The sequence below is a fragment of the Lynx canadensis genome, chromosome A2 (genome assembly GCF_007474595.2).
Source record: "Lynx canadensis isolate LIC74 chromosome A2, mLynCan4.pri.v2, whole genome shotgun sequence".
NCBI lineage: Eukaryota > Metazoa > Chordata > Mammalia > Carnivora > Felidae > Lynx > Lynx canadensis.
This window is the reverse complement of record NC_044304.2, coordinates 34,454,035-34,995,719: the sequence shown is the minus strand read 5'-3', so window position 1 is coordinate 34,995,719 and position 541,685 is coordinate 34,454,035. Positions and strand designations below refer to the sequence as shown.

General features: G+C 40.3%; 1 protein-coding gene and 1 non-coding gene across 4 annotated transcripts; both read left to right on the top strand.

The window, feature by feature from the left end:
- The first annotated feature begins 86,352 nt into the window (after positions 1-86,352).
- On the top strand, positions 86,353-86,458 carry LOC115509453. The gene has a single exon (XR_003967355.1). It is a non-coding gene; the product is annotated as a U6 spliceosomal RNA (small nuclear RNA).
- A 79,346-nt stretch (positions 86,459-165,804) lies between these two features.
- Positions 165,805-438,999, top strand: SUCLG2 (succinate-CoA ligase GDP-forming subunit beta). Of its 3 annotated transcripts, none has more exons than XM_030307196.1 (11): positions 165,805-165,948; positions 218,022-218,163; positions 297,555-297,654; positions 298,700-298,790; positions 303,107-303,259; positions 305,020-305,109; positions 313,338-313,434; positions 326,991-327,152; positions 329,386-329,528; positions 412,493-412,613; positions 437,943-438,999. In XM_030307196.1, exons 1-11 carry the CDS (start codon positions 165,865-165,867, stop codon positions 438,056-438,058), a joined length of 1,299 nt encoding a protein of 432 aa, XP_030163056.1. In that variant the 5' UTR covers positions 165,805-165,864; the 3' UTR covers positions 438,059-438,999. The 3 variants fall into 3 exon arrangements, with proteins under 3 accessions (XP_030163056.1, XP_030163057.1, XP_030163058.1); XM_030307197.1 differs by lacking the exon at positions 165,805-165,948 and adding an exon at positions 173,328-173,405; XM_030307198.1 differs by lacking the exon at positions 165,805-165,948 and adding an exon at positions 214,387-214,477.
- Positions 439,000-541,685: the final 102,686 nt, after the last annotated feature.

The window sequence follows — 541,685 nt, the reverse complement described above, 5'->3', positions numbered from 1 at the left end:
TATCGAGGAGATAAGATTCATTCATTATAATCCAAGTTTAAGTTGTAGCCACCCTCTGGGGCGCGAGATAGAGAAGATGCAACAATCCTACAAGCAAAGAACACACTTAGTGTCAGAGATGGTCTCCTTAGAAGGGCAATGGTGTTAATAATAACACTTTTTTTTTCTAATGTTTATTTATTTTTGACAGAGACAGAATGCGAGTGGGTTAGGGGGAGAGAGAGAGGGAGACAAAGAATCTGAAACAGGCTCCAGGCTCTGAGCTGTCAGCACAGGGCCCGACGCGGGGCTCGAACTCATGAGCTGTGAGATCATGACCTGAGCCGAAGTCGGACACTCAACCAACTGAGCCACCCAGGTGCCCCTAAAACTTTTAAGTAGTATTAATTTGAAACTATCTTCTAAGGGTGGTGGAGTCACCAACCTGGAAAGGTCAGATCCCACCTCCCCAAACACAATCCTTAGAATGAAGAGAAGGAGAAACAAACTTTGATTGTGTCCAAACACTGAGATCTGGGTAGTTATTGCAGCTAGTGTGAGTTACCCTGAGAGAAACCGAGGCCCAGAAATGTGACAGCATGCCTGAAGTTCCACGTGAATTAAGGGTATAGCAGGCTTGTACTCCTTCTACCGGAAGATACTGCTTTAGATGTTGGAGACTTCATTTTTCCGTGTCTTTTATTTTTTAAAACCAATTTCTAAAAGGTCCTTGTTTGCAAGTAATCATTGGTTTCCTTTCATTTACTTCAGGTAAATGTAAAAACTTCAATGACCATGACATTAAACCAAGTCTTTATAAAATTACAGAGGCATCTACTCGAAAACATTTAAAGCCGCTCTATAATGCAGCACATTCAGATAAATGAAGTCACATTGCTTAAAGCTTTCTGCTTTTATCCAGTAATAGAAGAGGGCAGCTTGACATGACACAAAGGGTCCCACAGTCTCACAGTAAAAACCGTATGTACTTTAGACAACTCTCCTCCCCCACACCAATAGTTTTGCTCTAAATTTAATTATATGGGGATTTCTTACTTTAACAATCCCACCATGTAGGGCATGGTGTCTTTAAACACAGTCCTAAATAGAAACCCTAATAAATCACTGTGTTTTGGACGAAAGCCATGTCTGCAGTATAAATTGGAAGGGAAGATAAATGATTCTGCAGGGGGACATTCACCTAAATAGGTTTATCCTCGGTAACAATGACAATCCCCTCTCTGGGTTGTCGGAATAGAATAGAATCGCCAAGGATGTTGGAAAGGTGAGATTTGAATAAGGTGAGGGCAGGTCCTTCCTGCCTTGAACAGATATGCCCATGCCAATCCTGACCAAGAGTCAAGGATCTCAAAAGCAAAAGATTAAACAATGGAGACACTTGGAGCCTTTTTTTTTTTTTTTTTTAAATGTAAAGCTGAGGCATGGACTATTGTTCCTGCATTCTGTGTGCCTCTCACAATGCATGTTAAACTGTAAGCCTCAGGAAGTCAAGAACCTATCTTTCTGGTTCATCACTGTTATTTCCAGTATCTTCAATAATACCTGATATGTAGGAGGCCATAACATTTGTGGGAGGAAGGGAAGGAAGGAGAAAGTAAGGAAGAGAAAAAGGAAGAAATGAGCATCTTGCTGTACTGAGTGTCTCTACTTTTTGATATAACATGGCCCCAGTGAGAAGCCATCTACTTTTACCAAGTGTGAATGGAAGGAATAGCAACAAATTCTAATGGGGGGAGGGGGAACTAGCTGTGTCGGACTTTTTGAAAGAATTCTCTGGGGTAATTTTGACTATACACAATGCTCTGCTTACGTACTTAAAAACCCAACTGCCCAGTGAGACGCAACCCTATTGTAACAGTAATTGTATACAATTGTATAAAAGTAATTGTAACAATACTTGTATAACCTAACTCATGAGGCTCATACAACAACTCACTAAGATTAAAACATAGAATAGTATTCTGCATAGTAAACAAGGTAGTATGCAAATGCCAGGCTTAAGTGGGTTGTATCACTATCTGACTTCACCTACTAGTTTATCCTCTTATAACTGTTACATACCACAACTATTGTATACAGTTTCTATAGTGACCTGACAAAAGGAATTTCTACCGTTCAACTACTGGAAGTGATGATAACCGAAGAACATGAAAAGTAGCCAAGGAAGGAAATATCTGCTACTCATTCCATCAGCCAACTTAGCCTTGTAGCGCTATTGACATTCCCATCTTGATTCCGTGAAGCTTGTCAATAGAGATGCTCACAAACAATTAAATCTCTTGCTACCATTGTTAAGCTTATAAGCATGTATTCATTACTATTTGTCAGGTGTTTTACAATCTAGTGACAGTCAACTCATTTGTTCAGTTGCTGGTATAATAGTGTAGGCTACTAGCTAAGGGAGACGCCTGTATCTTCAGACAGACCTGGGGTCAAGTTTAGGTTCTCCATTGATTTGTCATAGGACTTTGGACAGGTCATTCATGCCCTTTGTGTCCTCTTTCTCAGCTGTGCAATATGTCAACCATGCATCTCAAACGTGAAGGGTCCTAAATAGCTCTTGGTTCTCATCCTAATGCTCATGCTGTAGTCCTGTCCACCTACATAGCATCCCTCCACCCCCAGATGATAAGGACAAACACCTAATTGATGCCTTCCTTTCCCTTATCCACGCCCAATATCTAAGTATCATCAAGTTCTGGAGGTTCTTCTTGCAAAGTACATTTCATTTCAAGCCACTTCTCTCCTTCACTACCATTAGCCTACCACAAACCACTACAAGTTTTCCTGAACTTCAGTAGCCCCCAAACAGGTTGATTTTCCTCTCTTAGCCCTTCTCATAATGATTCTTTTTAAATCTCAGGTCAGAGAATGCCACTACCCTGTTCAAAGCCTTTTCATCGTTTTCCTTCTATTTCTATTGGTATAAAATCCAAATTCCTATACTGTGCCCTACAAAAAAACCTTCTTTTTTTAAATTTTTTTCTTTAAATTTTTTTAACCATTTTATTTTTTTTAAATATGAAATTTATTGTCAAATTGGTTTCCATACAGCACCCAGTGCTCATCCCAGCAGATGCCCTCCTCAATACCCATCACCCACCCTCCCCTCCCTCTCACCCTCCATCAACCCTCAGTTTGTTCTCATTTTTTTTTTCAGTATATGAAGTTTATTGTCAAATTGGTTTCCATACAACACCCAGTGCTCATCCCAAAAGGTGCCCTCCTCAATACCCATCACCCACCCTTCCCCTCCCTCCCACCCCCCCGTCAACCCTTAGTTTGTTCTCAGTTTTTACGAGTCTCTTATGCTTTGGCTCCCTCCCTCTCTAACCTCCTTTTTTTTCTTCCCCTCCCCCATAGTTCTTCTGTTAAGTTTCTCAGGATCCACATAAGAGTGAAAACATATGGTATCTGTCTGTCTCTGTATGACTTATTTCACTTAGCAAAAAAAACTTCTTAATGCCCTATTGATTGCCTACTTCTGTGAATTCATCTTCTACCCATTATTTATCACTCACTACTGTCTAGGTAAACTGTTCTGTTTCTCAAAACATCAAACATCTTCCCAGTTGAGGTCTCTGCCATGATTACTCTTCCTTGTACATAGAATGCTCCCTTGACTACTTACAAACAAATTAGCTCAGTTTCATTCTTCAGGGCTCAATCGGCTCCTCAGAAAACCCTTTTCTGACTACCTTCATGCTCCTTTTTAACCTCTATAATCTCAATTTTCTAGAAACTACCTCAGTCTATAATTATTAATGTATTTAAATATCGTTTCATCCACCAGAAAGTAACTTTCATGACATCAGAGACCTTCTCATCACGCTGTGCCCAGGATGTGGCACAGTGAAGGCACTCAATAAATAATTTCGAGCGATGGAATGAATGCTGGGACAGAAAGGGGTGGATGGATAGCTGGGTTGTACTTATTGAAGGATGGGTTTCCCAAAGATAATTTTGACTATACACAATTTTCTCCCTGCATGTTTAGAACCCATCTCCTTAGTAAGGTATAACTCTATTGCAATCATATCTGTGTAAACTAACTTATTAGGCTTATAGAAACTCAGTGAGATTGGGGTGCCTTGGGTGGCTCAGTCAGTTAAGCGGTTGACTTTGGCTCAGGACATGATCTCGCACTCTGTGAGTTCGAGCCCCGCATCAGGCTCTGTGCTGACAGCTTGGAGCCTGGATCCTGTTTCAGATTCTGTGTCTCCTTCTCTCTGACCCTCCCTCATTCATGCTCTGCCCCTCTCTGTGTCAAAAATAAATAAATGTTAAAAATTTTTTTTTAAAAAAGAAACTCAGTGAGATTAAAACGCATCATAGACACTCTTAAATGTTAAGTAGTCTGCAAATGTCCTATTTTTCTTATTATCAGAGTTTAACTCTTGATGCGTCCTCTTACATTAATATTTGTACGTAACAGACCAATGTTCATGTTAGAGTTAGGATGGATTGGGAGATAAGGAACAGAAAACCCATTTCAACCAAGCTTAAATGACACAGGGAATTTATAGGCTCACATATCTGAAAAGTTCTACAGATACAGCAGACTACTCAGGACCCAGGCTAGTTCTTCCTTGAATTTTCTTATCTCTCCCTCTTTCTGTTGGCTTCATGCTTAAGCTGGTAATGAGAAGGCTGCCACCACCAAGCCAATGTACTCAGCAAGGGGAGGCCATCTTTGTCAATGGCTTTCTCTTTTCCAAATTCCCCCCGCAAGTATCTGATCTGATCCCCTCTACTTGCACTGAGTCATAGGCCACTTTCTGAAACGATTCTTGTGTGCAGGAATGGCTGGGCATTTTGGGCTTGAGCTCCTCCACCAATTATCACCAGAGGGATGCAAGACAAGTCAGACTCCACCTGGGAGCCGGAGACAGGCCCTGTTTCCCTGAAGCACTGGTGTTGTGCTGCAAGCAGGAAATGAAAATACCTAAGGGTAAACCAGGCAGGGAGAGGTGATACATTCACCACATTTATGAAGATTAAATGGCTTATGGCCCGTAAAACACCTAGACATCCCTGGGATGTGGGGGGGGGGGGGTAGGGGGAAGCTCCATATCATAAACTGCTCTTTTGTTGGGACTATAACTATTTTTCTAAATAAAATTTTAAAAGTGTGGGCAACAAAGAATTTGTGTCACACCAAGAAAAATCATGGCCTCATACAAAATATTTTGAGGATGTTCAAATTGACATGCGATCAGGTATTATTGTATGTTTTCCAGTTGGGTTTTGACATCGACATGAATATGTTTTAGTGTCTACACCATGAAAGACACGATGTACAATGCTGCAGAAGACGTTAAGTCTAAAACGCAGCTTCCTCTAGGAGCTTGGGAGCTAACACAGGACATATGTTCTGAATCAACATACAATAACAATGTACGTTAAGTATTTGATGAGTGGAGCTCTATCGACATGCAATAATAACATAAGTCAAATCTAATATTTGTATGTAACCTAAATATGTATACATACTATATTCACCTAATGCTAGAAATACTAGCTAAGTGGTTTACCTTGGCAGCCTGCAAGAACCTCGGCATTAGAGCCACGCAAAATAGGGGTTGATCCTGGCTCTCGGATTGATATCTGGGTGATACTGACTAATGTATTACTCTTCTCCTAGCTTGAGTCTCACCTGTAAAATGTACCTAACTCACTGGGCCATTGTGAGGTTTACTTTAAAGGAGTTGATGCCAATAACCACTGTCACTGTGTCCAGCATATCGGAAACGCTGCATAAAGATTAGCTACTCTTAGGATCACCATCCTTGTTATGATTCAGCTTTACAGAATTCCAGGAAAAGAAGTCAAGGAAACAGATGCGATTTGGTTCTCAATACAAAAGGAAGCGTAGGATTCGAACAGGAAAGGAGACCACTGACCAAGTCATCACATCCCATGTGGGGACTCAGTAAGTAGCCCAAACTGTATGGGTGGGGGGAATCCATCTAATAAGAGATCACATTTGTACAGCATTGCCTGACAATCTTTCTAGTGATAATCAAGGTAGCTATTATGTCCCCTCATCCCCATTCCCAGCCCAAAGCACCTAAGTCTTCTGTTTACAAACAGGGAAACTGAGACTCTGCAGGGATGGAAATGGACAAGAACCTGGTTTTTTAAATAAAAAAAAAAAGTTTCCTACATTACTCAACGCATTCCACGTAAAGAAATTACAAGAGAAGATTGTCAAGGAGCATCTCTGGAGAGTGTAACGGTCAGAAACTCAGGTGAACACACCATGAACTAATCCATTATATTCCAAGTGTCAACACAGTATAACGGGCAAGCGTACAGGTCTGGTTACAACTTTAGTTCCTCCTCTTACGTGGCTCCGCGTCCTTAGGTTCTCTTTTCCTTCATCCATGCAAAGGGGATAAAATAATGGTATTCATTTCATGCAGTAGTAATCATTAAAGGAAACGGTGCATGTGGATCATGCAAACCTGTGCTTAGAATATAGAAAGCACTCGGTAAATGTTAGCAATGAGTATTTAGAAAAATGAAAGGACTGACTTTTTAGAGCATTGCTGGTTTTTATTTGTACCCACCAACTCTTGTGTCTGAGCGTATGCAATTCAGAGTTCTGCTGCTCCCTTGTCAGAGCTGTAGATGTGGCTCTGTCAGCTCTAGGAACAACATCCTCAAAGAAGAGAGGACTGTGGTCTCTGTTTTGCTGAAATTACTCCAGGGAAGATATCATCCACCTCATCACACACATGATTCAAAACTAGGGAAAATGTCTACTCCTCTACTTCCATGAGTCTGATACTCCGGGCAGGCTACCTAATTTGTAGGAACCAGTGCAAAATGAAGGCAGGGGGCTTCTTGTTCAAAACTAAGAATTTCAAGGGGCGCCTGGGTGGCTCAGTTGGTTAAGCATCCCACTTTGGCTCAGGTCATGAACTCACGGTCCGTGAGTTAGAGCCCCGCGTCGTGCTCTGTGCTGACAGCTCAGAGCCTGGAGCCTGCTTCAGATTCTTTGTCTCCCCCTCTCTCTGACCTTCTGCTGTTCATGCTCTGTCTCTCTCTGTCTCAAAAATAAATAAACATTAAAAAAAAACAAACCTAAGAATTTCAAGACAGCAACAGCAGAGGATTAAACCAAGTGTGGGACCCTTGTGAGCACATATACACATTGCAGACCCTGCTCATGCTTTAAACATCTCCCTCCCTCCCTCCCTCCTTCTTGTCTTCTTTGCAGTCATCTTTCTGCTACTTTCGTCCCAAACAGCTAGCAGGAAGTGTTCCTTGCTTCCTTGATCTTTGCAGTAACTTGCTTTGCATTCTGGAATGCACATACCGGGATTCACATTTGGATTCCACTCCTCACTAGCCCATATAAGCATAGGCAGAATGCTTAACTTCCCTTTACCTCTATGTTCTCATCTGAAAATTGAGGATAATGATAATAGCAACCTTATAGACCTATTAGGTTTGAATAAAAAGCTTTTAAGTAGAATCTAACACAGTGGTTCTCGACCCCAGCTTCACATTAAAATCACCCGGGATTTATAAACAAATGCCCGTGCCTGGACCCCACTCATGACCAAATAAATCAGGGTCCTGGGGGTGAGGTCAGCACAGCAGTAGTTTTAAAAGCTCCCCAGGAGATTCACATAAACAGGAGGGTTGAAGGCCACTGATTTTGTGCCTGGCGAGTACTCAATGATAAATAATAAATGTTATAATAAATAATATAATACAAATGTAAAGAATATAATAATAAATGTTGGCCAGTTATTATCACACAGTTTAGCTAAACAAAGTAAAAAGTTCTATTTTCCTTTCTTCCCTTGGATCTACTCTGCATCTGGCTTATTTCTCCCACTCTCCTCTGCTTTGATCCAGCATGTACCTGCGACCAATATAAATCAATACCAAAGATGTCTTACGGTACTCCCGCTGAGACGAAGGTGCCTTTGAATACAGGTCTTTCCATTAACCCAGAGATAAGAGGGGAAATGTCAAGTCCTCCAACAGGGGTCCTTCCTTTGATATCAGAATGGTGTATATTCTGAAAGCTCTGCACACTGTGGGTTTTGGGGGGCAGGGAGGACTTCAGTCAAGTCACCAGCGATCCCTAAATAATGCAAAGCAAAGAGAGACAAGGCATTGGTGAGAATGTTAATTTCTTGAGCTTGCATTTCTCTCCCGTCAATGTGGATAATCATCTTCTTGAAAATGTCCTTTTGTCATATTTATGATGGTGACACATCCATTATGAATACAGTAGCTCATTTGCAACATGACCTGACAAATATTGAACGTTCTAGGCTACATTTAATTCCAAGGTAACTAAAAATCATTTGTGTTTCTTAGTAACCAGAAAGAGTTCTGATCAAAGTTGAAAACAGTAGGGCTTTTTATGACTTGTTCTTCATAATGAATCTACCAATCAGGACCTAGACTGAGGTTGGGGTAGGAGCTGGAAGACTAGTCAGTTGAGTTAATTTGGCCTCAAGATCGGGAGGATCTCAATTTCGGGGTAAAGTTCATGGACACATTGTTGGAGGACAATTGGGTGAGCCAGGTTTCTTTATGGAAACCCACTGACCATTTCCTCCAGCTAAATCAGGGAACAGGGTTTCAGACCCAAGGCCACTGGAACTCGGAATATAAAACCTGACCTGTGGAGACTCAACAGAGGTCCCAGCCCCAAACATCTCTGTTGTTGAATACCCGCTATGTTTATGGCATTGTGGATTTGAGAAAAAAAAAATATCCCGCCCAGAACTATTTATTAATCTATCTGGCTGTCTAAATCTTAAACACCTGAGAAGGCAACTCTTAAGAGACATTACAAAATTACATAGGTTTAGCTGGGAAAAGGATCGTCATAGTTAGGACAGCGTTTTTATTTTTATTTATTTATTTTTTTTTTTAATTTTTTTTTGTTCAACGTTTATTTATTTTTGGGACAGAGAGAGACAGAGCATGAACAGGGGAGGGGCAGAGAGAGAGGGAGACACAAAATCGGAAACAGGCTCCAGGCTCTGAGCCATCAGCCCAGAGCCCGACGCGGGGCTCGAACTCACGGACCGCGAGATCGTGACCTGGCTGAAGTCGGACGCTTAACCGACTGCACCACCCAGGCGCCCCAGGACAGCGTTTTTAATAAGGTTTGAAAGCATTGGTAAGTCCTAACCGCTAATTTAGTAATTCAAGACAAACATTTTTAGAATAGGATAGATGGAACTAGACTAGATCAGAGTGCTTTCCTTTCAGTGAAGTAGATTTAGGGATTAAGTATTGTTTTCTAAGAGTTTTGCTTCATGCATATATGTTCATGTGTGTTCATATCAGGCTGCAATGTGAAATGGAACTTGCTGCTATGGTTCAAGGTCTGAAAAGAAGAGAGTTCACCAAATCAGGGTGAACTTGTAGTCTCTTCAGGCAGAGTTTACAAACTGGTGAGTCACAGAACAGATATGGCCCAGTAAGTGGATTGGGACTTATATTATTATCGTTTTTATTTTGTTTTTGTGGTTCACAGAAAGAGATTTTGAAAAAAAAAATCTGAGTCGATGGCTAGCAGTTAAAGTCAGGAAGTTTCATATTTTCAAAAGATTTTTCAGCTTCTCTTCAAATGCCAGAACATCTGGAAAAAGTCAACTTGCATTCCCACAGGATAAGATAAACTTTTTTCTCAAAAAGGAAAAATTCTGATGGGTAAGTCAAATGGATCCATTCTATATTATTTTCTATCCCTGTGTGCTTTGTCAAATGACTTTATTTTTTATTTGCTATGTCTTCCTTCCTCAACCTACTTAATTGTCTGGCCTTATCACTCGTCTCTCTGAATAGGCCATGAGCTCCCTGAATGCAAGAGCCATGTCATATTTGTCTCTGCTTTTCCATGCGATTGTCCAGACCAGTGAATTGCATATAGCAGATAGTCAATCATCGTTTGACGAATTGGATTCCAAAAAAGACTTCAGTATAAGGCTATTCATTACAGCAGTGCTTGAAATAGCAAAAAATTGAAAACAATCCAACTGTCCATCAGTTGAGTTTGAATAAATCACTCATGGCACCTCCACAAAATGGAATTCTCTTAAAAATTACTAAAAACTATTTTGATCTACAGTTGGTGATGTAGAAAGACATTCAGGGCATATTATTAAGTTAAGAAAGCAATTGACAGAAACACAGAGAGAGCATTATCCAAATAATTTTTAAGTAGACATTCTATATGTAGAAAAGACCTGAGAGGACATATATTCCTTCACCTCACAAATATTGACTGAACACCTACTATGAGCCACATATGATTCTAATAGCTGCATACAGATAATAAAACAAAGCAAAATCTCCGTGTACATGGAGTTAACATTCTAGCAAGGGAGAGAATAGAGAGAAAAACTTTAAGACAACAATAAGTGCAACGAAGAGATATAAAACAGAAAACTTGAATAAACAGTGATAGGGGTGGTGTGGTTAACAGTTAATTGTAAAAGGTGGTTAGGAAACACCTGTCTGATGAGGGATTATTCCTCCAAACCTAAAGCAAGACAATAAGCCATGTAGTTATCTGAGGAAAGTGGATTCTAGGCAAAGGGAAAAGTAAGTGTAAAGGTCCTGAGGTGCAACTATACTTGGTGTGGCAGGATACAATAAGTAAAAGGAGAAGCTGTAGGATATGAAATAAGCAAATTAGTGGGAAAACACATTATGTAATGCCCTACTGGAAATTTTGATTGTGATTCCGAGTATATCAGAAAGACTAGCAGATTTAAAAAAAAAATCAAGAGTTTTGGTAATGGACATGTTAAGTTTAGGATGTCCATCAGAGCTCCAAATGGGAGGCAGACAGCTGGATACATGATCGGGGGTTCAGGAGTGAAGCCTCGGCTGGTATTATAGGTTTGGGATGACGCATAAATGGTATTCAAATCCATTTTCTCTGTAGGTGAGACTGCCTTGAAAATAAATAGAGAAGGCAAAGAGGACTGAGCCATATGGCATTCCATCATTAGGGTTCCAGAAGATTAGGAGAGTCCAGTAAAGCTTGCTTGGGGAAAAAAACAAAACAAAACAAAACAAAACATCATTGAGGAAGGAGATGAAGGAAATAGCTCTGTGAAGAAAACCTAGTGAAGAAAGCACGATGCGCTCAAAAAGGAGGAGGAGATGAATTCTAAAAAAATTCTGCTGAGTGGTTGGATGGGAGAACTGAGAATTGACCATTGAATTTTGTGCCATGGGGGTCACCGATGACCTGAAAAAAGCAATCTTGGAGGAATGATAGGGACAAAAGTCAGAGTAAATTAGGATCTCAAGAGAGAATGGGAAGGCAGGAACAGTGAGTTTATACAACTCTTTCAAAGCCCTTTGAAAATTAGGAAATATCAGACAAATTTGAGATGTAGTCCAGAAATCAACTGGCCTCTTCTCCACAAAAACGTCAATGTCATGAAAGATAAAAAAAAAAGGCTAAGAAAATGTTTCAAGTTTAAAAAGACCGAAAAAACATGACCACTAAATTGTATATATGATTCTTGATATAATCCTGGGTTAGGGGGAAATTGTTATAAGAGGCATTATTGAAAACAAATGACAAAATTTGAAATGGACTGCATTTCAATTGAGGATATTATATCAATGTTAAATTTTCCGAATTTTGTCATTGAATTGTAGTTATTTAATGGAATGTTCTTTTTCTTAGGAAATAAATCCTTAAACACTCAGAGGTAAAAATGTAGGATAGATGCAACTTCCACTCAAATGATTTGGAAAAATAATACTAAATATATACACATATGAGAATATATGTATACAGATATATTATATAATATATACATAAAGAATATAGAAATATATAATATAAATAATAATTAATATAATCTCTATATAATATGGATTATTATAGATAATCTATTTATTATTACATATATAGAATTGAGATGAAGAGTACACGGGAGTTTTCTGTGTTATTCTTACAGCCTTTCTGTAAATTTGAAACTATTTTACAACAAAACACTTTTGAAAGTACTATAGTGGTTATCTCTGAGTAATAAAATAATGGATTTTTTCCTGTCTCTTTATTTCTACTTTCTTTTTTTAACAGCAAACAGGGATCAGTTATGCGAAAATGTATTTTTTAATGCCAAGGAAGTATATCAATTGACTGTATCAATCACTCAGAAGGGAAGTGTTTTAATTATCTGCGCAGATACTAATCTCAGGAGAAATATGTATCAGATATTTTTGAAATCATAGGACAAGATTTGTAACAGATCTCTAATGATGAGATTGTATACCTACGTATGATACCTGTGGGCCAATGTTCATTTGTCAAGAAGGAGGGAGTTAATAAATTGGGATATTGCTTTAAGCATTTTCAATTAATTATGGTGATAAAGCACCATATATTCATCATTTTGAATCTTCCTTAACTCAATTGCCAGAGCTTTCTTAAGGGCTTAAATTATTATCTCTATGTTTTGTGTGTTGGCCTGACCATCCACAGAGGAGAAATCTCAAGCAATTAACTAGACCCTTTAATCTCCCTCCCTGAGAAATGTTTATAGGGAACTTGTGAAAAAAATAAGAGCTGGGGCGCCTGGGTGGCGCAGTCGGTTAAGCGTCCGACTTCAGCCAGGTCACGATCTCGCGGTCCGTGAGTTCGAGCCCCGCGTCAGGCTCTGGGCTGATGGCTCGGAGCCTGGAGCCTGTTTCCGATTCTGTGTCTCCCTCTCTCTCTGCCCCTCCCCCGTTCATGCTCTGTCTCTCTCTGTCCCAAAAATAAATAAACGTTGCAAAAAAAAAAAAAAATAAGAGCAGAAATAGGGTAATCACAAGGAATCTGTTTAGTCAGATTCTCAGCCTGGGGAAAATCTGCTTGAAGATCCAGTGGCTATCAGAACAAGCTTGCCATTACCACATAACAGACTTGTGGGAGAAACTCAATAGCTATGTGTTGATGAAGTGGCAGGAAAGGCAGGGGAGTTTATACCAGAGACAACTTGACTTTGCAAGATCTGTCAAGGTTAGCATCAACTCTGTCTCAGAATGTACAGGATAAACACCACAATATTTGAGGCTGAGTGAAATTTTTTAAAATGTCAGTCCATTTAACAAAAAGGATAACTTTGTTGACTGCAAGCCTTAGGGTACTTTATTGACTCAACAGACAAATAAGAAAGAAAAATGGTGGAAGCAGGGAGTAATCAGTTAAAGAAGTCTGAATAGCAATAATTGTGCTATGGAGATGTGTAATTCAACAGAATTAAGTCATTTAAATTAAGCCTTTAAAACAATTATATGGATATCTTTTCAGATTCATTACAAATATTGTGTTTTAAAGGTGTTTAAAATGTATGTATGTACGTATGCTTTAGTACATCTCTCAATTTCGGTTTCTGGCAGTATGGCAGATTAAATAAACTAACTTACCCTCTTGACTAAAATTAAAAATAAATTAAAATATGAATATTCATTTCATTACGTTGACAAATCAACAAGAAGATAAGGATTCTCGAGAGACCTAAAGTTTAGGGAAGATGTAAGTTCAACATGGTAAGCAGAAGACAGCTCACTTTTACCCTGAGGGCATCTTCTAAGCCCAGATAACTTTGGGCATCACTTTTGAAGGCCTCACAGGACGTGAAGATCTAAGAAAAATCTTTCTGGGGGAGGGGGGGTGGTGCGGGGAGGCCTAATAGGAGAGTCTACCCATATACCTGAGCTTAAAAATCACACACTCGGCGAACAAACCAGAAATAAAACCGTACCTTTTAGGAATAGAAAATAAAATTAGCTATCTAAACCTTGTTTCTGGATGGAAGCCAGGAGGAAATATTTAAAAATAGAAAGGAGTACACATATACAAAAGAAATTAAATTTCCTTATTTGAAAAGCACTTGAAACATGTAATTTTTTAAAAAGATAGCATTTGCGATAACACCAACAAATCAATCTCACCAAAGATGTACAAGACATTACCAACATCAAAAAAACTGAAAATTTATTGAAACATATTAAATAAGAGCTAAATAGATAGATGTAGAGATGTACCATGGTTTGTAGATAGGAAGACTCAATATTGTGAAGATATCACTTTTTCCCAAATTGATCTATTTGTTCACTCCCAATAGGTTTTACTTTGAAACTTGACAAGAAGATTGTGAAATTTAAATAGCAGAGCAAAGACTAAGAATAGTCAAAAGAGCCCATCACAGGAATACATAGTGGACCTATCTGCCTTACCAGGTGTCAAGTGTTATAAAAATATAGTATTTACCATAACGTGGTATTGGTCTGAGATAGAAGAAAGCCAAAAGAACAGTATCATGAACCCAGAAATAGATCCCCACACCTATGGAAGTTTGATTGATAGATGAGTGACAATAGGCATTTTTCTATAAATAGCGCTAAAACAATAAAATCGACACCTAACTAAAACAAGACGACTCTGTATGAATGAAAGATCTAAATGTGTACAGCAGAGGTATAATAATTTTAGAAGGCAATGTAACAAAATGTCTTCACCATGGTATTCAAGAAAGTCTCCACTGTGTCTAGACTTGGTCTTGGAGTAGGGAAGTATTTCTTAAACACTAAAGAAGTAGAAACCATGAAGCAAGAAACTTAAGTTCCATTACCTTAAAATTAAGATCATCTGTTCATTTAAAACATCGTGTGGCAGAAGCTATGAACATTCCCGACTGTCAGTGGGTTGCTCTACACTTCCCAGACTCATTCGCATTACATGGGGCCTAATGATACAGTTGTGACATAAGCCACTTTCAGGCCTGGCACTTACAAATAATCTGTGCAGTCCTCCAACTGTCCTTCCCTTACTATAACAGCTTTGAAGACCAGGTATTTTCTAAGGTACAGCTTCAAGACAGAGGATCTCCCTACTAACCCCAGACTTTTTTACTCCATTGAAGTTCAAGGTTTATTTGTTACCCCAATTAACCCTATCTTATACTAACTAATAAACGTCATAGAGAAAATGACAGCTGCGAAGTGGAGAAGACATTTTTGGTCCCTCTACGTGACAAGAGATTAAGGTCCAGTTTTTTTGTTTTTTTTTTTTTAACCTCCCATACATTAATAAGAAAACGAGAACATCCCAACAGGAAAAAATGGGCAAAAGATATGAGCAGTTTGGTTCATGAGGATCAACAACCACATAAAAAGACATCCATCCTCTTCAGTAAATGTGAAAATGGTACCTCATCATTTCCACTCCCACCAATATGGCAAAATGTTTGAAGTCTGACAAGTGGTCACCCAGTACCCAGTGTTAACACAAATGTGGAACAATGGGAATTCTTATCCACAGCTAAGGGAAGGATAAATCAATGAAATACTTTGGAAACCATCTTTAGCATTACCTAATAAATGCTTAGGAGCTCACGCCGTCCCACTCAGCATCTCTACTCTGACATATATACTCTGGTCCAGGGCTGCCCAGCAGAACTTGGATGTTAATGGAAATATCCCATAATGTAGTTGTCCAATATAGTAGCTGCTTACCACGTGTGGCTACTGAGCCCTTGGAATGTGGCTACCGTGACTAAAGAAGTGAGTATCTTATTTTATTTTAATTCATTTAATTTTAATTGAAATATCCACATGTAGCTGTGGCTAATATACTGAACAGGATAAGCCTAGGGGTTTAAAAAAAAAGAACTGGGTCACTTGTGCTTCTGGGAAGAAAGAGTAGATATAGTTTTTCCTATTTCTCTCATTAAGTATAACTAAAAGCCTGGTGGGAGAGGGAGAGATCTTTATAACCATGCACAGTGGAGAGAAGTCAAACTGGGACCTCAGGACCCTATTAAGCAGATAAAAAAGACAAACTTGAGATTGAGAACAAATATTTACAAACCACGTATCTAACACAGGTCAGGTAACCAGAATCCTTAAAGAAGTCTTAAAACTCAACATTTAAAAAGCAAGCAATTCAAACAGAACATGAACAAAAGACCTGAAAAGACACTGCACCAAAGAAGACACAAAGACGGTGAATGAGCGCGTGAAAAGATGTTCAACGTCATTAGCCATACTGGAGATGCAGATCAAGGCCATGACGTGATTCCACTGCACACCTGTCAGAATGCCTAAAATAAAGCAGAATGGCGACATCGATAACTGGTGAGGATGAGGAGAGAGAGCGAATGACTCAAGCATTGCTGGTTGGAATGTAAAAAAAGGCACAGGCACTGTGGAAAACCTGTTTTGCAGTTTCTTAGACCACAAAAATGTAATTGTTATAGGACCTAGTAATTGCTCTCCTGGGTACCTATCATGAAGAAACTAAGGCTTATAGTCCCATCCAAACCTGGACCCTAATGTTCATAGCAACTTTATCTATAACGGCCCCAAACTAGAAATACCTGAGGTTGGGGATCAGGTCAATGGTTAAAGATCCCAGAGTACACACATACCATGCACTAGGACTTGGCAGTAAAAAGAAATTGAAGTATTGTTCCATGCAACTGGCTGGATGAATTTCCAGAAAATTATGCTGAGTGGAAAAAGTCAATCCTAAAAGGTCATATACTGCATGATTCCATTTAGAAAATATTGTTGAAAAGAGAAAACGATAGAAATGAAGAACAGAGTATTGGTGGCCTCAGGTTAAGGAGAGGGGGAGGGCTTGAGAAATGAGTATGGCCATCCTTGGGCTGGTGGAAATGCTCTGTATGTTCACTACATCAATGTCAATATCCTGGTCATGAGATTATACTAGAGCTTTACAAGATGTCCCATTTGGGGAAAACTGGGTATAGGTTATATGGGAGCTCTCTATATTATTTCATGGAACCACGTGTGAGACTTTAATTATCTCAAAGCAAAAAGTCTAATTTAAATTTTTTTTTCAACGTTTATTTACTTTTTTGGGACAGAGAGAGACAGAGCATGAACGGGGGAGGGGCAGAGAGAGAGGGAGACACAGAATCGGAAACAGGCTCCAGGCTCTGAGCCATCAGCCCAGAGCCCGACGCGGGGCTCGAACTCACAGACTGCGAGATCGTGAGATCGTGACCTGGCTGAAGTCGGACGCTTAACCGACTGCGCCACCCAGGCGCCCCACAAAAAGTCTAATTTAGAAAAATACTGGAAAGAACTCAATATCCATCAACAGCAAAATGCAGGAATACATTGTAATATATTCATTTAATCATTGGAGCAAAATAAATTCAGTAAAGAGTATTACCTCTGAAGCGACGTTTTCAAGGGTAGGCATCTAAGGGCGCTTCAAATAAAATGTAATATTTTTCTCCATAAACTGAGTAGTGGGTACACAGGCATTCACTGTATATCCATTTTTTATAACTTACACATATTTTATAAAGTTAAAAATATGTAAATGTTACAGTTCTTTTCAAAGTTAAAACCCTTGTATTTTAATCTGCTTTTAAAGGATATTTTAAGTTCACCAATAAACTAGAAATTAAGAAGAAAAAGTCCACACTCCTCAGTAATATGTGCTGAATAATTTCCATAAAAAACATGCAGTGCATTTAGCAATTAAGATTAGGATTCATATTCTGCTTCTGCACAAACTGTGTTAGACAACGTAGCCCCATGATCAGCATGGGGCTCCTGGGTGGCTCGGTTGGCTGAGCGTCCAACTTCAACTCAGGTCATGATCTCACAGCTTATGAGTTCAAGTCCCGTGTCAGGCTCAGTGCTGACAGCTCAGAGCCTGGATCCTGCGTCTCCCTGTCTCTCTCTCTGCCCCTCCCCCGCTCACACTTGGTCTCTCTCTCTCTCTCTCTCTCTCTCTCTCTCAAAAATGTATAGATGTTAAAAAAAAAAGAAAAGAAAAATAATCTGCATGTAGTTAGAGACAAGGCAGCCGGGACACATGAGATGAAGGAGGATAGGAGAACCCAGAATCTAAGGTTAAAATGAAACGATCCCCTTTTTTTTTTTTAACATTTATTTATTTTTGATAGCGAGAGACAGAGCATGAGTGGGAGAGGGGCAGAGAGCAAGAGAGACACAGAATCCAAAAAGGCTCCAGGCTCTGAGCTGTCAGCACAGAGCCTGATGAAGGGCTCAAACTCACGAACCGTGAGATCATGACCTGAGCCAAAATCAGATGCTCAACTGACTGAGCCACCCAGATGCCCCAGAAGTGATCACTTTCTAAACGCATGTAACATAATGATGTTGGGCTGGGTCGTAGAACAACAGCCAGAAGAGGTATAACCTGCTACCTCTCAAAAGCAGATGGAGACTTTACTCTTTTGGATGGAGAGGACCCGGGAGACTCTGGCCATTTCTCAGACATGCCAGCACTTCTGTGTATGAGTGGCTTTAAGGAAAAGGAGCAGCGTTTTAGAATACACCACTCATTAAAGGAAGGGCCTAGAGAATTCTGTGCAGGAGACAAAACCAAAATATTAAGGCATATTGTATTATAAATTCACTGCAAATGTCTATCAAATTTTGAACAAAGTCCATAGTGGGACGAAAGGATAAGTCCGTAGGCGGTGGCTTGTTTTGGGAGCTAAAGGGAAATTTGTAATAAGAGGTGACCCTTATTGAACACTTACTGCATTTCAGGCATGGCGCTAAATGCTTTACATGCACTGCTTCATTCCATAGTCACAGAATTCTTCTCCAGTAGGACTATTATTTTCCTGATTTTACAGGTGGGGAATCGAAGACTCAGTGAGGTTAAGGTTGCCACTAACAAAAGCCAGAACTAAGACACAGACCCAGATTTTTGAGTCTCTAGAGCATGTGCTCTTAACCGCTGTGCAGACTGCTTCAGCATCAGAAAAGGGAGGGGCAGAGAAGAGTTGCAATGACAGGTGACTTTCTGCTTGGGAAAGGGGAAAGGAATGGAAGGCATGAAGACCAGCCACGTAAGTAACATTATACTGGTCTAGCTTAGTTAACTACCAGAGAAGTCTGCAAGCTTTCCATTTAGGAAGTGAATGCATGGCTAAGATCCACATCCTCTGTTCTTGGTCTGTCTTTTGCATTTGTTCCCCTCTGTACCTTGGAGTGGGGGGGGGGGGCGAACAAACTACATAGTCCAGCAAGTGTTAAGAGGAGAAGAAGGCTGTCAGAAACTACAAAGTTTCAAATTGTAACATTTTTGCTGACTACACGAGAGAGGTCTTAACATGAGGAAGGAAATCCTAGTTCTGATGTGGTCAAAGGCAAAACACTGGGGTTTCTAAATATTGAACTTACCAATCTGTCTGGAAAAAAAAGTTGCACATCACCTTTTGAAGAAGGGCTAGAACCCAATTTTTTTCTGGTTCTTTGGAAAGTGAAAGCCATTTTCCCAAGCTAGGACAGCATCCAGAAAAGAGTAGTTCTGCTTCCCAAAAGGCAAAATGCTTTCTGAGAGCAAAAAACTAGCTTGCCCTTGGTGTAATTTAGCTACGCTTCTATCCACTGGCAGAAATAGCAACACACTTCTGCAGATCAAATTTGCAATTTCTTCGGAAAATATCTTGGGTTTTGTAAATGCATATTCATAAAATGAAAATAACTCGATTTGCTGGCACTCTGGTCCTGGAAGCAGAGGGGCTTGGGGGAGAATTATCCCTAGGGGTTCAAGAGAAAGAGCAGGGCCAGAGAACACAAGACAGTGGAGGGAAAACCTAGGTCAGGTTTCTGGAAAGAGGAGGAATGTACAGATGTTAACAGTGCAGATGTGCTGGGGAAAGAATAGAGCTTTTCTACTCAAGGTACTATAGTGTGAACTTGAACGCCCCGCTTGCCTGACCCAGATGGTGGAGACTCTCACGTCTGCCAGTGCAGAGCTGAAGGTGTGTCTGGATACAAGCTGGCTGGGACTCCAGCCAGGGAAACAGAAGTGAAGCTGGGAATGAGAGGGAGGCATTCTGATCTTTTTCAACAGAGGTGCCCTTCAGAAACAGGTTCCTATCTACCGCATTGGCAGCGTCTTGTAGAAAAGGAGGGGGAATGAGCTGGATATTCTTTGTTTGCCCCTCCAGTTCCACTCTCTGCATTTCTGTGTATTTTACTGATGGCTGGCTGGATGGTTGGATGGGTGGAAGCAAGTGATTTCACTGCATTTATTCTGTAGCCCCTTCCCTGCTAGGCTATGGGTTCTTCCAAGTCCACAGCTGCTGGGTGGCAGTGACCGTGCCCTGCTGCTCTCCGTGGGGTGCCTCACCATCTCCTCTTGTGTCTCTTAACACTGCCCTTGCCTATGTAATGATCTCCTCAGGATATCCTACCCAGTGGGGGTAATTCCCCCCCCTCCAGTGTTTGTCTGTCTCCTGCCAGGACCCTAACTCAGGCACTGAATTTCTTCCGGCGAGTAAATGAGTTCCAGAAAGGCAATTTAAAGAGGGGGAAAGAGACTAGTAGCAATGACGGGAGAGAGGCCTCCAGGACAACATGCTGTTTGTGGTCCTTGGCTGTCCTCTAGAAAAGCAGCACTACCACCGAAGCCATCTGGCTTAGGTTACGGTGTTGCAGAAATTAAGCAAATGACATTGGGTGTCATTGGGAGCTCGGAGGTGGGAGGCAGTGTGAGGTTATGAAATAAACACAGGTTTGAAGGTCATAGAGACCTGGATCTGTTACTTGGTAGTTTTGCAGCCCGGAGGAAGTACTTAGATCCTGGAATCTCTTTGTTATCATCGGTGCGAAATGATAATGGTACTCACGTCTTGGGAATTTTGTGAGATCTTTAATTATTAAGGTAAAAAATAGAATGCATGTAGGACAGGGTCCAGAGTGTTGCAGGTTCTCAGTCAGTGTTAGTTCCTTTCTTCATCCTCTGCTTCCAAGCAACAAGACCCACGATAGGAGGCCATGGCCCGGGAGAGTAGATGCTTCTAGGTGAGAGAGGTGATGATGGTGCTGGACTATTGCTTTGCTAATAAAAGGCTGTGGTACCCAGTGGAAGGTGCAATACACTAACATCAGGTTCTGGATTCAAGGTTTAGACCGTCCACAGTGTTAGTTGATATGTACAGGACATTTCTCCTCTCCGAACCCGAGGGTGCTACCAGGAAAGGGAATCATTTGGGTCATAATCTAGGATTATGTAGGACTATAATCTAGACTTTGGAGGAAGACTAGGGCATAAGACGCAGAGCGTGTAGGGCGCCTGGGTGGCTTAGTCAGTTAAGCGTCCGACTTCGGCTCAGGTCATGATCTCGCGGTTTGTGAGTTCGAGTCCTGCGTCGGGCTCTGTGCTGACAGCTCAGGGCCTGGAGCCTGCTTCCAGTTCTGTGTCTCCCCCCCTCTTCCCCTCCCCTGTTCATGCTGTATCTTAACAAATAAACATTTAAAAAGTAAAAAAAAAAAAAAAAGGAGAGTGTGTGTCCCCTCAACTTCCAAAAGGAAAATAGAAACGGCAATAGAGATGAAAAGAGTGCATTAAATTACCTAGAGCAAAAATAATGGGTTGATGGGCCATATGCTAACAACATTTGCATGTGTGGCGTCTTTGACCTTGTGTGGCAGTGTTTTTAATTTTTCCATTATTTCACAACCTTTTGAAGTCAGGAGACATCACGTGAAGATTCAGATCATCAGCTTCTTTTGAAGGTCCAGCCACACTACGCCCTCTACCACAGAACTTCCTACAGAGTATATTGGTAGTCAGGGCTGTGGAACAGCTCCCACCCTCAGAGCCTGCATTTGGCCACAACCTTCACCTGAACACCTTCACTCATATATATATATATATGCTGCACACCAGGCTCCTGGAGACATTTAGGTGCCTGACATGTAAAACATGAAGAAATTGAAGTCCCAACACTAATGCGCCCGCAAGAGCTAAAAATTTGCCTTTTATTTTCATTAAAATAGAATATAATCATAGAAAGAAAATCTGAGAGTACAGTGGCATAATACAACTGGTCATTGACTCAAGGGACAATTCAGTGACACAATTTGCCAGGAAGACATTGATTGCGTCACCTCCTCCATTGTTGGCCACAGCCAGAGAAACACATTAATTGGGAAGTTAATCACTGAGGAGAAAACAATCAAAGATGTGTTCTGTCTTTCTTGTATGAACTCTATTTCCAGGTGACCAGGAGTTGGTGAGGGAAAAGCTCCTTTTATAGACGTATTTCCACTAATAATTGCAGAAGGAATGATTGAATTAAAATATCATCATTTTATAACACTCTTTGAAATGATGATTTTGATAAGCATCAATGGTATCTAAGGCCACATCCGGATGGATGCACACAATACCATCTAAGATATTCTTTCCCCCAAATCAAAACTGAATCTCATCAAATCTGTAATGCTAACAATATTGTCACCAACTCAGAAATACAAGGGAACAGAGACACTGGACCAATGATACCAATGGGGAGACAACCCACATTATCCAGACCTAGGAAAACGACACTAATTCAACAAATATTAAAGAAAAAGTAATAGAGGGAGGGGATAGCCCGTAAAGTAAAAGAGCTAATACAAATCAACTAATGCCAATGTATGCACCTTATTTAGAACTCGATTCAAGCAAACTGTAAAAATAAAAAATTCATAGGGCAATCCGGGACATTGTTTGGATGTTTCATGGCATTTGACAAGTGCTGCGTTTACTTGTTGTAAGAATTACATTAGCACTTTTTGTTATTAATAAAATTTACTTTTCACAGCAGTTTCAGACTCACAGCAAAATTGAGCAGAAAGTAGAGTTCTCAAATACAGCCACCTCTCACCCCCAAACACAAACAACTTCCTCTGCTATCCACATCCGCCACCAGAGCGGTACATTTGTTATAACTGATGAACCTATAGTGACGTGTAATTTACATTAGAGTTCACTCTTGGTGTTGTACATTCTCTGAGTTTTGAGAAATGTGAAATGTATGCATCCACCATTGTACAATCATAAAGAACTGTTTCACTGCCCTAAAGAATCCCTTGTCCTCTCCATCTCTCTCTCTTACCTATCCCCTGGTCATCTTGTTACTATTCTAAATAATTTCGCCTTTCCCAAAATGTCCTCTAGTAGGAATCATACAATATGCATCTTTTTTAGATTGGCTTTTTTCACAGAGAATATGAATTTAAGTTTCCTTCCTGTCTTTTCGTGACTTGATAGCTCATTTTTTAAGTACTGAATAACATTCTGTTGTCAGAATTTACCAGTGTATCCATCCACTTACTGAAGGACATCTTGGCTGCGTCTCAATGGTGACAATTAGGAATATAGCTGCTATAAATATCCACATGCAGGTTTTGGTATGGACATAAGTTTTCAGGTTATTTGGGTAAATACCAATGAGTGTGTTGACTGGATCATATGGTAAGAGTATGTCTAGCTTTGTAAGAAACTGCCACACCGTCTTTCAAAGTGGCTGTCCCATTTTGCATTCCCACCAGCCACGGATGAGGGTTCCTGATGCCTTCCATCCTTACCAGTGGTTGTGGTCGTTAGTGTTTGCAGCGTGACCATTCTAATCCTGGTGCAGGAGTATCTCATTGCTGTCTTAATTTGCCTTTTCCCAACGCCCTGTGATATGGAGCACTTTTTCATTTGTTTATTTGCCATCTGTGTATCTTCTTTGCTGTGACCCATTTTTTAATCAGATTGTTTTCTTATCCTTGAGCGTTAAGGGTTCTTTGTCTATTTTAGACACCAGTCGCTTATTAGATGCATCTTTTGCAAATATTTTCTCTCAGTCTGTGGCTTGTCTTCTCATTCCTTTGGCACTATTTCACAGGGAAGAAGTTTTTAATTTTAATGAAGTTCAGCTTATTAATTATTTCTTTCATGGATTATTCCTTGGGTGGTGGTGGTGTATCTCAAAAGTCATCACCATGCCTGAGGTCACCTAGACTTTCTTTTATGTTATCTTCTATGAGTTTGGTACTCTATTTTTACATTTAGGTCTCTTATCCACTTTGATTTAGTTCTGTGAAGGGTGTAAGGTTTGTGCTTAAATTGTAATTTATTTATTTATTTATTTGCACATGCAGTCAAGTTGTTCTAGCACCGTTTGTTGAAAAGGGTATCTTCACTCCCTGTATTGGCTTTGCTCCTTTGCCAAAGATCAGTTGGCCACATGTACGTGGGTCTGTTTCTGGTCTCAGTATTGGGTTCCATGGATCTATTTGTCCATCCTTTCACCAAGACCACACTGTCTTGAGTACTATACCTTTATAGTAAGTCCTGAAGTTAGGTAGTGCCAGTCCTCCAACTTTGTTCTTCCCCTTCAGTGTTCAGTTTGCAATTCTGGATCAGTCTGTTAAAATCCACAAAATTATTTGCTAGGATTTTGGTTGGTATGACATTGCATTTACAGATTAAATTGGGGAAAACTAACATCTTGACAGTATTGAATCTTTCTATTCATGAGTATTAAGTATCTCTCCATTAAATTAGCTCATCTTTGGTATCTTTCATCAAAGTTTTGTAGTTTTCTTCATATAGATTATATACATATTTCGTTAGTTTTAAGTAAGTATTTTATTTGAGGAGGGAGTTACTATAAATGCTGGTGTGTTTTTAATTTCAAATTCCATTTATTCATTGCTAGTATATAGGAAAGTGATTGATTTCTATATATTGACCTTTACTATAATTATTTACCAGTTTCAGGAGCTTTTTACTGATTCCTTCAGATTTTCTAAATATTGTCATCTGAAAACAAAGACAGTTTTACTCCTTCCTTCCTAATCCATGTTCCTTTTATTTCCTTTATGTGTATGTGTTACTCCATTAGCTAAGACTTTCAATATAATGCTCCATTGCTAGCTTATTAACAGTTTTTATCATGAATAAGTGCTGGATTTCATTACTTTTCCTGCATCTATTGATATGATTATGTGATTTTTCTTCTTAGCCTGAAGCAATAGATTACATTAATTGATTTTTGAATATTGAACCAGCCTTGCATACCTGGGATAAATCTCACTTGGTCATGGTAAGTCACTGTTTTTATACACTGTTAGAATCAATCTGTTAATATCTTGTTAAAGACTTCTTAACTGTTCCTAAGAGAAATTTGTCTGTAGTTTTCTTGTAACATCTTTGTTTAGTTTGGTGTTAGTGCTGACCTCATAGAATGAATTACGAAGTATTCACTCTGCTTCTACCTTCCGGAAAAGATTGTAGACAATTCATATAATTTCTCTATTAAATGGTAGACTTCAGCAATGAACCCAGTTCTTCTCTATTTCGGAAGTCTATTAGTTACTTAATTTCTTTAACAGATGTAGACCTACTTCAGATTGTCTATTTTTTCTTGTGTGAGTTTTAGCAGACGGTAGTCTTTCAAGAAATTGGTCCATTTCATCTAGGCTATCAACTCTGTAGGCATAGAGTCATCCATAATACTCTTTTAATTTTCCTTTTAATGTCAATAGATTCTGTGGTGATGTCTCCCCCTTCATTTCTCCTATTAGTAATTTGTGTCTTCTCTATTTCTTTCTTAGTTAGCCTAACTAGAAGCCTACCAATTTTATGGATCTTTTCAAAGGATCAGCTTTTGGTTTTTTGATTTTCTTCTGTTGATTTCCTATTTTTAATTTTATTGATTTCTGTTCTACTTTTTATTTCTATTATTTATTTCTCTTAATTTATTATTTATTTTTTTCTTCTTACTCTAACGTTGTAAGGTGGAAGGTTCGATTATTGATTTTAGATCTTTCTTCTTTTCTAATGTATGTGTTCAATACTGAAAATTTCCCTCTCTAAGCCCTGCTTTCATGGCATCTCACAAAATTTGATAAAATTTTGAAAAGAAATATTTTTCATTTAATTCAAATATTTTAAAATTTCTCTTGACTTTACCTCTATTACCCATGTGTTATTTAGAAGTATGTTATTTAATATCCAAGTCAAATGGGACTTATAGCTATCTTTCTGCTACTGATTTCTACTTTAATCCCATTGTGCAGACATTATATGGTTCCTATTTTCAAAATGTGTTAAGGCATATTTTCTGACCCAGAATGTGGTCTATCTTGCTGAATATTTCATATGAGTAAGAAGAATGTGTAATTTGCTGTTGTTACATGAAGTTGTCTATAGATATCCACTATATCCAATTGTGTTGTCCTGTTGAGTTCAACTATGTCCTTACTGATTCTGTGCCTGCTAGATATGTCCATCAATGACAGAAGGATGCTAAACTCTTTACCACTGTAAGTGGATTTTTCAGTTTTTCTTTGCAGTTTTATGAGTTCTGCTTCATGTATTTTGATGCTCTGTTTTTAGGTGCATACACATTAAGGATTCTTATATTCTGTTACAGTATTGACCCCTTTATCATTACAGATTATCCCACTTTATCCCTCATTATTTTCTTTGCTCTGAAGTTTGTTCTATCTGAAATTGGTAGAGCTACTCTGATTTATTTTACTTGGTGTTAGCCTGGTATATCTTTCTCCACCCTTCAGGTTTATAGGTGTCTTTAAGTTGGGTCCAGTTTTTTTGACCCATTCTGGTATTATCTGTCTTTTAATCAATGTATTGAAATTTAAAGCAAACACTGAGATAGTTGAATTAATAGCTACCACATTTGTTACTGATTTCTATGTGTTGCCCTTGTTCTTTGTTACCTATATTTTTTATCAACTTTTTTCCTTGTAGCTTTGAGTATTTTATAGGATTACATTTTCTTTCTTGTCTTAGCATATCAATAATAATTTTTCTGTTAAACATTTTTAGGTGTTGCCTAGAGTTGTCTGCAATATACATTTACTGCTATGTATATAGCTCACTTATAGAGTTCAAATATATGTATATATATATATTTATATAAATATTTCTATTTATTTATATATATTTATGTATATTTCTTTATATATATTTATATATATTAATACATTTTGCTATCATTATTTTGAACAAACTCTTATCTGTTAGATTAAAGGAGAATAATAAAAATAGTTGTATTTATTTTACATTCACTTATTTTTTGATGTTCTTCCTTTTAATATACAGACCCAAGTGTCTGTGTACATCATTTTCTTTCTTTCTAAATAACTTCTTTTAACATTTCTTGCCAGACAGGTCTCCTGGCAACAAGCTCCCTCAATTTTTATTTATTTGACAAAGTCATTATTTCACTTTTGAAGGACAATTTTACAAGGTACAGAATTCTAGGTTGATGGGTTTTTTTTTTCTCTTAGCACTTCAAATATTTCACCCCACTCCCTTTTTGCTTTCACAGTTTTTGACAAGTAGGATGTAATTCTTTTTTTGCTTGTTTTTACCAACAAAAATGCATTGCTTCAGGAATAGCAGAGAATTGCAATCAAGGACGAACAAACAATGGCAAAACCATAAGCAAGTCCCAGCATATAATTCTTATCTTTTCTCCTCTCTAGGCAAGATGTTTTTTCTGGCTTTTCCAAGATATTTTTGTTTCATTTTACGAAGGTTGAATATGATATACCTTAATATATGTTTCTTTAGCATTTATCACCTGGTGTTCTCTGAATTTCCTGGTTTGTGGTTTGATGTCTGACATAATTTAGGGGAAATTCTCCCTCATCATTGATTCAAATATTGCTTCTTTTCTTTTTCCTCTTCACTCTCTTTCCGGTAATTCCCATTATGTGTATGTTACACCTTTTGTCATTTTTCCACAGTTCTTGGATATTCGGTTTTCTGTCTGTTGGTCTCTCTTCTCTTTGCTTTTCAATTTTGGAAGTAGCCATTGTCATTTCCTCCAATTCAGATATTCTTTCCTCAGCTGTGTCCAGATTCCTAATGAAGCCATCAACAGTATCCTTCATCTCTGTTATAGTGTTTTTGATCTAGTATTTCTTTTGGATTCTTTCTTAGAATTTCTTAGAAATCGCCATTTCTCTGCTTACATTAGCCACCTATTCTCTCATGCTGTCTACTTTTCCCCCTAAAGCCCTTAGCATATTAACAGTAGTTCTAAAATTCCTGGGATGTTAATTTCAACATTCCTGTCATGTGACTGTGGTTCTAATGCTCATTCTGTCTCCTCAAACTGTTTCTCCTGTTAGTAGGCCTTATCTTTTATTCAAGAATGTACATGATGTACTGGGTAAAAGAGGCTGCAGTAAGTAGGCCGTTAGTGATGGAGTAATAAAGAAAGGGGAAGAAGCTTCCTACGGTCCTATGAGTAGGTCTCAGTCTTTCGTTGAGTGTTTGCTTCTGGAAGGTGAACTTCACAAGTACTTCCTAGAGACTTCCCCCGACTCAGGTGGGGCAGGATGGCTAGAGGGGGCTGGGTATTTCCCTTTCCCTGCACAGAAGATTAGAGCCAGCTGAGGTTGGTTAGATTAGTTGTGTTCTGGTGAAATAGTTCCTCCTTGTTAAGAACACAATGCTCCGGTGTATTTAAAAATGGTTCCTTTCCTTTTCTCAAATATTTACTGTGAGAACTTGATAGAGCTACTGGAGCTAAAATTCACAAAAATGTGGGGATTTGACCAAGTCTCCTTGGAGTTTTCTAATTCTCAGAGTTGTCCACACTGAGTCTCTAGTAATTCATCAATAACAATTCAGGTTTTCCTTCTTGACACTGGTTCCCGAGGCTGGGTCTCCTTGTGGGTTTCTGCTCCAGTAATTATGATCCTCTGTTTTGGCTTGTCTGTCTCCAATACGGGGGCAGTGGTTTGCTTGTGACCTCACGTCTCTGACAGATACAAGAACGATTGTTGATTTTTTTTTTTTTTTCAGTTTATTTGGCTTTTTACTTGTTAGGACAGAGGGGCAACTTGTTAAGTTCCAGACCAGAGACTGGAAGTCTTTTTAAAAAGAGTTCCTATCTCTTCAAGATACATGGAAACTATTTATAGGTGGAATGATATGAAATAGGCGATGCTTCAAAAGGATCTGAGAGGCTGGGGATACAGATGAGCCAAGATCGGCCATGAGTTGATCATGGTTGACTTGGGAATTAGCTGCAGTGCACTGGTGTCTGGTTCTCTATACTTTTGTATTTGTGTCCAATTTTTCAAAACATAGTTTGTCATGTGGCTTCTTTTCTACTCCCTGATGAAATTCCAGTAGCTACACCTCTCCCGGTCCATTTGTCCCCTCCCTCCCCCTCTCTCTCTCTCCTCTCTTTTCTCCAAATACCTTCTAAACATTGAATACAACTCACGGATGTCCAAAGAGAAAGAAAAGGAATTATGCCTTGGGAGTATTTCCCACACCTCTGGCCTTTACGTTTCTTCACCCTGATCTTGAATACACCATTCTATTATTCTCTTGAAAATTTTCTTTCATTTTCTTTTCCATCAACTTTTTCGTAATTTTGCCCTAAGAATATTGTCTATGAAATCAAAATAAAAGCGGTTGCGGCAAATTTAAATACACATACAAAGAAATCTTTAACCAGCTGTAGGTTCACAACCCTCTGGGGAGATTTTCTGGGGTAACCTGGAATCTGTACCCATACACAAAGGGCAGAGAGAGACCGCAGAGAGAGGCAGGCCACTCGAGGTCGGTAGGTGATGGCCTTAATAAGAGCGATAGGCACTTACACGCGAGGCCGGTCTTGGGCAGCAGCAAGACGAAGAGATCCCTGCACCCGCCCTCCAAATCTTGAGAATTTATAAAGAGCCCCTAATCGGGCTCAGTCGTGTATACTGTGCAGGTGTTTTCAATACCGCATCACCATCTCAAGGCTGTGTCCTTGGAGCAGCTCCTGGGAACGGGGGAAGGCAAGCCGAACCCACATTCCAAGCACAGGAAAAAGGATGAGGAGCCTGTGAGTGCCTGAGTCCAGGCACTTTTTTTTTTAATCACGGTTTTCAACACCAGTAAAATAAAATGCATTGGTTCATGCATCTCTTTTAAAAAATGTTTAATGTTTATTTATTGTTGAGAGCGTGAGAGACAGAATTGGGGGGTGGGGGAAGAGGCAGAGAGAGAGGGAGACACAGAATCCAAAGCAGGCTCCAGGCTCCTAGCTGTCGGCCCAGAGCCCCACACAGGGCTCGAACTCAAAAACCGTGAGATTATGACCTGCGCCAAAGTCCGACGCTCAACTGACTGAGCCACCCAGGCATCCCTGGTTCATGTATCTCTTTCAATCAACATACATTTTACCAGAAGATATATGTGTGCTCTGCTCTGGGAAATACTGCACTAGCTCAAGTGATGGTCACAGCCATGGAGAGAGGTACGTGGCTACCCAACGCCACCCCCCCCACCCCCACCCCTTCAAACACTTTAAGTCATATTTATACCTCCCTGTTCCTGCACTAACATTTGGAAAGTGATTAATTGGCAGAATTGGAATCTCTCACTTCTCCCGTGTGGTGGTTTTTCTTAAACCTGAATGTCTATGAGAAACTGCACCTGCTCTATTATGCAAATTCTCAATAGTTGCAGAGAATTCAACTGTTGTCCTGTCTCTCATATGAGAGAGGTATAAAAACATGTTTGCTTCTTGAGAGATGCTTCAGAACTCCAGCTAAAAGAGAGAGCTGCTGTTTTAGATTCACTTTGTTTTTAATTTATCTGCGAAGGGAACTCTGAATGAATTGATCACAGAAGATGGGATTTCGTTTCTGAATGCAGCCATGTAAAAATCAATGTACATATAAATGTGGCAAACCATTTCAACTGTGCCTAGAGTCTTGGTTTCTCTTTCACCCCTTAGATTGAGTTTTCTTTCATTGGATCAGTGCTGTGGAGACCCTGAGGGGGGGAACAAAATAGAAGAAAGTACAAGTTTGGGCTTTGATTAAATCTTATAGAACTTGAAAAATGACAATTCTTTGGCTTTTGGTTATTGCAATGCAACAGGACCAGCAGCCGAGTGATTATAAGAAAATAAATGTTCCAATAAATTGGTCAGGTACTACCACCACCATTAAAATCTGAGCATTCCTGGCTGGGAACCCAACAAAACCCGTGAAATCCATGTGCGGAAATGCTTCTGAAAATGGAATGACTGTTGAATGCTGGAACTTTATAAAAAAACAACCAGGACAATTTCAATAAGCGTGCCAGGCTTTTAAATTAGCCTTGAAATAATGAACGTCAATTTTCAACCTTTTTAGGGTATTTTATATCAAAGAACGTGATGAATGTTGCAATATCACTTTTTACTCTGGTGCAAAAAAATATTATTCTCTGTAGACATTGCAACATAAAACAAAAATGCTTTTATTACCAGTAGCAGTGATGTGACAAGCCTGATAAATGTAAGTTTAAGATTCCTTTGGGTTTTGGCATCCCTTCACACTTATTTTCAAGTTACTAATAGATTCTGTAGGTTTGACTAGCCATCATTTAAGAATGTCATTTAGTCTGAAATGACAGAAAAGTAAAATGTTCGTAAATGCCCAATTTTTCTCTTTTCCCTGACTGAGTTGCTAATGACTTAAAGTAATATCTTTTATTCATGTTGTCTGAGTGATGAAATGGTCATTGCAAAATGATGAATATCAAGCAGAGATGTTTTCATTTAACACTCTTAAAAAAAAAAACTCTAATGGGAACATGGCTGCCCATTTTGGTTGTTTTTGTTTTTGTTTTTGTTTTAAAGAGACTTGGATTGACAGATAAATTCTTCCAACTGAATGGGCCTTAAATATCTCTCATGCAAAACCGAGATGTGTTAGATGAAGCCTGCTTCAAATGGGTTGGCTTAGAGGCTAATTGGCGCATTGGAGAGCAAACAGGGTTTTACTGTTTTCTCCTACACTATGGAGGTTTCTCAGACCGTGACAGTTGGCTACCTACACGTAAATAGTTAATGACAAAATGATCCATTACTTTCCAAGCAGCATTTTCTTTGAAAGTTATGTGATCATATTCGAAATGCCACATAATAGCCACATTAGGGATCTCTGGGCTCCTAAACATGTATTTTGAAATGTAAATAACCAGCTCAGGTCCCTCGGGGTGTCTTGGAGGTTGACATTTAACTAGCTTTTAATATTTTCATTTGCCATTTGGAAAAATATAACTTTTTTTCTTTACAAACAATTCCAAAGACACATGAGACATCCCTGAACTTGTGTAAAACAATATTTATCGTTGCAGGAACTTTTCGTTCATTCACTCATTTCTTCATTTATTAATTTATCCCAAGAAAACACTTTTTTGGTTTCAAACACTGTGTTGTACACAGGAAGAATGACGGCGAACAAGGCAGATGGATCTCCTCTCCTACAATGACTATACCAATGTGAATTTAAACAGTGACCAATAAATGAGGCCGATTCATATAGTGACAGAGTGGCAGAAACACATAGAAAGATGGGGTGCTTTTGTTAGAGGGAAGTGTCAGCAAGGGAATCAATGCCCATGAACAGTGATACTCAGAATATGTTCCCCGGACCGGCAGCCCCTGCAGCATCTGAGATCAAGATGAAAATGCAAGTTCTTGGGCCCCACTGTTGACCAGAGGTCATCCCAGCTGTCTTGTTTTCACCATCCTGCCCCTTGAGAGATCCTGATGCATTCTTGAAATTTGGGTGGGGCCGGTGATCTCATTTGAAGAAACCTCCAGGAGATTCTGATGCAAAGTTGGATCTTGACGTTCTGATAACGCTGAAGTAATAGTCTACCCTTCTCTTCACCGCACAACTGCCCCCCACCTCCACGTTATTTCCCATATCTTTGCTCTTCAAAGAGAGTTTAATTCCTTCCCTCACAATCTTTCTTGAGTCTACTTCAGTCAGCTCTTTGTTGATATCACTACACCAAAACTTCTCAGGCCAAAATCACCAGGGACCTAGCTGCACTGAATCCAAGGATTTTCAGTCTTTGCCTTACCTGAGTTATTGACAACATTTGCCACAATTGACCAACTTCCTTCTTGAAGCAGTTCCTTCCCTAGACCGTTTCCTACCTTACTAGAGAGGCTTCCTGTTGGCTTCCCTCTATCTCCTCCACTTGTGAATTGCAGTGCCCCAGCCCTTAGACCTCGGACCTCTTCCTCACTGGTCTCAGTTTCACAGGTTTAAATATCACCTACATACTTCCAACTCCCAAACTCAGATCTTTGTCTTTGACTTTTCCCTAAACCTCAGACTTCCACTTTCGTGTAGGTGTCTAATTAGCTTCTTAAACTTAACGAGACTTTAACGGAGCTTTTGATGCTCACCATGAAACTTGCTTCTCCATCTCAGTAAATGACACCCCCATCTCCGGAACTGCTCTGGGCTCACATCTTGGAGACAAGCTTGACTCTTCCTGTTTTGTTTTGTTTTTTTTTTTTCAACGTTTATTTATTTTTGGGACAGAGAGAGAGCATGAACGGGGAAGGGGCAGAGAGAGAGGGAGACACAGAATCGGAAACAGGCTCCAGGCTCTGAGCCATCAGCCCAGAGCCTGACGCGGGGCTGGAACTCACGGACCGCGAGATCGTGACCTGGCTGAAGTCGGACGCTTAACCGACTGCGCCACCCAGGCACCCCACTTCCTGTTTTTTTTAATCCAGTATCCAATCGTTCAGTATTTGCCTCCTGTTAGCCTTACCCTCAAAATATATCTCGCATCCCGCTAGTTATCACCACCATCACTACTACTGGCCAAGCCACCATCCTGTCTCACTTGGATAATTGCCCTGGCTTCCTAATGGATGTTTCTGCTCTCACACTTGCTCCACATAGTCTGTTTTCCACAGGAAGACTCACCCATCTCACTCAAGGAACAGGGCAATGTTTTTACAATAAGCTAAAGTCACATGTGGTCTGAACCCCTCGGAGCTTCTAGCACCCTCTCCCTTGTTCCCTGTACTCCCTTGTACTTAGCTTCCTAGCTTTCCTCGAAGAAACAGGCATGCTCCTGCCTCACGACCTTTGCATTTGCTTTTCCAACTGTCTGCAGTGCTCTTCCTCCAGATATTCTTGTGACTCATCTGTGACTTCTTCAGGGTCTGCTCAAATGTCTTCTTAGCAGTGACATGTGCCATACTTTACTTATCTCTTTATGTGTCCGATAGAATGTATCACCCCCTGAGACATTATATCACTGCTTCAGTGATTTGTCTATTGTCTACTTCTCCTCACTAGAACTGAGGACAGAGACTCTCAGTCTCTGTTCATTTCTTTCTCTCCAGTGCCTGGCACAGTGCCTGGCCCATGGCAGGGCTTCCAGTAAATATTAGAACAAAGAATGTATTTAATGCTTCAGGTCTGAGATCAAATACCCACCTCCTCAGGTGCCCTTCTACACCCATCTAAAATGCCCTTCCACACCCCTAATCTATAGCTTCTCACCCTGTTTGTTTCTTTATGGGATTGTGAAGATCTGTGCTACCTTATTAATATGTGATTTATTTGTGCATAATATCTTCTTCCCAAACACACTAGATTGTATACCCCATGGGAGTTGGGACCTCATCTAACCTCATGATGTTTAGCCCCTAACACAGTGGTGAACCTCAAATATTTTTCAAACAAGTGTGGAAAGAAAAGAAAGAGCTTTCTCTATGCTCTCTTGACGCCACCCTATTTATTTAATTTTCATATCACACCGCTGAGACGTAGGATGTCACCTCCATTCTATGTCTGAGAATACCAGAGCTCAGGGAGTCTACTAGCTTGCTCAATGCCACTTAGAAACAAATCACGAAAGTCAGGTCAAGATCTGAAGTCCACTCTCTTTCCATTTCATTCCTTGGTAGGGAAACCAGCCATAGGGTCAGTAGGATCTCTTTGACATAATACCCTAGCTTGAGGAAGAAACTATTTCGTCTAAGGTGTAAATAATCGATAATGTCTTTATGGCTACCCCTCTCTACTGCTTTCTTATTACTTTAAAAGAGGAATTCTCATTTTAACCCAAGGGAGTAATAAAGATATCGAGATCTATGCAAGAAAGTAATTTCAGAAAATAAGGTTTTCATTTTATTTAATGATTCCAAAATGGTAGATAATTTTTGGGTCTACATCTAGGAGTTGGTACAGTGGAAGAAGTATTGAATTTAGAGTCCGGTCTGCTACAAATTAGACTCTGAGAAGCATCCCATCACCACCCCCCCCCACACACACACACACAGTGGCAATTTTCTCACATAAAAAGGGAAGATGACACCTACTCCAAAGAGCCGCAGAGATGAGAGCACTAACAAAGTCAGTCAAGTTGTTGTCACTTTGACGTCATTGTCATCCCTTCTGAGGTGTCCTCTGCATTGTCCAGAAGCCAGAACCATTCCCCAAACCCCCTTCACAGAACACCTTCCGGTTGGCTTCTGCCAGGAAGAACCAATTGTAGAAGACGTGGGGGACAGAAGGGAAGAGCAGTGGATTACCAGAAAAAGGCATTGTGGCAGATGTGATGTCCCCAGCAGCTTCTGAGTGAACTCCTGCACATCACTATATTCAGGGCTGCAGGCTTGCGAGGTTTTCTCCTTTTTCCCCTCCATAGAGAGTCACAGCAGCATGCGGTGAGGCCCCCGACCCGCCGGTTCAGGGCTGCAGGCTGAGGTGATTAGAAATCCTGACCTTTCCCCCCTCACACCTTCCAATAATTGCACAAATCTCTAATCCCTGGAATTCAGACTCTTTATGCTGGAATACATGGAGTGATATCTGTTTGCTCCATAAAACCCCTAGGAGCTCCATAAATCCTAGGAGTGCCTGGGTGGCTCAGCCAGTTGAAGATCCAACTCTTGATTTTGGCTCAAGTCATGATCTCATAGCTTGTGAGTTTGGGCCCCACCTCAGGCTCTGGACTGATGGCGCAGAGCTGGCTGGGGATTCTCTCTCTCTCTCCCACTCTCTCCGCCCCTCTCTTGCTCCCTCACGTACACACACGTGCACACCATCTCTCTCAAAATAAATACATGAACGTTTAAAAAACAAGCAAACAGGGGCTCAGTCAGTTAAGCATCAGATTCTTGGTTTGGGCTCAGGTCATGATCTCACAGTTTGTGAGTTCAAGCCCTGCATGGGGCTTTGCACCGACAGTGCAGAGCCTGCTTGAGATTCTCTCTCTCTCTCTCTCTCTCTCTCTCTCTCTCTCTCTCTCTTTCTCTCTCTGTCTTTGCCCCTCCCATGCTCACTGTCTCTCTCTTGAAATAAATAAATAAACTTAAAATCTTTTTAAAGAAACAAATACAAACAAAAAACCCTGAATCCTAAACAATAATAACAATGTATGCACAAGGAGCATGTCCTGCCCCAGCACAGAGCTGTTTTTTCAGCTCTGAATTCCTACAGTAGCCCTGCGAGACTGATGCTGTTACTAGGTCCATTTGACCTATGAGGAAACCGAGGTTTCAAGAGGTAACTTGCACACAATTTATCAGCACCAAAGTGGGGATACGCTAAGTGTTCTGTCAGGGAGGCTGCTGTAATGAAGAGCCAGAGACCTGGTGGCTGGGGTGTCCTCTCCATTGCCCAGAAGCCAGAACAATTCCTGGAGAATGATTCCCAGCATTCCTGGCCTCCACCCACGAGACGCCAGAAGCATCCCCAAAGATACGGTCACCCAAAATACCTCCAGGCACTGTCAAATGTGCCCTGAGGGGCAAAATGCACCCTCTACGTGCCCCCTTTCTGAGCCACTGTGTTCTGGGGCTGCGATGGCATAGATTTAGCCTCCAGTATGGCACCCTCAATGGTTTCTGTGCTAACGTCACACAGGCTCTTCAGGCTAATGCATGCTTTTACAAAACCTGAAAAAAAGATGCGGAGTGTTGTGTAGAGTATCCCATTTGGTTTACAAATGTTGAAACCTACCTAGAGCAAAAGATACGAAAAGTGTCAACCTGCTCACATTTATTATATCAGAGATGTGAGCTGGAATAAGAGCCGAAGAGCTGGTGAGCTCGTCTCAATGTGTTCCTGCTGGGACTTGCCTTATTAGAACGAGTTAAACTAGGGGCGCCTGGGTGGCGCAGTCGGTTAAGCGTCCAACTTCAGCCAGGTCACGATCTCGAGGTCTGTGAGTTCGAGCCCCGCGTCGGGCTCTGGGCTGATGGCTCAGAGCCTGGAGCCTGTTTCCGATTCTGTGTCTCCCTCTCTCTCTGCCCCTCCCCCGTTCATGCTCTGTCTCTCTCTGTCCCAAAAATAAATAAACGTTGAAAAAAAAAATTAAACTTTTCCAAATCGTGTTTCCAATCATTTTATTGATTACAGTTAAACAGTAGAAATCAGAGCACGCTGTCCGTGCAGACCCCAAGGGAGACACAGTGAAAGAGGCCAAGAGGAAACACGTAAAGTCCCTGCCCAAAGCCACCAATCCTTTCTGGAAAGATCAGGAGGTTTGAAAAGCTGAGAGAGTGTTCCTGAAATGTTCTTGAGCATTCTAGGATGGGAAGTCAACATCGTGGGCCCTAAAACAGAACAGCAAGAGAGAAACAACTCTGAAGGCATCATCGCCCCACACCCCAGCAGCCCCCAAACAACATCTTTGCTTGATTATCTGTGATGAAGGAAACCACCTGCAAGTTCCTGGGGCCGCGCTCGTAGGCAACAGGACTTTATTCTCCACACGCAAAGAACTGACGACCCCCTGTCCCGACTCAGTCCCTACTAATTAAGCTATCTACCCTCTCCTGCAGGACAAGGTAAGCTATGCCTCAGTGGAAAGCAGAGAGGATCACTGATTGTTGGCGCTCCCTCATTCACTTAACATCGGCCACTAGGGCTCCATGTTCTTTGAATTAAGGACGGTGTTATTCACTCTCGAAACCAGTGAACACCCAGTATGTTTCTGAAACTAACTAACTGAATGAAAGGTACTGGGATGGACACTGATCATACTGCATCTGAATATGAGGGCAGGGGACAGTGTGGTGCAGAAATCTGACCGTTAACAACTCCTCAGGGAGACATTTTTGCACAGAACGTATATCATTTTTGTACAGGATGCACTTAATACATATTTTTTAGTCATTTCAAATCAATTCGGATGAAACCAAGTGAATCCTTCATTGGATGCTAAAGTATAGAGAGTTGTTGAGCCGAAAAGGGACGAGTTTCTCAAGCCTGGCATTTCCCTTCCATAAAACCTCTGTGACTTGAGTAAAAGCAGAGTGACTTCCGAATTAGACAGCAGTCTGAAAGGCCTTTAGAAATGGATATGAAACATAACACGAAATGGCCCCAAATTCCAGTAGACTTCACAATTTAAGTCTGATGTCTGGGCAAGCTATTAGTCAGCTGTATTCGTCTGAGAGGTGTTGGAGAGCAAATAATTATGAAAACTATCACTTTCCTAATTTCATTTTAGAGGATCCAAATTTCCTGCTACCTGGACGTCTGCCTGGAGCAATCAAATCATCTCCGTGCCAGCCAGGTGAGGGGGACTCCTATGTGGTGCAGTTCTAAGAGCATCAGCACCTCTAAGTTTAAAGTCTTAGTTGAAAGTTTCCAGGTATGTCCGAACTCAAAAGGGACGCACTGCAAATTATGATATGGACGGAGAAAAATAGCAGTGTTTCTTTAAACCAACCCTAAGAGGGAACACCTGAGTGGCTCCGTCGGTTAAGCCTCTGACTCTGGCTCAGGTCATGATCTCATGGCTCATGAGCTCAAGCCCTGTGTCGGGCTCTGTGCTGACAGTTTAGGGTCTGGAGCCTGCTTCGGATTCTGTGTCTCCCCCTCTCTCTGCACCTCCCCCTGCACGTGCTCTGTCTCTCTTTCTCTCTGTCTCTCAAAAATAAAAATAAACATTAAAAATAATGAAATAAATAAATCCAACCCTAAGAGGAAGATGGCCAAAACAAAGGAAAAGATTTTCGGCACACAACAAACAGAAGGAAATAGATTTAAAACCAGTAAATAAACATTGATTAGTCTTTATAGGTAGGTTGTTAAATTAAATTTATACTGAAAGGATGAAATTTTCGGAAAATGGCACACTGAAGGCTTCATTTTAAATTATAAATTCTCATCTAAAGAGAAAATTGTCTTAAAGGCCCCATTTTATTACTCAGCACTGTTTTCACTTTATGGAATATTTTGCATTATATTTTAATTAAAGTTATAATTACAGAACTAAATATAATTAGCTTCTTTCTTCAAAAGAAATTGGAAGTGAACTTACTTTATTAAATTTTCAATTTGTTTCCTGCAGTGTTACATGGTTTATTCTAATTAATTGAAGGAGAGCTCATAAATATTTTATCAACATGGGAATATGATTAAAAACTCAGGAATTTTACCCTTGATTTTTTAAATTTTATACCCCTAATTTTTGGCTTGTGCTCAGATGTAAGCAGATGAAGTAGGATAAAGTCCCTTGATATATTCCCTCTTGACCTGATGCTTAGCATCTGGGTTAGTGGAGGCATTTATTCCTCCATATTTCTTTTTCCTCTGGGGTCAGCATTTTGAAGTCATTCTGAAGGCTTCCCAAAGGAGAAAGGAAATGGTCAGGCTTTATTTATCCTTACTGGACGGACACATTAGTGGATACAAGATGTCAGTGCCAGATGTGGTATTTCTGTCTGCCTCCTGCCCCCCGTAGCCCTCCTGAGAAATACATTACTCAAGTACGGGTACTTCATTTGTTTTGTTGGCTGTCCATCCACAGAACCAAAAACAGCACCCAGTACAGAGGGAGTGCTCAGTAAATGCTTACTGAATGAATGAATGGACCCAAACTTCCCAAAATGTGTTCCTTGAAGACTAGTTCTGAATGATAAGCAAGGGTACAGCATGATGATTTGGTATACACAAGCAATGTGAAAGATCCCCCCCCCATCTAGTTAATTAACACATCCATTACCTGACATATTTATTTCATGTGAGACTATTACAGTTCTATTTTCTTAGCAAATTTCAATGATGTAGTACGGTGTTACCAACTATAGTCAGAATGTTTTCCTAAAAATTTCTGAAAATTTTCACATTTATCAAACTCTCCTTATTGCCCCATCCCTCAGATCCTATAGCAACCACTTTTCTACTCTCTGTTTCGGTGAGCCGAACACCAACAAAAAAAGTCAAACTCATAGAAACATATTTAGTTTCTTGACCGAACGACTTCCAAGGGAATCAAATGTGTAACTTTACCCATTGTGATTTAACCAGGAACATTTATCCCCTGGTGGATGTCTCCTGCGACTAGTATTCTGCAGAACATACATTGGGCAATGCCGCTTGTATGATGCAAGGAGAAAGAGACTAACACTGAAAGTATACTGAACCATATAAATTCAATTGTATTTCAAATGAACATCATAACTACCCTTAAGTGACGCAGAAAGAAAGGACAAGACGGAGAGAAGAAGGAAAGAGGGAAGGAAAGAAGGATGAACTAATGCAAGCAACTGACTATACACTTTCAGTTTGTGGCAGAATGGAGTAGGGTGGAGTGGGGTGAGGGCAAGAATTGCAAGCAAATCCTCAGCGGTTTTTAATAAGGGCTGTTCTTTGTAATGGTATGGGCAAAGCAATTGTGAAACTATTTTAACTGGATTATAAAATTGAGCAATTGAATAAATTTGGGAGCAAAGTGTTCCAGTGAGGAAGAAGATACATAAAGACATGAAATGGGAAAAGACAAGAAAGAAACCTGGAGTGGCGATTTGGAAATTAGGGCTATTGATGTGAATTTCAAAGATATGTATATGAATGAGCATACGTGTGTATAAGTGTACATGGTTAAGCATATATGTAAGCATAGGTACATAAATGTATGTGTGTCTGTTGCATTTCTATACAATATAATAATTAACGATCAGAAAGAGAAATAAAAAAAAATCCCATGTAATGATTACATCAAAAAGAATAAAATATGTAGGAATAACTTTAACCCAGAAGGTGAAAGTCCTTTATACTGAAAATTATAGGACTGTAGGCGTTTTTAATTGTCAACCTTGTAAAGAAACGAAGAAAGACTGTGGAAATGTTCCACATTTTAAAGGAGGCAAATAGACATGACAACTAAATGCAATACTTGACTTTAGACTGTGCCCTATATGAAGAAGAAAAATGCTATAGAAGACATCTCTGGGCCAACTGCTATGCTTGGAATATAATAAAATTGCATCAAAATAAATTTGTGAAATTGATAACTTATGTAAGACGTTATATAAGGTCATGTAAGATGATATTTCTATTCTTAGGAAATACACAGTGAAATATTTTTTAGGTAAATGTCCATGACTGGTAAAAATTATTCTCAAAGGATTGAGAAAAAGAAAAAGAAAATATTAGAGAAAAGGAAAGAAAGAACAAGAGAAACTACATGTGCCAATGATAAAGGAAAATAAAAAAAATATTAATAGGTGAATCTGGATAAAGGGTCTCTGGGTATTCTTTACATTATTCTTATTCTTTTTTAAGTTTATTTATTTATTGAGAGAGAGAGAGAGAGAGAGGCAAGGAGGGGCAGAGACAGAGGGGGAGAGAGAGAATCCCAAGCCTCCTCCACACTGTCAGTGCAGAGCCCAATGCAGGCTCAAACTCACGAACCATGACCTTGCGACCTGAGCTGAAAGCAAGAATCGGTTACTTAACCAACTGAACCAACCAGGCACCCCACATCATTCTTATTCTTAGTTGAAAATATTCTATTTAGATGACACTCTTCTATATTAGTCTATCTTATTTGAAATCATTACTGTCATTACTATTACTTATTCTGTTCTTATTTGAAATCATTTCTACGTAAAATTCTTAAAAAGAATGTATTTCTTAAAGGAATACTCTTTTGAGAATGGTGATAATATTGAAGCTGGGTGATGGGTATAGAACAGGTCCAATATTCTGTTGTGTTTATTTTGTTTATGTATGAAAATTTTCCACAATAAAGAGACTTTTCATTTTTTAGAAATGGGTTGACTTCTTACTGGATTTTGTATAAATGGCGATTTCTTGTTTTGACCATGGGCAACACTTGTGAGATGTCATAAAAGGGACATCTCTGTACTGGATAAGTAAGTGTCCATACCACACATAACATGCTTGCAAAACTGAAGCTTGCACAATCCCCCATGATCATCTAGTCCAGCACTAGGGCTCTTATCTTTGCTTTTGTCCTATTGAGCCCATTCAATCTTTCTCTCCCTCTCTCCCTCCCTGCCCTCCTCTCTCTTTCTGAAATTTAAAGACATTTGTTCTTCTGCATGATGATGTTATAAATTAAGACACCTTTTCCAAGTTGATCTCTCACTTCCTTCTAGGCTCTTCCATCTTTTTTTCACTTGTTTACTATTACCTTATATGTCTACAGCATCACTACACTTTTCAAAACACTTCACATACAGAATCTGACATCATCTGCAACCATCTGTAACCACCTGACAGGTCTCAAGGGAAAGCTATAAATGTATACAACCATATTACACATTAATATAACCATATTATAATATATATACATATACATATACCTATACATATACGGCTATATATACATAAAACCATGCCAACTTGCCAACAAAGAACCTGGAGAGGTGGATGGCAAGTCCAATGTCTCCAGAAGAAGGGATTAGAAACCAGTCCATTTTCCTCCACAGCATGCATTGGCCCAAGCAAGCTACATCATGAAGTCTGACACAAAATAGTCCCTGACTATTAATAGTTTCTGGTAAGCTTTTAAATAACAACACAAGGCTTGTTTTTAGCTTATGATCCACTCTGACAACCATGTCTTTTTCTGCTGTGATTGTGCAGAGCCCAGCTTTCCCAGTTTTGGAGCTATGTCTTCGCATGTGTCCGTATTGATTTCAATCCCATATGAAATATTTACATATGTTTATCACTTTGTCAGCATTTAGCATGGCATCTGTTTGCTGAAAATGAGTCAGGTCTCAGCCACAGCAGCTTGTCAGAGTGGCATATATAAAGGAAAGGGGAAATTGCCTTTTGGTAATTAAAAGTAGTTTGGTTTAGGGGCATCCGGGTGGCTCAGTCGGTTAAGCCTGTGACTCTTGATTTTGGTTCAGGTCATGATCTCATGATCATGAAAGTGAGCCCCCCATCAGCCCCCACCTTGATAGCTCAGAGCCTGCTTGGGATCCTCTCTCTCTTAGCCTCCCTCACTCACACTCTCTCCCTCTCTTGAAATAAACAAATAAACTTTTAAAAAGTAGGTTGTTTTATTCATTATTACCTGACATTTCATTATTTTACAGTTTCAAATATGTTTTTGCATGTTTCTCTTCATTTCAGACTTAGGACAACCCTGTTAGATATGTAAAGCATCTTATTATTGTGGTTGTGAGTTCAAAATCTTGAAAGGTTAAATGGTTTGGAAAAGGTCACACACAGGGCTGAGAGCACAATGACCCAGGTCTCCGATTCTTAGAGTCATGGTCCTACCATCAAACATGCTCAGTCAAGGCATTAAAATAAACACTAGGATATGATGGCTTTTCAAAGATGCCACAAACCGATTTTACAATTAAAATAACAGATACCATTTAGTGAGTATTTAAGTATTCATTTAAATATATAAAAGAATATTACACAGAACGCTTTCTGTGGTTCTGGAAATCAACTAAGACTCAAAGTCCCACGAGTCAGGAGGTAACCCCTTATTCAAAAAAAGGTGACTGAACTGGGCTTCTGACACTCACCCCCATCACCCATCCCACCTATACAAGCAGAACACAAGTGTTAACAGAGATTGGTTAAATCAGAATGATTGTTGGCCTAGAAGGCATCCCACAAGCCAAGTGAGAGTGTTTCTAAGGAGAGAGTGAAAGCTGATTATAAGGTGAGAAGAGCCTCATTCACTGGAAGACCCCTTTCAGGGCTACAGAAAATCCTAACTTCCCACCTCTCCCCTCCTCTACCTTGTAGTACAGAGCTCAGTGACAAGATTCTTGAAGGAGCTTTACATATGTCCCCTAAATTTGGGAGCATATGTGAAACAAGAAGCTGATATTCAATTCCTGTTTGAAGTTTCCCCAAGACGGAAAGGGAGGCTGGCTGGACCCAACCACACAACAGGGAGAGGAGAGAGCAGCAGCGAGAACAGCCTGCTCACTCAGCATGGCGAGATTTCCATGCACCAGGTAACTTATTCACCTGACTCAAACGATCCTGACGGTGCCACGCCCAGGATTTCTCCATGAAAGGAGCAGCGAACCCAATAGAAACAGGTCCTATGTGGGCCACAGAAGACAGAAGCTCGTCAGTGTCACCAAATCTTCAACCAATGGGAAGCGAGCATTTTGAATAACTGGCCCCAATATCCCTGTCTTAGACCAAGTTTCCTGGAAGCAGATATTGAGACAAAGATTCAGACATAGGGATGGAGAGGTCTCAAGAGAAATCTATAAAGGAGGAAATAGAAGAGAATCGGGATGGGGAAAGAGTCAATCTAGTCAAGACAGGTAGGTGTAATCATGGTGTAAGCCATGGGTGGAGGAGGACTCTGTAGCATAAACTACACAGCTGAATTGTTCTCTCATGAGGCAGAGGGCTGGTCTTCTCTATCCCTACATCAATTAGTCAGTGGCTGTTGGCACCTGGAATGAGAAGGTGGGCTTAACCAAGGACAGTTCTGAGGAGAAGCAGCGACAGGGTGGGGAGGCAGCTCTGAGCTATCCAATGCTCAGCTTAACTAGGGAACGTGTGCACTGGACCAGTAAAGGGATCCAGGTATGGAGGCAGCAGCATCTGCTACACTCCCCTTCCTCTAAAGAGAATGTTCTCAGTATGTTCCAGGAGGTATCTCAGAGACTTTGAGCCCCAGTTACTCATTGTAGCCACCTGCTCATAACAAAGCTTTTTGCGGGGGTGGAGGGTGTCTTTCTTTTCTTCCTCTTTCCCCCTCTCTTCACTTGTACCACCTGCAACCACCTCCCAGACAAACTCATTGCACCCAAATTCTTGTGTCAAGGTCATTTTGTGAGGGAAACCCAAACGCAGACAATTACCAAAATGAAATTATTCTTATATCACTGAGTGTTACCTAAGACATGAGCTCCAACTCAATAGCCTTAAGCAGCGAGGAATTGAGAAATGTGGTTGCAGGGGCGGGGGGTGGGGGGTGGGGTGGGGAGAATAAAGCTCTTTCCTGCTTGTGCCTCCATGGAATTTAAGTTGGTTGATAAATCAACACCCATTAATTATCTCATGTAATCCTCACAGTGACTTTCTGAGGTGGGTGTAATTACCTCCGCTTTACAGATAGGAAAACAGAGGTTCACAGAAGGTAAATATGTGGCCCAAAGTCTCTCAGCTGAGATTCAAATTCAAGTAATCTGATTCTAAAGCCAACGTTCTTGTCTGCCACACCACATCGCCTTTCTTGAGGTTTTAGAAACATGACACTGATGTTCATTTGCTCATTTCTAAAATTATATATAGTGCAAAAATAAGTAAATAAAATTGAATACAGTTCTCCTGAAACAACTCTTAAGACAAGGGTGGTGAGAAGTTCACTTTTTTGTCCGATGAAGGGGCACATTTTTTTCCTTTTCTAATGTAGCCAAGAAGATGAAAAGGCCAGATAGCATGCTCTGTTTTTAAACTGACAACATTATTGATATTTTTCAAATTATTACAAGAAAGACCCAGAATTCACATGTTTTATTTAAGGCACTCCCTGCATTGTTTGGACATGACATTATTTATGCCAAAAATGGTATATTGGATGAACATTTATTCACCCAATAACATTTATTAGTTACAACCAAGCAGTTTTAAGACCAGAATAAACACTGGGAAAAAACAGGGAAGTAAAACAGTGTCTTATTTCCCTGGTATTCTCTCCGACATGCAGAGATTTTGTTCAAGTTATAAACTACGTTCTTGACATTTTCTCTATAGGGTCAACAAAACTCCCTAGGTGGCTGGCTACTAGGAGTAACTATTAAATCAGCCAGGTATCAAGCACAGTTTCCATATAGGAGATTCATGCTGTATGGTAACTAGGGTCCATTCGTTGGTATCAGACCGTCTTTTATTAAATGAGGACTTGACTTTTATTAGCTTTGCAATCATAAACTATTTATGTTCCTTATGACTCAGTTTCCCCTAAATGAAAACTGGAAACAATAACAGCTGCTCCATGATAGGGTTTGGGAAGCATTACGTCTGTCACGAAGACAAAGGCGTTACATGTATCTGACCACAAAGCAAGTACTCACTAAATGTTTTTATAAGCAGAATAGAGTAGAAGGGGGTACTTAGATGAAAACAAATAAGCGTTCATTTTGCAAAGTTTTGGCCTATCCAGTTCCGGTCTTAGGCATGCCATACTTTCCTGGAGGCCAACAGCTAAATGGCATGCACAAATTCACTGCACAAAGCACATTGGGACGACTGCATTACTGACAATGTTTATCTGGAATGATGTCACTTACAACATTCCCCTCTATGGTGCCTTTTGGGGATTAACCCTCTCCCCTGGGAAAGCAGCAGAGGTAGAAAGGGATTATAAACAGTAGAGAGAATATATGTCGATGTGGAGCTCTGTAAACTTCCATTACTGTGGTTCTGGGATGACAACATAAGTCACAGGAAGGGAAGCTTCAAATGAATTACACAGGCCTTCCCCAAGAAGTGGTAATAAAACCGTGGAGTACCATTTGCCATCTCATATTTCATGTGTGCCCAATAAATTCAACTCAAGAATTTTATCTTCATTTTTTCCCCATTTTAAGTCTCTTTCTTATTGCCCCTGCCATGTGACTCTGGGATTTATTTTTTTCATTTAACATATAATTATTGAGTGCCTTTGCTGTTCTGTAGAAAGGCATCGTCGAGCTGTAAGTGCAAACTATGGTGATTATTTCCACGGATACCTCGCAAAATTACATTGTTTTCCTGTTATAAAGGATGGATAACAGAAAAACAGGAAAAAAATAATGTTTATTAAGCACCATATGCCATCTGTCTCTAGCTGACACCATTATTTGATGTAAATTAAGAGTAAATGTTAACTGATTTCATGGTTGCTTTTGTGAAATGTTAATACTATAACAAGGAAGGACAAGCAGAAGCTCAATAAAGGAGAGCATAATAATAATAATAATGTTATTATTATTATGGTTATTATTTCTGTGTACCTTAAGCCATTCTACCTCTACTACCCATTTCCCAACTCTTCTCCTGTCCCCCACGGTCTGTAATGAGGCACTATGGGTGGAAAGGTCATTAAGAATAGATGAAAATGGCAACTGAGGGTCCCTTAGAGCAATGGCAACATGGAAATTAATATCTCTTGGATCGATTTCCCGAAGTACTCTAACAAATGTATGTGATTAATTCCTGATGACCCAAGATCTCTCATTTTCAAATTAGAAATGAATTAGCTCCTTTGCAGGCTTATTTTGAACATTGCATATAATGTATGTAATTTATCTCGCATAACTCCTGGCACACAGTAGACACCCAAAAATAGTGGCTGTAACTATAAGTATTATAATTAATAATGTGTGTTCACTGTTCTTAGGATGAAAACAATGATTAAAATCTATTTTTAATCCCCTAATTCCAGCTGATGGGATGTGATGGAGGTGTGATAGTTTCTTTCCCAACATCCTCACTTCCATTTGCACACTAGATGTTCTAGGACATCGAGGTCGGTCTGGGAAAGCTAACAACCTCAAGGGGAGCTTCCAGCAACTCTAAGTGGAGTATGCTATAAACTGTTGTAATACACAAGAATCCAGGCATAAAGTGGGCTGTTCAACTCACAGTCAATTAGAAGTCTGATTCTTTATATTTCCCCCTTAATCCCCATGGCTTTAGTTTTAAGCAGAGCTGGGTCATGTGGAATATTAACAAAGGCTTCTCTGAAAATCCAAAAGAGATATTCTCTCTGTGTTATTATGAAGCCTCTTTTATGACCTTATTATATAAGGGGTTTCGTTAAACAGGATTTTTTTTCTCCAAATTAGCACAGAACATACTTTACTTTTTTTATGTCTCAGCAAGGTTTCTAAAATCCTTCCCACATTGTGGTCCATTTAGCCCAATTAGAATTCCATGAACAAAAGATAAACTACAATTTAAAAGAAAGAGAGAGAGAGAGAGAGAGAGAGAGAGAAATACTAGGAACGTAAAACAGTGCAGCCACTCTGGAAAACAGCTCGGCAGTTTCTTTAAAAAACTGTACATGCATCTACCATGGACCCAGCAGCTGTACTCCTGTAGAAGTTTCCTAGGGAAATCAAAATTCATATTTACCCAAAAAGCCCTGTACATGAATATTGACAGCAGTTTTCTTTGTAATAGCTAAGAACTGAAATCAGCCCCCATACCCCTCAGCAGGGGGATGGTTAACCAAAATGGGGCACATCCGGGCCATGGAATATGACCCAGCAATAAAAGAGCCAAACTACTGATACAAACAACAATCTAAATGATTCTCAGGAAATTAAATTGAGTAAAAGAAGCTAATCTCAAAAGGGTATATACTGGTGACTCCATTTTTATAACATTCTTGAAATGACAGAATTTTTAAATGGAAGAGAGATTCATGGTGTCCAGGGTCAGGAGCAGCAAGATAGCAAGAGTGAGCAGAGCAGGTGTGGTTAGAAAAGAGCAAAATAAGGGGCGCCTGGGTGGCGCAGTCGGTTAAGCGTCTGACTTCAGCCAGGTCATGATCTCGCGGTCCGTGAGTTCGAGCCCCGCGTCGGGCTCTGGGCTGATGGCTCAGAGCCTGGAGCCTGTTTCCGATTCTGTGTCTCCCTCTCTCTCTGCCCCTCCCCCGTTCATGCTCTGTCTCTCTCTGTCCCAAAAATAAATAAACGTTGAAAAAAAATTTTTTTTAAAAAAAAGAAAAGAGCAAAATAAGAGATCCTCGTGGTGTTGGAACCTTCAGGATGGTGACGGTGAGAGTGGACACAAGAACCTAAACCCATGACAAAACTGCATAGAACACAAAAATGAGCATAAATAAAACGGGGGAAATCCGAATAATGTTGCTCAATTGTACCAGTGCCAATATCCTAGTTATTATCATACTATAATTTGGTAAAATGTTAACTATTGGTGATAATGTGCTCTACTACTTCTTACAACTGCATCTTAGTCTGAAATATCACAAAATTTTTTCAGTTAGAAAATAAACTAAACGAAAAAAAGAAAATAAATTAAATGGAGCCACGAAGAAAAAGAAAAAGAAAATATTTTTTCTCATGTATCATGCTCCTGTGGTTCTTCCCATTCTAAACAGGTTTTCTCTAAGCACATTCCTGTATCACCGGGGTTTTCTTGCAGTGATCGTAGTATTCTAAGTGTGATATAAACAGCACAGTAGAGAGGCTATGACTGCTAAGGTTGAGAACAGGGAGAAGGGGAACAGAAGTTGGTGTAGTTTTAAAAGGGCACCAAAACTAGGGATTGTCGTGGTGCTAGAACTGGCTTGTAGCTTGACTGCCTCCAGGTTAATATCTTAGTGGCGATTCTGTATAGTTTTGCAAGACTTTATTTATTCGGAAAAACTGAGTAAGAAGTATAAAGGATCTCGCTGTATTGTTTCTTAAAACCATATGTAAATCTAAAGTTATCTAAAACCAAAAACTTTAGGGGCACCTGAGTGGCTCAGTCAGTCGGGTGTCTGACTTCGCCTCAGGTCATGATCTCACGGTTCGTGGGTTTGAGCCCCGCGTTGGGCTCTGTGCTGACAGCTCAGAGACTGGAGCCCTCTTTGGATTCTGTGTCTCCCTCTTTCTCTGCCCATTCCCCACTCATGCTCTGTGTCTCTCTGTCTCTCAACAATGAATAAATGTTTAAAAAAAAGGTTTTAATTAAAAATTTTAACTAAAACAAGACGCTGGGTGGGGAAGACCTGCCTCAACTTCTAAGCTGTTATAAAATGCTGAGTGCTCATAAAAATGAAATTTAGCAAACCAAAAATACCCAGATTCCAACCAATTCTGTGCAGGTCACAACAAGATGTTAATACCTGTGAGTAAATATGCTTAAAGTGGTTTACGTTTGGCTCCGAGCTGTGCATCAGCAAACAATTAGTATACGACCTCTGGCATCTGAATATTTGGAAAAGTACACATATTTATAGTATGCATTTAGATAAGTATTGCATAGTCTTCATACTTTGGATTTTTAAAATTTATCCATACATGACAACAATCCTTGAGTTCTCCTTGATTGTTCTCTTTCTTTCCCATCACATGCCCAATCTGTCAGTAAGTTCTCTTGTCTTTGCCTTCAAAAATATATCCACAACATGACCATTTTGTTCATCAATTCTACTGCTACTCCCATCTTTCACCTGGAATATATTAACAGCCTCATAAATGGCTTCTACAATCTCCCTGTTACTTTACAGTCTATTTTCTTTTCATTTTTTATTTGAGAGACAGAGAGTGGGGGAGAGGTGAAGAGGGAGAGAAAGAGAGAGAATATTAAGCAGGCTCTACACTCAGCATGAAGCCTGATGCTGGGCTTGAACCTATAACCCTGGGATCATGACCTGAGCCGAAATCAAGACTCAGATGCTCAACCAACTGAGCTACCCAAGAGCCCATACAGTCTATTTCCAACACAGCAGCTAGAGTGGTTCTTTAAGACATAAGTCAGATAATGATATCCCTCTCTTCAAAACCTCTCGACAGCTTCTAAACACAAAGAAACAATCACGGAAGATGTCAAATTTCTTTCCAGTGCTTTGATGTCCGGCATGGTCTGACTCCCAGTGTCCTTGTCCTCTCTAACCTTGTGTCTTCTACTCCCCCCTTCCCCCATCCATCAGCTCCAGTCTTACAGGTCTCTTTGCTGATGATCGCAAATATGGCAGACAAACCCATATCTCAGGGCTTCTGCACTGGCTATGCACCCTATCATGGATGTTCTTCTCTAAAATATCCACATGGCTAACTCTCCCCCACCACGTAGAGGTTTGCTTAAATGTCATCTTACCACAAATTCCTTGTTCCTTTCTCTGCTTGTTTTTACTAGAACTTAAAGCTGTCTGCAAATTATTTATTTTATTTATCAGTCTCCTCCTTTAAGTGTGCATTTTTTGTTCACAGCACGACAGGAGTGTTGCCTATGATATCGAAGGCAGTTTATTGAATAAACTAACTAAATAACTGAAATGAATGAATGTAGCATTTCCATAACAGAAAAAATTGGTTAAAATTTTGAGAAAATTCTCTTCCTTCAGGCCTAAACCACAGCCCCCTCCATACTGCCTATTCCTTTCCACGCAGTACAACTCCTTCACCAAATTCATAAACTCCTTCACAACACCCACTGCTTCGTTTTTGTTCTAATTGCTCCATATATGGTTTGTGTTCTCAAGTAAATTCAAGCTCAAGAGTAAGAGCTATGTTCTCATTTTTCCATCCTCCCCCATTACTGGCAGAGAACAAGGCACACTGCAGGTATTCTAGACATAAATACTTCTCCACTTGTTTCCATCCCTGGATTTCATGATCCCTCCTGTACTGTTCTCACCTTGATATCTATTTTATAATGTATTTTAATCTTAGGATGATTATGTCTTTCTTTTTTTCTTTTTTTTTTTTTTTTCCCAAATGTAACTGAGGCCCAATAGCCCTCTGGCTACTCAAGGTTTTCCACGGATGTGACTGACCACATAAACTCGTAAACTCACCCCACTCACATTCCCCAACAGAAATCTCTGTCACCTCATTCTTGCCATTAGTTGACTTGGAAAGTAAAGGCTGTCGCCAAGAATATTTAAGTCACAGATGAAAGAGATTTCATGGGAAGTTCATCATCAGAGAAGGGGAAAACATTTTGTAGCTCACAAAAACAAGGAAAGGATTCTATGAAATCCTTCTGGATGTGGGGATATACCTCGCCATGCATAATGACTGAAGCAACCATTTCCATTAGACTTTAGAAATGCAGATTCAGAGACTTCATTTTAGAGCGTATCAGAAACTTAGCTTTTCATCTGACTGTTTCTATCCTTAAATGTCACTCCGAGTTTAAAGCTCTTGAATATTGTTTTATGTAGAGTCCTTAGAGATAACTCTGTATATTGCAGATTGGGTTTGTATAGCATTGGGTTTGAAGAAAAAGATGAGGGCAGTAAGAAAAACTATAGGGAATGATAATTCTTTGAGGAGACTGTGCTGATGGAAAAAGGGGCCGGAAGAGGCAACACAAACCACCTTTTTGTAAAAGATAATAAAATGCAATGAATTTCAGGGGTGAGGGAGCCCTAACAATCATTTATTTCACTCTCTTTAAGTAATGCAGGCAAGTAGGTTGGCCTAAAATGGTGAAATAAGTTGCCCACGGTTGCACAGTGGTTAAAGACAGAAATGCGATTAGAGCAGATTTCTCAAGCTTAGCACTACTAATATTGGGACCAGATTATTCTTTGTCATATGCGGCCGCCATGTATATTGCAGGATATGTAGTAGCATCTGCTCAGTCTCATTCCATTCATGTTTCCCTCCCCAGATGTAACAACCAAAAATGCCCTCGGACTTGCCAGTGTTACATGTAGGCAAAATCCCCTCCCCTTTAACGAACAGTGGTGTCAAACCACTACTGGACATGATCAGTGAGTGAGAACCACTGAGAGGTTTCCACTTCCAGTGCAACGATCTAAGATTCTACGACCAGTAAGTACTCATGCTGGTCAGAATTCTGGCTGAAGTGACGGAACTCCAAGTGAAACTAATTTAAACAATGTGGTCACGCGTGAGCAAAGCACAAAAGGCAGGTATCGAGCCGGCTGGCATTGGACGGCAGCTAGGATCTCCCCACTGCTCCTTTTCTTCTTTCTCTCTTGCCGGCCTTATATTCTCAAGCCATTCGTCTGGGAGTGAACACAACCCTACAGATCTGGAGACACTTCCTTATAATTCAATCAACACCCAGGGGAAATAAAGAGTAATCCTGTTATCTCCAGTCAAGAAAGTCCTAGAAGGACCACGATTGGTCCAGAGTGAGCCATGTATTCAACCCTATGGTTAGGGTATCGGCAGCCCTGTTTTCACCAGAATGGGAGGTGTGGGGAGAGAGGTGAAGGATATTGATCAGCAGCGTAAGAGCAGCAATGATAATAAAATGCACTCTCCAGTGCCGTGAAAATCACTAGAAATAACTATCCTAACTTACGTTACCATTTCCTTTAAATCCGCTATACCTTACTAGTTAGGTTGGAGGTTTGTTCAAACCGGATGGAAAGTTCATGCCTCGAGAGCCCAATTTTTTTAATTTTTTAAACTTTATTTATTTATTTGGAGAGAAATTGAGAAAGCGAGTGGGGGAAAGGCAGAGAGAAAGAGAAAGAGAGAAGGAGAGAGAGAATCCCAAGTAGGGTCTGCACTGTCAGCACATTGCACTGTGGGGCTCGAACTCACGAACCCTGAGAACATGACCTGAGCCAAAACCAAGAGTCAGATGCTTAACCAACTGATCCATCCAGGCATTGGGTGCCCAATTTCTTAGCATGGGTATTTTTGCTGTTGACAAGGCCCACCCCTGCACAGGGTCCAGAGTAAGATTACAACTGGAGGCCCACAGATCGTATAGCTAAATATTTATATCTCACTAAATGTTAAAGAAATATATTCTTTCTTCCTACCTTGACAAATATATCCTCATAAAGATCTAGAAGGTCAGGTTTGAGCTTAGAATTCTCAAAGTCCTTGGTGTTCTGCAGCAGAAAGTGGTAGCATGGGAGGGCCATCTTCCAGCCCCCAAGCACTGGTCTCCTCACTCTCCTCTCACCGTGAGGGCCTGTGCATGCACGCCTCATCTGCGTTCTCTGCAAATAATTGCCCTCAAATACCCTGCATGCGTAGGGTTCCCATACTGGCCGCATGGTCTATCCCAGATAAGATAGCTTCAGTTAAGAGGTCATGCAGGCTCTGTAAAGAGAATCTGGACCATCTGGGCAGGGAATTCTAGATCTAGATGCCAACAGCTTGTGCCAGACGAAGCTGGCTGTGCCAGATGAAGCATGAGCTCCCTGGAGACACATCCCCTTAGCCACAGGAACTCTCATCCTGTGGAGAGCCAGTGGTGGGCCTCTAAAGCCTGGGGCCCAGGGTTACCTCTTGCTAAGACCTAAGGGTTCTACTAGGTGGAGCATGATATATATATATTCTGAACAAAACTTATGTCGTCTATGAAATAGAAATTAAAAATAATCCACCCGTGGGGGGGGAAAATAAAGTCAAGGGTGCTCCAAACCTCTCCAGCTTCATAACCGAGTCAATAACAAAACAACAATTGGTACCTTGGAAGATGCTTCGAACAACTGAAGAAGGCAGCTCAGTGAGACTGCCATCAAGGCATGACTAATGAGCAAGAAACGACACGATACCAGTGCTGGCTTGTGGGCAGAGTCCGTGCACGCTGAAAGGAAGTTCTGAGCCAGCAGGGCTGTTGTTAAGGTGGGCCTAGAAGGAAGTGCACCTGTTAGAAGACAGGAGCTCGGCAAGGTTGATGGGGCGGGAGTTGGATGCAGACATTTATTTTTAATTTTCTTTAAAATGGAAACGACAGAAACAAGAAAATAAATAATAAAATAAAATTAAAATTAAAAATAAAATAAAATAAAGTAAAATAAAATAAAGTAAAATAAAATGGAATTGAAAAGTCTCCTGCATGCAGAGCGGAGAACTAAAGGCCTTTCCTTTTCCCACTGAAGGCTCTAGCTCTTCCCATTGTTGTAGCCCTCCTTGCCTACGAAAAAGCACATATGACTCCAATATCACTTTCGTGTTTCAACTGACCTCACTCCCTATTTACAATTGCATGCGAACTCATTAACGTTGTGAGAACACATGTAGTAGCAGGACAAACTCCACAGCTCATTTATCTTTATTATTAAAATAATGATTTCTTGGCTAATTATTGAAAGAATGAAACACAGGCTGTCACCCAATTGAAATCACAATTTCATGCCACACTAATTCTATTCCTTGTTCAAGGCCCCATTCGAATGCCACCTATTCAGCATGTTTTTTACCTTTGTAACTTTTTTACATTCTCTCGCTACATGTCCTTTAAGCAGTTTATTACAGTTGTGTTATCTCATTAACTGCAAAATTTATGTTGTATTCATCTTTCCATAGGTCACTGCACCTCATCCAGAGCTTGGCCATGGAAGGTGTTCAGTAAATGCTAAAGCAAATAAGTAAAATCTAAGATCTAGAAGCCACAATTGTCCGCTCAAGTTCAGTTTTGAGTGATGAAAATTAGATGGTGATCCTGTCTTTTATTTTTCTTTTTTGAGATGTAGAGTAGGGGCAGAGGGAGAGGGAGAGGGAGAATCTTAAGCAGACTACATGCCCAGTGCAGAAGGCGATACAGGACTTGATCTCACGGCAGTGAGATCAGGACATGAGTGGAACTCAAGAGTCAAGAGTCGGACATTTAACCAACTGAGCCACCCAGGTGCTCCAGTAGTCCTATCTTTATTACCCAGCCACTCTTGCCTGCCTTTGAGAGCCTGAATGTGGTTGTAGAAAACAGAAAACAAAAATTGAACAGAATAATTATATATATAATTATAAATATAATTATTTCACTATATATAATATATACTTATAATATAATAAATGTAATAACATAATATAACAAATATTATAATACAATAAATATTGTTACTATATCATATAATATTTATATAATATTATTGTTATATTGTATGTGTTTTATAATAATATGTAAATATTATATATTTATAATAATATAATTGTAGTATATAATTATTATATCATTATATATAATACATGTTATTACATATGATAGTTTTGTTATTATGGTTATAGCAATTTGAGAAAATAAGGCATGAAGCTAAGTACATAATGTGCATTATCTCACTCAAAAACCATCCCAAAGGTAAATGGCAATACTCTTATTTCATAACAGAAGAAGCTGATGCTCAGAGAGGTTAAGGAATTGTCCAACATATCAGAGTCTAGGTGATGGAACTTACTGGCAAATTATGTGAATGTCAATGTCTCATCTATAAAATCAAGACAAATGTTTCCTCTGCAGACCTTACAGAACCATTGTGAATTGATGTGAGCTGCAACAAGCCTAAGAAAACATTAATTTCTTACATTTGCAAAGGCCATTAAAGGTTTTTGAAGCGTTTTCTCATGCATCAAGCACTTAAAAAGCCCAAGGGGTCTCTGCCAATGTAAATTATTATAAATCTCCTATGCTGTTTTAATCCCTTACATGTTTTAGATAATAATAGTATCAACAGCTTGTATCAAAAACTGCTAAGCTCAGTGCTAAGAGCTTTACACTGATTGTCTTAATTTATACAGAAAAGAAAGAAGAGGTTAGTTTTCTTAATAACCCACTTTATAGGTAAGAAAATATATGGAAATTAAGCAATTTGTATAATTCATTTTTAGTACATTAGCATGTCAGGATTTAAACTTATAACACTACTTAAAAATTACTTATAAGAGAATTCATCCAAGATGTCTTGATTATAACAATGTAGAATTCAATGTACGTGTACTCATCACTGATTATGATAACCTATAAATACAGAATTTGGGGAGGAGATGCTTAAATTTTGAATAAATTGTGCCCTCTATAGCATCATACCCAAAAATACTTAGCTGGATTCTCTTGAAAAATTCTGTGTACGTCAATCATTTCCACTCAGGAATAACTCAATTTGCCCAACAGCTATAATACTGTAGAATTATATTTTTGCAAGTAAAATATTTGTAAATAAAATCACATTGTGAATGTACTCGATAAAGCAGTTCATCTTTAAAGCAGAGTAAATTAAGAATTTTATATGGGGTGCCTTAGTGTCTCAGTTGATCGAGTTCTGACTCTTGATTTTGTCTCAGGTCGTGATCTCACAGTTTGTGAGTTTGGTTCATGAGCTCAAGCCCCCCCTTACTTGGGGTTCTCTCTCTCTTCCTCTTTCTCTGTCCCTACCCCATTCATGCATGTGCATGCCCGTGTGCTTCTCCCTCTCTCAAAATAAATAAAACTTTAAAAAAAATTTATAAAATAACAACCAAAATGGAAATTACTTTTCTAAGCTATACCATAAGTTAATATTATCTTGTATCCAATTTTCTCAGTGATAATAAATGCTTTTTTACTAATCAATTTTTAACCACCTTTATATCTACACAAACACTGAGCAAATTGTGCATAAAATTCCCACGTACTCTCCCTACCCAGCCTGGAACACAGTTACCCTTACTATTTATATCTTACATTAGTATGGTATATTTGTCATAATTAATAAACTAGTATTGATGTGTTATTATTAACTAAATACCATGCTTCATTCAGATTTCCTTACTTTTACCTAATGTCCTTTTCTGTTTGAGTATCCCATCCAGGATACCACATTACATTTAGTTGTCTGATCTTCTTGGGCTCCTCTTGGCTGGGACAGCCTCTCAGAGTTCTTTGTTTTGATGACCTTGATAGTTTTGAGGAGTATTCGTGAGGTATATTTCAGAATGTTCCTCTGTTGGGCTTTGTCGGATAGTTTTCTCACAGTTATACCGAGGTTACGAGTTTGGGGGAGGAAAGCGATAGAAATGAAGTGCTGCTTCCATTACGTTATATTAAATGTACATATGATCCAAGTGATTTGTGGCTGTTGATATTGACCTTGATAACCTGGCTGAAGGACTGTTTGTTGGGTTTCTACACGGTAAATTGACTCCTTTCCCCCCCACCTTTCCATACGGTATTTTTTGGAAGGAAATCACTATGCACAGCTCACACTTCAGGAATAGGGAGTTTTGGTTCCCTTTCTTTAAGGTGTAATACCTACAGAGTTTCTATGAAATCCTTCTGCATAGGAGATTTACCTACCGTCTCCCCACCTATTAATTTATCTAGCCATTAATTACATTATGTATATTCTCACAGATATTTATTTTATACTTTGAGTTGAAGTCCAGGGCTATCTTATTTATTTTCTTGCTCCAATTTTTCCAGCATTGGTCATTGAGAGCTCTTGCAGTAAGCTCCTGTGTTCCCTTGACATACCGCCATCAATGTCGTATATATTTTTCTGAGCACTTGCTTACTTTCTGGGGTACAAGATGCTTCAGCCTCATCTTGTGTATTTTCCCCTTCTGGCTAATAATCAGCCATATCACCAAGGAACTCTTGCTACTTTTATTATAAAACGACATTAGAAGCCAAGATCTGCCTCCTAAGGGTGCTCATCACTACTGAGATGTCATTTCTTTTAGTCATTCTCAGCTTATAGAGCAAAGAAATTTATGTATGTACACCAACCCACTTATATACAGATACCTACAAAGATTTCCAGATGTAACAGTTTGTACCGACATTAAGTTAAACATAGTTTCCCTCTGATGTCTCCGACTTTAATCCATTATCACACTGATCATGCTAGCCTCCTCCCCTAGTTTATCTGTGAATCCCAACTCCAAGTGTGAGAAATTCAGCTCCCATTATTTGCCATCTCGGACTTAATTGTTCAATTCCAGTAGACTTGTATAGCAGTATCAGATTTATTAAACAGATAAATAACTGTATCAACTGGACTACAGTGCTTTTGTGCACTTCCCTTTGCATGATTCCTTTTGCCTTTAATCATCCAGACTCTATTCATCTCCAAATTTACTTTTACATTCTCCACCTCAGTAAGTTTACTTCACGCTTTGTAATACATTTAGATTTTCTTGTCAAGTCTGCATTATTCCTGGAATCCCCTGACCTCCTAAATTATTTTTAAAATTTTTATATATTATGGCTACTCCCTATGTCGTAAAGTTCCATGGCTTTTGACGGATACATGATGCAATGTACATAATGCAAACTACAATATCTTACATTATAATCTCATAGGCCCCCAAATCTCTCATTCTTGACCTCTTCTTCCCTTTCCCCCAAACCCTGCCAAACATTGATCTTTTTATCGTCTCTATAGTTTAACTGTATCTCCGAATATCATAATTGGAATCATACAGTATATAGCCTTTTCAGAAATTTTTTTCATGTATCAAAAATGCATTTAAGTTTCCTCCATATCTTTACATGACTCATTTCCTTTTTTGTTGCCAAATAATATTCCATTGTATGAATGTACATTTTTATGCTTTATTCATGCACCTGTTGAAGCACATTTGGTGGCTTTCAGTTTTTGTTACTATGAATAAACCTGCTATAAAAACTCATATGCAGGTTTCGTGTCTACATGTATTTTCAACTTAACCTGGTTTCAATTAATTAGGAGAAAAATTGCAGATTATTTAGTGAGGCTATTTTTAGCTTTGTAAGAAACTGATAAACTATCCCACAAAGTTGCCATACCATTTTACCTTCTTACCAGTAACGAGAGTTCCTATTAGTCTGAATTCTTAATGGCATTGGGTATTATCGGTCTTTGGGAATTTAACCATTATAATTGGTATATAGGAGGGTTATCTCATTGCTCTTTTAGTTGACTGTTCCCTGATGACATATGATGTTGAGCATTTTTTCATATTCTTATTTGCCATTTGTGTATCTTATTTGGTGAGTTGCCAGTTCAGATCTTTAGCCTATTATACACAGTTCTTTCTACATATTGGATCCATGTTTTAACAAGTATATGTTTTGAAAATATTTTATCCCAATCTGTGGCTTGTCTTTCCATTAACTTAAAAAAAAGCCTTTTATAAACTATTTTTTTTACATTTAATAAAATTCAAGTTAACAATGTTTTCTTTCATAGATCACGACTGTGATATTATATCTAAGATCTCATCACCAAAACCATGATCAACTAGATTTTCGTTTATCATCTTATAAACATTTTAGAGTTTTTGTTTTACATTTAGATTTATGATCCATTTTGAGTTAATTTTTGTGAAAAGTATAAGGTCTGTATCTAAATTCATTTTTTGCTGGGATGAGCACTGGGTGTTAATGTATCCCGTATATTAACTAACTTTAATTTTTAAAAAATAATATAAATAAATACATAAATAATAATTAATTTTTTTTACATATACTTATCCAATTTTTAATGAGCATTTAAAAAGACTATCTCTTCTCTCTTGAATCTTGATATTGTACAGAATCAGCTAACTATATTTGTTTGGGTCTGGCTGGGCTCTTCTGTTCCACTGACTTGTCTATTCTTTTGCCAATATGACTATACCTTTATAGTATTACTTGAAGTCAGATAGTGTCAGTCGCCCAACTATGCTCATTCTTGTTTCAGTATTGTGTTGGCTACCCTGGGTCTTGTACATTTCCATATAAACTATAGAATCAGTTTGCCAATATCCACAAAATGGCTTGCTGGGAAATGAATGGGATTACCTTGAATCCATAAAGGACTTTGGAATAATTGATTTCTCAACAATATTGAGTCTTCCTATCCAGGAACATATCCATTTATTTAGATATTTTTTGATTTCTTGTATCAGAGTTTTATAGTTTTCCATATATAGCATAGAACTCATACATATTTCGTTAGGTCTCTATCCAGTATTTTTTTTCTTTTGATACAAATATAAATTATATAACAACAACTTTTCGGTTTTGATAATTTTTAATTTAATGATATTTTCAATTTCAATTTTCAGTATGTTATGTATTCTGTATATACAACAGTAACTGACTTCTGTATATTAACCTTGTATCCTACACCATTCCTATAATCACTTAATTAGTTCCAGGAGGGTTTTGTTGTTGTTGTTCATTCTTGGGTATTTTCTAAATAGACATATTCACATGTTATCTGCAAACAAAGACAAACTTATTTTTTCTTCCCAATCATTATACCTTTTATTTTCTTTTCTGGAATTATTGTGCCAGCTAGGACTTCCAGTAGACTGTTGAATAAGAGTGGTAGGAGAGAAGATTTTTGTCTTGCTCCTGCTCATAGAAGAAAAGCATCCAGTTTCTCACAATTATGTGATGATAGTTATTTGTTTTATATGTTCTACATCAAGTGAAGGATATTTCTCTCTATTCCTAGTTTTCTAAGAGTTTTTATCATAAACGGATGTTGAATTTTGTCAAATGCTTTTTCTGCGTTAATGGATATAATCATGATTTTTCATTAGCTGGCCAATGTGATAAATCACATTGAATGATTCTAAATTTTGAATGGTGAACCAGTCTGGCATACCTGAAATAAATGCCACTTATTGTGATGTATAATTATTTTTATACATTGTTGGATTTAACGTGCTAACATGTTGATATTTTTGCATCTATATTCATAATATATAATAGGCTATAGTTTTCATTCCTTGTAACATCTTTCTCTGGTCTTGGTATTAGGATGCTAAGGCTATGCTTGCCTCGAGATGCCTGGATGGCTCAGTCAGTTAAGTGTCCAACTTTGGCTCAGGTTATGATCTCACGGCTCCTGAGTTCGAGCCTTGCATCAGGCTCTGTGCAGACAGCTCAGAGCCTGGAGTCTGCTTCAGATTCTGTGTCCCTCTCTCACTCTGCCCCTCCCCTGCTCATCCTCTGTCTGTCTCTCTCTCTCTCTCTCTCTCAAGAATAAACACTAAAAAAAATTTTTTTAAGAATACGTTTGCCTCATAAAAGGAGTTAGAAAGGGTGCTCTATGCTTCAGTTTTCTGGAAGAGATTATTGGGAATTGGTATCATTTCTTAACTGTTTGGCAGAATTCACCAGGAAGCCATTTGAGCCTGGTGCTTTCTTTTTTGAAAGGTTACTAATTATTTATAAATGTCTTTAATAAATACAGATTTAGTTAGATAATTTATTATTCTTTCCAGGAGTTTTGATGGCTTGTATCTTCCAAGGAATTAGTTTCTTTTGTCTAAATTGTCAAATTTTGCCAGCAGAGATTTTTTTGCAATACTCCTTTAATACCCTTTTACTGCCCATGGTCTCAATAGTGATGACCCATATTTCCTTTCTGATAGTAATTTGTGTCTTCCCTCTTTTTTTTCTTGGTTAGCTTGGCTTTGGGTTTATCAATTTTGTTGATCTTTTCAAAGACTAACTTTTTGTTTCATTTATTTTCTCCTCTTATTTCCTGTTTTTAACTTTATTGACTTCTTATGTTTTGTTTTTTTTTTAATTTTTTTTTTAACTTTTATTTATTTTTGAGACAGAGAGAGACAGAGCATGAACGGGGGAGGGGCAGAGAGAGAGGGAGACACAGAATGGGAAGCAGGCTCCAGGCTCTGGGCCATCAGCCCAGAGCCCGACGCGGGGCTCGAACTCACGGACCGTGAGATCGTGACCTGAGCTGAAGTTGGACGCTTAACCGACTGAGCCACCCAGGCGCCCCTTCTTACGGTTTTTTATCTGCTTATTTTAAGCTTAATTGCACTTCTTACTCTACCTTCCTAAGGTATAAGTTTAGATGATTGATTTCTTCCTTTTTAATATATGCATTCGATGCTATAAGTTTTGCTCAAAGCACTGCTTTCACACTATCCCACAAATTGGGTGAGTGGTATATTCCATTTGATTTAGTTCAAAATATCTATAAATTTTTCTTGAAACTTCTCTGACCTATTTGTTATACAAAAGTACGTGGTTTAGTTCTAAATATTTTGGGATTTTCCCGCATTCTTTTACTGATTTCCAGTTTATATCTTTGTGGTCCAATCCCACTTCCTCCAGGTCAAATAAGGCTCTTATAAAGCTGTTTCTCTTGAAAATTAAAACTTTGTTATGAAGAATGCCCTAGGAGTATTTCAAAAGAGTGATTTTCCCCTTCCACCTGAGCAAAACATGAGGGCTTTTTCCTAGGATCCCACTATCAAAATCTGGTGAGCTTCCTCAAGGTAAAACCCACCTTGAGGAAGCGGGAGGGAATGTGAGCATTCCCTTAAAATTGGGCCCCCAGAAGTTTCAATTTAGTCCACACTCAGAAATTCATTCCTACCACTTTATGGCTCCAATGTCTTCTTTATCTTCCCTGTATCCTTTGCCTGTCCAGCCATTGAGACAATGATTTGCCTTCAACTCAATTCTCTGATGGGTCAAAGAAAAGTTATTGAGGGGTGTCTGGGAGGCTCAGTCGGGTAAGCATCCAACGTTGGCTCATGTCATGATCTCACATTTTGTGAGTTCGAGCCCCGCATCGGGCACTGTGCTGACATTGCAGAGCCTGCTTAGGAATCCTGCTTAGGATTCTCTTCTCTGTTCCTCCCCTTCCTGTGCATTTGCTGGTTCTCTCTCTCTCTCTCTCTCTCTCTCTCAAAATAAACAAATACTTTTTAAAGAGCTATTGATTTTCAGTTGGTTCATCTTTTTGTTGTTGTAAGTGTGGGAGTAGTTGACAAGTGACTGTCAAACATTTGGCATATCAGAGCTGAAACTAGAACTTCATACATTACCTTCTTAAATCACCCATTTTTTAAATTCTTTTTGGAATCTTTTTTGTATATTTCTGATCTCAAGTCACAAAGCTCTTGACATTCAGTAAGGCTTAGTGAGAATGCCCGGGAATTATGCTCAGGTTTCTTACAACTCCATTATTCTAAAATTCAATCATTCACAAGTCTAAGAAAAGCTTGTTACAAATGCGAATGCTGAAGTGGAGGAAGCTGAGTAACTTACCTTCAGTCACACAGCTAGTTAACCCCAGAGAAAAAGCTAGTATCTCTAGGGTCTTCTTCACCCACCGTTTCTGCATATTTCCAATGTGTAATTTCATTCTATAATATCCTTCCAAAATAATATAAGACGGTGAGGCTGTAAACATAGTGTAGTTTCTGTTAATACTTTATCTGGTTGCAAAAAAAATTGTTATAAATCTACATGATTCAATATTAGACACATTTATTTGGTTCCCTTCCTTGTAGATGTTATTGACATAATTAATGGGAAAATCATTTCAAGGTATTAAAAAGTAAAACTTTGTTACAGTAAAAATGAATATGATTAATGACATAAAGTCCCAATTTTCCATTAAATAATTTTCTCTTTAAATACTGAGGGATTCTGACTGTACTTCACTGGTTTTTAAAAAATAGGTACTTCCTAAAATGCAACTATTTGTTTAGTCTGTCGCTAAAGAAAAGAGTTAAATGATACAAGTTCATGACATAAGTGTCCATGTTGAATATGTGTGTAGTGTTTAGACAAAACAAAACACAAACAAACAAACAAAAATTGTTATGGAAAAGAATGTGAATTTAGCTAGCAGCGTGTCTTTGAAAAGGAACATGTTAATTTGTAGCCTCTCATCTGCGTACTACCCCATTTTCTACCTGCCGAAAAGATGTTCATTTTAAGGCACCTACAAGTCTGAACTGTTAAGAAGCTGTACTCCAGAATCAATGTTGGTTTTGTCTCCCACCCCTTCATAGACAGCCCTTCTTTGAAATCAATTTCTCTTTGGGGCTAATTGTTTAAAAGCCATGACTTCATTTCCAGGTTAAATACATGTCTGTACCTCTCTGAGAACTAAAAGAAAATACTAAACAGAAAGAAAAGAAAATCAGTATTCGAGTACTATTGTCAATTTATTGAAAAATGTCTAGAATACTAAGGTATTTCCAAAGGCAAATCTTTGGTGTGACAGACGCATAACAACATCCACAGCTGAAGGGTCTTTCTTAGAAAAGCATCCTGTAGCTACTTTAAAAAGAGTACTGGGTATCATCTATAATTCATGCAAGTATATTGAAGCTTTCTGCTGCCATCCAAGAAAGATGGGTTTCAAAGCTACAGAGTGCAATAATCCAATATTCCTTGTAGAGACTTCCATACATCTCATACAGATTTTACACTAGAGATCATTTCCATGCTGAAGTCCTCAAGAACACAATGTGATATTTTCACAAAACACAGATTTATGCCACATGGGTTTTTTGCAGGCTTGGGGAACAGCCATTAGATCATCAAGTGGAGGATGTATTTCTAGCTTTCCTTCATCAACATTACAGGGGTCACTACAAAATGAGTAGGTGTCTAAATGCTTTAAGAACTTCATTTTTCTGTTCAATATAGTTTTCAGCGACAAAATGAGTTTGATGATCAGAGTATATGCTTGGCGGCAAGCAAAGTGACCGTAAGTATAATTCGATCTTTTCTTTTAAAGTATGGAACTTAGGAAACAAGATCAACTTCCATTGAATTATTTTGCAAGCCAAAAGAGGTGAGCTTCCTAGAGTGGTTTAATTATTTGCCATTACCAGAAAGTGATAATGCCATAGGCTACCATTAACATGTCGTCATTGTAAACTCTGAGAAATACTACAGTGCATTGGAAGAATATGTAGTCAAAAAATAATAGTCATAATTAAAGCCATTTTTCAATGGATCAGTCTATGCAACATCATATTTAATCAGAATTCAATTATAGGAAATTTTCTAAGCCCAGTAATCTTCAAGTAGCCACTTACCTCCAATACTTCTCTCCTTTCTTTATGAATTCTACCAAATGGCATCAGTCTTGCACAGTTACTACTAAACATGGCATAAAATCTCTTGTCAGAGTTGTGCCAGTAACTGGAGAGAGAAGTCACCCATGGTAGAACTGAGGAGTCTTTACAACCTAGGGCTATACTGCCACAAAGTATGTATGAAAGAATATTTGTTGAAAGATATCAATAAATGAACAAACCAATTGACACACTAATTAACTTAATGAATAACTGAATTTTGCTCTGACTGGTTTGCTTTTCATTTTTTTTAATTCCAAGGCTACAGGCTTTTGAAGTAAATTTTTATTATTACAGAATAGGTTTAGATATAAAGAAAAGTTACAAAGATAGTACCGCCATTCCCATATATTTCATATCCTTCCCCTATTGTTAATATCTTACAAAAGTATGGTATGTTCATCACAATTACTGAACCAATACTTATGTGTTATTATTAACTAAATCCCCTACTTCGTTCAGATTTCCTAAGTTTTTACCTAGCATCCTTTTTCTGTTCTAGGATTTCATCTCAGATGTCACATTATATGAAATCGTCATGGCTCTTTGGTTTGGGACAATTTCTTAGCCAAATTTGAAATGACCTTGAGTATTTCAAGGAATGCTGGTCAGGTGTTTTGTAGATTGTCCATTGGGTTTTGTCTGGTGTTCTTCTGGTAATTAGACTGGGGCTATGAATTTTTGGAAGACAGACGACAGGTAAAAAATCATTCTCATCACATTAGATCAAGGGTATGTGCCAGCAAATATGACTTATTACTGATGATATCAAGTTTGATCACTTGGCTGAGGTAGTGCTTGTCAGACTTCTCTGCTGCAGAGTTATTTTCCCTCTTCCCACACTTTCTTCCTTGGAAAAAAGTCATTGTGCACAGCCCACACTTAAGGAATGAGGGGATTATGATCTACCTCCCTGAGAGTGAACCGTGTAAATAAAATATTTGGAATCTTATGCACAGGAGATTTGTCTATTCTCTTCAATTTATTACTTTTTTTATTTTTCTAATGTTTATTTATTTTCGAGACAGGCAGAGTGTGAGTGGGGGAGGGCAGAGAGAGAGAGACACACAGAATCCAAAGGAGGCTGTCCGCACAGAGGCCAACGCAGGGCTCGAACCCACGAACCGTGAGATCGCGACATAAGCTGAAGTCAGACGCTCAACCGAATGAACCACGCAGGCGCCCCTATTCTCTCCAATTTATTTATTCTATCATTAATTTATATCAGTATAGACTCGCGGACATTTATTTTATACTTTAGGTTATAATCTGACATTACTTTATTTTGTTACTCAACTTGTTCAGTGTTGGCCATTGAAAGCTCTTTTTTTTTTAATCTTTTTTCACATTTATTTATTTTTGAGAGAAGAGAGAGAGAGAGACAGAGCATGAGTCGGGGAGGCACAGAAGGAAAGGGAGACACAGAATCTGAAGCAGGCTCCAGGCTCTGAGCTGTCAGCACAGAGCCTGATGGGAGGCTCAAACCCATGAGCTGTGCGATCATGACCTGAGTGGAAGTCTGGCTCTTAACCGACTGAGCCACCCGGACACCCCGAGAGCTCTTTTAATTGATTTCTGTTGCCCTTTTACATACCTCTATCATTGTGGATTTTTTTTTCCTTTTTCAGGACAATTTTTTTACTACCTGAATGTAAAAATACTCTGGTTTTCTTGTTTATTTCCTACCTTAGTCCTAGAATCAGCCGTTTTCCAAAAACTGCTTGTCCTTTTTTGGGGAGAATGGTATTAGAAACCAAGATCTTAGGTAGCAGTAGATTCTACAGGAGTTGTTGTTGTGGTGGTGGTGGGGGTGGTTGTTGTTATTTTAGGTATATATTCATAGGATATTGATAATCCTTCCTCTGGTGGTCACCATACGTAACTTTTGCTAAATTATCTGGAAGGTGGGAATAATTCCTCCTTCATAATCATTAGCATAGGACATAGTATAAAAACAAAACAAACTGTAGCTGTAAATGATACTACTACCGACGACTAGAAATGAAGCAAATAATAATAATTTTGTTTCTCAAAGTTTATTTTAATTTTCTAGAGGTTTTGTTTTTGTTTTGATGTCCTTTCCTTGCCTTTTCAAGAAAGGAAAGAAGTTAGAGACTACAATTCTAGGCCGAGTTCTGTTATTTAAAATAATTTAGTCCAATCACCTATTGTCCCTTTTTCTCTAATGGGTACAACGCTGTTTGCTCAGTCTAAGACCACAGGGTTAGTCTGTAGATAAAAGTGAGATTAACCAAAGTTTATACAAATGTATGGATGGCAGTATTAGTAAGTATTATTAACCTCTGACTCTTTCGTTGCTCTTCTGTCACTTCACTTTTTTCCCATTTCTCCAAAAAGTACTCATGATGCCATCTTGAATCTTTCCCTTAACACGAAAGTGAATGATACCAGGTTTTTAAAATCTAGTATCTAAATTTATTTTTTTTAATTTTTTTTTTAACGTTTATTTATTTTTGAGACAGAGAGAGACAGAGCATGAACGGGGGAGGGGCAGAGAGAGAGGGAGACAGAATCGGAAGCAGGCTCCAGGCTCTGAGCCATCAGCACAGAGCCCGACGCGGGGCTCAAACTCACGGACCGCGAGATCGTGACCCGGGCTGAAGTCAGACGCTTAACCGACTGAGCCACCCAGGCGCCCCACTAGTATCTAAATTTAGATGTAACTATTGCTTTCAAATTTTATTACAGGGGATCCAAATTCAGCAACTATTTTAGATGCTTAAAATTCAGTTCACATTTTTCTAATTTATCCACAGATAGTATTTTAAGCTGCTTAGCCTTCTTAGTTCCTTCTTGAGAAACTTCAATTAAACCAAGTATCACTAAGCCCACTGAGTTACCAGGTCATAATGAATACGGGAAGATAGATGTTTGACACAGGAAGAGATGACAGGAAAGTGTAGCGTCTCAAAAATGCCCACTTATCAAATTATTGATGCGAAGCCATTGACTATGATCCTAAGAGGCAAGGCCATCAACTGTCTAGACATGATCAGAGAGGAAAGTCGACGGGTTTTGCAATCTGATCATCTTGTTTTCCTTTACCAAGGTAAAGGAAAGGAGCTTCACCATGCCTCACAGACTACAAGCAATATCAGTATAACTACATGAGTGAAGTGCATCTCCTTAGAGTGCATCAACCCTAGGAGATTAATGTAATTTTTTACTGGTCTGTCTGCCGAGGAGTATGGGTAAGGGAGAGTAAATATTTCTCTCTAAATCCTTTGTACCTCACTTCCTTTAAGATACCAGTCATATCCCATGGAAAAACCCACTCTAATTTATCTTAAGACTTAAGGGCCACATGTTGAGAAGTAAATTGAACTAGGTTCCCATGCTTAATGTGTTAAAAGTCATTGCTATCTCATGATTTACACTTACAAATAGCAAATTCAAGTTTAACTACTTGTAGGCACTATTTCCTGTGCGTCATCTAATCTCTTAGACCTTCAGTATATCTGAATTCTAAAAAAACCAAATATATTAATAATCCTGTGACAGATATGGTATTATTTATTGATGAATGCTTTATTTTAGATTTGCCACTTTAACTGATTTGTCAATTTCTATTTCTTCACAGTCTCCTAGCTACCCTTTTTTTTTTATAATGGACTCCTCTACCAGCATGAACTTCATAGCAAATTCATAACAAGGCTATGCAGAGAGAGAAAGCTTCAAAAATCCACATATACATGTATTACCTGGAGATTTTAGAAGACAGTGGAAAAGACATTCTTCCCCACTGAGTATAGATGTTGTGCTTGATTTACATCTTACTGTAACAGGTAAAAGAAAGGAAGAATTTGAGAGTTTCTGACATTAGGCACCTCTGAAGAATCTTAAATCCTAGAAGTTCCATTGCCTGCTCAGTCAGAAATACATTGGTTTTTTCACGTGGGCTTCCAAAGGACCATTAAGAACCAACCTGAGGGGCATCAGAGATTCTGGTGGACATGGGAGCAAGGAGTGACAATGGAGTGCATTCTAGTGCAAACTATTTTATTTTTTATTTTTTTATTTTTTTATTTTTTTTGGGACAGAGAGAGACAGAGCATGAATGGGGGAGGGGCAGAGAGAGAGGGAGACACAGAATCGGAAACAGGCTCCAGGCTCTGAGCCATCAGCCCAGAACCCGACGCGGGGCTCGAACCCACGGACTGCGAGATCGTGACCTGGCTGAAGTCGGACGCTTAACGACTGCGCCACCCAGGCGCCCCAAGTGCAAACTATTTTAAAAGACAAATAGAGAAGATAGAAAATGAAGGAAATACATCCACCCAGGGCCTATTAAATATCCCTTCCTCTCTAACTCTCCCATTTTAGCACAAAAGGGGAGATGGGCTGCCACTCTCTGCTCATGCCTCATGAAGTTGTAGTTAATAACAAAAATCTATTCGGGGAAGTCAGAAGAATTCTTAGCTATCATTCAATTAAGCCATCATGTCTGGTTTTTTCCCTTCACGGAACAGCAAAGGGACTATTGCTCTGGTGTCCAGTGTTTCAGCCAAGCCACATACTATAATAAGCCAGTTTTAAGTGATGAAGTCCCAATTCAAACATACATTTAAAAATGTATTAGCATATCTATATTTCCTCAAAAAGAACACATATTTGGAATAAATAAAGAGCTCTCATAAATCAATAAGGAGAGAAAAATGGGTAAAAGACTTGAATCCTTCATCAGAGAAGGTATCAAAATGGTCAATAAACATAAATTAAAGGTGCCCAACCTCATGAAGCATCTGGGAAATGTAAGTAAAAACCACAATACAATTTCATCCCCCAAACAGAATAATAAAATAAGTGAGATGGAAAATGCTCAGTGCTGACAAGAAAGTGGAGTAATCAGAACTCTCATACATTCCTGGAAGAATATCCACTTAGGACAACTATTTGGTGGTTTCTAACAAAGCCTAACGTATGCATTCCCTGTAAGCCCGTAGTTTCATCGCAAGGTACATTCCTGGTGGAATTGCGTGCAAATGTTCACTGAAGGTCATGTTCAAGGATATTCACGGCATCACTATTCCTGATAAACAAAAAACTGGAAACGTCCACCAACCACAGACTGGATAAACTGTGTTAATATTCACACAACTGAAAATTATACAGAAATGCGAATGAAAAATCTAAATCTAATCTTGTCCACACACATGGACAAGTCTCATGAGCAGAATGTTGGATCAAAGAGGTCAGATGAAGAGGACTATATGTTATCTGATTACATTTGTACAGAGCTCTTAGAAAAAAAAAACACTAATATATGCTGTCAAATTCAAGACAGCAATTTCCTCTGGGAACTAGTTGAAAGTAGACAATAGTCAGGGTGTTGAGAAAGCTATAAACTTTGGTGTCCTGATCTTGCTCCTGGTTACATGGTTGTGTCCAGTTTTTTAAAATTCATCAATCTCTACACTTAAGATTTATGAATATATGTAATACAACAACTGTCTCTTTTTTATTGAGGTGTAATTGACATGTACCATTATATTATTTTCAGGAATACAACATAATGATTTGAGATGTTTATATATTGTGAAATAATCACCCCATCTGTTACTCTACAGACTTACAAGACTTTTTCTTGTGATGCGAGCTGCTTCTTCTTTTTTTTTTTTTTAGAGAAAGTGTATGTGCAAGTGGGGGAGGGGCAGAAGGAGAGGGAGAGAGAGAATCTTAAGCAGATTCCAAGCCCAGTGTGGAGCCTGATGCAGGCCTTCATCTCATGACTGTGAGATCATGACCAAAATCAAGAGCCAGATGCTTAACTTACTGAGCCATCCAGGCACCCCAATATGAGAGTTTTGAAGATCTACTCTTATAGCAACTTCTAAATATGCGATATATTGTTAACTGTAGTTGCCATACTGTATATTACATTCCCACAAATTATTTATTTTATAACTGGATGCTTGTACTTTTTGACCCGCTTCACCCATTTCACCCATCTCCCACCACCTGGTCTCTGGCAACCACCCCCTGAAATTGCCTCTTGTAACTGAAATACCCAGCGTTAACCCTCAGGAAGAGTTCTGTACAGGTACCCGAATCATGCCATTAGTGATCTCTCTTTCTCTCTCTCTCTCCCTATCTTCCCTGCTGTCTTCTTCATTGGCTATTGTTTTTGTTTTTAATTTTTTTAATGTTTATTTATTTTAGAGACAGACAGACAGAGCCCAAGTGGGGGGGGGGGGGCAGAGAACAAGAGGGAGACACAGAATCTGAAACAGGCTCCAGGCTCTGAGCTGTCAGCACAGAGCTTGACGCAGGGCTCAAACTCACGGAACGTGAGATCATGACCTGAGCCGAAGTCAAATGCTCAACCCACTGAGCCAGCCAGGCACCCCCCTTCATTGGCTATTGTATTCGACAGGCTCTTCCTGTATGGCATGACGATGCACACTAGGAGCCCCAGGCTTACATGGTATTCAGTTAGAAACAAAGCAAAAAGAGAGATCTTCTACTCTTTCTCACAGTGCAGATCAAGAAATTGAGTCCGAATGGATCAAACTGAGATATACATCCAACCCTGTACAAAATGATATGAGCAGGGTGTTGAACTATAGTGAAAGAAAGAACTAGGTCATAGGTCCATCTCATGAGCTCTCAATACTCGCGGTTGACTGCACTCCCCTATGTAGTTCTCACAGGAGGGTCTTACAATATGGTTGCAGTAAGATAGATTTTTGGCTCGGCTGGACTCGTCTTGAAGACTTCCTTCTCATACATCTGTCCGAAAAGGCTTAAACAACTAGGGCTCCTTAGCATCTCCTTCAATCTCTATATCGTCTTTCTTCAGAGCGTTTCCTGAATGGTGGCTTCAGGACGGCTAAAAATGGTGGCTTGAAGAGTGAGATGCCAAAAAAAGATATATAGGTCACAAATAAGTATATGAAATGTATATGTGTTGCTCCGCTTCATATGCTTTCAGGGAAATGCAAATTCAAACAACAATGAGATGTACTACTGATGTATTAGAATGGCCCAAATCCAGAACACTGACACCACCACATTCTGGCAATGATGTGAAGCAACAGGAACTCTCATTTACTGCTGCTGGGAATGAGAAATGGCACAGCCGCTTTGAAACACTGTTTAGTAGTTTTCTCTCAAAACTAAACATACGTGTATCTTATGATCCATCCATCACGCTCCTTGGTATTTACCCAAATGAAAGCTTTGTCTACATAGATACCTGCACATAAATGTTTATAGCAGCTTTGTTCATAATTGCCAAAACTTATCTTTCAGGAGGTGAATCGATAAGTAAACTCTGGTACATCTATACAATGGAATGTATACAGTACTAAAACGAAATGAGCTGTCAAGCTCATGAAAGAAGTTCATGAAGTGAGCTATCAAGCTAAATGAAAGAAGCCAATATGAAAAGGCTACATACTGTATAATTCTAACTATATGATACTCTGGGAGAAAAATACAAACAGACGAACTGTGGAAATGGTAAAAAGATCAATGGTTGCCAGAGCTGGGGAGGAGGGAGGGAGACAAAGGTAAAGCACAGAGAAACTATTTTGTATGATATACGGTGGCACATACATGTCATTATATTTCTAAAGCCGCAGAATGTACAACACCAAAAGTGAACTCCAAAATAAACTAAGGACTTCGAGCGATAATGACATGTCAACAGAGGTTCATCGATGATAATAAATGTCCCACTCTGGTGGGGGATATTGACAATGTGGGAGGCTATGGTTCTGTGGGGGGAACCATAAATACACGGGAAACCTCTGTACCTTCTGTTCAATTTTGCTGTGAACCTAAAAATTCTTTTTTTTTTAACTTTATTTATTTTAAGAGAGAGAGAAAGAGAGCACAAGCTAGGGAGGGGCAGAAAGGGAGAGAGAGAGAATCCCAAGGAGGCTCCACGCTGTCTGCACAAAGCCTGACGCAGGGCTCAGAAACAGGAATCACGAGATCATGACCTGAGCTGAAACTGAGTCTGACACTTAACCAAGTGAGCCACGCAGGTGCCCCTAAAACTTCTTTAAAAGAAAAGAAAAGTCTACTTGAAGAGAGAGAGAGCTAAGCAGAAGCCACATCATCTTTTACAGCCTAACCCATGGATTGGCCAACTATAGCCTGTGGCTCAAATCTGACCATACACCTAATTTTATACAGTTTCATCAGAACACAGCCGACCTCGCTTGCGCTCCATGCTACAGTGGGTGAGCTGTGTAGTTATGACAGAGACAATATGGGTATGGCCTGAAAAGCCGAAAATATTTATTCTCTGGCCCTTTACAGAAAAAGTTTGCTGACCTCCGACCTGGACTCAAATGTCACACAGTGTCATTTCTGCTGCCTTCTATGCACTAGAAGTCAACCTCTAAGGCCTGCCCATGCTCAGAGGAGATGACTTTATGGGTATCTCACCCCAGTGTGGAGCCACCTAATACACATGCATTGAGAAGACAATGAGGGTGTTGTTGGCTACAGAAGGCATGGGGGTGCTAAGCTGACCCAAGCAGAGAACCCATTCTAGGTGAGATAGTGTGTTTCTTATTTTTTTTTTTAATGTTTATTTATTCTTGACAGAGAGAGAGAGAGACAGAGCATGAATGGGGGAGGGGCAGAGAGAGAGAGGGAGACACAGAATCGGAAGCAGGCTCCAAGCTCCGAGCTGTCAGCACAGAGCCCGACGCGGGGCTCGAACTCACAGACCGCGAGATCATGACCTGAGCCGAAGTCAGACGCTCAACCAACTGAGCCATACAGGCACCCCGTGATAGTGTGTTTCTATGTCTCTGGGCAGGTTAACTAAGTTGAGAAGCTACCAATGGTGCATTCTTTTTCCAACTTAATTAACGCTAGTGCCCACACCAGGGTGGTAAGAGAAGAACTTACTCCTCTCCACAATTATACCTATTGCTCAGGGGCACTTATGCTGAAGTCATTATGACAGCTTTTTACAATGCTCTAATTGAACTGCCTGGACACAGAAGAATTGCTTCGTGCTACAGGAAAATAGTGGGGAGAATTACAAAAACGGCCTATCAGAAAAAATGCAACATATTCTCAGGCTTTTGAAATGTCAGACTTCTGGGCACCAATTTATCTGACTTACATTACAGGGCTACAAATAGTTGGCAACTCTTATTTGGCCATTTTTCATAATGAAAATACATTTCTAAGTGCTATTTTAGCTCAATAATGATTGCACAGATCTATTTATTTTGCGTTTATGTGTGTGTACATGTTGGGGGGAGGGAGTGGTTCTCTAAGTAATACCTTGCCTTTGGCAATGGTGGGCAACAGAGGAGAATGTATTATACTAATCAGATTGGATCATTTGCTTAGTGAGGAGAATTTAACCTGAATTTTAACAAAATACAAAGCATTCAACATTCACACGTAAAATTAAGCAGTCACTGAATTCCTTCTACAGAAATATGACAGTATCATCTCTTCAGCTCTAGGGTAATGGAGAAGCCTGAGGGCCATTATCATAATCTTGAAGAGATTTTTTTTGATTGTATTATGCCCAAAGAGGCAGCTTACAAGGTGGGTTGGAAATGGAGGAGACTCTTCCACTGCAGGAAGATAGCAGACTTCTTTTGACTGACCACACTTCTCATAACAATAGGTGTGTATTTATTTATTTATTTTTATTTATTTATTTTTTAACGTTTATTTATTTTTGAGACAGAGAGAGACAGAGCATGAACAGGGGAGGGGCAGAGAGAGAGGGAGACACAGAATCGGAAACAGGCTCCAGGCTCTGAGCTCTCAGCACAGAGCCCAACACGGGGCTCGAACCCACGGGCCGTGAGATCATGACCTGAGCCGAAGTCGGACGCTTAACCGACCAAGCCACCCAGGCGCCCCTAATAGGTGCGTATTTAGTATCTCATGAGAGAAATACTGGCCAGCAGAACTTTATGAAACATGGGCAGAAATTGACAGACACGGTATTTTTACCACCTGTGTTTCAAGCGTTGGTGTGAATGGGGAGATATTTTTAATTACCTTTTTAAGCAAGCTCTTTAATGAAACATTTGGGCACATGCACCACTCTTTAGAAGGCGGGCACAATGTGCAGAGGACCTGTCACAGAGTAGATGCTTAAGAAATACAAGCTGGATGAGAGCTAACACTCATGTAGGGCTTATATATAGCAAGTAACAAGGTAAATGCTGTACACACGTTCCATCTTCACAATGATTTTATCAATTACAATGTGATTATATTTATTTTAGAGGCAAGGAAATCAAGCCTTCATAAAGCCAAGTAAATTGTTCAAGATTACACGAATTTGATTTTTGAACTAAGGAAACCTGATTCCAGAGTTTCTAATCTTAATTACTAGGTGTTACAACCACCTAATGGATGGATGAATGGGTGGAAGGATAGAATGATAGATAAGTGGTTGGGTGGAAGGACAGATGGGTGGATGGATGGATGGATGGATGGCTGATAAACTGAATAACCAAAATACTGTGATAAGGTAGAGGAAGAAGTAAGATCATCTAACTAGCTATTGAAGAAGGATAAATAGAGTCCTGAAGAAGACAGATGTTTCCAGGTGGAGGAGATAGTAATGGACTTCCCCAGGCAGGCATGCTCCCCAGGGGAGCATGAGCAAAGGCAGACCTCCAAATCCCCAAGAATCTAGAGGATGACAGCTAGATCTGCCTGAATAGGGCACAGATCCTAGAAGATCCAGGGTAGCAGCCCAGAAAACAGGCTGCTGAGTGGGAGTACATGGTGAGGGGTCTGAAATGTCTTGTTGAGAAGTTTGGGCTTTTTTCTGCAGGCAGGAAAAAAAAAAAAACCTTCAAAGGTTTCTTTCTTAATGATGAATAAAATTTACTGAGGACCTACCTCGTGCCATCCAGGAAGTGCTAATATCCTCACAAGAACCCTATCAAAGTTAGGAATAGCTATTATCCCTTTATTTTATAGGTAATGGAGTTGAGATTCAGAGAGGTTCAATCTCGCTGAAGTCAGACAATCTAAAACTGCTTGAATCTACATTTGGACATGGGCAGTTCTCCAGAGTTCCAGAGCTAAACAGAGCAAGAGCATGGCATGATTACATCTGTGTTTAAAGAGATAACCATGGAAGCAGGGTGGATGAGACTGAAACATAAGAAAGAGAAACTAATTAGGAGGCTGTTTATGTTTAGACAAGAAAGGCTGTGGAAATGAACCAAGGCAGAGCTTCTCAACCTTGGTACTATTAACATTTGGGGCTGAATAATTCTTTGCTTTGGGAGCCTGGGTATTGTAGGATATTTAGCGAAATCGCTGGCCTCTACTTAGTAGATGCCAGTAGTATCCCCTTCAAGCAACCACCACCACCACAACAACAATAAAGTCCCCACACGTTGCCAGATGTCTCCCTGGAGGGCAAACTGTCCCTGGTTGAGAACCATTGAGCTAAGAGATTGATGAGAAAATGGAAAATAGGATATTTCACAAATATGATCAACAAGGCCGAGTGATCAAAAGGTAGAGGGTCTCAAAGATATGTCCGTATATGTGTGTAACACAGTCATGGTAATAGTCAAGTCAGTACTAACTTCAAAGGTTCAAAGCTCAGCATCTAGATTTCACAGTCTTGGGTTTGAAACCCAGCTGTGCCACCTACTAGTGGGAAAACTTGGGCAAATTACTTATACTCTGTAGGTTTTAAAAAGAACATCCTAAGAAGAGGGGCGCCTGGGTGGCTCAATTGGTTGAGCGTCCGACTTCGGCTCAGGTCATGATCTCATGGTTTGTGGGTTCAAGCCCCACATGGGGCTCTGTGCTGACAGCTCAGAGCCTGGAGCCTGCTTCAGATTCTGTGTCTTACCCTCGGTCTGTCCCTCCCCCACTCATTCACTGTCTCGGTCTGTCCCTCCCCCACTCATTCACTGTCTCGGTCTGTCCCTCCGCCACTCATTCACTGTCTCGGTCTGTCCCTCCCCCACTCATTCACTGTCTCGGTCTGTCCCTCCCCCACTCATTCACTGTCTCTGTCTGTCCCTCAAAAATAAATAAACATTTTTTAAAATTTTTAAAAAAGAAGCTCCAAAGAAAATATTCGCAAATTACATAACCAACAAGGGGTTAATACTCAAAATATACAAACAACTCATATAACTTAACAACAACAACAAAACAACCCAACAACCCAATTAAACAATGGGCAGAGGATCTGAATAAACATGTTTCCAAAGCAGACACATACTGATGGCCAACAAGCACATCAAAAGATGTTCAACATCACGAATTATTAGGAAAATGCAAATCAAAACCACAGTGAGATATCAATCACTTCACACTAGCTAGATCAGTTATCGTTAAAATGACCAGAAATAACAAGTTTTGGTAAGAACATGAGAAAAGAGAACCCCGGTATGTTGTTGGTAAGAATGTAAACTGGCGCAAGGGCACAGGGGTGGCTCAGTGTCCAACTCCTGGTTTTGGCTTAGGTCATGATCTCATGGTTTCATGAGTTCAAACCCTGCATTGGGCTCTGCACTGGCAGCATGGAACCTGCTTAGGACTCTCTCTCCCTCTATCTCTGCCCTTCCCCCATTCACGCTGTTTTGGTCTCTCTCAAAGGAATAAATAAAAAAAAAAACTTAAAAAAAGAATGTAAATTGGTGCAGACAGAATGGAAAACAATATGGAGAGTCATCAAAAAGTTAAGAATAGAACTAACATATGATCCAGCCATTCTATATCTGGGTATTTATCAGAAGAACATGAAAACACTAATTTGAAAAGATACATGTACTCCTACGTTCATAGCAGTATTATTTACCTTAACCAAGATGTGGAAAGAACCTAAATGCCCATCTATGGATGAATGGATAAAGAAGAAATGGTACAGGAATACAATGAAATACTCCTCAGCCATAAAAAGAATGAAATCTTGTCATCTGTGACAACATGGTTGGATCCTGAGGCTATTATGTTAAGTGAAATAAATTAGAGGAAGAAAAACACAAACAGTATTATTTCACTCATATATAGAATCTAAACAAAACAAGTGAACGAGCGAAACAGCAAAAGCAAATTTATAGACATAAAGAACAGGTTGGTGGATACCAGAAGGGAAGGGGTTTGGGAATGGTGAAATGGGTGAAAGATGGTAACTAGACTTTTGAGATGATCACTTTGTAATGAATAAAGATGTTGAATTATCATGGTATACCCCTGAAACTAATATAATGTTATATACCAATTTTATAAATATACGAATACAAATACAAATAAATATATAAATATATAATTTATATAAACACAACATAAATTTATATTTATATTTTAAAATAATGTAAATATATGTATATACATATATATATACACACACATATATGTGATAGATATAGAGATAGAGATAGAGATAGAGATAGAGATGATAGAACATCCTAATAGCATTTATTTCAAAAAGTTGTTGTAAGGATCAAAACAGGATACTATGAATCAAGGGCTTAGCAGACTTTATGCTTTCAGTAAATGCTCAATAAATGTTAGTACTAGCCAGTAAGAGAAACACAGGGAAGCTTCTTGAGCCCCAGTTTGTAAAGTTCATGGTTTGAGAGTTTAGTGAGTGGTCCCTGAGAACTCTATACATAATTTTACATCAGATTAAATATTCTCCAACTCATGAAAATTAAATTTAAAAAGAATATGTAAGTGAATACTTATTTTGATACCAATTTGGGTGCCTGGTATATGTATGTATATATGTGTGTGACTCTGTGTTTCTAGGTATATTTATGAGTGTATGTGTATACTAATCAGGTATTTGGAATCACACCAAAATATTAATACCAATTCATCCAAATTAGATAGTAAGGTTATGGGTGAATTTAATTTTTTTTTGTTTTTCTATTTTCCTTTAATTTGTTCCATAATGAATAAGTATAACTTTTGTAAATAGGAAACAAAAGTAAATGGTCTAAAATGTCTTCCCTTAAGATATATTAAGAGGCTACTATGTACCAGACGCTGGGCTAGAAACTGAGGGTATAATAATAAAAACTACCCTCCCCTCCCCCCAACACACACAGACATATGCATATATGCACACAGGAACAACAAAAACCTCAATAAATCAAATGTGTATGCCAGAAAGCTGGAACTTGAAAAACCAAGTTCAAATATAACAATGATACTCCGAAAGCAATGAAAATGGTGGGTTTTAGCAACATCATCCTGATCATGTTCTTAAGTCTGATAGAAGATCCAAAAGAATTTTCTAATTTTCCTATTCTGCAAGTGGTTCAGCACAAAACACCATCATCCTCTTGTTTTTAAGATTTTGCATCCCCTATTCAGTTAATTCCTATCCTCAAGGAATATAATGCAATTTTACAATGTCCAAACCAGCCTTGAGTCTGATGAGTAGGGAAGCTCCCCTGAAAATTATAATTTTCCACAGAGAGACTTATTTCAGTAACAAAGGATTTCTTCAGACAGTGTATAAGGGGGTTTGTATTTAAAAATAAAAATCCCCGCCTCCCTGAACATTTAGGGAAATTTAAAACACTATGCATTTTCTCAGCTCCCACAGGCTTCTGAAAACAACAATTTGGGCCTCAGGAAAATTCTTCAACATTCTGACTGCTTAAGATGGAAGTGCCTGCATTTGACTGACTGTAACAAGGTTCTGGCTCAAAGTTGTCACTCTCAGTTTCAACTGGTATTAGTGTGGAGAGTAATGGAAACGATCAATTAAAGATGCTCACCCTACCCTGTGCATCCCTTTTAATTACGTACATAGTCAAAGGATGGGCTTTTTAGAGATGACAGTATAGCCACTCTGTGTCTGCCCCTTGTCATTCTTTCCCACTGCTGTGTTTCTGGAATTAGGCTTCGTGTTCTGCCATCTCAAATATTTTAATACTTTACCGATCTTGAACGTGTTTAGCCATAGGAGGACAGCCGTAAAATAAAATTTTATAGCCAACAAAGTCCTTTATAACTAAAGTTTATTGCACATTTTATATTTTGTTTAACAACACATGGCTCCTTGAGACTCTGAAATAAACATAACTTCCTCCAGTTGCAGTTTGTGTGTGTTCTTTTCTTCCTGGAGAACTGATTCTGTTAGTGGGATAGAAAGAATTTCTGATAATTGGCCAGAATGGCTGAAAAGTTAAGGGGTAAGTGCTTCTTTCTCCAAAAGTATTGAGACAAACTTAATGCTGAGAAAAATGGCCCAATTTCATATCTGCTCCAAAAATATATGCATTTTCCATGCAGAGTGACCATGGACTTGCAGTTTTTATCACTATGGTGAGGATTTCAATCCATTTCAAACAACAAGTCAAGAAACAGACAACTGATCAAATTAAAGGACCCCATTTACTCATCGAGTCATTGATACGTATTTCCAGCAACAACTTTTCTTGTCTAGCTACCATCTGTGGAAATGTTACTTTATAAAAGCGACAAAATTATTTCCTGTAGTGAAAAAAAATTTTTATGTTTATTTATTTTGAGAGAAAGCGCAAGAGACCACGTGCAAGCCGGGGAGGGGCAGAGAGAAAGAGAGCGAGAGAGAATTCCAAGCAAGCTCCGCACTGTTAGCACAGAGCCCTATCCCCTGTCCGGGGCTCAAAATCACAAACTGTGAGATCATGATCTGAGCTGAAATCAAGAATCAGATGCTCAATGGACTGAGCCACCCAGGCATCCCTGTAGTGAAAATATTTTTAAGTAATTAACTTAATCTTAATTACTTCATTGCCAAGTTGGCACGGGTGGCCCCAGAATTAATGGAAGAATTTTAATATAATGTCAGACATTCAAGTAGTTTCTATTTTTCCCAGATTGAGCTAAATAACTGGCTTAAGGTTTTGGCTGTTTTTGTTGAGAGTGCATAGGAATCAAAAACAAACAAAAAAAACCTCTAGATTTTTCCATAAGACAAGCTGCAGAGAGAACTAGCATCCCCAAAGAGTATAATGTATGGAAACACATTCATACTGGCTTTATTGCCCAGTTCTGATACTATTATTCAGATGACCGAAAAAGCATGTTATTCAGTTGCCCCGTTACTTTTTAAAAAATGGATTAAATTTCATTTCTGAGGTCCTTCTTTACTCCGATTTTCTATAGTTCTCAATAAAATACATTAACCCGATTTGATCCCAACTACACTATTATCACAATTTCATATTTCATTCCCTCATCCATATCTCCCACCAAGATTTATTAAACAACCAATGCTCATTTAGACCTCGATATCCTGACTTTCTTGTCACCACTAATATTTCCTCACAGGATATATTTCAGGATATTCTTGGGAGAAAGGGTTAAGGAGAATGCTAACCGCCATACAAAAATAAACCACTGATCTCCTTGGTCTTACTGAGCTCTTGACCTATTTTTTTGCCTGAATAGGGAGGAAAGCGATTCAAAAGCCTTTAACCCTCATACTCAGAAACAGAATCTAAAAATATACACATCTGATAGAAGTTCCTCACCACCTCTTCTTATCTCCAAGGATGAGCTCACTGAGTCTTAGAACAGGAGCAGTGTTAGAGGGGTCACCATTTCTAGATGCTGACTTCGGATTTGCAAGACTCGGGCCATTGCGGTGAGATGCTGTATCTTCTATAAGGCCATCTTAAGAACTCAAATATATCACAAAGAGTAGTTTAGTTCTTGGATTTTTTAATGACTTGTTTCCCCAGATATCCTTATGGTTAGGAAGTTCATTCCATTGTCTACCTTTCCTGGCTTCAATTTAAATGTTTTTTTTTTTTCCAGTCTGTCTTCTACTGAGATGGAAATCTCATATACCCCTCAGAACAGTCTTTTTTACCCTTGAATATAGTTGCTAAGGTGCCCTTCAACCATCATTATTGTAAGCCATGTATCCTCCGTGATAAACATAATTAAAAACTGCTCCAGGGCCTTCTTAAAGTAATGTGATATTTTTACATTTTTATGCCTGGTGTGGGTGATGTTAAAGCAAGTAGCACTGGGATGGAAAGGTAGGAGGGATGTCAAAAGATACCCTCTATCCTTAGCACTCCCGTGATGGAAATGACAGCCTTATTTGTTTTGTTAACCAGTGTATAATTAAAAGTCAATATTCAAGATCATAATAAAAATCTGTATAACTACTCATGTTATGAGACTGAGGCTTGGAAGGAAAATCCATTAAAACACAGCCATGTGTAATTTACAAGAAATCAGTAATAAAATGTTTGCTCTCGACATTATCTGCAAAATGGTCTGTATATTACCAGAATAAATCCATATTACTTGGAGGCTGTAGATAAACATCCATAGGCAAAGTTCACATTGAGGTTATCTGCCTCATGCTCTGAAATGGGGAGTGCTATTTAGAGGAGATAAATTGTGGTTTACTTCTCCAAGTCTCAAGTACCTCGTGCAGAAATGAGTTTAGTTCCTGAGAGGGTATCTGTCATATCCAAACAGGAGGGAATACCATTACAGGGTTGTGCCCACTGCCGAAAAGGATACAGCTTTTGTCCTTAGTGGAAAACAAAAGGAAGATTGTTAACAGTTAAAAGCCTTGAAAAACACTGATGCATTCAGCAGTAGAGTGATATCTTAATTTAAAGTCGCTAGTGAATTCACCACTGCCCATGCATGTGAAACTGTTCGTGAGGCTGTACCTTGGAATTCTGAAGTTAGAATATTTTTACACAAAGAAAAAAATTTAATAGCAACAGGATGGAACCCTGAAACATCCTAGCAGAGTTTTTATGAGAGGTCTGACACCTCTCAAGGCAAGAAAATGGACAACATCTTTAGATAATAGTCAATTTCCTCACATTAACTAATGACTGTTATTTTATGCTATTTAAATTAAACTCTAAGTGCTGGGGAAAGAGGGTGAAAACATTCTGTCTCTTTATTGTCATTTTGTCTTCTTTCCCCTCCCTTGGTCACTTTTCTCCATCAGCAGAGGGGACTTCTCATCCCATCTGGTAATGCCTACTAATATCGATCTGTGATAAAAAAAAAAAAAAAAAAAAAAAAAAAAAAAACCTCCAGGTTTAGAACTCTATGCTTTGCTTTTGATATGGAAATGAAAGCTCTGAAATTCACAAATCCCACATCTTTCTCAGTACATTTGACTTTCAAGAACTACTGTGATTCTCAAAGTGTGGTCTGAAAATCAGCAGCGACAATATCTCCTGGGAACTGATTAGAAATGTAAATTCTAGGAGCCTGCCCAACATCTACTAAACCAGAAACTTTGAACGGGTTTCAGTAATAGGGCCCAGTAATTCGTCTCGTAGCGAACCCTACAACTGCTTCTGATGCTTACTAAAACTGGATAACCACTGCTATCTGGACTCCAGAGTATTCTTCCTGAGGTTCAGAGCCCAGCCATGATGTCTTTGTTCTGGATGGTACCTGTCTTCCCCTCAGCCAACAAATGCTATGGACCTCATGGGTGGGGAAACATAAGGCAAGATTTACTTAAGTGAGAAAAAGAACTACATTATATTTCAGAAACATTAATCCCTTGATATGCATCCCATTCAGAAAAAAAATTTTTAGCAAATCTATTGGGTCCTTATTTTCATGAGCATTTCTTATTCCCACAAACCTATGTCTCATTCTCTTTCACTGCTGCCAGAAAGTATAGTTAGTCCAAAGTTTTCTATAGCTCTAGACCCATTTGACACTACTGGTATTAGAGAAATTATATATTGCATAGTACAGCTAGTATAAAACTGGCATTCTGATAACATAAATCTATAAGCTGGGCACCACTGAACTCACTAGAACCATGTTCATGAATAATCACGGTGAGGACCTCAAGACTTGGAAGTTCTTCTGAGTCATGAAAAATACAAATACATCAAGCTACACTGACTCTAAATTTAAGTAATAAGTGTATTCTGTTATCCTCTCCAGATTTGATAGTTCATCTCCACGGTTTTAGCTCAATTCAACATAACTGATGTTGATCCAGTTTACTGGCAACTCTCTGAGCCTATATTTTTGACTAAGCAGAATGCCCCTTGTCCTAACACGAATACAGGATTTGGGGATTAATGCATGGATATCACCACGATAAACAGAGAAAAAATAGCTAAGGTTTGAGTTCCCGGACTGTGCACAGAGCCCTTAAGCAAACACAACAGCACAACAGGGTGTTTCAAATGTGTAAAAGAAACAGAGATACTCAAGATCTGTAGACACTGCATGAATTAGTATCTATGATAGTTCACAACTTTGACATTAGCTCCACTCCGTCTGAGAGCGCCCTACCTTTGTAAAGATGAGTTTTCAGCACGTACTCTGATAAAAAGCCAAGGCCACGTAAAAATCACGATGGAATGCAAATAAAGGATGGTGGGTGTTCTCTCTGGCACCAAGATTTGAAAAGCGGTGTAGTACCTGACCGGCACACCCATCTGTCAGTCAATAATTATGGTTGTTTAAAATTGAAGTAAACATTTTTTGTTGTCCAGTGCACGTGTGTTTTTTTCTAACAGCTACTAAATTGTTAGGACATAAATATGTTATACATTTTAAATTGTTTAGACCTGGGGCACATGGATGGCTCAGGTGGCTAAACGGCTGACTTCAGCTGAGGTCATGATCTCATGGTTCATGAGTTCAAGCCCTGCATTGGGCTCTGTGCTGAGAGCAAGGAGCTTGCTTGGGATTCTCTCTCTCCCTCTTTTTTTTGCCCCTCCCCCACTTGCTCTCTTTCTCTCTCTCAGAATAAATAAACATAAACTTAAAAAAATAACATAAATACATTATTTGGGCCTAACTACTTAATAAAACTCTTGGCGATATACATATATATAGATATGGATATATATAGATATACATAGTTGTTGTTTGTTTGTTTTTTGTCCTAAAGTTACCATTAACCATTAACCAGTTTGTGGGTCTCAGGGCTAAGGGAATTCCCCTCGTTTGGAATCACACAGAATAAGATATTCACCACAGAGGTAGTAGGAGCCAAAGTCTGTCAAGGTTACAGTCGATGTCAAGAATTCAGGTCATTGCCGTCATGAATCCTTCATTAGCCCAAAGCCTTTACTTCCAGCATAGCAACTGTTTCTCTCTGCCTGATATTATAATGAATCTTCACACATCAATCTCCCCCATAAAACTATATATTCCTAAGACTTGTCCTCATTTCCACACTCTCCCATCAAACCATCTATGCCACATTCTGAGATCCTCCCTTGGAATCAAGCAACTTTTAGATTCAGATTGAGGCTACTCTCTCAATTTCCTGTTTAACCATTCTGGGATCCCTCAGATTTCAGTTGGGGTCAACCTTTGTGATGAGGCCTCATGCTATTCCCATGAACTTGTTTAGCTGATCAGATGTCAAAAGTCAAGTTTCCTTTAAACCTGAGGGTTGGGGCCCAATGGCCTGGCTGGCCCCCTCTTTCAGAATCTTGTACCTGTGTTATACTTAGTGAAGGAATCGATAGATGGATGCATGGATGGATGGATGGATTCTCTCCAAAACATTGAACTGCAGTTTAACATTACTGCCATCAGTCTTCTATGTTAGCAAACCAAAGGTAGCACACAAGAGTGGCCAACACAAACACTGCTCTTCTTAACACCTGGGAAGACCTCTTCTGAGAAAGGCATTCTTTAAAGGGCTACACCAAAACCATCAGCTTAAAGATTGTGCCTATCTTAAGAGTCATGAAAATCTTTTCATCTGTTTGGAAACAAGATTTTCTGATCAATTCACTGTACATGAGAATACCTTCCTAACCTCCCGCATACTCACCAGGAAGGGAACTGAGCTCTGTTTAAGGCATAGTTATATCTAGGTCATCTATCCAAATAAACACGATTGTCCCAACTTGTACATCTGATCATATCTGCGAAAACTTTGCTCAGGAAGACACCTGGTTATTGGAGTAGAGGAGGAAGACTAAGTTAATCAAATGATTCCATGTAATTAAAGTTCATTGATGCATCCCCTAGATTTCTTAGCAGTGTGTGCTTGCAAATGAATTGTATTCCACTGGTTCATTTGTTAATTAGTTGTGTGGAACATGAAATTCATTTTTCCATTAAAAAAATACTTATAAAAAGTAGTTACATTTCCAGTCTAGCCTCCCAAACTTACCTACGCAGTAACTTTGCTAGAATAAAGTAAGTATATTCACAATGGGTTCATATTGCCTTGATGTACATGGTTAAACAAAGTAGAAAAGATAAAATTGAATAATAATTTCATTTTTAAAAAAATGTAACTTGAAGACTCATGCTTTGAAAAGAGATAGTTTTAATAACAAAAGTGATGTATGTGCTCATTCAGCAGCACATATACTAAAATTGGAATGATACAGAGAAGATTAGCATGGGCCCTGCACGAGGATGACACACAAATTCTTAACACAAAAGGCATGTGATAGGAGAAAATTTTCAGGAAAATTCTGAAACAGATTTTGGGAGAAATCTGAACCTTTAGGATCCTATCTCCAATTCAGAAGAGATAGTTAAATCAGAGATAGCAAAGAAAATCTTGGTGTTTATGGGATTAATTTTCCCCTGACCTCATTCTCTACTCAGATTATAACTTCCTCTGTGGACAATAGATACATGTTGATCTATCTTCCCAGCATTCCTTCCTTCTTTTGCTGATAGTGTATCAATATTCCTCTATGGGAAATATTCCTACCCTTCCCTCAACTTACGTAGTTCAATAGAACTGACTCCATCTCTGGGGTTAAGAAATGTATTAGGAATTTAGGCTAATCTGAGCATTCCAATATTCAGCAGATTGGTCCAGAGATGAGCATGTGACCTTAGTAGTTCCAGTCAGAAAATGTGCATCACTCTTACTATTGTGAAAAAAGACCTTCATTCCCCTAGACTGTCTAAGATTTTAAGACACAAACCTGATGCTGCTTATATAAATAAATTAATAAGATTTTAAAAGTCAATCCTATTTGGAAATTAAGCCAACACAGGAAGGCAGAGCCAAGAATTGTACAAAGATAAATTCCTGACCACAACTTTTAAATCCTTATGCCTCAAACCTATTTATTAAATATACGAGCCGTTGATTTTTCCTTTGTTTCAGGCATTTTTTCAGTTGGCTTTCTCTTACTTTCAAGCAAAAAACTTTATTTATTTCACAAGAAATGTCAACTACTAGTATATATTTTAGACTACTTCTATAACAGTAGAAGGAAGCCCCATCCAACCTCTCTCCAGATTCTGACACCAGGTGAATTGACTTCTAGATAATGTGAAGGGAATTTGAATTACAGGATACAATAGTTATTTTGTAATTTTTTATTCATCTATGTATGGCTTTCCTTTTCTCGATTTGGGTCAATTCTTATCATTAATCAGTGCTAGTGATATTTTATTCCCCTCTACCTTGCCCCCAAGGTGATTATAGAAATATAACAAAAAGAGAAAAAGGGAATTATAAAAATGCAACAAAGAGAGAAATATTTTGTGTTAGAGGACTGGAATTCTGATCTTCTGTTTCACTATTAATATGCCTGTCCTAACAAAACCACTTTAATCTCTCCAGGTCTTTGTTCCCACATTTGTGTAGAAGCAATGGTGATTCTGTGACTTCTGAAGTAATTGGAGTTGGAAGGGGTAAGGTTGGTGGACCAGGGCTAAAGAAAGATATAGGAACAGGTAAGAAAGGGATTTCCTGAGGTGTGATGGACTGAGGTGAGATCAGAGGAAGACAAGAAATCTAGGCATGCCTTGGACACAGTCCCAGTCAAAGGAAAGACAGTGGTTGAGAAAAGGCAGAGCCAAACACTTCCCTGGGGGAGGCCTCTGGCAATGGCCCCAGACAGGGGCTCATAGAGTAAGCATTGCAGACCCATAAGCGGTTGTCTACTGACTGAACACTGTAAACTTTCCCGAATGCTCTCAAGAAGTCTATGTTTAATAAATCTGGTCATTTATGCGACTCCTATAGTAAAACCCAGATGAGGAAACACTTAACTTTTTATAACAAGGAGGTGAGAGAGAAAGAGAGAGATTTTATGACGCGGAATTTTTTTCTCTGAAAATGAACATAAGTCTGGCTAATATAAGCAAGAATTTTCAACTTATTGGAGTAATTAGTTGACATTTAGTTATAAAATAAACCAATTTTAAAGTGCTGATTTCTGCTTTTTCTGTAGCTACTTAAGGTCCACAGAAAGGTTTTAATTCCAAATAAAATGGACTGCTGGTAGTAAGCTAACAAGCTATTTAAGATATAAAAACTACACAATATGTACAGATTTAAATGCAACAGCATAAGGCCAGCCTTGAATTGTATATATTATATATTCGTCCACATATTTCTTTTTGGAGACTGTGATGCTAACTTTATTGCCACAGGTTACTTGATACGTATTCTATGGTGCCTTCCTAACTAGGTGATGAACACACGAAAAGAAAATTTGTGTTTGTCTTATGTCTACTCTAAAAAAACTAAAATGCACATTACAGTAAATTAAAAATCATTAGCCATTAAAATGACAGGGTTCAAGTTACTTCCATGACAGGAAAGATGGAGTAGTCATACTTTTTCTTATTCCTTTTACTAAGTACCACTAAAAACCTGTGCATTACATATGGAAGAAACATAAAGAAATTCTTAACGATAGAGAGAAGACAGATGAGCTGTGGATCTTGGGACCTGAAAAACAACACAATGATCAGGTTCCCGGGTTTGTTTAATTTGTGTTTTTTCTAGTTTGATTTTGGGGGGGGGGGCAGGAGCTGTTTTGCTTCATGCATTCTAGACAGAAGAAACCAGCAATCCAGAAATTCTAACAGGAACATACATAAGAAATTCCAACTAAATCCTGCTTTCTCCCAGGCACCTGGGTGGCTCAGTCGGTTAAGTGTCTGACTTCAGCTCAGGTCATGATCTCACAGCTCACGGGTTGGAGCCCGGCATCGGGCTCGGTGCTGACAGCTTGGAGCCTGGAGCCTGCTTTGGATCCTGTGTCTCCCTCTGTCTCTGCTCTTCTCTCACTCATGCCCTGTCTTTCTCTCTCTCTCTCTCTCTCTCTCTCTCTCTCTCTCAAAAATAAATCAACATTAAACAAACAAACAAATGAACTCCTGTTTCTCCAACCAAAAACCAGCGAAAGGACAGCCTAGCAAGAAAGAAAACTGTCAGAAAATAACTACTCCAGCCACACACCACAAAAAAAAACACCATGGCCGCTTCCCAGCCTGCAACAGCAAAGGCTGATGGGGGAACCTAGAAGTCACCTCTGCCAGGCTGAACAAAGCGCTCCAAACGCTGCTAAAGCAGTAACAAAAGGCAGGGAAGGTAGCCGAGATTTCGTCCCCACAAGGGCAGTAACGTCTCCCTGTCGCACCCTCAAAGAAGAGTGGGGAGCTGGAACTCCCACCTTGTCTGGTAGTATCAGGGAAAGCCAGCTAAAACAGAAGGCTTAAATAAGATTCAGAAATACCCAAATATTTATAAAACCCCAAATTTTCAGGTTTTAACAAAAAAAAGTCACACATCATACTAAGAACTAAGAATATCCTGAATTTAGGGGCACCTGGGTGGCTCAATCAGTTGAGCATCTGACTCTTGGTTTGGGTTCAGGTCCTGATCTTAGGTCTTAGGATCAAGCCCCATGTCAGGCTGAGTGTAGAGCCTGCTTATGCTTCTCTCTCTCTCCCTCTGCCCCTCTTCCTCCACTCTCTCTAAAATATTAAATAATTGAACAATTAACCCCATAACAGCCTCATACACTTTAACAAACACAGAGAATAGTATTGATTTTGATAGAGACCTAATTCTTTCAATACCTATATTTTAGTGAACTTAAGTAAATCTTACTCTCTAGGGGATAAATATGCCTCCAAAAGAGGGATAAACTTACTTTTTAGTCTGATAGAAAATATTAAACTGCTTCATATCACAAAATAACATAGGAACAGGAATCTGAAAATGAGTCAAAATAAAGACATATTGCAACAAAACAGACGGACCTATCAAAGAAAAATAGATGGATAGAAGATATGTCAGCTACTCTTGCAACATAAGAGAAATCTTAGTGTTAGAGAAAGGTAAGAAAATGCCGAAGGGAGCCAGGACGAAGGAAGCATATGTCAAGTTTCAAAGTAAGGGGAGTATTTCAGCAAAGCCCAGCTTCTCTTGTGCTTTACGGTCACGTGCCCTGTTATTAGTGGGTGGGCAGCAGGAAGGGAAGGAAAAAAAAAAAAATAATAAATAAATAAATAAATAAAATATTAAATAATTAATTTTAAAAAGAATATCTTGAATTTAATAAAGAACATCAATAAATGCCAACACCATGCTGACATAGATGTCAGAATCACATGACAAAATGTTTAAAGCAGCCACCATAAAAATGCTTTGATGAACAAGTAAGAATACCTTTGAAACAAATGGGAAAAAAAAAAAATAAGTCTCAGCAAAGGAATAGAAAGTTTTTCTGGAGAAATAGAAGATACAAGGAAAACAAATTGGAATGTTAAACCTGAAAAATACAATAACCAAAACTTAAAACCTCAGTGGATGGGCTGAAAATCAGAATGGAGAGGATAAACAAAAGAATACTGACCTTGAAAATAAAGCAATATAAATTACCCAACCTTACCAGGAAGAAAACAGATTTAAAAATAAATAAACAGAGCCTCAGGAATCCATGGGACCACACAGCAAAAGATCTAGCCACTGGATCATGTCATTGGAGTCCCAAAAGGATAGGAAAAAGATGCAGTACTAAAAAAATATTTGAGAAAATAATGGCTGAAATCTTCCTGATTTTGAAAAAGACATAAACCTACATTCAAGAACCTAAGTGAATCCCAAACAGGATAAACTAAAAAAAATCCACACTAAGTGTATTAGTCTACTGAGGCTGCCATAACAGAAGAGAATGTAGCACACTGGGTGGCTTAAATGACAGAAATTAATTTTCTCACAGTTCTGGAAGCTGGAAGTCTAAGATCAAAATACCAGCCAAGTGAGTTTCTGGTGAGGACTTTCTTCTCAACTTATAGATGACTGTCTTCTCACCCTGACCTCACATGGCCTTTCCTCTGTGCATCTGTGCATGCATGGAGAGAAAGAGAGAGAGAGATTAATCTGATATCTCTTTCCTTTCTTATAAGAACACCAGTCCCGTCCAATTAGGAATTCACCATTATGACCTCATTTAACCTTACTTACCTCCCTAAAGGAATTCTCCAAATGCTATCATACTGAGCATTAGGGAGAGCTTCAACATATGAATTTGGGGGAGGCACAATTCATCCATCACACCAGGACACATCATGGTCAAACTTCTTAAAAGTAAAGGCAAAGAGGGGGCGCCTGGGTGGCTCAGTCGGTTGAGCGTCCGGCTTCAGCTCAGGTCACGATCTCATGGTTTGTGGGTTCGAGCCCCGCATCAGGCTCTGGGCTGATGGCTCTGGGCTGATGGCTCGGAGCCTGGAGCCTGCTTCCGATTCTGTGTCTCCCTCTCTCTCTGCCCCTCCCCCATTCATGCTCTGTCTCTCTCTGCTCTGTCTCTCTCTGTCTCAAAAATAAATAAACATTAAAAAAAAAGTAAAGGCAAAGAAAATATCTTGAATGCAGTGACAGAAGTGACGTCTAAGTTGAAAAAAATTTGGATGATAATGAATTTCTCATCAACAACAATTGAGACCAGAATGAATTCTCACATTTTCAAGTGAGAAAGAAAGAAAGAAAGAAAGAAGAGAGAGAGAGAGAGAGAGAGAGAGAGAGAGAAGCCAGAGAAATCATCCCTCATAAATTAAGGAGAAAGTAAGACATTCTCTGATAAAATAAAATTAAGCACATCTGTCTCCAGCAGTCCTACCCTAAAATAATGGCTAAAGGAAACTTTCTAAGCATAAAGGAAATAATAAAAGAAAGAAGTTTGAAATATCAGGAAGGAAGATAGAACATGGTAAGCAAAAATATGGGTAAATACAATAGACTTTCCTTTTCCTCCTCAGTTCTCTAATTTACATTTGGTCATTGAAGCCAAAATTTTAACACCATTGGATGTGGTATGAACAAGAAATATTTAAGACAATTATGTTACACATGAGGGAAAGTAAAGGAACATAAAGGAAGGCAAATTTTCTATACTTCACTGAACCAGAAAAATGACACCTTCAATAGACTGTGACAAGTCATGTATATGCAATGTACTACTTAGAGTAACTGCTTAAAAAGCTATACAAAGAGATACACTCAAAAGCACTATAGATAAAAGAAAATTGAATTCTAGAATATGTGAAAATAGAAAAGCAGAAAAAAGAAAAAGAAAAAACAAAAACAGAAAACAAACATAAAACATAAACAAAATTACAGGTTTAAGTACTAACATATTAATAATTCCATTAAATGTAAACAGTGTAAATACACCAACTAAAGGATAGAAATTATGCCATCTACAAGAAACTCTAAATATAACACTTCAGACTGATGGAAATGAAAAGTATGGAAAAATACATTTTCTGGAAACGTTAATCAAAATAATGGGATTCACACATAAAAAATGAAATTGAACATTCTAACTCACACCACACACACACACAAAACTACTCAAATGGATCAAGTTATAAATGTAAGACCTAAAACTGTAAGTCTTAGGAAAAAGACGTAAGTGTAAATCTTCATGGCTTTAGAGTAAGCAGTGGTTTCTTAGTACAACACTTAAAGACAAGCAATCAAAGAAAAAAAATAGGTAAGTTGCAATTCATCAAAATTGAAAACTTTCGAGGGGCGCCTGGGTGACGCAGTCGGTTAAGCGTCCGACTTCAGCCAGGTCAGGATCTCGCGGTCCGTGAGTTCGAGCCCCGCGTCGGGCTCTGGGCTGATGGCTCAGAGCCTGGAGCCTGTTTCCGATTCTGTGTCTCCCTCTCTCTCTGCCCCTCCCCCGTTCATGCTCTGTCTCTCTCTGTCCCAAAAATAAATAAAAAACGTTGAAAAAAAAATAAATAAATAAAAAATTGAAAACTTTCGAGCTTCAAAGGACACGATCAAGAAAGTGAAAAGACAACCCACAGAATGGAAAAAAATATCTGAAAATCACAGATCTGATAAGACTAACAAAGAATAAGAGAGGAGGCTGGGGCACCTGGGTGGCTCAGTCAGTTGAACGCCCTACCCGACTTCAGCTCAGGTCAGGATCTCATGGCTCATGAGTTTGAGCCCCGCAATGGGCTCTGGGCCGACAGCTCAGAGCCTGGAGCCTGCTTTGGATTCTGTGTCTCCCTCTCTCTCTCTCTGCCCCTCCCCTGCTCACGCTCTGTCTCTCTCTCTCTCTCTCAAAAATGAATAAACTTTAAAAAATTTTTTTTTAAAAAAAGAAGAGAGGAAGCAAAATTTCCAGTAGCAGGAACAAAATAGCATTACAGACCCTACAGACAACAAAATCAGGGAATGCTGTGAACAACTCTGCACACATAAATTTGACAATTCATATGAAATGGACTAATTCCTGAAAAAAGCACGAGCCACACCTCACCCCATATGAAGTAGATCATTTGAATAGCCATATAGCCATTGAAGAAATTGAATTTGTAATTTTAAAACTCCCCAAAATTAAATCTCCAGGCCCAGATTGTGTCGCTGGAGGATTCTATCAAATGTTAAAAGAAGAATTAATACTGACTCCATATAGCGTCTTCCAGAAAATAGAAGGAAAGGGAACATTTCCAACACATTTTATGAAACTAGTATTACCAGGATACCCAGCTGTGCTGGGTGAAAAAGTCAATTCCAAAAGTTTACATGCTATGTAATACCATTTGTATAACATCCTGGAAATGACAAAATTATAGAAGTGGAGAGCAGGTAGTGCTTGCCAGGCATGAGGCAGGAAGTAGGGGCAGGAGGGAGGTCGGTATGTCTATAAAAGGGCAACATGAAGAAACTCGTGGTCTTGGAAATGTTTTGGTTTTGATTATACCAACATCAATATCCTGGCTGTGATATTGTACTATATGTCTGCAATATTTGCCATTGGGAAAAAGTGGGTAAAAGGTTGATATGTCTTACAATTGCCTGTGAATCTACAGTTTGAGATAATCACAATTATCTCAAAATAAAATGTTTAATTTTATTTTATTTTTTTAATTTTTTTTCAACGTTTTTTATTTATTTTTGGGACAGAGAGAGACAGAGCATGAACGGGGGAGGGGCAGAGAGAGAGGGAGACACAGAATCGGAAACAGGCTCCAGGCTCCGAGCCATCAGCCCAGAGCCTGACGCGGGGCTCGAACTCACGGACCGCGAGATCATGACCTGGCTGAAGTCGGGCGCTTTACCGACTGCACCACCCAGGCGCCCCTAAAATGTTTAATTTTAAAAAGACACTTCATTAGTGTGAATGCAGCCAACGGTTAACAATGATAGGGGTGTCTATAAAATGCTTAGCGCCAGGTAAAAATGAAATAAAGAACAACGCAAATCTAATGTATATATACATATATATATACATATACCTGAAATTTAAATCCTGATGGTTCTGGGTCTATTTGCAGCTGTTTTCAGCAGAGATTTGAAGTATCTGGAACCATAAGTTTCTGGTCGAACATGCGCTCAAAATCATTTAATTACGACTGAGACCACCCCTCTTTTCCTTTTTTAAATTATTAGAAACTAAGCCTGTTTTCTAAATGACCTGCCACAAAAATGTACGCATAATATGTATTACCCGATTTTCACATAATTAGAACAACCATAACAAACCTGTTCCCTTGACACAACCTCAAAATCGCACATGCTTACAATAAGTCAAATGGGTTCATTGATGAGTTCCTGTGAGTCAGAATTGCTGGAGAATAAGAGACAGCAGCTCTCTCAAATATTCCCACTGCCTGATTCTTGGAAGTAGGGATAGGGAGAAGCCAGGTTAGCAGGGAAGCCCCATTTCCCTACATCCCCTGCTATCTTGGTTCTTAAATACACCTCCCCTCTGACCACCATCAAGCCTCCTTCTGAAATTGAAATTCTAGCAGTGGGAATACTAGCTAATATCTTCTGAGTATTTATTATGTGCTGGTCACTATGCTAAGCATATGTTTATGGTGCATATGGACCAATGGCATATGGTCCAGGTGTTATTTTTATCTCCACTTTACAAAAGAAAAAGGAAGAAAGGAAAAAAGAAAACCAAAGTTAAGAGAGGTCAAATAACTTTCCCAAAGTCACAGAGTCTAGTAACAAAATGGAAATTTGAACTAAGATTTGTCTGAATTCAAAGCTTAAGCCTAGCTAACGCCGTTACTCTGGTGGTTCTCAAATTTTTCTATACATTAGAATTGATAGTGCGGGTACCTGGGTGGCTCAGTCAGTTCAGCATCCAACTCTTGACTTCGACTCAGGTCATGATTTCACGCTTTGTGACTTCGAGCCCCGTGTCAGACTCTGTGCTGAGAGCGCTGAGCCTGCTGGGGATTCTCTCTCTCCCTCTCTCTCTCTGCCCCTCTCCTGCTGGTGCCCTCTCCCCTGCTCCCTCTCTAAAAATAAATAAAAATAAACTTTTAAAAAAATGGATTTTTTAAAATCCTGATGCCAGGTTACACTCCACACAACAAAGTCAGAGTGAAGTAGAAGCCAGCCTCAGCCTTTTTAATTTTTTTGTTCTTTTTTTTAAAGTTTATTTATTTTAAGAGAATGTAAGTGGGGGAGGGGCAGAGAGAAAGAGAAAATCCTAAGCAGGCTCTGCACGGTCAGCGCACAGAGCTGACACGGGGCTCGAATTCACGAAACGGTGAGATCAGGACCTGAGCCAAAATCAAGAGTCAGACGCTTGACCGACTGAGCCACTCAGGCACCCCAGCTTCGTTCTTTTTAAAAAGACCTTCAGGTGTTTCCAACATGCAACTGATTTGGGAACCCCGGCACTATGATCTCGCCTTTTCATTGAAACTCTAGGTGCCCAGATGTCTAGCATTACCAACCTTCATCCACAAAGCTCTGCCTATTTCATATCCAAGTCTCTAAATGCACTCTGTCCCAGAGAATACCTTCATCCTGAATCTGGCCCCTGAAAAACTGGTTAGAATTTCTGGATTACTCAGGACACTGTTCCACACTAGAGTTTAAGTTCATGAAGGCTGAATACCTTTCCCCTCTGATGTAATGATTCACACTGAGGCTTGGATGCCTCAGCCCCAGAGCAGTATGGGCATACAGGTATTTGGGACCCTAAAGATTCTCTGAAGCCAGTTTTATTGCAGACTTAGCAACAGCACACGTGAGTATTTGTGAGGCCCATTCCTGAAAAAAAGAATGTAATGAATTAGAAATCACGAACAGGGTCCCTATGATATGAACCAATGGCTTTCATAAATAAAGACTTTAGCAATGATTTGCAAAGGCTCTCAGTGCCAATCGTATACCAGTTGAACTCCCCATGTTGGCAGAAGACATTGAAGATAAGGAAAACAAGGCCCAGAAAGTAGAAAAAGCAAGGCGACCCAGCTAGTAAGGAATGACAGTGAGATTATAATGTCCGGTGGCTCTTATGTGGATGAATGTATTCATGCATGGCCAAGTTATTTGCATGGTACCTGTTCCATACCTCCTTACCCATGGACAGACACCCACTGTCTCTTGGGCTATTACTTCCTCTGTCCTTGTTCACCATGTTCACAGACATTGCAAAATCAGGGGAACAGAAGGGTAACTGATAGGAACAAATGTCGGTAGACAGAATAAAGAAAAATAAAGATGGAAAGAGCTTATAAAGTCCACAAACCCAAAAGCGAACACTCAAAGTCAGTGTGTATGGTTCAAAATAAGTTGAATGTTTGGAAGAATTGGAATTAAGCTATGCTCTATTTAAATCCAAATTTAAGACCAAAGTCAACTGAGAAATATGCAGAACCCAAATGCATTCTGACCCCTCTTGTTTGCCTGTCACCCCTACCAAGAACAGTTGAAATCACTAGCTAGTTAAGAGCAGTTAGGAGAAACCTGGTATCTCGAAATTTTTCAGGACAATATTGGCAACCGTCCCTTCACAAATTACCCTAGAAGCCATATCTTGTCTGGGACTGTACTTCAGTTTTCCTTGTCCCAGGTAGTGATCATATGCCCCTTTGTAAATTCCTCAGAATAACACTGTTGACACGTTTTTCCTTTAAATTTAAAAAGTGATGAAGTTCTGAAAAGATGTCTGCCTACCAAGGCCTGGACTTCCCTGGGCAGAGAAGAAAACTGTTTGCTGCAAGCAGCTAGTATATGAATGGTATTCAGGCATTCACAGACAGTGGGAGGGGTCAGACCTCACTGCAATGCTGCATTGAGGCCAAGGCTGACAAAGTCCACATCTGAAGCAGGTCCCGGGCACACACCTGCTTTTCTCAAATACGCTTGAGGTCTACCATGTGCCAGAGACAAAGCTGAAGTAGAAACTCTTTTCAGAGCGTTAACCCAGTGTGCTCAAGGAAGCATTAATCCCCTCAGCTGACCCTCCATAGGGTAGTTCCTATACTCCAAATATGGCCAATTTCTATAGAACACAATGAAGAAAAGCTTGTAATGAACATAATATATGATGCATCTCTCTCAAATCTCAAAATCGCTTCAGAATATAATGAGTAAATGTAACTGACTCATTTGAGCTAGTAAAGGTGCTTATTTATTTCACTTATTTCAAAGTGGAAATTTCAGGCAAAAGTATACTCCTTCATCCTGAAAAGTGAAACCAACATGTATTAGTTATGTACTGCTGCATAACAAATTTCCCCCGAACACAGTAAACTAGAATAGCAAATATTCATTATCTTGTGGCTTCTGAAGGTCAGGAATCTGGGCAAAGGGCAGATAGACACCTTTGTCTGAGAGTGTCACAGGCTGCAGTCAGGTTACCCCTCAACTGGGGAAGGATCTATGGTAAAGCTCATGCACATCTGATGGCAGGACTCCTGTCCTTTATGTCTGTTGGCTGGAGTCATCACTTCCTGGCCATAAGGACCTCTCCTTGGGGTTACTCACAACAGATCATTTTGTTTCCCCCAGAGCAAGGGCCGCAAAAGGGAATAACAGAGTGAGGAGCAATATGGAGGCCACAGGGTTTTGTAACCTAATCTCAGAGGTGACAACCCATCATTTTTCTTCTATTCTCTTCTTTGGATGCTATGAAGTCCAGTCCACAGTCAAAGGGAGAGAGTTTACACATGGGCATGAACGGTATCAAGGTTGCCTATCACACCACATATTCCTTGTCCCCAGGTTATACAATACTGACACTATATTCTTTCCTGACCCCAAGTTAAACAATTCTGGGATGGGCAGAATTTCCCCACGTTAAAAAATACCAACAACAAATATTACTTAGAGGCTGGCTCCAGAAAACACCTACTCCTGGAAGATGAGGTGTAAAAACTAAGACATTTTACTTAGCAAAACTAATCTCTTGCCCACTACATCTGCTTCAAGCCCCTCACCTCACTGTGCCCATGAAGCCAAAGCTATGATGTCATAGATTCTGCCCCATCACAATGAAGATTCACCTTAAAGTTCTCTGGCCCACCTGCTAGAACTCTCTATGTGTCCTACTGCCACTTCACATTTTCAGACAGTACAAAGCCTTTGCAAAGGGGCTATTCTTCCTTACTGCAATAGTTTTAATAATAGCTTTGCAGGACCAACAGATTTTTCTGTGGGTTTTTTTCAGAGGTCAAGAGCTGATGATCTCAAGTATGAGAATAATTATTTCCATTTTCCATTACCAATGAAATCTTGACCCTTTGTCACTATAGAATGACAAATTATTTCAGTCAAACGCCCCCTGAAATATAAAGGAAATAAAATTATAATGAACCTCAAGAAAAGGTACTGTGCATGGTTACACATTCAACAACATGTCTACACTATAAAGTTATATTATATTATATTATATTATATTATATTATATGTTATATTATCTTATACTAAATAATCTTAAAAGTATCCACTGAATTCGATTTATAGCAAAAGATCCAAATTAATGTCCACATTCTCTTTACATCATGCTGCTATTTCTTAATTCTTTATTGGTGGGCGGAGGCTTTTGATGCCTTTCCCTACTATCCTATGAACAGAAGCTGGAGAATTGCTAAATTCTCTCTTTTCTACACAGGCAAAAATTTCACCAGATGCATCACTCACAAGATAAAATTCTCTCCCATCTGAAAATGCTAACTTGGCATTTCAATGTTTTTAAGCTATTCTTTAATATATTTTGAAATTTCTGGGAAATTTTTTTAGGAAAATTAAAGAATCAACCTCTTTTCTGTTGTCCATCGTCGAAAGCAAACACCACTGTGATTCATAGCACTCGTCGCTACTGTGCTTAATTAAAATGCAAGTGTTTGGGGGGAGGATGTTTTGTTACCTCGTGAAAATTAATGACACTACTTTTGTAAAAAAATATAGTTAATACTTAGAATGTTAACATAACTGTCGTATCCCAAACAAAATAAGCTGGCTTCCTTTGGATTGCATCTTATTTTTTAAATGTGTTTCAGAACATTTACCTTTATTTAGAAGTTTTCCTCTACCTAATATCTACCCTTTCAGTCTGAGCTGCCGTGTTCAATTGTAATGATGGAGACAATATTTTTAATGTGAAAGGAAGTCATTCCTACATGCGCTGTTTGTCTGCTAATGATGATTAATGCTGTTCATTTGATGCCCAATTGAATTTATGAATTTTCGAGTTTGGTTTTTGTTTGAATAGCCAGATAGGCCATCACTGTATAATAGCACCCATTCAATGAAGGTGAATGGGGAATGAAGGAACATTTATCTGTAGATGATCAAGCATTCGATAGGTTAAAAAATATATACATTCCCAAGTTTTAACTTTTAAAATACATGTAAGCAAATGGGAACTTGTTATTTATCTCAAATAATATGGAGACACACATCTCAAGTAAACATACACAAAAGAAGGATTTCATTATGTTAGTGTCAATTTAGACCTTCCTAAGATAATTTTTCTTTCATTTTAGATCAAAACCATGTCCTTATAGCTCAGAATAGGAGCCCATTGAGACTTTGAGACCTAGCCAACACTTTTAATGAAAATCACTATATTTTTTCAAGTCCTAGGATATTTGAGTCCTAGCATTCTAATGAGTAATTAGTACCACTACCAACCCATTAATCACACATATGGCTGCTTTAATAAGTAATTTTTCTGTGAATATGGCCTAAAGATTATGATGGAAATGAAAATGCCCCAGCTCTATCAGCTTATTGATATTCTTGATGAATTGACTCAAGCCCCATGTTTTCATGTATTTGGAATTGGTTTCACAAAATAAATTATGTCATTTTTCAGAAATGTTCATACTCTTGCTAATGTTCAATATTCAATCTGATCAAGCATTACAATGTGAAATATTAAGATCCAGTGAAAAGTCTGGATGTCAACATGTAACAAGATAAATCATTTTAAAAGGATTCATCTTTACATTCACGGGAATCATTTGTTTCTTTACAAATGTGCCTCTAGACAGAGTGTTATATAGATATTAAATGTCTGTATGTATGCAATTCCCTCAACTACAGAAATTCTGGCCCACCAGCCTTCACTCACCCTGGCTTCCAGCTGAGAAATCTGACAGTCAAAAGAACAGAGTTAAGGGGCGCCTGGGTAGCTCAGTCAGTTCAGTGCCCGACTTCAGCACAGGTCTTGATCTCATGGTCCATGAGTTCAAGCCCTGTGTGGGGTTCTGTGCTGCCAGCTCAGAGCCTGGATCCTGCTTCAGATTCTGTGTCTCCCTCTCTCTCTCTCTGACCCTCCCCTGCTCATGCTCTGTCTCTGTCTCTCTCTCAAAAATAAATATTTAAAAACATTTTAAAAAATGGAATTAAGTTTTAAGCCTTATTTCTTTCCAAAACTGAGGATCTCAAGGATAAAAACTCCTTTTTTAATCCATGTGCTAATATGTACCTGCCTAACCACCACCCCCAGGAGGAGGAGCTTGTTTGGAAATACGCGATTTCCCATTACAGCTTCTTTCCAGGGCCAGCTTCCCAAAGGATGTGTCTGTCCAAGTCATGATGCTGAGTCTAAATCACCATTTTTAATCTGATGAGGCTTAAATTCAACTTAAAATTCAAAGTAGTAAAACAGAAAAGAATGAGGCAATCAGAAAAGGGCCTGAAAATGATCAGGAAAGCCCTCCCTGGCACACCGCTTGGTACCCCCTCTCCATGGCAGTGGCCCTTGTTTGTGTTCAAGCTTCCAGACGTTCTTAAAACCATTTTGAAATTTTAGAAATACATAAATATATAAAAATATGTGATACTATACAGTATTTCATTATTATGTATAATTTTATATGTTACATGTAATATACAAACATATGTACACACACATAGGGTATATATATATATATATATATAGCATTTTTAGTGCTAGCAAAAAACTAGGAAAAAACTTAGTATCTATTATTAGGAGACTAGTAAATTATCCATCCATACAATAGAAATCTCTGAGGCCAAGACAGGGACTCTTTACATCTAAATATTGCAAGGTCTCTGGGCCACTGGGTGGCTTAGTGAGTTAAGCATCCAACTCTTGATTCGGGCTCAGGTCAAGATCTCACAGTTTGTGGGTTCAAGCCCCACATAGGCCTCTACACGGACAGCACAGAGCCTGCTTGTGGATTCTCTCTCTCCCTCTCACTCTGCCCCTCCTCCATCTCAAAATAAATAAAGTTTTAAATAAATAGATGGATAGTGAAAAGTCTCAAATACACCATCACAGGTAGAAAGCAAGGTACAGGACATTGTGTATTGTGTGTATTTATTTTTATTTTTTTAATGCAGGAAAATATATCTAAAAGGATTATAAAGGAAAACAAACTTGACAACCTCCAGGGAAGGGAATCAAGGAGCTCAGACAGAGGGAGAAGAGAGTCTCAACACCGATCATCTTTCGCACATTTTTAATTTAAATAAGTAAATATAATGTATAATAAAATTAATTTTTAATCATTAAATAAACAAATTTTAGTTATTAGGAAACCTAAATTCTGCCTTATTACTTTTTTACATTAATGGAATTTTATTATATGGATTATTCTGCAACATGCTTTTTATCACTTAACAATGTCTCATAAATTTTTTTCTGTTCAGTACATAGGAGACAACTGAATTCTTTTCAAAGTTGCACATTATTCCAACAAAGAGAACCTAAAGTTTATTTTAAAATTCCTCTATTAACATACTAAAGGTTGGGGGCCAGTCAGTAAGTGCTTCATGTCCTAAGTTAATTAAACTCTCTACTCTTAGAAACAGGAACCCTCTTGCACTGTTGGTGGGAATCAAATTGGTGCAACTGCTCTGGAAAGCAGTGTGGAGGTTCCTCAGAAAATTAAAAATAGACCTACCCTATGACCCAGCAATAGCACTGCTAGGAATTTACCCAAGGGATACAGGAGTACTGATGCATAGGGGCACCTGTACCCCAATGTTTATAGCAGCACTCTCAACAAGAGCCAAATTATGGAAAGAGCCTAAATGTCCATCAACTGATGAATGGATAAAGAAATTGTGGTTTATATACACAATGGAATACTACGTGGCAATGAGAAAGAATGAAATATGGCCTTTTGTAGCAACGTGGATGGAACTGGAGAGTGTGATGCTAAGTGAAATAAGCCATACAGAGAAAGACAGATACCATATGGTTTCACTCTTATGTGGATCCTGAGAAACTTAACAGAAACCCATGGGGGAGGGGAAGGAAAAAAATAAAATAAAATAAAGAGGTTAGAGTGGGAGAGAGCCAAAGCATAAGAGACTGTTAAAAACTGAGAACAAACTGAGGGTTGATGGGGGGTGGGAGGGAGGGGAGGGTGGGTGATGGGTATTGAGGAGGGCACCTTTTGGGATGAGAACTGGGTGTTGTATGGAAACCAATTTGACAATAAATTTCATATATTGAAAAAAAATAAAAAAATAAAAAATAAATAAACTCTCTACTCTTAATTTACTATTAACTCTTCCTTTGGTCTATTAGTAGACAATACATATAAAATAGCAAATATCTTCAGTTTTACTATTGATAAAAGAAATGAACATTAAAATAAAAATGGGAAAAATCCATTACTTGCAAAAAAAACCCCATTACTTATGGATAATAGGGCATCATCATACGTGTCAAAAAAGGAATAAAATTGGACACTTGGAATGGCAATTTGGTAATTTGATAGAAAATATTGAAACGCATATATTTTTCTTCCATGAATTCTATGTCTATGAATTCCTTTATTCTATGTCTATAAATTCTTTTTAATTTAGCAATTAGGCAAGTTAGCCAAAATAAATGTGCAAATGTCCATTATAGCATTTTGTGAAAGGAAAAAAATGAAGATAGTAAGAATATCTAAGAATAATAGGTCACTAGTTAATTTATTAGGGCATGTCCATATAATAAAATACTATAAAACTATCTAAAATAAATATGTAGAGAATTATTTTTTTCAAATTGTTAAAAGATAAATTCAGATTACAAACAGTATATTAATCGTTATATTGCTTTGGAAAAACAATATATTTGCATTAAAAAAATCTGTAATATATATCAAAACATTAAATAGCAATCTTTGCCAAAAATCGCAAGTATTGGTAATCTTTATCCCTTTCCTAGTAAGGATTTAAATTTTTTCTGACATTAGCATGCATCACTTGTATCATAAAGAAGTTAACACAAGGTTTAGTAACTGTTTAGTAATCTCTTAAACTCTAACAGAGGTTGGAGCAGATCAAGGGCCATAGTCATAGTGATAACGAACGTAAAGACCTTTTATGTTTAAATTTTAACTTCTAAAACTTGCAACTATTTGTGTATATAGTGCCTATTGTTGAAAAACATTGTTTAAAAATAAAGCCATTTAAAAAAAAAGGGAGCACATGGGTGGCTCAGCTGATCAGGCTTCCAACTCTTGATTTTGGCTCAGGTCATGATCTCAGGGTTGTGGGATCGAGCCCCATGCCGGACTCTGCACTGAGCATGGAGTCTGCTTGGGATTCTCTCTCTCTCCCCACCTCCCACTCTGCCCCTTTCCCCTACTCATGTGCTCTCTGTCTCTTTAAAATATAAATAAATAAATAAATAAATAAATAAATAACACCATTAAAGGATACAAACTTTCAGAAATAAGACAAGTAAGTTCTGGGCATCTAATGTATAGCACATCTATTGTAGTTAATAACTCTGTATCATATACTTGGAAGTTGCTGAGAGAGTAGCTCTTAACATGTTCACACCACAAAAAGGAAATGGTAATTATGTGGCATGCGGTGTTAGCTAGCTAACGCTACGTTGGTCACTATTTCACAACATATAAATCTATATATCGTACACATTGTTCACATTAAGCATATACATTAAACATGTTATATATCAATTATATCTCAATTAAGCTAGATGAAATAAAGTGAAAGCCACAGTTGGGGAGATGATAATGAATCTAATTCTATGGATTAGACTCAATAATTAGTCATTGCTATCCATCTTGATGTAGATAAATGACATCGCCTATTCTCCTGAACGATTTGTAACTGATCTTTAAAAAGTAAAAAGCAACTCTTAGAACTTCAGAATATCAGATTTGCACAACAAGTACCATTCAAGACACACTCATCAACAAAGCTTGACAAGCCAAAGAATGTTTGAATGAGTAAACTAAACCTAAAAAGAACATGGGCGATATTGAATGGCAACCCGATGTATGAAGGTTACCCCTAAGTAGGTGATATGACATAAAAAAAAAAAAAAAAAAATCTGTGCTGCCCTGTGAAGTCTTCATAGGAACTCCCTGAACCCAGACTTTACCCTGACAGTGCTCAGAACAGAATATTTATGACACCATGGTTTTTACTGACATACACACTTTCCCTCCACAGCTTGCATGTGAAGTTTGTTAAAGACACAATGTGACACGGTTTTGTGGTAAATATTTTCTAAGAGCTTTGGTTTTGCTGCCTAAATGCTCTGTTTTTATGTGGGAACTTGGAATGACAAATTATGCTCCCAACTGGAATCTTCCTTTCCAATATATTCTTCAATGAACAAAGTAACTAACAAGCAATACAGACCATGGGATCAGTGGGGTACCAATTTCTTTGAAGAGCATAGATTTCAGTGATTAGTAGTAGTATGCCTACTATCCAAATCTGTTCCCAGTTAGTGGGAGTTTACACAGCAAAGTCAAATAACAAGGGATTCTGCATTATCCAAATCTATTTGGTGGCAACAGGTTGGACAGTGAAGGAATTGTCAGAATATGTATCCAAAACTACATCTTTCCAGAATCCAAAAAAGGAAAGTTCAAAATTGAATTAAATATTGGATATTATCTCTTAAACAGTCAAGATGAGATTTCAGGAGATCAGGTGACTTTTTACTTTCTTCTCTATTTCCTTTTGTATTATAGAAATTTTCTTAAATCAAGCTTGAATGTTTTGTTTTGTTTTGTTTTAAGAAAAGAACCTGAGCAGTGACTCACATTTCAACAGCTCTTTCAGAAAAGAAAGATCTAAGTCAGGGTTGAGAGGTGAATTATGTGGCCACTGGACTGTTTGCTCAGTCAACATAAAAATCATCACATAATGCAACACACTTTCTTGAACAAAATAAGCTTTGCAATCATCTGAAGAAAGAAATATTCTCAGAAATGTGTTTTTTTAACTGCCTCCAAGCCATTCTGCACAATGCTAAATAAAATTCACCATCTTCGTTACTTACTAGATTAAGCCAATAAATTTTTGAAGGAAAAAACAATCTGTAGTGAAATAGGAAGCAAAATTATTTCCCTCATAACAACTGTCTTTTAATCAGGTCACTATGAATTCAATAAAACTAATCTACTTTTGCTCTATCTGCATTGTTGAGATCAATTCCTCAATTGCAAAAGCAATTAAAAAATATTTAATGTCCGAATTAAAATCAATATAATTTATTCTAGAATCCACTCTCATTTACTTGAATTGATGTACCTAAGGCCTGGAGAATCCCTGTATGCCCACTAACGTGAACGTAAAAAGTGAAGCTTACCCTACATGTGGCAATGTAAATACAGCAGTGGCAGTAAAAACAGGGAGGCATTTATTGAGCGTCTGTGGTTTGTGGGGTATCCCAAGAGGTTGTCAAAATGCCAAAGTCTGAGATAGGAATGCATAAGACATGGGACCCCTGGGTGGCTTAGTTGATCAAGCTTCCAACTCTTGATTTTGGCTCAGGTCATGATCTCACTGTTCATGGGATCAAGCCCCCCATCGGGCTCTACTCAGACAGCACAGAATCTGCTTGGGATTCTCTCTCTCCCTCTCTCTCTGCCCTCCCCCACTCATGCTCACACGCTGTCTCTCTCTCAAAATAAACAAATGAACATTTAAAAAAAATGTTCCAAAAATGTATGCCCATATATAGGTCAGATGGAGCACTTGCACAAAAATATGTGCTTTGTCATTTAATTTAACTTACTTTAATTTGCAATCATTGTCATAAGGATCCCACAATGAATGATGTTCCCTGTGCACGTGCTCCATTGTCGCTTCTCCTCTCAAGAGGCCAAGTCTATTTCTCCACTCACTTGAATATTGGCTAGCCTTGTGACTTTCTTTAACCAACAGAATCTGGCAAATTGTGTGTGTTCTACAGCCTAGGCCTTAAGAGGTTTTGAAGCTCCTGCTTTCATCCTTTTAAACCTTGCCACTGCTGTGCCTGAAGAAATGAAAGAACCTGAGATAAAAGAATCCACAGAGAGAAGCCCATCTCAGAGGAGCCCAACAAACCCACCCAAACCAGAAAGCAGAGTGCCTGACCTCCCAGGGGATCTGGACAAAGAATACACAGGTTTTGGTTTCAGCTACTTAGTTTGGGGTGGCTTGTTACACAGCAACAAATAAAATATGGCTTCAGCTCTTTACTCTTCGAGAACCATTTACTGAGTGCAAACTGTGTGCCAGTCACTGGCACCGGAGAAGCAGAGATGAACACCAAATGGTCCCCTCTTCCACGGTGCTTACATTCTAGTGTTTGAAGGCAGAGAAGGGAAAGTCCGATGATTGCAAAACAGTGAAATAAATAATAATTTCACATACAAGGAGGTGAGTGCTATGATTAAAACAAAGCAAGATAAAGGGATGAAGTGGGGCAGAGGTGGGAGAAGATGGTCAGAGAAGGCTTCTCTGATTGGTGACATTTAATCAGAAACCTGAATGTTAAGAAAAAAGGAACCAGGCCAAAAAAAAAAAAAAAAAATGTAAGGGAATGACATCCTGTCAATAAATTTAAAGGCTCTGTTGAGGGATCAGGCTGCCTGGGTCGCAGACAGCAAGCTCAGGGGCAGGAAGGCAATGAACTAGGGGTGGGTGCCCCAAGTGGTGGTCCAGGAGGCAGGTGCGGGAAAGAGCTTGTAGGACCTCGGACACCACAGTAAGAAGGCCGGTTTTATTTTCAATTAGTGAGGATTTACTTCACTGTTAACTCTTGCTATCCAGAAACAGAAAAACACATTACTGTGAATAATTCAAACGGTGTGGCAATAAAGTCTTCCCTCTCCCCACCCTGTAAAGCCAGGATGCTGTCACCGCCATTTTGCCCCTTGCTTTAAAATTAGCATCTGCCTCATTATGAGCTTAGAAAGCTGCCTGTTGCATGGGTCCACATTAGATGAGCAAAAAGTCTCTGCTGGGAGTAGTATCTTCAAAGTAGCTTGTTCTTACCCCAGGAATCCCTGACACGGGAGGAAAAGATAATTCAAATTTGTGTCCAGTGATTAGGAACTTAGAAAGCAGGTATTAACAGGACAACTCTGCGACTGAAGATGCCGTTATGGTCAGAAACTCAGAAGGGGACTTAGCCGGGCAACAGAGGCCTTTCCACTGCTCCTTATTCCGTGCAGTTGAAACAGTGGTTGATTTTACAGCTAATAAGGCATTAAACTGAATCTCTTAAGCTTTTCATATTGAAAGTAATTGCAAATTGAATTTGCTAAAACAATAACTTAAAGAGGCAAGACTTGAATGTTGTCGGAGCAAATCAAATGATGATGCGGAATTTAAAGGGCCGCTGAAACAAGTGTCTTCGAGTACTTTATCGATCTGCCAGAAGCAGCTACTGAAGCCAGAGCTCTGCTTGGCAAGTGGAATTATTGCACATTGATTATTCATCATGGAGTGAGGCTGTAAGGCTCCGGCTGGTGGGGGGGGGGGGGGCGGTCATTTACATTTCAACACTTTGATTCTTAATAAAGATAACCTACTGCAGAAAGAGAAGAGCCAACACAAGAATCCCACCTGCGTGCAAAGGCAGGCGCTGGCCCATTTTCAGGAGGGAAGGGGAAGGAAAGGCGGAAAATTTTTAACCCTGAAAAAACACTGCAGCTATCAAGACCATGATTGTGGTTGTTTGTGAGGGCTGCCTTAACAATGTACCCCAGACTGGGGGGCTTAAACAATAGAAATGTATTATCTCACAGTTCTGGAGGCCAGAAGTTCAAGTCAGCCTGTCAGGGCTGGTTCCCGCCAAGGCTGGGAGGGAGAATCTGTTCTGTCCCTCTCTCCTGGCTTCTGGTGGGGTTCTGGCCTTCCTTAGCATTCTCTGACTTACAAAAGCCTCACCCCCATCGCTGCCTTCCCCTTCACTTGGTGCCCCCCTATGTGGCTATCTATCTCTGAATATCTCCTTTTAATAAGGACACTGGCCCTGGTGAATTAGAGCCCAACCAAATGACCTCATTTTAAATTGATTACATCATCGAAGACCTTCTCTCCAAGTAGGATCACATTCTGAAGTACTAGGGGTTAGGACTCAAAACACATGAATTTGGGGGGAGAAGGGACACAATCTTACCCATAACAGCGATGGCCCAGGAGGGTAGGGAATCACTTAAGTATTCTCAATTTTGGCTCTGTGAAAGATCTCCTGGGAAGCTTTGAAGAGGAGCTATGCCTGGCTCTCACCCTCACTAATTTCGATTTAATTGGTCTGGGTTAGGGCCCAGGCATGAGTATTTTAAAGGAGTATCTCAGGTGGTTCTAAAGTGCAGCAAGGATTGAAGGCTACTCATGAAATGCCTCCTTCGCTAGCATGTTTAAGAACAGGGTCAACTATCATTCAGAGGGGAACCTATAAAATAGGTCAATTATTTTAAGCACCGTGAGGGCAATGACTGTCTGCATTGATCACCAATACATCCCTAGGACTGCACAGTGTCTGGCCTGAGGTGACTATCCCATAAATATTAATGCGAGAATGAATACATGAATAAATTCAGTTTAAGTCATATTCACCAAACATGTACTGTACCTTAAGCATTACAGTAAGCATTGAACAAACATAAATATTTGTTGAGTAAATGAATGAGTGAATGAAGAGATGAGCTCATATCCAACATGTCCAACATTCCCTTCCGGTCTACTTATAATATGTAATGTGTATTACAATATAGAGTTAGCAGTGTACTGAAACAAATTGACTCTAACTAAAATACTTATTTTAAGTCAACTAAACAGCCTGCATTTTTGCCTAGGAATTTTTTTTTTTCCGTTTTTTTTTTTTTTTTTTGCGGGTGGGGGGATTGGCTCTTATATAACTAGACCTCAGGGCCATTCTCTTTTACTGAGAGTATAGATGCTTATACAAGAGCCAATGGACTCCTTGTTGACATGTTTTAACATCCCTGCAGAATGTCCAAGAGTTGCTGCCAATGTGTAGGAGAGAAAGAGAAGTACACACAAATCATCATAAAAAATACTTGTGTTCACAATAATACCATTCGGTGGCCATTGCCAGTGGAGTAATACAACCTAAGATGCAGACATCAGGACTCATCCTTCACGGAAGTAGTCAAAGATTGACTAGAATAAAGAGATAAGCGATCAGAGACTGACTAGAATAAAGAGATAAGCGATCACCCGTTAAATCTGATCAGTTTTCATAAGCTGACTAGATAGTTTTAGCCCAGTGAACAAGCTTATTTGGCTTCTCCTTCTCCTCCCTCTCCTTCTTCTTCCGTAGCTCTAGAGGATTATGGGAAATTTCATTCACTTGTTTCTTTATCCATCCATCCAACCAGGTCTGCTATTAACATGTACTATGCCACTATGGATGTTGCAAAACTGGGACCTCTTCGGTAAATAAATCCCAAAATATCTTATTTTTCCTTCCCTTCCCCTATGTTCATCTGTTTTGTTTCTTAAATTCCACACATGAGTGAAATCATATGATATTTGTCTTTCTCGGACTGACTTATTTCACTTAGCATAATACACTCTAGTTTTAGCCATGTTGTAGCAAATGGCAAGATTTCATTCTTTTTCAATGTCAAGTGGTAGTCCATTGTATATATATACCACAACTTCTTTATCCATTTATTCAGCAGTCAATGGACATTTGGGCTCTTTCCACACTTTGGCTATTGTTGATAGTGCTGCTATAAAGATTGGGGTGCCTGTGCCCCTTCAAAACAGCACTCAAGTATCCTTTGGATAAATACCTATTAGTGCAATTGCTGGGTTGTAAGAATAGTTCTATTTTTAATTTTTTGAGGAAACTCCATACTGTTTTCCAGAGTGGCTGCACCAGTTTGCATTCCCACCAGAAGTGTAAAAGTGTTCCCTTTCTCTGCATTCTCTCCAACATCTGTGGTTGCTTCAGTTGTTAACGTTAGCCATTCTGACAGGTGTGAGGGGGTATCTCATTGTGGTTTTGATTTGTATTTCCCTGATGATGAGTGATGTTGAGCATCTTTTCATGTGTCTTTTTGCCAACTGGATGTCTTCTTTGGAAAAGTGTCTATTCTTGTCTTCTGCCCATTTCTTCACTGGATTATTTGTTTTTTGGGTGTTGAGTTTGACAAGTTCTTTATAGATGTTGGATACTAACCCTTTATCTGATACGACATTTGCAAATATATTCTCCCATTCTATCAGTTGCCTTTTAGTTTTGTTGTTTCCTTCATTGTGCAGAAGCTTTTAATCTTGATGTGAAAAATAGAGAGGGAGGCAAACCCTAAGAGACTTAAATACAGGGGACAAACTGAAGGTTGCTGGAGGGGGAGGGGAGTGGAGGATGGGCTAAATGGGTGATGGACATTAAGGAGGGTACTTGTTGGGATGAGCACTGGGTGTGGTATGCACATGATGAATCACTGAGTTCTACTCCAGAAACCAATACTACTCTGTAGGTTAACCAACTTGAATTTAAATAAATAAATTATATGCTCTTTAAAAAATAAATAAATTACAACCAAAATAGACGTCCCTCCTTGGGGCCGTGACAGCTTATGCCATTTCAAGCTGGATTTTAGTGCACTGCTTCTTAGCGTTACATCTTTCTGCAGGGTGCTAATCACCATATAAAGAAGGCTTTCATCCAACAAACATCTATGAGGTATCTACTATGTGTCAAGACTGTGCTGGTCTCTGGAGATACAAAAATGAATGAGATACGAACCTGACCCTCCCAGAGTCCACAGTCCGCCTGGGCAGACCCAAACCAAATGAACAACTATAGGATGATATAAATAGGAAAGGTAATTGTGAAAATACAGCCAAGGGCTCAGAGAGGAAAGAATATTAGAAATGGGTCTTCGAGGATGAGTAGGACTTTAATCACATAGCAAAAACAAACAAACAACAAACAAAAAGAGAGAGTGAACAGAGAATGCCAAAGGGTGATGACAGCAACCTATGCTTGGCGGGGGGGGGGGGGGGGGGGGGGGGGAACACACAGTTCTAGAGAGCAAGAAAGAAAAACTGAGTAAATGGAAATAGTTGCAAAATTAGTCTGGAAATGTATGCTGGCACTAAACTACTTATGTCAATCAGCTAGATAATAGATAAAGATGGGTCAATTTATTGAAGCTAAGGGGAAAGATTTGAGTAACCCAGATAAGGTTGGGAAGGAAGAAGGCTTAAGCAAACCAGCACTCAGGAAAGATGTACTTACTTTCTGTCCCTGAAAACAGGAAATTTCCAGCATCATACAGTTTCTGTTTTTTTAAGCCACATCTTCACGGGTCAGTTCTATGAATTACTTGGGTTATCACACGAATGGATTTCCAAATGTCTCATGTAGTATTTCATTTAAATTTATGCGTTCACTAAAAATGAAACTGAGGCATCAACCCAGGTTGCTCAAGCCATTTTGATGTGATGTTTAAATACAAGGTATAAGATAATTTTCCAATATTCTCTCATGTGCAAATAAAGAAACTAAAGCCATGTGGCTTTTTCTAACAGCATTGCTGATGAGGTAAAGATGCTGTTAATCCTGGGGTATGTGCTGCTTTGCCCTGAAGCCAGCAAATATTTTTTAGTAAAGTTGGCATACACCCCTCCGAGTGTTTGGTTTATGACCATCTTCTTTTTCTTCCCCGTTTGATCTCTGCACAGCAGTGAGAGATTGTAGTAATTAACAAACCCAGTTTATGGTCAGTATCGATTTGAAATTATGTGGTATCATAACACTTTGTGACTGCCCAGTTTCCGTGAAATTTCAAATTAGATCACTTTTTGGTAAGGCTGTCAGTCTACGTTCTTTTTCTTTTTTCAGTTGCTTACATTTTCCTAGCGCCTTGGGGCTCTGTAAGTTCCTACTCAGCTAAAATAACATGGAATCTAATTTGAAAAATCCAGTGGAGTTTAACCATAAATTATTCTGTGTTATATTCAAAGGCTAGAGGTTTTGAAATTGATCACATCAGCAACGATTGGCTCTAATTGCATTAGGTTATTTGATAATGCTTTAACATACAATTTGCACAGAGCGTTGCTTGAAAGATAATCCTTCAGGATGAATAGAAGCATCAGATGTTGAATATAAAAGGAAACTGTCAGATTTGAAACCAGTTACGGTTCCACAGAAGACCAAATTAAATGCCTTGTCAAACCATACAATTGACATGTATCACTGCAACTGCGTGGATGGGGAGATTTTGAGCCATAATCATTTTTTACCGTAATTCTGCCTTGCTATCTAAAAATATTTTTATAATCTTTTGTGAACTCCTTGAGGGTAAATTAAACAGAACTTGCCTTTGCATCTCCACTGGGACTCTGTCCAGTACATGCTAGGTATTCAAAACACATTTACCAAATAAAGGAATAATAATAACTTTTCCGATATACCAAACTCTCTGCAAAATATTTTATGGGAATTTTCTCATTAGTTCTTCACAGTCACCCCCATGAAGTCATTACCATTGTTAATTTTACAGATGAGAAACACAGGCTTCGAAAGGTCACACAGCTAGTAAAGGATAAAGAATGGGTCTTGGTAGCTCTAAGCTCCCCATTCTTAACTGCTGTGTTATATTAGATGAATGCATAAAATGTTTAAGCAAATAGTGACTCGTGTGCTTGAATCTTTATTTGTGCAGTGACCACAGCGTGCATGTGGCCATGGGAGCCTGTGCATGAAAAACAGTCTAGGAGCCTCTCTTCTGCTCACACTCACTACCCTTCTGACAGCAGACGTGTGGAGGTTTTCCTCACAGCAAGCAATTCTTTGCGACACCAGCTGGTTGTGTCCTACAGTTCAATTTGATTCACCTGGAACACTAACCAGAGTGCAGACCCCACAGGGTAAGGGCTCAGTTCCGCAAGACCGCCCTTGTCCCCCACCTCAGATGCCAGTCATAAATCCCACGTTGTCGCCTGTATTTCTGACCAGCCAGCTATAAATCAGAGGCTCCCATGACCCCCTTCTTCGGTTTGATTATTTGCTAGAACAGCTCATAGATTTCAAGGAAATACTTACTTTTATCAGTACATTACGTAATAAAAGATGTGATAAAGGATACAGATGGAAAGATACATAAGGTACGGCCTAGAAGGGTCCCGAGCACAGGAGCTTCTGTCCCCATGGAGTTGGAGTGTGTCCCCCTCCTGGCACATGGTGATGTTCACCAACCCGGACACTGTCCAAACCCAGTACTATTGGGACCTTTATGGAGGATTTATCATGTTGACCTGATCAATTGTTAACTCAATCTCCAGCCACTTTTCCTCTTCCTGAAAGATGGGAGGTGGGTTAAAAGTTCCAAGTTTCCAATCATGGCCTAGTCTCTCTGGTGACCTGCCCCCATCCTGAAGCTATCCAGGAACCTGCCAAAAGCTGCCTCATTACAATGAAAGATGCTCCTATAACCCACGGAATTCCAAGGTTTTTAAGAGCTCTATGCCAGGAACTGAGGCAGAGACTAATATTTTCTTCTATTGTTTCGCAGACCCATATACCATATACCCCCACAAGCCATAAATTATGATGAGATGCTGCAGGTGGAAATACCTGTTATTAAGCAAAAAGAGATTTGGGCCAGAATCATGCTAAAGAGTTGCCATTATTCATGAAATCATCAGGACATTCTGCAATTCTGAATTGTCTCATTCACTATTCCTGTCAAAGGCATGAAGAATTCATCCATCCACTCAGGCAAGTAGAAATCATGTGAAGTTATGGATTTTTTCCAGCATATCTTTGTATTAAATAATCAAGGTCTTGGAGAAATATTATTTTGAGTCAGACTTTCCAAAAAAGGGGCATAGAGCTAAGAGAACTGTTAAATTATATTCAATTATCAAAGCATAACTGACAGGAATCAGACTTCTGAAGGGCAAAAACATGACCTATGTTGTAAATTAGGGAATTTATTTTTAGCTAGACACATATAGATATGACAATACACAATTACCAAGAATTCTGAGATTATTTTCCAAAGAAACCCTGATTGATAGTTTGGTCTAACACATTAAACAAAGTAATGAAGAAGGCTCTTACCCTGTGATCAAGTTAATTTGTATATGGGAACCTACAAAATAGAGGCCTCCCCAGTGGCCCAGCCCACATCACAAATCTAAACCGAGGTCAGCCTGCTTTGCGGAGAAATATTTCCCTGTCAGGGAAACCGAACACAAACCAGTCACAACCCTCCAACTCAGCTTTAGCTAGCTTACCTTACCCAAGAAAACAGGACCTGCTAGGCTTATAAGGAGATGCCAACCTCTGAGCCAACCATACCCTATTTCCACGTTGCCTTGGCTAATGCCCTGTAACACTCACTTTTGTCCTAAACCCCTCCAGAAAAATGTGCCACTGTTTGTGAGGCACTGTGCTCTCCCACTCCATGGATTGTTTCCCCTTGAATAAAGGACATCAAACTCATTACTAAATTTAGTTTTGTCATATGACACTTAAAAATGATGAGGTCTAAATTTAAACCCTGGCTTTGCCATTTACTAGCTACATGTTTCAGCTTTCTCAATAGCTCCATTATGAACACCATGGATGTGGCAATCGCATTGGTCATAGTCACTGCTGAATTTATTTATTTATTTTTTTTTTTATGAAGTTTATTGACAAATTGGTTTCCATACAACACCCAGTGCTCATCCCAAAAGGTGCCCTCCTCAATACCCATCACCCACCCGCCCCTCCCTCCCACCCCCCATCAACCCTCAGTTTGTTCTCAGTTTTTAACAGTCTCTTATGCTTTGGCTCTCTCCCACTCTAACGTCCTTTTTTTTTTTTTTTTTTTTTTTTTTCCTTCCCCTCCCCCATGGGTTCCTGTTAAGTTTCTCAGGATCCACATAAGAGTGAAACCATATGGTATCTGTCTTTCTCTGTATGGCTTATTTCACTTAGCATCACACTCTCCAGTTCCATCCACGTTGCTACAAAAGGCCATATTTCATTTTTTCTCATTGCCACGTAGTATTCCATCACTGCTGAATTTAAAGAGAGTAATAAGTAACCGTGATAACAATAATAAAAAAACAGTTTCAACTACTTTCCATCTGCCAGAGACTTATCTCATTGCTAAAGTGCACTGTAACTTACCTGGGGTCACACAGGACGTGATTGAACTGGGATTTGTACTCAAGCCATCAAATTTGTAAGAACCTACAAAAAAAAAAAAATGTTACAATTAGGAAAGGTAGGAAGAGGGGGAAAATGTGAAGGGAAGAGGGAAAGAAGATCAATAAAGGTAAACCTCACTGAAATAAAGTTGGAAAGCCGGCAGGGGGTGTCCTCAGGCCCTACCACTCCCTGCCAATCACAAATCAAACAGGAAGAGATGAACCTTGCTCAGGATACTACTTTAGGTACTACTTAACTACCCCAACAGGAGAAAGAAAGGCTTTCCTCCTTCCCTGGCAACAGCCCAGCCAATGAAAGGCAGTCACAGCTCAGCCAATAAGAAGCCACTATCCTTCGAACTCACAGCTGACTACAGTGAACTTCTTGTTTATAACAGCCTCCCAGAACCCTAGCCTTTCCTCCATACAAGAGCGTTCCTCTCCTTTGTGGGGTGGACTTGCTTATGGTTTTTGCTGTAGCTCCCTTGTCCTGGATTGCAACTCTCTGCTCTTCCTGAGTAAACCCATTTTTGCTGCTAAAATAACTGGCAGTTTTATTTTTAAAGTTAACAGGATAAAAGCAAAGAAAGGAGAGGGGAGAAAAGGCAGTCAGGAGGAAGGATGGGAGGGACGGAAGAAAGAGGGAAAAAAAATGAAAGGGGAAAGGAAAAGAAACATCACAGGGTTGTGGTGAGGTCTAATTGAGATACATAAAGCAAGTTTCATGTGCAAGGTGCTATGACGTCATAGCATTGGTACATATCAGCACTCTTTGGGAATTAAATGTCAATATCAATGGAGGAAACTATCGTAAATAGAGCAAAGCAAATTACAAAGTATGATTTGGCCCGTTATTTACTGAAATTATAGGCAAAGTGCAGTCTCCTTACTCAGTGAAACACACTGAAATGCACTGAAATCGTCCTTTGTCTGTTGAGCAGAGAGGATGGATGGGCTCTAACGGGGGAAATGTTTCTCCCCACACCTTCATTCACAGCACAAAATGACAGCACAGGGGACCTGGCTTGATGCATGGACATCAAATAGATCTAAGCATTTCAATGACAAAAATAGCCAAGGAAGGCAGTCTTTCAGCCAAGTTTACCAGGCACTTCATTCAACATTGGACCACCCTAAAATAGCCCTCCTATTTCCTCTCTACCATTCACAACAAAGAAAAGACACAACCGTGCCTCAGAGTCACTTACAGATGCCGTAGGGGGCCACAGGTGAGTGAATATATTTCACACAAAGTGATTTACCACCTACAGCAGAGATTCAACACAGGGGAAATGGGCCATTTGGAAGCACTAAGTGCTAAAGAGGAAGGCAGCCCTAAAAGGACATGGGTGGCAGGCTTTGTATCGAATGTGCTAAGCAAGATGTCCTAAGTGACCCTGGACCTGTGGGAAGATACACCCATGTACCTTAAGTGCCTTGAGAGAAAGGGTCTGAAAAATCCGTTTTGTCCTTTAAGCCACAGCTGAAATCCACTTCATCAGAAAAGTCTTTTCTGATCCTTTGCCTAGGCCAAGTTCTCTGCTTACACTGTCAGAATGCTCCCATCCCCTGCCTCACGGCCCTGGCCAATATTTTAACTTTTGTAACTTTTTGTTCTAACAAATTTTAAAATACACAAGAATATTCTCCTATAGACCTGACGCTCACCTTCAACAATCTAATAATTGCAGCACGTTTGCTTCATCTATCCCTTTTCCTGCTCTTTCTGCTTTTAGGTTTGTCGAAATAAAACCTGGGCGTAATGACATTTCATGTCTACATACTTCAGTATGCATGTCTTTTAAAATAACCAATTTCTGGGGTGCCTGGGTGGCGCAGTCGGTTAAGCGTCCGACTTCAGCCAGGTCACGATCTCGCGGTCCGTGAGTTCGAGCCCCGCGTCGGGCTCTGGGCTGATGGCTCAGAGCCTGGAGCCTGTTTCCGATTCTGTGTGTCCTTCTCTCTCTGCCCCTCCCCCGTTCATGCTCTGTCTCTTTCTGTCCCAAAAATAAATAAACATTGAAAAAAAATTAAAAAATAAAATAAAATAAAATAACCAATTTCTGTTACAACCACAGTCCCGGCCTAGGTTTCCCCCAGAGGAGACCTGAAACAAGAGCTTGCATGCCAGCTGGTATTTGGGGAAGTGATCCCAAGGAAGGATGTGGAGCTTAGAAGGGTGGAACCGGCAGAAGGGAGAGTCGATCCAAGGATGCACCTGTGGGCACCTGGGTTTGATGTTGCTGAGACGCCTCTGAGGAGCCGTAGAATGTCGCTCAAGCTGTGTATTAAGTGACTGAAACAGGGAGTGTATACTCACTGGCTCCCATGGCTCCCATGCTGTAGTCAGGGATGCCCCACGGAGTGGGTGTTAACACTCCCAAATTTGCAGTGGAATGCTTCAGAACAAAACAGAATAGATGGAAAGGTTCCCACAGGCGCCCTACAGGAGGCAAGAGAACAGCTCAGAGCAGAAAGCGAGCGATCGGTGATGCAGTTTAGGGGCGGTGCCGTCAGATTTCATCTGCACAGCTCTACCTACAACAGCTAACGTGAACACGGAGCTGGGGAGGCCAGTTCCAGGACCGAAGACATACATGACACGACTCTAACGCCATTGCCACAGCTAATCAAATTCATTCTAATGCTCTAAGATCATCTAATACTCAGCCCAAAACGAAATGCTCGCGATTGACCCAAAGATGGCTTTTAAAAAATGTTTTCAATGTTTCATTCGTCTTTTTGAGAGAGAAAGAGGGACAGAGAGCAAGTCAGGGAGGGCCAGAGAGAGAGGGAGACACAGAACTCAAAGCAGGCTCCAGGCTCTGAGCTGTCAGCCCAGAGTCTGACGTGGGGCTCTAACTCACCAACAGTGAGATCATGCCTGAGCCGAAGTTGGCGGCTAACCCACTGAGCCACCCAGACTCAGTGAGAAACCACTGTACTTCCAACCCCCAGCTGGGTACCATGGACTTCTTGTTTATAACAGCCTCCTAGCCCCCTTTCCTCTATACAAGAGTTTGCCTCCCTTTTGCGGGGTGGACTGGCTTACGGCTCTCGCTATAGTTCCCTTGTCCTGGATTGCAACCCTCTGCTATTCCTGAGTAAACCCATGCTATTCCTGATTCCCCGGAGATGGCTTTTTAGAGTTGCCTTGGTCTAATTAGGACCCAAGCAAGGATCACACATTATGTCCTTAATTAGTTAAGGTTATGCCCTTAAATCTCTTTTACTCTTCAGCGGTCCTCCTTCACCTTTTCAAATGCCATTGATTTACAGACACACACAAAAATGTGTCTCTTGTCCTAAGACTGTTCCACATTTTGGTTTGGCCTCATTAGACACTCATTTCACGTATTTCTCTATCCCCAGCCTTCCTGCAAGTGATCACAAACTCTTCCGTCTTTATTAAACTCAAATAGCTTTTACGGCAAAAGAAACACCGTTAAGTGATGTGAGTGCACCCCACCTGAGGACACATGTAATGGAACGAATGGTGGCCCCCTCCCAAAAGTTATGTCCACGTCCAAATCCCAGAACCTGTGAATATTACTTTCTATGGCAAAAGATGTAATTAATGTAAGGGTCTGAAGAAGAGCTTACCCTACATTACCTGGGTGGACTCTAAATGCGGGCATAAGTATACTTCGGCAGAGAAAGTTTGGGGACAGCCCCACAAAATCTAGTGAAGACAGAGCAGAGATTGGAGCGATGTGGTCCCTAGCCCAGGAACCCCAGGGCAGCGCCCAGAAGCTGGAAGAGGCATGAAATGGATTCTGCCCTAGAGTCCCTGGAAGGAGCGCGACAATGCTGGATGTCTGATTTTTGAACTCCAGAATTCTGGGATAGTACATTTTAGGGGTGGAGGGACATAAAAGCCTGATCCCCTCATTGCCAAGTTCCCCACAAACTTTCCTTTAAATGGTTCCACTCACTGATGCATGTGTCCGTCATTTGTTATTATTCAAGGGTAATAGGATGACTTCTGGATTCTATCATTCCTTCCCACATTATTAAGAGTTGCTTAGGGGTGCCTGGGTGGCTCAGTCGGTTGAGCGGCCGACTTCGGCTCAGGTCATGATCTCGCGGTTTGTGAGTTCGAGCCCTGCGTCGGGCTCTGTGTTGACAGCTCGGAGCCTGGAGCCTGTTTCAGATTCCGTGTCTCCTTCTCTCTGACCCTACCCCATTCATGCTCTGTCTCTCTCTGTCTCAAAAATAAATAAACCTTAAAAAAAAAAAAGAGTTCCTTATAAAGATGGACTTTTCATTATCACCTTGGGCTCTTTGCTTATTCTAAAATGCAGCTCGTGCAGGAAACACTAGGATAAATATTTCATCCCTCCCTTTTAATTGCTATACTCCCAAGTAAGGAATTGGCCATGATAGTATTTTTTTTTATTTTTAAGACATTTTTTTAAAGAACAGATTTAGGTTCACAGCAGACTTGAGAAAGTACAGAAATTTTCCTTATTACCCCCCGCCAAATGCCTAGCCTCCCTACCTATCAATCTCCTCCATTATAATGGTATATTTGTTACAATCAACACATTTGGACGTTGTATATTGTATTTGTACGTTGACACATCATGATCTTTGAAAGTCCATAGTTTATATTAAGGTGCATTTTGAGTGTTATATATTCTACAGGTTTGGGCAAATGTGTAGTAACATGTATTCACCATTATAGTATCATAAAAATTCTAAAACCTGTCCTAAAAGTCCTCCGTGTTCTGCCTATTCATGATAGTAATTTATTTTTGTTTAATGTTTTTATTTATTTTTGAGAGAAAGAGAGCTCACGGGGGAGCAGCAGAGAGAAAGGGGGGGGGGGGGGCAGAGGATCCAAAGCAGGCTCTGCGCTGACAGCAGAGAGCCCTATAAGGGGCTCGAACTAGGAACCGCGAAATCATGACCTGAGCCGAAGTCCAAGGATGTTTAACTGACTGAGCAACCCAGGCGCCCCCATGATAGTAATTTAAATCCTTCTTTGCATCATTGTTTAATATCTCTCTCCCTCACTAGATTCTAAGCTCTGCAAGAGCAGAAAAATCTGTCCAGCTTATTCACTGCCTAATCTGTAGTGCCTGCCACAGGGAAGGCGCACACCTAAGGTGTTTTAATAAATTCTTCCTATCCCTAAGAAATCCCAGAGCCCCAAGAGGAATGTAGAGCCACCCCACCACCTTCCACCTGCTTTTCTCTTTGATCACAAAGCAGTAAAATAACCTAGGATATTTTTTTCCCCAGCTCTAAAGCAATGAAACAAAATCCCTTCAGACAGTATCAGCAACTTCTTGGGAAAAGAACCAGACTTTGATGGGAAGGGATCTCAGATGGAATCTCAGCATTATTTTTCTCACTAGAACCATCTTCTAGGATGTAGGGGTGGGGGGATGCATGGAGGGAGGGTACTTTAGCAATTACCCAGTCAGGTGCTTGTAAACAATGCAATTCAAGGGCACCTGGGTGGCTCAGTCGGTTAAGGGGTTAGGCAGTTGACTCTTGATTTCAGCTCAGGTCATGGTGTCATGGTTCATGAATTCCAGCCCCACGTAGGACTCTATGCTGACAGCACAAAGCCTGCTTGGGATTCTGTCTCCCTCTTTCTCTGCCCCTCACCCTTTTGCTCCCTATCTCTCTCTCAAAATAAATAAAAATTTAAAAAATAAAATAAACAATGCAATTCAAAACAGCCACCATTATAATAATAACAATAACAAGAATAATGGTAATACAACTAAATACATCATATAAATGCCTCAGGTAACTAAATCAACATCTTCAGGATCAAGCTTTGGAAGACGCAGAGGTTCAGGGGCAAGGACCTCGCTGGAGCACAATTTAGTCCGTTGTTTGCAAACTGAATCTATTACCTCAAGAGCCTTTTCAATTACCAAATCCTAGAATTTTTTCCTGCATATTCTCATTCAGGATGAACGTGAAGCCTGGGAATAAATATTTTCAATGAATCTCTTCTGGTGCAAGAAACAAAAACGAAGTCTAGCTTTTGGCTTATTGAATCAAAGGAAAGGCAGAACATACAGGCCCTGATAAGGACTGGGACAGCTCCAAGGGCCTGGATAGCAACAACTCAAGCGTGATTTCTCCACAGGTTATAGTCAGAAAGAACTGGGCCCTATTGTCATCCATGCATAGGTCACTCTAATCTAGATGAAATTTCAGTGGGAAAGAGTACGACTAACCTAACCTCAGTCACATTCATACTTCTTGGAAGGACAGACCATTCAATTGTCAATACCATCAAAACTGCACAATAGTAGAGAGATAATTTATCAAAGACAAAAACCAAGGTACTATTAGCAGAGAAGAGGGCAAGGATGCAGGCAGGGAATGGATATCCACTTCTACTTCCCCAAGGTTCGACAGCCAGGTTCAAAAACCAATGGTTTGGTTCAATCCCCAGTCAGGTATTTGAACCCTCCCGGCATCAGACATATCAACATACTTGAACATAACCTTGCCAAGTTGACTTTCTTCCTGGAGTATACATATCCATAGCTTTTCCAAAGGACTGTGGCCTCCCTCATGGTCCTATTGCACAAACAGGGTATCTCACCTCACCCAACAGAATCAGCTCTTTTTTCCCCCCAGCTCAGTCTCCAAGGTTACCCTGGCATCTTGTTATTCCTTAAGCTTTCCAAACACACACTTCCCTAAGTTCTTCTGTACTGATCCCCTGAGTGGAGCACGGTTCCCTTGGGAACCACATGCTTTGCTCTCCCTCTCCCTTCATTTAGCAGTTGCCTTTAATGTCACCTATTCAAAAACCAGCTTCATCTCCCTCCCTGGCACTCCCTTCTTGCTTTTTATTTTCTCTGTTTCACTACCTGATATACTACAAGTTTTCCTAATGTACTTATTCATAGTCTATCTTTCCTCTCTAGAATATAAGCCCCTTGCGGACAGGGAGCTGGTATGTTTTATTCACTGTTGTAACCCCATACTTATTATTGTGCCTGGTGTATTGTGGATGTTCAATGGCTACTGATGATAGCTCAACCCTCAAGACCCTCTAGAAATTATTCTCTGACCACTCCTACTTCTTTCACTACCCAACAGGTATTGATCCCGAGAGCAGCACCCAACAAACTTCCTGCACACTGATCTCTGTCGCAGAGTCTGCTCACCCAGGAAACCAACCAGCCATGATGTCAATCATAACAACAAAGTCGAAGTAATAGAGTCTTTCAGAGCCACAAGGGGTCCCAAGCGGGAGTTTCTGTTTTGCGATAATCTTTGCAGAAACTGGCACAACCAGAAGTCAAGCCTTGGAGCCGAGCTTCTCACCCATTAGACACGACTGGCAGTGACTGACAGCCACCTGTGTTTTTGCCGGACCGTACAATGTATTTCCAGAACACTGAAGGGGCGTGAGTGGTAGAAGGGCTAAGACTGCTGTGTGAACAGTAGTGAGTGCACACGCCAGGCACAGGCAGGCTCCGAGGTGGGATGATGCACAGGGGGTGGTGGATTCTGGGGTTGCACCAGGCAACTTTCTCAGCAATGGCAGGCTGCAAACAGATGCAAATGACCAGCTAGATCTATGATTATGAAGTCGAGAGTGCAGTTTCTTCACACTCACTCTGATGCAAAGCTGTTTGCCGTATCGGATTACTTAGACCAGTACTGAGATAATGATCTGAGTTCAACTCGAAAGTGGCTATGTAATGTGATGTTTATTGCAGCACTAAAAAACCAGATGCCAGTGTCCTAAGCAGGCCCCAGGAGAATAAAATGGGTTCCCAGTTAGGTTTTGCCTTCCTACCTTTTGCTCCTACCCTACAGACCTTTTCTCTACCCCAGTCTCCCTTCTATCTTTTTTTTATATCTGACTCAGGGGCGGACAAAGTACAGCCACCAGGGCCACATCCAGCTAGCTGCCCATCTGTCAATGGTCCCCAAACTAGGGAGAGTTTTAAAAGATTGCACTTGAAATGGTTATATAAGTATCTTTGTAATGGTCTCAATTTTGCCTCTTTGCCTGCAAATCCTGAAATACTTTTGATCTGGTCCTTCAAGAAAAAGTTTGTTGAGCTCTGGTCTAGCTCACAAAGCAGCATTTGTGGAGAGGAAAATGACAAGCCAATGCCCGTTTTTTTATGACCAGTAGATTTTGTCGTTTAACTGTCAGGGACTTGGGGACGCACACCAGGTGAGCTTCCAGACGTCGTCCAGGTGGAATCTTGTCTTATGATGCTGCCTCAACAAGGCTCTCTCTGAGCAGGTTTGTGCTGGACGTCTTTTCTCAGGATTCGTCAGTCATTAAAGGTTCTAGAGCAGGTAGTAGCTTTTTTATCCCTCCATTTGGCAAAATATGAGCGCTGAGTAAAGAGGGGCCAGGCCCTGTGACAGAGGATGGATATATTTCCATGAATAAAATCCGTATATCCAGGGCCTCGCAGAAATTGCAATCCAAACACTCTGTGCACAATCCACATGTTATGTTGTCCTCAGATGGTGGTTTGCAAACCCGCAGCATTGGCATCACCTGGAGGCTTGGTGGAAATGCAGATTCTCAGGCCCCTCAACTAGATCTACTGAATCAGAAGTCTGGGGCTGGTGGGGCCCAGCCGTCCCAAGTTTGAGAACTACTGAGCTATGCCAGTAAAATTTGTGCTGGGATAGAGGTTTCACAAATCAGGTTTTAAGAATGTAATTAGTTTTGGGGCACCCCGGTGGTTCAGTTGCTTGAGCGATCGACTACAGCTCGGGTCATGCTCTCATGGCTCGTGGGTTTGAGCCCCGCTTCGGGCTCTAGGCTGACAGCTCAGAGCCTGGAGCCTGCTTCGAGCTCTGTGTCTCCATCTCTCTCTGCGCACCACCCCCACCCCGCCCCCGTTCACACTCTGTCTTTCTCAAAAATAAATAAAAATAATTTTTTTTTAATTTTTTTGTTTATTTTTGACACAGAGAGAGACAGAGCATGAGCAAGGGAGGGTCAGAGAGAGAGGGAGACACAGAATCCGAAGCAGGCTCCAGGCGCTGAGCTGTCAGCACAGGGCCCGACACGGGGCTGGAACTCACAGACTGTGAGATCATGACCTGGGCCAAAGCCGGACGCTCAACCGACTGAGCCGCCCAGGGGCCCCTAAAAAAAATTTTTTTTTAAAGAATGTAATTAGCTCTTGACAAAACCCATGTTACAGGGTGCTTGGGCACCTCACTCTTCTCTGTGCTTATTTTTACTGGAGTTAAAAGAAATTGATAGTAAAAGCACACTACAGAATCGATAGATTGCTTCATATGTGCAGGACATTGAGCTGGGCGCTTCAGCGAATGCTAAGGAAATAAAAGCTGCTTATCGCCCTGCTTCTTTCCCGGTGAAAAAGAAGGTGAACCTGCAGCAGCAGCATCATTATATACTCAGGGACCAGCAACCAGTTTCTGTAAATGCCCAATTAGTAACCGTTTTAGGTTTTGTGGGCCAATGGTCTCTGTCATGACCATTCAGCTCTGTGTTTACAGCACAAAAGCAGCATAACTATAAATTATATGTACATAAATGGGCTTGGCTATGTTCCAATAAAACTTTATTTACAAAAACAGGCAGCAGATATTGCATACGATGCCTTAATCCATCCTGTATGGTTCCACTGTATACTTTATCCTGTTCTCACTTTTTACACAATTCTCCCCGATCACCTAATTTTGACCGTGTAAAGTTCTGTTGGTATCTTGTTTGTGCAAAAATTGGTCACAGCAGTAGCCTTCTAGATATAACTTATTCCATTGAGTGTTCACATTCTACTTGTGTATTATGACAGTATTAACTGTGGTGACAAAAATCCTTGAAGTTAATATTATTATTTTGGAGATGAGAAACTAAGGCTTAAAGACATAAAACAAATTGTTGAAATTCATGCAAATGACACGTTTTGGAGCCAAGGCTCAGACCCTGTTTTTTCTGGCACCAAAGTTCAGACCTTTAGCCATTACCGGATGCTTCCTCCACTATGCACGGAATAGCCAATACATGTTCAATGTTGAACCAGAAACTGGACTCAGGGTACAAATGCAACATTTATGTTTGATTGGCTATTTCTCTTCTTGACTGTGTTCCATGACTGTGGTCCCAGTCTCATGTCATTCAATACCCTTAAGTCCCAGTACAATCAGACTCATACTGTAGATGGACCATAACCCAAAACTGTAAGTGCAATACTACTTAGATCATTCTAGAATAATAATAATATTCTTTAATGGCTCAGTCATGAACATAATATCTTTTGCAACATGGTTTTGAGTCATTTTTCCAAGGTCTAACTCTCTATGTGACCAGTCGCAGATCTTTCCCCTCTTTGGATGTTAATTTTCCTGATACAAAGGGTCTTCATCTATATATTATCAAGAAGTCTATCTCTTTTAGTACAAAAGTCTAATTCTATGACAATGTGACATTCTTCCTCCAACTATGCCACTATGAAGGAGACAACCCATGTGTTTTTCCATGGTTACAGAATGCACACTTCTTCTGTTGATACATATGTTAAACTAATTGTGCAACTTTGTAGCATTTACAACGTAAAAAATTAAGGAAAAAAAATCATTGCAAAGCATGGAGGAGAAATTAATACGTGTGGCCACCATCATTTCTAAAGAAATAATAAACAAAGCCAAAGATGATAACACTTCCAGGGAGTTCATGTGCAGTATTCTGAAACTTGGAAGAGAAAATAAAGGTTGATAAAATAAAGCGTGTTAAATCTGAGAATATGAGCAGATCTGTACAGATGGGAACATCAGTGAACAAGCAACCATATGCGTGTTTTCAGGTCAGATGCAAAGCCACACGAAAATAGATCAGAAAGCACCAAAGCCTGACAGGCACGCATTTGAAAGAGGGGAATTTAAACTCAACCTCTGTAGAGGAAGAAAAAGCCTCGCCGTCATTATATTCCCCTAATAAGATTGACATGTTGATCATTCAGAAAAGAATAGGAGCTAGATGCAGGAGAGAAATGGCTTACAACAATCAACACAGAAAGGAGGTCCAGGCTTTCCTGAAGATTCATCAGTTTATTCAGTGCCTGCTTCATATGAATTTTTTACCCTTCAAAGTGAGATGAAAAAAATGAGGACTTTTTCATGAAGCTGAATTCATCCAAGTGAAAGGAGAGCGTTGTTTCTTAGGTTACATCCTTCCATTTTTATTGTTGTTGCAACACTTATTCACTCTAAATGAAATGACGAGAGTGACTGATAGTTGGCTTGGTGTTCTTCCTCATTGTCTTTACTTAACAAGACAAAAGTTTGTGCACTTTCTATCAGCTCCATCAAAACAAAAATGGAAATTTTTTTAGTTCATGAAAGCCAAACGACCACAAAACCTGACTGGTCTGACGCTTGGATGCTGTGATTTTGCAGTTGTTCACAATAGCTTCATTGTTGAGGGCCTGTTCCATTCAAATGCTTTACATTTGTTATTTATGGTTGCCCCCCAAATCCGTCAAGACATGTATTGTCATTTGTAATTCACAAACAAGGACGCTGAAGTTCATGAAAGCACAAGGTCAAAGGACGGTTGAAATGGCTGTCTCACTTCCTAGATCATCAGGGAAATGCAAATTAAAACGACAATGAGATACTACTACACATCTATTAGAATGGCCAAAATCCAGAACACTGGAAACACCAAATGCTGAGGGGGATGTGGATCCACAAGAACTCTTCTTTTTTTTTCTAACGTTTGTTTACTTTTGAGAGAGACAGAGATAGAGTGCGAGCTAGGAAAGGGCAGAGAGAGAGAGGAGACCCAGAATCTGAAGTAGGCTCCAGGCTCTAAGCTGTCAGCACAGGGCCCGACATGGGACTCAAACTCACGAACTGCGAGATCATGACCTGAGCTCAAGATGGCCGTTTAACCAACTGAGCCACCCAGACACACATAAACTGTTAATATTTTTAAATGGTCATGCACAGCACCTCTATCCTCTCTCATAGGCAATGCAGCCTCTCCGTGGTGTACTATTGAAAATTGGCAAAACTCATACTTACCTATAAAGAAACACAAACAGCAGTCAGCAGAAAGACACCCATCGTCCCCCACAACCTCCATGACTCAATGTTAAAGTTTCGCCCAAGTACCAAAGAAGATGTAAGTGATGTTACATGTTTATGTATCTTAATGTGGTGGAATCTATCAGAAAGCTCCATAGCATTTTGGACATACTCCATTTTGGAAGAGTTGGAAAAACAGTTGGCAGCATTATATGCATTTCATTTTAATTTAGAGGAGGGACATTTGAGATCTGCAATCAAGAAAAGGTTTGGCTGTGATGAACTGATGTAATTCACAATTTAAACTCATTTGAGGAAAATAACAGCAGTCACATTTGCCAGGGGGACAAAGGGAATATACAGCAATGTGGCAGGGGTGTGGGGGGAGAGTGGACCCAGCTTGTTGATAGTACTGTGCATTAGGAATTAAAAGGGCAGGAATAGCATCCATGGACAATCACTTGACATTTTATGAAACACAATAGAGACTTTTCTTTTCAAAAGGATTCATTCAAGAAGCTGTAATAATGAGTGCCTGTGTGCGGCTACAACCTTATGATGACTGGAGTATTGAAAGAAGGAAATATTTCATATTGAATCGTGTTTATTTGTTTTTCTTTTTTAAAACATTTTAAGATATATTTGTACCCTCTTTATGCATTTCTCCCCCTATCCACACCCTGCCTCTGGCAACTACCAATCTGTTCTCAGCTATCTATGAGCTTGGTTTCTGTTTCTGTTTTGTTTTGTTTGTTTTCAGATTCCACATATAAGAGAGATGATATATTTCTGTCTGGCTTATTTTATTCAGTAAAATGTCTTCAAGTTCCATTCATGTTGTTGCAAATGGTCTGATTTCATTCATTTTTACGGCTGAACGATATCCCATTGTTTATATATACAACATTTTCTTTATCCATTCAACCATTGAGGGATACTTCGCTTTTTCCATATCTTGGCTATTGTAAATAATGCTGCAATAAACACAGAGATGCATATATCTTTTTGAGTTATGTTTTCATTTTCTTCAGATAAATACCCAGAAGCTGGAAGAGCTGGATCACATGGTAGTTCTATCTTTAACTTCTTGAAGCAACTCCATGCTGTTTTCCATAGTGGCTGCACCAATTTACATTCCCACTAACAGCGCACAGGGGTTCCCTTTTCTCCACATCCTTGCCAACACTTGTTACTATCTTTTTGATACTAGCCATTCTGAGTAGTGTGAGGTGATTTCTCATCATGGTTGTGATTTGCATTTCTCTGATGAATGATGATGTTGAGATCTTTTCGTGTAGCTGTTGGCCATCTGAACGTCTTCTTTGGGCAAATATCTGTACAGATCTTCTGTCCATTTTTTTTTTTTAACATTTATTTATTTTTGACACAGAGAGAGACACAGCATGAATGGGGGAGGGGCAGAGAGAGAGGGAGACACAGAATCAGAAGCAGGCTCCAGGCTCTGAGCCATCAGCCCAGAGCCCGACGCGGGGCTCGAACCCACAGACCGCGAGATCGTGACCTGAGCTGAAGTCGGACGCTTAACCGACTGAGCCACCCAGGCGCCCCCCTTCTGTCCATTTTTTAGTCATATTGGTTTTTGCTATTGTGTTGTATAAGTTCTTTATACTTTTTGGATATTAGTCCCTTACAGTATATATGATTTGCAAATATTATCTTCCATTCAGTAGGTTGCCTTTTCATTTTGTTGACGGTTTCCTTCCCTGTGCAGAAGCTTTTTAGTATGATGGGGTCTAACTTATTTTTACTTGGTTGCTTTTCTCTTTGGTGTCAGATTCAAAAAAATTGCCAAGACCTAAGTCAAAGAGATTACCACCTATGTTTTCTTCTGGGAGTTTTATAATTGCAGGTCTTACACTTAAATTCTTAATGTATTTTGCTGTTATTTGTGTGTAATGTGAGGTAGCTGTCTAGGTTCTTTCTTTTGCATGTGGCTGTGTAGTTTTCCCATCAACATTCATTGAACAGACTGTCCTTTTGCCATTGTATATTTTTAACTGAAATATATGCATGGGTTTTGGGGGGCTCTCTTATTCTGCTCCCCTTGTCTATTTACCTGTTTTTATGCCAATAACAATAATGTTTTAGTTAATATTGTTTTGTATATTTGAAGTCAGAGGGCCTGAAGCCTCCATTTTTGTCTTTATTTCTCAAGATTACTTTGGCTATTTGGGGTGTGTGTGTGTGTGTGTGTGTGTGTGTGTAGTTCCACACAAATTTTAAGATTATTTGTTCTATTTCTTTGGAAAATGCCATTGGAATTTTGATAGGGATTTCACTGAATCTGTAGATTGTATTGGGTAGCATGGACATTTTAACATTATTGGTTCTTCCAATCCATGAACATAAAATATCTATTTATTTGTGCCTTGAATTCTTTCATTAATGTCATGTTGTTTTCAATATACAGGTCTTTTCTTTCCTTGGTTAAATTTATTCCTTGGTATCTTACTCTTTCAAATGCAACTGTAAGTGGGACTTTCTTTATGTTTTTTTTCTGATAGTTCACTATTAGTGCATGAAAACACAACAGATTTTTGTGTACTGATTTTGTATCCTGAAAATTTGCTGAATTCATTTATTGCTCTTAATAGTTTTTTCATGGATTCTTTAGGGTTTTGTACATATAATGTCGCGTCATCTGCAAATAGGTACAGTTTTACTTCTTCTTTTCAATATAGAAGCCTTTTATTTCTTTTGTTTGCCAAATTGGCCTGGCTGGGACTTCTAATACTATGTTGAATAGAAGCGGCAACAGTGGGCATCCTTGTTTGATTCCTGATCTTAGAGAAAAGGCTTTCAGTTTTTCACCATCAACTATGATGTTAGCTTGTTATACATGGCCTTTATTATTCTGAGATATGTTTCCTCTGTACCCACTTTGTTGAAAGTGTTTACCATAAATTGATATTAGGTTTTGTCAAACGTTTTTTCTGCTTCTGTTCAGATGATCATTATTCCTATCCTTTATTTTGTTAATGTGGAGGATCACATTGACTGATTTGCAGGTGTTGAACCACACTTTCATCTCTAGAATAAAGTTCACTTCATCATAGGGTATGATCTTTTTTTTGTATTGTTGAATTTTGTTTACTAATATTTTATTGGAGAGTTTTGCATCTGTGTTCATCAGAAATGTTGGCCTATAACTTTCTTTTCTTTTTTTCATCTTTGTCTGATTTTATTAGCAGGGTAATGCTGGCCTCAGAAAATAACTTCAGAGAGTTCCCTCCTCTTTCATTTTTTGGAAGAGTTTGAGAAAGACTGGCATTAATTCTTCTTCGAATGTTTGGTATAATTCACCAATGAAGCTGTTTGGTCCTGAACTTTTGTTTGTTGGTAGATTTTTGAATACTGATTCAGTCTCCTTAGTACTAACCTTTTCTATTTCATAATGATTCAATCTTGGTAGATTGTATGTTTCTAGGAAATTATCTGCTTTTTCTCAGTTGTCCCATTTGTTGGTGTATAATTGTTCATTGTAGTTTCTTATGATCCTTTGTATTCTTTGGTATTGTAACATCTCCTCTATTGTTTCTGAATTTGTTTAGTGAATCCTCTTTCTTTCTTTTCAATTTTGTTCACCTTTTCTAAGAATCAGTTTTTAGTTTTGTTGATCTTCTATTGTTTTTTTAGTCTCTGTTTTATTTGTTTGTCCGTCCCCTAATCTTTATTATTTCTTTCCTTCTACTAATTTTGGGCTTTGTTCCTCTTTTTCTAGTTCCCTGAGGTACAGAGTTAGATTGTTTATTTGAAAATTTTCTGGTTTTTTGATGTATGCCTGTATTGCTATGAACTTCCCTCCTAGAGCTATTTTTGCTGTATCCCATAAATTTTAGTAAGTTGTGTTTCCATTTTTGTTTGTCTTGAAGTATTCTTTTATTTCTCCTATGATTTTTTTCATTGACCCTTTGGTCATTCAATAGTATGTTGCTTAATATCCATGGATTTGTGATTTTTTTCAGTTTTTTTTCTTATAATTGACTTACTATTTCATACCATTGTGGTCAGAAAAGATGCTTGATGTGACTGAAATCTTCCTAAGTTTATTAATTGTTTTGTGGCCTAACATTTGATCTATCCCGAAAAATGTTCCATGTGCACTTGAGAAGAATGCATATTCTGTTACTGTGAGATAGAACATTCTATATACATCTGTTAATTCCTTCTGATCAAATGTGTTGTTTAAGGCTGATGTTTCCTTATTGATTTCCTATCTGAATGATGTAAGTTGGGTATTAAAATATCCTGTAAATATTCTATTGCTGTCTATTTTTTCCTTTAAGTCTGCTAGTATTTGCTTTATGTACTTTGGTGCTCCTATTTGGGTGCATCATTATTTACAAATGTTACCCCTCTTGGATTGATCTCTTTATTGTTATGTAATGCCCATCTTTTTTTCTTTTTACAGTATTTGTTTTAAATTTTATTTTGCCTGATGTAAGTATAGCTACTCCAGCTTTCTTTTGGTTTCCATTTGCATAGACTATCTTTTCCCATCCCTTCCTTCAATTTCAGTCTGTATCCTTACTTCTGAGGTGAGTCTCTTATGGTTGACATATAGATGGGTCTTTAAAATAACAACAACAACAACAACAACAACAACAACAAACCTATTCAGGTACTCTATGCCTTTTGATTGGAGAATTTAGAAAATTTACATTTAATGTAATTATTGGTAGTTATGTACTTATTGCCATTTTTTAATTGTTTACTGTCTGTTTTTGTACTTCTTCTATGCTCTTTTCTTCTCTTGATCTCTTACTTTGTGGTTTGATGACTTTCTTTAGTAGTATAATGATATTCCTTTTTCTTTACCATTTTTGTATTTACTATAGGTTTTTGTTTTGTGGTTACCATGAAGCTTACCTATAACAATTATATCTATAACAGTTTATTTTAAGTTGGTAATTTACATTTGACCCTACTGTAAAGCTCAACACTTTTAGTCTCCATCCCATGCTTTGTGTTTTTTTTTTTAAGTTTATTTATTTTTGAGACAGAGAGACAGAGCATGAACAGGGGAGGGGCAGAGAGAGAGGGAGACACAGAATCGGAAGCAGGCTCCAGACTCTGAGCAATCAGCCCAGAGCCCGACACGGGGCTAGAACTCACGGACTGCGAGATCGTGACCTGAGCTGAAGTCGGACGCTTAACCGACTGAGCCACCCAGGCGCCCCCCATGCTTTGTATTTTTTATGTCACATTTTACTTGTGGATCCAGTAGCTAATTATTGTAATCATAAGTATTTTTACTACTTTTGCTTTTTAACCTTCATTCTAGCTTTATAAGTAATAATCCACTACCTTTTTACTATATATTTACCTTTCCAGTAAAATTTGTTGTTTCGTATGTTTTCTTGTTACCAATTACTTCTCTTTCTCTTCAGCTTAAGGATATCCCTTTAACATTACTTAGAGGCTGATTTAGTGGTGATGAACTCCGTTAGCTTCTTTCTGCTTGTCTAGAAAGCTATTTATCTCTCCTTCAATTCTGAATGATAACTTTGCTAGGTTTTCTTGGTTGGGAGTTTTTCTTTAAGCACTTTGAATATATCGTGTCTTTGCCTTCTGGCTTGTAAAGTTTCTGCTGGAAAATATGCTTATAATCTATTGGGGGTTCCCCTGAACATAGTTGTTTTCTCTAGTTGCTCTTAGTTTTCTCTCCTTGCCTTTAACTTTTGACATTTTAATTATGTGACATATATATGTGTGGGTTGGGGAGAATAGGTTCTTCTTACGTAAAGGGGTTAGGGAAAAGCTTACAGCAGAAAGCCGCCACCACAGGGTGAAAGCGCCCAAGGTTAGTGAGATACTGTAATGGGATCATGAGTAACTTGTTATATCACCTGCAGAAAATTACCATCCGACGCCAATATACTATCGTACTTGGATCACAAACTCCACTTGCCCCCCCCCGGCCCGTTGCTTCTTACACACACAAGTTAATGATTACTATCTGATTGTTTTCTCCATGTTCACATGTGTAAGATCTTGTTTTATTCACGCTCACCACATGGGTAATATCTTGTGAGCTCAATAAATACAGAGAGGAAACCCCTGTTCGGGGCTCTTATCTCCTCCAGAACTTTAGGCTCTCTTGTATTCAATTCTGTGTCTGCTCTCTTGTTGGACAAGTGAGAACTCCAGACTTGTAGTCTGCAATATATATATATATGTATATACATACATATAATATATTTTTACATATATTATATATATATTTTATATATATATATAGAGAGAGAGAGAGAGAGGAGAGAGTGTGAATTAATTATAGACACTGTGTTCTGAATTACATCCCCAGGACTTATTTATTTTATAAACCAAAGTTTGAACCTTTTGACCACCCATTTCACTATTAGAATAAAGCAGGAAGTCTATTCTTTTTGTTTATTTTGTTGTAATTTGTAATGTAATGTGGTATATATATGTATGTATGTGTCTTCATTTTTTATTCTCCAACTCTTTATCATGCTCTAAAATTTAGAGTCAACATTAATAAAAATTTGGCAGTTACCTTCTCCAGAAAACTCCCTTGTGTCTTGGTACAGATATCTTTAGTTTCATCTTATTTGGAACTCTCTGGGATTCCTGGAGCTGGAGGTCTGTTTCCCTCTCCAGATCAGAGAAGTTTTCATCCATTATTTCTTCAAACAAGATTTCTTCCCCTTTCCCCTTCTCCGTCTGGGATCCCTATAATGTGACCAAATTTATTTTTTTCTTTTTGATACTCTGATTTGTTATTCTGAGTCCCTCTCCCTTGTCTTCAAGACAGCAGATTCCTTCTTCTGCTGATGTTGAAACTTTCTAGTGTATTTTTAAAGTGAGTCATTGAGTTTGTTAGTTCTGTGACTTCTACTTGGTACTTTCTTATATTTTCCATCTCTTTGTTGAAGTTCTTACCGTGTTCACCTATTCTCCCCACTTCAGGGAGAGCATCTTTATGGCTATTATTTTGAACTCTTTATCCAGTAAATTACTTATTTCCATTTCACTGAGGTTTTCCACGAATTTTGTCTTGTTCTTTCATTTGGAACATAATTCTCCATTTCTTCATTTTGCTTGGCTCTCTACTGGTCTCTATACAGTTGATGAAACAACCATCTCTCCCAGTCATGAAGGAGTAGACTCACATAGGAGGCGACCCTTGTCATTTAACCCTGCCCCAATTTGCTGTCATCTCTCAAATCTTTGTGTTTGTCTAAGTGGCCTAATATATAGCTTCCCATAGTTGAGGATATGCCAAGATCTGTTAGTGTCCCTCAGGAAAGGCTCTCAGACCCTGGATTCAGACTGTTTGGAAGCCAGACCCTCTAGCAGCAACTTTTTTTTTTCAGCAACTTTTAAAAGTATACAAATATTTACATTCCTGTGGGACCACAAGCATAAGTACCATTGGCCAGGTGATCTGGGAGTCTCCCTTAGGCAGTAGTTCAAAAACTGGGACTCCAGACAAGTGTATACTTTCCTTTTCGGGAGATACTAGAGAGTTGGACCAAAGCAGAAAGAGAGTGCCAAGATGACCAACGCCAGTCTCCTTCCCTGGAGAGTGTCACATCGGGCTCTTAGATGTGCGTGTTAAATTAGATCCCTGCCCTTCCTGCTGGCACTTTAATATAAGCAAGTGAGCTTCCTTTAAGTCTGGGTGCAATTTCCTACCTCTGAGCTGGGTCCTTGAGAGGGTAAATCCAAGAGCACAGACCCCCTTGGGAGCTCTCGCCAAGATCACTACAGTCCTCTAGGTCTCAGGACACAAAGTCCATTCATTTTCAAAGTTAGATGTTTTACGGATGCCTGGGTGGCTCAGTCAGTTGGGCTCAGGTCATGATCTCATGGTTTGTGAGTTCAAGCCCCACGTTAGGTTCTGTGCTGACAGCTCAGAGCCTGGGGCGTGCTTCAGATTCAGTGTCTCCCTCTCTCTCTGCCCCTACCCCACTCACACTCTGTCTCTCGGTGTTTCAAAAATAAATAAAACGTTTAAAAAAACACAAAGTTAGATGTTTTAGGGGTCATCTCTCAGAAGCAGGTCCTAAAAGCTAAGGTTCCCCCCCATGTGGAGTTCACACCCTTTGCTCTTTGGGGAAGAGCTCCAGGTTTGACTTTTCTCCTTGTACTGGATTGCTGTACCCAGAAAATTCATAATAGTGAAATTGTGTCCCAGTCTCTCCTCCCCACTTCAATGTGTTTTTCTTCTCATTGGCCCAATATATAGTCATCACTCAGCCAGGCTTCAGTTTTTGTAAGAGGAAATTGTTCCATATGTACGTGTAGACTCAGTGTATTTGTAGGAAGAGGTAAGTTCAGGATCTTCCTTTGTCTTGAGTTGGAACCTCCACATTGAATTATTAAATTAAGAATGTGAGCTGGAGCCCTGAGTGACAGGAAATATGTGCAACCAGGAATCGTACAGGAAATTCCCTCATTCTGTCCTCTCATAGGAGAAAAGTCAAAATTCTAATGACTTGAGATTTTAAATCCTGGGGAAATTATGAACTTGAGCATACCGGGTCAGTGACTCTCTGTCCACGAAACTAATATTTATCCATTTAGTGGTTTTCAAGGAAGCCTGTGTCCTTGTGAGGTTTACTGCAACATTCCATCTCTGAAAAATCCTCCAGCATTGCAAATGAAAGAGACAGTGACAAAACACGGTTTCCTTCCATGTTTTTTGGCCCGTGAGAAGAAGAATAAAGTCAAGTTTCATTTCCCATTATGTGAACTCTATTAAGGCTCAGTGTTCTCACTGTTTCATTTGGTCAATTAAATATGCAGGAAATGATTGTTTCAAATATCAAACTGTATTTTGCTTCCTGGGAGAAAGCGGGTTTCCCCCAGCGGCCAGCCTTCGGCCATTAAGGTTAGGCAAACAAGCTGAAGCAGACGACCCCAGGGCAAGAGACAGATACCATGTAAGACCAGATATTTGCAAGAGCAAAACTGGGAAGCCCTTGCAGAGCTGACGGGAAGTGTCTTGGGGAAAACAAGAAAACAGAGGCAAGGATCCATCCCCTTGCGTTTTCCCAGATGTGCCTAGTAGATACCACCTTAGGACACCAAGGTACCAAGCAAAACAAGCTGGATACCAAAAAAAAAAAAAAAAAAAAAAAAAAAAAAAAAAAAAAAATCCAGCATTAAAGACGTTCCCCCCAAATACCAGAATCATATGGGAGCTCCCCAAAAGGAATTTCTCTGGGAAGAAAGTCCAGAAAACTGGGAGGGCGAGAGTCTAGAACACTATGTCTGGTAGAAACATATAGCTGTAGAAGTATATTGCAAGCCCCACCTGCAATCGACAATTTTCTAATAACCACATTTTAAGAAGTAAAAAAAAAAAAGGTAAAATGAGTTTTCATCATATAGTTTATTTAATCCAATACGATTAAAATATTATCTCTTTGGTCTGTAATAAATACAAAAGTCTTTCATTGACAGCACATCTCCACTCAGACTAGCATTCTTCAGGTGTTCAACAGCTATATGTATTGGATAGCACAGATCCAGCATAAAATACGTTTACATCCCGGGGTGGTTAAAGTCAGAAGAAACCAAGTGATCCTGTAGGGACAATTCTGCTTCCTTATTTTTCTAGCACAAATCTGAAACAATGATCAGAGAGAAGGGAGAGGTTGGTTTTAGGAAATTGTTTAAAGCCATAGGATTCTTTTAGCTGTTCACTGGGTTTTTCTGAGGTGTCCTGTAGAAACTCTGACTCTACCACACGCAAGTTGATTGCGTGTCTCATGCGTGAGAGGTACTGGTTGTGACCGTGGAAATGAAAGGAGGAATAAGACGTTGAATTGCCCATGATGCTCAGGCGCGTGTCTATAATAAAAAATAAAGACATAATAGAATACACATAGAGACAAAAAAGCAACAGTGTGGGACTCCGAGGAAGGCAGTAATTAATTTTTTCTGGATTCACCGGTAAGCTCTATGAGGGCTCGAACCATCTCTGGGCTATTTGCCACTTTCTCCACGGTACTGACACAGGGCTCAGTAGAACTTTGTTGAATGAATGAGTGGATGGATGAATGAATGAATGAATGACGACTGGTCAGAGAAAATCAGGTGAGGAGAAGCCTCACATGTGACATGACATCTGAGTTCAGTTTTGAAGAACTAACTGGTCTTCCCTTAGGAGAGTAGATACTAAAGACTAACAAATCTGAACTACCTACAAGGTAACTAGTTAGGGCACATTCAGTCAATGATATTTGAGGTAGGCCTGTAGGTGGGGACAAAAGATAAGATGGGAAAGGTAGATGGGGGCCAGATGGTGGAAAATGGGGAAGGGTTTTTATGAATTATTTGCAGGATTAGTCTATTCTAGCCACCTGCTGATAGCACTAGAGGGTGATAAAAGTTCCTGCAATGCAAAAACAGACTTTTGCAGCATATTGATCTCCTGTTCTTAGAGCTTTCAGAAAGCAATCAACCATCAGACAGCCAAATGGTGGTAAGCGACAATATACATTCTTTAGAGCCTCCTGTACATTGCTATTGAATTTTCCCCATCTCGGTTGACTTTTTTTTCCCTCCTGAAAAAAAAAAAGTTACCAAGAGAACAATATAAGCAGGGAATGAAATGAAAATGTGCTGGTTTACATTTCACCCCCAAATGATAGAATGGATTTTTTTTTTTAATGGTGAGAGGAGTGGCAATCTTTGCTCACTGTTATCATCAAGCCTCCCTTTAAGGATTTCTTATATCGTGAAATAATATGAAACACACCATCCAACTGGTGATATTAATGCATAAATCCCAGAAATGCATCTGGAAATGTTTGTGCTATAAAATATAGAATGTTCCTGACTAATGTGGTAGTTTATAAATTCAATGTGCATACGGCAATAGCAAGTTTAGAGAGAGGCAATAAACAAAACAAAACAAAAAAGTGGGGGAGGGTAGTTTATGAAGCTTATAAAGGCATTTATTCCAGCATTTGGATAATTGGAAATTTGATGATGGCCTACACGATTTGCGCCCATGTTGAAAGAGATATGGTACCATGTGGATGGTTAATAAAACAAAAATTAGAGTCAAATATGCAAGGGTACCAATCCTGGCTCCTTTTCTTGCTAGAAATTGACTTTCTTCTCTGATCTTCATATTTTAATCTGTAAAATGAAGTGATAAAAATACTGTTGAGGAGCACCTGGGTGGCTGAGTAGGTTGAGCTTCTGACTCTTGATTTTGGTTCAGGTCGTGATCCCAGGGTTATGGGATTGAGCCCCACACTGGGCGCTGCCCTGAGCAGGGAGCCTGCTTGGGATTATCTGTCTCCCTCTGCCCCTCCGTCTTGTTCATGCTGTCTCTCTATATATAATAAGAAAATTACTACTTAACTGTGAGGGTTGGTATGAAGTCAAATATTAAAGAAGTGTCTGATACATGGTAAGAGCTCAGTAAATGCTACCTATAGTTTTATTTTTGTTCATTGAGTAATTGTTGAGCATGTATGATGTGCTGAGTTCTAGAAATTCAGAGATAGAAAACAGTTGACTTGAAAAAGTTCACTGTTGAATCTAACAAATATTTTGTAGAAAACTAGGCATTGTTACACAGACTCAGGCTATATGTTCTATACAGTAAGGGGAATGGTTTTACTCACACTGTTACCCAAAGCCCAGAGTTTCTCAACTTCAGCACAGCTAACACAGGCTGGATAATTTTTTTTTGTGGTGGAAGGCTATCTGAGCATGTAGAATGTGTAGCCACATCTTTGGCCTCTTTGCACAAGATGCCACTAATATCCCCCAGCTGTGACTACCAAACGTTGCCAAATGTCCCTTGGGAGACGAAATAACCCCTGGTTGAAACCACTGGCATAGCCCGATGGCAACTGTTCCCAAGTCTTCCTAAATTAGTAGGTGGAAACAGACAGTACTCAAAATAAATTATTTTATCATCTAAGTTAAGGTTTTAAATTCTCATTTGATAAGGCACCATCGCCCAAATCAGCCAGCACGGTTAAGATTACATTTAGTCCACAAAACCTAACTCTGTATCTATGTCCCAGTTTGGTGGTGTGGCCAAAGTGTCATCTAAATCGTGCCCCTCCTCTGTATTTCAAAGGCTTCTTTCCAACTCAAGCTCACTGCATCTCGCCCTCATCAGAGCCACTGAACCACTGAAGCGGTCTCAGAGCCTCTTTTCTCTTCCCACCCAACCTGCACACGGTCAGTAGACTCATATCCCCAAAACACAGCACTGATTGTATACTCTCCTCTTCAAAAACCTGTGGTGGTTCTGGGCAGTAATTTGTAACTACTTCATTGGCAGTGCTAGAGTGGTCATTTCATCCTGTTTTGCTCAGAACTTCCCCAGTTTTATTATTTTAGCATTGAAAGACTAGAGGGACACCTGGATGGCTCAGTCGGCTAAGCGTTTGACTTCAGCTCAGGTCATGATCTCACAGTTCTTATGAGTTCGAGCCCCGCATTGGGCTCTGTGCTGACAGTTCAGAGCCTGGACCCTGCTTCAGATTCTGTGTCTCCCTCTCTCTCTGCCCCTCCGCTGCTCGTCTTCTCTCTCTCTCTCTCTCTCTCTCTTTCAAAAATAAACATTTTTAAAAACTGAAATAAGAAAGAAAGAAAGAAAGAAAGAAAGAAAGAAAGAAAGAAAGAGAGAAAGGGAGAAAGGGAGAAAGGGAGAAAGGAAGAAAGACTGGAAAACCTTCTGCCCTGGGCAGACTAGGTTAGCGGGAGCAATGAGCCCAGTTTATTGCTAGGCAATTCTTCTGTGAAACTCCAGGATGCACCAGGCAGATATGAATCTTGGGCTCTGACTCAGGTGGGTGAAATTTGTCATCACTATTCTTATTATTTTAAAAATAATCTAGCTTCATTTCTGACTGTTCCTCATTTTTCTAGGAGCGAAAAAATCTACTTCAGCCTAAACTGTGACCTCCCTCATACTTCCAAGGTTGAGCCGCAGTGCTGGGATCCTAGGCAGAGCCAACAGGTTGCGGATAGAGGGGGTTCCCTGGTCTGCAGTCACGTGTGGGTCCCAGGGAGTTGCTGCTGAGCACCCTACGGTCCCTGTCCACCTGGCCTCTTCCAGTCCAAAGGCTCACTCTGCTGTATCCACGTCATGTCTGCCAACATATAGCCGTTGCTATGAGGTCTCATAACCTCCTTAGCAGCCCAAATAGGAGGAATTCAGGAACATTCCTCCCCACCGAGGAACCCCCATCTTAGGGGGTGGGAAGTGGCAACAGCAATACATCCTTTGCTTCTCCTACCTATAAATTTGGTGCCTTTTAATTTGTTGCCACCTTCTTCACCCATTTCTTCCAAAGTTTAGTCCAGAGGTCATAAGCAGGTAGTACTTGGGCTGACTACAGCCCCAGATAAGCTTTGTGTGGCTTGCACAGTATTTCTGTTTGTTTGTTAAAGCTTAAATCTGAATCCCTTAAAGGAGAAAAGTGCTCTCTGGTTTACTGCAGACCTTGTCGTTTCTCCCCGCCACCCCCCCCCCCCACACACACACCAAATCCCCTTCGCCTGTTTATATCACCTGCCTCATGCTTCTTGGCAAGTGAAGTTTCCAACCTCTGGCCCCCACTAATGGAAAACACAAAACAGACAATGAGCACAGATCAATTCTCTGTTTGAATGGAGTGAAATACAGAGAGGGAAAATAACACAGGTTTATATCTGAAAATACTGTCTTAGCCACATATGAGGAATTAAAAAAAAAAAAAAGCCAAGACACTACAGTTGAGGTGTAGACAGTTTGTCCAGAGCCCTGGCACTCAGCCTTCCAAGTTTAAAAACCACAAGCCTGCTGAATGAGTACAAACCTTAACAGTGACATTTGAGACTGCTCATCGTATGACAACCATCTCCTTTGTCATCCTATCTCCCTCTCAGGCTCAACAATCACACTGTGTAACTTACTCTTACATATATCTGCCCTGCTCACATTGTCCTGAGTGATTCAGCTCATTATGTCCCCTCCATCCCTGAATCTTCATCCTACTATTTCAAGTCAGAAGCTTAATTAGCCTTCGAGTAGGAGCTTGAACTTGATGGTCCTATGCTTTCACAAAAGATTCTTGTCGCCTTTACAGGTTTATTCATTCCCACCAGCCCATTAGCTATGGGAATTGTCAGGAATCTTAGGGTTTCTTTTTTAATCTCCTCCCTGGACAATCTCCTCCAGGGTCACAGCTCCAGGGATGACTTTTAGGAAGGTGTCCCACCTATATATATTTCTAGCCCAGTAGTGAACACATATCTAATTGCCCTCTTGACATCCTCTTTTTGGATATCTCAAAGACATTTGAAGATCAGTATGACTTAACCAATGATCTTTCTCTCCTAAACCTTTGTCCCTTTTTCAGTGATGCCCGCCACCAACTCACCATCCGGTTTGCAATCAGAAACCTGGGAATCATCTGGGATATGCCCTTCTGTATTACATTTCATCTGTAAACCATCACAAATGTAATTTTTTACAAGAGGGGGATGTCCTGATCAAAATGGTTTGACTCTGATGCTTCTCGTTGCACGTTATTGACATTTTTATTTCCTCCACTGTTTTTGCAACGTATCCCTCATCAACTCTGGGGAATTGACGGTTTAATTTCAGAATTGGTCAGGCTAAGAAGGGGAGTGACTCAAAGTGAAATGATTTCCCAGGATAAGCGTCACCATATGAAGGACTGTCCGAGTAGCCCACTCATTATTCTAGGTCCTCACCACTCTGTCACTATGAACCCAGCCACATCAGTCTAGATTCTCCTGAGAAACAGTTATATACATAGCTATATAACTATAACTCTAACTAACTATAACTATAACTGTGTGTGTGTGTGTGTGTGTGTGTGTGTGTGTGTGTATTATGAAGAATTGGTTTAAATGATTACGGAGGCTGAGAAGTCCAAGATCGGCAGTCATCCAGTTGGACACCCAGGAGAACTGATGGGATAATTCCAGTCCAAGTCCAAGGACCTGAGACCAAGGAAAGCCAATAGTACAAGTTCTAGTGTGAGTTCAAGTCCAAAGGCAGGGGAAGACCGATGCCCCAGCTTGAAGACAGCCGAGCAGAGACAGACAATTCTTTCTTACTCAGCCTTTTGTTCTATTCAGCTCTTTAGTGGATTGAAGGAGGCCCACCCATGCTGGGAAGGACAATCTGCTCTACTCAGTCCATGGACTCAAATGTTAAGCTCATAGAGAAAGAACCCTGTAGATACACTAAGAAATGTTTAACTAAATTCCAATCCCAGGGGCTCAGTCAAGTTGACACATAAAATTAACCATCACAGAAGTTAAACTTTGCTATTTGCCTTTGTATCTGGTTTGGCCTTATTATTTCATTAGCTCTCAACACTCAGCTTGCACAGAGGCCGGTCCACTAAAGGCGGACCCAGGCCTTCTCATAATGGGAACAAAGTCTGCCTGTTCCTGGAAGCAAATGTTGTATTCTGACCAATACTCTTTCTCCAAGGGAGAGACAAATGGCATTTAAAATGCAGCATTTCCAGGCACCTGGGTGACTCGGTCAGTTAAGTGTCTGACTTCTGCTGGAGTCATGATCTGGCAATTCTTGGGCCCAGGCCCTTACATTGGGCTCTGTGCTGACAGCGCTGGGCCTGCTTCAGATCCTCTATCTACCTCTCTCTCCCTCTGAGCATGTGCATGCTCTCTCTCCCAAAAATAGATTGTTAAAAAATTAAGAAAAATTTAAAAATGCAGCATTTCCACAAAATTAATTTCACAAAATACCCTTCTTATGAGATACACTGGAAAAAGAAGAAAGAAAAAATTTCCTGACAATTAAGTGCTGCATGCCTGCCTTAGTTTTCTAAGCTACATAATACATTACCACAAACTTAGCAGCATAAAACAACATCCATAGTTTCTGTGGATCAGAAATCCAAGCTTGGGTTAGCTGGGCTCTTTGCTCAGATTCTCACAGGAGTTAAATCACAGCCTTGGTTGAGCTGTGTTCTTTTCTGGAACTCAGGTCCTCTTCCAAGCTCATGTGATAATTGCCAAAATTCAGTTCCTTGTGGAGTTTGGAATTGAGGCCCTCAGCAACTAGAGACAGCTCCCTCTATAGGGAATCACATGTGGCTGCTTGTTTTTCAGTCAGCAGGATGACCCTTGTCTCTCTCTTTTAAGGGTTTTTACCTGATTAAGTCAGGCTCACCCAGGAACATCTCCTTTTGATTAACTCTGAGTCAACTGATTTGGGACCTTTCATATTTGCCATATAACATAGCCTAATTACAGGAGTAATGGCCCATCAATTTCACAAATCCCATCCACATTTAGGGGGAAGAGATTATATAGGACCAAGGGGTTGTAATCTTGGAGGCTATCTTAGAATTTTACCTGCCACAATCTGAGTTTGTGAATTAGCATGTTACAGGCTCTGAAAAATCCTGGAGCTAAGAACTCTGGTTAACTTTATTGCCCTTATTGTTCTCCAAATTAATTTGGCCTTCTTTTCTTTTCTTTTTTTTTTTTTCAACGTTTATTTATTTTTGGGACAGAGAGAGACAGAGCATGAACGGGGGAGGGGCAGAGAGAGAGGGAGACACAGAATCGCAAACAGGCTCCAGGCTCTGAGCCATCAGCCCAGAGCCCGACGCGGGGCTTGAACTGGCCTTATTTTCACATGACACCTCTCATCATTCTGGAAATTCGTATTCTGTACCATCCATGTTGTGGGATACACTGGAATGGAAAAACCCTGGGCCATGAAGTTAATTCAGGATTCCAATACCTAACCCGCCTCTTCCCTATGGCTTCAGCTTGGCCTATTTCCCTGACTTTGCAAAGTCTTGGTAAAATGGGTGTGGAATATTAGGACTGTTTCTCATGGCTGTTACAACAGTACATTGAAAGTTAGTAATACCTTGGAAATGGCTGGCACAGGTTAGAGATCTGGCAAGATAATAAAGCATGTTGGCTTCCCTCCCTCTCCTTTTTCATGCGAAATTTTAGAAATAGTTACAAAAAGGATGAATATGCTATTGATGTTAGAGTCATATGAAGGTTTTGGATATCAGACATGAAGTTTCTTTCATAACATCCTTAGGCTAAAAAAATCTAAAATTAAAATTTAAGAGGAAAAATAGTTCTTTATTCTGTCTGCGATAATTAATTTATGTTTTAAACAGGCTTTCATCAACACCATCAGACCACAGTAAAGACAGAAGTGAATCATTAGCATATGTAGGAGATTCTGTGCTCATCTTAACCACCCAGACAGCAAAAACATGGAAAAATTGACGTAATCACTTGTTTAATAGGTTAAAATTGATTGAGATGTCTCAAAAATGTTAATTACCACTCCCTTTATCCAGCAAAGTAATGTGATAAGACTTCAGCCACATAATGTAAAGAATAAACTACTTAATGCCTTTAGAACAAGGGACAAGTTTTATTTTATTTTATTTTTAATTTTTTTTTCAACGTTTTTATTTATTTTTGGGACAGAGAGAGACAGAGCATGAACGGGGGAGGGGCAGAGAGAGAGGGAGACACAGAATCGGAAACAGGCTCCAGGCTCTGAGCCATCAGCCCAGAGCCCGACGCGGGGTCGAACCCACGGACCTCGAGATCGTGACCTGGCTGAAGTCGGACGCTTAACCGACTGCGCCACCCAGGCGCCCCAAGGGACAAGTTTTAGAGATAAAATATTTGTTTAGACTAACCTGCAGGGCAGTGTCTATTATAAAGGTACAGAATGACAAAATTTGTGGGTAACGTTGAAACATGGTGATAATTGTGTGATCTTCAATAAAGTATTTACCCTTTCTAAACCTCACTTCTACCCTAAGAAATGGGTATAAAAATTGTACTTGTACCATAGGCGTATAGTAAAGGTACAACAGGTAGAAACTAAATGTGATGGTGTTACTTAAATATAAAGTTAATTATTGTACAAGTTTAAGCTCTCACTTGATCTCAATTGCTGTCGCATTGTGCTTTTTAAATTCTTGAATGAAAAATACGTGCTGAATTCTGAACAATTCAGAAACTTTAGAGTGAAGTTCATGCGGGACGTCTCATTAAAAGGAAAAGAAAAACAGCGCGCTTGTATTATTCAATGTCGTTAGCCGTTAACAGAGGCGAGACAAGTGCAGAGAATATATTACTCATAAAATTCTTCCTAAATGAAATCCTTTGCAATATATCCCATGAGGCATCTGTAGGTCTTTAGGGACACAGAACAATTTATTGAAACTTCTGTGCAAATTGAAACTCCTATTTGGTGCAATGCATTAAGAATCTATAGATCATTTATTCCTGCTCTTGCTGAAGGAATTGCAGAGATCACTTTTATTATACAAATGCTCCTTCAGTGATTAAAATTCCTTCTCTCTGGCATATACATGAGAAATAAGAATAAGAATGAATAAGAAATGTAACCTACTCTGATAGATAAATTGCATATATTCAAGAACAAGGAAAATAGTGTGTGTGTGTTATCGTATTAAAAAAAATAAAACATATTGGGAACTCCTTGAGTTTCTTTCCTCAATAATGAGAAGCGCAGAATGAGAATGTTCACTTAGAGTAATTTCATCAGTGCACCAGTGAGGCCAGAATGAATGGTAGACAGCAATGTGAAAAGGGTATCATTTTTGATATTACTTCTGCAAACACAGCTAGGCAAGCTAATGCTCATTTTAAACTGCATGTCAAGGCTTCAAAAGAGTCACAACCAGTAAAGAAAAAAACTCTTTTTCTGTTTCACTACCTTTTGCTGGGAGCTGTAACATACCCAGTCCTTTCCTGGGTAGGATCAACCATATAAGGAAAAGATGTTAACATTTCCTAGGGCCACAAGGTAAGCTTGTATTCACTATGTACTCCATGATTCCAAAGAGACTGGCCTTAGAGTTTTGATAGTACTTAGAACAGAGTTGGGAACCCTCTTGCACTGTTGGTGAGAATGCAAACTGGTGCAGCCACTCTGGAAAACAGTGTGGACATTCCTTAAAAAATTAAAAATAGATCTACCCTATGATCCAGCAATATCCCAAGGGATACGGGAGTGCTGATGCATAGGGGCTCTTGTACCCCAATGTTTATAGCAGCACTTTCAACAAGAGCCAAATGATGGAAAGAGCCTAAATGTCCATCAACTGACGAATGGATAAAGAAGATGTGGTTTATATATACAATGGACTACTACTTGGCAATGAGAAAGAATGAAATATGGCCTTTTGTAGCAACATGGATGGAACTGGAGGGTTATTATGCTAAATGAAATAAGTCATACGGAGAAAGACAGATACCATATATTTTCAATCATTTGTGGATCCTGAGAAACTTACCAGAAGACCATGGGGGAAGAGGAGGGGGAAAAAAATTACAGACAGAGAGGGAGGGAGGCAAACCATAAGAGACTCTTAAATACAGAGAACAAACTGAGGGTTGATGGGTGGTGGAGGAGAGGGGAAAGTGGGTGATGGGCATTGAGGAGGACACTTGCTGTGATGAGCACTGGGTGTTGTGTGGAAACCAATTTGACAATAAATTATATTTAAAAAAAATAAAACAGAGTTGGGAGTCACTCAGACCCGGGGGAACCTGATTCTGCTACTTAATGCATGAACTTGAGTTTCTTAACTTTTCAAAGGCTTGATTTCCTCATTAGTCAAATGGGAATAAAAATACCTACCCTTGTACGTTCTCTACGGGTACTGAGTGGATTAATGTATACGAAGTACTGAATCCAATACGCTATTAACATGTTATGGTGGTTGCTGTTACTGCTCTAGTCAATGTCTGCCTTTGTTTGGCTTTCCTTAATAGCAGCCTCTTAGACAAGGATTTTGGTACAAGAAGTTTATTTGGGAAGTGACTGCAGGAAGCACAGATAGAGGTGTTGGGAAGTGAGACAGAGAAGGGAAGGAAGACAATCATGGGTGATTTCTCAAGCAGGTGACTGTTGCAGGTAACTTGGCTCAATCCCACTGAGAAACTCTAAGGGACAAAGTAGAATAGTTTCAGAATTATCCCACCCAAGAGGCGAGGGAGCTGAGGTATTTATCCACCAAAATTTGTTATCGGTTGAAGATTGCTTCCAGGGGAATTAACCTTTCTGCACGTTTGGCTTATCCTGCATGCTGGCCAAGCTTGTTCCCAAAGGTAGACAAACGACCTCAGCCAGAGAGAACTGAAGGGATTTCAGTAAGTGGCCTTTTGAGTATACAGGTGAGGACACAGGGGATATGGACAGAACTCCAACAAAATGTGCTGCATTCTTAATAACCCAGACTTTTCTTTTTTTGTTTGTTTGTTTTTTTAATTTTTTTAAGATTTAAAAAAATTGTTTTAATATGAAATTTATTGTCAAATTGGTTTCCATACAACACCCAGGGCTCATCCCAACAGGTGGCTTCCTCAATGCCCATCACCCACTTTCCCCTCCCTCTCACGCCCCATCAACCCTCAATTTATTCTCAGTTTTTAAGACTCTCTTATGGTTTGCCTCCCTCCCTCTCTAACTTTTTTTTCCCCTTTCCCTCCCCCATGGTCTTCTGTTAAGTTTCTCAGGATCCACATATGAGTAAAAATATATGGCATCTGTCTTTCTCTGCATGACTTATTTCACTTAGCATAACACTCTACAGTTCCATCCACGTTGCTACAAAAGGCCATATTTCATTGTTTCTCATTGCCAAGTAGTATTCCATTGTGTATATAAACCACATCTTCTTTGTGCATTTGTCAGTTGATGGACCTTTAGGCTCTTTGCCTATTTTGGCTATTGTTGAAAGTGCTGCTATAAACTTTGGGGTACAAGTGCCCCTATGCATCAGCAGTCCTGTAGCCCTTGTAACCTAGAATTTTCTCATCTTTCTTCTGGTTCTGTGGCTGCCAAGCTCTTCAGCTCCCACTACTTTACGAGCTTCTTATAACATAGGTAAAATCTCTCAAACTGTATCCTTTTTTTTTTTTTTTTTTTTTAACGTTTATTTATTTTTGGGACAGAGAGAGACAGAGCATGAACGGGGGAGGGGCAGAGAGAGAGGGAGACACAGAATCGGAAACAGGCTCCAGGCTCCGAGCCATCAGCCCAGAGCCTGACGCGGGGCTCGAACTCACAGACCGCGAGATCGTGACCTGGCTGAAGTCGGACGCTTAACCGACTGCGCCACCCAGGCGCCCCTCAAACTGTATTCTTAAGTATCTCCTCATCTAAAGACTTTAGTCACGTAAGTTAGAGTGTGTACCTTCTGGGTTGAGTGAATTTAAAACTTTGGGCTCGGACATCCAGACCTTATACAGGGCTGGTTTGGTAGATGCTCGCAAAGAGTTTACAACTGAATTGGGAAGGCTGGACATGCACAAGTCCAAAGTTTAAATTTATAAATTTAAGGTGCCAATTTAGGTGCAGTGGTGTTTTCTAAGAAGGGAGATGTGAGGTTTTGCCATCGAAGAATCTGCTGAAATTCCCACTGCTTTTATTTCCATTTACTCTGAAACCTCAAGGCATCTGCATAGGACACACACTCAGTGCTGACTTCTCAAACCATCAGCCATTTAGCTCAATAGTGAAATGACCAAATGACTTGCTAGAGTAGAGTCAAAATGACCAATCATTGGGCAATTGCTAGGAAACATCCTGCTGAATTACTTTGTTTTACTAATTTTAAGAGAAAAGAGAGAAGAGAAATAGTTATGCTATTTGTGGCATAAAGAAAGCATCAAAGCTAAAGGTAAGGCTTTTAAGTAAGAGTATAAAATTGGAAAATGTCTGAATATATAGATTTTTGCCAATTAAAGTGGATAACAAGCAGTCAGGGTCTATTTATGTTCTTAGAAGGGTAGGGAGAGTAGAAAAAAACATAGGCTTTGCTGAGTGAAAAGAAAACAAAACCCTGAGCTCTAAGCTCCACTGTTTATGAGCTGAGTTATCAGGGAACTTAGTTCATCTCTCTGAGCATAGATGCCTCTTTTGTAAAATGTGCATTAAACCTACTTTACAGCATTGTTGAACGAATATGACATACAAATGTGATATATGTAGCATACTAGATTTTATCAATAGGTGAGCAAATTAACAAATTGTATCTTTACAATGGAATGGCACTTGGCAATAGAAAGAATGAACTACTCATGCACCAAACAACATGACTGATCTGATAATAATTATGCTGGACCAAGAACAAAGAGTAAATACTATAGGGTTCCACTTATGTAAAATTCTAGAAAATTCAAAATAATCTGTAGTGACACAAGGCACATGTGTGACTGGCTAAGATTGGAGGAGTCGGGAGGGTGGCATTGATGGACAAGAAAGGGAAACTTCTGGGGAGATGGAGACACTCATTATTTGTTGGCTGTGATGGTTTCATGGGCGTATGCACAAGTCAAATTTTATCAAATTTACACTTGAAGTATGTGCCGTTTATTGTATCCTAATTACACCTCAATAAAGCTGTTGACAAAAATAGTGTTGGTGATGAAGTAGATTCTCAGTAAATGTAATAATTCCTTCTCCAAATGTGTGTTTATATGACCTTGCCTCAACTTGCTTGGGGTTAAATTTGGTGAGCCCAAATCTGATGAGGCTATACAGAATTGACATTCATTACTCTGTCTGCCTATCACTTCCTCATGTCACAGGATCTTCCCTCTTTCAGTAAGCTGTTTTTCCCATGGCTCAAAAACATGGTTCTCGTTGGGGTTGCCGATCACAAAGAACCAACACTTTGGCCACTCAGGGATGGGCATATACAGCAGATACCAAGTGCTACGTGCCCAGTCCCCAACTTCCCTGGGTTATGATGCAAATGGCTGGTCCTTGTAACCTTCTTCAGAGGTTTACCCTTGGCCAAGAGAGCTACTTCACCTTTAGAGACCCAGAGCTAAAAATAGCCAGGAGGTTGTATTCCCTCAGGGCTACCTGTGCTCAGTGACTAGTGCACCCTTGCAAAAATCCAGCTCCCTTCCTCTGAGATGGGAACAAAGTCTGATACGCGAATGTGCTCCAGAGCTCCCCGTGGGATCAGGCAGAGGCCAGCACTTTATCTGGAATGACAGTCTTCATTGGCTGTTTTCCTCTTCTTCTTTCCCCCATTCCCTTAACATCTCCCACTGAGAGAACTTCCTTAATAAAACCATTTATACTTGAACGCAACCTAAAACAGCATGGCAAATCTCTTTGGCCCCAGAGATCCGTCCAGAAATGGAACTGGGACTCCAATGGCCTGGCTCATCAGAACCTTAGATATTTTTAGAACCTGAGCTAGAGATGAGGGCTCTCATTTATCTAATCAAGTTAAGGGTGTGACAGTAGAGCTCCGAGTCCCCAAGTTCCTCATCTTGTAAAAGAAAAAGTGTTTTGAAAGAAGCCAAGCTGAGACAAAGTCAGACACCTCTAGAGGTTTGGAACCATGATGCCAGTTACCTTTAAGAATGGCCCCTCTTTCAGGGTGCCTGGGTGGCTCAGCTGGTTAGGCATCTGACAACTTGATTTTGGCTCAGGTCATGCATGACCTCACGATTCTTGAGTTCAAGCCCCAAGTCAGGCTCTGCACTGACAGCACGGAGCCTGCTTGGGATTCTCTCTCTCCCCCTTTCTCTCTGCCCCCCCCCCCCCAGTTTGCTGTCTCAAAAATAAGTAAACTTTAAGAAAAAAAGAATGGGCATTCTTTTTTTCTGGGGTGTTTTATGTCAGCCAGTGAAAAACCTGGTTTTGGCTTCAGTTTCTGTCTCTTACAACAAAAGGAGTCCTGATGGAAACCCCCGTAAATAGCCGAATTAGGCCTCTCTGCCCTTGCCATGTGAAATTGGCCAGATGGACAAGTTAGAACAAATTGGATCACACAAGTGAATTACTTTCATCCAATTAAGCCACAGAAATACCCCATGTTGAACTTTCAAAGTTTTACCTTTCAGAATTGGAGCTCAAAGAGATTTCACTTTTTCTTTCCTAGCTTAGAATTACAACTGGTGGGGCACCCGGGTGGCTCAGTTGGTTGAGTGTGAGACTTTTGATTTCAGCTTAGGTCATGATCCCAGGGCCGTGGGATTGAGCCCTGCATAGGACTTCACGCTGAGCATGAAGCCTGCTTCAGATTCTCCCTCTCCCTCTGCCCCTTCCCTGCTCAAGCATGTATGTGCACTTGGCTCTCTCTGTGTATAATAAAAGAAAAGAAATATAACTTGTAATTTGAGTTATAATCAAGTTCTTGAATAGTATTTTCCATATTTCCGTGTCAGTTGTTTTTAATCATTTGAACTGATTTTCTTTAGAAGACCAAACTCTCCCTTTGCACAAACTGATGATATGAACAGGGACATAGGAAGATTTTGGAGGCTAATCTTAAGTTCCTTCCATTAAAAATTACACTTTTCCCTAAGACACAGAACAATAACATAGAGCATCATTTTATCAAGAAAAAATGATCTTAATGGCACAGACTAACGCTAATAGTGTAAAGATGATTCCCTGAGAGACTTTAGCTCACAAATGCTCTGAACCCTTACTAAATCAGATGGATAGCAGGACCATTAACTGGTTGGAGAATTTTCAAATTGAAATTTCCTATTTTGCACAGACTATTAGAACAGCACTTCCTCAGCTTGGCTAAAATCAGACTAATGACATGAGAATTACTATTTTAATTCCTTTAATGATTCCATGATGACTTACAACTTTTTACTTCCTTCTTGTCACAGTTTTTTAAGAGTTTAACCTACTAAAGGGTGAGATATATAAAATGTACATTTTATGCAATAACCCCTGTTGTAATCAGTTAGAATTTGGGCGAGGGAGGGGACATAGCTGCAATTTTGAAAGTCTACAAACAGGGAAATGACAATATTAAGTGTAAGATTTCTGCTCTAAGGACAAATATTTACACCGGTGGTGTAAATATTTATGACAGAGGATTTTGCTCCTTCCCCCTGCCCTCCAGTCTCAGGGACATTTGGTAACATATGCAAACATTTTGATCGGCACAACTGAGTGGAAGGGAACATTTGCTCCTGGCGCCTAGTGAGAAGAGGCCAGGCCTGCTGATAAACATCCTACAATGCACAGGACAGTCCCTACAACAAAGAATTATCCAGCCCAAAATGTCAGTAGTATGGAGGCTTACAAGGCCTAGTTTATACCTTTGTTACCAAGTGCTCCCCACCCCTTCTGACTTGTACATTGCTTCGGTCAAGCAGTTAACGTTTGCAGAAGACCTGTCCTCCTTGTATAACCTCTGGATTGGACTCCAGATTCAGAAACCAGTTCTGCCACCTCCTAGCCATGTGACCAAGCTTCCAAGCCTCTTTCTTTTGATCTACAATGCAACAATCACACTTGCCACCTAGGGCTATTTTGACAATTGATTCAGATGGACACTCTTAGAAATTGTGTTTAACACAGTGCCTGCACGTAGTATAGACCCAGATCAACGTAGCTGTTCCCGTTTTTACCATGAGAACTTTGGTGCAGGTGCGTGGGAGGTCGTTTATTTGGTCTGTTTTTTTTTTTGTTTTTGTTTTTGTTTTTTTTTAATTTTTTTTTCAACGTTTATTTATTTTTGGGACAGAGAGAGACAGAGCATGAACGAGGGAGGGGCAGAGAGAGAGGGAGACACAGAATCGGAAACAGGCTCCAGGCTCTGAGCCATCAGCCCAGAGCCCGACGCGGGGCTCGAACCCACGGACCGCGAGATCATGACCTGGCTGAAGTCGGACGCTTAACCGACTGCGCCACCCAGGCGCCCCTATTTGGTCTGTTTTGATGAAATACACACACTAGGAATATTTTGATGCAGCCTAAGAAAACAAAACGTTAGAATTTTATTTTAAAAATTACTGCGTAACTTCTGCAAACATTCTTTTTTTTTAAGATTATTTATTTATTTTGAGCAAGGGAAGGGAGGGGCAGAGAGAGAAGGAGAAGGAGAATCCCAAGCAGGCTCTGAGCTGTCAGCACAGAGCCCAACGTGGGACTCGAACTCACGAACTGTGAGATCATGACCTGAGTGGAAACCAAGAGTTGGACACTTAACCAACTGAGCCACCCAGGTGCCTTTTGTTTAATGTTTTTTATTTTTATTTTTGAGAGAGAGAGAGAGTGCTCACACAAGCAAGCGGGGAAGGGGCAGAGAGAGAGGGAGATAGGATCCCAGGCTCTGCACTGACAGCAGCAAGCCAGATGAGGGGCTTGAATTCAGGAACCATGAGATCATGACCTGAAGTCAGAGGCTCAACCCACAGAGCCACCCAGGTGCCCCCATGTTCTCATTCCCTTCTTAAATCCTACCTTCTTTCTTCTCTTTAACCCCAAATCTCTTGTCCATTTCTCATTCCAGCCTACCCCTATACTATTCTTGAACCTCAGTTAACTGTCACCTTTCTCCCAGCTTTCTGTGTCCATGAACCCAAAGGCTTTTTAAGGAAAAGTTCCAAGCAATTTATGTGACCAGACAGTATAAACTATAGGACAAATTTTGTCAGCCGTCTTGCCTTTGTTTGCTTTGCCTTTAAATACAAATTTATTATTATTATTTTTTTTTTCCATTTGACTGCCTTTAGATGCAACATGTACTTGTTGCCATGGTCCCCACGACTCCTCATTCTCTTGTAGAGCAGCTTACTTCACACAGGCTTTCTTGCTTTGTCTTCTAAAGGCAACCGGGTCGGCTGCAGGAGGGTGTGGCTGCGGAAGAGATTTTGGAAGGCTACTAGGAAGAACCTCAGTGGTGGGCTCAGGAAGGGGGTGAAAACGACAGCATTCCTGACAGGACAGATGTTATGACTGAGTGCGCCAAGGTGGAATTTCTAAGGACTTTTTTGAGGACAAAGAGGAATATCCCAGTCTAGCTGAGCAAACCTTCCACCCAGGACAGCCGTTGAGGAGACAGTTAGAAACATGTATTTAAACCAGTGGCTCAAAAGCCTTAAGTGCCAGGTGAAAGAATTTTGATTTGACATATAGTGATGTAAAGCATTAAATGTTTTTAAATTAGACATAAGGGACAAGATGAAAAGGAGCTTATGGTTTATTTCAAAAATAAATTTTATGTTTAGCTTACTCTCAATGTGTGTTAATTTTAAGAACTTTAGAAACAATAAAGAAAATTAACATTTACCCCAATTCCACTCTGAGCCTGCAAATTATTTATAGTCACACACACACACACACACACACACACGCACACACGCACACTTTTAAAAACAAAATGCAAAATGTAGGGGTGCCTGGGTGGCTCAGTTAGCTGGGCATCTGACTTCAGCTCAGGTCACGATCTCGCAGTCTGTGAGTTTGAGCCCTGAGTCAGGCTCTGTGCTGACAGCTGGGAGCTGGGAGCCTGCTTCGAATTCTGTCTCCCTCTCTCTCTACCCCTCCCCCACTCGTGCCCTGTCTCTCTCTGCCTCTGAAAAATGAATAAACCTTAAAAAATAAAAAAAAAACCCACCCCAAAATGTAGAGTAACAAAATGTTAACCTATTTTTAAAAATGTTTATATATCCATAGTTTGTCATTAAATACTTCTCAAAATGTTATTTCTGATACATTTGCAGAAGTGAGCCAAGATCTATGCTCTTTGCAGCATTATTTGTAATACTCAAAATCTCACCAAATGTGGAAATCACATTAGTGTACATTAACAGAAGCAACTAATCCCACTCATTCACCCCACAAATATTGACTGAGCACCTACCATGTTCCAGGCACTGTTGCAGGCATTGGGAAGGCAATAGCAAACAAACCAGAGAAAAATATTTGCACTCACTTAGCTTATGTTCTAATGAGTTTGTATTCTGGTGGAGAGGTCGATGAACTTTTATGCAAAGGGCCAGATATTATACATTTTTACTGGTATGGTCTTTGTCACAACTATTCAACTCTGCCATTGTAACTGGAAAGCAGCAGTAGACAATACACACACATATGGGTGTGAGTGATTTCCAACAAAACTGTTTACAAAGACAAGCTGTGGGCCAGATAAATAGATACATAGATATAGATATATAGACGTTGATGTAGATAGATAGAGAAATAGACACAAATACATATAAATAGAAAATGCATAGATAGAACATTTCTTGAAGAAATAAAAGAAAGTATTAAGCAGCTATTACCTTCAGAGAGTTTAAAAATCTTACAGTGTGCGTACATGGCTTCTTTAAGTAAATTTAAATTTTATAAAATTTGTTGGGGTTGCTCAGTATTGTAGTAGACTTTTTATCAACTATTTGCCACTTATGTGGTTTCCAAATTTTCATCATTAAATATATTGGCGCAGTTAACAAATTTGAACAGAAATCTTTGATTGCAAATGTAAGTATTTGTTTAAGATAATCCCTAGAAATAAAATTTAGACTAGAGGATTTAAACTTGTTTAGGCTCTGTATATATTTGCTAACCTGTCCCTTAGAAGAATATAACAATTTACACTTCCACCAACAGGTTAGAAGAGTACTCATTTTCCCCACACAGTTGTAGCCACATTGGGCACTTGTATTTATTTTAAATATGTATAAATTTAACAGGTAATATTATCTTTGTTTTATTTTGCAGTTCTTTAATACAATTAATGAAGCCAACCCTTTCTTTTTCTTATTTATTGCTCCTATCTACCTCTTTTTTCCTGAAGTTTATATTCATGTCATTTGTTCATCATGGTGCTTTTTATTTTCATAGGAGCTTCTAGTTACTTGAAATATTTCCATGTAAAAATTTTTAATCTAATCTCCCTCTATTGTTTCCCTGTGGCATTATGGGTTTCACTCTTGTAGGAACTCTTGCCCTAACTTTGATCTAAGACTTTCTTCCTTCCTTTCTTTCTTCCTTCCTTTCTTTCTTTCTTTCTTTCTTTCCTTCTTTCTTTCTAAACTGACATAACTTGGAAATATCAAAGATTCAGTTCCAGTTCCAGTTCCAAACCACTGCAATGAAGGGAATATCGCAATATGAATCTAATGAAATTTTTTGTTCCAGTGCACATAAAAGTTATGTTTATACTATACTGTAGTCTATTGCTTCTCAACCTTTTGGCTAAGATCAAGTGTACTATACTGAAGTCTATTAAATGCACAGTGGCATTCTATCAAAAAAACAGCACACACCCCTTCATTAAAAAATACATGATTGCTAAAAAAATGCTAACCACCTTTTGATCTTTCAGCGAGTCAGAATCATTTTGCTGCTGGAGGGTCTTGTCTCAGTGTTCAACGCTGATGCCTGCTGACTGATCAAGGTGGTGTTTGCTGAATGTTGGGGTGGCTATGACAATTACTTAAAATAACACTACGATGAAGTCTCCCACCTTGATTGACTTCCTTTCACAAATGATTTCTTGGTAGCATAAGATGCTGTTTGATAGCATTTTTCCCAATGTAGAACTTGCTTCAGAATTGGAGTGAATTCCACCACTTTTTTATCACCTAAGTTGGTGTAATATTCTAAATCATTTGCGTGATGTCAACAATCTTCATAGCATTTCACCAAGAGTAGATTGCATCTCAAGAAACCACTTTGCTCATCCATAAGAAGCAACTTCTCATCCATTCAAGTTTATCATGAGATTCCAGCAATTTGGCCCCATCTTCAGGCTCCACTTCTAATTCTAGTTCTCTTGTGAGGTCCCAGGCAAGGCAGAGAGATGGGATTGGCCTACTGGTGGGACCAGTCAGAGAACACGAAACATTAAGTCTGCAATCTTACGTGGGCGTGGTGTGTGGCACCCCAAAGCAATTACAAGCATAACATCCAAGCTCACTGATCGAGGTCACCATAACAACATAATAATCATGAAAAAGTTTGAAATCTTGCAGGAATTACCAAAATATAACACAGACACACAAACTGAGGGAATGTTCTTGGAAAAAAGTAGCGCCAATTTGTGGCTTGAAACAGGGTGGCCGCAAAAGTTCAATGCGCAAAAAACAAAAAAAAAAAAAACACACGCACACACAAAAATTTTTTAAAAACCCAAAACACACAGTATCTGGGAAGTGCAATAAAGTGGAATGCAATAAAGCCAAGTGCGATAAAATCAGGTATGCTTGTACAATTTTTAAAAGGAAATTTATAGAGATTTGTTATGTGAAGAAATCTCTCCAGGCAGGTTCTTCTTTGAGGTAGCTAAGCCCTCCTCAGCTTCCATGACAGGTCACTGACTCTGAAAGAAGTTTGATCACATTATTTTTGCCCACAATATCGAGTTCTCAACATTCTCTCCGCCCAGGGTGGTTGGGACGGACCAGCAGCCCCTCGGCTCTGGAAGCTAGGACTCTTACCCTGCTCTCTGTGCAGAAGCGAGCACACCTCCTTTAGAGGTTGATCTGCCTTTTTGACTTGGCTTTTATTCAATTTACATCAATCATAATTACATGTTGGCTCTTCTGGGAGCTAAACAAAGCTTGATATCAGAAGAGGAGAAACCATTATTTACACCACTTCTATCTACTTCTGCCGTAAACTCTATTTTTTATTATTATTTTTAAAACCATGTGTATGTTCTCCCTCATTCTCTTCTCTTGCTGCCTCTAATCTTTTTATATATTATCAAATAAAAAGCAAACAAACACTTTCTGGAATGCTTGAGTCTCTTCACATCTGCACTGAGAAAGTCCAGGGTCAGCTGCTTTACAGTTACATTGTGATGGCCCAGACTGCGGGGGTGTTTAGAGCATCCACGCTGAGCTAGAAATGATACAGAATAGGATAAAATTCAGTAATTGAGGTGGTCAGGAAGCCGGGCAAGAGCACAGCTTAGAACTGTTGTTGGAAAACTTTTTTCATTCTTGTTGGAAAAAGAATTGTGTTTCTTATGAACACAGTCTCAAGTGCCCTTCCTCCTACCTCAGATAAAATAGTAATATGAGCTAATCTCATCATTTTCAAGGGAGAGGTAATGTAGTCTTACCTGACCCCACATCCCCTTGATCTCCCTGGAACTTGCCTGCAGCTTTGCAGGACAGCCCCTGCTGCAGACACCTGGGTCCCTCTGCCCTAAGGATTTATCTAGCCAGCCACAGGGACATGACCGTCCCACGGGTGAGGCAGGCTGGAAGTATGGGTGTGCAGGGTGGCGGGTGGGTGCCCCCAGAAGCAGCCCTCAATAATGAGGCACGGGAATTGGTGGACAAACATAACCATTTCCTTGCCCCGTTGCCGGGACGATTATGGGATGTGTTCTGTAACAGTCTATCAGTGTTCCCTGAAAACATTACCCCGAAGGTCTACAGCCAATTAACACAGCCTTTATTAGTTTCCCACCTGCCTGGTCTCACTTCCCCATTCCCTCACCTGCTACCTAGGATTGTCCCTTAAATAAGCTATTTGTACCCAAATCCTTGTCTTAGGAACTACCATGGGAGGAAACCCAGTTAAGGAAATAGTGTAGGAGCTCCTGGGTGGCTCCGTTGGTTAAGCGTCTAACTCTTGATTTCAGCTCAGGTCATGATCTCAATGGTCGCGAGATTGAACCCTGCATAGGGCTCTGCATCTCTCTTCTTCTCATTCCTCCCTTGCTCTCTCTCTCTCTCTCTCTCTCAAAAGAAAGAAAGAAAGAAAGAAAGAAAGAAAGAAAAAAAGAAAAAGAAAAAAATAGTGCAATGGTGCAAAGTTTATACATCAGTTAGATGCGTGCTGGACGATATGGTAGCCACTAGCTATGTGGGGTTATTCAAAATTAAATATAGATTAATATTAAATACAATTTAAAAATTATTTTCTCAGTTCCACTAAGCCACACTTCCAGCGCTCAACAGCCATATGGCTAATGATTATGGTGCTTAACAGCATACGTACAGAAACTTTCCATCACTGCAAGAAGTTCTGTGAGGTAACGCGGCCTAGAATCAATCCTAGATTGATTGAGATTGGGCTCCTCTTGCTTATCACCTCAGGCAACTTACTCTCTGCTATAAGCGCCCACCTGTACATCTGTGAAAGACGGCTGTGCTGAAAATCAAGTAAGAGGATTTCTGTAAGGCTTTGAGAAAGCACATAATAAGTGTTCAGTAAATGTAGGGGAGAGAGAAAGAGCAATAATAAGAACAAGAGTGATAGCGGTAAAGAGGGAGGGATGGTGAGGGAGGGGGGAGAGAAAGAAAGGAGACGTGGAGCCCGAAGGCATCTGAGAACCCTGAGGAACAGTGTGTAGAAACCACTAGTGTAATGTGTGATGACGGGCAGGTTATTTCTCATCATGGGCCTCAACTTCCTTTCCTGTTGAGGGGTACTGACATATCTCTAGACACCACTAAATCTGTGATTTTTCTTGGGGTGATTTTTGCCCTGGCTTCTCTTATATACCCATTCAGCTCCAGGCACCGTGCTGTGATCAGGATAAGACCTTTGAAGAAAACAGAACCTGCCATGCAGATTTTAGAATCTTGCAGGAAGAAGCCGATAAGGAGCCAGTGTAGTGATCGCCCTTTGGGAACCACTGAGGTGACCCCCAGCCATGCCTTCAGGGAGGCTTCCTGAAGGAGTGACAGAAACTCAAGGGATGAGAGGACCTGAGCCAGGTGAGCAACGAGGAAGGGTGTTTCAGGCAGAGGGAACAGTGTGTAGTCTTTTGGAGGCTCATTCCGTACCCCTTCTCTCATGTAGCAAATCAGATTTCGGAAGGAAGGATTAAGGAGGATAGTGGATAATTAAGTGGAAGTGGAGTAAGAAACAGAAAGAAAGGGGGGGGGCGGGAATTGAGTGATTGTTATCCTTCCCCTTTGGGCTTCTCAAAATCCACCTTCTGGGTCAGTGCTTCTTCAACCAGGGACCAGGGACCACCTACAATGAAGGAAGTGGGGAGGGGTGCCTGGGTGGCTCATTGAGTTGAGCATCTGACTTCAGCTCAGGTCAGGACCTCATGGTTTGTGGGCTTGAGCTCCACGCTGGGGGCTCTGTGCTGACAGTGTGGAACCTTGCTGGGAATCTCACTCTCTCCCTCTGCCCGTATCCCTCGCTTGTGCTCGCTCTCTCTCGCTCTCTAAATAAATAAACACTAAAGAAATTAAAAAAAAAAAAGTGGGGTGGGAGAATTACTTACAAAAATGCAGATCCCTGGGCTCTAAGACACCCCTACTACATTAGAAACTGTGGAGAATATGACCCCAAAGACATTAAAAAGAAAGAGCTCTTCAAAGGCTTCTATTAAGAATCACTGCTGTGATTCCTTACTTCCTAATAAAGCAGGGCATTTGAACTAGATGTTCCTTTAATTTTTATTTTAGTATTTAAAAGAAGGATATCTTAATCATATTGGAAGGGCTAAATTCCATGGCTTCCCATTGTGATGGGAATTATTTTCCACAAGCTGGTGCCACTTTTCTTGTTCAGTCCATGCCCTTCCATGGTCTCTTCTGTCAATGTACTCTACTCCAGTTTCTATCATCCTCCATTCATCGCCAGACTCCCTGCCAATACAACGTCATCACCCCTGTTCCCGCCATTACATCCTGTTCTCCTTTTGTAGTTTTTGTTTAGCTGACTTTTTCTCTACCTGCTCCTTCTCTGGGTTTATGATGTCCCTTACTCTTCCTTCTTTTTCATCTTGACATTGACCTGGTGCCACCACTCTAAGCTGGTCCCCCCTTCATTCTCCTGAGGTTACGGTAAGAATTCCTCTAGAGTTCACTGCAGTTCTGTTAGACACTTTTAGTTTTAGATCCCTTTTCTCCTGGGCACCTTGTAATTTAAATAAGCTTCTGAGAAATGCCATCAGAATTAATCATTTTAATGTATTATTGAAGAGAGGAAAATAACTTTAGCACAATGGAAGTTCTCTCTGTGTCATTGGCAAATAACACAATTGAACCATTGGTTCAAATGGCTGTCACAAACAGCAAGAGAGATATTACCTATGTACATAATGAAAGGCCAAAGTTTCTTTGCCTATAAATTCAAGAAATCTGCTATCCATCAAAAAAATAATAACCAAACACAATCCACAAATACCCTTTATCTCATCATCATAATAGTGATTTTCATTTCTGGCATGCAGCAGCATGAAGTCAAATATGTTATTCGTGAAAATTAGGGTTGTTTATTTAAAAATTCTATTCAGTTCTGCTGGTTATAATGAGTTTGTCTTTGTCAAATGGTTTTTATGTTTAAATGAAAAGGTAGTGGTAAACTACCAATGGAACTGCTAGGTGTACTACCCCTGTGCTAAGTTTCATGACATCCCTCCTTGGCAAATCAGCATCCCTTGAGTAATCCCCGTGGCTATGAAAATGAGCATATTATTTCACTGTTAACATGCACTGCTAAGAAGAAAGAGAAGGTGTGTGGGCTTATTGATGTTTTTATTTTCCTTCCTGGATGGATTCACTGAGTAAGAAGCAATGTAGGCAGGGTGTTCTAAATTCAAAGTTTGATCATGGAGTTTTAGAACTTAATGCTTCCAACGTATGCAAAGTTTATGAGAAGTAACACGTTGTGAACTCTCAGTTCAAATCAGACGCTGTCACACCTGGCCTTCATTTTACTAATAGGCAAACAGGCTCACAGACACGAAGAGTAAAAAAGCAAACATGAGAAAGGATTTCTGAGTCAAGTAAAGAAGGCAAGGTGAGTAACAGCCCCTGGATCTCAAGCACTTGTCAACACATCTCTGGCAAAATAGGCGCTATTATAATCCCCTTTACACAGATCAAATAACTGAGGCTGTGATGTAACTTGCTCAAGATCATGGAGTTTTAAACCACAGAGTTAGTACTTGAACTCGGTTCGTCTCCTGTCTGCCTCTGTGCTTCAATCTGATACCAGACAGCACAGAAGGCTTTCAATCATGCTATTGCCTGTGGCCATATAGGATATTCAAGCAGTCCACGTGGGCAATTTTGATAAAGAAAAAGCATAGAATAGCTATTCATTCTTCCTTAACCAATGCTTCCATATGTTGAAGCTGACCTAGACCCCTGGGAGAAGGCAGATTTTGTGTGCATGTGTCAGGCGAAGGTCTGTGGATGCAGCATTTAGTCAATATGCACATTTACGATTTATCACTCTACATTTAGGAACCCCATGGAGGGAAGCAGAATAACTTATTGATTCACCAGAAAATTTCAAGAGAGTTTGGCATACGGTTTGGTTTGTTTGCTTTCCTCCTTTTCAGAGTAAAGAACCCCTGGAGAAGATTATTTAAAATGCAGATCCCAGACTCATCCTAAGTGATTCTGATTCACTAGGTCTAAAGTGGTGTCTAAGCATTGGTATTTTGGAAGCTCTAAAAATGTAATGGTTCCCTGACCACTACCCACAACCCTCTTCCTGGAAGCAACCACTTTAGGACATTTTAACACTTTTGACTGGCATTTATGCATCTCCATAGTTCTCCAGTGCTATCAAGTTAAGTTCCAAAGCATCTGGGCCTTCTAATCCATGTGTCAGATTGGCTTTAGTGTTTCACATTAGCTATCAAGCAAACATTTATTAATAACATTCTAGAGGAAGAAAAATAACGCTTATGAAGCCCCTACCATATAAAAGGTCTTTATACACAACATCTTGTTGAATACCTACTACAACTCTAGGAAGTAGGTACATACTTCAGGTCACAGGTTTGCAAGGGGTAGAGGGGGCTTTTGAATCCAGTTTCGCTAAAATGTCAGTGCTCGTCCCCGTGAAGCACAGTACAGAACCCTGTGGCGGAATCCCTGACCTCAAAGAGCTTTCTATTTGGGATATAAGAGTAGAAAATAAAGAGAAGTCTTAGGAGGAACTCAGTAAGTTTGATTCATGATGTGTTTGTTTATTGTGCCCTTCTTCTAGTCCTGGTCCAGTGCTAAGCACGGGAGATAACCATATGGATGCCCGTCGTTCTGTTGCATCTTCCCAATGCCTTGGCCACAGAGAAGGTAGAATGACAGAAAGCAGGTAAAGACATTGAGAAATTGCTGACCCAAGACTTGGGCCCCCCTTGAGAACCTGGCAGTTTTCCAAATGAGACAGGAAAAACTTAGATGACACTGGATGAACTGGAAAGTCCCCAGTTATATACTAGTGATGGTGAACCAAAGACTGCCAAATGTACTTGAACGGCCATCAGAAAGCCCCTCCCACTCCACTTCCCCAAATCCTGCCCTAATAGAAAAACCTCATCCTGACAGAACACTCATCAATCAAAGAGCGTCTTAAGAGTTTCTCCTTTCTCTTCATAAAATGCACTCTCCTTTCAAACACCTTCTAGCCTCTGCTGGAAGGAAAGTGATGGTAGCAGACGCCTTTACCATAGTAATGTGTGAATAAAAAGCCTTTGATTAATTCTACAGGTAGTCTGTTTCCTTCTGACAACCAAGTTTAAAGGTATGACCAAGTTTAAACACTGTTGACTGTTTGTAGTGTTTGTACTCCAACCTGGCTGGCTAAATGGCAGACCCAGTAGGAGTAATGATGGATGAGATGGGAAATCAGATCCACTCACTCAAGGGGAGGGTGTGGAGTAGAATGGTTAGATTCCAGCTTTAGGGTCTGATCCCAAGCTGTGTCACCCTGGGCAAGTTACATAGTGTTTCTGGGAACCTGTTCTCTTTTTTGGCAAATGGGAGTAACAGCAGAACCTCCTCGGAAGGTTCATGTGAAGATTAAATGACCTGTATCCAGAGGCAGCAGAGTGAGTGTAATAGGAAAGAGCATAGATTTGGCACCAAAAAAGGAATCCACAAGTCCATACTGATACAAGTAAATACAAGAGTTAATAAAGAAATGTGGGCAAAAGTAAAGCTCACTTCAGGGTAGAATGTAAACAAAAATGTAGAAAAGAATGGAATTACATAATAACTATTTTGCAATCATCGTAGTCATAACTGATGCAAGCAATAATCATCAATAGATGCTAAATCTAGCAGGTAAACTTGTGACAAGTAATGGTCTACAAATCCATTTATATATACTACCTATCAAGAATGTGAAATAGGGCAAAATATAGGTGGGGAATCCGGGTTAAGGATACCTGGGCATTTGGGGGTCATATTCTTGTAACTTGTCTGTATATTTGATTTGTCAAAATATATATTAAGAAAAAAATAAACGGAGGGAGGGAAGGAAGGAAACTAGCAGCAATAGTTGCCTAGTTCTGTTACACTGCAAGTTTTCTCATGATCATAGGCTCAAGAGTAACTAAGGTTAAAAAAGAATCTATAACAGCTCTTAATGGGGCACGGAGAGAAAGCATGGGTTTGAACACCATTTCCATTCCTATCAGAGCGGTGACCTCTCTGTGCCTCGTTTTCCTCTTCTGCAAAATGGGGATTTTAGTCTGGTACCTACCGGAAAGGTTGCTATGGAGACTAAGAGTTCCTATTTGTAAAGCGCTTGTCACACATCAAGTATATTTGCTACAGCATTTTTATTACCTGCACAGTGCTTAGTGTCAGGAGACTCCAAATAAATGTCTGCTCTTATTATGCTGATTACCAGGCTCAAAACCCTTCAATGGTTTTGCATTGATCTTCCGTTAAGGATAAAAAACGTCTTAACTGAGTTCTAGAAGGCTTTCACCGCCTTCGCCAGAACCCTCGCCTCCCCTTTATTCCTTCAAGTCCCAGCTCAGACACCGCGTGCCCAGGCTCCTCTGGGAGATCTGAGCTCCGAAGGCCCCCGGTTCCAGTTCCACCGCTCGCGGCAGTGACTACTGTTCGCTTGCCCTTTGGTCCTCGGTAGAGTTTAAACCCCACGACCGCAGGGCTGGGGATCTGCTGATGCCCACAGTGGGTGGCGCGGTGACAAGGCCACAAGACCCCCGCAGGCTAAAGGCGAAGACGGGGCGGGGTCGGGGACCGGGGGCGGTGCTGGCCCCGCCGAGTGTGGGGCGTGGGGCGCCGGGGCGGGGCCGCGCGCAGAGGGGCCGCGCGCCGGGGCGCGGGGGTGGCCGGGGGGCCGGCCGGGCCCGCCCCTCTCCTCCTCCTCCCTCCTCCTCCTCCGACCTCGGCCGCCCGCGCGCAGTCGGCTCCCCCGCGCCGAGTTTCCTGTTTAAGATGGCGTCCCCCGTGGCAGCGCAGGCCCGGAAACTTCTGCGAGACCTGGCGCTCCGGCCCCCGCTGCTGGCGGCCAGGTCCCAGGTGAGCGCGCCCGGTGGCTGGAGCCGCGCGGAGGGCGCTGGCGGGGCGGCCGCCTGCCCGGGTCCTCCCGGCCCTCCTCGTCCTCGCCGCCGCCTGTTCCTCCCGGCAGCGGGTGCCCGGCGGCGCGGGCGCTGCACCCCCGGAGGCGACGCGCGGAGCTGCTCCCGGGCGCGTGGGAGACCCCCCTCCGCCCCCAGCCCTTGCTCGGGTGTGGGCCCGGGGCCGAGGAGGGCGACACCCAGCACTCAGCAGTCGCTGGCGTCGGTTCCCTGGGCCCACGCGGAGGGCGCCGGCACCGCACCTGGCTCCGCCTGGCAAGTCGAGAAGTTCTCGGGCCGGGTTTAGGAGACCTGAGGTTTTACCATCCACGTTGCCAGCTCTCCTTTAGAAACGTCTCGACCTCTGAGCGCGTGTGTTAGGCCACGTGAAGAACATGCCCAGAAACCCATCCCAGCCTGGCTGGTATTAATGATTCACCTCCCTGAGGAACTTTCTCCGGGGGGACTGTTTTTGCAGATTTCAGGGGCGCCTGAGTTGGCAAAATGCGGGGGTCGAGGAGGAAAGTGGGAAACGCTCTCCCTTCCCTGCAACGAGGAATGAGCCTCGTCACAAACACACGTCAGAGCATTCCCCCTGTCCACTTTCTCCTCGTTTATAGAGAATAGAAAGCTAAGGGGCCGCGGGTGGATGCCGAGTAGCTGTTCAAACTTGGCGTCCTGTAGATTGTAGTTTCTGCAGAATGGCACGAACCGAAGTATTCAGAAGCCTTTTGGGGGGTTAAAAGTTGGTGATGACTCTTGGAGAAATCACTCAACTGCTCAACCTCTGATTGTCCACAGATTAAGTTCTTCCCCCCCTTTAAAGAAAGGGCAGCGTGGGGCTCAGCCCCAGCTGAGCAACGTCCTTGTTCATTTTCCTCATTTTTAATTTATGAGAGTCAAATTATCACATGCAATTTTAACCAGGATATGCATAACATAGTTTTTAGGAAAATTATAAGATAGCTACCAATGATTCTTTGAGTTACTCTAAGCGTTGGCTAATTATATGCAAGGTTTTGTTTTTTTTTTTCTTTTTTCCCCTCTCATTTCCTGACTTCTCATTTCTCTGTTTTTGTTAACGTAAATTTAAAAGGTGCTAATACTTATTACTGTAATATCCTTAATAGGCACTTGACAGTATGGTGGGATAGTGGAAAGGAATGGCAGTTTTGTCTAATTAAAATCACTAATAACTATTGTAATGCAGTGAGGAGAATACCTCCAGGTGATCAAGTCCTATTCATTATTTAAGTGTTACAAAAAACAACTGTAGTGCTAACTATGAGTGCAGACTTGAATTGATGAGACACATAGGGCCCTGGGCAGTGAAAACTCAAGCAAAGCTTTAATTGTACAAGGAGCCCAAGTGTTTAGCCGAGGTGTGATAGGGCTTCCTGCCTAACCAAGAAGTGAGATCTGAACGCAACACTCCAGAGAATCTGGGGACAGATAGCCTTGGTTTGGCAAGACTGGGCAAAAGGTTCTGTTACCTCGCTCCATCCAGCAGCTTTGATTTACATCACTCTTGGATGATGTGTTACCCTGTAAGCACAAGGTTTCAAAGATGAGAATTTTTTAGAAGTTCGGGTTAGTACTTAGTGCCCAAGAACCAGAAATGGACATTAGCCAGTATCTAGTGCAACCAGCTTATTTCACAGGTGGAAAATTGAGGCCTAAAGAAATGCAATGACTTGTTCAAAGTTATAAAGAGAGTTTGTGACAGAGCCCCATTCCAGAATAGTTTACTTTTAAGTTTCTGTTACACCGGGCTGTTGCTTGGTGAGCGTAGACTTCATGAAAATGCGTCATGTCAGCATTGAGGTTAGTCTGCTTATCAAGTAGCCACTATATAACATCCAAGTCCTAGAACTACTGACATTTAAATTAAAAAAAAATTTTTTTTTAAACTTTATTCATTTTTGAGAGACAGAGGCAGAGCGTGAGCGGGGAAGGGGCAGAGAGAGAGGAGACACAGAATCTGAGGCAGGCTCCAGGCTCTGAGCTGTCCGCACAGAGCCTGATGTGGGGCTCGAACTCACGAACTGCGAGATCACGACCTGAGCCAAAGCCGGATGCTCAAGCGACTGAGTCACCCAGGCGCCCCTAAATTTTTTTTTTTTATAAATCTCTTAGAATTGACAGTATTAGGAGAGTATTGCTCATGACTTTTAAGGTACTTTTCAAATTCTTGGGTACTTCTTAGTATCTCTTCCAACTGAGTCTCCTTTGGTGTTGTGCGTACCTACTCCCTTGGCCATGGCAAACATTACAGTTGAACATGACCCCCTTTTCCCACGAACCTTAAAACTCCTAAGTATTTTCAGAAATTTGTTGACACTCTTGCCTCACACCTAGTTTTTACTAGGGCCTCGTGCAGAGCTGTTGAGTATGCAGAGATAAAAGGCCCAGTTTCTGCTTTGAGAAATAACTGTAACCACTCAAAAAGATGTCCCTAGAATGACACTTTAGCTCCCTCCCCTCTCCCACCCTGTAGTTAAATTTAACATTTGACACATATTCCCGAGGTTTAATGTCATTGAAATTTCTTATTTCCTCTGCTCTTGGCTTCAGTATTTGACTTATGATTGATGTTATAGTCTTAGAAAGCCTGCTTTAGCCATTTCTTATTTTACATACATTTTTTATTCAGTCTATACCTAGGACAGGACTGTTATAGGTGCTGATATTTGGGGGTAGAGAACAAAGCCGGCAGAGCACGTGGCCACATCATACTTGATTTTAATGGGGGTGGGGAAGGGCTAGACTGTACATACATACATAAATAATGATGATGATTTCAGCCAGGGACAAATGCTACACAAAGGTAAAATAGAATCCTGGGATGGAGAATGAATAGCTTAGCCAAGAAGGTGTACGTAGATTAGGTGGTCAAGGTAAACCAATTTGATAAGGTGGGGTTTTTGTTTTGTTTTGTTTTGGCTTGATTTTTTTGTTGCAATGTAACACATGTACTGAAAATGTACATATTATAAATGAACAACTTGAAGGGTTCTCACAAACGGAACATGCCCAGGTCACCAGATTCAGATAAAAAAACTAATCATTTAGTGGCAACCCCGAGGGTCCCCTGGTGTTTCTACCTGTTGCTGCCTCCACCCTGGAAAGGGTCACCAAGTCCCTACCCTTACACCACCAAACCATGGTCTTATTCCTTTCTGTACTTATGTAAATGGAATTGTACAATATGTAGTCGCACGTTCAATATTAGGTTTATGAGATCCTGGAGGTGACTTTTTGACATTTGAGCTGAGACCTGAGTAACCAAAAGTGGCCAGCCAGGTGAAACTTTGGGGAAGAGTGTATTAGGCATAGAAGACAGCAAGTGCAAAGGCCCTGAGGTGGGAGTGAGCTCAACATGTCCAAATAGTTAAAGAGGGGAAAGTGGTAGTACCAGTAGTAGCTTGAGGTAGGCAGGGGCCAGATCATGTGGGGATTTGCAGCATCTGATAAGGAGCTTTTAAGAGTCTAGAGTGGATAAGTGACTTTCTCAAAGTTATTTAGCTAGTAAAAAAATAGCTGGGTCTGAAACCCAGTCCTGGCTGCTAAAGACTAGGCATGTAATTACTGTACTGTATAATTCCTACTGCAGACATAGGCTGGCTTTGGAAACTTTTAGGGGGAATGTTCTGTGAACTCAGTACTCTAGTAAAGATCTCATCATTGTTAGGGGATTTTTCACATGTAAGGGCTATGTTGCTGTGTCCAAATAGTCCTCCAGGAGAACAGGATGCTGTACTAACTACATGGCAATGTCATGCAGCATGACACGGCTGCGGTGGGCACAGAGATGAGCCCACTCTGTAGGTCATGTCACATGGGAATTTTGGTTGAGGGCACAGTTTCAGTGGTTAATGATCATTCCAAACGTGGTATTGTTGCCCTTCTGCACACGTTCCCTCTCATAATGGCAGGGTGGGGTTTGCGGAGCTGCTGTGTGGTGAAGGGTAGACCTTGTGGGAAACACTGCCTGTCAGGTCCCCAGCTGTGGAGTTGTGTGGTTCTCTGCAAAGCCCGGAGCTTCTGTCCAGGAACTCCTAGAGGAACACATGGTTTTGAAGGAAACTGTTTAAACCCATGCCCCTGCTGTTGTATTCTTCTAAATGGGTGGCTCCAGCTTATTTTTCTGCTCCTTCAGGATGTAGGAGGAGAAAGAGGGATGCGTGGCTTTTAGAAGTGAAGGACTAAAGGTCCCGTGTAAGTCCTTATCAGCTAAATGAGCCTGTGGAGGCTGGGCCGGAAGTTGTGACTCACATATTTGTGCCTTTTGCCTAAAAGAATAAATATCTGACTTTTTTTTTTTTTTTTTTTTTTTTTTTACAGCTGCAATTTCTTCTGTTAGAGGAAGAAATCTATCTCAGATAATTTAGAAGCTAAACTGTTGACCTTCTGTGTGGGGAAGACCTTTAAGTGTCCCAAATTGGTTTTGTTTACTGTAAATGAAACTGATCTTTTATGGGCCAGGGATGGAGTGCGCAGACCCATGGTTGTGAGAACGTTGCTGCCTGTGTATCGCAGCCCTGTTCTGCAGGCACAATGCCCAGAAAGTCGCTGAAATAATACCTCATATTTTGGGAAGGAAGAGAAATTATCTGCTTAACCTCAGATCATTTGTCCTTCAGTTCTCTTTACTACTCAGTGTGGGATTGTCACTTGATTTATCACTTTCTGTTACTCCATGGAAATGTTTTGCCTCAAGAACTTGAGAGATTTGCCCACGTTTGAGCAAATTGTAAAATCAATATCCTAATGAAACTTTGGGAGATAATACTCCAGTTAGTCTGGTGAAGAGGGAAGTGGGGAGGGCACTGCAGGTGGGGTGGGCAGTGTGCAAAAAAGCAGAGGGGAGAGAGAACGTGGGGGAGAGTGCAGGAGTCAGTTCTTGCCATCCCTTTTGTATGGAGAAGGGAGAGGCAGGTATGTAACTGAAGGTGATCTTCTAGACAAATGAGGAAGGGGGACGGGCTGCAGAAAGCCTAGAACTCAGCATGCATAGAATTCCATCCTAACTAAAAACCAAGCAAATATTGTTCATTTTTTAAAAGAGTTTATTTATTGCGGTACCTGGGTGGCTCAGTCAGTTAAGCGTCCAACTTAGGCTCAGGTCATGATCTTGCAGTTCGTGGGTTCAAGCCCTGTGTCAGGTTCTGGGCTGACAGCTCAGAACCTGGAGCCTGTTTCAGATTCTGTGTCTCCCTCTCTGCCCCTCCCCAGCTTGGGCTCTGTCTCTCTTTCTCTTAAAAGTAAACATTAAACAAAAAAAAGTTTATTTAGTGAGTTTTTTTTTTTAAGTTTATTTATTTGAGAGAGAGTGAGAGAGCACATGGGTTTCGGGGGGGGGGGGGGTGCGGGGAGTAGCAGAGAGAGAGAATCCCAGGCAGGCTCTGAACTGTTAGAGCAGAGCCCAACTCGGGGCATGAACTCACGAACCATGAGACCTGAGCCAAAGTCGGACACTTAACGGACCGAGTCACCCAGGCGCCCTGCAAGTATTGTTCGTGTAGTTGGTTTTCTGAACACTTGGTCTGTGCCTGGTGGTATTGGGTATAAGCTCCCTGAAGGCGACAACTATGTCAGTTTAGTTCTTCCCTGTAAACCCAATGTTGACGAGAATGCTGGGCATGTCGAGGTTGCTACATGACTGAGTGAATGCAGATGGGAGACACACGGCCCCTACCCTCAGGGGGCTCAGAGTTTGGTGGCAAAATTGGCGGGCAAACCAAGCATTGTACTAGAGCACGTGAATGCTGCATTTGGGCTGTGTTTTTGGTCCTCTCAGCGGCTGTGCTTGTTCCTGCACTGGGGGGCTTGCTGTGCTCTCCTTCTGAAACATTGTTTCCTCTGCTCCCAGGCCTGTTCTCTTCCTTCATTAGCTGTCTGACTCCATGTTAAATCTTCAGACAGGGCTTTCCCTGAATATTTTATCTGATTCTGCCTCTCCCCAGAGATGTCTCTCTACCCCTTACTTGCTTTATTATGCTAACGTTTTAAAGTGTGGTGATTTATTGTGTTTCTTCTTTGTATATTTATTTATTGTCTGTCTCCTTTCCTCTCTAACAAATAGAAGATTGTAAGCTCATTGAGGCCGAAGATTTTCTTATGCACCACCAGTTTCCCCAGCTCGCCTGGCAAGGTATTCAGTAAGCTTTTGTGGTCTCAGTGACTGAGTGTGGTTCATAGAGAAGAGGGAAGGGCAGGTAAGTAACGGAAGTTGAGCAACGATGCAGACAATCGAGGCAAGCGAGGAAGGAAGGGGCTGTAGCGAGTCTAGTTGTGAAAGGACTTTCATAATAAGACTGTTCATTTCGCATGTGCGCAGAGACCCTATGCAGGTGATCTCTGCATACCATTTCTTTAGCCCTTGCAACATTACTGCTAAGGAGGTTGTATTGTCTTCATGACACGTGTAAGGGAACAGTCACAGAGAGGTTAAGAGCAACTTGCTTAATTACAATTAGAGTGCGAGCAAGTCACCTGCCTCATGCTGACAAGCCACTTAGGCTGTTAAAACATTAAACTGTTGCTAAAGGATCCTATTTGGGCGGAAACATCCGGTTACACTGATTGCTTGCATTTCCCAGTCTCTCTGCCCCGAGTGGCTTGTGCTGACTCAGGTGTACTGATCTGTGTACCAGGTTGTCTTCTCCAGGCTCTTATCTGACTCCTTCCCTGGCTTCAGGCTCTGGGAAACAGGGTAATAGAGAAGAGGGTGTGAGTTCTGCATTCAAATCGAACAATATTCAAATTCTGGGTCTGCCAGGCTCTTGCTTTACAAACTGTTGAACTTGGTTGAACCTCAATTTATTGTTCTCTGAAAAGGGATAAATCTCATATGTGGTTTCAGAGAGGACGTTTGACATAATGATATGGTTGGCTCACAACGGTTATTTTTCTTATGGCAAATTTGAAGCTAACTTTACTTGCATTTTTTTATGCTTTACTAAGCTAGAAGCATTTTCCCTTCTCAGATCTGATACACATGTATTGTTTGCTGCCATCTCAGGGTTAGGCACTAGCTTGGTGTTTTCCATATGTTTTGTTCCCTTGAATCTTTGCACCAACCACGTGGGACCGAGATGATGATTTGCCATTTACATCTGGAGCCCTTGAGGCTCAGACAGTCCACGGCCTGCCTCCTGTACCCCAGTTCTACATTATTCTGCAGGGCGTGAAGAGGGCGTGAAGAAGAGGGCGTGAAGTGAAGGTCTGTAGAAGCCCAAGGTAGCAGTGGGGAAGGTCACGTGGTGAGCTCCGTTGCACCATCCTGGATGTGGCTCATTCCAGAAATGTTTGCACATCTTCGTGTTTACTTAGTAGTGATGGCTTCTGGACCTCATGTGCGTCAAAGGTCTGAGGTGGCGGGCACACCTAAAGAACTGTAGTCACAGCCAGTCCCAGGTGCCTTTTGCTGTCTGCCCAAGTGTGGAGCACTGACTGTAGTGTTTTGGGGATTCTGAAGTTGTGAAATTGCATTGCTTTTGAAGGGTGGGCTCCGGGGGGTGCTCCTGGAGGACAGAGCTTCCTGGCATTCTAACTGCAGACTTGGATCAGTGTGCAGTTGACACGGCTAGCTTTTGCGTCTTTCAAAAATGGTTCCAAAAGGATAGCACTTTAGCACCAGTCACGAAGGCATAGATTTCTTAGGCTTAACTCTGTAAAGTTTATTTTTGTTTTAAGATTGGAGGGATTTGGTATAATGTATAAATTGATGTTGGAGACATGGCCAAACATTAGGGGTAGTTGTGTGCAAATTTGGGACCTGTGGGGGGGGGTGGCATGTGGGTCTGGTGTCTCTTTTCCTACCACTTCCCGTTTCTCCCTGTGCCTGGCCCGCTTCCATTTCTGGGCTGTCCGGGTACCAAGGTTGTGACTTGTGGGCACCGAGGAATTCAGGAGGGCTGCCTTGTGGAGTTGCGGGTGGTGGGGCAGTCAGAGATGAGGCCGGAGACCAAAGCAGGGGCACCATTCTGCTGATCCTGGCGTCTGGTATTGGAGTTAAGGTTTATTCTTGAGGGCAGTGGAGAATCATTGAAGAGTTTAGATAGTGAGGCAAAGGGGGAAGTTTGAAGCTTTAGAGGACCCTTTCTGCATATAGGATGGAGATGTGTGGGGGAATGTTGCAAGCATGGGGCTCCTTTGGGGGACTGTGCACTGATTCAGTGCCCTTAGTAATTGTATCAGGAGAATGTGCGTAAGGCAGGACTGGGGTCAGACTGTCTGGGTCTAAATCTTGCCTTAAACACTGATAATTCTTTTTTTTTTTTTTTTTTTTTCCAACGTTTATTTATTTTTGGGACAGAGAGAGACAGAGCATGAATGGGGGAGGGGCAGAGAGAGAGAGGGAGACACAGAATCGGAAACAGGCTCCAGGCTCCGAGTCAGCCCGGAGCCTGACGCGGGGCTCGAACTCACGGACCGCGAGATCGTGACCTGGCTGAAGTCGGACGCTTAACCGACTGCGCCACCCAGGCGCCCCACTGATAATTCTTTTGATCTGTAAGAATTACGTATTTTATTACAAGACTATTTCACATTTCAGCATCTCTGAAAACTAAACTTTTTTTATTTGAGAAGGAGAGAGAGAGAGGGAGAGAGAATCCCAACCAGGCTCTACGCTCAGCATGGACCTCGAGATGGGCCCCCATCTCATGACGCTGGGATCATGACCTGAGCCAAAATCAAGAGTCAGATGCTCAACTGGCTGAGCCACCCAGGAGCCCCTGAAAACTAAACTTGTTTGCATACTTGTGATTGATCTACAGGTTTTCTTTTTTCTTCTTCCTCCAGTTGTACATAACATGGGAGAAGATGGGGGCTTGCACCAAAATTAGGTTGGCTGCATAATTTGTTGCCAGGTTGGGATACTTTGAAAGTGACCGTGAGCACTGTGAATTGTTACCACACCAGGGCAGCAGGTGTAAGAAACCAAGACTGTTTCTGGAAAACCCTAACTGAAGTGGATGAAATGTTGGTAATGGAGGTAGGAGAGAAAGATTGGCGTTATTAAGGCAATATACTGGTCAGGAGCCATGATTTCTTCTGATCACAAGGTGCTGCCCCCTCCTATCCTGTGCTGAAAGCAAAAAGGTGATAAAAGGCTCTGTACCATCCCTGAGCCAAGAGGGTGGGAGCAGCCACTCTGGTTATAAAATGTCCCTGCTTATCTTTACTTCTAGAACCAAGTACTTTGACCCGATGGCTGGGTGTTCTCTGGACACTTTGTTAGGGCCTCAGAAAAGGAACGTGCAAATAAAGGAAGAGAAATAGAAAGCCCCATACATCTGCCAGCCTTCCCAAGCACAGATGTCTAAACCTGAGCACAGTGACATGCTTTCCCAAGCCTGAAGCCTTTTCTGGTGTTAATGACATCCTGGGCCCTGTTGAAATGGTGCATTCTGGCTTTGTTATTTCCTTCTGTGCTCTCAGTCTTGTGTGGGTGGTGCTGATGCTTCTTAAATCTTCTTTGGTTGAAAGAGACCTGCTTGGACTTATCGCAAGAAAAATAAAAGGTTTATTGAAAGGGACATGTACTAGAACTCAACACTAATCTTCCTTGGTGTTGGCTCTTCTGTGCCCTTTCTGTACTGTAACCAGTCACTTACTCATGGTTACATCTCTTTGTAACTTCTGCCTGCACATGACTTTGACTGTCCAGTCCCATGCCCACTTTAGCCTCCCATCCCCAAAACATCATCTAGCTTCCATCTCCCAGAATAGTATACTTTTTAGGAGAAAACCTTGTTTGTCTAGCTCACCATTTTGTATTCACATTTGGGTCACTGGCCAGCTGATAGATGGACTGTTTGGCATAAGGTATCTACCCCCACCCTGCAGCCCATGGCTAAGATGGGGGCGGGTCTTAGGAACAGCACCATGGTATCCCCACGTAGCAGAGCTCTGCATGCAGTGTTGGGGGGTGGCGTGGCCTGGTCCATTAAGAACATCATTATATTTTCCATCCTTTGTGAACTTCTTGTCTCTAAGATCACATTTTCATGATTGATTTGTTTCCTTTTTCACGTTTCCAACTTTCTGAAGATGTCCTTACGATTCACCTTTTTTGTCTGTGTTGGACTCATTTACCAGAGTTGAAGATAATGGCAGTGGGCCTTGTTTTAGACTGTTTTCTTATGATTACAATGAAAAATACCTCTCAGGAAGGAATTATTAAGTGGGAAGATGGGTTGTCATGAGCAGTCAGCTCTTTTGTCCAAATACCCAAATGAGTATTTCGAAGACACGTGTAGACAGTGGGCTTCTATGAGCCCAGGGCGCTTCCTCAGCTTTACTTGGAAGAGTGTTCTGCGTTGAAGTAACCCAGCTTCTCTTGTGGGTTGAAGTGTTCCACCTCCACTTCGCACTTCCCAAAGAGGATTTGTTTGGGTCTTTTTGCCACCACTCAGTAATGAGCTGCTTTCTTGGGCACATCCTTCAAGCTACGTGCAGAGGCCGCTGGTTCCCACACCAGTCCCTGGTGCAGTCTGCTGGGACTGAGGGGGCAGGGTTCATTTCATTCAAACGCATGGTTTTGTGAAACTTACTTATGTATTTTATTTGTAAGACACACGCTTTCCCCCCACACTTCAATGTCTCTGAATTCCAGGTGTGTTTTACGCTTGTGCCATAGATTGATTGGGAGGTTTTTTCCCCAATGGTTACATAAAGATGGTACGAAAACGCTGTTGTTTGTTAGGTTTGATGAAATTACGCCGTGCCTGAGCTTTCTCGACTGCAAAATGGGGAGAGGTAGAGTAGTCACCCCCCAGAGTTGCACTGAGCATTAACTGAGCTCATGCACACCATCTTAGCACTGCGCCCTAAATGGTTAATAAATATTAGTCATTGGTTTTGGTATTTTTATCACTAACTATAATCATAAAGGCTTTATTTTCATAAAAGACCCTCTTTGATCTTTCCCCCACCTTCCCTCTAAATCCGCTCAGTGCCTTGGCTTGTAAGAAAGGTGGGTAATGGAACCACAGGATAGAGACTCAGAAGAGTCAAGGTATGGAATGACATGAGGGGCGAGGACGAGGCTGCTTGTGGTCCCTTGTGTGTGCTCGGGAGTAGAGGAAGAAAATGAAAATCTCTTGGGAAAAGGACTTTCTTGCCTCAGCACTGATTGGGAGTGGAGATCAGATATTTAGCCTTACCAGAAAATATTAGTTTTCCCCCGATCGATGGACCTGTCTTCACATTTTTATAAGGAAACTACGGTATCGTTTGCTTGATGTCCCCCCATCTTCTTATCCTGCTCTCCTAGTTGCTGTCAAGATGCTGTGGTTACAGTTGCCTGGACTTTGAAGGACTTATTTGGGTTAACTTACCTTTGAAAAGAAGGGGAGGAAAACCACATTTAATATGTACTCTTATTCCAGCCTTAGGGCTTACATAGGCCTTTAATAAGTAATATAAAGAATGCTGAAAGTTATTAATTATTTTTGATTAAGGGAATAAACTATTAATGGTGAGTGTTTCTTTGTTAAGACTCAGAACTCTTTTTTAAAGTGACATATCATTAAACTTGAAAACCAACAATATAGGGAAAAGAAGAATGAATTTTTCAGTTGATAGCTTTTTTATAATTGGCATGAAAAAATAAATGTGCTATTTGGCCAGTTAGAAAAACGAGATACATTTTGAGATAGTGGAGTTGTAAACCGATTATCCTCACTAATTTAAAACGATGAAGAAGGGTTGAATGACCAAGTGTTGAGGAGGCTCCTTTGAAATGGAGGCAGAACTGTTGTGATTGGTCCTTGGGGAGACTGAGCCTATGGGGTAGGTTCTGACATCGATTCAGATGTATGGGTTTTCCAACACCACCAGGTGGTTCTCAGACACCACTTGAGTGTCCTGTAATTCAACTCCATTCTGACACTGCTTGCTGGAGATGTCACATCCCACAGGTCAAGGGCTCAGTCCTAAAACTTCTGGCTACCCCCTCCCTCACACCAGTCTCAAGTCCACATTGTCACCCATGCTTCTGACTGACCATAGATTTGCTGTTTCCGTGATCCCCCCGCCCCCCTCAGGTTCATTCAGTCTGCTAGAGCAGCTCCTGGGACTTAGAGAAACATTTTACTTACTAGATTACTACTGGTCTCTTACAATAAAGGCTGTAAGTCAAGCACACCCAGGTCAAGGTGTGCTATTAGAGTTGTACAGCTCCCATGCTCTCTGAGCACACGACTCTGCCCGGGTCTCGGTGGGTTCACCAGCTCCAGAGCTCCCAGAATCCTGTAGGTCAGGGATTTTTATGGAGGCCTCATCACCTAGGCATGGCTGATTGAATCTTTGGTCATCGGTGATTGAACTCAGTCTCTAGCCCCTCAATCATCCGACCCTCTGATTACTAGCTTGGTTCCCCTGGCAACTAGCCCCCATCCTTAGGTGGGGTCCAGGTCACCTTGTGCACATAACAGACCTGTATCACTCTCATCACTTAGGAATTTCCAGGGGTTTTAGGAACTCCATACTAGGACCATGGATAAAGACCAAATACGCATTTCTTATTAAAATCACAACATGGGGGCGCCTGGGTGGCTCAGTCAGTTGAGCATCCGGCTTCGGCTCAGGTCACGATCTCGCGGTCCATGAGTTCGAGCCCCGCGTCAGGCTCTGGGCTGATGGTTCAGAGCCTGGAGCCTGGAGCCTGCTTCCGATTCTGTGTCTCCCTCTCTCTCTGCCCCTCCCCCGTTCATGCTCTGTCTCTCTCTGTCTCAAAAATAAATAAACATTAAAATTAAAAAAAAATAAATAAAATCACAACATCACAGGTGCTTTTAGGATTGGAGTACCAAATCTAAAACTCGTAGCAGGACATATTGGGAGCGTAATGGATACTTTCTTTTTTGTCTGATAAAGGTTTACGGTGAGGCTTTTATGAGTGGTATAAAATTGATTTTATAACTGTATTTTATATAAAATATAATTTAACATGGGGAAACTTATAGAGTTAAACTTCAGATAGAGATGAGAGAAAATTATTAAGTTCCATTTCCATTAAAAGGCTGCAAGGGAGTATGACATTTCATTTATCTTAGTATTGGCAGTATATCAATAATGTTATGTCTACAGTAATCCATGAGTTACAGTATTCCTTTCTTGAAGATATTTTGTTCTGTGCTACAGGATGAGTCTATTTTGCCCCAACATACTTCAAAGTATTTTTTTAATAGGCCAGAAAAGAATCCTTTTCTTGGAACTTTGAAGTTTTAAATAAACAATATTGTCGTAATTTAAGTAAAATTAATTATGAATGCAAAGCAGTGTTTTTGTGATTGAATTTTGGGATGTTGAGGGAAGTAGCAAAGGGATTGCTTTTTTGATTCAGAATTTGAAGCTGAAAATGCCTTTTATGTCTCTGAAAACCTTGTTTTTCACTTCTCATGTTTCTCAAGGTACTAAAAATATGTGTATCTATTTTTTATTTAAAAATTTTTTTAATGTTTATTTTATATTTGAGAGAGAGAGAGAGAGAGACAGAGTGTGAGTGGGGTAGGGCAGAGAGAGAGGGAGACACAGAATCTGAAGCAGGCTCCAGGCTCTGAGCTGTCCGCACAGAGCCCGACATGGGGCTCGAACTCATGAACCGCGAGATCGTGACCTGAGCTGAATTTGGATACTTAGCTGACTGAGCAGCCAGGCACCCCTGTATTTTTTTATTTAAAATTTTTTATTAATTTACTTTTTAATTTTTATTTTAATTTTGTAAAATATACGTAATGTAAAATTGTCATTTTAACATGTACATTTTTGTGGCAGTAAGTACATTCACACTGTTATTCAGCCATCACCACCAGCCATCTTCCCTTACTGAACTTTGTACAAATTACATACTAGCTCCCCATTTTCTGTTCTGCCAGCCCCACAAGCTGCCATTCTACTTTCATTTTCTATGAATTTCACTCTGGGGACATCACGTAAGAGAAATCTTACAATGTTTGTTCTTTGTGTCCTTTATTGCATTTAGCATAATGCCCTTAAACCTCACCCATACAAGTGCCAGAACTTACTTCCTTTTTAAGGCTGGATTATATTCAGTTGTGCGTGTATACATTGTATGTTTATACGTGTGCGTAACATTTTGTTGATCCATTCATTCATCAGTGGACACTTAGCTTGCTTTCGCCTTCTGTCTTGTGAATAATGCCTCTGTGAGCATGAGCGTACATGGATATGTATTTTCTATTAACGTTATCCTGAGTAGAAATGTTGTCCGATGTATAGTTTGAACTATATTTCCCGTTTCCCATGTCGGGTTAGAATGTTTAAGAAACACCTTTGCTGTTAATATTTTCTTAAATATTCATATTTTATTCTTCCAGTGAGTATTTGTTAATGCATCACTTGTTAAATGCACTTATTAGGCTGAGAAGATGGTAGGTCGGTAGGACACTAGGGCACACGGGACAGATGCTGCCTTTAAGGAATGTACAGTCCGGTCAGGGGGAGACCACAGAGAAATGGTCAGTTATAGGGAGAGGCGTTTGGTGTTGTAGAGGGCTCCCCAGGGCTTTCTGGAATGCAACAGCACCAGTACCGTTTCTACGGGACTGGCCTACACAGTGGCTGGTCATAGTGTCTGTTTAGAAACCTCAAGTTGCGCACATGCAGGAATGGACTCCTGACGCTTCCCGCCCGCATTTCATGGGCCGAGCCTGGTGCTGTGCAGTGGAAGAGGACTGCCTCATGGCATCCTTACAGTGATTCTAGGAGGCAGGCATTCTTATTGCCATCGCCAAGCCCATTTTTTAAAATGTTTATTTATTTACTTTGTAGAGAGAGATTGGGAGAGTGAGCCGGGGAGGGGCAGAGAGAGAAGGGGACCGAGGATCCAAAGCAGGCTCTGCCCATGCAGGGCTGGAACTCAGGAACTGTGCGATGGTGACCTGACCGAAGTCAGATGCTCAACCGACTGAAGCCACCCAGGCGCCCCCAGCAGGCCCAGTTTTAAAAGGGGCAGACTGTGGTTCAGAGACTGCACAGAGCTGCTGTCACAGCTGTTGTCCCACATGGCTCCTTGCGTTGCCACTCACATCCTTCTGTTTGGTTGTGCCTGTCGTGAGTTGAGTGGTGTCTCCTCCCAAAACAAATTTATACTTCAAGGCTAACCACTTGTACCTCAGAAGGTGATCTCATGTTGAGATAGCATCATACAGAGATTATCAAGTTAAAGGAGATTACTAAGGTGGGGCCTAATCCAATAAGACTGGTGTCCTTATAAAAAGGGCAAATTTAGACTCAGAAATGTTAGGGAGAACACCCATCTGAACATGACGAAGGAGCACGGTGATGCTTCTCTCAGCTGTGGGACAACAAAAAAGGCTGGCAAGCCAGCAGAAGTGACGGGAGAGGCACCGCCTCAGAGGAACCAGCCCTGAGGACACCTTGTTTGCAGACCTGTGACCCAGTATGTTACCCCTAAGCCCCCGGGTCTGTGTTACTTTGTTCTGGCAGCCATAGGAAATGAACATGGTGCCTTTTGTGGTTGCGTCACATGCAAGTTTCTTGACTCATCTTGAGCTTTTCCATCCCGGCCCTTTTGGCCTCTCTGAGTTTATCCTAGAGATGTGTATCTTCCATAGCTGCTTGGAAAGCCAGCGTATGGACCATGAATACAAGTTGTCTTGGTTTATGCTTTATATATTTGTTTTTGAACCAAACATTGTTTCCCACTATATTATTCACCAGTGTGGGTTTGGGAAGCTCTGACCACTTCTGAAAGTGAGGTCATTTTATTTTATTACATATTTTTACTTTTGAGACAGGGAGTGTGAGTCGGGGAGGGGCAGAGAGAGAGGGGCAGAGGATCCCAAGCAGGCTCTGCGCTGACAGCAGAGAGCCCAATGCAGGGTTTGAACTCATGAACCGTGAGATTGTGTCCTGAGCCAAAGTCAGACACTCAACTGACTGAGCCACCAGGCTCCCCAAAAGTGAGATCATTTTAAAGCAGGAACAATTGCAATTAAGAAGAATATTCTAAAGAAATAGGGTGTGAGGTTTGATATCACTTCCTAAATAGGAATTGGGAAATGTGTTGACTGCAGCAAGAAATTGAAATAAATACAGAACCTTACTTATTCAGATGTGTCATTTCTGGTATTGTCCATTTGGCTTACGTAAAAAACAAAGTTCATAGTTTTTTGATCTCACCCAGTTCTTAACCATTCTCTGTATTCAGACAGCTCATCCAAAGTTAAACAGAGAACTACGTTTTAAAACTTATGTACAGGCCTTTTAAAAAAACAGTTACATAACTTATTCCAGTTGATTTTGTAATCAGAAGCTTAACACTAAGCACTGTTTTTCCTCAGTAGTATAAAGTTGAAATTTAAGAATAATCAGCATGCAATCAAAAGCTGATTATAAACGAACAATAATGAACATAAAAGTGAAATCAATTCTGAGGGTTATAATGAAAGAAAAAAGGAGTAATAGCAGTAGTTGAAAAAGAGTAATAAAAAGAGGTTATGCTAATAGGCAAATAGTGGATGAAAATCAGCAGTGATGTTCTATGGAATTCTCAAAGAGTTTGGGGGAGAATGGGAGAAAGAAAGATCGTAAGAGTGATCATAAGAGCCAAAATGTGTATAGTTGTATGGATTTACTGCCATAGATGCAGTCATCTAGGAAAAGTCGTAGAGTTTTAGGAACGAATCACATCTGGTTCTGGATGCTGGCAGGTGGCATGGAGAGAAACGGTTCAATTGTATCTGACGATGTAGGACATTCAGCTTCTCTGAGCCTCAGTTTCCTTATTAAATGGTTTAATGCTTATTGTACATTGGTTATGCCCCAGGAATTGTGCCACGTGCAAGGGACAGGCACAGCTTGGCAGGATGGCTGCGAAAGTAACACGTCCCAGAGTGCAGGGCGCATATCATTGACACTACACAGAAGTAGGTGGTATCACATACCAGTGAGTCACACAGTGAGGAAGTTGCTCTCTTAAATATCTTTAATACCTTAAGATTTTGTCCAGGAGAATTTTAGGTTTTGTGCCAGTGTGCTTTTTAAGATCTTCAGCTCAAGACTTTTTATCTGAACTAGCCAGAGCAATCCCTTTTGTTTTTAGATTGTGTTGATAATTATCTTCTACTTAGGCAAACAGATGGGTCGTTGTTGAAAGTAAAGTCATCTTATAAGTTAAAACCAGTCATGTAAAGAAATTGGTAACAGTATTAGTGTTCTGTGGATATAGCAAGCATTGTGTGTGAGCAGTTGTCATTTGGAAAACTTTGAACCAGAGTAACCTTGGAATTGCTCTCAGTTTGCATTCCCTGGTAGCAGATAGGGAGAAAAGTATTCACACAGAAGTAATTTTTGGGGGGGGGAGGTATTTCCAGGAAAATTTGGAATGGTATCAGGGAAGTTGAACCAGGAGGAAAAGGAGGATAAGGAGGGTGTGTTATTCAGCTGAGACTCAGGGAGGGTACCTTTGCTTTAATTCCACAGGGCAGCTTGGGAGACGGTGCACAGGTGCAGCATTACACACTGCAGTTGTCCCCATTAGAGGCAGTGGGAGTTGAGTTACTTACACATCCTCATCCCTCCCCTGAGGATATGAATTCCCGCGCACTTCCGGTTGTTCATGCTCGAGGGCAAGTGAGCATCAGCACCCCATGACAAAGGGCCACAGGGGCTGGCTGCTGGGAGTGGGAGCACACAGGGACTGTGTAGAGGGATCCGAGGCCATGTGGGTGGAGCCCTGATAGCAACTGCTGCAAGTCTGTTCCATACTTAAGTGACATGTAAGCCGCTCAGCTTTGTGCATTGGACATTTAGTTTAGTCCTTCGTGTCTTGGTTTCCTCATCTAGGTTAGAATAACGCCAGTAGGAAAACTTTTAATTCTTCTGATGAAATTCTAGAATGTTAGAATGGTTAGACATCTTTGACATTTTCTCTTACACGATAAAGCAACTGAATTGCAGAGAAGTTAGATGTGGGAGACCATTTGTACTGCCTTGGTCATAGCAGGAACTTTGAACCCTTGTCTTTTGATTCCTGTTTCAGGGTGTTTACACTTTTTTACTGATTTACAGCTTCTGAATCAGGTGAGGAAAATGTATTTGGGCCTTGGGATATATTTTGTTTTTGATGTAAATTCTGTGGTTTATGTCTCTGCATGGCATTGCCTGTTTTTAAGCTTTTCCGAATTAAGAACCATTTGAGTTTCTGCGAAGAGTTATTGGATATTTGGGTTAATATTCCCATGAACCTTTGCCCTAATAAATCCTAGCTTTTTTTTTTTTTTTTTTTTTTCAACGTTTATTTATTTTTGGGACAGAGAGAGACAGAGCATCAGAGCATGAACGGGGGAGGGGCAGAGAGAGAGGGAGACACAGAATCGGAAGCAGGCTCCAGGCTCTGAGCCATCAGCCCAGAGCCTGACGCGGGGCTCGAACTCACGGACCGCGAGATCGTGACCTGGCTGAAGTCGGACGCTTAACCGACTGCGCCACCCAGGCGCCCCTAAATCCTAGCTTTTTAATCTGCATTAAAAAGATATTTCTCTCAAAACTTGACATTTTGGTGAAATGAGTTTCTGTATTTGTTTTGAGGCTTTCTTCTTACACGTTTGAAGTGTAATGGACCACAGGAACCTGGAGAGTGTACCAATTTGTATTGGTCTCCTTTCTGTGGTTCTCTTAGGGAGAAAATAGATGCTCAAGTTTTCTTGGAGATTTTAAAGAATCCCACATATGGATTGTACTTCTACATTAACAATGGTTAATAGAATTTGAAGACAATAAGGAACTTTGAAAAGGATTCAGTCCTAATGCAAACGGCAGGGCCATTTTATATGGGCAGTGAAAACTTGTTTATGGTCCCTGAGACAGAAATCTACCCCAGATTTTGGCTGTTACGTGAACTCAGATTGGTGCTTTAAAGACTTTGTTTGCATTCACCTTTAGTAACAAATACCATTTGACTAAGGCTGTGAAGCAGGATATATAGTTTAGCGGGTTAAAAACATAGGTGAGGGATTATGGGATGGGAAATAGGGGTTGATAAAAGTTATCAAGGGGTTGATTAAAGTTTATACTTTAAGTTTTAAACATGAGTAATGTCTAAGGGTCTAATTATAACATGGTGACCATTGGTGACGATATATTGCATAATCAAAATTTGCTAAGAGCGTAGAATTTAAATATTATCACCAAAAAAAAAAAAAAAGGTACGTATGAGAGGAGATAGAGGTGGATGTGGTAATTCACTTGTTGGGGTGAATCCTTCCACAGTGTATATAGATCCATCAAATCATTACATTGTGCACTCTAAATACCTTACAGTTTTGTCAGTTATATCTCAATAAAGCTAGGGAAAAATTAAAATTAAGCAATATGAAGGCAAACAAACTAAGACAGAATTAAAAATACAGGCTTAGGCGCCTGGCTTCTAATCCTGACCCTGACCTTACTAACTGCGTGTTCTCGGGTGGGGAACTTAAACTCTCAAAACTTTTCCACCTGTGTCAGTTGAGGAACTACAACAAAGGGGGTGAGGACTTGCAGAGGTAAAGACTGCTGGGCGTGTAGTAAGTGCTCAATAAATGGTGGTGATGGTGATGTTATTAGGAGTACTAGTTGCTTTGTTAGGAAGGATAATAATTTTGTCTGGTTGTTTAATACATTGAACATTTTCTTAATAGATCATCTTACATATGGGTATGCCGTGAAGTCGGATTGTGTGGTATGCTTTTTCAAATAGCGAGCTAAATAATTTAAGATAAACACACAACCTACACGTTTGGAAAGGAAGAATCATTCTGATGGTATTCTCTCTGGATCATCAGAAGCGTGTCTTAGATAGTGAACTTGGTACCATGTTGTCTGTGGACACGCTTCCTGTTTGCTCTTCAGCCGACTCTGGGCCTCATTCTCTTTTCTCCTCCTGCACGTGAACTCAGCATGAAAACACACGCTGATGTTTGTACTGCCCTGAACTATGAGGTCCCCTCAAACACTGGACTTGGCTATCCATGTGCTTCTGTACATCATTTCCTCTGCTGGAAATGTCTTTTCTTGACATGTCTCTTTGTTGTCTTCAAGATTTAGCCCAAATGGTACTTCTTACAATGCCTTCTGTGTTTTCTGCTGGCATCCCTCCCCTGCTCCCTCTTGTTTGCGAGTCGGAGCCCCACATCAGGCTCACTGTTGTCAGCAGCACAGAGCCTGCTTCAGATCCTCTGCCTCCCCCCCCCCCCGCCCCTCCTCCACTTGCACGTTGTCTCTCAAGAATAAATAAGTCAGCGAAAAGAATGAGTATGTCCAGTTGCTGGCTCACAGAGGTTGGCAGTTAATCGAAGGCAAGGAGTTAGCTGCTTTTGATGGATGATTAGTAACTTTAAATTATCCAGGAGGAAGTACCTGGATGGCATCATTAGAACTTGAAAAGTTGAGAGAACAGTTCTCTTTCTCATTTAATAATAAAAAAAAAGGCCCATGAATAACTGATCAAAATTTAATTGAGGACAAAAAATCAGATACTGCTTCCAGACATTTTCATCACCACCCCCTATGTGAAAAACCAATTACTTCATCCTTTTACCCGAGGAGCCCTTTAATGAGTGTGATTGGGAATAGATTGTAAGGGAAAAGTTAAGTGTTGATGGTTTAATATCTGTTCTTAGCTTTCAGAACAGGCTGGGGAGCTTGGTGCTATACCTCTAGTTGGCTCTCATTTTCTATATTATTTACAGCCGTTAGCCTGCTTTTCAGTAAGAATTTAGTATACTGCACGGCAACCTGACAGATAAACACGGGAGTAAGTTGGAAAAGCTTTTTGGTTCTAATGTGAAATCTGCTTCATAAAGAACAGAGTATTTGAATCCTTCATTGGTTAATGTTGTTATCCTAATCCTCACTTATATTTAGTTTTCAGAGTTTACTTGGTGGCTCCTCATGTTTCCATTTATTTCATGGTATGAAATGCAAGAACGAATGACTCAGTGAGATAAACTATTTGAGGGGGTGTCAGAGCCCAAATCTAGTCTTTTTAAAAATATTTCATTTGTTTGGGTGTGAAAACTATTTCAGGAAGAAACCCTTTTGATTAAAAAAAAAAAGGTTCTGTTTTGTCATTATCTGGATATTTTATGCCTCTTTCCCACCAACTCTGGCTTTTTCTGTTACTAATCTAAGTATTATTAGCCATCTCAAAATAGGATGTCTTCTAGCTTCACAGGTAGCCTTTGGCTTTGTACTGAAACTTTAGTTCTGATAGGAGTTTTATAAGATGTTTGAAACACTTTTTGACGATCAAAGTAATATTTTCAAGGTATGAAGTTGCTGATGTACAGTGACCGATATAAAAAGCAAAGTCTTGGATTAAAACCTACGCATGTTAAATATTTTATTTCTTTTTTTTTTTTTTTTTAACGTTTATTTATTTTTGAGACAGAGAAAGACAGAGCATGAACAGGGGAGGGGCAGAGAGAGAGGGAGACACAGAATCTGAAACAGGCTCCAGGCTCTGAGCTGTCAGCACAGAGCCCAACGCGGGGCTTGAACTCACGGACCGTGAGATCATGACCTGAGCCGAAGTCGGACGCTTAACCGACCAAGCCACCCAGGCGCCCTAAATATTTTAGATGTCTTGTTTAAACAGGTAATATTATGTCATTTCTAGTTTTATATATGAATAAGAAAATTTATCTTGCACTTACCATAAAAAACTTAGAAGCTACAGAATGTATTAAAAGGCCATAAAGATCTCCCGCAGTCACCTGTTCCCTAGATAACACACTGTCAGGAACAGTGTGGACGTTTTCATTATTTTGCACACATGTGCATTAGATACATGTATGCGTTTTCTCTTAAAATTAGGATCACACTGATTAGATAATTTTGTATTTCCCTCCCACCTGACGTCAAATCGAGAGTACTAACCTGTGCATTAACATTTTTTGCACATACTATTTCTTATACCAAAAATTTGGAGGAAAGGAGGCTGCCCTCATGTAGATGTCCTAATTTATTTTGTCATTTGTTTATTAGCGGGCATTTGTGTTATTTCTGATATTCCACTGTTTTAATGTTGTGGTGGATATTCTTGAACGTAAGTTTTTGTTTACTAATCAGATACATTTTGAGGTGTTTTTTCAGATTGCCCTCCAGAAAGGCTGTACAGATTTATACTCCCTGTGATTAATAATAGCAATAATAATAGTGGCTCCTACTTATTGAAATTTATTACAAATTATATGCCACATGCTATTCTAAGCACTTTGTGTGGATTAAGTGTTTTATTCCTCAAAAAACCTAGCCTCCTTTCAGAGATAAAGGAAGTCAGGATGTAGCATATGACAACGTATGTTGTGTAGTATCCTCACTTTCATCAAATATGTTTTAAAAAAGTTTTCCTGCTTATTAGACGGGACATAACTTCTCACTGATTTCAGATTACATTGCTGTGATGCTGCAAAGATTGTACATTTTTTTTCATCTGTCATAAATAAAAAATTATTTCTCTCTTAGGAAGAAATTTGTTCCTGAAAATCTCCTAAGACAAATTCTAGTTCTTATTAGCCAAATACATAGTTACTGATGGGGGAGGTGGGCAAGGGGATGGGTTTTTAAATAAGTGATGGATATTAAGGAGGGCACTTGTGATGAGCCCTGAGTGTTGTTTGTAAGCGATGAATCACTAAATTCTTCATCTAAAAGTAATATTACACTGTATGTTAACTAAACATATTACACTGTATGTTAAATAAAAATTTGGAGAAAGATGAAAAAATACAGTTACTGTTAGTGCACAGCTGAACTCCAAAATTAACACCAGTTTATGTTAAACAACACTGTTGACTCCTGTTAAAGTGGACACAGTTTCTTCAAGAGTTAAAATCAGCAGTCAGTATGTGAGATACGTAACAAAACAGTATCCTTTCATTATTTACTCTGTGACGTGTTTGTCACTCATGTTCCTTTAGCTTTGTTTTAGTTTTACATATAGCACACTTAATATTGGACTTCCCAGGCATTCATTGATATTCACTGTTTATGTAATGGGAACTTTAATGCAAGCCCTGGGCCCTGCTTAAGAAAACCATAAAGTATACAGAAAAAAAAAAAAATCAATGCAAACCATATAGGAGACAGTCACTATTAGGAACTGGTAGCTCATGAGCACACCTAATAGCAAATGTCCACATAGAAGGCTGCTTGCACGCTCACTCTTGTTTCTCAGTTTTCAGCTGCGCCGAAGTCGTGAGGTAGCCCAAAGGAGCCTTGTGTATACAAATGCAAATGTATGTCAAAGTAGGTTTATTAAATGAAACTCCTCATTAAGTTGAATTCTTGTAACCTGGTGGATCTATCTCAGGGTCTTAGTGTATTATAAATAATTGGGTTAGGGGCCGTTGACTGAAGCTTATTTCATGCTGTGTCACTCAGTTAAGCCTTGTTAAAATTTTTTTTTAACTTTTTTAAAATTTATTTTTGAGAGAGAGCGAGAGCAGGGGGAGGGGCAGAGAGAGAGGGAGACCCAGAATCCGAAGCAGGCTCCAGGCTCTGAGCTTTCGGTACAGAGCCCATCTTGGGGCTTGAACCCATGAACCATGAGATCACGACCTGAGCCAAAGTTGGACCCTTAAGCAACTGAGCCACCCAGGTGCCTCTACTCACTTAAGCCTTTTAACTGTTCACCAGTGGAGGGTTTGGAGCAAGGAGGCTATGTGATTAAATTTTAGTTTTCACAAGACCGCTTTGGTTATTGGACAAAGTAGACCATAGGCACAAAAGTGAGGCAGGGAGGCTGGAGTTAGGAAGCTGTTTGGAGGGTCAAATGGAACGATCCAAGATGATTCTTAGGCTACCTCCATCAGGATCACCTGGGATATTTGTTAAATGCAGATTCATGGGTCCCCTTGGATATAACTTGTGTCTAAAACCCAGGGATCTGCATTTTAACAAAATTTCCCACATTAATTTTGAGAATCATGCATGGATCTAGTGATCTTTAGGATCCATTTTAGCTCTAGCATAGGGGAAAGGCACAGTTGGGTCCGTTTATGATTTTTGAAGAAAGGAAAAGAAATATTTTAGTGCCTTCTTATGAGAATTCATTTGAGAGTGTGTTTTAGAAAAATAGGGAACATTTATTGGGTACTTAATATGTACCAGGCATTGTACTAATAGCTTTCAATATTTTTTTTTCTTAAACCTTCCACAACTGAGTAAGCTCAGCATTAATAACCTAATTTCTAGATGAGGCAACAGAAATCCTTAGAATCTTAAATTATTTTCAGTTAGGATGTGTTTGGCTATTAGTAAAAACTGTCTCAAACTGGCCTAAGTAATGAAGTCTTTATCATTGCATATGTCAGGGACTCCAGCAGTATGGTGTGACCCAGGTTGGGTGATTCAGTGGCTCACATATATATATGATTGAGATTCCAGGATTTTTGCTTCTCTCTGCCATAAAGTGTTTGGTATTGATCTTGACCTCACTCTGGAAGCAAGATGCCTTGTATTTCTGGGAGAGAAGTTTCAGAGGAAGAACAGAGATGATCTTTTTGTTATTCTCCTAGGGAGAAGAAGTTCTTCCCATAACCCTCCTATCAGGCTTCCTGTCATTTGGTGCCGGGGGAAGATTAGGTCTTTTGCTTGCTGCTGTAACAAACAGCCCTTGTCAAAGGGTGGGATTCTCGTCTTTGGCTGAGACTGCTGCTGAATGGTTTAGAAAACGCGGAATCACTTAGTGTCGACTCCAGCCACGTTGCTGGTGAGTGGCAGACCTAAGATTTGAACTCTCTCTCTCGTCAGACCCCAAAGTCTTCATGATTTCTCCCATGCCATATGCGTCCCTAAATATCTTTCTGCTTGCTATAAAGGCTACCACTTGCACCTTTTCTTATTGGTTTCTTGATGGCCAATAGTCCCAGATTATGTTTATGTGTCTCCTTGCTGGCTTTCTTTACAGACCAAGCCTGAGCTCCTAGCCACGGTTAAAGGACTACATTTGCATTCAGCAGTGTCCTGCCCCAGTGGCTACTGGGTCAGTTAGGAGGTGCAATGTCAAGTGTAACTACAACCTGGAAATGTGTTGGTGAGCGTCAGCTTGTAAATGATGCAGGAGCCAGTTTCTGAGCCTTTGCAGGGACAGCACAGCCCAAAGGGGGCCCACTAAGTACACGTTTTCTCCTTGATACCTACAACAGTACTCTGAGGTCTGTACCAAATTATCATCATCTGCCATCATCCTCAGTTTGCAAAAGAAGAAACTGAAGCTTAGAGAGGTTAAGTTGTTGGCCTAAATTCACCCCGTTTGTAAGTGAGAGTCTAGATTTGAATTTAGGACCATGAGACTTCGAAGCAAGCATTTTCATTTCAAGCTTCTTAAAATTGTGAAATAGCATAAAGTACTGAGTAAAATCCCTACCACCTATGTGTAGTTTCATATGTAATCATAAAGTGAACATTATTCCCCAGAACCCAGATGGAAAGTTGCCAGGACCCCAGAAAATCCCATCCTCACTTGCTCTACCGATCAGTTAATGTTTGTGGTACTTATTGAGTCATAAAACTTATACTCTTAATTACCCTGCTTGATTGATTGTCTTCCTTAGCAAATCATAATATGGTGTAGGGGAAAGCTGTATGAACCAGAAATCGGAGGCATAGATGCTCCCCATCTGTAATTGTATTTATCTTAGGCAAGTCCCATTTCTTTGAAAAAGACTGGCATAAGGCCAAGTAACTTATAAAAACCTCAGTTGCATTATCCAGATAAGGAATTTGCTAACTGGAATGTGAAAATCAGGTTGGAGGCCAGGTTTGGCTTGCTTTTTTTTGTTGTTGTTGTTGTTAATTTGGTAGTGTGGATACTTTTAACAACCCAGTGACAGACTTCACTCTTTTTTAACAGCAAGTATTTTGTTCATTTATGTAAGTCAGTAAATTGCCCTTACACCTTATTGATTAAAATGTCCTAGCTCTTGAAGGACTCACAAGTATAATTTCTCTGAGACAGACTGTGCTTTCGTTTTTTAAAATCCACTGTTGAGGTCTGTGCATGATAAAGTGGAACCAAGTGGTTATTAATTTTTCATTGAAATCTTCTGAATAAGTGTTTTCTCTTGGTTGGTTTCAAAAGGAGTCATATTCCTGAATCTAATTAGAGGCAGTTTATGTACTGTGGGCTTATTAAGATTCAAGGCACTTTTTTATTTTAGTCTGTCTGATATCCCTTTTTAATTTCACTTAAATTTAAATTACTCTAAACATCATCTGGGCATACTGAAGATACTCAGTGTTATTAATAATGATGATGTTGACGAATCCGTCCTGTCTTACTCTTCTCAAATTCCATAACCTTATTCTGGTTCTGGCTTGGTTCTGGCTTGTGAGTGTGTGGGACTGTGCAGCCCCTCCCCTCTCTCTTCTTGTGGCAGACATCAATAATCAATCATGACACCATTTTGGTGAGCCCAGACAAGGCCTCTGGGACTTTCTTCATGTAGCCGCCAAGGCGCCTTTCCCAGTTGGTCAGAGTTAGCAGGCTCTGTGCCACCCGTCATCCTGATGTTGGCTGTCCTAGGTCTAGACTTGCATATTTTTTCCTTTTGACCTCTCGAGTAAGTTACAATATCAGCTGATCGATTTTCTTCTAAATCTCTGCCATAGACTCCCGTTTTCCTACCAATTTGGATGACAGTCTTTCTCTTTATGGGGCCTCTCTCTAGCACCTCACTTCCCAAGGGATCTCAAATCTCTCAAGCTGCCTACAAAGTGTGTGTATCTCACAACAAGCTACTAGACTTAATCCTTGACCGGTCTTCGTTCATTCCTCTGGAATTTGTTCTTGGAAGTGACTTGTGTCTTAAGGTGAGAACTCTTCCTCTCATTTAACGATATGAATGCTCCCAGTATTGTGTCTGCCAATGAGTATTTCCTGGCTATTTGGAATAGAAAAGACATGTCTGCTTGAATCCCTCCTGAGTTTGTATCAGGCTGCATTTTCGGTATGACCATGTAAGCTCTTAACAGATTTAACCTTCCATAGTTAGTGATCATATACTAGGGACAAAAATACAAAACCCAACTACTGGAAGACTTTGGAGAGTGAAGAAAAGCAGGGAGATCTTGGAATAAAGTCAGAATTGGAAGGGACATACTCACACATACTGAGTTTCCAGTTTTGGTTTTTCCTGTTTTGTTTGTGTTCTTTGTTTTTTGTGTTTTGTTTTTTTTTCTTTGTTTTGTTTTTGTTTGAGAGCAGACCATGATGGTGTGTAGAACTCCAACAGAAAACTGAGTCTTTCTGCTCTGAAGAACCAGAGGACAGAGTTCTGGGTAAGCATGGTAGCTGGAATATGAGGTGGGGGAGGGGGTACTCTGGAAAGGAGAGACAGAGAGGAGTGAGTCCTGGATTCGGTGTGTAAAGTCTACCCAAATCAGGAGATATCCTTGGAAGGGTATGTGTAAGAGGCTGACTGCAGACGGCCCAGCCAAAGTAAAAAAGATTGGAACTAAGATTGGAGGTGCTGCCCATGAGACAGAGTTCGCAGTTTGAGTCTGAATATGTGTCACCCATGAATCACGCTTGACTGAGAGCTCAGCTATTTTCACTTATGTCTGATACATGCAATGTAAATACACACTTCCCCAGTGTTCAGTTGCCTGTCTGGATTTCATATGCTTTGTTCACAGTTGTTGCGTTTAGAAGGCAGGCAAGAGGTCTAAAATATTTAGAACTAACACAAAGCCTCTTCCAAGGCAAGAGTTTGACACGAGATTTTAAGGATACTGGTTCTGCCACAGGTCCCACTTGTTCTGAGCAGTCACTGGCGTGCTGTGAAGATTGCCCTTATGCATTCTGATGTCATGCTTACCTCATGTGCTTTGTTTACTTTTCAGAATGGTGTTGGAAGCAGTGTTGAATGTTGTAATAATCACAGTTCTCATAAATGATGATCGCTAATATTTTCTGAGCCTTCATTACACGACAGGCACCATTCTAAGCATTTTACATGCAGTAACTCACTTTATTCTCATGGTAACTCTTTGATTATTCCTGGTTTATGGTTGAGGAAATAAAGGCTCAAAGAGGTTGAATGCGTACCTATAAAGTGGTAAAGCCAGGAGCCAAGAGGAAGAGGAAGATAGGTTAATATGGTATATACTCATGTACACATTCTCAATAGCTGTTGTCTGTACTGAGTTCGAGTAGATTCCTGAGCACGATAAATGTGAAAAATACCATTTTCTTGCTGCTGTGTCCTATCAAGTTTACTGGCATAAGCCTGGTAGGGAAAAGGTTAAGAAATAGTAGTGTAGGCTGAAAGATTGAATCCTAATTTAGTTAAAGGGGTAAAATATGAGTGAGCAGTTAGTTTATCTCAGATGAAGAAGATTCTGCCTAGGCAATTGTTTATTGACTCTTGTGGCTAAAATGCCACTGAAATTTTTATTCATGTTGAGGAGCAAGTTATTGAGTTTAGTCAATTAGAATGAAAGGCAAAAATAAACTTCGCTGATAACTAATAGTTTACTTTGTTCGGACTGGAATTCTTACGTCTGCTCAGAGGCCTACAGGCTCTTGACCAGAACCTTGACGATGGTGGTGGTCCTGTCCTTGTCAAGAATGGGCAGAAGAAAGAAAAATCACTTCCTATTGTTGCAACGAAGAACTTTTAATGATATGCTGAGCACCGCAGTGTACTGGTTAGATGACATAGGGTCTCTGTGGGTACAAAAGGAAGCTGTTACAGTATTAGGCTTAGGTAACATATATTGAGGCTGTCCAGGAGGGCGATGTGATCTTTCTGCTCTGTTCCCTTTGCTTCAGACCGCCTGTGGGTATTTGTCCTCTCCTGAACACCGTGTTATAGAATGGACACTTTATCCCATCAGTGGAGTAACTTAAATTGTATTAATACACAACACAGAGCACAATGATAACCTCTGGACAAAATGCGCAAAATATGACAACATTTCGAAAATACTTGAAAGTGTTGGAGAGTAACCAGAACTAGGTAAAAACTGGAGAGGAGCCTGTCCTTAAAGGAAGGGAACTGCACTGAATGAGGCCCACGTTGCTGCAGCATTTCTTCTGTGAGCCCTTCCTGGTCTGCCCACGCAGTGCATTGAATAACTCTCCATTCAAATATTATTTTTCCTTATTTGCCTAATGAAGTTTAAGCCGTACTTTGCCCAGAACACTTATTGACATTGATAGGAGGCGCTGTTCTTTCATTGTTATTTACCAAAAGTAGCTATTTTCTTGGCGTTTTATTATGGGATATTTGTTTAATTTCACAAAGTCTTGGGGACTTAACATTATTTTATAGGATATAAGACATGAGAAAAGTAACAGAACGAAGGAATCAGAGTGTGTTAACCATTAGGGTTTTGACTTAGAACCTTTTTTTTTGAAAAGGTGCAAAACTCATTTGCTTTTTCTGTGTTTTAAAGGTGTGACCTCTGTGTAAATGACTTTACTACTGAAACTGATTGCATTGTATTATAATGTTTTTGAATATTGATATAATAAATATTTAATAGATACATTTTGCTCGTAAGTACTTCATCTGGGATAGAATTAGAGAAGTTTTACTTGAATCAGCTAACAACATTACCTGTGAAATAGAAAACATCATCATGTTCTTTTGAATAACCTTAAAAACATCTTACTCTTCATTATTAGTTTGTTCTTGCTTTTGGTTTCTGGCTTAAGCAACATTAATTAAAAAAGGCAGTCCTTGTACATCCATCCTTCTACACTTGTGGGTTCTAGTGAGGAGGGCAGTAGAAAGACAAAAATCATAAAGCACAGATTTGTATTTCAATATGAAGGACTCTGAAACATTTTTGTACACATTTGTTAAATCTGAGAAAAACCAATTGGGTTCTTTGCTTGACTGTCTAGATGATTATGGTGATGTGATAGTTATGATGAAAGCATTTAGTGAGTATGTGTTTTGTGTTAGTTCCTGTGATACATGCTTCAGAGGGTGCATCTCACTGATGACATATGATAACCTGATCTTATAGTGATTAAGGCCACAAGGTCCACACGTCTGGTGTGAATCCTTGAGATCTCGGAAGAATGTCTCTGTCTCAAGGTTGCCGTCTATAATCAGGGATAATTCTTTTCCTACCTTGCTGTTTCCAAGTGAATGCACTGGGATGGAGCTGCCTTCCCTGGTCACCTCTTATTAATGATCAAGGTCATTATCATAGTGGGGCCAGGGCTCAGAAGCAGGTCTCTGTCTCCACAGTCCATGAGTGTAACCACCTTACAGTATGCTGCCTGACATACAGTAAGTGCTTAGTATATATACTCTGAGGTACGTCTCCGTAGAGCTAGCTTGTTTTTAAACTTGTTTGGCCGTTTGTAGATAATATGTGGCAGAATGCAGAGAGAAGCTTCTCGGCTTTGGAGTCTTAGAAATAAATGATGGGCAGATGGGCTGATAGCTGTATAATTCTAGAAACATACCTACTGGACTGTTAGCCTGGCGAAGTGCCTGGCCTTGTCTAATGTATTTTACTGTCATGAGGACCACTGTTATTTGTCTGCCATGAAGGCAAGTCAAGGGCCTCAGTTTTAGATTGAGGGTCATTTTATCAGTGGTTCTTATATCTAATTAATTAACATTTAGCAAATACTTAGGAAGCACGTCTTACATGCCGGGATTGTACGGGCAAGGGGATGCATTTGTGAATGCATAGTCTCATGGGATGTGCTAGACATTGACAGATTACATAATTGCACTTTGAGAGATGCTATGAGGGGATATGACGGACTAGAGTGAGAAAGCTTAGCTTGGGAGGGGAGTGCTAATATGGGTTTTGTGGGAGTCGGCAAACTTTCTGTTAAGTGCCATATAGTAAATATTTTAGATTTCCAGGCCTTACATTCTTTGTTGTAACCACTCCGTCCCTGCATTGTGAAAGCAGCCCCGGACAATGCGTAAATGAATAGATGTGCCTGTGTTTCAGTAAAACCTTCCTTACAGAAACAGGCAGGTGGGCAGATAAGTCCCATTGATTAATTTGCTGACTCCTGATTTAGGGAATCAGGAAAGATTTTTCAGAGAAAACTGTTTATTTGAAAAGGTAACTTATGCCCTCGGTACAGAATTCTAAAAGGTACGTAGGGTATTATAATAAAAATGAAATCTCTCCCACCCTCATGCCCTTCCTCACAAGAAAACACTCTTGCCAGTTTTGGGTGGAGTGTTGCGTGTGTATAGTGTGTTTTGTAAGTCACACCTATGACTGTTACTAGACTTTTTTAAAGTCCTTAATCTGGGAAGCTGAGTTAGGCAAGTTTTATATTCCCATTCAGACTGGTGCTGCTGCTCCTGGACCTGTTGCTGTTCCGTGATGGGATGGGGCTAGGGAAGTCCACTCGTATGTAGTCTTTTTTCTCCATCAGTAAATGGGACACAGCCTTTCAGTCCTTGAAATAGATGAGGATTTGTGAAAACTAGTGTCTACTCCTGAGACATTCTGATAATAAAAATGATATTACTGTGAGGAGAAGGAGCACTTCTGGAATTGCCACGGAGTGGCAAGAAAAATGAAAGTAACAGTCTGGAGCTTCGTATGCTGCTTTCCCTTTTGTAACTTAGGGAACTCTTCTCAAGTGAGCCAAGTGTGTGTGGCAATCTGCCGAGCACATGCTGAAGGCTTGGATTTGATAGTCCCTGGATGGAATTTCCCATCTTTATTTCGTGTCGTGGAATCACATTGTGATGTAATCCTCTGGCTGTTTTGCATACTCTCATTTGGGAAATAAAATAGCATGAGCAGAATCTCCCCCTCCCTTCCCTTTTGCCCTGTGCCTCTTGAGGTAGACCAAGACTATCATCGCCTTCTCCCATGATCTGGATTGATGAGAAAGGACATTCGGGCTGGCAGGCTGTTTCTGATGACAGTCAGAGAAGCTCATCAAAATCCATAGGTGGTTTTTACTTAAAGCAATGTCTTAATATATCTACGCTGGGAAGCCGCTTGGATGCGTTCACTTAGCTACTGTGGTAGATATCTCTCCTGTGGGACTCTTGGTGCTGATGTAGGAAGGCAGAAGGATGCAGGTTCGTCCTCTGAACTCCAAGGAGTTTTTCCCCCATCTCTCAAATATAGGACAGGGGTCAGCAAGCTTTTTCTTAAGAGACCAGATAGTGTATATTTTAGGTTTTGCAGCCATATATGGTCTCTGTTGTGACTCCGCTGTAGTTGTAGTGCCAAAGCAGCTACAGACAATGCACAAATGGGGAGATGGAATACTAAAGCCTTTGTATTGTGTTTTCAGAACGGTTAAGACTTAGTGTTCTAGGTGCTGTGGACTGAGTGTTTGTGTTCCCCCCAGATTCTTACACTGAAGCCTCATCTGCAATGTGGTGGTGTTTGGAGGTGGGGCCTTTGGGAGGAAATGAAGTCATGAGGCTAAAGCCCTCATGAATGGGATTAGTGCCCTTATAAGAAGAGAGATGATTCCTTTCTCAGCAGGATGGCTGTTATCTACAAGCTGGGAAGAGAGTTCTTGCCAGAAACCGGCCATGCTGGCAGCCTGATCTCAGACTTCCCAGCCTCCAGAACTGTGAGAAATAAATGTTTCTTGTCTAAGCTGTCCAATCTGTGGTGGTTTGTTAAAACCTCAGGAGTTGATAGAGACACCAGGCAAGTAGGTTTTACCTGGTATCTCAGTTCTTATTGATGGTATCCAGTGGAGCGCTGTGTGATGAGGATTTTGAGGCCAAGATCATTCTTTGGGGACGTTAAAGGTGGCCAGGTACATTTGCAGATCTAATTGGCTTCAGTAAAGGATTCATGAATTGCACAGCATCTCATCTAGCAAATAGAGGGGTGATCTGAAGAGACCTCCAAAGTGCAAGGTTTATATGGGAGGGTGGGGCAAGAAATATATAAGCAAAAGAAAAAAATCTTGTTTCAGGCAAGATCAGGACTTCCCTTAGTGGGGAAAGATAGGAGTTCTTTTTATGCAAAATACCTCTTCTTTGGCGGATGGACAAGATCCTTGTGGTAGATTACATAACTGGTAAATGATGCTTCTCAGAAAATGCCTCATTGACGGATTAAGACTTATTCTGGGGTGGGTTGAAACTGTAATTAGATTAGGTATTAAGCCCTGGTTTCGGGACTTGGCCTAGCCCAAGTAATGCCATTTGGGACCCGTGGTTTTGTTTTTGACAACATGCTTTTCTCTAGTTCTGTTTTTATTGCATTTGTAACTAAGGCTTTCATGTTTCTTACAAATAATACAAACAATACAGTGCAGTTAGAATTTGTATGAATATTTCTTTTCAAATATGTAGAATGGGTAGTGATTTTTCATGTGTGCTTCATAAAATTGGTTTCACGTCTTTATAGTAAGTAGAGCTGGGTGCCTTATACACTTACAGTACTCTGAATGCTTTTTTAACAAGCATAATACACATTTCATGGCTGTATCACACTTTTCTTTTGTGTCTTTAGAGTTGTAGGATGAGAAGGGAGCTGAGAGCAGGATAAGAGAATGCAATAATCCCCATCAAGTGGGCTTTTCTATCACGTGATGCATGGCATAATAGAAAAAAATGCATTTTTTTGTCTTTGGCACCAAACTCCTAAAGCCTTTGGAATTTCCTGAGTGGTAGGAGTGTCTTTTGTTATCAGTAACAAGCCCCTTCAGGCAAACCTGAGTTTATGCTAATGAGGTGACTCCTGGTGGCCCTTAGCTTCTGGGGATTGGCTGGGGGATCTTCCTCTGTTGGAACTTTCAGTCCCCTCCCTCATCCTACCTATGAGTAGGGGAGGGGGCCTGGAGATGGTAGAGTTCAGTCCACAGTGGACAGTCATTTAGTCAGCCATTCCTGTGTAATGAAACCTTGAGGTAAACTCTGAAACAATAGCTTAGGGGAGCTTCCAGATTGTTCCACAAATCTAACTGCTGCCTGGGAGGGTGGTATATCCCGAGAAGGCAGAGGAGCTCTGTGCCACACCCTTGCATTTGTAGCTGGCTGGGCAGAACTGTGGGTCCCTGGGAACCCCATTTGCAGCTGGTGTCTGAACTGGGAGTCATATTGTGGGGCTATAGCCTGTGGGGTCTGTGCTAACTCTGGGAGTTAGTGACAGAGTTGAATTGTGGGACATGTAGTTGGTGTTACGAGAATTGGAGAACTGGTATGGGAGAACCGCATGTATTTTGGTGCTAGGAAACGTCACGATAATGTCCTTTCTTGCCAACTCTTCATTCACCGTAGGGCTCAGTATCTCTTTACATTTGGCACAAAGAACGTTCTTACACCAAAGCATCAGTGAGCCAGATTTTGCTGAGGGGAAATGTTAAGGCTTGGCAAACCTTGGCAAATGACAGCCTACCTGAGACTTTTTTGTCAGGTGTGTCTCTTGTCCCTCCTTTTCTCTTTTTCTTTCAGCCTTCTCCCCTCACACCGAGAAGCTTCCCCTGTGTCAGTTAACTGTGTCCCCAGACTTGCATTTCCACACATCAAAAAGCCCTGTAGTCAGCTGTACCCCTTCTCTTAGATAGGAATTTAGTGACCCTCTCTAACTACTTAAATATGCCTTTCTGGGTGTCTCATCCACTCACTCCAAACAGCTTACCAAAATACTCCTTCCAAAGCTGGATTTGGCTTGACAGCCATAGACACGCTGAGAGGATTTGAGCGCAGGTCCACCTTCATCCGTCTTGTACGTTCATACATACATCCATTCAATAGAAAACTGAATTGAGTACCGACTGTATATCTTCCAGTGCTGTAGGTGCTGGGCGTTCATCCTGAACAAGACAAGAGTTTGCTCAGTGGAGGTGGTGTCTTAGCTGTGCAAGTATAGAATATTAGTTACAGGTAAGAAAGTGTGAAACAGGGAGAAGCACTGACTACATTGCTCTGTATTCAGACTTTCCTTTCGATTCCCACTTTTATAATTTGGGGTCCAGTCAGAAATGACCCTCGTTATTTTAACAGGGATCATTTAACCTCAAGAACTGATTAAGGAAGTATTGGAAGGGCAAAAAGAACTCGGACTCCAGCAGAGATTGTAACTGCAGGAAGCAGCTACCATGCCTGGAATAAAAAGAAGCGACTGGGGCTCTGGAAGAGCTTGGAGACATGGAGGGAGCCCTCCTGCAGAGCAGGGACCCAGAGCATTAAGGAAGAGGCACTGCCTGGCTGGTCCCCCCCCCCCCCCCCCCCCCCCCCCCCCCCGCTCTGAGGCTGGTGTGGGGTTGCTGGCGGAACCCATAAGCTGCACCTAACTGCTCTTGGAGGCAGTTGCTACAGCTAGGGTGAAGAGCTGGGGCTGGGGCTCTGATGGTAGGACATCAGGCACCTGAGAGGAGCAGATACATACTTTCTCTGTCCTTCAGCCTGTTAGTCTCCCAGCGGTGCCGCATTTTGGCGGGACGTAGTGGGAAGCCAGCTGGCAAAGGAGAAGGCCATTTGGAGAGTTTCAGCCCGCCAAGTGGTGAGCCGCCTAGAAGGGAGGTTTTGGAGCTGATAAAAAAATAGCTCAATAACTGGCACATCACTAATATGGCCCAAGTGTGGGAAGACCATATAAAATACAGTTATTGATTTTTTTTAATGGTTGGACTTCTCAGAACCTTTAATAAGACGTGTATTGAGAATTTCTAAGTAAGGAAAGCAAAATGACATATTTCCCAAATATTTGACCATGAGCCTTCCTTCTTCAATTTCTAGCTCACTACCTTGTTTTCTGATTTTATCCTCTCTGCTTTCAACCTTGCCCTCCCCCCTCCCCCACTTTCTTTGAGTGATCAGTTTTAAATTTTCAAGATTTCTAGTTAATGTTTTGGTGGGTATAATGTCCTCTCCCATCACTCTGATTTCTGGTACGTCTTCAGGGGGTTTTGTGCTGTATGCTCCATGATCTTTTTTCCTCAGCTGTTTGTTCTTCTGTTTGTTTCTCTTTGCTGATGCTAGTGGGCCTCCATTGTTTAATTATTCTTGATAATGTGCTTACAGTATCCTGACATCAGTAACGGGGGGGGGGGGGGGGGGAGGTACAGAGGGTGTGGCCACGCCATAGGTGCCAGGAACTGGGCTTTTCTTCATGTGTCGGAGATGCCCCACCATTACTGATTTTGTCTGGGAGCATATCCTAGCACAGTGTCTTCCTAATGGTTGCCTTGGCACCTCCTCTGTTCCCTGTGTCCCTGAGAGCTTTCGACTTTAAAATATAACCAGAGCTATTCCCACTTTTGGTACAGTCTCGTCCTGCACTCTGTCAGCTGTGGGATTTTACTTCAATCTATTTCTTATTGACCTGCCATTCTTCAGGGATTCCTCTCAATTTCTTCTTTGCCAGGCGCCCACTGCCTTCTTTATTATTTTCCCCAGTGCTGCTATGAATATTTTGTTTAGGCATATTGTTCCAATCTCGTATTCTTCCTTTCTGTATCTGTTCCTGCCTTTGCTTAGCGCAACATCTGGCCCTGTAGAGTAGGGGATTCTTTCTCTCCAGTGGATTGCTTTTGGGGTTTGGTCACAAGGTCTTAGGTTACTTTTGTAGCCATCAGTGTGGCAGCACTTCCTTGGCGTGTTTCCTTTATCTTGGGAAGGTCTGGTGCCTCAAAGATAGCAGGATCTTGAGAGGTCAATTTTTAGATGACCGTGCCCTCTCATACAAACAAGGAAGTCCTCAAGAGAAGAGATATTTAGGCTACTTATCCTTAAGTTGCCGTTTGGATGCTGGCTGGATCTGGCCAGAGGGAAAGTAATGGAACACTGTGTTTCCATTGTGGTAGAATTTCTTGGCTCTGAAGTTGCTTCTGGATCCCAGACCCCATTGAAAAAGGATTTCACAAAAATCTTTTAGTTTACTTTCCAACAACCTTTTAAGGTTGTTGTGGTTGATATTCTTACTTAGCCTAAGTAAACAGGTTAAAGTTATCTGCCCTAAGTGCCCAGGGAAAGGTGGCTTACCGAGTCTCCATCTCACCCTGTTAGGCCCGTTTTTCACCATCAGCTCCTGAACCTGTCATCAGGACATTGCTGAGCAAATGTCATATTTTGCTCTTTTATGTCTCATTTTCTCTGTTAACTTCCAGTTTGGACCGTTTGTTAAATTGTGGTAATATCGTACAGCATTTCACTGTATAAGATTTTAAAAGAAAAATCATGGGGATTAAACATACTTGAGATTTCTTTGATTTTATTGAATCTCCCAATTTTAAGAAGGTATGCTATGGTTAGAATATTATTTTCTTTGCTGCTTGGGTATTAAGTGTCAGATTAAATGTTTTGCAAGGGTCCTCTTTTCTATGTGGGCTTTTTGGATTTTTCCATCATTATAGTAGACTTTTCAAATGAATGACCGTATTCTTTCAAAAGTTTTCTGAAGTAAAATGAATGTCATGTATGCTACACTACTGTATAAATTCTCTTTTCGGGGATTATTTTGAAGTTTCATTTTTATGTTATCAAGTTTTCTCAAAGCTTGCCTTGAATTTAACTTCTGTGGTTTATTTGCACAGGTATAGGTAAGGTTTTGTGATTCTCCCCCTCCCCCCCCAACTCTGGGTAAAGAAACTCAAATTATTGCCAGAGAAAAGATAACTAATGTGAACTGAAAGATTTGGCATGTACTTTTTGTTTATAACTAGGACATGACATGTAGAGTATTGGGAAGGGCAGTGGATTTAATTTTTTCTGTAAGTGAGGATTCTAACAATGCAAATGTGAAAAAAGGGATAATCCCTATCTTGTTGTCACCTCTCTTAATAGAAAATTCTAAGGTCTAGTTTTCCATAGTAGCAGTATTTTACTCATCAACAAGAATGAAATCAGTTAAAAAAAAATTTTTTTTAATGTTTATTTATTTTTGAGACAGAGACAGAGCATGAACGGGGGAGGGGCAGAGAGAGAGGGAGACACAGAATCTGGAGCAGGCTTCAGGCTTTGAGCTGTCAGCACAGAGCCCGACGCGGGGCTCGAACTCACAGACCGTGAGATCATGACCTGAGCCGAAGTCGGATGCTCGACCAACTGAGCCACCCAGGCGCTCCAAGAATGAAATCAGTTTCTAAACACAAACAGTGGACTTAGAACCTTGCAGACACCAATTATCATTCTGTACAACAAACCTTCAAAATGTCAAAGAGACAGTCTCAGGAATTTCTCCAGCAAAGGTCGCTCATTTACTACTCTTGGTCATTTCTTCAGCATGCCAGGGCGACAGGCAAACCTAGGAGAGTGAGTTAGCTTGGTCGCTCAAAACTGGCGCTACAAAGAAGTAATGAGAAGTCTCTTTCTATCAGGTAAATCCCATCAAACTCAATGTATCCTGAACTACTAAACACTGTTAGACTGTTAGAAAGAACATGAGTGGGTTGATTAAAATGAAGTCTGCCCCTTGCATGCTTTCCCTGAATTTATTGGACAGGACTTTTGGGACTAGTGTAAGAAGGGCTAAAATTGGGAACGGAAGAGGGTGGAGGAAGGAAGGGGACAGGGGTTTATGACGGAGCTGTATCAGATGCACTGACTTTGACCACATTTGACCCATTGTCATGGCTCTGTTGAACACACATATGACAAAGCCCCTTCACAAACCTTGCGTGTATGTTTCCTCCCAGCACCCCTGGAGGGTGGGGTGTTGTGTCTTAATAATATCTCTTTACTTGCTCCGTATCACAAGCTCATTCTGAGTGGAGAACTTGAAAAACACCCCGTAGGGTCTTTTCGTCCTGATGATCTTTTTGTTTAATGTGGTTGAAAAAAATATGTAGTGTTTTTCCCTTCTGACTCTCTTAACTTGTGAGAGTAATAGTTTGCTCTGATGGCATGTGTAAATGTGTAAAAAGGTTGGCTGGGGTTGGCTGAGCAATTAATGGCCTCAGATTGATCAAGGTTGAGCACATGGCTATACCATTATTGTACTCTTTTGAATTTGATTTGAAGTTAGCACTTTACTTGAGACTATTCTTAGAATCTTTAAAACCCCTTTTTGCTGCCAGAGGTAGCAAGACTCACTTGAGTGAGTTAAAGAAATCACACACACATACACACCCATTTTTATGAGATGAAGCAGTGACCTAATGTTCAGTAAAGAACTTCCGAGTTATTCACTTAAGTCATAAGTGAGCAAAATCCTGATTTTTATGAACATAAAGCTGACATGAGACCAAGGCACTTGGCATAAACCTTCGAGAGTCCAGAGATGAAAACCGGTGTCTTGCCCTCCTTCCCTGAGCTTGCCTGTTCCTCAGAGGTGTAGTGTTGGTGTGCTGCGAGGGCAGTGCCAGGGCACGTGGCTGGACGCTTTGCACTGGCTTGTTGAGGCAGTGCCCGCTTGGGGGCAGGCGTAGTAATGCCTCCAGGCCTCAGCCCCTCCTCTATAGCATGGGCCGTTGGCTCAGCATGGTCTCAGGTTTCTTCCAGAACTTATTTTTTATTTTTTTCTGATTACAATTATGTTTTATAGCCTACTTTCTTTCATTTTATTGATTAATAACTTCATTGTCATGGAATTGTGTGGTTATTAACTTTATTACACTAAGTATGTAATCATTTTTATTTAGAAAAAAAATGCAGGATATTGAGGTTTATGTCACAGTCATCTGTGTGTCCAGTATGAACAATTTTAAATATTGCTATTTTCTCACATTTTCTCAGATCATTTATAAATAAAAGACATAAAGCATAACTGATAAACTTGAAGTCTCTTGGTGCCCCTTCCCCAAACCTGTGGCATTCTCTCCTTCTCTCTAACAGAGTCACTATCCTAAACTTGACATGACACCTTCCAGACTTTTTTTTAATTTATTTTTTATTTTTAAACATTTTTAAAAATAATATTTTTTAATGTTTTTTTCACTTCTTGAGAGACAGAGACAGAATGTGAGCAGGGCAGGGGCAGAGAGAGAGGGAGACACAGAATCTGAAGGAGGCTCCAGGCTCTGAGCTGTCAGCACAGAGCCCAATGCAGGGCTTGAACTCACGAACCATGAGATCATGACCTGAGCCGAAGTCGGATGCTTAACCGACTGAGCTGCCCAGGTGCCCCAGACACCTTCTAGACTTTTGGTATGGCAATTTATGTATGGAGGTGAGGAGAACACTTTTTTCCTTTACCCTTGTTAAGTTCCTTGGCTGAGGTCCTGCAAGTTAGTCTGCCAAAGGACAGATTCACTAGAGAAAAATAAGTTTATCAACAGGTGCACACAGCCCTGAGAATACTCATATGTGACTCAAAGCGGTGGTCAGAACTTGGGCTTATGTTGCATCTTAACAAAAGAAGAGTAAATTTGCAGAGAAGTACCAAGACAAAGGAAAAGGACTTGGAGCTTCTAGGGGCAGCAAACTATGGGGAGGAAAGTTTCTGGGGACACCAGTAGAAGATAAGGATTACTGACGTTTGTTATGGTGACCCTCATGCTGCTGTCTCTGGACTAAGAGTGTAGATTTATGTCCCATGATTAAGATTCATCCTGCCCTCTTTGATGGAGGGAAAAGGGGAACAGAATTTTTCTTGTTATCTTCAGCTCAAAATAATGCTTATGGCATATTTTAGGGTGTCATACTCTGAACCCCTTCATTTGTCTCTATAAGATGGCTTAATTTTTTTCCTGTTTTAAATATGCATAGTCTTATGTGTCCCTCTTATCTGTCACTTTTTTTTTTCCGTGTTTTACTTTGGAAGTACATCTGCGCTGATACATTTCAAGAACTGCCTTATTTATTTGAATTGTTTTATAGTGTTCATCGAATAGATCACAGCTTCCTCATTCTTAGGTTTTTCTTTGTTGGTTTTTTTTCCTTTCCTTTTTTTTTGTTATTCCTACGTGGTGTCTCTTTAATCAAGGGAGGCCTTGTTTTCTCCTTGGTAAGAAGTTGCAGATGGCCAGCATAGCAGAATGGGGCTGTAGCAGGGTGGTTTGCGTGTCACACACTGGGATTAATATTAAATAATGGAAGATGGTTATACAATCAAAGAACCAGAAGCTCTGATGTGGTGGAATGGTGGATGGGACTCTCAATAATTAAGTGTGATACGAAGACCAGTTTGGGCAAAAAATCCAAAGTTAAGATTCTTTTATAGAAATGCTTCTAAAGAAATGCTTCTTTTATAGATAGCAGGTACATAAAATTCACTAGATTCACATGAACTAAGTATGTCGTGTGTGTGTGTGTGTGTGTGTCTAATACTAGCTTCCCTTTCACCTTAAAGCCCGCATCTAATTCATAGTAAGCTTTATTTCATCACCAGACTTATCTGGAATCCCTTCATTCCTCTCTGTTTCTACCTTCACTGCTCTTCTCTGTTATTTAGTTGAGGGTCTGCAAACTGCGGCCTCTCTGCTAAAACTGTTCTTGCAAATAAAGCTTTTCTGGAACATAGCCATGCCCATTCTTTTATATATATTATCTATGCCTGCTTTGACAAAAGTGGAGTTGCCACAGAGAGTGTCTGGCCTCAGAGCCAGATTTACTATTTGGCTATTTACTATTTACTATTTGGATGTTTATAGAAAATGTTGCTGAGTCTGGTCTGGTTTAATGCAGCTTTCATAAGTGGTTTCCTTCTCTAAACAGAAAACAATGACTTTTCCAAAATGTGAACTTGATCTCACTTCCCCGCTTAAAACACTAAGTAAATAAAATCTAAACTAAACTCTGGACCACAGCCTCCAAGCACCTGCGTGGTCTGGTCCCTGCTCCCCTTTCCACTCTCATCTCTGACTTAGTCCCCCTAGCTTCTGTCACTAACTAACCTTATCGTGCCTCAGGGCCTTGGACCATGCCTGCTAGGTTTGTCCTCAGCTTCTTTACATGCTTGTTTCCTTTCTGTCTTCTGGTCTTTGGACAAATGTCATTTCTTCAGAGGTTACCGCACAGTGTGCTCTTTGTATCCATAATTCATCATGTATATGTTAGCACGTCCCATTCTGTAGTTACATTCTCCATTTATGTGTTCATGTCCGTCTTCCCTGCATCCCTTCCTAGGACACGAGCTCTGTGGCAACAGAGAACTTGTGTGTGCTGTGGACCAGCGGATCTCAGATGCCAGCCACAGTGGCCGCCACGTTATAAATGCCCAGTAGAAGACTGTTAAATGAATGAACAAAGTACAGATTCTGCAGTTTCCTTAGTAGAGTTAAATGCGAGTCTATATTTACCTTTGCTTAATTTGTTTTCTTTCTTCATGTAAATAAACCTTGCCCACTTCTGTTCACAGTATAAAATTAAGGTGATATTCCTGTGCAACACAATCGAGCTGGCACTCTGTCCTCTAGGGGATGGGCAGGCATTTTGAAATGATGCACTTCAGTCTTTTCAGTGCCTTTTATACGTTTGTTTCTGCTGTTGTGTTAATAACGCTAATGTTTATCAGTGTTGTATTTTCCCCCCTCTCCTTCTTTTTTGCTGCTGGTAGAGCAGTGGAGTTAGGGAACGAAACTTCCTTTGGGCATTTGTCCTGACTACAAAGAGTTTTACATTTCTTTGCTCCTTGAAAAAAAAAAATGCTGCTTTTCCGCTGAACCTGGGATAAAAAGGAGGCAGTATCTTTGAGAATCTTAATTCTTTTGACTTAGTGCAACTCATCTCATCCACAAATCTTTCTCTCATTCAGAGCTTCCCATTCTTTCCAACCTCATTTTCAGGACAGCTTTGTACCTTCCTGCAGTGAAATCTATACAGGGCCTCCTGTTTCTCCTCCTGCCCCAGTCACTGCTTAGGACCCACTTTTGTGGACTGGGTTGGGGGGGGGGGCGAAATTCCCTGTTACTGTTTCACTGAAGAGTGGATGTGGAGTCAGGCACACCTGCATTTGAAGTATGGCCCAGCCCCTCACCATCGCTGTTAGTCTTAGCAACACTTGGCTACTCTCAGCCTTCATTTGTTCATCTGTAAAATGGGCTTCTGTCAGTTTCTCCCTTGTAGGGTTGTTGCGAATTTTACATGAGGCAATGCTCTCCAAGTGTATAGTATAGCTTCTATAACTTCATGGCACTGTTCCGTGTTAGCTAGTATTTGGTTTGGTTAAAAATACGAGCTTTTGTTGGGGTACCCCGGGAAGAATTAATTCTAAAATAGAAACCTGCTGTGATCCAACTTCTGGATAATCTGAAAGGTGAACTTTAATTTCTTTTCTGGTAGGACAGATTCTTTAATTTTTTTGAACAGATGCTGACCCCCACCCCCCACCCCTTCTGTGGGATCCTTAGACTGAGTGGTGTGTGGTATTGTCAGAGAGACAGTGCCAGAGGAACGCAATTGGCCTGGGGCTCCTCCTCTGACCCTAGTCTGATCTCTTGTAAAGAAGGGCCCAGCTGTTTTCCTTTTCATCAGTAAACTTTACTTTCCTTCTCTAGCCCTTTGCTCTGGTGAAGCTGCACATCCCGTGAGCACATTCTTCCAGGTACCGCACAACCTTCGTTAGTGTTCTCAGTTTGTCAGCTGCTTTAGTTGCCCTCCTTTCAAAGGGGAAACTGTGTATTTAAGTCACAAATGGCAGTATGGTTTTTGTCTGTGGTCTTTCCAAGACCTTTTTATTGACGTAGGATTCAGAAACTGACCAAAACAAACAAAAAAACAGAAAACACGTTGGAATAATAAAAAGCTCTTGGGGTTTTTAGACTTGGATTCAAATCTCGACTCATTCACCCAGCTGAGTAGCCTTAGATAGGTTACTTAATCTCTCTGACCCTCACATTTGCTCCTCTGTGAGGTGGGGGTACCCTGGCTCAAATGAGGTAGAAAGTCAATGTACTTAGCATGGCACATTTTAATTTGCTCACTGAATGTGAAATTGGTCCTTCTTACTGTAAATTACTGTCCTTTCTCTTTCTGTGACTGTTGAGTAATTTAAGTGTAGAGATTCCACTATCACAATTTATTTTTTTGTTTTTTTATTTTTTTTTAATGTTTATTTGTTTTTGAGAGAGAGAGAGAGAGCAAGCAGGGGAGGGGCAGAGAGAGAGAGGGAGACACAGAATCTGAAGCAGGTTCTAGGCTCTGAGCTGCCAGCTCAGAGTCCGACGCGGGGGCTCAAGCCCCCACACTGTGAGATCATGATGCGAGCAGAAGTCTGGTGCTTAACCAACTGATCCACCCAGGTGCCCTTCCACTATCACAATTTAAAAATACTTCCCCATATGCACTTAAAACAAAGAGCAGGACATTGTGGGCACCTCTTTATCACTGACGGGATCACCTACTGTTTTTAGTTTGGGGATTGTTCAGTATTTCCTTGTTATACTTTCCCCCTTTGTAGTTCTGCGTTCGTAATAAGAGCAGAACATTCTTTTGAGTACTTATGATATGCTGCACACTATCCCAGTTGATTTGCACATTTTAACCCACATAATCCTCAAAGCGACCTGTGAGGATGGATTAGTTTCCTCCATTTTGTAAGTGATCATGGTCTCCCTGTACCCCTACTAGAGCAAAGAGCTCAGCCGCAGAGTATTAATTAATTGGTTAATTCATTTCTTTGTGCAAAGAGGAGAAGGGTCAGGAACATGCCAGTTCTAGATAAAAGGAATGGTGTATTTCCAAAGGTGACTCCAAATGAATGCCCCACACTTTAGCCTGAACATATAATGAAATGTAGCAGAGTGTTGGTATGCATATTCTTACGCTTTCTTCCTCGTCTGACATTAGTTTTTCTTTTCTATAGGCTCTGGTTTTTTTTTTTTTTGTTTGTTTGTTTTTTGTTTTTTAGCATGTTGTCTTTATGGCGGAGGAGTTGACATCATCACATTAGGGGTTAAAGGAAGAGTACTTTTATTTTTATTGTTATTATTGCTGCTGTTACAATTTTCCTCTTAGAAACAGGATTCCACTCAGTCCCTTATACAGAGTGATAGTGAAGTGACTTCTTCATCAGAGCCTGTTTTAAGCAAGCGGGTCTTTTATTTTGTGATACCCATATTGAGACACACTGAGTTATATCTGTCTTTTCGTGTGCATCAACACGTTTATTTGAAGCCTCGTATTTCCTAGGTAACGTGACTAAGGTGGATTTATGGGTCCTGATTTGCATACAGAATAACACTGACAGAAACTAAAATATAACCAGCACACTCCGACTCTTGGCCTGCCACAGCCCACTGAGCATCTGCCTGCCTTGCCGTGCGTGTAGTGAGAGGGGAATGTATTTTCCTCCGAGTGTACAGCTAATTCCTTGTTTGTATTCTGCCGTCGTCATTGCTGTTGAAAGCTTGAAATGAGGTTTAAGAGCCTCTTCCTATCTCACAGTGGGAGTTTATATTAGGGTTGGTAGTTCTGCGTAACAGAGGATGCGAGCCTTTGGCCCCCTCTCCTTGATTTCACACCGCATTTGGAGAACTCTGGGTAGCTAAAGTAAAGGTGCAAGCCCTCATTTCCCAGACGAGTTAATAGATACTTAAGGCTATGCCTTTGGGTTAAAGCCTGGGTTTGATTACTTCCCCTCAGTGTTGTCTCTAAGGAGATTGATTTTCATTGCACGAATAATAAATGAATGTTTTTCTATAAAAATGTTTTAAAAATTATAGACTAGGGTAGATCTTCCTTTGATTACCATCTTTCTGGTCTGCCCTCCCAAGTTTACTGGCATTGAGTTAGTGAACTTAATCTGGAGCTTTCCGTATGCATGTATGTATGTATAGCTTTATCCATTCTTATTTATTTGTGAGAGAGAGAGAGACGGAGTGTGAGTGGGGGAGGGACAGAGAGAGGGAGAGAGACACAGAATCTGAAGCAGGCTCCGGGCTCTGAGCTGTCAGCACAGAGCTGGACATGGGGCTTGAGCTCACAGACTGTGAGATCATGACCTGAGCTGAAGTTGGACGCTTAACCGACTGAGCCACCCAGGCGCCCCATAGCTACATCCATTCTTAAAAGATAGAGAATGTGGTGTTGTGTGTGGACACACGTGTCGGAAATATAAATGTTATTCTACTTTAAATATTGAAAGAAACTGGCTATTTTCTTTCAGTAATGTGCCTTGGAGAGCAATCAATGTTAAGACGTTCATACTTACCAGTCTAGACTAGTTCGATGAGGCGATTAAAAGTTATTCCCAAGATCTCAGTGGTAAACACATCAAAGGTTTATTTCTCATTCATGCATCTGTGGGTCAGGTGACTGCAAGGCCAAGGCAGTGGTCTGTACAATAAGTCAGTAATCCAGGCTGCTTCAACCCTGTGACCCCACCCTCTCCACCTGGGGCCTCCAGGACCTTGCAGCCAAGGAAAAGGGTCCCAGAGGATTGTGCCTGGTTGCTTAAAAGTTGTGGCACCCTAGCTGCAAAAGAACTGAAAAGTAGGGGACCACGTGGATACTGGGTGCTAATTGTGTTGCCACCGATATTTTGAATGGCTCATATATTGCGGTTTATTCAGCCCATTTCCTGTTTGGTATGCATTTAGATACCTTCCAACTTTACCCTTTACTATGCACAGCAGTACACAGAAGATTCCACTGTATGTCCCCAGTTCATGTTTCACTGAATTAAGCACCCAAGGAGGAGACTTTCCAGTTTAGAGGGTGTAGTTGTTCTAGTTTTCATAAATGCCGTCACATTGGTCTTGAAGGTGCTTGCACTGGTGTTCTCTTTGCGTGGGTGTGTCGTGTACTGGGAGGCGGGTTTTAGCCTACCTTCACCAGTGTCATCACCAAACCTTCGTTTTTGTTGTAATTTCTACTTCCCTGGTTGCTAGTGGATTTTCAGCTCCTCTCCGGACTCTGCTCCTCTGCCTTCTGAGTGAGGCAGTGCCGTGGATTGTCAGGCTGCAGAAAGACCGAGGGAGTGCAGAGAGCCAGTGGGCAGGTGTGGCTCACCAAGCCTCCCTTTGGGGGGCGCCCCACTCAATGACATTTTCTTTACTCCCTTTATTGATTTTTCTCCTCCTGTGCTGCTATTTCAGTAGTCTTGGCACCTCTAATTTTAAAACCGTGGGGCGAAGGATGATTTCTTGGTCGTGTCATTTTTTTCTGTGTAGCTGTCTAATTTTGTGCTTTGAGTTTTCTTGTGAATTTTTGCCTGCTTAGTCATTGTCTTTTTATCTCTTGGTTCTCTCTGTCTTTTCCCCTCATTTTTCATTCTTTTTTGTCTACCTCTGCTCCCTTGTTCCCACAGGCCCTTAAATCTTTATGCCGTGCTTTTCTTTTAAGTTGTATTTCCTACTTTCCCTAAGCTTGGAAATGCTTGCTCTGGCCAAGAAACACGGTAGGGAAGGTAGCCATGGAAAGGTCAGCATGCAAGCCCAGACAGAACTAACCCCGGGTGCCCACCCACCCTAGCTGTTTTGAGAATGTGGTGCTATTCCTCATATGGTCAGTTTGCCAAAATCTGAATGAAAGAAGGACAGAACATTGGAATTAGTCTAGTTGTCCACCTGCTTCTGTCCCCCTACAGGATCCCTAGGCATGTTACCTCCCCTGTAGAGGCCTCAAGGTCCCTGATTGTAAAATGAGGAGGTTGGACCCCACTAGTCCTTCCATCCTTTGGAAGCCCAGTCTGTGAAACATGATTTCCTGAGAAATCGCTGCAGAGGAGGGCCCCAAAGTCCCCTTCCTAAGAGGGCCCCTGCCATTGTCCTTCTACTCCTGTGCCTTGAAGCGGCACCTTCAGGCTCTGTGGAGGGCCACGTTGTTTCATAGGTTTAATGGGGCCACCCAAGTACCGACAAAGGCGTTAGGACTTTTGGAAGGCAAAGCAGGGCTGGGAAGGCCACCCGGGGATTGGCAACAGCAGGAATCTTGTAGGAGCTTGAGGGGTAGAAGGAGGTGGTGTTAGCAGAGTCCAGGGCCAGCCCTTCAGTGCTGGAGTCCTGGTGGGGCAGACAGTGTGAGCTGGAATTAGGAAGCAAGGGCTTTCTGGGGTGGGATCGGGGGCTGAAACGTCAGAAGAACGGCAGTCACTGCTGGAGTCGCCACCTGACTCAGAGGAAGACAAAGCCTGAAGTCTTCTCACTTTTCAGTCTCTGAGCACAGTCTCAGATTTAGGCAGAAGCCAGTTGGCAAAGAGCCTGGGGACTGACCTGATGGCAAACAGGTAAATAACTGGCAGAAACAGTTGAAACCTGCTGGGCCACATGGTCTTCAGACTGCTCTCCACCGTTCACATTCTGGAGTTCAAGGCTTCCCCGTGAAGAGATTAGTCTGAGGTTTTAACAGGTAGTCTTCCTACGAGCTAAAATAAACTGCTTCTGCCAGTGCCTTAGGTGAGCCTCTGCTCTCATCTCCACCTCCTTCCCTTCCAAAGCCTGACGCATTTGTCCTCACACGCATCATGCATGTGTCCGTTCCTAATAGACCTCTGGCCTTCTGAAGACAAGGACACAATGTCACTGATCGTGGTCTCAGTCTTTATCATCAAGGGGCCTCTGGGAATGCGAGACCAGAATATAAACACGGGAGACCAACAGTGTTACACAGCAGATTGATGCTGTTGATCAGAGAAGTTTTGTTGCTTCACAGCTGCCTGTCATCTTCGGCCAGTGACTTAACCCTCAGCCTGGGTTTCCTGATTTTGTAAGATGTTTTTTGTTTGTTTGTTTGGTTGGTTTTGTTTGTTAACTTGAGAGAGAGAGAGAGAGAGAGAGAGTGAGAGAGTGTGTGTGTGTGAGCAGGGGAGGGCCGGGGGAAGGCGTACAGACGATCAGAAGCAGGATTTACGCTGATAGCAGTGAGCCCAATAGGGGGCTTGAGCTCACGAATCGTGAAATCATGACCTGAGCTGAAGTTGGCCACTCAATTGACTGAGCCACCCAGGTGCCTCAAGATGGTTTTTAGTCAGGATGGTAGAGATAAGCTAGGTTCCGTAACAGTAACAAGTAATCTCCAGAATCTCAGTGGCTAAAAATCCACAAAGGTTTATTTTTCATGACACATTCTATGTTAGTGACCTGGGAATGTGTCTGTTTTCCTTGAGGCCCCTGGCTGATAGATTAGCTGCCGCATGAATATTCCCATTCCCCATGTCAAGACAGAGAGAACTTAGGGGGAGAGGGGTTGGCAATCAGATGTTGGTCCAGGTGAGTTACACACCATACGTATCTATGAACGATCTTACACGGCCGTACGTAACTTCGTCTGAGGCAAGGAAGTATTGGAAGAAGGAAGGTTGCATCAGTGACAACTGCAGAGAGAAATAATACTACTTCATTTTTCACGATTGCCTTGACTATAAGATAACACACGTGCTTAGTATACTGCCTACACATGGCCAATGCTCCGTAATAGAAGATGAAACTATTCTTATTATTGTTTTTATGATTCAGCAGTTGATTATATTTCTAGCATACTTTACACCATCCACTTACTTAGTAAATTTCTCTTCTCCTTTTTTCTTCCTCCTGAAAATGCAGAGGTGGATTTAACCTTTTCCTCTCTAGACGTACCACAAATTCTTAGTCAGTGCAGCTGAGTTCATGCAGTTTTAGACCCAGTCAGGGACCCTGCTCTTCTGAGCTTAGGTTTGACAAAGATAGCCGATTATTCTATAAGATGATTGCTTTGTGGAGTGATAGCTTGGGTGTCTGCAGTGGCTCAGAACTGTGTTCACTGTGTTGGTTTTCAATTTAAGAGCAACAGACTTCAAGCAGGCTTTTTCATCTGAGTCAATGTAGAAACAGTCAATATGTATTATATGTCTATGAAGCTGGACTCTCGATCAATTGCAATTAGTTTGCAGCAGATTGCATTAACATATCTAAAATTAATACCGTGAGTGTTCTAATGAAAAGGAATTGACCACACCATACTTGTGGCAGTTTTAGTCTCTCTCAAATGTTCTTCACAAATTGTATTTCTTTTTTTCTTTTTCTGTTAATGGCTTTAAGTTGGTATGTCAACATATACTTAATCTATTGATCCTTCCCCATCTGCCTTTTAAAAGTGGTCCCAGAATATAGTATACATCTAATGTTTAATCTTTTCTTTCATTAGGGGACTTTCACTAAATGTCTTAAACTTGAATTTTTTTGGTACGTTATGTGATGTGTTAATAAGACTGTTAGGTCAATGTGTATGTTCATGTGTGAAATTTTGTGTTTTTCAAATTACTGATGTTTCATCAAGACTTAAAATTCAGAAGTAAGATTAACAAATCATATACAGCTAATAAATCATACAGTAAATGATGTGACCATAACTTCTCTGGCAATCTATTTGAAAACTCTGGTATTATGTATTTCTAAAGAAGTGCAGACAACTTTAGCATTGAAAACATCATTACCAATATTCAGAAGAGTGGAACAGAAAGATATCTTTAAACTAGATCATGTCAAAATTTGAATTTTTTATGAGTGTGTACAAATTAGGTTGTTTCAGGTCTGAAGGACTTCTGCTTTTCTATTTTTAGAGAAAGTCACTTTGTGGAAATGAAAAATTACCTGTAGCTGGGAACAATTGAACAAAAGGCAGGACTTATTCATTTGGCCATTGTACGGATATTCTTGACTATCTTCCATATGCCAGGCACCATCATATTCTTCTTAAAGATACAAACAATTTGAACATATACTCTGCCCTTGGGTAAAACTCAGCTTAGTTGAAAGGTTCTAGAGCCTTTTGGAATGTCCCTTATCCAGAAGAGCTCCATGAGTGCATTGTAGCTTGGAGATTCCAGAAGAAAATGCCATTTTAAGGACACATTTGAGGTCCTGAAAGCTAATGGTTCCATGTTGTAAAGCCCTGTAGACCTTAGTTTATGGTCTTTGTAATGCTGCTTTGGCCGTCCACCAAGGCCATTGACAAAAGACGCTAGGCAGTATGACAGGTGATTTTCCTTCACTCTTGTGATCCTGTTGTATGATTGACTTTTTCGGTTTGTGCATTAATGGTAGTCTTACCTACTCTGGGACAGTGGTTTTTTGTTTTTTTGTTTGTTTGTTTTGTTTTTTTGCATCAGGACTCATGGATGGAAATGAGCTTAAACTAGGTATATTCATTTTTTTTCTTTTAAAAATAGGGAATGATGTTGATCTTACTGAAAAAAATGAGAATTTATTTGTTCCTGTTATTCTGCTCCTTAATTACTTTTTTTCAGCACAGATTAAAAAGTAATTGATAGCGCACATTGGAAAAAACTTCTGCATGATACGTAGGCAAAGTTACTTTAATACACGAGTTGCAGTTTTTAGGAAGTAGTTTATTTATGATAATTGTTTCAGGTTACCGTATTCAAATTTGGTTTGTGAAAGAGGTAATCTTATTCATCACATAATGATTGTACCTAGAGTCCATTAAAAACTATGGCAAAGAAGTGGATTAGTCTGTGGTCCATTGAACCTCAAAGTGTTAAGAAAATTTTCTGAGATACCTTAGTGATTAACAATGTGCACACAGTTATTAAAATAATGCTATGAACTTTATTTGGGGTGGGAATGTGGGGGAGGCATTTCTTAACATTTTAAAAAGTAACTCTTAAGGGGTGCCCACCTGGGTGGCTTAGGCGGTTAAGTCTCCAATTCCTGGTTTTGGCTCGTGTCATGATCTCATGGTTCCTGGGTTCCAGCACCGAGTCGGGCTCTTCACTGACAGTGCAGTGCCTAATTTGGATTTTCTCCTCCCGCCCCCTCTCTGCCCCTTCCAGCTTCTTCTTGCATGCTCTCTCTTCCTCTCTCAAATAAATAAACTTAAAATAATTTTTATTCTTTTTTTTTAAATGGTCTCATTTATTCTTAAATATTTACAGACTCAGGGAGCTGCAAAAAAAGTGCAGCAGTCCCACATACCCTTCCCCCTCTTCTCCTCACGTTGATATCTTAGGTCTTTTTAGTTCAATATCAAAATTAGGAAATTGATATCGGTACATTCTTGTTAACTAGATGATAGACCCTATTCACTTCTCACCATTTCTTTAAACCTGGATTCATTTGTGTGTGTGGTTGTCTTAAACATTTTTTATTAGAAAAACAAGCATGAAGAATTTATATAGGAGTTTTTTTTTTCCTTTTAAAAAAAGGTGTTGCTGATTGTTGTTTGTGGGTACCTATAAGACTGGCTACATACGTTGACTGTTACTTTTCTTATTTGTAAGTGTTCTTACCTCTGTCTCTCTCAATCTCTCTAGGCAGTGCAGTTAACCCCCCGAAGATGGCTGAACCTGCAGGAATACCAGAGCAAGAAACTGATGTCTGACAATGGAGTGAAAGTTCAAAGATTCTTTGTAGCAGACAGTGCGAAAGAAGCTCTGGAGGCTGCTAAGAGACTAAGTAAGCTAATTCACAACAGGTGAAATGCACTTGCCCAAATTAGTGACCTCACAGGTAGCGGTGTCCCAGTAGGTAAATTTCTATGTAGCGGGTTATATGAACGGTGCCGATACAGTGGAAAGCTTTTGAATCGCAAAGGCAAAAGAGCCCAATTAGGAGACCTTGATTCTTTTCTTCACGAGATAGCAGCATATGGGATGTCACTCTGGTAATTTTTCCAAAATATTCAGCCATATTGTCACATAGTTCTCTTTTCTTTGGGTTAGTGGCTGGGAGAAATAAGGGTGTAGAGTATCAAAGAGAAACCCACAGCAGGGTAAGGCAGGAAAGATGGTTGGCATCCTTTTTAAGCCTCTAGTAGGGAAAGTTCTCTGAGTGGAGGAGAGGAAGGGGAAGGACATGCATTTGGACATGCTGAGTTTGGGTCAGGGTTTTGCCCTCCCATTTATCAGCTCTGTAACTTTGTATAAGTGCCTTCTTTTTGTGCCTCAGTTTCCTCATTATCTATTAAGGCTAATGTGTTATCTCCTAATGCTGGTGTGCGCCTTCAAGGGAGACTATACATTGGTTTGTGGTAGAAAATCTAATCTCCCTAATTATAGATTGTGAAATTAGGAACCAGATCCTGCTGTTTTTCCACGCATATTCCTTCTGGTAGCATACAGACTCTTTACTGTCAGTCTGGATTAGCACTGTCCAATAGAAATATAATGTGAGCCACGTAAATATTCCAAAATTTTCTGTATTAAGAAAAGTAACAAGAAATTGGTGAAATTAGTTTTATTAATATATTTTGTTTACCCCAATATGTCCAGACTGCTATCATTTCAACATGTAATTAACGTAAAACAATTATCAATGGGACAGTGTACGTCCAGTTTTTGTCCTCATCTTTAGAAATCTGGTTTGTATCTGACCTTCCAGCCCATTTCGTTTCACACAAGCCACATTTCAGATACTTGATAAACATGTGGGGCTGGTGGCTGTGGTGTCAGTCAGCCTAGATCTGGACACTAGAAGGATGTACATGTGTATTCTTTGTCTTCAGGCTTGGAGAGCAATTGTTTCCCACCAGAAAGAATAGAGCATCTGCTAACTGCCCTTGCCAGGCAGCCGTAGCAAACAAGTTTCAGAGTGCAAGACAGAAGCAGGCTCCACATTTCAATTTCCCAATTTTCTATGCTCTTTTAAGAGTAAGTGGCGAGGTACTTCAGGTAGTAATTGTTCTTTTATCTCCCTTACAGAGTTCCCCCAGATGCTTATTTGCCAGATCCTTTCTATGTTATGTCAGTTGAAATGTATGTTTATTCTTTCCTTCAACAAGTATTTATTGATTGTCAGCCACATGTATTAGGCACCGTGGATACAGCTGTGGAAGATAAGCAACCCCTCTTTCTTTTTAAAACTTACATTCTAGGGGCGCCTGGGTGGCGCAGTCGGTTAAGCGTCCGACTTCAGCCAGGTCACGATCTCGCGGTCTGTGAGTTCGAGCCCCGCGTCAGGCTCTGGGCTGATGGCTCGGAGCCTGGAGCCTGTTTCCGATTCTGTGTCTCCCTCTCTCTCTGCCCCTCCCCCGTTCATGCTCTGTCTTTCTCTGTCCCCAAAAAAATAAATAAAACACGTTGAAAAAAAAAATTAAAACTTACATTCCAGAAGGAAATTAATTTGTAATTTTCAGATGCTAAATGTAGAAATTGAGAGTGACTTATAGTTTAAGAAATGGAAATTGGTTTCATTTTCAAAAGCTATCAAAATTGGTTTTCATGGTGAAAAAAAGGTAAAATTCGACCTACACGAGGATGAGAGCTCCACTGTGCAGTGTGGGAATAGACTCAGTAAAGGTTAGTATTCCAACCTTTTTACATGAAAGGATCATTTTTGTTTTATACTCCTGTGGTTTGGGGAATGGATAATGAGAACAAAGAAATGTAAAGTTCAAGTCGGTCTTTGGTCTTCATTTTCCCCATTATTTCTGCAAATGTGCTGACATGCTAGTATTCCAGGTCCAAGGATTCTTCTTAAGGGAATTCTGGAAGCCAGCTGATTACTACTCCCTCCCCACTTAGGTATAGCATAGCAGGGAGGGCTTACCTTTCAGATTTTCAGTGGAGATTTTGGCTTACTGAACTAAGCGGCTTCTTAGTCACAGATTAGTTTTATAAACATTTATATAGCTGCCACTTTATGGTTGGGCATTCTCTACCGTGTTTGTAAGACAGAATTTTTGCTCTTCAGGAATTAACGAGGTGCCCTTCATATGCTGGGCCCAGGGTGAAAGCAGGGAAAGAGACAATAAAGCAAGTTTAAGTGAAAGTAAAATTAAGAAAATTAAAATAAACTTTTCAAAAAGCCATTTTGTTTCTTGAGGAGTGGTTTTGGGAAAATCATACTGGATTAAAGGATTGAGAAATGACCCAGCTGTGTCTGTACCTGGGCCTGTGCAAACCCGTGATAATTCATTTAAGTGATGTGGCCATGGGAGTGCTTCTCTGATCCTATTTAGAGCTAAAAGGGAATTTAGAGAACAAGTCCAAGCCTCTCATTTGCTGAATGAATGAGTAATCCTTCTCTTACTCAGGGAGGAGTTTTGGAGGAAGGAGGTTCTCCTCTGGCTTTTGTTGTATAATAGACAGTTTTGATCAGAGGGAATATTTATAGTATTGGAAGAAGAGATGGTACCAACTCTAGTTAGTTAAAAGTGTAACAAATTGATTGTAAATATAAAAGTCACTGAGGTTGGCTGGAGAGAGCAAAACAAGAAGAATCTGGCAAAACTTCACCGCGTTTACCTGATTGTTGCTACAAGGTAGACAAGAATCAAAGCACAAGTTTTACTAAGTAGATTTGAGGTTAAGGTTAAAAAGCTGGACTACACATGCATTTTTCTGCCTGCCCCGACAATTAGGATATTTTAATGGAGAAAAATTACAGAAAAGGGTAATATGCTTAACATAGTAAGTGCTATATAAGAGTTTGTTACTATCATCAGCAGCAGCAGCAGCATATGATTCCAAGGAATTCACCGCTGTCGTGATTCACATTCATAGACAGATAAGAGACGTGTGATCAGTAGTTTCTTGATCCTGTGTTAAGACTTCATATTTTAATTTGAAAAATTTGTAAATGACTGAAATGCATTTGCTTACTACCTTTCTATTTTATTCATATTTGGATGTATTTGAAATACAATGACACATATAAAATACTTTGCAAATAAGTGTCGGTGTTAGTCATGCCTTTGATTTCCAGGAATCTCCCTATGGATTGTAAAGCTCTTTCTTTGTGTCTGAACCCACATTCCTGGCTCCTGTTGGCCATCTCGTTGTGGGTGCCTCCATCTTTCTTGACCCAAATGGAATTTGTCACCTCTGGAGGTTGTTCCAAACCTTCTCTTTTTCTTACCTCCTCCTACTTACCCATCTGAGATTCCTCCAGATCATCTTTCTTTTTTCTTTAAGTTTCTATTTCAATTGAATCTAACGTTTCGAGGAACCTCCACACCATTTTCCACAGTAGCCTCACTAGTTTGTATTCCCACCAATGGTGCATGAGTGTTCTTTTTTCTCCACATCCTTGCCAACACCTTTTGTTTCTTGTGTGTTGAGTTTAGCCATTCTGACAGTTGTGAGGTGATATCTCATTAGAGTTTTGATTTATATTTCCCTGATACTGAATGATGATGAACATCTTTTTATGTGTCTTTTGGCTGTCTGTATGTCTTTGGAAGAATGTCTACTCATGTCTTTTGCCCATTTTTTAATTGGATTTTTTGTGCAGTTTTTTTAGTGTTGAATAAGTTCTTTGTATATTTTGGCTACTAACCCTTTATAAGATATGTCATTTGCAGATATCTTCTCCCATTTCATTGGTTGCCTTTTAGTGTTGTTGATTGTTTCCTTCACTTTGCAGAAGTTTTTTTATTTTGATGAGGTCCCAATAGTTCATTTTTGCTTTTGTTTCCCTTGCCTCAGAAGACATATATAGAAAGAAGTTGCTACAGCTGATGTCACGAAGTTCCTGCCTGTGTTCTCGTCTTGGATTGTTGTCTCAAATTTAGGTTTTTAATCCATTTTGAATCTATTTTTGTGTGGTGTAAGAAAGTCATCTAGTTTCATTCTTTTGCATGTTACTATCCAGTTTTTGCAACACCATTTGTTAAAGAGACTGCTCTTTTCCCATTGAATATTCTTTCCTGCTTTGTCAAAGATTAATTGACCATGTGGTTATGAGTTTATTTCTGGGTTTTCTATTCTGTTTTATTGCTGTATGTATCTGTTTTTGTGCCAGTACCATACTGTTTGGATTACTGTAGCCGTATAATATAACTTGAAGTCTGGAATTGTGATGCCTCCAGCTTGGCTTTGCTTTTTTAAGATTGTTTTGGCTATTTGGATTGCTTTTGGCACCACTTTTGTGGTGCCATACAAATTTTAGGACTTTGTTCTGGTTCTGTGAAAAATGCTGATGGTATTTTGATAGGGTTAGTTTTATTCCTAGGTATCTCATTATTTTTGGTGCTGTTATAAATGGTATTGTTTTCTTAATTTCTCCTTCTGCATGGATCTCACAAACCATTAGATCATGACCTGAGCCAAGAGTCAGATGCTCAACCGACTTAGCCACCTAGGTGCCCCAAAATGCAACATATTTATTTACATTGATTTTGTGTCCTGCAAATTTATTGAATTCATGGATCAGTTCTGGCAGTTTTTTTGGTGGAGTTGTTCAGATTTTCTTTCTATATATAGTATCACATCATCTGTAAATCGTGAAAGTTTTTACTTCTTCCTTACTGATATGGATGCCTTTGATTGCTGTGGCTGGGACTTCTAGTACTGTGTTCAATAGAAGTGGTGACAGTGGATGTCCTTGTCTTGTTCCTGACCTTAGGGGAAAAGTTCTCAGTTTTCTCCCATTGATGATGATAGCTGTGGGTTTTTCACATACGGCTTTTATTATGTTCCCTCTAAACCTACTTTGTTGAGGGTTTATATCATGAATGAATGTTGTACTTTGTCAAATGCTTTTTTGCGTCTGTTGAAATGATCATACGGTTTGTCTCCTTTCTCTTGTTGATAGGGTGTATCGCATTGATTGATTTGCAAATGTTGAAACCCCCTTGCAACCTAGGAATAAATACCACTTGATTGTTGTGATTTTGTTAGGGTATTGTTGAATTCAGTTTGTTAGTATGTTATTGAGGATTTTTGCATCTATGTTGATCAGGGCTTTTGGCCTGTAGTTCTCTTTTGTGGTGGTGTCTTTATGTGGTTTGGTGTCAGGACAGTGCTGGCCTATTAGAATGAATTTGGAAGTTTTCTGTTTTTAAGAAAAGTTTGAGAAGAATAGGTATTAACTCTTCTTTAACTCTTAGATAGAATTTGTCTGTGAAGCCATCTAGTCCTGGACTTTCGCTTGTTGCATTTTTATTTTGATTTCTGATTCTATTTCTGTGCTGGTTATTGGTCTGTTCAAATTCTCTATTTCTTCCTGTTTCAATTTTGGTAGGTTATATGTTACTCGAAATTTATCCTTCTCTCCTAGGTTGTCCAATGTTGGCCTGTTCCCTTATAATACTTTGTGTTTCTGTGGTGTTGGTTGTTATTTCTCCTCTTTCATTTGTGACTTTGTTTGAGTTCTTTCTCTTTTTTTGTTTTTGATGAATTTGGCTGGTGGTTTATCAATTTTGTTGATCTTTTCAAAGAACTAGTTCCTGGTTTCATTGATCTGTTCTATTGTTTTTTTTAGTTTCTATATCATTTATCTCTGCTCTAATCATTATTATTTCCTTCCTTGTGGTTTTGGGATTTGTTTGTTGTTCTTTTATTGGCTCCTTTAAGGTGTAAGGTTAGTTTGCTTATTTAATGTTTTTCTTGCTTTTGAGTAGGCCTGGATTGGTATAAACTTCTTTTTTAGAACCACTTTTGCTGTATCCCAAAGGTTTTGGACTGTTACGTTTTCATTTTCATTTGTTTCCATGTACTTTTTTTATGAACTTTGATTTCCTTTTGACCCATTCATTGTTTAGTAGTGTGTTATTTAACCTCCATGTATTTGTGGTCTTTCTAGATTTTTTCTTGTGATTTACTTCTAATGTTATAACGTTGTAGTCAGAAAAGATGCATACTATGACTTTGATCTTGAATTTGTTGAGGCTTGTTTTCTGGGCTAACATGAGATCTGTTCTAGAGAATGTTACATATGCACTTGAAAAGAATGTGCATTATGCTGTTTTAGAATGGAATGTTCTGAATATATCTATTAAATCCATCTGTTCCAGGGTGTCATTCAAAACCATTGTTTCCTTGTTGATAGGATGTCTGTCTTGATGATCTGTCCATTGATGTAAGTGGGGCGTTAAAGTCCCCTACTATTATTGTATTATTATGAATTAGTTATTAACTGTCTTATGTCTTTGGGTGCTACTCTGTTGGGTGCATAAAAATTTATAATTGTTATATTTTCTTGTTGGATTGTCTCCTTTATTATTATATAGTGTCCTTCTTTATCTTTTGTTATAGCCTTTGTTTTAAAGTCTATTTTGTCTGATATAGGTATCGCTATTCTGACTTTCTTTTGACTTCCATTTGCATGATAGATGTTTCTCTGTCTCCTCACTTTGAATCTGCACTTGTCTTTAGGTCTAAAATGAATCTCGTGGGCAGCAGATCCACGGGTCTTATTATTATTTTTTTTTTTTATCTATTCTGTCACCCTGTGTCTTTTGATTGACATGTTTAGTCCATTTACACTCAAAGTAATTACTGGTAGGTATGTTTTTATTGTCATTTTATTACTTGTTTTGATGTCTGTTTCTGAAGATTTTCTCTGATCCTTTCTTGTTTTTCTCTGTTTCATGTTTTACTGATTTTCTTTAGTGATATATTTTGATTTTTTGTCTTTATTCTTTGCATATTTATTAGTGGTTTTTGATATATGGTTGCCATTAGGTTTTTATATAACCTCTTCTGCATATAGCATTCTCGATTAAGTTGATGGTCCTTTACGTTTGAACCCATTCTTTACTCCTCTCCTCTCTACATTTTAAGTATATGGTGTCGTATTTTATATCCCTTTATTTTGTTAAATTTTTGACTGATGTTTTTACAGAAATACTCATTTTTACTGCTTTTGTGTTTCCTACCTTTATACTATCATTTCTGTCTCTCCTTTCCACTCAGTCCCCTTTTTTTTTTTATTTTTTTTTATTTTTTTAAATTTTTTTTTTCAACTTTTATTTATTTTTGGGACAGAGAGAGACAGAGCATGAACGGGGGAGGGGCAGAGAGAGAGGGAGACACAGAATCGGAAACAAGCTCCAGGCTCCGAGCCATCAGCCCAGAGCCCGACGCGGGGCTCGAACTCGCGGACCGCGAGATCGTGACCTGGCTGAAGTCAGACGCTTAACCGACTGCGCCACCCAGGCGCCCCTCCACTCAGTCCCCTTTAATATTTCTTGTAGGGATGGTTTAGTGGTTATGAACTCCTTTAAGTTTTATCTGAGAAATTCTTTATCTCTCTTCCTATTCTGAATGATAGCCTTGCCGGATAGAATAATCTTGGCTGCACATTTTTGCCTTTCAGCACTTTGAATGTATCATGCCACTGCCTTCTAGCTTAGAAAGTTTTTGCTTGAAAAATCTCCTACTATCCTTATGGGTTTTCCCTTGAAAGTTAATGCCTTCTTTGGTCTTGTTGCTTTTAAAATCTTTTCTTTTTCATCATATGTTTTCCAGTTATTATGTGTCCTGGTGTGGATCTGCTTTTGTTGATTTTGATGGAAGTTCTTTGTGCCTCCTGGATCTGGATATCTGTTTCCTCCCCCAGATTAGGGAAGTTTTCAGCTATTATTTCTTCATATAAATTTTCTGCCCCCTTTTCTCTTTCTTCTTTTGGGACTCCTGTAATATGAATATTACTATGTTTAATGGTGTCACTGGGTTCCCTAAGTCTATTCTTGTTTTGCATAATTCTTTTTTCTCTCTTTTATTCAGCTTGGTTACATTTCATAAATCTGTCTCCTAGGTCACTAATTCATTCCTCTGATTCTTCTATCCTACTGTTCATTCCTTCAGGTGTGTTTCTCACTGCATTTACTTTTCACCCTTTATCTCTGTTGTTTTTCCTTCTCTATGTGTTAAGACCCTCATTTATGTCTTCTACAGTTTTCTCAAGTCTAATGAGTGTACATATGATCACTCTTATTTCTATATGTTTTGCTTAAATCTCCGGCCATGGCCTTATCCCAGTCTTTCTTTTGGGATAAATTTCTCTGTCTTCTCATTTCCTCTAAGTCTGTATGCCTCTTTCTGTGTGTGGTAGAAAGTCAGCTACATCTCCTGTTCTTGAGGGTAATGGCCTTATGAAGACGAGAACCTGTAATGCCCTGCCATGTCATGTCTCTTGTTCCCAAAGGTTGATGCTTCTGGGAGTGTCTCCAGTGTGTGCTGTGCATGCTGCGCTATTTTGTTCCAGCCACTTTATCCTCTAGTCCAGTTGTTTACAAAGGGCCTGTTTGCCTGATGTGGACAGTGTTGGATCCTTGGCTTGAATGTGGCATGTTTTAACTAGGAGTGCTCTGATCTGCTTGTGAAATGAGACCTCTTGCTGCTGCCACTGGAACCAAGGCTCCACAAACCTCTTTGGTTGGGAGATGTGTTGTGGACAGGAGTTTGGACTACTCTTATTAGGAAGGAGGACTGGGAAGGGTCGTTCCACCAGGATGTGGTGGGGTAGGGCTTGGTGTAAGCAAGCTAGGTAGTAAGTGTCTGAGCTGTGCTGGTTCCCACAGGTGGCCCTGTGCTTATACTGAGGGATGGTGGAAGGAGATGGTTTCCCCCAGTTCCTCTGTTCCTGGAGGGGTTTCTTCACAGGTTCTGCCCCTCTGGGACATACTCCAAGATGTGGAAGCCCCAGGTGCTCTTCAGGTGGCTGTTTCCATGCTGTATGTCTATGGGGTATTTGCCCTGCCTTTTCTCCATGAGCAACTCCAATGTCCTCTGAGCTCCCCCAGAACCGAGCATGCTGACCTTCAAAATTCCAGACTCCAAGCCCCGCTGGCTGCAAGTACCCATGGCCCTCTAAGCCAGTTGCTGCCGGCATTCACCCTCCCTGTGGATTCTCCAATGTGCTAGTCTGTCTCTTGGCGCTTTCTGTTACTGTGGCTTTCCCTCCACTGTAATAATGGCCACAATCTGTTTCTCTCCCAAGCTGTTTCCACTCTTCCCATCCTCCTTGATGTAGTCTCCCCTGTACCCTCAGTTGTGGAGTTCGTTTTGCTATTCCTTAGAGTTGGGGAGTATTTAGGATGATATGATAGTTATCTAGTTGTAATCATAGGAGGAGGTGAACCTGGAAACTTCCTACTCCACCACCATCTTCCCTTCCTTCCCCAAATGTTGCCGTTTTTAGTGCTGTGTTGTTACTTTGCTAAGCAAAGAAACAGGTAGAGTAAGGTTAAAAACTTGCCAAAGTTGTATAGCTAATAAATGACAAAGATAGGATTTCTACCAGCCAGATTAGATTTAATCTCCTCCCCAAACGTTTTTCCTCTTTGCTAACCTAATGATGATATTCTTGGGAGATTTTTGTGTGTGAGTCAGCATGTTTAAGATGGAAAATGCATATTAATAAAATTAGAAGATTGAATTAAAACGATGTGGCAGGTTCTAAGGCACAATTTATAGAAACTGTAATCTGCAGACATTTTCTTAATGATTCATTTTGTTGTATCTCTTTGGGCAAAAGAACATTTGCCATATAGTTATGGAAAGCTTGTTCATTTGAACATTTGTTTGAAATGGGTAATGCAAACCTTTTTTTTTGTGAAACACAATTCATAATGATAACATATTGAGTGAGAGCCTCATTTTCTTGTGTAGAAAGTAGACTTATGTCTGATTGAGAGAGTAAATTTGGTTTGGTGAATTAAGTTTTTAATATGTGGATAATATTCATTTTTGAAGCAGTATGTATGAACCACCTTTTGTAATCATACTTTAAGGAGGGCATTGTGTCTTGCATACAATTTTCTCAGAAGGTTTAGTAGTTATGCTTTCCTCTGTTGTTAAATTTAATGTATACAATCAATAGTTAATTACAGAATACCTACTGTATGCATAGCTAATCTTTATGTTGCCTTTCAATTCTCTTTAAAGATGAATGAAAGAATATGTCTCTCATGTAAATCAAAACCCTGTCTTAAAGGAGTATTTGCATGTAACTATAGGTGAAACTACCTTTTAGTTTTAGGAATCTCCATAATCTATTAATTTTTCCAGTCATGTTGATGTGAGACTCTCAACATTTGATTAAGCAAGAAGAGTATAATTCAGAAACTCACAGTTTTATTTTTTGCCAGGAAAGAAATTGAAATATGAATGGAAAAATTAATCTTCTCTGAGCTAATGACATGCATCCTAAAATGGAGATAAGGAGCTTTTATTGAACTTGAATAGCTTTGGATTGCTTTCAGCTACAACATGTTTCCATTTGTCAATATGATAACTTATTCTCTGAGTTTTATATAATCACATCCTATAAAGCCTGGTGAATTACAGCATTAAGGAATTGTCTTTTATGTAAAAAGGAAACTGCTGCCCATTGACTACTGATTGACGTATACTATTAACACTGTAGGCAGTTAAATTCATGGCAAACCTCCTCGATTTTGTGGCTTTGTCCTATCACCTTATGTGGTTAGGATCTTGCAAAAGATTTTACATCCTGTGTGTTGAGATGATGGTCATGATCGTCTTATAAAGACAGTTTGAGGGTAGCCTTGATTTCTGTGTATTAAATCTTCATTTTACTTTTGTATCAGCCTTTCATTATTTTGAATCTGGAATCAGGGCAAAGAAGGAAGAGTCCTGGCAAGTGTGGTCCATCAGAGTTGGAGCAGTGTTTGCTTTCTAGGAGTAATGGTGGTGCCTTCACGAGATAGATGGTTTCTGTGATGAGATGTGTTCCTGGCTGTTTTGATGTCTTTTGATGCCTTTCTATTTTTTGAGCCTGATTTTCTCACCTCCTTTGTGCACCTTCCTAATATCTCTTCTGTAATTTACTTTATGCTTATTTCAACTAGAGTTAATTTTTATTGGTTTCCGCTGAGAACTCTGACTCATCCAGACAACAAAAAGTGCTTAGCATAGGTCCTGAGACATAGTAAATGCTCAATAAATATTTTTACTTAGAAAATTTTCACTTGTTCATGTTTACTTCCAAATGATCCTTAAAGAAACACCTTGATTGACTTTAAAGGCTTTCCTTAACTGTCTTTATGAGTGGATCCCCTTCAACAAGTTGTGTCTTTTAATATTTTATATGGTACATATTTTCCAAAGAGATCCCCCATTTTATAAAATGTTCCTTTCTATTCTTCCTGAATCTGCAGATATGCATGGGCTTCTCTGGTCATCTGCTTAGAATTTCTCTCTCTCCTTAGAATTCTGTCTAGAATTTTCGCTTCTTTTTCCTAATTGTCCTCTGGTGTTCACTGATAGAAACGGCAGGGGACCTATAGAGTCAGGACAAGATCAAGGCAGGTTGTAGGCAGGCAGGCTTTAGGGAAGTGCACATGTAACTTCCTCTCAGTTTCCTTAGAAACTAATGAGAACAGCACTTTGAAAGTAAATGTCTTAACTTGAATTTCAGTGGTATACTAAAGCAAGGATTAATTATTTTTCTCACATTTTAACCAATAAAAATTGTAGTGGTGACATTAACCTTTGGCCTCTTGCTATGTGCCTGGCATCATGCTGAGCATTCAGTAAGCATTCATGTAATCTTCATTTAAACCAGAGGGAGACGTTTTCCTTTAGGGACTGGTTCTGAATATCACCAGATCTCCACATGCCCGTGATTGTGTATCCACGGTAACTGACATAATTTCACTTTCTGTTTTCTCAGTGTGTCATTAATGCAGTTTATTTATCAACTTGTGTCTTAGAGCTACCTCATTGTGAGTAAACAAAGAAGTTATGTTGCCACATGGTCTCATTTTCCAGGACTTTCCTGTGAACTGTTGCTCCCTGGGGTCTCTTAAGTCACCAGAGGGTAGCTTATGGGGTTGTAAATGTAGAACAACTTTGCCTGGGCTAGGTGGGCATAGGGAGTAGCTCTGTATTAACTGTCCGGGTAGAGTGGCCTTTTTAATGAACTCTTAAATGTAAACAGACAAGTCTCTTCTGATTATGAAAGTAACATGCTTTATTATTTCGATTTAAAAAAACACAGAAAAGTACAACCAAGTGGAAACCTCCTCAAATCTCATTATCCAGAGGGAACCTTCCTTAATATTAACATATTTCCCTCCATTTTTCTTATGCATTCATTCATCCAGTCAGTCAGCAACATTAATTCCTGTGCACATATGTACATAAACACAATTGAGAGGCAATCTTTGTTTGTAAATTTGGGGAAAATATAATGCATATAGGCTTGTAATTCTGCTTTACAAATTTTGCATCATAACTTAAGCATTACCCAAATATTAATTTTTTTTCAAAAACACTGTTTTAATGGTTGTATGGTAATTCCAGTTTGACTATGTTATTTCTTTTTTTTAAACGTTTTTAATATTTATTTATTTTTTGAGAGAGAGAGACAGAGACAGAGTGTGAGTGGGGGAGGGGCAGGAAGAGAGAGAGGGAGACATAGAATCCGAAGCAGGCTCCAGGCTCCAAATTCCTAGTAGCTTAATATAATAAAGAAGTATTTCAGTTGTTTTAAGTTTATTTAGTTTTGAGAGAGAGAGAGAGAACGAGTGGGGAGGGGCAGAGAGGGAATCCCAGACAGCCTCTGCACCATCAGTGTGGAGCCCGACGTGGGGGTCGATCTCATGAACCACACTGCGAGATCGTGACCTGAGCTAAAATCAGGAGTTGGATGCTTAGCCGCCTGAGCCACCAGGAGCTCCTAAAGAGGTATTTCTTAGTCACTTAGAAGTCTGGTGTGGTGTTCTGAGTCTGCCTCCAAGTGCCGACTCACAGATCGAGCTTCCTGTCGTTCCACTCTGCCCCCTTCAACACATGGCTCCCAAACGTGACCTGGCAGTTGTGTTCATCCCAACTGCTTAACAGGTGAAGAGAGCACGGAGGATTACCTGTGGACATTTTGCACGGGGCCACATCGCTTCGGCTCACACTCTAATGGCCGAAGCTCCTCAGCTGATCACAGTGAACAAGAGAGACTGGGCGGTTGTCTCAAGGCACACTCAGGAAGAGGAGCAAGTGGGTTCGGTGATAATGTAGTATTCTCTGTAGCATTTAGAATTTGGAGGAAATGGGTCTCTCTGCGTCCTGGCTTAGGCTGAACGTGGACTGTACAATGAGAACAGACCTCTCCCTCCAGCTGTGTTTTGATTACTTCAGCCACAACTGACTTGACTAGAACATTGAGGATGATAATGCGTACTTCATGGAACGATTCTGATAAAAACACGCAAATACCTTCTACAAGTGAGGCACTCACCCAATTCCCTTCCTTCTTCTTTTCCTTCTTTTTTGACCCAATCTGAGTGCATGTTCTGAAGTGTAATAAAAGGAATATAATAATAGTTATTAAAAACATCAACAGCAGATGAAAAAAAGGCTCATTGCTTTTGAAATAACACCCGAGTGTTAAACTATATTTAGTGTGCGGCTCGTCAGATGATTTGATAATGAGTATATTACTCATATACTGTTGGTTGATATTTTCTAGGGAGATGGTGGTATATGAAATCAAAAGTTGAATAATTTTGAAAGAAAATGAAAACCGTTCTTTTTTACACTCTAACAGAATAAATATTACCTAAGGAATTATGCTTTTAAGATGCTACGCTATTCCCCAAGGTGGTTGTTACAGGAGTTGGCAGTGTTTAACAGATGTTCACAAGTCGTACTAAGGCTCCACTTGAGTTTTCTAGGTTACTTACAAAAACGTCAGGAAATGAATTGAGAAAGTTAAAAAAAAAAACAACGTTGCTTGATTTACCTTAGGAGGAAAACCAGATGAGTAAACAAGCTACCTCAATTATGTATTTTTTTTGTTTGTTTTTACTTTCATTCAACATGGAACACGCTAAGGGATGTGTGAGTCTGTTGTTCTCTCAAATTAAATGTGGGCCAAGTATTAGAATATTTTTTGTCTTCAAGGCTTTTATTTGAGCAAAGATACTAGTCACTTCAGTATGGGGAGAAAGAAGCAGATGGGGTGTGGATAACAGGGGAGAAATCACAGTGCTGGAAGTATTTGATATGCAAAACTCCAACTGTTCCCAGTCTTCAGATGCTAGATGTAGCACTGAAGAACAACTTCACATAAATATATATTTTCTTTATAAATAAACTACACGTGAGCATCGTAAACATGAGAACATCTAGATCCCTTCATGACTTTCCTCTTGCTTGGAATTCCTTACTGCTCTAACGTCCTCAGTGGATTCAGGTTAAACTCACATGGCCCCTTGTGCATGACGTACTCATGATCTGTCTTCCCCCACTGTCTCCCTCTGTGTGCTTATTTTCTGTTGTGTGGTCACGTCGCTTTCTTTCTTGCCTTTGTTCATGTTCCTTCCTCCCCAGAGTACCTTCTAACCCAGTGGAGATCACTGTGGAGTTGGTCTTAAATTCATATCCTGAGCCTGCCCCATGCTAGCTGTGTGACCCTAGGTGAGTGACCTAACTTTTAGAATTCTCAGTTTCCCCATCTGTAAAATGGGTTTAGTAATAATACTTGCTTCCTGGGTTTAGCAATAATACTTGCTTCCTAGGATAGCTATGAAAGTGAAATGAAGTCGTGTGTATAAGGTATACCAGAGTCTCAGTAGCAGGTAGCTGGAATCATTGTCATTATTATTATCTCCCATTCATCTTGGTCCAGCTTAACTGTCACCTCTCATGGATACCTTCTGGGAGGTGTGTGGTGGTGTTTAAGTTGGTGGACTCTGGAGTCCACAGCCTTGGTTTCAGGCCTTGCTGTACCCCCTTACTAGCTGCATTTTAACTCCTGTAGGACTCCACTTCCTCATCTGTAAAATATGGGGCATCAGTACTATGGGATTGGTTGGGGAAATGTCCTAGGTCTTATTACAGTGTCTGGCTCAGAAGAAACATGGGTAGATGTTGTCGTAATATATATATATATATTTGAATTGAGATATAATTGATATGACATATTAGTTTCACGTAATGATTCAATATGTGTATATATTGGGAATGATCACTACATTCAATCTAGTTAGCATCTATCACCAATCTAGTTAGCATCTATCACCACATATAATTAGAAGATTTTTTTTGTTTTCTTGTGAAGAGAACTTTGAAGATGTCGTTTCTTACCAACTTCCAAATATACAGTACAGTATTTTTGACTATAGTCACTGTGCTGTGCATTATGTTCGCGTGGCTTATTTAGTTATTATTTATGTATTTATATTTTATTTTAGAGAGAGAGAGAGAGAGAGAGAGAGAGAGAGTGCACGCAGGGGAGAGGGGCAGAGGGAGGAGAGAAAGAATCTTAAGCAGGCTTCATACTCAACACCGAGCCTGTCACGGGGCTCTGTCTCACAACTGTGAGATCATGACCTGAGCTGAAATTAGGAGTCAGATGCTTAACTGAGTGAGCCACCCAGGTGCCCCTTATTTATTTTATAACTGGCAGTTTGTACCCTTTGACCCCCTTTACCTATTTCACCCACCCGGCGCCCCTTGCCTCTGGAAAGCACCAATCTGTTCTCTGTTTCTGTAAGTTCTTTGTTTTGTTTTGTTGTTTTTTTAGATCCCACACATAAGTGAGGTCATACGGAATTTGTCTTTCTCTGTTTTGACTTATTTCATGTAGCCTAATCCCTTCAGAGCCCATCCATTTTGTTGCAAATGGCAGGACTTCCTTCTGTTTTATGGCTAAATAGTATTCCAGAGAAAGAGAGAGAGAGAGAGAGAGAGAGAGAGAGAGAGAGAGAGAATGTGTATGGTTATACATCTTTATTCATCCATTGACAGACACTCAGGTTGTTTTCATGTCTTGGCTATTGTAAATAATGCTGCAATAAATGTCAGGGTGCAGATACCTTTTCAAGTTAGTGTTTTCGTTTCCTTCGTACAATTATACACAAGTGGGATTCCTGGATCCTAGGATAGTTCTATTTTTAATTTTTTGAGGAGCCTCTATACTGTTTTCCATCGTGGCTACACCAGTTTATGTTCTCACCAACAGGGCAGTTGTTGGCATATTGCCGTGGTTTTTGCTGTTACAGTAAGTGTTGTGCTCCACGTGTGTGCACACAGTGGGGGTAGCAGCTGCAGTTTAACCCGAGGGGTCTATATTCCAGAAGAAGCACACTCTTCATGAGATAGTTGTGATCTGACCTCCCACACAATGCTTTGTATTTGAAAAATAGATTATATGTGTTCCCATAAACCAAGACGAGGTTTCAAGAATTATCTTCCTAAAATTTTCATACATGTCTCTAAGCATAGATGACTATCTCTATTAACTTTTCCTGGGACCGACGTGGATACATCTGTTATTCCAGAACTGTTATTAATAGCAATTCCATTCACTCTCAAAACTGTCTCCCATTTAAACAATGAAGTAAGTGCTCACCTTACTCGAAGAGTAACATTAAGGATGACTTTTTGATTACAACTGTCTTCAATATGAAGCCTGTTCAGTAGGACAGAATAGGACAGCTTTGAGTATTACCCCATTAGTTCACTCAGCTTTTAAGTGAAAGACAAACAGGCAATGAATAGGCCTTCCTGACACTATTAGGGATGAATGCAGGGGCAGGGGTATAAAACACTTGGGTCGGACAAAGCTTGTGCCTCTGTTCCAGGGCTAAGGCTGTTTCCCATTCATTTTTGCATGCCTGGTACTTCAAATGTAGTATGCATTCCATAAATGGTTATGGATTGGAAAAATCAATGAGAATAGATAGCCTAAAGAACCTTCCATCTAGGTTAACACTTGCCAAGAGGGACTTTTCTGATGCGCACACCCAGCAGGTTTTCTTTACTGCCATTGGGCCATGTCCTTAAGCTCGGTAGGAAGAAGGCAAAACTTAGGGAGTAGCAGCCCCATGGGCTGTGGCAGGAAGGTGGAAGCCATTAACAGAGACATCAGGTAGGTAATTACTGACGGGAAAGAGAAGCCTGCTGCCTGAAAGAAGTGTACGTGGCCACCTTCCGTGATAGGATTCTGTGGACAACCCCTCAAAGAGATACTACTTTGAGTATACCCCAGATTGTTTTTTTTCCTTTGTAGCTTGGTAAACTTTTGGGTACCCAGTCAGAATTCAACAGACTAAGGAGTTTAGATACTCACCAGCCAAACTCATGAGAGTGATGTGTAAGCCAGAATGCCATTGGGGCCCTTTTACAAAATGCCGTGTTTTCCTTCTGACTGGGATATTCATATCCACCATCCTAATTGATGTCTTAGAAGGCAGATTTATCTTGTTTTACCTATACCTGGGATTTTTTTTTTTCCCTTCCCCAGCAGAAGAGCACACTTCAGCAGAAGCTGAGGCTTTCAGAATACTCACGCACTCAGCAAATATTTATTGGACGCATGTGTTAGGTGGTTGGACATATATTGGCTAACATTGTCTTGAGAACTTGATGTATGTTTAATAAATGCGGTTAAGTGCTTTGCTTGTTTTGTCTCAAAATCCTCATAAGATATTTCGGAGGTAAGCCATCATCTCGTTTGTAGAAGAATCCTAAGAGGTCCAGGCAGACTGGACTCTGAGGCTGCCCTTTTAATAGGTATAATAATATGCTGTACAAATTCCAGAAAAAAATAGAGCTCTTCTAAGTGACAGAAAAGCAAAGACAAAGGCTTTTACTTCGGCATCCAAAGCCAAGGGACCAAGGCCTCTAGTGTCCATAGCCCTGCCGAGGAAGCTGCCTGCCTTCACCCAGGGACTCTGATGCACGTCTGCACACCCTCTTGCTTCCCACAGTTTAGTCCAAAACACTTTCGACTGGACAGGCACCCACCAGAGCCCTCCCTTGCTGCTTGAGGCCTGTCTGACATCCTGTCTCTTGGATCTCTTGATGTTGTTAATCGAAACTGTCAAGAGTCCTGGTGTCTCCCCTTCCCCTGCCGTGAATACTGCAAGCAGCACCCATTAGCTGAACAAGGATTTCGGTCTGTTGTGTTTCACATCACAAAGATATTCTCAATATAGAAACATCCGCTGTCATGATTCATTGCCTTTGAACTTCACAGTGGGTTACAGTTTAAAGGGGTCTTTTGTGAACGTTGAAGTCCCTGAAGAAGGTGGATTGCTAAGATTTTCCACTTGGCCAATAGTATGGAACTCCAACTAATGATAGAGAATGATACTTTCATTGTTTCATTTTTAACATCTGTGGCTGAAAGGCTTGTGCGTCCATAACAGGCCAAGCAACTTTTTATTTGTTCAGCTTCCTTTGATTTAACCAGAGTAGTTTTGGTGATGGTTGTGGCCCAGGTGTGTGTGTGTGTGTGTGTGTGTGTGTGTGTGTGTGTGTGGAGGGTACTGTTATAGAACTTTGATGTTCAGTACTGTTCATTTGGAAAGAGTGATACAATTAAAAGTGTGATTCTCTCTGGTTTTTATAAACTTCAGTTCAGCTAACTTTTTTTTCCGTCTTAAATCCCTTATGAACTTTTAATTTAAAACTGTATCAATGATTGATAAACATCATCTGTAGCTCTACTATCTTATTGATTTTCACTTTCTGTTTTCAATAATAAAAATCTTTTACGCTTAAGACCAGGAGGGTATCAGATTAACAGACTTCCTGGACCATTGGGCAACATTCAACTGATATTCAGTAACTTACTGAGAAAATAGTTTGTATAAGTGAAGTTAGTGGGGATACAGAGAATAAACAAACAAATTAGCAAACAATTTACAGATTGTGAGGAGTTCTGTGACAGAAACAAACAAGTGGTCAAGTCATGGAAGACTGAGGATGGTCAGGGAAGTCTTTGAGGAGATGATTTTAAGTCCATAAGTAAGGATGGAAGCAACCAGTCGTGAGAAGAATGGGGAGTAAGGTGTTCCATGCAGAATTGACGGATAAGGCCGAGATCCTGAGTCGAACAGCTTTGTTAGTTTGAACACAGACCAGTGAGATTGATGTTTAGAGAAGGGCAGTGGGTGAGATCTGAGAGGTAGGTTTTTGTTAAGTGTTGGTAAGTAGTTTGGATTTTATTCTAAGTGAAATGGGGAGCTGTGGAGAGAATTTTATAGAATCCTTATCAGTTGGGCATCTCAACAATGCTATATACCAAGCCACCACAAGACTCACTGAGCCATTTGTTCTGCTCACAGGTCTTCATATTGGTTTATCAGTGATTCCCACTCCAGGTGTTTCTCAGCTCCCTTGGAACAGCAGGCTAACAGACAGATCTCCACAGGGGAGTGGCCAATGTCACGAGAGCAAGCCTGACCACAAACATGTTTCAAGCCTCTGCTTGCATCACATCTGCTAACATCCCACTAGTTGAGCCCAAAGTCAAAGGACCAGGGCCTGTGGTAGAAGGAGCTCTAAAGGGCCCACGGTAATGGGTGTGGATCCAGGGAAGGGGAAAGAGTGGGGGTCATGATTCATTCATGCACAACAATGACTTGATGTTACCTATTGTATAAAATGTTCACCATAGACTGGAGTGACCAACTGTCCTGGATTGCCTGGTAATGAGAGGGTTCCTGTGATAGGGGACTTCCATTGATAAAACCGAGAAAATCCGAGGCAGACTGTCCTGAGCTGTTTCCTATTCTGGATTGTCCTGTGAGGAATGGATTAACAGGGCTGTAGGAAGAGGTAGACTGTTCTGCTGGTCATTCAAGTGAGAGAAGATGGCATTTTGGAGGATGAGCATGACAGAGGAGGTAGAGAGAAGAGGATGTCTTTGCGATATATTTTGGAGGTAGAGCTCATGGGACTTGTTGTATGGGATGTGGTAGACAAAGGAGTTGAGGATGTGTGAGACCAGCTGAATATGCTGTTGGCTGGAGCATGATGATCTGAATATCCTATAGAAGAGAATAACAAATCTTAATAATCATTGCAAGAATATTACAATAAACAGGTACTTGCAAATACATTCTGTATTGTCATCACACAAGATGTTATTTCTCTTTCAAACCACGCCAAAGAAATCAGTGGAATAAATGTGGAGTTTGCTGTGCAGTGACCCAATCCTATAATAATGTCAACAGGTTGTATCAGAGAAATTATCAAAAAACCCCAAAACCAACCAACCAACCAACAAACAAAAAAAGCAAATCTTCCTAATAGCCAGCATCAGCCACCTCAGCTCACCATAGCACTTTGTTTATACAGTGAAAACCGTTGAGGGGCACCTGGGTGGCTCATTCAGTTAAGCATCCTGATTTTGGCTCAGGTCATGATCTCACAGTTCATGCGTTCGAGCCTTATATCAGGCTCTGTGCTTTCTCACCTCTCTTCTGCCTCTCCCCCACTCGTTCTTTCTCTTGCTCTTTGAAAATAAAACTCGGGGCGCCTGCGTGGCTCAGTCGGTTAAGCATCCGACTTTGGCTCAGGTCATGATCTTGCAGTTTGTGAGCTCGAGCTCCGTGTTGGGCTCTGTGCTGACAGCTCAGAGCCTGGAGCCTGCCTGCTTCAGATTCTGTGTTTCCCTCTCTCTCTGCTCCTCCCCTGCTCATGCTGTGTCTCTCTCTGTCTCAAAAATAAATAAAAATATTATTAAAAAAAGAAAATAAAAACAAAAAACAGTTGATATTGGAAAATGGCTCCTGTTGTTTTCGTTTTGATTTGCCGAGGGCTGTACCCATCATGATTTACACTTACATTTATATCATGTTTCCTAAATCGTATCTTGGGTGACTGTACATGGAAAGAATATTTGAATAAGATTCAGAAAGTCTGAATTTGAGTAGTGGCTTTCGTATTCAGTCATCCCCTCCCCTCGTTTTTAAGGGGGAGAGCAATATGTATGCTTGTGATTGTATATTGCCAACTCCTTTTCCTCACCTGTTTAGTTTAATATCTTGAATGACAAGGAGGACCTGCTCCCCCGGACCATTTGGGGAATGCTGGGTGAAATTAACATTGAATTAACACCAGTTTACATGTGGACAATGCCACTGAATCCTTTTGTGACTCTGAATAACTTGTTTGGCATATTCGGGTTCAGTTTCTTCCTCTGTGGACACAGAATAACTGGGAAGTTGTGAGGATAATATGAGAGAATGTATATGATGGTACTCTGTGAGGTCCTGTCAGTAAGGTCCTTTTCCTCCTCCCCTGGGACAGTGAGTTTCCAGATGTGGACTCAGGTCATCCACCATGCCTTGCACTCTTGTATGTGGTAGTGATAAACACATGTGTGTGGAGGGCATGGCAGATAAAGTGTCCATTTTCTAATAATTATTCTTGATTCTGTCACTTAACTCTGTAGACTGTTGACTTTCTTATGAAGCCATACCTCCTGGGTTTTTCTTCTAATTTGTTGGCATGAGATCGAGGGCAGGTTACTTAACCCCTCCTGACTTAGTCTCCCCATCTAAAAAGGCACTAATACTATTTCGAGCATCAGAGATTTGCTGTGCGTCTCTTTATTATGTTAATTGTAATAACTCGTTGTCTTAACACAGCCGAATCAGTGCATGAAAATTAAAACCACTCAATGAATTTAAGCCTTCTTAATTATTATTGATGTTATTATTTATAGTAGGTTTTCTGCTAAATTTACCTGATTTTTAGTCTTGAACAGTGAGCTAAAAATACCTAGTTATTTAGAAAATTGAAATGCTTGTGTTGTGATAATCTTCTAACGGGTACTTTGATGTAGATTTTCATTATTTATTTTTTGGCAGTTTGTGATTTTTCTAATAGCAGTTAGTGTACTCCATTTGATGAGTTTAATGCATTTTATAAAATGGTTTTGATCATCTAAAATGCAGCCCTTTTGAACCTCAGTCCACTGAAATCTTTTTCCATTTTTCCTTGTCCTGTATTTGCCAGAGTTTGTTTTAACTTTTACTGCATTCTGGCCAGCTTACTTTTGTGCTTTAAGTTTTTGAGTTAATCTTTATTTATCCTAGCTTCTTTATATGTTCTGTTTGTGCTCTTGACTTTCTAAATCTCTGAGATCATCCTTTCTCTGGGGTGGGAGGAGAGGCTTCTGGACAGATAGCCTGGTAGATATAAAACATTCCAAAGGGTGTATTTCACTTTCAGTTCATTCTAACAACTGATTAGAGATCAATAAATGCACAGCACTTGTGTATATTATGTGCTTTTCCTGGAAAACAGGTCTGTGTTCAGTGGGCTAAATAGTAGGAGAGGCATTTTTCAGCTGGCATGCCTGTATTATACCTATAAATAACTATAAATGATTCTAGACATTAAAAATTTTTTTAATGTTTACTTTTATTTTTGAGAGAGAGACAGAGCATGAGTGGGGAAGGGGCAGAGAGAGAGGGAGACACGGAATCTGAAGCAGGCCCCAGGCTCTGAGCTGTCAGCACAGAGCCCGATGCTGGGCTCAAACCACAAACTGAAAGATCATGACCTGAGCGGAAGTTGGACACCTAACCAACTGAGCCACCCCAGCCGCCCCCAGACTTTTTTTTTTTTTTTCTTTCTTTTTCTTTTTTTAAGACAGTTCTCTCTCTCTTTTGATGTCTAAACTCTTAGGCAATCTGATATCTTTTTCCTTCTGGAAGGATGTGAAACTTTGCAGTTTAGAGACATAATTTTATGAGTATCTAATACTCTGAACAAAAAAATGAAATCAAAAGCAAAATTCCATCTACTTTGAAAGTTTCTCAAAAGCCAAGGTAGCTCTGAGATCAGCAGTGGAAATTGTCATTGTCCTCACTTGCCAGAATATATAGGGAGTCATGTGGGAAAGAACACAATACAAATATTTTTAAATTATGCTTTCTATAGACTTTTATGTATGATCTCATTTGTTCTTTACATAATATGAGGTGTTGGCAGAATAGGAATTACTTCTCTTTCTCTAGTGAGGAAACAGGCTCAGAGAACTCAAGGGACAGGATCAAGAACCAACAAGCCCACCCCCAACATTTGTAGGACTCAGGCAAGAGTACAAATAGAGGCTTGTCTCCCATTTGTTCCAAATACAGTGTTATAAACCAAGCTAACATTCGATCAAATGGACTAAAATGTGTCCACAATAGAATAAAATATCTTACTTTGGCAAACACACCTTCCTAATGACTTGGAAGGCCTGATCTAAAATTCCCATTACTGGACTTCATGGAGTTCCCTGTGAGAATGTGCAGCATATGGATTACCTGCCTGGCCTGTGCTTCTTCCTGTCACCCCAGGGCCATCCAGTATTGTGAGATGCCTCATGTACATTCATGTGTAGATTCATCCACATCTCCTGTAGATAGCCACCCCTTGGCCAGACCTTCAGCCTGGGAGTATCCATAGGGGGTGCCATGTTCTTCCTCTGGAAGACCAGATCCTGAGATGAGGCCCACCTTGGGAGACCATTTGGGCAGAAACTTCAACAGAATAGGCTCTGGGTATGTTCTGTTGGCTTCATGACTCCTCACCCCTTCTTAAGTCTGATTCTGAGGCCAGTAGAGGGGTATCCAAGAAACAGGTTGAATTCAAATGGATTGTTTGGCCATTTCGAGTCAGTGTGGTGAAACACAGCGTTAGTTTCTTCCTGATGTATTCGTTAGGTGCAGCTACTTGGTGCTGCAGAGATAGCTATGAATAAGACATCTCTCTGGACGACCTTTAAATTCTGGTGGGAGGAGATAGAAAATAAGTGTGTAAATAATTAGAAAATATGTCCCGAGGGTATCAGTGCTGTGAAGAAAATAAAAGAGGGTAGCAGGCTAGAGATTGAAGGGTAGGAGCAAGGTTGATGGTCAAGGAAGGCTTTTCTGTGGAAGTGATGCTTGTGATATGAGTGCTGAACGGCTACAAAGAAGACCTTAGGGAGGGGTGCCACAAGCAGCTGGGTAACATAGGTGATGGCCATGAGCTTGGTGGCTTTTTCGAAGGACAGAGAGATGACCATGGAGGCTTGAGTAAAGCTGGTTGGGAGTGGAAGGAGTTGAGGTTGGAGAAAAAGAAGCCTCTAGGAGGCCAGTGGGACGTTGTTGGCCCTGTAAGGGGTTTGAATTTGTTCCCATAGGATCCTTTAGAAGCAGGGGAGTGATAGTAAAACTTCCTGATGCAGTTCACTACCTCACAGTTAACTCGAAGTGGCCTGTCAACATTTTAATTATTTTGCCAATCTTAAATGGATCCCCCTGCCATACAAATCCTCCTCCTCTAACAATAGTTGAATGTCACAGATATATTTTGTGGACATTTCGAAGACTTAAGCATTGGTGCTCCTACAAGTATTGTGAAAAAAGTGGCCATATATTTAGCTATCAAATTTCATGTCTTTTGCTAAAAATATAGAACCAAGAGAGCTCTGAGCATAAATACAGGCATGCTCGTGGTGTTGGTTATTTCATAACTGTTCTTAGGTGCCAAATGTCTTCATCTTCATGCGATTTATAGTAATGTAAGTAATGTGTTGGGGACTAACAAATCAAAATCTCATTTCAGATGTGTGACATTAATGTTGTGTTGACTTATTGTTTCATGTGTTAGATTTCTGATAAAATTTCTAAAACACCTTCTTGAAAGGAGTAACAGGTAGAAACCATTGTGATGATCAGATATTCATCTGTGTATACTTTGTCATTGATAAGAGATGACTAATAGGTTCTTAATTGGGTGGTATAGCATGTCACAGTGCCCTGGTTTAGGAATACCCAGCAATTTAAAGTCTTTTGATAGCAAAGCATTGAGAAATAGCTTGATGTTTGTTAAGAGAAAACAAACAGACCAGTTTTAGTTTTTATTTATCATAATGGTGTTATTTTACTCTTGAAGTTGTTTCCTCAGCCATAACCAGATGTGTAACATAGAAGCAGCTGCGTGAAATTTTCATTTTTATGTATAATATTGGAAATCTCAGACAAGCTTTCTTCTGTGTTCTAGAAAATGAAATGATCTTTTCCTAGTCTGAGCAGCTGTGTAAAACAGAGTAACATCTTCTCCTGTCTCCAAGTGACCATCTGTTTTTATGGGATTTGACAGGTAATTTATTAATTTTAAGAGGTTTGTTTTAGTGAAATGTTGGCAAATATGCTTGTAGCAGACTTTCGGTAAATACTATAAAGCTCTAGAACTTTTTAGGGCCTTCCTAAATAAAAGTCTGGTGGAATCTGTAAGAATCCTTTTTTCTTACATGTTTTGAATAGTTCGCTAAAGGTATTTGCCAAAGAACTGTAGAACAGGGACTCCTGGCATCAGTGGTATGTTTGACTGTCATTCATTTTGGTTATGGCCAGATTTAGAAATATTAACTGTTCAGTTAAGAAAGGGTTTATTGATATGTTTCTTTCATTGCCATCTCATGTTGTTTCTTTTGTCTTTCTCGTACAAAAATTAAACCTAAAAAAATAAGTGGTTAGTTGCTTTTCAAGCTCTGTCATCCTCCATTGCAGCTGTCATTGTACTTTGCTAGGGTCCTCCTGGCATCTCCTCGCATCTTGCAAGAGATGTCAGCTTTTTTTCATGTTCATCTGTCACTTTTAAGGTGTCACCGAATTACCCAGGCTGAATGCAAAACGATAAGAAACGCCACAGTTATTATGCTGACTGCAGACAGTGTGGGAATTCTTTATGATAGGCCCTTACTCATGTCTTAATATTTTATTTATTCCAATGTGCTTAGCAAGCCAGCCTGGCCTTGTTTTTCTCCAGGTAGATCGGATGGCTGGAAACAGTCCTCCCTATTTTCATTTGGAAAGCTTAAATATTTTTAAGATGAGTGATAATACTAGGTGAATAGAGTCGAGCTTCATTAGTCTCCCCCTGCCTCTCAGTCATCAGCTGATGCTAGAAGACTTAATCATTTTTAGCTCAGTTCCCCAGTCGGCAAAATGAGGTTTATGACATTTTCTTCACTACTTCACTGGAATGGCACTAGAAAAATGAATGCATGTGGTGACTCTTTATTGGATGGCATTTGCTGAGTGTGGCTTTTCAGAGTTTGACTTGATTAATTTAAAAATGGTATTAATTACCGTGTATAATGTGGCTCTCTGATAGTGATGATGAGGATGATGATGGTGGTGCTGGTGAATGAGCAGTAATAATGGTAGTAAATGGGAGGCAGCTTAGAGTAGTGATTAAGCCAGTAGACTTTGTACCCAGACTGTGTTGCTTCAAACCCCTCTCCTGTCATTTACTAGTTGTGTGTGGCCTTGAGCAAGTTACTTAAACCTGAGTGTTGTAATGTCAGATTTGGGATCTGAACCTGTCCCTGTCCTCACCTGTGTTTCTAATCATCATACTGTGTTGCCATCATAACTTAAACACAAAAAGCTTAAAAGTATTTTGAAAAATACTCCACTGGGGTCCTGGAGGTCAGACCGATTGGGGAAGGTAGATTGACTGCCTGGGGACTGAGATTGGCATATTGGAATCTGATCCAAAGCTTGCTTGTTTCTGATCTCTCAAAATCAATAGATTTCATTATTATTAAAAGCTCCCTTTTTTTAAATAAGGGAATTCATTTGCAAAAAGAATTTGGTCCCATGAACTTAGGCTTTCAGAGTTTCACTAGCACTATTCTCTGAACTCTGAAGTTTCTGTACTGTGAATTGGGTGATGAGAGCTTTGGCCATAGTAAGAAAGAAAGAGCCTCTCCTGATGGTCAGTAGCTCCAGCCTGTTAGGAAGCCTTGAGCATTACAAGTTGTACTGTCTATCCTTGTGTGTGTGTGTGTGTGTGTGTGTGTGTGTGTGTGTGTGAGAGAGAGAGAGAGAGAGAGAGAGAGAGAGAGAGAGAGGGAGGGAGGGAAAAGAAAGCCTGGTTTTTTAAAAAGTGGAAATAATGGTTTCTTTTGGAATTAAATTGCAATTTATTTCACTGCATGAGTGGTTCTGATAAAGTGGAAGTGGTGACCTTTTGTTCATTTAGGATATAGGTTGGTTGATGTTGGCATTATTTTGAAAATGTTGAGGATAATCTATCTTGGAAATAATTGAAATAAACCAGTACTCATATTGGACAGGGGAGCAAGAGTGGCAGCAGGGAGAAAGCATTTCAGCATGGCAGTGATTTGTGCATTCCTGACGTAGTCAGCTATTATATTCTAGCAGCTTATTGGCATCCAGTGGCAGCTGGAGACAGATGATGGAGTAGCCCTGTTCTGAAGAATGTCCTTTGCCTGCTCTCTAAGTATCACAGTGCTCAACTTGCACTGATTTTCACAGTGTGATCATTTTTCATTATACATTCCCTTGCCCTGTAGGAGAGCAAAGAGAAGCAGAGGGAAGCAGTGAGTGTCCTCCTGTTCCTTCCATGGTCAAGACCATGTTAATTGAGAACTGATTCCAGAGAGAGCTAGATCTAAAGCCGCCTTGACAGGTTAATTCAGAGGATTGAGTTGATAGGATACATTGAAAGGCCCTGAGGCAGGAATGTGTGTAGAGTAATCAGTACAGAGGTAAGGAAGTCAGTATGGGAGGAATGGGCTAAAGGAAAGAAAGCACAGTAGGAAATGAGGTCACCTTGAGGTGCTGGGAATGCAAGTCATATAGGACCTTGTAAACAGTTGGAGGGATGCTGACTTTCAATTTGCATGAAAGAGGAACCACTTTGCAATGGTTTTTTTTATTAAGTTTTCTAACAAGTTTATTGAGTCATATAAAATTCACCCATTTCAAGTGTATAGTTCAATGTCTTTTAGTAATAAAATTTATCAAGTTATGCAACCTTCACCACAGGCTGATTTTGGAATGTTTTCATCCTCCAATAAAATTCCTAATGTCAGGGCACCTGGGTGGCCCAATCACTTAAGAGTTCCACTCTTGTTATTGGCTCAGGTCAGTATGGATTCTCCCTTTTCCCCTCTCTCTGCCCCTACCCTGCTTGCCCTCTCTCTGTCTCAAAATAAATAAACATTAAAAAAAAAAAAACCCTCATGTCTGATTACTGTTAATCCTGTTCCTATTCCCGGCCATAGACACCCATTAATTTCCTTTTGTCCGTATAGATTTGCTTTTTATGTAAATTGAGTCATTCAACATATGTAGTCTCATTTCTTCTTTCACATAGTATAATGTTTTCAAGGTTCATTCATGTTGTTGAATATATTAGTGGTTGGTTCTTTGTGTTAATGAATAGTGTTCCATCATATAGATATATATCACATTTTGTCTATCCACTTACCAGCTAGTGGGCAATATAGGTCGTTTGGAATTTTTACTTGTTATGATTAATGCTGCTAGGAACGTGTATGTGCAAATCTTTGTGTGGAATATATCTTTAATTCTCTTGGGTAGTATGGTAGGCAGAATTTTGGCCCCATGACCTTCCCTTCTAGTAGCGCACTGGGATTTTGTGACATTACGTGGCAAAAGGGACTTTGCAGGTATAATTAAGGTTACTAATCAATTGACCCTAAGATTCAAGTATTCTGGATTAACTTGATAGACCCAGTGTGATCACATGGTCCCTTATAAGCAGAAGTGGAAGACAGAAGAGGAGTTCAGAGAGACATAGCAGAAGTCAGAGAGATTTGAAGCATGAGAAGGACTTGATATACTGTTTTGACTTGAAGATAAAGAACCATTTGTTAAGGAAATGGAAACCTCAGTCCATCAGGTGTAAGGAACTGAATTCTGCCAGTAACCAGTGAGCTTGGAAGATGACCCTCCTGAGCCCCAAATATGTATTAAAGAATTGACTAATTCATTGATTTTAGCCCAGGGAGCTCCTGAGCAGAGAATCCAGTCACATGGTGCCAGACCTCAGCCCTACTGCACTCTGAGATAATAAATGAGTATTGTACAAACCACTGAGTTTGCCATAATCTGTTACAACAGCAAATGAAAACTGATCGAGTAGATCCCTAGGGTAGAGTTACTGGGTAATATAAGTTTCTGCTTGAAGAAACTTTGCAGTTGTTTTGAGCAGAGGAGTGACATGATATTTTGAAAGGATCCCTTACCTGTGCTGGAACAAGCCTGTTGAGGAGCCAAGGGCAGAAGTAGGGAGAATAGTCAGGAGGAAAGACAAGCATTGATGGCAGCTTTGGCCAAAGTCGCTGTGCCGGAGTTGGAATTGGGACAGAGATATGGGTGACAGAGGCATTTGGAGTCGATTTGGCCTTCTGGGGGTGGTGGCATGGTGGGAGGTGCCATGGAGAGGGATAATGGTAGCACCCATGAGCACTTGTTGATTGAACATCCCGGGACCACTCGTCAGTCTCAGATGGAGTCTGAGTTCTCAGAGGAAGAGGGAGGCGTGCAATGGACTCAGAGGTAAAAGAAGGGCGCTGTAAGATATTTTTCCTTTCATCATTGCTTATAAATAAACACCCCCATTCACTACCCTGAGACCGTCGAGTTACTGGTGTAGGTGATGGAAGTTTGACAGAGGAAAATGAACATCAAAATCATTGGATATGAAGAACTGTCTCATAGGAGAAGAATAAGTATCATGTACTGAAAGGTGGTTTTGAGGTTGTGGAATGCCATTCCACAAAATGTATGTGTGCTGTCTTGATATGTCATGCACATTGCAAAATGTCTCTAGTACTTACTATCAAGTGTTAGGTGCAAAAATTTCAAAGCACATACTTAGCTTGATTGACCTGAGAGATAAGCAGACTTGATAAGTTGGTTTCCTAATTAAACACTTAGTGTTTAATTCTCCAAGTATTTGTGGCGAATTCATGACTTGCTCATTCACTGTTTGGATGACGTAAATGCATGTGTGACAGACAACCATACTGGTATGAGTGATCTTTACCTGACTGAACCTATATCTTAAATACCTTTGGGTCTTTGCATACACATCATTCTTCTTTTCCTTTGGTACTTAGTGCTCAAGTCACTTCTTAGGCTATACTACAAGAAACTTTTCTGACCTTCAAATTAGGTGTCCCTTTGAGATGCTGCCACTCCTGGCACTTTGCTCATTTCATACTGTTTTGTCTTTGTCTGCTTCTCATCCATCTCTCTAAATTGATTTTTGAGTTCCAAAAGTTCAGGGCTCAGTATTCACCATTGCATCCCTGGTGCAAAGAACCTGACACAGGAAGTCCTTGGTAAATATTGGTTGCATTAAAGCAAAGAATCACTTTATTGCGTGCCTGTCTCTTTTAAGAAAATATTGAACATTTAATCTCAGGGAAAAAAGAAATGTCCTGGTAAAGTAAGTTTGTGATTGACAGACTTTGCAATCCTTCTGACAAACAGATGTGGCAGAAGAGAGTACATTATGTTGACTACAGACGTGTGTGCCGTATCTGGTTGTTGAGATCCTTTTCAGCCTAAAGGAAACAGCCATGTAGTAAGCACTTTTGGTCTTGTGCCTATTAAGTTGGCTCCATCTTTGGAGTCTGCTTTTGAGAAAAGACTGCCATGAGAAGTCTTAAGAACCAGCATTGGTTGCATGCCTTAGTAATTTCCCCGGATCACTGCACAGAGATATGTGTGTGAGAAATGTGTTTATCAGAACAGTGACTGGACAGCCAAGTATTTAAAGGATAAAGTTCTCTTCAGAGGAAGTTAGCACGGTTTACTGTACAGGGTATCATGGAGGCAGAAAAAAAACCCTTGATTTCAGGAACATACACTCAACCAAATGCATGGGTTCTCATTTTCAGAGGGTCTTGCCCAGGCTCCCCGTTCGGACACTCACAGGTTCCTGCAAACAATTCAATTTTATTTGACATTTATTGGGTTACACTTGACATTTCCAAGTGCGGTAGATATATATTTTTTCTTTCTAGCAACTCAGTTGTGAAATTATGATTGACACTCTATAATGTTCAACTGGATTGTGTTCAAAACTGACCAATGGTAGGTTTTAGAAGATGAACCAGTTCCAAATTTTGTGACCCATGGATAACATTCTCCCCCGTGGAAGTCGCGATAATATCAATAGTTAATCAAGGAAACGTGTCCACTGGTGGTCTCAGGATTCATTTCAGACTCAGAGCTTTGGCCACCCTATGTATGTATGTCTCTTAGAGTGCTCTGAGTAGGCCCTCAGCAAATACTGGGTCAAAGAATAAATAAAGCCACTTTGAGAATGTATCTTTCATTATGTTTTAATTAATTCATTCATTCAATTTGTTCCTCCACAGCAACAACAAAAGATCAATTAGAATTATCCCACCCAGAGATTTCCACTCTTGTCTGTCTGATTGATGGTCTTGCAAACCAAAATGTGGTTTGTGCTGGGCTTACCCATTTTACTTAAGGTATCATGATCTTTCCTTCTCAGGGATTAGAGAGCTGTATACTGTAAGTATGTACAAAATCACGATTAGCTACAATTTGTCTTATTTAAGCAGTCCGTTTTCTTAAACATTAAAGATGATTGCCTTTTCCCTTCCATTATAAACCACGCTGCCATGAACATCCTTAATCCATGTCTCTCTCCTCTTCACTGAGGTGATTAGTCCTTTAGGAGTGGAATTGCTCGTTGCTGAGTATTTCACTTTTGATAGTCTTTTGAGACTTACTGCCTGTGCGAGATTGGATCGCTTTACACTCTTAAAGTGATGATTGAATCACTGTTAGTCAAAGTGAGTGAACGTGTGGTGTACCTGTTCACCCACATCTTCTCTGAAGATGCGTATTGTCATTCTTGTTGAGATTTTGCTAGCTTGTCTGTCGTCTTTTGGACACTAGCACTAATTCTCATGGAGAATATAGCAGGCAGTATGTTGTGGGCTTTATATCGTATTATTTGAGACCTAGCTGGTTGCTGCATGTTGTAGCTCTTTGTACGTATGAGTGTAGATTATAGACTCCTTGAAGCTATGCATAGCCTCCTTGGTATTGTAGCCCGCACACAAAATAATGCGTGAAAGGTGTACACAGATCTCCAGTCGCTCTTCTTTAGTGAGAGGAATTTCACAACTTGGTCTCCATGAGAATGCCCTCAACCCTCATCTATGGGCAGTTTTCCAAGTCTCGTTTTCAGAAATCAGGAGCTGTCACTCCTCTGCGTGATTCTGCCTGCTTCCTCATGCTATTCTGCTAGACTTTTTACCCACATTCTTTTTATATAGTGGAGTCCACTCTGTCTTCTTGTCATCCCTTGTCTTTATCCTGTGTATTTTATGCTGTTCTAGAGGACTGATTCTTCCTAATTTTTTTCATCTGTAAGGGTCCATATGTAATTTATTTGTGTTGGTCATTTATTGAATCTTATTTGAGCAAATAGTGTGTCTGTATAACGTTGTTGAAAACAAAACATGGATTTAGGAGTGGTAATCACAATTTTTTGTTCCATTCCTCCTAATTCTGGTGCCTTTGTGATTTGGGAAGGTCACATTACTGCTCGAAGCTCTTTACTCATATGTAAGATTAGTAAAATAATATGTCTACTTCACATGGTGTGGTGAAGACCGAGTGAAATTTCATGAATATAAAAACTCTGAAAAGGGCTATAACGTAATGGAAAAGTTAAAGTCTCTTTTGCCTTCTAGAGGGGCCAAACCCAGGAAAGCAGACAACCAGGAGGCTGAAAATACAAAGGGTGGGTAAAAAAAAAAAAAAAAATACAGAGGGTGGGGGGCTGTGTTTCAGGCATCAGTTAATGAAGAAGCTTTGCAGGCAGTAAGAGGCTAAAAGTGAGTGGGAAAAACATGGCCTTGTGGTTAGGGAAAGGGCTGGATTCGTATCACCCTGTGCAGGGATGTTTTATGTTATCTCCCTCTTGGGAAATGGTTGGTTTTTCTCTGTGGTGGATGGTTTGGGAGCCCTAATTTGAAGGCAAAGTACATGGCTGGGCTGAGAGCAGGCGGCAGTAGAAGGAAAGCTCACATTATATTGAGGGTCTTTCCCATGTCAGACGTCATATTAGACACCTTCTCAAACATCGCTTCCTTTGAGTTCATGGAGTCTGATGAGAACACATTTTGGACTTAAGCACACTGGGGCACTTTATTGGTTTCCTAGGGCTGTGGTAACACATTATCACAAAATGGGTGGCTTAAAACAACTGAAATTGATTCTCTCATAATTCTAGAAGCCAGAAGTCTGAAGTCAGGATGTTGACTGGGTTGGTTCCTTCTGGAGGCTCTGAGAGAAATGTTCTTCTTTCCCTGGTTTTCTCCTGGCTCACGGTGGCTGCTAGGAAGCCACAGTTTTCCTTAGATACATCACTCCAGTCTGTCTCTTCACATCACTCTCACCTGAGTTTCTCTGTGCCTCAGATCTCTCTCTGCCTTTCTCTTATAAGGACACGTGTCATTGGATTAGGGCTCACTTGCATAACCCAGGACAGTCTCATTTGGAGAATCCTCTATTTTGCGCAAAGACTCCTTTTCCAAATAACCCGACGTTCACTACTTCTGGGGTGATGTATCTTTTGGGGAGTCGCCATTCAACCCACTATAGACAGTGACTGCAAATAAAAGTAAATTGCCTGTTCATGGACAGATTTGACATGTAAGTCTTGCCCTTTGGATTATAAAAATAGTACTCTTCTCTTGTACCCTGGGGGGAGGCCTTCTGCCACATCCTAGTGAAAGTAGCCACAATACTTCCCACTTACCAGATACTGCATGTTTTTGCATGCCTTCCTTCATTTAGCCCTTAACAAAGCCCTGTGAGGTAGGGTTTTCTACAGATTTCTACAGCACCCATTTTACAGATGAGGAAATAGAGAGCTTGGCCCTACACCAAACACCAAATAATTGAAAACAAAACAAAACCTGTACATCTGAAACTAATGTAATAGTTATGTGTCAATTATATGCAAACAAATAAATTAAAAAAAAAAAGACAAAAGTTATATTTGACTACAGAGCCTGCAGTCTTAACCCAGTGCACGTTACAGAACAGGAACACAGTGATCCTGCTAGAAAAGCCTGGCATGTAGTTGAGGTTTAGCTTTAAGGTACTTGCCTGTGATATGAATGAATTATCATGGACTGGGCGGAGGGGGGAGGGTGTCTTTGGAGGTAGTTGGGGGGCGGGGGAGTACTCTTCTGGGCTGCCATTCTGTCTCAGTAAGCTGAAACAAACACACCCACAAAGATAGTGAGGAATCGTTACTTTGTATGCCTTATTCTATGAAGTTTGATTTTTTTTTTTTTAAACTCTTGGAATACACTTGACCCCTGAACGACATGCGTTTGAACTGAGCAGGTCAACCTTATGCATGGGTTTTGTTTTTTTTTTTTTAATTTTTTTTATAAATATGGTACAGTCCTGTAAATGTATTTTCTCTCTTTTACAATTTTCTCAAGAATATTTTCTTTCTCTAGCTTCCTTTATTGTAAGAATATAGTACCTAATATACATAACATACAAAATATGTGTGTGTTATCCAGAAGGCTTCCAGTCAACAGTAGGCTTTTAGTAATTACGTTTCAGGGGGAGTCAAAGTTCTATGTGGATTTTTGACTGCGTAGAGGTTTGGCAACCCTAATCCCAATGTTGTTCAAAGGTCAATTGTATAGTCATAAAGCATTAGTGGAATTAAATAAGGATTAAATAAAGTAAGGTTGGACAAAATTATAAAACCTCTAGTATATTGAGATTTGCCAGAGCATATTCTAGTTTGATGGTTTTCCCTCCCTCCCTTTCCTCCTTCCTTCCTTCCTTCCTTCCTTCCTTCCTTCCTTCCTTCCTTCCTTCCTCCTTCCCTCCTTCCCTCTTTCCTTCCTTCCTTCCTTCCTTCCTTCCTTCCTTCCTTCCTTCCTTCATCTCTCTCTTTCTTTCTTTCTTTCACCATTATGCTTTCTCTTTTACTGCCCTGGTTTTTTAAAGTCTTGTGTTATACTGGCTGACACCTGTGACTTAAATATTTGTAATGTATCTACTTTCCTTAGAATAATATGCACAGTTTTACTCGCTACTCAGTGTCTTGTGTTCTACAAAATTATTTTTTAAGTACTAACATGATTTCTAGAGTATGGCATTGAAATCTGCTGGACAATGGGCATGCACTCCATTTCCCATGCCACATACAAATTTTATTTTTCTGACAACATCCTGGTTTGTTTGAAAGCCTTAAGTGCTGTATCAGTGGAATAGCACTGTGCTCCCAGAACAGTCTTTCCTATCAGGTGGGAGTGAAGCCAGGCCAGAGAACCCCTATTGGAGGTTTCTTGATTTGTGATTTAGCTGCAGTAAGCTTTTTTAAAAGCTGTTTGGATTTCTCCCCTTGATTTTGTATTACATGCATTGTAAACGATAAGGTTTCTTTCTGTCTTTTTTTTTTTAATGGTAAGGAATAAAACCTGTAGTTCTGAAGGGCAGCGTATTAGACTATGATTACTATATTAGTCTCATCCACTTTCAAGTTTCATTGCAGAAAAACAAAGTTCTTTGAGCACTTTGCATTAATTAAATTAGGTGTAGAGAACTTATTCCCACTTAAATTAATGCCACTTGACATTCTAAATTCTTCTACTCTTAATCTCGTAATTGCTTCATTTTGCCATGATTTATAAAGTGTGAACTTGTACCCTTTATCCTGCTGAAAACTCAGTTGTAAAAAAATTCATTCATGAGGAAGTAAAACTGTTTTATTTTCAGCTTTATTTTAATATAAATCCTGGTATTACATATAACACACTAAAATTAATAATTACTCTTTTTTTTTTTTTGAGAAAAATTTTGAGATTTCATGATACAAATTTTAGCCTTTGGGATGAACTGCAGGGTAGCCAGGGCCTCTCGGGCCCTCTTGTAGGCTGTATCCTTCCCTGTGGCTCCCCCACATTGTGGGCATGGGTGGTAGGCACTCTCTGTCCCTTCTGAGGCCTAAGCTCAACCATGCCAGACCCGAGGGTCAGGCTCCTCTCGTCAATTTTTGTCAGATTTTGACCTGTGAAAAAAGGGAGACAGAAGACCCGAAAAGCCTGCAGGTAAATTCATTTTCTGCCCTTCTTCCCATCTTCTCCTTGTCTCCTGCCTCATGGATTATTCCTAGACACAGTGGTTCCTGCGGCCTCTCTGGGGACATCCCATCTTCCATGACCAACACACCAGCTGCACTCTCTGCTGAAGCCCAGGCCACATTGGCAATGACATACTACTTTGTATTTCTTTCCTTCTTCCCTTCCTCCCTTCCTCCCTCCATTTCTTCCTTCCTTCCTTCCTTCCTTCCTTCCTTCCTTCCTTCCTTCCTTCCTTCCTTCCTTCCTCTCTACCCCATCCCTCTCTTTTTGGCTTACCTGAGATTCCACCCTAAAATACATAATATACTTGGCATATGCTTTTTATTTTTAAAAAAAAATTTTTTTTTTAACGTTTATTTATTTTTGAGACAGAGAGAGACAGAGCATGAACGGGGGAGGGTCAGAGAGAGGGAGACACAGAATCTGAAACAGGCTCCAGGCTCTGAGTTGTCAGCACAGAGCCCGACGTGGGGCTTGAACTCACGGACCACGAGATCATGACCTGAGCCGAAGTCGGCCGCTTAACCGACTGAGCCACCCAGGCGCCCCGGCATGTGCTTTTTAAAAGGTATGCTCTTACTTTTTGGATAAGCCAATCTGAGGCATTTTGAAAACACACATTTTTTTCATTATTTTGTGTAAATATTTATTAGGTAACAAGACAAATTCAGCAGACGTATGCCTTTATTCTTGTTGAGGTGCCACAATTTCTTTACCTCTTGGATATGAAAATAGCCTTTTAAATTATATATGTATGTATATATATATACGTATATATATATATATGTAAATATATATACACACATAGTATTTAAGTTCAATGTAAATTATTTTTTAAAAATGTTTATGTATTTTGAGAGAGAAAGAGGGTGCAAATGAGGCGAGGGGCAGAGAGAGAGGAGAGAGAGAGAATCCCAGCGTGGGGCTTGATCTCATGACCCATGAGATTATGACCTGAGCTGAAATCAAGAGTCAGATGCTTAACTGACTGAGTCACACATGTGGTCCATAAATTATTTACATACATATGAAATATATGCAATCTGTATTACTGTGTGTTGATTATATTACTGAATTTATACTATTTAATATGCAGTGTGTAATGAATCATCTTAATGAAAAGTAGGCATGTTATTTTTTTTTGTAAGTGGTAGGATTTTAGGATGTTATTTTATGACCAAATCAGAGAAAAAAAAAAACCACACAGAGAAAGAAAGATAGGAAATAACCCCCTAGCATTTCCTCACCCCATCCACTCTCACCAAGTGCCCTTCAATTGGTTGAAAATGTATGCAACTCCTTCCCCTTCCTCCTAATGTTCTGAAGATTAAGAACTAAAGTGAGTCCCCTTCACTCTTCTTGGCCTTTATTAGTTCTTTGGGCAAATGGAGATTTGATTCTCTTACCCAGTAAGATGAAGTCGAGAGAGAAACTGCATGTAAAATATGTAATATAACGGCTGCCTAGACCATAATGTGGCTGTCCCTCCGGAACAGAGCTGCACCTGGCTGCCCGAGTTGTATAATGAGACTTTGAAGAGCTTCTGTCCTCTCTCTCCCCAGTCCTGCCATTACTGGAAGACAAACATCCAGTTGGGATAGAGGCTCAGTTACAGGCTCCGTGGCTGGCAGATTTTTGCCCTGAACATTAAAAACAAATATATTCTGTAAGGTCTCCACTGCTTGAAATGCCACCAAGGTTTAAGTCTCTGTGTTACAGTAACAAGACGTCTTTCATTTAACATTTAGCTGTGAAAAATTAATATTTAAAGCAAATTTTCTTCTTAAGTGTCTTCTTTTACTTGGTCTAATTCTTTTTTTTTTTCCCCTAGTTTCATGATTCTACTTAAGATGCATTAACCAGACTGTGCTTTCGGAGTCCTAATTTTTTTTTTTTTTTTTTTTTTTGTAATGAAGAACACACTTTGTATTCTTGTTTTGTTTGTTTTCACTGCATTTATTACTAGTATCAAAAATGTTAAAAAGAAAAAAAAAATCATTCTCAGTTCTCCAGCAGCTCTCTCATCCTTCCCTTGCATCCTTGCCCTCTCCACTCCTGACACATTTCCTCAGGAGCAGTCCAAAACTGAGCCTGTTTACTGCCGTTTTCACAGAAAACAACCAGTGCCAGGGATGTAAGGAAGAAGGTTAGAGAGGGGCGACAGTACTGTCCAGGTTCCATGCACAGGTAAGCTGGCTGGAAAGTCACAGATTTCAGATGAAAGGGCTGGTGGCCTCACAGTGATGCAGTCTAACTAAGAGGAGATAGGGTAGCCCATGAGAGGATTTAGAGGACATCCATGGGCTTCGGTCAAAACTAGAAAAGCCAACACCAGGTTGGGGAGACCAGGGAGACAGTCGTGCGGAAAGTTTCACAAGCCTCCCACATTAGGAGGTGCGGGACGTTCAAAGGGCACCAAGAGCCTCACTCATTTTGGCAGAAAAACTTGAGTGTAGGTAAGTCACAGAGATGCCACAGACGCTGAGAGAGAGGCTCCATACGAGAAGATGCACAGTTTCACAAAGCACAGCGGTCACAGACCAGAGCCGTGGGGATCGTGCTACTGATGCAGAAACTACAAAATCCAAAAGCAGGTTGAGTTGAGTTGCCTTTCAGAGGGGTGACGCTGCACCAGTCATCCATACTTGACACCAGGTCATCCTGGTGAGTTCCACAGAGCAACTGGCAACTTTGGGGATAGGGATTGTCACATGAAAGGGACTTAAGCCAAGCAGCTAGAAGAAGGGAATGCTAAGAAACTGCTCCAGGGCTCCCAGGAACCGAGGGCAGTACCGGCGACTCGGTGGACAGATACACAAGAAACAGCAGCAAAGAGGTTTCCTGTTCAGTAGTTGGTGAGGGGGAAGAGGGTCCAAGAAACAGTTGAAGGGAGCAAAGATGGGGTGATGAGGCTCTGAAGGCAGTCTCTAGAGGCTTGAGCAGAAGAAAGAGCACACACTGGGCACCAGTGTTGAAACATAGCTCTGTACCCCAAATGGAGGAGGTGGCAGATGGGAGTGGGTGTTACTGACTGAGGGTGGTGGGTGGAATAGCACAGTGGTAGTTACAGGGCCACATGGAAATATGTGGCCAATCCCAGAGGGCTCCTTCCAGCCTGGTGGGAAGGCACAGTCTCACAGAGAAGCTCTGTTGACATCAGAGTGGTAGAAGGTACACAGGCCCTCATATCAACAGTGGCCCTTTTTGGCAAAGTGTCGGCAGACAAGGTAGTTGGATTTGTCTTCCATAACTTGGGGGCCATCCTTGGAGAGACAGGCATTTTTGATAAGAGACCAACTTTTGAGCCTTTGAGGATTTCTCTGCTCTTTGTGAAAGGCTCCCCTGCAAGGACCCCCATGGCCTGGTCCAGGAAAAGGAGGTTCAGTATTGGCCCCCAACCAATCATGACCATATGGGCCACACCTAGGGCCTAGGTCTCCCTGAATTAGGCCTCTGCCCTGGGGAGGAGCTGGGAGACTCAGTGGCGGTGGAATCATTGGTCCCCTTGATCCCGGAGGACCTGTGCAATGAGAATCTGTATTCTTTTCTGCCCGGTTACCTTTCGCTCAACATCATGTTCGCGAGATTTATCCAGGTTGCCCGTAAGAGGAGTCCTTCATTTTCATTGCATTGTGGTATCCCGTTTCATGCACACTCAACATCTTATTCATCCGTCCTACTGGTGGGGGACATGTGGGTGGATTCCAGTCTAGAGCCAACTTGCAGTCACCAGGCTTTCCATTGGCCATGGGGGAGGGCCCAGAAGCCTGGGTGATCCCATGGGGCTCCCATCCTCCTCGTCTCCTGTGTCTTCCCCCTCTGTCAGTGGCAACTGCTCTGGTGGCAGCTGCTGCTGCTGATTCGTTCTGCCTTCTTTTGTTCTGGCATCACAGTTGCGGCAGTGTTTGCAGTGGGATTTGGAGGGCAGTCCATACCCTGTATTCTTAAAAGTTCTTTTATTTATGACTTCAGCATGACTTCAGTTACTTCGGAGAAGTACTACTTGTTTATTTTATGCTCAGCATGGGGTCTTTTTTAATTTTTTTTTTTTAATTTTTTTTTTCAACGTTTATTTATTTTTTTTTGGGACAGAGAGAGACAGAGCATGAATGGGGGAGGGGCAGAGAGAGAGGGAGACACAGAATCGGAAACAGGCTCCAGGCTCTGAGCCATCAGCCCAGAGCCTGACGCGGGGCTCGAACTCACGGACTGCGAGATCGTGACCTGGCTGAAGTCGGACGCTTAACCGACTGCGCTACCCAGGCGCCCCGCGCATGGGGTCTTTTATGACTTTTCCTTAATTTTTCTCATAGAATTTGTAATTCTCTTCTCAGTTGCTTATTTTTATCATAGAGTGAACTGTACTCTTAACTGCTGTAGTTGAACTTAATTCTTTATTTACTATGCTATCCAGCTGGGTCGGGTCAACCTGTAGAATGGTTTACACTCAGGTGGTTGATGTGATTTGAGTTTTTTTTTTTTAAATCGCTGTTTTGGTATTGACAGTAAAAGTTCATTTGAACAATTTTGCTATCAATTTTTTGTTATAACAGTTTTGTTATTTATTTATTATTTTATTATTTATTTATACTCAGTGAGAACTGAAGTGTTCAAGCTATGAATCAAGTGAACCTGTAATATTTTCTGTCTTCTCGACTTGCTTTCCCCCCCAATCCACTTGGCCTGAGATATTTATATTTCGTTGGCAGAGCACAGGTAACTCTCAAGTGAAATTCTCTAAAATCAACAGTTGGGAAAGATCTGATTCTCAGTAAGGTTCTTTGAGAAGGTTTCTATTTTCCTTGATAGAATCTCCATCTCACATAGCAGAGCAGTTTTCTCAAGCAGAGGGTGTTCTTGACATTTTCCCAGACGGTTGCAGCTCCTCAAGATTGCTCTGGGAATTTAAATATGTTTATCTAAATTCATCTATCTATTTGCTATTTAAAGAGAATGTTTCAACACATTTGTGAATGGGAAGTACTTCTTAAAACTGTTCGGTTCTGAATCAGGAAACTTTCCTAAGGCTCCCTTTTTTCTATATAAGTTGTACAGATTATTTACTGGCCCATGTGAAATGTTATTGTCTTCTGCTTTAAGCAAATCCTATCATACCATAATTTGTCCTTCCCTTCAGAGAGGGTCTCTGGGTTCTGAACGAACAACTTCTCTGCATTCTCAATGAAATTGTCACACAGGTAAGATTTGATCTTCGATTTCTTGGGGAGACCTATGTTGAGTTCTTTCTTCTAGTCATCATGATTGACGTGTAATTAAGTTTACATACGTATAATCACATCCACACAAATTGGTGTCAAAATAGCAAGGAAACATGTCTTTTCCAACATATCCAGTAAGCTGTAGTTGTCTAGAAAGCTAGGGTAAAAAGGGGTCAGAGGTCCGCAGAAGTGGAGACCCAATTAAGCCCTCTTTATGGATGTTCCTGTATTTTATGTGTAGAGAGTGGCCACATGGGAAGTGCCCCATTTTTCTAGTTCAGTTCATTGTAGACCAGAGAACAGCTGCCCAGAATCCACTAGACAGCTGACTTCATGTCATTCATTTTCTTCACATCTGTCTGGATGAAATTTTGTTTTTTATCCTTAAATTCATTGTTAGTGGCATAATTTTGATAGTTTTCTGAGATCAGATCTTCATATTGGGGTGTTTCTCATGGATTTCATGGCTGTTTTCTTTTTTATAAATTTGTTTTTTAAGCAACTTTTTGGAGAAACACCAAAAATTTGGAGAAATTACAAAGCATAATTTACTCATTGCACATGTGCCATTCTATGACTTTCGGTAACTTGGTTGACTTGTGCACCCATTGTCATAAGTTGTAGAACATTTTGATCCGCCACCCCTAGTGAGACCCTTGATGTCATTTATAGTTAATCCTTTCCCCTACTCCCAGCCGCAGACAACCCCTAATCTACTTTTTGCCTCTCAGTTTGCCTCTTCTGGGTATTTGGTATACTGGAATCAGGATATGTGGCCTTTTGTGTCTGGCTTCTTTTGCTTAGCATGTTTTTGATGTTCATCCCTGATGGCATGTATCAGTAGTTGTTTCCTCTGAATCACTGAATAGTGTTCCATTGAATGGATGATACTACATTTTGTCTATCCATTCACCTGGTGGTGAACATAGAGATTGTTTCAATTATGGGGCCATTATTGTTCATAATGCTGCTACATGAATATTCACGTTCAGGTCTCTGTGTGGACATATGTTTTCATTTCTTTTGGGTAGATGGCTAGCATTAGAATTGTTGACTCATAGGTAACACTGTGTTTAACTTTTTGAGAAACTACCAGTTTCCCAAAGTAGTGTACTATTTTACATTTCTGTCAGCAATGCAGGAAGTTTCCTATTTCTTTTTACCCACACCAATATTTGTTATTTTCTGTCTCTTGTGGTAGAGCTATTCTAGAAAGCATGGAGTGGCATTTCATTGTGGTTTTAATTTACATTTGACTATTGACATGATGTTGTGTATCTTTTTATGTACTTAGCCCTTCGTCTAAACTCTTTGGCAAATTGGTCATATCTTTGGCCCGTTTTTTGATTGAATTTTGTCTTCTTATTCTTGTGTTGTGAATGTTATTTACAAATTAGGGAGCCAAGTCCTTTGTTGGATATGTGTTTTGCAACTTTTTTCCCTCCCAGACTATTTCTGGTCATTTCATTTTTCCAGTGTTGCTGTTTGAAGTGCAGAGGTTTAGAATTTTAATGAGGTTCAACCTAACAACTTTTTCGTCTTTGAACTGTGTTTTGGATGTCATATCTAAGAGATTTTTACCATGCTCAAGTCTCAAAGATTTTCTCCTGTATTTTCTTCTAAAGGCTTTATTATTTTTAGTTTTTACATTTGTCTATGATCCTCTTTGAGTCTGTTTTAATATATGATGTAAGTTGAGGGTCTGAGTTCATCTTTTTGCAATTGTTCCAGAGTCATTTTTTTAAGCAAACTGTGCTTCCCCCAGAGAATTGCCTTGACACTTTATTCAGAAGTCAATTGATAATCAGTTTAAGGGTTTATTTCCGGACTCTCGATTCTGTTCCATTCATCAGTATATCTGTCTTTATATCATGTAGTAGGCAGTAAAACAACCCCCAAAAGATGTCCATGCTCTAAACCCCAGAACCGGTGACTTAGGTTGCTTTATATGGCAGAGGGAACTTTGCAGATACAATTACATATGAATGTGGAGAAGGCGAGTATCCTGGGCCCCTGAGTGGGGTCCCTCTAATCATACAAGTTCTTGAAAGTAGAGAACTTTTCCATGCTAGGTCAGAGATACAAGATGGAAAAAGGAGGTAGTATATACTAGAATATGATAGGGACTGAACCCACTGTTTACTGGCTTTGAAGATGGAGGAAGGCAGTCACCAGCGAAGGAATGTATCTGGTCTCTAGAACCTGGAAGCAGCTTTCAGGTGACAGCAAGAAAACAAGGATCTGAGTACTACAACCCCAGGAACTGAATTCTGTTAATAACCTAAATGAAAAAGGACACAGATTCTCCCCTGTAGCCTCCACAAAGGTTACACAACCCTGCCAACACCTTGATTTTAGCCATGTGAGACTGATGAAGTAGGATATTTCCATTAAGTATGATAATTGCTATATTTCTGGATGTTTTAACCTAGAGCTTGTACTGTGGTGCTGCAAAATGGAAAGCAGCTTACTTCTAGCAAGAATCAAGCCTGTTTTACTGCTCTGGGTTTTATCATTCACTGAAAGTGGGAAAGTACATTTATTCCTTGTTCAGAGTATGGCTCTAAACCAAGTTCTGTTGTCGAACAGTTATGCCCTGTGTAAATATTATAAGAACACTCGTATTTTAATTTTGTGCAAGTTCAAGCAAAAATTGGTAGTACTGCTGTTCATAAGCTAAAGAAAGAACCATTTTAATTATTCATTTGTACGTTCTTTTATTCCTTCCTCCATTTGCTGTTACACTTTTTCATCCATTTGGCCATCTGTCCATCTGTTCTCCCATCCATCCAAGAGATATGAATTAACACATACAGCATGCCATATGATAGGTTTTGGGGCCTGGGAGGGAAAAGTTATGCCCTTTGCAGGAGGAATTCAAATGGATGGAAGGTGTTGGATGTAGAAGGAGCAAAAGATACAACGTGCACAGGTCTGTGACCTGAATGATTATAAATGCGGGAGATTTCTAGTCTTCTGGGAAATGGGTCACACGGGACGAATTCTTTGTTCCACGGACTGTCCAGTAGTGCCAGCTCTGGATTGCTTAGTTTATTGTCCTTGGTCATTGCCTGTCGTCACTGTCATGTGTCATATAAACTTTGTTTCTTTGTAGAAAGTGGACACACACAAAAGTTACCATGTGTGGTGATGATAAAGACAGAGAAAAAATGCTCATGGGTACCAAAGACAAATTATGCATAGAAAGAAATATTTCTTTGGCAGCTTGGATTTATGACATCGCGGAGTCATCTATCTGTTCTGCAACAAATCAGGAAAACCTGATTTGTGAACCTGTTTTTACCAGTGTCTCAATCAGTGCAAAAATTATTTTAAAAAATGGTTTTCGTTGTGCAAGGAAAATGAAGTGGCGTAGAGTGAATATTCAGCTGGTGGTTACTTTGGTTCAAATTCTTTGCTGATTTTTTTCCATAAGGGATAAATCCTATTATTGGTTTTATTTTACAGATGAGAAAATTGAGGGCCAAAGGCTTCGAGGGTTTGTTTGGCCAGTGTCAACAAATGGGCTTTTTATGGAGGTGGCATTTGAACATTGGCCCCTTGGAAGTCAGGGTGTTATCTCCTCACTACCTCTAGAGATGTGATCTCAGATCTGGGTGTTCACCCAGCGACAGTCAAGTATATAATGCAGAGTGTCTTAAACTCCACACTGTTTATACTTTGGGCAAGAGAATTCTTCGTTGTGGGGCTGTCCCGTGCATCACGTGATGTTGAGCAGCATCCTTGACCTCTACTTGCTGGATGTCGGGAGCAGCCCTTCGTTGACACCACCAGAAGTGTCCGCATATTGACATATATCCTGTGAGGGACAGTATTGCCCTTACTTCAGAACCACTGCGGTTACCATGCAGATTAGGATTATGTGCTCTGGTCCCTTGAGAAGAAAATCATGGTTCAATGTTTCAGGTAGGTAGAAGAAATTACCATTGGTGATGGTAATATCTGAGATTTTATCCCTGCTGGAATAAGCCAGACTGTAAAGTTTGAGGGCACAGTCTCCAAAACCACCTTCACTTCTGACATCAGTTCAAGTTTGGGAGTTCCCCAGAACCATTCTCATTTTCATGGTTTGCTAAAAGGACTCCCATAGCTCACTGAAAGCTATTATACTCATGGTTACAGTTTATCACCAGGAAAGGATACGAATTAAAAGCAGCCAAAGGAAGAGTTGGATAAGGCAGGGTGTGATAGCACTCCATACTTGCAGTTCCTTTGTCCCTTTCCTGTGTGACATTGAAGTGTGTGTGACATTACATACAATATTGCCAGCCAGAGAAGCTCACCTTAGCCTCAGTGTTCAGAGTTATTATTGGGGCTCCATTACGTAGGCATGGTTGGTTGATTGATTGCCCGTGTTTTGATTCAGCACCTGTGCGACCCAAAATCTCCACCCTAAAATTCACGTTTGATCTTTCTGATATGGCCAGCCCTTACCCTAAGACTATTCTCAAACAGGAATGACACAGATTACTTCTTAGAAGTTGAGGGCAAAGGCCAGACCACTCTTTGGTCATGGTCACATTCTTTATTACACAAACCCTGAGAAAAGGAACAGATGTTCACTTGTGGTTTGAAGGAGCATGGCACATATCCTCAGTAGCAATTCAGGGATAGTGTAAATGGCAGACACAGCAGTTTGCTAGGGCTGTTCTCATGAAATACCACAGATGTAGTGGCTTAAACGAAAGAAGTATATTTCTCACAGTTCTGGAGGCTACGATTCCAAGATCATGGTGGCAGCAGGTTGATGCTAATCTGAGGGCTCTCTCCTTGGCTTGCAGATAGGGGTCTTCTCGCCATGTCCTCACATGGTCTTTTCTCTATGCCCACCCATCCCTGGTGTCACCCTCTTCTTATCAGGACACAATTATAATGGATAGGACTCCACCCTAATTACCTCATTTAACGTAATCATTTCTTTGAAGACCTTGTCTCTAAATATGGTTACATTCTGTGGTCCTGGGGATTGGGACTTGAACATACGCATTGGGTGGGTGGGTGGGGAGCACAGTTCAGCTGATGACATTCTGTTCTCCAGTCTCTCTCACCCCAGTTCATGTCCTTCCTGCGTGCAAGCTATACTCCCCCATCCCATAGCCCCAAATGTATTAAACCAGTCCTGCATCAACTCTAAAATTTCATCTAAATATCTAAATCAGCCACTGATGAGGCTCTAGGTATGATTCATCTTGAAGCAAAGTTCCTCTCCACCTGTGAACCTGTGAAAACAAATGATCTGTTTTCACAGTGCAATGTGGGGCCAGACATAGCCTAGAAATTCCCATTTCAAAAGGGGGAAATCAGAATGAAGAAAGATATCACATGTTCCAAGCAAGTGTAAAGCAAATTCTTTTAGATTTTAAGGCTGAAAGATGTTTTGTTCTGTTCTGTTCTGTTCTGTTCTGTTTTATTGTATTGTATTGTATTGTATTGTATTATTTTTTTAGAGTGAGAGCATGTGTGCATAAACAGGGGAGGAGCAGAGAGAGAGAGAGAGAGAGAGAGAATATCCCAAGCAGCCTTCATGCTCAGTGTGGAGCCCAATGCAGGGCTTGATCCCACAACCCTGAGATCGTGACTTGAGCTGAAATCAAGAGTCAGATGTTCAATCGACTGAGCCCCCCAGGTGCCCTTGTTTGTTTTGGTGATGCTGTATCCTCTGAGACCCCTGGGGTGTTAGCTCTTCCTTCTAGGCCCATTAGGGTAGCAGGGTTGCTGCCTCAGCCCCTGAGGGCATCAGTTTCACCTCTACAACTCCTGAACAAAGTTAAAATGATTAGATATGTCTATCCAATAAGAGAAATACTAAGTCCTACTTGATCCTCATATTCTTACAGGTTACAGTCAAGCTGGGGAAACAGAGATCTATCTGTATAAATAATTGTAACAAACTAGTGTAATAAATACTTGTAATAAGCCATAAATTCTATGATTGAAGAGGTTATGTCCTAAGACTTTAGAAATATTTATCTGGAATATCCTGAGGGGTTTTTTTTGTAATTTTTTTGGCCTCATATCTTATAAGAAGTTATTGAATTAGTGAATCATAAAAGAGAATTCATGCATTTGCTTTGGTAAGATTGAGAATTTCAGGATTCCAGATGGGATTGGGCATGATAATTGAAAAGCTCATCAGTCCAGTCATCATCCCAAAATGTGTTTCTAATGTAGTTTTAACTTCCACCAATTATCTTAGCTCAGCTTTAGGAATGATTTCCCCAAATAGCTCTAAAATTTTTCTGAGAGCTTTTAATATTTATTTATTAATTTATTTATCTATTTAATTAAAAAAATTTTTTTTAACATTTATTCATTTTTGAGAGACAGAGACAGAGCGCGAGCAGGGGAGGAGCGGAGAGAGAGGGAGACACAGAATCCGAAGCAGGCTCCAAGCTCTGAGCTGACAGCACAGAGCCCGATGTGGGGCTTGAACTCACTGAACGCGAGATCATGACCTGAGCCGAAGTCAGACGCCCAACGGACTGAGCCACCCTGGCGCTCCTAATTTTTAAAAGCTTTCTGCTTTTGGAAAAATGAGACAACATAATTTGAAGGATTCATAATTTGTCTTCATAAAATATTTGTGACTTTTCTTTAAAAAATAAGTCACTTGTCCACACGCAGACTTGCACACAGATGTTTATAGCAGCTTTCCTCACAATTGCCAAAACTTGGAAGCAACCAAGCAAGACATCCTTCAGTAGGTGAATGGATAAATAAACTATGGAACATCCAGACAGTAACCAGTAAAGAAATTTGAACAGTGTAATATTTTTTAAAAAGCACTAAAAAAGAAAAAAAAAAAAAAGCAACTATCAAGCCATGAAAAAACATGAAAGAAACTTAAATCCCTATTAGTAAGTGAAAGATGCCAATCTGGAAAGGTTACATACTCTATGATTTCCAACTATTTGATGTTATGGAAAAGGCAAAATTGTGGAGAAGATCATTGGTTCCTGGTGGTTAGAGGGGAGGGGGAGGGATGAGTAGGTGAAGCATAGAGGATTTTTAGGGCAGTGAAACTATTCTGTGGTACTTTAATGATGGTCATTATACAAATATTGTTTTACATTTGTCCAAACCCATAGATTTTACCACACCAAGAATGAATCGTAATGTAAACTCTGGACGTTGGGTAATTGTGATGTCTCATTGTAGGTGGGGGGGAGCTGATGATGTGGGAAATTTCTTTATCTTCTCAGTTTTGTTGTACACCTAAAACTGGTGTAAAAATAAAACTTATTGAGAAAAGGAAAAAAGAAGTCTCTTAAGTTTTTTTTTTTTTTCAACGTTTTTTATTTATTTTTGGGACAGAGAGAGACAGAGCATGAACGGGGGAGGGGCAGAGAGAGAGGGAGACACAGAATTGGAAACAGGCTCCAGGCTCTGAGCCATCAGCCCAGAGCCCGACGCGGGGCTTGAACTCACGGACCGCGAGATCGTGACCTGGCTGAAGTCGGACGCGTAACCGACTGCGCCACCCAGGCGCCCCAAAAGTCTCTTAAGTTTTAAGACCAGGATCGAGAGCCTTAGTTTTCTCACATTTTCTCTTGCATTTGTCTCTTTCTGTGTTGCTATGGAATCTCAGGCTAACGTAGGATCAAAGAATCATTGCTTTTCAGTCTTTTGTTTATTTTTCATCATTTCCTTACTTTTCTGCTCTAAAATTTATTTGATGCTTTCCCCTCAGAGTTGTAGCTAGCTGGCTCTCACCATTTGGTTGAAAACCACACCACACCCCTTACTCTTTCCTCATTTGCAGGATCATCTCAGATTCTCCTTTTTCTGTTGCCTTTTGTATAACACAAATCCCCTTTTCTTTTGCACATTTAGGCCCAACACCGAATTTTGCTTAAATTGAAAAATGTTCAGTGACCTTAATACTATAGTCCTTTTGCTGTTGTGGCCTCTCCCTCAGGAGCAACAAAAGTCATGCAAAACTGGTCTCTGTAGTGCCTGTGTTTTACATTTTGGTGGAGTTTTATTTCTGCCAAGTCTTCTTGAGAGAGCTAATCAACTCCCATCTTTATTCTTTGCTGAGGCGGCTAACAGGGTTGTCATCACCGTCTTTTCTCCCCATCTCTTTTTGGGGTTACATACAATTGAATTAACTTTACAGAGCAACAGTTTCTGGAAACATTTTCTGAAGAACAAAAAAGACAGATTTTCTTTGTGTATAAATAAAGAGAACATTTTATGCTGAATGAATGAAGAATCTTTTAATAAAACATTGCCCCTCCTCTACTTTGGTTCAGCTGGGGAAAGAATCAATTTTATGTTCTGCAGGTACAAAGAAAGATCAAAAGGAAAATCTGACAGTCTCAACAGAGGGCAAGGTGGGACGCCTGGCTTGGTCTCTGTTTCTCTGGTGGACTTTAAACAGCCTCTTTTCACATGGAATAAATTAGAGAGACTCAAGTTTTCTTCTGTGGCAGTAGGAATGAATAGTGAACAGAATCAAAAGATTTCCAAAGAAGTATAGTTGTACCATATTAAAATGCAGTGTACCTTATCTTTAAAAGTATTTTGTTAATTGGGGTGCCTGGGTGGCTCAGTCGGTCAAGCGTCCAAATCTTGTTTTCAGCTAAAGTCTTAATCTCACGGTTTGTGAGTTCGAGCCCTGTGTCGGGTTCTGCACTGACAGCCTGGAGCCTACTTGGATTATTTCTCTGCCTCTTTCAGTCTCTTTCTCTGTCTCTCAAAATAAATAAATAAACTTAAAAAAATGCGTTTTGTTAATTTCCAGTGATTTTTTTTTCCCACCCTTCCAAAGGAGGCTAAACCTTATAATTATAAAGCATTAAAAATGGAGAATGGAGGGGCGCCTGGGTGGCTCAGTCAGTTAAGCATCCAACTTCAGCTCAGACCACGATCTCATGGATCCAACACATGGATCCCATGTGTTGGGCTCTGTGTTGACAGCTCGGATCCTGGAACCTGCCTCAGATTCTTTGTCTTCCTCTCTCTCTGCCCATCCCTGCTTGCCCTCTGTCTCCCTCTCTCTCAAAAATAAACATGAAAAACTTTTTTTAAAAATGGAGAATGGGAGATATCCAAATTATAAAAAATGGAGAATGGAAGAAATCCATTATAATAATTATAAATAACCATTAATCTTTAAAATCCTAAATGATTAGATCTTTTAAATTTCTTAAAAGTTAATTTATTCACTATGGAGAAGAACATAATGGTTTTTCTTTACTTCTGGTATGTATGTTTTTAATGAATACAATTAAAAAACAGATACTGTGTTATTAGTGGGAGATAGTGGAGGAATTGTTGCTTTTCAAAGTCTATAAAATCTCTGAAGAAAGTATGCTTTTTATTTTTAGGAAAAAACACATTATTTTCAGAATTTCTGTACGTATTGCATGGTCATAGTAGAAAGTGTTGAACTGAGAGGGAATTATAAAGAAGAAAGTAAAACTCATCTATATGATTTGTTCCCAGAGAGATTACAATTTATTCATTGCCTTTATTTTTCTGTGTGCCAGTCTATATATTAAGCATTTCATATAGCTTTATTTCATAAAATTGAGATCATGCTTTATGATTTTGTAGTCTGCTGTTTTACATTAACATGGTAGATGAAAATTTTTTCATGTAGTTAAATATTCCCTGCAAATATACTGGTGATGATTGTATTAAAACCCATCATTTGATGAATGGGAATTTTTTTTTAACAGCTTTTCTCTTGTAGGATTTTCAGGTTGCTGTCTCTAAAGTGGGTGTAAATTTACAACCTGAGGTTAAAGACATAACTTTATAAGGGAATTTTCACCATCTTCAGAGAACCAAGGGTTCACGGAAAAGGCCCATCAGCTGCCTGATACTTCAGCACCCTCCTGCACGTTCTTGGCTTTGAATGTAAAATCTTGTCTTAAGTGGGTAGGTGTGCAGTTCCTTCCACTGCCCTGCACGCTCTCTCTCTGATTGAGCCCGGGGCGCCACCACGGCGATTGGGATGGAGCGTGCCACAGTAAATCAAAGATAAGAGGAAGGAATGATTTTCAGATATGGCAGACTGCTGAGATGGACAAGCGTTTTCGGGCCTTTCCAGTTTAAGCAGTGAGTATGCTTTGTGACTCTGAGGGACAGCTGTCTTGGAGGGTTGAGTTCACCCTGTGTCCCGGAGGCATTCAGCTATATGGAGCAGCTGGAGTGTGCTGGGTACCGGGGAGGGCGCTCATGATACGTCACCAGGGAGATAGGCTGTGTGCGCACAAGGAGCTCACGGGTTACTGAAGGTGACCAGTGACTCTAGTACAACGTGATAAACACAGTAGTAGACATATAGGTAAGTTATCATGGGGACAGAGAGGTTGCAAACCTTATCTGGGGAGTTGGGAAGGCTTCTCAGGGACAGTGGCATTTCTCACACCGTTGGATTGTGGAGGCAGTTTGTAATTGTAGCCAGTGTTAAGTGGTTTGGATTCAAACCAGTGACCAGTGAAAGGTATTATGTTTTTAAACACATGGCACATTTGTATTCTAGTAGCTAACATTGGATTATAGAGTTAGACTGAAATCATAAAGTGGCTGGTTTTGACACAGAAACCTCCAGGCCATCCTGTAATGCTGTTGTACGTGTATTAAAAAGAAGACTACACCATATTCGGTAGAGTTTTTATTGATCTTCTTCATAGAAAGATTTTTTTAAAGTATATATGACTGCATCAAATGATCTATGAACTTATTTGTGGAATGACTTTTTCCCTTCCTAGACATAAGCCCAGTGAAAGCCAGGACCCTGTTTATTTACTTCCATATCTCCAGCACCTAGTACAGTGCCTGGTATAGAGCATATATTCAATAATACATTCATGTCAAAATTCCTTTTAAGATAAGGTTTGATTGATGTTGTTAGGTAACAGAGTAGCCTATTTTTCAAATGCCACAGACTGAAAATCTAATATATGTTTCATTGTTTAAAAAATCCAGCAGGAAAAATAGAAGTGCTGCTCCAATACAAGGTACAGGAGAAGTGCTGCTCTAAATAGAAGAATATGTTTATGTCATTGACTTTTGAAACAAATTCTGATTCTTTTCTGCTAGAGTACTAGGATTTCAGGCTCTAAATCTATTGTGTAGATTGTAGAACATAATTAGGCCTGCAAAGTACACACAAAAGAGTATTTCCTTTAGGACTTCTTGCCCATTATGGTGAATGTAGAGATTATAATTGTGGCATTTGGTTTCCATCCAGTTTCGCCATTGTAGAGTGCCATTCTGGCTTATTTCCTTCCTTATTTCAGTAGACTCCTTTGTAGGTTGCTGAAAATCTAAATCAAATACAAATATGAAATAAAGATAGGAGTGAATACTAGCAGGTATATGCTAGGATCTGGATTCTAATATGCTAGAATATATGCGAGGATCTAACCCTTCAGATACAATAATCCAAAGGGAAGAAAGCTGTCCAACAAAATGGAGAATGCTTACTTTCCTTGTGTACAGCCTGCTCTGATTACAAAAAGAAAACGCCTGTTAGGTTATTCAAGTTACGTTGATACTGCGATATGCTTAACTTCTCTACAACAATCTTGAAAGTTGTGTTTTTTTTAAATTCCTCCCCCTTTATTCCTTCACACATGTATTAATTAATTGGCAGAAGAGGGCATCAAGGACAACTACTACTTTTCTTCTCTTCTAGTTAGCATCTGCTAATAATAGAGCAAATGCAGGCCCCTTAAGAACTTCAGTGAGGCTTGATCAGCTTAACAGGTAACGCATGTTCTGTTCCATACCTTGCCATTCTTTACTGAGGATGTCTTCAAGGTTGTTCTATAGGGAACTTTCTTCATTTATCCCAGTTTGTGAATACACCCTGTTTACTTAACCATCTCTGTCAGCCCCGTCTCCCCCAGTGTTCTTGTTAGAGGTCCAAAAATACCCTTCTGAGGTGTCTCAAGACTTGAAAATCGGGGAAACAGAACAACAGAGCATTTTCCAGATGACCCATCTTGCTCAAAGTAGAAGAGGAGGCTTAGTTCTCCCTGCGACACAACATTCTTCTTCTCTGTTCGCAGCAGAATTCCAAAGACTCTTCCCTGAGACAGTGATTTCAGACCCAGGCTTTGGGGGGGTACCCAATGCATTTCTAGTCTGTTTTTGTGGTATTGAGTGATTTTCAGAGAGCACATGTGATGAAATTTATTTTCTATACTATGGAAGTACAGTTATGATTATAAATAATAAACTATAATAAAAATTAAGAATAATGGAGTACAAATTATGTGCATTATAAGTTATAAATTGCAGTGTGGAGTCGTTTGAATTTAATTAATAATTAATAAAGTATAAATTATAGAGCTATATATTTTAGAAATTATAGTATTAAAATATGTAAATATGTTTTTCATGTGTGTATGTACATACACAGCCCACTAATGTTTGCATGAATCAAGCTTTCAGCGTTAATGAGAATAATATCGATAGGAGTAATAGGAGCCACTACCTACTGAGCACTTACTTTGTGCCAGGTGTTAAATTAGGGCATTTTATAAAAATCAGCTCGTTTTAATGCTTCAGCAACCTTATGAGGTGAAAGATGTTTTCTCTATCTTATGAACAAGGAAATTCATCTCGAGAAATTTATATACTTTGCCATGCTCTTGACCATCAACATCATGCTACTACTTTACTCTGTGCCCCAATAAAATTGGGGCACTGTTTTGCTGAGGAGGATGTAAATTGGGGAACTTGGGCTCTCATATTGCATTTTCAAGGGTAGGCATACCGGGAAACCACCCTGACTGCCTGCAGATTACGCAAGAAGGAGTTCAAAGTGAAAACGTGCCCCACTTATCTGCTCCTAGCGAGGGATTTTGCAGGGGCAACTGGTGGCTTTAAATGACCAGGGTCTCTTCAACCTCTCACTGACCTGTTCCTCTTTCGCCCATTAAAAAAAAAAAATTAAAAAAGGAATGTTAGAGGGACAGAACGTTGATGGAAACCAAACGTTGGTCTGACCCAGTCTTCGGATCTAACTCTGGTCTGAAAGCCTCGTGGATGGCTGATAGCTGTAGGATGAACCATAACTTCAAACGCGATAGGATGGGTTTTGGAAACCCCTAATGTAATATGGTAGCAGACTACCCTTAGATTTATTTACACAGTGCGTGTCATATGTGTCTCTGTCTGTATTTTACTCCGGTAATGAAAGGAGCACAGAAATCTAGGATGCACGTGATACAGCTGTTTCATTTCATCTCATTTTTGGGCATGCACCACTGAAAACTGAACGTCTAAGAATTTGTTTTAGTCATTTTCACAGAGGGCATGGGAATAGAGTGGGGGAAAAAAGAAACCATGAGGGGATGATTGAACGTCGATTGAATGTTGAGGGGAGAAATATGTGATCAAACATTTGTTTTTCAAAATATTTATTTTCACTGGAATCTTGAAGACGCATAAAATCTTCCAGCTCATTTTTGTTTATATAGTTAGTTGGCAAAAAAAAAAAAAAAAAAGATGTTGCAGCTGCTAAGTTTGTGCTCTTCTTTTCTCAGGGGACTTGAGGAGGGGGGGAATTGTTGAGAGCATTAATATTTGCTTCGCGTCAAATACCGCATGTAATATTGTCTCAATGTTGGGAATGTTTAATCGAAAATAATGCAGAGAATAAAAGATATCAAAGAACCCACTTCATTTTCTTGGTGTTCATCAGTGTCCACAAACATTGGTGTAGATAACTGCTACATTCAGTGGTCATTAACTCTACTACAGAAAGATAACAGACAAAATGCTTATCACCTTACTTTTGCTCATCAGGTTTGTGGGAGGCATTAAAACAAGATGCAAGTAGCCTTTGGGAATAAGACAGAGTGAATATAATGCTAAGTGTCTGGCAGGGTTGTGTTGTTCCCTATAGAAAAGGAAGTTAGCTATCAAAGAGGATTTTTTTCTTAATGTTTTCCAAGCATCTGGCAGGGTTAGAAGCCTAACATTCTAAATGAGCAGAATATATACAGCTGTGTTAATATTAAGTTGCTGGTTTTATGTTTGCTGTGCCTTTTTTTTTTTAATTCACATTGTAAGTGGGGCTGATGAAGAAAGGAAATAAATGGGGGCAGGTTGGGGGTCAGGGGGTCAGAGATCACTGCCAACTTTGACATCTCAAGGCTGGGCAGAAAGAAATGGAGGTTTTGCTGTCTAATAACCTGAAAGAACAGAGCAGTTTGTCATTCTAGGGGTCTGAAAATGAAGACCCTGTGTGATGATTGGAGTTACTGGGAGGATGTGCTAGAAAAAATGACCTGAGGTTTCCCCTTGCTCGCAGAGGCCGAGCTTCGTCTCGGGGCAGGGGCTGGTGGTGTGTGGGTAGGGGGCACTTAACCTGCATGCCGAACGTTGTGAGGATGGTATTGTTACCATGCGCTTATCTGGGAGACGAGATCCAGCTTAGAGAAATCTCTTGCCCTTGGTCACAGAGCTAAGAGGTGGTAGAAGCAGGGCCTGAACCCAGCTGTCTCCCCCCCCCCCCATTTTTTTTATTAATGTTTGTTTATTTTTGAGAGCTAGAAAGAGCATGAGTCGGGGATGAGCAGAGAGAGAGGGAGACACAGAATCCAAAGCTCCAGGCTCTGAGCTGTCAGCACAGAGCCCGACGCGGGGCTCAAACCCACAAACTGTGAGATCATGGCCTGAGCCCAAATCAGATGCTTAACTGACTGAGTCACCCAGGCGCCCCCATCTTGGGTTTTTTGTTTTTTGGTTTTTTGGGTTTTTTTTGCCTTAACCTTCCTGATGCTGAGTGTGTAAGTTTCCTCCGGCTGCTGTCACAAAGTGATACAGACTGGGTGGCTTAAAAACAGAAATTTATCGTGTCTCAGTCCTGGAGGCTGGAGGTGTGGGCAGGATTAGTTCCCGCTGAGGCTGTATGGAAGACTGTGCCCTGCCTCTCTCTTGGCTTCTGGTGGTCTGCTGGCCACCCCAATCTCTGCCTTCCTCTTAACATGGCATTCCTGTACACGTGTCTGTCTCTAAACATTCCCTTTTCCAAGGACACCAGTCACATTGGATCAGGGCTCACCCTGATGAACTCATCTTAATGAATTATATCTGCAGTGATCACTTTCTGAGTTCCTGGGGATAGGAACCTCAATATATGAGTTTGGGGCAGGGATATGATTCAACCTGTAACACAGACTCAGGGTTTTTCTTTTTTTTTGTAGCCAGTACAGTGTTTATTGATGAAATTTTTATATTGATTTCACCAAGTTTCACCTCTGATACTTTTCATTTTGCTAACAAAAAACCACATAGGTGATTTTTTTCCCACTTGTTCATGTGAGAATCTGAAGAGCCTTCAGACCTCCTGCTCCCCCGCTCATGGTTCCTCAGGAATAATAGATTCCTGCTCATATATATTAGCCATGGAGGGGATTTGTTACAAAATATGACAACATGCGATTTCGTCAGGTTTTCAGCAAAACATGGTAATATTATTTTTGTAATGTTTATTTACTTATTTTTGAGAGAGAGAGGGAGAGAGAGAGAGAGAGAAAGAGAGCACAACCGGGGCATGGGGGCAGTGAGAGAGAGGGAGATACAGAATCCGAAGCAGGCTTCAGGCCCCATGCTGTCAGCACAGAGCCCGATGCGGGGCTCAAACTCACGAACTGCTGAGATCATGACCTGTACCAAAGTCAGACGCTCAACCAGCTGAGCCATCCACGTGCCCCAAGGTATTCTTTAGAGTAAATCTACGCTGTGATATTATTTATTCTCACATAAAAACTGGACAAGGTGAGAGATGAAAACTTGTGAAAGTTTAATAAAGTCGAGCATTTTTATTTTCTGTCACACTGTTTACCTTGAATTGAGTCTCGATATCAAAGTTTTGCTTTATTTTTTTAACCCTTCAAATGATGAATCTGCCAAACTTGGACCCTTGGAAATTGAAAAACTCATACCCTATGATGAATATAAAAGGACTGTCCATCGCATTAGCATGCTGGTCAGACCATCCAGAGGGAGTGGTTTTTCCCCCAGCCTCGAATAATTGTGTTCACTCCTTAGAAAACATGACTGGCTTTCAGTGGGACTGCTTGTTGTCCCCCTTCGCCTGGGCACATTGCAGCATTGTTTCCGAAACTGCCTTTTGGAAACGGGTCAGTAGAAAAGTTCTGTTACGAGAAATCATCTGTTATGAAAGGAAGCTGTTCTTTCAACCCAGCTCACTGCCGTGAAGGAGAAGCCCACCACTTTCTCATAGCCACTAGAAGACATTTCACCAGTTTAACAGACGTGAGGAAATAAGCATGCTAAAAGCCAGCTGCAATCTCCGTACTCCCCCAGCCACTGCCGAGCTAGAAGCAGGAGTATTGGGGCCAAAATGTGAAAAGTGGGGCATCTTCTTTCTAGAGAACATCAGTTGCTGTTGAAGTTTCAGTTTTCTTTGTGGCATTTAAACTGTGTGATTTTTTTTTATTTTTTATTTTTTTAGTGTCAAAGAATAGAAAATTAGTTTTAATTGTTACTTACGAGGCACCATATGGCTACTCTATAATTCTGGCTTCCCATGGAGCTGTATGTGCATATGGAAAATGAAATTAATTGGAAATCACACCCTGAAATCTATTATTAAGTTAATATAGCTAACAGCTTGTGGGGTGTCCTCATCCTCAGCATGATGTAATTGCATATAACAAGTAACTATAAACTCATATAGGAGACCAGGAGGGATAAAGAGAGGTCAAAGGGACAGGCTTGGGAAAGGAAGAACATTAATAATGAATGCTGCAGCAAACATTTCAGTTCCTCCCCGTCCACAAACCCAGGGTAGAGGGAAGCAGTTTAATCATATTCGAATGAATTAATCAGAAGTCTTATGAATTTCACAGCCAAGAGACCGATTTTTATTTTGCCAACTAGTGTCGTAGTATGCTAAAGGTCACTCATAGTAGAATTAGTGACAGTTAATTTAAATCAGAAGTTCTCAACCTTGGCTATGCATCCAAATTCACTGAGGAACTCTTAAAAACACTTTCTCATTCCTGGGATTTTGATTCATTAGTTGTGGATTTCTGAATTATGAAGAAACCCTAGAGATGTTTCAGCCATGGAAACCACTGATTTAAGTGGTTTATAGTTAAACGATGCAGTCCATAGCTAGTTTGTGTGCAGTTTCCCCAACTTGATTCCCAATTTTAAAATAGAATGAAATAAGTAAAAGTAAAAATCTAGCCTAGGGTCTGATACTTCATTTGGTAAACATAGAAATAGTGAACAATTTGATGTCATATGTGCTTTTCATGAATGTAATTTGTTAGTTTACCTGTCTGTCTCCTTCCTCAGTGAGGGAGTTGGCCATTTTATTCATGTTGGTGTTCTTTTTTTTTTTTTTTTTTTTAGCGTTTTATTTATTTTTGAGACAGGGAGAGACAGAGCATGAACAGGGGAGGGTCAGAGAGAGGGAGACACAGAATATGAAACAGGCTCCAGGCTCTGAGCTGTCAGCACAGAGCCCCACGCGGGGCTCGAACTCACAGACTGAGAGATCATGACCTGAGCTGAAGTTGGCCACTTAACTGACTGAACCACCCAGGCGCCCCTCATGTTGGTGTTCAAAGCACAGAGGGTAGGAGTTCAATAGATGTTCATGGGCATTTAAACATACAAGTTTGATGTGAAAAGAGAAATTCATGTTTAAAATTAATAACTATATTTTCTTCATTATAGGCATTGGGTACTGTCTCTGTTCATCATGAGTTGATATTAATGACAGGGTTATAATGGCTCCTGAATTTGTGATGGTAGTATTTCTTAAAGTGTCCAACCTTCTGTTAGGTCATTCAGGACCAAATCCATGGATTTGAAACTAAGAAGGAGATTTTTCCTAGTCTTTATTCTTTTTCCCATAAGTGATAGGTCTGCACACCTAACTGATACTTGCAAGGGCAGTGTCTAGAATTATAGTTGTGGTCTTTGAGGTAATGGTGGATGGTCTTTGTGCATGGTATAAAGGTGCCCTACGGCTGTATTTCAGAAACCTGCTCCCATTTTTCTCTTTGATCTACAGTTTGTGATGTCTCATACTCCCCACGGTGCCTGGATATTACGCTTGTTCTCTACTTTTCTTGGGTGTGTTACCTCCATTCTTCTATTCCTACTCAATTTCTGCCTCAGGGTAGGCTTATGTGGAGAGACCCTTAAATGCTGTGCAGGTACTGTGATGTTGAAAATACTCTGTTATCTATCCCAGAATGTGTTGCCTATGGTTACTCTGACTGGCTTGGACACGAGGCAGGTTGGCAATCTCCTTGATGGACCAGAGGAAAGGAAATGATATTGTTAAGGTGAATAACTGGGGCAGAGACAGTGAGAGAAAGGGTTATTACTATAGAATTGAACAAAGCCAGGGAAGACATGCACATACAGTAGTATGATTCGTGGCCTAACCCGCAGAGACCAAGAGCTGTGTCTCATTTATCAGGGCTCCCCTTCTTCCTGAACAATGGAACCCTGAGTTTCTTTATTTAATACTTTATTTTGAAATAATTTCAAATTATGAAGAATTTCAACGACCATGCAAACAGCTGCCAGATCACTTTTACCTAGATTCCCCAACTGTTCACATTTGAGAGCAAGTCTACAGACCTGGTGATGCCTCATCCCCTAAACATTGTGGTGTGTATTTCCCAGGAAACAAGAAAACTCTTGCATCGTCATGATTCAACCCTCCAAGTCAGGAAACAATGTTGATGTACTCTTCATCATTGAGCCTGCAAAACCCATTTGGATTTCATCAGCTATCCTTATAAGTGTCTGTTTTTCTGTCCTGAACCAGTATCCAAGTCAGGGACACACGTTGCATGTAGTTGTCATGAGTAGACTCCAGCTTCCTCTATTCCAGAATATTTCCTTCATCTTTCCCTGTCTTTGAAGTCCTTTCTTGAAAGCATCTGGGGCTTTCCTTCTGTAGATTGTCTCTGAGACTGGGTCTGTCCAGTGACTCCTCATGGCCAGATTCAGGTCCTGCATTCTTGGTAAAAATGCTGTAACAGTGATGGTCAGCTGTTCACATTTGGTCACTTTAGGCATGACCTTAGGCACTTTAGTGCATGATGTGTCCCACCAGTGGTCAGGTTTGTGTTTGCCATGTCTCCACCTTAAATTTGACATTTTATCCTAGTAATTGATTAGAATTGTGTGGGGAGGTGTTCTGAGATGACACCAATATCATGTTCTTCATCTGACCTCTACTCCGTTAACCTTGACCGTCATGGATGTTGCCTCGATCAGTTACCTCTCTGATGGTTTGCCAATTGGTAAGTCTCATTTCTGTCATTTGTTCTGCATTTATAAGCTGGCGGTATACTGAAGGAAGAGCTTTTCCTTCTCTATGTATGTGTATGTGTGTGTGTATGTCATCAAAGACCTATGAATTCCTGTTTTATTTAGTGCATTGTCATCCATTCCTAAATCTTTTTGACATGCTTCATCATTTCTCTGAGCATTTTCTTACTTTCTTTCCCAGAATGTCCTTGTTTCAACTTGTACTTCCCTGGTTCCAGCCCTCATACCAGCCATGTCTCTAAGAATCCATGGTTCCTTCTACTAGAGATGGTGTTTATAAACCAGGATCTGGGCATGTGGTTGTGCTCATTATTGTTGAGGTGTTATTATATTTAGGCCATCTCAGGAGATAGTTGGATGTGTATACACACACACACACACATGTGTATACATATACACACAGGTGTACATATAAATATATAAAATAACTGCATGCATTCTACTCTACGTGTACACATTTACTTATACATAAATATATCAAAAACCATTTCTTTGCATATGTTACAAAAACCGTATGTTTATATCAGTACTTGTGATTTCAGTCCTAAATCTCAGAGTTCTTTTTAGCCTCCCACCTTTCCATGTTGGGAGATACCTTTTCCTTCATTCAGAAACCTGGCTCTCATTATCCTCTTATATATGCACACTTATATTTTATTATATAGCTATTGCCTGAATCAGTTTACTATAACCTATCAATGTGACCGATTTCCCAATTGTGCTGTCTGCACACCACACACACCCCAACCTCTTCAGTTTTGGGGTGCTGTCAGAGATGATATTGATGTGCATACGTGAGGCTCCTCCCTCCTTCCCTCAGTAACTATGTATTGGGCTCCAGCAGGCACGCTGCAAGTACCTTCCTGAGCCTTCCCCTTTGTCTCCTGAGCACCCCTTGTTGTCAGGTTCTAGGGCCTCCTCGCTTTTTCACTAAGTGTATATGGCTGCATAGAGGAAAGAGTGCATTTCCCGGTCTTCCTACAGCTAGTTACAGACTTGTGATTTGGTTATGGCCGGTAGTAGCCAGTTTGACCTTGAAGTGGAAGTGATGTATTGAGGGACTGTGATGGTTCTGGAATTAGTAAATGGAGGATGAAGTTTCCAAAACCCATATGATGAATCCTAATGAATTATTAATTACGTGCGTATATTTTTTAGTTGATGTGTTTGTAATGTTTAAGAGAAGTTGACATGTTATAGTAACAGGGTACAGATTGATTCTACTTTATATATTTAATTGTGTGCTTGACATTTCTGTTGTAAATTTTATATGGAAAGATAGATTTTTGACTAGGATTATAAACAGGGATGTAATGCTTTCAGAGTTCACTCTGTCTTTTATTTGAACTTGGGAACTACTAGTCCATTTTATTATTAGGGAAGGTTTTTCTTGAGAGGTCAGACCATGGATGTGCTTAAGAAAAGAAAATGGATATATTTAGTTTGTAAATTCAGTTTAAAATGTTTAAGAAAAATTAAATTTGCAAATGATGCTGATTGCCGAGGAGGATTTTAGTGTGTCCAACTTGAGTTTTTAAATGAATGTTAAAATTTTAAACTGACAAGTAGAATGATACGAATTTCAAGTTGAACTCAAAGGCTTATGGGAAAAATGTATTTTTAAATATTTGTCACTTTACTAAACTAAATATTTTATTTAAAACAGTATGTGAGCTCTTCCTTTCAGCAAAGCACCCCTACCTCTCCCAAACACAGTGACTCAGTGAACACTCCTCTGCTGTGTTGTCTGTAATCACTAATCTGCAGTGGACAAGCAGTGCTGGTCGACCCTAATGCCAGGCTGGTCACCAAAGCAGATTGCTGGTGAGACCACCTGGGCTGTGAGGTTGAGGGAACTGTCAGCCCTCAGCAAGCCCTGGGTGGCAAGATAACATTCACATACCCCTCCTGGTTGGCTTGGAAGGTGTAATAGAAAAAGCATTGGCCGGATGTCACACATCTCAAGTCACTTGTTGCCTTTTGAACTCTCGTGTTTTAACTATATGCTGGGGACAATAATTTATTTAATGTTTACTTATTTTAATTTTGAGAGAGAGAAAATGAGCAGGAGAAGGGCAGAGAGAGAGGGGGACAGAGGATCTGAAGCAGGCTCTGCGCTGACAGCAGCGAGTCTGATATGGGGCTCGAACTCAAGAACTGCGAGATCATGACATGAGCCGAAGTCACAGCTCAACCAACTGAGCCACCCAGGCGCCCCTGATGACAATAATTTCTAAATTATGGGATTGTTGAGAGGATTAGACATAACAGACATAAACTACCCAGTACCTTACCTGTCCCTTAGTAGGTTCTCAAACAATAGTGGCATTTGTTAGAGGAAGATATGAAGGCTGATGGATTGTTTAGGGATTGTTTGGGAAGAAAAGAGAGGATTTAAGACATAAAGCCTACACTAGTTCACATTCTTTGGTTATCTGCTACGTTGCCAGGCATTGTGTAAAGTCTATATGTAGATCACATCCTTGGATTCTCCCAATAACTTGTGAGTATTTACTATTGTCGTCTTCATTTTACAGGTGGAAAAAAATGGAGGTTTAGAGAGGTTGACTTCTAAATTTTTACACAGCTAAGTAGAATTGTTGAACCTGAATTTAGATCCAGGAACCCTAATGCTATACAGTAGACCCCAGACACTCTTGCAGCCCTCTGTTGGAGACACTCCTGTCTTTAGTAACAGTAACACCGAGAAGGTAGGGGCCGGTATTGCCTTTGACTTCACAGAATTCCTCTGTGACTTTTGTACCCCATCAGTTTGGATTGCTTTCTTTTTTAACAGGCATAATAAAAGTATTGAGAGAATACACCAACGGAGGGGGCTTTGTTTTATTACAAGATAATCAGGTGTGTTAAGTCACAAAAACATTTGATTGTGGAGGTAGTAAAAGGAATTGTCCTTGAAGCTGTTAATCCTTGTGAACTACCAGGTGGGTGTAGCCTGTCCTAGCTCAAAATGGGAGGTTTTTGCTATTAATGCTTTTATTGGGCTATTATCTTTTTTCCATTGTAATTGGCAGCCAGTTACCCTGGAAGTCATCATCAGGAATTCTGGTCCAGTTTGAAAGTGGATAGTTTGCCTTCTCTTTGACCACTGTCACCTCCCTCTTTTCCCAACCTCTTTCACTCCCACAGTGTTGAATGGCTGAGGATAATGGACAGTCATCCTCAGGTGGTGTGGGTAGAGCTACAGCCCTGGCTGCATCCTGTGCTCGAATTTACACTATGTCATCTTAGACAAGGGACTGACTTTGAGTTTCAGTGTCCTGATCTCTAGGAATAGTATCACCTGCAGAGCAGGGGGCTTATGTGAAGATTAAATGAGATGTGCTGTATTAAGTCCTTTGAATAGTTCTTGGGACAAAGTCATTGCTGAATATGAAGTATCTTTAAAACACATAACGACAACCCCAACTGCCACAGTAACAGTATTAAGAGTCGTGAGGACACTGGAGGACGCATAGCCCTGTATCCCAGTGCCACTGTACGAAACACCAGACAACCCAGCATCTAGCTTTCTTCCCAGCTCACTTTCCCTCCTCTGCAGGCTGCCACAGGACTGGAGTGGTCCCAGCCTCGGTGTTGGGGGAGGGAGGCCTGTGCTGGTACAAGCCTCAGCCTGCCAATGAGGCCTGAAGTTGAGCAGCTCCAGATGGAGTCGAGTGACGCCTTCTCTGCCAGGAAACGTGGTGGACAGCCAGGGCCATTCGCGCCAGGCAACAGCCGTAGATATATCAAAAGGGAGACAGGCAAAAAGTAAGGGAACATGAAGACCTTGGGACTAAACAAATGTTACAAACATAAACAAAAACATGGTGTGTGTCTGTGGCAGGCAAATGCTATCTAGGATCCAGGGATAGTTATTTTACGTACAAAATGGTGGTGCCTCTCGGTGGTGGCAGGGCAGTGCCAAATGTCTGTTGAGTTTGGGCTGCTCTTGAAGGCATCTGACCTTTCGTTTTCGTTTTTGTTTTGTTTTATTTTGTTTTTGAAGAGAGAATGGGAGCAGAGGATCTGAATTGAGCTTTGTGCTGATAGCAGCGAGCCCAATATGGGGCTCGAACCCATGAACTGTGAGATCGTGACACGAGCTGAAATCAGATGGACACTCAACTGACTGAGCCACCCACGTGCCTCTTTTTAAAATTTTATTGGAGAGAGAGAGAGAGAGAGAGAGAGAGAGAGCGAGCGAGCTCGGGGTAGAGAGAGAAAATCCTAAGCAGGCTCCACTCTCAGTGCAGATCCCCACTTGGGGCTCTATCCCTCCACCCTAGGATCATGACCTAAGCCAAAATCAAGAGTTGGACACTCAACTGTCTAAGCCACTCAAGTGCCCTCATCTGACCTTTTTGAATTAATATGATCTTGTATGTTCTCATTAACCACGAGCACATTTTATTTATCTTGTCTGAATGATTGGAAACAATACAAGACATAGGTATCGGAATGTGTTCTTAATACTTACAAAAGTCAGTAGCAGCAGATTTATTGTTTATTATGAAAATTATTTTGCCCAGTGGACAGCATATTTATCATTATGATATCACATGCCATGAACTTGGTATTTAAGAGGTAAGTGTAATTAAAAGCCAATACAAGTAAGGATGCTACGAGTAAGTTTAAGCCAGGCATTGTATTGTGTTAAATATTTTACATAATTTACATGCAGCTTTTTCTTAATTTATCCTTCATATAGCAACTCTGTGAGGTAAGTGCTAATTTTATCAGCGTTATCTCACAGATGAGAAAATTGAGGCTCTCTTCTGTAGTCAAGGTCACTCAGCTGGCTAGTAAGGGGCAAAGCCTGAGTTCTGATCCAAAACTTCTGACCCATGAACTTATCCACTGTACTCTAATCACCTCCAGTGTGTTGTCTTCATTAGGAGGGGCTTGAGAGGGATGGTACATTTATGTACATAGACACCAGAGGATTTAAGGATTCTGCCTGTACCTCTTAGAATGTTGGTGCTGGAGGGCATCTCCAGAGGGCGCCACACCCTCTTTAGTCACCCTTCAAGATCCTGGCACTTGAGGCACAGTGACTCGTCCTGAGTCTCAGCAGGATGAATCTTACGTTACTTGCCTGGACCAGATGCAGCTAATTCTGGCAAGCAGAGATACATGTGGCCCCCAGGCCCGCAATGCTGTGACTGTCTTTGTGCCAGAGCGTCAGCTGCAGCGTTGAGAAGTGGCAGTGTTTACCCCAGCCTCCACCGTGAGTCAATCCTCCCGTGGAGTGAAGTGGTGTGGTAAGGCCAGTATAGCTGAATGGCAGTGTTCTGTGTACATCTTAGGCACTGAGAAAATCTAATGCATAGTAAGCTCATTTCAGAAATAGCTGTTATTATATGTGGGACTTAAGAAACAAAACAGATGAACATAGAGGAAGGGAAGGAAAAATAAAGATGAAACAGAGAGGCAAACCCTAAGAGACTCTCAACTATAGAGAACAAACAGAGTTGCAGGAGGGGTGTTGGGTCGGGGGATGGGCTAAATGGATGATGGGCATTAAGGAGGGCACTTGTTGGGATGAGTACTGGGTATTATATGTAAGTGATGAATCACTGGGTTCTTCTCCTGAAACCAATACTACATTATATGTTAACTAACTTGAATTTAAATTAAAACTTAAAAAATAGCTTTTATTTTCTCCTATTTATAGAAATCCTACATGTTCCCTGTAGCAGATTTGTAGTCAAAAAGAAGAAAAAGTTAACCATAATCTTCCCCTCTGGTCAGAGTTAGTACCTTGGTATATTTTATTCCCAATCTCTCCTCAGTATATATGTTGTATGTAATGTTATAAATTTTGGGTTAGAGCACGCTTCTTCCCCTACCCTGGCCTCATCTGACAGTAATACCGTTACTGTGCTTACCAGGTCAAATAAACATTTTTTTTTATCTGAAAATAGTTTTTCTCTGATTATAAATGACATAAGAACTCGTTGTAAGATGGGGCACCTGGGTGGCTCAGTGGGTTGAGCATCTGCCTCTTGGTTTCGGCTCCGGTCATGATCTCACGGTTCATGGGTTTGGGCCCCAAGATGGGCTCCACACTTTCTCTCTCTCTCTCAAAATAAATAAATAACCTTAAAAAAAATAAAGAAGGAAGTAAAAATCATTTGAACTTTAACCCATATAGATAACCTTTTGATGATGTGGGGTTTTTATCATTTCAGATTTTTAGGCATTTGTATCTGTATTTTCTAAAGTTTCCAAAAGGGTAATGCACTCTAGTTTGTGACACAGGTATGTTTTGTCTTTTAATCTTCTCAATACTTTCCGGTAGTTTTCCTTCAAATACATTGCAGGCTTATCAAAAGTCTGGAGTCCCATGATGTTAAGCTTTAGGCAAGTGACGTTGATACTGGCAGTACAGAAAAACTTTGGCTTAGAGATTGTCATTTTCATCACTCCATCACTTAAGCACCAGACCAAGGCTCCAAGCATCATCCTGGCTTTTCAGGTGTAGGTACCCCTAGGAAAATTCCCTCCTTTCAAAATGGAATAGCCACACCAAGATACCAGCACCGGTGTGGGGCAAGGAAACACCTTTGGTGCAGCTATTATGGGTAGTTTTCTCTGAGCTTATAAAACATCACTGTTGTAAAAATTTACATAATAATATGGTTGTTTTCAAAAAGCTGTATATGTTCATGGTTAAAAAGAAATCCCCTTTGAAACCAGCACTTTGCATATCACTCAATTAGGAACGTTTCAAACGAGGTTCTGATTTGGAGGTGGTAGTAGGAGGAGGTGATTCCTTTTTTACACAGCCGTGACTAGTCGCAGATCTGTTGGGTGTCTACGATAGGCCAGGCATTGACCTTTGTGCTGAGGTATATGAATTCAGTATTTTACTATGATTAGTTAGCAAAGTCTTAAGAGACTTAAGATCTCCATTGTCAGTGTGCTTCTATTTAGATATTTTGTCCTAAAGACACTCTTGTAATATGTTTTCAGCAGTAGTAATGTATTTCTTGATTGGGATTTGAATCATATAGATATATGCATTTGTCAAAATTTACTGAATGGTGCATTTCAGATTTGGACATTTCACTTCATGTATATTTTCTCTCTCTGCAAACAGAACCATAAACAAATATCAAACTTTAGCTATTGACACGCATGCTGAAGAGTTTAAGGGTAACTGTACTAAAGTCTGCAACTTTCAAGTGCAGGTAAAAGATAAGGTGGCTCTGATGATGGAGAGATGTGTGATAAAGCAAGTGTAGTGAGATGTGAGCAGTTAAGGAATCCAAGTGGTGAGTATGTGGATGTTTACTTCTTGGTGTTAAAATATTTTATGTGATAGGAAATTGTCATAATAAAATGTTTGGGGGGCAAACCCAGTAACGAGGCTGTATCTGAAGGGGTTAAAGCACAGTCTCTAGAATTATCTTTCTGGCTTAAAATTCTGACTGCTTCTTGCTAGCTGCGTGACTCCATCTAACGAAACCTCAGTTGGATTATTTGTTGAATAGGGACAATGAGTACACTTAGCACAAGTCTCATTCCATAGTAAGCTCCTAACAACCACTATGGTTATGATTTCACAGATTCAAGGAAGTGATGATTATAAATGAATGACCAGAGGCTGAGGTCGCACTGTGTGCCACCATATGCTGAGGGCCCACTGTGTGCCACTCTCATTTGGCCATTTTCAGGAGAATGAGGCAGTCGCATTCTGCATCGTGCTGTGGGTGTTCTTCAGTGGAAACTTCCACACAAGTGGAGGTGTGAGGAATGTGATTAGCAAAACTGAGAGTGGCTTCATTAGGTTTGACAGAACGCTTCCCTGGCTCTGTTGCTCCTCCCTGGCCTGGCATCTCCTTTAAACTAGAAGGCGTTTCAGAGAAGTGGCATCTGCTCTGTTAGACACTGTGGCATTTCTGAGTCGATATTAATTTAGTTCATCGTAAAAATTACTCCCTTTGTGTGAGGCCAGGCCATCTCCTATTTGGGGGCTTAGCCTGTTTTTGCTCTAAGGACCTGTGTCCTGGGAAATTCTTCTAAGATGTCAGGATCTCCCTCCCTTCCCAGAGTCGAATCATGTTTATGCATTATGACAGCCTGTTCCAACCTGGCGCTGGGAGGCCAGGAGAAAGGGTCAGGAACCTGGAAGAGGCTGCAGCTGGGTCTAAATACACAGCAGTAGGGGGATGGGAGGAGAAAATTTCGGATAGTTCTGTGGATGTGCTGTTTACTGCTGGATGTGTGATATTGTGCTGCTCTGAAGTCGGGTGGAAAACAGTAAAAAAAAAACAAACAAAAAAACTATGGTGTTGAGGGTAAGTGTGGGATATAGAACAAATATTGGCCACATTCTGAAAGGAGAATGAGCTGTTAGTGGGTAGGAGGAGTAGACTTGGATGCTAGCTTTCCAGCTGCAGTGATGAAATGTCAATCTTCCGAGTAGATGTCTTGGAATGATTGGGATTTCCAAGGGTATCTTCATACTGGACTGCTTGATTCGTCAAGTATGAAACAGGACTCAATTTCTCTGCTTCATTGATACCATTGGAAAACTACTTAGAACATGCCAGAATTTTCTTTGAGTTTTACCAGATATGGATGCTAGCTCTTGGGTATTTTTCTGTGTTGTTGTGGGTGTTACAATTCCAAAGTCAACTCCAAAAGTCTTGTTATTTTTCCCCAGGAGTAAAATGAATAGCAGCTTATTAATTTGTTAATTTCCTATTTGTGACACTTGGCCTGGCTCCCTCTGCTATGAATTCTTGGTGAAACCAGGCATTTGTTTATAAAGATGGAGAAAGTCCTATCCAAAGAGACTGTTTTAGCTTGAATGTTTCAGAAATAATCAGAAAAGAAGACAGTCCAAGAACATAGATCTAGGTTTTGTGATTTATGAGGTCTGGCATAGGACAGGTTAATATATCAAGCACTCTAATTCACAGGGATCTAAGGTTATAAGTCCTTATTGGGGAGTGGTTCTGAGGAGGAGGTGATAGGAGGTGGAATTTGAAGTCATTGCTGATCTCTCTGACTGAACGGATGGACCTGTTCAGAACGAAGTCAGTTACCTCAGATACAGTTGAGCATGCGCTTGAGGAACTTGGACATATTCACAAGGAATAGGGGTACAAAAGGAGGAAGAGAAAAGGATGGAGGAAGAAAGGAAGGAAACCAAAGAGAGCTCTCATGAAAGGAAACAGTATTTCTCAGGCCTTCACAATCCTTGAAAGTCAGCCTGATATGAACCCTTCCCAGTTCCTGGAAACTGCGTGCTTTCACCCTCCAGGATGCAACCTAAACTCTTCTTTGTGTTTAACATTCAAGCAATAGACTGAGATTTCAGGCACAATGAATGGATCCAGACAGGCAATAAAAGAGCAAGACGCTGCAATTTAAAACTCAATGCAGTTTGGAAGCGACATAACAAACTATTCTGGACCTCAGTAGACGTGTGTGTTGTGGGCAAGTGGTTCTGAGGCCCTCCATCTCTCTGGACGTGTGTCATTCCTGGCTTCTGTTCAACTCCAGTGTGTCATAAACCACTTTACCACTCTACCGTGGGAAGGAAAAACCTTCTAGGTTCCTTCTTACAGCAGCACCACTGAGCCGTTGTTCAGAATTCTGTGACTACAGTACTTGGATTGTAGCAGATTTTAAGTCGGGAATATGTGTTAATTTGCAGGTTGGGAAGGGGTGGACATATCCTTTATTATTGCTGCTGTTAACGGCTTAGTTTGAATCTCACTGACCCCTTGGGAGCTTTCATAGGATCCCTGTTTGAGAGTTAGCTTACCTGCTTCAGGTTTTGTTTTTTTTGGTTTTTTTAAGACCTCTGTGATAAAATTATGGGAGATCTTAAAAGCAGTTAGGGCAAAATAAATTTAACAAAGGCCATAAATGTGTTTTTCTGTTTATTTTCTGTTCTTTTTTTTTTGTTTTTGTTTTTGTTTTTTTAAAATTTTTTTAACGTTTTATTTATTTTTGAGACAGGGAGAGACAGAGCATGAACAGGGGAGGGTCAGAGAGAGGGAGACACAGAATCTGAAACAGGCTCCAGGCTCTGAGCTGTCAGCACAGAGCCCGACACGGGGCTTGAACTCACGGACCGCGAGATCATGACCTGAGCCGAAGTCGGCCGCTTAACCGACTGAGCCACCCAGGCGCCCCTATTTTCTGTTCTTGAATATAGGGAAATAAACTTTAATATGGACAGATTTTTCTGAAGATCCGAAATAACAAATGTGAGTGACCTACAGTGCTCAATGTTGGCATGCTTTACTGGTTTGTTTGAGGCGGTGCTATAATGATTTCTAATTTAAATAGATAACCAAGAAGCCAAGCAAATACAGACAGAAAAGCAAAGTAGCCTTTGTCCGTTGTGGATGCCTTTAGGTCTTCTCTTCCCAGCCTTGTCTGTCTGGAAAACAAGTCTCTTCCTTGTGACATCGATCAGCCCTCCTTTATGGCTCTTCTGTTCTCTCCTGCCTCGCTCAACGTGGCACCATTTCCCCTGCTCACTACACTGTGTTCTTAACATTTATTACAGTGTTAATATTTTTCAGTAATTGTTTGTTTGTATCTCTTCTGTCCAGGAAGTTTTAAGTTTCTGAAGGCATGGACTCTGACTTTTTTTTTTTTTTTAATCTTTGAATTCCCACAGAGTAGGTGCTCAGTAGCTGTTTAAAATGGGCAGGACATTTTCCTGCCACTGTCATTTTTCTTGCATGACACTTTAGGGGGTCATGTTGTTAGATGTTGAGCCGTGTTTTCTGAAGATGTCTTCTGGAGGCCTCTGCAAATATGACATCCCTGCCCCATATGATGAAGTTATAAAGGCTGATACAGAGAGGAACATGGAAATATTCAAGACAAGCTACTGTGGACAACTTCCTGTGTTTATCTCACATTTTAAACCCTTTTTCTTTATTTTTAGTACGGCATGTGATAATTGGGGAAAAAATGTAAATCAGTACTGAAAAGATGTAATGCTCCCCCCATGATGCCACTGCTTGCCCCTTCAGATAACCTCAGTTAACAGTTCAGTTATTATGTTCACTTAGACTTCATTATGAGTGTATAACTAGTCACAAATGTGAGCATTCATTTTTTTAAAATATTAATCATTAAGGTCTGTTTAGAGTGTATAGTGTATGTGGGCTTATTCCCAAGTTCACACATAAAGATGTATTTAGTCATTGTCAATGGACCTATAGTATAGTATTATTTCATTATGTGGCTATATAAAATTTATTTTTCTAATCCCAAATGTCCACATAGTGATAGTTTGGTTGTTGTCAAGTGTTTCAGTATTCTAATTACACTGCAGTGAAAAATCCTTCTTTCTCTAGTGGATTTTCACAGAAGTGGGATTGCTCTACCCACAAATTTTCTGTGAGCCCTGGGTAGGTGGACCTCCTAATTGAGAACGTTGCAGATGCTTTTTAACCATGACTTTTTCCGTGACTTTTTCCGGAGCATGGAACCAGGTACCCAGTGATTTGCATTGGGCTCAGAGGTCTGAGAAGGATTTTGAGTGCACTCCCCGATTAGGAAATCAGATACATTAGGCCTGTCTAGAGAAAGGGTCCCTTGGGAGCAGAGCTTGTTAGAGAGTGGAGGGGCTCTGTGAGATGATCTTTGTGAGGAAAGGAGGTGACCGGGCAGTGTAGAAGGCCCAGACATCACAGGTTTAGGGTGTGGCGGTGCCTGACTGCACCATTCTCCCCCAGAGAGAGTGTGCGTCAGGAATAGAGACTGCCCTGCCAAGGGAAAAGCTGGGTCACTAGGGGCTCAGCTGCTCTCCTTGAGCGTTCATGGGAAGGTGAAAGATCCTCCTTGATGGTAGCGGGGGAGAAACCTAGAGGAACTGGCTGTGGTGTGACCATGGGGTGCAGAATGATAGCAGACAGCAGAGCAGGATCCAGACAGCAGCACATGGCACCTCTCACCAAATGGAAGGCTCCCCGGAGAAATCGATGTACCCAGACAAAATAGAAGACAGCCTTTCTAATCAAGGAAGTTGGAGATCTCAGAATGCTAGTTATATTTCTGTGAAATATTTCTGTAAATACAGGTGTAGGTGGGCAATGTGTGTGTTACATTTTAAATTCCATAGTCCTTCCTGTTGCTTCTGAAGGTAAAACCTTCATTTTATTATATCAGTTTATATTTATATCATTTCTCAGTATTACCATCTTTCCCCCTCCTCTTGTTCATCACTGGTTAAAAGATCCACAAGAGGTTTGTTTTTTGTCTGTATTCAAAGGTGGCTTCCAGGTGTCTGCTGCTGCAAGAGGGGGTCTCTAACCCTGGGGTTCTCAAGCCACCCCAAGTTTAGAGGTGTTAATTCTGTATTTGCAACACTTGGGGTCTCTTCCACTTGTTACTACCATCTGTGGTAATTATTACTGTGTAAGCCTGATTAAGCTAGAACTACATTTCCCAGAATCCCCTTCTGTCTAATTCCTGGTTAGAGTGGGCTAAATGAGAAGTTTGCACAGAATTTGGAATGCAACCATTATGCTGTGATGGACAGATGGACAGATGTAGAAATGCTGGCAAGGTGGTCCCGCTCATCCTTGCTCTTATCTGTTCCATGCCCGTCCTCTGACCCTGCTGATGAACATTGACCCAGACCTGTCATGAGGCCTGTATCCACCCTACAGCTCCTGGGTGTGCTTTCTTTCACTGGTGACCCCTGTGATCCTCTAGCCCTCACTTTTCAGACCTTTTCTTTCTCAGCATCTCCCCCAATTTTGTCAGCTTTTCGTTCCTGTGATAAATCCCTTATTCATAACTCATAGTGGTTCTGCTTCCCTAATTGAACCCTGACTGAACACATCTTTGCTTTGAAAATCAGAAAGAAGATGATTATTTTATTTTATTTTAAGTAATTTCTACATCAAACTTGGGGCTCAGACTCATGACTCCATGAGTCATGTGCTCCACAGACTGAGCCAGCCAGCTGCCCCAAAAATGGTTTCTGATAACTAGTTTTCCTTTATCCTTCTTTCACTTCAAGTGCATCACAAAATACTGTAGAAATGCTATTGGGGTTCATAAATGCTTTTAATCTTCTGTGGCTGTTTTCAGGATCTGTTGAAGTTGCAGATGTTATACACAAATCTTTATTATCAATGTATATTATAAATTTGTCCTGTAATCTGTACAAAACACAGTATAGATTTCATCTGGAAATTTCTTCTTCTGAAGAAACTGTCTTTTTCCTCAAAAGTTCTCATTTTTTTTTCCAGGTAGCTCCATTTGCAGGAGATCTGTTTCATGTCCTCTGGTTGCAATCTTATAATATTAGAGATTCTTTGATAACACAAGTGTCTAAATAAATGTGGTCCTTTTGCCATCAATGTTAGGAGGTTCTGCCCTAAAGGTTTCTTACAGAAATATATATCTTTTAATTTGATAGGCAAAATGTAAGATTGTTTTAGTAGTCTTAAGCTATAGAAATAGTAAGATACCACAACTGAATTGAGCCTTTCTGAAGTAATTTTTATCTAGCTTTAAAAATTTTATCACCAACAAAGTCTGTGTCAATGGTTATGAAAATAATTAATAACATCAGTGACAAGATCAGAAGAGTAGACTAGTTTATCATTAGAGATTTTAATGAGAACTATAATGTAATAAATATACAATATTTTTTAAGTTTGGCAATCTGAAAATACAATGTCAAACTTTAAGAATTTGTATAGGAACTAAAATTAAAATTATTCACTTGAAAGCAAAAGTGTGTTGTCTTATGATATAATTATCTCCTTTATAATCAACAGTCTGTTCCAAATGGCAGTATCATGCCCCTACACAATCCAGATGAAGGAAGTACTTTAGAGAAAGTAGAATTAATTGACTACTGTGTTTGATAGGAACTTTAGGATTTAAAACTTACATAAAAGCTTTATCAGTAAAGGATTTCTTAATGTAAAATAATGTCTCCCTAAACAGCTTCCTAATTTGTATCACAAAACCCTTGTCCTAGAGATGGCTCTAGTTCCATCTTTTACTTTAAAAGTGACTATTTCAGGTGTGTGTAATTTGAATCTTCTTGGGTAGCAGTCTGGTGGGTAGCCAAGTATCTGTAATCCTAATTCAATCAATGGATGTGACCAATGATGAAATAGTTTATTCTGACGTCTTTCATGTTTGAAATTTTCTGTTCCAGTACTGGGCGAGCCCACATCAGACATGTTGAAAGGTGAAATAATTGTTTTAGTTTCAGAGATGACATTGGGCATATGGAAAGAGTCATTGCAATATTGTCTCATTCCCAGTGACCTAATTACAACTTGAGGAAATAGGACTCCATCTACAGCAGCTATTATAATAATCGAAGATAGGTAATTCTCCAATTTTAGGTTTGGGTTCTGGGGTCATAATGAAGTCACAGAAGTTAACTCATTTTCTTTGGGAAATTGGCACTTAGGCACTTATCACCCTATAATTGTATGTCCTTTATAAAGGTTCCTCTTTCTGTAATATCTTTCAGCTCTTTTCATGCATCACCTTCCTCCTTCTTCTTGCCTTCCAGTAATAGGTCAATTTGAAATACATTGTAACTTTCTCAATTAAGAATCCTATCAAACCTCATGAAAGGTGATCACCGTGCTGGAAATTATGCCATGCAATTGTGCTGAAAACTGGATATTCCAATTTTGCTCCAGTCAGTGAACCATGGAAATCACAGTTCCCCCAAGAAAGCCAATGTTATTGACTTGAAATAGATGGTTACCTTAGTAGTTTCCAGGTATATACTGCTGCATTTGCATTTAGGAAGCTATTATATATTTTGTTAATGTTTATGTATTTTTGGGAAAGAAGGGCACAGAGAAGGAGACAGAGAATCCCAAGCAGGCTCCACCCTGTCAGGGCAGAGCCCCGTGCCTGAGCTCCGAGCTGCCACTGACAAACCCCATGAAATCATGACCTGAGCCGAAATCAAGAGTGGACGCTCAACTGACTGAGCCACCCACATGCCCCGGAAGCTGTTATATTTTTGAAGAGAGCAATGTTGAATTCACTAAACTATTTTAAATAGATAGCTGAAAATAACATCCTTACTGATATTCCTGATAAACATTTTCACACATTTACTAGGTCCTTTTGCATTATGGTTCTGAACTGTTTCTTATAAGCACTCTTGTGCATAAATGTATTTTCAGAATGCTGTCTCTAAAAAGCACAGTGAACCAGTTTTACAAAGCTTGTCTAATTGAAAACATTTCTTATTTATTCTCTTTAGGTTATGCTTTTCTTAATGAATTTAATTTTTTTCTTTGTATATTTAATAATGCTTCTAAGAATGTTTGTTTTCCAGCATAGGACCATAAAAATTGGTATAAAACTTTGTTATTGTAATTAGAATGAAACTTGTCATAAGAAATGAAAGGAAAATATTTGAAAAAGTATTATTTTAATGTGGCTACTAGAGTCAAACAAGACCATGGTGTGGGGTTTTTTTGAGCGGGGGGGGGGGGGGCTTTCTAAATGGCTATAAATATCGTTCTCATAAGAGATTTGGTAGTTGAGAATCTTACATATTTATAAGCTTGTCAAATATGTCACAGTGCTTTTTCTCCTAAAATATATATAAATCATAGTAAACTGGTTTCCATCTAACCAAGAGGAATCCTAGTCGTGAGCACTGTTCATTATCAGAAACTAACCAGAAAGGGAACAAAATAAAGTGAATGCATTGCACATTTACGCTGCTGCATATAAGAGTAGTAGTTAAGGATAAGGAGTTTGGAGTTATACATACCTGGAATTTTCCACCTCGGAGTCCAGTACTATGGTTATCAGTACAGAAGTGTAATCTGTTTCCATACAAAAGCTATTAGAGTAGATGTTATTTCTCCCTCCATCTCTTTTTTTTTTGCTTGTTACCCCTAAAGTATGGTTAAATCATCTTATGGTAGACAAACATTGGATTTCGTGTCTGAGATATTCTTCTGTAATTTTGCTTGGGATTAGGAGAGTAACGTGAAAACCCAAAAGCAATCCAAAAATGTGTGTATTTGGTGAAATCAGATTTATTTTAAATAGAATGGAAACAGTGACTGTGTGAATCAGCTTGGTTAATACTGAATGAGAAGAATAGCTACTGTTCAGTAGGATTTGGCTGCTTAATTTTCTCCCCTCCGAATAAATAACTGAATTAAATTACTTCACGTGAGTTGCAGTCAAGATGAGACAAACTTGCTTTCTTTTAGGCTGTTGATGTACTATACTGATTTAACGTCTGAGATCTAATAAGAAGAGATGATTTTAGTGAGCTTATTTTCGGCCTGGGGTGTAAGTTGCAGGAGACATACCTAGATGGGATACAGTTTTTCCTTTGTCTTTTGCCATTTGTCCCAGTATGGCTTCACAGTGCCCAAAATGGTTGTTTGGTCTACCAGCTTGGTGGCATGGAATCCTTTGACACGTGGTCAAATGGTGACACATGTAATTGACAACCACTTCATTGAGGCTACAACTGTTTCTTTGTCTTGATGGTTCATGCCTAAGGCTGATTTAATTAAGCATATCTAGTGCCAATTAACGATGCCCAATTAGGTATTCTGTCTGGCTTTCAAGTGTTGCTGCTGGAGATCTAGAGAAAAGCATCTCTTTCTTCTGGATGACAAGCATGTGAAAATTGATAATGGCAATGGAATGCTGGTTATCCTTTTTAAATAATTTGAAGGGATCACAATTAAAAATTTGAGGAGACCGTATTTTTTCTATTTGATGGCTCCAAAAGAGAAATAGGAAATGTCTTCCTATATACCTTTATTTTTTTGGTTAATTGCTAAAAATAATTCGCGATGATAGTTACCATATTTTGACTTCTTTTTAATGTGCCAGGCATTGAGATAAGCACTTTACCTACTATATTTCACTTACTCTTCACATCATCCTAACACTATAGATTATTATAGCCATTTTACTGACAGACATATCACTTTTCCCTTTCTGAGCCTCAGTCTCCTCCGGTCTACAAAGAAAGTGATAGGCAGAGTGAGAGATTTTAGGTCTGTTTAACTCCACAGTCCGCGCTCTTACTGCTGTTCTTAGGCGCAATAGCCAAGATACGAAATACATTCGTTTTACTTGGTTTCTTTCCTGGTGAGTTTCTGGTAATGAGCTGTCATCCCAACTTGCTCTTTACTCAGGTTGATGTGAGCCAGTTTATCCTAAGACATGGGTTTGACTGATGTTGTGATGGTTCATATCTAGGGCAGCAACAGGTGTAGGAGGACATCGAGGGCAGCAGAGAAGGAGCCATGCTTGCTTCTGGGAGAAGGTGAAGCCTGGTTTTCTGAGTGTTAAGAAAATTTAGGGGAAGGGAAGACCAACGAATAAAGACCAAGAACTTTCATAATCTGACTACCTCAGCTGGAGTAGCTGTCTTACCCAGTGCTGTCATAATGTCAAATCTTGTTGTAGCTCCTTGTTGCCTTCATGACAAAACCCTCTGTGGCTCCTTCTCTTTGAACCTTTGCCTGCTTGTCTTGAGTAAGAAGAACAATAATAGAAATAACTGAAACAGCCAACGCTTACAGAGCCCTCCACCTTCCATGAATGGTGGCTGACACCAGCAAACTTATTATTATTATTATTTGCCCACATCTGCCTGAGTGGAAATAATCCTTTTGATTCTTTAGAAGATAGAAAGGTATTAAAATGAACTGAATGGTCATGGCAGTAGCCTTTCATTAATCATATGAGTTTCAGGCTCTTGGGATAAAGTATTCACATGTATTGTCTAATTCTTAAACCAATCCTCATCATTTTTTCACAGTTGGGTAAACGGAGTCTCAGAGACATTTAGTAACTTGCCAGGTGTCATCACCTGGATGAGGGACAGAGTCCTGATGGAAACCTAGTCTGCAGATTCTAAACCTGGTGTGTTAAACCAAAAGGCTATTAGAGCCTTATAGAAGATTGACTTAGTTTTCTGATGTTAGACAAAGAGGAACGACAAACAGAGGGTGCCAGCTGTGGCTGAAGATGTGTACTGTTTGGTTTATGAAACATGTTTGATTTGAGGGCTGTTTTGTTTTTTTCCTTTTGTGGTTGGGGAGGGCAGTGTCCCTCTTTGCTCAAGACCTTATTTCTGTCACTGGGCTGCTTCATGCATTCAGCTTTCAAGCCAGGCGCATGAAGATGTCTGAAGTTTATGACTCAGGTCTCAAAGGTCAACAGGTCAACAACAGGCAGTACCTGCCCCCCCCCCCCACCCCGTTCCTTGAGTATGTCGAGAAACAAAAATTCCACAGCCACCTTCCTCAGGATGTTTTGTTACCATGCCACCATTTCAGAAATACTGCTTGCTTTCAGGTTCAATCCATTTCCTCCTCCCTTATCCAGTCCCATCAATATATAGAACAACTGCTCAGAAATCTGGTGGTTTCCAAGAATACAGTTATTAACTGCTCTCTTTGCATCTTGTCTTAAACGTCTCCCCTATGTAATCCAGTCTTCCCTTCGACATCTCAGCCGGCTGACAGGTAGTTAGTTCTTCTGACTGGCAGATTGGTGCCTCAGTCACATGGGAGTGTCATTACACAGTAAAATTAATACCTCCAGCCTGGATTTATTTAGCATCTTCTGACACTCAAAAGAGCAAGGGAACACATGCCTTGCTTTCTCTTGGGATGGTTGAGTATTAGATTAAACTGGTAGGAAATATTTTAATGCCCTCGATAAAGACTTTGTATTTAGGTGCATTGATTTTTTTTTTTTTCTGGACGTTTTTTATGGCTTTATTTTCAAAGTTGGTTTAATAGAGCTTTTACAAATACTTTTGGAAATTAGGTGCATTTCCACGTTCCTTGTTGCTCAAAAACAAAACAACAACAACAGAAAAACCCACTACTGACTCTGGGTTTTCTTTTTCAGATGCAAAAGAAATTGTTTTGAAAGCCCAGATCTTAGCTGGAGGAAGAGGAAAAGGTGTCTTCAGTAGCGGTTTGAAAGGAGGCGTTCATTTAACAAAAGAGTAAGTCTGGAGGTGTTACTTCTCTGTCTTTTGGCTAAGTATTAATGGAAGATCTTACTCATGATTGAAGGGAGCATTGAGAAAAATGGTTGGAATGGGGTGGGAACAGAAGGTAGCAAGTAGAGGAAATGAATTATAGGTAGAGGAGGGCTCTGGCAATGCTCCAGTGTTCTTTCTCCCGTAAAAAGATTTTTTCCTCACTAATTGGTGAAAAACCTGACACTCCTTCTGCCCTAGACAGTGATCCATCATAAATGTTGAAAATGATAACACAAAATAAATGCTGCCGCCATATTGTCACTTGCCTATTCTGGAGCCTGCAAGTGGCTCCCCATTACCAGTGGCTTCACTTGTCCCTCCTGTCTGACAGTCTGAACCTTCCCTTATCATGGCCTATCTCTTGTGTCTGCCAGCACTGCCCCTGTGCCTCTCTTCCGTCACATTTTCATTATTTACTTTGAGTCATACCCTCTCCCTTATGCCCTCATTGGCCAATACTTCTCACGTGACCCAAGTCAAGTTTTTGTTATTCAGCTCTTATCTAAATCTGTTGTGCATTTCAGTATTGTCTTTCTACTGTGACTGTAACTTATTTTGGGGAGAGAGGATAGCAGAGGGAAGCAAGAATCTCCCCTTTCCCTTCCCTTCCCTTCCCTTCCCTTCCCTTCCCTTCCCTTCCCTTCCCTTTCCTTCCTTTCCCTTCCCTTCCCTTCCCTTCCTCTCTTCCTCCTTCCCTTTCTTTCCTTCCTTCTTCCTTCCCTTTTTTCAATCTTCCTTCCTTCCTTCCTTCCTTCCTTCCTTCCTTCCTTCCTTCCTTCCCTCCCTCCCTCCCTCCCTCCCTCCCTCATATATATTGCTCTCAGTGAGCCTCTGGTACCTTGCTAGGTACCTAGTACATTAGCAGAAAGCCTTGTGGACTCTGTGAGGGTGGAGCTGGACCCTGTGCAGTGTGGACATGGGGACATAACATGCACTCTGCTTTAAAATAATTTTCACCGTAGACAATGTTTTTGTTTTTTCTCTTTCCCTTTTCCTTCACTCCTAGCCCTCACGTTGTAGGCCAGCTGGCTAAACAGATGATTGGGTATAATCTAGCAACAAAACAAACTCCAAAAGAAGGTGTGAAAGTTAACAAGGTAATATGAATGCTTTTGGTCATTTTCTGTGTATGTGTTACAAGAAAAGAAAATCACATTTCATTTTTGACAGTCTGATGAAGCAGTGCACTTTGGCCATGTGCCATTTTGTTTTTTAAACTTCTTATAATCTCTTTAGGTTGTGGTATGACTTTGAGGAGAAATAAAAAGGATTCTGTGATAGTGTGAGTGTTTATCATCGTCAGCATTTAGTAAACGTAGGTGCGGGTGAGTGATCAAAACAACTGCTTTGCCTTTCAGAACATTCTGTTTAAAGCTGGAAAGGGCTTCGTACTCAGCTCTTCCTGCTCAGTGCAGGACATTCTCTGCTCCTCCACAACCCTATTTCATTATGTATCAGAGTTACCTGTGATGTTTTTCTAAGTGTCACTATACCTTACTTTGAGTTTAGTAGCGTTTAAAGCCATGTTATCCCTGGAATTATGGAGTATTAGTGGTCCTTTGGGGTTCTGAAGTGTAGATAGGCTGCACATCATACACACCTGCAGAACTTAGAGCCCTGTGTGAAGTGGCCTGCCTCAGGCATAAAATTGGGGTGGCGCAGTCGAGGCCAGAACCTAAGTCTCCTCCTGTCATTTTGTTTGCTGTACCCTCCTCATCAATGGAAGCACCAGAACTCGCTACCTGATTTGCAGGACCCAGTGCCAAAACAAATGCGGGACCCTCGTTCAAATTTCAAGTCACTTACAACAAATAATACACCGAGAGACCAAGAGGAGGACCCTTCTGAGTTTCGGCCCCTATAAGTTTGACTATAAGGACAAACCCCAGCCCTGGCAGACATTGATCGTTGAAAGGCCCTGTCATAATGGTGAAAGGGGGCCCAGCATTTTGGGGAGCAGATTAGATAAGGTTAAAAATATACCCAGGTTCTACCAGTGTGTTATGCCTAGAGAACCTGAGGTAGTACATTCTGTTTTTAATTTTCAGGGTGAGTTGTGTGGAAAGTTGTTAACATGACGAAAAAAAAAAAAATCGCTGGGTGGTTTACTTAGCGTACCATGACAGGGTCTATCTTGGTCCCAAAGAGGGAGATGGAAATCCTGGTGGTCCTTAGCTCTTTCACTCTGAGAACATAAAGCTTTTATAAATGTTAGGAAAGCATATTGACAAAACTGGTTATGCTGTTTTCCCTTTACCCCCACTTCTCACAGTTAAGAACTATTTAAAACTCAAAAGTGTTTTGTTTTGATTTTTGTTTGGCCCAACACAGTACTTGTATTTGCCTTTTAAATCTGATTATGAGCCTGTGCCTTTGTTAACTTCTTCAAAATTTGTCCATAGAGGACATGATAAGTATTTTTTTGTTTGTAGGAATTCGTTGTTTTATACGAATATATTTCTTTTTAGATTCTAGTTTGTGATACTTTTTAAAAGCATGTAAAAAATACCTAAAGCAGATTTGCACTGTGTGGTAATGCATAAAATTAGTTTGTAGATAGGTTTTGAAAGACTGAAGATAAGTGCATTCCTGTACGTTGAGTCATTGCTAGGAAACACCTAGAATGATTTACTTTTAAGTAGTGTTTTTTTTTTTCCCCTGATTGTAAAAGTGATTCACACACATAAAAACTTCCAGTAGTACAGAAATACAGAAATTAGAAAATAAACGTTTCTTGGATTCTCACCACAGTGAAATATCGTTTCTGTCCTTTTTCTGTATAAAATGTATGTTACCCCGTTTCTATAATAATATTATATGCGGTTTTAAGGAACATGCATTTTTTTTTACATATGAATATCTTGGACATCAGTAGAAGTCCCCCAGAAACTTTTATTTCTAAGTTTAATTGAGAAGCTGTTTAAACACACATACGTACATTTATACACATTGGATATTTTTTTCTAAGTCTGTGCCAATGCATTTTAGGTGTGTTTCCTAGAATAATAATAGGGGAGGTGAGATTGCACTCCTCATTATGTTCTTCACGATTCAGTACCAGCAAAGCTTACTGCTCTGTAGCAAGCAAAGTTCAGAAACCAAATATATTTTTAATGTTATCTAATCATGGTCCTGTTGCGAATAGTTTGTGCACTGGTACTCATCCACAGTTTCAACAGCACCATATTAAAAACAAAAGCAAAAACAAACCAACCAGCCAGGTTCAGTGGTCCAGTAGGGTAAAGTAAGTGAAAAAGCTTTCTTTCCTAGGGGACTCCACGAAAAGGCTGTGCTGATGATACTGTTTTTGTCAGTCACAGATGAAGTCACATTATTGAGATGTATCTAACTGAGTTCCTGGTGGGATGAGAGCATTCGTGGAATTCACTGGGAATGTTTTCTTAAAGAGTGATACTTTCTTTCCACCAAGCAGGAGCCAGTTCAGACAGCAGCTGGTCTCTCACAAATAGAAATTTGATGGAACGTACAGAACATCTGTCAACATTTTAGAAGATTAAGAATAGGACTCTTGAATGACACGTCTCCTAAAAAGTTAGAATGTTGTGTTGCTTCTCAGAATAACTACTGAAAATCATTAAATCTTGTTCTGTAGACTAGCTCTTATTAGATAGAAAGTGAACTTGAAAACAGAATGCTTCTATGAAAATCTTAACATCACGTGCCAAGAAGTATTTCCTACATAGTCATGAGTTACCATTTATGATAAAAGAGTCAGTATGATGCCTCTTATCAGGTATTGTATTTTTAACCAGTGATAAATTCCACAAGTGTTTGAAAAGAAATTTTGAGTTCATTTCTTTATAGCATTTTAGGTCGTCATATGTTTATCCCATTTCATGTGCCTTAAAAATTTGTGGTTTTATGACATCTGGGTAATTAGCAAGAAATGCTGTTTTATCTGTGACTTTCTTTTGTGAAACCTATTAGTGGACTACTTTTAGGAAAAGCAATGTAAATGCTTTCATTATTTTCACTTCTAGTACTGATGATGAATATTCTTTTCTTCCTTCCTTCCTTCCTTCCTTCCTTCCTTCCTTCCTTCCTTCCTTTTCTTCCTTCCTTCCTTCCTTCCTTCCTTCCTTCCTTCCTTCCTTCCTTCCTTCCTTCCTTTCTTTCCCACCCAAGCCATCTTTTACCATTTTTATTTGGAGTGTCATTTGGCACAGTCTCTCTCTCTAAGGCAATTTGAGAGTACTTAACATCTTAAATATGAAGAGTCTAAAACCTAGCCATCTTATTTCTAGGTACCTTACTATAGGGATATGAAAACAAATGAGTGAAGATATACACACAAAAGTAAGCACTCAAGTAGCATTTGAGAAAAATTGAAGTCCACGTAAATGTCTGTCAGTAGGGATATGGTCAAATAAATACTGACATATAAGTACCATCTAGTCACAATGAAGAGAGAGAATGTTGGAAAGATTTCCAAGCTGTAATATTAATATTAAAAACAAGAAGAAAGAAAAGCGTTCAAGCACGTATAATATGCTTCCATGCGCACTACTGTAATGCTTGTAGATGTATAGGAAAGAGAGAAGTCAGCGGTGATTTTTCCTGGTAGGCCTGCTGCACACAGCTGTTGTGGTTGTGCACTGAGCAAGACAGCCAGCCGAAACAGTGAGAGCAGAATGAAATCCTTCCATCCCACTTGTCTCTTGCCCAAGCACAGTCCTCGAATACAGTGGACCATATCCTCCCAAAGGTGCTACTTTATCTGATGATCACAAACGTTTCATATGGGCTCCTGATCACCCTAACTGCTGAGGCCCGAGCTCTGTATATGTGCAGCTGGGGGCTGCTTTCACTGTCTCGTTTATATACATCTAGTACCTTTTGTGTTATTTTTGAACATGCAAATAGTATATTTGTAATTTAAAAGGAAGCATAAATTGAATTAGCAATACAGTTGATCAATGAGATAGAGGCATATATACACATACAACATCAGATGTACTGTAAAAGAATCCTTTCTGGGGCAGCAAACTTGGTTTTCCACTAGTGTAATCTGAGAAAAATCAATGTGGCAATATGTATGTACTGTCAATGTCTCAAATTAAAATAACAACTGCTTCCCTGGAGTTTTTCTTAAGTGTCAGGGTTTCTCAAGGAAGAAGAAGAAAAAAAAAAAAAAAAAAAAAGATTAAAGTGGGAAAGCTCCTTGAGGCAAACCAAATACCTGTCACTTGAGCAAGTTAGCAGGATCAATTAAGGAGGTGAAAATGGGCATTCTGTACCATGAAAGCAGAACTCTCAAATCTCTGGGAGGTAACTCAGTGGGTTTGAAGAGCCTAAAATGAAGCTGTTTGATTTGTGTAGCAAGTTTATATAGATTTCCAAGTGGGAATGAGCTTGATGCTGAATTAATTTGACTTTCCCACTAATGTGGTAGGTGATGGTTGCTGAAGCCTTGGACATTTCCCGAGAAACCTACTTGGCCATTCTGATGGACCGGTCCTGCAATGGCCCCGTGCTGGTGGGCAGCCCTCAGGGGGGCGTTGACATCGAAGAGGTGGCCGCTTCGAATCCAGAGCTTATTTTTAAGGTGTGTTTGTATTCCTGACTATGCTGTGTTCATTGACTATTGTTGCACGAGCTGTTAAAGATTTAATGTGCAGTCTGAGGCTGGTAGCAGCACGTTCGTTCCTGGGATTTATGGCATGAAAGACCTTGAGTCCTTTTTCTTACTGAGCACTAAGGTGAGTTTGGGCAGAACCAAGGTATTCCCTATCCGGGGTCTTTTTCTTTGCTTTCCCCCTCCCTCCCTTTATTCCTCCTTCCTGCCTTTTCTTCCTTCCTCATTTCTTCCATACCCTGCCCCAAGAATTAACCAATGGGCGAGGACTGTGGTGTTTCCATTTCCCCTCGGTTGACTCCACCCCACCGCACAGTGTGTATGATCCAGAAATCCGCTCCTAGGACACCAGATGTGAGCTGGAGACAGCCATGATGTCTTTCAGTACAGCTTATGTAAACCGGAATTCTTCAGAGGCCCAGATTCTATCAGTGTGCTTCAATCCTTTAAAGCTTGCCCTTAGTATCTGGTCACAGATCTGGCTGAGGTCAAATCCTAACTCACCAGCAAGCATCTCAGTGTTTCCAAGCCTCATTGTTTTTGAATCACTTCAGTGATTTCCACCCCACAGAATTGTGAGAAATAATGAGGTGATGTGTACAAAGTGCTTCTCAACCTACCTCAGCTGTGAGAAGAAAAATCTACGGTCTTTAGAACTGTAATTCTGGTTTTTAATTTGGGGTTCTTGGTGTCAAAAAATCACAATAGAGGGGCGCCTGTGTGGCGCAGTCGGTTAAGCGTCCGACTTCAGCCAGGTCACAATCTCGCGGTCCGTGAGTTCGAGCCCCGCATCAGGCTCTGGGCTGATGGCTCAGAGCCTGGAGCCTGTTTCCGATTCTGTGTCTGCCTCTCTCTCTGCCCCTCCCCCGTTCACGCTCTGTCTCTTTCTGTCCCAAAAATAAAAATAAACGTTGAAAAAAAAAAATTAAAAAAAAAATCACATTAGAAATTTTTAGCAGAAAGATTTATTATTTCTTTTAGAATGTGATTTTGTTTCCCTTCAAAAAGCAGGAATTTTTTTTTTCCTGAACCTCTTTGTTTAGATCAGGTACTGATACTTTGGGTGATTGGTTTTGGAATATTTTCACCAACATTACATCTTTTAGGTTAGCTACCTTGGAAGTTAAGTTGAGACTTTACATGCTAGCTTACCATTAATACCTACTCATTTTCAAAATTACTGTGATTTAAACAAGCCATTCCATTTGTGAAGAGAACACCTGAAATAATGTATATGAACAGCACTTAGTATCTTGGAGAGAATGGCACTTTGTAGAGCTCAGGTATTATTAATAATTATCATCATCAATAGGGTATTTAAATCATATGGTAATATTTAACCTACATATGACAAGCTCTAAACTTAACAGCGATATTAGGCAGGAAAACCTTACTCTGGAAGTCTTCCAAAAGATGTCATAAAAATTAACTGACTAAATATTCGTCGGTGCCATCTGTATAGTAATTAAAAGTGAAAACTGGCATCCGATTGTCTTGTCAGCATGCCACCCTGAAGAATTACATAGTTTTTGGAAAGGCTGTGTTTTAGATGGTCTGCTAATTAAAACATACCCTATAGGCAGCTGCAGTAGCCCTGCTCGGAGATCTTTGGAAAGGTGCCACCCTTGAATTACTCATTTGCAAATAAATACTGAGCCTTTTCTTTCCAGGTTGTGAATCTTTTCATTTGCCTGTCTTGAGTTTTCCTTATTTTATTCATTTTTTCCTAGGAAGAAATCGACATTATTGAAGGGATAAAGGACAGCCAAGCTCAGAGGATGGCAGAAAACCTAGGCTTCCTTGGGCCTTTGAAAAACCAGGTACCTGAGCATTTGGAGGCCACTGTGCATATGACTTGTTTCAGAAAATGTGTGCTACCTTCCTTACTTGCCTCTGATATTTGTGCTTCTCCAGGACCCAGGATTATTTATTTGTCTAACCATTTTTCCCCAGTCGTTTGTGATGAAGAAAAATATTTCCCTTGTGTTCTAGAAAAGGGTGTTTATGAGATGTGTTCAAATATACGTGTGAGCGTTGTGCGCGGATACATGCGTTTTGCTGTGTATGTTAGTCTCTCTGTTTTTTTCTGCAGCATTACAGTGCCAGCCCATGAATTAGATGAGGCAGCATAGTGGTGAGAGGGACAGGCTGTAGAGTCAGGCAGACCTGAGTTTGAATCCTGTACCGCCATCCAGCATGCCCGATTCCACCCATCTGAATGTCTGTCATCGTCTGTGAAATGGGGATAATGAGACCCCAAATGAGAGGCCTCTTGTTAGGACAGAGTAAGCCCAGTACACAGGTGCTTTAGTCAGTACTCCAGAAAGGTCAGCTGTTATTGTTATTAATAATACACATTACTTAACTAATTGCTATTCTTTCATAGCTAATGGGATTTGAGATGAATATTAATGGCCTGAAAGTGATACTTCACTGAAAACAGCTTAAATTATGCCAATTTAATAATCATATCTCATGGCTTCAAAGACAGAAAAACTGTCCTCTGAGCTGTTGGGGGAGAGACTCTGTCTTGAGCTTCACAGTTCTGTGTTGTCCTTGGTCCAGCCCACCGAGCCGCATTGGGTGTTTACATGAGCAAGCTTCTTTGTCTCACAGTTAAATGAGAAGGATTTACTGGCTGTTTTCTTCCTTCTCCACTACCAAGAGAAGCCACCTTAATAACCCAAGGTCCTGTGTGTATGTATATGTGAGTGTGTACATGAGTATGTGTGTGTTTCCTGGGGCCCCCAATGGTTCCAGAGTATTTCCTGCTATTTAGCTGGGCAACGTTCCTCTAATAAAACAGATTTCACACTCTTTTCTTTTTCTTTTGATTGACTCTATCTCTAGAAATTGAAGGCTGGAAATAGGCAAGTCATAGAAGGGTAAAGCAGAATAAGACTTTAAAAATATCTACGTTTGAATTAAGAGAGGACAGCACTTACTTGAACTTGGGAGGAAAGGCTCCCTTGGAAGGTGGAAGGTTCAAGATGGAAGAAGGGGCAGGAACATGTGGGACTAAACCTTAGCAGGAGAAAGAGCCAGGACTCAGTGGACAGTTACAAGAACTAATTGTCACTTCTGAGACTGTCAAAGAGATGTCAAGTTAGTGACGTGCTGAAAGGAAGTTATCGTGGATTCCTGAGTAAGGGCTGCCGTGGTTGGAGTCACCTCCTGAGAATGAGGTCACTAATTAGCTTAGCCGTCCACTTGACACTTATTGTGGGACTTCTTGTGTAGGGGTGTGGTCACTGAGACCGTTCTTCTATAGGGTCCCCATGTTCTAGCGACGCTGCCCTACAGTCAGCTCCAGAATGTGCTCCATAACCCTATTCACATTCTCTGTATGCCTCTGCACATCGCTGTCTGTCTTACTTATTTGCAGTCGCCTTTGTAGATCCTGGTGTGCACCATGGAAGGGACATTGTCAGCTTTGCTCACTGCTCTGTTGGAAGCGAAGTTCTTGGCAGGTATATCAGATGCCCTGCAAACATTCGTCATATGCGTGAATAGGTGCTACAACACGTCCAGGATGTCCACTTCGAAGAGCTTCCTGGGGAGTTGGTGACAGGCAGGAGAATAAATCTGGAGCGGGCAAATCTGCTAACCCCTTGGCTTGACAGCTCAGGAGGTGAATGTGACAGAGAGTTCTAGAGAAGGCAGTAATAGTTCTAGGGACCCCAGAAGATAGTTTCCACCACTCTTCATTTAGAAGAGAAATTTAAGAGTCGTAGCTCTTTAAATGGTTGAATCACGTTTTTTCCAGCACCCCAGACACTCTGGGTTTAAATGAATTACCTGCGGAAGGAAGATGAGCATGCAAGTTCTCAGGGGTCATGAAGAGCTATAATGTCATTGTATTTTTGACTTAAATGTGCTAAGGAAAGGAAAGAAGTTTTGAATTCATTTTCTTTCCTGTTTTTTTTTTTCATTGCCGACCAAATGAAAGCCTTTAAATCTCCGTTTGCTCAGCAAAGTTGGAGTGAGCTCTCCCTGGGTGCTGCTCACTCTGCTGGACCCTGGAAAACATGATGAGAAATAGCCACTGTTCTCCAGGGGCTCCCAGAACAGTGATCAGGTGCTGGTAGCGATTATAGGGACAGGGAGTAGGAAGGAGCACGAGGGTAATCCTAGTTGTAGGTGTGTGGGAATTTGTTCATCTAGGGACAACTGATTTTATTTGTACACTAGGAAGGAGACTGTATGTGTGCTGGAGTAGTAGATTTGGGAATGCATTAGGATGCTTCCTTAAGCCACAGGGATCAGTGAAATGTTCCAGAAAGTCAGTGTCTAGTCAGCAGAGGCTTACTCACAAGAAAAGGAGACTTGGGAGGAGCCTCCCAAGAAGAGAAAACATGAAAATTGTTTTTATTTATTTTTGAGAGAGAGAGTACGAGTGGAGGAGGGGGCAGATAGAGAGGGAAACACAGAATCCAAAGCAGGCTCCAGGCTCTGAGCTGTTAGTACAGAGCCCAGTGCAGGGCTTGAACCCATGAACCGTGAGATCATGACCTGAGCCGAAGTCAGATGCTTATTAACTCACTGAGCCACCGAGAGTTCCAAGAAGATTATTTAAATGACCATCGATCAGTGATCCTTTGGTCAAGAAATGGTACTTTCAAGGTACCTTAGATTCAGTGTGACCTTGAACATTACTTAATTTTCATCTAGGATATGGTTTAGGCATGTGGAGGCTGTGCTCTCTTGGATGAACAACTTATAAAATGACTATCTTGTAAAGTTACTAATATCTTTCCAACCCATGCCTGTTGTGTCTGAACTCAGTGAGGTATTCACGTTAGACTTAATGAAATACCACCTGGTACAGAAATTACCAAGTATGTGTTCCTGACAGAATTCATTTCAGCAACAATTGGTTGAAAAGACTAAAGCCACAGGAAAGCAGAAGAGGACTGAAAATTCATAGATCTGTCAATTGTGTTAGTTATCCTCTATACTATTAACTTCTTTTTTTTTTAAGTTTATTTATTTTTGAGACAGAGAGAGACAGAGCATGAGCAGGGAAGGGGCAGAGAGAGAGGGAGACACAGAATCTGAAGCAGGCAGGCTCCAGGCTCTGAGCTGTCAGCACAGAGCCCGACACAGGGCTCAAACTCACGGACTGTGAGATCATGACTGGAGCCGAGGTCGGACGCTTAATCGACTGAGCCATCCAGGCGCCCTAATACTATTAATTTCTGAAACATAAGCACCCTGTGTTGTCAATATGCAACTTCAGTATTTAAGCTAATGAAAAGATTTGATGGGCCCAGTTAAAAAAGATCACCAATACCTCTGGGAATGGTTTGTCCCTCTGGCTAGCTTTAAGAACTGTGTATGAATGTTGATGACATTGGTTCCTGGAATCAAACCAAAATATTGCTAAAAATTTTAAGCTATTCAAACACTTTTGAAGGTACCTGTAAATTTGTCAGGGTTTCGTACATATGGCCCAAAGGATATTTGATTTTAGGCATCGTAATTTTTTAAATTGCTTAGCAAACAACCTTAAAATAACATTAATTGGTGGCAAAAGAAGAGAAAACAAATAGTCTGTAGAGTGTGGTTATGAACTGAGGAAGTAGGTGGCAGTAGGAAGCTGGCTGCCTGTAAGGTAAACAGCAGAATGTTTCCTTTGACTTGTGTTTAGTTTATTCTTTAAATCTGAACATGTTTGGAAAACTGGGGAGCTAACCCCCACTTTTCCCAGGCCCTGCCATTTCTGTTGTCGCACCTGCTCAGACTGACACATTTGCCTGCCTGGCCTTCACAGTCATTTACTTGGATGGCCTCTGGAACAGGGCACGTTCGGTCTCCAAGCCAGGCTGGTTCTCCCTTTTTTAGATCTTACGTCGCAGATTTTGTAACACGTACCCCTTAGAGATCTCACAACGCAAATCTAATCATGCTTCAGTCCTGCTCAAAAAAATGCTTATGGTCTGTCTTTGTACAGAAATGAACAGTTCTAACAGTGAATACCCCCAACTGCTGTGTTAGTATGTGATTGTAGTGGCACTAATGTTTAGAAAATTTGGGCTTCATGGTAAGTTACGTTGATAGAAGCTTAAGAAACACTGTTTCTTTTTAAAAATTTTTTCATGTTTATTTATTTTTGAGAGAGACCGAGAATGAATGGGGGAGGGGCAGAGAGAGAGGGAGTCACAGAATCTGAAGCAGGCCCCGGGTTCTGAGCCATCAGCACAGAGCTGATGCGGGGCTCAAACCTATGAACCACAAGATCATGACCTGAGCTGAAGCCAGATGCTTAACTGACTGAGCCCCCCAGGTGCCCTGAGGCTTAAGAAGTTTTGAAGTGACCCAGTTATCCACTGACAAATAAGTGGATCCGCAACAGAAGGTTGTTTAGCTTTGAGAAAGAGGAAGATTCTGACGAGGCATGGACGAACCATGAGACATTGTGCTAAGTAAAATTAGCCCGTCACAAAAAGATACATACGATTCCATTTATATGAGGAGCCTAGCGTCGTCAGATTCATAGTGATGGAAGGTAGAATGGTCGTTGTCAGACTAGGGGAGGGGAGAACGGGGAGTTGTTATTTAATGGGTATAGGGTTTCAGTTTTGCAGGATGAGAAAGTTTTGGAGCGTGGTTGCATGACACGGTCTGTATACTTAACACCATAGGAATGTACACGTAGAAATGATTGGGATCGTGAATTTTATAGTATGTGTATTTCTAAAAAGAAGAAAGTTTTAAAGGACCTGGGATAAGATCTTATACATGTAGGCACCCAGAAGATTTTTTCTGTTATGTAGTTTCTCCTCATTATCCAATCAGCCATTAATTGAGCCAGTATTTTATTGCGTGTTGACTCTGCACAGAGGCTCTGTGGGTACAGGATAGCCTGCATGCCTCTCTCATGCAAAACAGTGCAGGCTCAGATCAGTAGCCTAGAAAACCCCCCGAAATACAAGTCTGTTTGGCAGTGAGTTACATATCAGCTTTGCATTGTAACTCAAAATCCATTTGGATAAAAAAAAAAAAAAAAGTAAACATCAAATAAAAGAAATCTTACAGTATTTGAAAAAACTAATTGGAGAACCTCAGAGTGAGACCATCCTTCTTAAAGTCTGACCCAAAGCTAGAAGCGCTGAATGAAGAGTTCCATTATTACTGTTTTATGTGGCAGAAATAACAGACCCATGGGTGAAAGGTAAATGTTAAAGGAGAAGAATACTTGCAATTTACATGGGATGATGAGCTAATTTCCTTCATGTAAAAACCCTTCTTATAACTCAGCGAGAAAAAGACTAAAATCTCAACAGAAGAATAGGCAAAATTCACAGAAAAGGAAATACACATGTCTCTTAAGCTCAGAGAATAATGCTTAAATTAACTAATAGTAGGAGTAGTCTGTATGAGAGACCCATTTTTACCCGGCATACTGGCAAAGATTGATAGCCTGTGGTTGTGAATAGAAAAACAATTTCTATGATCCTTGTTTGTGTAGTGGGAAATTAGTGAGAGCTTCTACGAAGAATTATCTAAGATCACCTTTTATTATTTAAAATCCCCACATCTCTTTCTTTGCTCCACTCTGGGGAATTTATCCTTTAGATATACATACAGAAATGGATAAGGCAACATTTTAAGTAATGTCAAGCTATTGGAAACCTAAAGGCTATTGTTTAAGAGACAGGTGAACTGAATTATGGTAAATCCATTCAATAAGCTATTCTGTAGGGGCGCCTGGGTGGGTCATTCGGTTAAGCATCTGACTCTTGGTTTCACCTCAGGGTCACGGTCTCATGGTTTGTGGATTTGAGTCCTGCATCAGGCTCCATACTGACTGTGGGGAGCCTGTTTGGAATTTTCTCTGCCTGCAACCTTCCTGCTTGTGTACTCTCGCTCTCAAGATTAAAAAAAAAAAAAAAAAAAAAAAAAAAAAAAAAAAAAAAAAAAAAAGATATTATGTAGCCACTTACAAGAATAAGATCATTGTATTTGTGTGGCTGGTGAAGGCTTTCTAAAATCTGTTAGATGAAGAAACAAAGTATAGAACCAAGGTGGTTTTTGCTAGAAAGGTGAGCGCAGAATATGTGTACTTGCACATACACAGACTGTCCCTCAGTGAAGCACCAGCCGGGAAGGGGGCTGCTGCTGGATGAGACGGGAGCCGTGTGGCTGGGGAGTCTGGTGAAGGTTCATAGGGTGACCCTTGTGTAGCCAGAAAAAAAAATCAATATTAAAAAATATTCAGTCTTACTCATTATGCGTGTTCACTTATAGCTACTGGGTTTCAAATTAGGATTTAAGAAAGTCTATTTAACTATATACATATATGAGAAAAGAAAGATATGTATGTGTGTGTGTGTGTGTATATATATATATATATATATATATATATATATGATAAAGACCATGTGAATTTCATTTCCAGGAGTTTTTCAGTCAGTACTGGAACAGAGAAAGTACTCTCAGTGTTTAACCACAGTGGGACTTTATTCTAGGGACTTGGTTACATGGTGATTCAAGAGTTGAGAAATTCCAGGATGGGCAGAGGCAAGGTAGAGCTAAGCCATAGCAGGAAATTGTTGCTCCCTGCATGCTGGAGGGACCACGTGAGGACGTGGTATTTCTGTATCTTGGGATACAGAAGGTAGAACCCTGCTGGGCTTCTGGTGGTTGCTAAAGCCAGGGAAGGAGATGCTTTTTTTTTTTTTTTTTAAATATTCAGTTTATTTTTGAGAGAGATTAAGAGACAGCCTAAGCATGGAAGGGGCAGAGAGAGGGGGAGGCACAGAATCTGACGCAGGCTCCAGGCTCTCAGGGCCTGACATGGGGCTCGAACTCATGCACCATGCAATCATGACCTGAGCCGAAGTCGGATGCTTAATGGACTGAGCCACCCAGGCGCCCCTGGAGGAGCTGCGTTTGCAAAGCAGGAGAGGTGTCCACGTACCCCAGCTTTTCCATTTCTCCTACCTCTCATCTCCTTCCACTGCCTCCCATTGGCTGAACTGCGCTGGAAACCATCTAGCCCAGGAGCCTTGGAAACTCAGCCTCCAAGTGTCAGCTCCCCTGATATACATAATAAGGATGGAGAAAAGCCAGAACTGGGTCTGAGGACAAAAATGCAGGGCTAGAACGATGAGCAAAAATGTTGCCAAGGGAAAATTACGGCTAGGCAGTAATAAAAATAATAAAACTTTTAATAATAAAAAGATGGCCCCAAGCGTGAGACTGATCCCCAGCATTCAGCCATAATTGTACACAAGTCTTGCTGTGTTGCATCACAGGTGTTCACTACAGGTGTGAGCTTTCCAGGGTGGTGTCAGGCCTCCTTTGTGATGTCTTCCCCTCGCCCCTGTTCACACAATGCCAGCATGCTGTGACATAGGCCATGAATAAAAGTTGGTTGAAAACAATGATTGGGTGAGTGAATTTCAAGCAGCCTTGAGAAAAATGAAGTCAGGGCATACCATCAGGGAAACTTGGGATACTGTTGCTCTTTGTGGAGTATGCCTTTGTGACAGACTGTTCAGTTTGAACGGGCTGGGCTGTTCAGTAACTGCACTGTGTAGGACTTTCATCTTCCTATCTTGCAACAGTTTCCATAAGACACTCAGTAATTGTTGTTTCGCAGGTTATAGGTTTGGGCTGATGAATGTTAATAACTTTTATTTTAGCATAATAAGGAAAACCTGGTCATTATAAACTCTCAAAATCATGTTTACATTTTACTTAAATGGAGATTGTTTATATTAATGATTGTGGCTCATAGTGCATCATAGCTTGGCTAATAGGAACATGAAAATTTACAAAAAGATTAACGTTTTTTAGGCTGTACTGAAAATATCTTGTTTTCCTGATAACGGTCTTTCTTGGTGTCTGGAGGAAAGTTGAGCAATTCCTTCTAATGAATAGAAGTGGAAATTAAAATACTTAATGCTTTTCTCTTTTTCCCTTCAGAAAACCAAACTGAATGTAAAGACATAACTTAATATATTTAAGGTTACATTAATACAGCAAAATAAATGTTCTTTTACTGCTTTGGTGTAATTTCATTGTATTTGATCCTGTTTAGGCTGCAGACCAAATTAAGAAGCTGTATAATCTCTTCCTGAAAATTGATGCCACTCAGGTGGAAGTGAATCCCTTTGGTGAAACCCCAGAAGGACAAGGTAACCAGAACAACAACAACAACAACAACAACAAAGAAACAAATGAGTATATTCATTTATGCAAGCTATGAATTAAATTGTACAAAAGACTGTAGCAGTAGCTTTGCATTCATTTTGTTCAGTAATTTAATTTCTGCTATGGTTTCGAATGCTCCGTGATATGGTTGAACATTTCAGGACTTGAGTTTGTTTGCAGTCAGATGCCAGGCCTCAGGGGAAGCTCCTTCTTGTTTTATTTGGAAACATCCATCCACCAGCACCGCCTTGTTTCTTCGGGGCCATTCTTGCTTATAGTGTGGTAAAAATTTGGGTAGAAATGGGATCCTCTCCATTGGGGTATAATGAATGCACCTGCTTTTTATGGAGCTAGAAATGCTTGAAGATTTTTAGTTTGCCTAAATCTGTACAAAATCACTTTGTCCTCCCCTGCTGGATTTATATCATCATAGTGAGACCCTAGTGCCCACAATCCAACTTACTTACTTACTTACTTACCAACTTACTTAGTTACTTAGCTTCTGATTCAGGTGGGAAAATGTTTCCCCAACTTCCCTTGCAGGGAAGGTTTTTTCCTACCCATCAGGTAATTAAAAATATAAAGAACTGTTTTCTTTGTCAGCACCCATCACCATTTCCCTGTGCCTTATATACAGCTAGTGTTCAGTAAATTCTTTTTAATTCGATAACAAAAGCTTGTGAATGTGCTTGTGTTTAAAGGTAGAGGCTGGGATATCAGGTGGATAGGATATGGATACCAATATGTAAGTTCCATAAACCTTGTCTTTTTTTTTTTTTTTTTTTTTTTAGCACATTTCACTCCCAATGTCTTGTATGGTATCTAGCATTTTGTGGGCAGTTCGTAAAGAGGGATTTGCCACTGAGTTGGTACATTAGGTGATCTGTTATGTGCAAATACAACCGGCTAGTAAGCCGAGGTGGACAGTACACTGTTTTACAAAGGGGCCTGGGTTCAAATTCTGGGTCTGCCGTGTTCTGGCCACAGACCTGGGCTAAGCCTTGGAGTTTGTTTGTTGTTTTGTTTCTTACTCCGAAAGAGTGGTAAAAATGGTAACTGTCGTATCGAGTGGTTGTCAAATGAGGTGACTGGTGATTGTGTAAGCATCCGCTGTCGCACACAAAATGGACGAGCACCACACATTCGTAGATGCTTCTCTTCTCAGATAGTCCAGGAAAAACTGCCAACAAGCAAAACTCCAGGACCAGGTGGCTTCACAGGTGAATTATACTAAATATTTAAATAAGAGTTAATACTTACTTTTCTCAAAATATTTCAAAAGACAGAACAAGAAGGAAAGCTTTCAAATCCATTCTGTGAGGCCAGCATTACCTTGATACAAAAACCAGAAAAAGATACTACAAAAAAAGAAAACTGTAGGCCAGTATTTCTGAGTAACATAAATACAAAAATCCTTAACAAAATATTAGCAAACCAAATTCAACAAAACTTTGAAAAGATCATTCACTGTGATCAAGTGGGATTTATTCCTGGGATGCCAGGTGGTTCAATATTTGCAAATCAATCGGAATGATACATCACATCAACAAGAGAAAAGATAAAAACCTTACGATCATTTCAATAGATGCAGGAAAAGCATGTGATAAAGTACAATATCCATTTGTGATAAAAACTCTCAAGAAAGTAGGTTTAGAGGGAACATATCTCAACTTAATAAAGGTCATCTATGAAAACCCACAGGTAACAGCATACTTAATGGTGAAAGATTAAGAGGTTTCCCTCTAAGATCAGGAAAGAGACAAGAATGTCCAGTCTCACTAGTTTTATTCAATATAGTACTGGAAGTCCTAGCCACAACAATCAGACATGAATGAATGAATGAATGAATGAATAATAAATAAATAAATGGAATCCAAAGTGGAAAGGAAAAAAATAAAACTTTCACTGTATGCATATAGCGTGATACTATATATATAGAAAACCTGAAAGACTCCACTAAAAAGCTGCTAGAACTGATAAATGAATTCAGTAAAGCCACAGTATACAAAATCAATATATAGAAATTCATTGCATTTCTCTACACTAATAATGAAGTGACAGAGAAGTTAAGAAAACAATCCCATTTGCAGTTGCACCCAAAATAATAAAATACCTAGGAATAAATTTAACCAACAATGTGAAAGTCCTGTATTCCAAAAATTATAAAACATTGGTCAAAGAAATTGAAGATGACACAAATGAAATATATTCCATGCTCATGATCGGGACAACAAATATTGTTAAAATGTCCATACTAAACAAAGCAGTGTACAGATTTAATGCAATCCCTATCAAAATACCAACAGCATTTTTCACAGAATTAGATCAGGTAATCCTAACATTTATATAGAGTCACAAAAGAGCTTGAATAGCCAAAGCAGTCTTGAAAAAGAACCAAACTGGAGGTATCACAATCCCGGTTTTCTTTTTTTAAAAAAAAATTTTGTTTTAACGTTTTACTTATTTTTGAGACAGAGAGAGACAGAGCATGAACGGGGGAGGGGCAGAGAGAGAGGGAGACACAGAATCGGAAGCAGGCTCCAGGCTCTGAGCCATCAGCCCAGAGCCCGACGCGGGGCTTGAACTCACGGACCGCGAGATGGTGACCTGAGCCGAAGTCGGACTCCCAACCGACTGAGCCACCCAGGCGCCCCACAATCCCGGTTTTCAAGATATACTACAAAGTTATATTGATCAAAAAAGTATGGTACTGGTACAAAAATAGAGACATTATGACAAAGGAGACAATATGAAATGGGAAAAAGTTTCTTAAAAAATGGTGTTGGGGAAACCAGACAACTACATGCAAAAGAATGAAACTGGACCAACTTTCTTACACCATACACAAAAACAAGCTTGAAGTGGATTAAAAATCTAAATGTTAAGACCTGAAGTCATAAAAAAAAATCCTAGAAGAAAGTACAGGCAGTAATTTTTCTGACATTGGCTGTAACAATATTTTACTAGATATGTCTCCTGAGGCAAGAGAAACAAAAGCAAAAATAAACTACTGGGGTTACATCAAAATAAAAAGCTTTTACACAGCAAAGGAAACCATCAACAAAACAAAAAGACAATGGGAGTATTGAATTGGGAGTATTGAATTGGGAGTATTGACTTAGGAGTACTCCCTATTGAATGGGAGTAGATATTTGCAAATGATATATCTGATGAGGGGTTAATATCCAAAATATATAAAGCACTTACACAATTCAACACCAAAAAACCTAAGCCAATTAAAAATGGCAGAAGACATGAACAGACATTTCTCCAAAGAAGGCATACAGATGACCAATAGACACATGAAAAGACGCTTAACACCGCTCATAATCAGGGAAAAAAATCAGAACCACAATGAGATCACTTCAGACCTTTCAGAATGGCTAAAATAGAAAACGTAAGAAACAAGTGTATGTGAGGATATGGGGAAAAAGGAACCCTTGTGCACTGTTGGTGGGAATGCAAAGTGGTGTACCCACCATGGAAAACAATGTGGAGATTCTTCAAAAATTTAAAAATAGAATTACTACTGGATATTTATCTACCCAAAGAAAACGAAAACACGAATTCAGTATATATGCACCCCTGTGTTTATTGTAGCATTATTTACAATAGTCAAGATATGGAAACAACTCCAATGTTCATCTATAGATAAGTGGATAAAGAAGTGGTGTGTGTATGCATATGTGGTGTGTGTATACACCTATGTATATATACACACATACATATAAATACATATACACTTATATATACATATGTATGTATGTACATACAGTGGAATATTACTGAGCCATAAAAATGAATGGAATCTTGCCATTTGCAACATGGATGGATCTAGAAGATATAATGCTAAGTTGAATTAAGTCAGAGAAAGACAAACCTTAAGATTTCATTCACATTTGGAATTTAAGAAAGAAAACGAACAACAAAAAAGGGACAAACAAAAAAAACACACTCTTAAATGCAGGGAAGAAACTGGTGGTTGCCAGAAGGGAGGTAGGTGTGGGATATAGGTGTAATAGGTGAAGGAGATTAAGATACTCATTGTGATGAGCACTGAGTAATGTGTAGAATTGTTGAGTCACTATATCATACCCCTGAAACGAATATAACACTGTATGTTAATTACGCCCGAATGTTTTAAAAAATACAAAATGGGGACAATAATATTAATACCTGCCTTAGAAGGTTGTTATGAAGGTAATGTTCTCAGAACAAAACATAGCATATGGTAAGAGGTACCAAAGCGTTCGCTATTATGATTTTATTATTTCTTATCCTTTTGAAAGTCAAACAAATAATAGACATTGAAAGTAAAACATCATACAAAGATTAGGATTTGTTTAAAAATTTAATTGTCACCAACTGCACTTGAACTAATACGAAATAGCCCTCAATTCCCTCCATGAGTCTTTTGGTGTTTCTGGTGGAGGCTTCTGTATTCTTCTAATAAATTCTCCATTTTCATTGACAAATAGTTAAATGATAGCTATAAGAAAAGTAAACAGAAAAGGTATGGATTTCATCTTTTTACCTATTTTTTTCTTTTTTTTTTTTTCTTGTAAGGATTTCAGGTGAGGATAGACAAATAGCTAATGTTTAGGAAGCCATTGAAAATAATATATTCCATGTTTTACACATGTGACCCACCAGATTTTTATTTGATGGGTCATTTGTAAGCAAACTACCTTTATTTGTAAATATTTTAAAAATTCTGTCTGACTATAAAATCATCAGTATTTCAGATAGAGAGGAAGTGAATGGAAGAAGATTCTGTTTTGAACTCACATGACATAGTGTACTGTGATAGACTTTTACATACATTCTTTTTTATTACTTATAGCAACCCAGAAAAATAAGAGGAGTTATTATCCCCATTTTACAGAGGACTGAAAATTAGTGTGACTCCACCGTAGACATCCAGTTAGTGAAGCTGGGATTTGAACCCATGTCTCTCTCAGGACAGTGTACATTTTGGTTTCTACATACCAGACTGCCGCCTTTTCTACCTTTTTTTCTCTTTAAACTGTTAATTTACTTTTATCAGAGTGATCTGGATGTAGTCTCCAGTTTGGGAATGTTAGTCAAAATTCGTGCTGCCTTGAGTGGCTATTAATTACATCCCAGAAACAAAAGAGAAGGAAGTTCAATAGAAGTTCTTAAAGGTCATGGCTTGCTTTTCAAACTAGTATGCGTAAGCAACCTGGTTATTTCATATTTTTAAAAAAATGGAAATTCAGCCAAGGAGTTGGATAAAAATCATTCATTCAACTACTTTCATTCAACTCTTTGGTAAGTTGTCAGTCACGGGTTATAAGGATACAAGAAATTTTCCCTAGCGTGTATTTGTAAAACCTCAGGAAATTGGAAGTTTTTTTTTTTTTTGAACTATCAAGAGAAAGGAAATTCTTGAACTTTTTTAAAGGAATCATCATAAAATATATTCCGTGTATACAGCTCATTAAAGCATAAGTCTTATGTGATATTTTTAAGAGCAGAATTATCTTTAGCTATTAATTTGTTCATTGTACCATAAAAGTTCAGCTATTGAATTATAATCACAATTAAATGAGTATGTTGGTTTATAACTCTAATGAGCAGTAGTCAAATTAAACCCAATTAGGAAATGGTGATTAATGACCAAACGTACAAATTGATCTTCATCATTGTCACAATCCCCTAAAGCAATCCTTTATTTAGGAGCTGTAAAAAAAATCATTTATATCCTAGAAGTATTAATAACCTTAATATTTATAATGTGAATATTTAATTTTTTCCATTTAGATCAGTAATAGCAGAGCCTATAACATTTCACATTAAAATTGTGATTTAATAATGACTCTTAATTTAGAAGTTTAAGGAGCTTGGCATCACACCAGACATTTTTACTTTAAGCTTATTCATTGCAGAGCTTCTTTGTAAGAGAATTTCTTCCATCTTCCATTGGTTAATGAGGACCATTTTTTAAACGTCCAGATGATTGGTCATATATTTGCACAGCAGATGATACCCGGTTGAATGAACAACGGTGATCTTGATAACATCTATGCTGCTAGGTCACCTATGGGAAATGTTTAATGTGGGGAAAAAACTGTAGTCCAAGAATTGTTTTTTCCAATGTGATTAAAAATTTGAGTCAAAGAATATCATTTGGCATCATTGACTGTAATGTAATTTAGTGACTGTTAGCTAGGATTATAATGGTTGTTAGTGACAGAAACCTGTATCAATCTAGTTTTTGTTAAAAAGCTTCCAGGTCAGGGAAGGATACCTATTTTGCTCATATAACAGGGAAGTCTACGGAGTGGACTGGTTTAGGGCATGAAGGGAAGTAGGGATTCTCTGATCTTCCAGCCCAGCTTGCCTCAGAATTGGCTTGTCAGACGGGCTTTCTGAAGTAACAGCCAAGATAGCTCCCAGTTTCCATCATTCTCCCCCGGGAACCATAGCAGTCTTTTCCAATGTTTCCAATTGGCCCTGCGTGGGTCACATATCCGTATGTAGACCAATCACTGAGCTGGAAGCACACGTATAGGAGAAAGGCATTTTCTCAATGCAGAAAGGGACATTGAGTCACAACGTGTCTACCAAATTGGCCTAACTTTTATTGACATGAAAGTAAACTGTTAATTAAATATTCGAAGAGAAATTAACTATTTTCCTTGCTTGTCCAGTTGAATTGCCAGAATTAATTCATTAAATATGTGGCCAAGTTAGAAGCAAGGTTTTGTTTATTGTTATTTATCTACCTATCCATGCATTCATTCATCTATTTTGCAAGCTCCTGTGGGATTTTATGTTCTATTTCATTTCTTCCCACTTTCAGGCAGATCTGGCTGTACACAGACGTCTTTGTTGGTGTCTTTCATGTTTTTCAGTGAGGAGAATGAGCATATTGTCCCCTCAGGAGATGTTTGCCAATACCTAGAGACTTTTTAATTGAGATATAACCGACATGTGACATTGTATTAGTTTCAGGTGTACAACACAGTGATTCCATGTGATCACCACCGTGAATCTAGTTAGCACCGTTTTTGTTTATTACAACTGCGAGTGTAGGATGCTACATGCCTCTTGTGTGTGGAGGCCAGAGACATTGTGCGATACACAGCACAGAAAATGATCTCACCTCACCTACCAGTGAGTCCTGAGAATTCCTGCTCCAAGGCATTTTCATCATTTGGAGCCCAAATCCATTCACCACGCTAAAGGGATGAAACCCAATTTGAAACCCTGACTACCTGGCCAAGACTCCATGAGAGCTAGGGGTGAGTGATCCAAAGTTAATTTGCACATCAAATCCCTTTCTTGCTTCAAATGAATTTCCCTAAATAGCTACCCTGTTGCTTCATGTTAGCAAGTGCCCATGTTGTTGGTGGGTGTTTGTCTCTGTTTTTCTCTTTATACATAAGACTCTATTTTCAAGAACATTTTCAGTTCTCTACCTTCACCCAAATCCCCCTCCTGCCTCGTATCTATTTTCTCTTTCACAGCAACTCCAGAAAAGTTTTAAAAAGTGTACAACTCTTGGAACATCGCTATTTAATGGAAAGTGGGACCAATTTTAAAGTATCAGCATTTTAAGGCCATCTTGGCAAGGTGCATTTCAGTAGCCCATTATGGTTACTTAACACAAATCAAATACAGTGCAGTGCTTGCAGACAGATTATTTTTCAAACTAATTATGACAGTCTCATTTCCTGCTGTTTTTATGTTCCTTTTGTATGCGAATTCCCCTCTGAAATGTAGTTTTCTTTTGTTTAATTCTGTAGCACATTCTTCTGTTGAAACTCTAGGGTCAGAGGCTGCTACCGCCAGTCAGATTCTTCATCTAGGTTGGTGAATTGGCAACTCACAGAATCTCACACCGCTAAACAAAAAAACCACAACGCCCTATGAATCTAAGTACCGCAGCTTTCTTTGATATTTGTTCAGAAGGAAAATTCATTTGTATAATCTATCAAGCATGTAACAATGTGCTTTTGATGGTGAAAATTGTTTTATAAATATTAATAGGTATGTTTTTTCACCCACTTTGTACACAGAATGGCCTTTGTTCAGGATGAAATTTCTATGGAATTGAGGTTTCATTAATGTGACACTCAAAATCTTATGTCGAACCAAGATCAGTACCTCCAAACATACATTTTACCATAGTTTGTTGTTATAATAAATGAAAAAGCTAAGGTTTGAGTAAGCAGATTTATTTTATTGCCCTGCCATTCACATAGACATCAATCCATTTTTAACATGCTCATTCTAAAAGTGTACTTGGACAGTCTTAACAGAGGGAAACAAGCATGTCAGAGTCCATCAATATTCAGGGATTAATCCACACCTTTTGTGCAAGCTGCGAGTTTTTTGTTTATTTTTCCCATTATGCTTTTTTGTTTTCATGCCAGCTGCACTTTTCTGAGTTTCTCTTTCACTGTAATAAGTTTGGTACCTGAGGCTATAGCAGCAGGAGAAGTGTGACATGGTGCTTGGTGATCCGCAGTCTTTTTCTGTAAAGGGCCTGAGAGCCTCTGTTGTATGGAGTCTGCTCTGCTATTGTCTGGGGACAGCAGCTACTGAAATATGTAAACGAATGGGTGTGGCTGCATTCCAGTCCCAACAGCTATCCTTTGCCATCCCCTGACTTAGATTCTCATTTGGGGCTATTTTATACCAATCTTTGGCCACACTGGCCTTCTGCAAAGGTGTGGTGTGTGATTTGAGGGTCACCAAAGGCATCTCTGCCTTTAGACAATAATCTCCTTCTCCCATCAGTTACAAAGCCGGAAAGGCCAACCATTAAAATCTTTCCTGTGGGACATTCTTATGTTTTCTGAATATGGCATTTCACTGAAAATCATAGGCAACTTGTACATCTGTAAACTCCAGTAGGCTTTAGTTTCAGTTTATTGTAAATAGAAGTCTAGGGTTATCGGGAAAGGGGACCAAGTTACAAGTCATTTCTAGGGACAGGAAGAGGGGAGAATCTAGCCTGGGCTGCAGCATTGTGAGGCTGAGTGTAAGAAAACAGTGCGTCCAAAGGCAAGGGAATTAAAAGCAAAAATGAACTGTTGGGACCTCATGAAGATAAAAAGCTTCTGCACTGCAAAGGAAACAATCAACAAAACTAAAAGGCAACTGACAGAATGGGAAAAGATATTTGCAAATGACATATCAGACAAAGGGCTAGTATCCAAAATCTATAAAGAACTCGCCAAACTCCACACTCAAAAAACAAATAATCCAGTGAAGAAATGGGCAGAAGACATGAATAGACACTTCTCTAAAGAAGACATCCAGATGGCCAACAGACACATGAAAAGATGCTCAACGTCGCTCCTCATCAGGGAAATACAAATCAAAACCACAGTGAGATAGCACCAGACACCAGAGTGGCTAAAATGAACAACTCAGGAAACAACAGATGCTGGCGAGGATGTGGAGAAATGGGAACCCTCTTGCACTATTGGTGGGAATGCAAACTGGCGCAGCCACTCTGGAAAACAGTGTGGAGGTTCCTCAAAAAATTAAAAATAGAACTACCCTATGACCCAGCAATAGCACTACTAGGAATTTATTCAAGAGATACAGGAGTGCTAATGCATAGGGCACATGTACCCCAATGTTCATAACAGCGCTTTTAACAATAGCCAGATATGGAAAGAGCCTAAATGTCCATCAACTGATGAATGGATAAAGAAGATGTGGTTTATATACACAATGGAGTACTACGTGGCCATGAGAAAGAATGAAATATGGCCCTTTGTAGCAACGTGGATGGAACTGGAGAGTGTGATGCTAAGTGAAATAAGTCATACAGAGAAGGACAGATACCATACGTTTTCACTCTTATGTGGATCCTGAGAAACTTAACAGACCATGGGGGAGGGGAAGGAAAAAAAGTTAGAGAGGGAAGGAGGCAAACCATAAGAGGGTCTTAAAAACTGAGAATAAACTGAGGGTTGGTGGGGCATGGGAGGGAGAGGAAAGTGGGTGATGGGTATTGAGGAGGGTGCCTGTTGGGATGAGCACTGGATGTTGTATGGAAACCAATTTGACAATAAATTTCATATTAAAAAAAAAAAAGCTGTGCGGGTGGAGTATGGCTGTAGTGATAATAATAATAATGAGTGAGTGCCAGCTGTCTGTGCTAAGTGCTTTGCACAGAGTCTCTGCTTGCACCAACACCATGCAGTCGAAAATACTCTGGTCCCCGTTTTACAGACAAGGCCACTGGGCTTAAGAGTGGGTGATGTTGGAAGTGTCTGACTAGGAAGTGTCCGGTGTGTGTGATGCCAGAGTTCACTAAGTGGTGAAGTTCACGGGAAAATGTCCAGGCTATACGGCATTATGAACTGGGATAGTGAGGCAGGAAAGCCCTTTGTATGTTTGTGACCACTTTAAAAAAATTTTTTTTAACGTTTATTTATTTTTGAGACAGAGAGAGACAGAGCATGAATGGGGGAGGGTCACAGAGAGAGGGAGACACAGAATCTGAAACAGGCTCCAGGTTCTGAGCTGTTGGCACAGAGCCCGACGCGGGGCTCGAACCCACGGACCGTGAGATCATGACCTGAGCTGAAGTCGGACGCTTAACCGACCGAGCCACCCAGGCGCCCCGTGACCACTTTTAAAATAATAAGCAGATATAACAACTATGTGTCTCAAAGAGTCTAGCTCCTTAAAGTGCTTTTTTTCTCCCTGCCCTCCACCTACAGAAAAAGATTAAGGCTTTTAGGGTGACAGTTCAGTTTCGGATCACCCTTTTTAACTCCCGAGTCACCTTCCTTCCTTCCTATTTATGTGGTATTTCTGACTTGCTAAAGCACTTGAATGTAACATACATTGACCTAGGTGTGTCCTTGGTTTTCTCTACAGAGAGGGAACAAATGGCCACTATAGATAGGCCATTTATCCCACAAGTATGATACCGGTATGTACACCTTTATTTCTTCCTGTAGGTACCCCTTTTATCCTACAATCACCATTTTCAAGCTCTAGTTTAAAGTTTTTGTGGGGTGGTCTCCAAATAATGAACTCATTTCTGGACTTGGTGTATCCAACGTACCCCTGGGAAGGAGCATTTTTTGAAAATCTGGTTTTGCAGAGTTTAGGTGGGACTGCCTTCTGAACTTTGCATACGTATCCATTAATTATGTTCCGTGAAGTAGCTTGGAATTGTAGCCTTTGTAAGGGGCAAAGATCAGCCTGGACCTATGTTGATTTACTAGTTTATTGATTTTGACCGAGAAGTCTTTTATTTGAAACTCTTCAGTTAGGAAGTCAATTTTATAGCCTTTGTCCACTCATTTTGAAGGTGTCAGTTACAAATAGTCGTGCCAATGAGTAATTAAGGAGCTAAAATTACTAATACATTAATTAAAATGTATTTATAACCTAGTGGAAAGCCAAGAATGAAGTTGCTTTCCTATTGATTATTATACCAGTCATTAACTGCTGACAAAATGCCATTACAGCAGGCAGAGAACATTGGCCAATTCCTTTGGTAATTGTAGGATTCCATCATTAAGATTGCAGTATTCTGGACAGTAATTACTCATTTGCTCCGTGTATTCACAGTGTGTGGGTAAAGTGGTTGGACATTTTGTGGCAAGACTAAGGATTCTGGCAGACATTAACTTCTACATAAGATTCTTTCTTGACAGTCAGTGCTACTTTAAATAATTTGTGGTTTGAGCTTTTATTTATGCCAAGTATTCTTAGATGTTAATATGCCAGTTCTGCATAGACTTGTATCAAAGTACTTGATTTTTGTGGTAGAGAGACCCTTGTAAAAAACCTCTATGTAGGATCTGTAACTCTAGGATGTTGTAATGTAGCAACATTTTCTTGTAAGCAACTGGGAATAACAGTCTGTGGTCATTGCTTTGGAGTAAATTATTGCAGGGTGGTTGTTCCCCTCTGAAGAGGTAGGTGCCTTTCAGCTATGCTGGGGGAGGATGGGTAATTTCTCTAAAGGCTGAGTCAAAACTCCCCGCCTACCAATATCTCAAGTAAAGTAAAAGAAGGTTACAATGGAATGTCATCATAGACAACTAATTTCTGCCCTAAGAAATATAATAAAAGGGGTCAGATCCCAGGAAACCTGCATGCCATCCCTCCCCACTGCTGCTTCTCCCTGAGTGTTCATATAGAGATATCCTGTAAGTCAATGAAAGTGCTGTTTTCTTGGTCCATCCATATCATCCAGTCAGTTTCAACTGTGTCCAAGTCTCTTGGCCTTGAGAGAATTGGAGATTTCTACCGGCACCAGAGTAGAAACAGTAGAGCTGATAATGCCTAGCTACCTTCCATTATATCTGATCAGTCTTAGTGTTTTATAACTTGAATCAAAAGAATCATATAATCATATCCTGCACATATCAAGATGATGGTCCTGGTTTGAGCAGACCCCGGAGGAGGTATATCAGCAGTTTAGGGACTGTTATTTCCATTTTCTGAATAAAAAAGCTGAGGCCCAGAGAGGAAGTAGGTTATTATGATTATTTTTTAATCAAGTCATAGAGTTAGTTAAAGGTCAAATAAAAACTATTGGTTCTAGGACACCTGGGTGGCACAATCGGTGAAGATTTCGACTTTTTTTTTTCTTAAGTTTTTTTTTTTAACGTTTACTCATTTTTTTTTTTGAGAGACAGAGTAAGCAGGGGAGGGGCAGAGAGAAAGACACCCACACACAGAATCTGAAGCAGGCTCCAGGCTCTAAGCTGTCAGTACAGAGCCCGACACGAGGCTTTTCTCACGAACCATAAGATCATGACCTGAGCAGAAGTCAGCCACTTAACCAGCTGAGCCATCCAGGCACCCCGGCATCTAACTTTCGATTTTGGCTCAAGTCATGATCTCCCCATGTGTGAGATTGAGCAGGCAGGCATCAGGCTCCACACTGACAGCAAGGAACCTGCTTGGGATTCTCTCTGTCTCCTCCTTTCTCTGCCCCTTCCCTGTTCATGTGTGCGCATGTGCTATTTCTCTCTCAAAATAAATAAATAAACTTAAAATATATGGATTTTCACCAAATGTTCTTTCCAAGAAATCTTTCATAAATATTAGTGAGGATACTGATTAAATAAAGATTTCACTTTACAGCATCAGAAGGACAAAGGACAGTGGGGTTAAGCATTATAGTCTAGGTTCTCTTTGCATAGAAGGTAAAGGTGATGATTAGTGGTTAAATACTAAAAATGAATGTAATGAAAATGGCCTATCAAATCTGTATGTAACTGTGGCAGTCTGTACCTTGTAATGGGTGACCACAGTTTATATTACTAATTTATTAAACAGAGACCGACAGGTATAAATTACTATGTTCTTTATTAGAATGTAAGTCCCTTGAGAACAGGGTCTTTGTCATAATCATCTTTGTAGCCCTAAAGTGTAAGATCAAGAAAGCCATAACCACTTCTTCTGCCTGTATCATGAGAAAAAATGACAGTATTTTATTTTTCTTTCTCCTGTCTTAGCCTGGGGAACTAACTAATTTGTAGATTCTTAAGGGATATTCACGTATGTGCCTTGTTCCCTTTAGTTGTCTGCTTTGATGCAAAAATAAACTTTGATGACAATGCAGAATTTCGACAAAAGGACATATTTGCTATGGATGACAAATCAGAGAATGAGCCCATTGAAAATGAAGCTGCCAAATATGATCTAAAATATATAGGATTGGATGGGAACATTGCCTGCTTTGGTAAGAAGTAGTTCTGTCAAAAGAATGATTTGTGGATTTGGGGGGAATTTAGGAACTCCTGATTTCTGAACCTTTCTGAACTGTTATTTCCTAAAAGCCAGTAAAAATAGGAGTTTGTTTGTTTGTTTTTGTAGCCCCAAAGTCTTAGGAAACAATTTGGAGTTTCTTCCCAATACATTTTGCTCAGTGGTCACTGGTTTAAAGCGGGGTTTCTCAAGTCTGGCACTTTTGACATTTTGGGTCAGATAATTCTTTTCTGGGGGTTGGGGTGGGGGTCCTGTACATTGTCAGGTATTTAGCAGTGCCCCCTGGCCTTTAGGTGCCATTGACAGCCAAAAACATTGTGATAGCCAAAAATGTCTTCCAACACTGCCATATATCTTCTCGTCAACAAAATCACTCCAGTTGAGAAATACTATGTTAAAGCATCTCAGTTAAATTTTGTGTCATAAAAATGGAAACCTTTACTACCCCAGTCAGTGTTAATATGCTAGGAACCATTCTGGAAATTTGTGTTTAAGATACAGTTTCTCCGAGGAAGTGGAAGAGAACATACACTTGAATCATTATACTCCAGTTTCGGCTTTTATGATCACCAAATGATAAAATGTTTAATCCATTATCCAGTTTATTAATAAAACAATTGATTCTATCATACTCATCTAAATTTGTGAAAATGGCTTATTCAGCTGAGATAAGAATGGATCTATAGAGGCAATACAATTTCTGTTATTGTCCACAGCTTATAGAACTGAGATTTATAACGCGTCTGTGTTTCTGGTAGAACCAATTCATTGCCCTGGAAACTGAGGTCTTAATCTTCATGGAATTAAAATAAAAAAGATTTGTAGCTCATTAAGCCAACAGTATTATTATATTCAGATCTGAACAGACCTCATCCAGTAGTCTGCTGTGCAATACAATAGAAAATGACATCTAATTACAAGTGATACCAAAAGCACTTGCTTTGTATTGGAGTAATAACTGTAATGTACCAGATCACGCGCATTGTTCTGATCTTGATAAGCTAATGCGCTCTCAATATTTGTAGGCATTTAGAAAGGAGAATGATATAATGGTGTGTTGAGAACAAATTAAATACAGATTCTTTGTAGCCTCTGTGGGAGTATGCATGATCTGACCAAGTTAGCAGCCTCAAAAGCTACGATTAACACATTTCAAATTGTTTTAAGATCTTATATAAACCATTTTTATTGTAGTTGCCCCAGACTTAATTAAATTAGTCACAGTTCACAGGCATGTCTGGGGAATTCAAGGGTCAGAAAAAGTGAAGTATAATTTTACCATGCGAGTTTCTGCTGTGTTCTGAAGGTTTGCTTTTCTTCTTCTTCCCCGCCCCCCCCCCACCTTTCTAATCTGAGGAAAGTAATCTCATATAATTAAGCATAAGAAGTGAAAGAAGTACAATTAAAACTCAGCTCTGGAAAATAAGAATTGCAATGTTAAAACTTTTTACTTGTTTTCTTAAAAAAAACCCTCCTAAGATGTTAACACATTTTGGTTCTAGTTTTAATGATCAGGTTGCTAGTGAACATTTCTCATATTAATTTGAAGAAGGAACAGAGGGATAGGAATATTATTTTGATGCTGTCGTTTGTTCATTTGTTTTGTGAGTTTATCCACATAACCTATAAATATGCGTGGTTGAGCTGAGTGTAAAAAAGCATGGAGTCCTATTGAAGTTGGGACCCCTGTGGTTCAACCCCAGAGGGATGCCATATTCAAAGCATATTCTCAGCAAGCAAAAAATTAAATGAATTCCATTTTTTTTTTACTCAGGTCTTTTAAAGGATATTAAAGACAATGCAATTCATAGACCCAAGCAACTTCTTGTAGCCTTTCTTCTCTCTTTCCAGGTCCGTTTGAGTTCTGTATTTTTCCAGAACCCAAAACTCCTTCTTCTACTACTAGCTCAAATTAATCAATTATGCAAACTCTTCCCTTTTATCTGTTTGCCAGATTGATTTAACTTGTTAATAAACCTGTCTTTGTATCCCCAGGTCTTTTTTTGTTTATTTTTTTGTTTGTACATTTCCTGACTCTTTATCCTAAAAGTCTATGAATTTATCTGATTGAACAGGATTCTAGGCAGGACATATTGGCCTGGTAGTGACAGGGGTCTGTCTCTGGCAGTATGGGCGAGGGAAACCGTTCATGCACCCTTTCCTGTTGCCAAATTGATCTTGTTGTGTGTGCCATTTGCATTCCACAGTGAATGGTGCTGGCCTTGCCATGGCTACTTGTGACATCATCTTCTTGAATGGTGGGAAACCAGCCAACTTTTTGGATCTTGGTGGTGGAGTAAAGGAAGCTCAAGTGTATCAAGCCTTCAAACTGCTCACAGCCGACCCTAAGGTAACCTGTCGTTGTAGGCAGATAGCGTCATGTTCTGATTTTTCACCATCAAGAGCCACCTCTTTCCTGCTGCTAAAGGATAATAAGCCAAACATTTATTTTGTAGCCCCAGATGCAAATCCTGCCTTAGATCTGATTGTAATACACAATGATTCGACTTGTTTCAGGTGAAAGGCTAATAAGTACTCCCAGGATCCAGTTTCAGCTTCTGTGTTTCCAAAGTCCTGGGAGATAGGAGGAAGTAAAAAAGGGGGTAGTGCTCCAGACAGGGAAACACTGGTTGGTGTGAGACATTATTTGAGTAATTTATACTGAAGCGATTAGTCCCATTCTTCACATGACTTACAGGACTCATTCTCAGATTCCTTCCATAAAGATACCGCAAGTATTATCACACCATTGGAGACAGAAGAAAATTATAGGATTATAGAAGTGTATATCACTAGAAAATAATAACCCCACATTCTTCTGTATGCTTTTAATTTTCATTGCTGATAGTTGTATAGTTTACAGCATAGGTACTAGGTAGCATATAATGTTGCTTTATGACCCTCTTTCCTTAACTAGAGTATAGCTATCACACCCATGCTAGTGTATAGTAGGTATTCCATGAACATTTTTTGAGTTAAAATACCAGTATGCTTTGTTGGAACTGTAAGTACTCAGTAGTTTATGACAACAAGGTTTAGGTGGACGTTTGTTACGTGGAAAAAACTAACATGTTTTGAACGTCTGATATATACCATTTAATTCTCTTAACAATTCTGAGTTTAAACTTTCAGAATCATTATGTTTATACTGTTAGAGTATCTGATACATTCTGTTCTTTTTCGTGTTTTTTTTCTTTTTTTAGTGTTCATTTATTATTTAATTTTGAGAGAGAGAGTGAGTGAGCAGGGGAGAAGCAGAGAGAGAGGGAAAGCAGAGAAAACCCCCAACAGGCTTTGCACCGTCAGCACAGAACCTCACATGGGGTTAAACCCATGAACTGTGACATCATGTTCTGGACCAAAACCAAGAGTGGGATGCTTAACCGCCTGATGCACTCAGGCACCCCTCTTTTGGTTCTTAATGTATCTGAACACATGGGAAGTCTGAACCATCACTAAGAACAACAAATGAAAATGATACCAGCTTTAATTTTTTTTTTAATTTTTAAAGTTTATTTATATTGAGAGAGACAGCATGGGGGGGGGGGAGCAGAGGGAGAGGGAGAGAGAGGGAGAATCCCAAGCAGACTCTTCCCAGTCAGTGCATATAACCCAGTGTGGGGCTCAAACCCATGAACCCTGAGATTGTGACCAGAGGCGAAATCAAGAGACAGACGCTCAAGCAACTGAACCACCCAGGCGCCCCCATATTGTTTTTTAAGAAATGTGGTCTGAACTTAATATGGAAACTTCTCATAAATAAATGTACCAATAATAGTCTTTTGGTTCACAACTATAAAATTTTGTCTTCTGTTTTCATTATGACTCAGATAGTTGCTAACCTTATGTTTTTGCTAAGTCTTTCCCTTCTGATTCATGAAATAAATGGTAAGGTATTATCAGCTACTTATTTTCAGTTTTCCAGTGCTATCCAGGAATAACAAAGTCATCAAAATCCAAAGTCGCCCAGCCATGAAGAATGTGTGTGCGGTTGGTTTTTCTGTTTCTATAAGTACCTTGTTTCTGTTGGTTAGGTAGGAATATTGTCAGTGGCTTCCTACTTACTAATTTATTTATCCCTTCTTATTCTTATTTTCTAAGGGAAGCATCATTTTCCTTCCAGAGATTTTCTTATCAATTTAAATCTGTAAATACCGTGGACATAACTCACACACAGCTTTTTAAACTGCTTGAACCACAATGTACTTAGAGAACAGGGCAATTGTAATAAAATAGAACTTTTAGTGTCTACTGAAATTCGGTGCTAAGAATAATAGAGTGCTATCGAGGGAGTAAATCTACCAGGACAATCATTGCATTTTCTTTGGAATATCTTTTCTTAGTAGCTGATCTGGAATTTTAATTTTGTAACAATGCAGGAGGAGAAGGAAAAATCACTTGCAGAGCCATTTTTTTAAAACAGTCTCTTAAAAAATTTTTGACTTTGCCCTATGGAATATTTTCAAATGCTTGGAGTATTTAAACTTTTTTGAGATTGCCTGTCATCTTGGGTAGAGAAAGATATGTGGGAGTTATTTTATTTTTCTCATGCTATATCAGGAAAATGAATGCACAGCCCATCTCACTGTAAATTTTCCAAATCTTGAAATTTCAAAGACAGTTAAAAAGCATAGAAATGTAATGGGTATTTTCAATCCTGGCATTGTTTCACAGATTTTAGAGAACAGAGGCTAAAAAATAGTATAGATGAATTGATTTGATTTTGCAAGGAAACTGGTTACAGTTCTGGCTGTAATTATTTGAAGTAGAACCCCATTCAGCTGCCCAGAAGAAAAGAATCCCAAAAACCCAAAGCTGATTATTACAAAGGTATTGATTTTCTCGTTGGATGTAAGGATTAGTCAGTTGAAGACACTGAAATTCAAAATTGAAAAAGGCCTTTTGTTGCTAAACTTCAATCAACTGATAGTAACAACTAGTTGTTTGTCATCTGTATAAGCTAATTCTTTTGATCAAGTAATAAATGTCATCATTCGAGAACAATATTGTGGGTTGACATATATTTCTACACATAATGTCAGCCATAGAGCTGAAACTTAAATTTATTTTGCCTATTAGCCCTAATGCTGACATTCATCAGGACCCAACACAAATGCCTTTATAACTAATGTGTTCTTTATTTGTTTGTAATATATATGAAACAGAGCTCGTCTACCAAACTAAGACAAGAGTCTTTTCAAGATAGCTTAAAAAACTGAATTCACATTAAATATTTTATAATTCCCTAGTTTTCTAGTTGAGCTTGAGATGAGAGTTGAAGAACAATGTAGTTTGTTCTTGTTGGTGGTATAACCTGATCATCATTTTTAACACCCAGTATGGTAAGCCCTAGGATTCTTAATCCTAAGTAGTAAAGATCACATTAAATAGGAAGCAGAAGTAGGGGTTTGTGGTAAGTTATAAAGAGTTTGAATAAACTTGAGGGAAAAATCCTCCAAGGATTGTGTTATCCTTAAACTTTCGTTTTCCTGAGTCATACTTTGGCTTTTACTTCCAATTCTAAACTTAGAATTCCAAAGGTGTAGAAAATGAGTACAAATGACATCTGGAGTATGTAAAACATCTTGCATCAATGAATAATAGGAAAAGACAGTTGACCGGAATCTCAGCACTCACCCCAACTCTTTTGGCCAAAGTTAAGCAAATCTGTTGCCCTCTGGAGGACTGACTTTGAAAAGCAGTAGTGTGGGATTGACATTCCTGAAGACTCCTCACCTGATATGTCCCTGTGCTTCCTGGCTTAGATCCAACTTAGAGTCATGTTTTCAAAGCTCTTTGTTTTTTAATTTTTATTTCTCTTAATATTATTTTTTTGATTCCAAGTATAATTAACATAGTGTTTTTCAAAGTTCTTTAAAAATCCAGGAAGGGGGAGCCTGGGTGGCTTGGTTGGTTAAGTGTCCGACTCTTGATTTCTGCTCAGGTCATGATCTCGCATCTGTGTGGAACCTGCTTGGGGTTCTCTCTCTCCCTCTTTCACTGCCCCTCCCCCTGCTCATGTGTGCACATGTACATGCTTTCTCTCTCTCTGTCTCTGTCTCTCAAAATAAATAAACAAACACTAAAAAAAAAAAAAAAAAAAAATCCAGGAAGAAATGTGCTACATAAGCACCAAGTACCAGTTCAAAAAGGAATGGAAGGATTCTTAGTGGGATTCTTGTACCAGACTGCCCAGGTTCCTGTCCCACGTCCCATCTTTACTGCTTATTGGTTGTGGGAGCTTGAGCACGTTATTTAACTTGTGTATATCTCAGTTTGCTCTTTTATAAAGTGAAATTATAACAGTATTTATTACCTCTGCGGGTTGCTTGCTTGCTTTATTTATTTATTCAAGTATTTAGAGCTTAAATTTCTTGAAGTTTTTTAAATTCAGATATAACTGACATGTAACATATAAGTTTAAGATATATAATGTGTTTATTTGATATATATATATGCCACAGTATGATTACCACTGTAGCATTAGGTAACATCTCTATCATGTTTCATAACTGTAATTTATTTTTTGTGGTAAGGACATATAATCAGAGAATCGCTTATTACATTAACTGAGATTATTACATACACATTTCCCATTTAAAGGAGGAATAATTTCATATGATAGTGTCATTTAAAATTTTTAATAAATTTCCATTGAAGTATAAACTTCATATAGAACAGTATGTAAATCGTAAGTGTATAGCTTGATGAGTTACCACGAGGTGAACATACTGGCAGCCAGATCATAAAATAGAACATGACCAGTGTTAGGGACTGAATGTTTCATGTCCCCCCAAATTCATATGTTGAAATCCTAACCCCCAATCTGGTGATATTAGGGGGTGGGCCTTTGGGAGGTAATTAGGTCATGAGGGTGGAGCCTCATGAATGGGATTAGTACCCTGGTAAAGGAGACCCCAGAGAGGTCGCTCACTCCTTCCTCCATAGGAGGACAGATCTAAATGATGGCCATTTCTGTACCAGGAAGTGGGCTCTCATGAGACCCTGAAGCTGCCGGTGCCTTCACCTTGGACTTTGGCCTCTAGAATTGTGAAAAGAAATGTTTGTTGTCGCATCAGTCAGTCTATGGTAATTTGTTAGACAGCCTGAACAGACCAGTACGCCATCTCAGAATGGGTACCCCATCTCAGAAGCCAGTGAAGTACCCCCACGCCATACTTCTACCCTGCTTTCCCCTGAAGGTAACACAGCTATCCCAACTTCTAATGTCGTAGATTTTGTTTTGCCTTAACATAAGTAGGGTCATACGGTGTACATTCTTTTGTGTTTGCCATCTTTCACTTAACTTTTATTTGTAAGATTCATCTACATTTTATGTAGCAGTGGTTCACTCATTCTTCCTGCCGTATGCTGTCCTACTGTGTGACTCTGCCAGAAGTTTTCATCCTTTTCTGTTGATAGCCATTTATGTTATTCACAGTTTTGACTGCTACGTTGCTGTGAACATTCTCATACATGTCCTCTGGAGCACATTTCTGTGGGATATATTTTTGGAACTAGGATTTCTGGGTTATAACATATGCGTGTCTTCAGCTTGAACGGATACTGCGAAGCAGCTCTCCAGATGTGCCAGCTTTACACTCTGGGAGCTGTTTATGGCAGTCCCAGTGTGTCTCCACACCCTTCCCCACCCTTGGTGCAGTCAAGCCTTTGCGACTTTAGTCATTCCAATAGATGTATGGTAGTTTTCACTGTGGTCTAATGCCTTTCTCTCATGGCTAATGAGGTTGAACACCTTTTCATATAATTATTACTATTAGGATAATAGTCTTTAAACTTCTGTTAACCTTGTCTGTAAAGTAGACATGAAAATAACACCCCAAAGCATTGGCTTTCAATATCAGCGGAGATAATATATGTGTGAGTACTTGGCAAATACTTCTAAAGCACAAGGAAAACTTTCATTTGTGTGGACTTTTAAAAAAAAATGTAATGTTTATTTACTTATTTTTGAGAGAGAGAGAGACTGAGATACAGCACAAGCAGGCAAGGGGCAGAGAGAGCAGGAGACACAGAATCTGAAGCAGGCTCCAGGCTCTGAGCTGTCAGCACAGAGCCCATGTGTTGACTTTTTTTTTTTTTTAACGTTCAATTCCGTAATCATTTCTGAGGCTTAGGTTTATAATTATTGAAACAAGAGGAAGTAAATGCTCATCTTTGGGATAGGAGGTATCTGAAAGAGATCCATTAACACCAGTGTTACTGTATGGGTTGTTTTGAAGTTGATGAAATGGCTAAACAATTCAGTAGTTTGCAGTGATTCTCTGTTCAGACAATCAAGAAAACACAACTTAATCGAGGGAGGATTAAATTCATATCTGCAAGAACCACAGAATATCATTTGGTATAAATTTGAAAAGAGCCCAGCTATTTTAGCTCTGTGGTATGTGATTCAAAATTGTTTAGAATTTGAGGCTAGAGAAGTAAAAATGCATGCCATATTTTCAGTATCAAATGCCTTTTAGCATGCAAATGCCTTCACTTGTAATAAATGTGTGCTGATATTAATATGTGCTAAATGCCTCACGTACATATTGTTGATCATCATACATTTAGAATATATTTAAAAACAAACCACAATATCCTCTTCTTCACTTATTCACATGTTTATATCAGAGGCATGAAGCAAAACTCATTTCATTACAGACCACTTGTATTTGCTGAAATACCTTATCTGCAGGGGAATATTTATTTTTGGTGGGTAATAGAACTCTTGTAGAGATTGATTTTCAAATGTAATACCCAATACTTGACACAACACAAGCATTATTTTTGAAATAACTCCCCCATCCCTGTTCTTACAGGCCTCTTTGAAAACAAATCTAAAAGTTGGAAAGAGTAAGTCCAGGCAGCCATTCTTTATGGTGATAGGCTGCCTGGTAGTCTAGTCTGAGAAGGATAAAAATGATTCTGTGCTTATGAATTTGTAACCTGTCACCTGGTTTCAGCCCTGTGCAGGGGAACACCGTATATAAGCTGGAGAATGGAAAGCTCGCTGCCTTGTTCTCATTTCTCTTTGTTTCCTCCAAGTGCTTTTCCTATTGTGTTGCATTTCTTTCTCTGATGTCCAGTTGATCCACATTTCCAAAAATGTCTTGCTGTCCTTGTCCAACATGCACTTGTTCCGTTTTATCGGCCGGCCAGTACTACGCAGTAAGAGCTGGGTCCTGGGAAGGCCGTCGGTTCTGTATCTTACCCAAGACCAGTGTTTCTGATAGCTACCCCTTTTCCACGCATCCCTAATGGAACTCTCTAAATCTGTTTTCATGCTGCTTGCTGACATACTGTCAGAAATAAATCAAAAATAACGTTTTTTACTCTTTGCTTCTCAAAATTCAAATTTGGATGTGCTTTGTTTTGTTTCATGGTAAGTAATTTGAAGAATTTTAAGACTTGGGGATATTTTAGTAAATTTTATCATTGGTCCCAACATGCTCATAATTGATTATGAATCCTGTATGGAGAAGCCTTTGTAGATGTTAAACAGAAATGAACCACTAATAAAGGTATAATGTCACCTAGATTGGAAATAATATATAATTATTAGAAGAGTTGGGGATATTTTTTCTCTTAATGTTACTGCACTGTGAAAAGACATGGTTCAGTTCAACAGTTAAGAAAATAGTGCATTTTCTAACAATGCCAGGATTAATGTCAGGTATCTCTGAGTCTTAAGAATTTTCCTATAATGCTAGACTGATCAAGCATCTGAAAGTTTCACTATTACTATTTTTGAGGTATTGTTTTAGAATCCAAATAATGCCTGGTGGGAGAATCACTAGATGTAGGGAGTAACTTGGGAAAATAATTCAGGAGAACAAGGTGAAGACCCTTTGAACTGGGAAGGGTTCTGGGTCCTCTCCTTTATAGGGGTGAGCTGTAGTCTGGTGGGATGAGCCCCACTGCCTTCAGAAGGTTGAAGACACTGTGAATTCCCTCTATACCACCCTCCCACCCACTGCCAGAGAACTAGGAGTTAGGAATGATTGTCTTGTTCCTAAATGAACAACACGTCCATATGGGCTTTGCCGAAGAAATTGGCTTGACTCAGAGTGGCTCGCAAGATAAAAAGTGTTTTGTCTTTTTTTTAAGGCTGTTTTATTAAACAGCATCCCCGTTTTCCTAATTATTAAATTAGAGAAACATAAAGTATAGAAAAGTACAAAAATAGATCAAATTACATTTATATGCACTTTTACATATACTTAAAATGAATACACAGAGTAGTAGTATTTTTGACAAAACTGGTATCAGTATGATTGACACTCTTATGTAGTCTGCTTTTTTCCACTTTTTACGTACCTTTCCCCCTGTCGTTGTACAGTCCTCTGCAGCATCTTCGGGAGCTGAATAGTATTCACTTGTATGAACATATAAATTTACTTAACCAGTCCTCTGTTATTTGGTATTCAGGATGTTTCTCACTTAAAATAATGCTGCCGTAACCTCCTTGTACTCTTAACTTTACGTACATTTCAGATTACTCATGTAAGATGAATTCGTAGGGGCGCCTAGGTGGTTCGGTTGGTTGCGCGTCTGACTCTTGATTTCAGCTCAGGTTATGATCCCACGGTCGTGAGATGGAGCCCCATGTCAGGCTCCACACCGGGTGTGGAGTCTGCTTAAGATTCTCTCTCCCTTTCCCTCTGCCCCTCTCCCCTGCTCACATGTGCATTCTCTCTCTCCCTCTCTGTCTCAATCTCTCTCAAACTCTCTCAAAATAAATAAAATAAGATGAATTCTTAGAAGTAGGAGGCTAACTATGTATGAAGATTTTAAGGTTTTCATACTGACTGCCTATTTGTCACCACAGTAGGTAGAAGGATGTAGAAGGCTGTTGTCAATGAGAGGAGTATGCACTTGGCTGTTTAAAGTGGCCCCGTGTGTAGTGCCACAGTGCTGCCTGGTTTTCCTAAGTCATGTCTACTATGATGGATCTTACAGAGAAAATATATGTTAGATAAGCTTTGTTCAAGGGTGAGTAAAAATTCAATACGAATGAATTAACAGTATATATGAAGTAAGGTATCCTCAAACAGAAACACAGAAAACAGGTTATGCATTGCCGTTTTGATGAAAGCGGTGTGAGGCTTTATGGGAAACTAGCCCTTGGTTTCCTCAGGAGCAGTGGTTCGGTATTTGCTAACTCAGTGTTCGCTGAAAGTTGATAGACCGTGACTACTATGGATAACGAGAATTGCCTGAATGATGTTTTGGCTAATTATGGATGGCTCTTCAGAGATTATGTGAAAGAGCTGCTTCATTTTATCTAAGAAAGGACAGTCCGGAACCCCTAGCCTGAATGTAAAGTCAAAAACTCTTTTCTTTTCCTCAGTTGCTTTTATATGCTTGCTAAAGGGAAGGAATTTGACTATGAATATGAAAACCTTCAAAATATGTCAGTAATGATATTTTAGACATATTGCCTTTATGTTTAAAGATTAAATGAATAAACCTTGAGAAAATTTTAACTTAATTTTTCCACTATCCAGGTAAGAATGATTTCCTTACACATGTAAGTCCCTCACTTTATGCTTTTTGAAAGGTTTCTTTACATTTAAAAATTGATTATTTTTTCCACTTTTAGAAATTTGCATTTCCTACTAAAAGTCAGAGATTAAAAAAAATTGTCTCTAACTTTATTACCGTAACATGACCACTATTAGAATTTTGTTAAATTTCCTTCCAGCATTATCTACACATATCTTCTTTATAAGATTATAATTAGAATACCCTTCCTATTGATGGCCTTTAAAAAATATATCCAGTATTACATGATGTACATCCTCCAGTGTTGTTAGCTGGTCTCTCTCTTACTGTTAGTTTTACTAGCATATTAATAGTGGGCAGTGTGTTAAAGGCCTCTTGTTATTTAGAAGGTTATTTAAAGCTCAGCATTTAAAGTCATTTTCAGAAAATGTGTGAACTTTGTAAATCTGGTTTGCTAAAGCAGAGTACAATATAGTTAACAAATGCAGTAGTAACAAGTGTGAAAAACATTTTGGTACAAAACAGACTTATAGAACAATAAAAAAAAAAAAAGAAAATTAGCATTCTCTAGGGCTCAGCTAGATACCCCTTTAGCATCTTACGCATTTACTACATCAGTGGACTAGTGATCTGCCTTTGTTTTAATTATCGCAGGGTTAATGAATCATTCTTTAATATTTGATACAGTCATTTAGAATTGCCTAAGTTCTGAAATACCTAAGAATTCCAAGTGTGGCCTAATGTGCCTTCCTGATGGCTGAGTTGAAGATCTTCCCTGTGTCCTCCTGATGTATCTGGTTCAGTGAGGTGAGACCGAGTCCAAAACAAGACTTGCAGAAGTTAGAATAGACTCACCTTTATTTTTCCTTGCTCTTTCTTGCCAGCATTCTTCCTTAGAATTCATTGGTTTCTCTGTGCCTCTTTTGTCTTTGTAAAGAGCAAGACACTTTAGGCAAACTTGTTAATTAGGTGCCTTTTTAATCTCTAGCCCTCATCAGATGCCACCTCAATGATAATATGTCATAATATGTCCCGGTCTCCCTTTTCTTTTCTTTGGGGTATTTACAAGTTACAGTCTTTACCACACAATCATCTCCTTTATTCATACATTTCTCTTTTTAAATCTTATAAAATCGCCTAGAAATATTCTCCCTCCCCCACCCCCCACTTCTTGCTGCTGTTTCATTAAACTTTTCATTTGTTCCATATTCTTTGAAAATAGCTCCAAGTATAGTTTTGCCTTGAGTTTTTTTTCCCCCAGTGCCTGGTTTTGTCCTGTTCCACTATTATTAATACACTTCATTATTTCTAGGCACTCTAATAGTTCAGGGAACATAGTAGGTCCTCCAAAAATGTCTTTTCAGAGCAAATTCATATTAACAGCGTGTCTCTTTCTTTCCATGGAAATCCTATGGCTCAGTGGTCTCAGTCAGCAAGAGAAGCATAATAAGTTAATGAGCTGTCCTTGTGAAACCATTTCCCAAGGTAGGTGCCAGTGCTCTGTGTCTGGCAAGACTCTCATGGGACGGGGCAGCCTGGTAGGGACCATTGTCTAGAGCAAGACTTGCCTCCCCAGGGTCCAGGAAGCAGTGAGACTCAGCAGCAGTCAGTAATAACAATACAGGAGGAACTGCAAGTGGCAGGGGCCCTTACCTGAAAGCAGGGTGTTAGTAGAAGACAGCAAGTGTGCCAACAAAGGCAATTTTAAGGAGTATTTAGGGAATTCTGTTAACCAGTAGCCAGTGCCACAGTCCCCAGGCTGTAGTGCAGGGCCACGCTGCCTTCATACAAAGCAAAGCATCCCATACGCAGAAGCTTGGTTCTAAGGAGACTGGAGGGCCGGGCAGGCAAGTAAGGCAAGAATTCATCCATAGTACAAGTCACTGTGTCAACCATGAGGTTCACTAGGCTCGTCCCATAGCAAGAACAACTTTATGGAAGGAGGGGGGTTCCCCCCCAGCTTGTTGGGGCAGCTCCTCAGACCACTTTATGAGGTCAGGACTAGTTCTCCAGACCAGAGAATGACTAAGCTGGACAGAAACCCATTCAGTGATATCAGCCAAATGATAATGCATGGTGTTATATATGCCAGGCATTCCTCTAGACCCAGAATTGTAGAGCAGTGAGTGAAATAGAGTCCTGTTCTCTTGGAGCTACCATTTCAGAGTGGGAAAGTTAGTTAAATCAGTGAGTCAATAGATACATTATACAAAACAAATAAGTAATATACTGGGTGGTGGTACAAGGTTAAAAATAAAACTGAGGATGCCAGAAATTTGTTATTTTTGATAAGTTTGTCCAAGAAGCCCTCTGATGAGTTTACCTTTGAGAAAGACGTGTCCTGACTGTTAGATGTGGAGTTTGGGTTTGTAGGCAATGACATGAATGCTCCAAGTGAGGGGAATCTGATCAATATCTGCACCCGTTGGAGGTGCCCTATGTTCCTTCATGTTTACTCACTACTTCTTTTTTTTTTAATATATGTTTTTTAATGTTTATTTGTTTTTGAGAGAGAGACAGAGCATGAGTGGGGGAGGGGCAGAGAGAGAAGGAGACACAGAATCCGAAGCAGGCTCCAGGCTCTGAGCTGTCAGCACAGAGCCCGAACGTGGGGCTCGAACTCACAAACCAGGAGGTCGTGACCTGAGCCAAAGTTGCACACTTAACCGAATGAGCCACCCAGGCGTCCCTCACTACTTCTTTACCTCAGTGTCCTAAGCCACCTCGCTTGCTTTATTGTCAACTTAAAAAAAAAAAAAAAAAAAAAGAGGTTTGGTCCACTTGAACTTTGCTCTAATTCGGGTGGCAACTGTCTTCCACTTAGAAGTCCTTTGTGCATGTGGATGGATATTTTATCTCCATCCCCAGGACCCTCTCCTCGGGATGCTCTGCTTCCAACTTTGAGGACTTACGAAACTGAGCACTTTGAACACACATATTAGTTAGCATTCCCAAGGGGCAGCTGGCACAAATCCAAGTTAATTACTTTTCTTTCAGCTTATCTGTGAGTTCTTTCATTAATCGTTATCCGTAAGCATTCTGGACACATCCCTTTTTCTCAATTAGAACTCCACTGGAGTATTTCTGAACAAACATTTAGGTGTCTGCTTTAATACTCAGAAGCCTTAGGATCATAAGTAGTGAACAGAAATCCATTTTGACCTTTAACCATTGACCTAGATTTCACGTGCTCGTTCATCCCAAATAGCACATGCCTCTGAGAGATATGAGTGACCTAGAATCTTCAGTGTGTCATTGTTATCCAAGAATGTGGACATTCAGTAGCAGATATGAGGGAGAAATGCCCAAATTTAGATATTTCTGATATTTTTCTGTTTTACAACCTGTGACTGTGAGTGGATCTTCTTGTCTGTTAAACTGAACTGCCAAATGATTAATCCAGATGCAGACTCTGCTGACCAGATTCTGAAAGAGAGGTGTTTGGTAATCAAATGAGAAGAGTAAACAAGGGAAGAGTAAAAAATACCCCCCCCAAAAAAAAACGAGAACCTTTACTGAAAGCATAAATTCTGTGATTCTCTTTTTCTCTACCAATGTATCTTTAAAAGCTCTCCCTGTTGTAAGTTGCACCAATTTATTAAACAATGCAAAACATCTTAGGTAAGACAACAGGACAGAAATTCGAGCCTCACCATCATCCTATCTCCCCCCCCCCCCCCGCAATGAACACAGCTTGTGATTCCGGCATTCAGCGGGCAGTCATTGCCTGTTCTTTGATCACCTACTGTGTGTCAGGTCCCAAGCCAGTCAACAGAATGGGAAACCATCCAGCATTTAATGTCATTGGTTCCATTACGCTGTCCTTGTCAAGTCTTCCGGTTGTAATTACCCCTTTAGAGCAGAGGAAGACTTGAGCCTGATTGACAGATACAGTCCTTGCTAAGCTCAAAGAAGACCAGTGTAAAGCATCTATTCATACTGACATCACACCCTCTTCTCTGGGTTCACAGAGAAGAGTCTGTGCAGCCTTACCACTCAGAATGTGGGCCATGCACTTTCAGTGTTGACATCAACTTGAAGGCCGTTAGAAATGCAGGAACGTAGCTCTACCTCAGATCAGTGGGGTCCGGATTCGTGTTTTCACAGGATGCCCAGAGGATTCTCTGCACATTAGAGTTTGAGGGGGCACTGGTCCATAGCAGGGGGAGGCATACAGCGGTTCACAGCCAAACTCTGCCTCATGGGTATTTGTATAAGTAAAGTTTTATAGGAACACAGATTTGCTCATTCATTTCCTTAAGCAGTTGAGTAGTTGTGACAGAGACCTGGTCCCCAGTGGTCTAGGGTTGGCATGCTTGGAGTGTGGTATTGGCCTAGTGTCAATTTGTATAGAAGCACCAGCCTATGGGCTGTTTTAGGTCTATAATAAACACAAAGACAGAATCAGCATCTAGAAACTTTTATTCCAAATTTCTGTGACATACAAGTAGAAGATCAATTTTCTAGCATTTCATATGATTGTGTTTTACAAAAACATCAGTGACAGGGCATTTAAGAAAAAATTGTCCTTCACCACAGATTATGTGAGAAGCACTGCTCTGTGAGTTTCAATGGGTACGTGGTAAAAACCAGTACTGTAAGTGAAGGTGATTGTACAGGGTGCATCTTGATGCTAAAGTGAGCTTTATTACGGGCTGCAGTATTCACATTGTCCTGTTGTCTTTGCTCATCAAGCTTTGTCTTGGTTTCTTTGGTGATACTTCTCCTTATGGTCCTGGTGATGCCTTCATTCGCCGTCTGCATCCCCACTTGGATGCTGTCTTCCCCGCTCCTGCCCACAGAGAATGCTTATACCTGGCCCGGGCCCGTTGCTCTGCTGCATCCCTGGCAGAGGGTTGCTTTCAAGGGTGGGCACCTGGCAGAAGCCCCTCAGTCCAGCCAGAGGCTTCCCTGCTGCTGTTCTCATGACACTCATGCAAAAGCCCACCTGCCTGTGGGATCACAAACTAAAACAAGGTGGCCCAGGAGGCTCTAAGTATCCCTTTCCACTTGGTGACAGCATGAGTAAGATCCAGGAGCAAAGCTGTGCCATAGAGGCTCCCCTAGTCATAGGGCTTCATTCCTGGGGCTTCATTCCTAGGGCCTGGCTTCTCCAGCGGGTGGACCAGCAGGAGTGGCGTCACCTGGAACCTCTTTAGGAATGCAAATTCTTCGTCCACTTAAACCTGCTGAATCAGAAAGTCTGGGGTGGGGCCCAGCAGTCTCTACCTTAGCCAGCCCCTTAGGTGATTGTCATGTTTGAGGATGTCTGCAGGAGCTCTGTTAGCGTCCTCTGGCTTATGAGAGCTGCTTCAGCTCCCATCTCAGCCAGGAGCCCTTTCGTTCTCTGTTTACCTTTCAGGTTAGAGTGACTCCTGTGCTGTGTGCTGTATGTGTTACTTGTACAAAACTGACAGTTGGCCCCAGCTCACCCTTGTTGTGCCAAATAGTAGCCCGGGACTCCACTCGGTTAACACTGATTTGAATTTCTTTCTCCATACACTTGACATCCCCGTGTGTTTTAAGATTTTTATTCCCTTATTTCTGTGTCAGAATCTCTCCCTAAAACTCAGAGGGACTCTATCAGTTCTAAAGTGACTTTTCTATCCAAATGAGAATTAAGGATAATCTTCTAGTTAATAGGTAACATTCCTCAGCTGGGTTTGTAAATGCATTTTTCTGAAGATCAGTTCCCTCATGGAGAACTTTTATTTCCCTTCCCTTTAAAAGTAGAGAACAAAAACAAGTTGTATAATTTTCAAGTGACTTTCTATAAACTTTATGAAATTACCTCATCTTGAGCTCAGTCACTGAAGTAGATCTAATTCATTTCTGTCCCGATTAAGTTACCATCAGCTGCTTCTTTTCACAAGAGATTTCCTTCCTATTATTGTTCTCTGTGCATTTAATCTCTCTGGGTACTTTTCTTCCCCTCTCTTGATTTGTAAGTGTTTTGCTGCGATTCAATCTCCTGTCTATTCTTGTTACAAAGTACAACCTTCATTTGTTATCTGAGTTCCTTTTGCTATTTGGGGAAGAGGGAAGTGGTCAGATCTTTCAGTATTTGACAAATGTCATGATAATAGAGTGTTTCAAGGTGGAGATGTTGAATCAGCTTTTATGTTTGGTCAAGAAAATTGATTCATAATGATATGTGACATAAAGTCTTCACTGAATTTTTCTCTGGTATACATGAGGAATGAAAAAAAAACCACTTCTTGTAAAAAAACAAAATTTAATGTTTCTTTATCTTGATGGCTCTTTGTACAAACTTCCTTTACAGATTACTCTGTGTGCCGACAAATCAGCATGTATCTTTCTCCAACTATTAGGTCATCTTGATATATCAACTACCATTGGAAAATTGAGATTTGCATGGTTTCCTTTCATATTTTCAGTATCAGGCTGAGACCTTATTGCTGTCTCTTCCAGTTTTGGGGTTGTATCATGTTCTTGAGTGTTCACGTCTTCCTTGGGGGGCAGGGTGTGGACCAGACAAGACATAGGATACAAGCTCACTTTCATCCCTACTTGTAGGTCTGCATGTCTCTAACTCACTGCAGCTACTACACGTTGTAATCGCATCTCACATGTAGGTGAGGCTCTAAAAAGACCTTTCAGAAGGCAAAAAAAATTTATAATCAAACTTAACTTTTGAAATCCTTTTAAGTCCACTCATAAATTTTAGTATGGGTGAGGAGACGCTGATCCTTCTCCATGACATTCCTCACCACTGTGGTCTATAATTAAAAAACTGGTGGAATGTTTTATTAAAGTCTGTCTGGCCCCTGACACTATAAACTCCTACAAGGAGGATGGTCTCTGTTTTGTTCACTCCCTCCCTACTCCTCACAAAGTGGCAGAAATATGGTGCACAATGAGTAATTATTTTTCTTCAATTATAAAAAAATTAACTATCAAAGTTAATGGATAAAATAAATAATAATAATAATAATAATAATGGCAGCTAACACTGACATAGGTATTAAGTATGTGCTGTCAGGAACTGGTTTATGGGCTTTACAAATATGAACTCATTTATTCCTCACCACAAACCTAAGATAGGTAATAAATCATGGCCATTTTACAGATGAAGAAAGTGAGGCACTTTCCTCACTTGCCAAAGGAAAGTTGCCAAAGGACACACATGAGTAGTAGAGCAAGGATTCAAACCCAAGCAGCCTGCCTCTAGTCCCTCTTCATACCAACTGGATTATACAGTGCCCTGTGAGCAAAGGAGCTCATCCCCTCTCACCTCCCTCAGCAACTTGTGTTCTTTGAATGGACCGGTGTTGGGGGCTCCCACTAGATTTGGCTCTTTCTTGCTCACTTGCTTGTTCCGTCCCTGTGCCCGCATAGTTGGATTTATATAAATTAAATGTGTGTCTGATGTGACTTTGATGTATGGGATGAGGCTAAATAACACTCCAGTGCAGGTATAAAGAAAGCAGTAAAAACCAGGGGCTTAGAAATTGTTGCAGAGTATTTTTGTCATGCATATTAGATCTTTTTTTTAAACATGCAACTTTCCAACCAAAAGGGTCATTATACAGTGGTTTAAAGAGAGACATAAAGAATGCCTGTTCAAATTCTGCGGTTCTAAGAGATTTTTCTATATCTTACTCCAATGAAGATATCCTTCCAGGCAGTATTTTAGGTTTATAATTGCATGGACCTTCAAAAGAAAAACAAAAACAAACAAAAAAACAGAGGTGCCTGGGTGACTCAGTCAGTTGAGTGTCCAACTCTTGATTTCAATTCACACCATGATCCCAAAGTTGTAGGATTGAGCCTCAGGTCGGGCTCCTCACTAAGTGTGGCTGAGCCTGCTTGAGATTCTCTCTCTCTCTCCCTTTGCTCCTCCCCAGATCTCTCTCTCTCTCTCTCTCTCTCTCTCTCTCTCTCTCTCTCTCTCTCTCACACACACACACACACACACACACACACACACACACACACACCCTCTCTCTCTAAAATTAAAAAAAAAGAAACAGTTATCAGGGAACACCTGGAGGAAATGCATGTGCAAAGCACATCCTGGGTGGTGGGAGAACTTGAAAGCTTCATGCTCAGCAAGTCACTTAATGTAAAGGGACGACAAGGCCTGTCTTTTCATTGAAGACACATCATAGGACAGGTTACAGGGAACTGACAAGTTCCAGGACATCCTCCTAATTGTTTAGTTCCTACTGCTCCCTGTAGGCTTTGCTCTTGGACTCTTCTTTGGGGCTGTATATTCTCAACTGTGTATCTGCCTGTAATCAGAGTTCCCGAACCACACGTCTTTTGTTACCTGGAAGGGAAACTGGAAGTTTCTCTCACCGTTGTTACCGTGATGAGAAAGAAGTCAGTTTGTTGTTTTTTTACAAACGGAGGAACATTTTCACCCTTGAGGTATTCATGTCTTGATTAAGGTAGCTAGGGTTTATATCATGTTTCTTTCTAGTTTGCTAATAGGAAGTAGTCTTAACTAAAGCGCATGCTTTCTCAGGGGTTGCCAGCCGTGAGTCGGTTGCTCTGAGTCATGTGCTCGGTGGCATTTTGTTAATTACACTTACTTATTTAGCACTAATGCAAGAAACATGACTAGTAAGTCTTCAGTATTTGGGTTTGTGTTTTAAATTCATTCCTCGGTAGCACCCTTTCTCCCTTTCCTTCTCTCATCTTTTCAGACCGGGGGAAAGAAAGGGTCTTTGGAGCTAGGTGTTGTCCTGAGTGAGCAGTCCTGAGGTTGGGGAACATGGAGTCTGGCTGTGTGTGGGTTGTGGGGTCCGCTCTGTCAGTAGCTGGAAAGAAATGGAGTCCTAGCCTGCACCCCTGTATTTCTTCCCCTTCCTAGGTCAGGAGTGGGGCTTTTCTGAGGGAGAAATACCTTTGGTGGAAAAGGACCCAATATAAGTATGAGAATCATGAGTGACCTGGATGCTTGTATGGGGCATTGAAAATAAAATAAAACAAAAGTAAAAACAAATTAAAGGAAGGTCCCACTAAGGCAGTAAAGTATGTGTTTAAATCTGATTTTAAGTGAAGCTTCTTTAAAAAAACAGTTTTAAAACTTCACATGAAGCAGTATCTGAAAATTGGGTGAGACCGTCTAAATAGGAAAGAAAGCAATCTCATCAGACAAGTTAAGTCTCAGCAAATGTAGCAGGATTTGGCATGTTCTTCTGAAAGGGGGCCAAACCCTTTATAGTCACCAAGTAAATCAAGTCTTGTCTCCTCTCTGTCAGCTCTTTGATATATCCGTGGGAATCCATAGAGTGAGACCAACGAGAACAGAGCAAACGAGCTTCCTTCACAGGGGTTATTTTGAGGCATTTGAACACAGCAGTATTCCTTTCTTCAACATTCACAATGTATAAATTCCCGAAAAATTTTAGTATATTCGTACTTTGTCCAAGTCTATCATAATTTCTGCTGGGCAGTGTATTCTTAAAACCTAATGGACCCAGGAAGATGACCCCAACTTTCTACCATTTGCCATCACTAGGGACAGAAGCAGTAGCCCCCTTAGAGAAGAGCCGAGCAGGCTTTGCAAATTGGGAGGGGACTGGCAGTATGAACTCGTGTTCCATTTACTTTAAGGAAATGGTTTCAATTAAACAACACTCACAGCTTTATTGCTGTGCTTGGCAAGCCTTGAGGAGTTCAGGGCTGGTAGTGCCGATACTCAGAATTATCTGAAGAAAACAGCCTTATGTCCTTCCCAACCACAATGCCTTTTATCATGAAGGTGGGTCAAAACAAAACTCTCCCCAAAATAAAGTCGCAGTGCCTCCTCTTACATGCTTTGAACTGTGTGGTCAAGAGTCCTAATGATTACCTGTCTAAAACATATCCCTCAATGCTCATTCTTTTTGGAATTATAAATTAATTTCTAAACTACTGATATTTTTTTTTAGTTTTAGAGTTAAGTGTCTATGAGATTTATTTCAGTTCCTAAATAATTGAGTTCCATAATTTAATACATGGTCATTAGGGAGGATTTGGCATATAGAAAAGCTCACAATAAAATAAAGTCACCCCTAGTTTTTTAGCTCAGAGATAACTCTCATTAGGATCTGGTGTGTTTCCAGTGTTTTCTCTTTCTTTCTGTGTAAGTACACTGACTCTACACTAAATGGGGATTGTACTGGGTTTTTTTTTTCCACTTAGCAGTGTACTGAAATCATTTTACCACATCATTAAATATTTTTGTGCCACAAGATTTTTAGTGGCCATGTCGTGTTCCATTACGTGAATACAACCTTGTGTTTGCCGTTATTTTCTTATGGTTAAGACATTAAGCTGGCTCCCTGTTTTTGTTCTTATCATAATGTGGTCATTTTAAAAATATTTTTGTGGTATAAATTTATAAGTGGAATTGGAGCTTTGGTGGCTTTTCCCCCCTTTGAGATGTGGGACTCTAATTTTTTAACCCTATACCTATACATGAAAGCATTTTCTTTTTGCTGTCCTACCTAAAATGGTATCTGGTGACCATTTAATTAATTGAGCTTGGTTGGCTTCCATCATTCCCTGAACAAAGCATTTTGCTAAATGATCCCAAATGTTAAATAAAACCAATTAACAAATAGATGCTTACACATTAACAGATGTCTTCTGAGGGTATGTATATAATTAAACTAAATAAATCTCACTGTAATAATGACAGTTAAGATAACAACAAATTATTATCATCAAGGGTGTTTCATTATAAGACAACCCACTAAACAGAGTGCACGGTAAAGTATAAAAATCACATAACAATCTAGTATATTTTGTAGTAAATGTGTGCTTATCAGATTTTGGATCTGGTACAAAATACATGACACTTTGTGGTTGCTATAAACTTTGCATGCAGCAATTAAGGAAATATCTTTTTTAAAAAAAATTTCCTTTTTTTAATATATGCCAGTAGTAAACAAGGAATATGTGAACTTTCTAGACTTTACCTTTTCCATGTATTGAAGAGATAAACATTACTGTGTTAAAATTGCCTCCAATTAGAGGTGAAGAAAGAACTTATTTCCTGTGTTCTTGTTGGAGTCACGTTATGGATTTTCATGGACAAACTAGTGATTGCCAACACCGTTAGCAACATGTATGTTCTCCGAGTTTGAAACTAGACTTGATTTTTTTCACTGATAGTATCAGTCTCTAATGTGACATTAAATTCTTTTCACTCATTTTATATGTCTTAAATGAAGACCATCAGGCATTCTATACACATGGAAGATTTTTAAAACATTTTTTGGTAGTAATTAGGATTTTTTTTTTAATTTTTAAATTTTTTTCTTATTTTAGAGAGAGGAGGGAGGAACAGAGAGCGAGGGACAGGGAGAATCTTAAGCAGGCTCTGCCCTCAGCACAGAGCCCCACATGGGGCTCAATCTCAAGACTGTGAGATCACCACCTGAGCCAAAATCAAGAGCCCAATGCCCAACCGACTGAGCCACCCAGGTACCCCAGAAGTTAGGATGATTGTGTGTTTGTGTGTGTGTGCGTGTGTGTATAATACGTTTTCTTAATCACATTGTGGCCTCTGGGGGAACTAGTTTCGTGCATCTACTTTTTTTCCTCATAATTGCTGTGAGGAAGAAATCCATGGATCTGATTTGTGTCATTAAAGCACGTTTGTTTGGCCAGTGACCTGGTGGGTGGAGTCAAAGTGTCCATTTAAAAGGTCTGGAGCTCAGACATGTTGTGGTCCCTTTCAGAGGTCCTCCTTGCATGTAACACAGACCAAGGTTCTCCCCTAAAAGCTGGCCACATCAGTTCCTTCTTCTCCTCTCCTCCTCCTCCTCATTTCTCCTGCCCTCCTTCTTTGTATCTTACTCCACAGAAGGCAGGACCAGTAAATACCAGACCAGTCAGAGCCATTTATGGAGTAAATACTAAATGTTCTCTTTCTGTCTGGCTACTCTTCCTGTAACTCTAGAAGAGTGAGTTTTTCTGGTGTCAGTGGAGTGGTATGTTAAGAAACTTGGATTGAGAGGGTTGGAGTTGGAGCCTGGGGGATGGGGGAGCAATTATGATGTTTCAATATCTTGAACTTGGCTAAAGAAGTCCTCAGCTCTGTCTTTCAACCTGAATAAGATCTGAACGCAGTCACCTCAGCTAATTACAGAGGTCACCTTCACTTGCCTTTACTTTGATGGCCCATAGTTTCCCCCACTGACCCTGTGTGACCACTTCAACGTCCACGCTGAGACACTCCAGACTCCCCGGGTGCTGTGGCCAAGTGTCATTTTAATATCATCGGTAAGAGCACCGTGATACTATGATTTTTAGTAATTATTTCTCGAACATTTCTTCAATCTTCGCAAACGCACGAAAGCAAGCGAACAAAACAGGTGGGAGACCACTCAGATCCTAACACCATTAGCAACATATATGGTCTCCGAGTTTTTCTCATCACGGTATGTTAAGTTCCTGTGGTTTCTGGCCTTAGGCAGTAAAGTGCTGGTCTCCCTTTCTGCACAACCTGTCACCCATTAGCAGGCCCTCTTGTGGCAGAGGGGTGGAGTCTTCAGATGTGCGGAAGCCCGTGCTTGGAAAGAGCTCTCCTGTGTTACGTGTTTGGTGGGCAAGGTGAGGACGGTGTGTAGGGCAGTGATGGCAGAGCTTATCTGTCTGTCTAAGTGGCGGCCTTTGAGAACATGGGCATTTTCGAGAAAGCATGTAAATGCGATGAGAAAATGGATTTACATACTGGGCAGGAGCAGACAGCTGGAGCAGAAGCTGAAGTAGAAGAAGCTCATTATGTGCTCATTCTTAGCTAACTTGGGCCTGAGGAAACCACATGAAATGTGAAAAAATTCATTTAAGCTGGTTACACCACGCCATTCCTTTTCTTTTCTTTTCTTTAGTTTATTAAATGTAGCCACATTTCGCTCCCTGGATTAGGTCAGATTTATGTGCGGACTATACTCTTAAACTCATTTTGTGAATTGTAAAGTTTGAGTTGAGAAAGTAAATTCCCTAAATTTCCTGGACACTGTACTCCTTTTTTTAAAATTTAGTATTTTATTTTATTTAGCTAAGAACCTTACAGCAACATGACACTTAAGATAAAGGCTGAGTTTCACTTCAGGGCATTCTGCTCTTGAATCTTAAAGTCCTCTTGTCCAGTCGTTTTCCCTGTTGACTTCCCCTGAGACCTGCAGTGACCCCTACAGTGACCACAAGTCTTGGTCATTCCTCTTATTGGGCTCCCATTATGCTTAAGACACAGTGCCCACCAGCCACCATGGCTTACGAGGCTCCTTGTGAGCCGCTACCTGCCAACTCTCCAGACTGCGTTGTGCCTTTTGTTTTTGTTTTTGTTTTTGTTTTCCAGTTTGGTTCAGTTGGTCACTGATCTTCTCTCCCTTCCTGGAATGTATGAGCACATCCCCATCCTCTTCTTTCCACCCCATGTTCTCTCCTCTCATGTTTTTCTTCTTGTCCTCATTCTTCAGGACTCAGCCTGACTGCAGCTATGCAGCGAGCTTTCTACAAACCCCCACAGACCCGGTTTCTGAAGGTGAGGGTTGTTTCCCATTAGGACTTCTCAAATTATACTCTCCTTCTAGTTTAATTACGTAGTCATATAGGTAACTTTGTGTTCAGTTCTGTTCCTATTATCCATCGCTTCCGAACAACCCACCCTCAAGCCTACGTAGTGGGTTTGGATAGAAGGAATCCTGTCTCTCATGGTTCTGTGGGCTCCCTGGATTCTGCTGTGTGGTTCTTATGCAAAGTCTGGCCGTGAAGCTGCAGCCATTGGTCGCTGGATCTCCTTACATGCGTGGTGCCTTATGGTTCCTGGGCCTCTCTCTTTTTCTTTCTCTTCATATCTCTTCTCATCCCTCCACGTGGTGTGGCCTTCCCACACCTTGGTGGTGTCAAAAAGATCCTGTATGGTGAGTGGCTTCCAGGAGTCTGGGAATGGAAGCTGCTGCCTCAGGACCAGTACTGTGTCATTTGTGCCATATTCTGTTAGAGCTGTCACAGGCCCTGCCCAGATTCAGAGGCGAGGGCATGTAGAGAATCAGACCCTGTCTCTTATGTGGGAATGGTAGAATCAGAGTGCGGAAGAGCATGTGTGGTGGGAGAAGATACTGGGTGACCATCTTTGAAAACTTCCTAAGCTCCCCAGCCAGACTCTGACCTTCATGGAGTCAGGGTCCATGTTTTACACTGTATCAGCACATAGTAGGTGCTGAAAAATATTTTTGAGCAAATAAATGAATAGCTCCAGGAAAAGTCTTGAACAAATACAAGATCAGACTAGGAAACAAATATAAGTGAACTCGGTCTGTTGCTTTTTCTTAGGTTAAACTCCCTTTCCTATCTGCGCCCCCCAATATCTTCTAGAATTTGTTACCATCCAGCATGCTTTTATTTCACACATTTGCCCCTCATGTAGCAGTCAGCTGAGCAACTGTTCCTCTCTCATCTGTTTTCCCCAGTCAAGTTTCTTGAGAGCATGCATTGTATTTTTCAGGATACTGAGCTCAGTATCAGACAAGAGCGTGTGGTAGTTAAGCCGGGCTACTTACTAATTAACCTTGAATGGAATGCCAGCTCTCAATCCCCCGCTTAGCTATGTGACCTTGGCAAGTGACTTAACTCCTGGAAGACTCCTTTATTTTTTTCCTGCCAGTAAAATGGGCATATTAATGGAAACAGCTGCACGTGGTCGTTAGGAATATTACATAAGCTGATCAGACATCAGGCTTGTAGCACATGCTGTTCGTTATTATTCACTTCCAGTAACTCTTGGATTTCGTGTTGTGCTGGTAAAGCCGTCACTCAATACATCGTTGCTGAGTGAATAAACATTTTACAATTTTCAAATACTCCCTTTCACCGACATCCTACCCTATACTTGTACAAGGTAAAATTACAGTATAAGTTCCCAAAGACATTATCCTTTTACTAAAACTCTATTTGAAAAAAGCTGTCATCCTGGGGCTTTCCCATGTCAGCTTTTTTCCGTGTGTATAGGAAGGCAGTGGAGCTGGTTTTTTCTTCACTTCACCTGTCAAAGTTGTTCTCTCTGGAGCTTAACCAGGTACGATACATGCTTTTGACCTAACCTTTGCACTTGGTAAGAAAAGTGTGAGAAACTGAAAAATTTCATATTTCTCAGTTTTTCAGATTATAAAAATACATCAGAGCTGTTATTTTGACTAGCAAAGTTTAAGAGATTGTGGCTAGTATGGTAAACCTTAGATTCCACAGAGTAATGATATAGTTAAGTGTATTTACACCATCTACCTGAGGAAGTAAGAGAAAAACAAAGTTGTGGAGAACATTCTGAAATTCTGCAGATGGCCTTAAAGGCCAGAGGTCATTAATTAGGAAGGAAGGTCTTTGTCTCTGAATTCATTTCATTGTGGAAGTTCCCTTTCTCAGTTCTTAAGAAACGCATTAAGTATTCGTACTTTTCAGATTTCTGACTTGTATCTAAAGTTATAATGGGCCTGATTTAATATACCTTGCCCCTGGGGAAAAGATACTTACGGATTTATGTTGGAAAGGAAACTTTCTGCTGCCTCCTCCCATAAGCAGTAAAGGCACGTTATATCCTTTTATCTTGGGTGTTCAGCCAGATAGTATTTCATACCTTGCCGCCCATACGTTTCCCGACTGTAATCAATCCATTGTCTCGTTATCATACTTGCCTGCACGGTTGCCTGAGCTCTTGCCATCACTGTGCGCCAACACCTCAGCAGTTTCTTTCTGGAGATCATGGTATTTGATCTAAAACGCAGAAAGTGAACAAGACACAGGTTTTACCACACAGAAATCGATAGTGACAAACTTCAGTACCATTTCATCTTGCCATTCGCCATCTTGATAGTGCTCCAGCTCTCCCACGTTCGTAATGGCAGAACATCAGATTAAGGTTTCCTCAGAGGAGAGTGGTATAAATTGAGAAGTTTATTTTTACTGCCTAAAAGCTACAAAGCCAGTTAGATACATGGAGGCATCAGCCACGATCAGATCAGTGTTTTGGAAATTCCTTCAGCTTACCTAGTAAGTTAATGCCCATTTGTTAAAAGAAAAAGAAAGTTAAGAAACTGACAAGGGTTTGAATTAATTTGTTAAAGTACTTCTGCAAAGATACCATCTAAGGATTGTGTTATTAAGACTACCAGTTGCTGAGAAATAAACTGGTAATTCACAGGCTGAGTCCTGATTCTTACTCTGGTTATCATTAGCTCTATAATATTAGGTCATTGTTTCTCAAACTTGAGCTTGTCCCAGAACTACCTGAAGGGGCTTGGTAAATGCTCATTGCTGGGTGGGTGTTCTAGGTCATTTTCTTTAGTGCTCAGTGCTAAGAAGATGAATAAAACTGGGTGACGAGGTGATAATATGTTGGTCAGGGTCTTAGATACCACCAAGGCAGGATTAATGTGCAAGGCTTCTCTAGAGGCAGTACCTTTGAGAGGGAATGGCAAAGAACCAGAAGAGGACTGGGGAGCCATCAGACTGTGATGCAGGTATGACCCTGCATGACGGAAAGAGGGAAGGAAGGTTGGGTGCAGAACACATCCTGTGCTGATGTGCAGAGTAAGAAAGGTTTGGCCAGGCGGTCAGACCTGGAACTGCAGTCACTGATAGAGAAGTCTCAGGTCTCCTGGGAATGGGCCTGCCTTAATGCCCCTCTACACCGAGTCACTGGCTGGGAACAGACCAGGAGCAGTGTGACCTTGACAGCAGTACAGCCAGTCTGGCTCCCTGTATTTGTAAGTCATGTGAGCAAGTAAGCAGTACTTAGTTGCAGTGTCCATGGAGGGCCCCTTGGAGGACGGACATTTAAGCTGCAGCCTGAATGATTTAAAGGAGTTAACCTGTGGTGATCTGAGGCTAAGTGGAAAGAGCAGGGAAAGCAAGGGCAAAAGTTCAAAGGCAGGAAGCAACTGAACAGTGAGGCAGAGCAGTGAGGAGAACTGAGTGGGAGGTAAAAGGTAGGCTGTGGCTGGCTAGGGAATAATTTGTAGGCCAAGTTAGGAAGTTTTGAATTGTATGCTGATAAATGGTAAGCCCTTAATGGCTCTAAGCACTGGGATGATGAAATTGGAGACAAAGCTGGGAGTATACATTGTGGAAAAGGGAAGAAAGAAAACAGCCAGTTAGAAGTCTAGCTAGTATTAGTCTAGGCACAACAAAACCATCTGTTTTGGGGGCACCTGGGTGGTTCAGTTGGTTGAGCATCCAACTCTTGAATTTCAGCTCAGGTCATGATCCCAGCCAGGTGGGGTGCTAGCCCCACATCCCGTTACCCATTATGAACGTGGAACCTGCTTAAGATTCTCTCTCTCTCTCTCTCTCTCTCTCTCTCTCTCTCTCTCTTTCTCTCTCAAATAAATAAAGAAAAACTGTCTGCTTTGAATTACTTTCTTTTTTATCCAGCCTTGGGGTCCTGAAAATATGGTGGGTAGTATGCTTATATTTAGGGAATTGCTAGAGATGCCTGCTTTCTTCTCCCCAAAATATATTCAGGCAGTCATTTTGCCAAAGTCCATTTTCTGATTTATTCTGGTGGCTCTCACTCCTCATATAACACTGTTGTCTCCTCTATGTCCCCTTTGGTTTGTGAACTCCATGCTGTGCATGCAGCCTCATTTTTAAGCAACTTTCAAAGACCTTGACCATCACATTCAGACCAGTCCAAATGTACTGACCCACCAATCTCTTTCTCATCTATATATTGTCCCAGAAATTCCCAAGGGCTAAACTGAAGCATAGCACTGGTTAATATATGGGGACAACTTCTAAAGGAAAACAAATGAATGGAATTTAGCTAACCTTAGTTAAGAATAATTTCTCCTGTAATGACAATTCTTCGCAGCCCCCACCCCAGAAGTCAGTGGTGTAAGAAAGAAGGTTGGAACGTTGGATGGTCTAGATTCTGTTCCACCACGCGCATTCTGGTCTGTCTGGAGCTGCAGATGTCTTTGACACGTTGTTTTGGGGGTTTGTTTGGTTTGTTTGTTTGTTTTGCTGTACCTTTTGATGCATTTGCAGAAGCCACAGTGAAAGCAGAGTAAATCCTAGCCATGATGTTTGAGATTGGAAATATGCCCCTGGGAATTGGAAGTGTCCCCATTTCAAAGAAATGCCAGCTTAGAAAAGCTCAATTCCCACACTTGTAAAATCTCACTCCTGTGACAAGTTCTCCCCTTCTTCCAGTTGTGGATCGCTCTGTTCTGTCAGCAGGTAGGGAGCTCTTGCAGGCCAGGAGAAGTCCGTGCTTATGCTTAAGTAAAGCACTGATTGCCCTGTCAGTCAGAGCGCTGAGCAACTGGGAACTTCTGAGATTGATGCTTGACAGAATAATTAGAAAAAGTGTCACTTTCGGTAACCATTGAGCACACTCTAAAGGAATGGGCCTAGGCCAGGTCTCTGCTGTCCAAATCAGAGGTTTAAACGTTCAGGAAGACAAAACATAGTATGTCATGGGAGAAAATTGCCTCAGATGGGCAGAAAGGGATGGCCCTCCAACTCCCAAAACTATCGACACCCAGTTGTTTGGGGCGTTTGCACGTGTGTTTTTCTGGCCTTCTGCCAACACTGATGGCCATTTTCATACCTATTGAGATTATTTCACTCTCTGTCGGTTTGTTTGCCTTAGACTGATGTGTGCAGACAGCTGGTGAGGCAGCTCTCTCCTTGACCTTTTCACAGGGATGACACTTTCTTCCTCATTTCAAGATGGCCCCTGGCCCTTCCATAACCTCAGGGACCCACAGCCAGAGTCTTTCCCCCGACAGTTCCCATCAGCTTGATCACATCAGTATTTTCCAGACTTGCAATATCTCAAGTAGAGTGGGACACCAACAGGAAGGCATGAGAGAGGACAGGAAAAGAGTGGCCTCATAGACAAATGAATTGCTTCAAGAAAAGATTTTAAAAAATCATTTATGTGTTCTCTTTATTTTATAGGAAAATATAAGTTAGGGAAATTAAGCCTTTATAAGAAAATATATGGAGATAAGAATTCCTCCTATTTTACATCCTTGTCATGAATGACTTCCTTTAAAAAATTTTGGAAATGAAAGAATTCTCTTCATGTGTACATCTTTGTGCATATACAGATATTTTTAATACCTCCAGATACCAGAATTTCTTGGACATACCTGAGAAATGCTGACGCTGGCCATCATTACCCTGTCTTTCAATGAGCATAGCTATAACAACAGTGATAGCAATGAGGAATTAACATCGACGGAGCCCAGTGTGTGTGAGGCAATATGCAAAGTACTTTCTAAGAGTTAAAATATTTTGTTTTAAAAAGCGGAAAATTTTCAGTGTTGTTCAGCCACTTTGTTAAGTAGACAGTTGTAGAGAAGGATTATAATTACATCATCCCCACCGCTGGTGTTTAATTAAAGCAGTAAAAGGGCAGAAGCCACAGCAGCTCACATTCAAGCTCACCTCTGAGGACTTGGCTTTTGTGCATTTGCCTCAGTTCTTGCTCACACACTTAAGCTGATCCCCATTTCTGCAGACTACACTCTAAGCTCCTGAGGCAGAGATTCAAAAGCACATGTCATCCTGGCCCAGAAAACCTTACCTTCTGCTGCTGACATCGATGTCACCATATGTACCAAGTACCCTTGCCCCAGAAGGTGCGTCCTTCCTCCCCAACTTTGCTGACCTCCTTGGAATCTCCCCAGATAGTATGAACTGGAGGGTGTTTACCAAATCAGCAGTTTTCAAGTGCAGATCACGTTGGCCCCAGTGAAGTTTGGCAACATCTGGAGACATTGTTGGTTATCAGTTCGCTCTGCAGCTGGCATCTAGTGGGTAGAGGCTAGGGATTGCTGCTGAACATCCCTCAATGAACAGGACAGCCCCCCCTACCAAGGGGTTATCCGCTCCCAAATGATAATAGTGCCAAGACTGAAAATGTTTCACTGGAAGGCCTTTTTTTTTTTTTTTTTTATATCTCTGAGTTCTCAGTGCCTGATACACAGTATATGATTAAAAACATATGGAAATGAACACACAAACCCCTTCCTCCTCAGAATGCCGTCTTTCTTTGTGCTTCTTCTGTTAGAGTTATGTGGAAACCTAATTACATTTTATGTTTTTACTTGCCAGAATACCGGAGTCGCTTAAATATATAATCTCCACTTAAGATTTCAAACAGATTTATGGAGTTGGCAAAAGAAAATGAGAAATGAGGTAGCTTCAATGCATCGTTAATGTTCAAAACCCCTGAGTCTTGTCTTGTGTCAAACTCATGTACGGCATGGTTTATTTGTTAATGGTTGCTGTTTTAGTTTTCTGCATCTTGGTCCTTGGAAGAGAAACATAAAGAGGAATTTTCTTAAAAACCCATTGAAAAAGGGCAGTCCTTGTCATAGAATTTTCAGGCACATGTGTATAAGGAATGTCTTTCAGCAGGAAGATGAGATGGACTTGGGTAGAATGAATCTGAGCCCTGGTTCCTAGATCAGAGACTTTAGGCAAATACTCAGCCCTTCCCTCCTCCACCCATTCATTGAATCTGAGTGAGGAGAACCCCCAGAGAATGCGCACTGAAATGTTAATATTGGTTACATTTTCTCAGATTGGTGTATTTGGGGAGTGATTTTTACTTTTCTTCTTTTCTGTATTGTTTGAATTTTCCCTTTTCAATCAACCAGAGTCAATGCTAACCTACAGAGCCAGAATGAGAAGCTAGATTTTCTAGCTCCTTCTCTGGGCCTCATAAGAGCCAGTGGGTAAAAAAAAATCACTTTACAAACAAGATCCTACCATTGGTTCAAAATTATAGTACATCGGGTGCTTGGGTGGCTCAGTCAGTTAAGAGTCTGACTTTGGCTCAGGTCACAATCTCACTTTTCGTGGAATTGAGCCCCATGTCAGGCTCTGTGCTGACAGTTCAGACCCTGGATCCTGCTTTGAATTCTGTGTCTCCCTCTTTCTCTGCCCCTCTCCCGGTCAAACTCTGTCTCTCTCCTCTCTCAAGAATAAACATTGAAAACGTTTTTTAAAAATTATAGTACATTGTAATTATAGTAAACTAAAGCACTCCATTATTTGAACCTTAGTTTCCTCAGCTGTAAAATGGGAATATTAATGACTCCCATCAGTGGTGATGATTATAACCAATGTGATCAAGAGGGCTTTGGCGGTACTGCAGGTTCTGTCTCTTTCGGGTGAAGTAGAACCGTAGAAAAGTCACTTCACGTCTCTGAAGTTAATGGCTTCTCTGAGAAATGGAGTTCATTAAACTCTCGCAAAGTTGACATATAAAGATTGGTTAAAGTAAGCTGTTAGACCACATCATGAAGAACCTGGTGTTCAATGCATGATAGGTGCTGCTACTAATTTCTGATATCAGTATTAATTATTATTGTTCCTCTTATTGTTACTATCGTGCTATTATTGTGTAAGCCAGATACAGCTTTTACATGCAAGTTTTTCCAGATTAAGATATTATTACCCTGTCATTGTTTTAGCTGTACTTCTAATTGGAAATTCCAAGACCTCGGTAGGGGACTGATTTACCTCACTCACAAGACATTAATTGACACAAGGCATACTATTGGGATATCCAGTATAAAATCTGTATTTCTTTTTAGTAACACAATTGCAACAGAATGTCAATTCCCTGATATTTTCAGCCTCCTTTCAGTTAGGTTGGAGTCATGTCACTGCCTTCTGGCCAGTGAGGTGTAAACCAAAGTAAGGCGGGGACCTCTGGCAGGGTTGTTTTTAAAAACTTGAAGCAGCTGAGAAGGGAGCCCCTTTCCCTTTTATTGTCCTTTCCTGCTCCTTGGATTACCTTTGTAACAGGCAGGCACTCCACCAGCACTCTCGGACTTAGAGTTAACCTCAGTTGGTAGCCTTGTATGATGGTGGAGAAGGTCAAAGTGGTCTGAGTCCCTGCTTGATAGTGATGTATATTCCTGACCCATGTACTTACCTGTCTTTTTTTATATGAGAGAATAAATACTTTTATGTTTGTGTCCCTCTGTTTCTTTGTTCTTGACCCATCCAGTCTTATCCCTGAGGGCTTGGCATACTTCTTCACATTTACCATGGAATACTTCAACATTTTTGTTCTTTTCTTGGTGAATTTCTCTTCTAGTGTAACAGATAAGTTGACTCTTGAGCTAGACCCTTGAGCAAATCACCAAACAAAAGCCTTCATAGTAAGTGCAAAGACAAATGTATGTTATTCTTCAACATGCATTTTAGGCTTATTTTGAAGATGAAATTGTTTTAAAGAAAGGAATGATCGGCTATTCAATATGGGGTTTTTCCTAAAGGTGGTACCAATATTACCTTAAAGCAGTGGTGAGGTTTTCTTCAAACAGGTTGGCTGTATGGTGAATCTGATGTTTTTCCTATATATTGACTAGAGAGAGGCCATAGTGAATATGTTTTCAAAAATGTTTAATGTCCCCCCTCCACTTAAAGTGCTTTGTCAAGCAGACCATATTAGCTTAAATAGTAGAAAAAAGAGAGAAAAAGGTAAAAATGTGGTAACTAATTCATATTAACACTCCTCTACACATACACAAAACAGCTGCTCTTTAAATGGTTCACTGGCCACCAAGATCAGGTAAGGCTGTATTAAGAGTTTTGGGATAATTGACCTTCTGTATGATAAATTAGAATAGATTAGATTTGATTGACCACATGACAGTTTTAAATCATAAAAAAAAGCCTCTTTCTCTTTCTAGGCTATCTTGTTATGTTGGGTTCTCAAAGGTGATTAACCATGTGTTTTTCATATTGGAAGCCTTTTCTAAACACAAATTAGCAGACTAAGTAAGGAGAAGGTAATATTTACATGTGCAATTTCCTTTTAGATTCAGGGACTCAAAGGGCTATATGACAGAGGTGGTGAAAGACATTCTAGAAAGGTAGTGTGCTTTGATTGTTTGTAATATGCATTAACCTCTTCCCTTCCAGCCTTCTGGCTGGTTCTGTATTTCTGATTGCCTGGGCAGTTGGTATGTGACATTCCCAGGATATTTTTTGCACTTCTGACCTTTGTTCAACTAAGGACACATGCGCTTGCGTGAGATACTCTGTGATGAAGAACACACTAGATAAGCACTAGTTACAGAACTCCTACTGTAAACGGAGCCATGAAATTTCGGATCTGAAAAGGACCTCAGACACCCAGTGAGTTTGCTCACTTTACAGGTGAGGAGCCACACTGCCTGGCACAGTGTGATCATAGTCTGTCCTCACATCAGAAAATGTACTGCTGGGTATAACGTAACAGATAGAATTGTTCTTATACACAGAAGCCCTAACCCTGTCTCTGCACTTACTGATGTGATGCTTTATTCACATTAGATAAACCCATCTGCTTAGAGGATAAACAGGAGGATATTGGTAAAACCTAATTTGTAGGGTTGTTTTGCAATTGAAATGAAACAAGTGTCTATAAACCACCGTTTGAGTTACTACTGCTGTGTGACCCACCACCCCGACTCTCAGTGGCTTAGAACAATAGTCCTTTTTCTTTTCTCGTAGTTCAGCAGTTTGAGCTGAGGTCAGGTGAGCATTTCTTCTACTGTTCTTGGTCTTGGACTGCATTCAGCTGCCTGGTGGCTCGGCTCAGTTGTGATTGTTGGGGCCACTGGACTCTTACACACCCCATGTTGTTTGAGGGCCTCTCCCTCTTCACGTGGTCTCTCCATGTGGTCCCTTCTTACGGGACCCCAAGGCTGCTTCCCAACAGAGCAACCCTGACTTATTACATGGCAGGCCCCTCACGGCTTCCAGGAAGGTGAGAGACTGCCAGGACTTTTATGCAGCGTCTCTTCTACACATTCTCGTGCCGAATGCAGGTCACGGGCTCCACAAGAATCCAAGAGGGGCTACAGTTGGGCATTAAGGGACATCAGTACAGCGGACTAACACACACTTCCTCCATTGTGCCTAGTGCATCATAAAGGCCCAATGAATGTTAGCTGCTCTCTTTTGTTGTATTAGTAGTCGTAAGAATTGCTTTTATTGTTTTGTTGTTCTTATGTGTAGGTGTCTGTGGAAAATATTTCATATAGAAGTTGTGAAAGAGTAAACAATTGTATTTCTAGAGATCTTAGTTTAAATCTAAGACATCACCATCCACAGTACTTCTGGGATCTCTGCTGTAAAACCACAGATGGAAAATACTTTTTTTCAGTAGGGCACAGAGGAAAGTTCCCTAATTCAGCAATTGTCCAGGAAATTTCCCCAGTCCTGTAATTCAGGCAGGCCTGGTTGGGGCCAAAGCTGTGCATTTCACATCACTGTGACATTGAGAATTGTAAAATTGAAATTGTTCATGTTAGGTCGTTTCTGCATTTTCTCCCCCTAACAGTACGTTACAGTTTCCATATATATCACTTTAGAACATTACATTTTTATAAGCAGCAAGAAGTTAAAAATCTCTTTTCTTCTGGCATGAGTTGTCACCTGTGTTCAGGTGATTTTCATGCTGCTGGTCCTGAGAGCTACACTTTGAGAAGTAAGGCTATAGTCTACAACTCAGAGGTCTCAACCAGAAACAGCATCCCCAAATAGATATCGTTAGGTGATACCAATAACGATACCGGATTGCTCTGTGGAAGATATTTGGGAAATGTTTGGATTTGATGAGCTTTCTGTGTCTAGTGTTCATACAGTGTTATATGACTACTTGAACATTTTTTCTTTTTGCAAAGGCTCTTTGTCCTTCTACTTCTGAAAGTTAGATATTCACAATTTTAAATTTTCAGAGAATACCATAAAGGTGTAAAGCAGTAAGCAAAAATCACCTGTAGCCATTCATGTCAGCATTAATATCTTGGTGTGTTTCATCCCAGACCTATCATTTTAATATTTTATCCCAAACACGTTTTCCTTTCTGGCAAATAGGTACATGTGCTTTTAAATAGTCATGGCTGAAAGTCTTCAAGCAACTTTTAAGTTCAGCTGTTTTGCTTGAGAGAGAAAGATACCGTGATCTATTTTTGCTAATATGTTTTAAACTTTGCATTATTTATAGTCTCTCCCTAGAAGCTTGAAATTAAATTTTCTTTCCTTACTGATTTTGATTCTTTCCCGTCTGGCTTACATTGATTTCACCTCCCTGTGTTTCTAATGAAGCCTGAAATTACCATGCTCTTGTCTGAGGGGAGTGTGTATTTCCCCGTGCCCTCATGTACCATGGACAGCACAGCAGCTCTGTCCCTAGGGGTACGATCTACCCCTACTATCCATGTGCCATCCAGCGTTCCCCAAAAAAAACCTTTGAATGAGGGTTTATGCTGGGACTGAGCAAACACCTTGTTCAGTAACATGTGAGGAGCATTGCTTTCCTCTGGAGAGAAACCTATTTTCCTGTCGTTTCTCTGTTATTCCGTCTCTAAGATTTGCCTGTATTATGACCCTTGTATATAATGGGCTATACATTTTTGGTCCAACGAATTGTTGACTGATTGGTAACAGGGCATGAGTGTGCGTAGAGACTGGGGAGGAATGACATTGTGGCCCGGTGGATACCAGAAGCGCCACACCATACTTTTGTTTACCTGTCACTGGTGAGAAAGCAGTCACATGAACACGTGTTGAAAGGGAAGCTGAGAAACATGTAGAATTGACTTTCTATTGAGATTTTGCTACTAAGGAAGACGTGAGAAATTAATACTTGGCATTCCAGTAGCTCTGCCATATACCAGTGGATGTCTTGGCAGTGAATCATCCCTGATTGAGGTCTTACTACTTTCAGTGTTAGAAGTATAGCTAAAACTGTGACGGTCCTTGAAGTTGGAAGAGCACTGGACAAAACACTGCTACGTACCTCAGATATGCCCAAGGTAGATTGAGAGATGTATGGTGATGTCCTAGAAAGTTGTGATGGATGTTGCAGTGGGATTGGAGTGCAAGGTAGTGGAGCAAAAATGGAAAGATCCACCCTTTCAGGTTCCCATATTTGAAATCTTTGGTCCTCATTGTCATCACTTTTTCTGCCACATTTCTTAACAAGATCTCTATCCCTTCTGTGTTTTCTCCACCCTCTACCTGGAACACATAGTTTATTTTGATTACAGCGGTTATCCTAACATCGAGAATTATAAAATTGAAATTGTTCAAGTTGGAAAGTTGATTTCTTCCTACTTTCCCCACCCAAGTATTTTACATTTTTAATATACATCACCTTAGAGCATTCCATTTTTAGGAGCAAGAATAAATGAAAAATCTCTTTTCCTCCAATCTGTTTCTGGAAAGTAGGCTCCCTTTTTAGTCAGTGGATTTGAACTAAGTTGATGAGGCAAACATGCAAGATGCCTATAATGATTTAATGCCCCAAATCCCATGTGTATATCAAGAGCAAAATAGTGCCTGACCTGCAGGAGAATGGACCAAATGACCTCTGGATACTCAAAGGATGAGAAGGATGAGCCAGAGATTTCTACAGTGTCCTTTTTCTCTTAATCCACAAAACTCAGTTTCAAGCTATTTACTGTATGTGCCAGGTACTATTCCAAGTGCTAAAGATACATCAGTGAGTAAGATATTATCTCTTTACTTCACGAACTCATAATTTAGTATATTTCTTTTGCTATTTTTATTTAGTTCTAAGCGAAATTCTTATAAAATCTTCCAAGTGAAAATAGAAATTTGACTCTGTTTAAGCCCAAGGTTTTTGTTTAAGCAGCGTATATTGATTCTAAGGCTGTTGTCACTCAGCCCTGTAACATCTAATTTTTTAGTAAGTTTTGTGCAAGAACAGTAGGCCATAATGGACATGCTTACCATGTTTAAACATGAAAGCGTAACCATGACAACCTTGGGAGCTTGCCCAAGTACATTGTAGCATTGTGGGTGTATCTAGATGTATTTCTTAACGTTTGCACCTAGAATTGTGTTTGAACTGGATAGTGCCATTTGTAACCAATGTGCATGTGACCTGTGAACACGCCAGTTTTCCAGAGGCTGGGCCTTTGAGGAGGCAAGTGGTTGATATGGATCCTCTATCAGAGAATGTCTGGAGTGCCCCACTACCTGAGGGTAACTACATTGAAAAGTTTTTTTTTCTTTTTTTACCCCCTGCTTTCTAATTTCTAGCCAGATAACCAGAAACCAGAAACCAGATAATTTCTAGCGGGGGGGTGGGGGGGGGTGGGGGGAGGCGGGGGGCGTTGTCACACTCAACATTTCCTTCCCATCATTCCTTAGAAGGAGAAAATGCTCACTTAATTCAGGCTTTGTAACGTTTAAAGAACAGTGTTGCCATCCTTGCTGATAAGCTGAGAGGTAAAGAGAAAAACATGGTAAGGACGAAGGGCAGTGCAGCAGAAATCCATGACAGATTTGTAGGTTGTCCTAAGTTTAAGGAACTTAAAGGAAAGGTAATAGGAAGGTCTACGGTAGACCTTGATCTGTGTTTCTACTTGAAAAGGAAATAATACCGGATGCTTCGTTTAAAACACATTAGATCACTCAGTTGTAAACAGCCACTGATTTGGCTAGAAGACTCTTGAAACATACCCACGAAATCTACAAAATTAAAATGGTGTTCATGAATTGTAAAAAAGCTGCTAATTGAAGTGTAATTTACAAATGCAGACCGGAATAGAATTTCAACTGCTGAGTGACAATTAGATGAATTTATTGGATGTTATCTCTTATACCCAGGAAAGTGTCTTAGGTTGGCTGTGGTAGCCTCTACTCCACACACACTCAATGAGTATGTGAACTCGGGGCAGGAAGGGATGACAAGAGGGAGGGAGGGAGGGGGAGCTAAACTGGATGTGGAATTATTTAGTAAACTTGATAAGGAACTTGTGATAATTAATTTAGATGACTAATTGAACATTACCTCTTTACTACATGTAAGAGAGAGTTTCATGAACTAATAGAAGAAAAAGTATTTTTTATCTGTCAAGAGGACTAACTCTTGCCAGCCTGTTAATCAACAAGGAAGCACTTATTTACATAAAACCAACGCACTAATTACAGATCAGTCTCTTTGTGAAAGTAGGCCCAAAAGTTGAGAAAATACTCACACAGGTATAATTCATGGCCATACAGGGAGCGTGTTTGAAACTCACAACATTTAAAATATTATGAAAAAATAAAAATATAATTTGATATTTATTAATGTACACTTTGTTCCCTGCCCAAGTTCACAGGAAGAAATGGGGATCTCCTAACTAGGCAAAGTAAAGTAGGGGAATGAATTTTAGGGGTTCTTGAACTTGGTTGTATCAGAAGCACCTGAGGGTTTTTTGTTTTTTTAGGGAGGAGGCAGACCTGTAGAGATTCTTTTTTTATTCTTTGGGCATAAGACTGAGCAAGTATGTTTCCAAAGTTCCAAGATAATTCTAATGAGTGGGGAATAACTAGGCTAGACCAAGAGTCAGTTAATCTGGCTTCTACACCAGACACTGACATGTGGTTTTTTTTTTTGTTTTTTTTTTTTTTGTTTGTTTTTTTTGTGACCTTGACCAACTCTTGAACCTCTTCATCCCTCAGTTTCCTCACCCTTTCAGTAACAGATCTGGAGTCTAACAGTAATGGTAAGTATTTAGGAGTTATGTGAACAGATTGTTAAACTTTTGGTAACCTGAAATTGGCCATGGTGGACTTCTTTATGCCATGGAAATTGGTAAACACTACAAATCAGGGCTTACAACTGCCACCATCCCCCGCCTCCCCTCTAGAGATCCAGTTTACTAGCATGCCAGAGACTACACTATCTGGAAAATCTTTTCAAACTTTAAGCCTCTATTACTTAAAAAGTAATCTTACAGACATTCTGAGAGATTTAGCCATGATTTTAAATTAATTTGTGATATAACTGTCACCAGAAATAAAAGCATAAGGAAAAGAATGAAAATTGATATCTGAGTAGTCATTTTAATAGAGTCTTTGTATTGATTGTGTCGAGGACCTGAAGAATTCAAGGATACTAGAAAGGGGATGCCCTCTAGGGAAACATCATACGAAGGTGCTAATACCTAGTTTAAGAGTTTTGAAGTCACTCCCTTATAGATTATTTAGAATCTGCTGGGTTTTGTCTTATCATTTCTTTCTCAAACCAGATGTTAGAAATATTTTCATCCTGGCTGTTTAAAGACTTGCTTACCAAAAGACTTAACATTTCATTTAGTTTATCAAACAGAAATTTTGGCCTTGTGTGTAAGTATTGGCTCATTTGAGCACTTATCACTGAGAAGGTGACATTAAAGTTGTGTTTCAAGGAATGAGTAAGGCTTGGGTAAAGGACGTATAGGGAATGCAGTAAAGCAGTAGAAGCCACAGGGTGCAGAGCATGCAATCACGCAGGGTGTTGGGAGAAACATACGTGTGCTACGTAAAGGCTGCTGGAACACTGAGACAGTGCATAAAATGGTTCCGTGATAGAATCGAGAGTAACACAGGCATGGGCAGGGTTAGAAATTTTTCCTCTGCTACCGTTTGCTTACCCATAAACCTGAGAGCCATATGAAGTTCTTCCTCATAGAGCTGTTGTGGGGGAAGAAGAGATAAGCCAGGAAAATTCCTGGGACGGCACCTACCGTACAGTTAGCACTCAATAAAAACCAGCTCCTGGAGTTACCATGAGACGAAATGGGTGAATTAGGGCCAAGCTGCCCTTGACCTTTTAATTGTGCAGGTCATCAGACAGAATCCTCTAAGTGATGGTTACTGCAAACAGTTGGTTCAGTTCAGTTGTGCACTTGTGTGTTGGGACTAGTTAGAGATTTGGAAGAAACTGAAGAAGGGGCTAGATACCGTAATAAGCCTTCCTGGGTAGGCAAAGGAGTTAGGGGGTGATCATGTTACCTTTCAGAACAGTATTTCCAGAATTGTGGGTGGGGACCTTGAGTGATTCTTGAGAGAACTCTCTCCAGGTGGTTAAATAACAGTGTTACATAACCACAGCTCCTGGATGGAGAGATGGGTAAAAGACAGGTAGGAAAGAAAATGGAGCACATGCCAACTGGTGGTCTCTACGTGATGGGTACATGTGTGTTCTCTGTTCAACTTTTTCAGCTTCTTTGAATACTTGAAATTTTTCACAGTAGAGTATTGGAACAAATGAGAAGGTTTGTTCACTCTTTATTTCCCTTTCAGCTCTTAAAAATTTCAAGAAAGTCTCTGGTGCTAATGTGGCTTTAACACTTCACTTTGGCTCAGAGCCAGTGACAGGATGTATCTAGCTGGAATTTAATAAGAATACTTCACTTTTTCCATTTCTTTTATTATTTTAATTCATGGTAATTCATAGCACTTTTTTCTTGTTGATAGTGATAGCATTCCCTCTTCAAATAATGTAGTTAAATTTCAAAATATCCAGTAAATAGACAGATAGATGGTGCACTAGTGTTGGGAAAAACACAATTTTGTAAGGCTGGTGTACATGAAACTGCTGTACGAAAATGTTGGTTATGAAGAATTTTAAGAGTCCTCACTTTCCAGAAGTTATATTATTCCTTCTGCCCTTTGTATGACTACAGAATGAACATGGTTTGTGACTTCCTGTGGCTACTGTTAAACATCTATGCGGAGTGATGACTGCATTTGTTCATATTCACATTTTCCTCAAAAGCCTATGAAAGCTGAGTTCCAAGATAGAGATTGTTGATTGTCTAGTGCTTAAGATCTGGCACTCTTTATTTGCTTTTGAAAATCATTGACATATTTTTGGGGGGAGAAAAGTGTATAAATATATATGTGTATGTGTATGTTCATGTTAATTTATGTATATTTTCCTGAAATAAAAAGAAGCCACGCAGTAGAGTAACTCACCAAGCCAGGTCTGGCTGAGGGTTAGATCTTAATTGTATGTCACAGTCATTTCTTCATATAATTTTCTTTTCTTATAGAATATGGAAAATATTTTAAAGTACATCTCTTCTACAAAGTAAATATACACTAATGTGTCTCTGTAAAAACAAAAAGCAAGAAATATTCAACTAGTTAGGCAGTGTTTTTTTTTTTTATTATTTAAAAAAAAATTTTTTTCAACGTTTATTTTTTTTGGGACAGAGAGAGACAGAGCATGAACGGGGGAGGGGCAGAGAGAAAGGGAGACACAGAATCGGAAACAGGCTCCAGGCTCCGAGCCATCAGCCCAGAGCCTGACGCGGGGCTCGAACTCACAGACCGCGAGATCGTGACCTGGCTGAAGTCAGACGCTTAACCGACTGCGCCACCCAGGCGCCCCTAGGCAGTGTTTTTTATATAACTTCCATCTGCCCATTAGAGGATTTTTATGTTCATTACTATCTCAATAGAATTTGAGGGTTTTTTTCCATTTCGAGAATCCACAGGAACAGAGATAAGCAGTCAGTATTCTCATGTACCATTTAAACGATTTAAAAGTATATTGCTTCCCAGAACCAATCATAGGCGGAATTCAGGTGTACCCCTTCCCAGTCTACTCACTGAATGTGTTTACATACATGCACATATACCCACATATGTGCATCTTCATTGTTCTTTAAATAAATGGCCCATCCTGTATGTGTTCTTCTGTGACTTACATTTTCACCTAATAGTAGATCTTAGAGATAGTTTTATGTTAATATACCTGAACTACTTCATTCTTTTTCATTCCATAAGATGAATGTCTGATAATTTATTATAAAGCCCTATCTTGATGGCTGTAAAGTTTTTCAGTTTCTTTTTCCAGTGATCATTAACTTTATGTGTCTTTATGAACTTGTGTATGTATTTCTGGTAAATTGTTAGAAGTAAAATTGCTAAAAGAATGTATGAATAGTTTAGCTACTTCTTAAAACAGATTTACTTAAGTTTTTTTTTTTTTTTTTAACATTTATTTATTTTGGGGACACAGACACAGAGTGCAAGCAATGGGGAGGGGCAGAGGGAGATGGAGACACAGAATCCAAAGCAGGCTCCAGGCTCTGAGCTGTCAGCACAGAGCCCAGCGTGGGGCTCAAAATCACGAACTCTGAGATCATGACCTGAGCCGAAGTCCGCACTTAACCAACTGAGTCACCCAGGCGCCCCAGACTGTCTCGAGTTTTTATGAACCCTTATTCTGTATTGGCAAATATGTTGGCTTATAATATAGTTTATTAGTGACCTAGTATTCCAGTGGTGGGAGTTCAGGTTTCCTCCTTAACAGTCTTGCTTACATTGGCTTTGTCTGCACCTTGTGTTGTTGTCTGTGTTCCTACCCTGACCACAAACATTCCTTCTCACTGCCCTCTCCACCCCAGCATTCAGACCAGAGGTTTATTGATTTCTGTAGCTGTCTGCCTCAGTTCCTGCCATGTATTAATTGCTCATTGAATTTTGAAAAGATGATGGGAAAACCCCAGTCACACACACTTATAAAATCATACCTCTTTTATATTCAAACAGTTGTTTTTTCTATAATGACTTGGTAACATTTGTCCTCATTTCTGGTGTTGGTCTTTCTCGCGAATTTTGTATTTAACTGAAGTGTCTTATGGTACTTCTAGTATTAGTGTTCTTGGGAAATGAGGTAGAAATCTTTCGAAAGGTGTAAGCCAATTTTTTAAAAACTAACCCAGGTTTGTAGACCTTGAATTTTAGCAGGCTATCCAGTTGAGAGTGATTCCTGTTAACATATGCATCTTGAGAATACACATTAAATAAAACGAGTGAACCAAAGTACAATGTATTTTCAGTAGCTAATTGCCAGTGATGATTTTTAAAACTTGTTTGAGGAACTGGTGTTAATTTTAGCTTTTAATCATTTTCTTCCTCAAACATAGGTGATTCTTTGAAAGTTTGCATTTTATTAAAAAAACCACACTAATGGAAGTCAAATTAATAGATAGTCTGGGTTTTAAAACTTACAGTTGAACACAGTAAAATGAACACTGATTTTCTTAGCTACATATATTACTTAAAAAAATGAAATGTCCTTCTCATGACCAGCATGCTTTTAGTATCTGGCATTGTTTTCCCTAAAAAGACCTGCACATATGTACATACCAGATAGACCTAATTATTATTTATGTATGTGACTCGTATGTTGAGAAGAGGATACACATTTTGTATTTGTATTTGTATCTTCTCTGAATTAGGACTGGGAAATGATTAATTATAAGGCTGTATTTCTTGTCAACTTGTGAATAAATATGTTCAGCATTCGTATAGCTGTTTACAAACAAGAAAAGCCATACTGCTTGCCAAGCACTTGATTAAAAATGTATTCAATTCATCACACAGTCTCCCTAGGAAAGATCTTTACATTTGTATGGGTTGGCATTTAGTAATTAAATTCTCTTTAAACATTTTAATTAGGCTGAAGGCCACCCAAAGCCTTTGCTCTCATCTTGAAAACACTTTGAGCTCTAATAGGCCTAAAGCTGTAGGGCAGCCATTGTCATTTTCACAAGTCTTAAATCTAGAGCAGTGCTTCTCAAACTCCTGTGTGCATAAAAATCACCTGGAGAGCCTTTTAGAACTCTTGAGCTTACCTTCAGAGACTCCAATTCAGTAGCCTGCCCTGGGGCCTTTTGAATGAGCTCCTGGGCCTGGGCCTCTCTACTCCACCAGCCTGGGCTGCTGGTGCAGGGACCATGCCAGGGACCATGCTTTGGGAACCACTGGACCAGGAAATCCTGTTGTGATTTGAAAGAAGACAACCTGATTGATCTTCTCTAAGGGTTTTTTTAACCAAATCTTTAAAAAGACACTTCCGTTTGACAAGTATTTCAGATATTTTATTTCAGATATTTCAGAACAAGATAACAATTAGGTAAAAAATGACAAAGGTATTTTTGCATAAACTTGGGGAGAACAGAAGTAAACCAGAATGGCTGCCCCTCTGTTCCTCTTGTTTTTATTCAGCCTCGGGGAGACCTTCCAGATTTTCTTAGTTCTTTTCCCACCCTGTCCAGTTTCCCAAACAGCAAGTTTATCAAATTGGTTAAGAGCTTGAACTCTCCCACTTCTAGCCTTGTCACCTTGGGCAAATCTTTTTTGTGTTGTTATCTAATATTGCTTTGTAACTAGACACAAATTCGGCGGCTTAAAATAGCATTTATCATGACTTACATTTTCCATGGACTGGAAAATGGGAGCAAATTAGCTGGACGGTTCTGGCTCCAGGTCTCTCTTGAGCTTGTAGGAACATACGTGTTCAAGCTCACTCAGGTGGAAATTTGTAGGGGCTTCTGTTCCTTGGCACGTGGGCCTCTTCATAGGATTGCTTGTGACATGGCAAGAGAGCACACACAGGGCTGAGGCCACAGTCTTTCTATAACCTAATCTCAGAAGGGACGTTTATGTTCACTAGAAGTGAGTCAGGAAGTCCAGACCATGCTTAAGTTTCATCTTCTCAAGGGAATATCGAAGAAGTTTTGGACATGTCCTTCAAACTATCATACTATATTAATTAGCATTATTTCCTCATCCCTAAAATGGGAAAGTGAGATTTGATGGGAGCTCAGTACCGGTACCATTTAAGTTATGATGATAATCATAATGGGATTTTATTATCATCCTTCCTTAAGAAGTTTAGACCCAAACCAAGTGGCTGATTTGTGAAATTCTCCTGACCCAAATCTATATTCTGTAAACTGTCACATTTTGTAAAAGCCCCCTCCTTTTTTGAATGAAGGAACTATATACCTTGATATAAAACCAGAATGTATACAAAGGAGTTATTAGATTGATATTATTACAGCAAATACTCAGCACCCAGGAAAAGATAAGCCACATGCACTTGGGGAATCAGGAAAGACTGTTTATTGTACACTGGTGCCGGCCCAACGGAGTCACCTCCAAAGGCTGAGCCCTGAACCTTGGCATCAGCCTCCTTTTATGCCTGGGATGGTAGGGGGTTGGAGAGAAAAAGAAAAATGGGAGGCGGCACTTACCAGCAGTGCTACGAGGGCAGTTGGTGGATGCAGGAGGCAAGCAAGATTACCGAAGCCAAAAGCATGCAAGGGGAGTATCCAGCCTCGGACATGTGGCTGACCCCTTTTATCCTGGCTTTTACCAGCTTTTCTTCTCATTCCCCCCTCTTGATTCTGAGGCTGCTGTAGCTTACTTAGAGAAAATCAGTTTGTGGGGGCCAGGAACCCTTTGCTGCCATAGGAGAGGCAAAGACCATTCTACTCCTTCCTTCTGGACAGCAGCATCAGAGGAGGGTGGGACAGCTAGGGTTCTTCACCATTCAAAGGAAGTAGGGACAGCTAGAAGGGTCCAACTGAACTTCATGTGGAGTCTTATAGCTTCTAGATGAGAGAAAGCAAACCTGGTTAGCATATTAAGAACATAAGGACCAAACAGGAGGGCAATGAAAAAGCATTAGCAGCCAGCTAAGGGAGGAGCCAGATGCCCAATTCCATATGTTGCTCGAAGAGTTCCATGAATCTGCTAGTTCCCGTCTTCATTTGTTGATTTGCTCCCTTAACTGATGGACCATATCTCAGACTATCCCTGATTGGTTGACAGGGAAGCAACATTCTTCATTTAGGAAGAGACCTAGTCCTCCCCTTTTGGCACTTAGTGGGTCCAGCCCTCTTCTGTTTTGTAAGACTCCACCTGCTAGGGAGTCACTTGGTCTTATAAAAACATCAGAGACTAGAGCGCCTGGGTGGCTCAGTCGGTTAAGCCGCCCACTTCGGCTCAGGTCATGATTTCACGGTCCGTGAGTTAAAGCCCCGAATCGGGCTCTGTGCTGATAGCTCAGAGCCTGGAGCCTGTTTCAGATTCTGTGTCTCCCTCTCTCTGACCCTCCCCCGTTCATGCTCTGTCTCTCTGTCTCAAAATAAATAAACGTTAAAAACACCAGAGATTTGGTAATCTGTTCTATGTCATCTCTTAGGTCCTTGGATGATTCATGATAATAAGTGGTCGAGGAGACTATTCCTCCTCCAGTGCCCACTTCTTCCTTTATCCCTAAGGCAATCGTCAGGGCTAGGACTTGAATGGCTCTTTATGATCGAGTTTATGCTGCCAAGGGTACTATGAGAGACTGATTGTTGGGTACAGCGTTCATCTGAAGAGGGAGGAAGGCCAGGGTGCAGATGCCCATCAAATTGGCGGGTAGACACAGGTAGGCATCCAACCCACATACAAAGAGAAGCCCTAGAAGGGGTCAACCCCAGAGCTGGGTTATAGGAAGATGACTGAATTTCTGACTGTCAAGAGTCTGTTTGTATTTGCCAGTGGTCACATTGCCGACTGGCTCCATTCCCATTTTGTTTGTCAGGCACCTGGGAGCTGTTTGGGACAGTTCGACTCAAGTTAGTACAGGTCTTACCATTGTGAGGGCGTGGGTCTTTAGTTAACAGGGTAACATTTACAGTTGCCTGTGTTATCAAAGTAGCTGTGTAATGGAGAGGGTCCTATGGACAAGCAGAGCCGGCAGGCTCTGGCCAGGCTGGGACTGGTATCATTGAGGAGGCGATGTGTTGAGTTTGACATTTGGTCTAGATGCGGATCTAAGACAAGTGGTCTCTCTGATTTATGTTCAGACAGAGGTTTTGAAGGGTTAGGTCAGAAGTGACTGAGCAGGCATGGGGAACATTGGGGCAGGGTGGATCAGGCAGCCCCCAGTAGTGTTTTCTTTTTATTTTTCCCCTCCAGTAAGTTTTCCTGTTTCTGGTACAGGGAGTGACCCTCCTGGTGTCATAGCATCTATTCAGCACCGTGTACGTAGGGGTACACGGTGGCACAGGGACATGGTGGTAGTGTTGTTTTACCTCTGAGAACCGGAGGAGCAGGAATTGGCACAGGGGGAGTGATTGGAGCAGGAAGGGCACAGGGGGGAGGCCGAGTGGGGTAGCAGGCGGTGCAACCCCGTGCACCTGTAACATAAGTTTGTCCCTCATGGAGACAGTAGATGGGGTTCAATGGTTGGGGGCATAGAGTGACTCTTTGTGCCTTGGGGGATAAGGCGAGTGGTAAGTCATGCATTTGCATGGTGGGAGTGAGAAGACCCCTGTTAAACAGGTTGGGAACAGAAATATGTGTAGCAGGGACAGGCAATAGGCCAGTCCCTTCCTGGGGTAGGAGATGGTTATAAAGGCAGAGAGCAACATCCAGAGGAAGACATCAATCATAACTCAGATCATATACATCTAGGAAGAATAAGGCATCCTGACACTAGTAGGTAGAGGAAGGCTAACAAGAGTTTGTGACTGAGGTGCCAGTCTGTGGGAGTAACTTGGGTCAGCCCTGCAGCCAAGAGTATAGCAACAAGTGTGGAAAGAGAAATAGGTAGGGGATGACAATGAAATCTGAGAGAGAACAATTTGTTATAGTTCATTTAAGTTGCTGGGTGTTTTCCTCAAGCTTCTGATTACAGAGAGATCTCAGGTCTTGGCTGCAGGCCACTTATCATCTACTGTCTTCTTAAGGGTGATCTGTAGAGGATTATTTTGTTTAGCACTCTTTTCCATTTAGTTGTCAGGTGACAGGTGACATTCTTTACTCAGGAATGGTGGGTCCAAGTGGTTAGTCCTGCAACCTTGAGAGCTGTGGGCGTGGTTAGCACAACTAAATAAGGTCCCTTCCAGGTAGTTTTCAGCGGTTCATTTTTCCAGTCTTTTATCCGAACCTGATGCCCAGATTTGTGGGGGTGTACAGTTATTCCTAGGGAAATAGGTATCCTGTCTGTCACCCATCTATGTATCTCAAATACAGTATTCCATAGTCCTTGTAGTTGTTTTTTTGTTTCTAAAACTAGCTCTATCAGGTCCCCCTTGAATTTGACTAGTGGAGGGAGTCTTCCATATTGGATCTCAAATGGGGAGAATCCTGTTTTTGCCCGGGGTGGACAGCATATTCGGAGAAGAGGTAGGGGTAGTATACCTGGCCCGGCAAGTTAGTTTCCTGACATAGTTTTGCCATGGCTGATTTAAGGGTCTTATTCATATGTTCCACTTTCCCTGAACTCTAGGGCCAGTAAGCTGCATGTAAGTTCCGTTGGACGTGTAGGGTTTTGGCTACTTGTTGCATCACCTTGGCCACAAAAGCCGAGCTGTCATCTGAGCCTATGGTTAATGGCATTCCATGTCTGGGAATGATATCCCTTAGCAGGGCCTTGGTAATTTCTCTTGACTTTTTGGTGCGTGTGGAATAGGCATTGATCCAGCCTGAAAACATCTAGATGAATACCAAAAGATATTTGTATCCTCTACTGGGCCTTATTTTGGTAAAGTCTACCTCAAAATTTTCATAGGGTGCCTGACCACATCGTTGGACTCCCATGGGCCCAGTGGGGCCTTGTTTGGTGTTATTTTGAGCACATAGGAGGCGGTGTTGAGAGACCAAGGTGCAGAGGGACGGGAGTCGAGCTGTTACATAGTGATGGCTCAATAAGGGTTCAAGGGTGGTTTTTCGTAGCTGTTGGAGAATCACTTGGTGGGCTAGCTGCTCCAGTATGTAGACTCTTTGGTCTGAAAGTACCCACCATCCTTCTTTTGTCTGGCCTCCTGTTTCCTGTTGTGCCCATTTTGTTTCTTGGATTGTGTACTTTGGGGAAGTTGGCAGTTCCGGGGCCAGCATGGTTTTTGAGGGTGTTGTTTGTTTTCCTGTTGTTTTTGTTTAGCTGTGGCCTCAGCCCATCGGTTACCTTCTGACACTGAGTCCTTTCCTCTTTGGTGTCCCTTACAGTGGATGACTGCTGCCTTCCTCAGTTCCCAGACTGCCCTTAATAGTTTAAGGATTTCTTCCGATTTTTTTATTTCTTTTCCTCCTGTGGTCAAAAGTCCTCTCTCCTTGTATGGAGCCCCACGTACATGTAGAGTGGCAAAAGCATAGCATGAGTCAGAGTATATGTTGGCCCATTTGTCTTTACTGAGTTCTAGTGTTCTTGTTAGGGCCCACAGTTCTGCTCTTGTGGAAGGGCCTTGGCTTCTATGACCTCAAAATCAGAGACTACTGCATAACCAGCGTTATCTTTTGCCTTCATTCATGAAGCTCTGGCCATGGGTATACAGGATGAGGTCAGGATTTTATAAGGGCCTGTGTGATAGGTCGGGTTGGCTAGAATAGACTTAATCAAGTATATCTAGACAATCATGCTCTGGGGCCCCGCCACTGCGGGCAAGAAAGTGGCAGGATTTAGAATTTTTACAGCTTCCAGTCTTATTCGTGGGTGCTCACATAGCAGACCCTGATATTGTATCATCTGACCATGTGTTAGCCAGTGTTGCCCTCTGGCATCCATCGAGGTAATAACAGAATGGGGACCCTTAATGTTTAGGTTTTGCCCCAACACAAGTCTGTCTGCTTCCTTGATTAACAGTGTGGTGGCTGCTAGTGTCTTCAGACAGGGTGGCCATCCTGCCTCAACTGAGTCAGTCTGCTTTGAAAGGTATGCCACTCGTCTTTGCCAAGGTCCAAATTACTGGGTGAGAACCCCCAGGGCCACCGTATTCTTCTCATGTACGAACAGGTTGAAATCTCATGATTCTAGGAGTCCCAAGGCTGGTGCTTTTGTGAGTTTTGTTTTTATAGTTTCAAACACCTTTTCATGATTGGGGCCCCAGAAAAGGGGTTCTATCTCTTCTCCCTTTAGTGCCTCGTATAGAGGTCTGGCCAACTCCGAGAACCCTGGGATCCGTACCTGACAGAATCCTGCTGTTCCCAGGAACTCTCGGACTGGCTGATGGGTAGTGGGAACCGAATGGCACAGACTGCCTGTTTCCTTTCAGCTACCAGCATCCGTTTGTCTTGGGTAATTTTGAATCCCACATATTTAACTTTCTGTTGGCAGATCTGTGCCTTTTTCCTTGACACCCGTATCCCGCCTTGCTAGTAGCCTGAGTAGGGCCCTGGTTCCCTCCCAGCACTGGGTCCATGTGGCACTGGCTAGCAGGAGATACTCCACATACTGGAGGAGGATGCATCCTAGGTCCCATCCCAGAAACCAGGCTAAGTCAGATGCCAGTGCCCCCTGAATAAGTTTGGTGAATTTTTGAATCCTGCGGCAGTCTGGTCCAAGTGAATTGTTCCTTTGCCCCTGTGGTAGGGTTTTCCCATTCAAAAGCAAATAAGGGTTGGATATTAGAAGAACTAGCTGGAGACAGAAGGAGTCCTTTAAATCTAAGTGTGTGAACCATCGTGCTTCAGAAGGTATGAGTCCTAAGTAGAGTGGATGTGTTAGGTAACACTAAATGCAGCATAACTGCTTCATTAATGGCTCTTAGGTCTTGTACGAGGTGGTAATCGTTTGTCCCAGTCTTTTTCATGGGCAGCAGGGGAGTATTCCATGGGGACTGGCATCGTTTTAGAAGTCCCCATCTGAGTGGCCCGTACAAGTGTGTCTGGATCCCCAGGTACGCCTCCCGTGGACCGTGTATTGGTGTATTTTGACAGGTTGGGCTCTAGGCTTTAGGTCAGTTAATACTGGGGGGTGGTTTTTTGCCAGACCAGGGCGGGGGTTTCCTACTGCCCAAACTGAAGGTAATTCAGCTTCTAGCTCGGGGGCCACAGTTGGCTCACCAGGAGGGGAAGTATATACGCCATTCCTTTTCCCTTGGAATTGTGAGGGACAAAATCATGGGTTGGGCCTTTTCATTTAGGGTGCAGTTGCATCTGTCCATCTGAGGTGAAGGCTATTTCTGCACCCAGCTTGGCTATGAGGTCCCTATCTAACAATGAGACAGGGCAATTGGGTAGTTACAGGAATTCATGAACTATTTGGTAACCCCCCCCCCCAGCTGGCATTGTTGGGGAGCACAAAATGGCCTTCAGGTTTGCACCCCTGTGGCTCCTACTATGGTGACTTCTTGACCCGACAGAGGTGGTACCTTGTGTATCATCCACTGAGTGTTCAGCCCCAGTGTCTACCGTGAAGTCTCTTGTTTGGCCCCCACCTTCATTTTGACCATGGGCTCATGGAGGCCTAGTTGCATAGAGCCTGGTGTTTCATAATCAGATTTCACAGTCCTGCCAGTCCGGGTCAGCCTCAGGTGGTTCTAGTTGGTAGCAGCTGGGTGGAGCAGAGGTTTTTGGTTTTCCCTTTTGACGGTTGGGGCATTCATTTTCCCAATGTCCAAATTCTTTGAAGTAGACACATTGATCCTGTCCCAGTGGCACCCTTCTTTTCGTTCTTGCATCCCTTGTGGTTTCCACGGGGGCCCTTCTAGAGGGGGTGGTTGCCCCAAGGCCATGGCCAGGAGAGCTGCCTTTTGTTTCATTCTGCAGTCTGCCTCCTTTCTGGCAGCTTGATCCCGATTTACAAAAACCTTGTCGGTGATTTCCAGTAATTCGGTGGTGTTTTTTTCCAGCAAATCCTTCCAATTTTTGGAGCTTCTGTCTAATGTCACTTTGGGCCAGTCCCACAAAGGCAACATCGACCATGCACTGTATTTCAGGGGCTTCTGCGTCAAAAGGAGAGCAAACTCTGAAGGCTTCACATAATCTTTCATGGAAATCAGCCAGACTCTCTTCTGGCTTTTGTAGGACTTCACATACCTTTGCCATGTTGTGGGATTTTTGGCCTCTGCTTTTACTTCCCGGAGGAAGGCGAGTCCGTATCTTTCTAGTCAGGCCCTTCCTGCCTCTGTGCTGGGGTCCCAGCAGGGCTTCTCTTCAGGCATAGTCTCCTGTACCCAAGCCTCAACGTCTAGATGCCCATCTGCTGCCTGAGCCTGCAGCCGTTTTCTCTTCGGTGACAATTTGTCAGCACTCTTCTGCCGAAGTTTGGAAGTGAGTTTGGATTTTGAATTATGGATTCCAGGAGGTCCGTCATCATCTGGGGTGGTGTGTGGTATTTCTGGTTGAGGGGGTCAGTAGTGGAGAACGGTTGGTAGTAGAAAACCGATCCCCCCACCTCTTGTAGGGTCTCCTAGAGGCCTATTCTCTGGGGACCCCTGGTTTCCTGCAGTGGAATCTGCATTGCCACTGGGGCCTCGGACCTTGAGCCACAGACCTAAGGCATCTTCCTCCTGGCTCAGGTGTCCCTGGTTGGGGCAGGCTGGCTGCTGGCTGAGGTAAGACTGATGGGGTGGACTGTCAGGCGGGAGGGATTCCCCTCGCTCGATTGATAGGGCGCTGGGGGCATATGGTGGTGGAAATGGAGGGACTTCTTCTGAATTTTCTTGGAGGATGGGGGGCGGTTTTTTCTGCTGTGAGGTCTTCTCGGCCTGTGCCACTAAGACCCCATGTTGTCCCTTACTATTAACACAGAACTGGACCCAAGGAGGCTCGTCTTGGGCTATCTCCAGCCACTGATCAATATATGGGAATTGATCTGGGTGGCCAGGGCTTCCACTAACTACTTTATAAACAGCTCAGACTATGGGGATATCTAGGGTGCCCTCAGGGGTAAGCCTACACCAAATGCAGGCCATTCTAATTCACAGAGGGTCTGTAACTTCCTGGGGGTCAATTTGATACCATGGGCACTTGAAAATCCCTTTTTAAAATTCTTAATCATATATTCCAAAACAGTTGGTTTTGAGGAATTTCCCCCCATCCTGGGATTCCAGATGGATCCCTCCTAATGTACAGTGGTGCAGGACCAACACAAGGGAAGACGTCGCTTTGTCTGCCTGACCGCTCCCTCTCAGGGACTTCGACACTTCTTAGCATTGGCAGTCCAGTATAAACCCCTGACTCGGATCAGGTGTCTGTGGACCTGATTCTGCCTTGAGCCATATGAGGTCATCACAGAATCTAGTGTAAGACCCACTCAGGCTTTGTAGCCAAAACCGTGCAGCATAGACACTCACACATTCAGACAGATTGCAGACTTCCACCCAGGACTTCCCTGTCCTGCGTGGTGACTGTGTCACTCAGGACGTGATCAAGCTCCCCTTCACCTCTAGGGTGGGCCTGAACGTGGTCCTGGGTCTCCACGGACACTTAACCCAATCCAATGTCCTGTCCTGGCAGCATTTTCTGATTCCCCCTGGAGTCTGTTCGAGTGCAGTGGTGACCAGCTATTGGGCCCGGTGAGCGTTGGGGTCCAGTGAAATCACCAGCAGAGCACCTTCCTTTCCGTCACAGGGCCCACGAACAATGACCTCTGACAATGGTGGCTCAAGGGGCCAGCGGGGCTGTCAGATTCCCGGACAGTGCACCTTACAGCAAATGCTCGGTGCCCAGGAAGAGACAAGCCACACACCCTTGGGGAATCAGGAAAGACTGATTCGCTCACCGGTGCTGGCCCAGCAGAGTCACCTGCAAAGACTGAGCCCCGAACCTTGGTATCGGCCTCGTTTTATAGCAATGGTAGGGGGTTGAGAGAAAAAAAGACAAATGGGAGGGGCCACTTACCAGTGGCACTACGCAGGCAGTTGGTGGATGCAGGAGGCAAGCAAGATTACAGAAGCCAAAAGCCTGCAAGGGGAGTATCGGACCTCGGACATCTGTCTGGCCTCTTTTATCTTGCTTTTATCAGCTTTTCTTCTCAATATCAGTATGATCGTGGATAAGAATATCTATATAATTTATTATTGAATAGGATTCAACATACGATAAAAATTATCATACCATGAGGCCCATAATCCATCTCTGCAATTTTGTCTTAACAAAATAATGCCAAAATTTTTGATGCAGAAAGATGTTTAGCACAGGACAATGTTGCATTTGACGGCTTGCAAGATGGCCTGCCATGATTGATCTCATCCTTCTGATGTTCATGTTCTTGGGTAATTCCCTCTCATTGTACGGGGGCTGAACCTGGTGATTCACTTCTGCTGAAGAGAAGTAAAAGATTAAGTTATGAAAAGACTGTGGCTTCTGTCGTGGTAGCTGCCATTCTCTTTATTTTTTAACACACAGTAAATTAGATTTTAACTACATCTGACATCAGTCTTCTTCTCACCTCAGAAATATATTGGGAGGAAATATTCAAAGTAATGACACACTTTGTCTTTGAGTATTAGGTGTATATGTGTGATTTGGTCTGCTTTTTGTATTTTTCTATTTCCTGTTGAGATCATTATATATTTTTTTACAATGGGGAAACATGTAGAAAGAGCAAGAGAAATAAAAGAACAAAAAAGAAAAGGATAAGGTACATGTAAGTGTTTAAACACGGGTAGCATTTGAGAAGTATTTGATTACTTAGGAGGAAAAACTTGTGAATTTGTGTATGTCTCGTTAAATGCTTCCAAGGAAAATATATAATTTGATTTAAGATTATGTAATATTTAGAATTTATTGTGATCATATGTCAATATAAGAAAACAAAAACTGGATGAGATGTCTGTAGAAAAGTACTGGTGAGTTTTTACCTGGTACTTGCAGGGGCAATGTACCATGTAAATCCATAGTAATGTTATTGATGACAGTTTAGTAACGGTTTAGTCTGAGTCCTATAATAATTTAGGCAACAGACTACTAGCACATCTTTTCTAGTTTGTTTCCACCAGATCTGAACTTTAACAAGTGAAGACTTTTGAGTTGTTGGTCTTATTTGGTGATAGGATTTTTGTAAATTGTAGTCAGTGATGCTTAGCTGTCTTGCCTTCTTACTGTGGGTTTACCTTCTCTATTCCAATCATTTCTGTAACATGTTGATGCCATCCACGATGGTTGATAATCTCCTATGGGGCTCTCCTTTGGAGTCCGCTTCAGGTCACCGCAGTATGAGTGTCTAGACAAGGGCTGGTGAGCAGAGACATTAAATTGCTTCAAGTTGGTTGGGATCAGATACCTTTTCTCCTGCCAGAACTAAAACAAAGCAGGGTTTTGGATTGGTTTATTTTTTCCTTGTTCTTTTGATATTAGCAGTTATTAGCTGACATTGTTTTTGGAAAAACAGGTTTGTTTTTCTTTTCCAACTTTTAAGCCTTTTTTTTCTTTTGTTCTTACCTAAAGCACTTTGCTAAGATATGAGTTCATTACATGCATTTCTGTGATGCTCACAACTTTCATTCTTTGTATTTTATTTTATTTTCTGAATTGATCAAACCAAATGGAATAGTCTCCAGAGTCCCAAATTTACTAGAATTCCAAGTTTTCACAAATGTGTCCATACTAAACCATATGCATCTTTCTGACAGCAAATACAATTTCAGAGGCCACTTTTGGGGGGTACCATTTTTCATACACTCATGTTTCAGACAATATTAGTAGAGTTTTGCTTCTAAAATTCAAGAGGAAGAGAACATTAAACTCTACTAAATGCTCAGTGTAAATTCCATTTGGCTGTGTGCATATTTGTTTCTAAGTGAGGTTATTTAAGGGGAAGAGTCATAATTGAAAAGAGCATATAATGTTCTCTTGTCTGTACTTACTTAGTTTTAAGAAAAACTGATTGCTTTTAGAATCCATTTTCTTGTAAAAAAAAATCACATCATAAAAAGAATATTTCCTTTATTTTGACAAGCTTTTCTCTTCCTACAGCCTTAGAGCCCCTATGTGTGGACATTATAATGGGCTAAAATACTTGTATTCTTTTTAATCTATACAATGATGCATATACATTTTCCCCACTGAGTCTTAAGAGCTGCTTCAGTTTGAACAGTGTAGTAATTTTGCATTTTCATTTTCTCTGATTTAACCAATGTCTATAAATAAAGGCCGAAGCTTACTTTAATAATAATAAACCCATTATCACCGTGTGGTGGAGATAACGTATTATCATTACAACCATTAACAACTGCTGGTGTTAATAATACATATTTTCTGCTTCATCCCAGTGCAACCTACATTTGAAGGAAAAGATTGAAGTATACAGTCTTTTAAGCTTATTCTCTCGATGTGTCGTTCAAAAGGAAAATAATTGTTAAAAGATCCTGCAAGCACATTGTTTGGGTCGAAGTCAGTATTACAAGGTAGTGGACTGTGCTCATTTAAGTACACTTGTGATTTGCTGAGAATTACAGAGCAGCTGGTCCTCAACCTTCATCAACTGTAGCTACACCACCCAGTGGAGGAGAGAGGTTACTGTAGCTCCCCACTCCAGCAAATTTATACAGAACGCAAGTGACAGAAAAACCATTATAGGGTTGACCTTGAGTCTTTTGTACTTCATTTGGAAGCACAACTGAATCATTCATAGGTTTATATATTTAACTATTATCAGTTCCTTATGATGGACCACAATGGATGGGACACCTGAAGAATGCACATTTGAGAACAGTGTAACATATGACCTTGGACTTGACTCAGCTCTTCCTGTGTATAGTTCTCTTGCCTGTTTATTTGGAATGGAAAGAGGAAAGAAAGGAAACCTCTGCACCTCATCCTGACACATGGCCTATACATGGACATATATGCAAAAATTAATAAGTAAAGAAGGAAATACATTTTTAAAATGAAGTGTTTGCTTTGTATTCACATTTCACCGTCTCCCGTCTCCCAGCCAGTATGACATCTCACTGCTGGCTTTCTCCTCCCTTCTCAAGTGTTCAAAAATAATTTAGATATTTCTTTGTTTGGTACCCTGTATGCAATTTTGAACTTATTTTAGTTTCATGACTCTGTAATTCAGCAGTAATGATTGTCATCCCAAACGTGTGTGTGTGTGTGTGTGTGTGTGTGCACGCACGCACGTGCATGTATGTGTACTTTGTTGCCTTTCACAGAGATTTTTAACTGATTATTTCATGGGATCAATCTGCATATGTAGCAGTTATTCTCACTTCAGTGATTTAGGGATGTGAGATCAGCACTCCTGAGACCTGTTTTCCCATGTACTTTGTCAGCCTCTATATCTGTAGTGGCATTTGTGGATTTGGCCTTATTGCTCAATTAGACAGACTTCCCATAGATGTAGAAAGCTTTCTTCTTGGCAGTTGTTTTTTATGAGCAGAAGTCACACTAATTATGAAACCAGCAAATAGACAGTTAAAAATGTGTAGGTTATAGATGGTTTTATAGAGCTAGACTTCACTGAGCCTCTCACTGCAAATTAGTTCCCTTTTTAAAAGTTTATTTATTTATTTTGAGACAGAGAGAGAGAGAGAGCGCGCACACACAAAGGAGGGACAGAGAGAAAGGGACAGAGAGTGAATCCTAAACAGGCTCCACACTGTCAGCACAGAACCCTACACCGGGTCTGAACCCATGAACTGTGAGATCATGACCTGAACCGAAATTAAGAGTCAGACCTTAACCAACTAAAACACCCAGGAGCCTCAAATTAGTTCCCTTTTTGCTAAATCCTGCACCTTACAATCCCTGGCTAATATGGCCCCAATTTAGTCCATAGACCTTAAATTTAATTTATCCACTCTCTGCATTTATTATTAATTCCCTGAAGAACAGTCTGTCCCTCTGGACGTTGGAGCAGTTTGCTTAAGTCAGCTTGCATGTTAAGTTTACTTCATATCACTACTCACTTTCTCCCTCACTTCTCAGTTCTTCAGGAAGGAATAGCCTTTCTTCCCAACATGGTGGCTAAACACAGAAAGGTCACTTGATAACTTTATCCCAGGTCCTTCTCTCCTCCCTTCCACACCTAGAAAATACTGTCACCCTTATCTTCTACCTCCCCAACCTTTCGTTGTTGAAAGGTCATCACACCTCCCATCCGAAATCTCTTTTAACTGAATAAAATTGATCATTTTCACCCGATTTGAGCCACAAATCAGGTCACAGCTGGTCAGTGGAATGAGAAAATAAACTTCAAGTAATATCTCAGCTAAGTGTTTTTATACTCCATTGAGCAAGGGTTTGGGGCAGAAGCCATATGAAGTGGTTTTCCTTAGAGATCAACTTTCAGATTTTTAATATGGTTATAAAGTGATGTTTTATAAAGCAGTTGGCTTTTACAGAAACTGTGTCTTGAACTTTTACTCGAGGGAATGACTATCAGCAGGTTCCCCCCAGAGGTACCGTGAAATGGACTGCCATACACAGACCGCCATCTCCCTCCGACTAGAACTGACCAACATGATAAGGCACCACCATGATTTTATTTCTTACCCACTTGAAGGTTTAAGAAGCAAACTCAGGAGAAATTAGACACTCCTTGTAATTTAATTCAACTCAATAAATGTGTACCAAGCTACTGTTCCTTTTTATTCTGTGCCTTTGCTGTTGTGAGAAGGGGTTTCCAGGTGGAAGGGTAACAAAAATAACCAAGGTTCCATTTCTGCCCTCGGACAGATTTGAAATAGATAAATCACTAGTGTAGCTGAGCATTCACAGATGACCACAGAAAGTTTCCTTCACAGCTGTTTGCCCATAGTTTTACCACTGTGTAGAAGTTTGTCTCTAAAGATAGACTTTGGTGATCATAAAATTAGCATCATCACCTACAGCGCTGACCTCAGCACCTGGGACTTGGCATTTACTAAGATCATTTGTTGTCCATTAGGAATTCTCAACCTACTGTACCATGTAGCCAGTTACTTGCTGCTTGTTTATTAAAACCGGTTTAATAAGTCAACAAAATGATGACTAGCAACCCAGTATTGCCAGCTGTAAAAGTGAAGGTGCTGCTGTCATCTGCCAAGGAGATAGTTGAACAGGTCGTTAGCCCCTCAGGTGATCTCCCGTTGTTAAATCTGGTCCCTGCTAGAGCACCTTTTGACAGCTGAAAAATGCTAATGGGGACAAAGGGAATCTGAGCAGACCATCCATCATCCCTTCCTCCTATTCTTAAGGTCACTTGCCCTCAGTGTATACCACCCAGGGAGAGCAAACTTGGTCTCCATTGCCCAACCAAGCTGAACCAGTTGCTGAACCTCTAAGTGATTATTCCTTGTTTATGTTTAATTTCACTTTGAAGGTGGAACTGACTGCATCAGTGTCAGAGATATAATTTTCCCAAAGAAATAGTTCTGTCCTATTGCTTCCTTGATAACAATACACTTCTGAAACCAAGCATTTGTATCCATGAACAATAAAGAAAGTCTAGGTCTTGAGTTGGTGACCTCGTTTCTATTGTTAACTCCCCTGTCAAGGGCCTTCTCCTCCTTGAAGTTATTTTAAAATCTGATCTCACAGCAACAGACTCAGTTTCACATGTGAATTTGGTGGGCTACTTCTAAGGGAAAATTATTTTCGCTAAAAGGAGAAGAGCACGAAAAACATAAAGCACGATTTAGGTGACTGAGCCCATTACTAGTCATTAAAGTATTATTTAGAGAAAAATAATCCTGTCTTCTCTGATAAAAGACAAAACCTTTTTGTTCAACCTTACTATGATAAGGCCAATAAGCAGGAAGAGATCCTATTGTGAATTACATCCCTAATGTTATTCTATTATTTCTAATGTCTTTGAAAATTTTTTTAATGTTTTTATTTATTTTTGAAGGAGAGAGAGAGAGACAGAGCAGGAGCGGGGGAGGAGCAGAGAGAGAGGGAGACACAGAATCAGAAGCAGGTTTCAGGCTCTAAGCTGTCAGCCCAGAGCCCAATGAGGGGCTCAAACCCACAAACTGTGAGATCATGGCCTGTGCTGAAGCTGGACGCTCAACCGACTGAGGCACCCAGGTGCCCCTCTAATGTATTTGAAGTGGGCAAGTGATCCTTGGTCAAGTAGATATCTTTTGCTACTGATTTCATTTTATTTTCATTTATTTATGAATTTTTATATAATTTTAATTTTCCCTTACTTGTTACCCAGCTGAAATATTACCTTCTTTGCCCAGGCTAAATGATTAAATTTCCACTCCCATGAACATTTTTAGGGCCCTGCCTTCTTTTTTAGTGAAATTTAGTCACAATACTTGTATTTATGTATTTATTGTTTCAATGTCTGACCCCCACTGCTGGAGTATAAGCTCTAGGAAGACAAGGATTATGGTGTATATACCAGCACCAGACGTTTCATATATTCACTTACTGTAATTCCACTTCTGGATATTTATCCAAAGAAAATAAAACACCAACTCAAAAAAGTACATGCACCACTGTATTCCTTCTAGCATTTTTACAGTAGCCAAAATATAAAAAAAAACTAAGTATCCCATTGGTGGATGAATGGGTAAGGAAACTGGGGTGTGTGTGTGTGTGGTGTGTGTGTATACAGTGGATTATTACTCAGCAATAAAAAATGAAATCTTGCCATTTGTAGCAACATGGATGGACCTTGAGAGCATTATGCTAAGTGCAATAAGTCAGGCAAAGAAAGACAAATACCATATGACCTTGTTTGTATGTAGAATCTAAAAACAAAAACAAATAAATAAAAAAAAACCCTAAAATCCCAGGCTCGTAGATACAGAGAATAGACTTTTGGTTGCCCAAGGTTGGGACTGCAGGTGGGGGTGGTAAAATGGGTGAAGATGGTCACAGGATACCAATTTCCAGTTATAAATAAGTCATGGGGATATAATCTACATCGTGGTGACTAGTTAATAATACTCCAGTGCATATTTGAAATTTGCTAAGACAGTATATGTTAAAAGTTCTCATCACAAGAAAAAAAAGTTAACCATGTATGTTGACCATGTTAACTAGACTTCTTTTGGTGATTATTTTCCAATATATAAATACTGGATCATTATATGTGCACCTGAAACTAATATAATGTTTTATGTCAATTATACTTCAATAAAATAAGTTCTAATTATAAAGCATTTACTGCCTATGACAGTGTTTCTCAATAATGTCAGATTTAATAACCCTTTTTATTACAAATAATCTCTCATGCTCCCTTTAATAGCCTATTTTGTTTATCTATTGCAGTGAAATAAAGCATCCCAAACAGCAGTCAATCAACCAATCAGTCAATCAATCAAATTAATAGTAAGGAATGTCTTGTTATTAACGAGTCAAATATTTATAAGTGAGATGTTTTGATTCTAGAGAAAAGTTTGTTTCCTTAAGTATGATAAGTGTGTTTTTCACAGTCTTACTTCAATATTTTTTTACTCAACAAATTCTTGCTCTTAGATAATGCAAAAGTAAATTTCAGATAAGTCCACATCTCCATTCTGAACAAATGGAGTTTGAAACGACTTTTAGCTATTTGTGCACAGGGACTTTATTAGCATTTTGAGTAGTAATCAGAGGAGTCTTCCAGCCAACAAGTCCTTTCTTGTATGTCTGTTTGCTTATTTTGTTTTTAATTGTATAAACCAAACTTAATGATCATAGGTGCTAACATGATTCTGGGTTTTATAAGTAGTGAAATAACCGTGACGATGGAATTTTGTTGTTTGTTCCCGTGCTTGTTTTGTTTATTCGTTGTTAAGCTCAGGAAAATGTACTCTAAAATACTAATTTGGCAGTCCTCTATTCATGTCCATCACCCTTCAAGTGGACCCCCCTTAACATATTCTGTTACCCTCTAGTATGGAATCTTTCACTTAGCAGCTGTGTGTTGGTTATTTTAAGTGGGTCAGTTAATAAATGGGTTGTGTTCTAGATTACAGGAAGGCAGGATCTTCCGGAACTAGAATTCCTCTCTGTACATCAAACTCTGAGCTTACAGTAACATTTTACAGGTTTCAACCTGAGGCTAAATGTCTTGTATTTTATACTGTATGAAACCCTACTAGCCCTGATGTTAAGTGCTACCCTGCTGTCCAGTGAAGATTTACTTCATTTTCAAGATTCCTGATATTAATTCTAGGGATAATTAATACACTTGAAAAATAAGTGTGAGTTAGTTCAGTGACAGTCACTGTGTCTTATTCTGTGTTCCCAGAATGTTGCCAACTGCAAGAAGGCAATACCAAATAAGAATAGGAAACACTTCACCTAATTAGAAAGACAAGTTAAATTTATGAGTCAATTAGGAAGCCATAGATCATAGTAATCTTATATGGCATTGAATTTAAAACTAAAGAGCACTTAATCAGATGTGAAATGATTATCTGATGCAAGGTGAGGAAGAAAGAGCGGTGATTACGCGTGGGTACAGGGAGCATATTCTTGGAGGCAGGGATAAGTGTTGGAAGGGTGGAAAAGAAAGAATAAGGTCTTTTAGACCCAATGATCAAGCAGGAGAGGATGGTAAAAAGATTGTTCAGGTTGTAAAAAAGGAAAGCGATAAGTAAGATCATCTAGTAAGAAGGGGTCAAATCGCAGAATCCAAGGAAAACTTGTGTCACCTTCCTATCTGCTGTTGCACCGAAGTGATGTTCATTTGGAGTTTTCCATCAAACAACGAGAACACTGATAGAGCTGAGGTGATAGTGGTCGTATTAGTAATGCCCAACAGTTACTGAGCGTTTAGTATATGCCAGCTTCTTGCATTTTTTGTGTTTTTTTTTTTACCTGCACACATTGTTACTGTAATCTGTTTCATAGCTAAGGAAAGGAGGCTTAGAAGAGGCTCATAATTTACCCAAGAACACGGAGCTAGTATGTTACAAAGTCAGAATTTGAGCCCAGGCAATTTTACACCGTAGTTCACATTCTTAAATACTTCCTGTATCCATCTGGCCAATAAATATCTGCAGGAAGTGGCAGTTCTGAGGTACCATCCTACACTTTTAGTAAGGACATTGCTATCTGGAGTCCATCCAAAGTAGGATAATTGGGATAATAAAGAATCCTGGAATCCTTGGGAATACAATAGAGACGTCAAGACGATAATCAGGTTTGGGAGAAACAGTGATAATTTTTGGCCTTCTGTACACACCCTTTGTTCTCTTCTTCATTAGTCACAGTGGATTGAATTCCCTCACCGGTACATATTATAGAGATTTGGGGGAATTAGGTAGAAATGTTTGGCAGATCCACGATTATCCTGATGGGTGAGACTACGTTTACCAGTGACAAAAGAGTTCCTAAGAGGTGCCCTTCAGTGGTCATTTCTGAATGAGGTAACATTGGCTTTTATATTCCACTCAAGCACTTCTTGAAGATTGAGTACAGAGGAAACAAAATCATGGCACCCCAGTGTCTATACTTGATTGTGAGCCAAACACAGGAGATCCTTGAGAGCTTTCAGGAAGTGGGAGAAGAGGAGGGAGGTACTGGTGTGTTGTTAGTATCAGTGCTGGTATTGGTGAGGAACTAAACAATAGAAATTCGGCATGTCTCCTGTTCTAGACTCTGAACCATTCTAAAATATAGCACTTGTTTAATAGTAGTGTTTCAGGGGCAAAACAGCCTTCAGTATGGGCGTCTGTTCCCAGATTAATTCCGATGTCAGAAATAGTAAAGTATCTAAAGGATTCTGTCTTCGAAGAGTGGAGATAAGAAGGAAGTTCCACCCCAGTCTTTACAAAATCTTGTGGCGGGTGGAGAGAAAACCAGGCACATTTTGGCAAAGGCAGTATATCTTGTGGGCATTTGGGCTTTGAGAGTTGAAGGAGATGTGGAAGATAATCAAAAGCGAGGCATAGAAAGGACAAAGATGAAGTTAGTGGATGTAAGGAAAAGGGAATTCTAGTGTGTGGACTTGAGTGTTCTTATCAGTTCATCCTAAACTCTAAAGGAGACTGCGTGAGGGGCACCTAAGTGGCTCAGTTGGTTAAGCGTTCCAACCGTGGTTTGGGCTCAGGTCATGATCTCATGATTTCGTGAGTTCGAGCCCTTGCCGGGCTCTGTGCTGACAGGGCAGACAGAGCCTGCTTGGGCTTCTCTCTTTCTGCCTCTCTCTGCCCCTACCCCGTTCACGCTGTCTCTGTCTCTCTCAAAATAAATAAATAAACTTAAAAAAATTTTAAAAGGAGACTGCATGAAATTCTTTCTCAGGGTACACCCATTAACCATCCTCAAATAAGACTCAATCAGCTGTGGCAGCCCAATTCAAGGAAACCTGCCTTCTGCAGCCTAATCAGTCTGTCTCCAAAGGCAATGGCCACATCACCCTATCTCCTGTTCTCAGTTCTAGAGGCTTCAGCGTGATGTGATGAGTGTCCTGGTGAACTTTTGACTTTTGACTATACCTCGTGGTATAGATGAGGCAATGTGAACACTATATATGATTTATGTGTCAGCTGTCATCCCCTTTAATAAGATATGCAGACAATAAAAAGAATATGGTCATTCTGTAGGTATCATTCTAAGTAGGTGGTGAAGTAGCTATTAAATGGGGGGTTTAGCATTTATAAGGAGATATTCTTAGTTGACCTATACCTTTGAAATCTTTTTCTCACTCTCTAGATCATGTTCACCACTGGATTACAAAATCAGTAAAGGCAACCTGACTTTCTGGCCATCAACTTACTCTCTCCCCACATCTCAACCCAATGCTAGAGACATTGTAGGAGCTTTGTCAATTTCTTTTGAATGTTCTTTCCTCTAATATCCCTGTCATACTTTTTGTTCCCAAGGCTATGTAAAATAAAAAAATAAGTTTTGAAGCTTAGTCTGTGAGAGTCCAGTAGAGCTGAGAGACACTTCTGTTTTGCATTTACCTGCCTCTTTTGAGTAAACTTCTCCCTACCTTGGAGAAATGTACATATATCTAAGCTCATTAATGTGTAAATCTTCACTGATTTAATTCTAAGAATTGGAAACGCTTCTCATTGAAATGTTCAGCTCCTAAACATAACCCACAATAGGCTTTTTAAAAGCCCATTTTAATTATTTTTCAGTCCCCTTTATGCTAAAGATGCAATTCAGTTCTGACAGTGTCACTATCCCCTAATTAATTCTTGAGTTTGCAGCTCTTCTCAATCTTCATTTATCCATGAGAGCCAGATTTGACCTAGATATGTAGTGGTGGATGACCAAACATTGACTTTCTGATCCCCATTCTTTTCTGTGTTGCTTAATTCTCTCTCCTTGTTGTAGTACTAAAAAGTTTACAGAAACACGACACAGTGCAACAAGAGCCCGGTGCTGGTGGTGTCCCCCGTGACCGGCATGTATTACTTGCGTATGCATTTAGTGCATTGGTGCAAGAATGTTTCCCTGGGGTTTCTGAAACAGATGATGCAGTGGGGGCTATGACCGATGAAGAGGTGTTTCCAAGGTCCCGTACCTAATTTGGAGCAAAGACCCAAGTCTGCCACTTGACTACTGGCGAAATGTTTTATATGCTTGCTTCTTCGTGCTTTTTTGTTTGTTTTTTTGTTTCTTTTTTTAAAAAATGTTTGTATTTATTTATTTTTGAGAGACAGAGCACAAGTTTGGGGGTGGGGGATAGAGAGAGACAGAGACACAGAATCTGAAGCAGGCTCCAGGCTCTGTGCTGACAGCTCAGAGCCCAACGCGGGGCTCGAACTCACAAACCTCGAGATCATGACCTGAGCCGAAGTTGGATGCTTAACCGACTGAGGTACCCAGGTGCCCTGTTTCGTGTTGTTTTTTAAGTGAAGGAGGATTGTTCGGGGAAATATAAAAAGGCCTCCTTTTAGCCTGGGGTTGGGGTCCTGGTGTACTATAGTAGTGAAATCTGAGGTACCCTCAAGGTGGCAGGACATGGGGTACATGGCCATGTACCATGTTGGGTAAGAGTTGGGGCTTTATGGTCAAGTAGAACTGGATTTAAACTCTAGCTGAGACCTCAAGCAGCCATTGGTCCTAGGGCAAGGTACTGACCTCCAGGCCCTCCAATGTCAACACCTGAACTTTGGTGAGGATGACAGGACCAGATACCTATGATGCGCCTAGTGTTATAGCTGACACAGTGCCATGTCTTTAACAAAAAGTTAACTTACATGTTTATCTCAGTTAATGGATTACTGTCAAACCCATAGGTGTCTGAAGATAAAATCAGGCTCATGGCAGTAGAACAGGAAGCATTAAATAGCCTTCTTTCTTATTATTCTCTAGTTGGAACATACACTAAGCGTGTGTGTGTGTGTGTGTGTGTGTGTGTGTGTAGCTATTTCTATGGTTGTTTGGTTTTTACTATATCCTCTTACATAAAGGAAGGTTGGCTTTGGAAATATAAAAAGAATTCTTTAGCATACATCTAGGTCATGTTGTAGCGTGGAAACTTTTGGGGCTTCCCCTGTTGAACAGTGGCAGACACAGGGACATCCTGCCCCTACAGAGGTGGCAATAAACGAGGAACGGGGCTCCAGGAGGAGAACACTGAGCAGCAGGAGAGATCGCCCCTGGACGCAGGGCTTGGGGCTTCACATTTCAAAGTCTGCCACCATGTCCACCTCCAGGATCCCTTGATGTACTGTGGATCAGAATGGAGGGGTCTTGTGGTTAGACTTTGGTACTGGTCACTTGTAGGTCAGAGAAGGGTAAAGTTCACTATCACATGGAATAGGGATTCACCTCACTTTTTATCAAAGCCACTCGATTAAAAGCTTTTGTAGCAGAATAAAGCTTTTGTAGTGGGACAAAGCTATGTTGAAATCCTGGTGTGTCCATTGACTAGCTGCTGGTGCTTGTAAGCTGCTTCATGAATCAGTTCTCCTGTCTCTAAAACTAGTGTAATTAATAATAGATAAATCATACCCCCTAGGCATTTGGTAAGATTATTTGTTAACTGAACAGTGTCTAGCAATAATAGCTAACAATTACTGAATACTTACCTTACCCCGTGCTAGGCTTAGTGTTTTTACTTGAATTATCACATGTAATCCTGGTACCAACTCTGTGAGGTAGGTACTATTATTATCCCCATTTTATAGATGAAGAAACTGAGGCCTACAGAAGTTAAGTAATTCACATAGCTAGTAGCTGATAGAACCAGTACTTGTGGGTCAGAGGTCTAAATCGGATTCTCATAGGTGGAATTTTATATCTCTCAAAGTCCGGATTATATGTTATGTATCTTTGTATCTTGCCTCCTCTTTTTGACCTCTGGAACCAAAATAGCATTTTGTTGTATGTTGTATGAGATTCCTTAATGTAAGGATTAAAGAAGAATTTAGAAACAATTATAGCCTTGACAATGTAATGGGCTACCATGCAAAGGAGGAAACTCTTTGTCTTTGAAAAGGTTCAAGCTGTGGCTGGCTGACTTCTCAGGTCCTGTCCGACTCTAATGGTTCATTTATGGTTAATTAATGTCCTTGGCATGTCCACGTTACATAAGGCGCCTTCCTCTGCTGGAGGAGAGGGGAAAGAGAACTTGTCTGGGGGTTATGTGTTAAATGGTTCAGCCTTCACTCTTACAAAGTTAAGTCTCTTACACAGGATCCTACCAAATGTTATTGTCTAGCTTTACTAAAGGAGCAAATTCTCATTTCTACTTTCATGTTTAGTTTTAAGAAACTGGTTTAGTCCCTTGTTAAAAAGTATTATGACCATGATATAGCACCATTATTAAGAAATGTATTATACAGTATGAATGTAGTTTTGGATGAATTTATGTGAATTATTCCATATTTGAGAATGAACCACTTGGTAGCTGTTCTGAGTAAAGTTGTTCATGGGAAGGAAATTGCAAATGTACAGTTTTTCCCACCCCTCTTCAAAAGTCTTCTCATTGTCTAGGCAGCTAGTAATGGTGATTGCCCTGAAAATAAGATTACTGTGGTACTTCCTAGGTATTCTATATCTTTAATTTCTAAAATCTTTGCCATATGAAACATTTATGGAAAAGCGTACAATTAAACTAGGTATGTTGAAAATTTATGCTTACATTGGTGAAACATCAAAATTTTATGGTAGTGCTGTTTTTTTCTGGAGACAAGAATTCTCTTTTCCCCAATTTTTCATGACTCATCCTTTCTCAACTCATCTTTCTTATCCTTTGAAATTTCCTCTTCAGAGAATCAAAAAAGCTTTCCTCATCATTTTTTTTTCTCCAATTCACAAGAGCTCCACTTTTAAGTGGAAGAAATAATGTTAGTTTTTCCACAGGGATTGATTATAAATTCCTTCTCTGTGCTGAATTACACTGGCCTCTAGTGGATACCTGTCACAATTATGTTTCATATCGATCTTTCCTTAACTCACTTACTGTAACACTATACCACATATTTTAATAATTTTCAAGAATCTATATTAAGCACCACAGTCAGAATTATCAGAAGTTCGAAGGAGATTTAAGCATGCAGTTGATTAAACTTTATGGGGATAGTCCCATACTTGTCAATGTTCTTAACAAATTTAGATTATTTGCTGGAGTTTTGTAAGATGGAATTGTGATGTTAATGCCACGGTATTTCTCATTAAACACACATTGTACCTAAGACATTTGTAACATCTTTTTTAGAAAACAACCCAAATACTCTCTTCAGCTAAATAAGATATTAATGACATATCAAATTATCTTATATCCATAAAAACAAAGCATAGCTGACATGTTCCAAAGGAACATCATTACAGTGGAGTTTTCACTCATATAAAATTTAAGAAAAACATCCTCTTACTAAGTATAAATCCATGTCACTTCCTTGGACTTGGCAGTTTAATAAGCATATCTCACTATGACAGAGGATGACAGTCTTCATTCTAATACACAGTCAATAAATGGTAAAACTACATCCATATTTATTTGGTGCTCTGCTATAAATTCAAGTGTTAAATATTTTCTATTGAAACAACTCAATTTCATCCTATTTTTAATAAAGCTGCTTAAACCATTACTGAAATCTACTCTTGATTACCAATGAGCCAACAATCAAACCTCTAATTATTTGATAAATGGCACTGGATTTTATTTATATGGTGGTTTTGCCTCAGGGTCTCTCATAAGGTTGTAATAAAACAGTAAACCAAGTTTACTGTCATCTGAACTATGATGACGAACTTGATTGGTTTAGACTGGGGATCTCTTCCAGCATGGCTCACTCACAGGCTGTTGGCAGGAGTCCTGAGTTCCTTGCTATATATAGGAGCCTCATTTAGGCTCCTTGATTGTCCTTATGACATGGCTGTTGGATTTCCCCAGAGTGAGTGATCAAGGATAGAGAGGAGAGAGAAAGAAAGTGGGAGAGTGAGAAAGACAGAGAGAGAGAGAGAGAGAGAGAGAGAAAGCAAGGAGGAAGAAGCTCCAGTGCTTTTTATAACCTCATCTTGGAAGTTGCTTCCTGCTACCATATTCTCTCATTTGAAGTGAGTCACTCAGTGTAGCCCACACTCAAGAGGAATAAAGCTCTACACATTGAAGGGAAGATATTGAAGAATTTGTGGACAGATTTTTAAAGCCACCATAGAAGATAATCATCATGGGAGGATTTGGCCCTTCAGGTTGGATTGGTATGCATAGAAAAGGTGTTTCAGAGGCAAGGGAATTAAAAGCAAAAATGAACTATTGGGACCTCATGAAGATAAAAAGCTTCTGCACTGCAAAGGAAACAATCAACAAACTAAAAGGCAACAGACGGAATGGGAAAAGATATTTGCAAATGATATATCAGACAAAGGGCTAGTATCCAAAATCTATAAAGAACTCACCAAACTCCACACCCAAAAACAAATAATCCAGTGAAGAAATGGGCAGAAGACATGAATAAACACTTCTCTGAAGAACACATCCAGATGGCCGACAGACACATGAAAAGATGCTCAACGTCACTCCTCATCAGGGAAATACAAATCAAAACCACACTGAGATATCACCTCGCGCCAGTCAGAGTGGCTAAAATGAACAAATCAGGAGACTGTAGATGCTGGCGAGGATGTGGAGAAATAGGAACCCTCTTGCACTGTTGGTGGGAATGCAAACTGGTGCAGCCGCTCTGGAAAACAGTGTGGAGGTTCCTCAAAAAAGTAAAAATAGATCTACCCTATGACCCAGCAATAGCACTGCTAGGAATTGACCCAAGGGATACAGGAGTGCTGATGCATAGGGGCACTTGTACCCCAGTGTTTATAGCAGCACTCTCGACAACAGCCAAATGATGGAAAGAGCCTAAATGTCCATCAACTGTTGAATGGATAAAGAAATTGTGGTTTATATACACAATGGAATACTGCTTGGCAATGAGAAAGAATGAAATATGGCCCTTTGTAGCAACGTGGATGGAACTGGAGTGTTATGCTAAGTGAAATAAGTCATCCAGAGACAGACAGATACCATATGTTTTCACTCTTATGTGGATGCTGAGAAACTTAACAGAAGACCATGGGGGAGGGGAAGGAAAAAAAGAAGGTTAGAGAGGGAGGGAGCCAAACATAAGAGACTCTTAAAAACTAAGAACAAACTGAGGGTTGATGGGGGTTGGGAGGAAGCGGGGGGGGGGGGGTGATGGGTATTGAGAAGGGCACCTGTTGGGATGAGCACTGGGTGTTGTATGGAAACCAATTTGACAATAAATTTCATATTTAAAAAAAAGAAAGGAAAAGCAAAGGTGTTTCAGGCTACACACAAGGACTTGAGCTAGGACGTTGCACTGGGGTGACAGGTGTATTGGGGACAGCGTGCAAGGTAGCTTTGGAGCCATGCTAGGGGTCTGCCACTCTCCAGATGTATGACCTTGGGGATGCCTCCTAACATCTCTGTGTTGGAGTGCTGTCTATAAAAGAGGGAAAAACATCACTTTCCTCATAGGATCATAGTGAGATAGAAGTGAGTGAGCCCATCTAAAATACTTAGAAAACCGCTTGGCATCTTAAAAAGTGATCAGCAAGCATTGGCCAAACTGCTTCTGGCATAGCAATATTGTTACCATATGTGGATTCACACTCTTAACTCTTCATTCCACTCTTCCTTAGCCTAAGAAATCCTGCTGGGATCTCGTCTTCAAACTTGCTAAATTTTTCTCTGCCTTTACAGCTTTATTCTGCATCCCTCCATTTACCCATGCAACAGTTGTCCCCCTGAATATTTCTTACCATGCAGAGATTCTACAATCACTTGGGAGAAAGGAAAAGTCAGAAAGCTGCAGAGAGGGTGGGCATAGCAGCAGGAAGGTTTGGAGAGGACCTTCCAGGATGCTGACATGCCTGGCCCCTGAGGCAGTTTCAGTCATGAAGCACTGAGGACGGATGCAGCTCTCAAATACGTTTTGTCTAGTAAGCTCAATGTTTTCGAAAATCCATGCTTCTGGCTTTTGAAAATGCAAAGATCTTAGCTCACATTCCCATGGCAACAATTGGATGGAGTATGTAGCAACGGTCCCTTTAGAAAAGGCAGGTCTTCTTCAGTGTGTCAAAATCTGTTGTTTTAATCCAGGGCCTCCTGACTCATTTATTGATCTCCGTGGCCCTTGAAGGCCTTGAGTGTGCAACCCCTCTCCAGTTAAAAGGCTGGCACTCTGCAGTTTAGTCACATGGTGTAATCTGCCGTAGGAAGGGCCTCCACCTTCAAGATCCCCCGTGCATCTCTCCATGGAGAGAACTACAGCATGAAACTGAGCAGGAATTCCTGTTCACAGACCTGACTGGGTAGAGCTTATAGTCCTCCCACTAGCTGATGAGAACTTTGGAGGGTAGCTAGATGGCATCGTGTGGAAGGAAACTTTTTAGGCCACATGTGTGGCAGGAATGGGCATTGTGGGAGTTGTCACTCAGTCAGGGCAAACAGGAAACTGGAGTTGACTTTAGTCAACTTGAGCAACTTGAGCAACTCAGTCTTGAGCAAGTCAGAAAACTATCCCAAAGTTTCTAGAGTGAAAACTTGGACATGGTATTTGGGATGATCTTAACAAGAAACAAAGAGGAGGGGCGCCTGGGTGGCGCAGTCGGTTAAGCGTCCGACTTCAGCCAGGTCACGATCTCGAGGTCCGTGAGTTCGAGCCCCGCGTCAGGCTCTGGGCTGATGGCTCAGAGCCTGGAGCCTGTTTCCGATTCTGTGTCTCCCTCTCTCTCTGCCCCTCCCCCGTTCATGCTCTGTCTCTCTCTGTCCCAAAAATAAGTAAACGTTGAAAAAAAAAATTTAAAAAAATAAAAAAAAAAAAAGAAAAAGGAGTCATTTCAAGGCATTTACAAAAATGCATCTTTGAATCCAAGGGAGCTTCTACTTTGGTAGGACATAAACAGACTTTAAATAATTCAAGATTACCTTTTAGACTTAGCACGTAGGAAAATACACACTCATTAAATAAATCCACGCCATGGGATAGGGAGCTGGGGAGATGGGTTTCTACAAACAAAGGGATTTTTATTTTTCTCCAGGTGTTTCAGAGTATAAGGTCAGTTATGGTTATAGGGAAGAGAAGAAGAATCTCTGACATATCAGAAAAAACAAATGTGTCTGAATCTTATGGATTCCAGTGGTATACGTGCATGTCTGACCTACCAGGGGATGCTGACTTCTTAGAAAAGCTATATAGATCTTTACATAGTTTGAGTGCTTCTGTTTCCTTTCTTATATTTTTTCCTGGTTGTTAAGCCATCCTGTATGTATTCCCTTGGGGTACTTTTTATTGTTGACTATTAACAGCTCAATGATACCGTTTATTTACTTGATAAAGCAGAATAATGTGACTTTTGAGATAAATGTGAGACCACTGCTTACAACTGGGTCATTGTAGTTTCATGGAAGTTAAACATCATCTTTTTCCAAGGCTGCAGACCTACATTTTTACTTATTAACCATCTTTTCAGGTTTGTTTTCATGTTACCTGTATTCCTCCTTTAGACAGACTGGGAGGCCACATGGGGATTGGGACTTATTGAGCCTATCTTTCATTATGCTGAAAATAAGGTTTGCAAGTCTCCTTCTAGATGGGCCTTCCTTAGTTTTCGTTTGCAGCTAATAAACCAAATAAAGCCATTTTAGTGCTGAGATGCTCGTTTTCACCTAACAAGCTATCATTTGTCATTTATAATGGACAGGACCCAAGATAATAAAGCATTTGGCTTGTTTTCCTTTCACAGCTTTACCTTGGGTGTAGATCCAGACAGTTAATGAGCAATAATTTCAGATTCTTAGGTGTTAGGCATCTCCAAAAAAGGGCCAGAGAAGGAAGTATTTGATAATACTCATTAAGGTGGCTTGAGCTGTGAGTATTAACATTTTTTTTAACTTTTATTTCATTGTTTAACCACAGATACGTTGTGGAGAAGGGAAAACTAAACAATTAACCTTCTAGTTCTACAAGGTTCAGATGAATGGACTTTCTCAAATTCAAGGTGGGTTGGTCAAAATAGGGTGTTGTTACCAGTCTCGCTAGGAAACGATTATTGATCAACTCATGGTATATGGAGAAGAATTGGCTTACAGAGAGGTGGATAGTGAAGGTAGGGGTACCAAAAGAGAAAGCCTGGGGACTGAGAACTAGTGGCCTGGAACCTCTTATATCTCTAAACCAAAAGGAAGAGAGAAGGGGGTAGTTACTTAACTAAAGAGTCCATAATGAAGGCTTTCTTGAGATCAGGGATGTTTTGTGGAAGGACGTACCCACTCAAGACAACCTCACTGGGAAGGACCTGGAGGAATGTAAACATCCTGACTCTCCCCTCCTCCATCAAAGGCTTCCCAAATGGCAGAGTGAGAAAAGAGCCCGCCCATTCATTTGTCCCTACAGTCAGCCTTCCAGGACCAAGAGGAACAAGGTGGGAAAAGGTGGGATGGGTCAGGAGGGGCACAGGGATCTAGAACATAGGTCCCAAATGACATCTTTTTTTTTTTTTTTTAAGGGAGCAAGAGGGAGAGAGCACAAGCGGGGGTGGGGGGGCAAAGAGAAGACAGGGAGAGAGAGAGAGAGAGCACGTGCACGCGTGTGCGCAAGAGAGAGACAGACTCTTATGCAGTCTCCACACCCAGCATGGGGCCCGTTGTGGGGCTTTGTCCCATGACCCTGGGATCCTGACCTAATCCAAAATAGAGAGTCAGATGCTCAACCTACTGAGCCAACCAGGTGACCCTAAATTACATTTTTTTGATAGTTGGTTGAGCCTGTGCCTCAAGGGATAGAATATTTGGGAATTCTTTTGTAAAGAAAGTCTAACAACTTGAAAACTCCACTGAAGTCCATGAAAGGTTAAACTACGGGTGAGAGAAGGTGTGACCAACCAATGATTTAGATCACCTTGAGGTGAAAAGTTTTGTTAAATTTCATCCTGAGCAGGCTGTGGGAAGTAATCTGCTCCAGACATGTTATTCTGACATTTCCTGAACTGCTAAATAAATAGATCAGACTTCTACACAATAGATTACAGCAAGGTCAGACAGTGATATCAGTAATTTTAGAATATTGTCTATAGCTCAGGGTGTTTTTTGGCGACAGTGACATTGGATGCTGTTAGTAGGTGAAAAATGAATTCTGTAGATTCCTCTCTTCCTGATATTAAATCTTACAGGGCTGCCCAGTTCTGCCCAGGCAATTTAGAGAAGCCCTACATCTGGTGGGATGTTGATTTTTATAATTACAAGTGTTTTAATGGGTAACTTTCTTGGAGGTTTTTTGTTTCATTTTGTTTTGCTTAATGTACATGAATTTAAACTTTTGATGCTAAGGCATACATAGTATCTTCAATGAGTGTTTTGGTGTCCATCATTAGGGGTGTGAAGTTTGAGGGTGGGGTCACTTTACTGAGATGGACAAAGGGTGGGATTTTAGGAAATAAACCAGAAGTATGTTGTCACAGACAAAATTTGGGGCAGTATACTGATTTTCACAAATATATGGGAAAGATCTGTTATGAGAAGAAACATATGTATGTATTTTTAAAATCATTTTACTTAAAAATTTTAATGTAAATTTTAGTGCATAATGAATAGCTTCTAACTTATGAAGATCTTAGTTGAAGCTTACATTTTGACTTTTCTGAGTTATATTTATCCATTGGGTTTTGATACGAATTTTTGTCAATCCTTTGTTTCTCCAGAAAACTAAATAATCTAATATATTTATCTGAACAGATGTATGAAGCATCACAGAATCATTATATGCCACCTTCATCTTACACTAGACTTGTTATTTACGGAAACAGTGGGTTTTGCTATTAACTAAATTTATCTTCATTTCTCTATGGTGTGAAGTGTGAATCTGTGTGGTCCTAAGTTTTGGCTCTGTCTGCTTAGCTAATTTTTTTTAATTGATGTCAATCATGAATACAGGCAACGAAATCACCCATAGAAGCATTTTTCCACCTTTCCTGTAGGAACGGTTACCCTGTGGAGACTGTTATGTTGCAACAATAGATAGTAGACATCCAGCTTATAGATTAATAAATGGGTCTTTCACCAGGTTGCCAATTTTATGGGTATTTTCTATTTTAACTCTCTAATGAATGATGATGGAGCATACATATTCACATTCATCAAGATGACATAAATCTGAGAGGACTGGACAAAATACTACTCAGAAAGAATGTGCCAATAAATATTCTTAGTCTGCACCAATGTAATTCCCATTACAAATAAGATACAGATACTGCCTTATGAGCAGTGAGTATCCTGCTTTGAAAGCAATTATCTGTTGACCTGGGAAAGCAGTTTTGTAACTAAAATATTTTCTAACAGTCAATTCTGATAGTTGAGCTCTTAAGTGAGAATTGTATGCCTCTTTTGTTTTTTTTTAAAGCCTTTAATGTTTCCTGGTGAATGGGTAAGACCAAAACCTCCGTGTTCATTTTTATTCTTTTCTTTTAGTTTGAAATGGCTCTGTGGCCAAATTATACATCATAGAAGTTTTTGCAAGAGCTATTTTAAACACATGACACTCAAAAAAGAACCTTGCTTTTGCCATTCTGGATGTCCAAGTAGTTTTTGTAATCCTGACAATGGTTCTGATTCTCAGTTCAAAAGGATATGGGAAATGTCTCTGCAGAGGATAAAAAAAAAAAAAAATATGTCTGTGCTGTTCCCTCAAATATCTGTGTTCTTCAGTCATTTTAACTTCTTGTCTCCTGTGCCTGCTTATAATGCCAACCAATATTTCCATCTTTAGATGTTTTTTTTTTCTTTTTCCTGTTAATAGCTGACTTAACCCCTACAGTGTTTGCTGGCAAGTGAGGAAACATTTGTATCCCATTCTTGGAGTGGTCTTGGCATTCATGGTTGGTGTTCTTGATTACAAAAGCCTTCCAGTTTTGCAGACACTTACTTACCACTTATAAATGCGATGTAAATAGTGACATGATTAGTATCGTTGGGGAGAAAGACCCTAGATCCCTGGGGCATCCAAACACTCAGTACACTAGCTCCTGAATTCATTGGCTATCAAATTTCCAACCCTTTGACTCTTGTAGAAAATGAGTAAAATAGGATGTAGAAGTTAGAACACAGATCGTCCACTAAAGTTGTCCTAAGCTAGAATCCATGCTATTTGACCAGATGGCTTTTTTCATAAAGGATTACACAGGCCTAGAGTTTCTTAGGACACATGTTAGAAAGCTTTCACTTTCTAATAGGCACTCATCTGGAGAGGAAGTGTGGCATAATAATGTCTATGGTGCACTATTCATAGTATTTTTTAACCTATTAAAATAACCAGTATTCATAACGGAAGGTGCCTTTGTCCTGCCTAGTGCTGGAAGTCGATATTCATTTGTTTGTTTGTTTGTTTGGTTTTGGTTTTCATGTACTTAAACATACATGATTAATGAGATTGTAGTCATGCTGGATGTGAATTAGGTTTCCTTACTGTCTATTTTTTTTTTTTTTTTGTAAAGAAAAGGCAGTGTTGACAGACTAAATCTTTCAGTTCTAATTATCAAAATTTGTGTTATGTGACTCCAAAGTTAGGGAGACAAACCTATAATACACTTGATTTGACTCTTTCCTCCACTGCCATGGCAGACATTGCTTATAGGTTACAGATCCCCCTAAACCAGGTCATGACCCTAACCTCGTTCTCAACACAGTACTCCAAATAGCCCTGCAGAGTTACTGCACCTTGCAGTGACCATTCCATCACCTAATACTTAAAATCTATATCAACAGTATGTCTCAAATGACATATTCTCCATTAGAATTTTATGGATCATAAGTAGAAATAAATTTCCATTCTAGGAATAATAGTGGCAAAGGGATAATTTTCACCATGACAGAAATGAGCAATAAGGCTTATCAGTCTACAGAGAGAGGTCTTGTAGGGACATCTGTTTGTTTCAGGACAGACTCTAAATTTTGAGGGCCAGGATCCACTCTTACACCATCATCATCACTCTGCGATCCCATCTAAGGATTGCAGATAGCAAGCTCTGGACAGCTCTTTAACCATGAACAGGAAACATTGGATAGTAAAGAACTGAAACCCATTGCTCCAGAAAACTGTAAAGATCCCTTCCCTCTGATCCATTTTAATAAGGCTTTGGGATTTGGAAGCAAGAAATACATGGGTACCAGAATATAGGACTCAGAAATGTGCCCTTGAAGTTTAGAATAGAGCCAAAGTAGAGTTGGGACTTTGGACTAATCGTGAAAGTCAGTGGCTATAGAGAGACAGCTGGGAGGAATAGAAAGGCCATGAACTTTGAAGTAAGACTGACTTGGTCCAAATCATGCCTCCATTGCTTCCTAGCTCTGTGCCCTTGAACAAGTGATTTTAAGCTCTTTGAGCCTCAGCTTACTTACTGGGGAAGTGGTAGTATGTGATTACTAGCACCTAGGAAAATCAACATGCAATACATATTCATCCTCCATACCATTTTACTTATTTTAGTGAGGAGAAGATTGCAGGATATAACTAGGAAGGAATTCAGGAAGAGGAGAATAAATCAAGGACAAATCAGACACATTTCCCTCCGTTTATTCTGGCTGTTCTCAGAGGTCACGCTCAATGGAAACTTGGCTCTCCATCCAGATACTGTTTATCTACAGATGCTATTTCTATGCTATCAGTTTTGGAATAACTGATTCCAGGGTTGGAATAAAATGGTTGGGTTTATCTTGAGTGTAATTAAAAATGCCAAATGTTTGATATTAAGGGTGGTATATAAAGATATTTTCTTTTGACTCTGAGATTATTCAGGCTGCATTGTGTAAACTTACTAAGAAATGGAAGAAATTAAAAGGGCAGAGGGAGAGGGTGAGTTTTTCAAGAGATACTCTTGTTCTCATGCTATTCATTGGGATTTGGAGGGTGTATCATTTGCTTTAACCCAGCAATCCCAGTACACAAATTTTCACAAAAGAACATAATTTGAAATTTCAAGAACAAACCAAAAGTAGAAAAGCAAGCCAGAGCAGCTCATCCCAGTTGAACTGAGCAGTCGCCTTATTTATAAGTTTACAACAAAACCCAAGATTGAATTCCTCACCTGAATCACTTCCTTATTGACTGAATCCATTTAGACTCCCCTCTAATTTAGCGGAGTATTTTTATTAAAGGCAGGCATACAAACATCAATTATCCAAGCTGCATCTAATTTCCTTCACCGTTTATTTTCCTTCATTGGCTGCCAATGGATTAGAAGGCATGATTAGAATTCAGCAGGAAAATAAAACACAACAAAAAAGAGAAAAGCAGTTTAACAGAAACAGATGCTTAAGCAAGAGCAACAACATTTGGAATTAAAGTAACTTGTGATTTAAAAAAATGCCCTTATCTTGCCTAATATAAACATGCTTGCTTGATTTTTATCAGTCTTGCCTACTGTAACGAGACCACATTAGCATGCTGAATTAGAATAAGCAGAGGCAAAACCCACTGGTCGCACTGACTGCTTATTGTAGATATTACTGTGTGTTTTAAATGCAGCCAGTACTTCAGCATTTGCAATCACCGTTACAAAATGGCTTGCTTATTGGTGAAGGCGATTTGTTCGCTTCCAGCCAATGTTAGAAAGAGAGTTAGCAAGAGAATGTTAACAAGAGAATAAGAAAAGGCATTCAAGACATTTTATGGACTTGTGAAAGGTACAGACTTTGTTTCAGGGAAATGATATTAACATTGGCATGGGCACATTTATTTAATCAGCTACTGCTACAGTGATGGCAAGAAAATGGTGAACCAAAGGAAGAGAACTTAAAATGTGAAAAGTTCTATCAAAGAGATTTCAAACGACACAAAGGAGAGTGGTGGTTGCAGTGGACTTGAGGCTAACCATGAATCAAATCATGTCTGTGTCAGGAGGTGACAAACTTTGGCCTACAGGGCAAATCCAACCCACTTGTTTTTGTAAATAAAGTTTTATTGGAACACAGCCACACTGACTCATTTATGTATTGTCTGGGACAGCTTGCATGCTACAGTGGCAGAGTTGAGTAGTTGGGACACAGACTGATCTACAAAGCCTAAAATACTTACTGTCCCTTAAGAGAATAAGTTTTCCAGCCCCGACGTGTATGGTATGTGTCAGTGTTACCTGTTCCAGACAACCCTGCGTGTAGTAAGGTGAAACAGACCGTGGTTTGAACTTGGGACCTCTTAACAGCTAGCAGACCCTAAACTCTCTGAGCCTCAGTCAGTTCATAAAATGGAGGTCATTAAACCTATCACATAACTTAATATGGTTGCTGAATCAATGCTAATTCCCTTTCCACTGTCCCTGAATTCTGTGCAGGTGCCTTGAAACCAAAGGCTTCTCAGACTCCTTTTCATGGTGTTTACTCTGTTAAGATTCTGCATGATTTGATCCCAACCGGGGATGGTCCATCTCATTTCCCACCACTCAACTTCTCAGGCTCCGGGTACATGAGCCTCAGGTGGGGAAAATGGTTATGCCCACCTCATATACTACTCATTTGTTAAACATGTTAATACATGTAAAACAATTAGAATCCTGTCTACCATCTGCTAAATGCCTGGTAAACATTAGCTCTTGTTGTTTGTAATTATTATTTTTGATTCTTATGGACACTTTTGCCAGAAAGGTATACATTCACATAGCATTTATATAGTTGCAAAGAACTCACAGTTCTGCTGAAACTTGTGCCCCTATCCTACACACACAGGCTACATGTTATCCTTTGTCATTATCTGCCTTTGAGACCAAATCCTAAAGGAGAGTTTGGTCACAGGACTTATCTAAAATTACCCCCAAAAACTGTAGTGTCTGTGTGAGTTGAGGAGATTGAAGTTCCCTCATTTCATCAGATCCTCAAAGAGATTATGTTGCCAAAAAAGGGTTTTAGTCTGTGATTCTGTTGGTTCTTTCTTTGTTTCTTTGGGGTTGAAAGAAGCTTGATAAATACCAACGGCTATATCGCTTTTCATCTTTTGAAGTTCATTCTTTACTTTTAATTGTGGACTCAAATATGCAGGCAGAGGGTATCTTGCAAAGCCAGACACACAGAGACATTTGAAAGCCCTGCATTTGGACCCCCTGACCACCTGCACAGCTGCCAGCAGCCGCCGCAGACCTCGCCTTGGGAGTAGCTGTCTGGGGGCCGGGGACCTGCGCCGTGCATCTGGCACCGTAACTGCCTCACTAGATGATCTTTACTTTTGTGAAACAGTAAATAGCAACCCTTGTAATTCTCACCTGAGAATTCGGAGAAGCCTGTTGGTGAAAGCACTTAGGAATCTTCCCGGAAAATCTCTTGATACTTAAATAGACCTAACCGCTGCCCTTTTTTTTTTTTTTTTTTTTTTTTTTTTAGCATTCTCTTTGCCAGGAAAACAAAACAAAACAAAAGACTACTTAAAGTTGCTATTGCTATTGTCATGGAACAATTAGTGGTTGTCATAACAAAAGGACACGTGAGGGACACGTGGGAAATGGGACATGCTTTTACATGCTAAATAATAACAGTGATGTCACAAGGCTTTCCTTTGCAGACTGTCTTAATTTCATTCTCAGTTTGAGATTGCAGATTGCAGTAGTTAATTATAGAAATCGGTCCAGAGTGAAACTTTAAATGAGATTTCCATTAAAGTGCATGACTGCAGCAAATTACTATATAGTGGAAGAGAATGGCATCATCTCTCGTGGACTGGGGTCTTCCACCACCCCTGGGGGTGATCTTGCTCGCTGTGATGTACGGCAAGGCACGTCTTCTAAGCAGTCAACTTTCCCTGAGCTAAGCAGTCTGTGTACTTCTGTGTCTTGTCGTTCTTTTAAAAGTCCTAACTGACTTGTTAGTATAGGTCAAACTCTTTGTCTCTCATCGCTTTCTTTCCCTTTCTCTCATTTTTACATTTTTTTTTAACATTTATTCATTTTGAGAGACAGAGAGATAATGTGATCAGGGGAGGGGCACAGGAAGGGGACGCAGAATCTGAAGCGGACTCCAGGCTCTGAGCTGTCAGCACAGAGCCTGATGCAGGGCTTGAACTCATAAACCATGAGATCATGACCTGAACCGAAGTCGGACGCCCCCGACTGAGCCACCCGGCGCCCCTCCTTTTTTACGTTCCTGATCTTTCTCTCTCTCTCCTCCACCCCTCTCACGTGGGCTGTACTTCTCATCTCAACATTCGCTACTTTCATGAAAGGCTGCTTTCAGACACCTGCCTTCACCCAGCTCTGGAAAGAGAAGGAATAAGCAAAAGAGCCAGGTACTCACCCCGGACCTCTGGCACCTGCAACTCCATCCCCACTTAATCTGTAGGTCCCAAACGAACTAAGTGGGGTGTTCACTCTGCCTTCGTCCTGGCTGCTCCCTTTTACCTGAGTTCCTACTCTTTCCTTTTCTTTGCTGACTGTAACAGAAAAGAGGTTTCTCAGAAAGCCTCTTGAGTAGCAGCAGTCTACATCGCTGGCTCTGCCTTCCCCTCACCTTAGCTCTGCAAGGCGGCTATAAACTGTGGATTGTAATCACCAGTTTACTTACTGGTCTGGCTCTCAAACTAGTTTCTGAATTCCTTGAGGACAGGGAACATACCTTATTCATGTCCACATCCTAAGCACTTAACTCTGTACCCAGTATAAGGATGATGGTCATGAAGCATCTGTTGAATTTAATTCATTCACTCTTAAAACCACCATTTATTTGATGATTATGCTACATCATGGATTGTGCTAGCTGCTGATGGAAAAAACCCATGGCCCCGGTTGTAGAGGAGCACAAAGGTGACCCTCCTTTGCTAGGAGTGCAGTTGCAGGATGAGCGGTGAATAAACTACAGTAGAGAACAATAGTCCATTTCTCAGTGAGTCAAACAAGGGCAATCAATCATTCCTCCACTGTTTGGAAAAGAGGGCATTTTCCTGGGGTCAGTACCAGTCCACGTGGTTGGCTTACTTTTAGCTACAAGTTGTTAAATGAAGAGTATGTATTTTTAAAGTGTATCTATTTGTAATACCAGATGCTCACTAAACACTATTGAGATATTGACACGCCAATCCAGGGCTCACATTGACACTCCCTGCAGGGCATGCACCTCCTCAATAGCACTGAGACAGGAGGTCATGGGTATCTTTCTTGCTCCCCACCTCCTACCTATTTAGGTGAATTCACATAAGTTGTTTGTGTGCGGTATAACTACTCTGTAAAGATGAGTGAAACTGATCAATTCACCCTAACTAATGAGGCAGGAGAAGTTCACCTAGAACTTTTTGACCTCGAATTCATCCTTAAAGAACGTATAGGTTGAAACGTGGCAGAGGTCTCTAGGTGCCAACGTGTGCTTTACCAGAAAAGCCGAGTTTTCCTTACACAACCTGAGTGAGCCTCAGCAGTTACTAAGTTTCTCTCTTGGACCCGTAGAGTCATTATTGCTCTTGAGTGTTTTTTATTTCATTGTTTTGGCAAGTTCCTCTCCATCCCACAGCTATTGGAAACTACTTCTGTAGGAAGCCTCAGTGCTACAACACTTAATAGCTGTCATTAGAAAGCAGGCTTCTGCTTACCAGTCAGCCTGCTGTGAATGTTAATGGGAGATTTCTGTTTGGGGAGTGGCCCCAACCTCTAATTGATTTGAAAAATACTGGTCATTTATTTTATTCATAAGACGTTACTTTTGATTGGACTTCCGTAAGTTTGCGTTTCTATTATATTCTAATTCAGCATAGCTATAGTGTACTGAACGAGGCTTTCTTATTTCTTACACGCTATCTAGGTAACCTGTCCATTTTCATCATGGCTTGTTGCAAATAAATGCATATATAAGTATACTTTGAGTACTTTGCAGGCACTTACTAAGTGGTTTATGTGTATTACCTCATTTAGGCCTTCCAACAACCTTACAGACAAGGTACTGTTAGTCCCATTTTTTAGAGCAGGAAACTGTGTTTGGGACAGGGTATATACCGCTTGCAAGATTCAAGTTCAGAGATTTGACATGCATGAAGAATCAGCAGGCAAGCTAGAGAGCTGACTTCGAGCCTCACCACTGCTACATGTGAGCTGTATAACCTCGTGAATTCTCTGTGGAGCTTTATCAGCTACAGAGGGCTCACCCTCACTTTACTTACCGAGTAGGGTTTGGGCAAGAATAAAATTTTAAATGAGGGTTCATATAATGGGCCTTTCTAAAACAGTGAAGTGCTGAACAAATACCGGGCAGTCTTTCCCGATATGTTTTTATTTAAATGACAGGATTTGAAAATGGCATGCATCACACATATATATGCTTTAGTGTACCCTAATTTAATTGTGATGACATTGTTGGAATTTTGATTCCTCCAGCGTGATGAATAGCCTTTTTCTCTGGGTGTTATCAATTAGTCTAGGTAATGAATTCTCTTCATTATCTTGTTCTTCATGTTAATTATACAGGATTTCTTAACCTATTTATCAAGTCAGGATAAGTCTTTTTTTTTTTTTTTTTTTTTTTTTGCCCGCATGCCTTTGAATATGGAATGTGTACAAACAGGTTAACATAATCAGTTTAAATTTACATTCTGAAAATTCCAGTTACTGGTTTGACTTTCCTCCGATTCTTGTGGTATGAGCTTGTATCTCATTCTTCTGGGCTCATTTTTTTTAAATGAAAAAGGTTGTTATCTGAGATAATTAAACTATCTCTGGTTTTTGAGACTGTACCTTTAGCATATCAAAGAGGTATTAAGGAAGCATGGAAAGCTTGAATCTTAGCTGCTAGTACAAAACAACAAATATTGGCTCTTAGTTTGAAATATCCCATAAGGTACCATGACAGATAAAAATTTGAGTATAAATCATGGAGGGAAAAGAAGTAAGTGCATGAGATTTTAAATGACGCTACTCATCAAGAAACAGTTCTAGACAACAACACAAGAAAACCAGAAGAGAGTATATAATAAATGTGTGGGGATTGATTTCATTTTGAGTTCAGAGAAATGAGTGATAGAAGAATATGGGTTCATATGGTAATGGTATGTCTTGACCTTTACTAATTCAGTACTAAATTTTAACTTTCTTAACATCTTGTGGGCCTTCTGTCTTATAGTTTATAATCTGTGTTAAAACAACAGCAGCAAGGAGTCTTAATGCTAATGTCAGCTAGCACTGTTTTGACGGGCACCTTCCTGTTTTTGATTTCAGGTGGAAGCCATCCTTGTCAATATTTTTGGTGGGATCGTCAACTGTGCCATTATTGCCAACGGCATCACCAAAGCCTGTCGGGAGCTGGAACTCAAGGTGCCCTTGGTGGTCCGGCTGGAAGGTGAGTTACAGTCGATTTCCACAGTGCCCGTACCCCTTCTCCAAGACTGGGTGACCAGCGTGTTTTGCACTCACAGTCTTCCTAGGACAATGTGAAGAAACCCTGGATTAAATAAGGCGAAACAGATGCTGTACAGCAATGCTTCTCCGAGTCTCTAACAGGGTAGCAAGGACTGCAAGTCTCCAAGAATGGCATATGTTATGATTCTCCAGATTTTCCAAACTCATTCCAGTGGGAGCCATTTTTATTTTGAATCCTTTCATGAGAGGAGTGCTTTGGGAAAAACACACTGAGAAAGGCTGCTCCCAGAATCATTCATCCTGGGAGAGCAATGCTTGTCGAGCCTTTTGGTCTCAGGACTCCTTTACTTGTTAAAATCGAGGACCCTAAAGAGCACAAGGTTTATTCTGGGTTATAACTGTTGGTATTAACTAATTAAATTATTGAATTATTGAATTAACAAATTAATTTGGTAAGAGGTAAAACTAATTGGAACTTTGTAAACACTTCTTTTTAAACATTTTTTGTATTCTATTATTTTGTGTATGAATATATATGCTATATATTTTATAAAAAATATCTTTTAAAAATTTAGTGAGAATGGCAGGACTGTTTTACTTTTTGCAAATCCCTTTAGCATCTAGCTTACTAATGGCTCCTGCATAGTAGCTGTTGCAATATGTTGTTTTGGTTGAAGTGCCTCAAAAACTATGACTTCTTAGAGATATTTATTTGGAAAATGGGGGGGGGGGTTCCTAATAACCATTTCATATAATTGTGAATTTTCTTCATTGGTACGACACTAAAGTTAATAGGTAGTAGTTTCTTTTTTAAAGATTAGTTTTAGGCGAAACTTGACACTATTTCAGTGGGCTTTTGATACTCTTATATTAAAATCCATTGATCTGTCTTGCACATTAGATGCATTTTATACATGTATATCCTGCACTGTTCGGTATGAAAAATATTAGATTATGTAGATCTTCCAAAGTTTGGCACATTTCAACATACACTATCAAAAAGTTCACATTTGTTCATATCACAGCATCCTCATTGGAAAGACGTCTAAATATTGGCATGTTGTCAAGAGTGGTGGATGCAACTTTTCCAGAAATCTAATTTTCACTTTAAAGCATAAATTTTATCATCAGCCACACAACGGTCAGTTGCTTTCCTCAAAGTGATAGCCTCATTTCACTCATAGTTGAGAAAATTTCCACCACATCATGAAGTCAGGATGACCATAGTGTGTCCGTCATTCTTCCAAGAAAATAGAATATTCCTTGGAAAATCCATTGGCTTCGCTTGCTACTCAGACAGCTGCACAAACGCATTGTTTCAGAAGAGCCACCAGAGTTCAGGATGCCCCAGACTTGCTCTCTGTGCGTTTGCCGTTTGGTCACAGAGTATTCAAGAGACCTGTGCTCAAGACTTGATATTTAATAAAATTAATATTCTTGAAAAGGGCACCTGGGTGGCTCAGTTGGTTGAGCATGCAACTCTTGATTTCAGCTCAGGTCATGATCCCCGTGTCGTGGGATCAAGCCCCCTATGAGGCTCCAGGCTAAGCCTGGAACCTGCTTAAGATTCCCTCTCTCCCACCCTCTGCCCCTCTACCCTGCTGGTGCTCTTCCTCTCCCTTTCCCTCTCTCTCTGTCTCTAAAAAAACATAAGTTAATATTCTTTTACTGTTCACCAAGGACACTCTTACCTGAAAGTGGCAACTTTTTATTACAGGTATGTGGTGGTGAAAACAGTGACTGTTAATAAATACTATGTGCAGGTCATTGCGCTTTAGACATTAGGATGTATAGAGCTGTAAAAAACTCTGTCAGTTACTGGATAAGCAAAAATACAACAAAGAGAAAAAAGAAAAAATTGACAGTACAGATAATATATACAAAATGTTAACAGGTGTTTGCCCCAATAGACTCTGCTTCTATCTTAGTAGCAGTAGCTATTGGGGCATCCCAGAGAGCCATCAGCTTGGCCAGTGGAATATTTGCAAATACTGATACCTTGCAACGCCCACTGTATCATGGAGAATTGTATGTGATGATTCAAGGTGAATTCAAAAAGCATACTGTCCCCCAAATTTACGTAGGCTAAAAATATCCATGGTGACCTTCTTTGTGACTACTCTTCTTCACTGTGATGCCCCATATCCCATAATAAGCATCGAGGGCCTTTTATCAAGAGAGAAAAGCAGGCAAGCTTTTGACATTTCTGGAGTCCTAGCTGGTGTTCTTTTCTTCCTCTTGTAGGAATTAGTTTCTCATGTGAAAAAATGCCTCTCACACTCAACATGGTTTGTACCAAGGACAGCGATATTTTACCATATGTGATTTCTTGAAAACCAGCAGCCCCACACCAAGAGCAAACCTGTCCCCAAATTGTGTTCGTCCTACATAATAAATAAGAGAAAGATGAAGAATTCTGCTTTAATCGAGCTCTCCTCACTATTCATAGATAACAAAATGCAGAATGTTGGTGATGGTTTTACCCATAAAGTCCCCATAAAAAAGAACTATAAATAAAAACCAAGCCAGTTCTCTTATGTGAAAGGAATGTAGACTTCTGTAAAATATGTGTCCGTTAAGCTGAGTGCCTGTGTATCTCAGCCCACTTTCTTTGGCATACTCCTTTCTTTAAGCTTACTCAACATTGACTACTATAATTATAGCACATTTAGAGATGTGAGTCAGCAGAGAAATATCATAAAAGCAGACTTTCCAAGTTGAGCATAAGTTGAAATAAGTAGATTTGAATCCCTGGAAAGGAAGGGGGAGGGAATTTGGTAAAGGATCAGGAGCAACTCATCAGATCTGTTCCATACTTGGCAGCTGCTACTGGGACCATAATAGTGGTAAACCTGCAGCCTAGGACCTGGATAGATCAGGAGGCTGTCCTGGAGAGAGGAATGGCTTTGCAGCAATATGTCATGGCTAAAAAACCAAGTGGGGTGGGGCGCCGGGGTGGCTCCGTTGATCAAGTGTCCGACTTCCGCTCATGTCACGATCTCACAGTTCATGAGTTTGAGCCCCACGTCAGGCTCTGTGCTGACAACTCAGAGCCTGGAGCCTCCTTCAGATTCTGTGTATCCCTCTCTCTCTGCCCCTTCCCCGCTCATGCTCGCGCTCTCTCTCTCTCTCTCTTAAAAATAAATAAACATTGGGGCGCCTGGGTGGCGCAGTCGGTTAAGCGTCCGACTTCAGCCAGGTCACGATCTCGCGGTCCGTGAGTTTGAGCCCCGCGTCAGGCTCTGGGCTGATGGCTCAGAGCCTGGAGCCTGTTTCTGATTCTGTGTCTCCCTCTCTCTCTGCCCCTCCCCCGTTCATGCTCTGTCTCTCTCTGTCCCAAAAATAAATAAACGTTGAAAAAATAAATAAATAAAAAAAAAAATAAATAAACATTAAAAAAAAAAGTGGGAAAATCATGTCAATAGCTAGAGTGTACAACATTAGGTAGTATCTAAAACCCAAGCAGGATTGTCACATAGAGGTAAAAGTAGAGTAGACAACGGCAGAGATAGAAGTGGAACTGAGGGGGTGCCTGGGTGACTTAGTTGGTTAGGTGTCTGACTCTTGATCTCAGCTTAGGTCTTGATCTCAGGGGCATAAATTCAAGCCCCACTCTGGGTTCTATGCTGGGCATGGAGCCTACTTGAAAGAAAGAAAGAAAAAAGAAAAGAAAGAAAGAAAGGAGAAAAGGAGAAAGAGAGAAAGGAAGAAAAAAAGAAAGAAAGAGATGGGGAGGGAGGGAGGGAAGGAAGGAAGGAAGGAAGGAAAGAAGGAAGGAAGGAAGGAAAAGTGAAATGAGCAGGGATAAAAAGGAAACTTGGGTTTAAATAGTGACTGAGAATGAATGGTGGCATGGTTGACCGACCTGGGAAAGTCCGAAGTGGGAACCAGTTAGAACGGAGGCAGATGTGGCACAGAGGTATTGTCATCCTTGGTTGAGATGACCCTGTACAGTGTCAGATGGAGCACGTTTCGAGGTAGACATGGAGGAATACGGGGAATGACCCAAGGAGAAATGTCATAGAAAAATGGGCAAGTCAACCCATTTTGAAGTCCTCCAGTAAACCACACTCAGATCTGGCTGCATGAGAAGTTGGTCTCCTGGGTGCACCTGGGTGACTCAGTTAAGCGTCTGACTTCAGCTCAGGTCATGATCTCACACTTCGTGAGTTTGAGCCCTGCGTCAGTCTCTCCTGACAGCTCAGAGCCTGGAGCCTGCTTTGGATTCTGTGTCTCCATTTCTCTCTGCCCCTTCCCTGCTCGTGCGCTCTCTCTCGCTGTCTCTCAAAAATAAAAAACATTGGAGGACCCTGGGAAGATGATGGCATAGGAGGACGCTGGGCTCACCGCGCGTCCTGCTGATCACTTAGATTCCACCTACACCTGCCTAAATAACCTAGAAAACCGCCAGAAGACTAGCAGAACGGAGTCTCCGGAGCCAAGCTCAGACAAGAGGCCCACGGAAGAGGGTGGGAAGGGCGGTGAGGCGGTGCACGCTACAGGGACTGGCGGGAGGGAGCCGGGGTGGAGGGGCCGCCCGCCGGCCAAGCAGAGCCCCCGAGTCTGGCTTGTGAAAGCGGAGGGGCCGGACGGAGTGTGTTCCCACAGCAAGCGGGACTTGACATCTGGAAGGTTATAAGCTAACAGCTCTGCTCGGAGAACAGGAGGACAACGGGAGGGAGAGTTGTTGAGCCCCGGACGACAGAGCTCAGCTTGGCGGGGAACAAAGGCGCTCGCCAGCGCCATCTCCCTTGCCCATCCCCCAGCCAAAATCCCAAAGGGAACCGGTTCCTGCCAGGGAACTTGCTTGCACTGCGCAAACACCCAACGCTGTGCTTCTGCGGATCCATCCCTCTGGCGGGTCTGACTCCCTCCCGGTGCCGCAGGAACCCTCCCGAAGCGGATCTCCGAAGGAAAAGCAAGCTGAGCCTGCCCTTCCCACCCCGGTGCACCTTGCCGATCCACCCCGGCTAATACGCCAGACCCACAGCACCACAAGCCTGGCAGTGTGCAAGTAGCCCAGACGGGCCATGCCACCCCACAGTGAATCCCGCCCCTAGGAGAAGGGAAGAGAAGGCACACACCAGTCTGACTGTGGCCCCGGCGGTGGGCTGGGGGCAGACATCAGGTCTGATTGCGGCCCCGCCCACCAACGCAAGTTATTCAAGACAGCACAGGGGAAGTGCCCCGCAGTCCCGCACCACTCCAGGGACTAGCCAAATGACAAAACGGAAGAATTCCCCTCAGAAAAACGTCCAGGAGATAACAACAGCTAACGAACTGATCAAAAATGATTTAAAACAATATAACAGAAAGTGAATTTAGAATAATAGTCATAAAATTAATCGCTGGGCTTGAAAACAGTATACAGGACAGCAGAGAATCTCTTGCTACAGAGATCAAGGGACTAAGGAACAGCCAGGAGGAGCTAAAAAATACTATCAACGAGTTACAAAATAAAATGGAGACAACTACATCTCGGATTGAAGAGGCAGAAGAGAGAATAGGTGAACTAGAAGATAAAATTATGGGAAAAGAAGAAGCTGAGAAAAAGAGAGCTAAAAGAATCCAGGAGTATAAGGAGAAAATTAGAGAACTAAGTGATGCACTAAAGAGAAATAACATATGCATATTGGTATTCCAGAGGAGGAAGAGAGAGGGAAAGGTGCTGAAGGTGTACTTGAAGAAATAACTTCCTGGATCTGGGGAAGGAAAAAGGCACTGAAATCTAAGAGGCACAGAGAACTCCCTTCAGATGTTAACTTGAATCGATCTTCTGCACAACATATCATAGTGAAACTGGCAAAATACAAGGATAAGAGAAAATTCTGAAAGCAGCTAGAGATAACATGCTCTAACGTATAAAGGGAGACCTATAAGACTCGTGACCAATCTCTCTACTGAAACTTGGCAGGCCAGAAAGGAATGGCAGGAGATCTTCAATGTGATGAACAGAAAAAATATGCAGCCGAGAATCCTTTACCCAGCAAGTCTGTCATTTAAAATAGAAGGAGAGGTAAAGGTCTTCCCAAACAAACAAAAACTGAAGGAATTCGTCACCACTAAACCAGCCCTACAAGAGATCCTAAGGGGGAGCCTGTGAGACAAAGTACCATAGACATTGCTACAAGCATGAAACCTGTGGACATCACAATGACGCTAAACCGTATCTTCTATAATAACACTGAATATAAATGGACTAAATGTGCCAACCAAAAGACATAGGGTATCAGAATGGATAAAAAAACAAGACCCATCTATTTCTGTCTACAAGAGACTGATATTAGACCTGAGGACACCTTCAGATTGAGAGTGAGGGGATGGAGAACTATTTATCATGCCACTGGAAGTCAAAAGAAAGCTGGAGTAGCCATACGTATATCAGACAAACTGACTTTAAATTAAAGGCTGTAACAAGAGATGAAGAAGGGCATTATATAATAATCACAGGGTCTATCCATCAGGAAGAGCTAACAATTATAAATGTCTATGCACTGGATACAGGAGCCCCCAATATATAAAACAATTACTCACAAACATAAGCAACCTTATTGATAAGGATGTGGTAATTGCAGGGGACTTAACACTCCACTTACAGAAATGGATAGATCATCTAGACACACGGTCAATAAAGAAACAAGGGCCTGAATGATACATTGGATCAGATGGACTTGACAGATATATTTAGAACTCTGCATCCCAAAGCAACAGAATATACTTTCTTCTCGAGTGCACATGGAACATTCTCCAAGATAGATCACCTACTAGGTCACAAAACAGCCCTTCATAAGTATACAAGAATTGAAATCATACCATGCATACTTTCAGACCACAATGCTATGAAGCTTGAAATCAACCACAGAAAAAAGTCTGGAAAACCTCCAAAAGCATGGAGGTTAAAGAACACCCTACTAACGAATGAATGGGTCAACCAGGCAATTAGAGAAGAAATTAAAAAATATATGGAAACAAACGAAAATGAAAATACAACAATCCAAACACTTTGAGATGCAGCGAAGGCAGTCCTGAGAGGAAATACATTGCAATCCAGGCCTATCTCAGAAACAAGAAAATCCCAAGTACAAAATCTAACAGCACACCTAAAGGAAATACAAGCAGAACAGCAAAGACACCCCAAACTGAGCAGAAGAAGAGAAATAAAGATCAGAACATAAATAAACAATATAGAATCTAAAAAAACAGTAGAGCAGATCAACAAAACCAAGAGTTGGTTTTTTTTAAAAATAAACAAAATTGATAAGCCTCTAGCCAGGCTTCTCAAAAAATCATGAATGAAAATGGAATTATTACAACCAATCCCTCAGAAATACAAGAAATTATCAGGGAATATTATGAAAAATTATATACCAACAAACTGGACAACCTGGACAAAGGGACAAATTCCTAAGCACCTACACACTTCCAAAACTCAAACAGGAGGAAATAGAAAGCTTGAACAGACCCATAAGCAGCGAAGAAATTGAATCAGTCATCAAAAATCTCCCAACAAATAAGAGTCCAGGACCAGATGGCTTCCCAGGGGAGTTGTACCAGACGTTTAAAGCAGAGATAATACCTATCCCTCTCAAGCTATTCCAAAAATAGAAAGGGAAGGAAAACTTCCAGACTCATTCTATGAAGCCAGTATTACTTTGATTCCTAACCAGAGAGAGATCCAGTAAAAAAAAAGGGAGAAACTACAGGCCAATATCACTGATGAATATGGATGCAAAAATTCTCAATAAGATACTAGCAAATCGAATTCAACAGCATATAAAAAGAATTATTCACCATGATCAAGTGGGATTCTATCCTGGGATGCAGGGCTGGTTCAACATTCGCAAATCAATCAATGTGATACATCACATTAATAAAAGAAAATATAAGAACCATATGATCCTGTCAATCGTGCAGAAAGGGCCTTTGACAAAATTCAACAACTTTCTATAAAAACCCTCGAGAAAGTCGGGATAGAAGGAACATACTTCAACATCATAAAAGCCATTTATGAAAAGCCCACAGCTAACATCATCCTCAATGGGAAAAAACTGAGAGCTTTTTCCCTGAGATCAGAACACGACAGGGATGTCCACCTCTCACCGCTGTTGTTTAACATAGTGTTGGAAGTTCTAGCATGAGCAATCAGACAACAAAAGGAAATCAAAGGCATCAAAATTGGCAAAGATGAAGTCAAGCTTTCACTTTTGCAGATGACATGATACTATACATGGAAAATATCCGATAGACTCCACCAGAAGTCTGCTAGAACTGATACATGAATTTAGCAAAGTTGCAGGATACAAAATCAATGTACAGAAATCAGTTGCATTCTTATACACTAATAATGAAGCAACAGAAAGACAAATAAAGAACTGATCCCATTCACAATTGCACCAAGAAGCATAAAACACCTAGGAATAATCTAATCAAGATGTAAAGATCTGTATGCTGACAACTATAGAAAGCTTATGAAGGAAATTGAAGAAGATACAAAGAAATGGAAAAACATTCCATGCTCATGGATTGGAAGAATAAATATTGTCAAAATGTCAATACTACCCAAAGCTATCTACACATTCAATGCAATCCCAATCAAAATTGCACCAGCATTCTTCTCAAAACTAGAACAAGCAATCCTAAAATTCATATGGAACCACAAAAGGCCCCGAATAGCCAAAGGAATTTTGAAGAAGAAGACCAAAGCAGGAGGCATCACAATCCCAGCCTTTAGCCTCTACTACAAAGCTGTAATCCTCAAGACAGCATGGTATTGGCACAAAAACAGACACATAGACCAATGGAATAGAATAGAAACCCCAGAACTAGACCCACAAACGTATGGCCAACTCATCTTTGACAAAGCAGGAAAGAACATCCAATGGAAAAAAGACAGTCTCTTTAACAAATGGTGCTGGGAGAACTGGACAGCAACATGCAGAAGATTGAAACTAGACCACTTTCTCACACCATTCACAAAAATAAACTCAAAATGGATAAAGGACCTGAATGTGAGACAGGAAACCATCAAAACCCTAGAGGAGAAAGCAGGAAAAGACCTCTCTGCCCTCAGCCGTAGCAATCTCTTACTCGACACATCCCCAAAGGCAAGGGAATTAAAAGCAAAAATGAACTACTGGGACCTTATGAACATAAAAAGCTTCTGCACAGCAAAGGAAACAACCAACAAAACTAAAAGGCAACCAACGGAATGGGAAAAGATATTTGCAAATGACATGTTGGACAAAGGGCTAGTATCCAAAATCTATAAAGAGCTCACCAAACCCCACACCCGAAAAACAAATAACCCAGTGAAGAAATGGGCAGAAAACATGCATAGACACTTCTCTAAAGAAGACATCTGGATGGCCAACAGGCACATGAAAAGATGCTCAACGTCGCTCCTCATCAGGGAAATATAAATCAAAACCACACTCAGATATCACCTCACGCCAGTCAGAGTGGCCAAAATGAACAAATCAGGAGACTATAGATGCTGGTGAGGATGTGGAGAAACGGGAACTCTCTTGCACTGTTGGTGGGAATGCAAATTGGTGCAGCCACTCTGGAAAACAGTGTGGAGGTTCCTCAAAAAACTAAAAATAGACCTACCCTATGACCCAGCAATAGCACTGCTAGGAATTTACCCAAGGGATACAGGAGTACTGATGCATAGGGGCACTTGTACCCCAATGTTTATAGCAGCACTCTCAACAATAGCCAAATGATGGAAAGAGCCTAAATGTCCATCCACTGATGAATGGATAAAAAAAAAATGTGGTTTATATACACAATGGAGTACTATGTGGCAATGAGAAAGAAGGAAATATGGCCCTTTGTAGCACCGTGGATGGAACTGGAGAGTGTTATGCTAAGTGAAATAAGCCATACAGAGAAAGACAGATACCATATGGTTTCATTCTTACGTGGATCCTGAGAAACTTAACAGAAACCCATGGGGGAGGGGAAGGAAAAAAAAAAAGGTTATAGTGGAAGAGAGCCAAAGCATAAGAGACTCTTAAAAACTGAGAACAAACTGAGGGATGATGGGGGGTGGGAGCAAGGGGAGGGTGGGTGATGGGTTTTGAGGAGGGCACCTTTGGAATGAGCACTGGGTGTTGTATGGAAACCAATTGGACAATAAACTTCATATATTGAAAAATACATAAATAAATAACAAGAAAGAAAGAAAGAAAGAAAGAAAGAAAAGAAAGAAAGAAAGAAAAGAAAGAAAGAAGAAAGAATTGGTCTCCTACAGTACAGCCAAATTAAAAGGAAAAACCAACTCTCCTATTACAGAAAGTCCTGGTTCTCAGTGCTTCCAAGAGGAAACAGTGGCTAACTCTGGGACCTTTTGAGGAATTTCCTCTTATACTTAATATAAATTTTCCATTAGCTTTCTCTAGGTTGGAACCCAAAATCTGTTCCTCCCACAAAATCTCTGTGCATTTGGTTATATTTTACCCAACCTTACACTATGATACGGATTCTTCTTTTTTTCCTTAATTAAGCAGCTCTTCATCTGTCCTGACAGAGCAAGCAAGGTAAAGTGGTACGAAGAGGCAGGAACATTGTGGAGAATTTTAGTGGTAGTTGCTATTTAACTTGATAACACACTATACTTTTATTTTAACTGATGAATTTTTTAATTGTATTTATTCATGTTAATACTCAGATTGGTTCACATTTCCCGAATGCACACCATCACCTAGCTAGTAAAAGGGAGATGGGAAAAGATGTCCGTCATCCCAGCATCTGTGATAAAGCTTAGCGACCCATAAAAAACTAAGTGTGGTAGAAAAATTTTACTGGAGTCTGAATTGCAATAATAAATAATTATTATTGCTAACATTTGTTAACTTGCTAAGTTTCAGATACTCTAACATATAGCTATATAGTCTAAATAAATGTCAGATTTTTAATGACCAAGAAAACAGACGTTTCAAAAGCCGATGACAGATTTATTATAAGTGTCTACTTCTTGTAAATAAAGAAGGTAGTCTCTCTTAGTTGTTATGTGGCCATTTGGAAGATCCAAGATCCTTGCCATAATTCTCACTGATTTATGACCCACGTTTTCAAGACTCTATTGCCACACACAATGTAATAGAAATGTCTTGATGAGGAAAGTTTTAATCAAATCAAGCTTGATTTAGTGGGATTTTGTGGACAAATCTTTGTTCTCAGCTGTGTAATAAGTACAAGTTGTTTTACCAGTGGATAAGGAAAAGATTACTCTCCTCTTTGAAAATGGTAACTTCATAATTACATATATTTACTTGCCTTATTGCAACAGAACTCACCAGCTGAGACACAGGATTATTTTTATTTAAAAGACTCCTTGGTAAATCAGACAATCACATTTTGGTGGGGGAATTTAGTTTTTTTACACAGTTGTTTCTGGCATAAATAAAGGACAAATAACCTGACGTGTTTATTTTTTTTTTTTTTTTTGTCTCTGAAATATATATATACTTGGCACAAAAGTTAACTAGCTGGCTAATTTAGTCCAAACCATGATACTATTGAGAAAAATGTACAGACATTTATTAACAGCTTTGTGTATCCAATGTGCAAAGATGTTTTAGCCCTAAGCTTTGGGTTTTGTACAGGTAGTTTTACTATTCTAGATCAGGGCTTTCCAGTATCTTTAGAGAGAATTTTTTTTTAATTTCATGTTTTTGGTATTGTCCCATCTAAATCTGCAGCAAACTTCTATACCTCAGATAAGCTGAAGAGGAATATGCTTTTCTCTCACGTGCTCATTGTGATTCCACGTTAGGCTATGAATAATAATGAGTCTAGATAATTGATAGATTGGATCCTGTTTCTTAGTCAAATCGTTCAGCTTGATTTTTCCGTACAATGCAGAAAGGTTTGTTTCAGCAACATAAACATTCTGCTTCTCTTTTGACAAATATCTTTCAAAACAAGAGTCCCTTGTGGTTCCCTTGCTTGTTCTTATCAATCTCTTTAATGTTCCCTAGACTCCCTTTATAGCTGTTGAGAACATAAATGTCTCCAAGTCCACAACTTCATATCCCGTTTTCTTTTACTTTCTTGACTAAGGCTCCAGCAGCTCTTCTCTGTGGACACTGCCTTATTCTTGCTCTCTGAAATACTGACACATTGGAGCCACAGCCAGGGCAGTGCACCCGTAGTATCCTTCTTAGCACAGACACCGTAAAATTGCCTGTGATGCTATAGTCTGCTCAAGGGGCAAAGAAGCCTTGAGTATGAAAGCGTTCAGGGGCAGCCATACAGCTTTCAGCTGTGTCCACACACTTGGCAGCCGTCCATTCTGCCAGTCTTCCATTATGCTAAGATGTGAGACCAAGAGAGGAGGCCAGTAATTATTCCTTTGACTCCCATCATAAAAGGCAGCGTTGGCAGACTGACTGTGACCGACTAGCTGGGAAGACTTTTCATTCAGCCTATTTGAGCCCTAGGTTTGCTGCTGACCCCCAGAGTCATCAGAGAATAAGGGAGCCCTGGTCGAGGGACTGAATGATCCTGGGCGGAGGGAACGTGGATGCCCAGCAGGGCCAAGGGGCTGATGCTGTGCCCGTTAACATCCCCCGACCTCTTAGCACATTTCCCAGCATGTGCTCTCTACCGAGTTTTCATCTCTCCTGTTCTCACTCTCTGTTCCCTTGCAAGGCCAGGTGGACCTGTTCCCCACCTCCACCCCCAGCCTCTCCAAGCACACCTTCCCTCCACTTCTCAGTTTGTTCTGTGGTCTTTGGAGATGTGGCTCCAGGAGGAGGGGTCAGATGTTCTCTGTGAGTGCTCGTCTCGTTTCCTTTTTGGGTTCCGTTCTCCTTGTTCTTTCTGTCCCCATTCTCCCGGTCCCTGTTTTCTGCACACCTTTCTCCTCACCTTGCTTTCTGCCTCACTAGTGCCCATTCACCCCTCCTCGTCCCCTCCCTTCCTTCACTGTCCGTGGATGTACCCTTCCTAGGACTGAGTTCACTTGCTGTCAGTGTCTGTCACCTCTCCCTGCTTCGGTCACCAGCACCATCTTCCTGAGTATCCTCCCTAGTATTGATTCATCATCACCAGGTTAAACCAGAGGACATGTTGGAGACCATCCTGCTCTGTCATCAAGGCTTAAATCCTCTCATTGTCTAAATCGATAAACATTTCTGAATGCTTCAACCTTGCCACACTTAAACATTACACCAAGTCTCACAAGATATAACCTAAAGTATTAGGGTAGCTAAAGCCTTTTTAGAGCAAATATTTTTTTTTAAATTTTTTTTTTAATGTTTATTTATTTTTGGGACAGAGAGAGACAGAGCATGAACGGGGGAGGGGCAGAGAGAGAGGGAGACACAGAATCGGAAACAGGCTCCAGGCTCCGAGCCATCAGCCCAGAGCCTGACGCGGGGCTCGAACTCACGGACCGCGAGATCGTGACCTGGCTGAAGTCGGACGCCCAACCGACTGCGCCACCCAGGCGCCCCTAGAGCAAATATTTTAAGTTTCCAGACATACATTAATCAACTATACTTGGTCTTTTGAATTTTCATCTTACCCCTAGATGGTTCATGTGAGTAACTGAAATTTTTACCATGTTGGACATCTGCACAAGAGAAAGCCACTCATTGACCCAGAGGACAGTAGGCATCCAACCCGTCCATGTTGCTGGGCCTTTGAGGTGATCCTTCCTCCTCTGGGGACCCTGGTGAGAAATACGGTGACGCAGTAAGAGACCAAAATATCACCTTCGTTACTGGTGAAGAAGGTGAAGGATGAACCGTATTGTGTGCCGACAGTGGGCGTTCTTACTCTGAGTCACAGACGCGCCTAGTTACAAGCACCACAGACCCTGAGGGGCAGTGTGGGCTCCCTGAGAGAGCACAGTCCAAAGGACAGGCAAAGGAAGGGGCTGGGCTACTCATACCAACTTTCTTCTTTCAAAAATCCCGGGTTGGGCTGCCTGGGTGGCTCAGTCGGTTGGGCGTCCGACTTCGGCTCAGGTCATGATCTCGCGGTCCATGAGTTCGAGCCCCGCGTCAGGCTCCGTGCTGACAGCTCAGAGCCTGGAGCCTGTTTCAGATTCTGTGTCTCCCTCTCTCTCTGACCTTCCCCCATTCATGCTCTGTCTCTCTCTGTCTCAAAAATGAATAAACATTAAAAAAATTTTTTTTTTAAAAAACAAAAATCCCGGGCAGAGAGGTTTCTCCACTGCCAGTGCAGTGTCAGTGATGGTCAAAGATGAGCCCAGGAACGTCATGCTGTGTGTGGAAGGAAACACCCCCTAACGCACATCCAGGTGATTAGTCTGCCCTGGACACGGGCTGCCGATGCCTTTTGGTCAGGTGCCCACCTCAGTCCAGGCAGTGGTCCTTGCTTCAAAAGCAGGGACCTCACATTGTTCCCATGGGACACTTGTAATCAGGAGGGATTTTAGAGCATGACAGGTCTGGACATGACACATCCTAAGTCCCACACATCACGACACCACCTTCTGCTTTGTGGGTGTCTTCTGAGTGATCAGTCAGTTCGTATCTCCGTGCCTCAGTTTCTTTATATAACACTTGAAAGTCACATTTGTTCAGCCACCGAAGAGAGAGGAAACACGTTGCTCAGGAAGGGGACACACTGGTAGATTCTGTCTGTCCTACTTAAAGGCGACAGATGTGTCCGGTGACTGAGACTCTCCCAGAGGGTGCCACCTTGAGGCTGTCCTGAGGCAGAGCCATCTAGGAGGAAGGACTGCCCAAGAATGGGTTAGAACAGGCAGGACAAATAAATAGCTTTCATCTCATGCCACCTTCTATTTATTGGCAGTGGCTGCCCACAGTGCTGGACCGAGAAAGATGCTGAGACTGTATCTCAGGTCAGCAGAAAAGAGCTCTGTGGTCATCGTCTTCTGCAGTTTGTGGGAAAGGAGAGTAGGGGCACTTGAGCCAACTATCAGCCACTGTTGATTCAAAGAGAGCAAGAGTAGGTAGGATTTTCTGTCCTGGAAATACAGCGGCTTGCTGCATCAGAAGTGGGAAGCAAGAACCGCAAGCTGGAGAAGTACATGATGAGGCCGGGTTCTTGTCCTCCACAGCCACAGCACCAGAAATTTGGATTGTATGGAGCAAAGGTCTGCAGACTTTTTCTGTCATGGCCAAACTTGAGGCTTTGTGGGCCGTGTATTCCCTGTTGCAGTAACTCACCTCTCCCTTTGTAGCACAGAAACAGCATAGACAGTATAGGAATGGGGATGACCGTGCCGCGGTAAATCTTTGTTCCAAAGACAGTGGGACATAATTTGCAGCCTGGTGTAGAGAAGAGACCAGTGGCAAGGCCTGGAATTCTGGAAACTCCCCACGGTACCTGAGTCTAAAGCCTCCTCCGTCCTCAGCTCTGAAAGGTTTTTTAAAAGTCAAGAAAAATGCGGTGATACTAAGCTCTGAGAACCTAACAGCTCAAGGAACAGATCAGCAGTGAGATCCACTTGGCCATTCCCCCCACGTAAGTACAGAATCACAGACAGTGACACCATGATGTCACTTCTCAGGCAGCATGGGAGCTCCAGGGTCAGGATCACAGACAAAAGTCCCACACTGCCAAAATTACCTTTGAAAATTCCTGAAATCGTGCCTAAGTTAGAATATACATGAATTGAAAGCCATGCAGTAGACTCCAGGAAGGCAAATCTCCCTAAGTCTGTGTCGATGTTTTTTATGAGAAAGGCTCTATTCTGTTCTTTATGAGAACGGCCCTATTCCGAGCAGGTACAGAATTGTAGGGCATTCTGGCTTGCCAGAGGATACATTCCATTCCATACATTTGTCTTAGGTTAACATATATGTTGCTTTTTTGAGGGTTTACGTGGTTGAAAGTGAAAGTGTGGGCACCTAGCATGCGGCCTCAGTGAATATATGTTAGACTTGGTTCTAAATCTGGCTTGCACACCCTTCTTGGAAGCACTGTGGAGAAGACCCTAGCCATCGGCCTCCTGCCACTTGGCGTCGGTGGTTCCTATGGGCATCATGAGAATAACACTCACACCCTCGGCGGTGGTTTCTTCTTACCCTGGGAGGAGAAGTCATCAAGGAGAATAGGTGTGCACAGGATGTCTTTTGTCACTTTTAATTTTTCTAAAATGTGAGGAATCCACGGCATTTCTGTAAGATACTCTTCCAACTACAGTAACTTCCCAAGGTCGCTCAGCTTCTCGGTGACAGCCAGGTTTAAAATCTCCATTTCCTCACCTGTGAAGCAGGAATAGAAATATGGCGGTCTCATGGGGTTGTTGCAAGGAGAAGATGAGTTTTACAGTAACCCAGACAGTCCCTGGCTCAGTAAACATTGGCTGCCATTATTACTCGAGCTCTTGTTTGTAACTCCACCAGGGGGCACTCTGTGCGCCAAGCAGGGCCAGTCTGTGGGCTGGCAGCAAAGTGCCAAGCAAGGTGTTAGATACTGGTTGCACATCATCTGTGGCAAGTGAGGACTGCTGATGCAGCAGGAGTTTTACCTTTGATTCTCAATGAATTATTCCATTTTTAGCAGTACAATACCAAAAGACATGTGAAAAGTTATCTACATTTACATGTCACCAAGAAAATGGGCCCCTTCTATCTGGTTGTCACTTGAAAGGAGAATAATGGAAGAGGAGCAAGGGCAAAAGGACAGTGACCATTTTAGGAGGAATCTGCTGCTCTGTGGAACCTGGTTTGTTTCCACTGACCTCCTTTCTCCCTGGGGTGGAGGCGGGGAAAGATTTGATTCCTTAGAGCAGGGGTCGACGTATTTTAGGATTGATGGGCCATGATGACTCTGTCACAACCGCTCAGCTCTGCCTTTGGTGGCACAGAAGCAGCCATGGACAATCTGCAAATGAATCACTTTGGCTGCATTCCAGTAAAACTTTATTTATGGGCACGGAAATTTGAATTTCATGTGACTTTCATGTATCACAAAATATTATTCTTCTGATTTTTTTCCAACTATTTAAAAATGTAACAACTATTCTTAGCTGACATAGAATAGTCCTGATTTAGAACACCAGACCGAGAGTCAGTCCTGTACATGGCTCGCTGATTATTTCACCAGAGCAAATCACCTAACATTTCCGGGCCTCAGTTTCCTCTAGTGAAAACAAGAGACTTTGATCCTAAAGGACGCTTAGGATTCCTCCTAGCGCTTAGACGCCAAGTTACACGGTTGTCATGCAGCCTTGCAGTCATACAAATCTGTGTTCTCGCGTTGGCTTAGCCTTTGACTTGCTCGGAGACGTTGGGCAAGTTCCTCAGCCTCCCAGTGCCTCAGTCGTCTCATCTGTAAAATGGGGATGAAGATGATGTCTTTTTTAGGGTTGCTATGAAGGTTGAAGTGATACGATAATTGTGAACCCCTTAACTCCTGTATCCAACAAATATTTATTGTACCTAGTGTATATACGATAAGCGCTAACTGTTGCATTCTTAAAAAGCTCAATTCCTATTATAATATTACTCTTTATTTATTTATTTATGAGAGAGGGAGCAAGAGGAGAGAGAGCACACACATGAGCAGGGGAGGGGGCAGAGAGAGGGTGAGAGACAATCATAAGCAGAATCCGGTTCAGCACAGAGATCGATGCAGAGCTCGATCTCATGAACTGTGAGATCATGACCTGAGCTGAAATGAAGACGTGGATGCTTAACCGACTGAGTCACCCACGTGCCCCTGCAAATAATACTTTTTCAAAAAGCCTAATTTCTCTATACTTTTGACTAGAGAGTAATTTTCTTCACAGCCCTGTGATAAAAGACTGGCCTGAGTTGGGGGCAAGGGGCCCACCTTTTGAACAAAACCCTGTGATTTCTGTCCACTACCATGATCTTCTCTCCCAGGTCATGAAAGCAAAGAACAAATTTTGATAAATTAACCATCTCTCTTTACAGCTCTCTCACTCCACCTGGTGGCAGGAAGTCAGTGGTAAAACATGCACAAGTGGAGACTTTTAAAAATTTCATAATTATTCTTTTTATAATATCCTCTATTGGCAGAGCAAGACTTCATTTTAGAATCATTCCCCTTTGATTGTCTGTGTATTGCCATTTTTAAGGCACGCATTGGGGAGATAACCACTTAGCTTAGCAGCTTTCAGCAAGCAGATGTTAAGAAGTACTTGAAGTTGAACCAACGTGAGTCAATCAGTTATCTGTACAGGTGGTTATTAAAACTGTAGTCCTGCAGCCTCATTAAAAAGCAATGCAGCATTTAATAATTTTTAGAACATGTCAGCGGCACTAATTTAAATGTGGGGAAGAGATCAATTTCCTTTGTAATTGGGTACACAGGCATAAACACGGTCTTTGGAACTCTCAGTTCCGAGCCAGAGTTTAAAGTGGCTATGATGGTTCACTATTTGGAAATAAAGGCAAGCAAGGGGGTGGGTAGCAGGTGTCAGCCACTTGGTGAATCCAGAAGAAACCAACCTTGAATATTCAAAGAACAGCATTAATGAAAGAAGTCCACACAACAGCTAGCGTTTGCCCAAGGCTTCCCCTGATTCTCTTTTCTTTTCCAGTGACCTCATTTCCAGGCTGCTGGTTTTCTTTTTGACCCTCTTCTCTGTGCATTCCCCCTTCCCCTTCTAGCTGCTCTCTCCATAGGAACCAGGCAGCAGGGTCTGTGGGCAGCAAGGCCTGCCCTAGCTTTGCTTCTTTCTCCCTGGCCTGTGGGCAGGAGAACCAACGAGGGAGAAACCAGCTTGGAAGCCAGGACAGGGTGCTGGCAGAGTCAGGGCAGGGGCTGGTGCCATGGGACTTGGCGGGCTCACTTGCTTCCCTTGTTCTCTATGCCTCTTTCGTGTGCCTTCCCCCTCTGGGATATTCCTTACTATGTGTTCTCTCTCTCTCTCTCTCTCTCTCTCTCTCTCTCCCTCTCCCTCCTTCCCTCCCTCCTCCTCCCCCCCAGAACCAAGCCCTTTTCCTTCCCCCCTCCTCCCCGCCCCTCTCCTCTCTCCTTTTTCTCTTCTCTTCTTCTTCCTCTCCCTCTCCCTGTTTCATGCTGGGGTTCTGAGTATGCCTAGCTTGTGCTTAATAATTAAGGCTGTAATTAAAGTGTAACTGGAAGCATAATTAAAATTCACTTTAATGGATCCTGGAATTGTGAAGCAATTAGGCATTTTGCTATGACCCTGCAGGAGCAGCTGGAAGGAGAGAAGGGCCCATTTTCCTGGGCTCTGCTCTACCCAGTCTCTTCCGGCCCCGCCCCCTGGTTGTTAACCTTGAGGAAGGCCTTCCTGGCCAGGAGGGACAGAGGAGTGGTGGCAGCTTGGAGTCTTCTAGGGCACCGCATAGAGCCAGCTGCTGTTCAGCCCTTCTTAGAGAAAGAGGCCACCACAAAAGCCCCTGGAGAACCTGAGAAAACTCAGGAACAGTCACTCCTAATTTCCCTCAGGTCGTTTGGGGCTTCTGTTTCAGTCCTATTAAAAAAATGGGTTATTTGGGGGTGTCGGGCCAGCAAGGTGATCAGAAAAGCTCCCACACCTCACCAACTCAAGCACACTTGGTATGTGTGAGTCCATCCACCGTCATTCAGCCCATCAGCAAGCCCGGGTTGTGTCATGGAAACTGCACTGAGCGCAGAGATCCTGGTGGGCCGGCCTGACAGAATGTCAGCCTAGATGAAGCTTGTGTTTGGTGGGGGTGAGAGAAGCGTCAGTGAGCAGTCCCAATAGTGCTGTGATTCCGGAAGTACAAGGTGGGATGGAAGCTCACTTACAAGTCCTGCTCTAGTTTAGGGGCTGGGGGAGTAGTGACAAGGGAGGCATCCCCAAAGACATGCCATTTATTTTTATTTCAATTAATTTATTATTTTGAGAGAGAGACAGAGACAGCACAAGACGGGAAGGGGCAGGGAGAGGGGGAGAAAATCCCAAGCAGGCTCTGCGATGTCAGCACAGAGCCCAGTGTGAAGCTCCAACTCATGAAACCATGAGATAATGACCCGAGCCAAAACCAAGAGTCAGATGCTCAACTGACTGAGCCACCCAGGCGCCCCAGGCAATGCCATTTAAACAAATACCTCATGAACGTTTGGGTGTTGGCCAAGCAGAAGACAAGAGTTCTGGTTGGAGGACTCGAGGCCAAAGGTCCAGCATGTCTGCGGGTTCACGGATTTCTAAATCGGTCGTTTTCCACCTTTGGGAATACCTGATGCTCAGTTAAGTCCTGAAGAAGATGTTAATTCAGGAACTGGTTTAGTTAGGTTTCTTGGTTGCAAGGAAGAGTGACTTGTTCCAGTAGTCTCAGAACCCTAAAACGGTCCACAGCCAGTCTGTAGCCATGAAAAGAACGCAGGTAAAACTGAATAAACAGTTCTCAGAATGGACAGCAGCCATAATGAAGCCGGCCCCCAGGAGGAGGAGGATGTGGCGTGGAGGCCAACCTCAGGAGCAGCACTGCAGCAGGCTGTGCACTTGACTCCACCCCTCTCTGCATGTTTGCACCGCCTCTGTCTCACCTGCTTACTAACGGCTGATTAAGTCCTTTTCATGCTACTGTTTCCCATTTCGTGTGTGCTACCCATTCAGATTCTCAGCAGAGCAAACCTGACTGCACAAGCTAATGGCCATCGTCTGTATTTGCACCACCCTTGGGTCAGGTGCAGTCATCTTGGGAACAGTCCATGTCTGCCTTGGGACGAAGATCACCATGTGGTCCCTCCTCGAGAAGGGGACAGTTGGTAGGGTCGGTGTAGCCAGGCAGGGAGGCTGGAGAAAGCAGACACCCTACTTGTACCCGATCCTTGCTCTCAAATAATTTATAGTATCATTGAAGTTTAGACGATCTCGTGCGTGCAAAAGTGCCACAAATTTTAAATTGTAAATTTGACTCCTCACACAGGAGTCACCAGGAAATCAAAGTAGAGTGGGAAGACCAAAGGATTTTGAGACCTCATCCTGCCAATCACCAGGCCTCAGTGCTCTTGGCCAAGAAATAAATAAATGAATAAAAAGCACTCATTTATGAAGACCTGACTCACCAGGTCTTTTAGAACCACCAAATTCACAAGTTCAAAGGCTCAAAGTAATGTGGGAAGACTGGAAAACAGATTATTTTTTTTATTATTGTCAATGTGATTATGACGATATCCTCTATAAAGGTTGTCATTCATGGTTCAGCATGGATGTTTCAAGCATTTGTTCCAGGAATCATTCAGACCAGTGAGAGATCAAGTTCAGTTTTCATTCAACTACTTCCTAACTATTCCTAGCCATGCTAGCTAGACTTTAGCCTTTAACTTACCTGTGCCTCAGTCCTCCCTTCTGTAAAAGGAGATAATAATGGTAGCTCTCTCAGGGATGCTCTTGAGTAGCAAATGAACTAATAGAACTGAACATTGCAGGACACCTGCTAAGTTGCTGTTAATGCTTTTGTTACTGTTACCACTCCTGTTGATGCTGCTAATTCTCATACCGGTTCAGTTCCTCAGAGAGAACTTGACAGGCTTGGCTAAGATCTGTGTTCACAGGAGGACTCTGTCACCAAAGGAAGGTAGTCAGAGATGTGGCATGTTCAGGGAGATGAATCTGCCTCTTGATGCGTGGGGTTCTTGGAAGCTGTCTGTGTGGAGGCTGTTCTAAAGAGAAAGGAAAGAAGGAGAAGAGCCTTTCTGACCCAAATTTAGATTTCTTCCCTGGTGGATTAGAGGACAGGTAGGCAGAGAACTCTAGTCTATGTCTCTGTTGAAGGAGATAGAGGTTTACATATTTAACTTTCATTGACCTTCTGGTCCAAAGACCAGTTCCATTCTGTGTCAGTCAGGACTTTGCTGCACACTGTGTCATTATTCCATGAAAGCCCAACTTACGGATTAATGTCAGAATTCCTTAGCCTAATATTCAACACCTGCCATCATCTGATCCTCTGTTCTACTTTTCAACCTCTGGGACCTTGTCGGAAACTTCTACCATATGTATCAAAATGAACACTGAGGTTGGTTGGATTAATGAAATAATAAATCTTTACATCTGCATTAGGTAACTAGTGTGTAACAAATTGCCTTTAACACAGAAACATTGTTGATCTCACAGTGTTCTGTGGTAGGGAATCTGAGGGTGGCTTAGTTGGGTCCTTTGGTTTAAGTTCTCAAAGCTGCAAAGTGTCAGCCAGGGATAGGGTCATATCAAGGCTCGACTGGGAAAGGATCACTTCCCAATACATCATTGTTGGCAGGATATAGTTCCCCATGGGCTGTCAGGCTGAAGGCTTCAGTTGCTCCTCGGCTTTTGGCTGGAGGCAGCCCTGAATTCCTTGCCTCGTGGACTTCTCCATAGGGCAGTCCACAGTATGGCAATGTGCTGCATCAGTGTGAACAGAGTCAGAAGGAACAAGGAAGAAGTCCTGGGATTTTGGAACTTAGTCTCGGAGATGACATTCTGTCACTCTTGCTCTTCTTAGTCATTAGAAGCAAGTTGCTGGTTCTACCAATAGCCAAAGGGGTTACACGGGGGCGTGGAAAGCAGGAAGTAGGAACTGACCACAGGGAGCCATTTTGGAAGCTGCCTACCACCCTTACAAAGTAATGTGTCAGTCAAAGTAACGCCAGCTCCTGTAACAGATAAATGTTGAAATGTGATTCTTAATGTAGTAGAAAGTTCTTTCTCATTAATATGAAGTCTGAAAGCGTGCATGAGTAGGGTGCTCTGCTCTACAGAATTATTCTGGTATCCATGCTGAAGGAGGCATTGCCATGTCCAGAAAGGGGATTTTCAGAGTTGTCTTGGCTGGTGACATTCCAGAATGTACACAGGGAAAAAACCGAGTGACTGCAGGAGCTCACAATGGCAATTTTTATGGGCACATATTTCATGGCGCTCACACACTCTTGGCCAGAACTCAGTCACATGACCCCACATACATGTAAGGGAGACCTGGGAAATGTAGTTCCTGGTTGGGCAGAAGAGGAGCGTGACTGTCTGGTTGATGGCGAGCTAAGTCGGCCACAGATTCCTAGACATTTACAAAATCCTTTCACATGTGTTATTTCATTTGCTCCTCCTCACAACCCATGCTGTCAGCATTATTATCCTCATTTTATAAACAAGGAAACCAACCAGCGATATTCTGGTTAGAACATTCAGAGTTGTATTATTAGAACAGAGTTCAGGTTCCCATCACTGACACATACAGTCTGTGACTGTAGAAAAGTTCTTTAACCTCTCTGTGCCTCTCTTGCCTCATCTGTGAAATAGGGACAGTAAGATCTAGGCATCGTCGTCATAAAGATTTCGTATACTGCGTGGAAGTCACTTAGCATTATGTCTGGCGTGTGTATTAGTTATGAGGAAGACGATCATAATGTTATGTCTGGGGATTAAGAAGTTGAGGCTCAAAGGTGTTACATAATTTACCCAAAACTGTGCAACTAATCTACAACAGAGCCAGGGTGAGAAGCTAGGGATTTTTGTTTGTTTGTTTGTTTGTTTGTTTGTTTGTTTGTTTTGAGAGAGAGAGAGAGCCCAAGAAGGGGCAGAGAGAGAGAGAGAGAGAGGGAGAGAGAGAGAGAGAGAATCTCTCCTCACCGTCAGCAAGGAGCCCTTCTCTGGGCTCAATCTCACAAACTGTGAGATCATGACTTAAGCCAAAGTGAAGAGTTGGACCAAGGCTTAACCAACTGAGCCACCCAGGTAACAGCTTCCTTACCTTTTGAATTTTGTTTCCTAAAGAGGATATTTAGCAGATTTCCTGTGGAAAAGAGCAGTGAGTTAGCCTTGAACTAAAGATGCAATGCCAAGTGTTCACTTCGCCACAGCTGTGGTGGCCCCCGGCTCCCAGGGAATCCACACTACATCACCTTGTTAGCGCAAATGTTCCCCTTGAACTCGGCATTTGCCTGTTTGTATGAAACATGCTGACCAAGTGCTTCCTTTTTATTTGTACTCTTAGGTCCTCCAAGGCCTATATTTCAAGGTCTTTGTATATAAATAGGCTCTGCCTTGCTAACTAGATAAAAGCACAGGAAATGATGTAAGATGAGGTATTTCATTAGACTCTTAAATGTTACCACATTTCTCCTAGGGGCTTGTTCACTCTGCAAGAACAGAAGAGCAGTTTGCTTGCTAAATAGTCAAGTCGCAGAAGCACACCTCTGGGTGGGGTAGCTTGGCCCACAAGTGCTACAAATCTGCCGAGAATGGGAGACAAAGATACACCATCACAGGCTGCATGCAGTACTCTTTTTGGGACCCTCTGCCCTTTTTGTCATACAGAGCAGGGAGGAAGCGAGAACACGTGTGTTGAATAACTATCATTGTTTCCAAAGCGGTGGATTCATGGCCATAGGTGGGCAGACCCTCAAAACTTTAGTTTCATGAGATCTTTAGGACAGTTGCCTTCTAGTATGGGCCAAAACCACGTTAAATCCGCTCGACTGTGGATTATCAGCTGAAATGTCTGCTTTTATCAGTAAAAAAAAAAAAAAAATGTCCATTAGCCTCAGGCAATTCCAGTCTTTCGTCTTGCTTATTAGCCAGACCACCACTTGTTAGAGATCTTGCCACGTCATCTTCCCTGTCAGTGATGTCGATTAGAACATATATTTACTTCATTTCCTGGTGAAAAGCTAGCTCAGATCAGTCCTGTGCATCTTCACTTGTTACTTTCAGTATTCTGTGCCTACCAACCCATCGATTCGCCGTTCTCTCGCTCATACTGGACACATAGCTTTTTCTTTAGATTCCGTATTCAGGTTGTTCAAGCAAGGGGCACATCGGTTTCAGAAGATTTTCTTTTTTCGAATCAGTGGACCAAGTAGTTGTTGATCTTTCTTCGTTCACAGTCTTATAAGAATGTCATTATCTGCATTTTTTAAATGCCAGAAAAAAATATAGGTAGTATATTTTTATGTTATATTTTATGTATGTTATTTATTTATATTTATATATTTTATTTGTATTTAAGTAAGTTTATATAATTTATATTGTATAAGTGTGTGTATAAGTGTACATATATTTATATGTATTTTTATTTATATTTTGTATATACATATATGTGTATATGTATATATACACATGTACATGTATATATACACATATATGTATATATATACATATGTGTATATATACATATATATATATATGTATATATATATGTCTTATAATGCCAGACATTTGAGGTGAAAAAAAGGAAAAAAGTAAATTTTTCTGGTGGATACGTCTAAATAGCCAAATCTGAATCATAAAAAAAGCTGAACCTGAGCTGTAATTGGTGAGACCTGGGTCTCGCACAATTTCAGGTTGTACGAAACTTTCCAGGGCCCTACCTCCAGTTTCATTTCAGTGACTGTCCGTACCCCCCTGCCCATCTTCTAGGAACCAATGTCCACGAGGCCCAAAACATCCTCAGTAACAGTGGACTCCCCATTACTTCAGCTGTGGACCTAGAGGATGCCGCCAAGAAGTCTGTGGCCAGCGTGGCTAAGAAGTGACAGCTTCGTCCTGACCCTTGGAGGAAGAAGGCCATTGTCTCATAAAAAGGAATGATTCATCACTATGAAGGAAACGGTCATCCGATTGGGGGGAAAATGGGTGAGGGGATGAGCCATAATCACTCTGTGAAAAATCTTAAATCTGCATTTTCTTGAATAAGATAGCTAGCCCACCTCAATAATCTGATGTCGCTTACAATCTTCCATGTTCTGTTCTCATACTTTTCGGTCACTGTGAACCTGCTCAGTAAGCATTACTTGTTGCCGACTTTAGGGGAGCAGTCTGTTTGGCCAAGCAGTGTGTGTATATATAGAATTTGAGATCAGACCAATTCTACGATTTTTAATAATAAAAAATTCACATGCTCTAAAAAGTCAAACAAGATTACGTTTAACAGCTTAACTTTCAAAAAGGCACAGCGAAGACATTCAAAACTGTTATACACTGCAACAGCTTTTACAAGTTTCTAATTCCAACGCACTTAGAAAGTCCATGAATGTTCCAAAACACGTTGTTTTACAGTGGAAGATCTACATTAATATCTCACACATGTATTCTACCATTTGCCTTAATAGTGAATATACTGTGTACCTCACACTAAAAATAACGCCAGAAGCCTTATTTGTGATTTTGGAATAGAAGCTTCTATTTCAACGTCAAAACCGAAGAATGCTGATTCTTATGGAAATCTCCATAATTAAGTCATTTCAAGAAGAGACAGCACTCAAGATCAAATTATGTTGTGTTGGTATCTTTCCTCCCCTCCTTTTTCCCTCCAGAATCTGCCAGCTGGGAAAATGTAATTGAGAGAATCTGGCTTTTTTTTCATAATGCCTGTTTTTGTGGTGGGAAAGGATTTGAATTAGGTCTTTGTTGAAATTTTAGTAAATTCTTATCTGTACACAAATTTAAATAAAATCCTATGTTTTGTAAACTGTAAGAGCTGTGTATTTCTTGTGTTAGTCAATTTCATCCCTCAATTTTATGTCTTAGATAAGAATCCAAAATTAGAAAATTTGGGAGTGTTCCAGGATTATTTCAGTTTCACTCACCTTTATCAACAACCATTTCTCTTAGCAGCATATGCAATGAAAGAATAAAAATTATAAGCCCAGGTAAGTGTTACAGTGTCTAACAGGTTAAAATGTGACTTCAGTCTGCATAGCACTGAAGGAAATATAGGTGTAAACTCATCCTATTTAATGAGGTTCAGTTGCCAGCATTGAAGGTCTTTCTCTTCATGTATGAATGTTTAGCAGACCAGACTTTTGTTTGTTTGGTCAGTTTACATTGTTCTCATAAATCTCATATATGGACAGCAGTTAAAATGTCATTCTTTTTATAGCTCCATATTTGCCACGGAGAAAAAAAACATTGAATGGATCAGTCTTACAGTCTTTTTAAATTGTTACGCAATGAATGAAAAATATTACCAATGTCTTTTTAAATGTGGTTTGGCTTTTGATCGCTTAATAACTAGTTAGCAGGTAAAAGAAATAACATATACATTGTCAACTAGACAAAAATCAGCATATTTAAATTTTTTGCCCTTTGTAAAAGCTTATGTTCACATAGCTATATTTACTGTTGTTTCAAATGAAACCAATTTGGAGGAGGAGATAAAGGAATGCAGTCATTCATGTGTCAGTTTCTAACAGGGTTAATAGTAAGCAAATAGTCCTTTATTTTCAAATAAGTGTTTTTTTCCATTTTTTTTTTGTCAGAATTAAGTTCTTTTTTCCCTCTTGGAAGTTCGAAGTTTGAGTTTATGTCATTCACATAATATCTTGGGGCAGACCTCAGCATAGTTTCCATAAATATTTCTGGAATGAATCACTGGTATGTGTGTGTTGACCCAGCTATTGTGACTGATGACACAGGGTAGAATTAGGGACAGTTGGTGTTGGTAGTGTATCTAAAATCTTCCATATGTTATCTACACCATTATTCCCTATATTTCTGACCTTCCAGCATCCCTTTGAAGTCTGTTTCCTGATCTGTATATAAGTATGAAGAGTAATTTCCTTTAAATCAGATCAGTAATTTTTTTTAGGGAGAGAGAGGGTGTGTGTGAGCAGGGGAGAGGGGTAGAGGAAGAGAGAATCTTAATCAGGCTCCACAGTCAGCACGAAGCCCAATGCAGGGCTCTATCTCACGACCCTGAGATCATGACCTGAGCTGCAATCAAGAGTCAGATGCTCAACTGACTGAGCCACCCACACACACACACCCCTCCCAGAGCAGTATGTTTTAAGCTATTCTAAGCAAGAATATCCATTAAAGGAGGTGACAGTCCAATCATAGTACTATGCAAGAAGTTTACAGAGTAGTATACACGTTTTACCTGAAATGCTTTGCACATGAGATTTTTAAAGATTTTGTTACTCTATTCATCCTTCTCCTGGAACAAACATCAGATTTAGAGGTGATTAAAGTCCTGACCCCTCCCACTTAGCAACATTCACTTTCTTTGAGTTGATTAACTAGTGATATTTGTCCAGTCTCTTGCAATGACAAAAACCCAACTCAAACTTAAGAAAAACGGGGGAGAACTCTTTTGCTCTTTTGATTATAAAAGACAGGGGTTCCGGTTTCACTTAAGCCTGGATCCAGAGATTCAAACCCTCAGAACTTGGACTCTGCATCTCAGACCAGCTTGTGTCCATGTTGCTTTCGTTCCAGGCAGGCCATTTCCACAAGCTGGCAGAATGGCTGCTATTCATGCCTAGAACATATTCTCAGGTTTAGCATCCCTGAAAGAGAAAGAGAGAAAGAGGAGATGAGAAAGAGAGAATGAAAGGAAGTAGGGGGAGACAGAGAGAGAGAGAAAGCTTGAGGGAGGGAAGAGGAAGGAAGGAGGGGAGCTACTCTCTCTTGGTAATTGTTAGAGACATTCCAGAATTGAGATGACCAACTGTTTTGGCCACGAAACAATCCGTGGGCCAGTCTTCTGGCCAGGAGTTTACAGGACTCTGATGAATCCTGTATGATGAATCCTCTGACGAATCTGGATTAAATACCTACCTTGGTGGCCTAAGGATGATACCAGCCTGACCCAAACTGCCAGAGCTGGGAGGGAGGAGTACCTCCATAAGGAAAACTAGAGCTCCAATAAGAAGAGTGGATTCAGGGAAGGAAAAATAACAGAAGACAACCATGCTCATCAACCATAAAGCAATGAGGCTGAACGAATTATTCCGTAAGGATGCTTCCAACTCTAGAATTTCATGATTCTGTTCTAGTAATTTCTTACCATTTCTTTGAATTACATTTTCACCTGTGCATACAAGTTACTAAGTTTTTGTTTATAGATGTTACTTGAGTCATCTAAATATTTGACCTTAATTGATTTGTCTTGAATAGTAATGTCTGTCTAAGAAATAATGACGTTGTGGCAATTAGCTCAATTTTGCTTTTGTATTTAAGTTGTAATTCAATTTGTAAATTAGTAACATTGCCAGGAAACTTTAAATGGCCTGGTTGGATCTGTGAGTCATTTTTAATTAGTTCTTTTATGAAACTAATCCCCCTCAGTTTGTGGTCTGAAAGGGAAAGAAGTCATCCTAAAGAATTATATATTTTTTTATTCAAGATCTTAATAAAAGTGGGAAGAAAAATTTATGTTTTGACATTTCTAAATTAAACATTTAAAAGCCTGTGATCATTTGCAGGATGCAACCTATGTTCAAAAAATTAAAATAAATGGAAAACAGATAATAGTGGTTAAAAAAAACGTTGGGAAGAACAAGGAAGGGTATGTGAGAAGATAGTCTTCTATGGATATGTTCTTCAAGTAGATGTTCTTAAATATCCTTCTAGATCTGGAATTGGCAAATTAAGATCTAAGCAGCTATTTGAGTAACTAGAGTTTTATTGGCACACAGCTCTGCTTTTTTATGCTTCTGTCGTCAATGGTTCATGTCATGCTGCAGCAACAGAGGTTAGCTAGTTGTGACAGAGATTTTATGACCATAAAATATTTATTATTTGCTCTTTTATGGAAAAAATAAACAGATAAAGTCTATTTAGCTAGATAAATTAAAAAATATAATATTTCTCCAAAACTGACAGCAACAGATTATGGTTTCCAAACTGGGGAAAGGCAGACTTAGACATTAAAGTGAAACCAATGATTAAGTAGGAAATAGGATCTCTGATCTTTCCATTTTAAATCTGGGAGAAGTTAGTAGTCTACGAAAGGCCATTTGCCATTGAAAACTTACTCAGTTATGCTAATTTGTGTCTTTTCATCACCACAAAAATTGCCTGCAGGTAGCTTGGTGTGCTATTGAACATATGCTGTTCTTGACTACATACGGGTGTGTTGGAATAATATCAAATCATGGCTATGAATATTGAGCTCACAAAGAGCTGTAGCTATTGAGTCATCTTCAAAGTGGTCCTTGTTAGACATTGTTGCACATAATTTAATCTTGGGGTCCTGGAAAGTTGATAAGAAAGTAAGAAAAAAGTCATTTCAGTGCACCTGCCGCCCACAACGTTGCTGCAGAGGCATTATTCCTTTTTACCATTGAGGAGATACTAACATAATGAGATAAAAGTTGTTCTGGTCATGTTACATAGTTAGTGGCAAAAATTTAGACTTCTGGACTTCTGATAATCCTATCACTTCTGTGGCATCCCTGCCCAAAAGAACTTTCTTCACTGTGGGCAATGATAAGTATTGACTCTATCTGATATGTAGCTGCTAGCCACAGGCGACTTTTGACCACTGTGAACTGAATTTTGAAGTCTGCTTAATTTCAGTTAATTCATGGCTGCTTGTTGCTGGTGGCTACCATATTGGACAGCATAGGTCTGTAGTCTAAATCTGATGGGTTTTGGGATGCATCACTTTGACGTCAGAAGACTTCACATTGATTTACTGCTTACTGTCTGCTAGGAACTTTACCTGTGTTGCCTTCATTAATCCCCTTAGCAATTCTGTGAGTCTATCATTCTTATTTTATGGATGAGAACCTTGTATCTCAGGGAAGGTAAGAACATGACCAAGAACACACAACTGGCATTTGGCTGGTCAGGAGTGAAATTCTGATCTTTTGAATCCAAAGCCACTGCTCTTGGTTTTAAACCCCAACTCCGTATAGTTGTGCTGCTTGTAGTCATAGAAAATTTGAAAGAATGTTTGAGGCTAAGACATTTAGGAACCTGGGTTCTTGAATCTGTTTCCTTTTAAGTGTACCCCATACCTTGGGAAACACAAGTTAAAAGCCCAAAGATAATCTTATGCAATTGGACAAATAGTATGGACTACAATGGGAATGGCACCTTCCTGGATTTGCACAGTGCATAAGGCAAGGGCCCTTTTCCAGAGTCCTAATTCCAAGTGCCTTCTCATAAATCCATTGCCTTTCCCAATATACAAAACCATGATCACCCTATAAGACAAAAGGCGGGGAGGTGAAGGCTGGAGACAGCATTATCACAGCAGTTGGAGAAAATGTAGCTAGCAACATCACCTTTCTTCTGGAGTACGTTAGGTCCAAAAATGTTGTCTCAGATTTTGACATTTGAAAGAGGCCAGTTGAGATTCTTAGGCACCTTATGCCGAACTTAACAAATCCAAAGTTGATTAGATTTCATATGCCAACTATGGGAAAATATGCTTTTTTTCCCCTTGTTCTTCCTTTGTGTGTAAAGAGGCAGTATATAGAGACATGATTTTTAACTGGGAGCTTGTTTATCTAACTTTATTTTCTAGCTAGCAGAGAAAGAAATGAAAGTCATTAATGTAGCAATCACAGAGATATCTGCTCTGAGGTCAGACAAAGCCTGGTGAGACAAACTGGAATATTTGAAGATTTTTTTTAAGTTTATTTATTTATTTTGAGAGAGAGCGTGCCATGCTCACTCTTGGAGAGGGGCAGAGAGAGAGAGAGAGAATCCCAGGCAGACTTGTGCTGTCAGCACAAAGCCTGACTCAGGGCTTGAACTCATGACCATGAGATCATGACCTGAGCCAAAGTCAAGAGTCAGATGCTCAACCAACTGAGCCACCCAGACACACTGATTTGGAGATTTTTATTTGGAGTTTGTTTTGAATTCTCCTTTAATATTGAATATTTGTGTGCTCTAAATCCTTATAATTATTTGCCCATTTTTAAAAGACCTTGTATTATTAAAAGCATACACTACAAACAAGACTAAACTGCACTTCATTAAAGTTTTTAAAAATTTGCAGAAAACTTTTTCGGAGAGTAGAAGCAATCAGATATCTACCAGCTGATGAATGGATAAATGGGGTGTATTTATGTGAGGGAATATTATTCATCCATTAAAAGGGATGAAGCACAGAAATGGTATGGTATGGATGAACCTGAAAGCATTACTAAATGAAAGAATCCTGTCACAAAGGCCACATATTGTATGATTTTATTTATAGGAAATCTCTGGAATAAATAAATCTATAGACACAGCATGTAGATTGGTAGTTTCCAGGACTGGAGGGGAGAGAAGAATGAGGAGTGACTGGTAAGTGGTATAGGGTTCGCTTTTAGGGTGAATTTAGATGGTGGTGATGGTGCAAACCTCTTTGAATATACTAAAATCCACCCAACTATACTTTTAAAGGGTGAGTTTTATAGCATATGACCTGTCTCAAAACATTTTAGATAAATGGATAGGTGGAAGACCTTGAATTAGAATTTCACGTGTTATAAAATTATTGGTTGGGTTTTATTTCCAGCTCTTGGTTTATATTATCTCATGAATACAGTCAGGTGACCCTACCAGTTGGTGCTCATTTTTGTATGTGTTCATGGAAAGAACAGTAGTCACCTTGCTTTCTAGATTTCCATGAGAAATCGGTTACTTTTTGAAAAATACCTGAACCTCCGTGTATAAACAATAAAGTCATTGTTACCCACCTTAAACACTATGTCATGGAATGCTGAGGTTCATTTTTCTTTTTTAAATGATCCCTAGTTTTACATATTTGGTTTAAAGTTTGCCTTTCAAAGATGCCCTTTGTGGGACTTTTTACACATTTATTAAATAAGAACTCTTTTAACTTTCTGTTGTTTAGAATATTACACGGTTTACGGGCATCTTGGTAGCTCAGTTGACTATGCGTCCAACTCTTGATTTTGGCTCAGGTCATGATCCGAGGGTCATGGGATCAAGCCCTGCATTGAGCTCTGTGCTGATCATGGAGCCTGTTTACGATCCTCTCTCTCTTTATCCTTCTGCCCCTCTCCCCTGTTCTCTCTCTCTCTCTCTCTCTCTCTCTCTGTCAAATTATATATGTGTGTGTGTGTGTATGTATATATATGATTATAATGTTACACGCTTTGTGTAAACACATTGATATTTGTAAGCTCTCAGAATATTGCGTGTGGGTTTTAAAAATATTTTTAAAATGTTTGAATGCATTGAAATGCATTAAACTATATTTTTCCATAGTTTTATTTTTAATTTTTACAAAAACCCAGTTGTGTTAACAATAAGCATTTTAGTAAGCAAGATTGGCAAAAATATAAGGAAATGGATATTTCTCTTTAGTTTGGCAATTGCTGTGTAATCAGGAAAACCTTGCTGGAGGGCAGTTTTTTGGTGCAGATTAACAGACTAAAAATGTTCATAGTTGCACGTCTTCAGGATTTGGAAATGGCTGTTGAATGGCTCCCAGTGACACAGAAAGAGACAACATCTGGGCTGAGCTGTCTGACTGAAGCAAAAGTGGGAAGCTCCATTCCAAAAGCAGAAATGATCTCAGACCAGAGGGTTTCTCTCCTCACCACCATTGTGAATGGGGACAGCATACACTCCCAACTAGCTCCAGGTAGCCCTGTTCTGGGATGTGTAACACAGCCACAGAGGAGAGAGCGTGGTTTAGTTCTTCTAACTGAGACGGCAGATAGACTGAGTTTCTGTGCACCTCCCCACCAGCATTCCCACTGCTGGCACACAGACTTAGCAAACGAGTTGGAATGTCACTTCCCAGCCCCCAGAGTGGTGGAAAACTGCTCTCTGATTAGGTGGGCAGAGAACCGAAGAGAATTTGCACGTACAACTTCAGAACAAAGCGTAGAAACATGGAATGATTGGTGTCAATCATGAACAAGAAAAAATGAAAGAGCATGGTGTCTTTACCACGTAGTAAAGGAGAGAGAGAGGAGCACCTCACATAGCATACAAATGATCTTTTTTGGAAAAGCAACTATTCAAAAAGTAGGAAAAAAAATTCCCTGGAAGACCTTCATGGTATAGAAGAACTTAAGAATATTAATTCAGTTAATAAACAAAAACCTGCTCCGACTAACTTCCAAACAGAGGAATAAAAGAAAGCTGAGAAAACCAAATGAGGACCAGAACAATATTCAAAAACTAATAAGTCACATGGGTCCGTAAATTTTAAATATCTTGTAATGCACGGGAGATCCTTATCCCTGCAGTGAAGAATTTCCCAGCACCAAATATCAGTAGTGTCAAGGTTGAGAAACCTGATTTAACTGCATTTGGTAATTTATGATAGTAAGTGTGGGTTTTTGGTGTAATTAAAATGAAAAAAAAATTAAAGGAATTTCCAATTTGAAAACAAACAAGCAAACTGAGAGAGCGGGATAAAATGAAGTGTGATTCACAATGAATGCGGGGGGGTGGGGAGCAGAATGAGGAAATAAAAGCAATTAGGAGGAAATCATAGGGATAATCCAACATAAGGATAACATGTGCCTTTGAGGTAGAGAAACCATCACCTGAATGAAAATGAGTTATTTAAAGATGTAGTGGAAAATTTTATTGAAAAGAATGTGGAATTGTGCCTAAATATTTAAAGATAGAAATTCTCGGTGGCAGAGGGGCCAATATGGTGGCACAGCCTAGAAATTCTCTGCTTCTTTCGTTCCTGAAATGCAGCTAGATGAGCACCAAACCATTTTGCACACCTAGAAAATTTGATCTGAGGACTAACAACAATCTGCATATCTTCAGCCACAGAACTCAGCAGGTACAAGGCTTGGAGATGTGAACTGGGGGAGAGAGAAGCTGTGGAGAGTGGGGAGCTTTTTGTTTGTGGAGAGAGAGGATGGAGATGGGGGAGAGTATGAGAAAAGCACTTCCCTCCAAAAGCATCTGGAGAGAAAGAGTGGAAACACCCGCAGAAACTGAACTAGAAGGGGAGAAAGGAGAAGGTTTTGTTGCCATTAGGACTCTATAAGCAGGGGCACAGAGTAAGAAACTCCACAGTTCGATAGCCGGCAGTGCTGTGGTGGAAAGAACGAATTCCCAGGAGCAGACAGAGAGGTCCAAGGGGTCTTTGGGTCACACGGGGAGAGGAGGTTCCCCTGCCGGGAGGACATTTGGTAGAGGCCATGCAGCCTTCCCAAAGGCAAAGGTCCCAGCGGACCCCAGGTTACAGCCATGTTTGCTGGTGTTAGAACAAAGAAGGTAGGTTTATGGAAAAGCCTGCTGCCAGATGGGTATTGTGATTTACTATGATCCCTGAACCACTGCTGCTACACGATAGCACGAAATTTTTCTGGGGTGGGCTGGCACCTGACTGCGGTCTCTGGGCCTCTCCAGAGACCTGGTCGTGTAACATTACCAGCAGCAGGCTGGCACCTGGCCATTGCTTGGCGAGACCTTCCCCCAGAGGGTCGGAGTGAGTTCAAGCTGCAGAGCCCTCAAGTGAGGGGATTGGCAACACAACCCCATCTGAGATAAAATTTGGGAGGGAGGTGCCGGTTGGCAGGCTGATGGCTTGGTGGTAGACAGTGTAGAAGTGGGACACAAAGGACTTAAGTAAATAAAATCAAGAATGAAAGAGGAGAGATCACAACCAACCCTGCAGAAACACAAACAACAATACGAACAATAATAAAAGAATATTATAAGCAATTTATATGCCAATAAATTGGGAAATCTGGAAGAAATGGACAGATTCCTAGAAACATAAAAACTACCAAAACTGAAACAGGAAGATAGATAATTTGAACAGACCATAACCAGTAAAGGAATTGAATTAGGAAATAAAAACCTCCCCAAAACCATGGTTTTCCAGGGGAATTTTACCATGTCTTTAAGAGGAGTTAACGCCTATTCTTTTGAAGCTGTTCCAAAAAACAGAAATGGAAGGAAAACTTCCAAAGTCATTCTATGAAGCTAGCATTACCTTGATTCCAAAACCAAAGACCCCACTAAAAAGACGAACTACAGACCAAATTCCCTTATGAACATGGATGCAAAAATTATTAACAAGATAACAAGCCAACCAGATTCAACAACACATGAAAAGAATTGTTCACCATGATCAAGTGGGATTTATACCTGGGATGCACAGCTGGTTCAATATCTGCGAATCAATCAATGTGATACATCATTTTAATAAAAGAAAGGACAAAAACCACATGATCCTCCCAATAGATGCAGAGAAAACATTCGACAAAATACAGCACACTTTCTTGATTAAAAACCCTCAATAAGGTAGGGATAGAAGGATCATACCTCACGATCATAAAAGCCATATACAAGAGACCCACCGCTAATATCCTCAATGGGGAAAAACTGAGAGCTTTCCCCCTAAGGTCAGGAACACAACAGCGATGTCCACTCTCGCCGCTGGTTTTCAACATAGTATTGGAAGTCCTAGTCTCAGAAATCAGGCAACACAAAAGAATAAAAGGCATCCAGATTGGCAAGGGGGTAGTCAAACTTTCATTCTTCTCAGACAACATGATACTCTTTGTAGAAAACTCAAAAGATTTCCACCAAAAAAACTTCTAGAACTGATCCAGGAATTCAGCAAAGTCTTAGGATATAAAATCAATGCACAGAAATCAGTTGCATTTTTATACACTAATAATGAAGCAACAGAAAGAGAAATCAGGGAATCCATCCCATTTACGGTTGTACCAAAACCCATAAAATGCCTAGGAATAAACCTAGCCAAAGAGGTGAAAAATCTATACACTGAAAACCATAGAAAGCTTATGAAAGAGATTGAAGAAGACACAAAAAAAAAATGGAAAAATATTCCATACTCATCGATTGGAAGAACAAATATTGTTAAAATGTTGATACTACCCAAAGCAATCTACATATTTAATACAATCCCTATCAAAATAACACTAACATTGTTCACAGAGCTAGAACAAACAATCCTAAAATTTGTGTGGAACCAGGAAAGACCCCGAATAGCCAAAGCAATCCTGAAGAAGAAAACCAAAGCTGGAGGCATCACAATCCTGGACTTCAAGTTATATTACAAAGCTGTAATCATCAAGACAGTATGGTACTGGCACAAAAACAGACACTTAGATCAATGGAACAGAATAGAGAATGTAGAAATGGACCTCACAAATGTATGGCCAACTAATCTCTGACAAAGCAGGAAAGAACATCCAATGGAGTAAAGACAGGCTCTTCAGCAAGTGGTGCTGGGAAAACTGGACAGCAACATGGCAGAAAAATGAACCTGGACCACTTTCTTACACCATACACAAAAATAGACCCAAAATGGATAAAAGACCTAAATGTGAGACAGGAAGCCATCAAAATCCTAGAGGAGAAAGCAGGCAAAAACCTCTGTGACCTTGGCCGCAACAACTTCCTACTCAACACGTCTCCAGAGGCAAGGGAAACAAAAGCAAAAATGAACTGTTGGGACCTCATCAGGATAAAAAGTTTCTGCACAGCAAAGGAAACAATCAACAAAACTAAAAGGCAATCAGCAGAATGGGAGAAGATATTTGCAAATGACATATCAGAGAAAGGGTTAGTATCCAAAATCTGTAAGAACTTATCAAACTCAACACCCAAAAATCAAATAAGCCAGTGAAGAAATGGGCAAAAGATATGAAGAGACACTTTTCAAAAGACAGATGGCTAATAGATACATGAAAAAATGCTCAACGTCACTCATCATCAGGGAAGTACAAACCACAATGAAATACCACGTCACACCAGTTGGAATGACTAACACTCAGGCAACAGCATATGTTGGTGAGGATGCAGAGAAACAGGAACCCTTTTGTACTGCTGGTGGGAATGCAACCTGGTGCAGCCACTCTGGAAAACAGCATGGAGGTTCCTCAAAAAATTAAAAATAGAACTACCCTATGAACCAGCAATTGCACTACTAGGTATTTATCCGAAGAATACAGGTGTGCTGTTTCAAAGAGGCCCATGCACCCCAATGTTTATAGCCACACTATCAACAGCCAAAGTATGGAAGAAGCCCAAGTGCCCATCAACAGATGAATGGATAAAGATGTGATATATATATATATATATATATATATATATATATATATATATATATACACATACACACACAATGGAGTATTACTGGGCAGTCAAAAAGAATGAAGTTTTGCTATTTGCAACTGTGTGGGTGGAACTAGAGGGTATTATGCTAAGCAAAATTAGTCAGAGAAAGACAAATATCCTATGACTTCACTCATATGTGTAATTTAAGATACAAAACAGATGAACATAAGGGAAGAGAAGCAAAAATAATATAAAAACAGGGAGGGGGGAAACATAAGAGACTCTTAAATATAGAAAACAAACAGAGTCGCTGAAGGGGTTGTCGGTGGTGGGGGGATAGACTAAATGGGCCAGGGGCATTGAGGAAGACACTTGTTGGGATGAGCACTGGGTGTTATATGTAGGGGATGAGTCACTGGATTCTTCTCCTGAAGTCATTATTGCACTATATGCTAACTAACTTGGATGTAAATTTAAAAATAGAAATAATTTTTAAAAAAGAAAAAAATTCTCAACTTCAAGATAAAAACGAGAATCCTTCAGGTTTCCTGAGGGCACATGCAACCAAGAAAGCAAAAAAGAAAGCATTCTGGACTTCTGTTTCTCTCCAGCGTCTTTTAATATCAGTAGACAATGAAACGCAAAATTCTTTAAAATTCTTAGGAAAAGAAAGTGTTACCCAAGAATATCTTAACCAACAAAATGAGCACTTTTATCATATTATTGTCTGTGAGAGAGAAAGACTGGGAATAACTTCAGTATCGGAAAGTAGTGAATTGAACAAATAAACTGTATTCTATCTAAGCAATGGAATGCTATGTAGCTATTCAGAATGATGAAGAAGGCTTATTTGTGAAACAGCATACATATTATAATGCTGCAGAGGGGCAGTAACAAAACAATATATATGATCATTTTTAAAAACTTATCCATTATCCTTGTGTTTGTATATGTAGAAATAGAAAATTGATCGTAAAGGTATAAACTAAGTTTGCTAGAAAAATAGGTGCCTTGTTTTCTTTTCATTTAACTTAATGGTTCTCAGCCGGGGGCAGTTTTGATCTCCCCGGAACATCTGGCAATATCTGAAGACATTTTTGTCTGTTGCAACTAGAAGAATGCCAGTCACTTCTAATAACACTGAGGATGCTGCAAAGCCTCCTCACATACATACAGCCCTCCACAACAAAAAGAGTATTCAGCCCGAAGTCAGTAATGCTGAGATTGAGAAATGCCGGTTTCATTGTATTTATGAATTTACTATCGTAAGTGTGGGTTACTGGTATAATAAACATGAAGTTACCATAGAAAATTACTATATAATGTGGAACTGGAGAAGAGTTTGCTTAGTAGATGAAAGTATTCAACTCAAAAGGATATAAATTAATTTGCTCAGTCTCTTGTTAGGGATCTTGGATTAATTTGCAGTGGAAATCATCTATAAGAGTGCAAACTTGTGTAAGTTATACTGTTCTTTTAAATAACATTCTCATCGGGGAGAATATGTATTAAATTTTGAAAGAAAGGAAAATATGGTCAGTACAGACCTTGAGTAAGTGTTGGTTTCTAAAATGGCCTATTTAAATAACATTTAAAAATCTCTTCATTCACTTTTCATTGTAGTTCTCAGAATAAATGCTAATTTTAGTCTTAGGCCTGGGATTGGAATAATTACTGATTCTCAACAAGCCCAGATTTCATGGATATGCCCCCCATTTTTGCAATATTTTAAATTATTTTTTGCTATAATATGAGTTGTGATGTATTAATGGTTTCATGTTGTTTGAAGTCCCTTGCATGTTTGAAGTGTGGTATCTAAAATTCTAATATTTGAAATCGTGCCACAGAGTGTCCCAGCGATGAGTGTCAAAACAGTATATGGATCTATGTTGAGGCATTTAGTTGGGGATAAAACTTGCTGTTTAGGAAGAAGCGTAGTATAGGGACCAGCCAGAACCTCAGAAACATAACTGGATAAAGGGAACGTGGCATAGCTTTGCCTCCTCCGTTTACGAAAAAGCACGTTCTAGGTTGTCAGCCCTTCTTGCCAAACTGCCACAGAGTCCTGGACAGGACCCAGTACTACTCGACGTCATCACCACTGGTGCTCATGTCGTAAATATGGCTGGTGGGTTTCAGGTTCTTCTGAGTATGTTAATCTTGTGTCTAAAATCCTAGTACTTGAAAGTGTGCCATGAACACCAGACCTCTTCAGGATCACTCTCCCAGCAGACGCCATTTTAAAGTAGAGCTTGAAAAATGTGGCTAATTAAGTTTAATTCAAACAAATGTTTGTCTAACATCTGTTCCTCACTGGCAAGATGGCAGCTGCTGGGAGAAAACAGATTAGATAAGGACGGACCCTCTACTGAAGGAGTGGTAATCCAGATGTCCTTAGAACCACTCACTGGAACTTGACAGGATTTTTAGCCATGATGGAAAATGAAACCCTAGAGAAACCTGACAAGAATTTCCCAGAGATGATAATCATACCATGTGTTCTTGTAATGTTTATGTCGGTGTGAGGGGTTTTTACATCTTAGGGGCAGATTTTATGTACTGAAAAGATTTTTTAAAGATTTAAATTGGTATGAAAGTTAATAACTGAGTTATAAATTTTAAAGCCTACTAACTAAAGTTATCGATCTTCTTGTTCTATTTCTAAATCTATCCAATTTTATCTATCCAGTCCCCTTTTAATGGGCCCTTGGTTCGTGCTTCAGTCTGTTTTTAAACTTAGATTCTTTTAAACATGCAAACTGTGCAAATTTAATATATTCTATTTCATTTTTGAGTGTTCCCAATTTTACAACAGGCCATCCGAACTACTTAAAGCAATTCCCTTAATCTAATAAAGTTAAAAATAGTCATTCTTAAATTATCTTAAATGTGCTCATATTGTTTGTATACTTAGTAAGATTTCAGTGTAAAATCTTGTGTGTTTTTCAAGTGTTCACTCACACATCTTAGATTGGAAACGTGATGCTGACCTGTTAATCTAAACATCTCTTACACCTGATGAGTACACAAAACACCACGTTCTATATATGCAAAAGTATTGAACACTTGAATGTCTTAAACGTTTCTCTGCTTACCTCTGAGCCTTTGTGTGTTAGCTGCAGTTAAAATAGCACGTCACTTGGGCCTGGACACAGCAGGGTGAGACACTTCCTTACAGCCTGGTGAAGGTGGAGTTCATTGTAGGCTCCGTGCTCAGCCTTTGCTACCTTGGCTGGGAGTGGGTTACAGGTTATTTGTGTGGTGTTTGGCTGAAGTCAGGAAGTGGCATTCTTGACTGTTTTCTGTCTTGGTAGGCTGCTCTTTTTCTTGTCCTTTGTCTAGGGAGAACTGCTTCTGTTGGGACTTTTCTCGCCTGTACCCATTGGCATTTCCAGGTTACCAACTTCGCCAGCTCCAAGTTTAGAATATGGGGGGCAAAAAACCTCCAGGAAAGTCACTTTTATGTTCTTTGCTTCCTGAGAACCTTTTTGTTCTTTGTTTCCTGAGATCTCTAAGCGATCTCCTTTTCATCACCTGTAAGGCTCATCTTATGTTTGTCTAATACATAATGTGCAAGATTTATATTTCTTATTGGGTGAAAAAGAGGAAGGCACATCTCCATTTTCTTTACAAGTAGAAGACCCCCTTCTTAGACATTTGAACTGAGTTCATTTAGGGGAAGAAAAAGTGTCATTGTTCTCTATGATTTTTTTCTGAGTTATCATTTGGGTTTTTTTACTAATTTTTTTTAATGTTTATTTATTTTTGAGAGAGACAGAGGCAGAATGCAAGTGGGTTAGGGGCAAAGAGAGAGGGAGCCACAGAATCCGAAGCAGACTCCAGGCTCCGAGCTGTCAGCCCAGAGCCTGATGCGGGGCTCGAACTCACGAGCTGTGAGATCATGACCTGAGCCGAAGTCGGAGCCACCCAGGCGCCCCATTTGGGTTTTTTTAAACCATTAAAATAAATTTCAGTCATGCTTTGTGTTAAAAATTATTTGAGAATAAAAAAAAAAGTGTAAAAAAATTAAAATCTTTTGTAACTCTCCTGCTAATGTTTTACACCTTGGTATGCTTCCTTTCATTAATTTTTCAATGCCTAGGGAGATAGACAGATTTGTTTTACTGTTTAGGATTTTACTATGTGTAGCTTTGTGTCATTTTTCTTCTAACATTACATTATGAGCATTTTTGTAGCCACCATCACCTCTTTAATTATCTTCTGAAAGTAGCAAACCACCTATAGAAGTGAGACAAAACTCCTGTTTGTTAAATATAGAGCATGCTCTCTACCTGGATAGTTCTGTTGAGAAATGTGTTATTATATAGTGATACAGTAAAGGGAATATACATTTCCAGGAAGGAATAAAGCATTATATATGCTAATACATTTATTTACTCAATAAAATCTTATATTTGAATTTTTTTAATGTTTATTCATTTTTGAGAGAGAGAGAGAGAGAGAGAGAGAGAGAGAGAGAGAGAGAGTATGAGCAGGGAAGAGGCAGAGAGAGGAGACACAGAATACGAAGCAGGCTCCAGGCTGTGAGCTGTCAGCACAGAGCCCGACGTGGGACTCGAAGCCACAAAGTGTGAGATCATGATGTGAGCTGAAGTCGGATGCTTAACCAACTGAGCCACCCAGGCGCCCCAGAAAATCTTATATTTGAAGGAGTTAGTGTTAATGACCACGGAGGCTCTAATGAACCCTGACATTAATTAGACATCTGTGAATTTCTGGACCCTTTGAGAAAAGTGAGCTCTTAACTTGCCTCTGTACAAAGATTTATCCCAGTGGATAATATTTCAGGGTTCTAACTTTGCTTTCCTTCTTGGATGGGCAAGAAATGTTCAGTTTGAACTCCTGTCTTTGGTTGGGTTTGATTGGAAACAGAACCTGACACAAAGATTCTTTTGCAAGTGATTTATTGAGGTCAGGTTCTCCAGAGAAGGATAAGGGCACTGAGAGGAATGGCATAGTGTAAAGGAAGGGACTAGACAAAGATGTGATGTCAAGGGAAGCCTAGCTTAGCATGGTCTCATAGGAGCTCTAGAGCATAAATTGCACCACAGAGGTTGTCTCACCCAGAAGGGAGCAGGCCAGACTATTCAGTACCTGCGTTGGTCAGTCACTGGTTTTTGGTTTCCCTTGGGGCTGGTTTGGGTAATCTCTAAGGTATCTCTGAATGAAACAACTCCTGTCACTCAAGGCCGTTCCTCTGGAGAAGGATACAGATGTTAGTTGTTAACCGTCACCACCCACGGAAGGTGAGGACAGGTGCATCTTCTACAACTCCTTTCTTTATTCCATAAAAACTAGTGCAAGTCACAGTATTTGGCATTGTCCACTGCATTAGGGCACACTGGAGCACCAAGAGTTCTGTCCTCTAACCTCCTGGACTCTGCAGTCTAGTGTAGATGACAGACTTCACAATATCACAAAAATTCGTGTGTAATGATAAGCAGAAGACATATCAGTAAAAAGTGCTCCGATATAAAGTAACATGAATATATTATAAAGAAACTTTACTTACCCTGCGGTGCAAGGAAAAGCTTTTGAGCCAAGAACTGATGAATAAATATACTCAACTAAGAAACTGACGAAGGTAAAGGACTAGGGAGAGAAACACAGGAGATAATTCCGGGTAGAGAGGGAACAGTGTTTGCAAGGATCCTATATGCGTGCACATTCTCTTCAATAGATATGTCTAATGTTGGTGAAGTTCAGAGAGAAGGAAGAAGCGTTGCTGACTATACCCAGTCAGTTGCCACAAGAATGCTGTATAACAAATTGTCTCAAAACTCCGTGGCTTAAAATAATAGGCCTATATTTTTCTCCTGAGTCGAGTCAGTGATTTAGATTATACTCTTGCTGGTGTGGCTCATTCGTGTGTCTGGGAGCAAGCTGGCTGATGCGTGATCTAGGTTGACTTTGGCTGGGACACCTGGGCAGTTTGACTCTGTTCCATATGTCTTATCCTTCAGCGCCCTTGCTGGAACGTGTCCTCCTCACAGTCACAGAAAAGCAAGAGCAAAACCAAAAATATGCAAGCACTTATTAGGTATCTGTTTGCATCACAACTGCTAACACCCCATTTGCCAAAGCAAGTCACATGACCCAAGTCAGACTCTATCGATACGGTAAATACACTCCAGTTTTGATGGGAGTTGCTTCACACCCCGTGAACAAAAGGCATAGATCCAGGGAAGCACAAAGAATTGGGTCATTAATGGAATCAAACCAGTAATAGAGAAGCAGGCAGTGGCCAGACCATGTTGGACCTTACAATCTGTATCAGAGTTGCTGTAGCCCACACGATGGCCCATTTGCAAATCTGTGGCAGAAATCTGACCTCTTTGTCTCCTCAGTTCTGCCTTAGGAATTAACCCGTGTCATCAATTGCATCATTTTCCTTTTTCACCTATAAGCTGCAATTGTATTTACTCCACATAACCCCTATCCTAAGACATCTGTCTGTGCCTTGTTCATGATTCATGGTTTCTTTTTCCTTTCCTGTACCACTTGATTTGGAATTTAATGTACATTTTGCATTCCTGTTGGAAGCTCAAAGTGATTTATACTCCGTGCATTAACTAAGTTGTCAACTACTCCTTTGAGATAGTTATGTATCACAATAGATGTTAGAGAGCTCTATAATAGAAAAGCATAATTACCATTTATAGGTGCAGCCCAGAGAGGTACCAAGAGGTTCTTGAGTGATATTTTCCCCTCAGTATCTCATAAGTCTACGACTGAACAACTGGACTCGAGAGCCCTGTCTTCCAGTCTAGGCTATATTATAGTCACTCTATTCTATTTTTTAAAGAAAATCTTGTATGTAGTTTCTATTTCTGTCTGGAGATAAGAAAGTTCATCTGTTTCATGCTGCCTTATCTAAATGTCCGCAATCTGAGGGGGACCATGGAGTTATTTTCCTAGCAAATAAGGGAGAGGCAGGAATAAAAAAAGTATGGTCTTCTTAGCATACTCCATCGGCAAGATAAGAACCAGCAATACATTATATTCCAACAATGAGTGGGAGTAAATCCCATAATCTTGTATGTCTAAATATATTGCAAGAAAAAAGTCATGAGTCTATGACTCTAATTTCAAGTACTGTTATGAAAAACAAGGAAGTTGTATGTACTTAGAGCAAGAAACGGAAAACTCACATGAGACTGTAATTGCTTTCCAAGAGCATGTCACTGACTGAAATCTGAGTAAGTGTGCTATTGGACATATTTTTATGTTAAAGGTTAATTTTTCTAGGAAACCTTTGCTAAAATTGCTTTCATAAATTAATGACTGTTGTCAAAAATTTTTTTGACACTGAAGTTCAGCCTCCTGGTAAAGTAACTGAAAAATTGAAGAGCATGGATTATACCTTTCCAATCTCCCAAGAATATTTTAGGATTGTGTTTAGGTAGGACCATTGTGGAACACATGTACTTCTTTGGTTGAGGCATTTGAAGAACGATGGGAAAGAAGAGAAAGTGTAGTCAAGGACTATGATCAGATTTTCCAAGAGCATTGGCTTCTTAATAAGATGGAGAATGGGCCATTGGGCCTTTCTCTTTAGACATCTTATGTGACATCCCTCGTAAACCCTGCTTATTGTTTGGACTTTGATGAGAAGGAGGCAGAGAGTTAAGGTTCTAGAGCCGTCATCCTGTGGTGCCTTCTCTCCATGCCTGACTCCAAGAGTGCAGTTGCTATTGAAGAAAGAAGGTTCTTCAGGTTATTCCATTCTGTTTGGGAGGAAAAGTTGTGGTTTTTGCATTAAATTCCCATTTTGAAAATAAAAAAAGAAACTGCTTTCAGAATGCTATGTCCATCACAGTTTTTTTTTTTGCTCCAACTCATAAAATACTGTTATAAGCTGATTAAACAATAAGTAATGTACTTATTTCACATAACGAGAATCTGAAGTTAATTCTGGGGTTGGTTTCTTTGGGGGCTCAGCAATTTTCTTGTGACCTCCTCTGATTCCCTTGGTTTTGTCCTCGTGTTCCAATATAGCTGCCACAGCACCAAGCATCACTTCTTCAGAGTATAGCACCCAAAGACAGAAAAGGGAAGTTTCTTGTTTTGTGATAAGTCCTGGGGTGGGGGTGGCGGTGGGGGAACTTTCCGGGAAGTATTATAGCACAATTTCCCCTTTTCTCATCCTTTTCACAAGGAATTGTCTTAGGTCTATGCCTACCTAAATCACTAGCAAAGGGAATAGAATTATATTACTCCCAGATTAATAAAATTTTAATATCTGTAATATGTCTCCTTTTTGGTATTCTTAGTCTTTATTTATGCATTCTCTTGTTTTGTTTTGTTTTTTTTATTAGCCTTTCTAGAGATTTTTAGTTTTTCCAAGAATCAGTATTTGGTTTTTTAATCCTTCCTACTGTATTTTTGTTTTCTATTTTGTTCATTTCTTGATAACGTTTATTATGCTTTTTCTTCTGAAATTTAGGGGTTTTCTAAAACATTTTTGTAGATCTTCAGTGTAAATACTTAATTCATTTATATTTAGCGTTTTTGATATGAGTATATGGATTTAAACTTATCTCTAAGTATTTTTATTTTAAGTTTTTATTTAAATTCCAGTTAGTCAACATACAGTGTAATATTAGTTTCAGGTGTACAATTCAATGCTTCCACACTCGCATACAATACCCAGTGCCCATCCCAAGTGCCCTCATCACCTATTTCATGTGTCCCTCCCCTCACCTCCCCTCTGGTAACTATCAGTTTGTTCTCTGTAGTTAAGTATTTTTAAAATCTATTTTCCATTAGTTTATGTTGCCTTTTCACTGGTTTTCTGTTCCAAATATTTGATAATTCCCTCACTGTGGTTTTCCTTTTGGCTCACGAGTTACATAAGAGTGATTTTTTTTTTAATGTTCTAAATATGTGGTCTTTTAGCTATCTTTTGATTCTTGATTTCTGGTTTAATTACTATCAGAGAACATAGTCTGTGTGCTAGTGAAGCCTTGAATTCTGTTGATATTTTTATGACATAGTCAATTATTATAAATGGCACATTTGTATTTGAAAAGAATATAATGGTGGAGGATTCAATATATTGCTATTAAATAATAATTTTGTTTTCAGATCTTCTCTATCCTTAATTTCTTTTAGCTTGATCTATCCATATTTAACAGAGCTATGTTAAAAGTTTTCAGTTTAAATTTGTCTTTATTTTTGGGGTAGTGTTGTTAGATATGTGTAAATTCGTGATTATTATATCTTTGGGGGAGTTACTCTTTGTATAATCATTGATATTACTCTTCTTTATTTCCAGTAATGCTTTGTTTTTGGACTTAGGTTCTGTTTTGCCTGATGTTAAATTATAGCCCCAGCTTTGGGGGGATTACATTTTACTGACATATGTTTTTCATTTCCTTACTTTTCAATTTTCCATGTTTTATTTTAGTTTGGCCATTACATAAAAACATACAGCTGGATTATTTGGGTTTTTTTTTCTCATTTTGAAAATTTAATTTCTTTATATTTATTATGGTAATTGGTTTATTTGTATTTCTTTCTACAATATTATTTTATATCTTCTGTTTACCATGTTTAAAATTTCTTTTTTTTTTATTTCTCCTTTTCAGCTGATAAAGTTTGTTACATATTTATTTATTTTTCTCCCTTTTGCTTTACTGCGGGCTGGCACTGTAATAGGATGAGACTTGTGGGAACCTTGGAAGGGTGAGTGCATGTTGCATTTGGGAAGGTTGTAAATTGTTATGAATCAGAGAGCAAAATATGACAGGCAGAATTCTAAGATGGCCCCTAAGATTTCCACCTTCCAGTGTACCTACCCTGTATAATCTTCTCCCTTTGAGTATGGGCATGACTGGTGAATCTGATGGGACAAATTCTGGTGATTAAATTACATTATATGGCAAAAGTGAAGGGATCTTGCAGATTCAGTTAAGGTTTCTAATCAACTGACTTTAAGCTAATCAAGAGGGAGGTTATTCTGATTGGGCCTTACCTAATCAGGTGCACCCTTCAAATGAAAGTCTAGAGGTTGGAAATAAGATTCTCCTATTGGCCTTGAGGAAACAAATGGCCGTGATGTGAACTAACTCTGGAGGAGACCATGTGGCAAGGGCCTGAGCCAATAGTTAGCATTAGAATACCAAAATTTCAGTCATCCAGCTGCAGCAACATGAATGCTGAGGGAAATGGGAAGTGGCTCTTTCCCTCTAGAGCTCCATATAAGGATCCGGCTCAGCCAACTTTGATTGCAGACTTGTGAGAGTCTGAGCAGGGAGGACCCAGCTAACCTGTCAGACTCCTGGCCCACAAACACTTGAGATATTGAAGGTGTTTGTTTTAAGCAGATAGGTTTGTGGTAATTTGTTACATGGCAGTAGAAAACAGAGAAGGCATAAGTTGGTAGTCTTTAGTTTTAGTAACAACCCTTAATTTTTGCCCCCACATATCTATTTCGATATGAATATTTTAAACAAATCTGAAGTTTTTTATTAATCTTCCTTCTTATCACAATTCAACCAAATTGCTCTCTTCCCCACTTTGTTGTTTTCATCGAAATCCAATATTTAAAAGACACCCAAAGTAGTCAGTTCTCAAATGTACTGGGAGATCTCATCAGTTTCTTTAGTTAGCCATCATTGTTTCTTGTCTAAGTTTATGTGTCACAGTCTGTTCTTTTAATGACTTTTGTTCCTTTTATTTCTATCTTTAAATATTCCATTTATTTTAAAGTCAGACTCTTCTATAAAATAAACTTTTTAGAGAGCAAATTTTGCCAACAAAAAAGTCTGTATTTTAATGTTTGTTTTCCTGTTTCTTCCTCTGTACCCCCCCCCCCTTCTCCCTTCCTCTCTCTGTTGCTGACATTAGACAATTGTACCTAGAGTCTCTATGGTATCACTTTGAGGCTCCTGCTTCTCCATGATACCACGGATATTGGTTCAGTCTCCATTCACACAGCCCTGTCTTTGGCCTCTTGTCCCCTTAAGTTTACAGCTTGCTAAAAGCTTTAATCCCACACAGTGGTGTGCAATTTCCACACCCCCCACCCCAGTCCGCTGTCCTATCCCTAGCTTGTAGCAGTGAATCTGACTCTGCCTCTCTTTTGTACATATATTTTGGTCCCTGTTAAAACCTAGGTGCCTAGGGGTGCCTGGGTGGCTCAGCCGGTTAAGCGTTCAGCTTATGTTATGATCTCAAGGTTCATGAGTTCAAGCCCCATGTTGGGCTCTGTGCTGACAGTGCAGAGCCTGCTTGTGATTCTCTCTCTTACTCTCTCTCTGCCCCTCCCCTGCTCACGTGGGGACTCTCTCTCTCTCTCTCAAAATAAATAAATAAACTTAAAAATAATGTAAAATAAAACATAGGAGCCCAGCTCTCTGCTGTCACTGCTGCCTTCAGACACAGAGTAGAGCATTCCTGCAGTTTCAGCTTCATTTGTTACTTAGTATTTTTGTTCTATTTCTGGTTCAAAACACACTTTTCTTGTTTCCAAGCCAGGGTATTTTATTGCTTTTCTCTTTTTGTATTCTTCCTGTGTTGTTATTTGCTTAGAGCAGGGAGAGTGTATCAGGGCTTAAATCTAAGGCACCATCTTGCCAGGAGGTCCCTTGAACATTTCCTATGCATTATCTCATTTAATCGTCACTGCTATGCTTTGAGGGAGGTGTGACCATTTTACCTATGAATGAACTGAGGCAGTGGTCAGCAGTGTATTCAAGATCACATAAACTGGAGAGCCAATATATGAACCTGAATTTTTGATTCCAGGGCATGAGACCTGAACTTCTGAATCTTTTTTTTTTTAATTTTTTAAATGTTTTTATTTATTTTTGAGACAGAGACAGAGCGTGAACAGGGGAGGGGCAGAGAGAGAGGGAGACACAGCATCTGAAGCAGGCTCCAGGCTCTGAGCTGTCAGCACAGAGCCCGACGCGGGGCTCGAACTCACAGACCATGAGATCATGACCTGAGCTGAAGTTGGACGCTTAACCGACTGAGCCGCTCAGGCGCCCCACTGAACTTCTGAATCTTGACTAGATGGAGCCACTGAAAGTGTAAATAAGATGGAAATGAATAATTGATGAATAGCGTAGAGCCTATGAGGTGAGTCACCCAGTGGGGGGTTGGATCATGGCCTAAAGGTAGGATGTGTTTTCCTTGGAGACAGAGGATGTAGGGAAAAAAGGGAAGGTGATCTTCTGGAGAGATCCTGAAGAGGAAAAGGTTCGGCTGGGAAGCCTAGGTTGATAATGTAAGTGGTTATTAAATCTGCTTAGAGATGCCAGGGCCAGGAATGGGTGTAAGAAGGGCAAAGGTGTATAACAATCATTGTGAGAGATTTGATAAAGAATAAATTTGATAAAGAGAATTTTTAATCTGAACAAAGGAACACAAGACAACAGGTATGAATATTTGGATCCTGGAAGTTCTTTTTCAACTCTTTCTTCTTCCTAAGGCCTCAGGCAAGTGGATGGGGACACCTTTTGCCAAATTAGACACTTTTATGTTCCTATTTGTATCCATTGCAAGTATTTTCAAAGGAGACCTATAATTACATATTCTCCCCTCTCTTGATCTCCTGTACTTTCTAATAATAGCAAGAGGTAAGAGGTAAGGTAAGAGGTACATACCTTAGTTTGACTTGCAAAGTTTTAGTTTATACCTTTTGTCTCTATGTAATTATTAACAGCACCCTCTATCACTCGCAAAAGCAGCCAGATATGTAGATGAATTATATGTTTACCCTAATAATAACTAATTGCTAATGTTTATATTCTAAATCTGTGCTCAACATTTACATACTTTATCCTGTGTCTTTCTCACATCTACCCCATGAGATAAGGTACATGACTATTCCCATTATTAAATTGATTATTTCAGTCATTGAATATTTGTTAAGTGCCTACTGTGTCCCAAGTAATGTGTTAAATTATGGAGGTAGAATTATGAGGTCAGTAGATGATGTCCTCCTCACCTTTATGCAGCCTGATTTGAGATTTAGAAAAGTTGAGTTACTTGATCCAGATTATACCATTTGTAAAATCCCAGCATTTTAATCTTATAGTTCAGTTTCACATCAAAACCTAAGTTTTACCACTGACTATTGTATTTTTAGGAACAACAAGTATTTGAAAAATTTTTTTTAACATTTATTTATGTTTTGAGAGACAGAGCATGAGCAGGGGAGGTGCAGAGAGAAAGGGAGACACAGAATCTGAAGCAGGCTCCAGGCTCTGAGCTGTCAGCACAGAGCCCAACATGGGGCTCGAGCCCACGAACTATGAGATCACGACCTGAGCCAAAGTCAGTTGCTTAACCGACTGAGCCACCCAGGCGCCCTGGAACAATAAGTACTTTAAATGACACCTTATTGAATGAGCCAGGTAGCTATATAAAAACTAAACTTGTCAACATGTGTCAGATTTCAGTCGTAGATGAAAATATCTCACACAACAGTATTTAAGGGTGCAAATATCTGACGGCAAATTTTTATGTTAGTGCACATTGCCGCTTGGCCTCATCATCGTTCTGTTAAACACTGAGGAGCATTAACCCACAGTGGTCTCCCTTTGAAAGAATGCAGCAGGTTGGAGATCTTGGGGATTTTGTCAACATCGTTTTGTTTTGTTTTGTTTTCCCTCTAAAAGCATGTAGATGTGGGTTTCTATAGCATAGAATATGCAAAGGTAGCCCTTTATGATTCTTTCATTTTACAAAATTTCCTCTTATCGATGAGGAAAATTACAGCACTCAGAATATCCACCAGTAACTTTTAAAAATACTGATTGTAAGACATTGGACAGATAGACCATAAGCACAAGCTGGCCCTTTTGATAGGGAAAAATTGATCTTTTTGTATTTGCCAGTTTTTAAGGTAAGAAGAATGAGAACATGAAAGTGTTAATGTTAGCGTCCAGTTGTGTGAAAGTGCCTTGTGTGACTTTCTAAGGGAAAGGTCTGAAATAGGAAAATGGGAAAGGAGGCGAGAATACTTGTCAACAACCCCCACTATTCAGGGATCAACCAGTGGTAATTTTTCATTTAATGCCCTCATGAACGCATTTTTTAAATGCTTTTCCAAGTGGTTAACAGGGTTCATTTCATTTCAGCTAAAGTAATTTTATAACTTGGGTGCTATTATTTATGATTATGAAGTGTGCACTTTTCCTGTTATTTTGCTACATTATTCTGCCAATTGACTACAATGAGTAAATGACTAGAAATAGTTCAAGCTTAAAAATAGTGAGAGGGAAAGTAGAATTGTTTACTTTTTGTTATTTACTGCAGCTTAAGATGAAGTTGTAAGCTTAAGGACTGAATACAGAATCGGAATCTATCTGCTGGCACAAGGAAACTTACAGGTGTGAGATTACTCAGACAGCCAAAACAGCATAAAATGTCTAAGAAATACAACAACGAACATCTGAAAGTTGCGCTTTATTGGAGCCATAGAGAGCCCAATGTTCACCCCACTGTCAGTTTTTTATCATGATGCCACAATGTATTTTATGTTTTTTTTATCTTTTCAAATATTATGCTGGTAAAGTAATATTTTATCAGAAAAAGAAATGCACAGTAAGGTTGCTGTTACAAAAAGTGATCAATTGTGTAGATAAGGGCAGGGAACAGAACTACAGAGGCGTCATGCAGACTTGCAACCTCATAGCAAAATGTTGAGCTAGTGACATACATACTTGGAGAGCAGAGTTCCTTCATCAGGTGACACTGATGGCCATCATCTAATGCAAGTGGCATTCACTGGGGAATATAAGCCCTCTCCATGTGAGTTGACAGGTGCTTTGATCACAGCTGAGTAACAGTATATGTGTAGTATATCTAAGAGAGAGAAGTGCTCAATGATTTTGTTCTGTTTACCAGTGAGCATTCATTCTAGAGAAGAGATATTTTCTTTGGTTGATGGTCATTCAAAAGCTATGAGGTGGAATAGAAAACGTATGTCCTAATTAGTCCCATAAGAGCGCCAACTACATGGCCGCAATGAAGGTCTTTGAATTAAAAGGGTTATGTGTGATCCAACACCATCTTATTTACAGAAAATAGCTGGTAGTCAATAATATGTCTCTGCATCTGGATTTAGAATTGAAGAAATAGTAAAAAAAAAAAATACTATTAAATCATGGCAATTGATTTTAACTCTTTACAGAATACTGTGCTGTTATGTGACAATTTCAGATGTTACTTTTCTATTTTGCTGTCAAGGAGTAAGATACTTACATGAACTTTAAAATGAGAGGTGAGACTTTTGAAATGCATTTTTTATTACACTCATGGTGCCAGTCAAAACTGTTTCTATGATTTCAGATGGTTGCTCAAGTGACAGATTTTATGATTTATTCAGGATCTTGAATCCAAGCCCCCATCACTTTAAGGAAACATTATCATTATTTTTTTATTGTTGAAGATACAACATCAGAATTTCTTAAGGACAACAAACTGTGGAGCAAACATCTCATTCTTTGCAAATTTAATTACTTTCAAATGCTTGGTGAGTTCCCTTCTTATCAATGAAGGAAATTAATGACATATTGATGGGCATGCTTAAGAACCCCTCCAAAAATGACAAGAAAGGACAAATACTTTCTGGAGTGTATTAGGATTCCATTCTCTGTAATCCTTCAAATTAGTTATGTGGTATGGTTATTGTCTCCAGGATCAGACTGAACTGTCACGGTCTCCAGTGAGAAATTTCCCTGTAATGGGTCTATAGTTGGCCCACATACCATTTCTAGAAATGATCACATATCATTTCCTAGAAATAAAAGATTTAAAGGTAGAATGGGTGAGGCCCCTCACCTACAGGTAATGTTCCTTACTACAGAAGTGGATATGTATACCTCATTAGCCTATGATACTAGTTTAGATTATTATTATTACAAAACCATCTCTCTTTTTGATAAACATTTTGTTGCATTATTACATATTTTAATTTACTAAATGTGGTGATGTGCTTGTCATTCATCCGTGAATGCCATAATTTAAGGAATACTGTTCTAAGTCTTAAGGGGTAGACTGAGTCCAAATCTGCTCAGTGAAAAGCAGACAAAAATAAAAGTGAAGCGGGGCGCCTGGGTGGCGCCGTCGGTTAAGCGTCCGACTTCAGCCAGGTCACGATCTCGCGGTCCGTGAGTTCAAGCCCCGCGTCGGGCTCTGGGCTGATGGCTCAGAGCCTGGAGCCTGTTTCCGATTCTGTGTCTCCCTCTCTCTCTGCCCCTCCCCCGTTCATGCTCTGTCTCTCTCTGTCGCAAAAATAAATAAACGTTAAAAAAAAAAAATTTAAAAAAAAAATAAAATAAAATAAAAGTGAAGCATAAATCCATGAGAAATCCAGGGAAACACCTAATATATCAAGTGAGCTAAACTAATATTTTAAAGAATCAAATTCCCAAATGGTCATTCCATGAAGTGGTTTTTAAATTTTTTGGCCATCAACCTCAGTAGGAGATACATTTTATTTCATCATTTCAATACACATTTGCATCTTTATTAGTCATCATTGGTCAAGTTATGCTGTTTAAGAAACAACTCATAATCTCTCTGGCTTCAAAACAATGGCTTTTTTCTCCATCACGATATTCCATGAAGGCTGTGCATTCCCAGTGGTGCTGCTCCGGGCTGTGGCTGTCTCCTTCAGGCTATCGGGAGCCTGTGACTCTTCTCTAGGTAGCTTGTAATTCCAGGGTTCAGGCTAAAGGAACAGCCTCATCGTGATATGTGCTCACGGCAGAGGGAAAGGTAAAACCCTGAGCCAAATCACGTAATTGCTGTGAAAGCCATAGCTCAGGTTGGCATACATCACATGCTTTCCTTCCATTGACTAGAAGGTCCCGTAACCACTCCCAAACATCAGTGCAGTGTGGAAGCATTCCCCTCTCCTAGGAGCCCTGCCTGTCAACCGGTAAGGGCCAAGGATGAATAGTCCTTCAATAAGGAAAGGGAGGTGGGAGAGGGAAATAGTTGTGGAAAATAATACAGTCCACTACATGTGTGCACGTATATGAGTACATATGTGAGTGAACTAAAATTTCACAGATTAATGATTACCCTTACTTTGGTATTTTCTAATATTCTCTATGCCATTGTGGTTTTTAAAATTTTGTTTGAAAGTCACTAAATTAAATTTTGACCCATTAATGGGTTACTACTAGCCTTTGGAAAAGCACTATTCTTAGGGGCACCTGGGTGGCTCAGTCGGTGAAGTGTCCAACTCTTGATTTTGGCTCAGGTCATGACTTCATGATTGAGCCCCACGTCTGGACTTCGCAGCCTGCTCAAGATTCTCCCTCCCTCTCCCATCCCCTGGTAGCACTCGCTCGCTCGCTCTCTCTCTCTGGAAAAAAAAAAAGAAAGAAAAGCACTGTTCTAATAGCTCAAACAATTTCTTGCAGCTTGTGGAATGTCATAATCAGAAAGTGAACAGGTCTTTGGTAATTGCTTTCCTCAGATTTAAATGAGTCAAGCCCATCTTTCTTGATTCTGAATTTAAGGATGTATTATAGAGAGTGGAACATTAGAGTTGGGAGTTGGAGAGTTTAGTTCTAGCTCAGCCACTGACGGGCTGTGTGACCCATTCACTCTTTCTAAGCCCCATCTTCCCCACCTGCACAATAGGGATAATGACACCTGCCTCGTCTATGTCAAATAAATGACATATGTAGTTCCTGGCATTGTTCTAAACACTTTACTAGCTCACTTAACCCACACAATAACCCTCGAGTTAAGTACTACTAATATTCTCACTTTACAGAAGAAACTGAGGCGTGGCGACGTTACTGATTTATCAGTAGTAGATACAGAAAGCAAACCCATATGTTCTGGCTTCACAACCACTATGCTAGTTGGCCTCTCTCGTGGAAAATAACATTCCCAAGGTGTGAAACTGCCACCTTTAAAATTGTGCTGTATTAATCTTGGTGTTCATTCTCCGGGAAAATAATGGTCTGGTTTTGACTTTTCAAAGCGTCCATGGCAAAATTTGCACATCCACGAACAGTGAGACTGGCAACAGTTCTGATGAGCAGATGTCTTGGTCCCAAGTCAGAGATGCAAAGCCAGATATTCAGCTTCCTATTTAGTTATGGCATATCCATGGGTCTGTTGTGTCTCTCCGGAGGCAGAGCAAGAATCAGTAAGTCAGGCTCAGAGAGCATGACTGTACATTTGCCTGGTAACGATAACTACGATCACTGCACGTGGACCCCAAAGGTTAGCTTTTTACAATTCCACCCCGTTCAGCTTTGGTTTATTAATGTTGCTAGAGCATACAAGTAAATGAGGGTCATCATTTGTCTCGTGGGCTTGTATTCCCCATCTCTGCAGCGGAATCACTTTCTGGATTGTTTTTTAAAAGGCTTGTTTACAGTGAGATCCACTCTTGCTACAGTGAGGTCATTTCTCCAGGAAAAATGAAAAAAAAAAAACAAATCATTAAACCTGTTTTTAAAATTCTTTTTTTTTTTTTTTTTTTTTTTTTTTTTTAAATTTCATTTTTTTTTTTTAATTTTTTTTTTCAACGTTTATTTATTTTTGGGACAGAGAGAGACAGAGCATGAACGGGGGAGGGGCAGAGAGAGAGGGAGACACAGAATTGGAAGCAGGCTCCAGGCTCCGAGCCATCAGCCCAGAGCCTGACGCGGGGCTCGAACTCACGGACCGCGAGATCGTGACCTGGCTGAAGTCGGACGCTTAACCGACTGCGCCACCCAGGCGCCCCCTTTTTTTCTTCTTTTTTTAAAGAACCAGTTTCAGCAGGTTCAAGTCAAAGCCTTTGAAAAAGCACCCTATAATGAGTGAACGTATAATAAACTCCCTGTTTCTGAGGAACTATTCTAGAGAATAAAATCCTTTGTATCCAGATATAATTTCTACTGTATAGATTCCATCAGAAAACTAAGGATCTTTATCCAAAAAATGACTATATTTTAGAGTCTATTTATGCCCAAATATGTCAATATCCATGTGCCTCCCTGATGGAGAAATCCTTTGCAATGAAACGTACATCTGCTTTTTAAAATTTTATTTTAATTCCAGCATCGTTAATATACAATGTTTTGTTAACTTCAGGTACAAATATAGTGATTCAATGATTCTATCCATTACTCAGTGCTCAAAAGGATAAGTGCACTGTTAATACCCTTTACCTATATCCCCATCCCCTACCCACCTCCCCTCTGGTAACCATCTGTTTATCTCTATAGGTAAGAGTCTATTTTTTGGTTTATGTCTTTTTTCTTTACTTATATTGTTTGTTAAGCCCCACATAGGAGTGAAATCACATGGCATTTGTCTTTTTCTCTGACTTATTTCACTTGGCATTATACCCTCTAGATTAATCCATGTTGTTGCCAATGGCAAGATTGCATTCATTCATAAAATCTGTTTTATGAAAAACAAACAAAAATAAGCAAAGTTTTTAGTGTTTACCCCGTCTATCAAAATGTTCGTTTCATCAGTTGGCATTGATATTGTATCTAGAAGAATTAGGGCCTAGAAAAATCTTAAATTGCTTGGTGTTGCTTTTTTTCATACACCTTTTGAAAGTCAGCTTTGCAGTATGATTTACATGCATTAAAAATCTTCAACTTCAAAAGTACAAACGATGATTTTGGCAAATGTACCCTCTACACAACCATGATATCAAACATTTCTGTCACCTTAGACATTCCCCTTGGGCCCTTTAGCAAACTCTGTTCCCACTCCTGCTCCCTGATAATAACTGAACTTATTGTCGCTACAATTTTGCCTTTTCCAGAATTTCATATAAATGGAAATATACACTTTAAAAGATTGTCCCAGTTTCATCGAAGAATCCATTCATATGAAGTATACAATGCTATGTGTGTGTTTTACTTTTCAGTATGTTCGGTACATGCAACAATCACCACAGCCAATTTTAGAAAGTTTTCATCACCTCACAAAGAAAGCCTTTAGATACCACTCTTCTACTTCTCTGATCCCTGAGTGCTAAACAACTGTGAATCTGCTTCCTGCCTACGTGCCTTTCCCTGTTCTGAACATGTCATGGGAATGGAATCCTGTGGCGTGTAGTCTTTTGTGACGGGCTTCTTTCACTCGGCATAATGTTTTCAAGGATCATACATGGTGAAGCATGTATCAGTACTCCATTCCATAGCATTCTATGGCTGAATAATGTTCCATTGTATAGATATATCTCATTTTATTTATCCATTCACCAGTTAGTTTATGGAAATTTGGGTTATGCAGTGTCCTTTCTCATTTTGACTGTTATGAGTATACTCCTATGAACATTCATTTACAGCGTTTTTGTGAACACGTGTTTTTTTTTTTTTTTTTTCTTCTTGGTAGAGTGGAATTCCTGGATTGCATGGTAACTATGTTCAACCATTTGAGAAAAAAAAAAAAAACAAAAAACTCCTGGTTTCCATTCCTTCTGTACCATTTTACGTTCTAGCCTGCAGTATATGAGAATTGTAATTTCTTCACATTCTTTCCAACACTTGTTACTGACTTTTTTATTTTAGGTGTTTGAGTGGATGTGAAGTGGTAACTCACTGTAGTTTTGATTTGTGTTTCTCTGATAACTATGATGTTAAACAACTGTTCGTGTGCTCATGGGTTATTTGTATGTCTTCCTTGGAGAAATGTGTATTTAGATCCTTTGCCCGTGTTTAAATTGGGTTGTCTTTTTATTGAGCAGTAAGAGTTCTTTATGTATACTTGATTTGGTTGCGGTACATTCTTTTTATATGTTGCTGGATTCAGTTTGCCAGTATTTCGTTAAAGACTTTGGCATTCATATACACAAAAGATATTGGACTGCAGTTTTCTTGTGACGTCTTTATCTGGGTTTGGTATTAAAATAATAGTGGCCTCACAAAATGAGTTGAGATTCCCTCCTGTTCAGTTTCTCAGAAGAGTGTGTGGTGAATTGCCCTTCATTAAATGTGTGGTAGAATTCATCAGTGAAATCATCCAGGCCTACTAGTAGTGTTTGGTTACTAATTCAGTCTTCTGACTTGTTATGGGTTCATTAAAATGGTTATTTCACCTTGAGACGGTTTCAGTAGTTTGTGTCTTTCTAGGAATGTATCCACCTCACTTAGAGTATTTAATTTGTTGACATGTAATTATTCGTTGCATTCATTTATGGTCATTTTTATTTCTGTAAAGTCAGTGGTAATATTCCCTCTTATTTTCTGTATCTTTCCTTTCCTTTTTTCTCTTAGCTAATCTAACTAAAGGTTGGTAAATTTTGTTCATCTTTTCAAAGAACTGGGTTTCAGTTGTATTGGTTTTCTCTATTATTTTTCTGTTCTCTATTTTATCAATTTCTGCTCTCCTATTTATTGTTTCTTTCCTTCTGCTTGCTTTAGATTCACTTTACTCTTCTTTTCCATTTCAGGGTGCAGCAGGCTGGGTTATTGACCTGAGATTTTTCTTCTTTCTTAATAATAGGAATTTGCAGCTATAATTTTTTCTCTAAGTTCACAAGGTTTTGTTAAGGATGTTTGTACCTGTACTCCTAAAGGATGGTCATCTGGATTTATCTTTTCTTGTCATGTCTTTGACTTAAAATCAGGGATATGATGGTCTTATGAAATGAATTTCCTTCTTTTCTATTTCCTGCCTGAGCTTATCTGGGTTAGTATTATTATTTTCTTTAAATGTGTTGTAGAACTCACTAGCGAAGACTATTTTTCTTTGTGGGAAGGTTTTTAACTACAAATTGAAATAATCATTTTTTTTGTTTTGAAATTGAAAATAAACTTACTGCTTTTATAATACAGAAGAATAAAGGTAGATATTTTTCTTAAAGAAACACTTGCTTTGTTTCTGAATTGAGGTTTAAAAACTGCATTTGAATATTAGTAGGTTACAGGACATTACTTTTTTCTCTATCCCTCTCATTCTGTGCAAGTGTAAAGATTCACATTTTCTTCTAAGATTGCTATTTTAAATCACTCTTTGTGTATGAGTAATTATTCCTATAACTGTGTGGATTACCTATTACTGAAATGTGAGTTCTTGTTTCCATTTACTTGTAATATAGTTTAATTTTCTATTCAGCTAATTTAGGAAATGTGTTCAGTTTAATTGGAACAGACTATGGCTGTATGGTTGAAGGCCTGTTTCAATTTGTATATTGAGTCCCTCTGAATACTTTCGTGCATTATCTTGAGGATTGTTACATTAATCACATTTATTTTTTTTATCTCTGAAATAAATTCTGAGCCTATCATCATACCTTTTGTACTCTATAAAGGGTCTTTTAGTACTGCTGTTTGTAAAGAATAAGCTGATAACAGAGTGGTGTCTTTAGTATAGCTAACACACACATAAATTAATGTTAATATTTCTATGTATCTATCTCAAGCAAATACCTGTTTCCTGGAAATGAGCATCCTAGCCATTATGGCTCAGAGAACTTGGCTGCCTTTGCCAAGAAAGCTGAAGCTGTTCCAGGTGCGTCCATAAGATGAAGTCGTTGCAGGTGTAATCATAGGATGCTTACTCGTAAGCCCATTGGTATTAAGACTAGTCTGGATTTTTCTTAGGTTCCCCCCCACCCAGCTTTACTCAGATATAATTGGCACAATTGTGTATGTTTAAGCTGTGCCATGTGTTGACACTTATATATTATAATATGTCACCTCACACCTGTAAGAATGACTGTCATCAAAAAGACAGGAGATACCTGTTGGTAAGGTTGTAGAGAAAAGCAAACCTTGTGCACTGCTGGTAAGAATGTAAACTGGTACAACTATTGGGGAAAACCATAGGGAGGTTGTTCTTAGGCTTTAGAAGCAATAGCTAGAAAGGAGGGCTATATATGGCATACAATAGTTCTGTCTAACCAGAACATCAGAAGACCTGGAATTAGAAAAAATATTTCCAGCTTGTATGTATTTACTTCTGCTTGTAAGTACCGCTAATATTTCTAGATTCTTTTTTAATTTTTTTTTGTTTATTCTTTTTTTTTTTTTTTTTTTTTTTTTATAGAGAGAGAGAGCATGAGCAGGGGAGGGGCAGAGAGAGAGGGAGACACAGAATCTCAAGCAGCTCCAAGCTCCAGGCTCCAAGCTCCGAGCTGTCAGCACAGAGCCTGACAAACCCACGAACTGCGAGATCATGACCTGAGCCAAAGTAGCCGCTTACCCAACTGAGCCACCCAGGCGCCCCTGTATTTCTAGATTCTTAATGCTAGACCTTCTTTTAGACCTTTATTCATTCTAACTAATGCTATTTCTCCCTCTCTTCATCGGTTCTACATATTTTTCCCACTTTTTAATTCACCTCTTCTCCTAACAATACCCCGTCAGTAAGAAAAGCAAGGCAGGGCGCCTGGGTGGCTCATTCGGTGGAGCAACCAACTTAGGCTCAGGTCATGATCCCGTGGTTCCTGAGTTCGAGCCCCCACCCCCAGCTTCCAGCTCCGTGCTGACAGTTCAGAGCCTGGAACCTGCTTCGGATTCTGTGTTTCCCTCTCTCTCTGCCCCTTCCCTGCTCACGTTCTGTCTCTTTCTCTCTCTCTCTCTCAAAAATAAATAAATGTTAAAAAAAATTTTTTTAAATAAAGAAAAAAGATAAGTAAGGCAATTTCCTATTAACTTTCTCAACTTGGTGCCTTCCTACTTCATAGTCACTTCTTTTTTTTTTTCTCCCGGTTCAATGAGAATGATATTTATTGCTCTCCAATGGGTGCGCTTATTGGTGTAGCTTTGAACTCTGTGTTAATAATTGTATTTTTAATATAGAAAGTAAGCTTCTAAACTATATTTGCCTGAAAAGAACCAACTATATCTTTGAAGCTCGGATAAAATTGAAAATCTATGAAACCCTCAAGAATGTTTTTGGTGCTTGCTACCTAACCTCTCTTTAAGTCTGGTTTACTGAAGTGCAATTTATATAGAATGAAACAGAATCATTTTCATTGTAGATTTCAATGGGTTTTGACAAAAACAGTTCTGTTGCCCCCACCATAATCACGACATAGAACAGTTATAGCATTCCCAAGTCCCCCATTCCCCTTGGTCATCAGTGGTTTCCCCCACCCCCACCCACCGAAAATCACTGATCTGTCTTCTCTATTGTTTGCCTTTGGACTAATGTCACATAAATGGAATCGGATAGTACACAGCCTTTTGAGCCTGCCTTATTTAACTTGGCGTAATTCATCTGATAGTCCTGCATGTTGTGTGTAACAACAATTCACTCCTTTTTTTTTGCTGACTGATATTGAATAGCAGAGATGTGCCACGGTTTTTTCATTCATTCATCAACTGAAAGATACGTGGGTCGAATGGATTGTTGGATTATATGGTAAATGTATGTTGAACTTGATAAGAAACTGCCAGGCTGCTTTCCAAAGCAGCTGTACCATTTTGCATTCCCTCCAGTAAGGTCTGAGAATTGCAATTATTGTGCATCCTCATTAGCATGTGGTACCGTCAGAATTTTTTAAATAGTTATTTTAACCATTCTAATAGATGTTTGGTGAAGTTCAATGGATTTGAGTTTCCCTAATGACTTATGATGCTCTTATTTGCTTATTTGCCACCTCAGGACTTGGTGCACAGGACCATGCTGAATAATAAATAAAAACAAAATTAGAACTACTTTCTGAGGAGGCTGGAGCAGGACGCATAGATATAGGTTTTTGGGCCACAGTACCTGTTACATATTTATATGTTTAATTTGAACCAGGAATCAGTGGATGTGGACCCAGTCTCAGCTAAAATTTGTCTAAATGATACTTGTCTTAAGTTAGATTCCTCCCCGCCAAAAACCCAGTGTTTGAGAAGGGCTTGCCTATAGCCATTTGTTTTTGGAAATTATCTCAAGAGAGAATTTGTAGGTGGTGGAAGTTAAAATAACAATCCAGCGGTGTTACTGAACTCATTACTTCTGGAGTAACTCACTCGATTCTGGATCAAGGTTTGGCCTCACTCAAGCAGTCATGATGACGTTGATTTGCTTGTCTTGTTTTATTTTTTTAATTCTTTCTCTTCTTCCCCCCTCCTCCCATCCTTCCTAAATTCCTTTCCATTCTCCCACAGTAACTGTCATGAGAAATGCACAATCATGAGTCAAGAAATATCTATTGTCCAGAAAAGACACAGAGGACCCACTTCTCTTAAGATCGTGACTCTCAAGTCTGTGTCTTTTGAAGATAAAAAATTATGTCTTACTCTTCTTTTTTTTAGCATTCAACCTATGCACAGAACCCAGAATATAGTACATGCTAGCAGATTGTATTTTTAATGTATTAATGAATGATTGACAATTGAAGCCATTCCCAGATTAGAAAGTTCTTCTCTTTTTTAGATTTTTGGTTTTTTGGGTCTAGATATAGACAAAACTATGGAGCTAACATATGCTTAACAATCTTAAACACTCCCCAGGGTAACTGAAAAATCATCCTTGAGATTTTCTCATTCTTGGTATCATATGAAGTGCAGACTTTACAACTTCATGCACTGCCTTCTCTAAGGCTCTCAAAAAAACCCCTCTTTTTATATCAGAAAAGAATCTATGGAAATTTCTGTGTTGCATTTGCATGTGAAGTCTGCTTAGAAATCAACGTTCCTATTCCTATAATTCAGGCCCTAAGACACTGGTTTTTCTCACCCAAGCCTGTGAACAATGATCTATCCCCCGAAGTTAGTAATATTAGCTCAAATTTATGCGGGTGGGTTTTCAGCATATTTCCCCTTTGGAACTGCCTTCTTCCATAGCCTGCATATGAACACCAGCCTTAGTTATAAATGTTTCCCAGGGAACCAACACTCCAGACGACAGAAATGAAACGTATTGTATTTCTTCCAAAACTCTGACATGAATCCCACCAATCACCGTGGCACATGGCTGAGAAATGTACTTGGCTTTGTGGCCAGTGTTTTGTCACTCCACAGTGAACTGGCAGGGCTTGAAAGTCCTCTGATCAGGTCCATTTTCTTCAGAGAGTGGACGGAATATTGTCCAGTGAACATATTCTTGACTGGCAGGGAACGTGGGGACTGGTTTGGTCAATAGAATGTAGACATGATTACCTTCTACCTTGAATAATACCAATACAGTTGTTAGAAAGGAAAATGGGGCAGCAGGAATCATGTTCGGTATTTTGTTATTTTGTTTGTTTTTATTTAAATTCCAGTTAGTTGACGTAAAGAGTAATCTTAGTTGCAGGTGTACAGTTTAGTGATTCATCACTTCCGTACATCACCCAGTGCTCATCGCAAGTGCCCCCCTTAATCCCCATGACCTATTTCACCCATCCCCCACCCACCTTCCCTTCTCCCTTTCTCCAACATATACACACTCCTTCACTCATTCGCACCTGCATAAACTACGGTGATTATCATTTGTAATGTTTGCCTGGCAACTTACCTTGGAAAGCATCTCTAAGTCTGTTGTATCTCATCCAGTCCCCACCACCCCCTTCTGTAGGCAGTTGTCCTGCCCATTTTCCGCTGTGGAATCTGATGCCGAGGGTGGTTCAGTGACTTGAACCCACAAGGACATATTGGCTTGGTTCTCCTCTACCACACTTATGGATAATAAAATCATCTACCTCAAATGGTTATTTAGGGAATTACATGTGACTATGCACATGGGTCGTTTAGCACGAGACCTGATATGGAATAGGAACTAGTAAAACAGTGGCTAAACTTACAAATATCCTGGGGAAGTTCATGCCAGGTATCTTTGGCCCTTTCCACAGCCTACTGCATGAAGCGTATTTCTCAAAAAGTCACTTATCTTAATGAGCCTTAAAAGAATACTACTTTCCCCAACCATATGTATGTTGTTCTTCAAACACAGGATTTGTGTGTCAGTAACCTCCATAAAAAGACAATTTGGCTACCTCTAGTTCCTACCATAGAAATCCATATTAAAAGTATCACATTGGTAACCAGGTGGCACAGTCAGTTAAGCGTCTGACTCTTGGTTTCAGCTCAGGTTGTGATCTCATAGTTCATTGGATTGAGCCCCTCATAGGGATTCTCTCTCTTCTGTTTCTGTCCCTCCCCCCGCCCCTGCTCTCTCTCTCTCTCTTAAAATAAATAAACTTTTTTTTGAGTATCTACCTTGTGTGGATGTTTATTAAGCTCACTATATTTTTTTTTATTTTTTCCAGTGTTTATTTATTTTTGAGACAGAGACAAAGCATGAGTGGGGGAGAGGCAGAGAGGGAGACACAGAATCCGAAGGAGGCTCCAGTCTCTGAGCTGTCAGCACAGAGCCTGTTGCAGGGCTCGAACTCATGAACTGTGAGATGACCTGAGCCAAAGTTGGATGCTTAACTGACTGAGCCACCCGGCCGCCCCCTCACTATATTTTTTGATTATCATACCTGAACTTAAAATTCTGACATTTGATGTTTTTACATCTGTATAAGAAAATGGCTCATTATACCTGTCTTAAGTCAGGTAGTTCAGAAAGCAGACTGTGAAGTAGAATTTAGCAGGTAGGAAGTTTACTGGGGCGTGTCCCTGGGATCAACATCTGTGAGGGGTGTGGAAAGAAGGACTGGGCAGAGGGGAGGTATTGTGGCTGCACTAGAACATTAGCCTGAATGAAGCTAGGTAGCTTCAGGTCAGAGTTGACCTACTTGGGCCTTTCTATGCCCATCAGTCAGTCTTTGTGTGCAGGCTTGCTTTGAAGAAAGGCATGGCCTGGAGTGCAACTCAGCTGAGACCCATCAGCCACCAAAACTCAACACTGGCAGCAACTGAGAAGGAGGAGGGAGGTGCAGGCATGAAGAGGGTATCTATGCAACACATCACAGCATCCGCTACAAAACAGTGTTTGCTGCTACAAAACAGCATCTGCTACAATTCCCTTTCCGCGTGTCTCTTGTGCGTTTAAGTGTTCTTGATGCCTTCTTGACCTCAGTATAGGAAAGAGAACTGGCAGAATGATGCATCTTAAATGCTTTTCTTTTGGCTTTGTCATTGTGGTTTAATTATCATTTCTTTTGTCTCTTCACCTTTAAAGGTAGGAGGATTAGGAGTTTTAAAAAGCTCCTCGCTGGACTTGTTTCCAACCAATGCTAATGATTTAGGTTAAGTCCAAGGATCCTGGCAGGAAACAAATGGCATATTCAAATGGGGGTAACCAAAGAGAGTTTATTTATTTTTTTAATTTTTTTAACGTTTATTTATTTTTGAGACAGAGAGAGACAGAGCATGAACAGGGGAGGGGCAGAGAGAGAGGGAGACACAGAATCTGAAATGGGCTCCAGGCTCTGAGCTGTCAGCACAGAGCCCGACGCAGGGCTCGAACTCGAGGACCCTGAGATCATGACCTGAGCCGAAGTCAGACGCTTAATCGACTGAGCCACCCAGGCGCCCCAACCAAAGAGAGTTTAAATAAAAGGACTGTTTAGGAATGTGTGGGCAGAAGTTAGGAGAAACTAACAATGAGTGATGAAATCATTGTTTGGGCGACAGTGGAATGCCATCACTGCCCCTAACCTTGAAGCTCAAAGACAGGGAAAGAGGAAGGAAAGTGGAAAGAGTACATTCTGACAAGAGCCACGCCCTTTGGAAGAATGTAACCACTACAGTCTAGCCAGGAGGGAGCTGGGTAAATAAATGCCCTGATGTCGCTCTTCTGATCCTATCCCCTGATCTCCCGTTGGTGGCACACCCATCAACTGAATGTTACCAGAATGTAGCAGTTGAGGGAGCCTGCGGATGGAGTCCATGTGGGTCAGCCTCCTAGGTACGCAGCAGGGTAAAGTAGATCTGGAGCAGCAAACCAAAGGTCTCTCGTTACGGTCTTGTGCCATTTCTAGTATCATTCAGGTTTTTAACATTCATGTCAGTTTTTTTTTTTTTTTTTAATTTTAGAGAGAAAGAGTGCAAGTGAGGGAGAGGGACAGAGGGAGAGAGAGAGGGAGAGAATCTTAAGCCGGCCCCATGCTCAGCGTGGAGCCTGATGCAGGACTTGAGCTCACAACTGTGAGATCAAGAAATCAAGAGTCAGACGCCAACTGACTGAGCCGTCCGGGCGCCCCTGCACGTCAGTTTTTGAAGCCCTTTCCATGAGGTCAACTCTAGTGCATATCATCCAAAATTGCTTCCATGCTTGCCCGCCACAAAAATCCTGTTCCACCCAGTAGTCAGAACGATCATTGCAAAACACAGTTCTCTTGCTACCTACTTGCTGAAAGAGTCCTTAAGCATCCACTCGCTTCTCTTAAAGACAAAGGCCAATGATTTTAACATGACCCACAAGATTCCTGGTCTGATCCTGTGTACATCTGCTCCAGCCTCATTCTGTGCCAGCCATTTCTTAGGTCTTTGAACAATCCACCCTGCTTTTGCCTTCCCTCCTACTGTTCTTTCTCCCTGCAACGCACTGGTCCTGGTTCACCCCTCCTGGTTTTTCACATTTCAGCTTGGAGATTTGCTTCTTCAGGAAACCTCTGAGGCTTTTTGCTCCACCCCCATGACCCTTCAGGACCCTCTAGCAGATGGTCGTAGCACCCTCACATTTTTCCTCATTGCATTCTTTTAAATTCGTAATTTTATAGAGCTGTTTACTCTCCATTGCCCCTTAGATTGTACATTCTAGGAACACGGAATCTAGCAAAATGTCTTGTGGCACATGGTAGATACTTAAGAGATATTTATTAAATGTATGTATAAATGAATATCTGAATGACTGAGCTGGATAAGAAACTGTACAAACCGGATAGCTCACCCCTGCTTAAAGGGTCAGCTGTGACGAGTCCCTGCGGACCACAAGCTCAGTGTTGCCAAGGGGTGACATGGGACTCATGTTGAGGGAACTTTCCGTGTTTTACCAGATATCAATGATGAACTTGATCTAATGTAAAATATCTTGACTTTCAGATGTTACTAATTCCAATTTGTTTAAAAATACTATACAATATAAAGAAACACTATATAAGCTGAATTCAACCCAGGGGTTATGTCTTTTAATTACTGGTGCATTTGGCTTCAAAGAAGGTAAAACTTCATGTTGGAGGTTCTCTGTTTAGCATGGAGATGCAAGACATTTTTTTTATAATCGTGTTACGAATATCTGGGTTTACCCAGATGTGTTTGTAGTCAATTAATGGTCCACCCTAGCTTCCACTTAACCACCATAAATCCACATATTTTAAAGGAACAGTCAGGCAGAGGGCAAGATCTATGGAGTAGTCAAACACCCCACTAAAAATACGAATTTATAAACACTGGCTCATCTGGCCTTTTTAATGATTACTGACAGAGAATGAGTCAGTTAACATGAGTAGTGTTGTTTTCTTAATGGTAATTTGTTTTTTTCATGGACTTAAAACTTTGCTTGAAGACAAGTTGCCCTGGGAGGAAATGTGTTTCCATTTCTGTGGAATTCATCAAGAATTTCATCTCTTCTGTTATGAGGGCTCGGTGCTCAGTCACTTAAGAGCCAGGTAGTACAAGTGCTGAAGACCATGAGTGGTAGGGAAATGGGGAGTGATTATGTCGTGGAACAAATGGGGTATCATTGAAGCTGTCTGAACAGTAGGTAGCATACTTTCAGACACGTTGCATAGGTTTTGGAATACCCTCATGAAAAGGGGTAGATTTGACCTCTTTGCTTGATCCAGTGAGTGTTTTCTTGGGAACGAGAGTATCCTTACCATTCCAAACCACAATTTTCTGAGGAGAGGTGTAGAAATTTGGCCTCTTTTATACTTTCAAAAGCTATATATTCTTTCCCCCCTCTTCTGCTATTGCTTAGAATGAAAAAAATATATATATCTAAACTACTGATGTCAGATACCATTAACATCAGATGTCTTTCACCCAGGGTTAGGTTTCCTAGTGACTTTCAAGCTCCTTCCCTTGGAAAGCTCATGCACCTTGTCACAGGTGATATTTTCCAAATGAAGAGGCATGCAGCATATCAAGATCATATATCGCATGGCATTTCGGTCAAGTATCTGAACACCTTTGCCAGGCTCCGGACATGCAGCTGTACAGAAGTTAGGTCATCCCTGAATGAAAAACAGGCCAACCATGCCGATCACATTAAGGAATTTACAAACCCCTCACTGCCCTCTCCCAAATGGGAAGTTTCACCCTGAAGCTGAAGGTGGACTCTTGTTTTTAAACCTGGAAGCAAATTTTGAGGAGAAAATGCATTTTTCCCTTCAAATTAAATACGTGATTGCGAAGAAGACTTTTTTTTTTTTTTAAGTTTATTTATTTTGAAAGAGAGAGAGCGCGAGCATGAGCACAGGCGGGGGAGGGGCAGAAAGAGAATCTCAAGCAGGTTCTGTACTGTCAGCGCAGAGCACGACTCAAGGCTCAAACTTACAAACTGTGAGATGGTGACCTGAGCGGAAGTCAAGAGTCAGACGCTTAACTGACTGGGCTACCCAGATGCCCCTGAAGAAGACTTTTATAAACAAAATGATTTCATAGTATCCTGGCCAAGCTTCATGTACATAACAGTTCATGCATCTTTTTTAATGTAATAGTCTGGAACAGAGACCAGCGCTTTCTAAGTATTTTCATGTCAAGACATACATAGAGTATATGTACAAGATACTAGAGGCTGGTTATGGTCTGGGGCCTCCCAACCCGTACCCCTGACGTCTGTAGGTATTAATATCCTTGCATACTTTTCACGTACCCTGAGCACACTGATTGGGAATTCTGAGTAGAACCACCAGCCTCTATTAACATTTTATTTATACATCAATTTCACGTACCAAAGAGCAGTGATGAAAAACTTTAATATTTTTTAAATTATTTCCAATGAGCATCTTCTCTATTAACTCACCAAACAAAACCTGCTATATTAAAATATTATTCTCATTATCATTCCTGACACTGATATTTACTATGTGGGTAGAAATTTAAGTAAATATTTATTTTTCATGTTGAGTGTAGCAATCTTAGGGATCCCTTCCAGATGCAGAATGCAATCTCAAACCATTTGGTGTTTGTCACTTCACGTAGATTCCCATTTAGTAAGTGGATGAGGTTTTCTTTTTTTAGATAAGTAGGTCTGTGACATTTTGGGTAAAGTAAATAACAGGTGCTGGGGATTAAATTTTATTTTAATAATCAATAGAATATTCATTGATGATGGGTGAGGGCAGTGAAAAGAAAAAGAATACCTGGGCTGCCTGGGTGGCCCAGTGGTTGAGCATCCGACTCTTGATTTCAGCTGGGGTCATGATCCCAGGGTCATGGGATCAAGCCCCGAGTTGGGCTCCATGCTAAGCATGGTGCCTGCTTGACATTCTCACTCTCTCTCTCTCTCTGTCTCTCTCCCTCTGCCCCTCTCCTGCTCTCTCTTTCTCTTTCTCTCTTTAAAAAAAAAGAAAGAAAAAGCATATCCTGCATAAAGCTCTCTTACTGACTGTTATTCATGTCTCAGTATTAAGGAAAGCGCCTAATTGGCTTATTTGATACTTTACCTGAATCTTCTACAACCAGTTGTCAGAGGAAACACAAACTCATGGGAAACCATAAAACCTTCAAGAATTTCCACTGCCGTGTTTCATTAAAAAGATGTATTTTTCAATATGAAAACACAGGATAGTGTACTTTACTAATAGACAAATTAGGCAATACTGGCAATTAGAACAAGTGAACATAGGAGAAAGTTACCATCTATCCTTTCTTACTTAGACAATTATTCTAATGAGAAGAATCTAACATTAGAAATGAAATAATTTCACCAGAGTTAATTACTGACAACGCTGATTTGCTACAGTAGAGTCTGGTCTCATATCTACTAAAAATGTTAATAGTATCTATATCCTCCTTGGGAAAGTACAAAATTGTCTCAAAATCAGTAGTTTTTGGTAGCTAATACATTCTTTTCAATATGTTGCTTAATACTCTTCCAAAAGACAGCTCCTTTTCTCTGCTCCCACTCCATCATCCCGTGCTGACAGCTGGTGGCTAATGGCATTCTCCTGCCACTCTATTCTCTGGAAGTTCCATTTCCTCTAACATCAGTGCCCCGGGCTCTTGTTTCTCCACATTGCCCTCCCTCCTCTTCCCTCTGGAGCACATTAGCTCGTGAAGTATGTTGACTTTGGTGTATCCTCTGAGAAGATAGAGGTTCTATAGTCTCTTGCCTTTCTTTGTAATCACCAATCCATCTTTTTCCCCCTATTTCCTGTTTTCTCAGTGTCCTTGTGTTCCATGGGAAGATATTGGCATTAATATCAGTCATGGGTCATGGGGTTTGAGATACTTCCTGTATCCCAAAGCTTGTTGTAATTGTGTTGTATCCAAAAATCATACTGAATAGGCAAGATAAAGTCAGGCTGCCTTTAAAGGTGATCCTCTAGTTCTGTGAGCTCAGGGAAGCTAAAAATAAAAAGGGTTTCCCAACTGTGCACTGTGTTAGGGAATGAAAAATATTATAGAGTTCAAGCTGGGGAATGCATATATACTCAGTGAGTCAGATGAAATCAGTGGGAAGCAGTCCTATGCTCCCTTGTCCCCCTTCTTTTTCTAGGCTCCTGTATGTTATAAGGTGAATAAGAGACAGGTGTGAGGCACCAGAAAGCATGGCAGAAGCTGAGGATGAGAAACCGGAAGATTGTAAAAATTATTCAATAGTTTCTGTCCGAATATCATGATTGCCTTCTCAGGCAAATTTATCATAGAGTAACCTGAAACCCTGAGCCCGGGTTACCTCATATATTTTGGTTATAGGGACACTAGATAAAAGCTATCATCAGTATTTCATAGGCATGAGTTTTTACAAAAATGATGACTTTCTAATCATTTAAATTGGTAATATCAGTCTGAGTAATTGATAGGATTCAAGAATTGATTCTCAGATATTCTCCCAGCATCCTGTCTAACCAATCTGCTATTTATTTCTGCCTGGATACTAATAAACAAACCGCCTAGGCTGAATACCATCTTTCACCCCTCCAGATCCCTTGTGTACCTTTTTTTTTTTTTTTTTTTACCTGGCATCCTGTCCTAAGAGGCTTATGTCAGCTCCCTTGTCCCCTGACTTCCTTTTAAGTTCAACCATTAGGAGCCCTAAGAAGAGCTTGGAGGAGAAAAGAGAGATCTGGATAATTCTCTCTCCCCGCTCGGAGGTTGCCTTGGCCTGCATGCTCTCTAAACTGTTCTCAAAATGGACTTCTCCGCATGGCTGTCCCCTCCCAGGTGGTGGTAGCTGCTCCTCTGTCCTTGCAGGCCTGGGTATGGTGACAGATGGGCTGCTGTTCACACTTTATTCTTCAATATCATTTTTGTAAACAGTTCTCTGCAAATACCTCTTGTGTGTGAACAGTTTCTGTAATTATGCTCCTATCTTGAGTACGCTTTTTCTTTCCTGTGGTAACCTACGGATACACCCAACTCACCAATCACAGACTGACACTTATGTTGCAGGTATTGTATATGGCTCATATTTAATAGTTTTAAATAAGGTTATCTTAGCAATGTAGATGTTATAAAAGATTAACATGGTTTGGCTACACGGAGAATCGTTAAATAACAGACCAACTATCAAGTACTGGACATTAAACCTGAGAGATGAGCAAAGGCTTGAAGGAATTTGAGAACAAAACAATGAAACTTGCAAAAATTTGCAATTAGCTCCTAGCTTGGGCAAAAATCACTAGGCAAAGGCGGGCTTTGGAGATCTAGCAAAGAGATGAACATTTCTTACTATGCGACGTCATAGTGAAATGGCTGTGGCCAGGGCAGAAGAGGATTTTAGAGCCAGGGAAGCGGGCTCTCTAACGAGATCCTAGAAGAATCCTAAGTCCCACTCAAATCTGGACAGTGTGGATTTGAATAACAGGCTTTTAAAATGTGGTATATCCATAGGACAGAGTATTATTCAGCCATGAAAAGAAATGAAGTGCCGATGCGTGCTACCGCGTGGAGGAACTTCGAACACATTATGCTAAGTGGAAAAAGTCAGTTGCAAAAGGCTATATGTTATAGGATTCCATTTATCGGAAATGTCCAGAATAGGCAAATCCATAGGGACGGGAAGTTAAGTTAGTGTTTCTGGGATCTGGATGGAGGGAGGAATGGTTGTAGGGCTCCTTTCTGGTGGTAAAAATGTACTGAAATTAGGTAGTCATGAGGGTAGTACAGCCCTGTGAGTGTACTAAAGACCACTGAAGTGTATACTTTACAAGAGTGAATTTTATGATATCTGAATTATATACCAACAAAGCTGTTAATTTATAAAGTGAAAAGAAGGGGGGGAAAGGAAAAGAAAAATAAAGCAAGAGCAGTTATATTAATAACAGGCAAAGTAGAGTTTGGATCAAATAAAATTACCTGGGACAGAGAGGGACAGTACGTAGGATAAAAGTCAACCCACCAAAAATACATACTTAACCCTAAATGGATATGCACCTAACACTACAGTCGTAAAATATGTGAAGGAAAAACTGAATGAACCGAAAGGAGAAATGGGCCAAATCACAATTATAGCCGGAGACGTCAACAGCCGTGTCTCAACAACGGATAAAACACCAGCACGGAACGTCAGCAAAGATATATCATCAACACCATCCACCAACAGGATCTAATCAATACACGTAAAACCACCCTCCCAGCTGGAGCAGAATACACACTTTGTTCAAGCATTCATGGGATGGCACTGACATAGACCATAATCTGGGCCATGAAACAATCCCCAACAAATTTAAAAGAATTAAAACCATTCAGAGTGTGTTCTTCATGCTAGAAATGAAAAACAGAAAGATAACAGGGAAACCTCCAAACACTTGGAAACTAAACAACCTACTTCTAAATCACCCATGGAATTAGAGAAGGTGAAAAGCCTCAAATCAATAATCAAATCTTAACAATTTAGGAAATGAGAGAAATCAGAGCAAATTAAACCCAAAGTGAGCACAAGGAAAGAAATAACAAGTATAAGCACAGAAATCAATAACATTGAATACAAAACAATACATAAAATTAATGAAACAACTACAATATCCTTCAGTAGGTGAATGGTTAAAGAAAATGTTGTAGATTCAGGTCATGGAATGCCACTCGGGAATAAAACAGGAGTAAGCGAGTGATAAACGTCTTAACCTTGGATAGAACTCAAGGACGGGATGCCAAGTGATCAAAGCCCATCCCAATAGGTCACACATTGTATGCTTCCATTAAGGTAAGATTATCAAAATAACAAAAATATGGAGATGGGGAAAAAAAATATTAGTATTTGCCAGGTGTTCAGGATGGTGGAAAAGTGTGGCCAAGTGTGATGATAAAAGGGTAGCACATGGGAATATTTTATGGTGCCAGAATGGTTCTGTTTCTGGATTATGGCAGTGGTTACATCAGTCTACACATGTGAGAGGACAAGATAGAACTGTAACGTACACATTTTCCCATTTTCCTTGTTTTGATACTATAATTAGGTAAGATATAACCATTGAGGAAGCAAGATATAGGGACGTCTCTGTACTATCTTCAGAACTTCCTGTGAATCCAATGTTCCTGCATAATTAATAGTTTTAAAGAAAATTTACCAGATGAATTTCTATTTAACTTTCTAGGACCATGCATGTTTATTATTTATAAATGCCCACTTAGGAATACTTTGGTCTGAATACTTATTCAAAAACGAAGGGAGTCTCAGAAAACTTGGTTTTAAGTTCTGACTTTTCCACATTTCAGCTTTGTGGCTGTGGGAAAGTAAATTAACCTCTATGAAGGCTCTCAATGGTATTTACTGGAATATTTGGTAGATTTTGTGTTCTCTAATGTGCTAGACATGAAGCTAAGGAGATCTAGCCTGCTTATGTCACAGAGTGCTTGAGAAGAACACCAAGGGATACATAGTCATGATTTACACATAGTAACTGCTCAGTAACTGCTTGCTGGATTAAATTAGATTGGATCACAGATAAAGGTCATATAGATATTATAAAGAAATATCTATTGCTAGTGCTGTGTTTGTGTTGTGTAGTGTGTCCAGACAGAATTAAGTCTTGCCAAGGCAGAGTTCAGTAAATGATTTTGCCTTTTTGAAACATCAAAATCGTGAGTAGATTTTGAACGTGAAAAGATGGCCCATGTAGTCCAACTGGCTACCTACAACTAGGATATCTATAGTTGACGTTGATGCCAAGATCCTCTTTACCTGGAAGGTTCCCTCGTCTCCCACCTGCTATGAATGTTATTGCTCATTGCTGAGGGCTGACATTTACCTTCTTCCCCAGAGAATTCTCAGCAAAGTAGGTTAGTCTCACCTGGGAAGTTATTCCCAGTTCTGGGAGCTGCCTACCGTAAATGCCTAACACAGGTCACAAAAGGCCACCCCTCCTTGCTCCAAAGTGGGACCAACTATGGGGTCGAGTCTGTAATTCAGAGCTTTTCTTGGGATTAGGCTAAAGCTAAGGTCCAGCTGAGAACACGGCCTTGCATAGCTCTCTCCCCTGGTCTCCTGCCCCTCTCCCTGGCTCCCTTTCTCTGTGAGCCTTCTCAATCAATCATGTGCTTCTGAAGCCCAATCTCAGGATCTGTTGAATTTAAATTCCTACAGTGGCCAGCGAAGCAGACTGGAATTTAAAAACTGAATAGATACGGAGGCAGAAATGCCAGAGAAAATACAAGGTGCCCAGTTAAATTTAAATTTCAGAGAAATAATTGTTTTTGGTATAAGTATATCCCAATTATTAGTGTATGTGTGTGTATTTGTGAGTGTGTACAGGGGTGTGGACATGTATTTGTGCATGTGTGTGTGCACATGTATTTTGTGCATGTGGGTGTGCATATGTGGTCACAGCGAGGCTCTAGTTTTTCGTTTTTCCTCTCTTTTCTTAGCAGCTGCTGAAGAGTTTGGTTAATAGGTCCGATCTCCTGTACGTATCTGTCATTCTCGTCTCACCCTGGGATGTGCGAGAGCAGCCAACTTCTCATCGTGGTAATCTTGTTACTCCACCAGAAGAACTCTAGCTTCAGATTCAGATTAGCTGTTAAGTGGGCACATCCCTCCCCCCCCCCCATCATTTGAGGCAAGGTGCCTTTGTGATTCTGTAGAAGGACTTCTCTTTCTGACTACACAGTCCGGTAGCTTTCCGTCTCTCTCCTAGAGATGTCTGTTCTGCCTGACCTGCAGACACAGGATGACTTTCAAACCCCTTTTGTTGGTGGCGAACAAGCTGGTTAAGTCCAACCAGTAAGGATCTTTTTGATCCTAGAAAGAGACTTGGCGATACTCTACTCCTGTTTGCTACTAACGCCCAGAATTTTGCAGTATTACTCTATTACTCCCTCTGACACATGGGTTGTATCCAAATGTGCCCACAGGCATATGTGGACGCACAAATGCACAGGTTCGTGTGTGTGCCTAAGTAAGCATGTCAAAGCCGGGGAAGTACCAGTGCCATGAACCACAGAGGCCCTATCAATGCCTCTGTGTCCACCCTGCATCTGTTTGGTTGGAATCCCTTCATATGGGGTAGGCAGCATTTTGGGGAGAGATGATCCTGTCTACCTAATGAGGTCAGAATCCCCCTACTGCCTTAATCTTGACGGGATAGACTGTTATATATAACTGGATTAGTTCTATTTGACAGTATCTGTTCCTGGTTTACATGAAAGAACATTTTACTCAATCATATTTGAGCCATGCTTACAAAAAATTGCTATTAAATTATCCCTAATTGCAGAAAAGAATGTGCTTTTAACAATTGGTGTTGGACATATTCCCTCAAAATCATCCATTTTGTATTTAAAGTTTACATGAAGTTTCCATTATGTCCCTTATTATGTCCATGTTTCCTAAGTTTTGAATTACATGGAATAAAATTCATACCTTTGGCAATTCTGCTAGGTTAACAAGTATAGGGGTAGTTTGTTCATTAACTCTTTTTCTCTTGCTTTCCAATTTTCCTGTGAGCAATGGATAATAGTAAGAAAATAGTGCTCAAGTTAAAATAGAAGGACGATGTAAAAATATTTTGTCCATTTAAAGCACATTTGTCCATAAAATCCTTTTTCCTTATTTATTGTTAGGAAATGGTTTCTTCAGGGGCACCTGGGTGGCTCAGTCGGTTAAGTGTCTGGCTTCAGCTCAGGTCATGATCTCACGGTTCGTGGGTTCGAGGCCCGTGTCGGGTTCTGTGCTGACAGCTCAGAGCCTGGAGCCTTCTTCGGATTCTGTGCCTCCCTCTCTCTCTGCCCCTCCCCCGCTCATTCTCATTCTCTCTGTCTCTCAAATAAATATTTAAAAAAAAATTTTTAAGAAGAAAATGGTTTCTTCAGCTCTCTTATTGTAGCTTGATATGTAAGAGCTTTCAATAATGTCAACCAAGAATTTTTTCACTTCTTTACAAGCCTGTTATGGTTGTTTTGTACAGTGAATACAGAAGATGAGTACAGTCAGCTTACATATTCTTTGGCAGTAAATGTGGCACTCTGGGACCGTTAACAACTCTAGTATCTTCCTGTTACTTAAGTGGCCCCAAAGAGATAGAAAACTTCCAAAAGGGTTTAGCTCACATCCAGAGGAAAATCTGGCTCACCCACTCACAAATAAAAAATATATAGACACTTTGAGTAAGCTTTATGATTGTGATGTGTGGGAATATCTGTTCCTTTTACTTTCCCCTTGTGAAAATTAGGTAGAATTGAACATTTATGTTACAGTAGGGAAAAAACGAAAACCTGTGCTTCCTGAACATGAACCAAATCAAGGACTGTTTTTTCCCCCTGGAATTTATCTGCATTTCTGTATTTTTGCAGCCTCTGTCTATGAAAGCAGAGTTCAATAGCAGAGTGGCAATAAGTTAATATATATTCATTCAACAAATGCTGAGGGAGGGCTCACCATGTAAACACAACAGTAACATTATCCCTGCCTTCACAACACTGATATTGATATTGGGGGGGGGGGAGGCAGGGGGGAGATGGACAAAGAAAAAGTCAACAAAATCATTGCAAATTTTGAAAAGTACAACAAAAGAAATTGCCGAATGGGACAAGATCTACTCCAGATATACCAATGAAGAAAGAGCTCTCCAAGGAGAAGCTATTTTAGCTGAGATAGGAGGAAAAGAGAAGGATGAAACATAGTCCAAACATAAAGAAGAGCATTCCTTGAAATAAGAAAGAATTTAGGGTGGCCAAGAGGTATGGGTACACTGTTGTTGGTTCCATGGGAAACAAGGTTAGATAGAGAAGCAGAGGCTAAACTTTAGAGGCTCTGAATTTAATACGCTTGGATTTTTTCTAAATGCAGTGGGAAGACGTTGAAGATTTTAAGCTAGATCAACTTACTCTGATTCTTCCCTCTACTTTATGGAAGATGGAATGAAGGGTATCAGAGATAGAGAACTTCAAAACACAACAAAGACTTTTTTAGGAGACCAGGCAACCAGGGGTGGTGGTCTGGTCCAGGATGGAGCTAGAAAGGATTGACCACTTCATGGCACATGTTAGAAGGGAGAATTGACAGAACTTGTTGATGGCTCAGAAGTGGAAGGAAAGGTAAAAGGAGGAAGCAAAGAGGAGGCCTCTGGATCTGGCTTGAGCATTTGAGTGGAACTTGTTGTCTCTTACTAACAGAAGCCAGTGTACTTTCATGGTTCATATCTGCATGAAGAAGAGAACAGTTATTCTTACTTGTTAGTGTTTCAAGTGATGTTAGCAACGCAGCTTTGGTACGTTTGCCTTTTATCTTATGCGTTATCTATTTTTTATTGCATCCTAAGTGTAGATTTCTGCAGTTACGTAATGTATTGTATGGATAATGTTGATACCGGTTATTTTTAAAAACAAGGAAAAGACTTCTACTCTTAATAGCAGTTTCTTGTGTATAACCGTTGAGGTGACACTAACCCTTATCATGGAAAAACAAGCACCAGAGTTGATGTAAAGCTTTCTTTCAAGTACCCATTGTGTGGTCCATAATTCACCCTGAAAAGCTGATAGTATGATAGCAGGAGCCCTCTCAAATATATTCATAACAATATACAACTGCAGATTTCTGTTTTATACAGGTCAGTGGAGAACCATCACTGCTGAATCAATGTGTCTAACTTCTTGAATGTCTAAATTTAAAAAGAATACATTCCTGCTAAGATTCCTATCAACCCTTGCTGATTATGTTTCATAAAAGCAAATTCTCGTACAGTGGGCTCTTAAAAGGACCAATTTTCTGCTTCTCTTGACTATATGAGACATTCAGGAATTAATGAAAAAAAAAAAAAAGCAATACCTGTCTGGCCTGTAAGCACTGCAACCTTATCTCTGCATAAATTCTCACAGGTCAACTCAAAAAACAGTTCAGGGTCAAAATCTCATCTGGTCACCTAGATTAAAAACTAATTTCTCTAAAGTATATCCTATATTGAAGCTTTTTCATGCAAATAAATAGCAAGGGCCTTGTCCTCTCTTCCTTTATTAGTTGGGCATGTCATGAATTTGAACAGAACATTTTGTTCTGTACTCTAATTACATGCGTTATCAGGAAAAATCTATTCCTTGCATACGTATCGTCAGAAGCAGCTCTAAGAGTGTAGTTTCCATCACAGGGCTCGTCACGGTGGTTCATCGTAATACTGACAGTTTAATCTTTTGTTTCATACGAGATTAAAAGCCGCTTGATATCCATCTCTTCACAGCTTGGACCGTGAATCCAGTTGGACTCAATCCGTATCTAAGTACCGTCTCTTTTGTGAAGTGGACTCCATTTTCCCACATATGCTAGGTAATTATCTGCCGTTACGAGGGAAACACTTCGTTGATGAGAAAACCCACCCAAACTGATTTTCTAAAAAATAATGTGGACTCACAACTACGTGGCTAAACAAGACGAATCACCGCAGTCCTTTCCCTTTAGACGAAGCGACACAACCAGAGTTGTCGCTCGCTCACCGCCTCTTTGGCAGTTTGAAGACATCATTCTATTTGGTCATTTGTTTTATTGGCTGTTGAAACGTGATGGCTACCTCTGAAATGAAATGACTTTTCAAAGCCCTTTATTGGATCTCGGGATGTGTCAGTAAAAAGAAAGAAAATAAATAAGCAGATGGAGTTTGAACACAAAGAAAAACGACCTTCATTCTGAGACTATTTATTAAAATGATAGTACAGTGCACTTCGCCTGTGAGGTGGCAAATCACAAATAAGAAATATGGGAACCCGTGGAGCTGTTGAAATTTAAATTATGTGGCAGCTTTCCATCAGAAATGCAACAGTAATTTAGAGTTAGGCTTTCCTGGCAGATTTATGTTTCAGTAAACAAACAAAAGGACTTTCTTGACTACAGTGCCAGGTGTGGGAAAAGATCCATGAGAATTGGAAAGAATGTTGGGGAACTGTTGTGGCTTTCCCCTCTCATTCAGTATACTTACATATTTCACCCATATTTATATTCGTATCAAGGGCCAAAGCTCTATGAATGAGATTCAGCACATCCGGTTAGAATGCACTGAAACATTACACCTTAGGATGGCTGGCTTTGGAAAGAGGAAGCTCTTTTCAGTTCTTTGTAGTCCTGCTAAATTTCAAGTTTAATTTCTGAACCGTGTCGTGGGTGTTATTTCATGACTGAAATGATTTTGCAACAAGCGCCTAGTATTGCACAAATGAGGACAAGCTTTGTATCTCAATAAAAATGAGTAGACGTGAGTAGAAATGAGAGTTTCGAAGAGTGCTTCCGAATATTTGGCAAAGTATCTTTTGTACTTTGAAAGGAGCAGCAGACAGCTTCTCTATCTCCTGATCGGGGCCTCCCTCTCCCCTGCCTCCCCTGAGATGAGCATCGATATTGTCGCTTCCCTGTTTTTATCAAGGTCACTTTGGAAAGCATGAGGTGCTGGGGAGCTTTCCCTGGCACCCCAGACCTTTTTACCCAAAAGGCTTAGATGCAGATTGTGGGATTTTAGGATCAGGCTATGGAAAGATTGGTCCTCCTGTTCTCCTTGCCCAGGTGACCCTGAAGAATGGATGGTAGTAGACAATCCCACTCGCCCTTCTCCGTGGAGGTGATCTAACTGAGCTGCTGAGTGTCATTGCATGTCTTAGGAGTGATTTTTTAAGGTCCTTTTTTGTCTTCTGTTTTGTTACCCTAAACCCGCACACAATTCTAGGGCATATGGCCAGGCAATGAAACCCAGAGGTCTTCTAAGAGGTCTAAGAGGTCTCTAAGGATTCCGTCTTAGCAGCTTTTCTTTACTCAGGGGTAAGGCCAGTCCATTCTAATAGAGACTCTTTGGGAAAGCATCCTTAGTTTGCGTTGGGCTATTGTTGCCCTATGTAGTAATCACAAAGCCCAACGTGTTGGAAGCCTTTGTTTGAATTCCAAAGACTTGCTCTGGGGAGAAATGTGTTAGTTAATCACTGGCCACTTTTGTCTCTTCTCTCCTGTTGTGTTATCAGGCAGCAAGTGCACTGGGGCAATGATGAGCACTGAAATACTGTCATATGTAGCCATCGGATTTAAGGCATAAAGCAAATGAGTTGCGATGGAATCATTATCAGATGGTAAGACTACTTTTCAGGAAAGAATATTTCTTGACCTTTTCTAAAGAGCAAGCTCCTGTTCAACCTTAGAGGAGAGGATCGTTTGTTTTATAAAGTGTGAAAGTATCTGAGGACATTAGGAAGAACTCAAACACACAGTGGAGAAATATGAGAATAGATTAAGATGCCCATTTGGATGGTCCCTTAAAGGATGGAGGCTTTCTTTCCTTATGAGTTATAAAAAACCCATTCAGTTTAAACTTGGCAACTACCTTCAAGATAACAAAGAGAAGTATGTGTAATGTAGTGACTATATAATTTATGAAAATTGATGTGTAGTTATACATGAACAGTTGCTACTTTGGGCTTTTTTGCACTTAATTAGGCAAATTATTTTTGGTATTTATATATGTTTTACATAAATATAAATAATACAAATATATCCTATTAGTTTTGGATAAATGTATATACACGTATATGTAATATAAGTAATGTTATATCTTTTATATATAAATAGACACATATTTATATATACACGTACTTAATGAAAACATATTGTTGTTTTTTCTTGCCTTTTGTGGGTGCTTTCTTTTGGCAAATATTGTTAAATGGCAGTTTCTAGACCGTGAATAATATATATGGCCAACTGCCTCTTTCCCTAAATGTAATTAAGCAGGAGAATGAGTCAAAGATAAGCTCCAGCTTCTAGTTCATTTTTATAGACATTTGGTAATGATGAGCTGAGCAATCAAGTGTCTGTGTAAACTGATGAAACTTTTCATACCATGAGCCTAATTATAGCTCTGCTTAAACACAAGCTAAATTGATAGTGAGTATACTTCTAACCTGAAACCTAGTCTCCAGGACACTTATAATTGCAGGGGTTGTTTTAGAGGGGGGAGGGGTCTGGAGAGGGGCATGTGAATTATTGCAAATGTTATTCTCCTCAATATCGTCCTAAAGAGAAGCCTTGGCTTTGTAATCTATCCCGCTCAAGCCCAGGAAAGCATATTCCCACCGCTCGATTCCCCTGATTGTCTGGGAGTATTTCCATAGCCCAAGCACAAGACAAGGGGATATTTTGCCAACTCAGTGCACACCAGATAACCAACCGCTTCTCATGGAGCTTATTTTCATGTGGGAGAAAATAGAAAATAAAAAAAATACACAAAATGATTCATTTTTTACAATTTACATTTTTTTAAACCACACAATTAAATAATTGTGGTACGTACCAGGAAGGAATCCAACAGAGTCTCGTGATAAAATATAATAACTGTGGCCACCTATGGTGGGCATCAGGTATGTCTTCTCAGAGGAACTGACCTCCCAACAGAAACCTGAAGGAAGATAAGCCAGCCTCGCTGAGAGGCCCAGAACAAGGAACAGCAAATGCAGTGTTCCTGAGGCAGGAGAGAGTGTGACTGTTAGAGGTATTCTTGGAAGGCTTGTGAGCTTGCAGCTTAGTGAGCGACGAGAGCAGGAGGGACAGACCTTTGGATTTGGGGTGGAGCAGAAAGAGAGGGGAAAAAGAAATGGAAAGAGAGGGGTCCCCTTCATTAGCTGTGAATCTCATTGCTCTCTAACCCAGCACTTTATTCCTATTGCCTCCAACTTTTTTTTTCAAGTATAAAAAAGTAAAAGGAAGTTTATTATTTATGTTTCATACTCAAAGACTATTGACAATATATGAATCGTCCCACTACCACGGACATAGACTCCATCAGAGCATAAATGTCTTATCATAGATAAAAAAATCGCGAATTGTCTAAACACTGTGCTTATAGAAAGGCTGGTAGCAATATCTTATCTAAAGGGCAAATAATCTCAGACACATGCTGGCATCCTCAGCAATCTTGGATCAGATAAAACTGATAAATTACAAACTGGTTCACAACTATTTGGCACCGTGAAAATAATCCTTTACTGAGATGTGTTTAGTATTAATTCCTGGTTCTCTTACAAGGAAATTGTAAAACAGCTAATCCCCATGCGAATAGCCAGTAAGCCTATGATAAATCACCCACCTAACAAGAATGAAAGAAAGACAAAATGAAGGAATTAATAAGCAATATAAAAAGATATTCAACCTTGCTCATAATTAAAATCTAACTTAAAATACTACTTTATTTTTTCCTTTTACCTATCAGGTTAGTAAGAATTTAAGATTTGTTATTACCCAACGCTGGTAAAAATGTGAAGAGTATGTGCCTTCAAATACTTTTGGAGAGAGTGTATGTTACTATGACATTTTAAAAATTGAAATATAATTGATATATAGTATTAGTGTCAGGTGTATAACATAGTGGTTCAATGGATATATATATGTACATATTGCAAAATGATCACAATGACTCTGTTTAACATCCATCATTATACATAGTTACAATATTTTTTTCTTATCACAAGAACTTTTAAGATCCACACTTACCAACTTTCAAGTTATAATACAGTATTATTAACTATAGTCACCATACTGTATACTACATCCCCAGGACTTACTTATTTTAGAACTTGAAGTTTGTGCTTTTTGACCGCCCCCCTTACCCCTTTCCTCCCACCCCCTCCTCTGGCAAACGCCAATCTGTTGTCTGTATCTAGAAGTTCTTTTTTTTCTTTAATTCCACATAAAAGTCAGATTACATGATATTTGTCTTTCTCTGCCTTATTTCACTTAGCATAGTGCCCTCAAGATTCATCCATGCTGTCACAATTGGCAAGGCTTCATTCTTTGTATGCCTGAATAATACTCAGTTGCATATAGTACACTACATTTTCTTTATCCATTTATCCGGTAATGGATACTTAGATTGCTTGTATGTGTTGGCTATTGTAAATAATGCCGCAATAAATATGAAGGTGCAGATATCTTTTCACGTTAGTGGTTTTGTTTCCTTGTGATAAATGTCTAGAAGTGGAATGGCTGGATCATATGGTAATTCTATTTTTGATTTTTTGATGAACCTTCATATTGTTCTCCATCGTGGCTGCACGACTTTACATTCCCTCCAACAATGCGCCATTGTTCCCTGTTCTCCACGTTCTCACCAACTCTTGTTATTTCTTGCCTTTTTGATAATACCCAATCTAACACTTGTGGGGTGATATCTTTTGGTGGTTTTGACTTGAGTTTCCCTGATGATTAGTGATATTGAGCACTTTTTCAAGTACCTTTTGGCCATCTTTATGTCTTCGTTGGAAATATGTCTATTCAGATCTTCTTATTTTTTGATTGGACTGTTTGGTTCTTTTGCTCTTGAGTTGTATGAATTTTTTATGTATTTTGCATATTACCCCTCATCAGATATATGATGTACGAATACTTTCTTCCATTTTGTAACCTAAGTTGCCTATTCATTTTATTGACTGTTTCCCATGCAGTGCATAAGTCTTTTGGTTTGATGTAGTCCTATGTGTTTAGTTTTGTTTTTATTGACTTTGCTTCTGATGTTAAATAAATTTAAAAAAATCAAGGCCAAGACCAATGTCTAGGATCCTACCACCTGTGTTTCCTTTTAGGAGTAATATAATAGTCTTGTTCAAGTCTTTAACCCATTTTGAGTTGATTTTTGTGTGTGTTTTTAGATAGTGGTCCAGTTTCCTCCTTTTGCCTGCGGCTGTCCAGTTTTCTCAATAGCATTTACTGAACACACTGCCCTTTCCCTGCTACAGATTCTTGGCTTGCATTCCATATATTAATTGTGCATGTGTGCATGGGTTTATTTCTGAGCTATTTATTCTGCTCCATTTATCTATGTATCTGTTCTTGTGCCAATCCTGTACTGTTTTGATTACTATAGCTTTGTAATGTGGTTTGAAATCAGAAAGTGTGATGCCTCCAGCTTTGTTCTTCTTCCTCAACATTTCTTTGGCTATTTGAGGTCATCTCTGTTTCTGATACAAATACTAGGATGGTTTTTTATATCTGTGAAAAATGCAGTTGGAATTTTCATGGGGATTACACCTGTAGATTGCTTTGGGTGGTATGGTTATTTTAACAACATTAACTCTGCCAATCCATGAGCATGGAATATCTTCCTGTTTATCTTCAGGTTATTTCATCAATGTCTTGTAGTTTTTCAGGTACAGGTCTTTCCCCTCCTTGGTTAAATTTATTGCTAGGTATCTTGTTCTTTTTGATGCAGTTGTAAATGGGATTGTTTTCTTAATTTTGCTTTCTGATAGTTTATTATTAGTGTATAAAAATGCAACTGGTTATTACATATTGAGTTTTTATCCTGCAGCTTTAGTGAATTTTTTTTAGTTCTGTCAGTTTTTTGGTGGAGTCTTTAGGATTTTCTATATATAAACTGCCATGTCATGTTTTACTTTTTCTTTTCTAATCTGAATGCATTTTATTTATTTTTCTTGCCTATTACTCTGGCTAAGACTCTCAATTTTGTGTTAAATAAAAGTGGTGAGTACAGGCATCTCTGTCTTATTCCTGACTTTACAGGAAAGGCTTTTAGCTTTTCTCCTTTGAGTATGATGTTAGCTGTGGACTTTTCATATATGACCTTTATTATGTTCAGGTACATTCCTTCTACACCCACTTCATTGAGAGTTTTTATCATAAGTGAATGTTGAATTTTGTCAGATGCGTCTTGATGAATTGTTGAACTCTGTTTGTTAATATCCTGTTCAGGATTCTTATATATTTTTTCATCAGGGATGTTGGACTACAATATTCTTTTCTTGTAGTGTCCTTGTCTGGTTTTGATATGAGGATAATGCTGGTCTTGTAAAATTAATTTAGAAGTGTTCCCTCCTCTTCTGTCTTTTAGCAGAGTTTGTGAAGGGTAAGTATTAATTCTTTGAATGTTTGGTAGAATTCACCAGTAAGGCCATCTGGTCCTGGCATTTTCTTTGTTGGAAGATTTTCGATTGCTGAGTCAGTCTCCTTAGTTGTAATTGGTCTGTTTGGATTTTCTGTTTCTTCATGATTCAACTTGGTTGGTTGAATTTCTAGGAATTTATCCATTTCTTCTAGGTTATCTAATTTGTTGGCATATAATTGTGTATTGTAGTTTCTTACAATTCATATATCTCTGTGTCATTCGTTATAAAGTCTCTTTCATTTCTGACTTTAGTTGAGTCTTCTCATTTTTCTTCTTAGTCTAGCTAAAAGTTTGTCAATTTTGTTTATATTTTTCTAAAGAAAAAATCAGCTTTTAGTTTCACTGATACTTTTTTATTGTGTTTTCTGACTTTGTATAATTAATTTCTGCTCTGATCCTTATTTCCTTCTTTCTAATGACTTTGGGCTCAGTTTTTCCTTATTTCTAGTTTGTTGAAGCATGAGTCAGGCTGTTTATTTGAAATCTTTCTTTTTTCTTGATGTAGGCAATTATCACTATAAATGTTCTCTCAGAAATGCTTTTGCTACATCCCATAGTTTGCTGTATTGTGTTTCCATTGTTATTTGTCTCAACATATTTTTGGATTTCCCATTTGATTTTTTTGTTTGATTGACCTTTTAGCTGCTCAGGAATATGTTATTTAATCTCCACAAAATTCGAGTTTTCCAGTTTTCTTCTTATAGTTAATTTCTAGTTTCATACTGTTGTGGTTAGAAAAGATGCTTGATATGATATCATTACTCTTAAATTTATTAAGACTTATGTTGTGGTCTAACATATGATCTGTCCTAGAGAGTGTGTATTCTGCTGCTGTTGAGTGTAATGTTCTTTTTATGTCTTTTAGGCCCAAGTGGTCTAACGTGTAGTTTAAGTCCATTGTTTCCTTATTGATTTTCTGTCTGGATGATCTATCCATTGTTGAAAGTGGGGTATTGAAGTCTCCTATTATCATGTTGCTGTCTGTTTCTCCCTTTAGATCTTTTCATATTTGCTTTATATATTTAGATGCTCCAGTATTGGCGCATAAATATTTATAGCTGCTATATCCTCTTGGTGAATTTCCCCTTTTATATAACATAAGGACCTTTGTGTCTTGTTATTGTTTCTATCTTAAAATCTATTTTGTCTGATACAAGTATAGGTACTCTTTTGGTTTCCATTTGAATGGAATATCTATTTCCATTCTTCCCTTTAAGCCTATGTGTATTTTTTTAATGTTTACTTATTTTTGAGAGAGAGAGAGAGACAGAATGCAAGTGAGAGAGGAGCAGAGAGAGGGGAGACACAGAATCTGAAGCAGGCTCCAGGCTCTGAGCCATCAGCCCAGAGCCCGACGCGCAGCTCCAACTCACGGACCGTGAGATCATGACCTGAGCTGAAGTTAGATGCTTAGCCAACTGAGCCACCCAGGTACCCCAAGCCTATATGTATCTTTAAAGCTGAAATGTGGGGGCTCCTGGATGGCTCAGTCGGTTTGGTGTCTGACTTTGGCCCAGGTCATGATCTCACAGTTCATGGGTTCAAGCCCCACATTGGGCTCTGTGCTGATGGCTCAGAGCCTGCAGCCTACTTCGGATTCTGTGTCTCCCTCTCTTTCTCTCTGCCCCTCCCCCACTCACGTTGTGTCTCTCTCTCCTTCAAAAATAAATGTTAAAATTTTTTTTTTAATCTGAAATGAGTTTCTTGTAGTCAGCATATAGTTGGTTCTTGTTTTTTTCTTAAACCTTTTGTCCACTCTGTGTTTTTTGATTGCAGATCTGAATCCATTTACACTTAAAGCAATTATTGATAAATATGGACTCATTATTGCCATTTTGCTAATTGTTTTCTGTTTTGTAGTTTCTTTGTTCCTTTTGTCCTCTCTTGCTCTCTTCTTTGGTACTTTGATGATTTTCTGTAGTGGTATGCTTAGATTCCTTTCTCTTTCTCTTTTATTATCTACTGTAGACTTTGGCTTTGTGATTATCATGAAGCTTACATAAACCATGTTATAACAGTCTGTTTTCAACCAACAACAACTTAACTTCAGATGCATACAAAGTTCTATATTTTATAACCCCCCCACACACAATTTATGTTGTTGGTGTCATAAGTCACATCTTTTTACTTGGTCTACTTATTAACAAATCATTGTAGTTATAGTTTTTAAATGTTTCTTCTTTTTAATATTTATACTTGAGTTATAAGTGATTTACCACCCACTTTACAATATTAGAGTATTCTGAATTTAACTGTATATTTACTTTTACTAGTGAGTTTGGAGGGGAAGCCCACTCAACAGCACCGGCATATATCTTATTTGTCTGGGTCACTTGGCTACCTCTGGTTGGATAGGAATCAGAGGATATAAGTAATTTTAGCTTAGAGCATAACATTGTTGCCCCCACAAAATCAGGATATTGTTAGTAAGGACAACTAACTACTACTAACTGGAGAGTGGATATTAGACAAGCAGTGAACGATGTCTGCCATACTATAAAAATTCAATTCTTACTACTTAAATGGCTCAGCTTGGAAGTAAACCAGGTTGATGCTCATGGACACATCTTTGTGGTTCTTTATTTTTCCTTCTCTATTTTAAGAAAAGCCAAAAAGAGAATGGATTTTTCATACAGGTTTCCATGGCTGCCTTCATCTGTTCTCTGCCCTGTTTCCCTCATGAAACTGATGCAATTGTTTAGCATGAAAGACTTTCCCAGCACATCTTACTGGAAGATAGCATTGCCAGTCTACCTCCTGGTAGAGTTGTATTGACATTTCTGTCTTCCAGAGAAAGAAATGTATCCCCTCCCCTCTGATAGAATAAAACTCTAACCCCTTAGCATGACTTTTAGTGGCCTTTGAAATTTGACCCCTTCCTACTTCATCACCAACTAATCCTAAGTGTTGACTTTCAGCCTCAAGTAGCATAAAATTGCTTTCCCTTCCCTGTACCTATCATGCTGTTTCTCCCTATTCTGCCCTTGTTCTTGCTGTGAGCTCTTTCTGGAGTGTTCCTCTGCCACTTTTTTACCTAGCTACCTCTTATTCTTTAAGTCATTGGTTCTCAACTGAGGTTATCCCTGTCATCCCCAGCCAGGGGACATTAGGGAATGTCTGGAGACATTTATGATTATCCCAACTGAGAAGAGTGTGATGGATGTTTTTAAACATCTTGTAACTCACAGAACAGCCCCCGCAACAAAGAATTATCCAGCCCCAAATGTAAATAGTGCCAAGTTTGAGACCTACTGCTTTAGATAGTGTCTCCTTTAGAAAAAAAAAAAACCTTTTGTGAACTTTCCAAGTCTGTCTCAGCTATCTCACTTAATGATGCTTTAATACTATTGAGACTTCTTAAGAATCTCCTATTTTGGTGGCAAAGAGCTTGGAGTATTTGGTCAGAATTTCTGATTTCAAATTGAGTTCTACTACCGTCTGTCCTTCAGTAAATTACGAAGTCTCAGTTCCCTCATCTGCAAAAATCAATATCTAATTCATGGGATTATGGTGAGTTTTAAATGAGACAATGAATGTAAAGTGCTTAGCGCAAATCTCGGTACTCAGCATATAATAGTTGTTCCTGTTGCTGTTATTGTTGTTAGTGTCCTTATTATTTATTACTCTACTTTTAGGGTCACAGTCAGATTTATCAAGAAATCAGTGAAGCTTAAGCTTCAGGGCTTCTATTTTTGCTTGAGGGTTCTTCCAATGCACTGCACTTTATTGTATATTAAAGATTTTGTGTTATCATTCTTTGTAAATTTTTTAATGTGTATTTCTTTTTGAGAGAGAGACAGAGTGCTAGTGGGGGAGGGACAGAGAGAGAGAGAGGGAGACACAGAATCAGAAGCAGGTTCCAGGATCTGAGCTGTCAGCCTGTAAGGCTGTAAGGCTCAAACCCACAAACCGTGAGATCATGACCTGAGCCAAAGTAGGATGCTTAAGTGACTGAGCCACCCAGGTACCCCTACATTATCATTCTTAAAAACTACCCCCGGCTCTGCTTCCTGTTCTCATCTTATAAGCTCCAGACGCTACAGAATTAGACCCACTCCTGGTCAGGATCTAGTATAAAGCCTTGCTATTTGGAACACAGTAAATATTCACCAGTGGCAATAAGTTACCCAGAACCATAACCTCTTTAGCAAGTCATGAGCCAGCCTGAAGACAAATGTACTTTTCCATTGTTGTCTGGGTTTTTGAAAACCCTTCAGCCTGAAACTCCCATTGTGTCGTCTCTTCCTTATTGGTGGAATCCTCTAGGAGGCATTTCACCTATCATTCAGGAATCAATAGCATCCTTTTCCTTTTGTTCTCTCTTTCCATTCGATGATTCAGCATTGTTACGAGGACAATGAAGGAAAGTAAATACGCGCTGTCCCTGATTATTTACTGAAGAGAATTTTGATATAACTTCAACAGCAAAGTCTTGTTTCCATGGGGACTGTCTGGGTCTCAGAAATGTTTGTTAGTACAAACTTCAAGTTATTATGGTACCTGCTATGGAGTTATCTGACTTGCCTAGCTCCTTCTTCCTCAACCGACTCCAACATCCCTCCCTATGTTTCCTGTAGTAAATACTTGTGTGTGTGTGTCTGTGACTGGCTTCCAGCCTTTCACTGTTAAGGGCGACATGACAAAAAGAGGTGGACAGGTCAATAAGAAAACAAAAACAAAAACAAAAACATGGCAGTGGAGTCATTCCAAAGTCCAAGCTGGTATTGAAAACTATATGAGACATTGAAATTCCCACCATAGAGAAGTCCAGTGACAGACACCTAATAAAAATGGAAAGACAATAATAGAAAAAGTAATGCAAGAAAATTAAACTCTTGGGCTAACAAGACTCAAATAAAAATGAGAAATGATACTACAAATATCAAACTCTTCCCCTATGTAGCTCTACAGCTGATTGTTCAAGGAGAATGACTTACAGCTTTTCTTGCCTTAATTTTGATCTCTTGTCATTATCTGATAGCATCCATCATCCAAAATAGAAGTCACATAGGTCTTCATTGAGAAATAACAGGCAAAACCTCTTCCTTGATTTTTAGAAGTGACTGCTATTTTGTCCATGATTTTTTTCTAATTAGAACGGAGACTGGGGAGGGAACAGGCACATTTAATCATTTTGACCTGAGAAAAAGTAGAGGATAAAGGAAGACAGGAACATTTCATCATGAGAGAAGCTCTTGTCTGCTTATCTTTGAGCCTCAGTTCCCTTATCTGTAAATCAGGTTAATAATATTCACACATGAGGTTTTTGCAGGGTATAAATGGCATGAGACATGGCAAGAGATCTATCTGTATCATGGTACTTCCTCTCCAGAGACTCTTTTCCATGGATGCATTGTTCTAATTAACCAGAAGGACATGCTAGTGTTTTCCACCTTGATGTTTCTTTACAGACTTTTTACTAAGCTTTCCACTCATATATTCTATATTCCTAGAATATCTCCACTTGGCCTTCTCCAGGGCATCTTAAACGCACACAAACCTGCTGAACTCACCATCTTTCCCCCGAAATTTTGTCCTTTCCTCATATTCTCCAGCTCACGAATGGCATCACCATTAATCTGACACACACACACACACACACACACACACACACACACACACACAGGAACCTAAATGGAAATTTTGCAATCTCCAGTGACTTCATTATTCTTAGTATAGAGTTAAAGCATTCTGAATGTAGTCCCAGTTCCTTACGTCTAGGAAAACAGGCATAGAGAAGAAAAACAGAGATTATTTTTCTGGAATACAGATTCTTTAATAAAGTACTTTGTATCTGAACCTCTGAAGCACATGGAGTCAACAAATAAGGACCCTTCCCTGGACTGCTAACTGCCAAGATGGATACAGCACACAGACGAAGGGTCCTGGGAGAAGGAGATGCGGTGTGCAAATTGGACCTGATTTTGTTCATGTTAGCTTCTTCAAAAAGGCAAAGGAAACTCAAGAGGCTTTAGAAGAAGAAAAAAAGAAGAAATAAAAGCAACTGAAATGCCACTTCTTGCCTCCCAACACACATTACATTTATCAAAGTAAATAATATGACTTGTAAAAATGTCTGTTACTGCCTTTTAATTTCTCTTCAATAGCATCACTCAAAAAATACGATGTAGGCTGTGGGACAATTGGAAACTAGCTTGGGAGAATATTCGGTGTGGTTGACAACTTGATTTTGTTCTCATGTGAATATATTTCAATATTCACAACTGCTGGTGATCTCTGTTTTAGAAGTTCTGTTGGAATTGTAATGCATCAACTTTTTTTTAAGTGATATACAGAATCACACAATTGCAGGCTCAGAGGGATATTTGGAATTATCTAGTCCATCACCTTTATTTGCAGAGGAAACTGGGATAGAGCAAGATGAGGACTTGTCCAGAGCTATGTGGATAGTGTTAGCACTGAGTCTCTATGTAGTTTCTTTCCTCTGGTACTGACATCCTCTCCCTATTCTATTTTAAACATTTTTGTTTTAACAAAAAGTTCTCTCACCAAAACTCAGTAAGAAATTTGTTTTGTTAAATTATTTTTACATGCTTGATGACACTGTAATCATAATAAAGATAGAGTAAAACTTTGACCAAAAACCAAGGGAAATAAATGTTGTATCTTGACTGTTTCCTTCCCATGTTATCTCTCCCCATTTTCCCTCAGTGCTCTCTGTATCAACCATTCTGAATCTTTCCTTGACCTTGACTCTTTTACCACTTGCTGCAAATTTATTATTAACGATCTTTTGAATTCATTACCAAAATAATCTAAACCTATTATTAAAACATTTATATCCTCACTTGTCTACATCTAAACATTAAACTTTCATTTAAAGTTGAATCCAATAAAATAACTATTTTTTTAAACCTCTTGGTAACTGGCTTCTTACCCATCGTTTTTAAGGAGCTGAATTAATTATTAAAATAACAGATTATTTGCCTTGAGATTAACTGCTTGGTTTTTAAAGCCAATTTGTATCGGTAGACAGCCTGCTGTTCCCGGCATATTAAAATTCAGAATATACAAAGTAGATTTCAGCTTTGTTCAGCTTCTTTGCAGATCCCGCGTGATATTACACTACCCTTGAATGCATTGGACTCCTATGAAAAACCCTTAGTATTCACTTGTGAGGTATATTTCTCTACTTGCATCACAGAGCAAAACAAGATCTCACAAATTAGAGATGCTCTCTCCATCAGGAAATATCATTGATCAAAGTGATAAATATAATAAGGACAAATGCACATTTTTTTCAAGGTTAAGCAGCATTTTTACCTCCTCACCCCCCCCGCCCCCCCCAGATACAAGCATTATAGAAAAATTGGGAAAGGAAATAGGCAGGTAGGCAGGCATATCTCAGAGCAAGCTTGGGAATATCAGTACAAGTTCATGCTGAAGTTTCTCTGAGTGGCCTATAACTTAAAGGTCTCACTTGCAAAAGGGGCACTTAGCCCCTTTCCACTGGGGTTGGTTCAGAAGTAGACATTTGTCCCAATCAGAGCTTCTGAGGATCAGTCCTGTTGTCAGTAGTCTTGGGAAGGGAGGTGCTTTCTTGGTATGATAAGAATACAATTTTTCTTAGTATGCAAGCATACAATTTACATTTTTCTTTTTTGTTATATACATATTACATATATATATTATATATATGTAATATATATATGTATATAATATATATATTTTTTAATTCAAGTTAGTTAACATCCAGTATAGTATTGGTTTTAGGAATAGAACCCAGTGATTCATCACTTTCATAGAACACCCAGTGCTCATCCCAACAAGTGCCCTCCTTAATGCCCATCGCTCATTTAGCCCATCCCCCATTTAGCCCATCCCCCTACCCACCTCCCCTGCAGCAACCCCCAGTTTCTTCTCTTTATTTAAGAGTCTCTTATGGTTTGCCTCCCTCTCTGTTTTTATCTTATTTTTCCTTCCCTTCTCCTATGTTCATCTGTTGTGTTTCTTAAATTCCACATATGAGTTAAATCATAGGATATTTCTCTTTCTCTGAATGATTTCTTTTGCTTAGCATAATACACTTTAGTTCCATCCATATTTTTACAAATGGCAAGATTTCATATGTAAGTATGTATACACATATATACCACATCTTCTTTATCCATTCATCTGTTGATGGATATTTGGGCTTTTTCCATAATTTGGCTATTGTTGATATTTTTCTTAATTTATTATTATACCATTCTTCCAAAGAACTTGGAATGAAATATCCCATTCTTTGATTGATCAGACATGGAACTGGTAAAATATCATGTTGGTTAAGTTGTTTCAGTGCTAACAGTCATAAGTTCTGGGTCTCTCTCCTTATTTTTATGTCCGTAGAGAAATCAAGTCTGCAATTGCTTTGGCTCTTGTATTGCAAACCACAGAGTAGAGAGGCTTAAATATGGACCGTCCTAAGACTCCCATCAACTGATTATTTCCTAAAACTCCTCTGATCTTCTTTAGTATAAAAGAACAACTAAGCTGAAGTTTGCCTCTGTGCTTTATTTCCTGATTTCTTGTACCTGAATTTTGTTAATCCAGGGTCTCTCAATCTATACAGTCATACCCTAGGGCAAAAGGAAATTATGTCAAGTGAAGGGTTAGATAAAACGATGACACCCACCATTGGCATTGTAGAGATTCAGCTAACCATGCGTTCCAAATGAGTTTACTTACCAGGCTGGGTGGCAATGAAAGGATCGTATTTGTATTTCAGTATTTATAACATCACTGCATCACCTTTTAGTGGATACCTTTTTTTCTGCCTTGTATCCATTCGCCCTACCTGTGATGTACTATTACCTGAGTTTCTTAGAGCAATCATTCTTCCCTACTTTTCTTATTTCTTCATTTTGTCAGACTGGTGTCACATAGCCCGGGCTTGACCAGCTACAGCATTGCACTTGAGCCTACCAGAGGCTACAGTTTCAGAACTTATGCTGGAACAATTACATTTATTAAAAAGGGAGGGTCTTCTTTCACCCATTAGACATGAAGCTTGGCAGATATCAGCCTGGAGCAGCTGCCTTTTGAAGCAAACAGTATTGGCCTTCCCATAGCCCCTAAGCTCTCACCGTTTCCATGCTAGCAGACCCAACAGCTCCTGACTGCAAGCAACTATGTCTGTTTGTCTGAGAGCTTTCTCTGGCCATAGCAGCCAGCCCATTCATTTGGCATGTTCATGGGACAGGCTGTAAGTGCCAGAGAATTCAAGTTCCCAGAGCAGCTTTCCACCAGTGACTGGCAGGAGTTGGTGCATCAAAACTCCAGTCCCCTCTCCCCTTAGTTGACAAATCTCTGAAGTGTGGGCTTGAATTTTCAATGTCAAGCTATTCTTCTTAATTTACTTTTGGATGGATATATGTGTGTGTGTGCACATATGAATACATATATTTATATGTGTTTTTATGAATATATGTGTATGCGTGTGTGAACACATACATAAATATTCATACAAATGCACAATTCATATTATTTCTATATTCATAATATTTTTATATTGTTTTATATTGGTATATATCTCTGACTTAGGTAGGAGGAGTGGTTTTTTTCATACCTTTCTGGACTCAATCATAGTACACTGTTCTAATTAGTTCAGTAAAATCACTCAGTGTTTATTCAGTTCCGGAGCTAATATTCAGCCATATTTACCTGTACAGCCATATCATTTCTCTAGCTTGTCCTTATTTTATGGGTGTTCAATCTGATTGGTCAAGGTACATGCCATACATAATCTGTCAAAGCTGGAATCAATATCATGTCTGTCTCTTCACACCCACCGTCAAAACCATGCCCTCATCTCCCCATCACTCAGAATTTAGATCTACATGCTCATAGAACATTCCTGAATCTGCAAGCCAACACCCGAGATAATCAAAATTGGGAGGAAGACTCCCAGGAAAGGAAAGGTGAAGAAAGGGTTTCTCACCTCCTCCCATCTATAACAGACTGAAGGCAGGATAAGTTTTTCAGAGATATTTGCATGTTTGGGTTCTCTTATCTTTTGCTCCATTCCAGAGAGCCAGACTTTCTCTTGGTCTATCTTTGTCTTTAGATTTTTGCAGGACTCAAAACTAAATCTTCTTGGGATCCCTGCTCCTATTACCGTGGATAAATTCCTGAACTTACTGGACCTATTTCTGCTCAGAAGGGTCAGGGAAAAAGGAAATAGATCCCAGGAGGGAATGGGTGCCATGGCAGTGTGTCTGTTGGCAGAGAAGTAGAAGGATCCTCAACTTCACATGTCTATAGTGGAATAGGACAGTTGATGTCAGCACACCCTGGCCCTGTTTTCCATCAGATAAATCTCCCAGCATCTCTCCATTACACACTAGTTTCTTTCAGCCGGAGGAATAATGTTTGGGTACATTAATTTGATTTAGGGAAATGTATATTTTCATTTAAAATGTATGTTTTTCACCATTGAGGAGGGCACCTGTTGGGAGGAGCACTGGCTGTTGTATGGAAACCAATTTGACAATAAATTTCATATTAAAAAATAATAAAAATAAAAATTTACGTTTTTCAAATAAGGAGACATCCGTAGTTAGGACATAAATAAATAGGGAAAAGTAGGAAATGGACATTTTTTACCCGCTTGAATTGTGATCGAATAACTATACCCTTAATAGCCATATAGATCAGGCTTACAAGACACAGATGCTGTTCTCCTGTAGTGAGAACATGGTCCCTGGACCAAGGGCTTGTCATCTTATGAGGAATCCTACTGCAACCTTATGTGGGAAGCATTACTTTGTATTTCTTGTATGAACAGGGTAGGGAAACTGTTCCGGTCTCTCTGGAATGCTCAGGTCAAGGTCTGCTGGCTCAAGATGATACAGTGTTTTTCCTAAGTGTTCCCTGTGAGGGGAACCAGGCACAGTTTTTTGTGCCCTGGGATTGAGCACTTTTTGTTGTGTTTGCAAATGCCTCAACCAGGTTTCTAATCTATTTGAGAATGTTTGCACCATATGAATAACGCCCCAAAGGCTTTAAAAGGGAAAAATATGCACACTCTGACGTAAAGATTTATGGGTTTCAGTGCAAAACATTTCAGTGGGGAGATTTAAAAATTAATTTGTATTCAAGGCAGCACAACATGGAGTATTTGAGGCATTTAAGAATTTTAAATATGAGGGAGTGTGCAGAATAAGGAAGCTATTCATTTGAAATAGTGTGTCAGAGTTTAGAACAGGTGGGGACACTCAACTTTTTTTAATGGCAGAAAATGTTGCAAAATCGAGTTTTGCCTTGCCCTCACAGGAGTACTAAGAAACCAAAGCACCAGGCTTCATCTCTGCTAAAGAGCTCTAAATATGGAATATTACAGTCACTTCTATACCTACAACGCAAGCCACCATGTGTGTTTGTAAACAACTAAAAGCCCCAGCTAATCTCGAGCAATACACAGATGAGCCATCTTTGAGAATGCCAGTCGCCTGCTAATAACTTTCTAAAACTGCTCTCCAGCACTAATTGAAACCATAAATCCTCATCACATTCAAAGCCTAACCACCGTATACCATTAGCTCACTTCAGTTCTTAATCTTCTTCTGGGTACTTTTCCTGCTGTATCCTTCTTCCCCTCGGAGGAGCCACATTTGTTATTACAGTTCAAATACCTTGAGATATCCTGTCGGAGAGCTGTATAACATCTCTCCAAGCATGTCAGTACGAGTGTGTACTTAATAGGAATAGCTACTCCGTTCCCATTAGAACAAGGTCAAAAAATGTTGGGGATTGTATTCTCACCAATTTTATCCTAGGTGCCTGTAGATAACACAGATCGAAAGAATATTTAAATTCTGTTTTGCTAAGACAGGCTACTTCTGTTATATCGTGGAGCAGGTAGGAGGTTATGGTTGCCTCTAGACAATTTGCCAGACAAGAAAAATGGCTTCGCGGGCCAGCTGACAGCTTTATTCTTGTGGCTGTGGCAGAAAAATAGGCAAAAAAGATTGCAGAGGCGGCTGAGTGGAATATAACACAAAAGTTCAGAAAAATATTAACTGGTTGTAAAATGAGTGGGAGGATGTAGTAAAGGAACTGGCATTTCAGTTATATAAAATCACTTATTACAACATTTTTATAGCCAAATTATGCTCCCTTTCTGTGCAGTATCTTTGGGTCTGTTGCCCGGAATAGGCGGTAAAGAATCCATCCACGAGGCCCGGAATGTTTATATGGAAGGAGAGAGAAGCAGCAGCCATGAATCACTTTATGGCTGCATCATGCTTCCGATCCCAATGAAGACCCCGTGGCAGTTTGGGTCTGATTTATATTAGGCCCTGTGCTTTCACAGATATGTTCTGGCCCCATTTACTTACAGGCACAATCACTCCTGTGCCTGCTAATGGGCCCGTGTAATTAGTGTGGAATGCTCGGATACATGTATCGAGACAAGCCCATTCGGGGCCCTCAAACTGCAAAGACAACAGTGAATGCTGCCATTTTTCTGTTCCTTGAAGCAGGGAAGTGACCAACGAAGTATTTTCTTAGATGACGACACACACACTAGAGTCACCAAACTGGCTCTTTGATTGTAGGAGAGAAATGGCGGCCTCAATCTTCCGTAAGGGGTTATAAGGACGTGGTCAGTCCATTAAGAAAGTTCTTCTTTAGCATAAAAATTGAAGGACACAGACCACCAATCCCTTGCAATGATGCATCCTCTAGTTGTAAAAAATATTAATATATATTCATTCATAGACAAAAATCAGTAGTAATACTGGGGAAAACACTGGGTGAAGCAGTTAAATAGTTTTTCCTACTGTGGGACATCCCAGTGCCTCTCACATCCTAACAGACATTTCGGATGTCCACAAGAGGAATATTTGCATTTCTGATATGTGGTTCACCATGGGACTCTATACTTTATGAAACTTTCATGTGGTCAGTATTCCTTAGAGTACTCTAAGATAACCAATGCCCTTCTTTCTCTGGAACCCTGTTATATAAGGAGAAATGATGTTTCTTTTAAGTGGCAAATTTAAATTCGGTAAAACCTTGGTTTGTGAGCATAATTAATTCCAGAAACATGCTTGTAGTCCAAAGCACTTGTATATCAACGCGAATTTCTCCATAAGAAACTCAGATGATTCATTCCACAACCCCAAAATATTCATATAAAAATGATTACAATACTGTAATATAATACAAAATTACAAAGAAAATACAAAATATAAAGAAAAATAAATTAACCTACACTTACCTTTGAAAATCTTTGTGGCTGGTGTGAAGGAGACAAAAGAGAGGAGGGTTATTGTGTAGGACGACTTACACAATCACTAACAGAATCACTGCTCTCTATTGGCTCAGTGGAATCTTTGTCTTTCCATGCAACTTTAACAAGGAACCTATCCAATGACCTAGAATGAAGCAAAGCATTCCTATTCTATTCCATGTAAGCTTACTCTTACATGGAAAAGCAAAGGACTGTCCGCAGGTGTTTTAAGTGACAAAAAATACACTAATGCTAGTTGTGGGCACCTTCCAACGTTCTGAAAAATCACTGATTTCTGCCAAACACCACGGCTAAAGACTGAGCATCTGAGCATGGGACACAATCACCCACAATCCCTCAGTGACAGAGAGAGAGAGAGAGAGAGAGAGAGAGAGAGAGAGAGGAGAGAGAGAGAGAGAGAGAGAGAGAGAGAAGAACCATTGGTTCAGTTGTGATCATGTGACATTCAGCATCATGGACTACTCATATTGCAAGACACCGCTCATTTATCAAGATAAAATGTATTAAAATGTTTGCTCATCTTGCAGAAAGTCACAGACCAAGTTACTTGCAATCCAAGGTTTTACTGTGCTTGGTTTTTCAAAAAGTTTTTAGGACTCCCCATTCTATTTAATAGTGATCAAATGTCTTTTTTTTTCTTTTATTTTTGGCGTTCATATTCCTAGTTGGTGTGGCCCCAGCTTATTTTTTCCCATTATGACCTGTTACTTAACCTGCCTTCCCCCTTACGCTAGGTCTAATTTATTTCTAGCTGCTCTGTGTATACTCTTTGTATCTCTCATCTCTATATCCTTGAACATAATGCTTCCTCTTTCTGAAGCAACCTTTCTCCCTACTTCTACTCATTTGGAACTTAACCGTTTTTCTGGATCATTTTTCCTGCGTTAGTGTTTCTGTTGCATTCAATGTGGACCTCTGTTCAAGCTTACATCAACCCTCCTGTGTTCTAGTTGTTTGCTGATGTCTGTGAGTTCTTAAATATGAGTTCCTTTAAAGCAAGCACTGCATCTTGATCATCTTTGAGTACATAGCCTGTTAGATTATCAGAAAAATAGAATCTAGGTCAGGGTAAATTGAGATAGGTGGTCCCTGGGCCCCATTTCTGCTTGACTCTCTCCCTTGAGCGTTCCTCAGTGGTTTTGAAATGGCCAGAGGCCTGAGCCTTTCCCTTTTATCAGAACACACCTGCAGTTACTTTGCATCATTCCAGAAAGCACTATCATACACATTTAGGAGTAAATATGAGCTCTGGAGTCAAGCTGTCTGAGTTCCCAACACTAAGGTCCCAACACTAAGTAAGTGTAAGTTTGGGCAGATTAACCTTTGTGGCCTCAGTTCACTTAGCTGTAAAGTGATGTAACACCTATTGCACATGGGTTTTCGGAGGGTGTTTGTTTGTTTAGAATCAAAGGGAATGATGCACATGAAATACCTGGCACAATGCCTGGCATGTTGTAAGTACTCAAAAATGCTTTTGTTTTAGAATAGAAAGGAAGGGCCAGTTTAAAGCCCAGGGAGCTCCTGTGTGGCGTGTTCAGCATCCCCACTGTCCTCGCCTGTCAGATGGATGTGTTCATCATCTATTGTTGCCTAAAAGAGTATCACAAACTTAGCCACTTCAGGCAACACACATTTATAATCTCACAGTTTCCAGGGGTCCCGAGGCTGGCCACAGCTTAGCTGGGTCCCCTGCAAGGCTGCAGTCAAGAAGTCAGCCTTGCTGGGGGCTCATCTGGCAGCTCGATCGGGGAGAGTACCCTCCCCAAGCTCCCTCAGGTTGTTGGCAGAGTTTGTTTCCTGTGGTTGTGGGACTTGGGACAGCTCACTTCTTCACAGCCAACAGTGGAGAGACTCCATCAAGACGGCAGTATGGTGTGATCAGCACATCCCATCCCATTGCCATATAACATTGGTCAGAAACAAGTCAACGGTCCCACCCACACTCGAGGGGAAGAGATCACACAAAGGCATGAATGCGGGGACCATCTTAGTGCCTGTCCTCCACGAGGGTGATGATACTAATAGTAATGATCTCATTGGTTGTTGACAGGATTAAACAAATTAACACTTATAAAGCTTTGGGAATAGTGCCTTACACGTAGTCAGTGCTCAGTAAGGGCACTCTGTTTATAACTGGGCCTGTGAGTGGAGGACGTGAGCCATGTCCCCCAACCATATAAATGAATGAGGCTACATTCAGGATTCATAACTGGGTAGATTCTCCCAGTCAGGCTTTCTGCAGGGCTGATTTCCCCAGCGGTTTTAGATTAGTGGCTGTGAACTCTGCTGTGGGCGGTATTGAATGTCAACTGTAGGTGGGTGTGACTTGCCTTAGTCATGTGTAACTAATTTAGAGTACACCATGTATTCAGGCAAGTGTCTATAATTGCCATTTTTGCGAATGGTGAGAATGGCTTGTTTGCCATCTTCCCTTACAACTAAAAGAAATGTGAGTTAGGAATCAAGTAGCGGGCTTGAATGAAATGGCTTCTAGGTGTTCGGCACAACAGGTTGGCCTGTAGGCAAAGTTCAGACAGTCATAGAGCTAGGAATCAGCTCGGAAATACTGTGGCCGGGCACAGGCTCCCTGGAAAACAGAGGATGCAAAAAATGCAATTCCCTCACTCAACCTGTGCCTGTTCTGTGCCAGGATTTGTACCCGACGTTCAGGGGACAAAGGAAAAGAAACTTAGACAAAAATCATGCTTGTGGGATTTTTAACGTCTGGCCCCCGATGGCTTCGCTCTTCCCGTTAAGGGGGAGGGGGAATTTATGTCTCCTGTCCTTGAATCTGAGCTCTGCGACTATTCAACAGTAGAATGTAGCAGAAATGATGCTGCTCCAGCTTCTAGTCTCAAACCTTCAGAAATTCGCAACATCTACTCCGTGTCTCTGGGGAGGTTAACTCTTGAAACCCAGTCACCATGCCGCCATCGAGAGGCCCCGTGCAGGTGGGATGGCAGCCAGCGTCACCTGCCAGCTATGTGAGTGACCCATCTCAGAAGTGTATCCGCCCATGCCAGCAGAGCTGTCACCATGGGGAGCAGAGATGAACTGCCCTCGTCAACTCCCATCCAATATGCAGATTCATGCACAAAACAGTTTTGTTTTAAGCTACCACATTTTGGGGTGGTTTGTTATTCAGGAAGAACAGTCTGGGAGAGGAGACAGGCACTAATCAAAGACTCACACTGGCAATTATATATCTGCGAGCTATGTCCACTGCTCTGCAGAATAAGGAAGAACATGGTTGTATGAGGCCACTGAACAAGGAGACTCCGACTTAGGTTATGCAGCCAGCGGGGGCTTCCCTGAAGAAGAAAGGCTTGAGCTGAGACCAAAAGAAGTTGACTTGGTAAAGGAGGGGCAAGACACAGCCGTGCAGAGGCTGCTGGTGTGCAAGAACAGGAGGCCTTTGAAGACGCATAAGTGGGAGACAGTTGGAGTGATATGAGGAGTACGCAGGTGGGCAGCGTTGAGCTTTAGAGTGTGCCCGTGTCCATGCGGGACACCATCCTGAGTCCTCCTCGGAGAATCACAAGAGATTGGGGGGCGCACACACATGTGGTCAATGAGTGGGAGTGAAAGGATTAAAGCTTTATGGAGGATTTGGTGTGACCCGCCCATCTTACCTGCAAATGCAGCCTATGGTGAGGAACTGAGCTGCTGGCACAGAGTGGGGGTTTAGATCCCTAGGGAATTAATTGCTTCCTGGCAGAAGAAAGTTTGAGAGACTTTTTCTTAAGAATTTTAACTCCTTTTCCAAACTGCATTTCTCAGCTGACCCAATTCAGTAGCAATGTCTCCAGGAGTTTTTAATAGATTCACAGGGGCTACACAGACTGCTGTCTATTTTTACATCTTTACAGCGAAGACGCTATTCCCTATAGCGAAGCATGCTTGCTGGGATTTTGGCCTGCTTTCTGTCTTCTGGTCTCTGTGTAGACGGGGAAACGTAGAGCAGAAGCTGTTGTGTGCATTTCGTTCACGTGTATGAGGGTAGCTGCTCCCATCCTCTTCCAGACTCCCAACTTTTTCAAGTTGTTCCTTATTTTTCAGGCAGCCTCTTCTGCCCTAAACCCTTGGATTCACTCCTTCCTTCTTGCCACACCTCGTCATGTCCATGTCACTTCCAACCTCAGTCTTGGCTTCATGTCAGCAACCATGTCAGCCCTTATTTTCAGCCCTTCATGTCAGCCTTATTTATTTATTTATTTATTTTGGATTACCTATCATGTATTAGGTACTAGGCACTGGGGATTTCGGAATGAAGTTGACCGTAATCTGACCAGAACAGTGGTTCTCAACCATAGCAGCATGTTAGAATCACTACAGGAGTGGAGGATGTAGCAATGGAAGCTGTGATAGTGCCTTGGATCCCTTCCCAGAGTTTCTGATTTTTTGCTTTTTCACTGTTGGGGTGAGATGTTACAAATAAGCCAGAGGAGTAAACTAGGATGATCCATGTGGTCAATGATCAAACTCAAAAACATCAGTATGAACTCACGTTAGAGTTAGTATAGATACAGATGGTTACATGTAGAAATATTTAGAGAAATATATATATATATATATATACACATATATATTTTATATATATTTTATACATATATATATATATGGTTCTATATGGATTAGTATATTCACATATATCTTCTTGCTCAGTGAGCTGAAAGGACCTATAAGCAATGATCCTGCAGTAGCATGGAGTACAACAGAGCCCAGATCTTGGTTTCTAATACCATTCTCCAATCAAAGAAAACAGAAATTCTTATAGAAATGGCCGACTTTAGGACTGAGGCAGGAAATATATACAAGATGATCCTGGAGCATCTTGTAGTGTGAGAAAGTAAGGAAGTACACAAAAATGAAACACACAGTAGTGCCCACAATAATGATGACATGTCAAACGCGTTGATAGAGCTTCTTGGGGCCAAAGCTACAAAAATGTAAGCAAGAAGAAAAATAAATGGAAATGCCAACTGGTGCGGCCTCTCTGGAAAACGGTATGGAGATTCCTCAGAAAACTAAAAATAGAACTACCCTACGACTGAGCAATTGCACTACTAGGCATTTATCCACGGGATACAGGTGTGCTGTTTCGAAGGGACACATGCACCCCCATGTTAATAGCAGCACTATCAACAATAGCCAAAATATGGAAAGAGCCCAAATGTCCATCTATGGATGAATGGATAAAGAAGATGTGGTAGATATATACAGTAGATTATTACTTGGGAATCAAAAGGAATGAAATCTTGCCATTTGCAACTACGTGGATGGAACTATAGGGTATTATGCTAAGCGAAATTAGTCAGTCAGAGAAAGACAAATATCATATGACTTCACTCATATGAGGACTTTAAGAGACAAAACAGATGAACATAAAGGAAGGGAAACAAAAATAATATAAAAACAGGGAGGGGGACAAAACAGAAGAGAGTCATAAATATGGAGAACAAACTGAGGGTTACTGGAGGGGTTGTGAGAGAGGACATGGGCTAAATGGGTAAGGGGTATTAAGAAATCTACTCCTGAAATCATTGTTGCACTATATGCTAACTGATTTGGATGTAAATTTAAAAAAATTAAAAGAAAAGAAAAATCAAGAAGTTGTATGATAACCCCAAATATAAAATAAATATCCATGAGTCCATATTGGCACACAGAAATGATTGGATAAACAAATAAATGGGGCAAAGAGAGAAATGAGAGAGCTCTCCCATGCAGAGGGATTCCAAATAATTCGTGTTATGTACTTTGCTGTCAAGGAGGTGAAGCGTAACTCCACACTCCTTAAATGCATGCTGTGCATGGTGATTTCTTTCCAAAGAGTGTTTACAGCATGGATGGGGGAGTAAAGTAACTTTACTATAAAGAAACCTCAGTACCTCAGCTGGCCAGGTAATCAAAGTTAGCATCGACAGTAAGACTCATTGATGGTATGTGCGCTTGACATGACACGATGCAAATGGCACTTTACCTCTGTGATCTTTCTTTTCAAAATAACTGCAACTCTAGACTCATCATGAGAAAAACGTTAGACAAATCCCAGTTGAGGATCATCATACAAAATACCTCACCAGTACTCCTTTACACTGCCAAGGCCATCCATCAAAAACAAGGGAAGTCTGAGCAACTTTCACAGTCCGAAGAAGCCTAAGGAGCCATGAAAAATAAATGTCATATAGTCTCCTGGGTGGGATCCTGGAACGGAAAAATGACAATAGTTTTAAAATAAAGGAATCTGAATAAAGCATGAGGTTTAGTTAATACTAATGTATTGGGATCAGCTCATCTGATGTGACAAGTATACCATAATAACAAGATGTTGGGGCACCTGGGTGGCTTAGTTGAGCATCTGACTCTTGATTTCACCTCAGGTCATGATCCCAGAATCATGGAATCCAGCCCCACATCGAGTTTAAGATTCTCTCTCTCTCTCTTCCTCTGCTCCCCCGCCCTCAAATAAATACATAAATAAAATAACATGATGTTATTGGAAAAACTGGGTGTGAAATATATGGGAAATCTCTGTACTTTGCTCAGTTTTTCTGAAAATCGAAAGTCTTCTAAGATAAAAAGTTTATTTAAAAAACAAAAGTCATTTTCATGATATTTTGGTCACTTCCATATTGTTGTCTTCAAGCCAACTAACTAGACTATAAGTTCTTTGCTGATGAGGAAACTTCTTTCCTTTTATAGTGTTTTATTATGTACTAGAAGATCCCACACACAATAGGTAGGCAACTATGTTTGTTAAATTTATTGCCATGACCCGATACTCTGTAGTTTTTAAGTAACACACATTCCTTTTGTAAAACTGAGAAGGATTTAGTTAAGGCAAAAAAGAAGGGTATTTAGACATGGTTACATGACATCTAAGAAGATCACTGTTAATGTTTTGGTATTCTAGATATTTTTTTTTATTCTCCACTCTAAAATTGGGATTATGCACTACCTACTATTTTGAAAATGATTTTCACTTCTGGTCTCTTATGAACTTTTTTCCATCCCATAAATAATCTTCTTAAAACATAAAATGAGCATTTTTAATGGCTGGATAATGATGAATTGGGAAGTTTGCTCAAAGAGCACAGGGAAGGAAGGAAAGAGGTGGATAAAGGATAGGGAAGAAACGGAGCAGTTGTGGGTGATGACAGTGGCTTGGCAATGGGTGTCAGGAGTGCTTGACATGCTGGTGTGGTGAGAGCTCGGCAGGCGGAGGGAAAACTAGTCCTCCTTGCTCCTCTAAGTCTACTTTTCTGTAGACAGAGGGCCTAGAGAGGTAATTTCAGTGTTTCTCCTTTTCTACTGCAAAGGAGGAAGAAAGACATTCTCCAGCAAGTTGAGTAGCATCTTTAATGCCATATCATTTCTTCATCTCATTAGATGCATATTCCAAAGCTTAAAAGTTAGTTAGGAGACATCGAACCATTCTGTTGTGTCTTTGTAGAGCTTCAGCTTTTTCAGCGCAAAGCCGCTTTCTGGACCATTTGTACAACATAGAATGTTTCCAGGAAAGAACCGATTGAGAGGACACTGGTTTCCCCTCTTGTCCTCAATGTATATAAAAACACAGAGTACCCAGAAAGATCTGGGAATTGATCCCATGTTTCCATCCTCCATCAATTTCCTACTGCCCCTGAGATCTAGTTCCACAGTGCCCAAGCGGATTCCTTCTTATAGAGCAAGCTGTACTTGAGATATACTGAGTCATGTTGCCTACATTTTTAGTTAGGACAATGCTTATATCTCTTCCTTACCCAATTATCTGGAAGCAGAAAAAGAACCAAATTCTGTGATATCCATTTCTCTTTTGGACACTTGGATGCAAAGTTGAAGGGAAACTTTATCTGAGTGGGTTGCTGTGAGTGGAGACTTATTTTTGGCTGCATAATGAAGACATTTAGAAAACAATGAGTGTTTACATGAGGAGTGACGGAGGCAGTCACGAAAGTGTGGGACCAGTGTGGATTTGGGGTTTTGAATAGCATGTGGGTGACTCCTGACATTTGAGAACTTTTATTTGGGTGGATTACAGATGTAGGAATTAAATGTGTAGGCATTTAATTGCCCATTTAGTAATACTAAATCAACATCGGATTCAGCTTGGTGAGGAAGAAGGTCCATGCGTTGATTAATCTTTTTAAGAAAGATCCTGTAGGGTCACATTGATAAGTATCTCTGGGTATTAGGGAATGTACATGGCCACTAAAAATCAACGTTTCTGAAATACTAGGTCTTCAAAATTATGAAGATTTTGGCTTGGGTTTTGGTTTTTATTTTTGGGGGGGGGTGTTTTGATTTGGTTAGGTTTGGTATTTGGCTTTAGGGGAAGTTTCAAATCATATGAGTCCATTTAAATTCCATCCCAGGAAAGTTAGTGAGAGAAATAATTTAAGGCCCTTCTTAAAACTTGTCTTAACTATGAGAGATTGGATGTCCCTGGGAAAGAGGGAAAGAGGAATGCACTGGGAAAGAGGAATGAGAGGTTTGTGTTCAAATACCTGCTTTGTCACTACCTTGCTATGCAGTGACAGCAAAATACAGAATCCTAGGCAATTGTATGTCCCTATTGCTAAGTGCTGCTGATATGGGATCAGAAAGTTGAGGTCCAGATGCTTGCTCATCACTTCGTAGCTATGTAACCCCAAGCAAGTCAGAGAACCTTTCTGAACTTCAGTTTCCTGTTCTATAAAATGAGAATACTGATAGCAAATACCAGCCTTACAACCTCTACCATATTGTCATCAGAATGAAATGAAAATGTAAAAGCCTAGATACTATTAATAACAGTATGAAATGCTGGCACAAGGCCCAAAATGGTCTTGCCATGTGGTTCTAGTTCTGAATGAGGACGTTCTAAGACCTTGAAGTATATCCTTGTAATAACGAGTTGCTTTTGTTATTGTTGTTCACACAACCCTACACCAACTCTGTCTTTAGAGCAAAAGGAAGAGCTTTGTCTGTCAGCATTTGCTCATGATGGAGGTGGTAATCCAGAGGACATGTTGACCTGTGAGCTGAATCTGTGCAAAGTCTCCTCAACCCCTCCCCTGTCATTGGAATGTACATTCTGCCAATGTGCCCACAGTGAAAACTGTTCCAAGGACGTAGCCTTGAGAGAGTAAGGTGTTGAAACCATCTGGACCAAACCCAGTTAAGGCCTCTTTGTAAACTTCTAAGATTTGACCGGTGGGTGTGGAGATCAACTTGTCTTGCAGCCACCCAAGACAAGTCTTGTAAGTTTCCTTGCTTATTAAAACTGCCACCCACCAATCTGGAGTGATCTGTCTTCTGTCTTTAGTCTCTTATGACCCTCCATGTAATGGGGCCAGTTTATGAACCAACTCCCCACCAGAGTACCAGGAAATTGTTCAAAAGGGGAAAGGGTTTCCAGCGAAGGAGACTTGGCTGATCCAGGAACTGTGTTTAAGCTCATGTGGTCACATCAACCAGCTCTTGAATTCCAAAGTGGTACAGTGAATGATGCCACGGCCAGTTTTCCAGTTGGCCTAAGGGCTAGGGAAGGGAATCTTCCTCTTAATTCTCTCTATGGATAACTGTGAGGTCCTTACCGTGAAGGCAGCACTGACTGGGCCAGACCCCATTGCCTTGACGTGAAGAATTCTCATAACCAGGGATCCCAGGACACTGGTTCTAGGAAGTGCCTTGTGTTCAATTGTCACTTAAATCTTTTTAATTTATACACTCTTGCCTTATATCTTCCTCTGCTAATGTGTAAGCTCCTTGAGGACAAGCTTGTGGCTTGTTCATTAGCAAGAAAGCATGTGGCAAATGAGGATAAAATACTTGATTTGGAGCTAGAAAAACCAAGTTCAAATGTCATCTCCAGAATTCGTTAGTTGTATGTGATAAGGCAAGAAGCTTGCAAACCCTCTTTGAGCCTTATTCCTCACTTTTGTATAATGGGAGTTATAATCTCCAACAAAATGGTTTTGTTTAAATCTACTTAGTATTGATGCTGTGTGCTAGGATGTATACATTTGCTGCTTTGTATTTGTTCCTGAAGCCTCACAACTCAATGAGACATAATATTATTATATCCATTTTGCAGAGACAATCGTTTGCCATCTTACAGAAACATTAAAATACCCTGAGACTCATTTGTTGGTTGTTCTCCAATCTTTTCTATTTTGACTTATTTGTTGAGGATGTCATCTGTCCTCATGACTTCATATACCATCTAGTTCCCAAGGACTTCTAACTTAATAGATTGGGCCAAGGATACTCCCCTGAACTTCAGACCTGTATACCCAACCATCCACTCGGTATCTAATAGGCATCTACACATGACCTAAGCCAAGTTCTTGATATTCCTCCTAAATGTGCTCCTTTTCTAGTTACTCCTTGGTAATTATTAACTCTATTCTTTCAATAGCTAAGAGCAAAAAACCTTGGAGTCATCCTTGGATGACCTCTTAGTCTGAGCTCCCACATTCAATCCATAAAACAGTAATTTCAGCTCTACCTATGGACCCTCTCTTTTGGGCTTCTATTGCTACCCACTAGTCCAAGGCATCATGTCCCACCTGGATTATTGCAAGAGCCTCCTGACCATTCTCCCCACCTATGACCTTGCCCCCAGGATAGTCTTTACTCAACACAGGAACCAGGGAAATGCCATTGGATGGTTAGGGTAGATGATTGTCCCCTCTGTTCTACACTCCTTGATGGCTGCCCATCTTTTTCAGAGGGAAATCCAAGTCCTCACGTGGCCTGTGAGGAGTGACATGATCTTCTGCCTCCTCATAGTGGCCCCTCTGACCTCATCTCCTACCAACCTTACCCTCCTTGATGCTTCTCTAGCCCCCTCACAGCCTGGCTGATTGTCCAACACACCAGCACATTTTCTCAGAATCCCTGTGCTTACTGCCCCCTCTGGCTAGAATTTTCTGCTCTCATGTATACACATGGCTTCTTCCCTCACTTCCTTCAGGCTTGTCTCAAATGTTCTCAGTGAGGCCTCTCCTGCTCCCACTTGCTAGAAAACCAACCACAAAACACCCTATTGTATCACTTCCAAACGCCTTCCCTGGTTTATCCTTCTCCTTAGCACACAGAATTGACTAAAACATTACATATTTCTTTTGTCTATAGTCTGTCTTTCCCTCCAGAATGAGAATGCAGCAAGGGAAAACATGTCCTCTTGGTTCATGGCTGTGTCCCCAGTGTCCAGAGCAGGCCCTGACACGTAGTGGGTGCTCAATACATATTTCTGGAATCAATGAATAAAGAAACCAAACCTCAGAGAGATTAAGAAATTGCCCAAGCTCCAGAAGGTTGAAACAGGCAATAGTAATTGCAGTCTGAAACGTAAGGTCTCTCTGAGATGAGGACACTCGGGATTCAGGCCCTTCTGGCTTTGGTCCATGGATTTCTGATAGCCGCTGAAGTGCTGTTCTTGCCAAAAAGTGTGTTTAGAACTCTCTGCTGGGGTGCCCCAGTGACTAAGACCTGCCGGGGTGCCTGGCACATAATAAGCTGACACTGCTAACTCCTGGGGTTCTGTGTATAACCCAAATTCATAGCCCTTGACATGGCCTGTCAGCTTCCACTGCCTTCTGTTCTAAATTTGTATGATCTTAGCATAATTAGCCCAGTTTTTGTCATTCCACAACTGCTAAGTATGCAGTGGCTGTGGCGTGTTATGGCTCCTCTTGGAAGCAGATGACATATCATGAAATATTTATTAAAAAAACAAGTGCAGGCTTTCTTAATTATTACCACTGACTGCTTTCCTCTCAAAGTCCAGGAGAGTCGAGTCAGTACGGCAGAACTGCTTGAATATGATAATTTCCTTTTGATCTTTAATTTCCCTCCTCTGCGTTTGGGCACATTTTATGGTTTCTTTGAAAAGCTCCACTCAGCCTCACTGGTGGCTTGTTTATTGTCCCCAGTCTGCAATGTCTTTTGTTTCATCATTTACATTTCTTGGGCTGTTTCAGATGAATAAATATTGCCCCAACTGCTCTAGCTTAATAAAACTATTATTGCTCATTAACTCTCTGTGCTAGAATTAGCTGGAAAATATGCACTGGGGTTGTTTCCTGCTTTTGTGTATTAATATTTAAAAAAAAAAAATCATTTCATTCTCTGGGACCTCGGAAGTTTATTCTTGCTAGTGGAGAGACAGATCTTTGGACACAAGTTAGTGACTCCAGGTCATTGGTCCAGAGGATATGGGTTTTTTTTTTGTTGTTTGTTTGTTTGTTTGTTTTTAAGGAGTCACCTGTTGTTGGCTGGGCAAGGGGAAGGAGAAGGTGAACCATGTGTTTCAGTTTCTCATAGGCTTCCTGGAGTTCATAGGAGGAAAAGCTGTCTTCTCTTCCTGGTCCTGGACAGCCCCACAACTTCTCCCTATTTCTCTCCTTTTTCTCTTGCCCCCCAAGTCCCTTCTCAGGTGAATACCAGAAGCTTATTTAATGCCTCTTCATGTGTGACTAAACCCAGGGTCAGCCCGTCTTCACAAAATGGAACTGGAGGATGAAAAGCCTGTTCTGAGTGAGGATCATAAGATCAGTAAGCATGCAACCACATTAAGACAAGAGCACACCATCTCTTGGGATTTTTTTTTTTTTTTTTTTACATTTTTCAGCAGTCCTAAGCCTGATTTTTATGGGAGAAGACAAGGAAGTTGGAATAGAGAGACACTTTTGCCCTATGTTCTCAAAATATTCATTTACTCTTATACTCTCCAGTGAAGCAAGTGGAAGCTAGTGTTCTACTTCTCATTTCATAAATAAGAAAGCTGATGAATGAGATACTAAGATCTAAAATATTCAAATGGAAACTGCAGGTAATTAGAGGGGATCTTTAATACATACAAAATAATATATATATAATACAATGAGACATAAAATACAATCACAAAATGATATGGAGAATAATCTATCCAACTCAAGAACCAGAATAGTACTAATTCCATTAAATCCATACATAGATAGCCCCAGAGCTATTATCCTAAATTGTTTGTTTCTTATTCCTCTACTTTTTACAAAATGATATTATTACATTTTCCTCCATTTCTAAACAATTTACTATTTCATTAGGGTTATTTTTTTTTAACGTTTATTTTTTTTTGAGACAGAGACTGACAGAGCATGAACAGGGAAGGGTCAGAGAGGGAGTGAGACACAGAATCTGAAACAGGCTCCAGGCTCTGAGGTGTTAGCACAGAGCCCGATGCGGGGCTCGAACCCACGAACCGTGAGATCATGACCTGAGCCGAAGTCGGACGCTTATCCGACTGAGCCACCCAGGCACCCCTCATTGTGGTTATTTTTAAGCCCTATAAAATGGTAATGTACCGCAAGTAGTTTTGTGGCTTACTTTTTTTCACTAATACAGTACAATCCCATCATAACCAATACATGCGGTCCAGAAAATTCAAGCACATGAAATATGGGATCACATTGCTTTTAGATTAATGAAATTTAAACCTGAAATTGAAGCCTGAAACCTAGTGGGCTGGAAATCTCAAAGTCCAGATGCACAGTTCACACCCATCCTGGTCCTGACTGCTCCTGGGAGCATTCGCCTGCTCCTACTGAATATCAGTGGGGACAATTATGTAATCTTTGTCACCATTTGGAGAAGAGCCACTAAAGGGAGCCAATTGACCCTCACTGGGCAGTGACTAGAATTTTTTTAGGTCACTGAGATTGGAGTTGTTTCTTTAAAGTGGCTGGTTGTAACTTTTCTGGTCAACTTAGCCCCTTTCCATTCCAAATGCCTTTTTTCAGATTTGTGCCGTCTCTTTCTCTTGATCAGCCTTAGGAGAGCTTTGTTGATTTGACTAGTGTTTTCAAATAAATGACTGTGGCTTAATGGATTATCTAATTGAGCGTTGTGTTTTTATTTCACTTAAAGAATTATTTTTCTTACACTTCCATTGAGTCTGTGTGATTATTCTTTTTCTAATTACTTTAACATGTTGCTTAGCCTGTTAATTTTCATCCTGTCTTCTTTTCTTATATAATCATCCAGAGCTGCACATTTTCTTTAAATACTAGTTTTGATCCGTGCCACAATTCTTGATTTATAGTTGTATCAGTCAGGATAGCTTAGATATGCTTCAGTAATAAACAGCTCCAAATTCTCTTTTAGTTACAACAACAAAGATTGTTTCTAACAAGTTCCCAGTTGATGCCAATGATGCTGGTTCATGGCCCACCACACTTTGAGCAACACTGCTTTAAATTCATACTTTCCTTCTTACTCAGTGGTACTTAAGCTAGTAACAGCTATGAAATAGGCTATGCCCCTTAAAATATGAAATAGGTAAGTATCCTCTAATCCTGAAGTCACTTAATCCTTTTTATTATCGCTTCAGACATCCTCTGGGGACTTATCTTGATGATGTTAATGTTCCTTTCCATGTAGGGAAATTAAGGGGCAGGAAAAGATTTCCTCTTAAGGCAAGTATTTAGCCCTCACATGATCTTCTGACCTCACATGATCTTCTTCAACTGTGTGGACCACACATGAAGGCAATTCAGAGATCTCATGTAGTATATCATTCTAACATGCCCCCATCACTTTTCCAAGAACAAACTGAGTTGTTTCGTTTTGTTTTTGTTTTTGTTTGTATAGGCTAAATCTCCTAATACCTACCATGCCTACATCACAATTGAATTGGAGTTCCTTCCACGTAAATCAACTTTGGGGCATTTTCTAGCCCTACCCCACCAATGATTGGGCCAGAAGTGGGCACCTGACTCAAAGGCAACCTAGTGGGAAAGTTCCACGCAACAAGAATAATGAGGATTAACTGGATTACACAGATTCTTATTCCCATGAGCCCGGGTGTATTATAGTTCTTGTTCTTCCCAAATACCAGGTTATAAGGCTTTTCATGTTCAAAATGTTGAAATGTCTGTTGTGGTAGGAGACAATTCAGAGGGCTTGTTTTCCAAACCTAGGCTCACTGGGACATAGCACTTGACTGTTCAAAACACAGTGGCATTCCAAGGATGAGAAGTGGGGATGGTCTGCCTCCTGGCAGAGATGAATGAATGTTTTTAAATTGCCTTCTGGGAGACAATAAAAAAGCAAATTTGTGGGTTTTATTCTTTTTTTTCACATTTTTTATAAACAAGGCGTCTTATTACCTGTCTTGGAACTGAGTATATTCACCAGCTACCCTTGGTATGCCACTGTCAAAAGGACAGGCTTCCAGGGGCGCCTGGGTGCCTCAGTCGGTTAAGCGTCCCACTTTGTCTCAGGTCATGATCTCACGACTCATGGGTTCAAGCCCCGTAATAGGCTCTGTGCTGACAACTGAGAGCCCGGAGCCTGCTTTGGATTCTGTGTCTCCCTCTCTCTCTACCCCTCCTCCACTTGCTCTCTCTCTCTCTCTCTCAAAAATAAACATTTAAAAAAAAGGGACATGCTTCCAGAGGTTGAGGGCAGACGTCATTGAACAAGAGCTACACTCCTCCTCCTTGGGATGAAAGGGAAGGGAGCAGCCCCTCCCGTGTAGCCCCTAGGAGAAGCAGACCTGCTATAGTGGTGGCATTTGCATGCCTGGAGAGCGGGCACTATATGCTATGAACCTGGGACCTAAAATATTAAAGGAAGTGGATGCCTGAGCAGCTCTGAGTGAAATACAGGAACTTAGTCTTTGAAAATCCTAGCTGCTTCCCATAATGGACTATGAATATTAGAGGCTCTTTCCCAGGCTTACTGGGCTTCTATAGATTCTGGAGGTCATATTCATCCATCTCTCCAAAAGGACTAAGATTTTCCACCCATGTGCTTGTGGGACATGGGGGAAGGTGGTACTAGATTTGTTTTGATTTTTAGGAAAATTGAGGAATGTGATGTTTCATGTATCTATCTCCGTGTCAAGAAGCAAAGTCTTCTGTATTAAGCTGTCTTGCTTATTCCCACATTTATTCTTATAATAACTCCCATGTCTTAAGGAAGTCTGAGTAACTCTTTATTCCTTGCATATAAAAAGGGCCAAGCTGACTCAAAAACATATTTCCAAATGAATCTTCCCCAAGCAGCTGTTTGCTGTTTCGGATCAAAGGAGGGAAATAAATGGCTTATTTGGAAAGTCATGCATTTTCCCATAACTTGTCTGAACCTTCTGTACAGGATATCATATCCCTACTTCATTGATACATCCTTCGATGGTTGTCAGACCAGCCTGTGTTCCTCCAGAGAAGCATCAATGCCTCCCTGACCTTAAAGTTACCATCAGATTATTGCAAGGCTCCCAGAATTCTTTATCAGTAGGCTTTCAGAAGCCCCTTTTTGCCCATACCTGGTGTTTGAATTTTTCTTTCAACCCAGGAAGGAAGTCACAGACAGTGGATGTAATGATCTCTGGATGAGACAGGAAGGCTCTAATGAGAAAGATTTCAGTTCTTACCCCCTTAATAAAATGCTCTTCTTCTTCCAGAGAATTAGGATTTGGTTGCAGCAAGTATTTCAATCCAGGCAGCCTCTTAGACAAGGCAGAGAAATAGTATATTTTCTGAACGCACTCATCTTCTTAGAGCACTTTTCTCTGATCCTTGGAGTAATAAGAGAATCCTCCTCCCCAATTCTGGCCTTAATTTTTAGGAAATTCTTCCTTTCCTGAAAGCTACACTAAAATTATCCTGGATTGACTTAAAACTGGGACAAATTTAAGATTAGGCATCAATGGTTGTTTATTTATTGATTGATGCATAAAAATCAACCCAAAATCTAGTGACTTAATCAGCAATATTGAAGTAGATCTCCCCCAATTTCTGGTTCTTCAGATACTTGGAAAGGGATCTGATGTATTGTTCTCAACTGAGTCTCTCAGGTAGTTGCAGTCTTATATTGGTCGGGCTGCAGTCATCTGAAGGTTTGACTGGGGCTGAAGGACTCACTTCCAAGTTGCTGCATTCACATTCATGGCAATTTGTGCTGACTCTTGGCTAGGGGCTCCAATTTCTCTCTGAGCGGGGCTGCTTAAATATTCTCAATGCATGGCAGCTAGCTTTCCCAGGGTAAATAATCCAAAGAAAGGTCGAAGTTGCATTTCCTTTTTTGTTCTAGTCTTGGACATCACTGCCACTTTTCCCATATTCTGTTGATTGAGGCACTTTAAAAATTCTGCCCAGGTTCTAGAGGAGAGAACATCACTCCTACCTCCTGATGGAAGAGTGTCAAAGTCACATTGTAAAAAGGGCATGTGGGATGGGATATAAGCTACTGCAGCCAGTTTTAGAAAATATAATCTGCCGTCACAGCTGATTAAACATTTAATGGATGTCCCAGAGTTGTAATTGTTGGAAACAAGAGTTTCCTAAACTTCTGCAGTACAAAGCGTTCCCACAAAAGCCTGGATACATAATGTTAGAAGTAGGGTTGTCCCTTGCATGGTAATCTAGGACAGCAACAAAAACTGCATGAAAAATTAAAAAATGAGTGGGATTTAGGACCTGACTTGGGAGGTGAAGAAGGCAAACTATTAGCACTTGCAGTTTGAGAGTGTTCCACTCTTTTCTCCTCCCCACATTTGCTTAAATTAAGGGGTTCTGAGATGATATTTGCTTAGGGAAGCTCTGAGTTTGCAGACCGTCTCCTTGAGCTTCAAGGATAGAGTTGGGAGAATAGGGCTATGCAGGTGGGTTGGAGTGGAGAGGGAAATGGGAGGAAGGAAAAGATAAAAGATTTCGGTTTGCATGGGTGAGCTGATCTATTTAACCAAAGTGAGTGAGGAGAAGAAAAGGAAGCACTTTGGCCTGGGATGAAGGAGGAGTTGGGGGGTGTTAGTTTCACAGGTCCCTGCATGACAGTTGTTAGCTGTGAGAGTAGGAGAGGAAACAGGATTTGGGACTGTGTTTGGACTGTGCATTTGCTATGCTTTAGTGTTCTTGATAGATTTAAGCAAAGAATGGGATTCTCTTTAAATTAATTTTTCCCACTGACTTGTGCTTTGGGAATAGGATTCGTCCCCAAAACTGAACCACTGCGTATTGGGGTTTAAGAACCCAGAAATTAAGTGTGTCATTAAAGGCATGATCTCTGAAGTCACACAGACCTGGGTATAAGTTTTGGCTTGTCAAGTACGAACTGTGAGACTTAGGGTGAGCTATCCACCAACTTTGGGCTTCAGTTTTATCTCCAGTCAGATGAGGTAATGCGTTTCCAAGCCTTCTCTATTAAAATGCTAAGTCTTCTCTGGCATTTTAAATACTAGACCTGATGCAGCCCCAAATCATATGACTTCCTACAGTTTGGCATCCAGGCAAAATCAGGGCTTTGAAAAATAGAGTCCCTGAAACAGAATAATAAGAGGAGTCGCTTAAAATAGAGGTTCTCCAGCAAATCCAGGGCACAGGACTCTTCATTTAAGACAATTAAAGCTTTCAGCCCTTGCTGTGGAAACTGGGGCATTACACCTGGCTCCTGTGCTCCTGTTTGGCATATCATTTGGATCAGGGAGGAAAATAAGTTGTAGAACAATCAAGTAGAATTCTTTAAAAAAATAATAAATGAACTATGATGTCCTCATTAGATTTTAACTCTTCTTCAAGGATATTTAAGGTGAACGTAAAGGTGGAAACTGAGGCAAAATATCAACTCTCCCCCCAAACTTACTATTTTATTTGGAAAAATACCCAGAGATTTATTTTTATTTTTTACTTAAGGCTTAGTTGTGTGGATTTCCCCCCTCTCTGCTATACGGGGGTGGAATTTCCATATGACTCATGCACAATTTGAAATTACTTTGAAAGACTCCACATTTTTCCTATCATTTTCCTAACCTATAGGGTTAAGCTCGAATTGAGAGTTTCAGGTTGCTGACGGTAGTAATGATCATAATTGAATATGAAAAACCTGCAATATTCTGAAGCGCTCATTTACCCTCAGATCAGTTATATTTTCCTTCTCTTCTCCCTATCCTTTCTCTAGGCATCATCTTCAGGACCATCATCTCTGCCACTTTTTAAGCCAGTCACAGTGCTTAAAACTTTTCATGTATTCTCTCATCTAATTTTCATGGCAACTCTTTGAGTCTCCTATTATTATCCCCAATCTAGAGGTAGTAAATATAAACCCAGCATGATTAATTAACCTATCCAAGGTCTCACAGCCTGCAAGATGGCAAAGCTAGGATTTCCTGATGCCAAAGTATTTCTCATAACATGCCAAATACTTCATTTATTTTTCAAATCAACCACTAGCACTGTTGACTTTTTTCCTCCCAAAACACACCCAGTAAAACTTTTACAGAACTGCTATATAAAATAATGACGAGTTGGGGCGCCTGGGTGGCTCAGTCAGTTGGGCATCCAACTCTTGATTTCTGATCAGGTCACGATCCCAGGGTCATGGGATGCAGCCTTGCGTTGGACTCCAGGCTAAGCATGGAGGCTGCTTGAGATTCTCTTGCTCTATCTCCCTCTACCTCTCTTCCCTTCTTGCATGCTCTCTCTCTAAAAATAAAATAAATCTTTTATAAAATAAGACTAGTTGATAATAATGGGCTTATTGTTTTAGAAAAGAGAGAGAGACTTTATTTTCTAGGAAAGTTTTTTTTCAATTTTTTAACATTTATTTATTTTTGAGACAGGGAGAGACAGAGCATGAACGGGGGAGGGTCAGAGAGAGAGGGAGACACAGAATCTGAAACAGGCTCCAGGCTCCTAGCTGCCAGCACAGAGCCCGATGTGGGGCTCGAACTCACGGACTGCGAGATCATGACCTGAGCCGAAGTCGGATGCTCAACCGACTGAGCCACCCAGGCGCCCCTCTAGGAAAGTTTTAAGTTTACAGAAAATTGACCAGAATGTACAGAGAATTCTCATATACCTTTCCTGCCCAGTTTCCATATTATTAACATCTTGCCTCAGTGTGCTACCTTTGTTAAAATTGGTGAACCAATATTGACACATTAATTAGAAACCGTAGTTTACTTTAGAGTTCTGTGTTGTACAGTTCCATACCTTTTGACTGATGCGTTATGTCATATACCCTCCATTACAGTATCATATAGAATAGTTTCACTGACCTAAATATCTCCTACCCCATTTATTTATTCCTGTCCCTCAATGCCAGAACCCCTGGCAACCCCTGATATTTTCATTGTCTCTATAGTTTTGCCTTTTTCCAAATGTCATATAATTGGAATCAAATAGTTATAGCATTTTCAGACTAGTTTCTAAGTTTTGTAAGAAGGAAGAGAAACGTCCTATTTACCACTTGACTGTATCCCAAGCAGTCAGACTCACTGCTTATGCTTGTGCTCTCAATGTGGGTGCAAGGGTGTTACTGTAGAATAAACTTGGAGAATTACTGGAGGTAGTCTGTCCCTAAGATGGAGCTAATCTGTGCCAACAGGCCACCAGAACTGAGGTGATGAGAATGGGGTCCTCAGATTTATTGGAAACCACCTATGTGTAGGGCAAACAGGTTGTGTCAAAGATACGTATCTTGATGGTACCAGCAACAAAACATGGGCAAATCCTTTGGGAAATAATCCCTAGCAGGTAAGCAGGTACTGGGATTTAGTGTCTCACCTGTCTGGCCTTTTGGAGCCTGCACAGCAATACCTTGACTCTTCAGACCTTGAACTATTAGCTGTCATGAGACAGAGAACGGCAAGAGTAATCTGGTCAACATGGCATAGGGACACTCACGTTCAGAAGTGGCCATTACTGCCTACAAAGAGTACAGCACTTAATCATGGTGCTGTGATAGAAGGACGCAAGCGAACATTAGTTTATCTCCTATCCTGCCCCAGACCAGATGAGCAAGGACAGGGTTTGGGATGGGAAGCAAGGTGTGGGAGCACATACCCACTCCACTCCAAATTCCTGGTCCCAAAGTCTACACCTGTGCTGGGGGATTGGAAAACCCTTTGAGCTGAATGGAATATTAGATTGAAGATAGGAAAGACTGAATCTCAACTTTGTGAGACCGGTTGCAGAATTAAAAATGACTGAAAAGCTATGGAATTGAAATAAGAGTATCAAAAGAGCTCCTCTATAGTGAGAAAGGTGAGTTTTGACAAAGCTCGGTAGCAAATTTTAAAAAATGAAACTTTCATGTTTGTAACCCAGAAAATTGAGGCTGTAATCAAACTGGCTCCATATAATAACTCATATTGGTGTAGTGCCTGCTAGTTTAAAAAATGCTTTTATTATCCTTTTTCTCCGTGGCTCCTTTTTACAGCCCTGAGAGATAAATAGGACAAGTATTATTTCCTATTTCTTGGATGAGGAAACTAAGGTTTCAAGTGATGAAGTGACTTCATCAAAGCTACATGGTCACTAAGTAACTCACCCATTTTTAGTGTCCAGGCTCTCTGATCTCCTTTCTGTTCTCCTGACTAACATGATGTGTTAAGAAAACAACTTTAGGATTCAGATAAATCACCCATGTAAAGAAAAGAGTAGAGTCAAAGTAAATGTTACAAATAGGCAGAGAAAGAAGTAAAAAGGAGAGTATTTCTCATAGTGAGATCTTTGGCCCATAGGCATTCAAATTTCCTGGGTATGAATCTACAAAAGTCCACATTTTTAGGATTCACCTTCAGACCTTTTGAATCAGAATTTCTGGGGCCAGGGCCCAACCTTCTACATTTTTAACAAACTTCCTCCATTTCACATTTAAGAAAACTGAGTCCCAGACATGTAAGTAACTTGCCCAAAGTCATACTATTATAAGCAGAAGAGCTAGGGTCCAAACCCAGGATCATCCAAACTCATGAGCCTCTATGTTTAACTTTTAGGCTCGACTGCTTCTCTGTACATTTTCTGCTTTCATGTTGCCTAGATGTTATAAGCCCTTTGATTATAGCAAAACACATTGCTCTGTCCCATCTGGAGGAGGGAAAAAATCTCAAACCTACCCAGAGTCAGGCAACCTAACCGAGGTTAGATAAGCTCGTTTTCCAGTCCCACAAAAGTCACCATAAGATTGCTTTTAAAGGATGCTGCTTACACACTGATTTAGTTCTCAATAATTTATTAATCTATGAATATCCCCCCATTTTTTTTTCAATTTTATTCTCAGAGGAAGCAGTCAGGTTTTCTCCTAGGGTGTGTTTTAGTGTGAGGATGCGGGGTATAGGGTTGTTAATGGGTTTTCCATTATTGCTTGAGATTTTGCACCCTGAGAATATCAAAAGCTGGCGGAGGTGCTGGGGCAGGAAGAGGAAAAAGAGCCCCTCCAGGGCCTTTGCTCTTCTTTCTTCTGAAGTGTCCATTCAGCACGAGATCCTTGGGAGTTCAGTCTTTCCTTCCCAGCACAGCTTGACTCAGAATCCTGTCCTTTTATGCCTATGTCAGTGGCTTAGCCCTGTAACTCTAGATGTCCCCCGGAAGCTGCTGTGCTTGCTGAGGTCCATCTTCATGGACCATAGAGAGAACCCTTGCCAGCTACTCAACAGAGGGAGTTCAATATACGGGTGTAGTGTCAGTGGACTCTATTTTGGGAATCCTTCCACATCATCACCGTGCACACTTTAAGTAGATGTCAATTTCATTTGCATATATTATAATTTGAATATATGACAGTTTCATTTGTCAATTATACCTCAAAGTAGCTGGAGAGAACATGTTGGGATCTAGTTGTGGAGGTGTTGAAGGAACGGAGAGTGGACAGGAGGAGAGAGGCCAGCCCAGAATTTAACAATTGCAGGAAGGGGTGGCTATGGCGAGAGCAAGAGAAGGGATGGTGTTAGAAGTCTGGAGTCAGGGGTGCCTGGGTGGAGCTAGAAGCTGGAGGAGGAGCTGTCCTATGGGACTATGTGGCTGGGACTGTCAGGTGAAAGGTGGAGTCTGGAGAAGCGACTACTCGTGAGCTGGAGCTCACACAGGGTTATTCCAGAACGAGTAAGGAAAACAGAGGGAATGTGTGTCTAGCGGGAACTCACAGCCACTGAGAAGATGCTGCCTGAAGCAGAAAGGGGGAGAACTATCCTGGCTGCTCCTTTCTACCTGCCCTCCAATCTGTCTACATGGCCTCCCATTGGAAGAACCTAGCCAGAAACCCGTCAGCACAGGACCCTGAGAATTATAGTTTTCAGCCACCCACTTCCTTTGGTACAAAGCAGAACAGAGACAGTATAGGAATGAATCTGAGAGCAACCGGGCACATGATCAGCACAGGCGCCAAAGGGAAACGACATCTGAGTTACATCACGAATACAGCTGACAAATGGGGCCACAAAATTTGGAAACAGAAAAGAATATATGCAATACGTGACTTATTGATGTTGCCTTATGCTACATATGTTCAGTGACATTAAATAACATGTTGAACGTTTCGACCCTCATTAGCAGTACATAGTTCGCAGAACTGTGGAAATGGCCATGAACGGTGCATCAGTGCATTTCCATCAACTCCTGTACAGGCATCTGAGATCAGTTGATTCCCACGAATTGTGTCTCTGATTGCCATTGCATAAGCCTGCATCTTTAGCATATCCCAGAAGAACTGTGTTCAATCTGGGTTTTTTTTTGTTTGTTTGTTTTTAATCATCTACGTTTCCATCTGCCTCCTGTACATTAACTTGTTTAATTAGCTACCGCTAAACATCAAACTTCTTCTCCAGTTTATTCCAGAGAGAAATATGAGCTAAGCTGCCACATGGAAACTTTTTCCATTCTCACATTCCCAATTTCCTGACAAGCAACTGACGCCCTAGTGGTCAGGATGCACTAAAGAAATAAATCAACAAATATGTGGCTATGTGCCATGATTCACTTCAAGATGGTGGATTGCAGTGTAGAAGTCTAGAAATGCTATCTACCAGTGCGTAAGAAATCAAGAAACAGGAGAAGCACCACTGGCGGGTCACAATTTGAAAGAAGAAAGGATTTGAAGTTTATTTATTATGGATCCAGAAATAAAAGTTCAAGGAGAGCGGTATATAGTCAGATTATTAGGTCAGAAGTTAACCTCAGAATCTTCAGAGACCATGCATGATGGACAGGGCCAGTGAACTATTTTGTTTTCCACCTTCTTATCTAAATTATTAGTCTTAACACCCATTTATTTGTCCAAAGTCAAACTTCAGGCTTGCCCACTGCCTATTGTTTGCCTCTTTTCTTGGCAACAAATCTCGTGAACCCGTCTTATGCCATTGTTTCGGTGTAGGTGTCTCGCTCATTCTCCTGGATGCGACTTTATTTCAGATCCACATCTACTTACACCTTGCTCACTGCAGTAGCTTCCAACTGGGCCCCCATGTTGACTCATGAATTTATTTAATAAATTTTCCAATTTTTATTTCTATGTGGTAGCTAGAATGATATTTCTAAAAGGCTCGTCTAAGTAGGTAACTCCTTGGTAAAAACCAATAGTCCTATTAACAGAAGCCCATTAAGACTTGACATTGAACACAGGAAAAAAAAAACAACTATTAACTCTTGATAATAGTTAATCTTCCTAATCTGATTCCTTCCTCTCTGACTCCCACCTGGCTTTATAGATCCTCTCCTGCAATTTCTCTATATTCATTTGAAGGAACAGAACCTTACTGCAAATAGATTGGGTGTGGATGCAATTTTCAACATCTGTTTTAATCTGCAGTGCTGTTTGTCAAACATCTCCAGTCCTCTACCTTCGTGGCACATCGTGGCATTGTACCTCCCCTTGGGTTTGAACGGGTATGTATGACTAGTTCTGGCCAATGTATTTTGCCTGGTTGTGATGTGGCTCGCTTCCAGAATGGAACATTTAATCATTGGTGAAAGACGTCCTGGAGCTCTTTCCTTCTGCCACAGGGTTTGACGGTGTTCAGCATGGTGGCTGCTCTGGTAGCTTCCTTCCTGGAGGAAGGAGACTGGGAGCAAAGCTCCCAAGTGATGGGCAACATAAGTGAGAAATAAACCTTTCTTGTTATAAGCTTCCTTTTGTTTGTTTTTTAAGTTTATTTGTTTATTTTGAGAGAGAGAGAGACAGAGAATCCCAAGCAGGCGCTGCACTGTCAGCACAGAGCCCAATGTGGGGCTCAAACTCACCATCCGTGAGATCATGACCCGAGCTGAAATCAGGAGTTGGAGCTTAACCAGCCGAGCCTCCCCCCACCCCCCTCAGGCGTCCCTCTTGTTATAAACTTCTAAGTTTTGGAGATAGTTACTACTATAGTGCAGGGTTGGCAGACCTTTTCTATAAAAGCTTTGCAAGCCACATAGGTAGTTGACGCTCCTCTTCCTCCTTCTTTATGATTCTTAAAACCGTAAAAACAATTCTTAGTTTAGGCCATCTAAAAAGAGACCCTAGGCTAGGTTGTCCTGAGGGCTGTGGTTTACCATCCCCTGCTGTAAGGTAACCTGGTGTGTTTTGACTAATACAAAGACCAGAAACAAAATCTATGCAGTTCTTTCATCGTTGCCTTTTTCCATGAGTCTGTTCAGTTCTTGCTTACTCTGGACCAGCTTCCTCTCCTTTCTTGGCCTGCACATGGCCTGATATATTCACCACAGATAGCTGAATGTGACTACCCTTGTCTCAACTTTTCAGCCTAAGTATCTCTGGCCTGTTACTTCAGATTCTCTAAAGACCATCTGACTTAACAACCATGTATTGGGTAAGGTATCCATCTTTGATCTAGTTAGCATTAGCTGATCAGGTTGTAGGCATATACAACCATCAGGATCTGAGGTGGGGACAGACTCTCCAGAAGAGACCATGAACAGGGGATGTTTATAGAGTTTTCTAGTAGAGTACTAACATTTGTACAGACCCTTTCCCATCCCCTTGTTTCGTCTAAGTGGTACATGTTTCCTTTCCCTGCTCTTCACCTGGCAATCTTCAACCATTTCTCAAGACTCAGCCTACGTATCACCTCCTCTGTGAGGTCTTTCATTAACCATTAGCATCATCTCAGGTCTGCCCTTCAACCCACTAAGCAGAGTTAATTGCTTCTCCTCTGTAATCCTGTAGTACTTATATGAACATACCAAATCAAGATAATGTAATGATTGCATGTCTTCATTAAATTACAAGGGCCTCAGTCTAATGGAAGAGAGCCTAGTTTATTCACTACCATGACAGCTTTTTTTGCCAAGGAACTGCTACCCCCTCAAGTCCTTGAGGGACACTGTCCACTCATAATTTCTATCATTAAATATTTAGATTGTCTTTGGCAATCATATCAGAGGTTCTTAGTAACAAGAATTACCAAAAAATAGAGAGCCAAAGAATTTTCACTTTTCTTTAGCAGAACACTATCTTATGTTTATTAAAAATTAGTTCTCAGGGGCGCCTGCATGGCTCAGTCAGTTGAGCGTCCCACTTTGTCTCAGGTCATGATCTCCTGATTCATGAGTTCAAGCCCCATGTCGGGCTTATGGCTGTCAGTGCAGAGCCCACTTCGGGTCCTCTGTCTCCTCCTTTCTCTGTCCCACCCCTGCTTGCACTCTCTCAAAAGTAAAACATTGAAAACAATTAGTTCTCAGAAGTGCAGTAATTGCAAAATCTATAGGCAGTGGTGTGTAAAACATAGCCCCAAAATACAATTCTAGCCTGAAAGTTAAGAATTAGGTAAGTGCTGTTTGTAGCCAAAACCCACGTGATGGTTGGGTTGGGGTTGTTTGTTTGTTTGTTTGTTTGTTTTGCCTCCAGTGCGGTGCAATGTAACAGCCTTTTTTAGGGAGTTGAGATATAACTTCAGTTATCAAACTGCCACCAGCTGGCTTAACTTTAATAAAACATCAAGCTGCTGAATATGTCATGCCTTTTTGGTTCCAGCAGTTAATATGTATATTGAGTGCTTACTATTTCTGGAATGCAGGCCAAAAGTAGATGGAACAATGTGTGTAAAATATTTATCTCAAATTATTATTTGGCAACATATGGATCCCATGATGTCAGCTTTGAAACATTTAGGAAGTTTTTAAAAAAACATGCAATGCCATTTAAAAGTAAGATTTGCTCTCTTATACGGCCACTAAAATTTTGAAAATGCTAAAGTTTATGAACTAGGGACCCCTTTTAGGCATTTCAGTCAAAATGGTCATGATATATCAGTTAGAGAATAATCGATTGCTGGTTGATGATTTTACTCATTTTACTCCTGGATTAGCACAATCTTTTTCTTTGCTCTCCAGTAAAATGATCTGTTTGAGTGTTCCCTGATATTGCTTTGGAGGAAAGAAACTTGGGGGACAGTTAGCAATGGTATACGGGCTAGAAGTCAAGAAGTGATAAAGAGGAAGTAATGTGGAGTAGCCAGTAGGTATTTGGGGAAAAAATAGTACACAAGTTGCTGAGGGACTAAGTAGAGAGAAGGGAAAGGCGCAGGAAAGGGGAAAAGGTCCCTAGAGAGAGAATACAGATTGAGAAAAATAAGCCATATTTTCATAGAAATTGACCATCCACCCACATACTGACCCTGTTGGACTTTGGGATGTGTCTGATGTTCTACATGTCACTCCCATGGCCCAAGAAACTACAAATTCTGCCTTGGGCCAGCCACCCATTTTCTCCATGAGGTCCTCCTGAGAGATACATGCCTATAGACAGTTACCAGTGACAGGCTAACTGAATATTATTATATCTGAACCTAAATGCAGAGTTGTATTAGTTGTAACCTAGCTGTAACAGTTTTATTAATAACACAGGGAGAATTTTAATAACAAGGCAGAGTTTTAGTAACATAGCTTGACCAAATGGAAGCCTCTTTTCTCCAAAGCCAGTTAGGCCCCGTCAGCCTCAGATAAAGCAGGTAGGAAAGATAGCTCTGACTCCATCCATCATGTCCCCAGATGCTCAGATTCTGGTTCAGTCTCCATGAGGTTAATGATGTCCGATGACTACCAACCATGAGCAATCTTGCTGGATCAAGCTGACCAAGGTTCCCTTCCAAAGCTACCAAACAGGAAGGAAAGAGGGCATCTCAGGAGGGACTGAGAAATGCCAGCCCCTGCAGGAACAGCTCTAGGCTCTTACTATCTCTCTGGTGGATCAAGGAAGAAGGAGAAAACAGGCCAGGCCCAAGTATGACATAACCTTTATCTCCTCTGAAAGTAGGCCCATCAACATCTGTAAATTTTAGCAACTCTTCCCTTCTTGGGAGGCCAGATTTCTTGCTACTGATCTTAGAAAGGTAGAAATCAGGTCAGGCAGGGTTGAGAAAGGAAGGAAACAGTCTTGACTCCCCCTAGAAACCCATCGTGCCTCACTTTCTTGGTTACATAAATACACTGTAGGTAGAATAAAATAGTGTCTACCAAGGGTAATATTGAAGTCAACCCCTACCTTTGTGAATTTCCATTGAACAAAACTTGTCAATTTTTTATAAACCTCTGGCCCTTGGATCCTAAATAGTACCAATATTTCAGACCTTGACCAAATTCCTGACCCTGATAATGACCATTGTTTTTCTATCTGACCCCTCTTTATCTTACTGGTCTTCTTTCTGAATGCTACCTGCCTGCCTGACCTTTCAGAGATCCCTAACTCCTGTTTGAGTGACTTCACATCTTTAATTCAAGGTTCTGATTCTTGATTTTTAAAAGATTAGGCATTTGAGCAGGCCACACTTTCCTGTAGGAAAGCTTTTTGTTTCTTTCTTTAAACAGCAAGGGAAGAGCTATTTACAAGGGACCAATTTAGCAACATTCATTTCCAAAGTCATTTTCTTTTTATAGGCTGTAAATAGATTTGCAAAATCATGTAACTTCATGGTAATAACATGACCTGGAAATTACAAGGTAATTAAACTCAAAGCATCTAAGAATAGTACTCCAAGAATCGTTTACTTCTCAGGGCCAGGAGTCAAGATTTTCTTTGCTGCTAAGCACTAATGCAAAATGAATTAGTACTGAAAATTTCCAAGCTGCCATACTCCAGGAATTATAGGGGGCCACCTCTGTAGTTGCCAGGTGTAACTGATGACTGCAAGAGTGCAAGAGTGCAAACATTGTAAGAATGTTCGGAAGTGACTTGTTACAAAAGTTTCTTGTAACTTTAAAGTAAGTTCTGTGTTCCTGGAGAAGGTGAATAGAGACATCTGGGTGGCCTACATGAAGAACTACTGCCCTCAAAGTCAATGTTCAGTCAAACCTGGATGAATCTAAAAGTTTGAAAATGGAGGTGATAGTTTGATGGTATAGCTTGAATTTAGTGATACCATAGGAAAGTGCTGGAAGAGATTTTTCTAGGGTAAAAATGGAAAGTTTTCAGATTTCATTTTGGACTGTCCAATCTCAGTGGAAAATAATCCAAAGCCAAGCATTTTTCCTAAAACTTGAGGCCGACTGCCTGCCCCAAAGGCAGCAGGCTAACAGACATGGTGGCCATCTTGATATAGACACTGTTCTTTTGGACTGTCCTTATCTACCTCACCAGATGGCTGGCATTGAAGGGGCCTTTCTTTCTGCTGAGAAGAAAGAGATAAAATACATAAGGTCCTCTCTACCTTATCTACTTGGGCCTCCGGAGAAAACAATAAAGAGACATACTGCCTTCCAGCCTACCGAAAGGTTGGCATTGTTTATGTGTATTGAGGCTCAGTTGAAGTGGCTGCAAATATACTAGGAATAGAGTTAGTATTGCCGTCTCTTCGGGGCCTCAGACTGGCTATACCCTCAACCTCAGGTTACTTCTCTTCTCAAAGTTGCCCTCTCATACGACTTTTTTTCTTCTAAGCTCTGATTATCTTTCCTGAATCTTGCCTCTTCAGACCTAGGGTAAGTAATCATTCCACTCTTATTAACCCTGGGGTACTCAACTATTCATTGTAATTTCCTACATCTGTCCACATCTTTTAAATATCACCTTCACCAAGCCCTCCTTGGATTTTCCTAATTTGAATGAAGTGTTCCCTGTTGGAATGATGACTGATACTCTTACTAATGTTGGGGGCAGGGGGTTCATTAAATATTTGTAA

Bases quoted from the DNA above. Each gene is read 5' to 3' on its own strand.
- SUCLG2 (XM_030307196.1), top strand. From the start codon at position 165,865: ATGGCGTCCCCCGTGGCAGCGCAGGCCCGGAAACTTCTGCGAGACCTG. The intron at 298,791-303,106 runs GTAATATGAATG...CTAATGTGGTAG, and splicing joins AAGGTGTGAAAGTTAACAAG to GTGATGGTTGCTGAAGCCTT. The intron at 327,153-329,385 runs GTAAGAAGTAGT...TGCATTCCACAG, and splicing joins TGGGAACATTGCCTGCTTTG to TGAATGGTGCTGGCCTTGCC.